Consider the following 571,071-nt stretch of genomic DNA (forward strand, 5'->3'; position numbering starts at 1 on the left):
ATACAACGTAAGTTTGCTTTCTGAACTTCTTCCCTTCATGAATTTATCAGGCACTTTATTTAAATACAGATAGTCTTTTCAAAGACATTTTTTATTTTTCCCTACAATTATTTTTTTCTTTAAAAAATAAAGTTTCTTAGAACCTAATACAATAGAAACTGATGGTAATGTATCTTCTGGGAGACATCAAAAATTCCACGACGTAGACTATCAATGATGTAGCCAAGTGAAGTACATTTTGAAGGGCCTTTCAGTAATTGGGCTTCCTTGCCTTATAATATAGCTCTAGTATAGTATACCCATTTATAAAAGGCATCTGCCATCTCTGAATTGTTGTAAACCAAATAATAAAATTTAAGATGTATTTACCCAGCCTTGTTGTACTTACTTCTTGATAAACCAGATGAACACTGAGCCTGTGTGGAACTCACCCAGAAGAGACTGTGTGGTCCGTGTATATACGTTGTGTTTATGAGCATAATAAATTGGGCTTTGACCATACCTAGAGCTCCACTCCATTGCTTTACCACTTTTTCACTGTTAGGTTCTCTCCTCATTATTCAGCTTAGGTTCCTTGGCCCATCAACCAATACATCCTCAACTGCCTCCTTCATACTTATTGGACAGCTCTGGTTAAATACAGCTCTCTGCCTATCCTTTGCCTACATTTGAACAGCTGAATATGGTTCATGAAGAACCCATGACTGCTAGGACAGATCTTTACATTCATAACCTCAGACATCAAGTTAACCCTCAACTGCCCAGCAGCCTCCTCTATTTCACTAATCACTTCACTCTCTGGGAGATCAGGCTTTTGTCCCCGCCACTTTACTGAAAGTACCCCCGTCAGGGTCACCAGCAGTCTCCATGTTGCAAATCCAGAGATCAGTTCTCAATAAAAATCCTCATCTTACTCAGCCTCTAAAGGTATATGACAGAGTCTCCTTCCTCCTTGAAATACTTTCTTCACTTGGCTTACAAAAACATCTGCCTTTTGCTTTCTTTTCTGCACTGCTGGAAGCCTCCTCTCTGTCTTGCTGGTGGTTCCTCCACCTCTCAATCTCTAAGTGTTGGAATGACCTACAGCTCAGTTTTTATTACCATTTCTCTATTTTTTATCCCTAGGTGACCTCACCTATCTCATTGTTTCAAATGCCATCTATACCTATTATTCCTAAATTTCTCAGTCTAGACTCTCACCCGAGTTCCACATTTGTATTTCCATACTAAACAACCAATAGATCACTGAAGAAGTCACAGAGGAAATCAAAAAATGCTTAGAGACAAATGAAAATGAAAACACAACGATCCAAAACCTATGGGATGCAGCAAAAGCAGTTCTAAAAGGAAAGTTTATAGCAATACAGTCTTACCTCAGGAAACAAGAAAAACATAACCTTACACCTAAAGCAACTACAGAAAGAAGAACAAACAAAACCCAAAGTTAGTAGAAGGAAAGAAATCATAAATATCAGAGCAGAAATAAATGAAATAGAAATGAAGAAAACAATAGAAAAGGTCAATGAAACTAAAAGCTGGTTCTTTGAAAAAATAAAATTGATAAACCTTTAGCCAGACTCATGAAGAAAAGAAATGGAGATGGCTTAAATCAATAAAATTAGAAATGAAAAAGGAGAAGTTACAACTGAAACCACAGAAATACAAGGGATCATAAGAAACTACTGCAAGCAGCTTTGTGCCAATAAAATAGACAACCTGGAAGAAATGGACAAGTTCTTAGAAAGGTACAATCTTCCAAGACTGAACCAGGAAGAAATAGAAAATATGAGCAGACCAATCACAAGCACTGAAATTGAAACTGATTTTAAAAACTTCCAACAAAAGTCCAGGACCGGATGGCTTCACAGGTGAATTCTGTCAAACATTTAGAGAAGAGTTAACCCCTATCCTTCTGAAACTATTCCAAAAAATTACAGGGGAACACTCCAAAACTCATTCTATTAGGCCACCATCACCCTGATACCAAAACCAGACAAAGATACCATAAAAAAAGAAAATTACAGGCCAATATCACTAATGAACATAGATGCAAAAATCCTGAACAAAATACTACCAAACCGAATCCAACAATACATTAAAAGGATCATACACCATGATCAACTGGGATTTTATTTTAAAGACTTTTTTTTATGTGGACAATTTTTTAAATTTTTATTGAATTTGTTACAATATTGCTTCTGTTTTATGTTTTGGGTTTTTGGCCATGAGGCATGTGGGATCTTAGCTCCCCAACCAGGGATTGAACCCACACCCCCTGCATTGTAAGGTGAAGTCTTAACCACTGGACCACCAAGGAAGTCCTGATGAAGTAGGATCAGGACAAGTGGGCTTTATCCCAGGGATGCAAGTATTCTTCAATATCAGCAAATCAATCAGTGTGATACACCACATTAACAAACTGAAGAATAAAAACCATATGATCATCTCAACAGATGCAGAAAAAGCTTTTGACAAAATTCAACACCCATTTATGATAAAAACTCTCCAGAGTTTTTATCTCCAGGTTTTATCATACCTCAACATAATAAAGGCCATATATGACAAACCCACAGCTAACATCATACGCAACGGTGAAAAGTTGAAAGCATTTCCTCTAAGAGCAGGAACAAGACAAGGATGTCTACTCTGCACCACTTTTATTCAACATAGTTTTGGAAGTCCTGGCCACAGCAATCAGAGAAGAAAAAAGGAATCCAAATCGGAAAAGAAGAAGTAAAACTGTCACTGTTTGCAGATGACATGATACTATACATAGAGAATCCTAAAGATGCTATCAGAAAACTACTAGAGCTCATCAATGAATTTGGTAAGGTTGCAGGATACAAAATTAATACACAGAAATTTCTTGCATTTCTATACACTAACAATGAAAGCTCAGAAAGAGAAATTAAGGAAACACATTTGTATTTCCAAATGCCTGCTGAACAACTCCACTTGACTACTAGGTATCTTAAACATTTGAACAACAGTATCAACCTCTTTGACCTAATTGACATGTATAGACCACTATTCCAACAACTACAGAATACACATTAAGGGCTAATCTTAATATATAAAGAACTTCTGTAAATCAGGAAGAAAAAGACCAACAACCCAATAGTATAATACCCAAAGACAGATTGTTCATCGTAAAAACCAAATAGATGCTCAATAATTGCTCAAAATAAAAGAAGTGCTAATTAAAACCACACTGGGACTTCCCTGGTGGTCCAGTGGTTAAGACTCTGCACTTCCACTACAGGGGGCATGGGTTCCATCCCTGGTCAGGGAAGATCCCGCATGCCGCACAGCAGGGCCAAAAAAATAAATTAAATAAAAAATAAATACATTTTAAAAAATTTCTTCAACTGGACAACCTGTTTACTTCCCCAGGGCATTTGCCTGTGCTGCACCCATATCTTTGAAAGCTCTTCCCCTCACTCTTCCCAAGCTAATCCCTTAAAAAAAAAAAAACCACCCTGAGATACCACTTTTTACCTATCAAATTGGCAAAAATACAAAGTCAGCATTCTCTTGGCAAGGCTGTAGGGAAACAGACAAAATTGTTAGTGGTAAATGATAAATTTACCATGATAAGATGATAACTCTGTACAGGGGAATCTGGCCATATCTAGTAAAATTACAGATGCACTTACCATTTGACCCTATAGTCCCACCATCAGACCCAGGCAAGTGAAGCCCCTGCCCTGAGCCCTCTGCCACGTGCAGTGATTATAAAGGTATGGCCAGTGGGCTGAATCCAGTTCACTGCCTATTTTTGTAAATAGTTTTATTAGATTGTTGCCATGCCCATTTGCTTACTGTAACCAAATATTTTTGGCTGCTTTTCCTCTATAACAGCAGAATTGAGTAGCTGACAAAGAGACCAAACAACCTGCAAAACCGAAAGTATTTACTCGCTGGACCTTACGCACAAAAAAGTTCACCCACCCCTGCTTCCTCAGATTTTACTTCTAAGTCCCCCTCTGGTACCTGGAAATAGCCAAGATCAGCAGTGCCATCCGGGTAGGCTGCCCAACCTGAATCTGGTCCTGTATGGGCTCCAGTTGCCAGAAGCAGACAGTCCTTGGACTCGAACCTCAGATCTCTTTCGTCAGCATTGTGATTGCAGCATCATTTCTGGCCTAGAACATCCAAATGTGGGGAGGCGGTGGCAGGCATCCTTTACTCTCTGCCCCCACTGCTTGCAGCCAGGAGGGTTCTCCCCACCCTCCTACAGGCTCCATGCTGTATGTCAGGCAGTCCTCCGGGGTGGCCACTGCTTTCTCCCCAGAAGACTCCACAATTGGCCCTTCCAATGGGTGTCCTTTCTTGCCTCCAGTTGATGTGGTACTGCCGTGCTCTCCCACGTCAGTCTTAAATTGTACTGGACAGACATTCACTGTGTGGACGGGACCATTCTTCTCAATATGCTCCTGGGCCCTCGCCTAGGCTCCCCACTGGTGACAGTGTGTGAAAGGCAGGGGTTGTTAACAAAACATCCAACGACACTTGTTGAAGATGGTGAGGTGTCGTCTTGACTCAGGCCCATCGTGATAGATACAGGGACAACTGCAGTGGGATTTTACAGTGAGGGAGAGAGGTGGGGCTCAACTCCAAATACAGCACAAGCAAAAGAGCAGGGTGGGTGTGAGTGGATGGGAAATTACTACGAGGAAACATCAGGAATAAGAGCAATTCTGGCTAAACTGACCTAACGGGATTCTTTGCTGAAGACAGGCCAGGGTGATCAAACACTGCCTGGGAGAAGGTGGAGGATGAAGAACCCATCAGATATCGAGAGTGATCAGATATCAAGGGTAAGGGGTTCTGGTTAAACTGACTTAGAGTTCTTGCTAAAACTGGGTTTTACAAGGAAGTGCAAAGATGGACCTAGGAGAAGTTTCCAGAGCCTGACAAAAATTTGAATCTTTGTCAGGGTGCAGTCAACACTGAAAGAAATCACACCTAGAAATGCAGTAGCCATAGCCTAAGGGTTCAAGAGACAGCATGGCTGGAAAACGTCTTGTTCTGCATTTACACTATAGAATTCCAAATGGCAAATTTTATATGATCAGGAAACAAATTATCGTTCACGGTTTCCTGCACACCTCTGGTAAGACGAGTGTTTGTGGCTGCCATTAGCAAAGCACGAGAACGACCTTTGAGAAAGCTGTTGGAAGTCCATATTCACTGGGGTAAGATGGATGATGCGGCAACACGAGGAATGTCGCAAACAGCAGTAAATAAATGGTATTAGGGAACTGCAGAGGCCAGAAAATCTATACTGTTTCCATACAAATAGGTCCTGAAGAGCCAGCACATTGCAAGTAATAACAGTTTTACTCTCTTTATCTTCACAGTGGGAGACATTAGCCAGGAATGACACATTTGACGATAAAGAACACAGAAGATAGTGCCTGGACCCTATGAAGAATCTTTGCATTCATTGAACAATCAACAAAGATGTAAGTACCTCTTTTCTACTCATTATACCAAATTTTCATCAATATAGCTATACTTCACATGGGCCCAAGACTTTTGTAAAATGTTTAAAATTCAAATTGCTTATGAGGTCCAGGGCCTTGCAAAACTTTTCCTGGAGCCCCGCACACCCTAGAGGTCACGCGACATCCAATTTTTGGAATCTAAATACAGATATTCCCAAATATCTGTGTAATGGTGTACTTCAAAGTTATTCATTGTAGCTTTGTTTATAATAGCAAAGGAAAACAACTCAGGGTCCTGGTGGAATAAATTGTGGTACAATCACACCACTGAACATAGCACAACTGGGAGACAAAAGGAGTGAGAATTATCTCTACAAACTGATAGGGGGAGACATCCAGGAGAAAGAATGAGGTGAAAAAAGCAAGGCATGGAAAAGTGTGTAAAATATTCTCCTTTTTTGTAAGAATGAGGGAAATAAGGATAAATATTTGAGAAAGAAACACTGGAAGGGAAAAAGGGGGCGGGGGAATTGTTACCTATGGGGACAAAGCAATAGGGTGCTCAGGGACAGGGACAGGAGCAAGACTTGTCAGTGCATACCTTTTATGTCATTTTGATTTTTGAACCGTGTGGGTATTACTTCTTCAAAAAATAATGCAGGGCTTCCCTCGTGGCACAGTGGTTGAGAGTCCGCCTGCCGATGCAGGGGACACGGGTTCTTGCCCCGGTCCGGGAAGATCCCACATGCCGCGGAGCGGCTGGGCCCGTAAGCCATGGCCGCTGAGCCTGCGCGTCCGGAGCCTGTGCTCCGCAACGGGAGAGGCCACAACAGTGAGAGGCCCATGTACCGCAAAAAATAATAATAATAATAATGCAAAATTTTTACCTGAAAAATATATTCTTTGACCTACTGTTCCCACTTCTAGAAATCTGTTCTAAGCGAATAATCAGAATGTACATTGCAGCAATTTTCAGCTTGAAATTTCTCATTTGCAAACAGCCTAAAAGTTAAAAAAAGATTAAATATTTAAAGATTAGATACAGTATGTTATACAGTCAATGAATTCATATTTGAAAAATCCTTTGATGAGTTAGAGAAATATTTGTGACAATGTGCGACCAGCACTGTGTACAAAATGACTGATGGAATGATTCCAATTTTTAAAATCATCAAAATATTTTAAATGTTTTTTCCTCTGGATGAGATGATTACAGATACTTTTTTCTTTTTAGAACTCTTCTGGATTGTCCAAATTTTCATTATTTTTTGAGTTCCTTCATAATTATTACTTTTCTAGACAATCAATTCCTATCTCTAATGAGTATCTAGTCTAGTCTAGTATCTAGATACTATCTAGTATCTAGATACTAGATACTATCTAGTATCTAGTCTCTTAAAAAGAAGAAAAAAAAAAGATCATGGGCTGTCAGGTGCAAAGAGGAAATGGCGAGGAAGAGGAGAAGCCTGCTGTCCAGAGAGTTGGCGACTCTGTCCCCTCTCCTGTCAAGTTGCCATGTCTCTGTACAGTGGGCTGTTCCTGCCCCCTCTCCCTCACCATTTCCTCTCTGCTTTGCACCTGACACCCCATGACCTTTTCTCTTTCCTCATCTTCTTTGACCTCTGGGCTACATCTCAGGTGTGCCAAGATTTTCTTACTTATGACTTTGGTTTCCTAGATATAATGGCAGGCAGGATATAAGCAGAGCTCGCATCCCAGCTTTACCCCTTCCTAGCTGTGTGTCAGTGGGCCACATCACTCATCCTAGCCTTTTAATTCAACAAATATTTGAATCTACCTAGCCGATTGATTCAATTTAACTCAAATATTTATTGAGCACCTCTTTTATGCTAGGCATTATTCTAGGACCTGGGGCACATTGGTAAACAACTCAGATAATAAAGTCTGTATGGGAGCTATATTCTAGAGTGGAGATTGAAAATCAGTCAGATGATGATGATATCAGTAGAGCAGAGGGAAGCAGAGTACCTTCCATGAGATGTTCAGAGAAGAAGCCCTCAGTAGGGCTTTGAGCTACAATCTGTGTTTCTAGAAAGGGCCACATGTGAAAACCTACGGAGGCTTGGCATTTCAGACAAAGGAGATGCAAATGCAAAGTCCTTGAGGAGAGAATGAGCTTGTTCTACTCTAGAAACTGATGGAAGGCTAGTGTCTAACTAGACGACATGCTGCTTTTTTTAAAGTACTTTACATTTTATAATTTTTTCAAAATATTTCTATAACTTTTTAAAATTAATTTTTATTGGAGTCTAGTTGCTTTATAATGTTGTGTTAGCTTCTACTGCACAGCAAAATGAATCAGCCATATATATACATATATCCCCTCCCTTTTGGATTTCCCTTCTATTTAGGTCACCACAGAGCATTAAGTAGAGTTCCCTGTGCTACACAGTATGTTCCCCTCAGCTGTCTATTTTGTACACAGTATCAAGAGTGTATATGTGTCAATCCCAATCTCCCGATTCCTCCCACCCCACCCCTTACCCCCTTGGTATCCATAAATTTGTCCTCTACGTCTGTGTCTCTATTTCTGCTTGGCAAATAAGGTTAGACGACATGCTTCTTAAGAAGAGGAACCACGTCGCACTTTTCCTTTATTCTCCAAAGCACTGTGTATGAGTGCATACACAATTACATATTGTTTGGTAACGGTGAGCAATTTTCTAGCATGTTCAGAGCATATATGATTGTGATTCAAGAGAAATTCTTTTAACTATGGTAGATTTAAATTTCATTTAAATTCAGAGATTGACTTACAGCTAAAGTCTTCCATCGCTTAGCTAACCCAGACCGAAAGATGGAGTGCTATATTTACCTGTGGGTGTTGTTGACAGGGAGCATGGAAACGCCCTCTGGCCTGGGCTGTGTTGTCATGTTTCTCTTTTCAGTATATATCTGACATCAGAATCTCCATTTTAATAAACATTACACTAACTTTGGAGCCATATTGAGCTCCTAATTTGGTATTCTATCCCTCAATAAACCTATTTTTGATCATTCAAATAGTTACCAAAAATGCATTTTTTTAATGGAGGGGCTCTATCTGTGTTATATTAATTATTGGCCACCTCATTGTTATACAGGAATCATTACTCATCATTAAACTTATTTTTAACTTTTTAAATTTGTGCACTTTTTTATTGTGGTAAAATATACATAACATAAAATTTAGCATTTTAACCATTTTTAGTGCACAGTTCTGTGGCATTAAGTACATTAAGTTCATTCATATTGCTGTACACCCGTCACCACTATCCATCTCCAGAACTTTTCCATCATCCCCCATTATCAAATTTAAAAATATGTTTTAATCCCGTTGTTACCATCCATAGAACATTTACCTAAAGATGCCCATGTAGGGGGAGCAGTTGGACTGTAATCAATCAATGCAATTTGCCTTTATGACTTTTCACTTAGGATGCATATTTGGAGCCAACATACATTTTATCCATAGATCTTAGTACCAGCAGCTTCCAAATCTGAAATCACGCAGAGCCTCTATTTGTCTCTAGTTTCAGCTGCTCTGGATGAAGACATCCTGTCTCTTTGAGGTATATTTTCCGGCATTTCCAAAAGGACTTCTGTGAACACCACATTTTAAGTCAGACCGCTCCAAACACACTCTACACACGTGGAAAACTCTTCCAGGCATTTTCACGCGGTGCAGTGGCAAACACACCAGGAACTTCATTACATTCTTATGGGTGATAATGGCTCAGTGTGTCGACACAAATAATCAATAACCAAACAACAATAGGAACAGAAGAGAGTTTTATTTGAGCCAAACTGAGGACTACAGCCTGGGAGACAGCCTCTCAGATAACTCTGAGGAACTGCTCTAGAGAAGCATGGGTTTCAGTACCGTTTTATATCTTGTCAGAACAAAGAACATCAAACAAGTCAAGGATACCTTCCTTCAAGGTTTCAAAAAAAAAAAAAATCAGCACGTACACAGTGTGTCAGTATGGCCTTGGCAGCCAAGAAGGGAGTCATCATCACAGGAGGACCAGAATTGGCATCCCCAGAAGGGAGGCATTTAGTCATTATTTTTAACATGGACATTCTTTACTTCTGGTCCATGTACCCTTTTCTTTAGTGATTAAAGCAGATGTACAATATATGTTTGATAGGCCATAAGCAGGCTGTTTTAGTTAGCACAAAATTCAAGTTAGCTCATGTATAAGCCAGAATGACTTCCCCAGACTTCAATATGTGAACATTTCTCCCATTAAGTGTCGGCATATAATTAGACCTCAATAAACAGTCACTATCAGTGAGTTCCAGGAAGCCAGCTGATTTACCAAAAAAGCACAGCTCTGAAACAACATGGACCTGGGTTCTAATCTCAGTTCCACCCTTATGCAACCATGGGACTGACTTTAGGCAAATCAATCTCTTTGAGGATCAGTTTCCTTCTTCATAAAACAGTGATGATAACTGCCTTACAGATTTCACAAAGATTAGGAATAAAGCTTGTATATTATAAGGGCTGAATGAAGAGTAATTATTGGGAGACCATGTTTTCCACAATGGTTTCAGTTAAATAGATCCACTTCTCTGTTTGGTGTGTTCTAGAGATGTGAATGCTGGGTTTGAATCCTGTCCCTGAATGAGCAGCTCAACCTCGGCTGTTCATTTAACCTCCAAGACTCAAGTTTCTCATTCATCAGAAGGGGGTAGAATGTCAATCCCAATTTCCCAATTCATAGAGGAGAAATATTTTGCATTTTGGTTCACAAAAGAAGACTAGAACATTGAAGAAAGATATTTGTTATATATGGATTTCAATGGCTTTATTAATGCACAATTTTCATAAAAATAAATTGCACCTACTTAAAATATAAAAAAAAGAAGGGAGTAGTGATTCCTACCTCATGAGGTGGTTGGAAAAATTTAAAAGATCAAGTGTCTGGAACGAAATAGCAGGCAGGTGGGATGTGCTTGACAAATATTTGTTTTTCTACCTTCCCCTAAACTATTTCTATAAGATTGAAATAATAACAGTAGAATCAAGAATTACAGACTGAAATATCTGTGAGAAAATCAAGTCCACCCGAGTTGTCCACCCAAGTGCAGGAGAGTCCCCCCTCTGAAGGGTATGGCAACTCCAGGGGTAATACACACACTGTCCATTCTTCTGAACTCAGGTATCGGTGATGGATCTGATGACAGTTCACAGCACTGAGTCAAGAGGTATGGTCTTTAGTGCAGTCATTTGGTAGTTGCCATTGCTATTTTAATTGTAAGGTCAAAGAGTCTTTGAGAAACCAGAGACAGAAAAAAAAAATAGTTTTAAATATGGAAAACCTGCACAGTTACAGCTGAATTTTGGGAAACTAAATTGCCAATCCATACACGGTGGTTTTGCAGGGGGCATTTGGCTGGTTATAGGAAGGAAAAATTGCTATTAAGGAGAAAGGAAAGAAACAACTCTATTGTTTCCACATTTTAGAGCGCAGACCAGTTTCAAGATGGCAGAATGGCCAACACTGAAATCTCACCCCTTCTCGCCAAATCCAGAAAAATGATAGATAAAATTTTTTTTTAAAGTTGTAAAGCCCCCCCAGCAAGAGCTGCCCCCTCCATCCCCACAGCTTCTTCTCACTTCTGCAATGCGTTTGCAAGTTCTACTCCCTAATGCATGTTTCCTCTGAGAGCTGCGACAGGGGAGCCACAGTAGCTCAGAAAACAGCTGGGAGAATTCTGAGCTCATAACAAGAATGACAGAGCCCAGGAAGACAGTCGACCTGATAAAAAGAGATTCATCAGATGTGTTCTGGGGGCGGGTGAGAGGTTGCGGGTGGAGGGAGGAGCCTGTTTGAGGTACTCCCTAGTGGGCATTTCTGGTAATGACAGGCAAGGTCACTGGGCAGACCTGGAAAGAGAATTTTTCTGCATGAGACATTTGTCTATTTCTCCCATTTATTTATTCAGTCATTTGTTTATGTCAGTATGGACTCATGAATATTTCTTTTATACTTTGGGTTATAATCCAATACTATTTTATTATTTTGTAACATCTTTACTGGAGTATAATTGCATTACAATGGTGTGTTAGTTTCTGCTTTATAACAAAGTGAATCAGTTATACATATACCTATATCCCCATATCTCTTCCCTCTTGCGTCTCCCTCCCTCCCACCCTCCCTATCCCACCCCTCTAGGTGGTCACAAAGCACTGAGCTGATCTCCCTGTGCTATGCAGCTGCTTCCCACTAGCTATCTGTTTTACATTTGGCAGTGTATATATGTCCATGTCACACTCTCACTTCATTGCAGCTTACCCTTCCCCCTCCCCGTGTCCTCAGGTCCATTCTCTACATCTGCATCTTTATTCCTGTCCTGTCCCTAGGTTCATCAGAACCTTTTTCTTCTTTTTTTAGATTCTATATATATGTGTTAGCCTATGGTATTTGTTTTTCTCTTTCTGACTTACTTCACTCTGTAGGACAGACTCTAGGTCCATCCACCTCACTACAAATAATTCAGTTTCATTCCTTTTTATGACTGAGTAATATTCCATTGTATATATGTGCCACATCTTCTTCATCCATTCATCTGTCAGTGGACACTTAGGTTGCTTCCATGTCCTGGCTATTGTAACTAGTGCTGCAATGAACATTGTGGTACATGACTGTTTTTGAATTATGGTTTTCTCAGGGTATATGCCAATACTACTTTATTTGATTGCTCAAATTTTGCCCAGCTCTGGCCATTAGGAGCTCTTTTCTTTTCAGTAGCCTCCTGTATCACTTTGACACACCCAGTTCTTGTGGGGTTTGTGTTCTCTTTTTTCTTTCTGTGTGCTTTCTTACGTTCTAGCACTACAAGATGCTCCCAGCTCATCCCTTTTTTTTCTAAAGTGCTTTGAATTAATAGAGTTCGATATGGATTTTTAATGTGTATGTCCTCAATATTTGTAGTGTGCTATCTCAGGACTCCAGAGAATAGAAAAATTATTTTACTGCAGTTAGATTTTTTTCCAGGACTAATTCTTTCCCATATATTATGCACATATGGTGTCTGGAAAGGAGAACATCGTCCACCCTACCCTTGTATTGTTTCATCTTGGTCTTAGAAAAGAAGCATTCTCCTGTGATGGATATAAAGACTTACTAGCTTTGTGTGTCATAAGAGATGTTAGAATGTCTTTCTATTCCAGAGGCTATATCGTGTTTCCTGAAAGTACTGTAGCACCGGCATCTTCACCTTACTGGGCTGTTTGTCTTTTGAGCAGTAGGAGTTCTCCATATATAAATTCCCTGTGAGATATGTGCTTTGCAAATTTTGGAGAACTTGCCTATTCACTTTTTTAAATTAAAATTTAAAATTTTTACTTTTTTACATATACTTGACATATAACATTCTATCAGTTTCAGTTGTACAACATAATAATTCTGTATATGTGTATATTGCGAAATGATCACCCCAATAATTCTAGTTACCATCCGTACCCACACTTAGTTACAATTTTTTTCCTTAAGACTAGAACTTTTAAGGCTCATCTTTTACATTTCCTGCCCCAGTCCTAGAATCAGCAATTTCTCCAAGGAGCCCTGATTCCTTTTATTGGAGAATTAGAAACCACGATCTGGGCGGTAGGTATATTCGTCGCTGCTGGGGAGTTGTTCTTTTGCCTGGAAGAACAACTCCCCAGCAGCAATGCTGGGGAGTATGTATGTATACACACATGTTTCCTCATCAAGGAAATATATGTGTGTATACTAACCTATGCATATACATATACCTATGAATATTTCTATATGTAACCATATATATCTATATTAGGATAAACATGAGTTCATGCTGATGTCTTCAACTCTAATCCATTACCTCCCAGATTATTCTAGCCTCTTCTTGATTATCTGTAAACTCTCACTCCAACAATGAGAAGCCTGGCTCACCATCTGCCATATATTTATTTAATTGTTCAGTTCCAATACACAGGCAATGGGGTATCAGAATTGTTAACCTGGACCCCCATGGGACGGCCATAAAACTTTATTGTGTCTAATCAATTTGAAATTGTCTTGTGTTCTGTGCTGTGACATTTTGCTTCATTGTCTCAAAGTTTTCAGTAAAAGGATTGTAACATATAACAGCTTTGTAGTAAAAGAAGAAAAGCCTTTCGGGGCAGGAGGGAAAAGAATACAAAGCAAGGGCAACGCCCCCGAGGCATCAAGAATTCAAAAGTTACAGGATTTAAGGCAAAGAGGACTAGGAGAAGTCCTTTCTCCTGTCCTTGGAAATTTTCAGAAATATTTCTAAAGGTTTGGGAATTGTCATACTATGTGGGATGAGGCTTTTTTTTTTTTTTTTTTTTTTTTGGCGGTACGCGGGTCTCTCACTGTTGTGGTCTCTCCCGTTGCGGAGCACAGGCTCCGGACGCGCAGGCTCAGCGGCCACGGCTCACGGGCCCAGCCGCTTCGCGGCATATGGGATCTTCCCGGATCGGGGCACGAACCCGTGTCCCCTGCATCGGCAGGTGGACTCTCAACCACTGCGACACCAAGGATGAGGCTTTTATTCTTCAAGATAAGCTAGGCTAGGATGGGGTAACAAGTCAACTCTGGAATCTTAGTGGCTTCACACAGTGAACCTTTTAGTCGGGTGTGGGTCATGAGGTTCCTCTCTATCTTAGAGCTACGTCATCTTGAACACATGGCCTCTAAGGTCACTGCAGAAGAGAACGCGAAAGCTGGGGAATTATGCATTTTTAAGGACCGGGTGTGGAAGTGGCGTACATCACTTCTACCTTAACTGAAAGGAGGCTGGGAAATGCGGTCTTCCTGCGTACCCAAGAAGAGAAAAAAGGAGATGAAATTTGGTGGAACACATGACATTTGTCTCCACCACAGCACTCACGACATTTTATTTGGATATTACACAACTCAGGAGGCTGAAGTGCTTGAAGCTATTTGGGGAACACAAGAAAGAGAAACACACAGCAAGCCAGCTCAAGTCATGGAGTCACCACGTTACCAACTCCTCGGGGCAGAAAACCTGATTGATTTATATTGGGTCTGGCGTTCGATCGACTGAGGCCAAGTAAGGTCAGGGGTCACTAGGTAATTGGATTGCCTCTTCTGGCACTGTGAGCTCTCTAAGAGAGAGGGCAGAGGGGAGGACTGGCATCTCTGGGGTGCACACCAAGTCAATCTGCACATCCCAGGCCAGGTGACCTGAAAGGCTCTTTTATCAGCTGCTAGAAATAGACCAGGAAACAACTTTTGCCTTATACATTATATGTTACTGTAACCAGGCACTTTCAGAAGTAAAAGTTGCAAGGTAAAATTGTATAACCTAAATAGATCTAAAAGCCTACACACAGAATATGCATAGAAAACACTTGGTTTTGTTTTTTTTTAATGGTAAATCTCCAATTTTCCCTAGATTGTTTAGGAAGGAGGATACCCTTAGATTGAATATGACCAAATCTCTTCTCCTCATATCAAAATGAGTTTCTATCAGGTAAAACCACAGAGAATGGAAGCAGCTCTAGAACTCCTGCAAGAATGAGAGGTAAATGGATTCAGTCTCAACCTTGGTTAAGTTAACCTGTATTCTGTGAGCAACTCTGGGCCCAGGGCTGGGCAGATACTAAAATACCATTTGGGTTCAGTCTACTTTGTGGTGGTGGTAAAACCAAAAAGGCTTTAAAGGTGATTTCCAGAAGTGTTTTGTTTTTGGTTATTCTGCTTTTCCCCAAAGGCAATAGTCAGTAGCTTTGGGATGTAGGTTTCCTCTGTCTTGGCGTTCTACTTCCCTTGGTGAATTAACAGTTGATCGTGCTATCAGTACTGGGGCATTACTGTCATACGCAGAGTGTGAGTGTGTGTGCCTGTCTGCACGTGCATGCGTGTGCTGTTTGTACTTGACTATCAAACCTGGACTCGATGCTATGATTTGCATAAGATGGTATACATCATATATGGTGATAAACACCATATAAGGCACCAGGAAGGTAGCTTAAACCTAGTACTGCCTAAGTTTTGTTAAACAGTTCCTCTTGAAAGGACATCCTTTGCATAGGGGGTTTTGTTGCTGTAGCAGATGAATAAATATGCATGATCTATACATTCATTGGAAAGTGTTTTATAAAAATTATTACTTGTGCTTTGATTCCCTAGTGCCTTAATGGTTTCTGCTAATAGCATTTCAGAAATTAAATATAACAAAATGTGAGATGCCTAGCTCATATAGATGCTAATTAGATTTGGCACAGTCTCGTGATTTCGTAAAACTTAATATTAAAGAGACGGTTTTTATAGGGATCCAATGCAAGCTGATCTAGACCATGAGTGGAGTTAATGAGCTTTTGCTAAGCGCCGTATGTGACACCACTCCTGCTGTTAGCGCTCAGGAGAGCTCCAAGGATGAATGAGGTACTTGCCGTTCTTAGTAAATACTCTCTGAAGGGGTCAAAGATTTACAGATGAGAAAATTCATAGCAGTTACTGATAAGAGTAAAAATTGTAAACAAACTAGGCGTCCAACAATAGAATAATGATTTAAAAAACTATGGCACCTAATTTGCAAAATATATGTAAAATATGTATCATCATGTACAATCATATTTTCCAAACACATTTAATGACATGGGGTAAATTCTCACATTATAAGTGAAAAACTCACGATATATGCACGTTTTTTTTAACATCCTTATATGAGTATAATTACTTTACAATGTTGTGTTAGTTTCTGCTGTATAACAAAGTGAATCAGTTATATGTATGCATATATCCCCATAGCCCCTCCCACTTGAGCCTCCCTCCAACCCCTCTAGGTGGTTACAAAGCACCAAGCTGATCTCCCTGTGCTATGCAGCTGCTTCCCATTAGCTATCTATTTTACATATATAGCTATATAGTATATATGTCAATGCCACTCTCTCATTTCGGCCCAGCTTACCCTTCCCCCTCCTCTTGTCCTCAGGTCCATTCTCTATGTCTGCGTCTTTATTCCTGTCCTGTCATTAGGTTCATCGGAACCTTTTTTGTTTTTTTTAGATTCTATATATATGTCTTAGCCTACGGTATTTGTTTTTCTCTTTCTAACTTACTTCACTCTGTATGACAGACCCTAGGTCCATCCACCTCACTACAAATAACTCAATTTCGTTTCTTTTTATGGCTGAGTAATATTCCATTGTATATATGTGTCACATCTTCTTTATCCATTCATCTGTCAGTGGACACTTAGGTTGCTTCCATGTCCTGGATATCGTAAATAGTGCTGCAATGAACATTGGGGTACATGACTCTTTCTGAATTATGGTTTTCTCAGGGTATATGCCCAGTAGTGGGATGGCTGGGTCATATGGTAGTTCTATTTGTAGTTTTCTAAGGAACCTCCATACTGTTCTCCATAGTGGCTGTATCAATTTACATTCCCACCAACAGTGCAAGAGGGTTCCCTTTTCTTCACACCCTCTCCAGCATTTATTGTTTGTAGATTTTTTTGATGATGGCCATTCTGACTGGTGTGAGATGATACCAGATTGTAGTTTTGATTTGCAATTCTCTAATGATTAGTGATGTTGAGCATCCTTTCACGTGTTTGTTGGCAATCTGTATATCTTGTTTGGAGAAATGTCTATTTAGGTCTTCTGCCCATTTTTGGAGTGGATTGTTTGTTTTTTGATATTGAGCTGCATGAGCTGCTTGTATGTTTTGGAGATTAATCCTTTGTCAGTTGCTTCATTTGCAAATATTTTCTCCCATTCTGAGTGTTGTCTTTTCATCTTGTTTATGGTTTCCTTTGCTATGCAAAAGCTTTTAAGCTTCATTAGGTCCCGTTTGTTTATTTTTGTTTTTACTTCCATTTATCTAGGAGATGGGTCAAAAAGGATCTTGCTGTGATTTATGTCATAGAGTGTTCTACCTCTGTTTTCCTCTAAGAGTTTGATAGTGTCTGGCCTTACATTTAGGTCTTTAATCCATTTTGAGTTTATTTTTGTGTATTGTGTTAGGAAGTGTTCTAATTTCATTCTTACATGTAGCTGTCCAGTTTTCCCAGCACCACTTATTGAAGAGGCTGTCTTTTCTCCATTGTACATGCTTGCCTCCTTTATCAAAGATAAGGTGACTATATGTGTGTGGGTTTATCTCTGGGCTTTCTATCCTGTTCCATGGATCTATATTTCTGTTTTTGTGCCAGTACCATACTGTCTTGATTACTGTAGCTTTGTAATATAGTCTGAAGTCAGGGATCAGATTCCTCCAGCTCCACTTTTTTCCCTCAAGATTGCTTTGGATATTCGGGGTCTTTTGTGTCTCCATAAAAATTGTGAACTTTTTTTGTTCTAATTCTGTGAAAAATGCCATTGGTAGTTTGATAGGTATTGTACTGAATCGGTAGATTGCTTTGGGCAGTATAGTCATTTTCACAATGTTGATTCTTCCAATCCAAGAACATGGTATAGCTCTCCATCTGTTTGTATCATCTTTAATTTCTCTCATCAGTGTCTTATAGTTACAGGTGTTTTGTCTCCTTAGGTAGGTTTATTCCTAGGTATTTTACTCTTTTTGTTGCGATGGTAAATGAGAGGGTTTCCTTAATTTCTCTTTCAGTTTTTTCATCATTAGTGTATAGGAATGCAAGAGATTTCTGTGCATTAATTTTGTATCCTGCTACTTTATCAAATTCATTGATTAGCTCTAGTTGTTTTCTGGTAACATCTTTAGGATTCTCTATGTATAGTATCATGTTATCTGCAAAGAGTGACAGTTTTACTTCTTTTCCTATTTGGATTCCTTTTATTTCTTTTTCATCTCTGATTGCTGTGGCTAAAACTTGCAAAATTATGTTGATTAATAGTGGTGAGAGTGGGCAACCTTGTGTTCTTCCTGATCTTAGTGGAAATGGTTTCAGTTTTTCACCATTGAGAACAATACTGGCTGTGGGTTTGTCATATATGGCTTTTATTATACTGAGGTAGGTTCCCTCTATGCCTACTTTCTGGAGGGTTTTTGTCATAAATGGGTGTTGAATTTTGTCAAAAGCTTTTTCTGCATCTATTGAGATGATCATATGGTTTTTCTCCTTCAATTTGTTAATATGGTGTATCACATTGATTGATTTGCATGTATTGAAGAATCCTTGCATTCCTGGGATAAACCCCACTTGATCATGGTGTATGATCCTTTTAATGTGCTGTTGGATTCTGTTTGCTAGTATTTTGTTGAGGATTTTTTCCATCTCCATTTATCAGTGATATTGGCCTGTAGTTTTCTTTTTTTGTGGCACCTTTGTCTGGTTTTGGTATCAGGGTGATGGTCGTCTCGTAGAATGAGTTTGGGAGTGTTCCTCCCTCTGCCATATTTTGGAAGAGTTTGAGAAGGATAGGTGTTAGCTCTTCTCTAAATGTTTCATAGAATTCACCTGTGAATCCATCTAGGTCCTGGGCTTTTGTTTGTTGGAAGATTTCTAATCACAGTTTCAATTTCAGTGCTTGTGATTGGTCTGTTTATATTTTCTCCTGGTTCAGTGTCAGAAGGTTATGCTTTTCTAAGAATTTGTCCATTTCTTCCAGGTTGTCCATTTTATTGGCATATAGTTGCTTGTAGTAATCTCTCATGATCCTTTGTATTTCTGCAGTGTCAGTTGTTACTTCTCCTTTTTCATTTCTAATTCTATTGATTTGAGTCTTCCTGATCTTTCTTGATGAGTCTGGCTAATGGTTTATCAATTTTGTTTATCTTCTCAAAGAACCAGCTTTTAGTTTTATTGGTCTTTGCTGTTGTTTCCTTCATTTCTTTTTCATTTATTTCTGATCTGATCTTTATGATTTCTTTCCTTTTGTTAACTTTGGGGGTTTTTTTGTTCTTCTTTCTCTAATTGCTTTAGATGTAAGGATAGGTTGTTTATTTGAGATGTTTCTTGTTTGTTGAGGTAGGATTGTATTGCTATAAACTTCCCTCTTAGAACTGCTTTTGCTGCATCCCATAGGGTTTGGGTGGTTGTGTTTTCGTTGTCATTTGTCTCTAGGTATTTTTTGATTTCCTCTTTGATTTCTTCAGTGATCTCTTGGTTATTTAGTAGTATATTGTTTAGTCTCCATGTGTTTTTATTTTTTACAGATGTTTTCCTGTAATTGATATCTAGCCTCATAGCGTGGTGGTTGGAAAAGATACTTGATACTATTTCATACCTCTTAAATTTACAAAGGCTTGATTTGTGACCCAAGATGTGATCTATCCTGGAGAATGTTCCATGAGCACTTGAGAAGAAAGTGTAATCTGCTGTTTTGGGGTGGAATGTCCTATAAATATCAATTAAGTCCATCTTGTTTAATGTATCATTTAAAGCTGTGTTTCTTTATTTATTTTCATTTTGGATGATCTGTCCATTGGTGAAAGTGGGATGTTAAAGTCCCCTACCATGATTGGGTTACTGTCAATTTCCTCTTTTATGGCTGTTAGCATTTGCCTTATGTACTGAGGTGCCCCTATGTTGGGTGCATAAATATTTACAATTGTTATATCTTCTTCTTGGATTGATCCCTTGATCATCATGTAGTGTCCTTCCTTGTCTCTGGAATTGTATTTATTTAAAAGTCTATTTTTTCTGATATGAGAATTGCTACTCCAGCTTTCTTTTGATTTCCATTTGCATGGAGTATCCTTTTCCATCCCCTCACTTTCAGTCTGTATGTGTCCCTAGGTCTGAAGTGGATCTCTTGTTGACAGCATATATACGGGTCTTTTTTTTTTGTATCCATTCAGGCAGTCTGTGTCTTTTGGTTGGAACATTTAATCCATTTACATTTAAGGTAGTTATCATTATGTATGTTCCTATTACCATTTTCTTAATTGTTTTGGGTTTGTTTTTGTAGGTTTTTTCCTTCTCTTGTGTTACCTGCCTAGAGAAGTTTCTTTAGCATTTGTTGTAGAGCTGGTTTGGTGGTGCTGAATTCTTTTAGCTTTTGCTTGTCTCTAAAGGTTTTAATTTTTCTGTCAAATCTGAAGGAGATCCTTGCTGGGTAGAGTAACCTTGGTTGTAGGTTTTTCCCTTTCATCACTTAAATATGTTGCCACTCCCTTCTGGCTTGCAGAGTTTCTGCTGAATGATCAGTTGTTAACCTTATGGGGATTCCCTTGTATGTTATTTGTTGCTTTTCCCTTGCTGCTTTTTTTTTTCTTTTTCTTTTTTTTTTGCACTACGCGGGTCTCTCACTGCTGTGGCCCCTCCTGCCGCGGAGCACAGGCCCCGGACGCGCAGGCTCAGCGGCCATGTCTCACGGACCCAGCCACTCCACAGCACGTGGGATCCCCCTGGACTGGGGCACGAACCCCTATCCCCTGCATCGGCAGGCGGACTCCCAACTACTGCGCCACCAGGGAAGCCCTCCCTTGCTGCTTTTAATATGTTTTCTTTGTATTTAATTTTTGATAGTTTGATTAATATGTGTCTTGGCATGTTTCTCCTTGGATTTGTCCTGTATGGGACTCTCTGTGCTTCTGGACTTGATTGACTATTTTCTTTCCCATGTTAGGGAACTTTTCAACTATAATATCTTCAAATATTTTCACGGTCCCTTTCTTTTTCTCTTCTTCTGAGATTCCTATGATTTGAATGTTGGTGCATTTAATATTGTCCCAGAAGTCTCTGAGACTCTCCTCAATTCTCTTCATTCTTTTTTCTTTTTTATGCTCTGCGATAGTTATTTCCACTATTTTATCTTCCAGGTCATGTATCCAATCTTCTGCCTCAGTTATTCTGCTATTGATTCCTTCCAGAGAATTTTTAATTTCATTTATTGTGCTGTTCATCATTGTTTGTTTGGTCTTTAATTCTTCCAGGTCCCTGTTAAATGTTTCTTGTGTTTTCTCCATCCTATTTCCAAGATTTTGGATCATCTTTACTATCATTACTCTGAATTCTTTTTCAGGTAGACTATTTCCTCTTCATTTGTTTGGTCTGGTGGGTTTTTACCTTGCTCCTTCATCTGCTGAGTATTTCTCTCTCTTCTCATTTTGCTTAACTTACTGTGTTTGGGGTCTCCTTTTTGCAGGCTGCAGGTTCGTAGTTCCCGTTGTTTTTGGTGTCTGCCCCCAGTGGGTAAGTTTGGTTCAGTGGGTTGTGTAGGCTTCCTGGTGGAGGGGACTGGTGCCTGTGTTTCGGTGGATGAGGCTGGATCTTGTCTTTCTGGTGGGCAGGACCGTGTCCAGTGGTGTGTTTTGGGGTGTCTGTGAACTTAGTATGATTTTAGGCAGCCTCTCCGCTAATAGGTAGGGTTGTGTTCCTGTGTTGCTAGTTGTTTGGCATGGGGTGTCCAGCACTGGAGCTTGCTGGTCATTGAGTGGAGCTGCGTCTTAGTGTTGAGACAGAGAACTCTGGGAGAGCTCTCGCCGATTGATGTTACGTGGGGCCAGGAGGTGTCTGGTGGTCTAATGTCCTGATCTCAGCTCTCCCACCTCAGAGGCTCAGGCCTGACACCCAGCTGGAGCACCAAAACCCTGTTAGCCACATGGATCAGAAGAAAAGGGAGGAAAAAAAAGAAAGAGAGAAAAAAAATAAAATAAAATAAAGTTATTAAAATAAAAAAATGTTAAAATACATCATTAAAATTAAAAAAGTAATTAACAAAAAAGAGCAACCAAACCAATAAACAAATCCACCAATGATAACAAGTGCTAAAAACGAAACTAAGATAAACATATAAATCAGAAACTAGTCAGTTGCATACAGCAAACCCCAAGTCCACAGTTGCTCCCAAAGTCCACTGCCTCTATTTTGGATGATTCATTGTCTATTCAGGTATTCCACAGTTGCAGGGTACATCAAGTTGATTGTGGGGATTTAATCCGCTGTTCCTGAGGCTGCACAGAGAAGTTTCCCTTTCTCTTCTTTGTTCGCACAGCTCCCAGGGTTCAGCTTTGGATTTGACTCCTCCTCTGCATGTAGGTCACCCTCTGGCATCTGTTCTTCACCCAGACAGGAGGGGGTTAAAGGAGTGGCTGATTAGGGGGCTCTGGCTCACTCAGGCCGGGGCAACAGAGGGGTACGGAATGCAGGGTGAGTGTGCGGTGGCCATGTGTTCTACCGGGGGTGTTGTCCCTGGATCATAGGACCCTGGCAGTGGCGGGCTGCACAGGCTCCCGGGAGGGGAGGTGTGGATAGTGACCTGTGCTTGCACACAGGCTTCTTGGTGGCTGCAGCAGCAACCTTAGCATTTCATGCCCGTCTCTGGTGTCTGCGCCGATAGATGGCGGCTCCTGCCCGTCTCTGAAGCTTCTTTAGGCAGTGCTCTGAATCTCCTCTCCTCGCGCACCCTGAAACAATGGTCTCTTGCCTCTTAGGCAGGTCCAGACTTTTTCTCGGACTCCCTCCCGGCTAGCTGTGGCGCACTAGCCCCTTTAGGCTGTGTTCACGCAGCCAAACCCAGTCCTCTCCCTGGGATCTGACCTCCGAAGCCCGAGCCTCAGCTCCCAGCCCCGCCCGTCCTGGTGGGGGAGCAGACAAGCCTCTCGGGCTGGTGAGTGCCGGTTGGCACCGATCCTCTGTGCGGGAATCTCTCTGCTTTGCCCTCCGCACCCCAGTGGCTGCGCTCTCCTCTGTGGCTCTGAAGCTTCCCCCCACCCCTGTTACCCCCCGTCTCCGCCCGCGAAGGGGCTTCCTAGTGTGTGGAAACTTTTCCTCCTTCACAGCTCCCTCCCAGAGGTCCAGGTCCCGTCCCTATCCTTTTGTCTCTGTTTTTTCTTTTACCCTACCCAGGTACGTGGGGAGTTTCTTACCTTTTGGGAGGTCTGAGGTCTTCTGCCAGCATTCAGTAGGTGTTCTGTAGGAGCTGTTCCACATGTAGATGTATTTCTGATGTATCTGTGGGGAGGAAGGTGATCTCCACGTCTTACTCCTCCTCCATGTTGAAGGTCCGAGCCAGGATATATGAAGTTTGATCTTACAGTGGATTATCTTCCACCAACCCTCCCCTAGAGATTATGGAGAAACCAAGAGGCCACTTGGGTTTACCAGTTTTCCTGGTAAGTCAATGCAAGGAAACTATAACACAGCCTAGGCAGGGAGGAGTAAATACCGCAGGAAGGAAATGAATCCTCAGAAAGGTCAGGTCATAATTTCAGATCTTATTTTAGGAAAACAGAACTCACATTTATCCATACCCTTAGGGTCTCCATCTCAATGCCCCACAAGCTGGAGTCAGCAGTCACTGAAACCCAGGCTCACTACTGCCCCTGGTGGAGTCAAAAGAATCCACAGGGAGTACAGCCACTGGTGGTCTTGGACTGTGAAATTTGCACGTCAGGAGCAGGTCTTAGTGAGCTTGTTGTTTCTACAGGGATGAGTGGCAGGCAGCGTGCTCCAGGGAAAAAGGAGCAGGTTGGAGAGACCATTGGGAGAAGAGAGAAGTGGGAAGAACTTGGGTGTAAGTGAGGTCCCCGTGGCACAACCCTGAAGGCCTAGCCAGTGTTTCTCTCTACCACGTGTTAGAGTCACCTGAGTGCCCAAAAAAGCATGGATACCTCGACCCAACTAACTGAGTCAGCTGTGGGACCGGGCACCTCACGGCCCTAGTACAGAAGGTGAGAGTGGGGCAGTACCAGTACAGTAAGCCAGCTCCTTCCCGAATTGAGTGTGACTTTGCAGCAACCATTGAATCATCCGTTAAAGTACTTCCCATCTTCTTTGGGAGGAGCGTATATCTGCTTCAGGGAAAAGGTCATTGGAGAGGCTAGTCTCCTGTCCTACCTTGTGTGAATGACGACAGCCCCCACACTGTGGATTGCTGTATATCGGCAGTGGGGGGACATCGAGGGAAGGTCCCAACCTTCCCCATCCCTAAGGGTAGCTCAGACATGCTGTGGGGACAGAAATGAGACGGGGCCTGCCACAGGACTCACAGTGCCTTTGAGCTGGAGGATGGGGGTGGGCCTGGGGGAATGGGAGGAAGACAGGAAACCTGTGTGTGATATGTGTCTAGGCATTTTTAGAAAATTGGAAGGAAACACACTGAATAATATAGAAAATAATTTATAAAATAATAAAATTGGTTATCTGATGGTGAGATTCCTGATGATTTTCTTTTCTATGTGCTTCTCTATATTTCTAAAATTTTCTGTAGTGAACATGTATTATTATTATTGTATTTTTTAAAAGTTATATGTCCTGCACAAAAAGGAATCCTGGCCTTCCAAAAGTATATGTTCTAAATGGGGTTTTCAAGTGACATTTGTGTTTGGAGTATTCACTTGGCTCTAGTGGTTATGACAGGGGGTGTTGTATATGCTTGTGGCGTCCTCCTCACCCAGGTTACTGTCTGTCACTATCAGTAGTACTAACATTAAGTTGATTAACATTGTCACAGGATTGTGATTTAAGGACTTCCTGCACTCTTTTTAGGTGAGCAAGTGATACCTTCTGTAGGAAATGGCCAGGAGCACATAGGACAAGAGCTCTTCGTTGCATTTCCTAGGCTTCCAAAACCACTATCAAACATATATTGGGCAAAATATATTATAACTTGTTCTATCGAGTATTACACACTGTGGTATCATCTCCTTAAGCCATGGTGTGCAACGAAATATATTAACTACAACTTGAGTTGCTCTGTTCCATCCTGCACCCCATCAGATTATTGGAGTATGCTGTCCTTTGGATCCAGCCATATCAACCACAGTCACTGAAATGCACCATCAGGAGTAAGACGGTGCCCTCAGGTCTGTTAAGAGTAGATACCACAAAAGTAAAGGGTTAAATATAGGGACATTTTGGGCCCATTTAATCTGGTAAATGGAGATGATTTGATTCACTGGAGAAGATCCTGGCTCCTAAACCTGCTAGCTCAAATGACAAATGTCCTTCAAGAGGATCTCAAGGATGGAAGCCTCTTCACTTTTCTTTCATCTATCTTTCCGTCCCCTTTGTGATGGGGAAACACAAGTAGGGTTGATTTTGAGTTTTAATTCAAAGCTATTATGAAGCATTTCACATGAGGAAGAAATTTCGACTTTTTGGTCATTTAATCCAGAAGGTCGAATAATTTCAGGGCAAGAAAAATGTGGTTTGTATCCTCAGAGGAATCAACACATTAACCATCCTGCAGGAATTTAAAACTCTTCTGTGTGGGTTAATGGGTACAATTAACACCAAAATTAGACACCGTATGTAAGTAACGGAGGCTATTTAACACAGTTATTGACCATACAAAGCTCTGGACTGTGGATTAGGCAGTCTCACAGTTCATTAGAGAACGTAACTAGCAAGGGTTTATTGGATTTCGTTATTGGCTCCAGAGCAGACTGGTATGGGAAATACCTTGGTGGGTAGTTTTCAGAAGAATACCTAAGTGACCATCATTTCAACGTCTGAAGTGGGTAAGAATGTATTTTCAGATATAGATTCAGTTTACCAGACTAAATTCTCATCATACGTTCCTCCCCACCTCTCTCCAATCTTCAATGGCTCCCTTTTTCCCCACCACATTAAATAGACTTTTCTGCCCAACCATCAAGGTCCTTCATGATTCTCCGTCCCTCATTTCACTTTGCCACAAGCTTCTGCCGGCCTCAGGGCTGGTCATCACCTGAGACCAGTTCTCCTTATCTTCCTCCATGGTTGACTCCCATCTAGGACCAAACAAAGAATCATTTACTGAGAAAGACGTTAGCCCATGGCAGAGAGAAGGAGAGGGATGCATATTTGAATGTGTAAGGAGGGCAGTCATGGTAAAAGCTTTCCTGAAATTTAAGCACGCTGACCCTTTAAGCAAAAGTTTCCAACACTCGCTGCCCATTGGAGTCACCTGAGAAGCTTTTATAAAATACGGCCACCTGGTTCCACACTCAGAGATTCTGATTGAATTGCTTGAGGTGGGGCGCAGGCGCCCAAATGTTTTCAGTTTTCCAGGTAGTTCTAAAGTGCAGCCGGGTTAAGAACTACTCCTTCAGGGCAGGGCTTCCCAGACTTTGATGTATTTATAAATCAGGGGTGTTGGGAGTGGGGAGCTTTTGTTACAGAGAAGATTCTGATTCAGCAGGCTTGGGTGAGGCTTGACATTTTGCATCTCTAAAAGGTTCCCAGGTGATGCGGCTGCTGGTTTTCTGACTGCGCTGTGGATAGCAGGGTCAGAACTGGGAAGTTGCAACAGGACACAGACGACACGTTTTACATCCGAAAAGAAGGTGAGATAAAGCACGCCTGCTGTTATACTAAGTTTCTGCCGAATAGGATGGGGATGATGATGATAATTCGAAAGCTGGGTAAATATAATTCAAGTTTCCCCAGACCTCACCAACCTGTGAGTACAAATAAGGTCTCGCGTTTACAATATGTTTGCAGTATTACTCAGATGTCTGCTTATCACCCTATTTGTACATCACAGAACCTCCAGCTCCCTCTCTGTGTCTCACCCAGTGATTTCTAAGCGGCCCTGGGGGTCTCTCACTTTATTTCAACAATAATTCTCTCAGGCTCTTCAGCTCAGTATCTCCTAGTTCATCCTGGAAGCTCAAGACACTACCTGGGGAGGGGTGCTCCTGCCTCTGGGGCCAGCACCTGCCCTGACAGCCCTGGTGTCCCCTTTAAAGGCACTGTCTCCCAGGAGTCCCAAAGCTGCAGAACCCAGGGAGGCCAGAGCAGGGCTCCCTGACAGAGCCTGCGCCCTGCCATGGCCCACGCATCAGCGGCGTTCCTCCTTTCCTCCCAGGTGCGTTCAGCGTGGAGTCAGCCCCACTTGCTTCCTGCTGTGTCAGCCGGAGTCTCTTCAGAAATGGCGTCAGCCGCTACCCGTGGCCCCTCTCCAGGCCCAGTCCACGCACTGGCAAAGACACAGGCATCGCATCTGTGTCGGTACAAGAGGGAAAATGTGAATTGGTTCTGAACTGTGAAATCCGCCGCCTGGAATTGAGTTCCTTACCTGAGGACGCATTGCAGTCGGATGGCCGGTGCTCGTGAATGCTGCGGGGCAGTGGTTCCCCATTTCCCTAGCTTTTTGAGTGGGATCTCACCCTTTTTGGATGTCTTTCAAGATGCATCTGGAAATTAAAATTCCAACAAGATGGAGATGAAGTCTTGCTGCCCACGCCCAGCCCTACTGCTCAGAGGTAAGCCCTGTTGACTGTTTTCGTTTCTAAGTCTTTTCATGGCTACCTCCGTTGCTAAACTGTATGGTTATACCTCTGCTTCATGATTTCTTGGTTTTAAGCACTGTCTCTAAATTACCAGCGTGAAAAATGTGAAATTTAATTCACTTATACCATCTCCTTTTCTGACACCCTCCTGATTTTGCTGGTTATATTTTTTAATGACTGGTTCTTATTTTGGTTACTTTTGCAGTTTTAAGTAATGTGCTTAAACTTGTTTCTTGGTCCATACTCTCTAGATATTGTGTCTTTACTTACTAATGTGTATGATAAAGGAATTTACATGCCTGCGTATTCCTCCACTCCTCTCTTCTCTCCAAGTCCAGTTAGCTGTGTTGTTACTTTGTTTATCTAAATGGAAGACAGAGTTAAGAAAGTTATGTTAAAAGAAACATTGTTTCATTAAGAAGCCGGGCAGGTTGGCTGGATGAGCAAAATAGGAAATCTAATTTCATATCTGTGGGGATATCCCAAGAGTCAAAGTCAAATCCATTCTCTTCCCTTGAACTCCGTCAAACAGTCTGAATCGTGCAATGTGTAGTTTGTTTTGCTTTTGGAATTAATACTCTTGTACCGTTTTGCGCCCCTGGTGTTTTAAATTCTTTCTTGTTGAGAAGGTAAGGTTTTTTCCTTAATCACTGATATCTTCCAGCTGTTTAATACATTTTGAGGCCAGGAATATGCACTGGCTTTTCCTTCTAGGCCGTGTGTGTAGACATTATCCCGGGAGTGCTTTTTGATACACTCTTGGGTTTCACTGTTCTTAGAGCTCGAGTCATTGTGTTTCTTTGGTTTATTTTTCCTTTTGCCACAGTAGATCCTCAAGTTACTTTTCCAGAAAAAGTAGGTAGGCGTTTGCATGTCTGAAAATGGGTTTTTGCTTATCTGAGTTTTTGCATGTGTGAACGTGTATTATGTTCCCCTAATAACTGGTTAATATTTTGGTTAATTTTACAATCAAATCATTTTCCTTCAGAACCTTGAAGGCATTTCTCTACTGCCTTCTAGAATTTAGTGTCGCTGAAAAAGTAATGGTTAAGAACACTAAGCCAAACTACTGGTTTTGTTACCAAACTAAGGGTTTAGCTGCTCATTGCTCAGGAATCCAATACTGAGAGACAGGTGTTGGGTAAAAGGAAAAATAGCTTTATTGAGGACGCTGGCAATCCTGAGGAGAAGGTAGACTCACATCCGGAAGAACCAGCTCCCCAGGTTTTGTTCAGAGATTATATAGGGAAAAGAGGAAAGGGCTACATTCTGGGGAGGGGATAAACTTCTATTTTCAGAGACGATTGTCTCAATCATGCGATTCCAAATAGTGCTCTTGTCTCACTTGTGGCTGGAACATTATCTGAGCCACGAATCCCTGGTCAGCTAGTCCTTCTGGTTCCACATAGTCTGGGGTCTACATGCTTGAGGGAAGCATACAGTTAACTTCTTCCACCTGGTGGGGATTTCAGTATCTGCAAAACAGCTCAAAGGACTCGGCTCAGAGTATTATCTATATACCTTGAGGAGGAACTAAAGTCCTTGACTTTGTTTAATGGCTAAGCTATTATTATTTTGTCTTGCTTGACTGTTTTCCTTTCTTTCTGCATTTTCTCACTTCTCTGACTAAATTTAGTCTTTGGATAAAGTTTTTCTACAGACAAGAGGCAGGTGGAGGACATGGGCGGGGTGGGGGGGGGAGGGTCTGTCCTGGGAAGAACCCATGGGGTTCTGCTCAGTTACAGTTTGAATCCCAATTCTGCCACCTGCTGGTTCTGTATCCATGGGTAAATTGCTCAGAATTTTCATGTGAAAAAAGATAATTGGGCTTCCCTGGTGGCGCAGTGGCTGGGAGTCCGCCTGCCGATGCAGGGGACACAGGTTCGTGCCCCTGTCGGGGAGGATCCCACATGCCGCGGAGCGGCTGGGCCCGTGAGCCATGGCCGCTGAGCCTGTGCGTCCGGAGCCTGTGCTCCGCAACGGGAGAGGCCACAGCAGTGAGAGGCCCCGCGTACCGCAAAAAGAAAGAAAAAAAAAAAAAAGTAATAATAATAACGGTGGTAGTAGTAATAGTAGCTAACTCATAGGACTATTGTGAGGATTGAATTACCTAATACATATAAAGTTAAGACAGCTGCTCATACACAGCAAGCCCTATAAGTGTTAGCTCTGTTTTGGAATCAATTTTATCATCATTATCTTTATCCTGAGTATTTTGAAATTTCATGGTACTAAAGCTCTGTGGGTCCTTTTGCACTCAATGAACTTGGTACTTGGAACACCCTTTCAAGTATCTTCCTCTAATTCTGGAAATTTAAAAAATTGTTTTAAAGATAATTTCTTGGCTTCCATTTTCTCTCTTCTTTCTAGGATGTCTTAGTTAAATGTGGGCTGTTTTGGATTGAGATTATGTGTTTCTTCTTACTTCAGATTTTCCATTTCTTTCTTTTCTATATTCTGGGAGATTTTCTCATCTCTTTTTCTTCCACCTAACTTATTACATTTTAAATTTCTGCGTTCATATCTTTATCATAAACTATTTCTTGTTCTTTGCTCCTTTTTGGAGTTTTTAATGAAGATAGTATCTATCCATATCCTGTGGCTTTTAGTTAGATTTGTTTTATGATCTCCAATTTCTGCTAAATTATCTTGGTTCCTTCAGAATGTGATGACAATGGTCCTTTATAGACGCCTCACATCTTTTGAACATTCTATATTTTAATATTTCTCCATGATATTAATGCAGATGTATTTTAAAAATCACATTTCCAACTCCCTGTAACTAGAACATAGACTTTAGTTCTGTTGATCAAAATACGTTTCTTTAAGAACTTTGATTCTAAAGTTGGTTTTACAAGGAAACTGCTAGGACACCTGGCATCTGTTTTGCACTGAGGGGAGGCAGGAGCAAATTTCTCTGAGATCTGTAGCAGCAGGGACCACAACAGATCCTTTACCGGACTAGTTCTGCAATATGGTTCTGGGAGATGTTCTTGGAGACTCCAGGTTGATTCCTCTTATTCTTTCAAGATTGTCTAAGATGCTGAATACCCAATAACATGCTTGCCTGATGATGACTCTCTAGCTGGATTTATCCCCCAAATTCCAGATTTTTTTTCAAACTGCCCACATAACCTTGCCACATGGACACCCAATGAACCCCGCTTCCTGGTATTCATGCCCTTCTATAATCCTCTTTCCTTTGAGTGTGGGAAGGCTGAGCATATTGACTCGCTTCTAATGAATAGAATATGGCAGACACGATGGGATGTCGCATCTAAGATTATGCAAATAAAAGACTGTGGCTTCCAACTTGGATGCTCATTCTTTCTGGCTCTCTCTTGGGTCATTCACCCTGGGGAAAGCCAACTGCCATGTCATAAGGCAGCCCTGCATAGAGCCCTATGTGGTCAGAGACCAAGGCCTGCCAAGAACCACATGAGTGAGCTGGGAAACAGATCCCCTCACTCTCAACTAAGCTTTCAAATGAGACCATAGCCCCAGTCAACAGCTTGACTGCAACTTCATGAGAGACCTTGACCCAGAGGCACCCAGCTGAACTACCTGATTTCTGGCTCACAGAAAGTGTGAGATACTAAATGTTTGGTGTTTTTCAGGCACTTCATTTCAGGGTAATTTGTTATGCAGCAATAGCTCACTAATACATATATCACAAATTTAACTTGTCTAAAACCAAGCACTGCCTGCAGTATGCTGCTCCTCTCATAGTCTTCCCCATCTTAATAAATGAAACCCTATCCTTTCAGTTGCTGAGTCCAAAATGTTGGAGTTATCCTTGACTTTTCTTTTTCTCTTGTAACTAATAGACAAACCATCAGCAAACCCTGTCAGCTCTATCTTCAAAATATTTCTAAAATTTGACCATCTCTCATCACCTTCAGTACTAGCACCCTGGACCACTTCTTGTTCCTGGAAACTCACTGAGATGATAAAGGTGGTAAACTTAACTGCTCAGTGTGTCATCTTCAATCAGAAGATACTCCATTATATTGTAATTTTTATTTCTTATCATCCCCACTATATGGTAATGTCTTTATTTTTCTATTATTTTTTTTAACAAGAAACTTTTGTTCCTGGTGTTATGAAATTTTATAATGATATGTATGCCTCTGGGTGTGGGCATTTTTTATTCACTGTGCTGAACAGAAAAATTTACTTCTCCTTTACTTTGGAAAAATTTTCACTATTTTTGGATAATTTTCTACTCACTGTCTTATCTCCCTGGAGCTCCTATTAGTTGGAAATTGTACCTTCCGGGTAGATTAACCACCTCTCTAAGCTTTCTTGTTTTCTATCTTTGTATTTTTTTTTTAATCTCCTTTCTGTGAAGTTTCTTCATCTCCCTGTCCTTCAATTGAATTTATTTTGGCTGTCCTATTTTTAATTTCCAAGAGTTCTTTTCATTCTCTATTTGTTCCTTGTTCTTGGCATTTCTTGTCTTATGAATACAATATCCTCTCTTATCTCTTGGAAGATGCCAGCTCTACTTGGTGGGTTTTGTTTGTTTTCATCTTCTCTATTTCCTCTGGATTTATTTCTTCTCTTTGCTTTGTGTTCTTTTGCTTTGGATGGCTTTCCCAAATATTTGGAGGTTCTTTGCTATATGCTTTGTTAAAAGATGAAATGAGGCATATTAAAAATTTTAAGAGTTTATTTGAGCAAAAGTACATTCGAAGCAGCGCCAAATAGGAAGTGGTTAGGAGTGCTGTACCCACAGGAGCCAGGTAAAGACTTATATGGAGAAAGTGCAGAAGCAAAGAAGGGAAATTATTTGATTGGTTATAGTTTAAAGCCTAGTTGGCTGTTTGTGATTGGTTTTCCTTACTGTGTTGATCTCATAACCTTGAAGCAGTTACAGGCTTAGATTTTGGTGGCTCTAATGCCGTACAGTTTATGTAAGCAAGCACCAGTCTAACGGCCTCCTTGTTTAATCATTTTAACAGCTTATAGTCAAGAGTAAGACCACGCATGGATTTCATTTGCTGACTAATGGATTTCACTTTAGAATAATTACGGCAATTGGGCATTTCTATGGAGGACATTTCTCTGGGATCCCGAGTAACATGTATATTGCAAAAGGGCTTATTCCTACCCTGGGAGGCAAGGAATAATAGCCAATCATAGAATAGCGAACATGAGTGCTAAAGTATTATTGTCTACACATGATTTCCCTGCAAGATATTGAACTATTCCCTTACCATATTTTATTATTATTATGCTATCATCTGTGGCCAACTTTAGGACAAGGATTGTTACTTATTCATCTTGATATTCCTCAATGTTTCAATAAATGCATGTGGAATGAATGAATGGATAAGCTAAGTGTGGTGGAGATTTACTTAGAGCTTTGCCCAGAAATTCAAATAACACCAACCTAATGATGTTGGCCAGCTAACTGCTGATTGTGTCAGAGGTACCCGCCCAGGCCCTTGTTGATCCACCCCAGGTGAGGCAACTCAGATCTGTGTGATGGAAACAAGGGTCTGCATTTGCTTAGCACACAGCAGGAGGGTCATCATCTCCACCGTGCTGTGTTGCTGCTTATGCTTAGCAACGAGGCTAGGTTCATTCTTGGGTCTTTCTGTCAAAACTAAACATGGAGATAATGGGTTCCAACCACAGTTGGCCCTAGAATAACATGGAGTTTGAATTGCCTGGGTCCATTTATATGAGGAATTTTTTCAATAAATATACAGTCAGCCCTTTGTATTTCTGGGTTTTACATCTGCAGATTCAACCAACTGCAGATGGAAATTTCCATCCCTGGTTAGTTGAATTTGCTGATGCAAAACCAGGTATACAGAGGGCCACTGGACTATGCCATTCTGTATATGGGACTTGAGCACCCATGTATTTTGGTATCTGCAGGGGCTCTTGGAACCAGTTTCCTGTAGATACTGAGGGACGATTGTATATAGTGATCCCTTCTGTGTATTTGGTTGGGATATTCTTCTCTCTTGTATTTTCCACATTAAAGTGCTATCAGTACTGTCAGCTCTGTTGTTTTGCCATTTCACTAAGCTGAAGAGCCACTTATCTGAAAATGTCCCCTCTTTGAGACCAATGGTGAACATTATATACTTTTCCATCTAGGGAAAGGAACATTATCCCTATTCTTTTTTTCCCTCTTTAAGTCAGTTTGTGTCATATTTTCTCCAACATCAACATAATAAACATTTTTAATAGGCTTTCTTAATACTTTTTGGAAGTATAAATAGATGATGCCTTTCCCACTGAAGCATGTATTACTCACATCCTACCAAGTACAATAATGGATAAAGAAAAGAAATTTTCCCTTCAGAAATTTACAGTCTAGTGGAGGAAAAATACACAAACATAACTAATACAAGTTTGGCAAATATTATAGTAGTACTAACACCACAGAATTTAGGGGATGGAGAATAAACCAGGGGTCGCTCTGTGATCCTAGCTGGGTTTACACAGAGCTTCTAAATGATTCTCAGATACTTAAATAAAATTTTAAATTGGTAAAATTACCTTGTGCTTTACTTTTATCACTTCCAATTCAGATTTGTAAATTAACAAACGGAAATCTGTAGTGACAGGCAGGTGTGAAAGAGAACCCACAGAAACAGCTGCTTTAAGGAATAATATTGAACATGTATAAAAGCTGTTAATAAATAAAAAGAAGCCCATATGTGTATTTTAAAAATCCAACACTTCTTTTCTGGCTTGCTTACAATTCCTAAGAGTAGAGAGATTAAAAAGAAATTAACCAAATCTGCTCAGATTTGCAAAGACCCTCAAGGAATCCTAAAGGATAAGACATGAGTTCATGTGAAAGATTAAGAAATGATGGTTGTTAAAAAGGAAAGAGGAGCAAGCATGAAAGACAGAACAAAGCCTCATGAATGTGGACAGGAAGTGAAACTGAGGTGAGAAGGTGGGTTTGACAAGCAAGAAGGGCTTGAGTACGACTCCTCAAAGGAGCCCTTGGATTCTCAGAGTTCCCTTGGGAAACGAAGAGGTTGAGAAGACTCCAGACCTCCTCAGTCCCCTTCTCCTGTCACCAACAAAGACCAAAGCAGCTCTGGGTGTGTCTCTTTTGCAGACTGTTACCGAGTCCAACCTCATACTGCTCACTGCACGACAGGCCGGTAAATCAAAAGACAAGCTGTTGGGGCAAAGGAATAACTTTATTCAGAAAGCCAGCAGACCGAGAAGATGGTGGACTAGTGTTCCAAAGAACCATTGCCCAAGTTAGAATTCAGGCTTCTTTTATACTAAAAGGGGAGGAGGTGTGGCTGGTTGTTGCAGACGTCTTTTTTTTTTTTTTTTTTTGGTGCCGGAATCCTTTGTTCTTGCAGCTGTCCACATAGGTCTGGTCACAATGTTCCTATAAACCTCCAGCAAGACAAATGGTATTCTCTGTTCTGCAACTTTTAATCTCTATATGAATGGAAAGGTGTTATACCTTTAAAGGTCAGAGCCCGAGAATGGGCTATCCTGTATATTTCAGGCTATAGGCAACATTCTTAACTTGTAGCAAAAGCAATGGAATACAAAGGTTAAAGTAAAAGAAACAGATCCAATATGGGATCAGATTTGTTCTTTCCTATTACAAGATTAGACTACTGCATAAGATTTCATTTGAACCGAGTGTTTGGAAGTTCATGCAAAATTTAAACGAAGGTTACTGCATTGGCACAGAGAGTCATTCAGTAAGGTGGAAGTGGTATCAGTACAGCAACCTGAATCAAGAACAATCACAAAAGCAGGCAGTATAATGCAAGCAAAGCTGACAGACTTTGGAAATCCTGGCAGGTACTCGATAAACTAAGTAGAAAAAGCAGATCCTAGTAGAGTCTAGGGTTCCATAGGAAAGGCCAGGTTGAACAGAAATCATTAAAGATCAATATTCTGACGTGAATGGCAACTTCAATTCAGTCATGGGGAGGAAACATTATGGAAATCCACATAGGAGCAAAGCTCAAAGAAAAACAGCTGCCGGTTAAAGTTTAAAACAGCAGATTTAAAGACAGGCTCTTCTAAGGATTTAAGAAGAAAAGAAACATTGAGAGATATAAACACAAAACAAACTTGGAGTTTACCCCTTAAAACACTAGAGAATACAAAAGGAAGGCTCTGGGGAAAATTTGCACAAAGCTAAGAGAAATGGGGTTGTCAGTATTCACAAAGTGTTGGCCAGGTTGACCTTTGCCTTGACCTTTAACAAAGACCAGGTTAACCTTTCTTTTAGAAGGCAAAGGGCATTTGAAAGACATACTGAAACAAATCCCACAGCTGCAAGAACTTTCATGAGGGGCTCTGCAGATCTGAATTGGATGAAGGCTCTTCTGAAAGAGAAGTTGCCTAGTACCTTCCCAGGAGGCATGGTTAATGAAGGAATGTTAATGTCTATAAATCAGACCACAAAAATATAAGAAGCACAAGATACAAACTTGATTCTTTAAAAAAATGTCAGATTTCTGGGTTAATGCACACACCTGCTCTCCATAGCATTCATCGTAGGACCCCAATAATAATAATAATTTTTTTGCGGTACGTGGGCCTCTCACTGTTGTGGCCTCTCCCGTTGCGGAGCACAGGCTCCGGACGCGCAGGCTCAGCGGCCACGGCTCACGGGCCCAGCTGCTCCGCGGCATGTGGGATCTTCCCAGACCGGGGCACGAAACCCGTGTCCCCTGCATTGGCAGGCGGACTCTCAACCACTGTGCCACCAGGGAAGCCCCCCAATAATTATTTTTAAATGAATAAATCAGTATTCCAGCCGCTATTCTAGACATTCAATATGTGGTGGTAAGAGCACAGACATGGTTTGTGGACTTTAAAGTCTGGTAGATTGAGGGGGCAGAATGAAGAGAAATCAAGACATTAAAGTTTACTGCAGCAGCTATGCGAATAAAAAGCAAGCCATTGTAACAGTTAAAAATGTACATAGAAGGTGGTGAAAAATATAAATGTATCATATATATGCAAGTTAAAAAGATGGAATCATTTGGATAAAGAAGAGCCCTGACAGAATTAAGAACAAAATCTAACGATCTGTTGCTTAAAGAGACACACTTAAAAATGAAAGTCATATGTAAAGTAAAAGAGGCTAAGCTATGTAGCTTACTATCTTACAAAATGTAATGAGGTCTTACAGAACAAATACCATAATTCTTCCTGATAATGTTGTCAAGGTTGATAAAGAGTTTATACACAAGAAAATTGAGACATTTAATTACCAATGGGAAAATGCATAATTTTCTTAGCAATATAAGAAAAAAATAAACCATCTTCTAGGCACCATTACTCATGGTTTCAAGTAACAAAAATAAAGTGATACAGTCCAATGCTGGCAAGCACATTAAAAGGATCATACACCATGATCAAGTGGGGTTTATCCCAGAAATGCAAGGATTCTTCAATACACGCAAATCAATCGATGTGATATACCATATTAACAAATTGAAGGAGAAAAACCATATGATCATCTCAATAGATGCAGAGAAAGCTTTTGACAAAATTCAACATCCATTTATGATAAAAACTCTCCAGAAAGTAGGCATAGAGGGAACTTACCTCAACATAATAAAGGCCATATATGACAAACCCACAGCCAGTATTGTTCTCAATGGTGAAAAACTGAAACCATTACCTCTAAGATCAGGAAGAAGACAAGGTTGCCCATCCTCACCACTATTATTCAACATACTTTTGGAAGTTTTAGTCACAGCAATCAGAGATGAAAAAGAAATAAAAGGAATCCAAATAGGAAAAGAAGTAAAGCTGTTACTGTTTGCAGATGACATTGATACTATACTTAGAGAATCCTAAAGACTCTACCAGAAAACTACTAGAGCTAATCAATGAATTTGGTAAAGTAGCAGGATACAAAATTAATGCATAGAAATCTCTTGCATTCCTATACACTAATGATGAAAAATCTGAAAGAGAAGTTAAGGAAACACTCCCATTTACCACTGCAACAAAAAGAATAAAATACCTGGGAATAAACCTACCTAAAGAGACAAAAGACCTGTATGCAGGAAACTATAAGACACTGATGAAAGAAATAAAGATGATACAAGCAGATGGAGAGATATACCATGTTCTTGGATTGGAAGAATCAACATTGTGAAAATGACTCTACTACCCAAAGCAATCTACACAGATTCAATGCAATCCCTATCAAACTACCACTGGTATTTTTCACAGAACTAGAATAAAAAATTTCACAATTTGTATGGAAACACAAAAGACCCTGAAAAGCCAAAGCAATCTTGAGAAAGAAAAAAGGAGCTGGAGGAATCAGGCTCCCTAACTTCAACTATACTAGGGAGCTACAATATCAAGACAGTATGGTACTGGCACAAAAACAGAAATATAGATCAATGGAACAGGATAGAAAACCCAGAGATAAACCCACACACATATGATCACCTTAGCTTTGATATAGGAGGCAAGAATATACAACGGAGAAAAGACAGCCTCTTCAATAAGTGGTGCTGGGGAAACTGGAAAGCTACGTGTAAAAGAATGAAATTAGAACACATCCCTAACACCATACACAAAAATAAACTCAAAATGGATTAAAGACCTAAAAGTAATGCCAGACACTATAAAACTCTTAGAGGAAAACATAGGCAGAACACTCTATGACATAAATCACAGCAAGATCCTTTCTGACCCACCTCCTAGAGAAATGGAAATAAAAACCAAAATAAACAAATGGGACCTAATGAAAGCTTAAAAGCTTTTGCACATCAAAGGAAACCATAAACAAGATAAAAAGACAACCCTTAGAATGGGAGAAAATATTTTCAAATGAAGCAATGACAAAGGATTAATCTCCAAAATAAACAAGCAGCTCATGCAGCTCAATAACAAAGAAACAACCCAATCCAGAAATGGGCAGAAAACCTAAATAGACATTTCTCCAAAGAAGATATACCAACACATGAAATTGCCAACACATGAAACGATGCTCAACATCACTAATCATTAGAGAAATGCGATCAAGACTACAATGAGGTACCACCTCACACCAGTCAGAATGGCCATCATCAAAAAATCTACAAACAATAAATGCTGGAGAGGGTGTGGAGAAAAGGGAACCCTCTTACACTGTTGGTGGGAATGTAAATTGATACAGCCACTATGGAGAACAGTATGGAGGTTCCTTAAGAAACTAAAAATAGAACTACCATACAACCCAGCAATCCCACTACTGGGCATATACCCTGAGAAAACCATAATTCAAAAAGAGTCATGTACCACAGTGTTCATTGCAGCACTATTTACAATAGCCAGGACATGGAAGCAACCTAAGTGTCCACTGACAGATGAATGGATAAAGAAGATGTGGCACATATATACAATGGAATATTACTCAACCATAAAAAGAAACGAAATTGAGTTATTTGTAGTGAGGTGGATGGACCTAGGGTCTGTCATACAGAGTGAAGTAAGTCAGAAAGAGAAAAACAAATACCATAGACTAACACATATATATGGAATCTAAAAAAAAAAAAAAACAGGTTCTGGAGAACCTAGGGGTAGGACAGGAATAAAGATGCAGACGTAGAGAATGGACTTGAGGACACTGGGAGAGGGAAGGGTAAGCTGGGATGAAGTGAGAGAGTGGTATTGACATAATACACTACCAAATGTAAAGTAGATAGCTAGTGTGAATGAGCCGCATAGCACAGGGTGATCAGCTCAGTGCTTTGTGACCACCTAGAGGGGTGGGATAGGGAGGGTGGGAGGGAGATGCAAGAGGGAGGGGATATGGAGATATATGTATACGTATAGCTGATTCACTTTGTTGTACAGCAGAAACTAACACAATAATGTAAAGCAATTATACTCCAATAAAGATCTTAAAAAAAAAACAGTCCAATGCTGGCAATCAAGAGAAATATATATTCATATTACAATGCCTAGTGGCACTGTAAATGGGTTTTATCTTTCTAGGAACAATAAGGAAATATTGCAACAAGAACTATAAAATTGTTCACATTGTTCTGATAACTTCACTAATTATTGAGGAAATATATTCTGAAGAAAATGCAAGGTTTTTGTTTTTTTAAACAACAACATTCATACTGGCACTGTTTATAATTTTTTTAAAAATTAAAGAAATAATCCAAATTCTCAGTATTAAAGGAGTAACAAGCTATGGGGTGTAGATTTTGCTATTGAAACAACAAGCAGACATTTGTGTAGGACCATGAGGGATTAACACAGTCCAAATTAAAAAAAAAAAAAACTAGTAAAACAGGCAAGATATAGGAAACAACTATTTTTGGATGTTGGGGACAACAGGCAGAAACGAATTGTGATCCTCGAGAAAAGGGAACAATTGAGATGAGGTCTCCCATTGCCAAGGCTTTTTGCTTAGAGGTAATTCCCAGACTGTAGCCCACAGAGAAAATTCCCAGACCCAGTCCACCAGTCTCTGATTTGAGGAGACAGATTGGAATTCTGCAAGGCCAAGGTGGCTAGAATTGGCAGAGTAGGGTATCCAAGTGATGAGAGATACATGAGAAAGAGCTTCAGAAATTTGGATCATGGTCCCTTGAGTTTGGGACTGAATACCAGTGAGTGTGTATCTAGAGTAAAATCCCATAAGGTCAGACTAACACAGCTTCCAGGGAAAGGACAATTGCTGGGAAGATCTATTAAAAAATACTTATCAGAGGTTACACAGTGCCAGGAATTATTTGAGTTGCCTCCAGCCAGAGTTAAAGGTCTTATTGCATATTCGAGGTGCTAAGTAGGATCTTCAGGAAGGTCACACCTTACAAATGGAACTTAATTAACTCTATAATAATACACCTACCCTATATGAGTTTAAAATAGACCACAAAAGGATCAATCTAATCCACAAGTCAGGAAATGTCCAACATCCTGTAAAGGAATACAAAAAAATCCAGCACTCAATAATGTAAAATTTAAAACATCCAGCATGCCAAAACAACCTTGAGGAAGAAGAACAAAGCTGGAGGTATCACACGTCCTGATTTCAAACTATACTACAAAGCTACAGTAATCAAAACAGTATGGTACTGGAACAAAAACATACATAGATCAGTGGAACAGAATCGAGAACCCAGAGATGAACCCACACTTTTATGGGTAATTAATCTCTGACAAAGGAGGCAAGAATACACAATGGGTAAAAGCCTCTTCAATAAATGGTGTTAGGAAAACTGGACAGCTACATGCAAAAGAATTAAACTGGACTACTCTCTCACATCATGCACAAAAATAAATTCAAAATGGATTAAAGACTTAAATGTAAGACCTGAAACCATAAAACTTCTAGAAGAAAACATAAGCAGTATGTTCTTTGACATCAGTTTTAGTAATTTTTTTGATATATCTCCTCAGGCAAGGGAAACAAAACAAATAAACAAATGGGACTACATCAGTTTAAAAGCTTTTGCACAGCAAAGGAAAATATCAACCAAATGAAAAGGGCTCCTACTGAATGGGAGAAGGTATTTGCAAACAATAAGGGGTTAATATCCAAAATATATAATAACTCATACAACTCATCAAAAAAACAACCTGATTTAAAAAATGGGCAGAAGTAGGGCTTCCCTGGTGGCACAGTGGTTGAGAGTCTGCCTGCCAATGCAGGGGACACGGGTTCGTGCCCCGGTCCAGGAAGATTCCACATGCTGCGGAGCAGCTGGGCCCGTGAGCCATGGCCGCTGAGCCTGCGCGTCCAGAGCCTGTGCTCCGCAATGGGAGAGGCCATAACAGTGAGAGGTTTGCGTACCACAAAAAAAGAAAAAAAAAAAAAGTAAATAAATAAAAAATGGGCAGAGGATCTTAATAGACATTTTTCCAAAGAAGGCATACAGGTGGACAACAGCACATGAAAAGATGCTCAGTGTCACTAATCATCAGGGAAATGCAAATCAAAATCACAGTGAGATATCACGCCTGTCAGAATGGCTATTATCCCAAAACAACAAATAACAAGTATTGGCCAGGATGTGGAAAAAAGGGAACCCTTGTGCATTGTTGGTGGGAATGTAAATTGGTGCAGCCACTATGGAAAACAGTATGGAGGTTCCTTAAAACAACTAGAAATAGAACTACCACATGATCCAGCAATACCACTCTTAGGTATATACTCAAAGAAAACAAAACCCTAATTTGAAAAGATATATGCACCCCAATGTTTATAGCAATATTTTTTACAATAGCCAAGATATGGAAGCAACCTAAGTGTCCATCAATGGATGAATGGATAAAGCAGATATGATACACACACACACACATACACACACACATATATACATACACACACATACAGACAGTCACAATGGAATATGACTCAGCCATAAAAAGAATGAAATCTTGCCGTTTGCAACAATGTGGATGGACTTAGAGGGTATTATGCTTAGTGAAATAAGTCAAATACTGTATAATTTCATTTATACGTGGAATCTAAAAAACAAAACAAATGAACAAACACTACAAAACAGAAACAGAGTCATAGATGCAGAGAACAAATCAGTGGTTGCCAGAGAGGAGAGGAGTAGGGGGAGGAAAGAAATAGGTGAGGGAGATTAAGAGGTACAAACTTCCAGTTGGAAAATAAATGAGTCACAGGTATGAAATGCACAGTGTAGGGAATATAGTCAATAACTATGTAATCCTTATATGGTAACATATCGTAATTAGACTTATTGTGGTGATCATTTTGAAATGTATAGAAATATCAAATCATTATGTTGTGTAACAGGAGCTAACATAGTGTTGTAGGTCAACTATACTTTAAAACAAACAAACAAGCTCACAGAAAAAAAAGAATCAGATTTGTGTTTACCAGAGGCGGGGCATGGAGAAGGGGGAATTGGATGAAAGCAATCAAAAGGTACACACTTCCAGTTATAAATAAGTACTAGGGATGTAATGTATAACATGATAAATATAATTAACACTGCCGTAGGTTATATATGAAAGTTGTTAAGAGTAAATCCCCAAAGTTTTTATCACAAGGCAAAAATTATTACCTATTACTTTATTTTTGTATCTATATGAGATGATGGATGTTCACTAAACCTATTGTGATAATCATTTCATGATGTATGTAAGTTAAATCATTGTGCTGTACACCTTAAACTTATATAGTACTGTATGTTAATCATATCTCAATAAAACTGGAAGAAAATAAAGATTATATAGAGAAAAAATATCTAGCATCAAATTAAAAATTGATAGATAAACAATAAGGCAAGAAAATGTGAAAAATCAGTCAACAGAAACAGACCGAGGACTTCTCTGGTGGTCCAGTGGTTAAGACTCCATGCTTCCAGTGCAGGAGCCATGGGTTTGATCACTGTTCAGGAACTAAGATCCCATGTGCAGCCAAAAAAAAAAAGAGACCACAAAATGACAGATGATGGATTAATAGACAAGAACATTAAAGAGCCTAATATACCTATTCCATTCTCAAGATGTAAATATGATCATAGTAAGGAAAAGAAATTGAAGATTTTAAAAGACCTAAGTGGAATTTATAGATATGAAAAATACAATGTCTGAAATGAAAATTTAACTGGGATTAGCATAAGAAAAGACACTGCAGAATTAAGAATTGCAGAACTTGAAGATAAAACAATAGAAACTATTCAACATGAAGCACACGGAGAAAACAAAAACTGAAAAAAAGAGAACAAAGCATTTGTGATGAATGGGACAACACCAAATGACCTAATGCACAAGTGGAGTCCTAGAAAGGGGGTGGAAGCCAAAAGGAGTATTTCAAGACGTAATGGCCAGACTTATTCAAATTTGATCAAGAGTTTTTAGACGAACAAAAGACGAGAGAATTTACTACCAGGAGGCTTACATTACAAGAAATGTTAAGGAAGCTTTTCAGGCTGAAGGAAAATGAGACCAGATATTTACAGTTATGCAAAGGAATAATGAGTGCTAGAAATGGTATATGTGTGGGTAAATATTAAAATTTTTCCCCACTTTTTGTTTTTTTTAAAGGACAATTGACTGATAAAGCAAAAATAATAAGATATCATACAGTTTCTTACATTCAGAACAAAATGTATGACAAAAATAGCAAAAAGGAGTAAATGAAAGTAATCTCTTGTGGGGTTCTCACACAAAATGTACATATAGTATAATATTTTTTGAAGATAGACTGTAGTAGGTTTAAAGGTACATATTGTAAATCCTAAAGCAACCGCTAAAAACAAAGAAGCAAAGGAATAGCTAATAATTGAGGAGTAGAGAAAAAATGGAATCATTAAAAAAAGATAGGGCTCCCCTGGTGGCACAGTGGTTAAGAATCCGCCTGCCAATGTAGGGGACACGGGTTCGAGCTCTGGTCTGGGAAGATCCCACATGCCACGGAGCAACTAAGCCCGTGCGCCACAACTACTGAGGCTGCACTGTAGAGCCCGCGAGCCACAACTACTGAGCCCACATGCTACAGCTACTGAAGCCTGTGTGTCTAGACCCTGTGCTCTGCAACAAGAGAAGCCACCGCAATGAGAAGCCCACACACTGCCAAGAAGGGTAGCCCCTGCTCACGGCAACTAGAGAAAGCCCGTGTGCAGCAACAAAAGACCCAATGCAGCCAAAAATAAATAATTAATTAAAAAAAATAAATCCAAGAAAAGGAAGGGAAAGACAATAAAAGGAAGAAAGAAAGATATGACAATAAAAAGCGAATGACAGATTGGTAGATTTAAACCCAGTAATATTCATATTTACATTAAATGTAAATTGTCTAAATAATTAAAAAGCAGGAGTTGTTAGATTAGATTAAATTAAATACTATTATTAAAAGGCAGGGATTATTAGATTAGATTGAAAAGATTCATTTATAACAAAGAACGCTACTTTAAATATAAAGACACAGAAGTAAAAGAAGTAAAAGTAAAAGAACAGGAAAAGATATACAATGCAAGCTCTGAAAAAAGCAAAGTGGAGTAGCTATATTAGTATCAAGACAAAGTAGACTTCAGCACAAGGAATATTAATGGGGAAAAATAGGACTTTTCATGATGACAAAAGGTTAATTCAGCAAGAGAACATAATACTACTAAATGTGTACGCACCTAATTTTGAAAGCCTCAAAATACATGAAGCAAAAATTGATAGAACTCCAAGGAGAAATAGATAAACCCACAATTATAATAGGAGATTTCAACATTTTTCTCAATAATTGATGAAACAATGAAGATATAGAAGACTTGAACAACATTATCAGCCAGCTTGACCTAGTTTACGGTTATGGAATGACCCACCCAATAACAACAGAATACACGTTCTTTTTAAGGGCACAGAGAACATACAGCAGGATTGACCCTATTCAGGGCCATAAAACAAGTCTCAGTAAATTTAAAAGGATAGAAATGATACAATTATATCTTTCTGTCCATAATGGAATTAAACTAGAAATAAAAAACTGAAAAATATATGGAAAACTCCCATCATATATCTAAGTAATCCATGAGTCAAAGAAGAAATTACAAGGAAAACTAGAAAGTACTTTGAATTGAATGAAGGTGGAAACACAACGTACCAAAATGTACGGAATGCGGCTAAAGTAGCCCCTAGAAGGAATATTATAGTTTTAAGTGCTTATATTAGTAGAGAAGAATGGATGCAAATTAATGTACTGTAAAAGAACAAATTAATCCCAAGGCAAGAAGAAGAAAATAAAATAATAAAGATGAGAGCACAAAACAATGAAATTGAAAACAGAAAAAACAGCAGAGACACATCAATGAAACTAAAGCTTATTTTTAGAAAGAATCAATGAAATTGATAAATTTCTAGCCAGACTATTGAGGCAAAAAGAGAAGACACCAACCACCAACATAGAAGGGGATATAATTACATATCCAACAAACATTAAAGTAATAAAGGAATATTATGAACAACTTCATGCCACTAAATTTAGCAATTTAGAGGAAATGGATGTACTCCTTAAAGGATATAAACCACCAAAACTCAGTCAAGAAAAATTAGATAATTTAAGTATCCATATACCTATTAAATAAGATGAATTTGTAATGAAAGGTCTTCCCATAATGAAAATTCCAGGTTCAGATGGCTTCACAGGTGAGTTCTACTTAACATTTGAGGAAGAAATAATACAGTTTCTCTACAGATTCATCCAGAAAATAGAAGAAGCCATGTTATGAGGTCAGCATAACACCAAACCACATGAAGACATTACGAGAAAAGAAAACTACAGAACAATATTTCCCATGACCATAAATGAAAAATCCCTAATAAAATAGCAAACTGGCCACATCAATTTGCTGATAAAGGGCATCTACAAAAGACCTACAGCTGGAATTGTACTTTATAGTCAAAATTGAATGCTTTCCTCGTAACCACTCCTATTAAACCTTGTATGAGAGGTCATAGCCAGGGCAAATAAAAAACCAAAAGCATACTGGAGGAAATTATACTTACATGATTTCAAGGCTTATTATGAAACTACAGTAATTAAGACAGTGTGATATCAGCATGAAGAAAGTCATACAGATCAGTGGAAGGGAATAGAGAGGCCAGAAAGGTCCCCATACATATGTACGTGGTCACTTGATTTTTGACAAAAACACCAAGGTGAGAAAAATACAGTTCTTTCAAAAAATGGTCAGAAAACTGGATATGTATACAGTCTTAACTATGACCCTTACTTCATACCATGTACAAAATTAACTCTAAGTAAATATAGATTTAAATGTATGAGCTAAAATTATAACAGACTCTATAAGAAAACATTGGAGAAAATCTTGGAGACTTTAGGTTGGGCAAAGATTTCTTACATAGGATATAACCTGCAATAAGATAAATATTGGTAAGTGGAACTTCAACAAAATTTAAAACTTTTGCTCTTTGAAAGATACCTTTTAGAAAATGAAAAGGCAAGCCACAGAGTGGGAGAAAATATTTGCAAAACACATTTCTGATAAAGAATTTTGATGCAAATTTTAGAAAGAATTCTTACAACTCAATAATAAGACAAACAAACCAATTTTTAAATGGACAATAGAGTTCAATAAACACTTTCCAGAAAAGAGATGTAAATGTGTTTATAAAATAACATAAAGTGACAAATACACATACATGTATAATCCGTATATACACAATGGAAAGAATCAGAAATGATTTTGAGTTCAATATTCACCGAAATATTTTTAAAGGCTTTTTAAAGAGCAAATATTTTTATAAATATTTGCTTTTGTTTTAGATAGTGGATCATCATTGCTTTTGGCGACAAGATACCAAATTTCCAGTATTTACCTCGTGGCAACACCCAAATGTGCAAACTCAAAAGTGAAGAATACAGCTGTGGATACATCACACGTATATAATTTCAGAGCTTGCGAAATTTCAGAGACTCTGGTACACTGACTCTTATCTGGTTGATAACTTGTAGCTCCAGGCTGACTTCCATTGGAATAAAGTCTATTCTTTGTTGAAGGAGCAGAGGAATGAGAAGCAATCCTCGGTTCTGAAGAGATGACAGGCGCTATGTTCTCCAAAGCGCACCAATGTCTTTTGAAGGAGGAACGGGCATTTGGATCCCGCTGCGGCTGCTGGAGACCTCCATCTGCAGAACAAGAATAGCACAACAGCAGACCATCCCATGCTGTTTTGCTCTAGTCTGCTTGTCTCAATCACAGATCCAATGAGAATTCACTTGCTTTCATTCTTTTGTAATCTTGCTGGGATTCTCTGTGTCTGTCAATGAGGCTGAAATTCATGGGTGCTTCTGGGGTGCGTGGCTTTGGGCTAAGTGTTTTCAGAACATCTGGAGGTTTGTTTGGAAATGTGCCACTCAAGTGTGGGGACTGGCATTCTGTTACGGGAGACCCACACAAAAGGCATGTCCTGGTGCCTCTTACCCATGTTTCTGTCTGAAAATATACTGTGAGTGCCTGTGAGAGAAGGGCCCGGACTGTGTACTGACTAGCTTCTTACTCAATAAGCTTCTTGGAACTAGTGTGATGCAGAAAGAGGAGAGGGTTTGAACCTTGGTTCCCCCGTGTACTTGACCTCTTTGTGCTTCAGTTTCCCCATCTGTAAAACTGGATTAGTACAAGTTCACAATTCTTATCTGAAACCCTCGGATCAGATGTGTTTTATTTATTTATGTTTGGCTGCATTGAGTCTTTGTTGCTGCGCGCGGGCTTTCTCTAGTTGCGGCGAGCAGGGGCTACTCTTCGTTGCGGTGCGCGGGCTTCTCATTGCAGTGGCTTCTCTTGCTGCGGAGCACGGGCTCTAGGCACGCGGGCTTCAGTAGTTGTGGCTCGCGGGCTCTAGAGCGTAGGCTCAGTAGTTGTGGTGCACAGGCTTAGTTGCTCCGCGACATGTGGGATCTTCCTGTACCAGGGATTGAACCCATATACCCTGCATTGGCAGGCGGATTCTTAACCACTGTGCCACCAGGGAAGTCCCCAGATGTGTTTTAGAGTTCAGAATTTTTCAAAGTTTAGAAAAATAATGCTGTGTAAATAGCGTGTATTACCTCATGCTCCAGTAGTGTATGGAGCTGTACCCCATAAGAAAATTAATTTATATTTACATTAATATTTCTGCAGGAAAATGTAGAAATATTCACAGTAAGTGGGATAAATAAAGACTATAATTAGTCTCATGTTAGTTAAGGTCAGGTTTTGCCGCCAAGTGAGCTTGCTGCAAATCTATGAAAAACCTTTTGGTTTTCAGGGTTCTGTAGATTTAAAAACTGCAGATAAGGCAATGTGGATCTGTACTATATCTATACTATACTGTACTATACTATATCCAGGGCCACTGCTAGGCCATACGACTATTGTGCAAATTAGAACAGTACATCTTCTGCGTGGTCACAGCCCCTGCACGGGTAACTTGGCAATCAGGGTAAGAAAAATGCATCTCTTTCTTCAGGGTAAGTGTCAAATATCAGCCCCATCCTCAACTAGGCGACTTTGTGCAGTGCACAACCTGTGCAACCAGACACAGTTGTTCTGATCATACTCATGCCTCAGAGTTGCTGGAAAAATAAGCAATAATGTAAGATGACCCCTTCTCCCCCACAGCTACAGCTCTGTCTCAGACGGTCTCTGGTTCTCTAGACCAATGCTTCTCAAATGTGAACGTGCATATGAATCACCTGGCTTCTTAAAACGTAGGAGGGCTAGTGTGGGGCCTGAAACTGTGTTTCTAGCAAGCTCCCAAGTAATATACAGCTTTTCCAGAAACGTGTTCCTGATTACCTGATCTCCATGAAGGGCCCCAGTCTCCAGCGACCGTATGCCAAGCTGGGAACGTGCCACTCTTCCTTGCCTCATTTTCCTCTCCTCACCCACACATCCATTTAGCTACGAAAAACCATAGATTCTGCCCCCTCCCCAACAGTTAATATTTCTCTGATTCAGGGTTCCCCAATCTTGGCATTTTTGAGCCAGACACTTCTTTGTTGTGGATGTCTGTCCACTGGGGGACAAAATCACCACTGCTCTAATCCCTCACCTTTCTCTTTCTCCAGCAACAGACTTGGATCACTTCTTTCCCAGGGATAGCTTGAGGTGTCATCTTCATGTATGTTTTGGCTATGTTGTAACTATCTGTTAACATTCCTGTGTTCTCCACTTGATTATGAATTGTAAGAATTCCCATATTCTCAGCATCCTGCTGAGGGTCTAATATAGACAGATGCTTAACACGTTTGAATGAATGAATGAGTGTATCCCCTGACAGCTGCAGGCACTTAGAAGGGGTGGGGAAGCTCAGGACTCAGCTTACAGGAGATCTGCCCCGGGGTTAGAGTAATAGCGGGCACGTCTGCAGGGAGCCTAACCATGCAGACATCCAAAGCGGTTTCTGCCCCAGGACACTCCCACCTGCCCTTCAACCTTTCTCTCTTGGCCTGTTTTTGTCTAGCCTCTTTATGTTGCTCAGAAAGGTCATTCATCCTACCACTGCTCACCCAGGGTGCACTGTGCAGCGTTGCTATACATCTTTGTCCTGAATGGCTGCCCTTGAAACTTGATTTCGGGCTTATATTTGAAGCCCACGTTAACCTGTCTGCCCAGACCATCAGAATACTTATGGCTTTGCGTTCCATGCATTAGACTCACAGACTCTTCTGAGACCCCGATTTGAATTTCACTTTTGCCATTTGGCTTTCATTTGAAGTCCAAACTTTCTAAATAGTTTGTCCACATTTGTCAATAATTGGTCTAGCATTCTGGTAAGATACAGAATATAAATATGCGTCTCTGCCCCAGTTGCTGGCACAGAGCTCCTGAAACATTTGGCATTGCTAAGTGATCAGAGCACTAGGAGTATCTTTTATTCTAATAGTTGGTCTTTTTTTTTTTTTTTTTTTTGCGGTACGCGGGCCTCTCACTGCTGCGGCCTCTCCCGTGGCGGAGCACAGGCTCCGGACGCGCAGGCTCAGCGGCCATGGCTCACGGGCCCAGCCGCTCTGCGGTATGTGGGATCTTCCCGGACCGGGGCACAAACCCGTGTCCCCTGCATCGGCAGGCAGACTCTCAACCACTGCACCACCAGGGAAGCCCTAATAGTTGGTCTTTGACCCAGGTTCCTGACACAGAGCTCCTAAATCCCTTGCAATTGCCTGGGTGATAGCAGTGTCCTTCGTTCTAATGAGGTGACTCTTGGTGGGGGCACTGGTCCCCAGAAAGACCACGGTTAGAAGCTTGGGATTTTCAGCCCCATGCCTTGTTTTCCAGAGAGGGGAAAGGAGCTAGAAATGGAGTTAATGATTGATCGTGCCTACGTGATGAACTCTCCATAAAAAATTCCCAAAGTGTGGAGCTGGGAGAGCTTCTGGGCAGGTGAACACGTGGTGGTGCTGGGAGAGCAGCCAGAGAGGCCGTGGAAGCTCCGAGCCCCTTCCCATACCTTGCCCTATGCATCTCCTCCATCTAGATGTTCATCTGTATCTTGTATCATATCCTTTTATGAGAAACTTATAAACAATAAGGAACCTGTTTTCCTGAGTTCTGTGAGCCGCTTTGGCCAATTAATTGAACCTGAGGAAGGGGTGGTGGGAACCTCTGATTTATAGCCGACCTGTCAGAAGCACAAGTGACAGCCTGGACTTGGGATTGGACTTGGAGCGGCAGGTGAGCAGTCTTGTAGGAGTGAGGCCTTAACCTGTGGGATCTGATGTTATCTCCAGGCAGATGGTGTCAGAATTGAGTGAAATTGTAGGACACCCGCTGGTGTCACAGGGAATGGCTTGCTGTGGGGAAACCCACACACATCTGGTGTCAGAAGTGTTGTGAGTGTGACTAGTGGTGCAAGAGGAAAGGTGAAACAGGAGAGGACTGAGCTGTTCCCATCAAGAACACTGGCAGAAACTTAAGTTGCTCGTCTAGTTTTCTGTGACTATTTTAGTCTGAAGCTTAACCTTTTAGTCTTCCAGCTCTTTTGTTTTATCCTCCCTTTGATTGTATTTAATCAGATTTTGCGCTTTGGCCAGAGTCGTAATGTCTCTTCATTAATGGCTGCTTGTAGCAGTATCATCCCCAGAATTTGGCCCCCTCCCCTGTTGGCCCATCGGTGTTACTAATTCCAGTGGGCTAGGGAGTCAACCAGACCTGGGTTTGAATCCTGGCCCTGCCACTTATTAGATGAGTAATTTGGGGCATGTCATTTAAAGGATCCGTCTGCTTCCTTATCTGTAAAAAGAATAAAAGTATCTACCTATGTACACCAGAAACTAACACAAGATTGTAAATCAACTATACTTCAATGAAAAAAAACTATCTTAAAACAAAACAAAGAAGTATCTCCCTTGCTGGTTGTTCTGAGGATTAAATGGAGACATTTAATGCATTACAAGTCACGCAGTCAACTATATAAATTAATAAAAGTTAGCCACTTTTGTGGTCAACTTCGTTTATGAAGCTACATATTTTTGGAAAAGACTACATGAAAAGCCAACAATTCCAAGCCACCCGCAGTTGAGTCTGTGCTCATTGTACAGAGAAACTCAGCGCACAGGCATCATTCCTACAGTCAGAGGTCCTTCCTCCTCCTTCATTTCTTCTTTAGACATTTTTCCTTCATCCTGCTGCCAGTTTGGTTCCAGGCACAAAGTTGTGTCTGGCTTAGTCTATCCGGTAAAGGTCCAAGGCTGGATGCAGACACAAAAAAATCTCTTTCTCTAGCTGCTGGCTCTTCCAAACCGTGAAATCTGAAGCCCTTGCTATTCTCCCGTAACGTGACTCTCTATTATTTTTAAAAACAAACATTGAAAAATAAAAAGCAGATTAATAGACTGTTTTTCATTCCAGCGTCTTGTATTTCAAATTAGTGGAGATTTGTAGGAATTTGGAGCCAGTGTTTTCTTGGTAGATCATTGAAAAAGAGGAGTGTAAACTTTGGTTCCCCATCTTAAATCTGGGTGTGAGCTATTTCTTTCCTGCAGCTGCTTCTATCTTTCTATTTTTCTTTTCCCTTATTTCTTCCATCTTAATCTCATTTCAATGCTGTTGCCTTAACTCCCTTTTTGAAACAGTTTTTACTTCCATGGTACCGTCTAATTGCTAACTGACCTCTGGCGGAAAGCCACAAAGAGCCACAGAGGAGCGTTTGGGTAGATCATTAGAGAATGTCAACACTGGAAAGGATGAGGTCATCTAACTTTGTGGTTCTCAAACTGTGTTCCTTAGAATCCTAGGGTTCCCTGGAGGTCCACAGGCATTTTACAGAAAAGGAGAGGCTCAGCTGGGCCTCAAGCTATTCAATCACAGCATCTCTGTTTCATCTGTTTTACATACGAGTGTTTAGCACACAAAAAGTTTTGAGGCTCTTTTTTCCCCCCCAAAAACCTGAAAAACCAGAGATATAGCTCAATTTTGTCATTTTACAGATGAGCAAACACGCCCAAACAGGATGTGATTACCTCTAGATTATAAACAACTCCTTGGTGGATGAACTGGGGCTAGCAACCTCAGGGGTTCTTATTTATCTCAACTTTGGCATAATTCAGATGTTGCCGTTTTTCTTGTTTCAAAGAGAAAGAGACTGAGGCACTGTGTTTGTGAGCAGTTCTCAGCCAGCCACGTGTTTGGAATCAGCAGGCTGCTTCCATGCTGTTCTATCTATAGGTTGTTATGATATTGGGATGAGGCTGGCCCTAGGAGAGGATTGTGGACCAGGGAAAAGGTTGGTTGTTCGGTTGGGTTTTTTTCTCACGTCAGTCTTGCTAAAAAGTCCCTTTTTTGTTTTATACTGGAAATGTCCATCACCCCAGAACCAAGATATCTGATAAACTCCCTACAGGTGAACGTAGACCAGATCAGTCTTCAACTTCTTGTAAGTCATCCCAGGACTCCAGGGACCCACGGTGTGCCAGCAGGAGTCTGGGAACCAGCTGTGCAAAGCTCAGAATTGTTCCCAGGAAGGATTTCCCCAGAGTGCTGTTCTCCAGTAAACTCTCTCAGGTTTCTGCCCCCTCAAATGCATTCCTGGCTAATGGTTCCTGGTCTTTTTGGATATCATAACTTTCTGAGAAAATATTTGAAATGACTTTGGGGCTGACATGAAATTGCCAGTATTTGTATTTTCTAATATCACTTAATAGCTACCGTTATAAAAGTTATTTGAACACCAAAATGACTTGAGAAAGGAGCGCTCTTCCCAAGAAAGGATACTTCGGCATTGGATACTCATGATTCTTCCTGACACTATTTTTGTTCACTTGGTGGTGGATCCGTAATAACCTCTGGCCCTGGCAGTGTTCTGGGCCACAGGCCCCTTGGTTTCTGTAGCTTCTGCAGCGTCAGCCAGAGGGCACCAGTGGCATCATGAGAAATAAAGATTAGCTGACCACTGATGAGAGGGCATTTCAGTCTTACTCCATGGGGAGTAAACTAAGACCGGGGGTGTCCTCATCCAGCCTTGCTTCCCACTGACGTTTAGTGCATTTAGTGTCCCAGGTGAGACAGGGACAGGCCATAACAGTCACAGCCACTCGCCACATTAAAAAGTAAGCACATTTCCCATCCATTTCAGAAAACTAAGCTCCATGGTCTGGCCGTTTGCCAACCAGAGGGGACCAGAGCAAGGACAGTGATGACACCAGGAATGGGTGGGAGCCAGGCCACTGGTGGTGAGAACCAGCTGGTGAGTGGACATATCAGATACCATATCCGGCATGGATGCAAAATGAGACATAGGGTTTCCCTGGTGGCGCAGTGGTTGAGTCCACCTGCCGATGCAGGGGACACGGGTTCGTGCCCCGGTCTGGGAAGATCCCACATGCCGTGGAGCGGCTGGGCCCGTGAGCCATGGCCGCTGAGCTTGCGCGTCCGGAGCCTGTGCTCCGCAGCGGGAGAGGCCACAGCGGTGAGAGGCCCGCGTACCGCAAAAAAAAAAAAAAAAAAAAGGAAAAAGGAGACATATCTTCGAATTCAGTATTCTCATGTCAAAATGTTTACATAATACATTTTTTTAAATTAGGGTACAATAAAATAGAGGTACAATTTGAGATGATTTCTTCTTTGACAAATAAATAAATAGTTCTTATCAGTAAAGCTAAAAATGTCCATCAGTGGAACCGAAAGAAACTATATACGACATCAGAAAAGGAATGGATTCGGAATCGGAAAATCGGGGCTTTGAAGGGCAGGTCTACAACTTCGGAACCAAAGACAGGCACTTAAGAGAGGCGTGTCGTCGAGTGCCACAACTCTGAAGGCACATCAACTTAAGTTTGAATACTGGCTCTGCCACCAATGCCCTTTAGCCTTTCAGGGCCTGTTTCCTTATTTTTCACGGGGGCGGTAGCCTACATGATCAGGATGGGCCTTCTAATGCATCACTTTACAAAGAATTTGCAGACAAAACAGGAATGAAGAAAGCTTCTATTCATCCACTAAACAGAAAGGGCTTGGCTCTATGGAGGTCTTTGCCACGGCCAAGACTGCAATGCGGTCTGCATGTGCGTCTCTCCCACTCCATCCTCTGATACACGTGAGCAGGACCCCGCACATGCTAAGGGACACAGGCCAGCCCACCCCACCTCTGCAGTCCTGTCAGTGAGCCGTGAACAAACCATACACAGAGAGAAGCTTCTTTTCTTTCTTCAATTTAATTGAAGTTACTTAGAAAAATAATCAGACTTGAATGGCTTTTCCTGGAAGAAGGTTCATGAACATTTTCACGCTTTTGTTGGCAATGTGGAATTCAGCTTTCTTGAACAGTACAGTAAGATACAGGGAGAGTTTTCTACAACAGGCCCTCTACTGCACACAAATATGTAAAAAAAGAAAATCACACTCCACAAAGATGTTAAATTATATGTCCATATGCCATACTGAGCACGCTCCTAAGAAAATAGTACGGGCAGCCCCTTCTGTACCTGACAAAGGGTAACAGAGTGAAATTCGCCCGTTAACGGCCGAAGGTCAAGCTGGTTGTAGATCCTGCTGCCTGTTCATAGGGTCCAGTTGGTTGTGATGGAAAAGGCTGGAGGAAATACTGGTTGTGGGAACTTTGGGGGAGTGATGAGGTCAGTCCTGCTGACATGAGTGGGCAAGAGATTCTGGTCCCCAGGATCGCACAGAACGGGGCAGCTCAGATTGCGTGTCTCTGTAGGGGATGGTCAGGCTGTGAGAAATCGGCTCTGAGCCCCACCCATCAGGGTCAGAGTCCCTCGGCTTCTGGCCAGGTTAGAACAGGGACTTCTGCAATCACTACCTCAGCAGTGGTCCAGACCCCACCAGCTAAGGATGTTAGGGACTCGCTTTTGTTCTGGGTATTTTCTACCAGTAGGGATCAGACCCTGGTGCTTCCACGCCTTTGCCACCAGGACACTGGTCCGACCGAAGTTTCCACTGCCCGCTGCTGTCCTGTGCCATACAGCTGAACAGGCAGGACCGTGAAACTCACCTGGTGGACAGATGGGAAGGAAGGTCCCCTCTGAGACACCAACAGGTCAGCAGACTGCCCTTCCTCCCAGACCAGCTGGGAAGGCAGGGAAGGGGGCGAGTCTGAAGCAGCTGCAGGAATTCAAACCCTGTGGCTAATATTCTACAGTTTTCCAACCAAAGGGACAGGTTAAGCAGGAATGTCCTTGTAAATACAACTTTGTACCTGGTTTTGAAAACACAGCAGCACCTCTGAAAAGTGGCTCGAAGATGGGACACCTGCCTGTACTTTTCTCCAGCTAAGCATGCAATAGAAAGCGTTTTCAAACAGTCTTCTTTAAAAAAAAGGAAAAGGAACGAAAGAACCAAGAACTTTTGTTTCCCAGGCACATTTTCACCCATGGATTCTTTTTAACCAAGGACACAGAGTACTTTCTACATTCTGCAAAAACAGTTGAATTGATTTTTTTAAAAAAGTTTTTATGCCATTAGAAAATAAACTATGAACACAAAACACGAGGAGAAAGAGCCCCTCATTGCCGAACCATACCGCAGTATCGTCCCCTGAAGGACACCCTTTCCCTCTAGAGCGAGAAGACGAATGAAGGCATCACAGCTGATCAAAGACGGAGATGTGGAAATGCAAAACGCGGGAAATCCACGTGAATTTCCACTTAAAGTACTAAAAGAACACTGAACAATTCCAAACTATAGAATCAAAGGAGCATTCAGCAAGGGTTGAGCTCTCTCGGCTTGCACTGAGCAACCTCAGGCTTGAGCACTAGGGGGACCAACTGAGGCTCTGTGCCCCTCCCCCATCCCTCCTTCTGTCAGCACCACCCAAGACTCTTCGGGCACTCCCTTTGGGAGGGAGGGAATCGTGGCCCATGCAATATCCAGGATTAGAACCATTGCACTTAAGCAAAAGTTGAATTCATTTGATAAAGTACCTTCATTGCTACAAACCAGGTGGAGACTGTGGTGCTGTTTTATTGTTGTTTTGTTTTGTTTTTGGAAGCGGGGTGTCAGGGAAGCAGTTTTTTATCCTTGAAGACCTCAGATGTGCTAAAGCAACCTAGCCAAAGAATATTCAGTGGAACGCTAGCTCTCTGAGATGATCTGCAAAATAGAGCATCCCGCTCAGAGAAGGTCAGGAAATGCCACCGACTCCACCAGTGATGCTCTTGGGAGTTCACAATGCACAGCACGCATTCAAGGCTCTGAAAAGTCCTGCAGAAAGGAAATGGACTTCGCTCTGTTTCCCAAGGATATTTGACTACAAAACCCTTATTTTGCATCACACCAACTTGTGTCTGGGGAGAACCTGTGTTCTCTGAAGCACATTATCAGGAAATGCCAGAAACCTCTTTCATTAGCAGAAGCTTTGTTTCTGAGGACAGTGTCCCCTGCCTGGAAACAGGGTCCAGGAATAATTCCAAGGACAGCTGAAGTCTGTCACTCTACTTGGTAAAACACATTGCATAAATCTCTGTTTGTCAAGGGTACAGTTGACGTGCCCTTCGCACAGGAGAGAGAGCTTAGAAGAACGTACACAACATCTTATAAATAGCTTCAGCCGCCCTCTCCGGCGCACACCTCGCTCACATTCAATAAAATAATTTCCTCCGTGAGACGTGACAGCTGCCGCTCACTGAGCTGGCTGTGAGCTTTACAATACAATTTTAATAGCTTCTGTGAATAAATTATTTTTTGTTCGTTTAGAATATTCTTCTCCCCTCTGTTCTATACACTGCATCAAAAACAAAAAGCAAAACTTACCCACACCCCATCCCACCCCTCCCCCTATTATTAGAACTATTATTATTATATACAGTATCTGCTACCAACTCATTCACTAGCTGTAAGAGGGATGTGGCTCAAACTTCAGCGGAGGCATTGGAAATGAGAAGCATGTGCAGACGTTAATTAGCAAGGAACAGGGAATGGAATGTTTCCAGCCTTCCAGAGGAAAATGGCATGGGTTACCATCACAGAAGGCTATCCTTGCTGATCATTGCTGGTGGTTGCAAAGGTGCCGATGGTTCCTTGGCCTTTGGAGGAGCGGATATGCATAAGTGTACAAATAGTCCGCCTGTGACCTTCACAAGGAGTAGAAATGCCAGGCCATTGCAAATCCTCCAATGTCTGAGTCCTGCCACAAAATTTTAATCTTTTACATGGCAAAGAGTAGAAAAAACACTTCTAGGTGGAGACCTTAAAGCTGGGCTGGAAATGACAGGAGGAGACGATCGGTGAATATTCCCTTTCCTTCACCCAAGGCAGACATCACTAATCAATCACAGCACTCTTCCATGCTGTGCCTGGCAAATCTGTTCTGGGGCTTAAAGGCAGATAGATACTACCAATAAATTGGAGTGGGCATTTGACAGGAAACATTTTTGTCATCTCTTATGTTGGCCAATGAGCTTGGATTACTCACCAAGTGGCCTGTTCCAAGCACGTGGTTTTCAAATTTGGGCCATAGAAAAATGCAAATTTGTAGGGATCCTGAACCTTCTGGGGTGGTTCGTGAATAGTCCAAACCTCATGTTAAGTCCATGAATATCAGGGGTTTGCTAACTGTCAAGCTGGATACTCTGCGTCCACGTAAAGCTTCTTGAGGGCCAAGACTATTGGTTTTGTTTAATGCTCTATCCGCAGGGTCTAGAATTAGGCCTAGCACATAGTAGTTGCTTAATAAATACTTGTTGAATGTAAAGCAACAGCCACTTCACCTTCATCACAACTGGCACTGCCAGTTAAAAAAATTCTGTAGAAAAGCCTATTCTACCAGGTTGCTAAGTCTGGTGGGAAAAAAAAAAGCTACAATCAGCTCTCTCCTTGGGTTAAAAAATAAAAAATCACTTTTCTTTCGTGTGAGGAACGTTTGGGTCGACTGAAATCAGTTTGGAATCAGTCCCTTGCAAAGGAGCCTCTTTCTATTTATTTCTAGCAGAATTTCAAGAACGGTGGTATCAACAGACAGCACAACGGTTGTTATCACAGTGACTCTCTGAGCGGTTAATAAGGAGAACATTCATGCCCCTGCACGAGCTGCTGCAAGCACAGAACGAAACATAGATTTCTTCTGCAAAGACATTAGAATCTTGCTGCCACAAAAAGAAATCTATACAGAGACCATGTTTAAATAACTATAAATAACATTAATTAGAATTTATGGGATGCACAATTCATGGAATTCACCCGAACACAAAGAAACCTCTGAAAGTGTCGGGGGATTCATGTCTAAAAAACAAGGACACCCATCCTAGTGCCCTGCAAAGACAGCCGTCCTTCCCTACTAAGGATTTTAAATAATTCTCACTATGCTGCTCGCAGCATCATCCCCAAACAAATATTAATTTACAAAATAACCCAATATCCATAGAATTCTTTTGACAAATAAAAATCTTAAATTAAAAAGCACGATTCTCGCCCCTCTCCCCACCTCCACCCTTCACTCCAATTTCAGGTAGCTTGGCACTGAGTAATTGAACATTAAAAAATCGAGTTTGTAGACTTCGTACAGCTGCGTCTGGTGCTCTGAGCTGATGTTCTGGAAGAACTCTGTGGTCATTTCATCAGTAGTTCTCGTGGACTTGGCGTAGGTGGGGAACTTCAGGTAGCTGCCCACGCCCGCCAGCTGCAGGACGTAATTGGAATCCTCCTCCAGCGTCTCATACTTGCCCACGAGGTCATAGTGGATGTGGCACGGGTGGCAGAGGGAGTAGACGGTCTGCCAGTGTTCGTTGAAGGGCTCCTCGCGCTGCGTGTGCGGGTCTATGAGATAGGCCACGAACTCCTCGAACTTGACGTCGTCGCCCTTGCGCAGGGCCTCCTGCGTGGCGTTCTTGCGCTGCCGCCTGATGATCTTGGTGCCGTAGCGCTTGTGGAAGGAGGTGTTGTATTTCTGCGTGAACTTGTTCCGGTAGGCGGACACCAGCCTCTCGAAGGGCTCCCGCACGAACAGGAACTTCATGTAGCTTTTCAAGCGGTGGTTGATCTCGGGGATGCTGTACTGGTTCAGGGTCTTCAGGTTGGCCGAGACGTGCGCCTCGTTGGCCGGGATCTCCATGGGGTCGCTGTACTTGCCCCGCCCGGTCAGGACCATCATGAGCCGTTTCCAGTTGGTGCACGCCACCTTGGGCACGTAGCAGTAGATGAGCTCGTGGTCCTCATCCACCACCAGGTGCTTCAGGTCGTTGGGGGTCAGCACCCGCCGCTTGCGGCTCACGGCGCTGTTGGCCCGGCACGTGTCTGTGACCTGGTCCCGCCGCATCTGGTGCAGGACGGCCGTGTTGGAGAGCTCCAGCTGCAGAGGGGACACAAGAAGAAGAAGTACTCAGTACTTGTGTGGGATGTTTACACTGGGCCACATCCATGACACGATGGCCAATGCGGGCCACCAAGGCAGCCACTGACAACCTAAATGGCCCGTCTCCCTTTCCAATTCTCCATCAGCTGTCGGGACTATTTCGGTTCTGTGTTCCACCATGCTTCCTTTGGACAGTAATGATAATGACCAATTCTGTAACTTACCCATCACCCTCTACATGCCAGGCATTTTATCAGAGCTTCATGTATACAGTTTTTCTTTTCTCTGTACAACAAACTCGAACCGTTACTGATTTATTTAACAATATCAAATACCTGCGGCTGTGCCAGGTAGCATGCTGGGGGTGCGGTAATGAAAAAGTGCAACAAGGTAACTGCCCTTAGGGAGCTGACAGTCCAGCTGGAAAGAAAACGGAACTGAGGTTCAGAGATGTTAAGAGAGATCACACAGCGAGAGTCAGTATTCAAACTCAGGTCTGCCTGGCAACCAAAGCTGCCCACTTTCCACTCTAATCTGATGTCCAGGCCTCCAGTCTTCTTGATTAAGGCAGGAAGAAAAGCATGGAGTTCTGGCATTTGTTGATCTATTTCAAAGCAAGGGGATCCAGTTTTTCTACAAGCCTATCACTGTGGACACCTGTTGCTTTTTGCTTCCTCAGTACCAGTGCCTTGATTTTCATCTGAGAACCTGCTTTCCTTCATTTTCAGCTCCCTTTCCTCTCGCTGAGCTGAGAGCATGCACCCTGGAGCTTGGGATCAGGGAGGAGGGACCACCATGCAGGGAGAACTAGACCGGGAATGAAGGGAACAGAGGAGGGATGAGCAGAAAGACAAGGGGATGTATTCCCAGTGACATCATCTGAATACCTAGCTCCATACGTTGAAACCAGACCCCCAGCTTCTGGGCTTTTGTTGCATCAGTCAATACATTTGCTTTGGTGCAAAAGGCAGTTTAAGTCTGGGTTATATATCCCTTGGAACCATCATATATGGGTATTTACATTTATTATCTTTGAGCTTTTCCTCTCTTTTCCCCATATTCACCCACTGATCCATCCATTCAAACATGTGTCCAGACCTCATAAAGTACAAGGCACTCTGCCCAGCACCCCTGGGAGATCTAACCCTTTCCTAAAGGGCTCACAGCCTAGGAGGCGCCAGGCCAGAGAGCTGGCGGCCTCAGTAGGGGCCAAAGGGGAAAGCTGTGTGCTCCTCTGAATTCTAGGAGCAAAGGTTTCTCCCCTAAAGGCCGTTCGCTCCCAATCTGAACTAGTTCTCACAGTCTACCTAGAAGAGGCAACATGAGGCCACACTGGCCTGGTGCGCTGCCATCCTGGTCTCCAACCCCACAGACTTTCAGTGGAGTGGTGGCACCCTACCGTTGTCTGGCTTAACGCCATGCCTCCATCTACCCTCCTGGATGTGTAATGTGCTCTTCTTTTTTTTAATTTAATTTTTTCTTTTATATCGGAGCATAGTTGATTTATAATGTTGTGTTAGTTTCAGATGTATGGGTCTTCTTTTAAATATCAAAGATACTAATATTATGATTAAAGTTATAGAGAGACTGGGGCACCAGGGCTATGGGATAGCCACTCTGGGGCTGCAGATGACATGGTTGCATCCCTGACCCCGGAATGAATGGGGTCCCCGTCCTCATGCTCGTCTTCTGAGGTCCTTCAGAGTCCAGCACCAACCTACTTTTCCCACCTCATTCCCGTTCCTCCCCATTTTATTATTACTATTATTTTTTATTTTTGCGGTACGCGGGCCTCTCACTGCTGTGGCCTCTCCCGTTGCGGAGCACAGGCTCCGGACGCGCAGGCTCAGCGGCCATGGCTCACGGACCCAGCCGCCCTGCAGCATGTGGGATCCTCCCGGACCGGGGCACGAACCCGTGTCCCCTGCATCGGCAGGCGGACTCTCAACCACTGCGCCACCAGGGAAGCCCTCCTCCCCCTTTTAGAACTGAAGGAAGCTCCAAAGAAACAAATGATTCACTCTTTTCCTGTTGGGCCCAGCCACTCCTATCTGGGATTCTTCCCTCTCCCTTTCTGCGGGTATAAACTGGATAATCCATGAAGGCCCAACACACTCCCCGGCCACACAAGTGGAAGAATCATTCCCTCCTCTAAACACCCTCCCCACTGAGCGTCCTTTACAGCACAATTGCCCCGTCTATTTCACGCCTGGTTTTCTCAAGTCGGGCGACCACTTGATTCACAGGGACCCAAAGCCACAGAGCCACTGCCCTCTCCAGGCTGGACTGTGGGTGGTCCAGAGTAGGTAATGTGGAGGGATCAGTGAAAGCCCCCCGCTCCTAAAGCCACTGCACAGGCAAGTCAGTAGAGCCAAGGGCCTGGGTGGGACCCAAGAAGCTGGCCTTGTGTTTCCAACTCTGAACCGCAATCTGTACAATTCATTCTAGAATATGCACAGGGCAGTTGGGATGGGCTTAAGTGAAGAACACTGATGAGTTTATGGGGGACCTGAGGGATATCCTGGTGGCCAATGGAGACAAGTCATTACATCCTGCTTTAGGGCTCTGTGTCTGTCTTCTCTCATGGTTTCCACGACGATGATGGTGTTGGTGATCATGAGCTGGTATGAGACAACAGCAGACAGCTGGGGGAGCTACTCTGTGCCAGGCACCTTCACACCTTCAGGTTATTTAAATACATTATCTTTAATCTTCCCAGCAATTCTCTGAAGTAGATGCAATCACCACTGGAACTTTCCACACTCAAGGGAAGGAAGCAAACCAAGACAGAGTGCTAATGTTGTGAAAATTCCATGAGCAAACAGGAGATTCTCTTGCTACCTTAGTCTCACAGGCAACTGGGGGAAATCTCAAAGGAGTCGTCACTGCCCTCTCGACGGTCATTCCCCTTTACAATCCTACACTGTCACTCTTCCCTTCAAGAAGTCGAGTCTACTTCTCTAGCCCCTTGACTCTGGCTGGCTGTGACCTGCTCAGACTAGCAGAATGTGTTAGAAGTGAGGACGAGCCAGTTCTGGAGCCTATTATGAAGCCTTGTAGTTCCTGCCCTTTGCGGCCACACCTTCATACCACACTGGCAAAAGTTTCTCCCTGTTGAATGCAAGTACCATGAAGTGTGAACTTTCTCTTTCCAGGGCTGTAGCTCCAGTGCTTGCAAGAGTGCCAGTCATATAGTAGATGGTCACTAAGTATTTGTTGAGTGAATGAATGAATCAGTTACTTATCTCTTCAGGGAAGCTTGATAGGAAAGGGGGAAGGCCCCTCTGTAGCTAAAGAAATTTCCCAATTGTTCATCAGAAGGTTCTTTAATAGAGGCGGTAATAGTGATCCCCCAAAATTCATGGGGGACCTCAGAATGTGACCTTATTTGGAAATACGGGTTTTTTTTTTTGCAGATGTGATTCATTAAACTGAAGTCATACTGAGTTAAGGTGGGTCCTAGTCCAATGACTAGTGTCGTTATAAGGAGAGAATACAGAGACACACATAGAGAAGGCCACGTGATGGCAGAGGCAGAGGGTGGAGTGATTCATCCACTAGCTAAGAGATGCCAAGGATTGCCAGCAACAACCAGAAGCAGGGGAGGACAAGGAAGGGTGTACGCGTGGAGCCGTCAGAGAGCGCGTGACCCTGCTGACACCTTGATTTTAGACTTCCAGCCTCTGGAGCTGTAAGAGAATAAACTCCTGTTATTTTAAGCCACTGAGTTTATGATACTTTGTTATGGCAGTCCTAGGGAACTAATACAGGAACGAAGCCTTCAGCCCATACCTTTGAGCAAATTGTTATAAAATATAAATGTATAAGAGAGGGTAACATTATATAAGATAATATTTTTACATAGAAGAGTAAGGAAAGGGTATTAGAGCACTAAGTAGAAAGTGGGTAAGATCTGCAATCAGAAGACCTAGGCGTGGGCAAGACCCTTAACTCTTTTTTTTGTAAATTAATTTGTATTGGAGTATATTTGTTTACAATGTTGTGTTAGTTTCTGCTGTACAGAAAAGTGAATCAGCTCTACGTATACATATATCCCCTCTTTTTTGGATTTCCTTCCCATTTAAGTCACCAGAGAGCACTGAGCAGAGTTCCCTGTGCTATACAGTAGGTTCTCATTAGTTATCTATTTTATACATAGTAGTGTATATATGTCAATCCCACTCTCCCACTTCATCCCAGTTCCCCTTCCACCCTGGTATCCATACTTCCCTTCTCTACGTCTGCGTCTCTATTCTGTTTTGCAAATAAGTTCACCTGTATCATTCTTCTAGTTTTTTGCTAAGATAAATTGTCTTTTTCCCTGGTTCAAGCCAAGGGCCCACAGAGCCATATTTGCTTGCCCCCACCTATGTGAATTACGGTAAAATCAAAGATGAGTATAAAAAAGGGGATCTAAGAGGTTAAAGAGTAGTGACACATTGATCTAAAGTACAAAATATTAGCTAGAAGTCTTGCCTGGCTGTCTCTAACTCCCCTGAAGTTAAAGGGGAGGAATGAAGATTGTTTTAGCGGTTACACTTCAAAGACGACTTGGATAGCGGACCTTAAAATGTTGGTGAACTGTTTCATTCTTTGCTTCCTACTTATTATTATTAGTGAAAACCCTTAAAAAGGAAACAGACAATAAACTCAAAACTGTGTTCATTCCTATTTAATTACTGTATGGGAAGGAGAAGATTCTGTATTATTTGGCTTTAGACTGCAAGAGAAAGATAGTTATGAAAAAAGAGCCGTAGTTTTTCTAAAGCAATGGATGAGAGAAACAGGGTCAATTCCTATGACAGACAACAAGAAGGTCTAAGAAGTACCCCAAGAAGCCATCCCTAAACCCAGTCGTGATTTTGGAGGAGGATTTTCAGAAAGACTCTTCTTAGGTAAATCCAGATATATCTCAGTAGAGCTTGAAAATGGGGAAAGGTTGTGAAGATCACAAGATGAAAGATGAAGGAAGAAGACCTGAAGTATCACATATGGTCAGCACTGACCACCATTCCCCTAGCAAGAGACAACAGTTCTTAAGAGGCGATCACATCAATGAAAACCAGACTCTGCCTCAGAGTCAGATATTTAAAATACTGACATCAAGGCCTTGACTTGAATCGTAACTTCTGGGGAAGAGATTTCATAATCTCTGTCTTTTAAAAGACTCTCAAATGATCTTGGTAATCAGCTACTTTAGAAACCACTATTTTATATGTAACTCTCACTTAGACTAGTATGACTTTTTTGGAAGAGTTTGAGAAGAACTGACTTGATTCAAAGGATTCTTCTTTGAATGTTTTTTAGAATTCAATAGTGATACCATCTGGTCCTGGGGCTTTCTTAATTGATGGGGAGGTTTTTAGATACTGATACACTCTCCATACTAGTTATGGATCTGTGTAGGTGCTGTCTTTCTTCATGATTTAATTTTGGCCTGTTGTACATTTCTAGGAATTCATCCATTTGTTCTGGGTTATCCAATTTGTTGGCATAAAATCTCTTATAATCCCTTTATTTCTGTGTTGTCAGTTCTAATGTCTCTCCCTTCATTTCTGATTTTAAGTCTTCTCTTTGTTTCTTAGTCTATCTCAAGGTTTATTAAATTTGTGTATCTTTTCAAAAAAACAATTTTTTTCTTATTTTTCTATTTGCTATTTCATTTATTTGCCTTTCTGCTTTTTAAAAAACTTTTTGCTTTGTGTCTCATGTTCTAGGTTTAATGAGGTTGTGATTTAATCTTTTCCTGTTTAACTTTGGTATCATGTGTATTTTATTTTATTTTTAATTTTTTAACATCTTAATTGGAGTATAATTGCTTTACAATGGTGTGTTAGTTTCTGCTTTACAACAAAATGAATCAGTTATATATATACATATGTCCCCATATCTCCTCCCTCTTGCGTCTCCCTCCCTCCCACCCTCCCTATCCCACCCCTCTAGGTGGTCACAGAGCACCGAGCTGATCTCCCTGTGCTATGCGGCTCATTCACACTAGCTATCTACCTTATGTTTGGTAGTGTACATATGTCCATGCCTCTCTCTCGCTTTGTCACAGCTTACCCTTCGCCCTCCCCATATCCTCAAGTCCGTTCTCTAGTAGGTCTGTGTCTTTATTCCTGTCTTACCCCTAGGTTCTTCATGACATTTTTTTTTCTTAAATTCCATACATATGTGTTAGCATACAGTATTTGTCTTTCTCTTTCTGACTTACTTCACTCTGTATAACAGACTCTAGGTCCATCCACCTCATTACAAATAGCTCAATTTCGTTTCCTTTTATGGCTGAGTAGTATTCCATTGTATATATGTGCCACATCTTCTTTATCCACTCATCCGATGATGGACACTTAGGTTGTTTCCATCTCCGGGCTATTGTAAATGGAGCTGCAATGAACATTTTGGTACATGACTCTTTTTGAATTATGGTTTTCTCAGGGTATATGCCCAGTAGTGGGATGGCTGGATCATATGGTAATTCTATTTGTAGTTTTTTAAGGAACCTCCATACTGTTCTCCACAGTGGCTGTATCAATTTACATTCCCACCAACAGTGCAAGAGGGTTCCCTTTTCTCCACACCCTCTCCAGCATTTATTGTTTGTAGATTTTTTGATGATGGCCATTCTGACTGGTGTGAGATGATATAGACCCTTAACTTTTTAAGCCTCGGTTCTATTATTTGCAAAATGGGAATAGTGCCACCTACCCTGCAGGGGTGTTGATTAAATCAAATAAAAAGTATAGGTTGGCATTTAGACAATAAGATCAAGTCTAGTTCGGAATTTGGACAAGGTATGGTACACTGAAGGCAGTTAACATATATGCATTCTTTTTAAAATTAATCAATCAATCTTTGGCTGCGTTGGGTCTTCCTTGCTGAGAGCGGGCTTTCTCTAGTTGCGGCGAGCTGGGGCTACTCTTTGTTGCAGTGTGCGAGCTTCTCATTACGGTGGCTTCTCCTGTTGCGGTGCACGGGCTCTAGGCATGCGGGTTTCAGTAGTTGTGGCTTGCGGGCTCTAGAGCACAGGCTCAGTAGTTGTGGCGCATGGGCTTAGTTGCTTCACGGCATGTGGGATCTTCCCGGACAAGGGCTTGAACCTGTGTCCCCTGCATTGGCAGGCGGATTCTTAACCACTGCGCCACCAGGGAAGTCCCTATGCATTCTTCATGAAAGAAGAAAAAAAAAATCCAAGAAAGAAGTCCAGAAATCTCAAAGACAAATTTCACCAGCTCTATAATTTTGTTGCAGGCCAGCCCTAGGTCATGGAGTTCAATTAATATTTAGTTTGAATGGTAAAACTCTGACTTTTGCGATTTCTGAACAGATGTATTCATCACCCTAAGAAGAGCATTCATGCCACTTAAAAAACCAAACCCAAACCAGAACTGTCCTAAAGGAAATAGGACTAGGAAGGAAAAAGGGCCCGTCAATTTTGTCCATTTGAATCACTACTGGACAGTATTGAAGGCAATAAATGGCTAAATGAGCAGAGAAACAAGGGGTCCTCCTTCTTTCCCCCCAGCTTTTTTCAGTTGGAGACAATTTTCTGGCCGTTTGAATCCCCAGGGAGGTAGCACGTCAGATAATACTGCACTCAGGACCGCAGAGCCATGAAAAATGGAAACGATACCACAGCGTCGTTTTACATCCAATTGCAGAGACAGAAAATACCTCAAAGGGGCTTTGGAATGTGCTATTGTGGTTTCTCTCTCTTCCATTTCCTCCTTCTCCACGGCAGTTTAGGTGGCAAACGGTGCACCTGCTGCAAGGAGGCAGCACAGTTTCCCTCAGGAGGGCTTTGGGGCACAGATCAAGAGAATAGGCATATTCTCAATCCTGAGACATATTCCCAATTCCTTCTCAGAGGAAGGAATTCACCCAGGCCTCTAGTGTTGATTTTCTTTTAACAAAATATTTTGTTTTTATTTTAAAACAATTTCAGGCTAGTGTTGATTTAACTTATTTAAAGTATAATGGTACTTAAATATGCACAAATATAAAACTAGGTAGAGAAGACCAAAACAAATGGAAACATTCAAGTGAACGACATTAACCTGACGGATGATGATGTTTACTGGAACCAAAGCCCTACTAGAAACGTACAGGGTACTTGCCGTCTATGCCGGGATAGGCTCTTTGCAGTGTGGCATTCCTCCTGTACGTGCCGCTCAACTTTCCCACTGCTTTCTCATTTCTAGTTACTGTAAAATCCAGCACCCTCTCATATCACTTGACCTTTGCTTGGTCCAAATGCGTCATTAATATATTTTTTGTCTCTGCCCATTTCTAATGAGCCCAAGACAATAAAAATCGAGATACACGTGACTACCAAGACCATCAATGAACACGTGTGCCGTAATTTCACATGGCAGGACTAGGTGTGGCCCTGACAATCCAGAAATGCTTTAACGTTTTTTCAAAATACAAATAAGAATACAAAATAAAAATACAAAATTAATACAATTCTCAGAACTCAGATCCCTGGGAGCTGTATCTGTGGACCCCCTTGTATCTTGGTTTAAGAAACCTGGATTAAGGGGAGCCCTGGACAGGTCAGAGGGAAGAGAAGAATTCTTCACCATCATGGCCAGGATGGGGCAGGAGAGATTTCGGATGGCGGCCTGGGCTGTTGCAGAGATCTCCATTTTTGTTATTAGGACCAACCGCATGTTAGAAATTGTAATCAGGTAAGCAGTGATTTCTAACCTTAAAGAAAATGCAGAACTGGTCATGTCACTTCCACACTTGTCCCCAGTCAGGGCTCACAGGAGCTTTTGTAATGGTCCCAACTCTTCAGCAACTAACAGGTTCCCCGAGTATCAGTTTGACATCTATCCAGGAAGAGGAGGGAGTGAAGAGCATTTCCTTGGTGAGCCCCTTGCTCCCTCGTCAGGGAAAGAAAACATCTGTCTTCTCCAACCATGTTGTATCAGTTTTACAAACAGGGCTTGTTTTTCTGATAATTATCTGAGCTTGAGATCAATCTCTTTCCTTTTTCACTCCCTTTCTTTCCCCTCTTCTTTCCTTTCTCAAAGGTATCTGAAGAGACCATAACAAAGGACATATGTGTAGCATAAAACTGAAAGAGGAAACAACAAATATACTAAAAGGGCTGTGACTGAGGATCTTCTTTGGTGGTGGGCTTCCTGGTAGCAGGGACAAAAGGGGAAACGGGATTAAGTCTCCTTGCTTTTGTTCTCAGAAAGAAGTAGCATTCCAGTTGCTTGGGGCAGAAAATATACGCGGTGTTAGGGACTCAGAAATTTGAGTCGAGGAGGGAGATTCTTGGATTCAGTGTGCCCATGCTGGAATATTCAGAGGGTCTCTATCTTGGTGGGAGACGAGTAGCACGCGTCACTACCACCTGTGTCCACAGGGCCCTTCAGCATTCACAGAGCACTTTCACACACCGTCCCACTTAAAGATCCCAGTGGGACTTCTCCAGAACCTACTAAAAGAAAGTTTATATTCAGCAGACCGGCCCGTACTTCCGACCACGTGTCATCTTTTTCTGGGCCGGCTCTGCCAGGTATTACCAATAATACCTCGTGTGAATTGTTCTCAACCTTGAGCTTGCACGGCAGTCACCTGGAGGACTTGTTAAAATGCAGTTTGCTGGATCCAGCCCAAGTCGCCAATTCAGTAGGTCTGGGACTGGGCCTGAGAATCTGCATTTCTAGCAAGTTCCCAGGTTGTCAGTTTGTTAGGGCTGCCATAACAAAATACTACAGACTGGGTGGCTTAAGCAGCAGAAACGGATTTTCTCAGAGTGCTGGAGGTGTGCGCAGGGTTGGTTTCCTCTGCGGTCTCTCTCCTTGGCTTGCGTACGTCTGCCTTCTTGCTGCCTTTTCACACGGTCAACCCTCTGTGCATCTTTACCCCTGGTGTGTCGTCGTCTTTTTTTTTTTTAAAGTACATTTATTTAATTTTTGGCTGTGTTGGGTCTTCGTTGCTGTGTGCGGGCTTCCTCTAGTTGCGGCGAGCGGGGGCTACTCTTCGTTGCGGTGCGCGGGCTTCTCATTGCGGTGGCTTCTCGTTGTGGAGCACGGGCTCTAGACGCGCGGGCTTCAGTAGTTGCAGCACGCGGGCTCAGTAGTGGTGGCGCACGGCCTTAGTTGCTCCGCGGCACGTGGGATGTTCCCTGGACCAGGGCTTGACCCCGTGTCCCCTGCACTGGCAGGAGGCTTCTTAACCACTGCGCCACGAGGGAAGTCCTCTTCCTCCTCTTACAAGGACACCAGTCTTACTGGATTAGGCCCACCCTAATGGCCTCGATTTAATTCAGTCACCTCTTTAAAGGCCCTATCTCCAAATACGGTTATGTTCTGAGGTACTGGGGGGTTGGGACTCCAGCATATGAATACTGGGGGTGGGGCACAATTCAGCCCATTACACCAGGTGATGCTGATGCTGCTGGTCTGAGGACCACACTTTGAGAACCACATCTTTACACTATGAGGAAAGGACTGTAATCTAACATCTTTCACCAGTTCAAGCTATTCTTAATTATAGAACACAGAGCCAAGTTCGTCATCTGCTGCCAGGCAACTCCTAGGTCTACCTCCAGCTGCAACCTCGACTCCCCTCACCTCCCTTTGATCTCCCAAAAGTATAAATTAGGTCAGAGGAAGGCTGATTCTAGGAAACCGTGAACATGGCTACAGGCTCTGGGCTGTGTCCTGTGTTCTCACTTAGATGTCTATTTTTAATTTGGACATTTAAAAAAGGCAACTGTAATTAGCTGAAGTACCAAATTTAGGGACTGTTTGAAAAAGTCTTTAAGACTTCACTATGTTTCATCTTAAAAGGAAGGAAAGCACGTTTCCCTTAAATTAAAACATCTTTTGCGGTGTTTACAGTTTCTTTCAGACACAAGGACCCAAACTGAAGGAGGAGCAGCTGGTCCATTTTACTGTCCCGGGTGGAGGAGATGCAGAGGGATGGAAACCCAGAGAAAAAGGTAAATGTAAAGGCATCAGGAGAGTGGGGTTGGCAGAATCTGTCATTAACAACTGCCTGCTTGGGTCCAGCCTCAGGTTCTCCACTTGCAAATCCTAATACAAGACCCCTTCGAGCATCTTGGGGGCACTGCCATCATCTCGCTGATTTCAGAATTGGGGGAGGGAGAGGAAAACCCGGGGATCTGGTTTGCTATGATTCTATTATATTTCCTTCTGGTCCAGTAATTCCTAAACTCTCACAAGAAAGGCTAGTCATAAGGAATCCCTGAAGAAACCACATCCACAGCAAAAAAGAGGCCTACGTTTATACTAGCTACCATTTCTTGAGCACTTACTATGTACCAGCCAATTTTAATCCTCACGGTCTAGGGGATAGGTATCATTAGTGTTCCCAACTTATGAATGAGGAAACTGAGGCGCAGGGAGAACAAGTTGCTCAAGATCAGGGAGCTAGGAACTGGGGTTGGGTTTTGAATCCAGGCAGCCTGTGCTCTGAGCCCCTGCACTGTGCAGCCCCCCAGGATCTGCAGCTCCCTCTGGGAGTTACCGTCTCCAGGGCAGCTGCTGGAGCCATGCGTCTCCATTCTGGCAGCTCACAGGGGAGCTTTAAATACCACTGAAGGCTGGGGTCCACCCCAGAGATCCAATGTGATTGCTTTGGGTGTGGCCAGCTCCCTGGGGATTCGAAAGCTGCCCAGGTGGGAACCATGTCTTAGAGGCTCCAATGCCAGCAGCTATATAAACTAAATCATGGAGTGGACTTGGGCAGTGACCCTTGTGTGATCTTGGGCAAACTTCACCTTCCTGGTCTTCAGATTTGAAATTAGGGGCTTTCCATCCCGTAGGGCCAGAGATCAAAGGTCTAGAAGCCACAATTCTAACGTCTTTGGCTGCGCCCTTAGAGAACCACTAGGAATTCGATAATGCTTAAACACTTTTATGTTTAGAAAAGAAAGGAGAAAAACATTGAGCCTTTAAAGAAAGAATCTAGTCTGAACCTGTTGCAAAACTTAAAGGGTTTAGGAAAGAATTGATTCCACATTAACTGACATTAGCATTGCCAGGGAAATTGGCTTCTTTTTTTCTTTTTTTGAATTGAAGTATAGTTGATTTACAGTGTTGTGTTAATTACTGTTGTGCAGCAAAGTGATTCAGTTATACATGTATACACATATATATATGTATACATTCTTTCTTAAAATATTCTTTTCTATTATGGTTTATCATAGGATATTGAATATAATACCCTGTGCAATATAGCAGGACCTTCTTGTTTATCCATCCCATATATAAAAACTTACATCTGCCAACCCTAACCTTCCATTCCATGCCTCCCCCTGGCAACCACCAGTCTGTTCTCTATGTCTGTAATTCTGTTTCATAGATATTTTCATTTGTGTCACATTTTAGAGTCCACATATAAGTGATATCATATGGTATTTGTCTTTCTGACTTATTTCACTTAGTATGATAATCTCTAGTTGCATCCATGTTGCTGCAAATGGCATTATTTCATTCTTTTTTTTACGGCTGAATAGTATTCCATTGTGCTGTATATATGTACCACACCTTATTTATTCATTCATCTGTCAGTGGACATTTAGGTTGTTTCCATGTCTTGACTATTGTGAATAGTGCCACTATGAACATAGGGGTGCATGTATCTTTTTTTTTTTTTGCGGTACGCAGGCCTCACTGTTGTGGCCTCTCCCACTGTGGAACACAGGCTCCGGACACGCAGGCTCAGTGGCCATGGCTCACGGGCCCAGCCACTCGGCGGCATGTGGGATCCTCCCGGACTGGGGCACGAACCCGTGTCCCCTGCATTGGCAGGCGGACTCTCAACCACTGCGCCACCAGGGAAGCCCTATCTTTTTGAATTATAGTTTTCTCTGGATATATGCCCAGGAGTGGGATTGCTGCATCATATGCTAGTTCTATTTTTAGTTTTCTGAGGAACCTCCATACTGTTTTCCACAGTGGCTGCACCAACTTACATTTCCACCAACAGTGTATGAGGATTCCCTTTTCTCCACACCCTCTCCAGCATTTATTATTTGTAGACTTTTTAATGATGACCATTCTGACTGGCGTGAGGTGGTACCTCATTGTAGTTTTGAGTTGCATTTCTCTAATAATTAGCAATGCTGAGCATCTTTTCGTGTGCCTATTGGCCATCTGTATTTCTTCCTTGGAGAAGTGTCTCTTTAGGTCTTCTGCCCATTTTTGGATTGGGTTGTTTGTTCTTTTGTTGTTGAGTTGTATGAGCTGTTTGTATATTTTGGAAATGAAGGCCTTGGTCACATCGTTGGCAAGTATTTTCTCCCTTTCTGTAGGTTGTCTCTTTGTTTTGTTTATGGTTTCCTTTGCTGTGCAAAAGCTTGTAAGTTTGATTAGGTCCCATTTGTTTATTTTTGCTTTTATTTCTTTTGCCTTGGGAGACTAAGAAAACATTGGTACGATTTATGTCAGAATGTTTTGCCTATGTTCTCTTCTAGGAGTTTTATGGTATCATGTCTTATGTTTAAGTCTTTAAGTCAGTTTGAGTTTATTTTTGTGCACGGTGTGTTCTAACTTCATTGATTTACATGCGGCCATCCAACTTTCCCAGCACCACTTGCTGAAGAGGCTGTCTTTTTCTCATTGTATATTCTTGCCTCAGGAAATTGGTTTCTTAGGATTTCAACTTGTCACTAGGGAATCACCTGTTTAATAATAAGGACTGAATCTCGACAGGAGCTTTTCCTACCTTTCCAAAGCAAAAAGAAGGAAAAGGTGCAATGAATGGGAAGCATTTTGAGCCCTGGAAGGTGAGGCAGTGGTGCAGGAGACCCTGGGTGATGGAGGGCCCAGAGCTGGCCTCTGGATGCAGCCCCCCAGCCAGGCTCAGCTGACACGGCCACAGGCGAGCTAAGGCTCTGAGCTGCGTTTTAACCTTGAGTGAGTACTTTGAGGGCAGAAACAAGCAAGCAGAGGGTTAAGGTACTTCTTTTGTATCAGGGTTTAAATTTGGTGACCTGGATTAGGGTCACAAACTCCAATGCCCTCTGGAGCCAGCAGGGAGTCCCTGAGCCACTGAAGGTGGGAGATTGCCACTTAAATCTTGCTCGTGTTGTCGTGAGGGAATGGGGACCTTGTCTTTTGGGATGTTTCAAATTCTCAAGAGAAGCCAGAAAACCCGATTTTATGTGTCATCTGCATTCTCAAATGTTAGCTACAATCAAAAAATAATTTTTTTAGTGGTGTTGAAAATTTTTTTTAACTTGTTTGGGCTGGATTTGCACGGGGGCCACCAGTTGGTACCCTCACCCAGGCACTGGACGGTGGGACTAGTAACGAGGTGCCCTCTTGGAAAGGGCTGTTCTGAGCTGTGCCCACCACTGCCTCCCACCCAGCTGTGCTGCTCAGCTAACCGAACCGTAAGCAGTTGAGGGGGCAAAGAGTCAGGTGGAACAAGCCAGACTGCAGAAGTTCAGAATGCAATTAGGATAGCTCACGATCAGCAGTGGTTACTAAGAGACACCCCTGGGACCTCAGCTCTGCCCACCCACTCTTCTTGGTAATACCTCCTCCTAACACTCTCATTACAATCTACTCATTTTGCATGTCTCTCCCTTCTAGAATGTAGACTCCAAGAGGGCAGGTACTTTTTACTGTGTGTTCAGCCTCATATCCTCGGTGCCTGGCACACACTAGACACTCAAAGCTTTGTTGAATGAACGAATGGATGCATGCACGCATACGTGAATGAATGACTTGGGGGTGACAGGGATTCTTAAAGGCCACAAAAGGGCTGATGAGGCCGCATGGGCTTCCTGGTGCCTTCAATCGGCAGCCCCAGCCCATGTCCCCATGGAGGGTTTCTGGCAAAGATCCTGCAGCTGCAATGCAAGAGCTCAGTGTCAGCCCAGAGGCCGGAGGCCAAGAGACAAGCAGCTGGGGTGCCTGGTGCCGGGTGGAAATGGGCTCAGGGTGCCTGCGGTAGCCTTTGGCGTGGGGGGTGAGGGGGTGGGAACTGGCACTTTCCACCCGAATGGTGAGGCCAGGAAGCAGGAGGAGAGTCACGCGAGGGTGCTGGTGCCAAGGGCTCCCTTTCAGCCTGACCAGGTGTGGCTGCAGGGGCTCATTTCCATCTCAGATCAGCTGTTCAGGCTTCCGGAGGCCTGGGCAGGGTGCGGGGGGTGTGTGTGTGCAGGGATGGGGATGCTGCTGCCAAGCTGGACCGGCGTCCGATGAATGGTGGCCCGGAACAGGGACAATGGCAGGGAAGGGATGTGCCTCCCACGTGCTCGGGAGGCTGGGTTTCCTGGGAAAGCAGAAGTCGGAGGGCAGGTGGAATGTGCACTGCTGACTGATGCTTTGGGACCCTTGGAAGTCACTGCTGGCAGGAGGCGGGGGGAGGGTTCCACTGTGCAGCCTCCAACGTTTCACCTCTCTCCCAGCCGAGGTGGCCGACGGCACCCCACCCACGTGGGCCTCCCAGAGGGCGATGCTCTTCTGAGGCAGAAGGTTATGACGCCCCAGCTTCTCCTTCTGGTCTCTCCCTCCTTGGGACCGACTGACTTCACTGGTTCTTGCTGATTCTCTTCCTAGACTCACCAGAATGTTCTACCACTCATATTTTACCCACATCACTTGGCCTCCTCAGGTCTTAGTTACCCCATCTGTAAAATGGGGACAACAATCGTGTCTCCTCCTCAAGGTTGTTTAGAGGATTCAGTGAGAGCTTACAAGGAAAGCACTTAGCACTTCTCTTTATCACTATAAATATGACAGAGGGTAGCTTCCAAAGTGGCCGACAGTATAGTGAGCACACTACCCTGCCTCTCCCGTAGCCTAACAGCACATCTCACTCTTTATGTAAGAATCACAGTGGGCGCTTGGTGAAATACGGATTCCTAGACGCCACCTGGAGAAATTCTGACTCAGTGGGTCTGGTTGTTCTAGGTCCCTGCCCTTGACGGCTGCCGCAGGATGATTCTACCAGGCCGATTCCAAGGTTGGTGATCCTGTGTCCCATTTTGAAAACTGCTGACCAGCCGTCACTTTTTTTTGCGGTACGCGGGCCTCTCACTGCTGTGGCCTCTCCCATTAGGGAGCACAGGCTCAGCGGCCATGGCTCACGGGCCTAGCTGCTCCGCGGCATGTGGGATCTTCCCGGACCGGGGCACGAACCCGTGTCCCCTGCATCGGCAGGCGGACTCTCAACCACTGCGCCACCAGAGAAGCCCCAGCCGTCACTTTTACATGAACAGGTTCTGCAGTTAACATCCAACACATTTGTTACCTATGCAAAACGCCTGGCTCACGGCGATTCAATATCTCACTGACTCAGAGACAGAAGCAATTGGAGGCAACTTGGAATGGCAGCTGTTTGTTAAGCAAACTGGAGGTCTAAGGAGCCGTTTTACAGCTATAGAGAGATCAGCTATTAGTAAGTATTTACAGACTGTACAGTGTCCGTGGAATTTCAGAGTCAGTGAACCATGGGTTAGGAGACACCCCCAGAGGTCAATTTATTTCTTAATCAAGTAGCATGTTTCAACAATATCCCATTTCCCTATTGTTCAAAGGGTACATTCTCTTAGGCTTTCATGTCTGCATGGTGTGTGTTTCCCGGCGAGGGCAAGGCTGGTCTTTCGCTAGGAGGGGAGGTGGAGCCAGCTCTGAGACAGGGGCTCAAAGCCCTCCTCCCCCCCCAGCCACAGACCTGGGGCCCCAAAAGAGCCATTTTCACCACCTTCAGCCAGACCCCTTTGTCTTGAGCTGCTCCATCCCAATTATGGTTATAGCGCCGTGAACAGTGTGAGTTCAACTTATTTCCCTCCTCCAAGGACATTAGGACAGGGCCTGGGTATCTCTGTGTCCCAAGTGCCAGGCACTCAGTGCCCAGTACTTGCGGGACTCAGAAAAGCGTGATTAGCTTTGTGCCAACGTGTTAATGCCTTTCAAATACTAAGACTTTTCGTCTGTCTCAGCTGCTTTACTACCTTTTCCCTCGTTCAAGAACGGCCCATTTGGGAGGATAATGAAAGTGCCAGGAAGGCCATCATTGAGTGCTACAGGGACAAGCATGTCTAAATTCACAGCTGTTTAGTGAGAAACTTAAGAACCTGGGCTGCTTCTCAGTCACTTCTGGGGACATACATACAAATACACATAATGGAGCCCTACATGACATCATGGATTTGGACCCAGGGCCCACAGATGACTAAGACCCTCAAGTTAATGGCATCAGAGGTGGGCATGTCCTTCTGTTTTTACAGCCCTAGAGCCCTTGGAACACAGAGCTTCAGAGTCGGAAAATACCTTTGTGATCATCTGATACCACGTTCTGATTTTCAGATGGCAACACTGAGGCCCAGAGATGGTAACCCATCCACCCACTCCCAGGAAGTGGCGAAGCTGGGACCAGAAACCGAGTCTTCTGCCCCTTTGTGCTGCTGGACTGTACGGTGAAAAGAGGAACCTTCAGCAGCTCTTGTCCGTGGCACAGGGATGGATCCAGGAACAGAGTGATGGGTGGGCCAGCCCAAGTGCCACCTACATGGTGCTAAAACATCTCTGTGAGATGCAGCAAACAACCCTGCTTCCAGCAACCTAAGGAGTATCATGTGGACTCATGATCCGTGGAATTTCTGAAACTGAACTCCTGTTCAGTGACCTTTTTTATTATTCAGTATAGGGAACATGGCCAAAGGTCCCCCTGGGCTGGCTTGATTGAGGAATCCATTAAAGAAAAGTGAAGCAAGAATTGGGAAAAGTCTTGATGACTTTTTTAAAAGAACAGCGACTCTGCTGTTTGCAGATGACAGGATACTATCCGTAGAAAATTCTAAAGATGATACCAGAAAACTACTACAGCTCATCAATGAATTCAGTGAAGGTGCAGGATACAAAATTAATACACAGAAGTTTCTTGCATTTCTATACAATAACAACAAAAGATCACAAAGAGAAATTAAGGAAACAATCCCATTTACCATCACATTATAAAGAATAAAATACCTAGGAATAATACCTAAGGAGGCAAAAGACCTGTACTCTGAAAACTATAAGACACTGATGAAAGAAATTAAAGACGACACAAACAGCTGGAAAGATATACCATGTTCTTGGATTGGAAGAATCAATATTGTTACCATGACTATACCATCCAAGGCAATCTACAGATTCAATGCAATCCCTATTAAATTACGAATGGCATTTTCCACAGAATTAGAACAAAAAAATTTTTAAATTTGTATGGAAACACAAAAGGCCCTGAATAGCCAAAGCAATCCTGAGAAAGAAAAGCGGAGCTGGAGGAATCAGGCTCCCTGCCTTCAGACTATACTACAAGGCTACAGTAATCAAAATAGTATGGTACTCAGTACCTCCCATCAGGACGCTTGCACAAGCCTCTAGATAGCCTCATCCACCAGAGGGCAGACAGCAGAAGCAACAAGAACTACAGTCCTGCAGCCTGTGGAACGAAAACCACATTCACAGAAACATAGACAAAATGAAAACATAGACAAAATGAAAAGGCAGAGGACTATGTACCAGATGAAGGAATTAAAACCCCAGAAAAACAACTAAATGAAGTGGAGATAGGTAACCTTCCAGAAAAAGCATTCAGAATAATGATACTGAAGATGATCCAGGACCTCAGAAAAAGAATGGAGGCAAAGATCGAGAAGATGCAAGAAATGTTTAACAAAGACCTAGAAGAATTAAAGAACAAACACCTAAAAGAATTAAAGAACAAACAAACAGAGATGAACAATACAATAACTGAAATGAAAAATACACTAGAAGGAATCAATAGCAGAATAACTGAGGCAGAAGAACAGATAAGTGACCTAGAAGACAGAATGGTGGAATTCACTTCCATGGAACAGAATAAAAAAAAAGAATGAAAAGAAATGAAGACAGCCTAAGAGAACTCTGGGACAACATTAAATGCACTAACATTTCCATTATAGGGGTCCCAGAAGGAGAAGAGAGAGAGGAAGGACCCAAGAAAATATCTGAAGAGATTATAGTAGAAAACTTCCCTAACATGGGAAAGGAAATAGCCACCCAAGTCCAAGAAGTGCAGAGAGTCCCAGGCAGGGTAAATCCATGGAGAAACAGGCTGAGACACATTGTAACAAAATTGACAAAAATTAAAGACAAAGAAAAATTATTAAAAGCAACAAGGGAAAAACGACAAATAATATACAAGGGAACTCCCATAAAGTTAACAGCTGATTTCTCAGCAGAAACTCTACAAGCCAGAACGGAGTGGCATGATATATTTAAAGTGATGAAAGGGAAAAACCTACAACTAAGATTACTCTACCCAGCAAGGATCTCATTCAGATTCGATGGAGAAATCAAAAGCTTTACAGGCAAGAGAATTCAGCACCACCAAACCAGCTCTACAACAAATGCTAAAGGAACTTCTCTAAGTGGGAAACACAAGAGAAGAAAAGGACCTACAAAAACAAATCCATAACAGTTAAGAAAATGGTAATAGGAACATACATATCTATAATTACATTAAATGTGAATAGATTAAATGCTCCAACCAAATGACACAGGCTTGATGAATGGATACAAATGCAAGACCCATATATATGCTGTCTACAAGAGACCCACTTCAGACCTAGGGACACATACAGACTGAAAGTGAGGGGATGGAAAAAGATATTCCATGCAAATGGAAATCAAAAGAAAGCTGGGGTAGCAATACTCATATCAGATAAATTAGACTTTAAAATAAGGAATGTTACAAGAGACAAGGAAGGACACTACATAATGATCAAGGGATCAGTCCAAGAAGAAGATATAACCATTATATATGCACCCAACATAGGAGCACCTCAATACATAAGGAAAATGCTAACAGCTATAAAAGAGCAAATAAAAAGTAACACAATAATAGTGGGGGACTTTAACACCTCACTTACATCAATGGACAGATCATCCAAACAGAAAACTAATAAGGAAACACAAGCTTTAAATGACACAATAGACCAGACAGATTTAATTGATATTTATAGGACATTCCATTCGAAAATAACAGAATACACTTTATCAAATGCACATGGAACATTCTCCAGGATAGATCACATCTTGGGTCACAAGTCAAGCCTTGATAAATTTAAGAAAATTGAAATCATATCAAGCATCTTTTCCAACCACAACACTATGAGATTAGAAATAAATTACAGGGGAAAAAAAAATGTAAAAAACACAAACACATGGAGGCTAAACAATACATTACTAAATAATCAAGAGATCACTGAAGGAGTCAAAGAGGAAACCAAAAAATACCTAGAGACAAATGACAACGAAAACATGACGATCCTAAACCTTTGGGATGGAAATGTATGGACACCAAGGGGGCAAAGCAGGGGGTGGTGGTGGGATGAATTGGGACATTGGGACTGACATATATATACTAATATGTATAAAATAGATAACTAATAAGAGCTTGCTTATAAAAAAATAAAATTAAATTAAACAAACAAAACCCAAAACCTATGTGATGCAGCAAAAACAGTTTTAACAGGGAAGTTTATAGCAATACAATCCTACCACAAGAAACAAGAGAAATCTCAAACAATCTAAGCTTACACCTAAAGGAACTAGAGAAGGAAGAACAAACAAAACCCAAAGTTAGTAGAAGGAAAGAAATCATAAAGATCAGATCAGAAATAAGTGAAATAGAAACAAAGAAAACAATAGCAAAGATCAACAAAACTAAAACCTGGTTCTTTGAGAAGATACACAAAACTGGTAAACCTTTAGCCAGACTCATCAAGAAAAAGAGGGAGAGGCCTCAAATCAATAAAATTAGATATGAAAAAGGAGAAGTTACAATGGACACCACAGAAATACAAAGCACCATAAGAGACTACCACAAGCAACACTAGGCCAATAAAATGAACAACCTGGAAGAAATGGACAAATTCTTAGAAAGGTATAACCTTCCAAGACTGAACCAGGAAGAAACAGAAAATATGAACAGACCAATCACAAGTAATGAAATTGGAACTGTGATTAAAAATCTTCCAACAAACAAAAGTCCAGGACCAGATGGCTTCACAGGTGAATTCTATCAAACATTTAGAGAAGAGCTAAAACCCATCCTTCTCAAACTCTTCCAAAAAACTGCAGAGGAAGGAACACTCCCAAACTCATTCTACCAGGCCACCATCACCCTGATACCAAAACTAGACAAAGATACTACAAAAAAAGAAAATTACAGACCAGTATCACTGATGAATATAGATGCAAAAATCCTCAACAAAATACTAGCAAACAGAATTCAACAACACATTGAAGGGATCATATACCATGACCAAGTGGGATTTATCCCAGGGATGCAAGGATTCTTCAATATCAGCAAATCAATGTGATACACCATATTAACAAATTGAAGAAGAAAAACCATATGATCATGTCAATAGATGCAGAAAAAGCTTTTGACAAAATTCATCACCCATTTATGATAAAAACTCTCCAGAAAGTGGGCATAGAGGGAACCTACCTCAGCATAATAAAGGCCATATATGACAAACCCACAGCAAACATCATTCTCAATGGTGAAAAACTGAAAGCATTTCCTCTAAGATCAGGAACAAGACAAGGATGTCCACTCTCACCACTGTTATTCAACATAGTTTTGGAAGTCCTAGCCAGGGCAATCAGGGAAGAAAAAGAAATAAAAGGAATCCAAATTGGAAAAGAAAAAGTAAAACTGTCACTGTTTGCAGATGACATGATGCTAAACATAGGTAATCCTAAAGATGTCACCAGAAAACTACTAGAGCTAATCAATGAATTTGGTAAAGTTGCAGGATACAAAATTAACGCACAGAAATCTCTTGCATTCCTATACACTAACAATGAAAGATCAGAAAGAGAAATTAAGGAAACAATCCCATTTACCATTGCAACAAAAAGAATAAAATACCTAGGAATAAACCTACCTAAGGAGGTAAAAGACCTGTACTCAGAAAACTGTAAGACACTGATGAAAGAAATCAAAGATGACACAAACAGATGGAGAGATATACCATGTTCTTGGATTAGAAGAATCAATATTGTGAAAATGACTATTCTACTCAAAGCAATCTACAGATTCAATGCAATCTCTATCAAATTACCAATGGCATTTTTCACAGAACTAGAACAAAAAATCTTAAAATTTTTATGGAGACACAAAAGACCCCAAATAGCCAAAGCATCTCTAGGGAAAGAAATGGAGCTGGAGGAATCTGATCCCTGACTTCAGACTATACAACAAAGCTACAGTAATCAAGACAATATGGTACTGGCACAAAAACAGAAATATAGATCAATGGAACAGGATAGAAAGCCCAGAGAAAAACCCACACACCTATGGTCAACAACCTATGACAAAAGAGGCAAGGATATACAATGGAGAAAAGACAGCCTCTTCAATAAGTGGTGCTGGGAACACTGGACAGCTACATGTAAAAGAATGAAATCAGAACACTCCCTAACACCATACACAAAAATAAACTCAAAATGGATTAAAGACCTAAATGTAAGACTGGACACTATAAAACTCTTAGAGGAAAACACAGGAAGAACACTGTGACATAAATCACAGCAAGATTTCTTTTGACCCACCTCCTAGGGTAATGGTAATAAATACAAAAATAAACAGATGGGACCTAATGAAACTTAAAAGCTTTTGCACAGCAAAGGAACCCAAAAACAAGACGAAAAGACAACACTCAGAATGGGAGAAAATATTTGCAAATGCATCAATGGACAAAGGATTAATCTCCAAAATATATAAACAGCTCATGCAACTCAATATTAAAAAAACAAACAACCCAATCCAAAAATGGGCAGAAGACCTAAACAGACGTTTCTCCAAAGAAGATGTCTTTGGATGGCCAAGAGACACATGAAAAGCTGCTCAACATCACTAATTATTAGAGAAATGCAAATCAAAACTACAATGAGGTATCACCTCACACTGGTTAGAATGGGCATTATCAGAAAATCTAGAAACAATAAATGCTGGAGAGGGTGTGGAGAAAAGGGAACCCTCTTGCACTGTTGGTGGGAATGTAAGTTGATACAGCCACTATGGAGAACAGTATGGAGGTTCCTTAAAAAACTAAAAGTAGAATTACCGTATGACCCAGCAATCCAACTACTGGGCATATACCCCAAGGAAACCATAATTCAAAAAGAGTCATGTACCCCAGTGTTCACTGCAGCTCTATTTACAATAGCCAGGTCATGGAAGCAACCTAAATGCCCATTGACAGATGAATGAATAAAGTAGATGTGACAGGGTTTCCCTAGTGGTGCAGTGGTTAAGAATCTGCCTGCCAATGCAGGGGACACAGGGTTCAAGCCCTGGTCTGGGAAGATCCACATGCCACTGAGCAACTAAACCTGTGCACCACAGCTACTGAGCCTGCGCTCTAGAGCCCAGGGGCCACAACTACTGAAACCCGCATGCCTATAGCCCGTGCTCTGCAACAAGAGAAGCCACCACAATGAGAAGCCTGCACATGGCAATAAAAGAGTAGCCGCGCTCAACGCAACTAAATAAAGCCTGTGCACAGCAATGAAGACCTAACATAGCCAAAAAAAAAAAGAAAAAGATGTGGTACATATATACAATGGAATATTACTCAGCCGTAAAAAGGAATGAAATTGGGTCATTTGTAGAGACGTGGATGGACCTAGAGACTGTCATACAGAGTGAAGTAAGTCAGAGAAAAACAAATATCATATTTAATGTATATATGTGGAATACAGAAAAATGGTACAGAGGAACTGGTTTGCAAGGCAGAAATAGAGCCACAGATATAGAGAACAAATGTATGGACACCAAGAGGGGGAAAGCGGGGTGGTGGTAGTGCTGTGATGAATTGGGATATTGGGATTGACATGTATACACTAATAATGTATAAAATGGATAACTAGTAAGAACCTGCTGTATAAAAAAATAAAATTCAAAACCAAAACAAAACATAAGACAGTATGGTACTGGCACAAAAACAGAAATATAGACCAATGGAACAGGATAGAAAGCCCAGAAATAAACCCACGTACCTTTGGTCAACTAATCTATGATAAAGGAGGCAAGGATATACAATGGAGAAAAGACAGTCTCTTCAATAAGTGGTGCTGGGAAAACTGGACATGTAAAAGAATGAAACTAGAACACTCTGTAACATCATACACAAAAATAAACTCAAAATGGATTAAAGATCTAAATGTAAGACCGGTTACTATAAAACTCTTAGAGGAAAACACAGGAAGAACACTCTTTGACATAAATCACAGCAATATCTTTTAGGATCCACCTCCTAGAGTAATGAAAATAAAAACAACAATAAACAAATGGAACCTAATCAAACTTAAAAGCCTTTGCACAGCAAAGGAAACCATAAACAAAAGGAAAAGACAACCCACAGAATGGGAGAAAATATTTGCAAATGAGGTGACCGACAACTAATTAATTTCCAAAATATACAAATAGCTGGTACAGCTCAATATCAAAACAAAGAAACAGGGCTTCCCAGGTGGCGCAGTGGTTGAGAGTCCGCCTGCCGATGCAGGGGACACGGGTTCGTGCCCCAGTCCGGGAAGATCGCACATGGTGTGGAGCGGCTGGGCCTGTGAGCCATGGCCGCTGAGCCTGCGTGTCCGGAGCCTGTGCTCCCCAACGGAAGAGGCCACAACAGTGAGAGGCCCGCGTACCGCAAAAACAAACAAACAAACAAATCCAATCGAAAAATGGGCAGAAGACCTAAGTAGACATTTCTCCAAAGAAGACATAGAGATGGCCAAAAAGCACATGAAAAGATTCTCAACATTGCTAATTATTAAAGAAATGCAAAGCAAAACCACTATGAGGTATCACCTCACACTGGTCAGAATGGCCATCATCAAAATGTCTGCAAACAATAAATGCTAGAGAGGGTGTGGAGAAAAGGGAACCCTCCGAACTGTTGGTGGGAATGTAAATTGGTACAACCACTATGGCGAAAAGTATGGAGGTTCCTGAAAAAACTAGAAATATCAATAGATCTACTGTATTATGATCCAGCAATCCCACTCCTGGGCATGTATTGGGAGAAAACTATAATTCGAACAGATACATGCACCCCCAATGTTCACTGCAGCACTATTTACAGTAGCCAAGACGTGGAAGCAACCTAAATGTCCATCGACAGAGGGATGTATAAAGAAGATGTGGGACATATATACAATGGAATACTACTCAGCCATAAAAAGAATGAAATAATGCCATTTGCAGCAACACGGATGGACCTAGAGATTATATACTAAGTGAAGTAAGTCAGACAGAGAAAGACAAATATATGATATCACTTATATGTGGAATCTAAAAAGATGATACAAATGAACTTATTTATAAAACAGAAACAGACTCACAGACATAGAAAACAAACTTGCGGTTACCAAAGGGGAAAGGTTGGGGGGAGTGATAAATTAAGAGTTCTGGATTAACAGATACACAGTACTATATATAAAATAGATCATCAACAAGGACCTGCTGTAGAGCACAGTGAACTCCACTCAATAGTCTGTAATGACCTATATGGGAAAAGATCTGAAAAAGAGTAGATGTATGTATAACTGAACCACTTTGCTGTACACCTGAAACTAATACAATATTGCAAATCAACTATACTCCAATATAAAGTAAAAATTAAATTAAAAAATAGAAGAAGTTTTAAGAATGAAGAAAATTAAAAAAAAAAAAAAGAACAGTGACTATTTGGGCCAGTGGAAGAAAATAAGTGACTCAATTTCAGGATAGAATTTTTATAGAAAATCAGTGTCTTACTGATGCCATTAAATAAATACTGAACAAATACTGAGAGTATTTGCTTTCTTACCCTGCATAGGAAGTCTAGGATTCTGCTCAGTCAACCCGACACAGAGATCAGACTCTGAAGTCAGGCAGACACATCTGGACATGGATCCTGGCAATGCCCCTGACAGCGCCATAACCCAGGGTTGGCATTTCCACCCTCCCCGCCTCAGTTTCCTCATCTGTAAAGTGGAAGTTGATAGCAGCACATACTTTACAGGCTGTCATGAGGTTTGAAGGGATAAAGTCAGCAAAGAACAAGGCATATCACCTGGCCCACGGCTGCTCCTAATGAACATGCAATTAATATTTAAAGTTAAAAGTGCTTTTCGGGCTTCCTTGGTGGTGCAGTGGTTGAGAGTCCGCCTGCCGATGCAGGGGACACGGGTTCGTGCCCCGGTCCGGGAAGATCCCACATGCCGCTGAGAGGCTGGGCCCGTGAGCCATGGCCGCTGAGCCTGCGCATCCGGAGCCTGTGCTCCACAATGGGAGAGGCCACAACAGTGAGAGGCCCGCGTACCGCAAAAAAAAAAAAAAAAAAAAAAGTGCTTTCCCATGGGGGAAAGAAAAGAGGTCTTCTTTGCAGCTGTTTCCATCAAGGGGCAGAACAGCTCCGAACACAGACTCTGCAGCTAGACAGCCTGGGGTTAAAATCTGGCTCCACCATCCACCAGCTATGGAAGTTGGGCAAGTTACTTGACGTGGGCCTCAATATTCTCATCAGTAAAATAGGGCCTAGCACAGCACTGACCTCCTAAGGTTCTATGTGGCGGTGATAACAGCTCGCTGTTTGCCCAATGCACTGCGGGTGCACAGGGGACTATCTCGGAGGCATCACTCATGTTCTATTCAGGCCAGTGCAACGATGAAAAGATGCGGAAATTCCCCACATCACCTTCCCCAGCTAGACCTCTGCCCTAAGGAGCCAACAAGGAGGGAAGAATGGCTGATGTCATCTGTCCTTTCACTTCCGCTCTCTCTTTTGGGTGGAGGCCAAATAGTGGCGAGTCCAGGGCAGAGTGGGAGAGAAAGCTCGAGCTGCATGCGCCCAGGCTCCTGAGCGGGGCAGAAAAGGCTCTGACCCCTGACCTCTGGCAGGCACACTGTTGGTACCCTAGTCTCCAAGCTGAGCCAGTCTACAACCTGCAGGTCCCCCCACTTTACCCCTCCGTGGACTTTGGATTGGTTGGCTCGCCCCTCTCCCACTGCCCAGCAGGTCACTAACCTCCCAGCCCTATTCTCCATTCCCAGGAGGGACACCTAACACCTGGCAGCTGCCCCATACTTCGTCTCAATCCCTCAGTTGGCACAGGCACTGGCGGGTGGCCAGTGCAGAGCCAGATAAGGTTTGTCTCTGGGGAGAAATCTCACATTCTAACAACAGACATGGATGAGGAAAGGAAAACATAATGCAATGTGGCAGCTGACAAGTGCTCACCCAGGGGTTAGGAGTACGCTGGTGTCAGACTCCCAGATCTAGTGCCTACTAGCCTAGAAGCGTGGGGCTTTCTTAACCTCTCCAAGCCTCTATTTCCCCATCTGTAAAATGGGCAAAACAACAGCTCTTCCCTCGAAGGTGGTGGAAAACATCAGAGGAGAAGAGCTATGTGTGCCTTGGCACATAAGTACTCAATACCTGAGAGCTCTTTATGTCACAAGGTGGGCATGAGGATGAAGCAGGACAAAATAGCACAGGCAATGCCCTTTATCTGGGGGAGGAAATGATTTCCCCAAGAAAGGAGAGTTCCTGGGAAGCTGGAGAGAGGAGCATTTGTGAGCTGGGCTAAAAGGCCACACAAGCCGGGGCTGGGGTGGGAACTGGGAGCACGAAGACTCAGCAGGAACAGAGAGCAGGCTGTCCCTGCACAGGCCGTGTGCCCCAAGTGACAGGGACAGGCTGATCCGCCAAAGCCGAATGAGCCTACGGGGGCCTGTGGGAGGCTGCAGCACACCCCCATCCCAGCCTTCCAGAAAGGACGCTTCACAGACGTGATTACACCGGCGGGGCAAGGTGGGCTGCTGGGCATCTTATTTTATAGACTAAGTGGCATTCTCTGAGCCAAAGCAATGAACAAGAGGTTCAGAAAAGCAAGTGGGGTCAGGGCCTGGGGGGACTGATTTTCATGAATGAATCTACTTCCTGTGGTGACTGAAGCCTCCAGGGGAGGCCCTTGAGCTCCAGGGACCAAAGGCACATGATGACAGCTGGGGACAGGCCACCACCCGTGTTCCCAGGAGACAGAGCCTTGGTACTGCCCTCCCCCAGGGCTCACCTTTCACTTCCCCCTGCTCTGCAAATTCTCCAGGCTGGGCCCTGGGTGCAAAACCACCTCCTGGGGGATTCCTCCTCCCCTGTTTCTGTTTTCTTTTAAAAACCTTAAAAACTGCAGTCACTCAAGAGAGGCAGGAATACCTCCACTCTTGTGTCTGCTGCACTGCCCTGAGGAAGGCGCTGGGCAAAGGGTCAATGTGAGGTCTGGAGTGAAACAGAATGATCTAGAAGATTCTAGGTCGACTGACCATTCGTTAACAAGTCTACAGCCCCAAGGTGGCCAGACAACAAAAAACTACAAATTCACCTGCAGGCTTAGATGGAAAAAGGAAGAAAACCAGGTGTTGCACTTACTGAGGTCAACGAGTTTTAGCGGGTACTTATCATGTGGCAGGTGAGGGGCTGAGTCCAGTCGGGATCAGATATGGTGGAGGGACAGGGATGGACCAGGAAGACCCCGGTTTGGGATGGGGGTTCTGCATGGCAACAGACTCTTGCCTGGGACCAAGAAGACTGAGAAACAAATGGGTCCATGAGGGCTCCTGTCTCTTTACTACCATGGGGAACTCTGCACCCTTAAATGAAGTCATGGCTCATCAGAGCCAGACTGACAGCAGGAGGCCCATTTGTCAAATACGGAGTCACAATGATGGCCATGGCAGACCCAGACCTACTGTGCTGAGACTTTACCTAATTTTACCTCTGATTCTGATAACTCTGTGAGGTGTAAACTAACACCTTGTTTTATAGATAAGGAAACTGAGGCCCAGAAAGTTAAGCATTTCTCCAAGGTCGTCAACCTTCGCTCTTTGACGGAGAGGTCCACTGTGACCTGGACCTTTGTGCCTGGAGTGCAGTCCACTGTGTGGGAACTGTGCCTGCGTGCCACAAGGATGGTGCCGGCGGTGCCCGTCCAGTAATGGGACGGGAGGGCCAGGCACCTGCCATGTGCCAGGCATCCTACGAGGCACTCGACAGCCACCATCTCAGTCAATCCTCAGGATAACCTACAAGTGCTATCCCCACTTTACAGATGAGTAAACTGAGGCTCAGGGAGCTTCAACACTTATGTCAAGGCCCACACCTTGTAAGTCGTAGGGGCCAGATGTAACCCTGGTGGCCCAGTTCTGGAGCAGGGGTCTTCGGCCTCGAGCCTAGTCATGCCCACGCTGACCTGTAGCTGATCCACCTTTATTTATGACCCTAAGTCATTCCCATCAGGAAGAGCCTGGAGCACACAGGCTCACCCGCCGCCCAGATCTACCTTGGAGGGGCACGCCTCGCTGCTGCGGGCATTGAAAACACCAGGGCAGTGATTACTGAACCAAGCTCTTAGGAAGGAAGCGCTGATTAAATGCCCTTCCTGAAGTTGTTAAGAAGTTTCAACAATTCTCAGAATTTATCGCATAAAGATCATCGATAAATGGTGTTAAAGAGAAAACAGATTTTCTTGCCAAAGATACTACCAGTTTCGGTTCTGTAAGCCACACCACGTGGCTTTTGCCTTGTCTCCTGAAGCCGTGTTTTGTTTCTATCGAGCCCGGCAACGAGCACGCCTCACAGGGCACAGGGACAGAAGCCTTTCTCCATGGCTTTCATAAACCGGATTTTCTGCGTGGTTTACCCACGACTTCTAGCACATCTACAGCTCTGTTCATGGAACTTAAAGGGGCCCCGTCTTCCATGGGCACCCGAGTGGAGAGATCGGAGCCGAACCAGCCCCTGTGAGGCCCTCACTCGGCCAGCTCTGGGCACAGCGGAGCGGTCACGTCCCCGGCGCCAGGGCCTCGCGCAGGCGCACAGCCGTCCTTGCGGCTATGGAGCAGCCCCCGATGAGGGTCCCGGGCCCCCGCCCACGCTGCTTCTCGGGGCTCTGCCACAGCGCAGTCAGCCTGGGTGCTCTTCAAACAGGCGGGAATCCAGAAGGGCGGGGCATTTTCTCCGAGTTTTATAGGAATGTCTAACCAGAAACATCTGGAAATACAAGGGGCTAAGTTGGACGCCTCAGGGAGCAGCTCCAGCTCCGCCAGGCCCGGCGTTCACCCTGCGAGCTTGTGCGTCTCCGGCCTCTTTCCCAGCATCCTCTGCGGCAACATGGCCTCCCTCCTGCCTGCCTGCCTTTTGCCCTTCCTCCTGCTGCAGCAAAAGTAGAAATGAGACTTTTCTGATAAATAAGGAAGATAAGGAAACAATGAACAGGCTGGGGAAACAACATAAACAGGCCTGAAACGGTTAAGCAACCTTCGTTATTCTTTAGCTGTGACTACTAACAAACACTTACAGCTAGACTTGTCCTTCCCAAAGCTGATTACTCTCTGACTCCACACAAATTACCCTTTGCACCTGGCATTTCTTCTCCCCCCTACACTCCCTTGTAGCACTCTTCATGTCAGAAAGAAGGTCACGGGGCCGATAACTTCAGGGACACCAGACCCGGTTGCAGAGCCGCCTGATGCCAGCTTTGGCCATGAATTTGCAGAAGAAAAGAAATGCAAGACCTTCACTACTTTGATCCTTATCACATACCCCAGACTGCGAGCCCCCCATATAAAATCTTCTCTGATTCCCCAAGGAGGGGGGCACAGTTCTTGAGGCGTTAGCCTACTGTGTCTTCCCTTGGCCGGGCAAAGAAAATAAAAAGCTTCTCTATTTCTTGTCTTCCAGTTTTCTGTCTCCGTATTTCTATTCGACAGCGGTGCACAGGGAGCCAGATTTGGCAACACTCCCTCCCCCCTTCCCGTCCTCCATCGTCCACCCGCTTCCTTCCTCCTTCCACTGATCCAGGCGCACTCATTTCATCTCAGGGTGGTTGAACTTCCCATCGCTTCTGCGTGGAATGCTCCTTCCCCAGACCTTTCAGGGACACAAGGGTTGCCGTTTTGTAGGGGAAGACTTTGGGGAAGGTGGGATTCATGGGGAAGCAGGAAGCACGGTCTCACCTTCCCACGGGTGGCTGCCCCGGGAACGTCCCGCAGGAATCTCAACCTCCAAATATCTGAAGGTGGTTGTCCCCTGCCTCTTCCGTGTCCTCGCCTCTGGGAACGGCACTGCTGTGTGCCCAGTGCCCTGCCAGACGCCCGGACATCAGCTCCTCGCAGCCCAGCCCCGTTTCCCCATCCTGGCAGCCTTGGCGCAAACCACATCCCCTCTAGCCTGGATGGCTTCCCACGCTCCAAGCCCGGGGCCCATCCTGACCAGATCAGTCCCTCTAAACACGGCTCTGACTCCACTGTTCCTGTGCTTTAAGCCCCCAACGAGTCTCTACTGCCTTCCTTGGGGAGTTCAGACTCCTGAGCCTGGAGTCAGGACCCATGTGCCCGGGCCCTGTTGCCCGGGTGGCAGGCCCGCCACTGTGGCTTCTCTGGAAGTGCTGTGTTTCCTTGTGCAGGGATCTGTGCAGACCCAAAGCCTCACTCCTCTCACCTCCTCCGATTTGCCACTCTTCCTGCTAACTGCTGTGGGGTTTCAGACCTCCCTTCCTCCAAGACGATGACCACCCTCACCCCCATCCCAGATCACTTTGGTACCCCCTCTTCCTGGTGCCCCCCAGGGACCCGGATTTACCTCTCTTATAGCACATAGGGTTACTACTGTCATCACTGCTGCTCTTGTTAACAGCAGAGCCAACAGCACCATCAGAAGAGCTGAGTTTTTTGAGTGCGGTTCTAACACAACCACTGTTCTAAGCTCTTGTGTAATATAACACATTCGATCCCATGAGGTGAAGGGTGCAATGAGCCAACACCCTCACCCTTGCTCCTGGCAGAGGAAGAAATATGGGACTGGAGTACTGCAGTCCATCCCACGTTCCACCTACATCTGCACTCACGACCAGGGTGGGGAGGACTGAGCAGGTGCTTGGGTTGAACTCCTGGGTCTAAACCCTGCCCCTTGTTTGCCACGTGACTTTGGACAAGTCAACCTCTCTGAGCCTCAGTTTCTGTTTCTGTCAAATGGGTCCTGGGTGACAGGGAAATGAATGCCATCCATCACATGCCTACATAGGGGCCTGGAATTACTGGCCCCTCAGCAGGGACCTCTCTCCTGGGCAGAACCAACATCAGATCCTGAGACCAACCACCCTCTTTCTGGATTTTCCTCCAGCAGTTAAGTATTTCCAACTGCTTTGAAATTTAAAAAAAATAAAAATAATAAAAATAACAGAAAGGCACATCTACTTCTGTAGACAAGTGTGAAGTCATCAGCCCCTCTGCCAGCCGGGTCTGAACAAGCACGCCCTGTGTCCCTCCTGATGGCAGCGCTCACCAGGTGCCACTCTGCAGACAGGCCCTCCCAGCCCTCCCCTCCGTTTGTCCTGGGAGCTGCTGGCACAGGGAGAGCCCTGCAGCGTTCTTCCCAGGAGCTGGGCCCAGCCAAAGGCTGCAGAAAGAGCTGGAGGGGCAGGGAGAGGCCCAAGCCTACATTCCCACCCAGGAACATTTACTCAGTCCTTCATCCTCACGAGGGGTGGCGCTGGAGAGCAGCCACCTCGACATCCCCAGCTCAAATCACCCCAGCTGGCTTTTCAAAGAACCTCCTTCCCCACTCCACCCCCAAGCCCCTCTCTCCTCCTAACTTCAAGTCTCAAAATGCAGAGTTCCTCCCCTCAGAGCCAGTGTAGATAAGAGCCAATCTCCCTGGGTTTGAGTCATAGCTCTGCCACTTGGTTAGCTGTGTGACCTTGGGCAAGTTACTCTACCTCTCTGTGCCTCAGTTTCCTCACCTGTTAGGTGGGAATAGCAGTCGAATCAAGCTCACAGAATAGGTAAAGCGCTCAGAAGAATGCCTGAAACACAGCATGTGCTAATTACCACCTGCTATTACCACCAAGTGACCCCAGCTCAGGCTCAGTCCTGCTTGGTGGGCAGGCTCGGGGTGCAGGAGTGGGCACTGAGGAACTCTCTGGGTTTGAAGGTGTCCCCACAGCAGGCAAGGCCACTTTCTTGACATCCACAGTCCATGTTACTCCCTCCCACAAAGGCTTTATAAATGTCCCCTTTCCTCTTTCTTCCATTCCACTAGGCAATCTTGAATCAATTTGGAGATCATTTCCCTGTGGGATCTGGACATCTTACATCAAGCAAATATTAAAGTCTGGCCTCGTGCCCTCTATACTTATGTGCAAGATACTTCTCACCTATATCACCTTCTAGTTCAAGAGCCTGATGACAGCACAGCATCGTGGAAGAGGCACACACTTTAGAGGGGCAGGGGTGGGAATCCCAGCTGTGTGACCTGGAACAAGTCACTTAACTGGTCTGGGCCTCAGTTTCCCCACCTCTAACGGGGCTGGTAACACCTACTACACAAGAGTGCGCAAGGAGGATTAAACAAGACGGTACATGTCAAGTTCAAAGCACAGGGCTGATGCCCTCTTTGTGGACGATGTGTCAGGAAATCAGGGCTTAAAAAATGCTTAATAAATATTTAATTCTAGAAGGAAAGTTAGTTTCCAATGCTTCATGTCCCTGCAAAATAAATCACCATTTGTTCTGCCATCTGGTCTCGTAAATGATGCAAGCTGGGAAGGAGGCAGCCAAAGAGACGCTGGAGACCAAGGGTACTGATAGATGACGTCAACCTCCCGGATTCAGCAAATGCCTCGGGGACACCGTGACACCGATATGAATGGGATGGGATTTGCCTGACCGAGCTCAGGTTTGATCCCAGCACTTTGACTTGAGGGACAGTGGGACCAGGTGATTTTAGCCGGCAAAACACCAAGAGATGTTTTATTATCTAGTAACACAGGTGCCAGATACTCTTGCCCATCCCCCATCCTGGAGTCTCTCCCATCCCTGACCCCTTGGACGGTGGGTTTGGAGAAGGGAAAAGAGATGGGGGGGGGAACTGAGAGATGGGGTAAGAGGGTTGATTTCAAATGTGAGAGATGAATTTTTTTTAAGTAAGTGAAAGTCCAGTGATTTGGTTTTCAGGCCGCATACAAATTGCCCCTGGGGTTAGAACAGCCATGAAAACATGCCATAGTCTAGATCTCCTGCCAGGACCCAGTCAGGGCTCGAAGGTCCTTAGAATAACAGGTATCATTGCTTTCCATTGTTCCAAAGTCTGCACGTGTACAGGAAAAGCCCTGCTGGCTTCCAGCATGTGGGCCAACTCAGAACATGCTATAGCCACAGCCTGGTCCACTCCAGGAAGTCACTGATCCCAGGAGGCCATTCAGGGCACGGATATGACCCAACACTCCCTGACCCCCGATACACGAGGTGCCACCGGAACACAACTTCTGGCCACCAGCAGTTCCATTATCTCCTGGAGGGTTGGAGCATAGCTGGGGAGCTGGCTCCCCCTCCTCCAGCCCTAGACCAGAGACAGGATGGAGAGGCAGACCTACAATCACCGAACACTCCAGCAAAGACCGGAGTAACTGCCTGGCTGTCAGACCACAGGGGCAGGTGCCACAGCTGACCCCTCAGGCCTGCACAGCTCCAGGCAGCACTCAAAACTACTTGGTGAATGGACGCTCCTTGGGGAGAGCCACGGTTTCATTCAAAACCACATTCTGGAATCATTACACTCGGGTCGGGACATCATCCTAGAGAAGGGTAGGGAAGGGAACTAACATTTCAGAAGTCTTTCCTTAGGGCTAGAAACCTGGTGTATTTCCCGAGTCCCTTCCTCAACCCTGAGAGGTGGGTAAGAGCATCTCCGATTGACAGATGAGAACACTGAAACTTAGAGAGGTCCAGTTCTGGGCCTGAGTCTTGGGGCCCGCAGGGAGGGATACAGGGCTTCACACCAGCTTGCTTGCTCTCCTATGATAAAATGTGGCCTCAGCGTGATAGCTTGAAAGCCCATTTACAGGACAAGAGGTACCAGGTTCCCCCCATCCTCTGCTCTCCATCCCGTCCCAAACAAAACCAGGAAAAGCCTCCCTTTAGATCTGTTTTCTGGACACTTCCGACCCAAGCAGGGCTCACCCTCTAAGGTCTGAGTGTAGGAGACAGCCGCCGGCCCACACACTGGGCAATAATGAAAGCTCTTTAGCACGCTCCTTCGGGCTTTGGTTTGCTTATGGGTTGAACTTCCTGTTTGGTTTACTGGTGGGGGACTGTTTGGGCTGCACTTGTTTAGAGGGCGGGGGTCAGCTGAGTCTGGGGGACGGCTGTGACCACCCTCCGCTCTTCCAAAGCCCATGAGAGCAGCAAACCAGCTCTCCAAAGAAGGTTCTGGTTAGTTTGTGCTCTTTGGCTTGGAATGCTGGAGGAGATGGCCAGAGTCAAGGCGCAAACAGGATGCAAGGGGGCAGGCAGCAAAAACTGGCCCCAGGAAGACGGCTTGGAAGCGGACAGCAGAGGGCCGTGCTCAGAAGGACGCCAGAGGGCTGCTGCGGGTCGGTGGCAGAGGCTCGTCCCTGTACTGGCGTTCACGCTGGGGCGCTGCAGAGGTGCTTCTGAAGGCTAATTACCCCACGGCTGGGACGGGGTGCCTGCCAGGCTGGGACTCTTCTGGCAGCTATAACCCAGGAGCCAGGAGAATCCTTCTAGGGAACTGCCGCATCTTCTGCCTGCCCCAAGGTGGCCTTGGATTCAACTGTTGGCCTCTTGTGAGACAGAGGGTAAGCGATCAAGAGGTCCTCCTGTCCCATTTCTTTGCAAGCAGAGCAGACAGTGAGCGAGGATGTGACACCCTAGACGGGGCTTGTCACAGCTCTTCCCTCTCCGTGGGATGCTGCCCCCGCATTCTGCCCCCTTTTGTTTCAAGGCCAAATCCAAGTGTCTCCTCCTCTGGACCAACTGATGAGGCAGCTGCTTTGTGACGGCTGTGTCCTGGACACGCTGCTACTGTCGCAGCGTGTCACAGGAAGCTGTTCAGCCCGCAGACCATGAGCTCCTGCTCCTAGTCCCTCCTCCGTACCTAGTACGGTAGATGTTCCATCAACGGTTATCAGGTGAACAGCTGATAATTGTTATCAGTAGCGGAACAGTCATGGAACCCTCCCTACGTGCCAGGCCCTGTGACAAGGCTTTCGTGAGGGCTATCTCAGTGAAAATCCTTACGACAGCCCTCTGAGACAAGAGGCTGCATGAACAGAGAGGTTATGTAACTGGTCTCAGGTCACATAGCGAGCAAGTGAGCGGCAGAGACAGGATTCCAACCCAGGCACGTGGCTCCTGAGCGTGCTGGCCATGGCGCCATGCTGCCTCTCAAATGAACGAGTGAAGGAACTGTAGGGGGAGCAGAGGAGTTTTCAGAGTCTACTGGGAGCAGACCAGTGCCTCCAAGGCCCAGGAGGCAGGCCCTGGTGCTGCCTTTGTTTCTTGGACTGGCTCTGCTGTCATCTGACACCAGCCAGCCCAGTGGGTTAGGGAACCAGGTGCCAGCTTGTACAGCCAGCCCAGTGCTACTGAGAGCCCCCAGTCATGGGGGCAGGTGGAGATCAGGGACCAGAGCGTGCAAAATCACCCCAGCAGCCTGATACACATATCCAGAGAGGAAGACCAGGAAAGGAGAGGACATCCCCACCTACCTCTGTGCCCCTGCTCCCCAGGCACCCTCCAGCCAGATGTCCCACACCTCCTGTCCTCTTAGCCTTTCTGAATCTGACCTACCCTTTGTAGATCTCCCTTCCCCAGCTTCAAGAGCCTCCTCTAAACGTACAAGCACACACTTTAATCATGCACGTGTATGGTTCTGCATATCCATTTCTCATGTTCCTGCTATGACGCTTAAGTGCCTGGATCTCAAACTTCAATGAACACAAGAACCTGCAGGGCAGGTGAAGGGGCGTGTATGTGTCTGTTAAAAATGCAAATTCCACCCCCCCACTCCCCGTTCCCAGAGATTGAATCTGTGCCAGAGATCCAATCTTTGCCCAGGAATCTGCATTCTTAACAAATTATTCCAGTAAATCACCTGTGAAGAAACACTGTTTAAATCCTCGGTACCTAATTACTGGATAAAAGCAATCCTCTTCATATATACACTCTCTCATAATTTACCAGGTCCCCTTACATCTTCTCCCTTGAGCATCACAACAACTGATAAGATGGTCTAGACAGGAGTCCCAGGCATGACTGCACAGAAGAGGAAGCTGCAGTTCAAAGGGCCGTTGTTCGTTCAAGGTGACAGAGGAAGTGGGAGAGGAGGCAAGTTCAGACTGCCCTGGTCTAGCGGTCATTCCAGCCGTGTGTCTGTGTCTGTGTCTCTGTCTTGGCCTCCATGTCTCTGTTTCAGTCTCTCTTTTTTTCTTTTCTTGCTATACTATTTAAAACAATTCTAGAAACTAAAAGTAATCATTAGAGGTAAATGATAAGAGGAAAATAAAAATCCCCCAAACTCCCATTCACCAGAGATAATTATTTTTCATGTTTTGGTGTATTTTTCCAGCTTTGTCCTTACGTCTTAATTGCGATTCCACTGTTTTGTAAGCCACATTCTCCCTTCCAACAATCAACCCAAAGTAAGGATGGTATTGCTTTTACTGGCCCTTGAGGGAGAAAGATGCTGGCTGTCTACCTTGTCCCTTTCTGCCCACCGCCTTCCTCAGTAGCCATTGCCTCTTTATCCTCTCCCCCATCCCCTCCAGCAAGTGGGGCAGGGGAGAGACCGGGAGGGGAGCAAGCTTTCCTGGGCAGGGATGGGGCCTCTGGATGTTCAAGTCACTGGGGACAGAACTTCAGGGGTCTCTAATGTTGAGCTGAACCAGCGGGACAACAGCACACTGTAGCCAGCACTTTCCACAGGGACACTGCAAAACGCACAGCACTAAGACAGACTGGTTTTAAAACACAGGTGAGGTGACCCTGAAATCGACGCTAACCTCAGAGGGATGGGTGGCTTGTGTCTGAGATTCTCATTCCAACTCCAACTCCTTGCTTCTTAGAGACAACAAACTCGGAGCCAATGAAAACTAACCTCAGGACTCTTCCCTTTTCTTTTTTTTTTTTTAAAGGGGTTTGGAGTTGAAAACCGTTTGATTATTCCAGAGGCTTCTGAACCAAGACTAAGAAATGGTGTGTGCTGCTGTGTCTGCTGACTGCAGGCGCGTCTGACTTCCTCTTCTCTTTTCGTCTGAAATCCAGCATGGTTTCTCAGGGGCTTTGACTGACAAGTCCTCACAGCTTTAGGGAAGTTTTAAGACCAAGCCCGAAGAGACTTGCAAATGAGTTCCTGCAAGATTTCTGAGTAGTGACTGATTACAATCTCTAATTATTTCTAAAGGAACCACTCACCCAATTAAAGCCACAGCCTGTGAGAGGGAGGTAAAGATTCTCTCGATGGAGAGCAGGGAGAAATCGCAGCCGTTATTATTATTGTTGCTGTTTTCTAAAATCGTGCTATGTCTAGAGGCCATCATCAGCTCTTTCCATACTGGATTCTACCTGACCACCTGCCAGAAGGCACTGGATCCACTTCTCTCTCCCCTTTGCCAGCTGGCCCCTAACTCACCTGTCAGGCAGAGGCTAAAATGTCGCTTCCTGGGAGACTTTCTTGAGCAGGTGAGGGCCCCTGTGCCCCTCCTCCTTCCCGGCACGTCTCATGAATCTACGACCATCTGCTTGTCCTCTACAAGCTGTATGCGGTCCAGGAACTTGTTTGTGTGTTCACCGCTACACCTACACCCTGCCTGGCATGGAATAGATGCTCAATAAATACCGACTGAATGAGACTGAATGAAGGAGACTGGAGGACAAAAGATTTCCTCCTTGGGTTCTGAGTGTAGGTTTCTGTCTAAACATGATTACAAAAGCACATCGACTTCTTCATTCATTCAACAAGCATTGAGGAACATTGCTAGTGTGTTGGATGGTGGACTGACTGGTCCAGTCTCCTCACCTCCACTCCACCACCATCCAAGACACCACACCAGGGTGTGAGGAACCTGCTTCCTGAGAGCCCTGCAATCCTGGAGCCCATACACCCCCACACCAGCCTCTTATTGGCTCCAAAGCTCTGCATTGTTGGGCTTAGAGGAGCGAATTTCTGTTTGGATTGATGTAACTTCAGTCACCTGGGCAGAAAGACCATTTCCCCAGCCTTGAGGTCAACTCTCAGCTAGGTTAACCCACCTATTGCTCCTCAATGGGTTGAATGCGATGCACTAGGAGCAAGGTTGACCTTAAGGGGTCTGGAATGTAGGACCCTGAGGGGTATAACACAAAATTTGATCCATCAAGATATTAGGAAACCCCAGTGATGGGCCAGGAGTAGGTACCATCTCTTTCAGAAGGTTCTGACAATGTAATTTGTCATTACATGATGACATCATTGCACGATGACATTGTTACATGATGACATCATTACATGATGACACTACATCATCACTTGGGGGGAGACCAAATAAATACCTGTTTCCTTCTAGATTCCTAGAGACCTACCAGTTCAAAATTACAGTGATGACCTAAGGCAGCTTGGTGGACTGGACAAAATGGCCAAATGGGCAAAATCATCCTTCCTAATTAAACTATCTGACATGTTCTAGACTTGTCCCTAATATCTTCCCTAATCCATCTACCCAGATTTACCTGAGCTCTGCTAGACAGCTGTGAGATTGTTCAGATGTCCTGAACCTGGCTCACGGGTTCATTCGGCAGCGGATTCTAATCACACATAGCTAAGTCCAGTGAAAACACGTGTCTAGAAACATCTTGAGAGATTACACTCTAATGTCTCAGCCCTACAGCAGGTTTATAGCAGACTTTGAGACACTTCAAATCCTAGACCATTACACCAGTATACCTGGATTGCCCTTTCCAGAAAAGCCCATTCTGGAGCAGGGTTGCTGAACTCCTTTGTCTGGGGGGGTGGGGCGGGGTATGTGGAGATGGGAAGGCAGATGTGTGCGGCCTCTCTTGTTTTCCAACTCCCAGTGACCCATCATCTCTGGGATTCTCCCATTTGCTTTGCGGAAAGGGTCCATTTTTAGTTTCACAGCAGGTATCAATCCCTGGCCTCTGGTCTATACCACAGCCTTTTAATTAAAAGCCCCTTAGAATTCCACTTTAATCCAGCTGCCTTGGTTTTCTCCTAGAACACCCGGAGGGGCAGGTCCAGCGTCTACTTCAAGCTGGGATTCTGCGCCCAAGGGATTTACAATATGGTCTCTGCTGGTCAGCAGAGACCACCCAAAACCTAACTTCTACATGGTTTGTCAGATAATGAAAAGGACAAAATCTCCTTTGAACTTTGAAGCTGGACCTAGAGCAAAGGATGAAACAGGGTCTGGTTACATATTTTGCTAAGGATTCTAGATGAGACACTAAGAACCCCTCATGAAATATGCAATTATTTCTCTCCGCCACGCGGGAAGGGGGCATATTTGTTTTCTGTCCTGTCCTCTGGGTGACAGAAGCCTCGCTGAGCAATGCCTTTATCTCAGGCACTGTTCTTACCAATCCTACTTCACTGGTTAAGGGATGGACAAAAGGGATCGATGACTTAAAGGCTGAAGAGATCTCTGTTGTCCAGTTCCATCTTGATTATTCAAGACGGCAGCAGCAAAGCAGTAGGAAAGAGAATCCGTTCACTGGTTCTATGGGCCTCTGGGGACCACAGAGACTTGCCCCACCACCCTGAGGTGGTGCTCAGAAGACAAAGCCCCACTGGATGGGTGTGTCGGGAAGTCTGTTAGTAGAATTTGGGGGATAGGATTCATCTAGATTAAAAAGAGGACCGATTTAGCAAAACTAAAGAAAATTTAAAGGGAGAGTCAGACAAACACCTTTGCATTCTCAGGTCAGATGCCCTCAGGCCAGCTGCTAAGCCAGTGGGGGTGTCTCCATCCCTCCCAGGGGAGCTGGGGCCCTGAAACCGTGCAGGTGCTCTAAGGAGGGAACTGCCCCCAAGCCCAAAGGGTCTGAATCCCACCTTATTTGGTGGGAGATGAGCATTTCATCGACTAACAACCTTGGGTTCTGTAAACCAAGCACCTGTGTTTCAAACAACTGTAAACCGGCTCCCTCCGAAAGACCAGGCCCCAAGAGGCAGAAGTGCTCCCCAGCTCACCTCCGCTGCAAAATCAGGCCCTTGCACAGCCTGCTAAGGCCAAAGCTGGGTTTTTACAGAAGAAAAAAAAGAAAATGAAGAGCAGAGGGTGCAAGGCAGTCAGAGAAAGAGGAACAAGGGGAGGCACTGACCGCCATGCTAGCAGGCATTATTCCACAAGGGAAACAGGCTGCTGGCCTCACGGTCCCTGGGGAAGGGCAGAGAAACCCACTGCATGCCGTGGTCTGAGCTAGTGCCTTCCACTCATCTTTGAGTCCTGACTCTGCCATGTATTTGCTGTGTGACTCTGGGCAAATTGTTGACCTCTCTGTTTTCTCCTCGGCTGTTGTGAGACATTAATGAGTTAAAATACACAGAGTGCTTACCACTGCATTTGGGATATGGTGAGCATTCAAGAAGCGTTAGCTCGTATTCTCACACCCACGGCAAAGTCTCCTCCGAGTGTCAGCTGCCCTTGTTATCAGTGTTATTAATACTGCTGGCTGTTACCACAATTCCTGCGGGAGGTGACACTACCCTCATGTTACAGATGGGGAAACAGGCTCAGGGAGGTTGCAGAGGGCCGGAGTCAGGACTCAGGCCAGGTATGTCTGCCTCTTGTCTAGGGGAAGGGGAACTCTGGAAGAAATTAGAATCTTGTGTGAGATGTCCGACTGGGTACCCCAGCATCACCTCCCTTGAGAACTGGGGAACAAAATCCAAGAAAACCATTAGACTCCGCCCAGACGCACATCAACCCTTCCTGTAATACACTTTAGTTTGTTCGTGGCAAGTTTAAAATCTTTAAGGAGCTGACCCTGATTAGAGGTCTGGAAAGATGCTGTCCCCATCTCAGCCTCAGAAAGGTCTCAGCTAACTTTTGACCATGTGTCACTGCCAGGGCCTTTGAGAAGAGCAGCCCCACACCCCTGCACCCCAGGTATCAGAGGGAAGCAGAGAGAGCCTGGGGAGGAGGGAGGGACCTTTTTTGCTTTGGAAAGAGATGGGCAAAGACCCCTGACATGGAGGCTGGAAAAGAGACTCAAATCACAGGAAGGCAGAGGGTCCAGGCTGCATCCACCAGAACCTGTCCTCTCCCACAAACAGAAACCACAATGTTCTAGAAGTTAAATTCATCCTCATCACTTTTGAATGCATTTGAGGGCACGATTTACCTACTTGCAATAGATGCACGTATGCAAAAGCAAATCTACCATATCTAAGTCCTGCACTTGATGACAATACAGTATAAGAAATATACTAACAACCATGGTTAGGAGATACACTAAATATACTAACAACCATGGGCATCACACTTAGCTTGAGCTTCCTAGCAGCCAAGGTATAAAGGGAAATATGATGTTTATGAAACCTTCCACCTCTCAGAAAGTTGAAAACACACAGGATTTAGAGTTGAGACCAGATGTGAATTTAGGCTCTGTCACTCACAGACCACATACCCGCAGACAATACTTTAACCTCTCAATACCTCAGTTTCCTCCCTTACTGAACAGTCTTCACAAAACCACGGACTATCAGGGCACTCAAATGAAATGTGTACGTGGCAGTACTTTGAACGTTATAAAATATCCCACAAAGATCTTACTTATCAAGTACTCATATTAGTTCTTCAAGAGAAGCAAACTTTTTTCTATGCCGGTTGTTTTCTCTTTGAGATAGTTTGGAAAACATCTGATCACATGACTCTTCACACAAGGACCACTGAATAATAGAAAGGACAGCAGTAACAACCACAAGTTTTGAGCACTAATTATGTACCAGGCACAGAGTTATACTCATCTGAGTTTCAGTGAAGCAACACTAACTCATTTCATCCTCACGGAAATTCTAGACATGGGTACTATTAGTATACCTATCGTAACAGAAACCGAGGCACAGAGAGAGACATGGACCAATCATATGCTCTTTCTCATGAATGTGGCGCTGGAGATCAGAGGGGCAGGGTAAGCTGGTGGTGGGCAGTGGACCATATGGAAATGAAGGCTCTAGGCTGAAGGCACCCTTTGAAGGTGGCTACATGGTCTGTATATGAGAGAGAGAGCAGCAGGGAGGGAGGGAAGGAGGGAGAGTGGGAGAGGGAGAGAGAGAGAGAGAGAGAGAGAGAGAGAGAGAGAGAGAGAGAGAGAGATGCAGAGACAAAGAAATCAGCAGTGGCAGAGACTCAAGGGCCAGAGGGAGCGCTGGAGAGTCACAGCCTAATCCTTGATCCCTTGATGCCCACTGGGGTGGGGGCCAGGTGCAAACCTAAATGCCCTTCCTGCCCCAGGGTTTGCTGCTCCAATAAATTCCTTTTTTGTTTTAACAGCACTGGGTGGAGGTCTATCCTTTGCAAGCAAACATTTCCCAAGAAGACATGAGTAGGTGGATGGTACGACCAAGGAAGCGAAAGTGGCAGGAAGAGCAGAGGGCAGATGTCGCCCTGCATCCTTGATGCTCAGCCCTGGTCCTCTGAGACCCCCGGAAAACTAAGCCTAAGAACCCAGGCTCGTGAAGGGAGGCAAGAGGAGATGCACACTGGGTCTAGAACATGCACTGTCGTTTTAAAAAGCCCCAACACAGCATCTGACCAGCTCACAGACACCACACTTCCTGTTTGTGTGAACTGGTTCTGTTTTTTTCCAATTAGATTTCTACTCACTGATCCTCTCCAATTTTTTTTTCTTTCTTAATTGAATAGCAAATCAAAAGGAAGACGAAGGAGAGCTCGCAGTGTTCTCCTCCCTCAAAGGCCAAGCATCTGTTGGCTTTGTTCAGTCTTGGCGCTGACCATGGCATTTCATACTGTTCGAAATTAGTAGCTGTGACAATTCATCTTCAGGACAAATGGGTCCTGGGGAGACCAGGGGCAGACTCGCCCAGCCAATGGGGTGAGCGTGGCTGCTGCCCAGGCCCGGGACCCCGTGTCCTGATGGATGGGGAAGTGCAGGGCAGGCGAACCTGGCGAGGGGCCTGCAGGACCAGAGTATGGAAGAGGAGGCTGAGTCACAGCCCTCAGGGAGCAATGGGGACAGAACTGAAGACAAACATCTCAAAAACAGGGCAGTGACGGCTGCCCAAGTCCCCAGAAACTTAGCTCAAGTGCTTGTCCTAGTTTGACATCATAAGTCCTGGCTCTGCCTCTCAGAATGGTGAAGCCATGATGAGCTCACCAACCCTTCCTCGGTTCCGTCTTCCATAGCCGAGAAAAGGGGAAAGTCATGTTATCCACTACGTAGTAGAGAATCAGATCGTGTGGGTAAAATGCCCGGCACACAGTAGGTCCTCAGGAAATGACAGCTGGTACGGTACTCAGCGCCATCCTGCCTGCTCTGGGGGTACGTTTCAGGTACGGTACTCTGAGCGCCATCCTGCCTGCTCTGGGGGTACGTTTCAGGTACGGTACTCAGCGCCATCCTGCCTGCTCTGGGGGTACGTTTCAGGAGCAAGTGTGTTTCCTGGGGCCCCAGATGCCTCCAGCATGTTTACGGAACCAGGAAAGTCCACTCACTCAATTTACGAAACGCGACATGTTTATAAAAACCAGCCTCAGACTCAAAAGTGTAGAAGAGCCTGGAAGGCAGAGTAGGTCTGGAGAGAGGGATTGCTTTCGAGAAGCTACGGAGCAGGGGACCAATTCCTAAACCATTTGCACGTTTACACCAGGAAATGGGTGTCCGGCAAAGAAAGCTGCGACCGGGATTGCCGTGTAGGAAGTGGCTTGGGTGCCCCCTGGTTCCTGGAGCTTCTGGAGAGAGTGGAGCCCGTGGATCAGCCCTGGCCGCCCACCTCCCTGAGCATCTCCCGGTGCCGGCCACTTCTCTGGGCAGCTCATCCTCTGGGCCCCCCGCCCCCGGGCCTGCTGGCCACTCAGTAACTCTTCATTCAGAAGAACGCTTCAAAGAAACGAGGAGTCCCAGCTCAAAGGGGGTGTTTATAACTTGCAAAGTGCTGATATGCCAACCAGCCATTTGCCGTGAAGTAGGTATTAGCTAGAGCAGCATTTCTTGGAATTAAAAAGGAACTATGAATAGACTTATGCTGCGTCTGTAGTCAGAAGCCTCCAATTAATGGCAGGAAGCCTATATTCCTGCCAGGCTGCAGCCAGCACTGTGTGTGTGTGTGTGTGTGTGTGTGGCAGAGAGAGACAGAGAGAATGAATGAAAAATGGTGGGCAAGGAGACAGTGGATGAATGTGTTTGTACAGCAAAAGTGATGCTGGCATGTTGATTTCTAGAACAAATTCACTGGGCCACTTTGGATCTCAGGTTGTCATCCAGGGGGCCAAATGGAGGGTCTAGAAGACAGTGCATCGGGGGGGTGTCCCCCCATTCTGGAGCCACGGCAGCCAAGTCAGAGTCCTAGGGCCAGGCCTGCAGCCCACCCTGGTGGAGCCAGAGGACCAGAAGACGAGGAGGCCGGAGTCACAGCTGTGCCCATTTTGTGCCCTCGACCTCAGTGGATGCTGATTCTCCAAGGGAGAAACGCGTTGGCGTTCCATGCACCTTGGAAAGTCAGAGAAGCTTTCCTGACAGGAGCGTACCTCCCGCAGCTTGTTCTCTCAGCCTGCAGTAACTTCTGCCTTTTTTCTCAAGAGCCTCCCTTGTCTTGTTTAATTTAGACACGGGTAGTAATGAGGGCTGTGTCTGCTCCACTCTCGTCCACAGGATTGAAATTTTTCATTAAGGAGATCCTGGGAGACCAGCCGTGCGTACTCTTTCAAGCGTCACATCTGCCTGCCTGCTGCAATCTTCCGACCAGCACTAAATGAAAGTCCTGGCTGGCGGGCGGGAAATGCCATCCAACTCTCCCTCTAAATAGCTGTGATTACTTACCTGTAGGGAGGAGGGGCGGGACTAAAAATAGCCAACACTCCTGAAAGGGACTAGGTGGGTGGGGAGTATTGTGAAAACACTGATTTTTCTAAATTAATGCTTTATCAGTAACACATGATGAGGCAGCCTGATGCGGAGAAACAGCCTGAGCAGGGCACTAAGCAGCTGAGTAAGGCTGGGCTGGCCAAGCGATCATTCTTGGCCTCGGTTTCCTAATCTTAGCCATGGGGACTAAAAAGAAACCCTCCCCTCACAGGACGGTTGTGCAACTGAAATGAGATGATGTGTGTGAACGTGAATGGCAGAGAAGCAGAAGAGCACACTAGGGGAGAGCAGTGTTCTAGAGCCCAACTCTCTGGGTTCAAATCCCAGTTCTGCCACTGATGAGCTGTGTGACCTTGGGCAAGTCACTAAACCTCTCTGTGCCATGGTTTCCTCATCTGTCAAGTGGAGATGACAACTACCCACCTATCTTAAGGGCCTGTCATGAGAACTCAGTGAGATAACGGGCATCCCATGCCTGGGAGAGTCCCTTTCCCATAGTAAGTGCTCATAAAGACTGGCTTAGGATAGCAGGTAGCTGCTAAGTGCAGCTAATGCTGCCCCACGGGAGGGGCTCCCCGAACATTTCCCGATTCTGATTCTGGGCTATTATCCTTTATTAAGGCTGGTTTTACTGGCCTACCACCAGCTCCAGAGAATCACCACAGCACAGTCTGGAGTCATGAATTTCAGGAGGAGCTACTGTGAAAGAGGTGCTGATTCTAAGACCTTGATCCTCTAAGAATGGTTTGGGGCAGTTAGAGCGTCTCTACCTTAGCTTTCCCAGGCTCCTGAATAAGTGAGAGTCCCCGTGGTAAGCAGAATAGTCCCCTAAATGTCCACCTCTCAATCCCTGGAACTTGTGAATATGTTCTGTTACCTGGCAAAGGGGGAAGAAATTAAGGTAGCTGGTGGAATTAAAGTTGCTAATCATCTGACTTTAAGGAGAGGGTCCTGGGTTACCCAGGTGGGCCCAATAGAATCACAAGGGTCCTTTCAATGGGGAAGAGGTGAGAGTCAATATCGAGTCAATATCAGAGTTATGCAACGTGGGAAAGGCTTGTTGCTGGCTCTGAAGAGGGCAGGGGGCCCTTAGAAGCTAAAATCCCCTCATTTTCGCCGAGACCCACGTCAGACTTCTGACGTCCAGAATCATAAGATGTAAATCTGTGTTGTTTTAAGTCACTAAATTTGTAAGTCATCTGCTATAGCAGCCGTAGGAAATTAATATAGTCGCAGATGTTTCCTTCTAGGCCTGTGAACCCCTAAAGGGCTCAGGAGCACCCAGAGACCACTCTTACCATCCCATCCCCTATTACGTTTGGAGCAGTACTGTTTACATGTATTCACTCACCCTTTCAGCAGATACCTTCTGAGAACCTGCCGTATGTCAGACCTGGCACTAGGTCCTGGGGACGCAGCAGTGGAACAGGACAGACAGGCCCCTTGCCCTCATGGAGCTCAAAGACAGAGTGGATACTGGTCTTTAACAGATGTTTACAGAGGATGATCGTAGAAACACTTTTATGGAGCCTAATATGTGCATGGCACTGTGCCAGCCCTTCCCACATATTAACTCGTTCAATCCTCACAAGCACCCCTGAGGGAGGTACTGGGGCCCTGGTTATCGCCCCCATTTTACAGATGAGGGAACTGAGGCACAGAGCTGGGCGGTGGTGGACCAGATTTGGAATCCAAGCAGTTTTACACACTCTTCTAGTTTGCATTTAAAACGACAGGGGATGGAGATCGTCCCAGAGAAGAAGTAGGTATGACCGTGGTCCCCAAGATGTCCCTCCGGCCTAGAGAATGACAAGCCCCCATTTAGAGCAGGTGCCTGTGATTTTGAGAAGGTGGGTGTGAAGGTAAATGCTAAATAGTGTCCCTGAGCCCTTGGCACCCCCTGTGCAAAATAAGCGCCACCAGATCCACTGGAGCCCGGGGCTGGGGCCGTACCTTTCTCCAGGCTTGGCAGGCACTCCACGCCTGAGCCCGAGCAGGGCAAGCCAGCCGACAGGCAACAGGCCCTCACTGACTGTTCATCCTCAGCGCACACAGGCTGTCCATTTAAACGCTGATCCAATATTACTGTCCACTGGGTAAGCTCATCGAGATTTCATACGCTGACGCTCACTCAGCAAGAGACAGGCGCGACACACATGAGCTCATTTATTCCAGCAACAGCCTGCAATCCCGGACCCATTCATCCCTGCGCAATATTCCCCAAGGGGTGGAGGCAGAAAGATGGCGAGGCTTCCTGCTGGGGGGAGGGGGAGGTGAGCCACAGGTGCCGCCGCAGAGTTGCGAGGCTGCTGCCCCGGGAGCCTGGGGGGGTGGCAGCACCCCTCGATGTGCCCCTCCAACATGCCGCTCCTTAACCTCTTAGGGCCTGAGTTTCCACATCCATAAAGTAAGGAACAATAATAGTACCTGCAGGGGGGGGGGGGGCGGGAGGGGCGGGGCAGGGATAAATCGGAAGATTGGGCACTACTATATATAAAATACATAACTAATGGGGACCTGCTGTATAGCACAGGGAACTCTTCTCCATACTCTGTAATGACCTATACGGGAAAAGAATCTAAAAAAGAGTGGATATATGTATACGTAGAGCTGATTCACTTTGCTGTACAGCAGAAAATAACACAACATCGTAAATCAACTCTACTCCAATAAAAGTTTAAAAAAAAATAAAATAAAACCATGTTTTGTGGATGCAAAAATTAAAAAAAGTACCTGCCTGATGGGATCGGGGAGGCGTAAGTGAGACAATATGAAGTGTTTTGCTGGGCAGCTGGCACCTAATGACCACGGGCTCGGCGTGAGCTGTGTCTATGTCGGGAAGAGTCCTGTTTGAATCCCCACGATGGCTCTGAGAGAAGCGACCGGTACCGTCTCTATTTTACAGATGAGCACTCTAAGCCTCCCAGAAGGCCCAGAACTTGCCCATGGACTGGCAAGCCGAGGGCCTGGGCAGGATTCACACCCAGGACTTAAGACTGGGCTCTTCTCACAACTCTGCCTCTAGCTCAGATACTCCGAGTTTATACATGGTCTGGATTTGAACACTAGGTCTCCAGTGCTAGCTCATGGTCTTTGAAACCGAGGACTCTACGAGTGAGGTACTGCTATCATGCCCATTTTACAGACAGAGAAACTCAGGCACAGAGAGTTTGAGTGATGTGCCCCAGGTCACAGAGCTGGGTGGCAGTGGATTCAGATTTGGAACCCAGGCAGCCTCCCTATCACTCTACTAGGCTGTATCTAAACTATACGTTGTGCTATCATACAGACTGTGTACTGCGCAGCACTCCTCACCACCATCAAAGCTCACGTTTGGATGTCGCTCCAGGTCAAATATCAAACAGTACCGATGTCCGATGTCCGGCTGAGCTCAGGATCTCTGTCACCACCCTCTGCATTATTATCACCATCACCATCAGAGAAAACCCGATTCCTGACATTTATCAAGCACCTTTTACATCTCCACGCCCTTTACCATTCATCCCTTGGCCCCTCTGACTTCAGCCCAGCCCAGACAGGGAGCAAAGGCAGGGAAGATAGCCACAGTGTGCAGAGGCTGAAACTGCCCAAGGCCCAGAGTTATCTGGGAGCAGATGGGGCTTTGCGCTCGGCTCTGCCACCTCCCAGGCTGGGGCCTTTCCCCCCCGGGGCCCCAAACTGCTCATCCTCTAGCATTCGTGGGCGAGGCAAGAGGAAGCCCCCCACCAAAAGGAGGTTGCCTCGCAATGGGGACTTGGGTCGGTTTGCTCACAGGGATGGGGCTCCCCTGAGGGGTCCCTGTGTGCTCCTTCTCCGTGTGCTTGGTTTGACCTTTCAGAATGTATATAAACATCAGTGCGTGTGCACAGCCCCACGATACTGGACTGGGGACGTCCAAATCGCAATGTTCCAAGACATCCTTTGGGGGAGGCAGGGGGCCAAGGTGCTGCCCACTAGGCATCGTGTTGGCACATAACAGGTCGGGGAGACTTGGAAGCGGCTCTTTCTGCCCAGCTTCCCCAAACAGCACAGCGTCCTGACCCCAAGGAGAACCCGCTGCCAGAAGGACCACAAAGGGCCCACTCACGGCGGGCTGGCAAAAATGCACCCAACATGTCTACCACCCAGCCTCGCCCGCAGTTCCAACTGGGTTCTCCGGGCAGCCTCTGCTGAGGGAGAGGTGCGGGCGTGGAGGAAACCTGTTAGCCATCCCTGCGACGAGAGACCCCGCACTGCAGCATCAAGGGGAGGTGGGGAAGAATGGCCTTGAACAGGAAACAAACGTCCCCAGTGGGACTAGTCCTCAGGGAATCAGCCACATGGGACAAACTGAGACGTGGTCCAGAGGATGTCCTTCATCTGCAGGGCTCCCCAGGAAGGAGGTCGCAGAACCAGGGGTCCACTTCGCCACATGCCCTTTACCTGCCATTAGACACCCTTGTAGAGTGAACCACACAGAGTGCGGGTGCAGTTCTCTTATCCTCACACACAACTGAGTGGAAAAGTCCCTTTGCATCTGGCTATGTGTACCTGGAGGTGGTGGCTCCCACCTGGGTTTTGTAGGTACACCTGGGGTGCTCAGAGGGGGCAACTGCAGGTGAACAGCCACGTTCGCAGGATGCCGTCCCAGCCCGGCTGATTTCCACCTGGAGGGCTCCATCCCACAGACAGGCATGCACCCACGGTCATCCTGGCTGAAGAGCATTAGAAAGCCAGGCCGTGTCAAACGCCCAAGCAGAACAGAGGCGGCCTAGCCACATCCTCCGATACCTGCTGGAATTCCGAGGGGGCCTGGGTAGGAAGTAACCACAGCCTGGCCTGTGTTTGAAGAGGCTGAGCGCCCACAACAGCGCGGCCAGGCTGGTGGACAAGGCACAGCTGGAGCTCCGTGGCTCCCAGGAGAGCCTAAGCATGCCTTCTCTCTGGGTCCTCACGGCCCAGCCACAGGAATGAGGGGCTGGGGTCCTTTAGCGAGCGCACTTTCTCATTTATCTTGGGGTCCTATAGCAGGAGGTAGGAAGGGAATCAGGGCATGCTTGCACAAAACAATAGAAGACTGTCCCCTACAATAACAACCCCCTGCCCCCAGGGCTGATGAGAAGTACGCAGCCACGCTGCTCAGAGCTCAGATGGGCATCACCCCCATAAAATGAGAGAAACGGCCCCCATCCACTCAGCCCAGGAGAAAAGGCCATTTGCCCCGGCGAGGAGAGAGGAGAGGTTTAAAGAACGATGACGTCAGCTTAAAGAACGTACATGCAGTGTCAGAGGGACTGTGGAGGGCACCAGGCTCTGGCTAACCAGGATTCCTCTGGGCCACGAGTTCTGAGGGTTAACAGCGGATCACTGTAGAGTTGCTCAGCTATCTTCACGCCAAAAACTTTTCCCCAGGCCTCCGGAATTCAGTGGCTCTGAGAGAAGGTGGCTGTGTGGGCTTTGGAACCAGACAGACCTGGATTTTTATCTCAGCTCCACTACCTTCTAGCTGTGTGACCTTGGACATGTTACCTAACCTCTCTGGGTCCTAATTTCCTCATCTGTGAAGAGGAAGTAGAGATAAGAGGCGAGTTTGGTGTGAGGAGCTTTACATCAGGCACACAGTAAATACACAATCAAAAGGTATCATCCGGGGCTTCCCTGGTGGCACAGTGGTTGGGAGTCCGCCTGCCGATGCAGGGGACATGGGTTTGTGCCCCGGTCCGGGAAGATCCCACATGCCGCAGAGCGGCTGGGCCCGTGAGCCATGGCCGCTGAGCCTGCACATCTCCGCAATGGGAGAGGCCACAGCAGTGAGAGACCCACGTACCACAAAAAAACCAGAAAACAAACAAACAACAAAAAACAAGTTGCTTGTTTAAAAAAATAAAAAAGGTATCATCTGTTCCTTTTGCTTCTTATCTCATCAGGGAAGGTGAGTAAAAGAGGGGCTCTGAAAGCAGCCTCCAAATCCTAGTTTTACCTCTCAGCTGGCTGTGGACCTTGGGGGAAGCTGGGCTCCTCTGTGCCTCAGTTTCCTCAGGTGTAAAATGAGAGTAATAACAGTACTGACCTCAAAGAAACCAGATGAGACTATTTGTATAAAATGCTCCCACAGTGCCTTATACAGAGTGAGCGCTTGATAAACAGAAGCTCTCTGTGTGACGTTTCCATCCTAACAACTCATTCCTGACCCCACCCAGCCCAACCTTCATTTACCCTCACATCCCATCAACACACTTCCAACGAGACTCAGCTTTCCCTGAGATATTCCTTTCCTACCTACGTCTGGTGCCCACCATCCCATCCCTCCCATAAAGTTAACTTTTTGGGGTCAGAGAAAGCACCAGGTAGACCACGCTGAAGTTTCAAGAAAGATTTTTCCATCTATGGTGGCTTCCCATTGTTCCTTGTTGGAGAGAGACGGGGCAAACAGGTCAGATCCTGAGCCTAAGACGAACTCAGGACCAAGCGACGCAAGGTTTTCATCAAGGTTCTGTGCTTTAGTTGTTTCCTTTTAAAGTTGTTTCCCAAAGCATCCCTCACCGGCAGAGTCTGGATGCCAACTCGACTTTGCCCTCTTAAGTCCCTTTTAGATTCACCCTTCAAGGCACTGCTTAAAAAATGACACGTGGCTGAGAAGAGAATAAACTTCTCCTTTCCCACTTCCGCCACCGCCCTCCACCCCCAGATTTGGATTCAATTATAAACTGTCTGATGTTGTCCTTGGGTCCTTCCCAAGATTAATTGTAAAATCAACACTAAGGGCATTAAAAAAAAAAAAAAGAGCCTGGCTGTTTATTCACAGAGGAAGAAAAGGGGGGATGATTTCTGATGCTGTTTTCTACTGTCTTCTTGTAACATCCTCGCCAGAAGCTTCAGGATAAATGTACCAGCAAACAGATCAAAACTCCAGTGTAATTCCGCAACATCAACTTTCTATTCTTCTTAAAAGCATTTGCTATTTATTTGGATACATAACCTATTCAAATGGTGTCTCGGTGGGGCTAGAAAATACTGGGACCTCCTACAAAAGAAAGCTCATCAATAAACAAGTGAAAAAGATCAAATCCATTTGGAAACTTCAGGCACCGTTTGACAAGGAACATCTATCTTTAAAAAGCATTTATGGGGCATCTCAGGAAATGTATGCAGTGGACAAGCTCATCTTGGCATGAATATGGTTTTACTGAACACGACACGGCTGCTCCAGGGAAGATGTGAGAACATGATCTCCCTCCCCTGCAAATATTTTATAATTGTCTCAGGATACTGAAATGGAAGTTTCCAATGAAGCACAAAGCTACATTATACATAAGGTGGCTCAATACAAAGCAGGTACTGGACTATAGGCAGACTTTGCAAAGGAGGCACCAAGTGCTGAGTGGCCCAACTCTTAACCCGACCTACAATCCCACCCAGCCCTGCCCACGTCAACACAAAAGAGTGGAGTTTTAGGAGATGGGAAAGATTTTAGAGTGGTTTACCGGAGAGAGCTGTTGAACCGCCAAAATCCCACCTGCAAACACACCCAAGTGAGAGGGCTAGGAGGTTTCCCCCTTCATCTTTTTTTTTTTTTTTTTTTCGGTACGCGGGCCTCTCACTGCTGTGGCCTCTCCCGTTGCGGAGCACAGGCTCCGGACGCGCAGGCTCAGCGGCCATGGCTCACGGGCCCAGCCGCTCCACGGCATGTGGGATCTTCCTGGACCGGGGCACGAACCCGCGTCCCCTGCATCAACAGGCGGACTCTCAACCACTGCGCCACCAGGGAAGCCCCTCCCCCTTCATCTTAAATTGAGGGAGGGCAGCTTTGAAATCACCGAAGAATTTAATATATGTGCCTCCCCGCCATTTATGGGGCCACATCTACCCAGTGTCTGAGGCTCAAATCTGCCACTTCCTAGCAGCTTTGACAATAACGCTTGCTGAACTGGAGAGCAGCCCGCCCTCTCAGACTTCATCAGGGAATAGGTGGATGTGGCTTCCCAAGGACCAGATGGGGGCCCCACTCAAGGAGGGCCCTCAAGGCTCATCCCTTGCATGGTACCCATGCCACCCGCATGGTAACTATGGAATTCCCAATCCCGAGGAACGAGGCGGCAGCAACAAACTGGAACAGAGCCTCGTTATGGAAAAAGAAGGTGAGAGATCCTTAGGGACAGAGAAGTCTCCAAACAACCCACGAGAGGCCCTGCTGGAAGCATCTGCTGGGTCTAGAGAGAGACAAGGCCAACTCAAGACTGCGTAATTCGTGCACGAATCTTCCTGCATCTTTCCCACTCCTCCCGCCCCCCTCACTTAAAAGCTCAAGGCAGAGAGAGAGCAGATCCTGACCCAGCTGTTCCCCAGCTGCAGGAGCAGGCCAGCTGAGTGGGAGGGAGAGGGCTCGACTTTAAATGAAAAATCAAAAACTCGCTTTTTTGAAATAAAATTCGCATGCCATACAACTCACCCATTTCAAGTGTCCTGTTCAATGGGTTTCAATATTCACAGAGTTGGACATCCATCATCACGATTCATTTGAGGACATTTTCATTACCTCAAACAGAAACCCCGTACCTACCAGCGCTCTCCTTAGCTATCCCCCCCCAGCCCCTGCCTCCCCCAAGCCCTAAGCAATCATTAAACTACTTTCTGCCTCTGTGGATTTGCCAATTCTGGACATTTCACAAAACTGGAATCATACAGTATGTGGTTCTCTGTGACTGGCTTCTAAATGAAAGAACCATACATGCTGACCAGACATCCCAGCCCTGCAACTTTCTGGGTTCTTCGACAGCCCCTTCCTCCGAGGGAAGTGGTAAGGATTAAATGAGATGTGCCCAGTTAACCACTTTGTTTGAACCAGCCTCCCCAGCTCTGCCCTGAACTGGCAGAGAAACAAATCTCCCAGCATGCCTGGCAGTGGCAGTGTCATGATTCAGATAACATCTGAAAACCTCGATGAGGGCGGCGTCTATCTCCGTCACTCTCCTGTCCCCAAAGGCACCTGGCGTGAGCCGGGCATATGTCAGAGACTCAATAAACATTCATTTGTTAGCTGATGACAGAGGGAAGAAGAGAGGATGCTGTGGAGCCCACGGGGGCGCGTGGCGGGTCTGTGGGCAGTGCAGCTCACGGGCTCCCCACACGTGGACTTGGGCTTGGGATGGCCAGGGGGCAGTGCCAGGTGGCAGACAAACTCCGCTGCTTTCTGCTTACGTTTTATGCATTTCTTCGTTTTTCAGTTTCTTTGTCACTGACACCTGCTGCTCTGTATTGTTCCGGAGGCAAAATGTAAGGCAGAAGATATGTGGGATGCGTTATTCCTCCCCACCCTGGCTGCTCTGTTGGGACGTGCCTCGTCCTTGGACCAGGACCGCCATCCCACTCCATCCTGGTGACCTTTCTCTTTCCCTACGTTCACGACTCTTGTCATCTCCTCCCCGATGGCCAGAGGCCATGAAACTATGAAGGTGAAAATGACACAATCTTTTCAACTGACGTGCCCCAGGGAGACCCCAGGGGGCCCCAATGCAGGTAACATGGGATCCTTATACCAAAGCCTTCCAGAGATGGGGAGGCTGCTCTCTATAACGCAGGAGTGAGAGTGGATCCATCCCCAAAGTTACGGATGTTATTTCAAAGGAGGATCTTTAAATGGCAGAGAGAGGGGTTTTCCAGGGAGAGCCCAGCCTGGCTTCTGTGTGCTCCCAGAGGACAGCACGGGGTGGGATGCATGGCGGTAGGGGGAAGATGCAGCCTTGGGGGATAGAGTGCGTGACAAGCTTCGTCAGCCACTGTGCCCGCATCGTCCTGTGGATCTCAGTTCCTCCCCTCAAGGATTCTGCCGGAGAGGCGATATCCCCTTGTTACAAAAGAAACATGGGCCAGGGAGCTGGTCCGACATCACACAGAGAGGCACAGCAGGTCCTGACGCTCCTGCTGGGGCAGCTGGCGAGTATGCCATGCCCGCTCTCAGCTCGTTCCACTGCCTCCTGACCCCTGTGAGGTAGGTGTGACCTACCCCAGTTCCCAGGTAAGGGATCAGGCTCTGTGAGATGGAGGGTTCTGACCCAGGTCACTCAGCCAGTCAGTGCGAGTTCAAATGCAAGTTTGTCCCTGCAAAGCCTGTGGACTCGCCCAGCCTGACTACCCGTGGACGCTGGTCAGGGGCAGGCTGGGCTCTGCGGGTGCCCCTGTCTGAGTGCCCGTCTGAAAATGGCCCGGGAGTCTCCACAGTGGAGGGGGGCACCGTGCACAAAATGGAAAAAGTAAGGCTGTTCCTGAGTGGGTGTAAGTGTGTGTGTGTGCACGCATGTGCATATTTATAAGGTGTCTGTTTATGTCGTTTCCGTGGATACACCAATGGGTTTGTATCTGTGTGTCACTGTGTACATATATGTTTGTATCTATAGATATATATTTGTGAGTATTACTGTGTGTTCATGTCTGTGTGTACGAGTGTGTGTTTGTGTGTGTACAGAGTGTGTATGTGTCTGGGTGCGTGTGTGTATGTGTGTGTGCTTGTATGTGGCTGGGCGTGTATCTGCGTGACTGTGTATATGGGTGTGCGAGTGTGTAAATAACCCCATGCATGTCAGGAGAGACCTAGGAGATTGGGTCCCCTGTGCAGCAGAAAATTATTCATTTTTTTCAGTTAATAGGAAACAAAGGAATCTTTTCTTAAAGTTTGGCTTTGGGGCCCCAGAATGTAAACTTTATGTAACTATGTTTACAGTCTCTGAGGGAAGAATGTGCCTTTTGAAGATCGAGCCTGAGAAAACTTAGAATTCACTGTTGAGTTTCAAACTTTTCTGACTACTCCACAGTGAGAAATAAAGTATGTCATTGCATATATATGGGATATATGCACATGCATGTATACATTTTTCTTAAAACAATACTGACCCTTACCATGTGTAATGCACTCTGATATTTTAAATTCTTTTCTATTTCATTTTTTTAAACGCCAGCTAAACTTATGTCGCAACCCACTAATGGGACATGACCTGCAGTTTGAAAAAGACTGGTCTACAGTGATTCCTCCCCCAGCTCTATATAAAGCAATTTCATCCATCCATTTATCAAACAAACATAGAGCAGTTACTAGGTGCCAACTACTTGTCTGGGTTCTTGGGAAACAAGTTTCCTGCCCTCCTGGCACTTTCATTCTAAAGGAGAAAATAAACCACAGACCCCAAAACACTTAAGATAATGTCAGGTGGCGACAAAATCTCTGAAGGTAATTCAGTGGCTGCTCAGAGAGGACTTCCCGGAGGAGGTGACCTGAGTGATGAAAAGGAGCTGGCCATAGCAAGAGGCAGGGGAGAAGGGCTATCCTGTATTTTGTCTCCAGTCTCCACTGTCACAGGTTAGAAACTGACCTTGATTCAGACACCAGTCACGGTTCTGTCTGTCGCTCCCCAGCCCTGCTCTCCCCTCGCCTTTTAGCTGCATGTTGCCCCAAGTGCTCCATATTAGAATTTGGCAGCCCTACACTGGCTCATAGTCATTCTTTCCCTGGAACATTTCAAAATAACATTTGGATTCCATATATATGTGTTAGCATACGGTATTTGTTTTTCTCTTTCTGACTTACACACAGACATAGAGAATGGACTTGAGGACACGGGGAGGGGGAAGAGTAACTGGGACAAAGTGAGAGAGTGGCACGGACATATATACACTACCAAATGTAAAACAGATAGCTGGTGGGAAGCAGCCGCATAGCACAGGGGGATCAGCTCGGTGCTTTAGTGACCACCTAGAGGGGTGGGATAGGGAGGGTGGGAGGGAGGAGATATAGGGATGTATGTATACATATAGCTGACTCACTTTGTTATACAGCAGAAACCAACACACCACTGTAAAGCAATTATACTCCAATAAAGAAGTTAAAATAAAATAACGTTTGGTCTGATTAATTCTGTTATTAAGACAAACTCCCTGAAGACACAGTCAATCTTGTGGAGGGTGGTTCGATTGCTCAGTAAGGCTCAGAAATGAAGGGGCAGAAGGCCAGGCAATGGGGTTCAGAGAACACGTGTAGGAAAGCTCACGTCAAAAGCAGCAAAGATGGTGGGCAAGCCTCCCCCTCGAGGCTGGCATTGCTTCTCCAGGGCTGTCTGCGTGGCCAGCTCCCTCTCTGCCTGGTCAGCTCCCTCTCTGCCTTAGATTCTTGCTTAAACGCCATCTATTCAGCAAACCTGCCCTGCACACACTATTTAAACTGCAGCCCTCCCTCCCGACTTACCTATTTGACTTGTTTATCTGGTTACCTGGCTCCTCATCTAGAATGTTAATTCTACAAGGGCCATTTTTATTCCCTAGCTAGTACACAACTGGTGCTCAAAATAAATAGCTGTTGCATGGGTCAATAACACTCCCATTTCCTGCGCACCTGCCATGCTCTGGGCTCTGTACCAACATGGTCTCTAGTGCGCTCAGAAACTGTGCAAGGTGTGTATTATCATTCCCATTTTAGAGATGATAAGATGAAGGCTCAGAGAGACATAATAAATGCAGTGAGTAAGTGACAGATTTGGAGCTGAAACCTGGGTCTCCCTGACTTCAAACCCACCATGATGCTTTCACTCACAAAATAAGAATGTTGCATACTAAGCGAAGTAAGTCAGAAAGAGAAAGATAAATACCATATGATATCACTTATATGTGGAATCTAAACTACAACACAAATGAACATATCTACAAAACAAAAACAGACTCACAGACATAGAGGACAGACTTGTGGCTGCCAAGGGGGAGGTGAGAGGGGGAAGGGAAGGACTGCAAGTTTGGGACTAGCAGAGGCAAACTATTATCTATAGGATGGATAGCTACCAAGGTCCTACTGTATAGCACAGGGAACTATATTCAATATCCTGTGATAAACCATAATGGAAAAGAATATGAACAAGAATACATATATGTATAACTGAGTCACTTTGCTCCACAGCACAAGTTAACACAACATTGTAGACCAACAATACTTCAATAAAATTTTTAAAAAGTAAGAACGTTGCAGAAACCAGATGACCCACACCAAGATCCTTCCAAAAGCAAGCTCCGTGGGCACAGAGCGTTGTTCTTTGTTTTGCCTAAAAAGGGCGTGTTGTGCACCAGCAGCAGAGATGCTTCTCTGACAAACAGCTGGGTCAGCTCCTCCGAGTAGGAGGGCAGTTTCATGGTGTAGTTTTATTTATAAGCAGTTTCCATGCGTTTGTTTTCCAACACACTGGGGCACATGGAACATGAACGGGCAGAAACTCTCATGCACTGAATACCCCCTACCGGGTGCCCTGCGGTTGAAGCTGGGCGTGCAGCTCTGCGTGCCTCTCGGGGTGGTCCTAGGGGACGAGGGGGCCCTGGGAGGGGACACAACAACCTTCCATTTCCCTCTGTACCTCAGGAACAAACAGCCAAGGTCGCATTAACCAGCGGAGACCTCTGAAGGCTGGCGTTCTGGGACACCAACAGAGTGGTGCTTGGGGACAGCAGCTGCTTCAAATTAGAAGCTACTCTAAACAGAGAGCTGATTCACAAGGTTTTTCTGCCCTGGAGAGAGACCAAGAGAGACTCGGGCCACAGCCTTCATCTTCAGACTCTGGCGCAAAAGCTTCCAGTGGAGGCGTCAAGAAAGGAAAGGCCAGAAGCGGTGACAGCCGAGGCAGAAGGTCCCAACGCCCCCCTTCCCTGACCATCGGCAATTCCCAGAATGCTTGGGCAGAGCCTGAGCGCCCAAGGTGATGGCAGTCAAGCCCGGCACAAAGGGATCATCTCTGCAGGGGAAGCCGCCTCTATCTGGTCACCTGCTCACTTTCCCCATGGTCTCAGCCACCCCATCAGCTGGGTCAGGGGTTCAATTCCCGCCAGGAGACCTTATCCCCTGCTCACTTTCCCCACGGTCTCAGCCACCCCATCAGCTAGGTCAGGGGTTCAATTCCTGCCAGGAGACCTTATCCCTGGCTCACTTTCCCCATGGTCTCAGCCACCCCATCAGCTGGGTCAGGGGTTCAATTCCCGCCAGGAGACCTTATCCCTTGCTCACTTTCCCCATGGTCTCAGCCACCCCATCAGCTGGGTCAGGGGTTCAATTCCTGCCAGGAGACCTCATCCCTGGCTTTCTTGATGTCTGAGCTTGGAGCCGGGAAGTAAGGGTTAGGCCCTGGGGAAGGGACCCAAGCAGGGGTAGTTCCCCAGGCTGGTGGAGCAGTGAGGGCAGGCAGGAGATCTTGCCTCAGAGGACACAGAAATGATGGGCTCCCAACTGTTTCTCAAACTGTTCAGTTCTCATGGCCTGGACCAGGCGGGGTGTGCACTGCCTCACCTCTACATTTGCAGTTCAACAAACCTTTGAGTTCCCACTTGGTCCAAGGCACTGGGCCAGGCCCTGGACATGTAGCCCATTGACCAACCTGAGTGTCTGCTACGAATTAGACTCCGAGCATCCACGGTAAGAACGCAGCAGTAACTAAAAGCTAACGAGCCAGGCACTGCCCTAAATGCCTTTCACATGTTAACTCATTAATCCTCAAAGCATCACAAGTGATTCCTCAGAAGCTAACCACGAGTGTATCTGGGGAAGCAGGACAGAGGCCAGTTGGGCGTGTGCCTGGCGTGTCTGAGGAAGCACAGGGAGCCTGGAATGAACAGGGTGGTGAGCGCCAGGCCTCCCAGGCCTCGGGGAGGACCTGGGCCTTCACAGTGAGGTGGAGGTGTGCGTGCAGGAGCGACGTCATCTGACTTACGTTCTAGAACAGCTCTGGCTAAAGCATTAGAATGTTCTTTGGTGGGGAAAAGGGTGGAAGCAAGGATGGTCCAGGCGAGACTGCAGGAAAGAGACAGCAGGCAGGGTGGGGAGAAGCCACTGCCTTCCTGGTCTGTTTTGAAGGCAGAGCTGAGAGCAACTGTGTCTTGGATGAACATGTGGCGTGAAAAAAGAGGGTGTCCGCACGGGCTCTGAGGAGCCTGTCCTGAGCAGCCGGAAGGAGGGGGCTCCCAGGCGCCGAGGTGGGAGATGGGAGCTGAGCGGCTTTCGGCAGCTCCGGGTGTGTTACACGTGCAACGTCCAGTGAAGACATCCAAGAAGCAGATGGGGAGACAAGACTGGAGCCCAGGGGGCCCACGTGTCAGCCAAATAATGCTCTTCATTCAACAAATACCCTGTTGTGCACCTACTATGGGCTGGCACTGTTGCAGTGAATGCAGCAGGGAACAAAAAGCCCCAGCCCGGTGAGTTTCCAAGAACCAGCAGGCATGGGAGGGCATGCTGACAAGGGAAGATGCCCAGAGAGCCTGAGTGGCCAGGAGATCAGCCCTGACCACCCGCCTGCTGAGTCCCCCAGGTGCCCCGGGGCCCAGGCCCCTCCCTGGGGGCAGCGCCCAGCCGCTGCTAGCGCACGAGGAGGAGGTGGACGCCAGGCTCGCATCCCATCTGATCGGTGTCCTATCTGCTGGAATCCATTATCGACTCTCACTGACCCGCTGTCTGCCCTTGGAAAGATATCTAAACTGCACTGTCTGAGCCAACACCAGCGAGGACGCATAGCAGGGGACCAGTTAATGTTTCCAACATGTTTTAAGACACTGCCGGGGGCAGGGACGATTCAGGGAAGGAGCTGAGGGACCAGGGGAGAGAGACGACCTGCTGCAGTGGGCTGGAGGTGGTTCGACCTCCTGGCACGGAGGGCTGTCTGAGCCCTTCCTGAAGCTTCCTGATGGACCCTGAGGAATCACCTGGGCTCAGTTCTCCAACACCCATCCCATAGGTCTGCAGCTTCGTGTCCGTGTTCAGCGCTCAGGTTCAGGGCCGCCTGGGTTTCTGACCTCGCTAGCTGTGTGACTTTGGGCAAAGGACTCAACCTCTGTGTGCCTCAGTTTCCACATCTATAAATCAGGACTGCCGTGAACTCTCACAGAATTGCTGAGAGGATTCAGTGAAATAGTACAGAGCACGATCTAGAACACTGTCACAGAGTGAAGCACTCCCCAACTGTTAGCAATTACTATTTACTGAGCACCTAGGAGGTGCTGGCATTAGGGTGTCTTTGAAGTGGGCCACAGACAACTTGTAAATGGCAAGCAAAGGAGACGCTATCGTGACTTACCCAAGGTGGAGAAACTCTCTCCAAGGATCTCTGAAAATGGAAGAGAGAAGAATTTCTCAGCCTGCTTGTCGAACGAATAAAAGGTGGACGTTTTAGAATCCGCGGTGAGCTTGGCACCCACGTGACCATGAGCTTGGTGCAGCTCATGAACCTGTGAGTCCTGCCCGCCCCAGCCCAGCCTGGCTACCAGCAGTGAGTGTCTGCTGAGTCCACCCTGACCCAACCCCAGGAGACGTTGGCCTGGAGAAACACTGGAGCCCAGGGCTGGGGGAGGGAACCATAGGACAGTCTGTGGCCAGGGTCACAGGGCTGTGCCCCGCCATGTCCCAGCACCGCAGCAGGTGTCAGGCTCCACCTTCCCTGCCCACTCTCACCAGAACTGAACATGCAGAGCGGGCTTGGGGCGGCCCAGGTCCTGTCTTCCTGTCTAATTTCCTGCTGCATCCCTGACTTTCCATTCTGAAGTCTCACCTGGAGGGACCTCGCCGGTCTCGCAAAATGCTGACCATTCCTGAGTGCTGCACCTCGAGCCTCTGCTAGTCTCCTGCACGATAGGGAGCTCCCTTCACCCAGGTAGCTCAGCCCACCATCCCAGCTTTAATCATCACCAGACCCCTCTTCTACTACAAGGACAGCCCACCCACGGTGTGCCTGAGGGACACGCTTCGCAGAAAGTGGCAGTCTTCTGGTTTCAACCTCAGTGATTTGTTTTTGCCTGATTTTCAAGAATGCTGGGGAGGAAAATATCTTCTTATAGGAAAAGAAGATTTTCAGACACATCAGAAGAAATGACCCCATCACTTGAAGGGAGAGACGTGGAGGTGGTAGAAGCAGCAGAGGACTTGTGGGCAGAAAGACTTGAGTTTGGATTCACTCAGTAGGAGGTCAACCTTGGACTCAGCCTTTGAGACTCAGCTTCTCCATGTGTCAAATGAAGTAGTTATAAAGACGAAATGAGACCACACGTGTAACGAACGTGTAATGGGACTAGACTATGGAAGGCATTTAGCATTATTATTATGATTGTTGTTGTTGTTCCTGTTACATTTTGCCTGGCCAGCCCCTCTGACTCTCCCTTTTTGAATCTCATGACTGCTTACGCCCTTAATCTTTTTGCTATGCCATTTTCCCTAAAAGCTGCTATAATGGGGGGAAAACTTTCTCTCTCTGGAATATGGGGTGATATCCCAATAATGTCTGGCCCAGCGTGGGTATGGAATAAAGGTTTTGAAAATGAAATCAACAGCATAATCATATATATATATGAATTATGATATATAATTAATTATATATAATATTACCAGGTGCCAGGTTCCGTGCTAATTGCTTTGCATACATTATTTTCATGTAACCCTCTCCGTCTTACATGAGTTAATTATTAGCATTTTCCCCATTTTACAGACGAGGGAAATTAGGTACTGGGTTAACCTGCCCAAAGTTACATAACCAGTAAGATGCGGGGGGAGGGATTTGAACCTAGATGATCTGACTTTGTTAATTGCCCTTTTGACCACCACCACATGGCCTCATGAATATATAATTTTCAGTGCAAATGTAGGAGTGGGAAAACAACCTCACTGATGTTTAATCTGACATTGTTAGAGTTGAGTCATCAATTATGTGTGATGGGATAAAAATGAGTAATACATTCCAGAAGTTATGTGGGGACAGCTGTAAGAAAGACGGGCGTTGCAGCAAGACTATTCCTGGTTCTAAGTGAGACCAAGAAGCAAACCGGGAAGGGCTGCAATAGAAGATGAAATTATAGAGGGTTCCCAGTGAGGCTTCTGACCCCACCACTCAGTAAGCTGGGGACACCATTATTTCCTGCCCCCAGTGAGCAATGTTTTGCAGTCCCTGGAAGTAGAGAACTAAAATCCTTTTTCCAAATCACTGGAGATCTAACTGGAAGCAGATAACAGGGCTCCGGTTACTCGCTCATTTTACACATGAGAAAACCTGAGGCCCAGGGAAGTGAAACAGCTTGTCTGAGGTCCCACAGTAGATAAGAGGAAGCCATGTGTTAGTGATCAACCTCATTCATTCATTCATCCAACAGACACTTAATGAACACCGACTGTCCGAAATTGACCAGGAGGCAAGCACCCTGTTCTCCATGACTCAACAATCCAGACCGGCGACGCCCCACAGAGATGTAATGCAAGCCACACTTGTACTTTACAGTGTTCTAGCAGCCACATCAAAAGAGTAAAAAGGGGCTTCCCTGGTGGCGCAGTGGTTGGGAGTCTGCCTGCCGATGCAGGGGACGCGGGTTCGTGCCCCGCTCCGGGAAGATCCCACATGCCGCGGAGCGGCTGGGCCCGTGAGCCATGGCCGCTGACCCTGCGCGTCCGGAGCCTGTGCTCCGCAACGGGAGAGGCCACGACAGTGAGAGGCCCGCGTACCGCAAAAAAAAAAAAAAAAAAAAAAAAGAGTAAAAAGGAACAGGTGAAATCAACAATTTATTTAACTCAGTAGGTCCAAAACATAATTGTTGTAATTAATATCTGACAAATATTAACGAGGGATTTTCCTTTTTGAGGGTACCAAGTCTTTGAAATTCAGTGTGTATTTTACACTTACAGCACATCTCACTTTGGACTGACTACAGTGAGCTTCTAAAATACAGCCCGGTCATTTATGGTGCCTAATAGGGATTGACCAGATAGCAAGTGAGGACTCTTCTCTAATTCATGGTCTAGGACAAGCGTGATCTGAATTAGCAAAATCTGAATTAAAGACAACATTTGATAACATTCAGTAGAATTACTTTGAAAAATAGAGTAAACGCAAAAGAGTGCTTGCTTTAGATAAGATTTCCTGATTAAAAATTCATTGGCACACGCTACGTTAAACTCTTTAAAAACTAATTAATTTTCTTAAGATTAAACAAACCTTCAATCATGTCTCCGGCACTAATTTGCTCAACAGAAAACTCCCTTAACAAATAATGGACAGTTGGGCGGCAGTGGTACCTGTGCTGAACAGGTAAGTGCAGCAATGAAGGAGTTGGGAGACATTCATTAAAAGCTTTAATCAAGCACCTTCTGTATGCCAGACATGGCCCTCAGCCCTGAGGCTACAGAGGTGAATGAGGATGGGTCATGCTCTGGAAGAGTTTGCACCGTAGCTGGCAAGATGGGCAATGATGTGCAAAGCTCTATGGGAACATAGGAGGGAAAAGATAAGTTCTGCCTCAGAGACAGGAATTGAGCGACCACAAAGTGTTTAACAGGTGGAGACCAGGAACCTTGGCAGAGGGAGTGAGAACACTGTCACGAGTGTTTGGAGAACTGTGGGCAAGGAGACTGGATGCCCGGGGTGGGGTGGAGAAGGTGGAAAGGATGCTGGGGAAAGGGGCTGGAGCTGGGATGGAGAAATGCCTTGAAGGCCAGGCTACGGCATTTGGATTCGGAGCCATAACTGTAGTTACAGGGTTGCACACAGCAGGGCTTCAGTCAATGATGGATGAACAAATGGGTTGATAAATGATTGTAGGAAATGAACAGAAGTCTTAAAAGGCGGTGGGGTGGGTATTGAAGCCGGGAAGCCAGTGAGGTTGAGGGGCAGCTGTCCAGCTGAGAGGCGGGTAATGAGACTTGGACCAAGTGCTGACAGCAGATGGGAGATGAAGCACAGATGTTTTCAAAGGACCCGGAGGAAGAAAATCCAGAGTTGGTGAAATTGCTGTAGGGAGTCACCCTTCACTTGGCTAAAGCCAATATGCGATGCTGATGTGCTAGAGGCTGAAAAGTCCCAGTTAAAAGAGAAGAGGCTCACGAAGCCAGAATGTCTAAGAGCCCCGTGGAAGGAAGACGCTGAACCTGGGATTTACAAAGCATTCCTTTTTGAGGGCAGGCTGATGACACTTCTGTGCCAGCTCCTCATTTTTTCCCCCTTATTTTACAATTTTTTCAATAGAGAGGTCATTCATTTGGTAAGACATGCAAAACACCTGCCGAATCAAGTGGCTGGGAGGATACAGGGAAACAGGAGCCCCGGCCCACTGCTGGTGGGTGTCTCGACACACAGACTGTAGGGAAACTCTTGCACTTGTGCATCTGGAGGTGGACATGCACCAGAATGTTCAAATCAGTGCTGTTTCTAATGACGCCAAATTGGAAGCAACCCATGTTTCTATCTATAGAGACATGGATAAATAAAATGTGGTACGGTCATATGAAGGATAACGATACAGTAATTAAACTAAGAGATCCATGGGGCTGAACCTCAAAACACAAGGTTGAGTGGAACGGGCAAACTGAAGAATAATATATCCAGGATGACAGTACCTATATGAACTGTGGACACACACAGCTATACTATGTATCGTATACGGCTACACACAGTAGAAGTTAAAGTGTGAAAACACAGACTGGGATTTACATAGTATATTCATAATAGGAGGCTGAGAGGAGGGAGATGAAGAGGAGGTTCAAAAGAGACTTCTATGTTGATGACGATTTATCCCTATTATATGGCAGACCTATAAAAGAGCTGAAGCAAAGACGCCAGAATGTTATATTCATTAACTGGGGATGGTGAGTAAAAGAGTGTTTATTATATCATTTGCTTTATCTTCGAAGATTTTCCAAATTGAGAGAAAGAAAAGAAAGAAAGAGAGAGGGAGAGGGAGAGAGGGAAGGAGAAAAAAGGTAGAGTGGGTGGGAACCAAGCAGGAGACTTGAGAAACTATTCTGTGAGTCCCACCAACTAGGGTCTTCACACAGAAGAGGGGGTGCAGATGGTGATTTAACATACCTAGAGGTTCCCCTGGGGTCTATGTTTTGTGTACACTCAGAATGCCTGCTCTAGCAAAGGAAAAATAAACTCCTTTCCCACGTGTCCCTTTCTCAGCCCTGCACCACTGCCAAAATAGGGTGGTGGGGGGGGGGTCACATCATTTATTTACACAATGTCCTCGGTACATGTACACCTCCACTAATGTTATTCATCCCGTCAGCTCCTCCCAGGCTGTCCCACTGTTCCCAGCAGTCCAGGAACATGACTTCACAGCCAAGTGTCACATGCAAGTCACCCCTGTATGTGGCAACACCGGGTGTGCACAAGAAAGGAGAACTGTGACGGGACACACGAGGGCTGCTTTGCACAGCGGATGCCTTCCCCCACTTCCGGCCAAGTGCCGTGGGGGAAAAGAACTTTTAAAATGATTTAATAGTAAGGTAAAGCACAGGAGGGGCAGAATGGAGCGCAAGGAAGCATTCTTGTCACTAGTTCCGAAAAAAGACTGAAGTAGCTGCCTGGCGCTCCCTTTTCTGCCAGCAACGGTGCCTCAGTCTCTTTTATGTCTCTAGGGCTCTGCAGAGTAGGTGCTCAGGAAACGCTTGCTCGAGAAGTAGAACTACATGGCCACACACACGCACATGCACATGCACATACGTGTGTTTGAGAACTATGTTCCTGTTTTCTTGAGTCTTACCTCTCTTAATGGGGCAATGTCACCTAATGATTCACGATGTTGATTCTGGAACAAAACTGCCTGGGTTCTGGGAGCAGACATGGCGCCTCTCTTTGCTCAGTACCTTCACCTCATAGCATCTTGAAGAGTTGAGCCCTTAGCACAGCAAGACAAGGCCCTCAGCACAGGAGCTGGTACATAAGAAGCTCTCACTAACCGTTAGCAATTTTCACTAGTTAGTCCTCACGGCAAACCAGGTGGACAGGCAATACCATGTCCCTTTTACAGATGGGCAAACTGAGGTTCAAAGCAGTCCTGTTACCTGCTCAAGGTTACACAATTTACTGGTAAGTGACAATGCCAGGATCTGAGGGCAGCTCATCTATCTCCAAAGAACTCCCCATACCCTTCGCTGTTGCAATTTCCCAAGAGCTGATTCAAGGACCAACGATTTCCACAATCTTCTCTGGCTGCTTTGTCTCCCACCCAACAAAGGGTCTGGTGGGAACTCTCTCAGCCAAGCGGAAGCTCCCGACTTCTGCGGCGCGGGGGCCTGGAATCTGACTCAGGCCCGGGGAACTCTAATTCCCACATCAAAGCTGAGACCTGAAAAATCGTTCTAAGTGCACATAGAGGGCAGAAAGTTCTGAGGCAAAAGGAAGATACCAATGGGCTTTCATCACTCCCCACTCACCCCAGGACTGATGCCAGAGATGAAGGCTTTGGTGACATCTCAGTCTTTTTATCCCAGGAGTTCAAAGAACCTCACACCCATTCTGCCACATTCAGGCTTCATTTTGTCGAAGTAAACATGATCCCAGGTAGAACCCTGGCTGGCGACTCTGGTGAAGGCACATCCTACATCACATTCATTCCCTCCACCACGGCGGCATCGGGACAGGGGCTTGTGCTCCGAAATGACCACCAAAAACAGACTCACAAAGTACCTGTGAATGGCGTCCTGGCTACCAGGTATAGCTCTGATCTCTCAGAGCCTGGGGCAGTACCTGGCACAGAATAAGTGTGTGATGAGTGCTGAATAAGAGGAAAGGGGATCTAACCAGTGGATTCTCACTGGGTCTTCACAGCAGCCTCGGGAAGTAGGGGGTTATCATCTGTATTTTACAGGTTTAGGAAACTGAGATCCAGGGAGGGTTAGAGGCTTGTCAGAGCCTCACGGCTGCTGCGTGGGTGCAGAGATGAGCTTGAACACAGGGCTGACAGGTCTTTAGATTTTGAGCTGTGTCATGTCCTTGATACTACACCAGCGTCTACATAATACACGGCAAAGCTTTCTGACAAATAGATATGCCAGTTAAACCCGGGCAATATGGTAAATGTGGCATAGCCACCCAGGGCCAAATCCAATCAGCTGCCCCTTTTCTTTGGTCCTAGGGCTAAGAATGATTTTCATATTTTAAATGATTACACTTACATGGCTATATAAGTTCCCACACAATAGCCTCAATTTTGCCTCTTGGCCCACAGAGCCTACAATGTTTACTATCTGGACCTTTAAGAAAATGTCTCCAGACCCCTGATATAAACCACATCTTATTTTATTTGAGGTCCCAGAGCCTAGGGGTGTGCCTGGGGCCAGAGCCAGAGACGTCCTCTCTAGACCCAGGCCTTGCTATCCCTCCAAGGTCCACTCTCACCACAACACACTAGGCTCTGCCTGCCGAACTCCTCATCCACAGTATCAGCGGAGTTGCCCCTTCCTCCAGGAAGCCCTCTTTGATTCCTAGAGACCAAATAAGCGGCCTTACTCTGTGCCACCATTTTTTCCCCAGCCCTCTGTAACCCACACATGCTGGCACGTGGCATACTGCATTAGCACTGCCACTTTCTCGTCTCCCACGCCCTGAGCCCCAGACTCTACAAGGGCAGGCGCCGTTCTGTCAGGGGCAAGAAACAGTGCCATTTAGGTGATCACACATCTCGGTTTGCCTGGGATGGCCCCAGCTCAGGCCTGTTGACCTGTATAAGTATTAATGATGCCCCTTTCATTCTCACAAGCATCCCAGTTTGGAGGATAAATCACATTGCCATCCTGTGTGTACAGCTTTGGGGTCAAGTCAGAGTTCTTCCACTTTCTAGCGGTGTGGCAATGGATAAATGACTTAACTTCTCTGTGTCTCAATTTCCTCCTCTGTAAAACGGAAATAATAATAGGGCTTACATCATAGGTTTGTGGTGAGGATTCAATGAGCTAATATACGTAAAACACTTAGAACAGTCCCTGACAAACTGCAGGTACCACATAAGGAGGAGCTGTTGTCATTGGTCACACTGAATCCCCGATGAGTAACACACGTCCTGTCCTGGCAGACTGTCACACACACTGCCTGGATGAAGAACGCCTGACCTCAGAGGTGGGGCAAAGCCAACCCCAAGGTCCAGCTTCACAGAGCTGCTCAGGGAGCATTCAGGCCAACAGACTCACCCTCCGGCTTCCCACTCCAAGGACCAAGGAGGGTGTAACTCCATCAGTCATTCCTGGTCCCCTCTGACCTTTCTAGATGTAGGCACTGCTTTCCGCTTGATTAAAGTCCTCCCAGACTATTGTCTGTACATTTCTATGCCTCTATCATAAGTGTGCCCACAGAAAATATACTGCAATTGTCTTATGGTATATGGTATTGGACTGAAAGAACTTTTTAGCTACTTGCTTTTTTTCTTCAACAGTAGGATACGACATTTATTAGATTAGCTCTACCTTGTTCTTCCTAATTGTTGCATCGTAGTTCATAGTTTGCATAGAACACAGTTTATTTAGCTATCTGAACAATCCCCTGTTATAAATGGTGCCTAGGACCACAATGAATATCTTGGTGAGGCCTCTTTATGCTTGGGGAAATTTCCCAAGATACTCCTCTCTCTTTTTTTTTTTTTTTTTTTTTGCGGTACGCAGGCCTCTCACTGTTGTGGCCTCTCCCGTTGTGGAGCACAGGCTCCGGACGCGCAGGCTCAGCGGCCATGGCTCACGGGCCCAGCCGCTCCGCGGCATGTGGGATCTTCCCGGACCGGGGCACAAACCCGCGTCCCCTGCATCGGCAGGCGGACTCCCAACCACTGCGCCACCCGGGAAGCCCACTCCTCTCTCCTTTAAAGCAGGCTGTTTCTCACTGTTTGCTCCATGACTGGCCAGAAGACGGCTTTGGATGTTGGCTTTAATACTTCCCTTTTTCACAAGTTAAAAGTCAACTTTTATTCCTAAGAGGAAACAATAGTGAAGATAACATAAAAAAAAAAGTAACAATAGTTTTAGCTAATTGAAAAGAAAACTACAAATAAAGTGATTCAACCCTCAGAATGCACAAAAGATGCGACTAGAAAGGAACGTCTCGATTTTCAAGGCCCCCCCATACATAATCTCTGGAACACCAACTCCCCTTGAATAGAAAGCTATTAACCGATTCTCACCTTATTTATAGGCACCGTGTTATTTTAACGAAAACTAAATCTTGCTTGCTCTTTCTTTCCAGTCCTTTCTCTGCTCAATTGATTTCCTGTGGCTACAGGGGAATCATTTATATTTAAATCTTCACCTGAGTCCCCCAAGAGTTTGAGCCCACCTGAATGGGGAGATAATCGCTCTTAGCCAAATTGAAAATGCTCTCGAGAACTTCCGGAGGACTCATCCAGCTTCCCACACGGAATCTATCCAGGTGTGACCTCAATTGTGATTTCTGCACAGTGGTATTAAATCAAAAATATACGGTAAGATTTTGTGAAAGTGGTATGTATGGGGGTGGAGGGGGATGGTAAAGAGAGGTGGAGAGAGAGACCTTCTCAGGAGAGAGGGCTGGGAAAGCCCGTGCAGGGGCAGAGCTGGGGGCAGGGACACAACTGGACACAGATGGCGCCTCTGCTGGCCTCTGTCTTCCCGATGACGGTCTTCTGGGGCTTTGCCTCTCCCAGGGTGGCTCAAACCTCTCCGCCATGTTAAAGACTGGGTGTCTCCCCCGCCCACTCCAGCCTTGGGATGTCTCGGGCGCTGATGTTAGACAGCACTTATCACAGTGCCAAGCACTGAGAAGCATATCAAATAAATATAGTTACTGTTATTCATCATGTAATCAGAGCGAGTGCTCCAGAAAAGGCTGTTAAATGAATCATGAACGGACTAGGCTCACTTAGCTTCCTGGGGGTGAGTGTTGCCCCAGTCTTAACCAGGACACAGCACACAGACGAGGCTCTCACGGGGCTGCTCGACATCGGCTAGGACAGTCACCGGCCCCGCCTTCAGAAGCAGACGAAGCTTCCGCTGTGATGCTAGCTGAAGGAAGCATGTTTGCTGTAGGGGGCAGCAACTGATGTACGGCCCTGAGTTTGCAGGTTGGGGCCCCATCAAGGACCTGGACGAGAGCGCCAGCAATTTCTCCGAACCCGCTTTTCTAACAGCAAACCTTTTCATCCACAGTTAAAGCCCAGCAGGATGAGTCACCCGAACGCTTGCATCTCATTTGCAAAATGGAAGGATGGGAGCCACGGGTCTCTGAGGTTCCCTTGTGCTGTGACAGTCTTAAAGCCACACAGGGTCCCCAGTTTACAGACACGGAGATAACCACACACCTTTGCGTTTTCCGAGAATTATGAGGATGCCATGCTGCGAAGTGACACACAGAAAACATGACCACACTGTTGCCAAACTCAAGTGTGAACTCCTGCCCCTCTACATACTGGCTGCGAGCAGGAAATACAGAACGACAGCCCCACCTCCTACCCACCAGCAATAAACAGGAGGAAATGTGGTTGCAGTGTGATGACAGTGGCTCGTGGACCAGAAGACTGCGTCTGAGTTATTTCTCAATCTCAAATCTAAAGCTGTGAAGAACATTTTTCTTGGGTGCTGTCTGGAATATGACAGTTCTGGGCAGAAAAGTCCATTTCCTTTAAAGGAATTTTGTGCTCAGCTGACCTTGGTATCCATCCTCCCATCTCACCTCACAGCATCTGTCCACTTCCAGAAGTTGTCTAAAGACCACCCTGGGATCAAAGCCTTGCCCCTGCTTTCTAGCTGCGACTGTGGGTGAGTTCTGAAGCTCTTTGGCCTCAGCTTCTTCATCTGTAAAATGGGGATCTCACAGCATCTACTTAATGGGATGGCTGGAGGGTAAAATGAGATAATCCAAGTAAAGCATTTGGCATAGTGTGGTACACAGTAAGTGCCCAATAAATGCAAGCCATTATTATGAGTCACGATTACTGCTGTGCTATCCAGGATTTATACACATTTACTTAGTACCTCTAATGTGCAAGGTGCTTTTGAGAATTCAGTCGGCAACCATTGGCTTGAACACCCGAGTGAGAAGATGACAAGTCATAAAACACTTGGTGCGAAAATGATGGCCCCAGAAGTGCTGGTGACTGGCCTGGGCCCTGCTGGCTTCCCAATGCAACTCCTGAACCCTAGGCTCTATCACAACCCCTCTTGGTACCTGGCAACATCCAGAGAGGTTGCTGCATCAACTGTAGGTTTGTGGCATCCATATATGAGAAGGACCGCGTGCCTTGTAAGCTGGGACCTACGCACAAACCAGTCTCAATCCAACCCTACAGACGGACAGAGGGAAACCAATTCACAATAGAAAGCCTTAAAATGTAGTAATCTCCACAACTGCAAGCCTTGTCCAGAGCCTAAAATTCTAAATCAAGAGCCCACAGAGTCAGACAAAGACAAATATCATATGATATCACTTTTATGTGGAATCTAAAAAAATAGTACAAATGAAATTATTTACAAAATAGAAACAGAGACACAGAAGTAGAAAGCAGGGCTTCCCTGGTGGTGCAGTGGTTGAGAGTCCGCCTGCCGATGCAGGGGACACGGGTTTGTGCCCCAGTCCGGGAAGATCCCACATGCTGAGGAGCGGCTGGACCCGTGAGCCATGGCCGCTGAGTCTGCGTGTCCGGAGCCTGTGCTCCACAACGGGAGAGGCCACGACAGTGAGAGGCCCGCATACGGCAAAAAAAAAAAGAAGTAGAAAACAAACTTATGGTTACCAAGAGGGAAAGCGGGGAGGGATAAATTGGGAGACTGGAATTGACATACACCCACTACTATATATAAAATAGATAACAGGGCTTCCCTGGTGGCGCAGTGGTTGAGAGTCTGCCTGCCGATGCAGGGGACACGGGTTCGTGCCCTGGTCCGGGAGGATCCCACATGCCGTGGAGCGGCTGGGCCCGTGAGCCATGGCCGCTGAGCCTGCGCGTCCAGAGCCTGTGCTCCGCAACAGGAGAGGCCGCAACAGGAGAGGCCACAACAGTGAGAGGCCCGCGTACCGCAAAAAAAAAAAAAAAAAAAAAAGCTACTGTATAGCACAGGGAACTCTACTCAGTGCTCTGTAATGACCCATATGGGAAAAGAATCTAAAAAAGAGTGCATATATGTATATGTATTACTGATTCACTTTGCTGTACAGCAGAAACTAACACAACAGTGTAAATCAACTATACTCCAATAAAAATTAAAAAAAAAAAAAGAGCCCATAGAGAATGACATATAGGAACTGAATTTGTGTGGGCCTAGTATGTACCAGAACCAAGTTTCCTATACGTTATGACAACAATCACCCATCAGCTACCTGGTCTTTAGGGTCTTCTGCACTTGGGTGAGCTAGGAAAGGCAGAGGACAATCTCTTAGAGAATGGCTGTCCCGCAGTCTGGCACCTGGGGAACGGTCAGCCAAGCCCTGGAGCGTGGTGAGACAGGTTGAGCTGCTGTTCATTTGACTTTTAGGAAAAGTCAGGTCAACTCTATGGAATTGCTGTGTAGAAATGTTTTGAATGAATTTCTGCAGCCATCAGAAAACACCAGAGCATAAGTCTGAGAAATCCCCAGATAGCACAAGAGTGAGGGCGCAAATCAATTCAGGTTGTCAGGGAATGAATACATAGACGGAGAGCAGGGTCACCACCAGGAACTGTTATTTTGATCTGACTTTGCTCTAAAGGGAAGTCTGGGTCTGATCTCTCACCCCAAATCCTGCATCAGCACAACCACAACAATGGTGCTACCTAACAGCATTTACTAAGTGCTCTTATACGCCAAGCACCCCACATACAGTTTCACATTTAATCCTCACAGGAGTCCTCCAAGCAGGTGTTCACCTACAGGACGAAACAGAGCTCAGCTAGGCTGAGAGACTTGTCTGAGGTCACACAGCAAATTAGTGTTTGAATCCCTGGTCGCTGACTCAACCTATTATGCCTTAATGATTAATGTTTAAAAATGGAAAAGGGACATTCAGATTTTATCACTGGATGAGAAGTCACAGCTTAATTTTTCTCAATACAAAGCACTCTAAGTGACCTGAGACAAGCATACATATTAAGAGTCATAAGTTTTTTTTATACCAAACAACCTAATTCGCTTATATATAAATATCAAGGGATGGAAAAGAAGAATTTCAAGCCAAACTGAGTAACAAGCAGGCAGATCGCACCCCAGCTCTTTCAGAGACCATATATTAGGATTTTTTTTTAGGCCTTACACCTGATGCTTCTAGAACAACAAGACAGATGAGGTTTTGCAGATTTATTTCAGCATAAATTAAAGCTATGCATCTGCATGGATAAGACAGTTAAACAGCCATAAAAGCTTGGCAACCTCCAACATAAGGAAAGTAGCTTGGGAGCCGAGAGGAAGAAAGAAAAATCCACGCAGAGTTCGCTGGAGGGGTTCCAAAGTGATCAGAGTTTACCAAGATTCTGACTTACTCTTGCATTTTAATCATAAAATATTTGCAACGTGGGGGATGACAGGCAGCCTTTGGAGGGGAAGAGGTGACCCGGCTAATAATTCCTTACAGCTGTGGAGCACCAGGACTGAACAAAGGTGTCTGGCTTTTATTTTGAGCTTTCTGACGGCCCTTGCAGCTAGGGAGGGCCAGGGTTTACTGTTCTCTTTTTACAGATGACGGAATTGGGCCTGGGGAGGGAATAGGCTGTTAGCTTTGCCGTTCAAGACCAACGCTCTTTATAATGTGCCATGTTGATGCCCATCTACCCATCCACCCATTCATCCATCCATCCATTCATCCACCCACCCACCCACCCGCTCACCGGTCTATTTGTATTTCCTACCAATTCCTATTTATCCTATAATCCTTCAAGAAAGAAAGAAAACGAAGGGCTCCTTTGGAAGGGAGGCACACCCATGGGTCTGGACACAGAAAGAGTCCTTTCTTGCCAATAATGCCATCAGCTTGGGGATCTGCAGCCCTGCCCTCCCCTGGCTTCTGCTGCGTCTCCTGGCTTCTCCCTCGTTTCCACTGCTGACTGGTCTGCCAGCAGTGTCCACTTGCAGTCAAGTGCCAACCATTGTGGGAACGTTTTTTCTCCTCTCTGGCCTTCTGCTAATCCACCAGATCGGTAGGACTCCAGGCCTCTCCAGGCTGCCTCTCCAGCTTGGGTTCCACGGCTAAGAAACAGCAGCGTGATGGAACTGAATCCAGGGGTGAATATCCTATAGGAATGCATTTTCCCATAGATGTCAACGCGTGCACTCACACATTCATTCACTCACTCACTTCTTCCTTCATTCGTCCAACAAATGGCTACTAAGCTTCTACTAACTGTCCACCAATGTGCCAAGGGATACAGCAATGAAAAAGATTCAAATGTCAAATAAAACCATTCAAATAATAATTTAAAAAAATGTTCCCTTGGGGGTGGGGTGGTGATAGTGCGGTGTCAGCACATCAAGGATGGACCCCACCGAAGTGATAAGGTCTGGGGTAGGTGGCAGGAGAATCTCACAGTATCTTACCATTTCCTGAGGAAAATGAGTCCGGGCCACATGTTCTGAATGACTGACTTTGACTCCACTGAGTTGCTCTCAGCAGTTACATGAAAATCTCTCAGTGCAGCCACAGCTGGATTTAGTCCTCCAGCAGCCTTGAGTCCTGACAAAAACCACACATCCTCTCAAATGTGACTGGGAGTAAAAACAAGGTTACACCATAACGTCCAACCCATTTCTGATTTTCCGCATGATGACTACACTGATGATATTTTATAAATATCAAGAATTTCTCTCTCTCTCTCTTTTCTTGGGAAGTGGGGGTGCGGAACGCGTTCTCCGCTTTGCTGAAGCCTCAGTATTGGATCTGCCTGTCTGCTGAGTCATCCCTCGCCGGGCAGGGCTCCGCTTTGAGCCAGGAGGCGTCAACCCCTGCTTGATGATGCTCTGCTGTCCCCCCCACCAATCCACCTCCCTCCCTGCTTCATGACCCTCCTGTCTCCCTCTTCCACTCCCTTCTTTCCTGCCAAAGGTCAGCTGCCCTTCCGAGGTACACAGCACATCCTTCAAGCGGATTCACACCTGTCCACGTAGGCAGGGAGCTTATCCCCGTTAGACCAATTTGGAGATGGAGGCACGGGGCGTGCCAGGCACTGGCCTGGTGGCGCTGGCGCAGGGTTGGTGCTCGGGGACTGACCGCTGTGGCCCAGCAGCCAGCGGGTCAGGGTCAGGAGCAGCATGCACATCCAGAACCCGATTCTCTGCACTTTCGCTACATGACGCCGCTGCCGCTGGGATCACGCATCTAGGCCACCGGTCAGCTTTCGTTCCCTAACGAGGCGGCTTCACGTGAAAAACCAGAGAGCATAAGGGTTAAACTTTTAGACCATAGAGAGGCCACCATTATTAACTCTAGTCTGTCTCTGTCTCTCCCTTTCTCAAAGTCACTGTGGTGAAAAACAAGATCATAAACTCCAGAGAGATGGCAACCTTTAGTACCAAGATCTGCGCCAAGACATCACTGGGGTTTCCGACACTGGGGTAAGCAGGAGTCTACTGGAATCACTGACCCACTTGTGTCTGGTGGTCAGCGAGGGTTTCTTGTCACCAAGGACAGAACTGAAACGTATAACAAATGCTGCTGCCGTACCTTTAGGCAGGGAAAAGCCAACAGAATATTATGGACACTGCTACTTCAACCCAGACATCTCAGTCAGAGAAACACCTGTTTAGTCCTCAACTTCCCCCTCAGGTGACATTTCCTTCAGGAAGCTTGTCTGAGACTCTCGCTCCTTTACCCAATCCCACCCAGATGGAAACAGGTTTCCTTTCATTGCAGGACTTATCAGGACCTTTGGCACCCAAGGGTGCTCTCTGAATTACCAAGGACTATAGGAGGCAGTACTTCCCAACTCTTCCAGAAACTCTGGACAGTGGCGGGATGTCTTGCTGGGCTGGTGTGATGACTAATTTTATGTGTCCACTGGACTGGGCCACAGGGTGCCTAGACATTCAGTCAAATGTTTTTCTAGGTGTGTCCACGAGGGTGCTTCTGGAGGAGATTAACATTTGAATCAGTAGCCTGACTAAAGCAGCAGATTGCCTTCCCCAATGTGGGTGGGCCTCGTTCAATCAGTTGAGGGCCTGAACAGCACAAAAAGGCTGACCCTCCCAGAAAGGATCATCAGATTTTTCTGGCCTTTCAAACTGAAACGTCTTGGCTCTCCTGGGCTTCAAGCCTGCAGATCTTGGGCCTCGTCAGCCTCCATAATCACGGGACCCAATTCCTTGTAGTAGATCTCTTTCCATATGTGTACATACAGACACCCTAGCGGTTCTGTTTCTCTGGACAACCCTGAATAGTACAGCTGGTATCCTGAGCGACACTGTTCAGGAAGTGTGCCTGTATTTATAGGGCCACAGCGCCCATAAGGAGTTGGCAAGGATTCCGGCTGCACTTCTGGAAGCTACGACTTTCCGCAGGGCGGGGCTCTGTTTCACCTTTTCTCGCGCTCTGTTGTCAAGGACGCAAGGGTGGTTTCCACAGAGATGCAAGGTGCCCGCTCCCACTGCGGCAGGTGTCAGTGCTGGATGTCCCTGCAGCCGGGCTCGGCTGCCACGCTCTGGCCAAGCCACGAATCCCACTCATCGTCCACACAGGCCTGGCTTCACCATCCATGGAAACCCCCCAGGCAGGAGGGTTTGCTTTGAGGGCTCCCTCTATTCTCAACCCCTCCTCCCCGAGCCACGCACAGGGCAGAGGTCAGTGCAGAACTTAGACCCCAGAGCTCCACTCAGAGGGGACCCCGCAGTGCTCCCAGGTGATTCTGGTCCTGAGTGGGCAGCTCCCCAGGGTGTCCCAAGCTACATGGATACTATCATCCCCCCTTGCCTCTAGACTGCAGAGGAGATGCTGTGGGTCCTGAACCCCATTCACGCAGGCTGCACTGGCTGGAGGAGTTGGAAATGTCTGGAACTGAATCTTAACTCATTGACTAGCTGGGTGACATTGACCTGAATCTCCCTGAATTTCAGTTTCCTCGTCTGGAAGATGAAGATAGTAATTTCAGTTTCCTTGTCCGCCCTGACAGGTTGGTTGGTGTCCTTTTCCCCCTTCACTCATTCAGCCAACACTTATGGAGTATCTACCATGCCCCAAGGGCTCTGCTGTGGGGTAGAGACTTTATCTGGAGAATCTCGGGAGAAATAAAAATAGAACAGGGCTTCCCTGGTGGCACAGTGGTTGAGAGTCCGCCTGCCGATGCAGGGGACACGGGTTCGTGCCCCGGTCCGGGAAGATCCCACGTGCCGCGAAGCGGCTGGGCCCGTGAGCCATGGCCACTGAGCCTGCACGTCCGGAGACTGTGCTCCGCAACGGGAGAGGCCACAACAGTGAGAGGCCCGCGTACCGCAAAAAGAAAAAAAAAAAAAAAAAGAACAGAGACCGTGTGGGCGTGAGGTATTCAACCTCCCTCAGGTTTCTGTTTCCCAAACTGGACAAAACAGGGCAATGCTGTACTTCCCAGGACTTTGTGTATTTAAAAATAAAATGCACCCAATGATGGAGACTGAATCCCAGCAAATAAATAAAATAAGATAAAATGTAGCAGAATGCCTGACACAGGGTAGATGCTCAATTAATGTTCGTAGCAACTTTTTGAAAATATAAAATGCAGTCTCTAGCTCCCACTTTGTTCTTTATGTTCCTTAGCGCCCTTGACAATCATCAGGAAGAAACGGGGTGTTTTGTTACACAGAACGACTATCAAAAACTGATCGTTACTAAATTAATTCGGTCGTACCTGGAATATGGCTGAAGAGTCAATTAATTTGACTTATTCCATTTATCAAACTATGTCTCAAGTTTCCTCATCTGTGAAATGGATGAGTTGAGAGGAATTAAATGAATTCGTTTCGAAAGGGATGAGGCATAAAATAGGTGCTACGTGTCAGCGATTATTATCATAAATGCCCCTCCGTGAGTGTGGCAATGTCCCAGCACTGGGTGATGGCCGTAGATAACAGCCAAGGTCCCTGTTCCCTTAGAGATCATGTTCCAGAGGCAGTGAGAGAGACACCAGACAAATAAATGAGCAAAGACCATTTCTGATGGTGATAAGTGCTGTGAAGACAATACAACAGGGCAATGAAACAAGGAGTGACGGGAGGATGGAAGGCCTCTTGGGGGAGGTGAAATTTCATTTGAGACTTGACAAGAAGGAGCCCACCACATGGAGATCCACGGGGATGTGTGCTCCAAGAGTGCAACGGCCACCGCCCGAGTCCCACGGTGGGAATGTTTGAGGGACGTGCCTAGTGGGCAGGGTGATATGAGATGCGGTTGGCAGAGAAAGAAGGCTCCTCAGGAAACAAAGATTTCACTTTCCCTTTGCCTCCCAACCTCCAACTGCCCATCTTTTGGCAACACGGTACCCAAGGTGGCCACGCCCCATGTCTGAAATTCTGTGACAGCTCAGAGGGCCTGGACTTCCCTTGCTTTCCCTCTGTTTTACTCCCCTCAGATTCCCAGTGGTTCCTCCCACTTTCACATGGACACCTTGAAAGATTTATACCCAATTCCTCCTGGAAACATAATCTAACCTGTGAAAGGCTGATCAAACAGGGTTGCTATTTAGGCTCTGGGCCTCGATAGGGGCCGTAAAATATCTTGTGCCTCTTTTAATATAAACGCTGCTACAAAAGACTGCCTTGATCTGCAGCCTTCACAATAAAATACTGTTGGACAAGCTAATCCTGGCTCCCCGTCCCTTTCTGGTTCACACCTAACATCTGGTCAGCTGAATAACCCTTTTGTTCCCAACCGAGTCCGGTTCTGGTGAGTGGGAACCAGCCTGGGATTTTTTTCTGCTTTTTGTAGGCCATTATCAGGGACCCCTTGACCTGCATGCTAAGACCCTTGTTCATTTTTTACCAGGACACTGGGCTCTGTTTGTTGCTACAAGAGCATTAAAAATAATTTGAAAGTAATCTTCAAGAGAATAATGGTTCCCATTTTTGAGAGCCAGTCAGGACCAGGCATTTTACACACATTACTTCATTTGGTGCTCTTATTGGCCCCACAGAACGGGTGCTGAAGCTTTTATTTTTCAGATGAGGAAAGGAGAAGATGGGGCACAAAGAAATGAAACGCTTGGCCTGGGCTCACAGGTCAGTAAAGAGAGGGGCCGGGGATTAGGACTAAATCCACCGTGCCCTAAAGCCAATACCACACGGCAGCTCGAGAAAGGAGAACATGGCCAGGACGGAGGCGTCTGTGGTAGGCAGAACGATGGCCCCCCAAAGAGTCCACGCCCTCATCCTGGGACCTGTGAATGTGTGACCTCAGGTGGCAAAAAGAGACTCTGCTGATGTAAGGACCTTGAGTTGGAAAGATTATCCTGGATTATTCAGCTGATAATCACATGGGTCCTTAGAAGATGGAGGCAGGAGGCTTAGAGTCAGAGCAGATGTGACAGCAGAAGCAGAGGTTGGAATGATGCGGCCACCAGCCAAGGAATGCAGGCAGCCTCTAGAAGCTGGGAAACGCAAGGAACAGATTGTCCCCTAGATTCTCCAGAAGGGACTCAGAGTTGCTGACAACTTGATTTTAGCCCCATCAGACCCATTTCAGAATGTAAAATAATACATCTGTATTGTTTTAAGCCCCTAATTTGTGATAATTCGGGACAGCAAGCTAGTACACCATCCACAAACCAAAGGCCGGTCGGTCTCGTGCCCAAATGAGATAATGGCTCAAAAATCAAACTGATGTAGCAACAGGAATCACTGAGCAGTTTCCCTCTTGTGCAGACAACACCACCCACGATGACAGGTTGAGATGTGTGAGGGTACAGGATGTGAGCCCCGCCGCCGAAGGCAGAGCTGGGCTTGAGCCCACACCCCGACCCGCACTAACGTACACGTGACCCTGAGCCAGCCCCCAAGCCTCTGAGCCCGAGTTCCAGATCCACCTCCACCATAAAGTTCTTTAAGGCATTAACAGTAATTAACATCACCAAGCGCTTACAGCTTGCCAGATAGCGTGCTACGTACAGAACACATATTATCCCACTTCAACCTCAGAACAACCCTGTAAGAGGTGTGATGTTATGAATGTCACGCTACAGGAGAGGAAGCCGAGGCCCAGAGCAGTAACTTGCTCAGTCAAGTACGTGGCTTAGGGCCAGGAGCCTGACCTCAGAGCCGGCAGTTCTTCAATCGCTGCTAACGCAGGACGTCTGGCACTTAGTAAGCGCTCAGCTCGGAAGAGCAGTTGTTGCCCTTAGTATTATTACTGCTACTATGACTCCTGGCCCCAGTCAACTTCTTGGATCCTGAAGGTAGTAATGCATCCTACTGATACTACAGAGCAAAGAGAAAAAGAGAGAAAAACACAGATTGGAAAGCCAGAACTCTGCATCATCCAGGTGGAAAAGGGCCAGGCTCCATGCGAGGCAATTTGAGACCCTGCTTCATGTTATAGAGGAAGCAGTGAACAGCTCCCACCGAGGAGCTGAAATAATCGATGTCTATTATCGTTTCTTAATTAGATCTACCTCAGTGGTAAATGGTTCTGTTTCATTCATAATGATGATCATCATCAGGCATTTCTCATTCAATTTTAAAAGTATTTCTTGACAATCTTTTTGGCCAGAATGTTCAATATACATAACATGAGAGTGATCGCCACTAAAAACATACGCTATTATAATAGAGGTATCTGTATAAGATTTACCTAAGCAAAGTATAGTTTAAAATACATCTTGAGAGCTACACAACACCTTCCTTCAGAAAAATGCAAAGTATTTTTTATTTTACTTTTCAAGTTACTGTATACTGAGACTTGATGTCGTGCCTGGCACTTTATATACATTAGCATATTTAATGTGTTAAATGTTATTAGCCCCCAAAAACTAAGGCTCAGAGAGGTGATGTGGCTTGCCCAGGTCACACAGCATTCGAGATCGAAAAACCATACTTTTCAATGTGCATCCTTTCATACTATGCACAAGTATGAAGACGAGGGCATTATAGTGTAGATGGGGAAACCAATAAGAGAAATATCTGCACTACTCTCAAGCCAGGGGGGCAAAGAAAATGTTCCAGTTTGCTAGCAAAGACTGAGGTCCCTCAGGTAACAGGAAAAGCCATTCAACATTCAATTAATTCTATAAAACATTTATGGAACTCTGTGCCTCCTAGGAACTGTTGCAGACATTTAATGAGGGGCTCAAATCCAGCTGTTGAACTCCAAGGGCTTAGGTTCGAATTCCAGAAGTTACTGAAACTCTTTGGGCCTCATTTCTTTTTTTTTTTTTCTTTTAACAGCTTTATTGGAGTATAATTGCTTCACAATGGTGCGTTAGTTTCTGCTTTATAACAAAGTGAATCAGCTATACATATACATATATCCCTATATCTCCTCCCTCTTGCGTCTCCCACCCACCCTCCCTATCCCACCCCTTTCTTTCCTCATTTGTAAAATGGGAATCGTAACAGGACCTACATCATTAGGACGGGAGGATGGAAAGTAAAGTGCTGAGGACAGTGTCTGGCAGAGCCAGGGTGATGGAAGAGTGATTGTACTATAGAAATATTAGCTCTTGTAGGATTTATGATCTGGTTCCTGCCCACTGTGACAGACCACCGAGAGGGACGATGCAGCATTTTCATGAAAGGTTAGGAGTTTCAGGCACACCAAGTTAGAATTTACCCGAAAATCTCTTAACTAACAGAACGGTTCTGATTTGCTTAGATATTGATGAACTTCCTCCCCAAATGTGCCAGCAAGGAACTGCTGAGGGACAGCAGCCCGCAATGCACAGCCTTACCTGTGCTGGAAACTGAAGAAAAGTTAGGCTCAGAGGAGGAAACTGACTAAAACTAACTGCAAGCCCTTCACTACAGGCTGGGGAGAGCTGACAGCAGAGAAAATCCAAGCAGCAGTAAAGACACAGGCAGGGAAGAAAGAAGCCACCAGTGTTTGTGAAGTAGCCGCAAACTGTACACATGCTGTTTCTTCACTGTTCATCCAACGTGGATTGAGGTAAACCATGTGTCACACGACTGACTACTTTTAATCTTTTAGCAGCCTTGCCGGGGGGACGTTCTAACAGACTCAGAGAGATTAAGGAACTTGTCCAAGGTCACACAGCAACAAATTCCAAGAAGTCGAGGCATAAAAGGCCAGCACATTAGAAGAATACACTAAATGTAAAATGAGCAGTCTAGGGACCTCCCTGGCGGCCCAGTGGTTAAGACTTCACCTTCCAAGGCAGGGGGTGCGGGTTCGATCCCTGGTCAGGGAGCTAAGATCCCATGTGCCTCAGGGCCAAAAAACCAAAACATAAAACAGAAGCAGTATTGTAACAAACTTAATGAAGACTTTCAAAGTAAAATAAACCAAAGTGAGCGGTCTCGGAAAGTCTCATTGTGTGATGTAGGTTCCAATAGTGACTACAATGCCTTGATGATAATCACCGTAAAAATGGCTACTATTTAGACAGTGCTTGCTATGCCCCAGGTGGCACTCAAAGGACTGCACTTGTGTGAATTCATTGAACCCTCACAACAGGCCTATGGGTAGGGACTATGATTATTATTCCCATTTCACAGGTGAAGAAACAGGTCCAAAGAGGTTAAGTAATCTGTCAAACAGCTGGAAATAGACGCCACCAGATGTTTATTCTTGAGAAAACGCTTTAGGCACATCTTTGAAAACCTCCTCAAGTCAGTGTTAATCCATGTAACGAACCTTTCCATGAAGAGGTGACCTGCACTGAGTGCGCCCCCCTCCCAAACATATCCACGTCCAAATTCTTGGAACTCTGAATGATCTGGAAAAAGGCTCTTTGCGATGCGATAAAGTTAAGGCCCTTGAGATGAGACCATCCTTGATCACCAGAGTGAACCCTAAACCAATGATAAATGTCTTTGCAAGAGACAGAGGAGGAGGTGGCAACGAGAGGATGAACAGAGATGAAGCCCCAGGTCCCGGGCAGCCAGGAGCCACCGGCAGTTGGGAAAGGTAAAGTGAATTCTCCCCTAAAGCCTCCAGAGGGAGCACAGTTCTGGCCTCCAGACCTGACAGAGAACACATTTTGGTTGTTTGAAGCCACCTGGTTTCTGGTGGCTCGTCACGGCAGCCTGAGGCAGGCAGCCGGGAAGGTAAGACTCAGCGTCAGGAGTTAAGGCTCGTGTCCAGGCCTGGGTGTCTGGGTGGACGCAGTGGACGGGATGGCGCCGAGTGAGTGGCGTGGGCGACCGGGGGAGGCTCACCGTCTGGAAGCTGCAGGAGGAGACTCGCGGTTGATATAACGAGCCAGCTTTCCAGCCAGGAGAGCTGTGGGCAGCGCGTGCACTCCCAGTCGTGCACGGAGCTGCCCGTCACAGGGGGTCGTCTTGCCCGCTTGGGAGGTTATTCCTCCCGAGGTCTGTTTGGAGGTGGAACGGGTGGGGTCTGACGCCAACCCCACTCACATGTTCTCCCACTGAAGAAGGCCAGGGCCAGGCAGGCGGCGAGCTCGCAGAAACACTTGCTCACAGAATCCACGGACACAAGTCGCACGGTATCTCATAAAGTGTTTTTCCCTTAAAGTTTTTCGTTCACTGTAGTATTTTAGCAGAACGTGCCGGGAGGCAGAAAGCAACAACCTTTCTGTTCTCCATTTCTGGAGCTAGGTGGCTCTTCCCCGCCCTTCTCCGCATGGTCACCTGCAGTAAGATAGCTGGACAGCGGGGACAGCGCGGAGTTGGACATGTCACCCCTGTGAGCTGTTACTCCATGTGCTAGAGCCAGCCTTGGAAACTGTTCCACGGCCCCCTTATTCCTGCAGTTCCCATCCCACTGTGTGGACCAGATGGACCTCGGGGAGCCTGTAGGTGCCACGCACGTGCCTGTTCACCGTCCATTGGAAACAACGGCCCTTGTACCACCCTGGCAGTCTCACAGTCAAGATCCAAAACCTGGGCTGCCCTAAATTGTATCAAAATATCTCGAATCAGAGCAGAAATCTTAGCATTCTTTCCTCCAAGGCTGTTAATTAAAATACTATTTTCTAACCAGTATGATATGGTGTCCCTGACCAATCAGAAGAGATGCTGGCGGTGACCCCAGTTACAGGGAGGAAAGGGCTGAGTCACTGCCCAGTTGGCCAGCATCAGGGTTCCCGCTGCCACACACCTATAAGGGACACAGGGGGCGTCCTCTGGGCTGTTGAAAAGACTCCGCTTACTTTGTGCAATAGGGAAGAAAGAGAGGAGAGAGAAGTGAACAAAACTGTTTGAGTGAAATGTCTAAATATCAAGTCATAAGTTAAAGGGAACCTTTCTGGAAGTAAAGGAGTCTTCCGGAAACAAATTATCACCTTGCTGGTAACAGTGGCCCTTTCTCCATGACCACTGTTCCCTGGAGTTGAATAGGATACTGTTCTGGCTCTTAATTTGCTGCCAGACCCTCGGGGGAAGGAAGCCGATGAGTAAATCACTGATTACAGTCCAGTCTAATAAGTGCTTCTGTGATGAAAATCATGATAATAATAATAATGATAGGTGGTCAGGCAGTCTAAATATTTTATATGGATCGTCTCACTGAATATTCCTAACCACCCACGAAATAGGGGCTAATAATGGCTCCACTCTGCAAATGAGGAAACCAAGGCAGAACAAAGCACTTGCAGAGTCAAGATGTCAATCAAGCAGCCTGGCTCTGACCTGACCCCGCCCCTCCTGCATCCCTTGGTTAGGCTCCCGGCAAGACAAAACTGTAGTACCTGATCAGAGTGGAGATCACAGGAGGCTTCCAGGAGGAGGGGCTGCAGAACAATAGACTAGATATAATGAAGCTACAGAAGAAAGATCACCTGCCCCCACCCCGTGTTAATAAGAAAAGATACGACTTGCCATTTGCCTGTTTTAATTCAAACCTTCCAATCTGGTGGTTATCTTTTCATCTCCATACATGGTCTTAGGGCTCACATTTGCCCACCACCTGAAGGCACGTCAGGAAAACCATTGTTTTTTGGGTAATTCACACATGGGAAATCAAAGTAAGTGAAAAGGAAGAAGCAGAAACACTAAGCCGGGAGTGTGGTGTGTATGTGTGTGCGATCCACGAAGAGGATTGAGTTGGGGACACGGGGGAGATGGAAGCAGTTCGTGGAGGGACATGAATGGAAAAGGGAGGAAGGAGGAAGGACCACTCTGTCCGAGGGAGCAGACGCTACTTGTAGATTTTTTTTTTTTTTTTTTTTTTGCGGTACGCGGGCCTCTCACTGTTGTGGCCTCTCCCGTTGCGGAGCACAGGCTCCGGACGCGCAGGCCCAGCGGCCATGGCTCACGGGCCCAGCCGCTCCGCGGCATGTGGGATCTTCCTGGACTGGGGCATGAACCCGCGTCCCCTGCATCGGCAGGCGGACTCTCAACCACTGCACCACCAGGGAAGCCCTGCTTATAGATTTTGAGCCTTGGTTTTGAGCACCGTTTCTGCTGCGGGTCCCCTAGAGAGGGCCTCCCTTACCATCTCAAGGACAGAGGGTAGTCAGCAGACCACGGGACTTTCTGTGGACTGTTCCAGCTAAAGTGCACCTGGGGAAGGGACACCCTTCTCCTTCCTCTTCCTATCAGGTGAGTAAGACCTTCAGGAAGCTGAGTGGAGAGTCCAGACTCTTCCAAGTTCTTGGCAAACTTCTGCTGCTGTCCAGCTATCGGCTTGCTCAGGTTTGAGGTAAGGAGGGAGGGAGAGAGTTAGATTTATCGAGTGCCTCTTGCTACGGAAGAAGGTGTGTGTGTGTGGGGGGGGTGGGTGGGGGGGGGTGGGGGGGTGGGTGTGTGTGTGGTGGGTGTGGGTGTTTTCTCTCTCAACCACGATTGGTTTCATCAAGCCCTTTCTAAGTACTCGGCACTAGCACTCCGTGCATTAACCCAGTTAGTTCTCACTCCCTTTTGAGGATTCCCTGTTATTCCGAACTTAAAGTTAACTCACAAAATAGAGAGGCCTAGACCACGGCATGAGGAAGTGGCAGAGCTGGGATTTGAACCCAGGTTGTCTTGGCTTCTAGAGCAGTAAGGTAGGCGCTGTTATCATACCCTTTTTACGCATGAAAAACAGAAGTTCTGGAGAAGCTGAGAACTGTGCCCAGGGTCACAGTGTTCTTTGGCAGAGCATGGCTTGATCTCAGGGTCAACCTGGATGCTTTCAAAGATCAGGCATGCTCCCTGACCTCCAAGGTTGCTGTCGCATGTGCTGGAAACCCTCGCAGTCCGGCGTGGAAACGGGGAGCAGTCTGCAAACGGGAGTCTGGCCTGGACCGGGGAGGCGCCTAGTGAATGTTTATGGCCAGCCTGCATGAAGAATGAACAAAAAACCTCAGCTAATGCACCCAGGTCTGGAGGCTGCATTCAGAATCCAGCCTCGGGGGCAGCGGAAGGACCCAGAAGCATCCTTTTCAGAGAGAGAGAGAGAAAAAAAAAAAATCACTTGCACCATTTCTGAAAGCCGGAGGGGGAAAGGATTCAAAACAAGCAAAGTTCTCCAAATAGCGATAAATACCTTAAATTACCCAGCAAGTTTAAAAGCCTTCATACTGCTCTTTCTCCCAGAACAGGAACAGGCTCCTGATTGTGGCTGTTTAGAATGGAACATTCAGGAGGGTGTGGAGCCAGAGGGGCAGGAGAAGTGGGGAGGGCGGAGGGGGGAGGGGGGAGGGGGGAGGAAAAGGCTCCGGTGCCCAGGAACACTCAGCCCAGCTGGCTGGCAGGAGACAGCGGCAATTGTACAGGTTTGCTGCTTGCAGAGGGCTGTGCGCCTAAGGCGCACTGGAGCTGGGGACCCCCCTGGATCCTGGGGGAAGTCAACCTCGCTCGTGAAAACGGAAGAGAGAAATGGCAGGGCTGCCAGGGCTGCTTGAGGATGCCTTCATTTCTGAAACCCAGCGTTGCCTGGGGCTTCTCTGTTCTTACAGGAAGACAACTGTACTGGTTCCAAAATAGAGAGAGGACAGTTCATGGAGGGCTAGAAATCCCCACAATCCACCACCCTCTGAAAAGCGCAGGTTTGGGGTCAGCTTCTGCCTCTTCTGCCATGACCCATACTTCTCCGGGGGCCGCTGCCATCAGACTGGTACGAATTACTGCCGACCACCCCAGGCGCACAGTAAATGTTCATAGGCAAGATACCGGGAAGGACCTGGGAAGCCTCTTCCCTGATCACCACACAGCTGATCTCTAGCCCCAGATAAGATACACATCACTACGGAGAATGTATGCTGCCCCTACTCGTGTGGTCAGCTGCTGCTCCTGGACTAGGCAACCACAGGCCATCTAGCGGGACCCACTAGCTCAGCTGACAGCTCATCGTGAGCTCGGCATCTTGGGAGTAGGTTCAAAGACCTGTGACCTTACAGCAGTTACATAAATGCTCTGTGTCTTTGTCTCCACATATGTAAAGTGTGGGTAGTAACAGTACCTACCACCTAGGGTTGTTATGAAGATTAAGTGATTTAATATGTATAAAGTGCTTACCATTTACTGGGGTACTTATAAGACTGACATATATTATCTCATTGAATCCCTATATGACCTTATGAGGGGTGCTAACATTGTCCTCTTTTCTTGAGTAAACTGACTTCCAGCAACGTTAAGTCACTGGCTCAAGGTCAATGGCAAATGGTTTTGGGGGGCAGAAGGAGGTGTGCTGGGGTTGGAACCCAAATATTCTGACTCTAGCTTCTATGAGAAGTTATACTGGCTACACTGCCTCCCGAAGAGAACACCCCATGAATCCAGCTCTTTTAGAATCAGTACTTTCAACTGTGGCTGAACACGCAAATTATCTCTGGGGATTTAAAAAAATATGAACTCCTGGGCCCTCACCTCCAGAGATTCTGATTCAGTAGGTCTGGGCATCTCAAGTGGTGGAAAGGCCCTCCAGGCAATTTGGATGTGTGACAATAACCAATATCACCTGGGCCCTCAGGCAGCGCTAAGAAGCTGACACACCTCCTTCAATCCTCACAACCTTTAAGGGTAGGACCATTACTACCCCTGCTTTACAGATGAGGAACTTGAGGCCCAGGGGAGTTCATGGATGCCCAAGGAGATAAATGAGTATAGGAAGCAGAGGCTGGATGAATGCTAGAGTCCCTTCTAGTTTCAACATCCTGCTCTGTATGGAGACATGGATAAACAGGTCAGGGCCACTGTCCCACGGTGCCCTGTCTCCACTGGGCCCCTTCTCAACAAAGGACGAAATTCTGTCCTTGATTGAGATGCAAGATAAGGGCTGGCATGAAACTCCAAGGGCCAGAGTTTTTGAGAGCATATGTGTTACTACCATATAACATTTATCTAGAGCTAGACCCATGTTCTAGCAAAACCTGTGGAAGACACAGCCTAGGTGTGCAGTCTGAGAGCTGGAGGACCCATGGGAGATAGAACACCAAGTCGTGGGGGCTGAGGCTACATGACTCACATTTTATCACACAAATAGTGGCCAGGGGCTTCCCTGGTGGCGCAGTGGTTGAGAGTCCGCCTGCCGATGCAGGGGACACGGGTTCGTGCCCCGGTCCGGGAAGATCCCACATGCCGCGGAGCGGCTGGGCCCGTGAGCCATGGCCACTGAGGCTGCACGTCCGGAGCCTGTACTCCGCAACGGGAGAGTCCACAACAGTGAGAGGCTCGGGTACCGCAAAAAAAAAAGTGACCAGGGAGGTGGACACCTGCAGACCTCCGTGGCACCAAGATGCTGTCAACATTTTATGAGAGAGGCTAGAAGAACCTTAATGTTTGCAGTCAACAGTTCAAGTCAAATGACTATTAAGAACCGGAGTCCCTGCTGGACCAAATGCACTAAACCGAACGATTCTTGCAGACAAGTCAGGACCACTTGCCTCTCAAAATACAGTTGCATCATTTAGTGCAAGTTCTGTAAATGGAAATGGCTATGTTCGTTAAGTAACCATCAGGTTAATGGAATGTTTCATTCAACAAGTATTTTTAAGGCACCTACTATTTGCCAGGCAGGAGGAATATGACTGAGAGTCCTTGCCAGCTACCCTTGGCATAGTTTTGGAGAACAGGATGGGGCAGCAACTTATCGTTCTGGGCTCTCTCCAGACCCCACCACATATAGGACCGTAGAACTGTGGACACGGTGGTTATCACACCACTCCTCACCCCTCTGACCCCAACCTACCTCGACACATTGGATGCTCCTATCTGCGCCTCCTTCTCTCCCTTCCCTCTCCTCCTCCTTTTCCTTTCTTTCCTTCTTTGTTTAATCAAGAAACATTTGTTGGCCATCCATTGTATTGCACAGCAAAATCTGTATTTCAGGCGTGATGAGCCTTGAATACTGAATTTGGATACCAGTGTAGCAAGGTGCCCCTGTTATTCCATCCCATTTTATTTGTCCGTAATCACACCCTCTAGAATGCAACATGCAGACAGATGAAAATGGTTGCAAAAATGCAGAGTCCCAAGAACAACAGAAGGAAATTGGATGGTCTCATCTTAATAAAATCTCGCTTTGGCAAGGCAGAACTCAAGGCAGAGGGGGCTGCAGGAGGCTGCCCATGTTTCACAATAGCCCCTGGTCTTCTGTATTGCACTTCGGATAAAAGAAACCCAAAACTTCTTTTATTAAATTCCTCTATTCTCGCCTCCATCCAAAGTTCAATCGTTTTGGAAAGTAGTTCAGGTGTTTTTCAGTGAGAAAGAAGCTACACTTGCCACAATTTCATAATACAAAATATATGTTTAACCCCTACTTAAACAGAACTTGAAACTGGTAGCTATTTAAAGTACCCCAATGTCAGTTCTACATATGTTGGTCTAAATATGCTAAGAAAGAAGGGAGGAAGGAAGGATGGAAGGAAACAACGAAGGGGGGAAAAACACATAAAGCGGATATTTGCTCTGTATCCGGAGAAAAATTATAAATTTTTGTTTCAAATTTACAAGTGGAGATAGGCAGAAAAAAGTTAAAAATTAGGAATGCTACTACTTACATGTATTGACCATACATGGGCCAGACACTATGCACAGCACTGCAGACTGACTACCTAAGCTAATGGTCAGAATGACTCCATGAATAGTTACTCTTATTACCCCAAATTTACAGAGGAGATGGAGGCACAAAGAGGATACACAACTTGCCCAAAGCCACACACTGATACACTTGCCAAACACCTAGGCAGCATGACCCCAGAACCTGCACTCGTAACTTCCACACGCAACTACCTCCATGTAGATGTCACAGTTTGAAATGAGTCTTCCAGATGATGGTACTTTTTTTTTTTTTTTTTTTGCGGTACGCGGGCCTCTCATTGTTGTGGCCTCTCCCGTTGCGGAGCACAGGCTCCGGACGTGCAGGCTCAGCGGCCATGGCTCACGGGCCCAGCCGCTCCGCAGCATGTGGGATGTGGGATCTTCCCAGACCGGGGCACGAACCACTGCGCCACCAGGGAAGCCCTGATGGTATATTTTTAAATGATGGTAAGGTGATATTATTTCCTTCTTTTCTTCCTATACTGCCTCTTGCTCCCCTCCCAAAGCTCCATTTTCCCCCAAATCCTGAGATGAATGTTATTATTACAGCCTTTCACAGATGTAAAAATAAGCCCAGTGGAGGAGAGTAACTTAACCAAAGCCACACAGCTAACAGACTGGGTAGACAGAGCCAGACCTCAGATTCAGGCTGTTCCCATACATCTGCAATCAACTCAAGAGTGGCCAGACTACCTGGAGAGATGACAGCAGGGAGGGGAAAATGAAGATGACAGGGCTTGTGGAGGAACCTCCTGCTCTATGTTAAGTGGAAGATGTGTCTGCAGCACTCAGGCAGAGCCAGGAGCCACTGTCTGTTTCTTTCTGAATAGCAAGGGGGTCGACCACATCCGTTAATATAATTAACCTCCAAGGTTTGCCCCATCATTGGGGTTATTAAAAATATTTTGGTATCTTTAAAAAACCACATACAGTGTAGTTGCATAAATGTAATAAAGGGGCCTAGGTTGGTGACATGGAAATGTTTGCATGGAATGGTTCTAGCAATTTCATAAGTGGCACATGTAAAGCTTTAGGATGTCACAAGGCCCACTGGAAGAATTATTTCCCTATAAATCTACGGCGGTCTTAGGAAGTCGAAATGGCATCATAAAAAAAAACAACCCCACTTCCCTGGAAAAAACGCAGCCTACTCCGTCTGACGGGGGGAGTGGAGTCTGTTCACGCTTGTAGCGTTCTACAGTCACTGCCGCCGGCATCCAGTGAGGTACCTCCTCCTGCTGAATGCTGGTGCTGGGCTCTGAGGTATATTTTACTGGCAAAAATAAATTTTACCTTTTTACACAAAGCCATGCTTCTCTAGAACACACAATGAGGGAGGGGAATATCCTTTAAATCTAAAGAGAATAACCTTGCTGTGTCTCCAAGACCTAAGAAGGCCACGCTTAAATAAAGAACACATGGGGCTTCCCTGGTGGCGCAGGTGTTGAGAGTCCGCCTGCCGATGCAGGGGACGCAGGTTCGTGCCCCGGTCCGGGAAGATCCCACATGCCGCGGAGCGGCTGGACCCGTGAGCCATGGCCACTGAGCCTGCGCGTCCGGAGCCTGTGCTCCGCAACGGGAGAGGTCACAACAGTGAGAGGCCCGCGTACCGCAAAAAAAACAAACAAACAAAAAAAAACACATGAAAGAATGCGCAACATCATTAATCATTACAGAAATGCAAACCAAAACTACAATGAGATATCATCTCACACCGGTCAGAATGGCCATCATCAAAAAATTTACAAACAATAAATGCTGGAGAGGGTGTGGAGAAAAGGGAACCCTCTTGCACTCTTGGTGAGAATGTAAACTGATACGGCCACTATGGAGAACAGTATGGATGTTCCTTAAAAAACTAAAAATAAAACTACCATACTACCCAGCAATCCCACTACTGGGCATATACTCCGAGAAAACCATAATTCAAAAAGAGTCATGTACCAAAATGTTCACTGCAGCTCTATTTACAATAGCCAGGACATGGAAGCAACCTAAGTGTCCATCGACAGATGAATGGATGAAGAAGATGTGGCACATATATACAATGGAATGTTACTCAGCCATAAAAAGAAACGAAATTGAGTTATTTGTAGTGAGGTGGATGGACCTAGAGTCTGTCCTACAGAGTGAAGTAAGTCAGAAAGAGAAAAACAAATACCGTATGCTAACACATATATATGGAATCTGAGAAAAAAAAATGGTCAGAAGAACCTAGGGGCAAGATGGGAATAAAGACACAGACCTACTAGAGAATGGACTTGAGGACATGGGGAGGGGGAAGGGTAAGCTGTGACGAAGTGAGAGAGTGGCATGGACATATATACACTACCAAACATAAAATAGCTAGCTAGTGGGAAGCAGCCGCATAGCACAGGGAGATCAGCTCGGTGCTTTGTGACCATCTAGAGGGGTGGGATAGGGAGGGTGGGAGGGAGGGAGATGCAAGAGGGAAGAGATATGGGGACATATGTATACGTATAACTGATTCTCTTTGTTATAAAGCAGAAACTAACACACCATTGTAAAACAATTATACTCTGATAAAGATGTTAAAAAGAAAAGAATCAAAAATCCTCATTCTTCTTTGATATATGAGATATGTAATAGCTGTAGTGAGAAACGGTTTTTAAAAAATGTTGCTGCCACTTCAGTCTGCTCTAATATTCATCTTGTGGTCCCATTGAGTATTAGGCTATAGGTGTAGTCAGCATTTAGGGGTTTATAGAAAAGAAGCAATACAGAGTTTCTACCCTTGAGATGCCTCCATTGTAAAGGAGGAATTACCTGTCATATCCCTAGCTTTCTGCATGATATCTGTTTGGAATTGATCAATTTCATGATGGAGAAGTCAGGTGGAGGTTACCATCTCATGTCCAGGGCAGACAGAAGCTCTGGGTGGATACTGATAACTCCTGGTGGGCAGAGGCCTGGATCATACATCTCTGCATCCTTATTACCAAACACAATGCCTGGCACAGCCTAGCTGCTCAATACATTGGATGGATGGATGGATGGATGGATGGATGGATGGATGGATGGATGGAAGGAAGAAAGAAAGGGTACAAAACAAGTCACCCTTATGAACTTGTTAAGAATGGTACCTTAGGGACTTCGCTGGTGGCAAGGTGTATAAGACTCCGCGCTCCCAGTGCAGGGGTCCCGGGTTCAATCCCTGGTCAGGGAACTAGATCCCACATGCATGCTGTAACTAAGAGTTCACATACCACAACTAAGGAACCCGCATGCCATAACTAAGGGGCTGGCGAGCCACAACTAAGCTCATGAGCTGCAACTAAGGAGCCTGCCTGCTGCAACTAAGGATCCAGCAAGCTGCAACTAAAGAGCCGATGAGCCGCAACTAAGGAGCCCGCCTGCCACAACTGAGGAGACTGCCCGTCGCAACGAAGACCCCACACAACCAAATAAATATTTTTTAAAAAGGAATGGTACATTAAATGGGCTAAAGAAAAGGGGATGGGCTTCTGTATTATGTCAGTGCCCTCAATATGACACTGAAGCAACCCAGAAAGAAATGCCTAGCTGCAGCCAGTCTCACATTTCTGCAAAGGCACTTGGGCAAACGATTCCCAGCCAGATACTTGTTTATTAGGGTCAGTGTGAATAAGCTCCTTTGAACAGCAGTCTAAGAGAGGCCGTTGACTATTATGGAGAAAAACTGCTCAAAAAGGACCAGTGAATAAAACAGGTTACCAAGCAATGTAGGCTGCGTGTGTCCATTTTTTAAAAATATACAGAGGTATACCAGAGAAAAAAGTGGAAGCGTATTTATCCGAACTGATAACAATGATTGTCTCTAGATGACGGATCTGCTGGCAATTTCTAGTTTATTCATTTTGACTTGTACGTATTTTCTAAATTTTCTGTTATAAACAAGTATTTCTTTCATATCATAAAAAATAATCATTTAAAAAAACTGCAAAAAATCTCTGATTGTGCCAGAGAAGAAGTAACAGCAAGACAAACCCACAGAAATCAGCCTCAGCGAAGTTGCAGATTCAACAGAGAATCGTGAGGTCGGAAGAAACGCTAGAGGGATTCTACCCCCGCTGACGGAGGAGGGTCAACCTGTTTGTAGAAGTCCCATAGCTGCTCTGATAAGGATCACGTGTGTCCATCTTCCCCTCCATCCACGTAGGTAAACCTCATTGGACTCACACAGAAGTGAGGGCAGAGTGGACTAAGAGAGGGAAGGCCACTCCTGCTGACCTCACCCAGACCAGACTGCTAGCCCCCGTCTGAATCTCTCTACAGGTCTCACCCCAATCCCTTGGGTCCCCCCCCCTACCGCTTTGCTGGCGGAACAGTTGATATTTGTTTTTCCTGTGACTTGGTGAGGAACAGCTGCAGACCACAGATCATGCTAAACAAATTTGCGACTGCAGAGTGGGCTCCGTGGCACAATTTCTAATTCATACAATGCCTCCGATTTTGCTATTTCAGCTAAATCATTTATCCATCCCTTCACGGATGTCAGTAAATCCCACCATCTGGGGACCTGCAAACATTAAGAAGCTCTAAAAAATATTAGCAAACCAATTGAAAACTCAAGTAGCAATAAACTCTACTTGCATTACACCTAAAAAACAAAACCAGCCACCTCCTCCTCTGAAATTAAACAAACATCCTATATCAGCAGTTTTTCAAGGAGCTTTTTCTTTCTTTTCAAAAGCGCTCCCGATCTCCCGTCTGGTACCTTGGTGAGCAGGGGACTGCTTATGGATCAGGCAGAAAGGAATAAAAGATGAAAGACACCTAAGTTTCTGCCACTAGAAAGCAAACGTGGTTGATAATTGGTTGGGAAAAGGTCTAGAAACTGTATCATTTGAAAAAAATCTAGTTTGAATCACGACTGGGAACTGACAAACATTTACCCAAATCAAATCAAAGAGGTACAAGTATTATCATCAACCACAATAATTAAGGATGGGGAACTAATATTCTGTGTTGCCATTACAGAATACTTTCATTTAGTTACTCAGTCTTCATAAGCACTGCATGAAGTAGACAGAGTTGCAGTTACTCCCAGTTTTTAAGATGAAAATTCCCTGGGACTCAGAGATGAAAAGTGGCTTGCTCAAGGGCACGCTGCTAACGAGAGTCTGAGCTGCCACCTGAACCCAAGTCGAGGGCTCCAACCTTCTTCCTTTCCTTTTCGACCTGCTTCAGGTACCACACCAAGGACAAGAAAGCAACACACGCTAAGATCCTACTACATGCCGGCTGCCATCCAGGCAATGCAAAGCCTTCACTTTAATTAATAACCCCTGGGACCATCTGAGTTTATATTTCATGTAAACATGACTTCCTGCTCCCCTTCTCCACCAAGGTGGAGCTCACTGAGTCATTCCAAAATGGGAAATGAGGCTCAGGATGTTTAATCAAAAGTAACGTCTGGGCTTCCCTGGTGTCGCAGTGGTTGAGAGTCCGCCTGCCGATGCAGGGGACGCGGGTTCGTGCCCCGGTCCGGGAAGATCCCACATGCCGCGGAGCGGTTGGGCCCGTGAGCCATGGCCGCTGGGCCTGCGTGTCCGGAGCCTGTGCTTCGCAACGGGAGAGGCCACAACAGTGAGAGGCCCGCGTACCGAAAAAAAAAAAAAGTAACGTCTCCTCTTTGCCAAGATTCCTTGTTCTACTCCGGACACAAAGAGAAGGAACAGGTGGCTTCTGAAAAGCAAGGAGGTAGGAGTACTAATAATCTCCAACTTCCAGAATATTTCCTCCAAGTTTCCGATGTGCCACGGAAGAGAGCTCTTCATTAGGGGCCATTCAGTTGGGGTGAAAATCCTGTGTGTGGTAGAGACCAGCCTTCACTTACTCTCACCTGCCCTGGTCAGAGGAAGCTGCCACGAATCAGGAGGCAGAGCAGGGAGAGATGGAAGAGCAAAGCCTTAGGAAGCAGTAGAGAAGGGCCGCTCACGTCTACCACGTTCTGGGCGCTGTGTGCTATTTACATACTACCTCATTTAACCCCAGCAACAAGCTGGGCAGGTGCTACGACTTCCATGTTAACAGAAGAAACCAACTCCCAGAGAAGTTGTCAGTTGCTCCAAAACACACGACTCAAACAAAGCTACATCAGGATTTGGGTACAGGGGAATCGATGTGTATATAAACTCTGTCACATCACCCTCCGAAGAGTGAATGAGAAAAGCCCGGGCTCGTGGCGGGTGGAGAAAGTGGACCAGGTCAAGCTCCGGAAGAGGTCATGCGGGTTCACATCTCCTGTGTGCCAAGCCCTCCCTAGCAGCAGAGGTGTCATGGGAAGGATAAAAACCATGGAAATCCAAGATAAAAGAGACCGGACCTGTCCCTCAGACCCCTTCCAGCTCCAGCATTCTTTGACTGAAATTCCTCCCCTGGCTCGTTCACTCAGTAACCTCAAATCTTGGGATCTGTCAGGACCGTGGGTGGAGCTAACGTCAGTTCCCACAGACGTGAGGTCAGAGAAGAATGTCAGATACACACCCCTTATGAGGGCTGGCTCTGGGGTTCATTCTGCAAAGAAGGGGATGTGGAGAAGGGACAGAGTCAGAAAGATGAAATCTTCTATCTTCCTAAGGCTCAAGCTGAGACGCCAGGTCCAGGAGAGGCCCGCAGACCTGCTAGAAATTTCCTCCAGGCCCTTCTCTCCTGCTCACTGCATACGGTGACCTCTTTCACGGGCCTCCTTTGGCTGACAAAGTGAGCTTTCATGTCCTCTGTGCAAAATCGGTTTCTCTGAAAACAGAAGAGACTTCCACAGCCGTGTTTTCCCTTGGGCTGAATAGCGAGGCTACCTCACGAGAGGCGGAGGCCTGGCCATCCAACCTAGCCGTTCAGTGGGAGGCCGGCTTGAGCACGTCCAAGGGTGAGCTAGAAACTCCAGGCTGCAGGGCTTCCCCAAGCTTTGGGAACTGAGGGCTTTTCCCATGCGTGGCTTGGTACCCTACGGACCTATCTGGGGCTAAGAACAGAACCTCTGTATAATCAAAACTGCATCAACAACCATGTTTTTGAGCATCTCCTGTAAGGCCAGGATCTGAGCAAGACGCTAGGATACAGCAGTAAACAACACAGATGTGGCCCCTGGAGGTTACAGTCTACGGTCTAGAGCAATACTGTCCAACAGAAGTACAATGTGAGCGACATTGACGTTTCTAGTAGCCACATTAAACACGTGAAATAAAACGAATTATTTTTAATAATGTATTTTAGTTAACCCAATATATCTAAAACAGTATCACTTCAATGTATAATCAATATAGAATTGTTAATGAGATAACTTACATTTGGTGGGAGACGTGCCAAACCTTCAAATTCTGTTGTGTATTTAACCCTTAGAGCACATCTCGGCTCACACTAGGCATATTTCAAGCGCTCAGTAACCACCTGGGGCTTGGCGCTACCGTACTGGACAGCACTGCTCTGGACTGTAAAGATGGAGAACGAGGTGGGGAAATAATGTTATCATCAATAATAATGTTTATTAAGCAGTTACCATACGCCAGTCACTCACGTGATCTTGCCCAAACAACCCTAAGAGAACGTCATCCCCACCTTACATACGACAAAAGTCAGATACAGAGAGGTTCCATCACTTGCCGAAGTCACACTGCTGGTAAATAATGGCACACAGACGCAGAAACCAGAGCCTGTGCTCTCACCCATCACAAGACCCCAACTCTTGAGCATGGAAGCTGTGAAGGGCTTCACGTTGAATACTGAGTCTGTTAAGTAAAGCGGAAGTAGTTTATAATGTACCTTCTGCAACCAAACGGCCTGGGTTCACATCCTGGCTCTACCACTGATCAGCTGTGTGACCTTGGGTAAGTTACTTGGCCTACCTGTGCCTCAGTTCCCTTGTCTATACGGTGGGGATAACAGAGCCGACCTCAAGGGTCACCGTGAGGATTACACGAGTTAATACAAACAAAGGACCCAGCACCTTGCTTGGTACTTGAAGAAGCAATCAGTAAGGAGTAGCTCTAGTTCTTGCAGTATAAACAGGGTTCAGATGCCAGGGGTTTCTGACAGGTATGTCTGGAAGGAGGAAGATGGAAGAAGGCAGAGGAAAAGGGCCAATCATCAATCCACAATGAAATGCCAGAGTCACGGGCCCCACAGCTGCTTCCCTATCTTCAGATAAACAAGACGGAATATAAGGTATATGCTGCCGTGGGTCGAATTGGGTGTGTTTTTCCAAAATTCGTATGTTGGAGTCCTAACCCCCAGTACCTCAGAAAGTAATCTTATTTGGAGATAGGGTCTTTATAGAGGGAATCAAGTTAGAATGAGGTCATTAGGAAGGACCCTAATCCAATATGGTCGGTGTCTGTATAAGAAGAGGAAATTTGTGAACAGACAGCTGCACAGGGAGAACGCCATGTGAACATGAAGAAGGTCATCTACCAGCCAAGGAGAGGGCCTGGGACAGCTCCTGCTCTCACAGCCCTGACGCAGAACCAGCCCTGCCCACACCTTGAGAACTGGGAGACAATAATGTCCGTCACCTAAGCTGCCCCCTCTGGTACTTGGCCAGGGCAGCTGTAGGAAACTACATCAGTCGCAGATACGCATCCTCCTCATCCCCTTGACCAAGTAATGCTGCAGATGGGGGAGCCGCCAAAGGGCCTCCAGATCAGCGTGCAGCCCCAGTCCACACGGCGCGCTTGTAAAAATCTCAGTCTCCTGGGCCAGCTTGCTTCAGTGGGGCTTGCGGCAGTGGAAAACTACCCAGGAAGGTGGGCTGCGTCCCTGAACACTGCTCACTCTGTTTCCCCTGCTACCTTCAAAATCCCCCTCTGTCAACTGAAAGGGAAATAAAGTGTGTCTTTATTCGGGCCCAGGCTCCCTTGGACACCGCACCCCAGCCTGAGCCAAGGCAGACACAGTGGCTCATTCTCCCTCCGCATGTTCCCAGCACACTCCAAAGGGGCCCTCGTACCCTCCAAAATGCACAGACGTCCACCCAAGGCCTGAGCTTGCAGCAACCGTGGGGGAAGGTGGCAGAAGCTGCTCAGGTGGCCAGCGCCACGATGCCCTGGTGATTGAGACGTACGAGGCACTGGAATTTTCTCTCCTTCTTTTTCTTCCCAAAGCCCAGCAATTTGCGACAATTATTGCTAATTTTCCAAGCTGTGAAATGCGACGTGCATTATTTCTCACGTGCTGCTCGCAGACAGAACATGGGGTTGGGGGACCAGCCTGCAAATGATTCTGGGGGGTTTTCCTCATCTGCCACGCAAGAAAGAAGGCACTAGGACTCCCGGATCAATTCTCCATCCTGAAAACTCCTGCGTGAGGGGCGGGTTCCTAAAAGACCTCACGTTGCTCTCCATGAACAGCTTCTTAGTTTCTAATCAATCATGCCTTTCTCCTGGGAGAATTAACCAAACATAGTGAGTCTTGTATTAGAAGAAAATGCAGATAACTGAAAATAATGTAAAATGTGGCCGAATGGTCATTTTAGGTGAAGGGTGTGAAACCCTCGAAGTTTACTCTTTTTATTTCTCTCCCAGAGAAGAGAAAGACCTGCAGATGGTGAATTACGGATGCTTCCTAGCACAGGGAATGTGGTCCACTAGGTTGTTATGTAACTGGCAAAACAAATCAATGCGGTAGCACAGGGCTGGACTGACTATGCAGAGACCCACAGCTGGGACCGGGCTCCACGAGCTTCACAAGCTTTGTGGCCCTATGGAACTCGCTTAATTTCCCTGAGGCACACTTGCTTCCTTTCTTCATCAATTAAAAAAAAAAAAAGTTTGATTAGGCAATGTCTATAGGTCTTTCCCAGCATGCAGTGCTTTTGCAAAGAATTCTATATATCACAAACAGTGAAACTTTTTGTACGAATCTGTATGAGCAAGAGGCAGGGACTTGGGCTGGGTCACCTCTGTAGCCTCAGTACCTAGAAAGGGTCAATAAACGCTTATTGAACAGAAAGACAATAAATAAGGACTTGACCTTCCTTTCTCCTCTACTGTCTCCTCCTCCAGCCCCCAAAACCCCCTGTGAGTATGAAGATGGCTTGTGGGCGTGTGTTACTCTATAACTCACTGGCGGGCTTCCCTGGTGGCGCCGTGGTTGAGAGTCCGCCTGCCGATGAAGGGGACACGGGTTCGTGCCCCGGTCCGGGAAGATCCCACATGCCGCGGAGCGGCTGGGCCCGTGAGCCATGGCCACTGGGCCTGCGCGTCCGGAGCCTGTGCTCTGCAACGGGAGAGGCCACAACAGTGAGAGGCCCACGTACCACAGGAAAAAAAAAAAAAAATATATATATATATATATATATGTATAACTCACTGGCTGGGGGCAACATTCCAATGCCCCCCGGAGCAAAGCTGCCAGGGACCACTTGTGCATCAGTTAGACTGACTGTAGTGAGCCTGGGGCTGAGGAGGACCTGGAGTTCAAATTCCATGGAGGCCAAGGACGGGTCCCAATGTGCACCCTGACTCTCAATGGTGGAGGTGGACCTAAACAGTGACTGTGGCCACTTGAGACAAACTTTCTGCTGTGGTGAGGTCAGGGTACATACTACCCTTGGTCTGAAGACAGACCCTGGACCTCAGTCCCAGACTGACCACTTGTGTCTCAGTGCTGGGGAGTCTCAAGCTTGACTTAGACAAAGGATAGGAGATGAACAGAAAAAATGCGGAAAGTTGGGTGGAGGTTACTAAAACGGGCAGGATTTGGTTTAATTCAAGAGAAGTACTATAGTAGGAATGCTAATTATTTACCCCCTCTCTGTTCCTTACCAAAGAGAACCTGATTTTTTTTTTTTTTTTTTTTGGCTGCATCGGGTCTTAGTTGAGGCACGCGGGACTTTTGTTGAGGCGTGCAGGATCATTCGTTGCAGCGTGGGTTCTTCGTTGTGGCACGCGGGCCTCTCTCTAGTTGTGGTGTGCGGGTTTTCTCTCTCTAGTTGTGGCGCATGGGCTCTCTAGTTGAGGCGCACGAGTTCAGTAGTTGTGGCCCATGGGCTTAGCTGCCCTGTGGCATGTGGGATCTTAGTTCCCCGACCAGGGATCAAACCCGCATCCCCTGCGTTGGAAGGCAGATTCTTTACCACTGGACCACCAGGGAAGTCCCTAAAGAGTACCTGATTTTATTGGGAGTGGAGAGTAAATTTCCTGACCTCCCTTGTGATGACCACCTGACATAGTTCTGCCCAATGAACTGTAACCAGAAATCTTCTGGGCTTTATTCAGAAAGCTTTGCTTTCTAGCTCTAGGCACTGCTCCTTTGTCTTGCATCCCCTCCTCCTTTCTGCTGCCTGGAATTCAGACGTGATAACTGGAGCTACAGCAGCCATCTTGCAACCACAAGGGGAAACTTTCTGACCAACTTTCTGACCAACTCTGAAACTTTCTGACCAAAGAGCAACTCTAACCCTGCACTTCTCATGACAAGGGACAAAAAAATCCTCTTAATTTATATAAGCCACTATCGTGAGGTCTCTGTAACTTATACCTGAACGGGCCCACAGTGATTTAACAGGTTTAACAGCATCTCCATTACGCTCTGGAATTTTCTAACCCAATTGAGCTGCTAGGGTTCAAGACAATTACATTTCCACTCTTCTTTTTACCCAAATCTCTTATCCACTTCACAGAACAGTTTATCTGTGATGCTGACCCTCCAGTATATTCTATCTGAGCAACAAGAGGTGAGGCAAGGCAGCCTGGTGTTTGCTAGTGACCTCTGGCTGTGGAAACTGAAAAGGAGTCCCCTGCCTGCCACACACCTTCCCAGCCTCGCCATGCACATCGTAGCGGAGCCACAAGAAGACAGTTTTCCCTTCTGTCCCGCCACAGGCACGGCCCCTCATCCTCCAGCCTGGGGTTCAGGGCAAAGTCTTGATGGGTCTTCAAGGGAGTGAAAACAGAAGGAATCCATCTTTCAACATCCTGCTGAGGCTGCCTCCACACTGGCATCCCCTAAATCAATCAGGAAAGAATTAAAAGACATGCCACGGAGTGGAAAATACCTTCTTGCTGCTCCAGCTCCAAGGGTGGGGGGATTTGTGCTGAGAGCTGGAAGTCTGCTCCAAGCTCTGCAAAGATGCTCACCCCACCACCATCCAAAGCAGGGCACGCAGAAACCTTTCCTGTCGACTCCACAAAGCCCCCTGCCATTTCCGTCAACTGTTACTGGGCATAACTGCAGCCTCCTCCCCGCAACTTCTGAGCATGTCCTAGAATTTCATGAAGGAGTAGACAGAGAGAAAGACCCCAAACACACATGCTAGTAGGCAAAGGCCAAGAGAAATGAGAGCTAACGGCGTGTTCCTTCTTTGCCGGACACCGTGCCAAACATTTCACATAGATTTCACTCAGTCCTCACAGGGGAGGTACCATGGTCATCTCCATTTTGAATAAGGAGGGGCTGGTGATCCGATGATGAGGTCTGTATCTGGGGGAAGTCAGCAGTGGAGATTAACAGAAAGTAAGGCTGGAGGGGCTGCATGGTTATCAAGTTCACCAGCATCCTTCCGGAAGGGACCTGTATCACCCGGTTTTGGCAACGTGCTGGGGTCACCTGGCACCAACTCCTTGCTCCTGGTGAGTGAACAGGCCAGACTCTCTAAAGAGCCTTGGGCTGGGGGCAGGAGGTGCACAGGAGGTCTAACACCCACAGGAATGGTGAAGGAAGCTTCCCCGCCAGGTAGACCCCTCCTCTGTGCAGGGGTGTCATGCCCGTGGGGAACCCGGGAGCCAGCAAGCTGTACCCCAGCCGGGAGCACACTGCGTTATCTCCCACCTTATCACCCCCTGCATACGCTGCCGCATCCTGGGCCATTTCCCACTGGGCCCACGGGTATCTTGCTGTTGATCTCATCACCATCCTGTTGTGACAGCCAAGCAGCCTCTCTCACACTCCTGGCTTTTTAGAAAACTTGACAGGAAGGAGCCAATGGAAAAGTCTTTGGGTTCCACTAAGTGCTGGGATAAACCTGGAGGATCCTGGAGGCAGAGGGTTACTTGTCCAATAATTTGTCCAGTGCTGTGGGCAGCCAGAGAGCTGCCTCCCTTTACATTTCGGGCCGCAGTCTTCAAAGAAGCTCTCTCCGTGAAGCCGGGGTCTTCGTCTTCTAGATTATCCTCGCATCCCCAGCCCTTAGCATATATCAAGTGCTCGATAATTACAAAATGAATGTCGCAAACCCGGCAGCCCTTACCTTATCATATGAAGACAGCGAAAGGCTAAAGAGGAGGCCCAGCACACTGGGCGCCCCCTGGCCTCACAGAGCACCCCACTACTTTCTGCCTGCTGGGAAACCACCGCTCCATGATTTGCTCCAGACCATGGGGCAGGGTGAGGGTGTGTTCATTGCCCTGGGAGCAGCATCGTGGCCCCCTGCAGGTGCCAGGGACATTGAGATGGAAATACTGCACCCTCCTGAGGTTTTCCAGCAGGTCCCTGACACTCTTTTGGGGGAAGAGGGGTGGAGACAAGGGTCTGGGGTCATTGGTCAAGGCTATGCAGGGGAACTGCCCAGGAAGCTTTTTCGGGACACTCCTCACTGCTTGGGCCTGACGCCACAGTATAACTAGGAATTGCAGGTGCAGAGCCATACTGCCTGCGTCCTGATCCTGTCGCTACCTGCAACATGGCCTTGGGTGTGTCACCTCATCTCTCTGAGCCTGTTTCCTCCCTGGATATCATGGTAGTACCTAGTTTGTAAGGCTGTTGATATGATCAAAGGAGATGATGTAAAATGATGTCACAAATACAGACCTCAGACCAGGGCCTGGCACACAGTAGGGACTCGATAAACATGGGTCGTTACATTATAGGGCTACTGTGGTTGTGGTCCGTATTTAGCTCTCACTTAAAGGGAGATGCAGTTTTCTTTCTTCTCAGGTACTGGACTTGGCTCACATACACTGTGCCTCCCATTCGCATACAGTTTGGCACATGGAAAAGGGGGTGCTGGGGGTGGCAGCTGACAGGGTACCTGCCACAAAGTAGGTGCTCAGGAAATCTTTGTTTAAAAAGGGTAAATGCAGGTGGAAGCGACCCAAATATCCGTTAATGGATGAATGGGTAAGGAAAATGTGGCAAATACCACGTAATGGAATATTAGTCAGCCTTCAGAAAGAAAGAAATCCTGTAGCATGCTACAACGTGGATGCAGCTTGAGGACATTAGGCTAAATGAAATACGCCAGTCACCAAAAGATACACACTGTATGATTCTACTCACACAAGGTTTCTAATGTATTCAAACTCAGAAACAGGAGGCAGAAAGGTGGTTGCCAGGGGCCGGGGGAGGGGGAAATGGGGAGCTGTTGTGTGAGGGGTACAGAGTGTCTGATGTGCGAGAAAAAAAGTTTGGAGATCTGTTGCACAACAGTGTGAATATACTTAACACTACTGAACTGTAAACCTGGAAATGACTAAGAGGGTGAATTTTATGTTTTTTTGCCACGATTTTTTGAAAAAGGAGGTAAACAACCTCCCTAGATGGAGAGGGTGGTCATCAGGCCCAGGGTGAAGTGGGTTGGCCCACAGCGTGGGTAGAAATCACTTCGGAGCAGGGTGGCAGCCTCTGGCCCTTTGCACCTGCTTCCAAAAAGGAATACAGCTCAGGATCAAAACCGACAAGACTCACCAACTCACAGCCTCACTTCCACCCGGGAGCCATGTCGAGGCTTCCAAGATGAAGAGGGTAGCTCTTCCGGGACTGGGTTTGTAAATGATGTCTCTGTCTTGGGTCTTAGGAATTTAACAGTTTCCCCACCAGGACCAGGCTTGAGTTAAGAGCAAACACAGCAGTCGTGAAATATTTTCTAAATTATCCTGAATGCTTCCTCTGTTCTCCGGAGACAACCCAACAGGATACACAGCAGTGATCGTTTGCTGGCTACATGGCACTATTTCCTACTGTAGGCAGGCTGCCCCCCTTGCTGTCCCCTCACCTGTTTGGACCTTCCAGGCCTCTTGCAGCCACCCAGGATGTGGGACCCGGCGTCAGCTGCTGCCTGCAGGGGCTGACAGGCCCAGCTCCCCAGCAGGCTGTTTCCTTTGTGTAATTAGATCAATTATCCTGCTGTCGACAATTACTGTCATTGCCCAGTGCCATTTTTAGTGTATGTGGTGGTCATTCTTCTCTTCTCAATCAAACTGCAAGTTTGATTGCACCGAAAATGTAAATGACTGTTAAAATAACACTAAAAAAAAAACCCACCCCAAAACACAAAACAAAAAACCCCCACACCAACCTCTGCATTTTTCATGACGCTCTCAAGAGTTGGGCTAGGCAGGAAGGAGGGGACCTGACATTGTGTTGGGTTCAGCACACTTCCTTTATGCCTCACAGCCTGGCTAAGTGGGTATGCTTATCCCTCCACTGCAGATAAAGAAATGCAGCCTTAGGGACATTACCGTCCTTGTCTAATGTCACCTAATCATTAAATCCAGAAATCAGTGGCCTTGCTCATGGATTTTAAGAGACAGGGGGGATGAAGGATGGTGGGGGAGGGCGGAGAGAGAGCGAGAGAGATTAATTTTGTATTGGGTAGAGGGAGGGTGGACATACCACCCTCACCCCAACCCCCAAACACCTATCGAGAACTTCTGGATGCAAAGATCCAATGCATAAGAAACTAGGTCAAGTTAGCAAGAGCTGGAATTGGGAGGAGTCAAGGGCAATAGGAACAAGTTCTTTTAAAAAATAAGGAGCAAAGACAAGAGGGAGGGGATATGGGGACACGTGTGTGCATATGGCTGATTTGCTTTGTTGTGCAACAGAAACTAACACAGTGTTGTGAAGTAATTACACTCCAATAAAAGATCTAGTTAAAAAAAAAAAAAAAAAAAAAAGGAGCAAAGAGTAGTAAAAGGCACCGGCACAAAGAAGCAGTGACCCGGGAGGGGGTGAGGCCAGGGAAGCCTGCACAGGACTGGTTCACAGGAGAACGGCTGAGCGAGGGCCCAGGCTTCTCCCACCCCACCCCAAACTGGAACGGTTCTCTTCAGCTGAGGTCCCAAGGTCCCAAGTTAATATTTTGTTTAAAGTGTTTCCCTTCTCAAAAATATCAGCGGGGGTGGGAGGTGGCACTGTTGAGATATGAGACGACGAACAGCACAGCGCCCTGAACAGAGGAGATGTTTGATCATATAATTAAATTAGATGTACCCGAACACCCTCCAGTTCAAACCGAACAAACCAGGGTGTCACTTTCTTGGCCCACATTGAACTCTTTTCAGCGTGAACCCACAGATCATTTTCCCATGAACGGATGCCAAATTGTAAATCAGGGCTCTCACATTCAGTATTAATATTTTAGTGCAAATAAGCAATGAGCACAAAGCTTTAAGCTAATTTAGAAATTAATCTGATGGTGTTATGCTGGATAGCTTTGGACCAGGAGGTGAACTGGCAATGGGGCCACCAGTCAGGGGGTCCTGGAAAACTCCAGGTATAAAGGGCCATCTTTGCTATTTGAAAATGGGGCTAAAAACTAGGAACAGTAACGACTAAGACATACAATGGGTTGAGCTCTTCACAAGTAGTAAGTCACTTAACCAGCTAGGGCTGCGGTGGTCTGTGACTCACCCATGACCACGGCGCGTGGGACGTAGACCAGGTGGTCTGGCTCCCAAGGCCCCCTTCTTAGCCATCCTTACACTGTGAGGCTCTCAGCAATGCTGACTGAGGGAGCACCTACTGAGCGCAGGACCCTGGGTCACGGTTCACCAAGCACTACGATGCTTTCCACATTGTAGGCTCAGATCAAATTCAATTTCAAATTCCAGTCCATGAATTGTCCCACTGGCTGGCAAAGACTTGCATGGGAACATGGTCCCCCTTTTTGTTGCCCTGGAAACTTCATGGACACGTGGGCTTCCCGCCCCCATCAGCACCGCCTCTCCACTGTGACCCCCCCCACCCCATGCTGTGCCTACGTCTCCAACGTGAGGAAGCAGAGTGTTCTGGTGACCCTTCCAGAGACCGCCCTGCATGAACTTGGATTCCAACTAGCAAGATGAACCGGGTATCTCACGACCCCAGGGTTCATTAGGTATTTCAGTCATGGCGCCTAGAGTTTGAAGTGTAAATAGAAGATTCTCTCCTGGGAAGAGAAGTGCAAAACACATCCCCCAAACCCACCAGGTTCTGGCTGCGGCCCCAGGACACCTTGACCAAAGTGTTGGGCTAAGGTCCTCCCAAGAGCCCCAGCCCCTCCACCTAGGTGACCTCCCCAGCACAATGTCACCACGGCCACTCTTCCTTTGCGGCAAGAATCCCAAGGATGTACACGAAGACAACCCAGGGAAGGCCCTGAATTTTTTGGATCACGTGTCCAGCACTGACGACAGAGTGGGTAATTTTCATTATCGCAAAATGCTGAGTGCGAAGTAATGTCATTACCTTCTCTCTCTTCCTCACCGCCACCTCCACCCCTCTTCCCTCCAATCCTCCTGACACCTATCCATCTGCAGCACGGGGAAAATTTCCTTCTAAAGCCAAGTAATTGACGGAGTGCCTCCTGGGTGCCCAGGGCTGCCGGGACGCCGTCTTCAGGGGATGCCAGTGTGCCTGTCGTATCGGCAGCAGCCTCAGCGCAGTAATTTACTAAGATCTCGAAGGTGACCTCTATTAGGTCAGCTCCCCAGCTGTGGTCCTCATTCCATTATTCCAAGGGGGATCCTGACTACTCTGTATGCACGGGCACAAAACTCATAATTTGCTAAACACACGATACTCCAACTCCTGGGCAGCTGTCCAGAGGAGACGGTGTGTTAAAAGATTTATTCTTTTTTAAAAAAGTACTGCTCTGTTCTAGAAGAAGCCATTGAAGGCTTCTTGTAGAAACCACATCGGTCCAACCTGTGAGGCTGGCCTAGGCTGCTAGAGAGGAAGGCATTCGGAGTTTACCGTAAAACAGACTGGACTCCAATCCTAGCCCTGCTACTCATTTGTAACCTCAGGCAGGTCTTGAGCCTTTCCAAGCCCGTTTTTCCTTGCCTGAAAAAGGCTCATAATAACATGTGCCCTACAGATTGGCTATAAAGATTAGAAATAGCATGTGTAAAATGCCCTGTAATGTAATACATCACCCTGGACATGGAAAATACTTAACACATTATGGCTAAACTGCTGTTATGATTATTAATAACAATAAAACTACCCCCGGGACTTCCCTGGTGGTGCAATGGTTAAGAATCCGCCTGCCAGTGCAGGAGACACTGGTTCGAGCCCTGGTCCAGGAGGATCCCACACGCTGCGGGGCAGCTAGGCCCGTGCGCCACAACTACTGGGCCTGTGCTCTACAGCCCACGAGCCACAACTGCTGAGCCCAAGTGCCACAACTACTGAGGCCCGCACGCCTAGGGCCCGTGCTCCACAACAACAGAAGCCAACGCAATGAGAAGCCCGCACACCACAACGCAGAGTAGCCCCCAAGAATAAATTAATTAATTAATTAATTTTTAAAAATTACCCCACATCGACACTATGGCAGGGTTAGTTACCTCTGTTCTGATACACTGTTCTGTACCTTACAGATGTTCCGAAAATACTAACGGTGAGTTGGTTATTCTTCGTTCCCTCTTCTCTCCATCCTCCCATCCATTTCCCATGCTTCTTTCTTTACCTGTAGGTTGACCCCATGGACCACATCAACTGGGCTCCATGCTGGCTATTGGTTGACCTCTGTTTCAGTTTGGCCAATAGGAGGAACCAGCAGAAGGAGAGAGAGGAAAGGGTCGGCGGGGAGAGAGAGAGGGAGAGAGAGAGAGAGAGAGAGAGAGAGAGAGAGAGAGAGAGAGAAACAGACGGAGACCAGAGAATGGACAGAGGAGATTAGGGGATATGTTCCCTGCTTGCACCGCAGTTCCGACAGTTCTGTGGCCCCATCCCTTCAGGCCTCACGGTGGCAGTGGCTCATCTCTGGTGGCCAGTCTCAGGGTGCCTCTAATCTAATTAGTTTCCTTCCCTGCTCACATCTCTGTAAGTGCTTCCTTCATTAGAGCCTGAGCTGGATTCTCTTTCCTGCCAGACCCTGCTAATTCACTGTTACCATGGCAGTCCCCTCAGGGGATCGTCATCATGTCAATGCTTCAAGGGAGTGGTCCAAAGGGGCCCAGCTTTGGGTAAGGCCCCAAATGACTTTGAAACCCTGACTGAACAAAGTGAAATCAAATGCAGATGAGGCACTTGTAAAACATCAGGTGCCTGAGGCTTTCAGGAGTGTATGTTCCATGTAATAGCAAAACAGTGGAAATAATACAGACACCCAGCAACAGAGGATTGGTTAAGTAAGTGGAGGTTAGAGAAATAGGATGGTGTGGTAGTCAATCTGATGGTATCCCCCAGTGATCCTCCCTCCTGGTATTCATGTCCTCCAGTACAACAGGGCTGACCTGTATGACAAAGAGAATACTACCCAAATGACACTGTGTGACCTCCAAGGCTAGGTCACGGAAAAAACACAGCTTCTGCCTGGCCCATTCTCACTCTGGGCCCATTCACTCTGGGGGAAGCCAGCCGCCATGTTGTGAGGACACTCAAGCAGTCCAGTGCAAAGGCCGTGAGAAAAGCACCACCTGCCAGCATGAGAGTGAACCACCTGAGAGGCAGGTCCTCCAGCTCTAGTCCAGCCTTCTGATAACTGCAGGCCCAGCCGACACCTGACTGCAACCAAACCAGAGACCCCAAACCACAACTGCCCAGCCAAGCCACTCTCAATTCCTGGCCCACGGATATTGTAAGAGATAATGATTGTTATTGTTCTAAGCCACTAAGCCTTGGGGTGATCTCAATAGATAACCCGTAAATGGAAACATCATATAGTAGGTAAAAACCTTATTTTGGAACAATATTTAGGTAACTAAAAAATGCTCACAATCTACTAAATGAAAAGAACAACATATAAGATGTGATCCCATTTTTTTAAAAATGTGTATGTTTATATATTCATCAAAAAAGACTGGAAGAAAATAATGTAAATGTAAATGTCTACAATGATTATCTTTGGGTAAATAAATTAGTCCTTCCAATTTTCTTTTAAGTTTTTCTGTGTTTTCTAAAATGACCACTTTTCATAATCTGTCCAAATAAAATGTACTTTCAAAAACTAGTTTTCCTGGTATATTTTTTAAATGGAAGTTTATTTTACATAAAGTGAAAATGTTTGGCTCCAGCTTTCAAGAGGAGCCTGTTTACTTCCACCAGGAAAACATGCTGACAAAGTCTACCTTGCAGGCTGCCCAGGGCCCCTTTCCTGATCTCATTTTGCCTCCTCCCTATAGGTCTAGCCTGGCTGTGGCTTGACACCTATACAACAGCAGCCAGCCCATGGTGTCCTTCAGAGAATCAAAGAAGCTTGGAGGTGAACGGGACCTTCAGGAGGCTCTACTGGCAGCATCAGGACAAGGAGTCACCCAGGTTCTTCTTGAATGCTTTCTGTGACAGGGAGCTCACCTCCACCTGAGGCAGCCAGTCCACTGGCTGGTAACTCTCCTTGTTGGAAGCGTCTCAGTGAGAATAAACAGATGTCCCTAACCATGGCATGTGTGGCTGGTCAGCAAGCGCTACGGCAGCGGGCATGTCGTGTTGTTTACTGCTGTATTCTTTGCACCTAGCATGGTACCCAGCACACAGACACTCAAGAAATAGTTGTTGAATGAATAACTGAATAGGTGAATGGATGAATAGCTAAATAGTAATTGACAGGCTTAGGGGTTTAGTGTTGAGCGGGACCTATCCGCCCCGGCCTTCAAGGAGCTTAGAGTCTGGCAGACGAGACGGGCATGAAAGAAATCCCTAATGACCACTGTGATGAGTGCCGTGAAGGAGGATTTCAAGAGGCCATGAGGAACCTAGTTTAGGCAGGTCAGGGAAAGCCTTCCAGAGAAAGAGACATTTAAGACAAGGTCTAAGAAAAAGTAGGAGTTGGGCAAGAAAACAGGTGGCAGGTTGAGGTGACAGAGAAACGACAGTGGGGCAGGAGCAGAGAGGAAGAACAGTGAGGCTAGAGAGATGGGCGGAGTGGGCCCCCCACGGCCCTGGGACGTGGGATACAGACGAGTAGGAAATGCAGCTTCTCCCCATGGAGGGGGTAAGATGTACAGAAGCCATTACCTGGGTCCATTCCCCAGGGAGCCGCTTTCTATACGGGAGACTCAGAAAAGGGCCAAAAGGAGGGACAGACATGAGCAAGGTGCTAGAGACCACGGCCCCACCGCCCAGGCCCCTAGAGAACCACGTCTGCTGAAAGCACCGCACAACCATCTTGACCACGGCCGACCTGCAGAGCTGGCGAGGGCGGGGAAGACAGGAGGTGGTGGATGGCGCCTGCTGGAAGCCACACCCATGCGTGGGGAGGTGTCCAGCCCTGGAGGATAAAGAACTGGGCTCTGTAAACTCATCTGCTCTGCTGCTGTTGCTTTTTCTGTCGGGGATTTGTTTATCCTTTCATTTCCTAGTTTAATTTCCTTTTAATAAAGCCCTAATCTTGTCTTGGCTCACCTAATGGGATGAGGGATTAGTCTTTAGCTAAGCCAGGAGGAGGGCAGGGTGGAGGGCTACGGGTCCTTGGAGGCCAGGTCCAGTTCAGGGAAAGCAGGGTCTGGGGACACACCTCCAGAGCTCGAGCAGACAGACAGCAAACTCGGGAGAGGCCAAAGCAAAAACAAGTGTGGTACCGACCCCTACCTGTGGGTCACTCGTCCCCCAGCTCAGGCCAAGTTTCCAAGGCAAATACCTCTTCCAAAGCAGAAGCCAGGAGGCCCTGAGCGCTAGTCCTGGCCTAGCCCCTGGCTCTGTGCTGGGCACGTTCTTTTAACTTTTCTGAGCCTCAGTCTCCTCACCTGTGTGATGGGGACGATAATCAGAGTACGTGCCCCAGAGGATTACTGCAAGTACCTGGCACACAGTGAGTGCCCTCAAACCACAGTAACTATTACTATTCACTGCAAAGTATAAGCCCAGCTTCAGTGGATCTGTCCTTGGGTATTCACGCAGATAAGCCAGGCTACTCGAACGCCCAGGCCCAGTCTCTGCAATTACTCCTCCCGGCTCTGACCCGAGACTGTCTCACAGACTCAGGCACCCAGGGGCTGCAGCCTTAACCCCGCTTTCAAGGCAGGGACCTGGGCTGGGGTTCCCCAATGTTCTTCCCCACCCAATCCGGCCAGTCCTGCTGCTTCCCTTGGAGACAGAACAACCCTGTCCAGAGCACCGGTGCCACGGGCAAGGTCCCGCTGCTTGCTGCCAAATGCTTGAACCAGGACTTCAACCCAGACTCCAAGCCTGTTCCCCAGAGCTGCTCCCTGGGCCTCCAAACCACGAAGCAGGAACACTCCTCCGGCAGGAAGGCAGACGCTGGCCGGATCCCCAGGCAGTGCCAGGCCAGCTGCAGGGATACAGGTGTGCCTTTCTGGCAGCTGTGCGAAGTTGCTCTGCCCTTGAAGGGAGATGACTGGCCACCCGTTACACACTGGAGGCAGGAAATAGAATCTGTCCTTGATGAAGGATGGAAGCAAGAAAAAAAACCACTTAAAAGGTGACGGACGAAAGACCTCAGCGGGAGGGTGATATCTGGGGAGGTCGTTGCATGCAATTTTAAGGGGTGGAGAGTCTAAAGGCAATCTGAGATGAAATACAGCAGGAGGATGCAGGAAATGCCCAGGTGTGTCAGGGGCAGGGAGGGAACACCTGGGGATGTCTGGAAACTTCTCTGAACAGATACTCAGGAGCGTGTGCTCTGGTGAGTGTCGGGTAGAGGCCACAGGACTCATTTCCCACCAGCCTCTCAGCATCAGTAAGGGCTGTGATTAGTGAGAGGAAGCCTTCTCCTCTCAAGATGAAATGGTTCTCCATTCTGTAAGTCATTCCAAATTACACCAGACAGCTCCCGTGCAGAAACCGTCCAAGAAAACCAGCCTCCTAGCAGGTGGCAAAGTTCAGGATACTTAAGGGTTCCCTTTCCTTGCTAACTGAGCTCCCAAACCCCAGGGGAAATAAGGAAACTCAAACTGCTTCCTCTCGGTACCAGGGGAATAAGGTATGAGTGTCTTGACTGTGAGATGACAGCCGGGGAACGCTGTGATGTGCTCCCTGCTCGCCCTGGGTTGGAACTGTGAAGTCTTTGCTTCATGGGAGCCAGTAAACACATTCAAGAGACTCAAACCCCGACTCCTCGGCACAACTCACATTGCCATCCCTGATCTAGAATGAGCTATTCCAGACAAAGGAACTTTCCAAAAAAGAAAGAGCTCTCCAAGTGTCGTTAGCAAATAAAGAAAACAGTACTGAAAACTTTTTTGTATGTGTGAAGAGAAATTCTAGGAATGTTCTCTGAATTCTCAAAATGGAAATCCCCTACATGTGTTAGGGATTTTTAAAAACATAAAGAAGAAAATCTAACATATTACTGATAATCCAACATCAGCACATTACCATGCACTGTGGCAGAGGCCCTACTGTGGTAGAGCAGGAAAGGGATTTGGAAACCACAGGGAATAACCCCATTGCTGCCTGCAACACAGCTGAGGAACAACAACTCAACAGGATCCTTTGAGAAGTAAATGAGATGTATTGAAACCTTGCATGTAGTAGGCTCTTAATCGGTATGGGAGTTCATTCCTTAAAATACTTGCAAATGTAAGTCATAGTTGAAAATAAACCTTAAAACTTCAGCCAACTTGACTACATTTCCAGTTGCATAATTTTTTAATTTCAAAAAAATGTACTTTTGCTTTATTGTTTTAATTAAAAAATAACTGTTCACTGTAAAAAAAAATTCTAAATATCAAAAATAGTTTTGGAGGGTCAAAATCACCCATATTCCAACCACCCAGACACAGAGGCTTGAGATTTTGGAAGGTATCTTCCCAGATGTTTTAAGAAACACACAGACACTCTGTCTTCACAATGACAGAATTATTCTCTGCGTGTTGCTCTGTAATCTTTTCTCAGTTACAATGCCTCATGAACATTGTTTCATATTAAAATCATAGCTCTGCACTGCCATTCTAAAGGCTGCACAGGATTCCACAGTATGAATACATCGTCTTTTATTTGACTAATCTCTGCTGAATGACGTTTTGGGTATTTCTAATTTTTCACTATTGTGAACCACTGAGATGAGTATCTATGTCCCTGCCCACTTTCCCAATTGAGTTTCTCAGCAGTGGCACTAATGATATGTGGACTAGATGACCCTCTGTTGCGGGAGTCTGACCTGCGCAGGGTAGGATGTTAGCAGCATCACCTGTTAGGTGCCTCTACCTGTTAGATGCCAGCGGCAACTCCCCATGACAACCAAAAATGTGTCCAGACATTAGGCAGCTGAGAACCACTGCTTTAAGACAAACTCCTAGAAGTGGAATAAGCCAGCTCAAAGCATTACCTACTTTGCATTTTGTTACCCATTGCTAACATGCCCTCCAGAGGCTGAATGCCCTGGCCAGCACCGAGGAGCATCTATCCACCTTTTCATTTTTGCCAGTGTGAAGGTGAGTAAGGTCAGCCCACTGTTTTGTTTTTTAATTAAATTAATAGACTTGCAGTGGGGGGGAGAGTGTTGAGAAGTTTTAGGTTTGCAGAAAAAATGGAGCAAAAAGTACAGAGAGATCTCATTTACCCCCTCACTCCTCACTCCCAGCTTCTCCTACAATTAACATCTTTCATGGGTGTGGTACATTTGCTACATTTGCTAATATTGATACATTATTACTAACCAAAGCCTAGTTTACATTAGGGCTCACTCTCTGTGTAATGACATGTATCTACCATTACAACCTCATACAGAATAGTTTCACTGCCCCGAAAATCCCTGTGCTCTGCCTATTCATCCCTCCCTCCCCCCAACCCCTGGCAACCATTCTTACTACTGTCTCCATAGTTCTGTCTTTTCCAGAAGGTCATATAGTTGGAATCATATAGTATGCAGCCTTAGTAATATGCATTTAAGTTTCCTCCATGTGTTTCCATGGCTTGATAGCTTGTTTCTTATTAGTGCTAAATAATATTCCATTGTCTGTCTGTACCACAGTTTGTTTATCCATGCACCTGCTGAAGGACACATTGGTTAATTCCAGCTTTTGGCAATTATGAATAAGGCTGCTATAAGCATCAATGTGCAGGTTTTTGAATGGACATAAGTTTTCAGTGTATCTGGATAAATGACTAGAAGCACATCGGCTGGATCGTACGGTAGGATTACGTTTAGCTTTGTAAGAAACTTCCGAAGTAGCTGTACCATTTTGCATTCCCACCAGTAATGAATGAGAGGAATCAGAGTTCCTGTTGCTCCACATCCTCACCAGCATTTGGTGGTGTCAGTGTTACTGATCTTAGACATGCTAACAAGTGTGTTGTGCTCTCTCTTTATTGTTTTAATCTGCAATTCCCTAATGATAGGATGTTGAGCATCTTTTCACATGCTTATTGAGTTTTATTCTTACTGTTGCATTTTAAGAGTTTTCTGTATATTTTGAAAACTTTGAAAAAAATTCTTTATAAGATATGTGTTTTACAAATATTTTCTCCCGATCTGTGGCTTGTCTTTTCATTCTCTTAACAGTGTCTTTTGAAGAGCAGAATTTTTTAATTTTAATGAGGTCCAACCTATCAATTGTCTCTTTCATGGATTGTGCTTTCAATATTGTATCTAAAAGGTTATCACCAAACCCAAGTTCACCTAGATTTTCTCCAATGTTATCTTCTAGGAGTTATCTTCTATAGTTTTGCATTTAACATTTAGGCCTGTGATCCGTTTTGAGTTAATTTTTGCGAAAGGCATAAGGTCTGTGTCCAGATTCATTGTTTAATTTCCCCTTTTAAAAAAATTAGTAGTGAGGTTGGACACCTTAATCTTTTCATTGACGTTTGTATTCTCTCCTGAAATGCCTTTGCGTGTCCTCTGTCCAATTTTTAGGTCATGCTGTTCATTCCAATTATATTTTTTGCCATTTAAAAATCATTTTTACCAATTTATTGAGCTGTAACTTACATACAATAAACTTTACCCATTTTAAGTGTACAGATTGATGTTTCAGTGAATGTAAATTACATTAAAAACTGCAAGGACAACCACATCCAAATTTTAAAATCCTCCCATCACCTCCAGGGAGTTCCCTCCTGCCCCTTGCAATCAATCATTGCCCCACCCCAGCCCCAAGCAAAACCTGATCTGCTATCACCATAGCTTTGCTTTTTCTGGAATTTCGTATCAATGGAATTAGACAGTCTGTAGTCTTTTGAGTCCAGCTTCCTTCACTTGGCATAATGTTGTTGAGATTCATCCTTGTTATTGCTTATATCAGTACTTGCTCCTTTTTAATTGCCGAGTAGTATTCCATTGCACGGATATACCACATTTTATATATCCATTCACACGTTTGTAGGCATTTGCATTGTGTCCAGTTTAAAGCCTTTATGAATAATGCTATGAATATTCAATCTCTGTGCTGTGACCAGCTGCTTTAAAATATTTTGTCATATTAATTTTCAAACTGTAATATACAAGTATATCCTACTACAGTCCAAACCGTGTCAACTGATACCAAAAATGGCGATATAGGATATGGGACTCCAAACCTGTATCTCAAAGTGCAAAAGTCAGAAGTTACTGCCACATGTCCCAGTGACCCCAGGATGGCATAAAATTCCTACAAAGGTCATGGGAAGCCAGATGTAGCTCTGAGAACCCCGGTCCCTGAAAGTCACGAAGCCAAGGAGCATCTAGAGTAACAAGACCAGGAAATGCACTTTACACTGACATTTTCAAGCTTTCCACTCCCAGACTGACATTTCTAGAAAAGACATGCTCAGCTTGAGCGCCAGGAGAAAAGGCATGTACACAGCTCTTTGGATCTGTGCCTGCCGTTGATATTTGAGATCTGCTAAGCTCAAAGCCACCACTCTTTGAAGACTGCTGATACCTTTCTGGTTTTAGAAAGAAGGGAGGAAAAAAGCTGAAAACTAAAGAAAATAAGGTTACAGGGAACAAAAGGAATTGCAGGACCTGGACCTGTGCAGATAAAGAAACTCTTCCCTCACATATTCAGTGGAGATTTCCATCACAGTAATACAGGAAGAGAACTGGAGACAAATTCCTACAGCTCTTCCTCTGCAAACTGGCCAGGCCAATAGAAGGGGATTCCTGGCAGATGTGTCAGCTGGTTTTCTATGTCACCCCAACCCCAACTTCACACCATGCTCCACCCAATTCCAACCGCCCCCCGCCCCAAGGTACTGGTAATTTGCGCAGCCATTGGGTGCTGATCACCCTTTCCCATCCCACCTCCATTAGGGAGCATGGTAGTTCAAATCCAGGCATATGGTTCACCTTCACTCCACACCTACTGCTAATATCACCATTATTCTACAGATGAAGAGACTGAAGCACAGAGAGGTTAAGTAACTTGCCCAAGGTCACACAGCTGGTAAGTGGCAGAGCCAAGATTCAGGTTCAGATTCTTATACAATGCCACTAATTAAATAAATGGCACACACACACACACACACACACACACACACACACACACAACAAGGGTTAGAGAAGGAAAGAGGGTGCTCCTTCTTGCCTCTTTACCTGAACTGGTCATAAAAGGTGCCACAGAGATGGAGAATACTGGAGCATGCCCAAAGGGCCAAGGACTTTTAGAGGAGCACGTCAAGCTGGCAGAGAGAACCCAGAGAACAAACGTACAGAACTGTGCAAAGGACTAAGACCCTGGGTGTTTCTCTGGTTTGGCCTCCACTCTCCAGGCCTCCACTGTCCTCTGGAAAGGAAGGGGTGGCCCGTGATGTTTATTTGAGCCAGAGAGAAACTCAGTCTGGTTTAAGAAGAAGGTGGCAGGATTGGGTGGAGAAGTCAACACTGAGAACACTGAACAACACAAAGATGAGGATATAGGATGGCCGACAACCTGGATTTGGATACCGACTCCACCAATGCTCTCTTGTACAACCCGAGATCAGTCACCAAGCTCCCTCGACCTCAGTGACTACATCTGTAAAATGGGAGTGATCACGGTTACAATCCATAATAGAACTTCATGTAAAGCTCTTCACACATAACCCACAGTCAGCATTAGCTATATTACTATCAGTTATTAAATTATACTTGGTCCAGCCCATCCTGCCTGGAATGAAAACCACCACGGGGCCAAAGGGGAATGATGCTCGCCCAGGCTGTGTCACGTGTTAGCCTGCTGGGATCTGTTGAACACAGAAGACTTGACCAGCAGCAGTCGCTTCTCCACTAGTGATTACTGAGCCATGACTCCACATGTGCAACCACTGGGCTCCCTACGTCACTTCTTCAGATGAAAGCCGCACTGATGAACTCTTCCCCGATTAGAAGCGAGAAATGGGATTCATAACACTCAGATAAGGTCTGCGGCAGCAGATGTGGCCACAGACGTTTCCTATGGCTGTATCAACCCACCAAATGTCTGGAAACGCGGAGCTGTCAACGCAGTCACTTTCTGTCTGGCTCAAAGACATTATCCAGCTGAATTGGATTTGCCAGGTGTTTCGTGCCGTTTTCTGCCTCCTGAACTCTCCTCCCAAACCACCCTGTGATGAGATGATTGCTTGTAAGACAACTGGCAATCACAGTCCTTTTAAGAGTCTAGGCATGTATTGAAAGATTAGAAGCCTTGGACACGTGCCGCCAGGTGACCAGGTAGCATTTGCGATGGAAGGGGCCTGTAAATGATCATTTAAGAGGAAATATGTACTTTTTATTCCTGAAAAGGTGGAGATTCTGGCCCTCTCCCTTCTTTACACTGTCTTTCACAGGCTTTTGCAACATACAAAGCACAGACATGGTGGGGGGGATCAGGAAAGGCTGTGTTAAGGCCCCTCAATGTGTTACCCTGCGCTCACAACTGGCTTTGGGATCACCTAATGAAAGGCTTTTGTGATCAGTGAAATCTACAAGTGGGTGGAGTTAGCTATAGAGACCAGGCAGGATTTCACTTCCACTGCTGCACCAGAGACAAGGGCCTTCATGCCTTCATTCACACCCACATACCCTCCTACTCTCCCTCCCAGGGCCAGATCTGTGCACCTGCACTTGTCCTGCACTTGCCCAGCCCTGAGAGCTGCCTGACCTTTTGCAACCCAGGAGCCTTGCGTGCCTCTGTCCAGTCCTGGCCCTGCCCCTTCCCTTACGTTATGAATGACTGCATAATGAACACGTGGTCACATAAACCGCCCCATGAGATAAACGGAGCAAACACATCTTGTTGAGGAAGGGGATGATCCATTTTTCAGTGGAAGTTTCCGGGTGGACTTTTAGGAGGTTAATGCCTGAAGTGAAGACAGCTCAGAAGGAAGCAGCCAGGCGTGGGTTCAAACCAAAGGTGCTGAAACAGACATTGCCCAACCAACTCCAAAACACCAGGGGTCTCGCGACACCTGAATGAGGTGGCCTTGGGGCAACTAGAGGGTCCGTCATGATCACCCAGCAAATACAGATCTGCCATAAAATTCAGTGACCCCCCCCCAAGAAGTTGCACAACTACCCAGAAGCTAAATAGAGATTTCAAAATGGTGCAAGATTTCTGGGGTGCATCACAGAGGACGGAGAGAGGAGACCCCTGGGGTTCTGGAAGACCCATGACTGAGCTGACTCCTCTTCCCTTACATTCCCTCTCATGGGCTGTAATCCACTCCAGAGAAGCTAATTCCACATGATGATGTCTGGATTCTAAGGGAAGACACCACCACCTCGGGGAGCGCCAAGATGATCAAAGGGCAGCCATCAGATCACAAGCCGCCTTGCATTCCCTGAGGTCCTACTGCACGTCTCCATGGCCCCTGGCAGGACGAGGACTCTGGTTAAGGCAGATATGGCTCGGTCCTCATGGAGCTTCCAGGCTAGTGGGGAAGACACGTCAATACACTAACTGCCGAATAATCATTCATCATCACAATCTCAATGAATTTAGAATATACAAGCTCCATGAGGACAGGGGTTTGTGTCTGTTTTTTGTTCACTGATCTGTCACTAGTGCCTAGAACAGAGCCTGCCACATAGTAGGTATTCAATAAAGATTTGTTGAATGAATGGAGTGCTCTAAAAGAAAAGCAAAGGGCATAGTGAGAGCCTATGATGAGGGGACCTAAGCTAGTTGGGGGCACCAGAGAAAGCTTTCCTGAGGAAGCCACGGTAAGTGGATCTGAGACTGTGGAGGATGCTACAGGCAGAGGCAACAGTCAGGTGACAGGAGAAGCTGGAGTGTCAGAAGGGCTAGAAGAAACCTCCTGGGAAATAGGACCCTAAGATGTGGCCTGAGGCTGGCAGGGGCCCCACTGTGCACAGCCACATTCAAAGATGCTTCTGAAGCCTCGGGGAAAAAAAATAAATCCAAATTAAAACAGCAGAGGAAGAGAGGAAACCGTCAGGCTCTTCCCCTCACTGTTCTCTCCCTCTCCCAACACCACTAAGTAATTAAAAACCACCTGATTATATATATCCATAAGAATAATCTGTGACTTCCTTTAATTGCTTAATAGAAAGCAGTGAAGAAATTGTGAATTACTGCCCCAAATGGGACATTTGCCAAGGAAGAATCATGAGCCGTGATGACTGGGTGCTCACATCGGAGCAGCTACATATTTCAAGTATTAGAAAGACAGCACAACATACAGCAGCAGAAGTCCCCACCTCCGCTTCCTGGCAAAGCCCCGTGGCTTTTATGGCATTTATGCCCTCATTCCCAGTGGAAGAGCTATCATCCGCCCTGCCCGTAGGCATGCTGTGAAAAATGAGGGATGGCCTCAGTCTGACAAAGTCGATGATAAAGAAAAGAGTTTCCCAGGGCCCCGCAGAACCACGGGCATTTCCACACCACCTCCCCTTCCCGCCCTCCCCGGGAGGACCACAGCCAGTGCCTGCATTTCCCGGCTTCGGTGGCGGAGACTCCTTCATTTCAACAATTGCTTCAGTGTTCTGGGAAACTGGTAGGGTGTTTGTGGGCTCCCTGGAGAGGAGCAGGAAAGAGTGGGTGTTGTCTGCAGAGCACCATCACCAGCCCAGGTTGGGATGCAGCTGAAGGGCAACTCAGGGACCTGGAGTCATTTCAAGTAAGAGTTCAACAAACTTGGAAGAGGATCTAACACTTTCAATCTGAGCAAACTGATGAGTTAGACTTAGGGAACCAAACTGAGTGGACTAGGCAACCAATTACATGGAGTAGTTTCCAGAGGCTTCCCCTCATCTCCCCCCAGATGAATCCCAACAGCTTGTCAATTTCCAAGATTTCACAGTTAGGGAATATTTTCTTTGATGTGAATCTCTAGGACTCATAATGCCTAATGGTAATTTCTTGGAAGACCAGACTCCTTCTCATATCTAGTACTTCCTCTCTCCCACTTCAGCTTAGCACTTCCCTTGCACAGAATTCAACTTGAGCTGATTGTAAGCATTTCTCAGGAGCAACTTGGGGGCAGGGATTGGGTCATTTTAAATTCAAACCTTCTGCACTGAGCACACAGACACAGTAGGCCCCTGCTCAGTAAACAGAGGTCCCACTTCTACACCGCCGCTCACGCTGTGCCTCCTTTCTGAAGTCATCTCCTATCCCCTCTCCCACACCATCAACCCCAATTCTATCTGTCCAGCATTTGGGGCACACAGCATGTTTCCAGGGCAGATGAAAGAATCCTAGCCTGGACCCAGGAGCCCTCATGAACTCACAGACAGCATTTGGCTTCCCACATTGCTCACTGTGGGTACCTCCAGGATCCGGCTTTGCCTCATGGTCTGATGTGTGATATAATGATCCGTGCCTTCATTTGTCTTCCCCCGGCTCCTCAAGGGAAGGCTTGGTGCCGTATTCATCTTAGAATCCATCCAGAGCAGAGCACGAGACAAGAATTCATGTGCAAGTGACTTAATAAGGGATGCTCCCAGCAAAGTGGAGGGAACAGGCAGGGCCAGCTACGCAGGTGTGTTACCTGTGAAGTCACACAGGGCCTGCCAATCACAAGGGTCTCATGCTGGGTGTAACGTTCTGCTGTCACCATCCTGAGATCTTGATTTTTAATAATATTTTAACAAGGAGCCCTGCAAATTATGTTGCTGGTCCTGGGAGTAGGATAGGGGAGTGAAGAAGCCCAGCAAGGATGTAATTTCAGGCTTAATGCCAGTCTTCAACTGGATCCCATGGGGACCTCAGGAGCATAACTTCACTCTTCTGAGTTTGTCCCACCTTGGGATGATGGAGCCGGGCTAAGGGCTGCCCAGGAAGAGGTAAATCCTGGATTCTTCCCTGTCTCTGTGCATAGGAAGAAGAAACTCCAGGAGCCCAAATGCAGCCTCAGAAGCAAGTCGCAGGTGCAGCCATTAGAAACAAAGCACGTAGGGACTTCCCTGGTGGCACAGTGGTTAAGAATCCGCCTGCCAACGCAGGGGACACGGGTTCGAGCCCTGGTCCGGGAAGATCCCACATGCCATGGAGCAAGTAAGCCACAGCTACTGAGCCTGCGCTTTAGAGCCCACGAGCCACAACTACGGAGCCCATGTGCCACAACTACTGAAGCCAGCGCGCCTAGAGCCCGTGCTCCGCAACAAGAGAAGCCACCGCAATGAGAAGCCCGCTCACCGCAACAAAGAGTAGACCCCACTCGACGCAACTAGAGAAAGTCCACGCGCAGCAACGAAGACCCAACACAGCCATAAATAAATAAATAAATAAATTTTTTTTAAAAAAAGAAACAAACAAAGCATGTAGAAGCTGCAGGATGGGTGCCCGGAAACCATAAGGGGATGCAAGGGGGTGTGGGCAGAGTGCCAGAGGTGTCCACCACCACCGTCAATAGTACTTGAGTTGAATTATCAGATGTAAAGTACACGATCTAAAGAGAGTGAGTGACTTGCCCTGGGTGATCCAACTGAGAGGGATTTCAATGAAGTGACTTCCTTCCAAGGACAGATGCTGCGTCATCTTCCTCTCCCTGCCCGCCGCTATGCATAAATATGCCACCGTGAACTTGTTTCATTGACTCACCTCGCTGCGTCTGCCCACATTTGGTTAACAGCATCCCAGACGGAGCAACAAATCAATTCTTAACGCTCCCCAGCAAAACGCAAGCATCGCAGAGCAGGTTTCCACAGCAGCCTCCCTCCCGCCCCATCTCACAATACCGGTTCACGTGGTGGTAGGTCTCACCAGGGTGACGAGGGACCCTTATTTTTAAACTGAACCAACTGGGATCCTGTTTCAGGAGAAAGCCTTCCTTTAGGTCAAACCTAAATTTGGGGGTGCAGCTGCTTACAAAAGTTGCCCAAATATCCAGTTATGTTCATCTATTCACATTCGGGGTGTCAGCCTTGATTAAATGCCTGATGTAGGGACTTCCCTGGTGCTCCAGGGGTTAAGACTTCACCTTCCAATGCAGGGGGTGCGTGTTCGATCCCTGGTCGGGGAGCTAAGATCCCACATGCCTCACAGCCAAAAAAAAAGAAAAAAACCAAAACATAAAACAGAAGCAATATTGTAACAAATTCAATAAAGACTTTAAAAAAATTTGTTTTTTAAATTCCTGATGTAAGGGATTTTAAGCTTTCTGGAGAGATAGCACTACTCTTTGTCTTGAGAAGAGATGCTTTAATGAAAGGAACTAAAATGGGGGGCACGTGCACCCACTTATATCCAATTTGCTTTAGTAATTTGATATAGCTTTCCATCTGCTTCACCCATGTTCGCCCCGTGGCATGGAAGCTGTCAGCTTTCATTTTAGCATGGCCTATTTACCAAGCTCATTGACAGTCTCCAGTCTCTTCTTTCCCCTTCGGCCTGGCTGCTCAGGTTTCATTTTCCAGCCAGTTGGTGGGTTGGATTTTTAACCTTGGATCCCACTGGCTTGCTTGGGGATTATCGTCATCTTTACGGCTGTAACGGCTAACATTTACTGAATACTCACCACCTGCCAGGAATCGCTTTCAGCGTTTAACATAAATTAACTCATTTAATCTTCATAACAAGCCCTATGAAGTGGGTGCTACCATTATTCCTACTTGATAGATGATGCAAGAGTGGCACAGAGAGGTTAAGCAACCTACTCAAGGCCACACAGCTAGACTAATAGAGTTCTAAAATGGTCCCTGTGATCTCTGGCCCCCCGATATAGATGCCCTGTATAATCCTCTCCCCTTGAGCACAGAAAGGACCTGGGAATACGATATCACTTCCATGATTATGTTACATTACAAGGCAAAGGGATTTTGCAGATGTTAAGGTCCTTAATCAGTTGACTGTGTGTTAATCTAAAAGGAAGTGATGCTGGATGGGCCTGACCTTATCAGGCCCCATCCTCTTTGAGCATTCTAAAGAGGGCTTAGACTTTCTCTAAACTCAGAGAGACTCTCCTGCTGGCCTAGAAAAACAAAGCTGCTGTGATTTCTACAGGTAAAAGAAAATGAATTCTGCCAAAAACCACGAGAGCTTGGAAGGGGACCTGACCCTCACATGGACTGTAGCCCTGGCCAACACCTGGATTGCAGCCTGGTGAGACCCTGAGCACAGCATCCAGCTGAGCCTGCCCAGACTCCTGTACCACGGAAACTGGGATAATAAATGTTGAGTTGCTGTAAAATGCTAACTTTGTGGTAATTTGTTACACGGCAATAGAAAAATATAGCTAGTGAGAGGCAAGGCTGGGATACAAACCCGGACAGCCTGGGTCTAGAGTTCTCATCTTAACCCCTTTTCTATTGGCCATTCTAGACCTGGGATCTCGGATGGATGGAAAAGGAGTTACTGTATAGACTGACCAGGAGACCCAGCTCTTTTTGAAGCTTGGGGCACCCCATTCTCACCCCATCTACCCAGTGGCCACCATGTTTCAGGAGCTACGTTAGCCATAAAGCAGGCACAGAGGCAGCCAGCACGGACCTTAGCATCCAATGGGGAAGACAGCACTTAAGTGACAAAAATAAAATAAAATAATTACAACAGGTAAAGGGCTCAAAAGGAGAAGTAAAGGAGCTAGGGGAACACGTAACAGGTCCTAGGGCCGAGCAGGAGTTAACCAAGTCGAGGTGAGGAGAGGAGAAAGCTTCCTAGGCAGTGGGAACAGCATGTACAAAGGCCTGCTGGCACGGGAAACAAGTGCAACAGAGGAACTGAACCAGGTCCTGTAATGATGGGAAGGGAACGAGGGGCCCAAGATGAGGCTGAAGAGGGAGGGAGAAGCCAGCTCAGCTGAAACGGTGCTACTCATTATATCTGGTGCTGACCCTCTTCCGTCAGAGGAACTCAACACCACATTACCCTTGATAACAGGCTCATTTCACTGAGCACCGGTGGCCCAAAGTCAAATTACTGCTTTCTGAGAAGGAAACCAGAAATGCTTCCAAATTCAGCAAGCTTTGAGAGGCCCACGCTGGGACCCTGGCAGCTGAAAACAGAAATCTTTTGCCCTTTGTCTTTTCTTGAATGCGAAAATCTGAACCCTAAAGAGACAGTCTAGGCTCGTGTGGTCAGTGGGCTCCGTGAGGTGAGGGGCCACCTGTCAGCGCTTGTCAACTGAAGATAAGGCCCCCTAAAGGAAACACAGGAGAAATAGGACATTTGGGATTAAGCAAGAGAACTGCTGTCTCCTGACCTCAGGCTTAATGTCGGGGCCCTGACACACACTGCTCCCGGGCCTCTGAGTCACTGTACGGGAGCAGCGTGTGTCCTGGGACTCGTTAAGAGCCTTGGCAGGTGGAGACAGAGCACTACGCCAGGAGGCAGTGAAAGGGCACGAGACGGCCAGGGTTAACTTCTCATTGCTGTCACCTGCCAGCTGTGTGACCTAAGGCAAGTTCTTAACCTCTCTGAGCCTTGTCATCATCATCTGTCAAACCGACTTTCTACATTACAGGGTTGTGATGGTTCAAATAATGTGTGCAAAGCACCAGAACAGTGCCTGGCACACAGAGTGAGTGTGCAAGAAATGTTAACAACAACTACTACTGCTGCTATGACCACCACCACCGCCGCTATATCATCACCACCATCACCCTCATCATCCTACCAAGCACAGAACTGGCCTTACGAATAAGGGAATAACCCTTCATCTTCCACAATCCCCAAAATGGACTTAAAGGTGCATTAAATACCCAAGAAGGAGAGATTCAGAAGCTCCCCCCAAATACTGGGGGTGCCCCACTCTTGTTGCCCATGGCTGTGCAGAGAATTCCTCAAGTCCCAAGGCCAAGGAACACATTGTAATTTTGTCCACCTCACCGGTACTCTGAACCTGGGCTCACTAAATAAGCTGTTGATTGCTGTCTGGTGCCCTAATTGGTCTGACTCCAGGGAGAGGACGTGCTGATGTGCTGGTGAGAACATTCCAGGCCTTGTGGCAGTTACAGTTTGATTTAAGTTAATAAATAGGCATGTCATTTACTTGTTTAAATCCCATGGAAAAACAGCCCAGTCCCTGGGGAATCTCCACAGAAATTCCGCCTTTACATCCACAAACGTATTTCGACCATTCTTTGGGGCGCTGCCCAGACCAGAGACGGCAATAAAGGAAAACATAAAGCATTTGTATATGCTTCCCAAACGTACAGAACCCTTTCACGTGCATTATTTCACTTGCTCTGCCCCAATCCTATGAAGTATTACACTTCTTGTTTCTCAGGGGTTCGGTGAATGCTGCTTTTAAGGTTAACATGAATACACAAAAGTTCTGGCCTTTTAAAAAGAAGTTGTTAGTGACATAATTGTAAGAGGGAGTGTTGGTTAGAATGAATGGTACAGAAGGTTTTACGAGGTTCTTAAAAAGCCTTTTCTTATTAAATAACTATAAAACCTCACCAAAATAGCTCAAGCTAACTTGGGAGAAGGCCAGTCATAATTAGTGGAAAACTTGAAATGCAGAATATTTTTTTAAATGTACTTTTAATATGTGAAATCCATATAGTAAAAGGAACCCACAGTGGTAAAGCGCCTGTGTCTTTCACAAACAAACAAGACTCCGTGAATTAGGCTGGGGTCCTAAAGGAAGGGAAGCAGTCCCACTGTGTGAGCTTGGAGGAGCCAGGTCTGCCTGCTGGGCCTCAATTCCTTCATCTGAAAAGAAAAAGCCACCAAGGGAAAAAGGACTGGATCACCTCCAGGTACCTCCCAGCTCTACACGACTCCTCTTTTCTAATTATGTTCACACAATTAATTTGCTTCACAAATTCCTACTTCACGGTGAACTTGGAGGAAATGTAACATATTCTAAATGAGCAGGGTTCAAATTAATGAGCTTTCGCTGTCTTCCAGGCAGATTTGGAGACGAAAACGAAAATAGAAAAAGAAATGAGATCTAGTTAGCGCTCTCTCTAACACAGAATAGTGGGTTCACGAGGTCGACTTCCTCTCCCAGAGCACGTGTTTTACAGAAGCCTTAGAGAGGGTCAGGTATTTCGCTTTTTTTAAGAAAAAAAAAAAAGCATGAGTGAGCTGCCCATTTGTCTAACAGTGGGGAGTGAAAGGATGACTGCTGGGGTCTTTGAAGAGCACGAGACAGACACCCCCATGTGGAAGGACGTACGCTGTGGGAAATCCACCCAATTTTCCAGAACATTGGGACATTTCCAATTTCTCTCCCCAGGAAAAGATTATTCCAGTGTAGCTGCTTAGTGACAAGGTTAGGCTTTTAAAAGCAAGGTTTGATTCTTTACCGAGTGTTATAGAACTGTGCCCTCCCTAAATTCGTATGTTGAAGCCCTAACTCCCCCCACCCAGCGGGACTATAATGGAGACAGGGCTTTTAAGGAGATAATTAATTTTAAATGAGGTCATAAGGGTGGGACCCTAATCCAACAGGATTGGTGTCCTTAGAAGAAGAGGAAGAGACCCCAGAGATCTCTCTGAGAAGAGGCCCCATGAGGACATAGCACGTAGGCGGCTGTCTGCATGGCAGGAAGAGAGACCTCACCAGACATCAACCTTGCCTGCACCTTAACCTTGGACTTCCAGAACTGAGAAATAAATGTCTGTTGTTGAAGCCACCCAGTCTGTGGCATCTTTTTATGGCTGTCCGGAAACATACCAACAGAACCAGCTGAAACTGAGTGCCTGCTCCTGCCAGGCACTGTGCTGCCGGTTCAGATGCATTCTCCCATTTAATTCTCCCACCAGTCATACAATGGTAGGTACTATTATCATTTCATTTTATGTGAAGTATTGGTTTATAAATTTGTTCATTCATCCCTTCCCTCCTTCACTCACTTATTTGACAATCATGTGGCCAGCACCAGTCATTCATTCATTCAATAAACGTGTCCCCAGTGCACTTGAAACTTTCTACAGAGCAAACCGCTTTGATTCCCAGAAGGCCTGTTAAGGGCACCAAATGCATGGTCCACGTGGCCCAAGTGTGACCCTGAGACCACACACACTGAGTCTTGAGTGATCAACGTGCCTCTTTACACCCCTGTCGTCTCTGCTGCAACAGCCATTTCATACCTATTGTTTCGAACCCTCTCCCTTCTTTTTCCTCTCCTGCCAATTATGCGCTGACCGCTTTTCCAACCTCAAAACTGAGGTTTGCACATAATCGCTCTGACAATTCCCGTAGTATTGGGGCCCGAACTGAGGGCATCTTAATGAGACACATCGTTGCTCAGCACAGTGCATTTATTCACCAACCGTCCTGTAATTCAGCTCGGCAATTCACTTGCCACCCATCTTCCCCCGATAAAGCCTCCAGGCTTCCCTTCTCCAGCCTGAGACACTGAGCGGAGCCTTGTGTTTCTCCCGAGCCCCCATTCATCACGGTCATTTTGCTCATTTGCAATTTCCAGAATGGAGATCAATTGGGGCTAAAATGAAAGCATTGTTTCTTGAGAAATCTCTCATGGCAGGAAAGGGAGGCTTTGAGAGGCTGGTGCTACTCTCATATCGCAAAAGATGAACGTAATTGAAATCAAATAGCCCTTTCCTGATTTCATCATGCATTTGCAGACCGGAGAGCTGGTCGGCCAACACCCAACATTTTCTACCAAGTGCACGTGCATGCTTCATCCGCCACAGGTGGCCTGGACCACAACTGTACATCAGCAACAAAATACTGACAACCAAATGAGGCTCAGTCCTCTACGGTTTACAAACGCGCTCGTCGGCTCACCATCCTCCTGAAAGAATCACCACTGTGCTTCCTGTTTTTAGAGGTGAAGGATCTGAGTCCTGGAGTCTTCATGACTTGCTACAGAATGCCCTTGTACGGTGGGAAGGCTGGGACTTGAATTTGGGATTTCTGGCTCTCAGCATTGTCTAAAGCAGAGGTCGCCTGTGGCCCAAATCCAGCCGTGTCCATTCATTTACATGTTGTCAACAGCTGTGTTCAGACTACAAGGGCAGAGCTGAGTCACTGCAACAGAGACCTAAAATTCTGACTGTCTGGAAAACGTTCGTGGACCTCTGGTCTAGAGCTTAAGGCACCACCTTAATTGAGCACTTTGGAATGTTCAAGCAGAATGGGATGGTTTGGGATGCTTCTGGCTTGCAGTATGCGGGCAGTCACGGAAACTGAGCACTGAAATATGCGGTCGGCTGACTCTGGCTATGGTTGTGTAGCTGGTGCTGTGGCCGTTGAGACACAACCACACACCCTACTGTGTGCCTGGCATTACTCTAAGCATTTTATGGCTTTATGATCACTTAGACCTCACAACAAACCTATGAGGTATGTACGAGGATCATCCCTATACTGACGGATAGGAAACTGAAGCACAGGGAGGTCAAGTAACTTGCCTAAGGTCACCCAGCTACTGACTGGCAGGACTGTCTGCTCTTAACCAGCACGATGCGCTCCCCTCTCTGGGCTAAATGTTCAAGTTTAGGCTCATCTCAGTCGTGTATTAAGAGCTTGCCTTCGGAGTTTCCTTCTCTTGGCATCTACAACACGGGAGATGATACCTACCCTGCCGACCCTCAAAGAATCGTGAGTTTCAGTGAAGCTAGCCCCTGTGAAGGTACTTAGAGAACACTGGAAGTATTATATAATTGTGAAGGAAAATCGTGACAAATACAACACAAACTCCCAATATGTATTCAGTTTTTTTTTTTAATATATTGACTGAACACAGTGGTAGTAACTCCCACCTATGGGAACCCATCAACGCAAATGTGCTCTGATGTGAATTCAGGTGGTATGTACGGTCATAAAAGAGATGCTTACAAGTGAAAGGATCTGGGCTCTACCTTCTTGGCCTGTCCCTGAAGGGCCATGAGCTATGATGAGCCAATGCCTCAGCCAATCAGGGCTGCTGGTTCACAACTTAGATTTATTGGGCATTTTCATGGTATCTCGCTTTACGCTCAAAACGATCTCTGAAGAGGGCAGCATCACAGCACCTTCATCATCGTTACTGCCACTTTCCACACTCACACTGCTGCTGCTAGATTCTGCTTTCCTGACATCAGCGTCTCCCAGGCTTCCCTCGGACCCTGGACGTAGGTGGGAGCTTTTGTGTTAGTTTCCTATTGCTGCGGTAACAATCACCACAAAACCCATGGCTTAAGACAACACCAGTGTATTCTCTTACAGTTCTGGAGGTCACAGGTCCTAGAGTTAAGGTGTTGACAGTTTTCCGCAGAGGCTCTAAGGGAGAATCCATCTTCGTGCCTTTCCCAGCTTCTGGAGGCCACTTGCATTCCTTGGCTGGGAGCCCCATCCTCACAGCACCCTGACCTCTGCCTCTGTCGGCATCCCATCTCCATCTGCCACTCTGTCTCTGGATCCTCTTACCACCCTTGTGATTACCCTGGACTCACCCAGCTAATCTAAGATAATCTTCCCATCTGAAAATCCTTCACTTAACCACATCAGCAAAGTCCCTTCTGCCCTGTAAGGTAACACAGCCACAGGTTCCAGGGATTGGAATGTGGACATCTTCTGTGGGGCCATGCTGCCTACCACAGTTCAGGAGGCAAGTGACTACAGGCCTTGGGTTTTAAAGGACCCTGGGTCAAGGGCAAGGGCAAGGACAGTACCAGAGAGGAAGAACAGATGTTGCTCTGGTTCCCGTAAGGGGGTGTAGCAGCTCCAGCTGCACACTTCACCTCTGAGTCAGGCTTGGCTTTTACTCCCCAAATGGATCCTTTCCCTAGGCCTTGAGTAAGGTGCCCCCAAACTGGTGGCTGTGGTCTGCGGGATTCCCCAGGATCCTACTGCATAGAGCTTGAGATCAGAAGCACCACCACCTCCCAAGGTTTGCAGTGGGTTTGGACATTGCTATTTCGCAAGTTCAACTGGAACAACGGCGCAACCGCAACCGATAGACAAGCTGGGTTTCTTAGGCTCAAGAAAGACTGTACCTTGTGCATTAATCAGATAACAAATGGTAGCAATTGCCAGGGGCTGTTTTTGGCCAGGCTTTATCTCAACAAGATACTTATCATTCCTTCCCCTCAGATTGAGTTACACCCTAAAATCCTGGGGAAGGAGACTCAATTATCAATTGCAATTGACCCTCCTTCTCCTGGCTCCTGGTTTTTATTTCAATGCGATCTAGGCCTGAATCCCAATAATTTTTTTTCTTTTTAGCAAAAAAGAAAATCACTGTGTTATATGCTGGTGTCCGATAAGACAGCAATGAACAAACCAACCCACAGAAGAAGCTCATTCTGCCACTTGCTCAAGAAAAACGACACTTTACTCTGAGTGAATAACAAAAACAGTAATAATAATACATTAAAAAAAAAAAGAATTTCAGTTCCTCTAGATGCTCATTAAGAAAGGGGTTGGTGGGCTTCCCTGGTGGCACAGTGGTTGAGAGTCCACCTGCCGATGCAGGGGACACGGGTTCGTGCCCTGGTCCGGGAAGATCCCACATGCCGCGGAGCGGCTGGGCCCGTGAGCCATGCCGCTGAGCCTGCGCGTCCGGAGCCTGTGCTCCGCAACGGGAGAGGCCACAACAGTGAGAGGCCCGCGTACCGCAAAAAAAAAAAAAAAAAATGAAAGCGGTTGGTAAATTATTTCTTTTGTGCTGATCACTCAGGATCTCAGTTCTGAAAAGAGCCACGAATCAGCCCAAGAAGGTTAAAGGCGTCGTGGAAGAGAAGGCCATTGATTAACGCGAGGTCTGGAGATTACGTGTGGATTTCTATTTCTCATTCAACCCCTTTCCCTCATGACCGTGAATAACTGGGTATCAGCCACCTCTGAACTCCCGTAGTTATCTGCTAATTCCTTTCAAAAGTCACATTTCTTTTCAGGCACCAGCTTGTCTATCCTGTAAAATGAAAGAAAACCCACTGAGAGCCAAGGCCCAGAGGCTAAACTGAGATTAACCATCCTATGAATGAGAGAGACCCAATGTAGCATGTGGGAGAAAGCGGGGGTACCATTTGTGAGCCAGTCTATGTGGTGACAAAACACGTTTGAGGGACAGGTCCCAAGACAGCCTCCTCATTTCTAAATGTCATGTTAGCATGCAATTTCCCTACCAAATGAGATGAAATTTTCAAGAGGCTCCACCAGTCCTAGAATGAAGGTTCTTTGGGAATGATGATTACAGAATTACAAAGCTGCTGTGCTCAGGGGATGGCTGGGCTCACTGGTGAGCTGAGGGGCTGGCTTCCTCCGATTCAAATTTGTTCCTCTGAAAGATTACAAGTGTCCCTTGTTAATGGACTTCCAGGCTGCTCTTGAAAAGTCGAACCCAGAATGTTCTATCTGCAAAAACTAAGGGCTTAGTGTGAGTCTATCTACTTCTTTACTCTTAGTGATCAAGGGGTCTGGGGATGAGTTAACCCCTGCCTATAATTCCCTCTGCCAACTACTGCCATGGTCTGTGCCAGGCTGTGGAACCAACTGACACAACAGAAGCCCAGCGGATCTACCAATCAGTGTGGCCAACCCTTCCCCAAATGGGCAGCCCCTACCCTGGCCTTACCAAGCTGCCTGTTTGCTTTCACTGGCTCTGTGCTTCCTGCTAATTAGGAAAGAGACCTGGAATCATGCTGATTCCTGTTTGAACACTGATTCTTGGTCAGGGTTCTGGCAAGAGGATGGCAAGAGGCCGCCAAACAGTGTCTCCATTGGGCTCGTAACACAGACCCGGGGGGATGAACGCAAACAGGCCACTCCTGACAAGAATGAATGGAGGAGACAATTACAGATGGTCACTGTGCCTAGGCAGAGAAGAACTCAAAGAAGCAATCTTCCAACTCTTAAACCCTCAGAAGCACTTCCTGTAACTTGCTTATTTCAGGTACCAACTCTGGCCTGAGCAATCTTGTTCCTGGTTTAAAGATGCTCTGTCTGACTCATGAGGGGTGAGTGAGTTTCTGGGAGAAACTGAGAAGCCAGGAGAGAAGTGGCCTGCACAGGGTGCCCCATCATCCTTGCTCCCCTTCACCGCATCCTGCCCGCTGGGATAGAAGGGGCCCCAGGACCAAGCAGCATCCTTCACCCAGGTGTGCCTGGAGCACCGTGGTCACCACCTACCAAAGGCAGGCAGGAGCCGGCCTATTTACAAGTTCTCACGGGGAGGAGGGGGTTCCATCACTACTTTAAGGACCAATGAATTGAGAATCAAATGCGTTTGGGTCACCCATGTAGTCAACGCATCTCTACGCCAGCTGAGCTGGCAGAGGTGGCCTGGTCCCAAGAACAACAGGCTGAATTGTGGCTCTGCAACTCCCTGACTGGATCGGATGACCCTGCACGTGTTACTTTAAAAGCCAGTAGGCCTCTCTGTGCCTCAGTTTCCCCACCTGTAAAATGGGGGCTGCTGCATTTGAAAAGCAACGACAGGTTGTTTGAATGTGAGGAACTATAAACGTCACTGGGCAAGAGACGCTTCTCTTAAAAGTCAGTTACTAGAACCCAAACTGTGATTACAATTTTTTTTTTTTGAAAAGAACAGTGGAAAGTTTTAAATATGCAAATGTAAAGGTAAAAAAAGAACATTTACTAACGTACTTGACTCTGTGTCTCCAGCTACTGTTCTAAGCACTTGACACAAATCAACTCATTAAATCTTCCTAACAAGCCAAAGAGGTAGGGACTGCTGTTCTCCCCATTTTACAGATCAAGAAACTGAGGTACCCAGAGATTAGGTAAATGACCCACGGTTACTCTGCCAGGGAGTATGGATTTGAACCCAGGAAGCCTGCTTCCAAGAACCCCAGTTTTAACTGCTATACTATGTGGCCTCTTCAGCTAAAATTAAATAAATTATTTTCCACTCTGAGATACTTGACCAAGATCAAGCAGAAAGAGGCAGAAATTTAAACTTAGGACTTCGGGCTCTGAATTCCCTTCTCTTCCCGTTAAACTTCATTGCTTGAGATCTGCTGCGCCTGGCATGTAGAGGCAGTGGGGGGATGGGATTGGGGTGGGGGGTGGGATTGGGAGAGGGTGACACCTAAAGATGTCATTTGGAGGTAAAGGCTGGAGTGGGGTGGGGGAGCATGGAGGGTCCACCTTGGGTGCCTCCTTCCTGTTTCCTGACAAAGTGTGGTCAGGAACAGCCCAAACCGCGAGGAGAACAAACTCAGACTGCGGCCACCAAGGCAGCCCAGCTCAGCTCCTCACTCAGCTCCCCTTCACCCCAGGAACTCAGCACGCAGAAAGGATGAGGCCTTTTAAAGGCATCACAGTGGCCTTCGCTTCCAGGGTCCCCGTTCAAAGTCACGTTTTCTTCCTCCAAGTTGAGCCAGTTATGAACATTCAGGGCGTCCAGAGGACCCGAGAGGCTGCCCATCCACCTAGCCCACCATGGGACTGAAGCTCCCTGCCCCCGACAAGCACCCCATGCAGCACAAACATAGCATCTGTTTTCTAAGTTTCCAGAAAGCAACAGCGTGCCAGGCTCCACGAAAGGTAGGGACCTCTGTCTCTGAAATCCACGCAGACTCTGTACCACCTGTCCTTGGTCATCTAATACATGGACAGCTGCTTCTTCTAGAAGCCCCCAGGGAGCGGACTGTTCTCTCAGGAGCCCTCTCCAGTGAACACTGCTGCAGACCACCTGGGACCCTGTTAAAATGCAGGTTTCCATTCAGCAGGCTGGGGTGGGAGCCAAGGCGTTTCTAACAAGCTCCTAAGTGATGCCAAGGCTGGTGGTCCCCGGACCTGTCTTTGAGTAGGAAAAAGCCAGCGCAAGTGGTTCTCAAACTGGGTTGCACACTGGAATCAACTGGGCGCTTTTAAAAAAGTACCGACACCCCAGAAATTCTGATTTAGTGGATTGAATGTGTGGATGCTTTAAATTTCCTTTTTTGATTCTGAAGTGCAGCCAAAACAGAGACCCTCTGCTCTAGAAGGTGGAGTTCCCTTTTAACAGGTAGAAGATGAGCCAGTTCACGGAGCCCTGCCTTCCAAGTGATCTGAGCTTCAACTTGCTCATGTGTCCCCAGCATCATTTCCTCCTTTCTGGCTTTTGTCCCTGAATAACAATAACAGCAAACAGCAAACAGCGAACACCTATGTCGGCCTCATTCTGTGGATTCAAATTTAATCCTCACAAGAACCCTATGAGGTGGATGCTAGTAATGTATTATCCCCATTTTACAGGTGAAAAACCTGAGGCACAGAGAAGGTAAGAAGCTTCCCCAAGTCACAGCTGGCAGGCGGTGGCTCTGGGGTTCCAGCTGGTTCTAAGGCCCATGCTCTTAACCACGGCTAGGGAGGGCCTCAGACATGCCCCTTTCTCTCAGAACTTTTCCCCAAATACCGGGACAGGATGTGAGGGCTGGATCCAAGCAAGCAGTGAGCTGGCCGAGCTCTCCACAGCCAAGCCCTGCACTGGCGAGATGCCGTTACAGCTGTGGACGTATCTGTGGACATCCCGTAGGGCACAGGCTGGAGATGGAACAGACAGGCGGAGCGGTTTCTCCAAGAGTTCAAATGACTGCCAGAACTGTATGCTGGCCATTCTGTGGCTTTCAACCCCTGACAGAAGACAAAGGGGAGGAAACATTGCAACAGGCCATTTTAGGCAGCAGCGGAATCTGCCTGGGCGTCCCACCCCTGTGGCATGTTCCAGCTTCCTTCCAGAGCAGCTCTGCACCCGCCAAGGCTGGAGCAGGGCCAACCTGGCAGTGTCCTCCGGCATGGTCATGTAGATACTGAACAGCAGACTATCAGCTGGAGACGTTGGAGCTGCAGACTTTTCTAGAAGTCAGGAGCTACTGTCAAACCGGTTTTCACGCATCCCTGGGGTGCCGGTCATCACCAGAGGGGCATGGATGGGGTGCCCGCCCAGGAGGGACGGTGCTCCAGTTCCCTGAGAGTCAGGACGTCCTCTCCCCTTAGCTGGTGTTTATGCGGGGGAGGGCAGGACCAGATGGTCCTCTGTGTGTCACCTCTCCTGTGTCTTTGCTCAATCGGGGTGACAAAGGCTACACAAACACAGGAGCACAGACAGTGCACACACTCCCACGTGCGCACACCTCGTCTAACTTCCTGGTCCATCTACGCTCCTCTAGCATCGAGTACCAAACTCAAATAGCACTTTGTTTTGTGATGGTCAGTTTCCTGGCCTGAGTTGCCCGCTAGAGTATGAACTAATAGAGGGCGAGGACTTCCTTGTCTTAAGCGCCCCAGCATCTAGCCCAGCGCTATACACACAGCAGGTGTCACTGGTTGCACTGCGCCACCCCTCCCCCGCCCAATCCATGTGTTGAAATCCTAGCCCTGGTACCTCAGCAGGTGACCTTATTTGGAAAGAGGGTCACTATAGACTAAAGATGAACTCCTATTAGAGCAGGCGGGCCCTGATCCACTGCGTTTGGAGTCCTTATAAAACAGAGAGATTTGGACACAGACGCACACAGGGAGAACGTCATATGAAAACAAAGGCAGAGACTGGGGCGATGCTTCTACGAGCAAAGAAAGCCAAAGGACAGCAGCAACCTGCCAGGAGCTAGATAAGGGGCATGTCAGATTCTTCCTCGGGCTCTCAAAGGAACCAGCCCTGCCGACACCTTGATCTCGGACCCACGGCTCCCAGAAATGGGAAACGATACATTCTCGTGGTTTAAGCCGCCCAGTTTGTGGTCCTCTGTTAACGGCAGCCGTAGGAAATGAATACGGTAGGTATATAATAAGGGAGGGAAGGAAAGACGGCATCCAGCAATTTCAGTCCCATTTCATTCAATGCATTTTTACTGGGTTCCTAATTGTGCCACCTGCTCTGGAAGAAGGAGGGAAGGAGGGAGGAGGGAAGGGAAGAAGGAAACAGGGCTGAATGTGGGCTATGTACTGAGGAAGGGCGAGGTCTGGATTAAGCAGTCCCCTCCCCGACCCTCCCCCCCATTCCTTCTGAGTCTATGACTCACTTTCTCCAGCTCTTTCAAGCATCCAATTCCCTGTACCTGTTCTCTCCACGCTCCCCACACTGTCACACGCCAGTCTCAAGACAGAATCTTATAAAACCGAAGCTGAGACGTTAGGACAGCACTGTGACGCTGAGCAGGTTCCTGGGCCGTCGCTACCGCGAGCTGGCCAAAATCTGGATTCCCACGGTGGGCGTGTGGGGCGCCACGGGCGCCGTGGGAATGGTGGGGGCCACCGGCTGGCAGCTGATTCTGGACTGGGTGCCCTACAACAACGGCAAGTTTAAGAAGGACAATTAATGAAACCGACGCCCCTCAGCCGCCTCTGGAATCTGGTGGTGCTGCCTACTTCCATCCGCATGTGAAACAGCCCATGCTCTTGGGATGGACCTGGAGGAAACACACAGTTAGACTTTCTACGCTTGTGAAAACAGCTTTGGTGTGTGAACGCACACAGCATTAAACCTCTCTCTGAAAAACTAACAAACAAAACCTAAGTTGAGGTGAAATGACCAGTGTCTTTCTAAGGGTCAGCCCTTCCATGGTCCTTGCACTTGGACTTTTGGAAGGATGTTTTTTTGGAGAAACGTCAGGCCTCAGCCTGGAGTGGAGATGTCCTCTTCAGACCAAGGACCTACTGGGCCCCAGCAAGCCTCCCGCCTTGACGGTTGGCTGCCTCGGCGTCTCTGGGGGCACGAAGCCCTGGTCGCCTCCTCAGCATGACCTCCACACACCGGGCTAGCTCAAGGCCCAGGGACAGGCGATTCGCTCAGTGCCAAGCACCTACTGAGCTCCTTTTCTGTGGCTGGACGCAGTGGCCACAGGATACCAAGATGAATGACGCAGACCTTGCCCTCACGAGGCTCAAAGCCTACTTAGATCATCTCAAACACATAAGATAAGTGTCACGAACGAGGGGAACATGGGCATGGGGGTGAGGATAGACTTGCACTGTCCAGTATGACTGTCACCAGCCATGTGTGGCCATTGAGCATGGGACATATGGCCAGCCCAAAGTGAGATGTGCTGTGTCAAATACACAGGACTTCATAAGACTCAGTACAAAGAGTGTAAAATATCTTAATATTTTTATCGATTACATGTAGCAATGATCATACTTTGGTTATACTGGGTTAAGTAAAGTATATTATTAAAATGAATTTCACCTGGTTTTTGTTCTACTTTTTAAAATGTAGCTGCTGGAAAATTTCGAATAACATATACAAGTCACATTACATTGTGAGTAGGCAGCACCATTCTAGAAGGACATTTAACCTGAGTTTGAAGGGGGGCGGGGGGGAATCAGGGGGAGCTTCCTGGAGGAGTTTTCATCTGAGCTAATATGAATTTAAAAAAACAGCATCGACTGAGCAGCTTGCCACATGCCCGGAACTTGCTATATATATTCTAATTTAATCCTTAATAACCGAACAGTTAGTACTTTATTCCTACTTTATAAACAAGGTCTGAAGGGTTTGAAAAGGTTCAGCTGTTGGCCCCCGAGTTCACAGTAATTCGTGGTGGAGGCAGGGTGGAAACCCTGCTCCCCACCAGACCTGCAGGTCAAGAGGGAGGCCGGATGGGAGGAAGCTGATGCCCACTCCACCCCACCCCCTGACACCGTCTTTCCTACAGAGAATTTGAGAGCAAGCCAGGGCTTTGTCTCAGCTCTATGCATTCCAACAAGGTTAAAATCCAGTTGGCCGAGAAGCTCCCTGAGTTGTATAATTTACAGAAAAATCAAATTATGTAGAGACCTCTTATAATTGAGGGTAATTTAGGAAATAACTTTCCAAAGATGGCAGACTTTACAGCTGTGTTACCATTTGGAAATTGCTGAGGTTGTTTTGTCACTCGAATGCCCTCCTCTCATTGAAATATGCCAGCTTATATCCACACAGCCTGACACAGAAAAACCCCATTAGAGCACCGAGCTAACCAGATTTGAATATACTGGGTCAAATTAGGCTTCCAGAAACAGAACAACTGCCTATAAAAACAGCCTGAATGAAACGTGGACCAATCGACGAAATCAATGGCCTCGCATTAACACGGCCCAGAGATGGTCTTATTTAACAGGTCTTAATGAGGCCACTTAGCTACGTGCTGTGGGTACAACAGACACAACCACAGGAGACCTTTAAAACTTAACAGCTGAATCTGCCCATTTTCCAGGATGTGGGTTGAGTGTACACACACACACACACACACACACACACACACACACACAGGCACTCATAGCCTTAAAAATCAGCACAGCAAGCTTCCCTATAACTGAGTCTACCAGACACGTAACATAAATCAAAATTTTTAGGTAGTGCTCGTGATGGATAGCTAGCTAGTAGCTTCCAGGCAAGAGGAAATCATCTATTTTATTATTATTCAACAAAATAATCTTATTATTATTATTCCAAGTGCACACCTGCCAAATGTCCGAGCCTGCAGGACAGGGACCAAGCATGGTCCCAGACCCCCTCAGGGAAGTCCCAGGTGACCTAACTCAACCCAGATCACTGACGGCTACTGACTATCACCACCTCTGCCCTGGGCACCATCCTAGGTGCTTTTCATACACGATTTTAAATCTCACAAACCTGCAAGACTGGCATCATGCTCCTATTTTACAGATAAGGAAACCGAGGCTTCCAGAGGTTAAGTAATTGCCCCACGTCATACACCTGGGCTGGGATCCCGCCCTTCCTTCCAGCATCCAATCACCTTTTTCAACCCGAACTGCATCCGACTCTAGATTCGCCATCTGTCCAGGCTTGACTGGAAATCCGACCAGGGCGCCTTCCCTGGTTCAAGAATAATGAAGCCACTGGCCACAGTGGAAAAGGCGGCCCATTGTCCCCGGGTTTTGCAATGGACTCTGCTCATCTATTGTAATTTGCAATTAATAATGAAGCATCCTCCCAAGTGCTGTATGTAAGATCAAGCTGATGTAATATTTCATCTTTGCCAGCCAGCTGCCGTTCTGCTAGCCTGACAGTAAGTAATATCTTTGCATAAGGAGCCGGTCCACAACTAAATCAATTAATCCCTCTTTGGCTGGTAGACAGCTGTTGGGTCAATGCAAGATAATTAGAGGGACTCGTCATTTACCAGGTGGTTGGTAATGAAGGGATTAATTGACCAGAGTTGGGGGCTGTACAATGTCTGCTCTCTCTTGCCTTCCCCAGTGGACACAGCCATTCAGCATTGTTCTTCCTGAACGATTCTCAAGGCAGAGAGCCCTTTCTCCCTTTCATGCTTATTTGTGGGACTGAAGCTGATCCTTCAGAAGCGCCCACCTGATGTCTGGCTTGGAACAAGTCTAGGTTCTCCTTCTTATGGGATCAAGAGCTAAGTGGCTCAAGTTTCGTTTACACAGGGCTCCATCCAACATTCTGCCCTAGGGCTCCGCTTTTTGGGTTTGTTCACATCACGAGTCTCCAACACTCAGGGCGTTGACACAACAACCTTCTGTCCTGAGCAGCACAGGAAGGAACGTGGTCTCCGTGTCCTCGTGGATGAGGCCGAGTACAAATAATTCACACGGGCCTTCATATACAAAGACAGTAGAAAAGATAGAGAGCAACCTCGATGCACATGCTTTGAGTTGCTTTTCATGTTATGGGTTATGCAAGAATCAAAGATTTAAAAACTGGAGGGGCCCTTACAGAATCTCCAGCCCAGTGCTTCTGAGCTCTGGGTGCCCATCAGAATCACCCAGGGAATCTGAAAAATACTGACACCCCAGCCCTATCCCAGACCAACAAATAAAATCAGAATTTCTGGGGGTCTGGGCATTGGTCATTTTTTCAAAGCTCCTAAGTGCGGCACGTGTTGAGAAGCACGGGTCCAGTCCAGCCCCTGCATGTTACAGGTGAGGAGGTTGCGGCCAGGAGGGCCAGACCTCCTTAGAGAGGACCCCGGAGTTAACAAGTGGCCAAGTGAGAAGCAGCAGCTGGTTTGTAAGGTGCACACCATCTCCAGGGGGCTCCTTGGGACCACCAACCTGCCGGTGGCTGAAGACTAAACCCTCCAGAAGGGCAAATGAGCCTTATCCAGCTGGTACCAACCTGCCTCTCCTGCCTTCTCTCCAATCAGCTTCCAACATGCTCTTTCACGCCAGCTATAAACCCCTCGCCATTCTCTGAATGCGCCATGGACCGTCCCACCTGTGCACCTCACTCCTGCTGTTCCTTTGCTCCGGGAGGCTGTTCCCTCTTCTCTGTCCGGTGAAGTCTGATGTGTCCTCAGAGGCCCGGCTCAAATGCCATCTCCTCTAGAAAGCCTCGCACTGTGCCCTGTGCCTCAAAGGGTTAACTGCTCACTCCTGATTCTCCCATAACCTTTCAGAATGCTTCCATCACACAGCACTTGTCATGTTCTCTTACCTACACGCCTCTCTTCCCCACGTCTTTTTCCTCTGTTTATCCTATGAGCATCTGTAGACAAAACGAATCTTGGCAAGCCTTGCTCAGAAAACTATTTAGGTTGGAGCTAGAAGAGTTTCCCACCCTCCCTTGGACAATTCAAGCTTTTTTCAATCTAAAACTTTAATCAAAGACCCCAACTTCCAAATGTCACCAAGCTGTGCTATCCTACAGCAGAGTTCTTGGGGGTGACTCCTGCTTAGTCTGGTTCCAGCCAGGAGACAAAGGCCCCTCCAAAAATACCATGTTCAGTGAGAAAAAAAAAAAATCTGCAATTGTTTATTGGACATCTACTGTGCATTCCATACCACTCCACGAGACTTGGCCCCTGCCTTTGGGAATTTTACAACTATCCGGAACACGTCCCAGATCTCAGCTTGAGTCACCATGAAAAAGAACCTCAAGGGAGCATTTTTCCCCCTGGGAAAGATAACGGGATAGGCTCTTTCCCTCCCACTATCTCGCCAGGTCAGATAGAGCCGGCACTACCGTTTAGGGACTGTGGGACCCTGGCAAATTGCTCAGTCCTTCCGGGCTTCAGTTAACTTACCTGAAAAATGGGGCTATCAGATTTTAGGATTGTTGTGAAGATTCCATTAGATACGTGTGGAAAACACCTAGAAGAGTCACTGATGTGTATTATACATTCAATGAACAGTAACTCTCTTCCTTTCTTTCTCCCTTCCTTCTTTCCTTCCTACCTCCCTTCTCTCCCTCTCTCCATCCTTCCTCCTCGAGCCTACCTTATGGAGAAGTAAATTTACTTTTAACACATTGAAGATTGCACCAATAAAGATCCAATTTTATTATTATAATAAAATGTTGACTGGTCAAAATATTATATTGACTGGTCCTCAGAGGCCCCTAGGAAGGCCCGCACGCCACTGGTGCATGAGTGAAGACCTCCTAGACTCAGCACTTAGGAGTTCCTGGTCAGCCCCTGGGCTGAGTATCTGTATTCTCAGAACGTGGTAATCACAGAGCAAGTATAAACGCTAAAGAAAGAACCAGGCGGGGCAGGGCTGAACCACATGAGTGATGCTGGGAAGACTTCAGGGAACCCACGAGAGGACCGGGAGGTGGGCGAGGCAGGACAAGCTGTCTCACCCTCGCTGGCATTTTAGGCGCAATTATGCCCTGTTAACGGCTGACGGCATAGCTCTGCCCTGCATCTGAGCTGAGCCGGGCGGCCCACAGATGTGCTCGGCCCACAAATATGCAGCTGGCAGCTCCTGAACTTTCGGTGACTTGACGCCAGCTGATCTGATCAGCAATTACGTTTTATTTTGGGGCCAGGAAGACAGCAGAGAACCAGGAAAATTATAAGACATCACAGTGCAGTTTTTCTAAGAATATCAACTACAAACTTTTTTTTCACCAATTGTTGTTTTAATGGTTAGGGGTTTGTGAGGCACTAAAATAAGAAAACCTTGGACACTAAAGTCGGATTAGAGCCAATTTTCCTAAGGGAGCTTTTAAGACTTTGTCCAGTGAAAATCTGGATAAGATTTTTTTTTCCTCTCTCTCTTTTTTTTTTTTTGTATGGGGTAATTCCTGCCAAGAGAACTTTGCTGGTGACAGTGAATACAGCAGGGAGATAAATGCATCTGGAGTCCATCCTGGATTTGAATCTTTCCTCTGCTTCTTACAAGCTGTGTGACAAGCTCCTCAGCCTGTTCTCCCATACCTAAAGTGGGGGTGCACTAGCTAGCGCGGGGCTTAATACCAGCACCCCACGAGATGTTTGTAGGCATCTAGATAGCATCTGGCCTACAGTACCAGTACCTGCTAACTAAGATGGTGCTTCCCGCCGTTATGTTGGTTTTCTTATCATCTAAAATAAACAGTTCCTATTTTCACCATTATATATCGAACGCAAATCACCAACCAACATAAAATGGGGAAACGGCATCTCCGGGAGCAGTTCAGTTTCTAGCAATTACAGGGCTTGTCATCTGCCTCTGTGATAACATCAATCCAGGCTTAGCGGCTTCCACAGCTTGGCTGGTAGGAGAACACGAGAAACCACAACCAAGCCCCAACGGATGCAATGTTTGCTAATGTCTCCGGGACACAAAACCCTACTCAACTCAACAGAAGCTCCTGCGCCCTTCTCTCCTCTGAGCTCCCCGGCCCACGGCAGCCCCAAAGGTCACCAAGACGGTTTCTCTGAGAAGCACCACCGACGGAACGTGCTTGGGAGGAGAACATAATTGCAGCTTGTAAAGGAAACCAGCCTAAGAAAAAACATCCCGGGACAACATCCCGAGGAAACAGGGAGATCCTCCTGCAGGGACATTTTCCTGGCTACCAGCAAAAGGGGCCAGACAGCTTGCCCACGAGTGCCTGATGGAGGCTGATGACTCACCCACCTAGGCTCTCACAACTGGCTCCCAGAGCTGCCTCTCCAGCCCCATCTTCCCTCCCGGGTCCTAGGCTTCTAAGTGAGCATCTGCACCCCACATCACCGGATGGAAGGGATGAGCTCTACCCAGGAAGGTTCTCTCTCCTCTGATGGGTTTACAAATGGACCAAGCAGGGTCCCCCTCACCAGATAACCCACTCAAGCCAGCTCTGGGATAACGAGGAGAACCAGACACGGAAGGCTAACCACACACAGCCCCTTGCTCACCCTTCTGTGGCCAGTGCCTGGCACTGTGCTACACAGAGTGGGCGCTCGTAAGAGTGTGAAGAAATGAATGAGTGAATGCATGAATGAATCTGGGAATGAGCAAACTCCATAAAAGGCACCGAGCGAGGCACACCTTCTCATGGAAGGCTGCAAGGCAGGAATTGTCAGCACCGTGTTACAAAGGAGAAAGGCCGTCTCTGAGGGGTTACATGTCTTGTGCTCATTCACACAGCTGATAAATGAGGAGACCAGGCTTCGAACCCAGGTCTGACTCTTAAAATCAAGGTTTCCACGAGTGAAGCCATTCTCATGACCGTGGTGATGACGGATCATGTTTACATAACCCCTGACACATCAGCATTATTTCATCCTCCCAACGTTCCAGAGAGATGGGAAAGCTGACTCCTATAGCGGACTCATCATGTATGCAAGGTTGCACAACCAGCTGGAGGTGAAGGAGGAATTTAAACCTGGACTTTCATTCTTTCAGTCACAGATATTTGGGGCCACCCACTACAGGGACACAGTAGTGACAGGCACAGACACAGTCCATGAACTTCCTGTCCACAGGGGCATCTACTTCAGAAATAGCTCCTCCCGTGACACCCACATGCTGCCCATAAAATTTCCTCAGGAAAGAAGGAGCACTTCAGTGGTTTGGTTTTGATGTAGAAAATGATCTGAGAACAGAGGATGTCAACTAAAAGAGAAGGATGCTTTGCATGTCAATAGCATGTGTTGTTTTCAACATGGCTTACCAGAAATCCTCTTCCCTAAGACCAGTGTGTGAACAGGCTGGGAGACTAGCCTGTCATAATCAGATACTGGGGCACAAAACAAAACCCAAATACAAAATAACCAACAGGAAACTATACTCGATATCTTGTAATAATCTATAATGGAAGAGAATGTTAAAAAAAGAATATATATATATATATATGTATAACTGAATCACTATACGGTATTCCTCAAACTAACACAACATTGTAAATCAACTATACTTCAATAAAAATTAAAAAAAAAACAAAACCAAAACAAAATACAAATTCCCTGCTGCGTCACTAGAGAACCCAGTAAAGGAGGCCTCAGGCAATCTGAGTTTGCAATTACCTGGCAAATCTGGCCCCATCACACTGAGCTCCAAAGTGGTGGGCGGATAGGGGAGTGAACTAACATGGTTAGGCCACCCATTCTGCACAAATTCAGGAGTTCATTTTTCCAGACGGGAGTACAGGTGAAAGACAGGATAGAGATGTGGAATCAGAAAGTTCTCAGGCTCATCCCTTTGCAAGACTTCTGGGAATTCATCACTTTGGGGGAACCAAGCAGTTTCTTCCTCTAACAAGCACCTTGGTCCCCAGAAATACTAAATCAAGAATTTGATACAAAATAAAGTTCAAAGATTACAGCCAAAGCAGTACATTTTCCCCCCTTTCTCCCCAGCTGTCAAAGTCAGCTAATGGGCCACTAGTTGTTCATTCACCAGTTCTTGGCATCACAAGCTAATTCACATTCCCGCAAAAGGACCAGCCTTGGAGTCTCCACGTCAAGACCGACACACACCAACAAGGCCATCGCCGTGGCAACCAGGCCTCCTCCCTTTGCTCCTAGCTTTCCATGGAGGGCACTTTACCTTGGTTGGAGCTTATTTTGCTCAGAGAGGAACTCTTTTCATAATCAAGTCCAACTTACTGTGACAGTCACTTAAGCAAAAAGTCTCCCCACCCAAGGGAGTCCTGTCAAACTGACGCAGTGAGGTGCAACTCTTGGGGACATCGTTGGGCTCTAATAACCAGATATGGGAGCTGGGTGTTGAGTTCACCCCCATGTGAGCCGCCTTTGGGGGTGTCACGGGGGAGACTGCACAGCCTAGCAGGCTCTGCAACTTCAGAGTCCCCTTCCTGGCACCTGCAACTGTCTGGTTCTCAGGGATCCCAAACCTGGGCAGGTCTGAAAGCTCTGCCCCGCACTCTACCAAGCTGTCCCTCTCACTGAATACCTCTCACTAGAATTTCAGAGCCATTCTAGAGCAAGAGGGTAACCAAGAAAGCAACCACTGAAGGGAAACTGCCAGGCAGTGGAGGGAAGTTTCAAATCCCCAAAGATCACAATTAGGGCGTTTTTCAATCCCTCTCCGCCCCCCAAAAAATTGACACATGGAGACCAAGCTGAGAAGCAAGGACGTTTCCAGGGCTTACCTGGGTCGGGTTGTAGAGTTCCTGCAGGGGGCTTCGGGACCCCTTCCGGCAGCAGATGTCCACACCGAAGGGGCTCCTCCGCATGACTGAGGAGAGAGAGTGAAGGCTCATCAGAAATAAGCAACAAACGTTTGCTGTCTGACCAAGAAAAGGGCACAGAGGAGGGAAGAAGAAACAGTTGGGGAAGGAAGAGAGAGAACAGGCTTCCGGCTGGGCTGACCCTTTGCCTGGTGCCATGGGGGCCCATGGGTCTTCCCTGGCCTTCAGGCTTGTCCACACCCAGAAGGACATAAATAATGCTGAAAATTCTGCCCAGCAAATCCTTCAGAAAACAAGACAGGCACCTAAAACCCTGAACTTTTGCAGATGACATTGTAACTGCTGTCCCAAGACAGCGAGTTCTACCAACGCCAGACTTGGTGATATTTTTAAAATTCGGCAGCCTTCTCCCTCCACAATCAGTTACGAGCTCTTATTCCTGGGTCCCGAGCCCCTGCGGGAGCCCTCTTTCGGGGTGTCAAGGGGGAGAACGGCGCAGGGCCTTCCCCAGGCGGGCTCTTCCCACTGGGTGAGTCAGAGGGCCGGCCTCCCCAAAGCCTCTTGTACATTACATTATTGTTAATGACAGTATCAGCTTGAGGCAGAAAGGATGAGGGCTTACGGTTCTGGATGAGATTTACGGTTTATGGTTCTCACTGTAAGGATGAGCACTTACAAAGAATAAAAGAGGAGGAATTAAGTGAACTTCTCAAAAACCCAACAGCTTTGAGGATACTAAGAACTGTTTTTCAAAGGAAAAAAGATTCTTTTTTCATTCTTCTTGTTCACAAAACCCCCTCACTTGTGAAGCCCCTTGCACAGAGTTTAATACATAGTCACCCTCCCGACAATTATTTGTTGAAGGGAGGGAGGGAGGGAGGGAGAAGGTGGGGGGAGGGATGAATTAACGAAGGAACGAGTGCTTCCTTCTCATACAGGAGGCCGTTTTCCTGTGGAATGACATTGTAGGGGCGGGGGGGGGGGGGGGACAAGGAAAGCAGATCTTTTCACAGGCCTAAAGAATTCCCCCAGTGTAGTGGCAGTAGGCAGGACACTCCTGAGCAGACAGCCTGGGTTTGGATCCTGGCTCTACCTCACCCCTGCTGTGTGACCTTAAGCAAGATACCTAACCTTTCTGTGCCTGTTTCTTCCTCTGTAAAATGGGGGTGAGAAGAGGACCTCACTCCCTGCGTTGGTTGTGAGGATTAAATGAGTTACTACTATATGCAGAATGCTTAAGCCAGGGGCTGGCCAAAAAGTGTCTGTTACAAATTTCTGAAGCTATTGGAGATCATCAACTAGGTCTGCACAGAATTTATGACAAAAAGCGCTTGCCTCCTGGGAGGGAAGGTGGAAACTTCTTTATTCTCGAACCATCGAGGGAGCTGATGAGAAGTTACCAGACCTCAAGCCAGGCTTCGGGAGTCTTACAGGAAAGCCAGGCAGACGGGGAGGGCTGGCCGGAGGGGGATAACTCAGGCCCCTCTGCTCAGAAGCCAACCTGAGGTCAGAATAGCGAGGAGAGCCATCTCCACAAGCAGCCGATTCCTCTGGAAGGTCTCCAGGAGAACTGACTCCTTCTCATGCAATTCCCCCTTGACTTGTCACTTTGAGCCCCATGGAAACCCTGAGAATAAATCATCAATTCCAAGAAACTTGAAGCTGTTTTCTCTCACTTCCTTTACCTCCTAGAGCAGGGTCAGCCAACCTTTTCCATAAAGGGCAAGAGAGTATTTGGCTTTGCACCACACAGTATATGGAAACTTCTCAACTCAGCTGGGGCAGGGCAGAAGCAGCTCCAGACGACACACAAACGAACGGGCGGAATGAGGTGCCGATAGAGCTCCATTTCTGGCCCTGAAACCTGAAGTCTATGTAATTCTTATGTGTCAGGAAATCTTCTTTGGATTTTTTTCTTTTCCCAATCATTTCACAAAAAGAGGTGGTGGGTTGGATGTGGCCCCTGGGCAGTCGTTTGCTGACCCCTGCCCTGGGGCAAGCAGTACAAGCCCCAAACACACCCAACGTGCCCTGTAGCCCTCTCTGGGGAGGAGGGCATCCTGTGGGCAAATGTCTACACATAAAAGCCATTAGAATCTGAGTAAGTGGTCCAGGAAGACACTGGTTCTTTGTTCTTCCACGGGTGTCTCCACAAGACGGGAAAAATCCACCTTGTGTTTTTCTTTAACTTATTACTTCACTTTTCATTTCCACCCAAAAGGAGGTAAACTGTTAATTGCACACAGGTTGCCCTCAGCGCACAAGGACACAGCAACACTTAAGGGGAGACAAAACAGCCGTAAAACTTGTAAAATGATGCCCACGCAGTGCAAGATTAAACTGTCCCCAGAGAGGCAGACCGTCTCCCCAAGACCTATGGCTAGGAGACCGCCACGGAGAAAACCCCACCACAGAACCCATGAAAACTCAGCTTTTATGGGGGGCAGTATTAGTTAATTGGTTTCTTTTTCTACTACAAGGCGTTTAAAATGGTTTGACCGTGTGGGCCCTTTCCCAAGGCCGGCCGGCCTCGGGGCCTCCTGCGGGCCTAGCCTGTAACTTCAGTGGGGGCCCCACCAACCAGCTCTGGCACCCCAGGCCACAAAAGCCAGGTCCTTAGGTGCTTTTTATGGGGATGATAACAATCCCACCATTTCCGGAGTACGCCTCGTGTGCCGGGCACTTCGCTCAGCATAATCCTTCACACAGTAAAGGAAGTACCTGTATTTTCCAGATAACCTCTCTGAGCCTCCCTTAACCTCAGGAACTTGACCAAGGTCAAGGCCATGCAGGGAGAAAGTTGCCAAGCTGAGACTCCAACCTGATGACTGAGCTCTTTCATACCCAAATGATAGCAATGAGGACCTACTTGCTAAGGCCTGGGAGGCAAAGGAAGGGCCAGCAATTACGCACATGGGTTTATTTATCCCGTGTGCCTAATGCATCAGAGGAGGTCGAGGGACCACCACATGCAGAGGGTGGCAGCTAACATCTGGAGGGCACCCACAGTGCACCAAGCAGAGCACACGTTTAATCCACATAACAACCCTATGGGGTGGGCCCACTACTGTCCCCACTTTACAGATGGGAACACTGCGGCACAGTAAGGTTAGGGAACTCGCCCAGGTCTCGTGACTAGGAAGAGGTGAAGACAGGATTCTGACATAGGCAGCCCATGCTCTCGGCTGCTACGCTGGACCAACGGCAGGTGTCCAGTCCACCATCTCAACAGTTTCCTCCTGGCCCCAGACCTGGTTGGCGGACTGCTTCTAGGACAGGTGATTTAAAATGTAACCCAGTGTTACATGAGTCATCAAAATGATGTGATGGGACAGCCAAACTACTAACAGTTAATGCCCGTATTCATTTCCTTACTGAAATTTTTATTAAGCACCTAGGATATGCCAGACATTAAGTAAGTAAACCGTCTCCATCTCATCTGTGTTGTTTCCCTGATGCTTGGCACACAGTAGGTACTCAAAGAGGTTCACGAATGATCTAGGATTTAAGGCTTCCTTTACACTCACCAGATTGTTTCCTGCTGTGGAAAAAGGAAACTGCCAGTATCAACAGGCTGCTGTTATTTTTTTCCTTTGAAAATGAAAGGTCTGATGATCAAAAGCCCCAAGAAAGGAGAGTTCCTGAGGACACTGAACGGTGGCCTTCCGCTGCCCACCTGCCGCCACACGTTTTAGTTAGCTACAGCACTTGCTTTCTCCTTTCTAAACTCAAATCAATGAAATGCGAGACCATTTTATAAGACTCTAATTGGTTCAATTCACAGTATGATTTCTTGGACCCAGAAACAGTGGGGTATGCAGATCTTCCTCGACTTAGGATGGGATTATGTCTCCATAAACCCAGCGTAAGTTGAAAATATCGTTAAGCTGAAAATGCATTTAACACACCTAACCTACCAAACAGCATGGCTTAGCCTAGCGTACTTAAAACATGCTCACAACACTTACATTAGCCTACAGCTGGGCAAAATCATCTAACACAAAGCCTATTATTTTTTTTTTCCGATACGCGGGCCTCTCACTGTTGTGGAGCACAGGCTCCGGACGTGCGGGCTCAGCGGCCATGGCTCACGGGCCCAGCCGCTCCACCGCATGTGGGATCTTCCCGGACCAGGGCACGAACCCGTGTCCCCTGCATCGGCAGGCGAACTCTCAACCACCGTGCCACCAGGCAAGCCCCACAAAGCCTATTTTATAATCAAGTGTTGAATATCTCATGTAATTTATTGAATACGGTACTGAAAGTGAAAAACGGAGCGGCTGTCTGGGTGCAGAATGGCTATGAGCGTATCGGTTGTTTATCCTGGTGATCGCGTGCTCACCAGGATCTATGGGTCCCCGCAGCTCCCCAGTATCACCAGAGAGGATCAGATCACATATCCTAACCTGGGGAAAAGATCAAAATTCCAAATTCAAAGTACAGTTTCCACTGAATATGTATCGATTTCACACCATCGTAAAGTTAAAAAATCGTAGGTCAAATCATTGTACGTCAGGACCCGTCACTTTTCCAACATACATGAATGAAGCTAAAATTAAAAGCAAGCCACCCAAGTCTGCCGCTTCATGCTATGACGAAGAGAATGTTCTTAAGTGGACGCTCCACTCTCAGTCAGCTGAGAACAGGTGATAGAAGGTTACCGAGTGACAAAGGAGGGAAGCCCGTCTCATTCCCTGAGTGGTTCCCTGTGACCCTGCCTGTGCAGTTAATTCAGGTCTAAAGACATAAAACTAAAATGCTGTGGGATCCGGGGTGGAAACTTGCTTTTGATGCATTGGAACTCTCAGCTGGATTACAGTCCTTCAATTCACAGAAGAAACTCAGAGAGCTGAAACACTTGCCAAGGTCCCCAAAGCAGCCGGCGGCAGAACCTGGGCTGGAACTCAGGTCTTATAAAATACAGCAATAGTTAATAATAATAATCATGAGAACTAGCATTTATCAAGAATTTACCAAGTACCTGATGCCTGACTTGAGGCTAAGCCTTTTCTTTACGTTGCTTCATTTAATTCTCATCAAAACCCTGTTAGTTAGAAATACTGAATAATAGCATTTATTCCCATTTGACTGTTGAGGAAACAGAGGCTCAGAGACATTAAGTAACTTGCCCGAGGTCACACAGCCAGCAAATGGCAGAGCAGGTAGCAAATTCAAACCCAGGTTGTTTCTGGAACCGGAGGTCTTCATCACCTTATCATGCTATCGCTAAAGGCAGGCAAAGATGCACTTACACTTAGAGCTCCCACCACAAAAATCAATGCTCTCACTTCCCTCAACATTCCAGGTGAGGGACTTCTGTACTGAATCACCCAAGTCCAGATAGGTCTGCACTCCTCCCGCTGGCCAAACAGCCCTAACACTCAGCAGACTCCGGACACTTTTCAAATCCCCTCATTTGCTAACAGCCTGGGCATGCTTCCTCTGTCACCGGTGGCACGCTCTGAGCGCACAGCAGTGATGCAATTACAGAGGTGTTTTCTCCCAATGCACCAATTCGTGCTGGTGCCCTGGTCCAGTACGGTCCAGCCCGTCTGTCAAAAGGACGTTGGAATGCGGCAGGGTCTGAGTCAATCTCATCAAATCAGGAGAAGGGCAAGCGATACCCGACTCCCTGAGAGGGAGCCACTTCCGACAGGACGGGCCATGCCGCTTTCAGCGGTGGGACCCACAGCTCGCCCTGAAAGGCCCTACATCACAGCTCTCCCCCATCCGCTTCAGACGTCACTGTGCTGAAGGCGCACGGGGATGAGATGGTCGCCCAGCAGCACCCTGTGGAATGAGAAGGTTCGATAGGTGGAGTCCACCAGAACCAGATTCAAGTTCTAGGTGAGTCTTGGGACACCGGCTTCATGTCCTCATCTCTGAAACTCAAGGTTAAAATGCAGCAATCATACCTAAATCTTAGGGTGGTTGTGGGAATTAAATGAAAATGTAAAATTACCTGGGACCTGGCACCCAGAACCATCCACGGGAAAAGTCAGAGGCCTGATCCCCCAGCTCTGCCACCACACGAAGCGTCTCCCCCCTTTGAACGCGGTCTCCCTGGGCCTCAGATTTCTCCTTGGTCAGGTGACGAGGTCAAACCAGAAGATGTCTGAGTCCCTTCTGACTCAAAGTTCCTAATTTCTAAGCACAGGACAGCAGGAGGTCTCCCTGGAGAAACACAGGTTAAAAAAGCCCTAGCTTCCCTGGTGGTGCAGTGGTTGAGAATCTGCCTGCCAATGCAGGGGACACGGGTTCGAGCCCCAGTCCGGGAGGATCCCACATGCCGCGGAGCAACTGGGCCCGTGAGCCATGGCCGCTGAACCTGCACGTCCGGAGCCTGTGCTCTGCAATGGGAGAGGCCGCGACAGTGAGAGGCCCGTGCACTGCGATGAAGAGTGGCCCCCGCTCGCTGCAGCTAGAGAAAGCCCTCGCACAGAAATGAAGACCCAACACAGCCCCCAAAAATAAATAAATAAATGGGCTTCCCTGGTGGCGCAGTGGTTGAGAGTCCCCCTGCCAATGCAGGGGACGCGGGTTCGTGCCCCGGTCCGGGAAGATGCCACATGCCGTGGAGCGGCTGGGCCCGTGAGTCATGGCCGCTGGGCCTGTGCGTCCGGAGCCTGTGCTCCGCAATGGGAGAGGCCACAGCAGTGAGAGGCCCGCGTACCGAAAAAAAAAAAAAAAAAAGGCAGTCCTGAATATTGATCCGGTGTTCTCCAGCTAACCAGGACCTTCAGGTGTTTTATAGACACTCAGCACACTTGTGTTCACAGGTGACTTTTCAGGAGCCCCAAACACTGAGGTGGGAGCCGGGTTCAGCCTAAGCTGCCATTAATACCTGATTAATAAACTTCAATTTTCCAACTTCCTATCCCTTCCTTCTCACAGTCCCTCCAACAGGGACATCCCAGAGCCATTCAAAAACATCTCCAGATCTGCTTCTCCTGAGACCCTACAAGCAGCTAGAATAATGAGGGATCTGGGGTTTTTACTTGGGACTAATCTGAACCCTTACTATACCTAATTCCCATGTCAATCTCCCCTCCTACTTACTGTAAGCTCCTCAAAGCTCCTGATGTCTAACCTGTGGCTGTAGAACTAAAATGAATTAAACTTTGCAGAGATGAAGGTCAAGGGTAAAATCTAAGAATTAGGTGAACGCGCTTGGTAATAACACAAGAAAAGAACGAGCACAGCTGCATCTAAAAGCCAGGAGATTGGCTACATAGAAACCCTCCACTAAGGGACTCTGACACTCGGCTTTGAAGAATATACTGTATACATTGCAACACTTACCTGCCGGGAGAAGAACTCGGCTATCACATACACTCACCAAAATCCATGGCAATCAAACCACCCCCTCTTTTAGATGATCCTGGCCCTTCTGTGAAAACGTGCCCAGAGCAGAGGGTTGTGCCGACTTCCAAAAAGCACAAGGTCCCTGCCCAGCTGCCGACCAGACAGGTTAGTGCAGACAGAGGCACATCTAGGACAAGCAGGGTCTTTAGAGACCGGCTGGTCCAATAACTCCCACACCAGTGAAGGGCCTGGGTATGTACAGCTGGGGAGAAGCACCCTCGGAATTGGTTCTGACTGAACAACAGACATGGCAGGAAGCAAAGCTCAGTGATGGCCTTTCTGGCCAGTACGGTTTGTGGTCCGCCTACTGAGAGAGCATGCAAGAGTTGAAGGAGAGAAAAGGGGGGAGGATGGGGTGAATCCAGCGGAGCCCTCCTCACCCCAGCCCCATTTCACAGGTGAGGCAATGGACACAGGGGCATAAGGGACTCACTCCAGGCCCCATGGCTCATTAGAGGCAGAGGTATGGCTAGAACAAGGGTCTCGGGACTCCTGTTTCTCGTCCCTTTCTCCTTTTGAACCCAGTTTACATGAGATGCTCTGATATTTTCTATTCTCTTCTATTTTTCTTTAATATTAGTACAACTCATTAAAGTGATTTTTTTTTTCTTTCAGTACGCGGACCTCTCACTGTTGTGGCCTCTCCCATTGCGGAGCACAGGCTCCAGACGCGCAGGCTCAGCGGCCGTGGCTCACGGGCCCAGACGCTCCACGGCATGTGGCATCTTCCCGGACCGGGGCACGAACCCGTGTCCCCTGCATCGGCAGGCGGACTCTCAACCACTACACCACCAGGGAAGCCCTCATTAAAGTGATTTTACAACATACCAATGGGTCGTGAGACCTGGTTTAAAACTCCCCAACTCAGACATCTTGAAAGAATCAGGTCAGGGATAAGAGTGCTCGTTTAGGTTCAGCTTGGGGTTGTTGAACACAATAAACACTGATAAGGAGAACTCATGACTTCCACCCCTAAAACGTCCCCCTCCCCGATGTTCCCCACTGCGGTAAACACCACCACTATGCACCCAGCTGGGCAGACTCAATAGCCAGGAGTCATTCTTAATTCCTGTGCCTTACCTGCCATCACCCACTCCCCCCATCAGCTCCTCTTGGTCCCAAACACCTGGTCCGAGCCATCACCACCGCCCCTGGGGCTAGGACGAAGTCCTCTTAACTGGTCTCCCTGCTGCCGTCTTGGCCTCCCTACCCTATACCCTATCAGTGGCCAGAATGATCTTCTCAAAATATAAACCCGTTCACAACATCCTCTCTGCTCCGAAGTCTCCCCACCATCTTAGAACAAAATCCAGAGTCCTTTCTATGGCCCAGGAGGCCCACGTGACCCACCTGCCCGCTTATCACCTCTCCTCTAGCAACCACCATTCTAGTGTACCTTCTGTCTTTATGAGTTTGACTCCTCTAGGGACTTCATGTAAGTGGAATCAAACAGTATTTGTCCTTTATGTGTCTGGCTTATGTCACTTAGCATAATGTCTTCAAGGCTCATCCACGGTGTAGCATGTCAGAATCTCCCTCTAAGGCTGAATGAAATTCCACTGTATGTATATCCACATTTCTGTTTATCCATTCATCCACTGATGAACACCTGGGTTGCCTCTACCGTTTGGCTGCTGCGAATAATGCCGCTATGAACGTGGAGGTACAAATATCTGGTTGAGTCCCTGCTGGGGTTTTGCTCTCTAAGCTGTCTCACCAGGACATGGAGCGCGAACCTGTGATGGGCCAAGAGGCTGCTGGGTGAGTGCCTTGACTGGTGGCCTATGAGTGGGCGCTGTGAGGATGCTAGGTGGTCATAGGAGCGTGGCTCGCTGGGCGTGACCTCAGAACTGTGGCCTTGGAGCGAGACACCACGGTCTGCAGTCAGCTGTCACTTTCACTGGGTCTTACAGCAGTGAGTCCAGTGGGTGGGCAGGGAATCAGAATGGAATGAAGCCACCAGATGGGGTCTGGTCTTCCGTGGGGAGACATTTGAATTAGGCAGTAAGTGACTTGAGTCTGGGTCATGGGTTACAAGAGCCCCCCACTCAGAGGCAGAGCTCAGCTCCCCAGCCAGGGGTCAGCTCACAAAGACGCTTCCAGCCACAGAGGCAGTAACCCCAACAATTGCAGGAGGTGACCCCAAAATTGTTTGAGACATCAAAACTGCTTCCTTAAAAACCCAGCATGATTTCAAATTAAGTACCAAAAAAGTCCAAAACAGGCAAATATAAAGACACAGAAAGTAGGCTAGTGGTTGTCTAAGGCTGGGGGTAGGGAGGCAAGGAACAGTAAATAGATGCGAAAGTTCTTTTTAGGGTGATGGAAACGTTCTAAAATTAGATTGTGGTGATGGTTGTAGAACTCTGCAAACATACTAAAATTCAGTGACTTCTACACTTAGAGTAAGTGAAGTTTATATGTAAATTATATCTCAATATGGCTATTATTTTAAATAAGTACAGAAATGTTTAAGAAGAAAACCCATAAGATTAATATTTTTAAGATTTTGACCTACTCAAGTAGGAGGAGTTACCCTGCCTTACCAATAAGAAGGATTTAATTGAACAATTTATTTGACTTGAGATTTTAAGTTGAAATCTTCTACGTTTACATATAATATTGGAGCATTTAAGAAACAATGTCATTGAGGCATTAGATTTATATTATTTAAGTATTTGTTTGTTAATCAGAACGTCTGAAGTACTCAAAAAGGACATTAAGTATATGAGATTTTAAGTGCAATCTAAAACGTTAAAAGAAGGTGAAGTTTGTTCAAGGGTCAATGATTAATCAAAGGCTACCCTAAATGTAACTTAAAATTTACTAGATGGGCTTCCCTGGTGGCGCAGTGGTTGAGAGTCCGCCTGCTGATGCAGGGGACACGGGTTCGTGCCCCAGTCTGGGAAGAGCCCACGTGCCGCAGAGCGGCTGGGCCCGTGAGCCATGACCGCTGAGCCTGCGCGTCTGGAGCCTGTGCTCTGCAACGGGAGAGGCCACAACAGTGAGAGGCCCGCATACCGCAAAAAAAAAAAAAAAAAATTTACTAGATTTATGAGTCGCAGAGTAAGATTCTTAACTTAAAGCCTAGCTTGCTAGATTTATAACTTAAAGTTCTTTAAAAGCTTCTTCTGTACACAACCGCCACACTCAGTGACACGAAAACGCTCACATTAACAGAGGATTAACAGGCATTGGCACCTTCGGGCTGGTCTCAGGGTGGAGACACTGAGCATCTCAGGTAAAGGAGAAGCAGCCCCCAACCCAAACCTCATCACAAATTCCTGAAAACCCCTACAGCGGTGGATGAATTTTACTGTTGAGAAACCTAAGAGCCTGTGGAAAAACACAGTCCAAGGAATTAAATTGGCAGTTAACCTAGGAAAGCCCTTATAAATTACCTTTTACGGTCACCTAAATAAAACAAGAGAGACAGCACGGCAGTCCACGTCGTATTAATTACGTTCGACACACCTGGAAGGAATAATTAATGGGCATGGTACAGTTAATTTTCATTTACCTTTCCTTGCTTGCTGGAGAATTTCTACACTCTCCCCTGCAGTTTTCTTGGAACGCTTATAAATTTATTTTGCAGTGATGCAGATGATATGCCAAAATACTTTCTTCCCTGGGGCTGGTGCTCCAAGTCTGACTTTACGACTGGAGACACTTATGTCTGCCTCTGGGCTTCCCCCACAGGTTCAGAGACACGGTGTAATGAATCACTCGACTGCTTGAGAAGGTAAATATTCTAGGTAACCTTTCCTTAAGCTACTGAAGCATGGCAGGGCATTAACCCCAAACCTACTCCTTAAAGAGATTCCCACAAAGCTAGCTGGCTCCGGGCAGGATCATTTCACGCTGATGCAGCCAGGCTGTGCCGGGCACCCCCATCTCTTGCACAGGGTTCCTCCACTCGCTCCCGGCTCACAGCCTCTTCAAAGGCCCAAGGGGACTGTCGCCCATCCTGTGTCTCTCTCAGGGCCATCTGGTCAAAACTTGCTCCTGCCTGGGCTCCTGCCTTCTCTCCCTTTTCTCCACCCTGTCCATAGTGTCGTAGATTGAATACTGTCCCCCTCAATTCATGTCCCCTCAGAACCTCAGAATGGAATCTTATTTAGAAATAGGGTCTTTGCAGATGTTATTAAATTAAGAGAGGTTGTCCTGGATTAGACTGGGTCCTAAATCCAATGACTGGTCCTTATAAGAAGGGAGGACACAGACAGACGCACACAGCGGTACTTTTGTTATGGCAGCTCTAGGAAACGAATACACGTGGGTTCATGTCCTGTGTGACCCTGACAAGATAAGCTCTTGGCCTCAGTTACTCCATCTGTGAAATGGGGATAATGATATGCCTACTTAGTAGGGATGTTTTGAGCACTAAATAAATTCTTCCATGTCAAGTGTTTGGAACAGCACCTGGTCTGAGATAAGTCCTCAATAAGCTACAATTAGCTAACCATCCCTGACGTCCAGTACCTTCTTTTTCTATCTCCCAAAAGAACACCTCAAAATCCTCTTCTATTCCAACCCAAAATCTAACTGTTGCACACACGATATACACATATTAATCTGTGGACACTAGGTTATTTCATGGATGGGAGAGGAACTCTCGTCACAGTTGGCGACATACGATGGAGGTCTAACCATTCTGCTCCCAATGAGCGTAAGGCAGGTTCAGGATGCTGAAGCGGGGGTGGTGAACAGAGAGCGTGCATACCTTTTCTCCAGAAGCACAAGACAGCTAGAGATCATCTCCCACAATGAAAGACACAGTCACAGTAATAAAGAGCTGGAGCCTTCCAAGGCAGCCAGCCACCCATCTACGCAAACCCACATTTTCATTTCCATATGTCTAGATGAGTTAAAGATGGAAATTATCTTTTTAATTGTTCACTTGTATTATTTTCTTCTGATATGTTTCTGGCACAAGACGCCAGCAGAGAGAACACTGATTTTAAAAACACCCCCATAGGCGCTGCATCACTGGAACTGCGAAGATGTTTACCGCCTTCAACTCCAGCAATTTCCCTCTTGGGAAATTACACCAAGGGAACAATTCAACAGAAGCTAACAGGTTTATGCACAAAGATGTTTACCATAGTATTTCCCTTCTGATGGGAAAAACCTGTAAACACTCTTAAGATGTCCAAGATCAGAGGAATCATTTCATAAATCATGGTCCACGTAGGTACATCATTAACAAATCACAGTATATTCACTACTCAAAAAATGATACTGTTATTAAAAGTGATAATGTGAAGATATGGAAAAGAGGTTGAAATGAAAGCAGCAGAATTCATAATATTATGAGGATAAGGATCTTGGCTAGGTGAATGCACACATATAAAAATGAAAACAATCGTCAGGGTGCCTCGTGCCTTTCTTCCATGTTGTATACCATTTATCACACTTAAAAATGATGGCTTCAATATAATACTAGATCCAGATCAGCTCTCAGTGTTAAAGGTGCTACTGGAAAGCCAGAGACATTCTAAACAAAAAGCTGGAATTTTCCCAAAGACAACACCAAAATTATCTGCAGCCACTGATGTGGACAGTCTTCCCCAATAGGTCTTTGAAAACTGAGAGCACTTAAGTTTTGCATGTCTCAGGGCCACAAGTTGCTGAAGTGTAATTTATGTTGCCACCACCAAGCAGTGGAGGGATGAGGCAGGTGCAGGAGAGTGCAGGGGAGCTCAGGATGGGGGCAGAAAAGGCACATGTGGCCTTTGGGGGAAGCTAAGCTGTGCTTCAAATATTATCCTTCTTGAAATATGGTCAGAGAGAAAAGACCACTGCAGCTGTATCCTATTACACACGCCCACACTTCCCATTTCCCTCCCTCCCTCCCTCTTAGGGAATCCAAGATGTAAGGCTGAACCTCACTCCACAGTCCCTCCGAAGACATGCAATGGGATGGGAATGAACCCAAGGAGGGGCAAGAAAGGACCTGAGTTACCGTAGCGATTTTCCCCAGGAAAATATTTCCCATTTTGAGACTTTTTTTTTTTTCAAACAACAAAAAAAGCTTTCTGGCAATATGGAGAGACTGAGTCCCATCTTTTCTCCGAAAAGTAAGGAAGTCATGCACAAGATCCTCGCTGGCATGATAAGCAGGAAGGCCTGCCTCCTTGGGGTGCAGCACACACATGCAGGCTGCGTTTAGATATGAAAATTCCTTCAAAGTCAGCCAGGCAGGCTCTATTTGCGCGGGCAAATTAAAAAGCTGTAAAACAATAATGAGGTGTTTGCAAATGATTCCAGCTACAAGGGGATGTGAGAGCCACTTGCTTGTCTATATATATGAGACATGGCCAGGTGTGTCAGAAAGGGTTCTGGTTCAGGGCTTGTGACCAACTACTATCCGGTGACCCAGGGAGAAGGGGGACAGGAACAAGCTGAACATATTTTGAGTTCCTATTATACACCATGCCGAACGCCAGGGACTTTAGTAAACGTTATTTAACCTTCCCTTCCTCACTCCCATCCTGAAACGTAAGTGTTATCATTCCCGTTTTACAGACGAGGAAGCAAGTGCAGAGAGGTATCTGCAAAGAGTCACACAGCCAGTAACTCACAGACTCTCTAAACTAATATAGCAGGTAACGTTTATTATCTGAATGTTATCAACAGAGATCTACCTGATGTAGGAGAGGGGGAGGAGCAGAGCAGACATGAAACACACCGAAAGCAGCATTTCACAACCCTGGGTCCAGCCCTTATTAAGAATAATAATGTGGGTTTCCCTGGTGGCGCAGTGGTTGAGAGTCCGCCTGCCGATGCAGGGGACACGGGTTCGTGCCCCGGTCCGGGAAGATCCCACATGCCGCGGAGCGGCTGGGCCCGTGAGCCATAGCCGCTGAGCCCGCACGTCCGGAGCCTGTGCTCCGCAACGGGAGAGGCCACAACAGTGAGAGGCCCGCGTACCGCAAAAAAAAAAAAAAAAAAAAAAAGAATAATAATGTGAAAACATGTCAATGAGGTTTTAAGTTACTTACTAAAAGTAATGGAACGCAGTTAACGTATCTGTCTGACACAGCTGGGTCAAAATGTTGACATCAAAGTGTTCAAACACCACGGACTTCATTGACAGGGGGTAGAACAAAGTGGCTAAAGATGTCAGCCCTAAGGGTGGTAGAATACCTGCTTCAATCTCGGCTCCTACACTAGAGCCAGATGAGTGATCTTCTGCAAGTTCTGGGTCCCAGTTTTCTCACCGATAAGATGGGAACGAGAGAACTTGCCTTTTAAGATTAAGAGGATTACGTGAGATGAAAGCACCAACGTTGCCAACCATGATTCATGTCATTTTCATGTTTTTTAACTTCTCTGAAACCGAGGGGCATCTTACAGTCATAGCCTTTTTCGATCGGATAGGATGATGACGATGGTGGGGACAATCCCTGACGCTCTCCACAGACCTGTGGGCCTTCCTTCATCCCCATCCCCATGCCTCATCTTAAAGTCCAAACCCCTGGAAGGAATGTGTCCCCCCTGCCTTTCTCCCTCCCTCTCTCCTTCTCAGTCTCCCCTGACCGCAAATTTAATGCTTTCTTTTCCAAGCCAAGATAAATATCCTCAAGTCCAAATAACACAGTGCCGCAGCATCAAAATGCCCTGTACCCTCTGAGGGTGACCCCAAAGAGAAGGCTCGCTCGGGTGCAGGCAGGAGGCTCCAGGATAAGCAGCCCCCTGAGACAGCCCGGTACCCAAGCCATTCATCACAACGCCGAGGTCCCTGAACCAGTGGCCTGAGTAACACTGGAAGCCACCACACCCTGTGAGTGTCAGGGCAGAGTGGAGTAACGGTCTTTAGCAGAACCAAGAAAGATCCCCTTATTATAAGACCCAACCCTCCTCCAAATAACTGCCTGGACTTCACTGTCAGAGGGTAGAGCAAAGTGGCTAAAGATGTTAGCCCTAAGGGTGATAGAATTTTTTTTAATTAATTTATTTATTTTATATTTATTTTTGGCTGTGTTGGGTCTTCGTTTCTGTGCGAGGGCTTTCTCCAGTTGCGGCGAGCGGGGGCCACTCCTCATCGCGGTGCGCGGGCCTCTCACTGTCGCGGCCTCTCCCGTTGCAGAGCACAGGCTCCAGACACGCAGGCTCAGTAGTTGTGGCTCACGGGCCTAGCCGCTCCGCGGCATGTGGGATCTTCCCGGACCGGGGCACAAACCCGTGTCTCCTGCACTGGCAGGTGGATTCCTAACTACTGTGCCACCAGGGAAGCCCAGGGTGATAGAATTTTTGAGGCCATAAATCCCAGACAGTGTCTCCAATGTTAAGCCACCAAATCAAATAACAACCAGCTTTCGAAACGTTTGAAAAACCACAACATCAAAAGCAACAAACAGGGGTAGAGTTTTCTCGATTATCAAGCTTTTCTCCCATAAACTTTGTTAAACCGTTGACACAGTCATGCTTGACATATATGTGAATAGATATATACATACACTGATATATAATACTAATACTCAAAAATATTAATAGATCATGGTGATTTCTCGGTGATCCTCCATCTGACCAAGTCTGAGGTTATTCCTCCAGCAGAAGGTCAAGGAGGTCAGCATCCTGGGAGCAGGACCCAAGTCCATAAGAGCGAGGATGCAGGAAGCATCTGCTTCTAAGAGGTTCTGATGGGAGAAGTAAGCTCCTGGATGTCCAAGGTCAAAGGCGAGTGACTTCACGGAGAGGGAAATCAGGACCGAAGTGGGAGGGCCACAGAAACAGAGGGAAAGCACTTTGGCCTTTCACTTCCTTCTGATCTCAATAAACATCAACACACGCTTTTCACGATGAGCATAATTGAGCTTCAGGGTATTTGGAAACAGGCAGCCCAATGTCGAACTTAAACTTAAGTAATTAAACTTCTTTGTAATTAAACATTTTTGTTTTAACATCCTGACCTTCACTATGCTGGCCCATGCATGTAGTCAAAGCTTTTGGCTTTACTTTAGTCAAATCGAGAAACCAATTTTTAGTTTCAATTTTCTTTTATACTCTTGCTTAAGCCTAGACTCTTCCTTCTTGTTAACAGAAATCCCCAAAGATAGTTTATCCCCCAAATTTATAACGTATGGGGGAAAAGTCATAAATGATTTCTGACTTCAATCCCTTAATGAAATAACTGAAGGGCCGTGACAGCAAAAAGCAAATGGTTTTATTCAAAATTCAAGCCTTTTCTTCAAATGTCTATCGGAAATAAAAGGGACTGGGCTTCCCTGGTGGCGCAGCGGTTAAGAATCCGCCTGCCAATGCAGGGGACACGGGTTCAAGCCATGGTCCGGGAAGATCCCACACACCGCGGAACAGCTAAGCCCGTGCGCCACAACTAGTGAGCCTGCACTCTAGAGCCCGCAAGCCACAACTACTGAAGCCCACGCACCCTAGAGCCTATGCTCCGCAACAAGAGAAGCCACCGCAATGAGAAGCCTGTGCACCGCAACGAAGAGTAGCCCCTGCTCGATGCAACTAGAGAAAGCCCACGCACAGCAACTAAGACCCAATGTAGCCAAAAATAAATAAATAAATGAAATTTTTAAAAAAGAAGAAATAAAAGGGACTGATTACCTAGGGTTGACCTTATGTGACCATTATCTGTGGTCTTCAATTACAAATAACCATTTGTAAATAACCATTCCATGTGCCTCTCAACGATCACTGCCGGTGATAATTGAGGGTGTGGTGACCCAAGCCATTCAGAAGCAGTAGGTGATCCAAAACGTCGCTTCTGGTCAGCTGGGGCTGCTAAGCGGGCTCCTTGAACGTTTAGCTTTTATCTCCAGTTACATTTGGCCTCAAAAGTTTCTCCAACGACCTTGTGTTTTGTGAGCACAGCAGCAGAATCGGGGTTGGGAGGGCAGGGATGCAGCCCAGGGGATTCACCAACACACTGGCAATTGGAAGTTACCTGTGTTGGAATGGACGTATTCTCCTGAAACTCCATTGGAGGTGAAAGAGTAAAACAGCCCATTCCTGACACGGAATGAATAACAATGAATACTTGTTTAGCTGTATGCCTATTCCAGTGGGCCTTCCACACGCATCCTCACTGCCTCTTGTTTTAAAAAGGAGAAATCCCCGATCAGAGAGGTTCAGTGATGTACCCACGGTCCCAAGATGAATCATGATGCCTCCATTCTATCAATGAGGAAATGGAGGCTTAGGGACATAAGTGACTTGCTCAGGGGCACAGAGCTCAGTGGTGGAACAGAGACTCAAACCCAGGTAATACAGGCCCAGGTTCAGTCTTATCCCTCTGCACAAAAGGTGCCTCCTTTATGGAAGTTTGTTTTAAAAAGGCAGGGGAGAGGGCTTCCCTGGTGGCGCAGTGGTTGAGAGTCCGCCTGCCGATGCAGGGGACATGGGTTCGTGCCCAGGTCCGGGAAGATCCCACATGCCGCCGAGCGGCTGGGCCCGTGAGCCATGGCCGCTGAGCCTGCGCGTCCGGAGCCTGTGCTCCGCAACGGAAGAGGCCACAACAGTGAGAGGCCCGCGTACCACACACACACACAAAAAGGCGGGGGAGGGGTTGTGCATGGAAAGAAATATTCTTTGAGCATCCACACTGTCCTGGGACCACAGAGGTGAAAGAGAACAGATCAGCCCTCACTGAGCTTCAAGGCTCAATAGTGCCCTTTGTTGTTCTTCTAGCAACCTTCTCTGATTCTTTAAGGGTAACAACAGAAGCATGTAATAAAGCTCCTTAATAGATACCTAGGCACCAACTCATATGGCTTCTTCCTTATGTCAGAGACCATGTTAAATTCCTTTTTGTACCTCCTACTTTGAGTGGGGTCAGTACAAAATAAGTCCTCCATAAACACAATATTTAGTCAATCAATTAATCTGATTTTGCAGCTGAGACGATTGTACATCACAAGAGCCCAGAACCTTCCTAGAAGTTTTTACTCAGGAATGTGAGGGGTCTGGCTCTCGAGCGATGGTTGGTGTCCAAACAATAGAGCCAGCTTTCCATGTCTCCTCAAGCACCCCTATCACAGAGGGCTCTGTTGAGTTCTTTGTGTAGCTTATATCTGAATCATTTCCCAGACTGAAAGGACAGTGACTAAATAACATCAGATGGGACTTCAGAATTCTGGGAAAGGATAAGCCACACCAGAAAGCTGATGACTCAATATTCCACTTTTCAAACCAGCTGTGCCGCCATCCTGGAAAGAGAGCCTCGGTGCCCAGGGCTCTCATCAGAGCAGAGGCAGGGGGTTCCAAAACGTAACCAGGAAGATCAAGATCTTAGGAAAGAAACTGAAACGTCTGCCCAGGAGCAAAGACTGATTCTACCCGAGTACAGGAAAAGGCAATTGGAGAAGGCACATAATCTATAAATGATTTTGGAAAGACTTCTCGTTCCAGGAAAACTTATCTTCAGGGTTTTTCTTTTAATATTGCAAAGCCAACCAGTCAATGGAAGCCAGAGCTCAAGGACTAGAAAGGTCTGATGCAGCGGAAAGTCAGTGGGCTGGGGACCAGGAGGCCCGTGTTGGGCTGGGTTCCTAACTAGCAGGGTGACCTTGGGTAAGCACCCACCCCCTTTTCTGGGTCTCAATTTCCTCATCTTTAAATAAGGGGGGTGGGCTTCCCTGGTGGTGCAGTGGTTGAGAGTCCGCCTGTCGATGCAGGGGACACGGGTTCGTGCCCCGGTCCGAGAAGATCCCACGTGCCGCGGAGCAGCTGGGCCCGTGAGCCATGGCCGCTGAGCCTGCGCGTCCGGAGCCTGTGCTCCGCAATGGGAGAGGCCACAACAGTGAGAGGCCCGTGTACGGCAAAAAAAAAAAAAAATAAGGGGGGTTACTCTATAGAAGTTCCCTTCCAGCTGCAAAATTCAATCCTTCTGTAACTCAGTGCACGTGCTGATCCAACGCCCTCCCCTCCACTGCTGTGAGGCTCACCAAATTCCATTGGCAACGTGCTCCACCACTGAACAAGCCAGCTTTTGTAGGCCTTCTCAGAGTGGTAACCACAGAAATGAACCCAAATGCACCAAAAAATGTAAATGGGTCGTGAGCGCTCTCATACGTATGAAGTCAGCAGTGTGAAATTTATAACAAGATGGTCTACAGATCTTTCGTTGACACACGGTAAAAAAAAAAAAAAAAAAAAAAAAAAAAAAAAAAAAAAAAAAAATCTCCTCTTAAATATAAAAAGGCCCATTTGTTCTCAACTCAATCAGTCTTGAGTCGGCAGCATCTGAAACCCTAGTCCCAGTTGTGACCGTGGGTTGCCTCTTAGCGACACACACATAGGAGGGAAACTTGGATTCTTTACAGAGATAGCCTCTATTCTGCTGGGGAACTGGGGGAGGCAGGGGAAGTTGCCTTTGGCATCGACCAGCCCTTGGCATTGACCAGACAATGAACTCATCGTCCTGCCTGGCCCAGAAATAGAAATTGAACGTTAAACATAGCTCACCAGCATCTCCTCCACCAGCATCTCAGACTGAGGTTAAGTGGCTCACAAGAAAGTCTGAAGCGGGGATGCTTACTTAATGCTTAAGAATTTACCCCATCACCCCAATAACCCCCGCTGCTCCACTGGCATCTGAAAGAAATGATTAAGCACCTAATGTGTACACAGCCCTTCCCTCCTAGACTGTTCCAGAAGGAGCCCTCTGGACTGGGCTGCATGCCCAGCACCGTGAACGCACTTCATGCCGCCGAACTGTGCGCCTAAAGATGGTTAAAATGGTCACTTTTACGATATGTATATCTTACCACAATTTTTTTAAAGATACCAAAAAAAAAAAAAGACTTAGACTGCAGCCCCCAGACACACCTAATCATACTGATACAAAATAGAAACACTCAGCCAGCGAGCTATTTCCAGCCTGTCCCCAAAATGTCTGGGGCCGATGATAATAGCCTCTCCCCTGGCCAAAGTAACCACGAAATTTGTTTAAGCATCATGCCTAGAGCCTTAGAGGAAATCCAGAGCCATTTCCACCCTTCCCAAAGCGCTCAGTACTGAGACCTAGACTAGTGGTTCTCCAACCTGAAAGCCCCTCAGGACTGCCTGGGGGGAGGTCAATGCAGATTCCAGGGTCCCATGACCAAGATCCTGATTCAACAGGCCTCTCTCAAAGCCCAGGAATGTGCCCTTTTAAAAATGTCCCAGGTGATTTGGAGGAACTTGGGGTGTATTAAAGGGTTGAGCAGGGGGTTAGGTGGACCGGATGCAGCCCTTACATGGGCTTTAGAATCAGCCAAAGGGGTGTGGCCACGGGGACTGCCGCCAGCCCCTGCTCCCCAGTGAAGGCTGCTAGGGGCTCTTTCCCAACTTCAAGGAGGCCCTTGGCTTTGAATCCTTGAATAAGTCTGGGCAAAGGAGAGAGTGCGGTTCCACCACCTTCCCCACGGCTAGTGGACCTTCCGCCAGAACCAGAACACCCAGATTCCAGGCCCGACTCTCTTCCACACCCTTTTCATGACCATGCCTCAGTCTTCTCCCTCTGTAAAATGGGCCTGATAGTACCTGCCCTGGCTGACACCTCAGGCTGTTGCATGAGGGGTTCCAGGCCCTGTTCTCCCAACTGCGTGGCCTTGGGCTCTTTACATTTCACCTCTCTAGACCTCAGCTTCCATATCATTCAAAGGGGAATAAAAAGAGTACTAAGCGGGCTTCCCTGGTGGCGCAGTGGTTGAGAGTCCACCTGCTGATGCAGGGGACACGGGTTCGTGCCCCGGTCCGGGAAGATCCCACATGCCGCGGAGCGGCTGGGCTCATGAGCCATGGCCGCTGGGCCTGCGCGTCCGGAGACTGCGCTCCGCAACGGAAGAGGCCACAACAGTGAGAGGCCCGCGTACCAGGACAAAAAAAAAAGAGTACTAAGCTCACAGAGCTCTCATAGGGACTAAAGAGACTAATGCAAGAAAAACTCTCAACCCACTGGAACACAGACAAGGAGCACTTAAGAAATATTAACTATTATTGTATTTATTAATACGCTGCACTTGGGGGCGCTTGGTAGGGAACAAATCTAAGAGATGACCGTTTTCACACTTTTATTATTTAAGAAAAGACCAGAACTTGTGCGTGCCACCCACCCTGTGATTACAAATCACGGCCCTTTGGCTTAGAGGTGATAAGCATGACTTTGAGAAGCCAACGCTTTTATTTCAAAAGTGAGTTTCTCCACTCTCTATCGGAAAGGCCTCCAACCCTGCTGCTCCCGGAACGGCCTCCCTCAGAAGGGAGCCACTTGGGGACTCCGTGACTCAGGCAGGACGGTCTGCAGACTGCATTCCACCTCACCCACTGATGTCACCTTCCAGCCACACAGAACCACTCAGAGATCTCAGAAGACACCCAGGAATTTCTGTTCCTTCCTACGGTCAAGCTGTTCCTGCTTCCAGAACTTTCTATGCTTCAGCCAAGACCCTCTTCACCCAGATTGTCACTCGGGCTGCAGCTCAGTTGCCCCGCCTGAGGGAGGCCTTCTCCAGCATCCCCTTCATCCCATTATCCTGTGTGTCTTCCTTAGAGCACTGATCCCCCGACCTGAAGGGACCTCATCACAGTTCCCTCCCTCCTGAACGTCAAGCTCTAAGACGCCCCCTGCCCGGCTCACGGCAACAACAGTGCCTGGCACACTGCAAAATACTTGACGCCTGAATCGCACATCTCAGCCAGGGCGAACATGGAACCCAGGTACCCTGAGGTGGTCCCATCCATGCCTGTGGGCCTGCAGCCAAGTTTAAAAGCTCTTCCTTTCATTCTAACAAGTGGCTGGTTTGATGGTGAACCTTGCACTGCTCTAATGAGAGGTGATACAGCCCAGGGGTTAGGAGCCTGGAAGTTCTAGAATCAGACCAACTTTGGTATCAGCCCCAAGCTGCCACTTCCTACCATGTTGTCCTCAGCAAGTCATGACTGTCTAATAAAACCATCCTCGGAGTATTTCAGAGAGACTGAAAGATAGCACGCATGTAGGCACCTGATACATGGCACGTGGTAGATAGTCAATAAATGTTATTATAAATAATAATAATAGCATTTTTTCTCCTCTGAAGACAGAGGGCCGAGTCCACCACCTACCAGTCATGTGACCTTGGCCAATTTACCTACTACCCCTGCCATTTCTCATCTCTGAAGTGAGAAGACAGCGCTCCGCGGCCGCAGCCTGGTCGCCGGCCCTGCCATGTCCTGGGCCATGGTCTTTGGGCTTCTGGCTGTGCTGCTGCTGACCCGCCGGCGCACGCGGTGAGGAAGCAGGCGTAGGGAAGCAAAGTCACGCGGCCAGCGAGAAGCATGGCTGGGATTTGAAGCCAGGAAGTGTGGTGCTGAAGTCAGGCTCATAACCATCCTGCCCTCCTGCCTCTTGTGCAAACATCGCCGCTCCTGTGTCCTGTCTGTGGGCTCAGACCTGGAGTGGGAGAGGGCTGGTGCACACTGGTCTCCTCCAGCCCTGTGCTGTGCCAGCCCTTAAACGGAGCCTTTGGGAGAAGCCGGCTCACAGAGAGGCGACCTGGAGAGCCTCCGCCGGAGGGCAGTATCCCCTGGTTGGGCTATGCTTTGGAGTTTGGAAAAGATGCTGCCAGCTTCCTCACTAGGATGAAGGAGAAGCACGGTGATATCTTTACTGTGCTGGTGGGGGGCAGGTATGCCACCGTCCTCCTGGACCCACACTCCTATGACATGGTGGTGTGGGAGCCTCGCACCAGGCTGGACTTCCACGCCTACGCCGTCTTCCTCATGGAGAGGATTTTTGACGCGCAGCTTCCGCATTACAGCCCCAGCGATGAAAAGTCCAAGATGAAACCGACTCTCCTCCACAAAGAACTCCAGGCGCGCACGGAAGCCGTGTATGCCAACCTCCACACTGCCCCGCTGGGTGACACCAGGGAAGCAGGCAGTGGCTGGCATGCGACGGGACTCCTCGAATTCTCCTACAGCTGCCCGCTCGGAGCCGCTACCTGACTCTGCACGGTGTCGAGGCAGCGCCCCACACCCGGGAGAGCCAGGCCCAGGACGGCATCCACTCAGCCGACGGCTTCCACGCCTTCCGCCAGCTCGACCTGCTGCTCCCCAAACTGGCACGTGGCTCCCTGTCACTGGGGGATAGGGAGCAGGTGTGCAGGGTCAAAGGCCGCCTGTGGAAGCTGCCGTCCCCAGCCAGGCCGGCCACTCGGGCCCACCGGAGCAAATGGCTGGAGAGTTACCTGCTGCACCTGGAGGAGGCGGGTGTGTCGGAGCAGATGCAGGCGCGGGCTCCGGCGCTGCAGCTCTGGGCCACGCAGGGGAGCATGGGTCCCGCTGCCTCTGGCCCCTGCTCTTCCTCAAGAATCCCGAGGCCCTGGCTGCTGTCCGTGGAGAGCTGGAGCCTATTCTCTTGCGAGTAGAGCAGCCCATTTCGCAGATGACCACCCTCCCACGGAAGGTTTTGGACAGCGTGCCTGTGCTGGACAGCGTGCTGAGGGCCTCAGGCTCACCGCTGCACCCTTCATCACCCGCGAGGTCGTGGCGGACCTGACCTTGCCCGTGGCAGATGGGCGGGAATTCACCCTGCGATGTGGCGACTGCCTCCTCCTCTTCCCCTTCCTGAGTCCCCAGAAGGACCCGGAGAACTACACAGACCCAGAGGTATTTAAATACAACCGATTCCTGAACCCTGATGGATCAGAGAAGAAAGACTTTTACAAGGATGGGAAGCGACTGAAGAATGACAGCATGCCCTGGGGAGCGGGGCACAACCAGCGCCTGGGGAGGGGTTACGCCGTCAGCAGCACCAAACAATTCGTGCTAGCAGCGCTTTGACCTGGAGCTGATCAGCCCGGACGTGGAGATGCCCGAGCCTGACCTCGGCAGGTACGGCTTCGGGCTGACGCAGCCGGAACGTGACGTGCCTGTCCGTTACCGCATCCAGCCTTGGGCTCGGGGGCAGATGGGACTCCACGCACCCAGCCTGCCCCTAGTGGCCCAACGTTCTGTGCCTGCGCTCGGCCTGGGTACAGAGCTTTGAACACCCAACGGTGCCAAGCATTATCCCTTCCCTACTGTTCTTCCTAGAAGGCTGTGTCTGGTGGAGGGGAAAGAAGGGGAGCGAAGAAAAGACACCAAAAGCTCTGCGGATTATCTGCTGCAAAGGTTAAGTTCCAAAATGAGGCTCTTTCCGCTCCCAGCTCCTCTCACCTTTATGATATCCACTAAAGCTAGGGCGGACGGGGCAAAACTAGGAGACCCCACTGCTCTGCCCCCAGCCCCACGGGCTGCCGTCCAAGGAAGGCCCTGACAGTGGTGTGGTCGAGACCCTAACCAGTCAAAGCAGATGCTGGCCATAAAAAGGCCATTTGGGGCCTAGCAGTGCATCTGTTGAAAGAAATTCTGTCCCCAAATTTTTATTAAATTACCTAAAGCCAAAAAATAGAAATAAAATAAAATGAGAAGGCTTCCTAAGCTCACAAGGTTGTTGTGAGGATCAGATGAGATCATCTGGGTAAAGCATGGTGCCTCGTACATCCTGAGCGCTCGATAACTGCAGCAATTAGGAACACCCATATTGTTGCCTTTCCTCCCCAAAGCATGAGCTCCTTGAGGGCAGGAACCCCGTGTACTCACTTCTCTATCCCTAACACTAAATGCCTGCACATTTTTCTAGAAGGAAGGAAACGAGTGGGGGTTTTTTTGAGGTCACCCCACGCCCATCACCCTCCAGCTTGATTTCTGGTGTGAGAGAGGGGGTAGATGGGACACAGAGAAGGCGCGGAGCTTGGGTTGGTTGCACAGCGCCACAAAGGTAGAAAGAGAATTTGCTGGAAGTGTGGAGGATCACAGATGGTAAAGCCCCCAGCTGCTCACACACCTACTAGTGGGAGAGGGAGGCTGGTAAATGTTACAAATGAGTCAACTTTCTCCTAGACAATAAGATCAACAAGGAAGACAGTGATGGGGAGAGGAACAAACAGGGTGAGAAGGAGAGAAACAGGCACCTGGGCTCTTGTGTAACTTAACCCTTTGGGAGGAAGGGGTGTGGTGGGGGGCACACGGGACTGGAAAGCCGTCGAGTGGGGGGACGGCAGGGGAGCCACCGATTTAATTTAGATCCTCCCCAATGGGCTGTATCACAGCCTGGCTCGCATGCTCATTTCATGCTCCTCTGACACAGATGGGAAGATCAAACCCAGGACGTGTCGGTTTTGTAGGTTATCAGATATGTCAAAACCGCTAACCGTTTCTGAATATAGCAATTTGGCAGAATGTGGAGCGGAGCTGCTCGGATGGCCAAGCGCGCTGACTGCAAAGGGTTTCTTTCGCAATCTTGTCCTCTTCTGCCAACTGTAAACTAAGATTATGAAGCAGGATCAACATGGCTACATGGAGTGTCGGCCTTCAAGAGGGAAAGCCAGGTGTTGGGGGCTCCCAGGACCACATCACCCCAATACTACCTGCACCATCATCACCGACAATGCTGTAATTTATCCCCCAATGATCCACGAGTGGGAGAACAGATGGATAAGGTATAGCCTGGGTACCCTGGAGGCACCCCAAAAATGTGGTCCCTAAATACCTAGCCTGGAATCTCTCCACTTCATTGTCTTCTAATCCCACACATAAGACTTCAATTTTCAATCAATCCAGCATGTGCACTGTGCTCCCAAGTGCCTACGACGTGCTCAGCTACGAGGCAACAAGTTAGGAAGATTACAAAATGGAATCAGACATCCTCTGAGTTCTTCTCTAAATTTTAAAAGCAACTGCTCATGACAGAATATTGAGAACATAAGGGAGACTGGTTTTTAAGTAAACTGCCCACAAATCCTAATGATTGTTCCTTGAAGTAAATTCGACAGGTTGTATTTGTCATGTGCTTTTTTCTTTTTTTCATTCAGAATATAAAACATTCTGAAAAATGAGGGGTCTCATAGACTGAGCTGTAGTAACTAATATGGCAACTCCCGGAGGGTTTTCTGTCCCTCTCTATCCCTAGAATTTCTTCCCCCACAATCACCAAGTCAAGAAGTTTGCCTTATTTTGTTTTATAAACTAGTAGTTTTACTTACGTGTGTAGAATATGGAATCAAGACTACTGGGTTCCAATTCGGGCTCTGTCACATCCTGGCTCTATGACCTTGGACTGCTTACTGAATCTCCACCTGCCTCAATTTTCTCATCTCTAAAATGGGAATAATAGTAATACTTCTCAGGACTGTTGTGGGTATTAATGAGCTATTATAAGAGCACTTAAAAGAGTGCCTAGCACAGTTTTAAGTACTTACTTTATTAAGTACTTAATAAATGTAGCTATATACATAAAGCAGCAGCACTGCCTTTGAAAGTAGGTCATTAGCTTTTTAAGATCCCCTAGGGTGGGTTTCACCTTTTATAAGTAGAAAGGCAGTATAGAATACTGGTTAAGAGCACGAACTATAAAACCACACTGCCTGGGATTGAATCCCAGTTCTGCTTTTACTTGCTGTGTGATCCTGGCTGTTACTTAACCTCTCTGAGATGTAGTTTCTGTAAAATGGAACTAATATTGCCTTCATGCTTAAGTGAATACAAACACATAGTAATAACAAAGCATGACAGTTTGCGGCTGTCACTGTATTTCTAGGGGAGGTCCCCACAGCAACAAAGAGTCACGTTCGTAAAACGTCAAGATGACATTCGAAGTCCCAGGAAGCAACTAGGTAACCAGCCATTAGCCACTCTCACCCCATCTTAGCTCTGTTCAAAGTTGCTAACGTACAGATCATTAGTGAAGGCGTAGCAAGCAGAATTCAATTAAAATCGGCCCAGCTTGCTGCTCCAGGTCCCTCCATCCCCATCCTGCAGCAGGACTGAGCGCTAAGGGGGACAGACAGCAGGGCTGATGCACAGACAGTGAGAGGGGCCCACTGGCGCGGTACCTTTGGCTGTTGCATGGCAACGGGAGCTGCCAAGACAGAAGAGCATCAGTAAACTGCAAAGAGAGAGGAGAGCCTGGCTCCTGCATGCAGTCAGCATCAAAGCATCCGTGAGGCTGGAAGGCAAGGAGACCCCAGCCCTAAATAGCAGCCCTGGGGATGGGGCCCAGCCCAAGCCTGTGAATCCTGGTGTGGAAAGGAACAGACACACCAGTCCTTCCCTATAGTGACCTGCCCTGGGGAGCCACAAATGCATGGACCAGCCTAGCCTCTAAACCTTCCACACAGCTCAGGGTGGGCCTGGAACCCCTCTCCATACCTCAGGAAGGGAGTCAGATCCGCAAGAGAGCTCGTGCCCAACTGGAGCTTGGGAATGTCTCACTGAGGACAGAACAACAGAACATAAGACAGTGTATCTCAGCAGGAATGTAACTAGAGGTGCTGCAGGCTGTCAGGAGAGGGAAAGTTTCCCGGAGAAGGAAGGTGGATCTAAAGAGACACAAGGAAATGGAAGAGGAGGCAGGGAAGTAAGGGCAGTGACACAAGTCCCACGCACCCAAGGAACACCTTTCTACCCAAAGAGAAACTCACCATTTAAAACAAACCTTTCTCTGCCTTCCAGAAAAGGATTGAATTTTCTGCCGGATCTGATTGAAGCTCAAAGGTATTTTGTAACTGCACTTCCCTGCCTATCTAAAGATGGCCCAACTTGTCAGTCACCCTCAACCTCAGATGCATTTCGCCTGTTCCACAAAATGTGGTCCATCTGACCCACGAGGCTCAATTTCCTAAAGATCCTTGCAGCTTTAATGTGGCTGACCGAAGCGGCTATGATATTTTATTGGAGTGACGGTACACTTTATATACTTTAGAGACGTCAGCAAATTTTGCCTCTGGTGAATCGGTCCTGATGGAGAACCTCAGATTTGAAGAACTAGGGGGAGAAGTTTTATGTATATATTACTATACACACACACATCCATGTGTGTTTATACATTATGAAAGCTGCTTATATAAACTTTATATGAGTATAAACTTCACGTGTGCATGAACATTTGTGTGTGTGTGTATGTTTCAGCCCACCTAACAAGAAGATCTGCCTTGAGCTGGATATGTAAGGCTCCGGGTCTCAATTTCTGTACCTGCAAAGGCATAGGGTTTCTCAGTCTTGGACACTGTGGGGCGAGGATCCCGAGGCTCCATTCTAGCTCAGTGTGGAGACAAGTGCTAGGATCCACTGGTGATGTCTGCTGTGGTCACGCTACGGAGAGATGGGAGGTGTGTTTGCTGGTACCTGGATCAGCTCAAAGGACCTTCCTGATAGATGATTTTCAGGATCTTAGAACTGAGTCCCAAACAGAGGGTTCTTTTAGAATCTCTAAAGGCCTATTAGCTCAAACACTCTGAGCACTGAGTTATAAAGGCCACACTCACGGGTTCAAAGCCAGCCCCTTGCTGCAAATAGAGAAAAAAATGCTGTTTGTGTTGGGAAGATCCCTCCCAAACCCGCTCCTACAAGCTCCCTGTGAGCACAGGCCCCCAAGGTGGGGGTCACAAGTTTCTCCTCCACTGGGACCCGGTGGGACAGGGGAATGGTTTCCCAGCACTTCTGCACAGCTGTTGAGCCACAATAATAACTTCTGTGAGGGTCTAAAATGATTTCCACTATGAGCAGCTTTCACTTTATAGAAAGACCCCCACTGCCCTCAGTGCAACTAAGGAAGAAGAGAAAGGCGACACAAGTGACAATAATGATGTCTATGGATGTTGAGACAGACCTTAGGAGAGGCAACGGAGAAAGAATAATTTACGGGGACCCTGAAGCCTCATGACCTGTCTGTGCGGGACATTCTAGATTCCCATCGAGCAGTGACACCGAGGCCCAGAGTCGTGATGTTTAACTCCATGGGACGGGCACACAGCCAGCGAATGGCTTCCAAGCCCTGTCCTTTCCATGCTGTAGTAACACAGACTAGACACCTCTAGGGGCTGCAGTGGGGCAGGGCCGGAGGATCTGGAATGTTGACAGGCCCTAGGAAGTGAAGACAAAGAGGCTGTGGGGCTTCCCTGGTGGCGCAGTGGTTGAGAGTCCGCCTGCCGGTGCAGGGGACGCAGGTTCATGCCCCGGTCCAGGAGGATCCCACATGCCGCAGAGCGGCTGGACCCGTGAGCCATGGCCGCTGAGCCTGCACATGCAGAGCCTGTGCTCCGCAACGGGAGAGGCCACAGCAGTGAGAGGCCCGTGTAACGAGAAAAAAAAAAAAAGAGGATGCACAAGGAAGCGAGAACGTAGTTTCCACATGGCCCATTCCATGGCTCAGAGAAACTCAGTAAACATAGTCTGCGTGTTTCCATCCCAACTTCTCAGCCTCCGTTTCCGTTTCCCTCCAGCTCGCCCGGCTGAGAGAGATGTGACGGCTGCTGAAGACAGAACACTATGCTCTGCTCCTTTATCTCTGAAAAGATCTGGAGACCGGCCCAATCTCAAGGGACCACTGACAAGAACAAGAAATCACCAAGTGCAGAATGCACTCATTAGTCAGGCTTCTAACCGCCGCTGGGTGATGTCAGGACCACACGGTTCCTCCCCTGGGCCCTGGCATCCTCACGCGTTCATATCTCCCCACCCCTGCCACGCTGCCTGCAGACTCCTAGAATGCCAGGTATCAGTCCAATACAGAAAGCAATTTACTAATGTCCTAAAAAATATGGGGACTGCACAAGGTGGTCTCTGAAGTCTCTTCCAGGATGGCAGTTCAGAGACGGCTGTAGCTGGTTCTGACTTTTATCACCATGTGCAGCCAGGAACCTTCAAGTCCCACCATCAGAGTCCCCTGGAGATAAAAGGCAAATGTCTTATTGGGGGAAAAATAGTACTTTGGCAAATGATCATTGAGTCTCATCTTGGACAGACTTGGGGAGAAAAAGAGATATGATGGGGAGTGAACGTGGAAAGGAAACTAGGCTCTGAAAGCCTTGAGCATTCAGGGACGACCGGAACAACGGCATAAAAATAGCAGTTACGTTTCCTGCACACCTGCTACACGCTGGGCACAGCGACTCAGACTCCTATCATAAGCACTATCTCATTTAATTCTCTGTTATCCCTGCTTTATAGGTAAGAAACGGAGACACCAGGAGATTCAGTGACTTGCCCAAAGCAACACGCTGTTCACCCATTCCTTCAACATCGATGTATTTCACACGTGGCTGCAGGCACTGCACCAGATCGGGAGCCACAGAGTGGCTGGGCTGGGAGCCAAGCCTAAGCATCCGGATGCTAGATTTAATACCCCAGATGGACCAATCCGCAAAGGGGAACGCTGTGATGCCGCACCATGCAGACACACGCAGGAGGCCCACGGAGGGGGAACCCAGGCCCCAGCCCACTTTGGGGTGTGCCGCCCGTCGGAGCTGCAGGGAGGAGGGTAGGCTGGAGGGAGCCTGAGTCCTGCGGGACAGAGCTTCTAGAAGGCAGAAGCCGAGTCTGCCTTGTCCTTGGTGCCGCGCCTCAGTGTCTCCCCGTAGTAGGATCTCAAATAACTGTTCTTGAGAACATACGGCACCCAAGGGGCCGCCCCACAAAGCCATTTCTACCAATGGATTCTATTCTGTGCAGACAACGTGGAAGACTGCCAGGAAATGCCCAGGGTCATCCTCTGCGTCAACAGACTTCCTGGAAATGAAGCCAACCTTGACCTTTAAGAGCCTGCATGATCTGCCCTTGCGGAGCTCTCCCTCTCCACTCCAGCCACCATTCCCCTAACCTGCCAAGCTCATCCCCACCTCTGGGCTTTCATCCTTGGTGTTTCCTCTGCCACCAACACTCTTCCCTTAGAATTTCACCTGGCTCACCCCTTCACATCCCTTTAGTGCCTACCCAAAAGTCACCTCTTCAGAGAGGCCCTCCTCAACCATCCCTTCCAAAATAGCTTTCCCACTCTGTTCCCTAACCCTGCTTGAATGGGGTTCTCATCACCCCAAATCACGTCAGTTGCCACACGTGTTCATGCATGGATAGTCTGTCTTGCCCACCGGAATGGAGGCTCCGTGAGAGCAGGCTTCGTCTCTTTGGTTCACTGCTCTTATCTCTAGAGCCTGGAAGGGAGGCTGGCACACAGCAGGTGCTCAGTAAGTATTTGCAAAATGACTTGGAAACATTAATCTGTATCCACCGACCTTTACTGTATACTTACTACATAAGGCTCTGAGCATACAGAGATTTAAACACAAGCAAGACAATGTTCCTATCCCTGCATTCACAGCTGAGAGAGGGAGATGCTAGAGGGAGGTGTCCCAGTCGAGCAGTGCTAGAGAGGGAGCCAACGGTGTTCTGGGAGCACCGCCCCACCCCACTGCATGACCCTGAGGAACCACAAGCCCTGACTCCCAGTGGGGGGACCCAAACCTGTGTGACATATGCTCTGCCCTCAGAGGCACAGCCTTGTCCACTTACAGGAGACAAGGGTTCCGCACTGACCCCCGACGGAAAATCGAACCGCAGCGTTTCTTTATGCCGGGCAGGTGAGGATTCTGCTTCAAAAGTAGTCACCTACACAGAAGCTTAAAACTAAAATTTTTCCATTTTTAAACTGACATAACTAGTTTCTATTTTTTAAACTGAGATATAACATTAGTTTCAGGTGTACAGCATACGGATTCGATATTTTCCTATGTTGCAAAATGATCACCGCAATAAGTCAACATCCATCCAGTCACAGATATTTTTTCTTGTGATGAGAACTTTGAAAATCTACTCTCTCAGCAACTGTCAAACATGCAATACAGCACTGTCAGCTACAGTCGCCATGCTGTTCACGACATCCCCATGACTCACTTGTGTTTTAACTAGAAGCCTGTAGCTTCAGAGTCCCTTCACTCATTTCACCTACCGCCCACCCCCGCCTCTGACAACCAGTTAAAACCATTTCTGGGGACTTCCCTGGTGGTCCAGTGGTTAAGACTCCGAGCTCCCAATGCAGGGGGCCCGGGGTCGATCCCTGGTCAGGGAACTAGATCCCGCATGCGTGCCACAACTAAGACCCAGAGCAGCCGAAACAAAACAAAACAAAAACTAGATAACGTCAATTAAATTTTAATTAAAAAAAAAATTTCTGAAAAGTCTCTAAGGTCTCTACTCGAGGTGCTCCCGGTGCCTGAGGGCTTGGGCTGAAGAGTTTCTGTCTGAAGGGAGAGAAGGAGGACGGCACAACAGAATTAATTTTATACCCGTGGGGAGGGGAGTTGAGGAACTGGGGGACAAGCATGACAGCCCCCAGTTTGCAGGTGAAGGGACTGGGGGCTCAGTTTCCAGAAGTCTCCTTTGTCTCCAGTTACAAACAAATGCAAAGGCTTCAAGGGCCTGGGAAGCCCCTCTGTCTTCGGGCCTACGGGCTGGGCCGGCGGGGCAGCGCTTCTTCCTTTTTTATTTACGAAGGCTGCTGACAAAGGTGAAAGGCAGAGGGAGGCGCTCTGTGAAAGCAGAGACTGAAATATTGATGAGGGACAGTAATTGCACGTCCCGAGACAGGAGGACAGGCCAGGCCGCTGCCCTGCTGGGGAAAGGTTCTCCGGGCTCATCAAAGCACTCAGCTCAGCTCTGGGCCTCAGTATCAGCCGTCCTCACCCCTGAAACGCCCTCTACATCCTCCCCCAAGTCAAGACCCCCTCCCCCACGAAGCCTCCTCTGATTGCCGCAGCCTGCACTGGTTCAGAATCACAGAAACCTCGGAATGTTAGAGCCGGAATGTTAGAGCCCGAAGGCACCTTTCAGATGAACCAGGCCAGGTCCCACATTCTCTGGGAGATGAATCCGAGGTCCACGAGGTGGAGTGGCCAGGCTTCCACGCCTCTCTTGCATGCTTTTCCTCCCGTCGTGCTCTCTGCTCCTTCAAGGGCAAGTCCACCCTCCTCGACTAACTCCTTCAAATCACTCAACAGACACTCCCTCCTCTCCTGCCCTTTGCCTTCAAGATCGAGCCCTGCCCACTTGGCCACCTCAATTCCCAGTCACCCCCCACCCCTCCTCTCTCACCCTTCCATCCACGCCTGGGTTCAGGCCCTGCTCGTCTCTCCCTGAGGGGTTTTACAGAAGACTCGTGATGGCCCCAGATCACACTCTTCTTGTCCTCGTCCCATGCATCCTCCTTCCGGCGCTCACCACGCCCACCTGACCATCCACACTCACACTCCACGCCCCCCACCCTGCCCAGTGCCTAGTCCAGAACTAAGTCCAAAGTCCTCAGCAGGGTCCAAAAGCCCTCGTGAACTGGCCTCTCCAGCTTCAGGCGTCCCAGCTATGCGTGAGCCCTACCCCCCGCTTTCTGCCTATTCTCGCCTTAAAGGTATCCCCACAATTGTGGGTTCAGCTGTGTCCCCCAAAAAGATCGGTCCAAATCCTAACCGCCAGGTGCCTATCTGTGAATGTGACCTGACTTATAAGCCCTTTTTGCATCCCTCTTATGATCTTTTCGCTGGGGGCAATAGAAAGGGGGGGTGGGCTTTGAAATCAAACCTGGCTCCCAGTCTCAGCTCCATCACTTCCCAGCTGAGTCACCTGGGCCAGGTCCCTTGAGCTCTCGGAGCCTCAGTTTCCTTCTGTAAAATGGGGCACCACGTCATCCCCGGTATTATTGATAATGTACGTAACTATCTTGCATAGACAGAAGAGTCAGGAAAGCCTCAGCTGGTATTACTACCATTCCTATTCCTGGGAGGTCTTTCTTGTCCTTCCAGAGCTCATCCCAGGATTGCATTCCACCTCTGTCAAGTGTTCCAGGGTCTGCCTCTGGGAGCACTTCCCCCACTCCCTGGCTCAGTAACCCCTTCTCCAAGAGGGCAGGGCTCCTCTCCCGCGCCTCGGGCTGTGAGAGGGCCCAGAGCCCCTGCCCAGGGAGCAGCAGGGAGGCTGGACCTCCCCGGAGACTTCCTTTGTGAGCCAGCCAAGCACCCAACCTGTTGCTTTTAAGGACAGTCCCCCTGCGGGCTCCATCTGCCTCGGGGAGGAGCTGTTTAATGGAGAGTTGGCTCCTGGGAAGACAATGCATTTTAACGATTCTGGACACAGCAATCAGACAGAAGCCTACCTATCAGGCAAGGTCAGGAGGGGCTTCAAAATCATGCAGCCCAACCTCCACCGGGGCCCAGGGCGGCTGGGCTGTGGTCCCACAGCTGGTTAGTAGCAGTTAGTCCCTAAGCCAGGACCCACTGTGGCTCTGAGTCCTGAGACTCTGAGCAATGTCTTTTATACAAGTTAAAAATATGCAGAGGAAGACAGGAAGTGAGGGGGAAAGAGGAAAAGGGAAAGGTATGTGCCTCTAGTCTAGAAAACCAGCAAGACTTCTCCCTGGGTTATTCTAGGTTCGTGGAATTTAACCCACAAGTCTAAAAAGTTGAAAACCCTATTACCAAAATACATTTCCTGCTCCTGGGGTCAAGTCCTCCTTACCCTACTAATCTGCACTGCCCATGCTTCCCACTCTTCCCAGAGGTACTCCTTTCTGGGGGTGGGGGGCGGCCTCCAGAAAAAGGGAGGGACGATGACCCTGACATAGTGAGATCAAAGGAACAGGGTCCCCTGGCCTCCTCCGGGGAGCAAGCCACAAGGTGAGCAGAACCTCAGTTACTACCCCTCCCTGATGTGGGTGGGATGGGAATTTCCTAGGCTACGTGCTTGGCATTTACCAAACACGCTGAGGGTGAACCTGAGAAGGCCCCATAGTGACACTGAACAGTTGAATAAACAAAGGAATGATGACTGAGTAGCGCCAATGAATGAAATAGACAGTTCTGATCACAAGCATGGAAACTGGTTTTCCAATAACTCAGTAACTCGCCTCCCCACCCACCCCAGTGCAGCCTCAGGTCCCTCTTTCCCGTAATTCTGGATGGGAGAACGATGCCAATGTCATTAACTGGCTCAGGGTCTACAGTTCTGGGCTTGGCGCAAACCACTGTGAACGCTAAGAGAACCACATGGGGCCAGCAGAAGAGGGCCCTCCGAGGGCAGCTGGTGCAAATGGTTCCAACCTGATTTTAAGTCATGGAAGTCTCTGTTCAAAGAAAACCTTGGACAGAAGAGCCGATCTTGAACACAGGTTGAAGCCAAGCTGCTCTGATGAGGAGGGAATGTACACCTCCCAACTCCTCTATCCTCCCCACCGGCCCCTGAGATGCCTCTGTGGAGTCCCAGCTTCCCTGGCACCCATGTGAAAATGCCTCACTCACTATGTGCTGCAGAGGAAATGGAAGGCTAGGGCGAGGGACATACCCTCGCTCGTTGCCAGGAGCAGTGACGCCAGCACCAGAGCCCACGCATCCTCGCTCCCAGTCTTGTTTCCTCTTGTTGCCTTTGGTGGAGAGACTCTAAGATGACCACCAGTGATCCCCAAATCCTGACAGTCACAGCCTTGTGTAATCTCCCTTCCCCCCTGAGTAGGGCTATCCTAGCAACTTCCTACTAATTAACAGAATACAGTAAAAATGTCACTTGTGTGATTATGTCACACAAAATTACAACTTTTATTTGGCCATCACTCTCTCCCTTGATGGCTTTTGATGGAGCAAGTTGCCACACTGTGAGCTGCCCAATGGAGATGCCCGCTGGCAAGGAACTGAGGGAGGCCTCCAACCAACAGATGGAAGGAACTGAGGCCCTGAATCCAACAGCCTGCAACCATGTGAGCTTGGACGTGGATCCTTCCCCAGTTGTGTCTTCTGATGACACCACAGCCCTAACTGGCATCTTCACCATGACCTGAAAGAGACCCTGAAGCAGAAGACCCATCTAAGCCATGCCCATACTCCTGACCCACAGGAGCTGGGAGCTAATAAATGGGTGTTGTTTTAAGCTGCTGAATTTGCGACAACTGGTTACACAGCACTGGTATCTAATACACTGCCCTAAAGAATTACTACTCGCCTTTTGAAAGAGAGCTCAAAGGGCACTCTGAAAAGTGAAAAGTCAGGCTTTCCCTGCATAACCACCACCTTCACCATTTTCATCATCATAACTGGTATTGCATTGCTTCAGGGTCTACTCTATGCCAGGTACTGGGGTTTTAGTGTTTTATATCTATTATCTCTTTTAATCCTACGACAAATGTATGTGGGAGATACTGCTACTTAAGCTCATTTTACTGATGAGAAACTGAGGCCCCAAGAGATTTTTTTAAAGACACACTACTTTATACCGATAACTCTTTCCCTACACTCTTTCTTAACACCACAGACACAACTAGTTACTGACTTTTCCGTCTCTCCATCTAGCCAGTGGGATCCTTAAAGACGGCACTTCTGATCTTTCATGCAACAAATTTTACTGAGCATCTACTATATGCCAGGCATTCTGCTAGCACAGCTGAGGATGGGAGGATGAGACAGGAGTCAACAGAACAGCCAAGTGCACGTGCTTGGCTCTCCTAGAGCTCATTTTCTCATGGAGACAGACAGAAAAGACACATGAAACAAGATAATCTCAGAGAAATGTACGAGGTAAATTAGAGATGGGGAGCTACTTTAGATTTGGGCCATCAAGGGAAACAAGTCTCTCCAAGGTGGTGACACTGCTGCTGAGACTTGAATGAAAGGAAGAAGACAGCCAGGCAGAGACCCAGGGAAGGAGCATCTGGGTGCGTGGGTGGGAAAGTAAGACACCGAGGCGGGAAGAAGCTTGTTTTCACCTGTCATATGTCACCAAAATGACACAGAGCTTTGGCCTTGCGAGTCAGGTGTGGGGCCTGCACCAGCATCAACCAGGAGCTTGTTAGAGATGCAGAATCTCAGCCCAACCCCAGACCGACGGAATCAGACCTACTGAGTCAGGATCTGCATTTTAACAAGATAACCCGGTAAGCTGACTGCACATGAAAATTGGAGAAACTGGTCTACAGCACTCGAAAAATGATTGTTGACTGAATAAATGCCCTGCAGATCAAGTTTCTGACTCCACCTGTACCCATAACAGCACCCAGACAGCCTCCCCATCCCAAACACCAGGGAGCGTGTCCATTTCACACCCCATGAAGCAGACCAACTGACAGCTGTCATCAGAGCGTGCAAGGCGACCACCAACCCACGTCAGGATCAAATCACCCAACGGCTGTCCACATGCAAGTCTTCCACAGCCTCTGTCCCCCTCCACCTCCCACTGCTTCCCCACAGCCTCAAATGAAGCTCCACATCCCATAACTCACCTGCAAATAGCTATCAAACCCACACGGCCGGGTTAAAAATACTCTTCACACTCATGAAGCCTCCCCACTGTTAAATCACCTGCAAATCACTCTGTTAAATCAGCTGTAATTAGCAAAAGACGTTAATCCAGCCTTTTCACAGAGACGGCACCCATCTAAGTTACAGTGGCACAGTGTAAGCCAGAAAAGAGGGGGTGAGGTTACGTTATTTCTTCTTGCAAGACCTCAAAGTGATTGAAACCGGATGGTTCCAGCAGCATGAGGAGGGCTTTTGTCGCTTGAAGCTGAACTACTCCTAACAATCTATAACCAATGCATGTGTACAAAAGCAAGTAGACACAAGGTACAAGACCAGCCAACCTCCATGCACCCCACCCCATGGAACTGTGCTGTCAGCATGTGAACATTTTAACACTGAATGTGTAGGTCTATGAGGCATCAGCCGCGACCCCAGTGTACCTCCTCTGGGTCTTCATGTGAAAACAGATTCGTGCAGTGTGCAACTGTGTGTTAATTTTTCCTGTTGGAAGTCTATCAAGGAAATCACATGTATAAAACTGGAAACTGCTTTCCTTTCTTCATAGAGCCATCCCCCATCCGGAAGGAAAAGCCAGTGAATCCCAACCCACACTTCAAGATGGTAGAGTAGGTTGCCTTTGAAATAAGACCGAAGCCTGAAAATTGCAGAGAACTAAACTACCATACGTGTCAAGTCGTCAGCACTCACCTTATTTTCCTCTTTCTCTATTAGAAGGATGAAGGAAATAAGAGAAGGAATGTCTTAGCGAAGTCCTAGGCAGAAAGTTAAATGGTGGCCAACCGGCCGGCCAACACAAAACACACTAACACCATCGCATCGGAAGTTCCGGCGGCCCACCATCCAGACAAGAGCAGTGACATCATTAAAGATTAAAGCGGCCTGAAGATGTTCTCTGCGTCCACACCCCTTGATTAGCCACATCACCATCAACGGGACAAGAAGGGAGGGTCTACTGTCCCCTTTTCATTCCCCACTCTCAGCTCAATTGGGGAAGGGTCTTGTAGCATAATAACGCACTGACATTTGCAATGCAGTGTCATCCATATTGGCAAGAAAGAGGCTTCCACTCCATCTAAGACCCCCCCCCAAAGAGCAGGGGAAGTAGAGCAGGGAGGGCAGAGCAGGCAAACAATGGCCCACAGACCAAACCCTTCCTGCTGCCTGTTTTGGTAAATACATAGTTTTACTGAAAGACTGCCACACCCATTCATTCACTTATCACCTATGGATGGCGTTTGCTCTGTAACTGCACAGTTGAGAAGTTGTGACAGACACCATATGGTTCACAAAGCCTAAGATGATGTTCAATACCTGGACCTTCAAGAAGTTAGCCAGCCTCTGCTTTAGAAGAACGAGGCAATCTGCATAGCAGGGTAAAAGTACAACGTATTTTCCATTCTGCTTAAAGAAAGGTCAAAATAGTTGGCAGATGACCAACTCCCCAGATCCTGACGTCTAATTTATAGGAATTCTGCCTTTATAACACAACAGGATGGACCTCATGAGAGGACGCCAGCCAATCCAGGAAAAACACTATAAATAACAAAGAACCAACACTGCTCCTCTGCTGTGGCTGTAGGTTCAACAATGGAAAAGCCCCAAAGACTGTACCTCCTCCAAGGTTCCCCTGGAACAAAGGGGTCAGGTAGGGATCAACCCTGACTCCCAGTGTACAGTCTGCAGGCTGCTGAGAAATCACAGCCTCTTTGAACTCTGCTCTTCTAGACGTTTCTTCCAACGGAAGTTAGTCCTCATTTCAAAGCACGGTCTGGTGATACCTCACTGTAGTTCTGACTTGCATTTCTCTAATTATTAGTAATGCTGAGCATCTTTTCATGTGCCTCTTGGCCATCTGTAGGCCTTCCTTGGTGAAATGTCTGTTTAGGTCTTTTGCCCATATTTTTAACAGGATTGTTTGTTTCTTTGGTATGAGTTATCTGTAGTGAGGTGGATGGACTTAAAAGTCTGTCATACAGAATGAAGTAAGTCAGAAAGAAAAACAGATCTACCAGAGGGCAGACAAGCAGAAGTAAGAAGAACACCAATTCTGAAGCCTGTTGAATGAAAACCACATTCACATAAAGACAGACAAAATGAAAAGGCAGAGGACTATGTACCAGATAAAGGAACAAGATAAAACCCCAGAAAAACAACTAAATGAAGTGGAGATAGGCAACCTTCCAGAAAAGGAATTCAGAATAATGATAGTGAAGATGATCCAGGACCTCGGAAAAAGAATGGAGGCAAAGGCCGAGAAGATGCAAGAAATGTTTAACAAAGACCTAGAAGAATTAAAGAACACACACACAGAGATGAACAATACAATAACTGAAAGGAAAAATACACTAGAAGGAGTCAATAGCAGAATAACTGAGGCAGAAGAACGGATAAGTCACATGGAAGACAGAATGGTGGAATTCACTGCTGCGGAACAGAATAAAGAAAAAAGAATGAAAAGAAATGAAGACAGCCTAAGAGACCTCTGGGACAACATTAAACACAGCAACATTCACATTATACGGGTCCCAAAAGGAGAAGAGAGAGAGTAAGGACCTGAGAAAATATTTGAAGAGATTATAGTTGAAAACTTCCCTAACATGGGAAAGGAAATAGCCACCCAAATCCAGGAAGTGCAGACAGTCCCAGGCAGGATAACCCAAGGAGAAACACGCCAAGACACATAGTAATCAAACTGACAAAAATTAAAGACAAAGAAAAACTACTGAAAGCAACAAGGGAAAAAAAAGACAGATAACATACAAGGGAACTCCTATAAGGTTAACAGCTGATTTCTCAGCAGAAACTCTACAAGCCAGAAGGGAGTGGCATGATATATTTAAAGTGAAGAAAGGGAAGAACCTACAACCAAGATTACTCTACCCAGCAAGGATCTTATTCAGATTCGATGGAGAAATCAAAAGCTTTACAGACAAGCAAAAAGCTAAGAGAATTCAGCACCACCAAACCAGCTCTACAACAAATGCTAAAGGAATTTCTCTAAGTGGGAAACACAGGAGAAGAAAAAGACCTGCAAAAACAAAACTACAACAATTAACAAAACAGTAATAGGAACATACATATCGATAATTACCTTAAACATGAATGGATTAAATGCTCCAACCAAAAGACACAGGCTCACTGAATGGATACAGAAACAAGACCCAGATATATGCTGTCTACAAGAAACCCACTTCAGACCTAGGGACACATACAGACTGACAGTGAGGGGATGGAAAAAGATATTGCATGCAAATGGAAATCAAAAGAAAGCTGGAGCAGCAATACTCATATCAGATAAAATAAACTTTAAAATAAAGAATGTTACAAGAGACAAGAAAGGACACTACATAATGATCAAGGATCAAACCAAGAAGAAGATACTACAATTATAAATATATATACACCCAACATAGGAGCACCTCAATACACAAGGCAAATGCTAACAGCTATAAAAAAGCAAATAAAAAGTAACACAGTAATAGTGGGGGACTTTAACATCTCACTTATACTAATGGACAGATCATCCAGACAGAAAATTAATAAGGAAACAAGCTTTAAATGACACAATAGGCCAGATAGATTTAATTGATATTTATAGGATATTCCATCCGAAAACAGTAGATTACACTTTCTTCTCAAGTGCACAGGGAACATTCTCCAGGGTAGATCACATCTTGGGTTACAAATCAAGCCTCAGTAAATTTAAGAAAATTGAAATCATATCAAGCATCTTTTCCGACTACAACGCTATGAGATTAGAAATCCATTACAGGGTAAAATACGTAAAAAACACAAACACATGGAGGCTAAACAATACGTTACTAAATAACCAAGAGATCACTAAAGAATCAAAAAGGAAATCAAAAAATACCTAGAGACAAATGACAATGAAAACACGATGGTCCAAAACCTATGGGATGCAGCAAAAGCAGTTCTAAATGGGAATTTTATAGCAATACAATCCTACCTCAAGAAACAAGAAAAATCTCAAATAAACAATCTAAACTTACACCTAAAAGGAACTAGGGAAAGAAGAACAAACAAAATCCAAAGTTAGCAGAAGGAAAGAAATCATAAAGATCACAGCAGAAATAAATGGAATAGAAACAAAGAAAACAATAGCAAAGATCAATAAAACTAAAAGCTGGTTCTTTGAGAAGATAAACAAAATTGACAAACCTTTAGCCAGACTCATCAAGAAAAAGAGGGAGAGGACTCAAATCAATAAAATTAGAAATGAAAAAAGGAGACGTTACAACAGAAACTGCAGAAATATAAAGCATCCTAAGAGACTATGACAAGCAACTCTATGCCAATAAAATGGACAACCTCGAAGAAATGGACAAATTCGTAGAAAGGTATAACCTTCCAAGACTGAACCAGGAAGAAACAGAAAATATGAACAGACCAATCACAAGTAATGAAATTGAAACTGTGATTAAAAATCTCCCAACAAACAAAAGTCCAGGACCAGATGGCTTCACAGGTGAATTCTATCAAACATTTAGAGAACAGCTGACACCCATCCTTCTCAAACTCTCAAAAAAATTGCAGAGGAAGGAACACTCCCAAACTCATTCTACGAGGCCACCATCACCCTGATACCAAAACCAGACAAAGATACTACAAAAAGAAGAAAATTACAGACCACTATCACTGATGAATATAGATGCAAAAATCCTCAACAAAATACCAGCAAACAGAAACCAACAGGATCATACACTATGATCAAGTGGGATTTATCCCAGGGATGCAAGGATTCTTCAATATACACAAATCAATCAATGTGATACACCATACTGACAAACTGAAGAATAAAAACCATGTGATCATCTCAATAGATGCAGAAAAAGGTTTCGACAAAATTCAACACCCATTTATAATAAAAACTCTCCAGAAAGTGGGCATAGAGGGAACCTATCTCAACATAATAAAGGCCATATGAAAAACCCACAGCAAAAATCATTCTCAATGGTGAAAACCTGAAAGCATTTCCTCTAAGATCAGGAACAAGACAAGGATGTCCACTCTCACCACTCTTATTCGACATAGTTTTGGAAGTCCTAGCCATGGCAATCAGGGAAGAAAAAGAAATAAAAGGAACCCAAATTGGAAAAGAAAAAGTAAAACTGTCACTGTTTCCAGATGACATGATACTATACGTAGGTAATCCTAAAGATGCCACCAGAAAACTACTAGAGCTAATCAATGAATTTGGTAAAGTTGCAGGATACAAAATTAATGCACAGAAATCTCTTGCATTCCTATACACTAACAACAAAAGATCAGAAAGAAATTAAGGAAACAATCCCACTCACCATTGCAACAAAAAGAATAAAATACCTAGGAATAATCCTACCTAAGGATGTAAAAGAAAACTGTATTTTCTGTACTCAGAAAACTATAAGACACTGATGAAAGAAATCAAAGATGACACAAACAGATAGAGAGATATACCATGTTCTTGGATTGGAAGAATCAATATTGTGAAAATGACTATACTACCCAAAGCAATCTACAGATTCAATGCATCCCTATCAAATTACCAATGGCATTTTTTACAGAACTAGAACAAAAAATCTTAAAATTTGTAGGGAGACACAAAAGACCCCGAATAGCCAAAGCAGTCTTGAGGGAAAAAAAAAACAGAGCTGGAGGAATCAGACTCCCTGACTTCAGACTATACTACAAAGCTACAGTAATCAAGACAATATGGTACTGGCACAAAAACAGAAATATAGATCAATGGAACAGGATAGAAAGCCCAGATATAAACACACGCACCTATGGTCAACTAATCTGTGACAAAGGAGGCAAGGATATACAGTGGAGAAAAGACAGACTCTTCAATAAGTGGTGCTGGGAAAACTGGACACCTACATGTAAACAAATGAAATTAGAACACTCCTTAACACCATATACAAAAATAATCTCAAAATGGATTAAAGACCTAAATGTAAGACCGGACACTATAAAACTCTTAGAGGAAAACATAGAAAGAACACTCTTCGACATAAATCATAGCAAGATCTTTTTTGACCCATCTCCTTGAGTAATGGAAATTAAAAAAATAAACAAATGGGACCTAATGAAACTTAAAAGCTTTTACACAGCAAAGGAAAATATAAACAAAACGAAAAGACAACCCTAGAATGGGAGAAAATATTTGCAAATGAATCAATGGACAAAGGATTAATCTCCAAAATATATAAACAGCCCATGCAGCTCAAAGAACCCAATCAAAAAATGGGCAGAAAACCTAACTAGACATTTCTCCAAAGAAGACATATAGATGGCCAAGAAGCACATGAAAAGCTGCTCAACATCACTAATTATTAGAGAAATACATATCAAAACTACAATGAGGTACCACCTCACACCAGTCAGAATGGTCATCATCAGAAAACCTACAAACAACAAATGCTGGAGAGGATGTGGAGAAAAGGGAACACTCTTGCACTGCTGGTGGGAATGTGAATTGGTTCAGCCACTATGGAGAACAGTATGGAGGTTCTTTAAAAAACTAAAAATAGAACTACCATATGACCCAGCAATCGCACTATTGGGCATATTCCCAAAGAAAACCATAATTCAAAAAGACACATGCACCCCAATGTTCATTGCAGCACTATTTACAATAGCCAGGTCATGGAAGCAACCTAAATGTCCAATGACAGACGAATGAATAAAGAAGATGTGGTACATATATTACAATGGAATATTACTCAGCCATAAAAAGGAATGAAATTGGGTCATTTATAGATACGTGGATGGACCTAGAGACTTGTCATACAGAGTGAAGTAAGTCAGAAAGAGAAAAACAAATACTGTATGCTTATGCATATATGTGGAATCTTAAAAAAAATGGTACTGATGAACCTAGTTACAGGGCAGGAATAAAGATGTAGACATAGAGAATGGACTTGAGGACACGGAGGGGGCTGGAGCTGGGGCGAAGTGAGGGTAGCATCGACATATATACACTACCGAATGTAAAATAGATAGCTAGTGGGAAGCAGCCTCATAGCAAAGGGAGATCAGCTTGGTGCTTTGCGATGACCTAGAGGGGTGGGAGAGGGAGAATGGGAAGAAGCCTCAAGAGGGAGGCGATACAGGGACATATGTATGCATATGGCTGACTCACTTTGTTGTACAACAGAAACTAACACAGTATTGTGAAGCAATTATACTCCAATAAAGATCTATTAAAAAAAAAAAGCACAGTCTGGTCTTTGAGCCCTTCATCATTCTCACGTTCACTAGATACACAGCAGAGCCTAAGCTCACAAGGAGTCCTCCAAGCAGAATCATTCATCTCCTCCCATCTCTTCCCTCCCCGCCTTTGCTCACCCTCCGTGGGCCTCTGATGAGGTGGAACCGATAAATCACTTGTTTCTGTTTTTGATTTTTTAAGAAACTGACACCTGGATATAAAATCTGCAAAAATCCTGAATACAGGAATATCCTTTAGTTCTTTCCTTTTTCCCCCCAACAATACCCCAATGTTGGCATTTTCCTTTATAATATATTTTCTACCTTCCAGAGGACAGTGATAACTCTGGAGTCTGGTATGAGCAGCCTGCCCAGAGAATATGTAAAGGAGGAAGCTGATCCCATAGGAAGGAATTCTGCAGTAGGAACCCCCATCATTCTCGCCACTTCGCTCTGGCCATAGCTGGTCCCCACCCCAAACCCATGCAGGACTTCACAGCCCAAATGAAATGCAGCAAGTCCGCGCATCAGACGCACTTGTTTTCTCTTCTGGATGTTTTACTGCAATCGTGTTTTGACGATCCACATGTATCTTTTTTCTTCCCACCTCACTCATCACTGGTGTTGGTACCTGTTTGGTTGAGAAAACCAACTGTTCTACTGTGAAGGACAAGGTCAGTTTATGATGTCTGGAGGAGTATCCAGAGATGGAGGAAGGGAGGGGAGAACTTTATAGTTCTGATGATAATGGAGCTAGTTAACTTTGCAGAAAAGGCAGTTTTGAAGTTTGAAAAATATCCCATTCTGCTTGGGAAGTCTTGCCTTTTGGACACTCTTGGTTGCCCATCTGAGAGCTGTCCCTTATCACTGACAGATGCCTACCTGTGTTCAGAGAGGCAAGCAGCCCACCTCTAGAGAATGACACATGAATGGTGTAAGCCATTTACAGCAGGGGTCCCCATCCCCGGGGCCTTGGACCAGTACCGGTCCACAGCCTGTTAGGAACAGGGCCGCACAGCAGGAGGTGAGTGGCAGGCGAGCGAGCGAAGCTTCATCTGCCGCCCCGCATCGCTCCCCATCGCTCGCATTACCGCCTGGACCATCGCCGCCCACCCCCGCCCCGTCCGTGGAAAAATTGTCTTCCACGAAACCGGTCCCTGGTGCCAAAAAGGTTGGGGACCGCTGATTTATAGCATTGCCCACTCCCCTGTGTTCTTTCTTCTTTGCCTCTCTTGTAGCTGGAAAAGATCGTGTGACCCGCTCAGGTCAAGGAGGAGAAAGATGACCCCTGGGAGGGACTCAGAGCAGAACCTGGCACAGAGTAAATCCTCAATCAATTTTAGGTGCTATTATTATTACCATTATTACTATTATCAATTTTAATAAAACCTTCCCTTCCCTTTTCTCTCTCCCTCCTTTTTCCCTCTGTCCCTCCAGTGGTGAGCTGGGGCTGGTCTGTACCAGCTCACAAGAGCTGATCACAAGTGTCCCTCCCCATCATTGAGTTCAAGCTACACTGGTAGCTTGAAATCAGCCATGATGGAAATATTTACACCACGGAAACTAACAAATGCTACAAATCAGGACCTTTTTCCCCCAGAGAGCTAACAGTTAAACATTTACCAGCATACCACTTCAACCAGCCTCCTTCCAACCATCTATCTTCCTCATAAACCCCTCAGTACCTACTGTACGCAGGGTATTATGTTAGATTCTCCTTGAGAACTCAAAGGTGGTTATGTCATTGCCCTGCCTTCAGTGAATTTACAGGCTCCTAATACATTTGTATGAATTAAGATACATTTGGCTACAACTAACAGAAACCTCAACCAGCAGTGGTTCATTCTTAAACGGAGAGAGTCCAGAGTCTGGAGGTAGGCATTGGTCTGGCTGCCCAGCAGGGTCATGAATGATCCCAACGTTATCAACTTTCCCCCTCATGCTCATCGCCTCATGTGTACGAGAGAGCTGCTGCAGTTCCAGGTATCGAGCCTATGTTCAAAAGCAAAAAGCAGGGGCAAGTGGCCTTTTTCTTTTTATCCAGGAAGAAAATCATTTAATCCTCAGAACAACTTCATGAGGTAGCTACTAGCACTATTCTCATTTTATAGATAGGGAAATTGACACCCCCAAAGATGAACTAATTTGCTCAAGGCCACACAGCCTGCATAGCCAGAGCATATATAAACCCAAACATTCTGACTCCAGAGCCTGTGCTGTGTCAGGTAGACCACTAGCTAGAGATGCTAGCACTTGGGAGCAAAAGCACACAATCTACTGCTTCGTTATCTGCCTTGGACTGTTCTCCATTGCTGCATGTATTTATCTTTCAGCCCAAGACTTTTTGTTGCTCAGGAATAGAAATCCTGTTTGCTCATTCCTCTATGATCCCCGCTCCCAATCATGAACATAATATCAGGCGCTTGCATTTGTTAACTGATATGCACCCATCTCAGCTCTAAGACTATCCAACCTGAACGGAAAATCTTGCTGTTCCAGGCGCCAGCAGGCCTGCGTTTGGCTCCTTCCTGGGCTAATCACCTACTTGAAAACCTTTAGACTTGGACTCCAATCCACTTGGCAATCAGACCATCCCCCTGGCCCATCTGCCTGTAACTGCACACCCCCTTTGCTGGGGCTGCATTCCTTTTTACAGATCTTACGACTTGTACTATTCCAATTACTCCCCCATCACAGAAAATTCCAACCCCACTGGCATCCCCACCACAAACTATTCTCCCTAGACACAGCAGGAGAAAAAAACATCAGTATTTGCTAGAGTGGCCAAAAGACTTGAGTCCCTTATTAGCAATAAATTTTTAAACAGAAAATGTAAGTTCTCTACTTGGTTGCTCTGGTGTCTCTATGACATATGGCAGCTTTAGAAATCCTGATCTGCAAAGAAAAGCATCTATCTGGTTTGGAAATCTAAGCACCGCGTAACTAGTGCTTTAGAGGATGTTGTTAGAAAAGGCACAGCCTGGGGCTGTATTTGTCATGGCAAGTTTGGGCTCAATCCCTGAGCAAGTGCCAACTGTCCAAAGGGAACAGGGCTAGTCTGATCACCACTTCTCTCTGGACTTTTTGTTTTGGTTTTGTCCAGGAGAGAAAAGAAGTGGTTGGACTGAAGCAGCTGTAGGGACTTGATGTGATAGAACTGTTCCCCATGCTGGAAAAAAAGGTCTCCAAGTGCTGCACTCGCCTCTTTCTTGGGTGGCCTTGCAATTCCTTTCTCAATATGCATTGAAGCAAAACCTGAGCTTTCTAAATGGGCACGCTGGTGGCTCAGAGTATCCCCATCACGCTAATGCTAGCCAAGAAGACCTTGGGAAGGAAAGCTAACCGTTTCACTACCCCTGATCAATCAGAAATAATGAGAAGTAAAACAGATCACTTATAGTCCGATGACCTTGGGCAAGTCACATGTGGTTCCTCATCCCTAGGGAAGTGGGGAAGTTCAGGCTTGGGCTCTGGAGCCAGAAAACCTGGGTTCGAATCCCGGCTCTGTCACTTACCAAGTGTCATCTTGAACAAGTCACTTAACCTTGATGTGTCTCAGCATCCTGAGTTCTTGCATCTACCCTCAGAACACTGTTGAAAGGAGTAATCTGTAAATTTTACACACAAAGTACTTAGAAGAGAGCCTGACACATAGTTTAGTTCGTAATTAATGTTACTCATTATTATCTGCCTCCCTAGATCTTGGGAGAGCTATGCAAAAAATTCTATTTAGAACACTGAGTTTCCATTCAATAAATATTAGTTTCCCTCTCAAAAAAAAAAAAGAATATATTAATATCCATTTGTTCTATATTTAAGCCCAGGTTTCTAGATTTTCAATCAATCAACCAAGCGTGTACCCAGCAGACAGAGACAAGGACTGTTACTCTCAAAAACCTGACTCAGGGTGGTTTTTCTCCCTCTGCCCTTCATCGGAACACAGTCCGCATTCATTCAGCGAAGGAAACCTGGACCAGCTCCACAAAGCAACACTGACATGATGGATACATTCCAAGGGTCACAACACCGGAGCTCAGGAGAGCCGGGAGACCACCCCCTACCCTCGAGGGGCCAGTGGCTCACAGTCCTTACACCTCACATGCACAACACCGCAGAGAAGTTAAGAGGGCAATAAATGGATTTCTTTTTCCAATTTGTAACAAAATCTGCCTTGGTCCTTTTCTCCCTTTCACCCTGCGGGGTAACAGCAAGGATGCTCAGGCAGGATTTGTGCCTCTCTCCAGGGATTCCCGCTTTCCAGACAGACCATCCAGACAAGAAGGACCCTGTACCACTGCTGACACCTCCCACCTCTCAGAACAAGGATTCTGCATCCGGATCTAACAAACTGCACTTCCCCATGTTCCAGCCACAGGGCAAACTGACAGTGAACTTCTAAACCGCACGGCTGCTGTGAGAAGGCCAGCATCCACCCCATATAAACTTACTGTAGTGATTCACATGGGGTTGGAAAGCCCTTTAATATTATTTTGAGAAACCCAAAAGAAAGGACCTAATTTGTTATCTCCAGGGAAGGATTCTGACCACCACAGTTCATTGTTTCAGCTCAAACTTCTGATTTCTACAACAGCAGAACAAATTTTCTCCCCTTCCCTCCCCCCAAAAGCTGTCCATCTTTCCATGCTGACATGGGGCACATTCCCAACAGTTTACACTTTTCTCTAATATCCTTAACTCTGCTCATTACTTTCTGAGAAACTAGCCCAGAGAGGCTAGCTGGCCAACACCTTCTTCAGAATCGGAGGGTTCTTTTCAGAAATCCTCCATATGGACATTCTTTTCATACTTCTTAACTGGTGCCCCTAGTAAGTGAAGGGAAGATCAAAAATCAGCCCAGGTGAGTGTAATCTGTAGGTTACTAGAGTGGGAGAGGGAGAGGTGTGGGGGGCGGGGAGGAAAGGGGAAGTATCAGATGACTTTGGTGATTGTCACTGTGCATCTCAGAAGGCCACACACAGATAAAGGACATCAGGCAGGATTCAACCAAATTACTAATTTCCCTCAATTTACACTTCTGGGCTCCTGCAAGACTGGGCCAATTCCAGAGGAGGAAGGAGGGAAGGGAGGGTAGGGGGAAAGGCCACATTCCTCTGCAGAAAAATTTTAAAGGCATCGAAGGCTGGAAGAGACCACCACGCCCCTCCCCACCATCCAGGAACAAATGAAAAAACATGAACCATGACATACTGAGAAAAACACCTGTCCCACTCACGTAAAAACTGAAACACAGGGTTTCCCTCGTGGCGCAGTGGTTGAGAGTCTGCCTGCCGATGCAGGGGACACGGGTTCGTGCCCCGGTCCGGGAGGATCCCACGTGCCACGGAGTGGCTGGGCCCGTGAGCCATGGCCGCTGAGCCTGCGCGTCCAGAGCCTGTGCTCCGCAACGGGAGAGGCCACAACAGTGAGAGGCCAGCGTACCGCAAAAAAAACAAAACAAAACTGAAACACAGAGTCATCCTCCCCTGCCCAGTCCTCTGTCCCTGAGGACCTCTCAGAGGCTGAGTGCCATCGTCAACTGTTCTATAAGGCAATGACCCTTCCATGGCCCCAAAATGTTCTCAGGTGAACTTACATGTCCCTGGACCACCCTCACTGCCACTGGATCTGAGGGGTGAATTTATTTTTTGAATAAGTAATGAAGCCGCACCGTACCCGAAAATTCCAAAAGGCATGAAAGGATACCTGTGATGAAAATACGTCTTCCCTCCTCCCCCCCACCCGCCCTAGGCAACCACGGTCTGTTCGAAAGAACTCACAGAACATACACGCTGTGCCAGAACACTGTGCTTCCAGGCCCTGACCCGTTGTATATAATCACTGGACCAGTTTCCTGTGTGTCCTCCCCAAAAGGCAAGTGGGTACACGTGCTGGTATGTGTGGAATATTTCTTTACATACCCTGGTAAAGCAGACCTAATATAAAATTTACCATTTTAATCGTTTTAAAGTTCAGGGCATTTAAGCACATCCACATTGTTGTGCAACCACAGCCAACCATCTGCAGACCCTTCTCAACTTCCCAAAGAGAAACCGTCCCTATTAAACACTAACTCCCCGTTTCCTCTTCCTCCCCCAAGCCCCAGGCAGCCAACATTCTGTGTTCTGTCTCTATGAGTCTGGCTACTCTAGGTACTTCACATAAGGGGAATCATACGGTATCTGTCCTTTTGTAACCGACATTTCATTTATCGGAATATCTTCAAGGTTCATCCATGCTGTAGCATGTGTCAGAATTTCCTTCCTCTTAAAGGGTAAATAATACTCCATTACACACAGATACACCACATTTTGCTTATCCATTCATTGGTCAATGGACATTTGGGTTGTTTCCAGTATTTGGCTGTTGTATATACTGCTGCTATAAATATTGGTGTACAAATATCTGTTTGAATCCCTGCTTTCAATTCTTCTGAGTATATGCCCAGAAGTGAACTCCACTGGTAATTCTACATCAAAGTTTTGAGGTTCCACCATACTGTTTTCCATGGCAGCTGCATGTGGATTATTTTAAGACAAATGTTAGTATATTCTCCACGATGTTCTATACTACCATTTTAAAATGCAGTCCTCACTTTTCTCATTAAGGAAAAATGAAATTACTTGTTATCCCAACTTGATCCTTCACATCCAAGGTCTTGAATAACAGACGTAAGAATTGCTAGGAAGTAAAATGCATTATTATCCAATGATTACTTACGGTCTAACAACAGGTTGTCTGGTGGTCTTTACTCCTAAGATACTCCTTTCCCTTCAGATTAGCTATCCTGAAATAACTTTCACTGCCCTTTTCTCAGCTGTTTTCCCAATTCCCCCAGGAAATGGAACAAAGAGGAAGAGCGTCTCCAAAATATTGAGCACATGCATTCTGAGTAAATACCCCATCCTCAACAGAGGGATTCAAAAGGAAGAGGCAATGGCCAAAATTCTATTTCAGAACACCCACTGGGCCAGCATGGAAATTTTTTAAATGTTAAAGAGAACTGCCGCATAAATGTCAGACAAGGAGGTTTAAGAAATCAAGGAGAGAACACTACCATTATTTTTGTTTCAGGGAAAAGAAAGAACTGCCCAGAGCTTATATGTAAGCTGAACATGGACCACTTTTTTTTTTTTAACATCTTTGTTGGAGTATAATTGCTTTGCAATGTTGTGTTAGTTTCTGCTGTATAACAAAGTGAATCAGCTATATGTATACATATATCCCCATATCCCCTCCCTCTTGCGTCTTTCTCCCACCCTCCCTATCCCACCCCTCTAGGTGGTCACAAAGCACCAAGCTGATCTCTGTGCCATGCAGCTGCTCCCCACTAGCTACTTTACATTTGGTAGTGTATATATATCTATACTACTCTCTCACTTCGTCCCAGCTTACCCTTTCCCTCCCCGTGTCCTCAAGTCCATTCTCTACGTTGGCGTCTTTATTCCTGTCCTGCCCCTAGGTTCGTCAGAACCTTTTTTTCTTTTAGATCCCATATACATGCATTAGCATATGGTATTTGTTTTTCTCTTTCTGACTTACTTCACTCTATATGACAGACTCTAGGTCCATCCACCTCACTACAAATAACGCAATTTCGTTTCTTTTCATGTCTGAGTAACATTCCATTGTATATATGTGCCACATCTTCTTTATCCATTCATCTGTCAGTGGACACTTAGGTTGCTTCCATGTCCTGGCTATTGTAAATAGTGCTGCAATGAACACTGTGGTACATGACTCTTTTTGAATTATGGTTTTCCCAGGGTATATGCCCAGTAGTGGGATTGCTGGGTCGTATGGTAGTTCTATTTTTAGTTTTTTAAGGAACCTCCATACTGTTCTCCAAAGCGGCTGTATCAGTTTACATTCCCACCTGAACATGGACCACTTTGAGAATGGGAAGGGTCTTGCAGACACTGAGAAGAAACTCCCAAAAGGGATGTTAAGACAGATTGTCATTTAAGATGTTGACTTCTCAGCCTTGTGAGGAATCACTCTGTAGGTTGATACCACTCTGTGTACATCAACTTCAAGAGCTCTGGCATCTACAGAACAAAGCCAAAGACTCACAATTAATCACCAAAGGAGGACAGCACGACCAGGGCAGATGAAAACTTTTTAACTGTGTGTGCCTGTGTGTGTGTGTGTGTGTTTAAAACAAAACAAATCCGAAAAGTGCTGCTGGATATAATCCCAGAGCCTTTTCTTACTCTGAAAACATTCTGTGGAACAAAAATTTGTGTGTCTCACTTTGATCCTTGTTCTTAGAAGCTAGTGTATTGGATACTTCAGGGATGCCAGGTCTTCCTTTAAAAGTCATTCAGAAGCTCTGTCACTGGCTCTTTGCTTTTGCTCTCAAAACATGGCAGATGAAAAAGTATTTTTCTGCACTGATTTCAACCTTAACTCAGGAAGCAACATCTTAGAGGTAAGTTCAATTTCCATTCCACTGCTTCAGTCCAACACACACACGAATAGATAAGACCATGTTTCCAGGATGAAAACATGTGCCATTTTAGGGCATCAAAATTCTTCCTGGCCAACCGCAGGCCATCTGCAGCCCTTGTCTCCAATTCCCATTAGCTTTATAATTAGAGAGGATGGAGACTTAGCATTCCCAGACCAGACACTGTCGTTTACCCATTTGCAACTTTCCCCAAAAGGTCCTTGACATGTTGACATGTGAATTGTTTCTGATTTTCCTGAGGCATGAATCTGAGTCAAGAGCATCCAGGTGACAGTGGAAAAGGCCAGGAGTGTGGCCTCCGGTCACCTGGCGATGGCCTGGGGTTTCTTATCTCTTACATATTCTCTCTTCTTTTTATCCTTTCTTTGCAAAAATATGGCTCTCCCTGAAAAGCTGCCTGCCAGAGCTATTGATAGAAGCAAAGTTAAAATTTAAAAGTCTAGGAACTGATAGTCCTTAGCTTAAAAATAGTGACTTTCCCTAAATCTGAGATGCTACCTATCTATATTCCTCTTATGGATCTTAAATTGCAATAACATTTTAAAACATAGGTCACTTTAACGACAAGCTTTACTTATTAACGTTATTTGTGACCTTTACTCCTGTATTTAGATAACTGTTAAGAGTCTGAAAAGATAACTTTTTTCAGTTTATGCTTTACTATGTATTATGCTATTATGGCTGACAATTTTGGGGTATATGAGATGGTCTTGAGATACGTCCCTCCCGAACGACGCAGGTCCTGACTTGTCCCAGCTTCTCAGTCCCGTTGAGCTCCTCCACCTTCTTTATGAGTATCTTATAATTCCACTGGGCAGCCATCCTACTTTTAGGAGATGATCCCTACTTTAAATAGTTCATCTATCGTCCCTAAACTGACACAGTTTTTCATCTGTGTTTCCCTACTTTTAATTCAGAAAACATGGCACTTGTATTTGTAATACATGCTAAATGCTAGGTTTGGTGCTTTACTTGCATTATCTTATCAAAGCTCTCAGGGAGGTACCAATATTATTATTATCTGCATTTTATGAAAGCAGAGACAGAGAAGGGAAATAACTTGCCCAAGGTCACACAGCGGGTAGGTGCTGGAGCCAGGAATAAATGCAGGGCTGTTCTGCTCCAAAGCCTAGACTCTCTGCTGTCACAGGAGGAAAGGGATACTGGAGTTATTGGCTCGTGTGGATAGCAGGGAAGGACAGTTAGCAAACACACAGATAAGTTTTTGCTCTCCAAATGCCATTGCCCAGCTCTGTAGTTTACTAGCTGTACAACCTGGGGCAATATTTCTCTGAGCACTACAATGCTCTGTGCCTCGCTTTTTTCATCTGTAAAATGAGGACAGTAATAGTGGCTGCTTTATAAGGTCAAAAAGTTAGCATGTGTTAAAGGCTAACACTGTGTCTGGCACTTAAGAAGTATGTGTAGGTGTGAGCTTCCATTGTCATTATTGTGAACTCCTTAGGCCTCCATTACTCAAAAATCAGCATTTCTCAAAATACAGACAGTAAAGAGTCCCAACGATGGATACCATAATACTGAACTGGGGTAATATATATAATATTATATAAGATAAAGTTATCAGGACTGCCATCTCTCACTCAAACCGAATTTTCCAAAGACCAAGGATTGGAAATCAGGAAATCCCAAATGTCAAGTAATCTGGCCAACTGACCTATAATGTTTATACAAATCAGCCATGTTTCTTTCCATAAAGGAAATTACAACCTAGTGGCGGAAAGAAATAGGGTGGATTTTAATAAGATGTGGGATGTAGAAAGTGCTGGATAAAGGTATTGGAACATACTCCTAAGTATAATGACTCCCTGTCAAAGAACACAGTATGGAAAGGCGGGTGAGCAGAGACAACTCTCTAATGGAGAAACTTGACAAACATTAGCTCGGCCAGGCGCTCAAGGTCAACATCCACAGTTACGTCATGTTGAGCGTACGTACCCTTGATATGATGTGAGGACAATGGCACTTTACCTCTGTGGTGTTCCTCCCCAAATCCCAAAACCCCAGTCAATTCATGAGAAAATCATCAGACAAATCCCAACTGAGGGGTATTCTGCAAAATATAGGTATGCCTCAAAATGGTCAGGGTCACCAAAAACAAGGCATGTCTGAGAACCTGTCACAGTCACATGCCTAAGAAGACGTGACAATTAAATGTAATGTGGTCTCATGAATGGGATCCTGGACCAGGAAAACAACATGAGGCAAAAACTAAGGAAATCGAAATAAAGTATGGACTTCAGTTAATGATAATGTACCGATGTAGGTTCATTGGTTATAACAAGTGTACCACATAATATAGGGGAAACTGGGTCGGGGGTCTACGGCAACTCTGTACTATCTTCACTATCCACACTGACTATTCTCTAAATCTAAAGCTACTCCAAAATTAAAAATGCCTTTAACAGGTTTTTTATTCAAGTATAGTTGATTTACAATATTGTGTTAAGTTCAGGTATACAGCAAAGTGGTTCAGCTATACATATATATATAGATATTCTTTTTTAATAATTCTTTTCCATTATAGTTTATTACAAGGTATTGAATATAGTTCCTTGTGCTATACAGTAAATCCTTGTTATCTATTTCATATATGGTAGTGTGCATCTGTTAACCCCATACTCCCAATCTATCCCCCACCCCGTCCCCTTTGGAAACCATAAGTTTGTTTTCTATATCTGTGAGTCTGTTTCTGTTTTGTGAATAAGTTCATTTGTATTTATTATTTTTTAGATTCCACATATAAGTGGTATCATATGATATCTGTCTTTCTCTGTCTGACTTACTTCACTTAGTATGATCATCTCTAGGTCCATCCATGTTGCTGCAAATGGCATTATTTCATTCCTTTTTATGGCTGAGTAATATTCCATTGTGTATATGTACCACACCTTCTTTATCCATTCATCTGTCAATGGACATTTAGGTTGTTTCCATGTCTTAGCTATTGTAAATAGTGCTGCTATGAACATTGGGGTGCATGTATCTTTTCAAATTAGAGCTTTCGTCTTTCTCACACATATACCCAGGAATGGGATTGCTGGGCCATATGGTAGCTCTATTTTTCATTTTTTAAGGAACCTCCATACTGTTTTCCATAGTGGCTGCACCAATTTACATTCCCACCAACAGTGCAAGAGGGTTTCCTTTTCTCCACACCCTCTCCAGCATTCATGGTTTGTAGACTTTTTGATGATAGCCATTCTTAAAGATTTTTTTAAATGTCTATTGCTCAGCCAACTCAAAACATCAGCGACCAGGCAGGGCATAAATTCATCTATTTAGTGAGATTCAGTGATCTGGCTGCTAGAAGACAGAGCTAAGATTTCAAGCCAGGTCATTAGACCTCAGAGCCCAACCAGTTAATACTTGACCTCATTATCCCCTAATATGATGAGAAGCCCATGTGACTATTGCAAGACCAGTGCTAATTCAATTCTGGGCCCTCGGGATGCCTGTGATTAAAAGTCCCACCTGACTGGTTGGCTGTGTCCAGGGTCAACCCTAGCCCACCACGCTAGGATCTGTTGTTTTAGAGCTTCTGTGTCTCACAACCACACCCCATTCCAAGATGACATTTTCCCAAATTGATATGCAATTTAAGCCAATTTAACATGTATTCAGGCTCTGCATTTTCCATCTCATTCCAAAGTGACATGATGATGGAAACTGTGAGCTGGCCTTTTCTCAGCAACTACTCCTTTTCGTTCCACACACCTGTGTGCAATGTGGTATGCACCCAAAGAGCAGTCGTGGACTTGCCCGGACCTGACAGCAAAGGCGCTGTCTCATAATAGGCAGGCTTCTAGAATGCTCCCCGTGGAGCTAAAGTTATCAGGACTGCTGTCTCTCACTCAAACCGAATTTTCCAAAGACCAAGGATTTTAATGCTAGCGCTAGACAACAACTCCGTCATCCATCAAATAGGTTCCAGGCACAGAGAAGGGGCACAGAAGAAAACAAAGATGAAGCAGACGGGAAGCCTCTTTCAAAGGCACGTACGTACCATCAGCAAGGGAAATAGGCCATGAATATCACCACTGCCGCACTAATAACCACCACGTACTACCTGCCTAGCTCTTGGGTGAGTATTTTACAAATATTCTCTTAATGCTTGAAAAATCCCAATGAGGTCGTTGCTGCTCTCTCCACTTTACAGATGAGGAAAGCAAGGCAGAGGGACGTGACATGGCTTTCAAGCAGCAAAGCCAAGGTAAGTGCAGTTGTCATGATCCCAAATCTGGACTCCTTGCCATGCAAGGCAGAAAGTGATACGTGGTGGGCTACTGTGGATAACAGGGAAGGACGGCGATGCAGAGGTGCAAGCAGTTTATACAAGGACATGACATGGGCAGGCGAGGCCCGAGATTCTGCATTTCTAATATCTAACAACGGTGATGCTGGTGGTCTTCAGACCACGTGTCTGAGTAGGAGCCCTTCCCAAGCGACAAAGGCCATAAACTCACGGACCGCTCTATATGAAGGAGAGATTGGCCTCATTAGACTTACATCCTGGGTTTATGGACACCAACACCAGACTTAAATTAAATGGTCTTACTCTGGCCCAAAAGGATGTGAGAAAGTACCCACTATCACTTTTCATGAACCCCAAGGCATCATTTCTCAGCCTTTCAGAACCTATGTCCCTAAGATGCCTTCCCAGCCCATCTGGTCCCTACTGGTCCAGAAGACTTGTCCAGCTTTACTCTCTGCCTTTTTATATATATATATATATATATATATGACAAACTGAATTGGTATGCTTTATCAAATTACAGTCTCTCCCCCACTTCTAATGTACATCGCTCTAAATACTGCTGACCTACCACTGAAAAGAGCTGAACTAATAGATGTCATAAAGGAAAGTTAATGTAATATAATAAAAAGAATTGTCCTTCACCATCTAACTGTATGTGGGATTCTAAAATGCATCTGATTATTAACAGTGAATCCAGAGCTAAGATCTCTTTCATATGTATATGTATAAATTAATTTTCTATAGCACCATAAATGAATACATGATCCTGTTTAGGCAATAATGCCCCGGTTTATAACTCTGAGGTTCCCTCTGGGTAAGTGAGTGTCATCACAGATACATAAGGCAACGTACTTTCCAACCCCTCCAGAGCTCCCCATCTGCTCAGCGTACCCATATGGGTTTAATTTTACTGCACATTGAGCCACCTTGGCAATAGGAGAGGAGAAGATATTTTCAAATGCTTCCATCCCACAATGTAAGGTTTATGTTCCTCTAGGTAAGCAACATTCCACATGGTTTCTGGAATGCAGCACAGAGTCAGTGTGAGATCTGGCCCTGAGGTTTGAGGACATGCAGGCCTCGTCGGGATGGGCAGGTTAGAACACCCAGACATTAAGATCCTATGGTGCCGAGACAGTTTGCAGTTCAGACCCAGTGCAGGATGACGGATGGAGCGCCAAGGACAGACACTCCCAAACGCAAGCTGCCACCTGAACAGGAGAGAGTGTCAGACTCTGACATCTTTAGACTCCTGTCTTCCTAACCCCAATCCACCCCGAAGTCCAGGAGGATGAGGGAGTCTCTATGGGGATGTCAAGGAGAGAGCCCCTGGACTGTTAACAGCCCACAGACTCCAAAGGGCAGTGAAGCCTCTGAAAAGAGGCTGAGAAGGCATAACGTGCCATCTTTTCACATTTACAAGTTTTCTTACAAAAAGAAATAGCTCCCACCAGAAGTGATTTTACAACTCAGTACGGTGTAGTCTTCTCACTTCTTTGCTGCAGAAAGATGTTTTATGGAAATGCAAAGGTGTCAGGTTTTACCCTAATTAGCTACTCTCTAAAAAATGTATAATTCACATCTTAAATTGCCTAATGAAGATGGGTGGCTTCTAGGAACAAAGAATAATTGAGCTCCTTAATAAAATAAAAAATCTTAATAAGCCAGTATGCAAATAATCAAAACAAAAGCTCCCAAGAAATCAATCGACACATTCATCCCGTTCTTTAATCTGGCAGACTGGAGATGAGCACTGCAGAACCACGCAGAGCCAGTACTGGACTACCCCCCGAAGCCTTCCTTCCTGGAAGGAAACACAAAGACGACAACAGTTTCTCTCACATCCTCCACGCGATCAGCTGAAATCCACCCACCCGGCAACCCTCAGATATGTGTTTCTAATGTGATCAAAACGAATTTAAAAGTCACTCCGTGCTAAGCAAAAAGTTCAGCGAGATGGAAATTACTAAAAGAGAAGCCGTGAGCGGCAAGTGACTAATTGCCACTTGGAGAAATATCGTCGTAATGTGTTCCTGCTCGATTTCCCTGGCTCTGAGGGAAGCAGAGTTAAGAAGCTACATCTTGAGAATCGCTAGGGAAACCACACACTGTTTCAGGGCCACGTCTTCGTGTGTGGTGTCTATCACGCCATCAAAGAAAACGGGGATGAAAAGAACGGCCCTCGACACTCATTTTCCTGTTCTTCCTCCTTAATAAAGATACTCTCAACCAAGAAACCCAACTGGTCACAGAAATTTTTAATAAGTTGATTGGCTCAATAAGTTTATTTGCCCTTAAAACGTTTTATCATAGGACCTCCCTGGTGGCGCAGTGGTTAAGAATCCGGCTGCCAATGCAGGGGACATGGGTTCGAGCCCTGCTCCGGGAGGATCCCACATGCCACGGAGCAACTAAGCCCGTGTGCCACAACTACCGAGCCTGAGCTCTAGAGCCCGTGCGCCACAACTACTGAGCCTGCGAGCCACAACTACTGAGCCCACGTGCCACAACTACTGAGCCCATGTGCCTAGAGCCCGAGCTCTGCAACAAGAGAAGCCACAATGAGAAGCCCGAGCACCGTAATGATGAGTAGCCCCTGCTCACCACAACTAGAGAAAGCCCACGTGCAGCAACGAAGACCCAACGCAGTCAAAATAAATAAATAAAATAAATTTATTTAAAACAAGTTATATCACTATCACATTCATAATTCTGAAGGAAAAAAGAACTCAGTTCTTCAAAATGCACCCTGCCAAATGCCAAGATAACCACATTTTAGGATTTTGGGGGTTTTGTTTTGTTTTTTTAAAGAGCATTTCTACTAACCCAAGACCTTCCTTTTATTATGGGGTAACTTTAATCCCATTTAAAGGGTTGGGGGGAGAGTACATTTTAGTTTCATTCTAAAGAAATGCCTTGGGGACTTCCCTGGTGGTCCAGTGGTTGGGACTTTGCCTTCCAATGCAGGGGGTGCAGGTTCGATCCCTGGCCAGGGAACTAAGATCCCACATGCCTCGCAGCCAAAAAACCAAAACATAGAACGGAAGCAATATTGTAACAAATTCAATAAAGACTTTAAAAATGGTCCGCATCCAAAAAATCTTTAAAAAAAAAAAAAAAGAAATGCCTTGGGTGGGGTGGAGGGGGGATTGGAGGAAGGTGGTCCAAAGGTACAAACTTGCAGTTTTAAGTAAGTACTAGAGATATAACATGACTATGGCTAACCCTGCTGTAGAACACATAGGAAAGTTGTTAAGGGAACAGGTCCTAAGAGTTCTCATCACAAGGAGAAATCGTTTTTCTTTTTCTTTATTCTGTCTCTATGGGATGATGGACGTTAACTAAACCTGTCGTGGTAATCGTTTCACAATATATGTAAATCAAACCATCCTGTTGTACAACTTAAACTTATACAGTGATGTATGTCAATGATTTCTCAATAAAACTAGGAAAAAACTGCTGCACAATTAAAAGCAAAAAATAAATAAAAGAAGAAAGCCAAAGAAATGCCTTCATATTGCCAGCCTTGGGCCAACCCGATGGAGAGTTATATCAACAGGACGTGAGCTAGAACCAAAAAGGCTTATCTGGAAAAGCTGCATGTGACCTGCAGGCCATTTCAGAGCACTTCCATGTCACTGCATATTGTTCGGCATTTGCCGCTGGCTCCTGCGTTTCCGTTCTCCCCACCAAGCCCTACCGATCCACGAGCCAGCACTTCAGTGTCTTAGGGGAGCACAACTGGGAAGGAACTGTGTTAAGAATCCTTTCGTAATGCCAGTAACCCTCCCCCTTGTTTATTTATTCTATTTATTCTGTTTTTGTTGGCAAACTAGATAAAAGAGGAGGCGGGACACACACAACCATCAAAATAAGACTTGATGAAAAGTGCTCTAAATTTTAGCCATCCTTCCTACTCAATGTATTTCCAACGGTCATTACTTTTTCTGAATCAGGGAAAATTAAACTCATGAGACTTACCCCTACTATTTCACAAAATACCGACACTTTTATACTGGACGTCAAGGTGAAGTGTGATTAAGTGCAAAACAATAAATGGGTCTATAATGATGGGAAAGCGCGATCATGTTCACGGGTGAAACTTCTTTCAGTTCTGAACTCAGGGCCCCTAGGCTCCCTTGATTCTTGGTCTGTGATGCAGGGCCAACTGGGGCAGGATGCAATGAGTACAGTAACGGAGGCAGGTTCAAAAAATATCATGGGAACTCATAAAAGAGTGATCAAATCTTTCGGGGGTGTAGGGGTTCAAGTGATTTGGGGGACGATCAAGGAAAAAGATATGAACACGAGAGACCCACGACAAGCTTTACTGGGAAGGGATGTCCCTCACAGCAGGAGACCAACCAGAGGCTCGGCTCAGGGTCCACCATTCAGAAGCGAGGGAGGACGAGGGAACTCCAGAGGAGGCTTACTTGTCTAAGGGATGCCATTCAGCAGTAGTCGGGGGAGGCTTTGAGTCACAGAGTTCCAAAGGGCAGTAGCAGCTTGGGGTTTTAGAACCACACAGCTCCATCCTACCAACGACCAACAGATGCTGGGTGCAGTTTCACAGGGTATGCAAAGCAGGCAGACAGACCCTAAATGGCTAAAAATCTGCTTGTCTGGCCTATTTTTAAAGCAACTGGATGTGTAAAAGTTTGCATTTGGCACCAGCAGGTTTTTGAGCTCAAGGGTCTCAGCCTGCAGTGGAGAAATAAAAACCTTGGGGCCAATACACAGTGGCCATCTTTGACTCATTTACATAATAGGAGGGGGAGGGGTGAATCCTCATAGAGGAGGCTGTGAACTAGACCCTGAAGGAAAACTTTGCTGGTCAAAAAGGCCAGGGAAGGTACTCTTGGCAGAAGGAGCTGCAAAGGCAAAGGCACAGACACGGTGACATGGCCAACATCCAGGGCTTGCCGTTCAAGGCAACAAGGCAGGCGTGAAAGGCGATTAGTGGGGCTGGAAGCCAGGGCGTGCGGAAAGGAGCTGGCCAGAGAAAGGCCAGAAAGAAATGAGTCCAACGCATGACATGAAGCTTGAGCACCAGTTCTGGAGACCAATTCTGATTTCACTACTTTTTAGCAGGTGTCATGAGGTAGGTTACCTAAACTCCCTAGCCTCCATTTCTTCTACTGTAAAAGAGGATTATACAGAATACCTACCAGGCTTCCCTGGTGACGCAGTGGTTAAGAATCCACCTGCCAATGCAGGGGACACAGGTTCAAGCCCTGGTCCGGGAAGATCCCACATGCCACAGAGCAAATGAGCCCGTGCCACAACTATTGAGTCTGCATTCTAGAGCCCACGAGCCACAACTACTGAAGCCCGCATGCCTAGAACCTGTGCTCCGCAACAAGAGAAGCCACCGCAATGAGAAGCCCACGCACCTCAACGAAGAGTAGCCCCCGCTCGCCGCAACTAGAGAAAGCCCGCACCCAGCAACAAAGACCCAACTCAACCAAAAATAAATAAGTAAATAAATTTATTAAAAAAAAAAAAAGAATACCTACCATCATGCTAACTATTCTGCCTGTTATTGACACACTAGCAGACAACCATAGTAATGGCCTGGCCTTGGACCCCATGCCAAGGAAGGCTGACTCTGTGCCACTGATTGCAATGGAAAGAAAAGCGACTATCTATAACCAAGAACGTGACTCAGCCAGATCTATGCTGGGAGAACACACATGGGATGGGCGAGAGGCAGGAGGCAGGGAAACTGGGAGACTACTGCACCAGTCCTGGCAAGGGATGCCGAAGGACTGACTAGAACAGTAACAGAAGGAACATAATGGAGAGGAATTACCAAGAGATTTCTCAGGGAGCATCAACGGGGGCTGAGAGGAGAAATGGATGAGCGAGAGTAAAAAAAAAATGATGATGACATCAATGCTTCTGTCCGAAGATATCCCAGTCCCTTGTCTCCATGGCCCATCATCTTTCAAGATAAGTGACTTGGTAGAAAGAAGCAAGGTTATAATCTTGGCACAATTCCTCCTAGGAGAAAAAAATGTCACTTTCTGACACAGTATTTTTTAAAGGAGGAGACAAATGATGGAGGTGAGACGTGGTTCATGGAAACCATGAAGGCTAGCCAGAGCTCCATTAAATTAGCCTCACTGAGATTTATAGCAGCAAAGTGGCATCCGTCTTCCTCAAGACTTTGGACTTTGAGTCCAAAGTCCATGTGATTTCTCAATGAACCACCTCTACCAGAAAAGACTATTGCAGAGCATTTAAATCATGAATAAGGGTCTACGGAACAAATCCCCTCATTTTTTTTAAGTGCTTCTGAATTAAAAGAAACTCGGCTTCCACATCTTTCCAGGGACAAGGATTTTGAGCCTGTTGCATCTTGGAATCCCCAAAGGAGAGTCAGGAGGCTGGACAGCGAGACTAATGCCATGAGAAGAACTCCGTGGAGATTCAAGGCATCTTTAGTACGGGCCCACAAACATTTGAGTGGAAGTGGTTAAAAGTAAAACAAATTCTTAACCTGCATTTAGACTGTTTTCTTCGTTTCATCAACTTCTCCTGCAATATTTTAGTTAAGCTGCCAAATGGATTATTAAGATTTTATGCTCTCGTCTCCCCCATTCCTAAACCGTCAGTGTCTTCACCAGCTTCAATATCAATTTCTGTCACACAGATATTGGAGGGCTGTGGTTACATTGCCAACCTCTAGGTATAAAAAGGGGTCAGAAGGGCTTCCCTGGTGGAGCAGTGGTTGAGAGTCCGCCTGCCGATGCAGGGAACACGGGCTCGTGCCCCGGTCCGGGAAGATCCCACATGCCGCGGAGCAGCTGGGCCCGTGAGCCATGGCCGCTGAGCCTGCGCGTCCAGAGCCTGTGCTCCGCGACGGGAGAGGCCACAACAGTGAGAGGCCCGCGTACCACACACACACACACACACACACACACACACACACACACACACAAGAAAAAGGGGGGTCAGAAGTACATGGACATGGAACAAATTGTGCAATGGAACAAAGTACAAGCCAAGATGGTCTAAAATGGAAAATAAGGGGCAAATTAATTAGTACATGAGTTCCTGGAGGATGATCTTATAGGCTAAGATCAGAAATGATGACCGTGATGACTGGTAATGATGGTGGTGGTGATAATAACATTTATTGAACACCTACCTCTTGAACAGAAACTGCCAGTCGTTCCCTAGTATCCAATCTCTCTTTTTTACATAGTAATAGAGCTTTTAGTTAGGTACCAGTTAAAGACTAAAATTTCCCTAACTCACTTTTGAATAACGTGGTCATATGACTAAGCTCTCACCAATGGGATGAGACAGTGGGCAACCTTCAGACCACACCCTCCACTTCCCTTTTCCCCTTCCTGGCTGGAATGTAGAAAATGATGGTAGGAACTAAAGCAGCCATCTTGGACCATGAGACAGAAGGCACATATTAAGGATAGCAATGCAACAAGGTAAAAGAAGCTTAGTCCCTGATCATTGTGGGACTTCTATAAGCCTCCTGGGCCCTCTACCCTGGCCATATTTCAGAGAGAAATTAACTTTTTTTTTTTTTTTTGCAGTATGCGGGCCTCTCACTGTTGTGGCCTCTCCCGTTGTGGCGCACAGGCTCCGGATGCGCAGGCTCCGCGGCCATGGCTCACGGGCCCAGCCGCTCCGCGGCATGTGGGATCTTCCCAGACTGGGGCACGAACCCGTGTCCCCTGCATCGGCAGGCAGACTCTCAACCACTGCACCACCAGGGAAGCCCAACTTTCATTTTTTTAAAGCAATTATTATTTTGAGCCTCTCAAAACAGCTGAACTGATAAAACTCTGTGCCAGGTATAATGCTATATACTTTACATGCATTATCTCATTTAATCCATATGCACCCCTATAAAGTAGGTACCATGGTTATCTTCATTTTGCCATGGAGGACGCTGGGGCCCGAGGGAGAAATCACTTGTTAAGCAAATGGCAGGGGCTGATTGAACAAGGCAGCCAAATTCCACAGGTTAGAATATGACACCTCCATGCACAGAGAACTATAACCTATAATGGAAAAGAATTTGAAAAAGAATATCTGTATCTATATATATATATCTATCTGTCTCTCTCTCTCTCTCTCTCTATATATATATAATAAAACTGAATCACTTTGCTGCACACCTGAAGCTAACACAACATTGTAAACTATACTTCAAAGAAAAAAAAAAAATATATATATATATATAACACCTCCCTGCCACACAACCAGTCAACCTGAACCAAGGAAGGAATCTGACCAACTTCCAAAGACTGAGGGCAGCCTTAAGCTCTCCAGCCAAGGAGGAGTGGCCACAACTCCTTGGCTGCCCTTGGCCATTTCAGTCTCTGGGAGATCAGCCTGCCCTTTGCCTCCTTCCCCAGATTCAAGGAAGCTCAGTTAGAGACTCTGCCACCTCTCCGTTTAAATCTCATTTCCTCTGCAGGGTTGATCTGAGCACTACAGTGAAACAGGAATGCTGCTGAAGTGCTGCAGACACAGCTATTTCTTCACCTAAGTTGGGTCTCTCAATGCTAGACTGAGGTCCTCTAAGCCCAGCAACAGGCTTATTGCATTTCTACACTTCTTTAATCTTCTCACTTCCCTTCCAAAAGGTACGTGCGGTTCCCCTCAGTGGTACAATTCAGAAAGAATTGCAAAGTCAGTCCCGGGGACACAGCAGCACAAGGAAATGCTGTCAAGTGCACTCAATCGAAAAACAGCTAAGTCGTCATTCTTCTTTCACCAGTTTTCAAAGTCAAGTACAACTAAAAAGTCCCAAGAGTACCAAGAGTGAGGAGTGAATTTAAAATTCTATCTGAAAGGAAAAGCAGCACAGAGGCTGGTTCACTCGCTAACTTTTCTTAGGACCCGACAAAGTATCAGAAATTTCTCCAGGTCTCAGTTTCCACATCCAAAAAGTGGCAGGGAGAAGAGCCAGCTCCCAAGCGGCAGGCTGCCCAGGGAATTAATGACAGTTCTAGTGAACAGAGCTTTCACTGAAAGCAATTCCTCCCTACATTTTCAAAGGAAGAGTGAGTTCAAGGAGGTTTCACGTTCTCACCAGTTTCACGGAAATTTTGCTACGCGATTGAGCATCTTCAGAAAATTCTGCTTTGGGCATCAAGTCCTGCCAGGAAGGACCTGGAAGCCTTTAACATTCGGATCTTCTTGCTCACAGCTAAGGCCACACCATCCTCTAGGGAAAGTTGGCTCAAGGTTATCCGAAGGTAAGCTTACTTGAAAGGGTGTCGGGATGGTTAGATGAGGTACATGCTCATCTGGCACAGAGAACATGCACGATCAACACTAGCTAAAATTACTGATTTTATCATCGTCACCTGGGGACACACCTGTGGGAAGCTAGCAACACTCCATAGAGAATCACGGTTTATCAACTCTTCCAATACAGTACAAAGGTTGGGGAACGAGGGCTTCCTAAGAAAATGGTTTATCTTAACTGATTCAGTAAATGTTGACTAACTACCAGGTTCAGAGCTGCGTGTTAGGGAGAAGGGATAAACAAAATCCGTACCCTCAAGGTGCTCAGAATCTAACGTGGGAAAGAGACAAAACAACAGACAAGTATAGAATGATTGACGAAGCTGCAGCTGAGGTAAGCGCTGGTGCTGCAGGAGCACTGGGGGGAGATCCAAGCGTGTGGGGACAGAGAGGGTGGGCTAACAGGGCCTCACAGGGCAGGTGGCCCTTGACTTTAGCTGAAGGATCCACAGTTCATCAGGCAGGGGAGAAAGGCGGACAGAAGCCAGAAAACAAAGGACCTTCTGTGACATTCCTTGGGGTTGGAAATTTATCCCCGAGTCAAACGTAGCCGGTGTGTATGAGTTTGGTAGGGCTGCCATAACAAAATACCATCTGGATGGCTTATACCACAGAAGTGTATTGTCTCACAGTTCTGCAGGCTAAAGATCCAAGATCTAGGTCGTGGCAGGGTTGGTTTCTCCTGAGGCCTCTCTCCTTGGCTTGTGGACGGCTGCTTTCTCCCTGTGTGTTCACACGGCCTTACCTCTGCAAGCATGCATGTCTGTGTCCTAATCTCTTCTTATTAGGACACCAGTCAGATTGGATTAGGGCCCACCTGTATGCCCTCCTTTTATATCTTAATCACCTCTTTGAAGACTCCATCTCCAAATACAGTCACATTCTGAGGTCTTGTGGGTTAGGACTTCAGCATATGAATTTCGGGAGGTCCCAATTCAACCCCTAACACCATGAAAGGAGCTGCAAGGGGAGAGTGACATCAACAGGTTTTCACTGGATGAAGACCACTCTGCTGGTGATGAAGAGAATGGAATTTGGGGAAAGCCTCGAGGCAGACAGGCCACGGAAGAGACAATGCAGGGACCAACCCCGGGCATGTGTTTAGCTGGAACTTGGTTGTTTTGTTCAAGACACAATCTCTTCTTACCCAGGGTAAATCCCTGCTGTCCTCTGCTGGGAGGAGTTTTCCCGTCCATGTGGATTCAATTCTCTTCTTGGACCCACTGCTCCAGCACATTCCCAGACTGGGCCTGATCACCCACCACCAATACCTGCCAAGGTCTGGGGGGCCCCAGAAACTAAACAAACAGTGGTCTGGGGAACAGGAATAAAAACAATGCTGCAGTGTCTTCCAAATACAAGCTGGGAGCCTGGGGACCCAATGCCTGAAAGTGAACCCTTCAGAAGAACAAGAACTCTGGTGTCCCCAGCTGCCCCTTTGAGGCCCCTGTAACAAGCGTCCCTTACAAATAAAGCCCTGGCAGGAAACCCATTAACACCTCACAGGGGCAAACCTCAGGGCCCATAGGAGAAACTTCAAAAGACATCCCAGCAGCGTAAAACGCCAGAAACTCATCAATCAAGTACGCCATCCCAGGAAGTAGCCAGCTGATTTGGGGAGAGAAGTCAAGCACATAAATTAAGGGTCCCTGAGCCGCCATATGGCTCTGGATTTATTACCATGGAGGCCAACTGTGCTCCTTAAAGTTTAAAAAGGATCAAGCCCTCTATAAACAGTATATAGAACTACCTTCCATGGGAAACGAAACAAAACAAAACACCAAGAGAAACCCCCCTCCTCTCTTTTTTTTTTTTTTTTTTTAAGAAAACGATCCTTTTGTGAAAAGAATTTCCACTACACCGAACCCTTTGCCTCAAGTGTTACTATAAAATCCAACTTGCTAGTTGGCCCTTTAAAAAATATGTCAGCGGGCTTCCCTGGTGGCGCGGTGGTTCAGAGTCCGCCTGCCGATGCAGGGGACACGGGTTCGTGCCCCGGGCCGGGAGGATCCCACATGCCGCGGAGCGGCTGGGCCCGTGAGCCATGGCCGCTGAGCCTGTGCGTCCGGAGCCTGTGCTCCGCAATGGGCGAGGCCCGCGTACCGCAAATAAATAAATAAATAAATAAATAAATAAATAAATAAAAATAAAAAATATGTCAGCTACAATTACCAATTGCCTTTTGATTTGTTGAAATTAATTTCAGAAATTTCACCTGAGTAGGTGACCCACCTGAATGATACACTAACAGCTCAGGCCTGTTAGCTGAAAATCTATGACACTGCTCAGAGGCTTAAAGCTCTCTCACCTCCCTGCTCTCTACATGCACAAACACTCACCAACCCTTTAGCTGCAAAAAAGAGCTAGCTCACCATTCATGCCCGTCACACCAACGATGCAAAAAGGGGCTATAGGAGAAGTATTACATTAATATTTCTCAGGGGGTTGTTAGCTGTGTAAAACCAAAAGGCATCACGTATCCCATTTCCACCGCTAAAACCTCAAGTTGCCCAGATTTATATATACATATTTGGAACGACCCCCTTTTCTCCTAATAATCATCAAAAAGCTAGACTTTCCAGGGCATTTACTACAGGCCAGGCCTGTGCTAAGCACCTGGCAAATCTTTGCTCTTACTTCAGCTTCATAATAATTCTCTCAGGTGAATACCGTCGCTATTCTCATTTTACAAAGAGGGAAACTGAGGCTCAGAGAGATGAAGAAACTTGCCCAAGGTCACACAGGTAGAGAGCAGCAAAATGGAGATCCAAACCCAGGTTGGTCAGATTCCAAATCTATGCTCTGAATCACTAATTGTAATGGCATGTCCCTGTGCTAATTTGAAAGACAGAACTCTCTGCCACCCAACTGGCCTTCTAGTTTAATATATTCAGATGTTTTGCATTTAAGTTTACCCAAGGCTGAAAAAGCAATTTTGAATATTATACATGATGAGGTTTTTTAAAAAGCTTTTAAGAATTCCAATGGGTACCTTAATACATTTCTGCTGTCCTAAGATCTGATTTTTTTTTCTGGATTATGATTTCTTCCCTCTTTTTCTGTTTAATAACATAAGCACTTACACTATGCTTAGAGTTATGCAAAACATGAAATCCAACCAGAACTTGGGTTTATAAAAACAAGTGAGAATGTCACGATGGTTACATGCCGTTCTTTGTTCAAAAGAGATGAGAACCAAAACAAAATAAAAATAGGTATGTGTCGAATAAGAATTTGACTTAGGGCTTCCCTGGTGGCGCAGTGGTTGAGAGTCTGCCTGCCGATGCAGGGGACACGGGTTCGTGCCCCGGTCCGGGAAGATCCCACATGCCGCGGAGCGGCTGGGCCCGTGAGACATGGCTGCTGAGCCTGCGTGTCCGGAGCCTGTGCTCCGCAACGGGAGAGGCCACAACAGTGAGAGGCCCGTGTACCAAAAAAAAAAAAGAATTTGACTTAAAATTTAGGAAAACATCCTGCACCCAAACTGCTGGTTCCTTGAGGACAGGGATCGTGTCTTATGTTACTTCTTATCCCCAGAGCCTAGCACAGACTCGCACACAGTAATGCTTAAAAACCATTTGCCAAAATGGAGGATGGATGGATGGATGGATGGGTGGACGGACAAAGAGATGCTTATTCCAACGCTTAAATACGAAAATTATCTGTAAGGAACTTATTCTCGCTCTGTATGTTTAAGATTGTTTCTGGCCAGATATATATTTTTCAACAGTCCACCTGGACTCATAAACAAATGACCCAGCTTCAGAGCCCACTAGCACAGTGACAGTAGGACCAAACGTGGGCGGCTTCCGACCTATGACCTTCCCCAAGGACAGGCAGACAGATGCCAGCAACTGCACTCTATAACTGTCCATTAACTAAACACATACTGAATGCAAATAATTTTTCTGGAAGGCAGCCCCATTTATCGGCATCAAAGCATATTTGTCATCTTCTCCTTGTGTCCTTCCCATTCGCCAGTCACCATAGTGGGAAGCAACAATTAGTAACAAGAAAGACACTTTGGGTCAATAACTACTCCAGAAAACAAGTCCTGCCGTGCCACTTGATTCTGATTGAGGAACAAAGAGAAAGAAACAATCCTCTAGCTTCTGTGAACACTGCAGCTCTGAGGCCGCTGGTCAGAGCCAGGGCTCACAGGCATCAATCTTCTCTCTCCAGCAACACAGCACAGGAGATGGACTTATAAAGGTAGCCAGGGTGGGGGTGGGGACCCATGTGAGATTCCCAGAACACCCTTCTTCAAAGTGCCTGGGTGCAGCAGGGTTCCCAGGGCACTAGAAAGCAAAAAAGAAACATACAAATAATTTGCCACGTTAAACACAGAGAAATAACAGCAAACAATCAGCAAAAATTCTGAGTAAATGCCAGTGTTCTAACAAGCAACAAAACATTCCTTACATTCCTTATGCGAGAAGGTGACACCGCTCTGTGGTTTTATAAAATATCTTAACATACTATTTCATTTGGGAAAGCTAAGGACAGGAATATGAACACCCCTTTTAATCAGGAAGAGAACCATAGCTCACTTGATTAGGTTCAATTTCTTATCTCAGGTCATAGAACCAGGAAGGGGAAAGGGGCACGTTTTACACCCAACCATGATATATTTCTCATTGCTCAACAGAAACATTTCAAGGTCTCACGATAAGTGCCAGGCTGTACTCAGGTAAGTTCCGAGCTGGGAACAGTTCCCATCTTTATGAAGTTTCCAGCCATGTAAGGGTTGGAGCCAGAATTTAAGCCGGCTTCCTTGACTCCACAAGCACCAAGGTCCTGCAGGAGGTGATTAAGAGTTCTCCCAGCACCCAGCCAGCCAGAGGAAGAGGGAGAGGAGTGGGGGGCGGGGGGAGGGGCAAGGGAGACAGAGGAGAAACTCCACCCACACATCTCAACACAGATAGGAAACTGCAAGCTGACTAACTCCATCTTAAAGCTTTTATCTCAGAGACAGACCTCTGTGTCTAGCAAGTGAACCCAGGGGCACCAGAATAGAGACAATCCAGTTGACTTTCATGCTATGAAAAAGGCCTTTGTAGGAGCAAATTCTCCATTTCCAATTAGTCAAGCATCACATCTTCTCTTACTGGACAATTTCTTATAATTGTCCCATTTCCCACCCAACGCATCCCAACCCATCGAAATAACTTGCTGTGAAAAACAGAGCCCAAATCTAGCACCAATACATGGCCAGAATATTTAAACCCTCATATCATTTATACCACACCACCATATAGCCTTGGTCAAAGATGATTAGAAAAAAACCCACCCTGCAGAGGTTCCCAAACATGGCTGAGGGTCAAAAGAAGCACTTAGGGGGCCTTTTTAAATGATGAAATGCAGGGCCCACCTCTAGAAATTTGAATGGGTGGGTGGTCTAGAGGGGCCCAGGTATCTGGTGCTGGGGGTGCTAGTGTCTGAAAGCACCCCGGTAACTGTGATGACCAGCCTGCTTGAAAACCCCTGCAATACGCCTACACAGGCCACTCTGGAGTGAAGGCGGTCTGGACAGCACCCACCGCAATGTGTAGACCCCCCAAGCACCAAACACTGAGGGAGACATATTCCACACAAAGCATAATGTCAAGTCATCTTTACAACATCTTCAAGACCGGCACAAGACACCCATTTACGGATAAGAAAACTGGGCCTCATTGCAATACAGTCGTCTCTCGGTTTCCGTGGGAATTGCTTCCAGAGCACCCCTACCCACGCCCATGGATATCAAAATCCCCAGATACTTAAGTACCTTACAGTCGGCCTACGTATCCGCGGATTCTGTATCTGCGGATTCACCCACCCACAGATTCGACCCGGAACCTGCAAATATATACTGATTTGCCCAGGAGGTATGAATTCCCAGGCTTTCCCAAGAAAGCCTGCTCTGTGCTCCTACGATGCAGAGAAAAATCTTTGAGGCAAAGAGCCAGGGAGAGTATTAGAACATAGAGCCCATAAAAGTATCTGAGAGGCTAGTACGGATTCAGGGAACTTCTTGATTTAATTTCCTATGATTGATTAATAAAACTGAGAAAGCAACGCTAGTGCAGACAGACATCCCAATTTTATCAGCTGCAGTAGAGTCAAATTTTCTGGGCGTAGGGAGGGTGTGAAGATCCTATCTGGGATTTTACCACCAAGCAGGAACTGGGCCAAACAAGTCCATTCGCCTGCAGGGCAGCTCTGCAGGCCACAGACTGGACGTCCCATGTAGCAGCCAGGAGAGGGATAAAGGCAGAAAATGCCCACCGGCAGGGAAACAGGATACCATTCCCCAGGTTGGGAGAGAGACAGCTGCATCTTAATCAGACGGTAGAGAAGACCCAAGCCCATTTCCCCTCAGTGTCCAAAGAATCAGAGTCACCCAGGTCCCTGAGAGGGGCAGAGTGGGGTACTCTGACACCCCCATGCAGGACATCGCCCTCCAGGATATCATCTCTGCCGGACCTTCCGGGGCAGAAGTCACAGCCTGCTTTCTTGGAATTAGGCCAGGGCTAGGAGGAGTCAGGAGACAAAGGTTTCTATCTGGCCGCCCCACTAACTCAATGTTCTTGGGCAAGTCACTTCACTTTGGGCCTGAGTTTCCAAAATGCAAAGGGGGTATGAGACCATCTTTGAATCCCCTGTCAGCTCATATGAAACCCAGACCACAGTAGCCACCAGGCTGGCAGGACAGTCGGGGGTTGGGGGGGTGTTCCCAAGATTCTGAGCACAGGAAAGCTGTGGGAGGGAGAAAACCACCCTGCTTGAAATCGGATTGCGGTGCTCACCGGTGGCAGATATGCATTGCCGTATGCATGTGGATAAGAAGAAAGTGGTTACATAGGAAAAGGAAAGGGTAGAAATCCAGAGAAAAAGAACGTCTGCCTTACAGATGGCCAAGGCCATGAAAAAATGCTCAACATCAGTCAGAATGGCCATCATTAAAAACTACAAACAACAAATGCTGGAAAGGATGTGGAGAAAAGGGAACCCTCCCATGCTGTTGGTGGAAATGTAAGTTGATGCAGCCACTATGGAAAACAGTATGGAGGTTCCTCAAAAAACTAATAATAGAGTTACCATATGATCCAGCAATCTCACTCCTGGGCATATATCCAGACAAAACTCTAATTCAAAAAGACACATGCACCCCAATGTTCATAGCAGTACTATTCACAATAGCCAAGACAGGGAAACAACCTAAATGTCAACTGACAGATGAATGGATAAAGAAGATGTGGTACACATATACAATGGAATACTACTCAGCCATAAAAAAGAATGAAATAATGCCATTTGCAGCAACATGGATGGACCTAGAGATGATCATACTAAGTGAAGTAAGTCAGAAAGAGAAAGACAAATACCATATGGTATCACTTACACGTGGAGTCTAAAATATGACACAAATGAACCTATCTACGAAATAGAAACAGACTCACGGACATAGAGAACAGACTATGGTTGCCAAGGCGGAGGGGGTAGGGGAGGGATGGATTGCGAGCTTGGGATTAGCAGACACAAACTTATAGAACGGATAAACAACAAGGTTCTACTGTATAGCACAGGGAACTATATGCAATATCCTGTGATAAACCATAATGGAAAAGAATATTTTAAAAAAGAATGTATAGGGCTTCCCTGGTGGTACAGTGGTTAAGAATCTGCCTGCCAATGCAGGGGACATAGGTTCGAGCCCTGGCCCAGGAAGATCCCGCATGCCGTGGAGCAACTAAGCCCGTGAGCCACAACTACTGAGCCTGAGGCTCTAGAGCCCGCAAGCCACAACTACTGAAGCCCGCGCACCTAGAGCCCATGCTGCACAACAAGAGAAGCCACCGCAATGAGAAGCCTGTGCACCAGAATAAAGAGTAGCCCCCACTCGCTGCAACTAGAGAAAGCCCGCGCGCAGCAACGAAGACCCAACACAGCCAAAAATAAAATAAATTAATTATTTTAAAAAAAGAAAGCTTTTCTTGGAAAGCATTCTGGGGCTTAATAACTTAAAAAAAGAAGAAGAATGTACATATATATATGCATGTATAACTGAATCACTTTGCTATATACAGAAGAAATTAACACAACATTGTAAAACAATTATACTTCAATTAAAAAAAAAAAAAAGAATGTTTGCCTTAAAGTTCCCCCCAGACTTGAAGCTAATGGTAAATCTCCAAATCTCCTCTGTAGGTCTCCAAGTCCAACTGCTCATTGAATAAATATATATGAGCAACTGCACTGAGGGTAGGGGACACTGAGATCAACTATGATCAATAGTATTATTATTATGATGACTACTATTATTTAATCAAATCAACTGGGGGGAAAAAGACGTCTAATTAAGTGATGCCAAGATTCCTTTAATAGATGAATAAAAGTCCACCAGCAAGATTCGGAACATGTCCAACCCTTTCCCCCTTGACTCACATATTCCAAAGGAATATCAGGCAGTTGACTTCAAAACAAAAGGCCCACAGCCTCCAAGGGCAGAAAACACAAGGGGAGACGCATGTACCAGAGGCAGTAGATTGTCTGACTTCCTGAGCAGAGACAAGCCAAGGTCAAGGGCTCTCAAGGGAATTCAAAACCTCCCCCTCTGATGCTCAGAGCCCAGGACAGATTTAGTTCCAGCCACAGAAGACTTTGCCACACTGGCTCGATGCACACAGCTGTCCTCTGCCAGGGCCATGCCCCGGGAAAAAGATCCTATCTCGGAACAAAACTAGTACACCCTAACTAAGAATCTCCTTCAAGTGCTTTGGAATGTCAGGCGACAAAACCATCTGTCTTCCAGTAAACTCAGAGTTTAAAAAAAAAAAAAAAAGCAAAAAACCCCACAATTGGCTAAGTAGTAGCAGCGGTAGTACTCCTCCTAACTACCAGCCATGAACTAACTAGCCCTTCTTATTACTAACAACTACTCTGCTGACGTTATCTCCACTAACCATTAGGCTTTACTGCTTCTCACTGAACGGACCCATATCTATTCCTTCTTGGTTTATAAAGCATTTACTTGTTGGTATCTTACAGGATATTTAAGACCATGTGAGATAAGCAGAGCATGTATATTAGACCCACTTAACAGATGAAAGAAACTGACGCTCCCAGTTCAGAGACTACTCCGAGGGCTTACAGCTGATAAGCAATAAGGTTTTTTTGGTGTTTTTGCTACTACATCCCCCTCACTGCCTGTTGCATGGCTGTGCAGAAAGACAAGTGACTCTGAAGACAGCTCTGCACTCTTGTCCTGTTCTGATGCCAGCAGCTAGGAAGGACAGAAGGAGCTCCTATACTCTGACAGAGTCCCCTTCTCTCCTAGTGGGGGCCTCTTATACTAAACACACACACACACACACACACACACACACACACACACACACACACACACACACACACACACACACACACACACACACTGCAAGTAGTCTCCCAGGAAAACCAGACTATCACCCTTCAGAAGTCAACCCCACACCTGCCGAAGAATGTTCAATGCAACCAACTGGGAAGGCTTTGCCGAAACAGCTCTCAGGACAGCTGTCCTGGTCCAGCTACAGCACAGGAAATGTTCACATCTTGGCAAACCCCACTGCAACCGTGCTTCCACGCCGCAGCCTCACATGAATGGAAATATCAACTTGCGCCAAGCAAATCCAACAGGCTATCACGCAAAATGCTGGTGTCAAACCAAACCTCATAACCAGTCATTATCCATCAAGCCAGGACTGTAACAATGGGCTCCTTGGGGTCACCTCACTGGAGGGCAGGGAGATGGTTACTAAAGAGAGAGTTGCAATTGGACAAGTGTGATAACAGCCTTAAGAGAAAGGCGGTCCACTCACTGTTCCGCATATATCCCCAGCCCCATCTCCAAAAAAACAATCCTCTCCTCTAAGGTCAAAAACACGTCACGTGACTGCCCCCAGGCACGCGTGAATGTGAGCAGCTAGGGCAGATTTCCATCTATTAAGCTGTGCCCTCCTCTAATTTTAAAGGAAGCTGGCTTTAGATAATGGTCTGAAAGGTGCTTCCTTTCGACACTGCTGTAATTAAACTAGAAAAACATTAATTTGTAACTTTATGGTAAGAGTTTCCTGGAAACTCCTTAAAGGAAGTCTGTAGTTGATAGACTGGCTAAACGTCATACACAGGCACAAAAACCCAAATTGAGTACAATTTGTGAAGGCTCAAATCCCCTGCTAGAGAAACAGTGCTTTTGTCCACAAAAGGTATCGTGCCACACTTCTCTATATGGCTGGTACTGTTATGAAGAAAGAAACACACACACATCCCTCAAGATTTGCAGCTCTGGGTCTCAAAGCTCCTGCAGTATTAGCTCCAACTCTATGATTTGATTGACGAGAGAAGAAAGCATTTAAAAAAAAAAAGACTTTTAAGAAAACAATAGCTTTGCATAGCACCATCTTTTAAAAGATGAAAGGACTTAGTAGAAACACCGTAAGTCTCAGAATTACACGATAAATTACTTCTTTTGTTTAAGGCAAATTAATATCTGATCACAGATAAAAAAATAAACCCACCCAACATCTCCAGCTGGATGTTACATTCATGAGGCAGCCTGGCAGACAGCATGTTAACTATTTTGTAGAGAAGGAATGAAGGTTATAGTCACCTGCCCACTCAAATCCTCAAGTCCTCAAATCCTGTCTCATTACCTGAAGTGTTTTTCCTGCAAGTGACACATAAATGATTTTCTAGTCTCCCATTTTCTTCACACAAGCCACCATATACAAAGCGAGGGGAAAGCCCGGGGTAGAGTGACAGTAATGGCATGTCTGCCCAGGCCCTCTTAAGTGCTGCCCGGATCACCAGACACAGACATCACGGGGCCTGAGAGTGAAGGCCTTTGCAGGGGCTTTACGAGAATCTAAGTGAATGGGCACAGAGGCAATTGACAAAGCTCCTAACATTCCTTACTGGGCCTCCAAGAAGCCGGCTCCCTCAGAATCCATATAACGAATGAAGGAAATACAGCATGAAAATGTGCGTAAAACCTGAACCTTATCCACGGGCTCCCGGCATGCAAATCGATGGCAGGCTTGCTGACTCGAAGCTGGAGCTTATTAGAAATGAGTTGCATTTCTCATTGCCAAAGTGACCTTCGATCCAGGGATCCAGTGTGCTACTAAGTGGAAAAAGTAAAAGCACACAGTAGGTATTCAGAAAATGCTAGCTACTCTCTTAAGAGAGGGGACCAATTATAAAATGTCTGGTTTAATTTTTTTTTTTTTTTTTTTTGCGGTACGCGGGCCTCTCACTGCCGCGGCCTCTCCCATTGTGGAGCACAGGCTCCAGACGCGCAGGCTCAGCGGCCATGGCCCACGGGCCCAGCCGCTCCGCGGCATGTGGGATCTTCCCGGACCGGGGCACGAACCCGCGTCCCCTGCATCGGCAGGCGGACCCTCAACCGCTGCGCCACCAGGGAAGCCCCTGTCTGGTTTAATTTCACCAGGTTCATCAGTAGTCAACTTAAGTAACACCACATCACGTTGACTCCATGTGCCGCTAAAAGATGGAATTCTTCCTGGAGCCTGGTTCCTGAATCTCTTCTGGGCCAAAACTCCTAAGAATTTGCCTCAGCCTCTGCAGTAGGGGCAAGGGCACCATCATCTATTGATATATCTGTCTACCCAGTGTGAGCAGTGGACAGCAGCCTCAGCATCACCCTGGAGCTTATTTGTAACGCAGACTCAAGCCCCAGGGCAGGCCTACAAAGGAATCACAATCTGCTTTTTAAACCAGATTCCTCAGGGGGGATTCGCCCACGTCCAGGGGTGCTCTATAAAGGGTGACTACAGGGACAGGGGTCAGGAAGGCTCCCTCATACACCCCGGTTCTCCTAACTAACCTTAAATCTGCCAAGCTTCAGAAGGAAGAGGATGGGCAGAAGGAAGAAGACGCTATAATACTATTAAAAGTAACTCCCCAGAAGGATGTCAATCCATTGTGAGTCCACCATTGAGACGGACCTCAAGGGGCTCATCCACATGCATACTGAAAAGTGGATTCAATGACAGGTGAAAGGCTTTGAGGGTGGAGCCCAGGAGCCCCACCAGGCACCGAGCTTCGGTGTACAATTTTAATTTCTTTGGAGAATCGTCAGCCTCCCCTTGTGTTGCGTCCAGGATTTTGTGAAAGAAAAAATCATGGGGATCCAGCTTCTCCAAATGACATAACTGCTGAGCCCAGGAAAGTTACTTAACCTCCTGGGAACTCTCTTCTGGGTCTTTGAGTGGAGATAAGAGCCCTGATGGGGAGAAGTAAGAGGGGGAAACAAGATAATGCACAGAGAGCACTTCCCAGCACATCATAAGTGCCCAAAACGTTAGTCATCCTTCCTTGGCCATCTAACAGCCTAGAAGGAAGCACCAACAGGAACTCTGTCCTGTGACCAGCACAAGCACGGGTGAGGAGGTGCAGGGGAGGAAACAAGCCCACATGAGTCCAACACGGACGCAGATTCACAGAGGCACATCCTTCAGGCTCTCCCCACGTGCCCCTTCTAGGTGTCCTGAGCAGACTGGGAGATAAAAATGCCAGGTTGCCTAGTGTCTGCCGGTTCCTCTCGCTGCCGTTCCTCTTTACAGCAGGTGTCTCTTTCATTCTATAGGAGGGCCAAGGGTGACATGAGGCAGCCAGTGTGTCCTGGGGGCTCCCTGGTGCAAAGAAGCCCTTTTAAACGGATGTGTTCACAGCAGAGCCACAGAGGAATAGTGCAAAGGCTTCTCCCTTTTCCTAACTGCACAACCGGCCTCCCCTTTCACACCCCATTGGCCAGGCTACCCAGAGCCCAATGACCGTGAGCTAGGGCTTCTCGCCCTTCGACTCGGGGACCTTGGGCGTGTTCCTTGGCTCAGAGGCCCTCCATTTCCAACCACCGCTAAAAGTGGAAGAAATCGTGTCCACCTCATTGCATCACAGGTCAATTTAGAGGTTGTCAAATGGCAGCCACACAGGAGGGATGGTGATCATTAAAGAAAAAAAGCACAAAAGATGACATTTGGCTGGCTTGTACTTTAACACAAGGATCTGAGCCAATCACATAAATCATATAAATACACTTCTCACCAAGACATGAGTAGACAATGTGCTCTCGGCTGAAGAACAAGGTGAATGAGAGAAAAGTGAGAGCCAGGGTCTGTGCTCTCCCAGCTAACATCTGTCAACGGCCTCGGCCACACCAAGCAGCATGCTGTGCTGGGTGCATTCCCCTTTTAACCATCTCAACAGCCCTAGGATGGCAGGTAGAGGTATTACCTTCACTCTACAGATGATACAACTGAGGCCCAGAGAGGGTAAGTAACTTGTCAAAAGTCACACAGCTGGTAAGCAACCTTACCCCAGAGCAGTTGTTCTCAATGGGGGTGATTTTGCCCCCAGCGACGTGTCATATTGTTTGGAGACATTTTTGGCTGTCACGACTGGGAGATTACTACTGGGATCTGGTGGGTAGAGGCCAGGAATACTGTTAACCATCCCACAGTGCACAGCACAGCAAAGAATTATTTGGCTCTCAGTGTCAACAGCGCAGAGGTTAAGAAGCCCCGCCCCAGAACTTCCAATCTTATCCACTGTACTATATCGTCTCCCTTGTTTTCTAATGTGCCTGAAGAGGACAACAGATACTATTTTAACATGACCATGAATCAGATTACCAAGCTCTGTGGCCACTGGTGAAAATAAACACACAACCCCACTGTGCATGCCACGCTTTTGCTCGACTTTCCCCAGTGCTTCCATCCCAGAGGCTTTCCCTCTGTCTGGGCAGTTCTCCCTCATTGCCCCCAACCCATCACGTGTGTTCAGGGCTCACACCTCACCTCTTTCACATTTCCTGACCATCCCCGCCTTCCCCCAGAGCAGTGTTCATCCCCTGACGTGACAGGTACTTCTACCCGTGTAGTATCTAATTCCTCCCATGAGATTGTAAGCTCTATGAGGGCACAGATCTTTTTCTGTGTCACTTAACTGCTTTTCCCTCACCACCCAAAAGTGTGTCTGGCACATGGCAGGAACTCAAGAGATATTTGGTGAAACAATGAACGAATGAACAAACAAACAAACAATCTAGCTTAGAGTCCCTCCTGAGGAAGTTGAGGGCTTCAGCTTTCCCGAAGCTTTAGCATCATCAGGGGAAAAGATCTCTGCGCAGAACCTGCTTCACCCTGCTACGAGAACCATTGTTCTAGGCTGGGGTTGGCACACTTTTTCCTGTAAAGGGCCAAACATTTTCAGCTTTGCAGACCATTCTGTCCCTGGAGCAACTATTCAACTCCGCCACAGTCATGCAAAAGCAGCCACAGAAGATCCGTAACCAAAGGATGAGGACTTAGTTCCAGTGATACTTTATTTACGAACACTGGCAATTCGAATTTCATGGAATTTTCATGTATCAGGAAATGCTATTCTTCCTTGATTTTTTTCCCAACTATTTTTAAATGTGAAAAGGATCTTGGCTCAAGGGCTATGCGAAAAGAGGAGACGGGCTAGATTTGGCACGTGGGCCATAGTTTGCTCAGCCTTGTTCTAGGTTTTTGTGAATTTGGGTGATTTATTCAGTAAAACATTACACCCTTGGGATGGCCCAGAGTCCTTTCACGATCATCTCATTCATCCTCACGACAACCTTGGGAGGGGTGGTTCTTCACATCTTTCTCTACCTCAGTTTACCTTCAGGAAACTGAGGCCTAAAGTCACAGAACTTAGCCCTCTGACTCCACGGCCGGAATTCTTTCCGCATGGAACAGACTGTCACAAATCCTTGCCAATATGGACACAAAAACCTCAATTAATCCATTATTGATTTTTTTAAATTGAAGTATAGTTGATTTACAACATTGTGTTAGTTTCAGGTGTACAGCAAAGTGATTCAGCTATATGTTATATATACATTCTTTTTCATTATAGGTTATTACAAGACATTGAATACAGTTTCCTGTGCTATATAGTAGGTCCTTGTTGTTTATCTATTTTATATATAGTAGTGTGTATCTGTTAATCCCAAACTCCTAATTTATCCCTCCCTCCATGCCCTTTTCCCTTTGGTGACCATGAATTTGTTCTCCGTGTCTGTAAGTCTGCTTCTGTTTTGTAAATATGTTCATTTGTACATATTTTTTTAGATTCCACATATAAGTGATATCACGATATCTGTCTTTGACTTACTTCACTTAGTATGACCATCTCTAGGTCCATCCATATTGCCGCAAACGGCATTATTTCATTCTCTTTTATGGCTGAGTAATATTCCACTGTGTATATGACCACGTTTATCCAGTCTCCTGTCGATAAACATTTAGGTTGCTTCCATGTCTTGGCTATTGTAAACAGCGCTGCAATGAACATTGGGGTACATGTATCTTTTCAAACCATGGTTTTCTCCAGATATATGCCCAGGAGTGGAATTGCTGGATCATGCGGTAGCTCTATTTTTAGTTTTTAAGGAACCTCCATACTCTTCTCCATAGTGGCTGCCATTATTGGTTTCAGAGTACTAGCAGGGAGCATTCCAGTGAAGTGAGCACCAGAACCAGCAAAGATTCATGTATCAAAACCAAATACCAAATCAAGAGGGCAGCCCGTCTCACAGCACAGATGGTCGCTCAACTTGCCTCACAGAAAGAAAACGGGGATACCAGCAGCCTCCTGCCCTTTGGTGTTACAGGAAAAAGTTAACGACACAGAAAATTGGTTGTGCTGCCCAGGATGTCAAATAGGAATTCTAAAGGTGAAGCCTCCACAAAAAACACATAGTGTTATATTTTAATACCTAAGCCAGCCGTGACTCTATTTCCACCTTAATTTCCTAAAGGTTCCCTGAACGGTAATTAAGACACTCAAACCAAAGGCAAACACTCGGGGAAAAAAAAATTCACATCCAAAATCCAAAAAGTCTGAACTGCATTCCACATGATTATTGCCTGAGAAATAACCTCTGGACAGATGGATATATCACCTTATAATGCTTCTCAAATCTATTGCAACCAATGTTTTCTCAGTGTATGTGAGACGTGGCACAAAAAAACCAAAGCCCTCCAATTTCAAACACTGTATCAAGGAAGGGTTAACTGCCTTGCCCCACCTCCACTCAGGAACCAGGTTATTTTGAATCCCTGGTGGAAATGCAAAATTAACCCTGAGCTTCACCCCTCAAGACCTGAGTACCTAGAATCAGAAAGGAAAAATGGCCATAAAAACCAGGGCAATAACTCAGCGTAGCTCAGCATCTGAAGTACATGCAGTAGATGTCCCTCCCTCCTTTTGCTAGGGAACTCTTTAGGCAAAAGTTAAAGCTTAGGGGCTTCCCTGGTGGCGCAGTGGTTGAGAGTCCACCTGCCAATGCAGGGGACACGGGTTCGTGTCCCAGTCCGGGAAGATCCCACATGCTTCGGAGTGGCTGGGCCCATGAGCCATGGCCGCTGAGCCTGCGCGTCCAGAGCCTGTGCTCCGCAACGGGAGAGGCCACAACAGTGAGAGGCCCGCGTACCGCAAAAAAAACCAAAAAACAAAAAAAAGTTAAAGCTTAATGGTTAAGGTCTCCATGAAAAAATATGGGGACCTGCTGATAGATGAAACCTAAACAAAAAAAGCCTGAGCACCTGAGGCCGGTGCTTCACACTCCCGAATTTGATTCGATTGGATTCGGCGTCTCCAGTTGGGTTTCTGTTAATCCCACTGGTAGCGCTTAATCTAGCTCCAAAATGCCTTCCCTCTGCCACCTCCTCTCTGGTCCTACCTCTAGCCCGAGTTCAACTCACAGAGGAACAGCTTTCATTGTGCTCCTTCCTCTTCAGTGCTCCAACAGTCTTCTTCTCAAGCAACTCCCTCTGTCTCAATAACTGACTATATTAGTGACCATATCATTGACTTCCCAAAACAGGACACTTTTGAAATGAAAGGGGCACTATTAATAATTATGCCAAGACAACCACAATAAACCAGGACTGTCCATGGCAAACCAGGGCATAGAGTCATTCCAACTATAAGGTCTTAGAGGGAGAGCACTTGTCTTACCTTGTTAACTCTGTCCCACCTTTTTAACCGAACAGCTCCCAGCATAGCACTGAAACACCATAGGTGCTAAATAATAAACATTTGTGGAATTGAATCTGTAAATAATAGGTACCAAAGGTACCAGCTACTATGGATTTGTCTCTGCAAAGGATGCTGTAGATTATTACAAAACACGATCATCCCAGAAAAATCGCTGCTTCTGATATTCTATTTCATTCCCACCATGGCTATTTTTAAATCTCTCACCAATAGCGATTTTGTGTATAATAATAATTAATAGTATTTATCACTGAGTCCTATGTATGTTAATTACAGTTGAGGAACCGTAGATACATTCTCCCAACAACCCTAACAAGGAAAGCATTTGTAGACCTAGTCTCTAAATGAAGCAACTGAGGCTCAGTGAGGATAAATAATTCCCATAAGGTCACAGACTCTGGCCAAGCTCATTCCCTTCCATCAACCATAACATCTTAGTTCCAGAGTGTTACTTTTCAAAACCATTTCACCGTTGAGACAAGGTGGCATAACATTCAGCGAACTATGCAAAGCCACGAAATCGATGACGCCTGGCCCAACTATACCAGTGACTGTCTACTGTACTTCCTCTAACGTGATGTGGATTCAAACTAACTGAGAAAGAGGAGACCTGGAAGAACGCTGGCAAGACCCTATGATAACATACAGCACAGCCCTTCTTTGAGAAAAAGCAGGAAGGCAGAAACTGGCATCTTGATATCCGAATGTTAAATAAGCTTTGCTGGCCAGCCCCACAAATGGGACCCACAAACAGAATTTCCTAAGTGATAAAAAGAAGTGAGCACCTGCTTTTGAGGCGAGGTGAGGGGAACAGTGGGAGGAGGGGAAAGAGATACTATTACTAAACAGAAGCGATGAAAATTGCTTTTACGGAGGGAAGGGAATTTAAGCTGTAAACTCCGTGAGGGTGGAGACTGGCTGAACTGAGCGTTCTCTGGCACTTTTGTCCAACTTCTTGTCAGTGAAACTCCACACACAAAGCCTAGAAAATTCATCTCCCATAATGCTTTGATTGATAGCAGTGTCACATCTAACACAAGAGGTTCTTTCAAGTGAGATGTTCGTCTTTAACGTTCCCCCTCCACCCCACCAATTTTAAAGTATGTACAAATTTCCCAAATCCATAAAACCAGGGACTCTCGTGGGTACAACTCCTCAAACTACAAGCTACCAAAATACTTCCCAAGAACACAATGGGTTGTCGACTTCTCCCTAAAAAAAAAAAAAAAAAAAAAAAATTCAGGAACCTCATGTATACACTTGCAAGAATCACAAACCACCTTCTCTCTCATGAATACACTCCCAGGAAATTAGCTGAGCATCTCAATCCCAGCAAAGTGAAAGCTTTGTCTGCTGAACAAGAGACTCTCTTCATTAATGCCTCGCTTATATTGATTACGGAAGACATGCTGTACAAACGATGTTTCCACGACTAGGAGAAAGAAGCTGCAGTCACTAAATTCAATAGTCACCAACTCCCTGCAGACTAAATTCTGCTCCCTAAGCACATTCAGCTATCACTGATCGCAAAGGCTTTAAACCAAGCAAGTTGGGCACTGTGTCCCTGCAGCTGCCAGCTAGCAATACCACACATACAAACATTTAGCCTAAAAATGAACTGTGTTCTAGGAAAGGCACAGAGCGACAATCATAACTCAAACAGCAGCTCACATCTCCAACCCCTCCTTCCTGGTTCCAAGATCCTCATTTTGTCACAGGGCTGCAGACCAAGACCCAGTGTTACATGAAATGGAAGTAGGATCTGGTTAAGATTGGCTCAACAGTGAAGAGGTGTTAAAAAAAAAAAAAGAACGCTGCACATCTCTTACATAAACACTGTCATGGGAGGTCTTGCTAAACAGATAATGAACATATAGCTAGCTACATTTCTCTGCCCCATGGAGACCAAGCTCTGGCCAGCAGAATGGGAGCAGAAGTGATGGGAGCCGATTCCAGGCCTGGCTCAGGAAACTCAATGTCCTTATCCCTCTGCCTGGTTGCCTATAAAAAGGAGATGACCTTCAGAATGACCTTGGGAGCCTTGGGTTGAAAATGGCTGATCAACAAGATGGAAGGCGGCTGGGTCCCTGAAACACCAAATGGAGGAGAGCTGTCCCAGCAGGAACTCCTACTCTAGACTTCTGCGTGAGAAACTTTTCTTGGGTTCATTTACTGGGACTTGGTGATTGCTGTTACAGAAGCTAGTGTTACCTTGTATAATACAGGCAGTCATAAAGAGTCCATTTATAAGCATCTAAGAGCCCCTGCTTGCTCTGGGGCTTCCTAAAATGTGCCTATCCACAGAACCCAGTGTCACCTGTGAATGCTACTCTTATTATGCGCCTCTGAAACGATAGCAGCATGGGGGCCTTCTCCCACAGTCTTTGGTCTTAGAACAAGGGTATCCCAAGAGTGATGTAAAACTCCTGTCAATAGTTCCTCAACTGGTATTAACTGATGGCATATGAAAGGTTCTCTTCTAGATACTAAGGCACAGAGACATGTTTCCTACCCTCTTAAAGAGGGGCAAACAGACACCCATCAACAAATACTGGACTTCAAACACACTATGATAGAATAGAAGCATGTAGAAAACACAAAATAGTAGAGTGCTATTACTTGTGTGGGGGAAGCTGGTTAGAAACGTTATCCAAGAAGAGCTGATCTGGCAAAGGGCAGGAAGGGTGACAACGATAATTCTGGTTGTGCCTTAGGTGGTGGTGGTGATGTTAGGTCGGCTATGTGAAGGACTGTCCCATCAAATGAACAATCACAGGAGATCCTTTCCACTGCCACCCTCACATTTTCTCACATGATCATCATATCCACACACACACAAAAATCATATATCCTATGTCATAAGAATGATAATTGGGTGAGCGAGGGTTTGCCTGTGTAAGCAACTGTGAGGTTAGTAATTGTGGTAAGTCACCAAAATGGCCCCGTTTCTTCACCCCACCCTGAGGTACTCCTTTGGCCGTGGAAGTCTGCATGCCACTCTGGGCAACACATTCTGCCCGACGTTCTGACTCTGAGCTCGGCCAGGGGACTTGCTTTGGTCAATGGGATGTGAGCTGACATCCCACAGTGGATTTAAAAGCACCTGTATGACTGGCTCGCCGGCTCTTGCACCTCTGTCATATCCACGAGAACTTGCCTTGGCAACCTTGCCAGGGGATGAGAGACACATGTGGAGCTGAGTCCAACTACCTCACTCATCCCAGCCAAGGCCATTCTGGATCAGTGACCCTCAGACACGTGAGCAAGGCCAGCTATGGTCACAGGGCCCTCTGAACCACCAGATGCGTGAACAATAAACGGTTATTACCGTGTGCTACTGAAGCTTAGTGGTCGTTTGCTAGGCAGCGTTATTACAGCAATAACTGGTAGAGTACTGTCATCATCCCCGTTTTACAGATGGAGAAACAGGGGCAAAGGGAAGTAACTTCATCAAGGTTACACAGCTGGTATGTGGCAATACCGAATTCTGAAAGCAGGCAATGGCTCTATAGTCTTTGCTCTTATTCATTTCATTCACCACAACTTCTCCCCATAAAGCAGTGAGAGTTGACTCTTTATCAGAAGGCAAAGCGCTCTGCCTGGGCTCCAGGTGGGGCCTCCAGGCTGGGAGGAGGCATCCTGGGTATTGTGCTAATCAGTGGCATTCACCTCCCTCTAGTCATTGATTTAGTGCTGACAGTGATGGGGGCCACCTGCTCTCCCCAGGAGCTCCACAACACCTGAGCTCTCCCTGCCTTTCCCTGCACTGCACTGCCACAGCTCGGATCCTTTTCCTCCAAAGATGCCTCCTCGGGGCCAGTGAAAGCGAGTCCCCCTAAAACCGAGTTCCCCTGCTGAGTTTACGATTAACCTCTCTATCCCAAAACTTTATTCCCTTTCTTGTCCATCTCTGTTCCCCTCAGGATTGAGGAGTATCAAAGAAAAGGGGGGAATGAAACCAAGTAGGATCCTGCAGGGCCTTCCTGGGTACAAAAGCCCCTCCACGGCTCCCCGCTTTTTGTTTGGCCGTCTGAGTTCCAAAGAGCAGACTCAAGCAGTTAATGATCAGGACAAGAGAGTCACAGCTCCTCCTGAAGGGATATGGACAACAGTCGGATGCGTATCTTTGAGTTGTTCTGCAGAAACCAAGACCCCTACGCGGTGGAACACGATGACTACTTGCTGACCGCAAGCACGGAGACCCCAGACTGGTTGGAACAAGGTTGATGATGGAGATTCCTGAAACATCACCCTGTTACCTGATCACCAATCAATCAGAAGAAGGTCCACAAGCTGCAGCCCTCACCCTACATGTTGCCTTTAAAAACCCTTCCCTGGAAGCCATCGGGGAACTCGAGTCTTTGGAGCACAAGCTACTCATTTTCCTTTCTTGGCACCCTGCCGTAAACACTGTGTTTTCCTTCACCACCGCCGGTGTCAGCGGATTGGCTTTGCTGTGTGTCGGGCAAGCAGATCCGAGTTTGGTTCGGTGACACCCACACCTGGAGCCAACAGGGGCTTCCTCTCCACTCCTCCCCATGCTCACCCCCTGCCAGGCGTTCCAGCATCATCTTTTCACCTTTACCAGGAAACCTGCACAGATGCCTCCAGCACCTGCCTCTGCTCTCACCTCCCTTACCTCCACTTCTTGCTTCCGGAGTGCTTAAGCCTGGCTTTGAGGTTCTCCCATTTGGAAGTCAACTGTTCTGGCAGCCAGCTGTATTTGTCCCCTCTTCCCTCCCCGCTCTGCCTCCTCTTTCCAAGTAATGAACGACGGCCTGGCAAAGAAAGCAGAACCCTCTGCCACAATAAAAAGTCTGTCAGAACAACCCACAAGGGTTACTGTGTCCTCTTACCCCTCCACCTGGCCGGGTTTCCTGTGTGTTCTTCATCTCTGCCGAACACCATGGTACCAAAGGCGACCACTCTAACCTCAGCACTAGGACTACGTTCCTCTAAGTGGCACACCAGTACAGAAGCCTCTGGGCTGCTTATTTGAAATGCAGGTTCCTGAGCTTGGCCCTAATGAATTAGGCTACCTGAGGGAGGTCTTAGAAGCTGTCTTCATCCATAGTAAGTTTCCCACATGATTCTAATGCACTAACTCTTGAAAACAGTCTTCCTAGTGACAACCTTCAGTTGCAGGCCTAGAACGATACTGGTCCACAGTCAGCAGGTGTAAAATTTATGCTTCATCTCACATCAGCCTCATTTCAACTCTAGAAGTGGGTACAATTTTTCTCCCATTTTAGAGATGAAGAAACTGAGGCTCTGAGATATTAAATAATTCCCAGGTCACATGGCTAATACGTGGTAATGTTGGCTTTGAACAAAGATCAACCCCATGCTCTAAACCTGCTCCGAAATCCTCATACGCTAGATGACTTCGGTATTTCCAAAAGCTGATGATACTGGGTATCTATGTTCACTTGTCATGTTTCCCTATTACCCATAAAACCGTCATTAGAATGAAAACTCAGAAAACAGGCACCTTATTTTTAGGAAATTCTCTCCATACTCACTTTTGATGAGCGAGTGTCGTATAACTGTGTTCCATGGATGTGAAGAACACTGTTGATTTTACATCTATTCCAGCCTCAATTTCCCACCCAGTGCCAGAGGGTGGAGTGACTTACAAGGAAAAGTGACACTAGCTGTCTTTATAATTCACCATCACAGACATAATCATTTGTGCCTCCTTCCAACTAATCCTGTTTTAGCAAAGCATTAGGCACAAAGTAGGTAAATAATGAAATGCTGCAAAAACAGAGCTGAATTGCTAAGCAAATAATAACAACGGCAATAATGAAAGTAACAGCTGCACTTACTGACTGCTTGCCAAGGCCAACTTCTTTACAGATATCATCTCATTTGAGCCCAATATCTCTCCCCAATTTACAGAGGAATGAACCTAAAGGTTTAGAGGCTGAGTAACTTGCCCAAGGTCACACAGCTAATTAAGTAGCAGAGCTGTGATTCCAACCCACATCGGTGTCACTCTGAAATCAACTGCTGTAAAAACACTTTCTATACAAAGAGTGGTCCCCAGGAGGGCAGCATCAACATGGACCAGGAGCTTATTAGAAATGTACAATCTCAGGCCACTCCCCAGACCTACTGAATCAGGACTTACACAGTTAAGTCAGAGCAGCATTTGTCTAAACCACGGTTTCTCAGCCTCAGCGCTCCTGACATTTGGGGCTGAATAATTCTTTGCTGTGGGGTTCTGTCCTGTGCAGTGTAGGACGTTTAGCAGCATCCCTGGTTTCTACCCACTAGATGCCAGTAATAACTCCCCTTCCTCCCCAAGTGATGATGACCAAAAATATCTACAGCTGTATCCAATGGCCCCTGGGAGAGCAAAACAGCCCCCAGCTGAGAACCACTGGCTAGATGAGAGTGCTTTTCTGCTGGGCTGAATTTCTGGCATGGAGTAGAGGTTTGTATGCACAAATGAGAGGCCTGTCTGTCTCCTAGGGGTCTGGAAGCCAAAAAAGAACCTCTGGGTTCCAAGGACTGGGTTCTAGGTCTGCCACTGCCCGCCCTGTGAAGCTGAGAGTGACAGAATCAGACATGCACCTCCGCGTTCAGCCCCACCACCAAAAAAAGCTGACCTAGAGCAGGGCTCCTCCAAACCTCGCTGCGCATGAGAATCACCTGGAAGTTCTTTTGAAAAATACAGATTAGGGCTTCCCTGGTGGCGCAGTGGTTAAGAATCCGCCTGCCAGTGCAGGGGACACGGGTTCGAGCCCCGGTCCGGGAAGATCCCACATGCCGCGGAGCAACCAAGCCCGTGCGCCACAACTACTGAGCCTGCGCTCTAGGGCCCGCGAGCCACAGCTACTGAGCCCGCGTGCTACAACTACTGAAGCCCGCGAGCTGAGAGCCTGCGCTCCCCGACAAGAGAAGCCACTGCAGTGAGAAGCCCGTGCACCGCAATGAAGAGTAGCCCCCGCTCGCCGCAACTAGAGAAAGCCCGCACACAGCAACGAAGACCCAACGCAGCCAAAAATAAATAAATTTATAAAAAAGTAAATAAAAATACAGAGTAGGTGGTGCCCTCCCCACAAGGCCCCCCACCCCCGCCGGGCCCTGGAATCAGCTTCTCTAATAAGCTCCTCAAGATATTCTAATGCACTTCATCCCTGAACTGGTTTTTAGGAAGCACTAGACCAGAACATTTCAAAAGGCCCCCAATTCCGGGATTTTACCCTCTTTGTCAGTGACTCAGGCCTCCTCCCGACCCAGAGGTGCTACTGACTCCAAAGAGAAAGAAACCAAATCCTACCGAGAGTCCACAGGCTGCTCCGTGCGATCCAAACAGCATAAAGCACACACGGGGCCCCAGCAGGGGCTCCGGGCACACAGCGGCCGCGTCCCACCTCCAGCGTGGCACTCGGCAAGAATGAAGGCAGCGCGCGGGGCCTGACTGTCTTTAAGTGCTGCGGAAACCTGCCGCTAATTACGTTAGCACTGTCAGATGGCGTCGGGTGGGGCGGGGCTCCTCCAGCCAGGGGCAGTCGTGGGAAATGAGACGCACACGTGAGGCTCTTTCCACAGCTGCAGAACTGCATGCGGTGCGAGCGCAGGCCCGTTGGAGAGGTTCCTTCCCAGCCGCTGACTCTCCGGCAGCCAGACCTGATTGCGAGGATGCTGCCCTGAGTGTATGGGGTATCCCCAGGGAAGAGAGCCAGAGGGCCGGAACCATTTCCTGACGGTGCGCTCAGTCGAAGGTACTCAAAAGAGCCAGAAAGACACAGCTGACGTTTACGGAGAGCACCCAACACGCGTGCACCGCCTCCTTCACCCCCGCACAAGCCACACTGCGAGGAAGCCTGAGAGCCTCTATCTTACAGGTGAGAAAACTGAGGCTCAAGAGTAATTTGCTCCAGGACACGCAGCAGTTACGGTGGGACGGGAAGTGGCTCATTTTTAAGAACCCCTGAGGCCCCATCTTGTTGCTTTTTTATTTCCTGTATCTGAAGGGAACTTTCCTGATCCAACTTTAATATTCAGCCAACACCCCCAAGGGTGTAAGTAGAAGCCGGGACTGCTGGGCACCTGGCCCCAGGAACAGACCTGCAATTCCTAGAGTTAAACACCAAGTTACTATGACCAAGTCTCTGCCCTACAGCAAAGCAACCGAGGGGCTTTCTGAGCTCAAAAACACTAGGTTGAGCCCAAAAGCGTTTTACCACTTTTAATTCATGAATCTGCCCAGTGATATTTTTTCTCTCTCCTTACAAGGATTTTCTTTTTCTTCCCATAAATCCTCATCCATTCAGTCACAGCCCTTCTTTTTGGCTTTTCCCATCAGTTCCTGAAACAGAGAAAGGGGTTAGAGGTCCTAATGGGTCCCATGTGCTGATGGTGGCCAGAATCCCCAGAAGGGATCAAGGTAGCCCTGCCATGAACCAGGTGAGAGGAGGCCAGCTTCCCAGTTCTGAAATACGTGCTGTGGACAGAGGGCCACAGGCCGAAAGTCTCACTGGTCAAGTCCAATTAAGTAGAGGTGCTCCCAGATGAAAAATGGAAAGGACCTTGTTGGCTGCTTTGTATGGGCCAGGAGCTGCTGTAAGCATTTACACAGATTTGCTCTTTTATTCCTAAACGCACACACACTTTTTTATTATTAATTAATTTATTTATTTTTGCTGTGTTGGGTCTTAGTTTCTGTGCGAGGGCTTTCTCTAGTTGTGGCAAGCGGGGGCCCCTCTTCATCACGGTGCGCGGGCCTCTCACTATCGCGGCCTCTCTTGTTGTGGAGCACAGGCTCCAGACGCGCAGGCTCAGTAGTTTGTGGCTCACGGGCCTAGTTGCTCTGCGGCATGTGGGATCCTCCCAGACCAGGGCTCAAACCCATGTCCCCTGCATTAGCAGGCAGATTCTCAACCACTGCTCCACCAGGGAAGCCCCCACACACACACTTTTAAAGGTGGGTTACTCAGCCATAACGAAGAATGAAATAATGCCATTTGCGGCAACATGCATGGACCTAGAGGTTATCATACTAAGTGAAGTGTCAGATAAATATCATTTGATATCACTTATATGTGGAATCTAAAAAAAAACAAATGATACAAATGAACTTATTTACAAAACCGAAATAGATTCACAGACATAGAAAACAAATGTATGGTTACCAAAGGGGAAAGTGGGGGAGGGGATAAATTAGGAGTTTAGGATTAACAGATACACACTACTATATATAAAACAGATAAAACAACAAGGACCTATTGTATAGCACAGGGGACGACAGTCAATATCTTGTAATAACCTATAATGGAAAAGAATCTGAAAATAATGTATATACTTCTATTTTTTTAACTTAATAAATAAATAAAGGTGGATACTAATTACCATCCCCAATTTGCAGGTGGGCAATGAGACTCTGAGAGGGTTAATGACTGCCCAAGTTTTATGGTGTGAATGTTTGTTTCCCTCCAAAATTCATAGGTTGAAATCCTAACTCCCAAAGATAATGGTATTAGGAGGTGGGGCCTTTAGAGGTGCCTAAATCATACGGTGGAACTCTCAGGAAGAGAATTAGCACCCTCATAAAAGGGGCTCCAGAAAGATCCCCAGCCCCTTCCATCAGATGAGGGCCCTCATCTGACCATGCTGGTACCCTGATCTCAGACTTCCAGCCTCCAAAACTATGAGAAATAAATTTGCTCTGTATAAGCTACCCAGTCTGTGGTGTTCTGTGAGAGTGGCCCAAACAGACTAAGACACCAAAGTCGCACACCTAAGAAGCGACAGAGGTGGGATTTGAACACAGGCCATGCGATGCCACTACACCACCGCGGGGAACGTTTGGCAAGGCGTTTATATTAGTCCCGTGCACCCACAGTTCCTTCTCCCTTGTAACTAACACCTTTAATCACATGATACAGATCTGTAGGTAATGCCTAATCTATCATCTAAGACCTGGCCACACCAAGGGTGGTCCTCAGACCAGCAGCAGGAGGATCACCGGGGAGCTTGTTAGAAATACTCCTCAGCCCTGCCCCAGACCTCCTGAATCCAGTTTGAGAAGCGCTGATAAGATCCTTATCTTCCCGATTCAATATAAGGATCTGCCTCGGAGTTCTGCTCTCCTGGGGTCTGGTCCTCAGGAGTTTTTGGAGTCTAACAGAAGATTTTTTCATTTGCGTTGCTGTACTCCCTTCAAACTCTTTCCCGATGATTCCCCTTGGTCTCTCCCTTCTCCACCTCATCGGTGCATGTGATGGTTTGAATTGCACAACGTCTGTCAGCTGCCCAATTTAGCACCCGCCGCTGCCTTCCAGAGAGCTCGCATGTTAATTGTCTCACACACGCAGTGGGTGGTGGCTAAAAAGTTCAAAGACTGATTGCAGGGCAGATGGAAATTATCACTCACGAATCAAATGATCTCCATCCAATTAAATGACTAGCAATCTGGGGAGAAGACATGAGCTCTGTTTGGGGGCTCATGTCTTTGTCTGTTTTGCTGCATAGCAACCAACAGGTACAAGTGTATCTCCATTAACTGAATTATCTGGCCAATCCAGTCTGTTGTAAAAACCACGCGTGTAGAAGGAACAGGAAAGAGCAGCTGAGGTCCTGGAGGTGCTGTCAGGGGAAGAGGGGAAGGTCAGGTGTTTGCTCACAGCTGTGCCTTACCCAAACTGGCATTAATACATTCCCCAGTGACTGACACCAGGGTTTGGTGGAAGGCACTTAAGACTCGCCCTGGGGACTTCCCTGGTGGTGCAGTGGTTAAGACTCCATGCTCCGTGCTTCCACTGCAGGGGACGTGTGTTCAATCCCTGGTCCAGGGAACTAAGACCCCGCACGGCCAAAAACAAAAGACTCGCCCTGTGTTCTGAGGGGGAGGTGGACTCCTTCCTCCTGCATCTGGGGGCACCTGAAGGAGCTCGACACGTGCAAACTATAACTACAAGTTCACTCCCTCCTGGCTGATGTTACGGCCAGCGCCTGGGGCTGAGCGCTTCTCCTGCATGAGCTGATTTAATCCTCACAAATGCCCAGGAGGGTGCTCCCCATCCCAACCTGAGCCCATTCTGCAGGTCAGCTGAGTATCTGCAAGCTTCAATGACTTGCTCAAGGTCAAGGATCTAGTTGTGGTCGGGCAAGGATTTGAACTGAGGATTTGACCATCAAACGCTAGACCACATTCCCCGAGAGAGAGAAAGGTACTCTGAGCCCAGCACCTTCCATTCGGTGCCTCCACAGAATTACCCAGCAAAATTAGGGTGTTTGCCTCCAGGGACCTGGTGTTTGCCCTCTTGTTACTTCCTGGATCCCAGGGTCCCACTATGTCTACACCCAGGATGCACTCTAACACCTGTCCCTCCCTGGTAACTCCTAGGTGCGGACTGTACAGTCAAGGGCAGGAAACCTGCCAAAGACAGATGGACTCGGGGTCCGGCTATGAATGCAAGTGGGAGGGGTCCTATCTCGAGCATCTTTCTACTCCATACCCAGACCCTGGTCTCATCTCTTATTCCAGAATGCTCTGAAAAGCTGCTCCACTTTTCTGCCCTTCTCTCTCTAAGACTGAGAAGCCCAGAGCCCTTGCAATCCTCAAGGACTCCAAGAGGAATGAAGTGTCCTTACCAACAGGCCCTTGTCTACAATGAATGCCGGCCCTGTGCTAGGGATGGAATCAAAAGGCTCTATTCAATCCCCTTGATCAAATCTACCTTCCCGCCCGGGACCCTACAGAGACCAGAACCTGAGGAACCTCCCCCCATTTTATTCCCTAATGTCCCAGACTAGCCAGCCTGCTGCAATAGTTCAATTCCTCTCCTTCCTTACTGCGGAGAATCACATGCGTTGACACGAAAAGCCTGTGGATAAGTGAGTCCCACACCAACCTAGGATGAAAAATGACTGGCAGCTTTGTCATCTACCTGAAAACCCACAATGCAAGGGATTTGTAATTCTTCTACCAAAGTAGGTTTTGTGGCGAAAAGTATACCTGCAACTTCAGTAAATCCAGCATCATAATCATCATGGCATTTTATTCCTCTACCCCTTTCCTGTTGAATGCCCCTCTCTCAGCTCATGTCATCCTTTCTATCCCTTCACAGAGAAACGCCACGCCAAACACCAATCAGTCTTGTATGAGTAAGACACCAAAGGGCAGAAGACATCAGAAGTTCGTTCACCTTCTCCCTCTCTCATGCGTTTCTGGATCCTTGGTTCATTTTGCCCCTGCTAATCATGTGGCTTAAAACAAACATTTAAAATTCTCGGTGCCGCTTATCACTAAGCTAGGACGATAAATCCAAACCCTTACCTCCCAACGTAAAAAAAAAGAGGCCAATAAGCCCTTAGCACGCACCAGGCCCTCCTAGAGGGAGGCAATATTATACGTTAAGGAAATAAAAGGAGAGCTCAGATGTAAACTGCCAGGTATTAACGCAAAGTAATAAACCAGGAAAAGGCCCAACAGCAATGTTTTATGGAGACAAAGCAAGAACTTCTCCCAAGGAGAGGGGAGGTCAAGAACAGAGCTTCTGATCTAATAAACCAAAGCGGAAAAAGCAATTAATAGGCCGGGCAAATGTATCTCAGAAGATAGCTACAGGGAAACGCAGTAAGAGCTTAAGGGTCACCTGGGGTGTTGGATTAAAAGTTCACAGTCAAATCCTGCAAAGCCATATGAATCTTACTTAGCTCTATCAAAAAATACTGATGGGGCTTCCCTGGTGGCGCAGTGGTTGAGAGTCCGCCTGCCGATGCAGGGGACACAAGTTCGTGCCCCGGTCCGGGAAGATCTCACATGCCGCGGAGCAGCTGGGCCTGTGAGCCATGGCCGCTGAGCCTGCGCGTCCGGAGCCTGTGCTCCGCAATGGAGAGGCCACAACAGTGAGAGTCCCGCGTACCGCAAAAAAAAAAAAAAAAAATACTGATGGAGTTTTTCCCTGCTGGGCCCCAGGCTGCCTGTACCAGGCACAGGGGGCTCAGAGAATGCCCTAGACCCTACAGTGGCAGCCTCGTGGCCATGGAGGATGCCCAGAAAATGGTAACAAGAGAAAAGAGGGGACAGAATGAGAGGAGAGGGCGCTGAGGACCTAGACCATGGCAGGAGGCAGTCTGAGGCCCCGGAGAACCCACGATTTTTTTTTTTTTTTTTTTTTTTTTTTTGCTGTACGCGGGCCTCTCACTGTTGTGGCCTCTCCCGTTGTGCAGCACAGGCTCCGGACGCGCAGGCTCAGCGGCCATGGCTCATGGGCCCAGCTGCTCCACAGCATGTGGGATCCTCCCGGACCGGGGCGCAAACCCGTGTCCCCTGCATCGGCAGGCGAACTCTCAACCACTGCACCACCAGGGAAGCCCCCACGCTTATATTTTTGATGATTCCTCTTCCTGTCTTTTTTCGGGTTTTATTTTGGTCTGAATTCTCCAGTGTTGAGCTACCTGCTGTCCAGACTTAAGTGTATATTTGATTTACACAATAATGACTACATTATACCCCCAAAGCTGTCATGACCCAGCAGCATGTCTGTATCCATTTGTCAGGGCACACTGTCTCCAAGTCTTCCCTCCCTCTTGACGTTTTCTTGCTGAAGCCAAGGTGAAAGAAGGCAGAGTCTGGCCCCAGAGCTGCATAAAGTTAATGACCCAACAAGCAATTGCTGTTCCAGGCTCTGGGGCGGTGCGGGGTCGAAGAACAGTCCAGCCACTTGGACACGGGGTTCCCTCAGTTTCTCCCTGCCCACCCCATTCAGGTGAGGAACCAGAAGGAGGCTACAGGCGTTTCTACCTCAACTGTTGAGGCTCCAATGGCTGGTTACAGGCCTCACCCCAGCTCTGATTGAGGCTCAAAGATACCCACCCCAGCCCCTCACCCTCATCCCCATCCCAGTGGCCTCTACAGAAAGCCCCCGTGCAGAGGAATACATCAAAACTGCCTGCTTCTCCACAGGAAACAAACTTATGGTTACCAAAGGTGAAAGGGAGAGGGGGAAGCATAGTTAGGAGTTTGGGGTTAACAGATACAAACTACTACACGTAAAGTAGATAAGCAAGAAGGACTTCCTGTATAACACAAGGAATTATATTCAATATCTTACAATAATCTATAAGGAAAAATAATCTGAAAACATATATATAACTGAATCACTTTGCTGTATACCTGAAACTAACATAATATTGTAAATCAACTGCCCTTCAATGAAAAAATGAATGAGAAAAAAAAACTGTCTGCTTCTCTAAGAGCCTCTAAGAAAAGGATAAAAAACCTCACACTCCTTCCCTCCCCACAGAAAAGATCCACCAATAAGCATTTGCTAAGTGCTTGCTCTATCCTTTGGGATCCAGGTGAATTGAAAAACAAGAACCATGGACCAGACAGAGAGACCTAAATTAAACTAATCCTGGGGGAAAAAAAAGGAGGAGGACTGGCAATAGTGAGCCATTGAAGGTTGCGGAGCAATAGAGTGGTGGCCATGTTGAAAAGGGGTTAAAAAGATAAAGACACAATGAGAAGAAATTCAAAACTGAATCACCTCTTTCTTCTTACTGCTGGTAAAGAATATTAACAAAAATAACCCCTTCCTCCAGCCACCTAAAAACTATTAGACGTTATCTCAAAGAAAATTTTCACCATTTTATCAGCTGCAAAAGACTATTAAAATCAATAGCTGGGGCTTCCCTGGTGGCGAAGTGGTTGAGAGTCCGTCTGACAATGAAGGGGACACGGGTTCGTGCTCTGGTCCGGGAAGATCCCACATGCCGCGGAGCGGCTGGGCCCGTGAGCCATGGCCGCTGAGGCTGCGCATCCGGAGCCTGTGCTCCGCAGCGGGAGAGGCCACAACAGTGAGAGGCCCGCGTACCGGAAAAAAAAAAAATCAATAGCTAACTCAAGCATTCAGCCCTTTGAACTGAATCCTCCCCACATCCACTTGAATGGGCTCTCGGAAATCATTAAGACTTGCACAAATAACCAAGAAGACCCCTTCCCGACAAGTCAGATAACCCAGAAGTGAAACTTACTGAAATCTTCAATGAAAAGGGTCTCTTAGGGAAGTTTCCAACAAAAGCATCTTTGAAGGCCTGGCCCTCCTGTGAACTCTGCAGTAGCTTACTGTGGTCATGAGACACTAACACTACCCCTATTCTCCGTTGGCACATCCCTTTGTTCTTCTGGCTTTTTACTGGGCTGAAGTGAAGCTCACCCTGGCAGTTGAAGATTCCCCTAAAATCTAGTCACTCTTCATTCTATCTGCTTGTCTCCCAGTAATGGTTGGCAGTAAAGCCTTTTAAATAAAAATGGACACATATGCTTAGGGAAACATTTTACATCTTACATCTTACGCACGCACAGACCAGGAGGGAGAGAGGGCACCCCTCCGCCCACAGAGATGGAGACGTTATTAAGGTGAAACGTGATGTCCAACATCCCTGGAGCCATAGAATGGAACGAAGTAGGGGACAGGAAGAATGACCCAGGAAATGCCCACCAGCAGCTCATGCAGGGCAGAGTGGCCGCGGACAAAGTAAACGGCTTGTCAAGGAGCAGCTGGCTTCAGCACGCTTGCTGTCACCCGGCCCTCCTCCTCTCCATGCCATCGTACCTGTCACTGATCCAGGGCCTCAGAAAGTGGGGAACAAAGAAGACAGAAATCAACGTACAGGAGGAGAGGTTAGTGGAGGCCAACAGACTTCGGCCCCTCTTAGAAAAACCCAGGAAACCACTAAAGAAGAAAACTCCAAGGAAACTATTTGTAGAAAAAATAGTATGTGGACTTCTTTTTCATTCGCAAGGTACTCAAGAAGTTGTGACAACATCAGAGGAACGAACTCGTATATGAGCTTGCTAGGACTGCGATAAAAAATACTACCGAGTGGGGGGCTTAAACAACAGACATTTATTGTCTCACTGTTCTGGAGGCTAGAAGTCTAAGATCAAGGTGTCAGGGAAGGGTTGATTTCTTCTGAGGCCTCTCTCTTCAGCTTGCAGATGGCCACCTTCTCCCTGTGTCCTTTCATGGTCTTTCCTCTATGAGCACGGACCTCTGCTGTCTCTTTGTGTGTCCAAATTTCCTCTTACAAAGACACTAGTCCGACTGGATTAGGGCCCACCCATATGACCTCATTTTAACTCAATCACCTCTTTAAAGATCCTGTCTCAGTTCAGCCCGTAACAACTGTTAATGACAGTAACTGTCCTTTAAGGCATATGACAATCATATTATGCCAGGTCTCTGATGCACCTCAGCTTGTTAAATCTTTGCAGAGGTCCCATGAGGGCAGATATTCTCCTTTATAAGTCATGGATAAGGGTTCCAAGTGTCACACAGTTAGACAGTGGCTAAATTATCCACAGAGTAAGTATAAAGATAGGTCTGAGCCCAGGACGGGGATGAGCAGGCCTGCCTTCCCCAGCTCCAGTGGAAAGACTGTTTCTAGACGGCAAATTCTTTCAGACCCCCCAGTTCAGTAATCTTCAGAACACACCGTAAAACTCATCCTTCAAACTCTGTGTAGGATTTTGTGATAGGAAACGACACATCATGGGTTTTTGTCTTGTTTAAAAAAAAAACAAAAAAAAGCTTTAGGGGAAGAGTCTGTGAGTTGAGTTCTTAATGGAGACTTGATCTTATGGTGCCAAAATAAGACAACTGTAAACAAAACATCTCAAAGAGTGAGGAGTAGGCCTGCAAATTTCATTGGCCCTGTGCCATTATTTACTGATAGGATTAGCAGATGTGAGCGTGGAATTGCTCCCCTGGCTTGAAATAACGTAATGTATTTTTCCTAATGTAATTTGAAGCGTTTGTTAATACAATAATCCAACACAAACATGAGAAATGATATGGGGAATTGTGGCCAGCAGTCACTTCAATAACATCCTAAAGGAAAATTGACTAATATTAGTCCTGATCCAAAAACACAATTAAAGAAGATAAAGATTAACAAAAAATAAACCAAGTACGGTGGGCCCTCTGTATCTGCAGGTTCCACACCCGCGGATTTAACCAAACACGGAACAAAAAAAATTTTTTTTTAATTTCCTAGTCTCTCACCTTCTGAGAGGGACCGCTTTCTGCCTATGGAATAAACTCGCTTCCACTTAAAAAAAAAAAAAATGTCCAGAAAGTTCCAAAAAGCAAAACTTGAATTTGCCATGCACTGGCAACTACTCATACAGCATTCACATTGTATTTACAACTATTTACACACGATTTACATTGTATTAGGTATAAGTAATCTAGGGTCGATTTAAAGTGTACAGGAGGATGGTTATATGCAAATACTACGCCATTTTATTCAAGGGACTTGAGCATCCGAGGATTCTGGTATCTGCGGGAGATCCTGGAACCGATCCCCCGAGAATATCAAGGGAAGACTGTACTTGACATTTATTTTTAAGTTGGCAGGCATGCCAATGCTTCCATGGCTTTCTAGAAAATCCAGGGGCTCTAAGAATAAACCCTCTAATGCAATAACAGCTCATTAACTCAACATCCCCCTCCCCCTAACACATGCACACACAGAATAGAAACCAAATTCAGGAGTTGAATAGTGTCATGAAAAAATATTCAAAACGATGTCTCTTTCCTCACTTTTTCTATTATTTACTCAAGACTTAGGGGAATTCAGGCCAAAAAAGCACCGAGTCTCTTACAAGCCAAGGGCTTAAGAGACTTGGCCACTATTTGTGGAGTCCTGGCTTTGGGCTTTACACACTTCCATAACGACTGACGCATGGGCCTTATTCTGGAATCTTCAACTCTGGAGCCCATGAAGGATCTCTATTCTCGAGGAAGGATCTCATTATCTATTATACCTTTTGTGATATGGGTCAGCTCAGGATGTGAATTTTAAACAGCTTAGCTAGTTAGGATAAAGGAGGCAGAGAATTCTCTGGAAGCCAGACAGCCAGGTTCAAATCCAGATGTAAGCCTTTACTAGTTGTATGATCTTGGATAAGTTACTCAAAGTCTCCGAGCCTCAATTTCCTCATCTGTAAAATGGGGTAATATGGAACCTTTCTCAGGGATTTCCCTGATGGCACAGTGGTTAAGAATCCTCCTGCAGGGCTTCCCTGGTGGCACAGTGGTTGAGAGTCCGCCTGCCGATGCAGGGGACGTGGGTTCGTGCCCCGGTCCAGGAAGATCCCACATGCGCGGAGCAGCTGGGTCCATGAGCCATGGCTGCCGAGCCTGCGCGTCCGGAGCCTGTGCTCCACAACGGGAGAGGCCACAACAGTGAGAGGCCCGTGTACCACAAAAAAAAAAAAAAAAAAAAAGGAACCTTCCTCATAGAGTGGTAGTAAAGGTTAAGTCATGCAAGGTACAATATTTGGAAGACTTAATTAACAGTTGCTATTAGTTTGGATTAGTACCAATGTATATATTGATTACAACATAAAGTATATAAAGTAATAAAACTGCATTGTTTGACTATAATGAGATACCACCTCACATCCACAAGGATGGCTGCTATCAAAACAACAGAAAATAACAAGCGTCAGCGTGGATGCAGAGAAATAGAAACCCCTGTGCACTGTTTGTAAGAATATGAAATGGTGCAGCTGCTACAGAAAACAGTACAGTGGTTCCTCAAAAAATTAAAAATAGAATTACTATATGACCCAGCCATCCCACTTCTGGATATAAATCCGAAAGAAGTGAAAGTAGGATCTCAAAGAGATATTTGCACACCCATGTTTAACACCACTGTTCACAATAGCCAAGAGGCAGAGAAGCAACCCACACGTCCACTGATGGATGAACGGATAAAGAAAATGTGGTACATACATACAATGGAATATTATTCAGCCTTTAAAAAGGAAGGAAATTCTGACACATACTACAACATGGACGAACGTTCAGGACGTTATGTTAAGTGAAATAAGTCAGTCACAAGACAGATACTACTTTATGAGACACTTAAGTAGTCAAATTCCAAGAGACAGAAAGTGAAAGGGTGGTTGCCAGGGGTTGAGAGTAGGCGCAATGGGGAATTGTTTAATGGATACAGTTTTGCAAGTTGCAAAGAGTTCTCGACATGGGTTGCACAATGATGTGAATATACTTGACATTACTGAACTGCACACCTAAAAATGTTTAAAACGGTAAATTTTATGTTATTTTTTTACAATCAATTTTTTTAAAAAATCTCTCCACCCAGAAAAGCAACTGCACCGTTTACATGTTTTTAAAAAATGACCTCTAGATGCCTCCAAGTCAGTCAGCTAGCCCCCATCCCACCCCAGGGTTATTATTCAGAATTCATGACAATTTGCAGAACGCCTATGCTTGCCTACAAGATTGCTCCGAGAAGCGGTGGAGCTCGCCGTGGGAGTCTGCTGCTAGCAAGAGGGTCAGGAGTGGAGGCGTTTGAGAAGGTAACTTTAAGAGAAGTATTCTGACTGAGAATGGATTAGGCGCTTCGTGACCACCTAGAGGGGTGGGCTAGGGAGGTTGGGAGGGAGGAGATATGGGGATATATGTTTATGTATAGCTGATTCACTTTGTTATACAGCAGAAACTAACACACCGTTGTAAAGCAATTATACTCCAATAAAGATGTTAAAAATATATATTTCTTTTTTCATGCTCTGAGACAAAATCCTTCCCCTGGGAAATTGCCTCAAACTCACTTATCACATCCTCAGAAGTGTAGACCCTACTTTTCACTTTGGAGATGTTATCACCGAACCATTCAAATAAGAGCCTTGATGAGGCACATTTAACATGTGAAGCGATGGCTGCAAGGCAGTGAGGGCTCAGAGATACCAGTGAGGCCGCAGCCAGAGGGGCCAGGCTACCACGTTCCGGGGCTCTGGTTGGTGGTGCCGGCTCTATCTTTCGTCTCCAGGGCATGCCTTCAGAGGGACTCCTGTGGGAGATTGGGGGAAATGAGCCCAATTCTATCCACCGGCCTCTAGCCCCAAATCCTCATACAGTGGCTGGGTCATAAATAACAAAAAGCTCATCTCTGCACATGTCAGACCCCAGGGAGCATCACACCAACAGATGAAATGCTTCAGAAGGGACTGCCCTCCATAGACCTTAAACCCATCTTCTCACGTACAAGTCCCTCTTGTCCCTCCCTTCCTCCCAGGGTGAGTCACTGCCAGGGTGAGTCACTGCCAATGTTGAGTCTGAACCAGAGTCGGGGAAGGGAAAAGGACAGCGGGAGGGAAGCGGCTGGCTGCTCACACCCTCAGGCCTTCAAATGGTCCCTCCACTGCCAGCCTGATGTCTGCTTTCCTGCCACAACTCCCACGTAAGTAAAAAAACGCCTTTACCATTTAGGAAGCATTTGACATATTTGCATATATTATTTCCACCTCTCTCACACAGGACAGGTCCAAAGCCACCAGATTACAAGCCGGCATGTCTGTATTATTCACCAACGTATACCCAGCACCTCACATCTAATAGGTGGTATTCAATAGCTGTTAAGGGAATGCCTGGGGCCCTCTGAAAATACCTGTGTCTATTAAAGAGCCAATTAAATGTCCCAAGGCCTACCTGGTTCCAGGTAAAAATGTTCTCTTCTACATCCATCATCTGATGAGAAAGCAGTAAAGATACTGAGACGTCAATAGACACCAGTTCCCAAGTACACACAGATCAGAAACTACCCCCATGCATGTGAATAGCTTGTACCTGTTGCCAGCAAACCACTGAGCTGTAACACACCTTTTAGATTACTGTCTTATTTCACTTTCTGATCTTTTTTTTCTGGTCAAGAAAATCTAACTTGGCTGAAAGCAGGAAAGAGAAATATGGGTAAGTGCAGCACAGGATTTCAACTCAACATTTTCCTCAGCTACATCCTGGGTGCTTGTTAATAAAACCTTAATCGGCGCAACTGACGTCATACCCCATGGTGGTATCTCCAAGCTGGGTCTTGTTCCAGAAGCACCATTCAACAGCCATAAGTATAATTTTAAACAGGAATTCCATTCTTTCTTCACAGCTTCCAAAGGGCATTAACAGGGATTTATTCATTCAGTGAGTCAACGATAATATTTACTGAGTTCTTACTTTGGAGGCGGCAGTTAAGTATATGCCAGGGATACCCACGGAGGGATGAAAAGACAAAGGCTCTGCCCTCAGGCAGCCTCTATGCAGATTGGGGGGAAAAGGTAAGAATAAGGAAAGAGAAGAAAGAAACAAATTTCAGAGAGTGATACATGCTTTGAAGGAAATAAAAGGGAGTGATGGAATAAGGGGGAATTCTTTGTAACAGATGGTCAGGGAAGGTGTCTCCGAGGGGCGTACCGTGTAAGTGGAGACTGATTCATGGAATCAGGCAGTCTTCAGGAAGAACAGCATTTCGGTAGAGGGAATAGCAAGCACAAAGGCCCTGAGGCAGTTTTTGAGACAGGAAGAAGATCCATGGAACTGAAGCCCAGCCAGTGAGGCTGCGGGTAGTAGGAAACAGTCAAAAAGGTGGGCAAGGGCTGGGTCTTGAATAGCCTGTAGACCCCTAGTAAGTGGTGGTCAGAATTTCATCCTAAGTACAACAGGAAGCTCTGGATTTTTGTTTTTAAAACTCTCTTTCTGACTATTGTGTAAAGAATAGATCTTGGGGATAAGGCGCGAGTCTTCATTATGCAGATTTTAGATGCTTAGATGCTCTTCCTAAATTCTCCTGTCCGCCCTACCCCAGGTTACTCTCAGAAAAGTCTGGATCAAATGAAGTGGGTATGGTGGATAGGGCTGGCAATGCCCGGTTCTCTCTGATGGTCACGAGAGGACATATCTGGAGAAAATCTAACAGGATGTGCATTTGCTATGTACCCAATAAGGAAATACTTGAAAGCTTGGAACCATGCCTAAACGCAACAGGCTCTCAGAAATGCCTGTTGGATAAATGATTCAGTATACTGTCTCCCCTCAGCTCCATGAGAAGACAGAAATCAAAAAAAGTCAGAGGGCTTCCCTGGTGGCACAGTTGTTGAGAGTCCGCCTGCCGATGCAGGGGACGCTGGTTCGTGCCCCGGTCCGGGAAGATCCCACATGCCGCGGAGTGGCTGGGCCCGTGAGCCATGGCCACTGAGCCTGCGCGTCCGGAGCCTGTGCTCCGCAACGGGAGAGGCCATAACAGTGAGAGGCCCGCATACCACACACACAAAAAAAGTCAGAGACTTCGCCTGACATGCAGCAAAGGACCTGGTCCACAGCAGGGGCTCACAAGTTAGAGAAACGAGTGAAATGTAAGCAAAATGACAAGCTTTGCCAAAGATCACCCTGTATGTTTCTCGTTGAACGATGGTCAATATTTTATTATTTCTCAAATCTTGCTCCAGATTTTGGAAACAGTTCAAAACTGGCACTCCTGAGATCTGTTGTCTCTTCAGACTCATCACACACACTAAAGCATTTTTTAAACTTTTATTTATTTATTTTTTGGGGGGGCTGTGTTGGGTCTTCGTTGCTGTGCGCGGGCTTTCTCTAGCTGTGGTGAGCGGGGGCTACTCTTCGCTGCAGTGCACGGGCTTCTCATTGCGGTGGCTTCTCTTTCTGCAGAGCCCGGGCTCTAGGCACGCAGGCTCAGTAGTTGTGGCTCGCAGACTCAGTAGTTGTGGCTCACAGGCTCTAGAGCACAGACTCAGTAGCTGCGGCTCACGGGCTTAGTTGCTCCGCGGCATGTGGGATCTTCCCAGACCAGGGCTCGAAGCTGTGTCCCCTGCACTGGCAGGCGGATTCTTAACCACTGCGCCACCAGGGAAATCCCTAAAGCACTTTTTTTGGGAAATGTCAGTTCTTGCAATGAATCTATCCTCTCCTTTCAAAGGCTGAGAGAATGCCCATCTCTACTTCTCCAATTCCCCTAACCAATGTTCAGCAAAAACAGTTTCAAGACTTAATAAAAATGCAGCATCAAATCCAACCTCCCTCTTGATTTTGTTGAAATTTTCAAGGAAGGAAATAAATCACTGTGCTTCTGTCTTGATCTGGGAACAGGGCAGGCTCAAGACACCATGTTGATACTGTAAAGTTTTCTGACAAACCCTTATATTGTCTGCAATTTACTTTAAACACTTTGGCACCAGCTGTGTGACATAAGGGTACGTCTATTTTAATCTAGGTGCGGTCAGGTAACATCTAAGGTCCCTAAACAGGAAACACGTACTGCTGGGGATGGTCAGTATTTGACAGGTGACCATCAGAATCCCACTCCCCACTGTCTGTCTAACAGCATGTCTGCCATCTTTATTCCCCATAGCCACCAGAAGGTAGGAAATGCAGCTTAGTGAATGTTAGAAATAATTCCGCATCCATGAAGTGAGGGGTGTACAAGACCTGTGGTCTGGCTAGACTTATCTACTTTTCCTCAACAAACTGTAGGCCAAGACCCACATATTTCAGAGTACACTCTGGCCCAGAGCATCACCTGCTCTGTGAGCAGATGTTTGCAGAGGATGCTGTTGCCTGATTCAATTAAAAAGTGAGCTGAGGGCTTCCCTGGTGGCGCAGTGGTTGAGAGTCCACCTGCCGATGCAGGGGACACAAGTTCGTGCCCTGGTCCGGGAAGATCCCACATGCCGCAGAGCGGCTGGGCCCGTGAGCCATGGCCGCTGAGCCTGCGCGTCCAGGGCCTGTGCTCCGCAAGGGGAGAGGCCACAACAGTGAGAGGCCCGCGTACTGCAAAAAAAAAAAAAAAAAAAGTGAGCTGAATGCTGCCCCAGAACTTTCTCATCTGCCATGAGGGAAACTTCCATGCAAGATGCAGTCAGAGAGCCTAAAAGTACAGACAGCTGGACTTCACCAGATTCCAAGGACAAGCTGTAAATGAACGTTGATGTGGCTGCTTTCTGGAAATGTACATGAGGCAGAATTTGGTCTAAGACTCAATTTCGTCCTCACACTCCCACGACAGATTATATGGGAAGCCCAATGGCCCTCGGCTCCCTTGAAATGCTGGAGGCACAGATCGCTGCCACAGTTTGCCAGTAATGGTTGTTGAGGGTTGAACCACATCTCTCCAAAAGATGTATGTTGAAGTCCTAACCGCTAGGACCTCAGGATGTGACTGTATTTGGAGACTGGGCCTTTCAAGAGGTAACTGAAGTTTTAAAAAGGCCATTAGGGTGGGTACTAATCCAGTCTGACTGGTGTCCTTATAAGAAGAGGAAATTTGCACACACAAAGAGACTCCAGGGATGCATGTGCACAAAAGGAAAGACCGTGTGAGAATACAGAGAGAAGACGGCCATCTGCATGCCAAGGAGAAAGGCCTCAGAGGAAACCAAACCTGCCGACACCTTGATCTTGGGCTTCCAGCCTCTAGAACGGTGAGAAAACTTCTGTTGTTGAAGCCACCTAGTCTGTGGTATTTTATTATGGAAGCCCAAGCAGACTAATACAACAGTGAAAAAGCAGTCTTAGGTGTACACACACACACACACACACACACACACACACACACACACACACTGCTCCACTCTGAGGATGCTCTAGCTGGTGGAGCAAATCCTCAGTCTCCCGGGTGTCTTGACCTGGACCTGCCTCTTGGGACAGAACAAGCCTCTCTCTCCTCCTTCCCTCAAGCACTATTCCCACATGCACAGCCTGATTCCTAGAAGTCCTGGCCCCTCCCTAGCTAACCTAACAAAAAGGAAAAAAATCATCCCCATCAAAAGTTTAGTTGTCAGATAATATGTCTTTTTTAAACGTTTACCAGTATGCAAAGAATACATACAAGGAGGCAGAAACAATAAAATGACCTATAACCCTACCTTCCACCCAGGAAGATTTACTTGTTTTTAACCAAAAGAGATTTACTGTTCCATGTGCATTTTTAACAGGTTTCTTAACCGCAAAAGGAACCAGCAATGTAAGTTCCACAGGTGACCTTGAAAAAAATGTCCCTACCTCTCCAAGCCCAACTTCCTCATCTGTAAAATAAGGGCAGTGAGGACCTCTCCAAAGTTGTGTAAAACAAGACTGCGTCTCAAGTACCTGGCGGTGCATGTAGAAGGCACTCAAGAAGAGGTGCCACTATTATGAGCCTAGTTAACTGTTGGCAACAATGGGTCTTTACAAGCAAGAATTTTTGACAAAGTCATGGGATAGGGAGAAGACTCTTTTTAGGCAAAGAGAAATGAAAATCACCCAAGGCTGGGTCCTCCGCTTACCCAGTCTAACGCATCCATCAGTGGATTCACCAAAATCAAGGTGAGACTTGAAAACAGCTCAGACCGGAACTATGGTTGGCTTATGTTTAGTCTTAACTCCATCTGGGTCTAACTCTTTTAAAAAACCTAGCTCTACCAGATTGCTAAATTGGACCATTATTAATTTGTGTAACAAAAGTAGAAGGCTGGCGAGTCCCCTGGGGATTCCAAACATGCCCCTCCATCAGAAATCCAGGAGTGGAATCGGAGCCCCGAGCTGGGGTCTCCCTAGTCCCGTGGAAGGTCTCCTCCCTCAGATTTGCTCGGGGGCTCTTTCCAGCTCTGAAATTCCATGATGCGGTTTGTCCCGGGGAGCGGCCCTGGCAGTCAGCCCTTTCATGTGTGGTCATTAAATACACACCACAGTGAAGCCTGACTAGAAAGTTCCGGGAACACACACTCTGGACACTCTCACCACCCAGAGGAGTGAAGCAGAACACGCAGCCCACGATCTCGGCCTGGCTCTCTCCAACTCCCCGGCACGCACGGCTGCGGGCCCAGGATCAGGCTCTGGCTAACCAGCCGCACACTCCGGCCACACTGCGTCCCCAGCAGGCCCAAATCCAGACCCCCGAAAAGCTGAAGTCATCATTTGCAAAAGCGGGTACGCCCATCTGAATAGCCATTAGTCACAGAGTGGTCCTCTCATTAATATTCACTTCTGTAACTCTGTTCAGTATTCTGTAATGACCTAAATGGGAAAAAATTTGAAAAAGAACAGATACATGTGTATGTACAACAGAATCACTTTGCTGTACACCTGAAACTAACACAACATGGTTCATCAACGATACTCCCCTATAAAATAAAAAAATTTTTTAAATGTACATGGACTTTAAAACACTTTTCTTCCATGGGTGTGAAATGAGGTGGGAAGACGGCCTGTGATTCAAATCCATCTGCTGGGGAATACAGACTAAGGATCATATTTTCCCTAAAGAGAAAAAATCTAAAGGTCAAGCAGGAATGACTAGCGGCAGAACCACGGCCTGGAAGCAACCCAGCAAATTGAGACTCATGGGGCAGGAAAAGCACCGAAGCCCCAGCAGAGCAGAGAAGGCGGTGAGGAGTAGAGGGGACACACACACACACACACACACACACACACACACACACAGCTGCGTGATCAGTAGAGGGGACACACACACACACACACACACACACACACACACACACAGCTGCGTGATCATTTATGCTCCAGTTTTAAAGCAAGGCAAGCTGTGCAAAGCCCCAATTCACCTTAGATCGCCGCGCCACCTAAAAACGGCGTGTCGGTAATTACAACCCGAGGAGCGCCCCGAGTGGAGGAGGAAGGCGGCCGGCAGGAAGTCTGCGGTCAGAGGCCTTTTCATTTTCCCACTGTTTCCATTTTCAGCTCAAGTACTACCCCGCTGATCAGAAAACCGCTGTGCGACGTTAAAGACCAACCTCTGGACCTGAATTCAAGGCTCCCCGTGACCCAGCTCCCAAGTCTGACAGTGGATGGGAACATGAAGAAGAGCCTGTGTCGGTCTGCCCCTTGCAGGGGAAGTGGAAACTCAGTCATTTTACTGTTGTCACAGCTGCACAGAAGCCGAACGACCCTGGGTGTTAGATGTGCTGTGTCCACCCTCTGGGGTGAGGTGAAGGCCAGAAAGGGCAGAGTCCCCAGTGGCCATGGAAACCTTCAAGAAGGTTTCAACGGCCAATTCCAAGCCTCTTATTTCGGTTGCAAGGTAAGTCTTGGAAGCTCTTACCTGAACTCTTCCATCAGGGCATCATGAAGTTAGAGGATTCCAGGATCTGGCTAGAACTCCTGCTGGCCCGGTTAGTAGACTTATACTCAGTAGTCATCCTGGTTTTGCTAGGTGGCTCCCCCAGTAGTGCTCTCATATGGGCCTGATAGCATCGGTACAGCTCAACTCAAACGCTGGGCGATTTCTGTCTAGCATCCAATGCCCCATCTTGGGAATCAGCACCCCCAGTTTGCTTCGGGATCCATCCTCCCCCACTCCCAGCCCAACTCTCGGACTAGACATCTGACCCCAGCAACACCAAAGAGATTTATTCATTGAACACATATTAAGCCGAGCATTGTTCTAGGAGCTGGGGATGTGACAGTAAACAAAATATAAAAATCCCTGGACTTCCCTGGTGGCGCAGTGGTTAAGAATCCGCCTGCCAATGCAGGGGACATGGGATCGAGCCCTGGTCCGGGAACATCCCACATGCTGCGGAGCAACTAAGCTCGTGCGCCACAACTACTGAGCCCATATGCCAGCACTACTGAAGCCCGTGCACCTAGAGCCCGTGCTCCACAACAAGAGAAGCCACCGCAATGAGAAGCCAGCGCACCTCAAGGGAGAGTAGCCCCTGCTCGCCGCAACTAGAGAAAGCCCGCGTGCGGCAACAAAGACCCAATGCAGCCAAAAATAAATAAACAAATAAATAAATTTATTTAAAAAAAAAATCCTTGCCCTCATGGAGTTTCTATTCCAGGACTTCTGTGGAAACTAGTGAGAAAGAGAAGTACCCTTTCTTTGTACTGGGATTGCTGAGAGCATGGGATGGAAGCTGGAAGTGCAGACAGCTATCCTGCCACCACAAGCAGAGATAAGGCATAAAAGACCAGATCCTAGAGATCCTAGAGTCCCTGAATCCTGCCCTACTGACACTCAGTTCCCTGAGCCAAAACAAAGTCTCTTTTTGGCTTTGTTGAACCAATTTGACTGGGGTTAGGAGAAGGAAGATTTGAATCTAAAAGACTCCTGACCCATATATATATATATATATATATATATATATATATATATATATACACATACACAATGGAGTATTACTCAGTCATAAAAAAAATCTGCAGCAACATGGATGGACCTAGAGAAGATCATACTAAGTGAAGTAAGTCAGACAAAGCAAGACAAATATCGTATGATATTGCTTATGTGGAATCTAAAAAAACGATATAAATGAACTTATTTACAAAACAGAAATAGACTCACAGACATAGAAAACAAATTTACAGTTACCAAAGGGGAAAGGGCGAGGGGGATAAATTAGGAGTTTGGGATTAAAATATACACGTTACTAAATATAAAATAGATGAACAACAAGGACCTACTGTATAGCACAGGGAACTCTACTCAATATCTTGTAATAACCTATAATGGAAAAGAATGCTGAAAGGAATATATATGTATCATATATATAAAGAATATATATATACACATATGTATAACTGAATCACTTTGCTGTACACCTGAAACTAACACAACACTGTAAATCAACTATATTTCAATAAAAATTAAAAAAAAAAAACTCCTGACCAATCCCCTAAGACTTCCTCAGATATCCGAGGCAAGTCTGGAAATGCCATAAAGACAGGTAGCTTTTCTGAAACTGGCCCTTGAACATTCCTCACCCCCAGGCACTCACCCTCCCCCGCCATGCGGTCATTTACAGTTTGAAAAAACCTCCCTCCAATAACCTCCTGAAACAGAGGGTCCAGTTCACGGCCTCTCCCACTGTGCGTTAGGAACCAGACCATGTCAACAGCCCCAAAACGACTAGAGACTAGATGATTCCAGCCACCTCCTGGAGCTCTTGAAATTGCGGGCTACTGCTGACAGCTACAGGGAACATCGCCTTCATTTCCCAAAGAGCTAAATAAATCACAGTGGCTTTTCTCAAGGTGGCTACTGGGCCCCTGTGCTTCTTAAATTGCTTTCAGCCCAGGCAGGACGCTCCGAGGCCCTCTGTACACCCACTGTTGCAGGAGGGCCTCAACTAGACACACATATAACCGAAGTTAATTGACCACATCCTATTAAACAGGAATCCTAATAGCCAGCTATTTTAGACTCATCTCACTTCCCCATCATCCATTTCTACCACAGCGCTAGGCTGATGGAGAGTCAGGGTGTGTGTAAAAAGAATATGGGAAGGGGGATGGTGACGACTCCAGAGTTCAGAGATGAAAAGGCTTTGGGGAGATTGTCTCGAGGAAGAGAGGTGCCAGGCATTACATCTGCATAGCAGACACTGCATTTTTCCTTAGTGTGTATTTTGGGGCGATCCAGTGCAGGCTGGTGGAAATTATGGGGGTGGCTACAGTTTGCCCTAAAACACCCCTTGCTGCTGCCACCAGAGGGGCTTATATCCAGTCTCACTCTAATATCAAGAATAAGTTACTTTCCATTCTTGTTTCAAAGAAATAATACAGAGATGAATGTATAAAAATGTTTATTGTGGCTTTTTTTTTTAAAGGGAAAATCTTTGTTTTAAAATACCCAAAAAAAGAGAATGATTAAATATATCCAGGCCTCCCCTTTGAAGGCAGAGGCAATGCAGAGAGCACACAGGAAACCCCCATCTGGTATGTGTGTGTGTGTCTCTTTCACTTTTGCAAAAGGAAAGACAAAGTCATGAGCTGGGTTTGGTTTTGGTTTTCTCTCCCCACCCCCTCTACTCCTGCTTCCTGTTTAGGGGAGCCTGTTCCCCCAGCCCTGAGAGTATCAAGGCACAGCTTCCCAGGAAGAGGCTTCCTTCTCAGGGCACTGCTGTCACCCTTCTGGGAATGGCGCAAGGTGTGTAAAGAATGGCTCCACGGTGCCACAATACCTAGGTCCTGGTCACTACACAAACACCCTCTCATCTGAATTCCTTCTTCACGTTGGTTGAGGACCATTGAGTGCACAATGCTTCCTAGAGCTATTATTATGTCTTATCAACCATGGAGCAGTTGTCCATTTTCCTTCCAGCTCAGGGATCGCCCTGCTATCCATTTTTCCTCCTCAATCACAGAAAGGAGGTTTTCACACAGACACTAGCCCATGTTTGCACACAAAAGTTAAGAGCATCTGAAGTCCAACAGACCTGGGAATCCCAGCTCTACCACTTACCAGCTGTGTGTCTTCGGGCGGCCGCAACAAAATCCCGCAGACTGGGGGGCTTATAAACAACAGGAAATCAATTTTGCGCGGTTCCGGAGGCTGGAAATCCAAGATCAGGGTGCCAGCATGATCTTCCCGCTTCATAGCTGCCACCTTCTCTCTGTGCCCTTACCCAGTGGAAGGGGCTGGGAGCCCCCTGGAGCCTCTTTTATAAGGCACTAATCCCATTCCTCAGGGCTCCATCCTCATGACCCAAGCACCTCCCAAGTTCCCTCCTCCTGATACTTTCACCTCTGGGAGTTAGGATTTCAACATACGAATTTTGAGAGGACACAAATATTTAGACCATAGTGCTGTGTTACCTTAAGTTAATTACAGAACTTCTCTGAGTCCCATCTAAAAGTGAGTGCTACCTTCACCAGCTCGTTGAGATGACTAAGTGATTTAACAAAGATAAAGGACGCCCACGGAGTCAGCAGTCAACACATATCTTTTAAGTGAATTTTAACCCTGGGGATGATCTACAGGCCTCTCGGACACGCATGGAGATTGTGGACGTGGCTTTCAGATAAGCACTTGTGTATTGATGGGTTTCCCTCTTCCTGAAAGTCCATTGATAAGGTGCTTTGGGACAAGGATGGGAGTTCTCTTCTCTTCCCAGTTGTCAAGTGAAACTTCCCTCCTACCCTTTGTGGCTCACTCGTTCAGACACAAAAGCATGTATTCAACAAACCTTCATTTTATTGCAAGTCTGTGACAGGGCAGGCACTGGGGACTCACTTGGTGCTCTCTGGAAGCCTGTTATCTAGTATGGACCAAAACCTAAACAAGACCATCCATGCTGAGTTTGATGGAGGTTCTGTTAGGAATCTGGACGGCAGTCAAATCAAACTGGCTGCCATCAGTACGACCGACACTCTCACACACTGCAGTCGGAGCATAAATAGATACAACCATCTAGATAACCCTCTGGCCACACCAATCAAGAGCCTTCGATAGTTTATAACCTGTGCATTCCCCTTCTGAAAATTTATTTCAAAGAGACATTAAGAAATTCAGACGAAGGTTTAGGTACAGAAAGGTGTACTGTGGCAATATTTTAAGAGGGAAAATCATTTTCAAAAATGTTCAACAAAAGAGAATGACTAAATTACATCCATACGATGACATATCCGTACAATGGAATATTATGACATCCATATGATGGAATATTACAGTGTTTTCAAAGAAAATTGGATGACATGAGAAAAATGCCTATGATTCAGTACAAAGCAGCAAAAGCAAGACACACTGTAATATATGCATGATAATTTCTATGCATCTATACGAATACACGTGTTCGTATAGATGCATAAATACATGCATTTGTATGGACGCACAGAAAAACAGACTACAGGTTAACAGAGATCCTTCCTGGGCGGTAGGATCGGGGTGACATTTTTGGAAGTGGGTTTCATTTTTTCAAAATTCTCCATAATATGCCTGAATTAAGTTTATAATCTGAAAAAAAGAAATATATATATATATATATATATATATACACACAAACCATTGCTTTACTTTGATATTACAGGGCAGGGGTGGGGTGATGATGGAAAGGAGCCAGAGGTGTCGCCAACCTTGCCACTTGATAGATTGTATGCCAAGAAATGTCAGCTCCATTGAGACAGGGATCTTGTCTGTTTCATCCCCGGCTGTTTCCTTAGCACTTGGTAGGGTCCTGGCACACATGGAAGGCATTCAATAAATGCTTGTTGAATAACTGAATGAACGACTGCAGTCCAGCTCCAATGTTCTTCCTCTGTGAAGTTCCCTGACCTCCCCTAAACTAATTACTCCTCTTTTTCTAGAGACCCAGAGCCGTTATTACAAAGCTTTACAGCTCACAATTATGGGTCTGTCACCACTCGCTAAATTGCAAGTTATCTGAATGCAGGAACTAAGTCTTATTTAGATTTGTCTCTGTAGTCAGATGAATGTTTGGTCAATAAATATTTGAGCGAAGGATGGAGGGGTGGAGAGATGTCAGCCTGTTCATACTGCATTAACAGTAATTATTCTCTTCAACTGAGATTTAACTGTAAATGCTATCAATTTTGAGAACCGCTAACACAATAAACTCTGAGTTGGGAGAAACAGTCTTAGGAATAGTCTCAGCAGTCAACTGCAAAGCTGTTGATGGTTTTAGCCCTGACACACTTTCTTCTAACAAAATTTTACTCAGAACCGCAAAATATAAAACAGGCACAGAGCCACTCTGAGGAGGGTGGGGTTCTGGAACCCTCCTTGCCATTAAGTTATCTGCTCTGGACCCTCTGGGGCTGAAGCAGCAGTTTAAAAACTGCCAACGTTGACATCCGTTAGTAACAGGTGAGAGAGTCCCCAGAAGGGAGTGGAAGACCAGGACCAGAAGCCCTGTTTCCTGACCCCTCACCCAGTGCCCTTTCTACTTAACGGCACCTCCTCTTACAGTCAGGGTTACCCTTGTTTTAGAACAAATCAAACCCTCAGCTATGGCAGCCAAGGCTTACATGCTGAGAACTCAGTGCTCTGAATTCATGGCTCTTTTATTTCCTATGAAAATCAAGGAGGAATGTCGCTGTGACTTTCCAATGACAACATCCTTCACGTTGCTTGAATCCCACTTTCAGGAAGGCACTTGCTATCGGACCTGTATTGATTTTTGAATTCTCAATTTGCTTTTACAGACACAGGAAACAAACGTCTGCACAAGCCTCAAAAGAATTCTTTCCAGAATCCTGTAGAAAAGAACCCTGAACCACTCCCCTCCTGAATTAAATGGATTATCCTAAAATGGGCAAGGCCACCATTACTACTTAATATTTTTAAGCACATAATTGTCTTTCATAGGATGGCCCACACTCTCCCAATAAAAGCTGTTTTATCACAGGTGGCTAAAAAATTGCCTGTTCAGTTTCTGATTTCAAACCTGTATTTCTATTTTTGAACAGCAAAATTATACAGAGTCCTACAGACCGTAAAACCTTGGCTCTTCTTAAAGGATTCACAACCTACCTCTTCCATTTTCAAAATAATCTCCATTCCAGTACTTTGGCACAGACTCCCAATAATAAGTACCGTCTTAATTAGACCTTACAATCCCTAATCCCTAAATCCTTACAAGTCTGCAAGTGTGAATCCCAAAACCACTGTAGCTTACACAGCCACACGCCCCATTAAAAAAGGGCTGCACGTCTGTAATGACATTGTATTGCTTTTTCTCTTTCTTTTTTTTTTTTAATTAAGCATTTGGGAGAGTTCTCCCTGTGGGTTGTTATTTTATGGGGAAAAAAAGGAGATCAAAGGTGATGAGATACCGCAATGAGGAAACCAGCTCTGAGGATATTTACCAATGGATGTCAAGTGCCACTGGCTAGCAGAGAAAATGAAGGGGGCCCTCAGTTTTCTACCAAGCACAATGACCGCCAGAAGTGATTCTGAAAGCGAGAGATGGCTTCTTCTGTGGTGCAAGAGCTCTACAGTTAACCCATCCTCTCTCCCACAGCCCAGGAGTGGGGACTCAAAAGAGGCAGCCTTTTGATATGAAGATTACACAGGGCAGCATCTTTCAGAGAGACAAAGAGATCAGACCCCACACACAGCGCACAGGGCGAGACTCTGCGGGGCCTTAAAGCCTGGGGTCTTGGTTCCCAGGAGGAAGGGTCTGACTTTGGTCCAGCCTACACTGCTCATCTCCGGGGCAGCCCACAGCCGCAACCTGACGACCCCAGACAGACCCAAGAGCCCACACTGAAGCAAGAAATTCTCCGCCCCGCAACTATTTACACACTTTCCCTTTCTCCTGCCACTTCTCCCGGGGCCCTCCCAGGGTGAACTGAGGGCACCATTAGCAACTAACTGAGACTGAAACGTAACCTCCTCCGTGGCCTCTGATTTCGGCAGGAGAAATGCAAACAGTGGAGTTTTCAATCCCGTCCCAGAGCGCTTTTAAGCTATTACTTATTTTGCACTTTAGACATTCATGAATAATCTTCTTCCACCCCTCCCCCATTAAATAATAATAATAGAAACTCTTTCAAAATGGCTCCAAGTTCATTTTGAGAAAGTGAGTTGAAAACCTCTGCCCTTCTAATGAAACAAGAGAACTTCATTCAAACAACCCAATCGAAAAACGGGCGGAAGACCTAAACAGACATTTCTTCAAAGAAGAGAGTTTCATTCAATTGAACTTAAATTTCATCATCTGAAAAACAGGAGACCCTAAACCTTCTATAGCTCCTGGTTCCCAAGAATAAAATTCAAATTTCAGAAACTTCAGAGCCCTCCAGGTTGGTGGCCGACCCACCTCTCCAGCCTGGAGCTTCTTGTGTCCTCAGACATCGCTCTCCTTCCCACCCCACCCTGGTTCTGGCAGGTACCCTCACCTGAAGTGTCTGTTCTCTCCTCTTAAATCCCCCCAGCAAATCTCCACTCATCCTTCAGGGTCCAGTGCAAAAACATCACCTCTCCTGTGAAGTCTTCCTCAACACCCCTCTCTAAATCAATCACCCCTCCCTTCCTTAGCTGTTTCTCTCTCTCTTTGTAACCCCAATCACATTTGGCCCCATTAGACAGTTAATCATGTGTGCTTCTGTCCACCTCGATAGAATGATTCTTCCTTGGGCCAGTCTCTGCATGCAAACGTCTGCTTTAGAACCCATTTTAAACCAAATTTAAGCAGTTCCCTGAACCCCTCTGAGTTTCCACTACTTCATCTGTAGAATGAAGTTGACAGACTCTCTCTCTGGGTTACAGAGTTTGGTAGGCTCTCGTTAGGAGAGTCAAGCTTCAGATGGCGACTGATTAGCTAACAAGACTTTGAAGATGCCTTAGAGGACTGAAATTACTTCAGCTATACATACGCGACTCCTCAACGTATTTCTCTTATTTAATACCTAGAGTCCTAAGAGAATCAATAGTCTTCCCAAAGGGTACAGCTTAAACCCAGGAAGGAAAACATCCCCTTAAAAAAGGGGGGAAGGGGCAAAAAAAAAAGAGAAAAAAGTAAACAAAAATCTTAAATCCAATGCATAGAAAGTTCTCCAACACTTCAGAGCGGCACTATTCAGTATGGAGCACTTGAAATGTGGTGAATCTGAATTGAGATGTGCTGTAAATGTAAAATATACATGAGTTTCTGAAGACTTGGTACAAAAAAAGAAATGCAAAGTATCTCAATAATTTTTAACATGTATTGCCTCTTAAAATGATACTACTTTGTTTGTTTGTTTATGGCTGCGTTGGGTCTTCATTGCTGTGTGCGGGCTCTCTCTAGTTGCGGCAAGCAGGGGCTACTCTTCATTGCGGTGTGTGGGCTTCTCGTTGCGGTGGTTTCTCATTGCAGCGGCTTCTCTTGTTGCGGAGCGTGGGCTCTAGAGCGCAGGCTCAGCAGTCATGGTGCGCGGGCTTGGTTGCTCCGCGGCACGTGGGATCTTCCCAGACCAGCGATCGATCCAGTGTCCCCTGCATTGGCGGGCGGATTCCTAACCACTGCACCACCAGGGAAGTCCCAGTACTACCTTAGATATTAATTTCACCTGTTACTTCTTACCTTTTTAATGCAACTACTAGAAAGTTTAGAGCGACGTATGCAGCTAACAGCATCTTCTATTGGGCAGCGCTGCGCTAGCAGGGTACTCCGAGCTGAATCTGCAGATCCCGGCACGCACTGCTTACAGCGTTATAATAACCGTAACTTTGAGAACTGTTCACTTTTTGGCTGTGTCTACCTCTAACCAGGGTGTTAAGTGATGTGCTCTTTGCTCTCTTACCTGGCAGCTCATTGTAGAATCAAAGTGGAAATCAAATCAGCAGTGAAATTGCTGAAAACTCCATACCTGCCGTCCCAATAAAGGATTTTCTTCTTGGCCACCAATTACTATCAATGTATTCGTCCTTTCAATCAATATTTACTAAGTGACTACTCCTATGGTCTAAATGTTTGTGTCCCCCCAAAATTCATACTGTGAAAACCTAATGCCCAAGGTGATAGTATGAGGAGGTGTGGCCTTTAGGAGGTGGTTAGGTCATGAGGGCAGAGCTCTCATGAATGGGATTAGTGCCCTTCAAAAAGAGCCCCCAGACTGCTCCCTCACCGCTTCCACCCTGTGGAGATACAATGAGAGGTCAAATGTCTGTTGTTTATAAGCCATCCAGTCAGTGGGATTTTGTTGCAGCAGCCCAAACAGAGTAAGACAACTACCATTACCAGGCTCTATTCTAGGTGCTGGGATACTGTGGCACACAAGACATGGCCTGCTCTGCACGGGCCAGTACACCAGTGCACGTAATGACAGAGGTGTGCACGTAGGAAGTACTACCCTGGGACACAGGGGAAGGACACCCATCTGCTTACCTGGCCAAGAGGAGATGGATGTTGGTTTCACACAAGAGGTAACATATGAACTGGAATTTTACCTCAAGACACAACCAAGTTGAAGAGAGGTGAGTGTCATCTGAACACAGGTGATAGCACTGGCCCCAAGAGGGGATGTGCTCACCCAGAATAGAGTGTAGGTAAGAAGAGAAGGGGCTATCACTGAATGCCCCACAGAGAATCTACAGCTGTGCTTAAGGCCCTTATAAAATAATTACTTCTTGACCTAATTAGCTAAAACCAAGAACATGTAGATGAGATTCACTGGTGAGGTAAAGAGAATAGTCTCCAGTGTCAGTTAGACCTAAGCCAGGATCTTGTCCCAACTTTCCAGCTCTATGACCTCAGGCAAGCTTCTTAACCTCTCGAAGCCTCAGTTTCCTCATCTGTACGATGGGATCGGTAAACGCCCATCTCACCAGGTTGTGGTGAAGAGTAAATGTGATTATCCAAGTACAGCAGTTGGCATACTGTCTGATACACAGTATCACTAAGTGATCATCTCATTAGTGTTATTTTTAGTAAAGCATCGCAACATATGGAATCTAAACAAGGATTTCCCAACTACTGATATTCTGGGTGGGAGTATTCCTTGTGGGAGGCTGTGCTGTGTGTTATAGGATGTTTAGAGCATCCCTGGCCTCTACCCACTGGATGCAGTAGGACCCACCTCCCCAGCTGTGACAACCAAATTGTCTCCAGACACTGCCGACTGTCCCTGCACTGGGGAGGAGAAGGGAGCAAAATTGTCCCCGGTTGAGAACCACTGGTCTAAATCAGTTAGATGAGGTGGGAAGTTCATCCAGAGCGCCACGTGCTTAAAAAGATAAAGTTCGGGGCTTCCCTGGTGGCGCAGCGGTCGGGGGTCCGCCTGCCGATGCAGGGGACGTGGGTTCATGCCCTGGTCCGGGAGGATCCCACACGCCGCGGAGCGGCTACGCCCGTGAGCCATGGCCGCTGAGCCTGCGCGTCCGGAGCCTGTGCTCCGCGGCGGGAGAGGCCACAACGGCGAGAGGCTCGCATACCGCCAAAAAAAAAAAAAAAGATAAAAGTTCTTGTAAAGAACTGGGAGCACTGACAGACGCCCACCCTCCCTAAGCCCAGCAGGAACGGCCTGAGGGGCCGGAGGTGGAGCGGAAGAGCATCAGATAGGCCCTGTGTCTCAGGCTGAAGAACCCTGGGCCTCACGCAAACCAGGATTACAGTCTTTCGACTAAATTTCAGTACCTGCTCTGGTGATGACGGGCAGAAATGGGCCTCTGCCCCTGCTACGAGTGCCAGCCAGCAGAGGAAGCCCCACCAGGCCTGCAGTTAAGGGGGGGTGGGTGACTGGCCCCTGTGCAAGAAGAACTCAGAAAGTCCTCTTCCGCATACCACAGGCTCAAATGCGGAGACCAAGGCCAGTCGGTCCCGGCCTGTGCGATGCACCCAACCACGGCTCCTGTAAGGGCTGCCATTCCTCAATAGCTATTCTTCGGAAACGACTTTCATCCTCCTCAGAGTTCCGCTGCAGAAATGGCACTGACGGGTGCCCTGTGTTGTATTTTTTCAAGTGCCACTTCTTAAAGCTAACGGGAACCTGAGGGGTAATTTATGTGCATAATTGGGGGCGGTGGTGGGGAAGCTATGGCCTTTGCATTCAGCATGGAACTGCAAGCTGATTTTTCACCAGATAAACTCAGCTTTTGCAAAACACTACACAGAGGCACAGCTAAGCTTTGGCCTTGGCATGGGAGGTGCGACAGCACAGCAGATGGAGGGTCAGGGCATCCAGAAAGACGATATCATAGGAGCCTAGACGGAGGACTCTTTTGGTAAACCTCACAGGGTAGGTCACACCTACGAAACGGATAAACATTAAAACATTTGCTCAGGATTCCAGCAGAATGAAACACAACAGCGTTGTTGTCAACACAAAGATTAAAATCTTAGAATGAGGAAACACAGTGCATTTATTTTAACAACATGCATACACTGGTTTTGCGTCCATTTTCAATGTATTTTCACATCTCATTTCTCATTTAATCCTCACCACCACCGCGGAAGAGAGATAATATTACTACCTTCCCTTGGCAAACGAGGAGAGCAAATCTCTTGCGTTTGTGACTTGTATTCAATCAATTATTAAGCCCCTACAATGAGCCGGGCACCCTCCCAAGTCATCGAGTGTGGCCAGGTACTACAGCAGATGTCGCTGAAGCGTGTAGGGTCTTGAGGTATTTCTCCAGGAGGAGTATCATTGGCCCTTGGTTAGGATGACTATCTATCTGATGGGCACAAAGATCCCACCCTGTGCGAGATGTCTAGCATCCCTTGGCCCTGCCCACTAAATTGATGTCCTCAATTCTTGGGACAAACAAGCACGGCGAGACACATTTCCAAATGTGGGGGCCAGCGGGGAGCCCCCATCTGACAGCCCCTACGAGACCTTCAGAGCAACAGTCAGACAGCCATGGTTTAACTCTCGTGTCATCGGTTCCTCTCTGTGTGACCTCAGTCTCCCCACCTCGCCTTGTAAAACGGTGATTATAATAGGTGAACCTTGTAAGATTCCTGTAAGGAATAATACATGTTAAGCACCTGACCCACGTCAGCCTCCAGGAAATAATACCCAATAGATATCTGAATTTCTTTGTCAGCTCATCCCCCTTATACCCTCACCTCCTTCGATCTTAAAACCCCCTTCTCAGGGAGCCTCCCCTGACCGCTCCATTTAAAAGTGCAGCCCCCTCACTGCTTCCGTTTCACTTCCCCCCTCCCGGCTTTATTTTTTCTCTGCAGCACTTGTCACCATCAAACATACTCTATGGTTTAAACATGCATTTGTTTACGTCTCCGTCCACTGAAGGTACCATGAGGACATGAACCATGTCTGTTCGGGTCCCTGCTGTATCTCCAGCACCGAGCACAGAGCCTAAGTCTTAACAAGCATTCAACAAAAATATCTTGAGTGATGTCGAATGGATACAGTGGAGAGCCAGGGCCTGAACGCTGGTCCTGGGCCGCCAATTCTGTGCTTTTTTTCACCATAGTGAACGGTCATGAACAACAGTATTGAAGGTAAAATACGTCAACCATTAAGAAATGTAAAGTGTTACAACACTACCTTAGAGGGGCCTTTGTGTCCTCCCTCTTCTGGGATCCTGTGAAGTTAACAGTTTCCAACAGAAACCCATCCACCAGCCCACTGCACTGGCGTTGTCTTTGTGGGGTTTTTTTCACAATGCTTTTTAGATAAGCGCTCAAGCCAGAGCTTGATCAGGATTTCAACGCTTACATTACCGAGTTTCTTTATTTCTATCCATACCTATCTGAGTGGGACCTGAACTCCAGGGATACTGGAAATATCATTCCTGCCCATACTATGTATCCAAAGCCGAACTCGGACTCACCACTGCCAGAACGAGCTCCAGGTGAGCACGGTATTACCCAGACTTGACTGTGGCAGGTCTGACAATCAGCAACTATATTCAAGACCAGTTTGCACCTGGGGTCCCAAAGTCCGGGGGACATTCGATCTAGCGCAAAGGGGCCTGGGAAGGAAACATTTTCATTGACTCTAGAAAAAAAAATTTAATGTTAAAAATATGAGTTTTCCATATTCATTGACTCTAGAAAAAGAAATTTAATGTTAAAAATATGAATTCATGTTAAATATTAATCGAAACAAACACCCCCATCTAACGTGTCATACCAAGTTACGTGCCATTTATGAAACTCAGGCATCTGAGGAGGGAGAAGGAAGAAGGACAAAGGAACTCAGTCATCCCACTGCTCTCAGCATATTGTGATGAATCACCATTTACAACTGCATCATAAGTGGATTGACAGATATTATCTACTTCCACCTAAACTAATCCTCATAAAACGGAACAGAAGCTTAAAGAGATCCCAGTCAAGAAACTACAGCCTGGAGGGCGTTCCCTGGCAGTCCAGTGGTTAGGACGCGGTGCTTTCACTGCCGGGGCGCAGGTTCAATCCCTGATCAAGGAACTAAGCTCCCGCGAGCCGCTCGGCGTGGCCAAATTAAAAAAAAAAAAAAGGAAAAGAAAGAAACTACAGCTTGGAGATAATACTCATAACGCACATACACAGGAAAATGGCATCCCTCTCTCTCCCGGAGTCTTGTACGCCGTATCACAAGGCAAAAAGGATGAGAGGGCTTCCCTGGTGGGGCAGTGGCTGAGAGTCCGCCTGCCGATGCAGGGGACGTGGGTTCGTGCCCCGGTCCGGGAAGATCCCACATGGTGCGGAGCGGCTGGGCCCGTGAGCCATGGCTGCCGAGCCTGCGCGTCCGGAGGCTGTGCTCCGCAACGGGAGACGCCACAACAGTGAGAGGCCCGCGTACCGCAAAAAAAAAAGAAAGAAAGAAAAAGGATGAGAGACTTGGAGTTGACTGGGAGTTAGATAACAGAACTTCCCAGATGGTGATGAACATGTGGATTTACGATCACTATTGTTAGAAACTTAGAAATATCCTTATCCTACCTATTTAGATAATGGGAGTGATATGTATACACTTGCTATAAACAACATATGTGGGGGATGGCTGCTCACATACGTTTTACCCATAGGGTGTGGTGAGTACTCCGGATGTCGGCTCACCATCCATTCCACCCCCTTCCAGAAGGTCTTTCTATACCGCAGAGGCTACTGATTTAAAAGCTGTGGTCCCCAGGCTTCCCTGAAGCTAGGGCTCTGAATGTGAGTTTGACTCCCCCAGATAGAAGCACTCACTTCAGATTTAGAAAGAGGCCATGAGTAAGAGGCCACCTTCCTGCCTTTTGGGTTGTTTCCACCCTCCCGGTGATGGGGGTGTGAGGGTTTTTTCTACAGCAGCATGGAAGGGACCACTCTCTGGCTTTCTGGGTGTCGAGAGGTGGCTGCAGTGGGGAAGCATACCGATTCTGGAATTGAGATCTCTGATCCCAGGTTCTCAGTGTCGTTAGTTTGTTCTTGGATTCAGTAGTTCCAGAGACAGTCTCAGAGGTGGTAGCACACTTAGTAGGTCAGTTTTTTTGAGCAGCCATGCCAATATATGTTTGCCCATATGTTATTACATATACTGTTACTATTAGCTGAGACTCATTCATGGAGGTCCAGCCGACGGCCCTATGTCTCCAGCCTTCCCAACAATTTGGTAAGGACCAGATTCCCTCCGTTAAATACTTTTCCGCTTAAAATACCTAGACGGCTTTCTAGTTCCCGCCCCGAAGCCTGACTGAATCCTAGCAAACCAGGAGCAAAGAGGTTTGGGAGACAAATAAAACAGACCGCACCAGAAGCTATCTGGATACAGCAAACCAACCTGGCTCTTCCCTCTGGGCCGTATGCATATTGGTGAGGTGGGCAAGGGGGCAGAAGAGACGTCTTTGCCAATCACTTATTTACACTTTAAATGTTTCCTAAGCACGTCTGGGCCAACCTTGGAGGCTATAAAGAGGAACCTGGTAAACGTTCCTCAAAATGTGGAGATGTACAAGTAAACAAACAATTACCACCCATTTCTAAAAGGGCTAGAGAAGAGAAATGACGAAGGCCATGGGAGTTCAGTGGCCTGGAAAGAAAGTAAATATCCACATCGGTGACATTTTCCTCAAGAAACATCACGATGCCTATTTCTCTGTGAACTTCCAGGTTTGAGCTCCACGTGAAATAACTCACTCCCCCGCGTCCCCATTCTGACTCTTACCAACCTCATCAGTTAACCAGAGAGAGATGCTAACTGCAAGCCCTGAGGCTCTGAAAATAGGTGCAAATTTCCCAAGCACAGCAGAAAAGACTCAGAGGCCTGCATGCCGGCAAAGCCTGTATGAAGCAGGTGATCAGGGCTTATCAGGTACCTCCAGGCCCTCAGTTGCAGCCTGAGTGCCGTTTTTCATCACCTTACTGAGGTTACGGAGTGCACCATGGTTTACAAAAAGTACTTTCACAATTTACAGAGGTGGGTCTGAAGCCATCAACTGTAAGACACTGTCATTTCATGTTCTTCCGAGAAAATAAAAGGCTCTCCGTCAAAGGTCAGCACAGTACTAAGATACTATCAATTACAACACATCAAATTTCATAAAAAGGAAAACGTGGGGAAAAAAGGAGTGTTTCAGAATTGATAAAATATACTGATGCATAGGGTTAGGCGGAGAGGGGAATGCCCACACTAGGACCTGGGTCTTTCGCTCCCAAATCATCAGTCCATTCAATCTCTACTTTTCCTGAGTGCTTCCATAAGTCAGGGGCTGTTGATGGCTGTTCTTAACTAGGAAAGCCGTGAATCACACCCTGAACATTTTAAGAATTTCCCAGCACAAGCGCAGTTAAAATTCCTGTCAAATCTTTTTTTTTTTTTTCTGATTTGTACATTACTGCTTTAAAAAATTGACAATGGGGGTGGTCTAGTTTGGGGGGCGGGAGTGGAGGGGAAGTGGGGTTTACATGGTAACCACTTCACCCAAGTGCACCCAAGGGCTGCTGAAGATAAACACAGAAGCACACGCAAGAGGCCTCAGCTCGTCCACCCCTGTTGTGCCCCCTCCCCCAAGAATCCTCGGCCCAAACTCTCCCAGGGCTTCCCATGCTGTCCCCAGTCACGGCCAAGGCCAAGGCCCACGCACACAGTCTCTCTCCACCTCCTAGTCTTAGCTCCTTCCTCCCTCTGCTCCAGACACTCAGAGCTGCCTGTCAGGCACCATGCTGCCGCATGGCACAGACCTGTGCTGCTCTCTGCCCGGAACATTCTGCCTGGGACTGGGCGGACACGTGGCCAGCTCCTTCACTTCCTCCCCGTCTCTATGGTCCAGTCGTCTTGTCAGCGACATCCCGCAACGACCTCTGTATTAAATTGCAAGCCTGGCCTCTCACATCCCTCATTCACCTCCCCTGCTTTGTTTTTCTCTCTTCACACCATCTGACGTGGCACCTATGCGACTTCTACATTTCCTTAAAGGCTGCCTATCCCACTAGAATGTAAGTTTCATGAGGGCAAAAATAATGTTTCATTGTATCCCCAGTGCCTAGAGCAATACCCCACACAGAGTAGAGGAGACAGAGAGAGAAAAGGAAAGGGCAACTCTGCTCTCACTTTCTGATCAATCACATCTGGTGTGAGATGCATCAAATTACAAATTCCAGGAATTTTTAACGGACAGATCAGATTATTCAATGATCTCAGACGCAGAACTGCCTCCCTCTTCACCTGTGATAAAGATGGGGTCTCAAAAGTCAAGAGAAGAAAAACTAAAAAGCGAAAATGAGTATGTAAAACAACTTCTGTTTCGTCTCAGACTCTGACCTTACAAGCGGCCGTGACTTTCATGGAAGTCTTTCCACTCACCGTCCCCAGATTAAGAAGAGCTTTGTCCTTTTGGTGGATTTAAGAAGGGAAAGGGTGGTACCCGTGCTTGTAAGCCTTTGATTTCCTGTTTTTAAATGGCTGTTGCCCACAGAGCTCGTCATAAGCAAAATGACTCTTCACCCAGATAAATACAAACAGCAGCCTCTGCTGGAGGGCGGATTCTCCCACCCCTCACCCATCAGAAATACCCCAACCGCTCTCCTTCCCGTGCCCAATCACCACTTTTATTTCAGAGGCAACGAAATGAGGACTCCTGGACAGCGGCTATTACTGTGGAAGGAAACTGCCTAAGTGTATCTGTCTTATCTTTGTGCAACTATGAAACTCCCCATTGAGGTACAAACATTTAAACCACCAAGGGGAGACCCCCATGCTAGAAACATCTTATCTTTCAGTCATTTAATGCTGTTTCCAGGATTTAAAACAGCGTCATATCTGAGACCTTCTTGACATCTTTTCAAAGGATAAAAATGTCAGATATAAAAGAACAGTCCCTATGAACTGGTATAACTCCAAATTCATTTCATGTATCAGCAAAAAGATTCTTTAAAATGAAATACATGCAGGGGGGGGGAAAAAAAGGCATGATACCAGACTGACATCCTGCAAAGGGGTGGGGATGGAAGGTGAGAGGTATATGCAACTCTATAAATTTAAAAGTTTGTGGTTAAATTTTCTGTCTTTAAACTTAATAATTAGTCACCATAATGACCATAATGATGTATTTGTCTAAAATACATATTATCTATCAAACAAGGTACAAAATCCAGGATGTGATGTCAAATTTTTTTTAATATATATATTCTATAATATACAGAAAAAAAGTACCCATTGCCTCTGGGTCGTAGTTTAATGAATGATTGTTTTTCTTCTGTACTTCCTAAATTTTCTCAAATGAGCACATATTACGTTTATAATTAAATTAAAATTATAACACAAGAGCATTTCACATCCAATCTAATCAAGTGAACTACAAAGGGGTAACCCAAGAACTCTTTAAATAAAGGGTATAATCTTTCAATACATTCAAGCAAGGCAAAGAAATCCCAGGCGACAGTGAAAGTAAACATATCACAAAAGGAAAAAAAAAAAAAGAGAGAGGAAGAGCAAGAGAGAAAAAAAGGCTTTCTCCACAGGTTTCTCTCCTATGAACAGCTTTCAAACAAAACCACAACCCTACGGAGTAACACAGAGGGAAGGTTCAGAGGATCTGTCTTCACAAATGCAGCCTGGCGGCCTCTCAGCTCTGCCTGGCCCGACACAGCTCCATCAGAGGCCAGCCGTCTGGGGCAGGTATGGTCTCGGCAGGTATGCAAGCCACGTCAATGCTCAGGAGGCACTTTCACAGGACATGATCGCTGATGGACTCAAACCTGTGCAGAAACCACAGGCATGGAGCTCCATTCTCACCAACATCAGGAACGGTTCACGCCCACAGAAGGTATCCCCTGCAGATGGGTTTCTGTAGGTCAGGGGCTAAATAAGGCCAAGCCTCCCCAGTACCCAGGACACCCAAGCAGTGTCTCACTGCCTCACACTTCAGGGCAGCAAATCTAGGCCATGGGGAATGCTCCTGTCTGGTGCATGATGAGCTTAAACCTGATGCATGACTCGGGGGATCTCAGAGGCCAGGAGGGCAGAGAAGTGTCCAGACCTTGTCCCCTGTGTTCCACACCCCTCCTAGAGAGACAGACTTACTGACTAGGTATTCTTGGCAAGGTTTAATGTAACCTTCCCAGAAACTGGAGAAGCAGGTCTCCTAGAGTCTAGCCACTTCATGCATTCATCCAGCAAATATTTTATTGAGAAACTACTATGTACCAGGCACTGTGCCAAACACTGGGGTTAGAATGGGGCCTAAAACCCAGTCCCTGCCCTAAGACTATTAACTCAGTGTGTCAAAGCTCTAAAGAAAACTGCCTTTACCGACAAGGCCCACTTCTGCTGAACCCTCCAACCAAATTAAAGATCAATTTCTCAAGTTTATATATTAGAAAAGTACAGGGGCTTCCCTGATGGCACAGTGGTTGGGGGTCCGCCTGCCGATGCAGGGGACACGGGTTTGTGCCCCGGTCCGGGAAGATCCCACATGCCGCGGAGCGGCTGGTCCCGTCAGCCATGGCCGCTGAGCCTGCGCGTCCGGAGGCTGTGCTCCGGGGTGGGAGAGGCCGCAGCAGTGAGAGGCCGGCGTACCGCAAAAAAAAAAAAAAAAAAAAAGTACAAAAGACAATGAACCCTAGATTAGAATCAGAGGGAGAGACAGCCAGCGCCCCCCTGCCAGCTGTCTCCTTGTATTCTTTCTCTCCCTCCTCACACATTCCAGGTATTCTCTACCCATCGACGAAGCCAGGAATCCATTTCTTTTTTGAATACTACTTTTCTATTTCAGATAGAAATAGAAATAGCCCTCCTGCCAGAGGGCTCCAAATTTTTAGCAACACAATCTGTGCCACGCTGTGGTCCCTTCTGCCTCTCCCTGGGTGATCTGGAGAAACGGAAACTGCAGAGCCAGGCTAAAGGATCAGCTATCATTACCTAAATCCTTCGGAGAAGCAAAGATTAGCTAACTTTTAAGGAAATTCAAAGCGGTAGGAAAAAGATATAGCATCAGCTGTCATCAACAGTGTAGTTTAATAAAATGGGGGGGTAAATGTTTAATATGAATTTCAAAGCATATTTTTATGTCCCATTGACATTGACATGGAGTTTTCATGGAACCATATGTAATTCAAAACAAGGAAGACCTTTCGGGACTTCCCTGGCGGTCCCGTGGTTACGATTCCACGCTTCCACTGCAGGGGGCGCAGGTTCCATTCCCTGGTTGGGGAACTAAGATCCCACAGGCCTGTCACGTGGCCAAAAAAAGAAAAAAAGAATAAGGAAACCTTTCAATTGAATTACCTGCAGTTCTACATTCAGTAGAATGTATTGAAAGTAGTCTTTGCTATGGACTGGGGGAAGTATCAGAAGAACATGTTCATATAGACACAAATAATCAACAAATGCTATTTTTTGGGGAGGAAGCGGAACCAGGAAGGGAAGCCAAGGTTGAGAGCAGAGGATCAAAGACAGAGGATCCTTATCAGCATAGCCTTGGAAAAGGTTCTGTCCCTGGTTCCAAAAGGCCAGACTGAAAGGAGCTAACACCACTGCTTTCAAGTCAACTTAATGTTCCAACTGGAGCTGGAAATTTTCACAAAGTGCAAATTACAAGTTGGAAATTTCTTCCTGGTATCTCCAGCTAGACAGTTATTTTCCTAATTCTCACAGAGGATAAGAAAAGCCCAGGATGCATGAAAACCATGGATAGTAGTAGTCTTTCTAGTTAGTATCTCACCGGACAGCTAACAGGTAGAGAGAAGTTAAAGTACATTCCTGCCAGAGACTAATATTCATCCCTGTTCCAGGCGTTTCTGCAGAGAATTACCCGGCATGTTCGGTCCAGGCAAAACTGTAAGTGGCCTGAACACATCTGTAGTGTCTAGACCAAATCATTCGGCCCTTTGTTTAAACTGCTGGAGCCCCAGTGTATTCGTACACCACCCAGTCCCCAGCCCCACCCCCCGCCCCTCCCCGGGGGAGTCTGGCCCGGGATGGCGCTGTCTGTCTGGTCCTGCCCATCGCAACCATCGCCTGGCGGCCGGCAGGCAAGCCAGGTCCATTTTTAAATTCCCTTAGAAGTTTCACAACCACCGGTTTGGGTGAGGAGACAAACACCGCTGTAGTTTGCTGACATGAAACTAAAAATACCCAGCTGCAAACAAAAGCCACCCTTTACAAGGCTGGCTTGGTGTCCTGAGGTTACATGTGGTAGTGCCAGGCCATACGACCATATTCTTGGCAAAGTGGCCGCCATAACAACTGCTCCAGGCCCAGCGGGGCAGAGGGGCCATTCTGCCCTGAGCTGTCAAGGAATCCCGCACCGGGCAGCCCTGTCTGTTTGACGGAAAGAACAGCTTTATGCTGTCGATCCAAATGCAGGCTAGAGGAATTCGGGGCTGCGTCTGGGTTAGATACACACTGAAAGAAGAATGCAGGAGGCAAAAAGAAAACACCAACCCTACAGCCCTGTAAGGAAATGTGTTTGCACCTCCCTCCCTTGCAATTATAAAAGCAAGTTACTGCTGTGACTATACTGAGAAAGGCAACTCGGAGGCGTGAAAAATGGATCTGGGAGCCGATGTGGCCCACTGGGAGCCTGCTGGGGGCTAGGGGTGGAGGACCATGGCTCCACGGGGAGACTCCCGTTACCCCGGAAGCTTCTTTGTAAGGTTTTACCTGTTGGGCTCCAGAGCGGAGCTGCGAACCCGGGGCCGCCACGGTCGAGGTCGTCCCTCCCTCCCCAGGTCTCAAACTTTCCTTCGCGCCCCTCGGAAGGGGCAAGCCTTGTCCCTCCCCGAATCCAGATTTCAGGTGTGGAACTTGTCTAAGCCACCGGGGACTGCGGGGAGGGGGCTCATTCCCACACGGCCCGGCGGGGCTCCGGATGCTCGGAACGCAGGAGGGGGGATGCAACCTGACGGTCAGTCCAGGACCCGACCAAAGTTTCCTCCCAAACTGCGGTGGCGGGCGCGACCCGGGAGCTCTGAATCCCGCAGCACAGGGTCGGGAGCGGGGTTGCGGGGCGGGAGCAGGCCCCGGGGCACAAGCCGCAAGGTCAAGGCGGAGCTGGAGCCGAACCCCGGGGCAAACAGCTGGCGCCGGACCCCATCCACAGCCTGGTGGAGGGGCAGTGCCGGGCACCCAACCTCTCCCTACACCTGCTCAGCGCGGTGCCGAGCCCCGGACACGTGGGAGCCTAGCCCCGGGCTCCCCAGCTCGCGGCGGGGACTGGCAACCTCGCCGGGGCGCGCACCCTTCGCCCCCGGCCCCCCCAACCAGGAAGAGGCAGCGCGCTGGGGCGCCGGGCGGCTGGCTCCCGGCGCCTCTTTCATTCTCGGACCTCGGCAGAAGCCGGGAGGGAGTTTCGTTCTCTTCAAACCGACCCTCCACCCTCGGCAGCTTCCCGCAACCTCTACCTTGCCCTGCTACCTCGCAGACAGACGGACAAGAGACACAAAGAAGAAAACAAAACAAAACAAAACTACCGCCCCTCGGGTCTCATCCTCCAGCCTGGAGCCGGGAGGACGAAGAACAGAGAGCACATCCTTCCTCCTCCTCCTCATCCGACTCGGGTATCCGGGCCGACTCGGTCAGCAAGGAACCCCGAGGTGGCCCATAGAGAAGAGGTAAGGTTGGAAGAGGCAGAAACCAGGCGGAGCGAGCGAGGGAGCAAAAGCGCGAGAGAGCAGAAAATAGCCAACAAAACCACGCTAACGCGCCCCCTACCTGGGTGCAACATACTTTGGAAATAGAAGATAACCAGGATAAAGGATCCCAAGCAAGTGGCCAGCACCATCCGGCAAATTCTGTTCATCCTCATCACTTCCAGCAGCCCCGGCTTCATGGCTTTGTCCTGGCTGCGGGGACCCGGGCGTCCGGGAGGCGCGCCCGGAGCGCAGGAGCGGGAAACCCGCCGCGCGGAGCGGAGCCCGGGAGGCGCAGGGCAGGGCTGGGCAGGGTTCGCAGGGAAGATAGGGTTGGCTTCACGGCCGCTCTCGGAGCCCCCAGCCCCGGGCAGGGGTGTGGAAGGCGCCGGAGTTGCTCTGGAAGTGCTGAGATGCGTGGACCCGCCGGCTGCGCGCTCTTGCTCCTCCCGCTGCTCCTCCTCGCCTCTCCGCCGCCGCCTCCGCCCCCGCCAGCAGCCGCCGCTGCCTCCTGGCGGGCCGGGCGGCTGGGGGGCGAGCGGTGGTGGTGCCGCCGCCGCTGCCGCTTTTCTGGCCGCTGTGGCTGTCGGACGGGCCCCCTCCCTCCTCTCCAAAGGCTACTTCATTGCGCTCCAAAGATCCACATATTCCGGGGCTGGGTTTTACCAAATGCAACTCACAGCCCCCGGCGAGGGGAGGGCGCCTGCGGAGAGCCGGGCGGAGGGAGGGACCCGAGCGCCGGGGCGGAGCGTCGCGCTCCCCCCGCCCCTACCCGGGATTTGGTCGCGTCCAGCTGTTTCCCGGGGAGCGCGGAGTGCGCGCCGCGCTCCCGCAGGGTCCCAAAAGCCCTCAGTCCCCGCCGGGCCGGCCGCAGTGTGGAGGTTGTGTGTCAGCGTTTCTATGACAAAACCCGGAGGAAAAAAATACGAATAAAATCGCCTCGGTGCTGCCACCCCCTCCTGCCGGCCTGTGAAGAGGGAGGTGGCGGGGTGCGGGTCGGGCACTGGAAGCGCGAAGGGGTCTGGCGGTACGCGATAATTTAAAATCCCTGGGCAAGGTAGCCGGGAAGTTGTCCCCAGGCCCCAGGGAGCAAGTGCCCTTTTCCCGAGTCTCAGAATAGGGTGGTTTGGGAGGGGGGGTTGTTTTGTTTTTGGGGGGTTTTGTTTGTTTTATTTTGTTTTTTCTTTCCAACGACAGCCCACCACGAGCGACGTTTTGGAAAGGGATTAAAGACGTCTGACTTCAGGTCAAGGTTAGGAAAACTGCATAATTCTCAGGGGTCAGGAGACAGCTGAGCTTTCCCCGGGATTTATGCAGTCTGACACTCACCCCGCCTCAACAGGGCAAAAGGGGATTTGGGGATTTTCGAAGTCTGATTTCGCAAAGGGTAGAGCTCCCTCCAGATCCTCCAAAGGGCAGAGTCTTAGCAGGGTGGACGGGAGAGGATGCCCCCACTAAGCCACTCCTCCCAGTACAACCAACTGCTGGAAAAAACCAAGCCCGCCTTAGCATTGGCAGGTAAATGGAAAGATTGGCGTTGCTTTCTTGTATTGAGTGAAGTGATTTAAAAATTCCAGTTCCATGTGTTTAGATTGTTTAGCAGTCAAGCTGGATGCAGGTACACAGTGCAGAGATCACTGTCTCACCTACCTAGCACCAGCTGGAGAAAATCGGTTCCTATAGTCCACTTAATCAAACTACTTAGTATGGAAGATCTAAAGGGTTATTTAAATTCCAACGATAATATATACCAGGAAAAAAAGTTACTGTAAAGACTACAATAAGTTTTGCGCATATTATCAAATCTTTACTACTATGAATGCAATTAGTGATGAAATAAGATAATGGGTCGTCCCATACCTCTCACACAGCAGGCATTTGATACTTATTGAATCTGAATGTAATGGGCCTTATCCTCCTCTCAATACATCAGAGATACAATTTGCAAACAGATACATGCAGCCAAAGCCACCTCGACAACCTCGGTTCCCTTCCCCGCAAAGTCTTCCTCCAGCAGTTGCTAAGCAGGGAAAGTAACAAAGTCAGCAGCCTTGCCTTTGATTACAGAAGACAATCAGTTATAGCACAATATGTAGCCGGTTTGTACTGTATTAATTTGTGCTTACTTGTGAATGAGCTGCTTACTAAAGGCAGCCGAGCTGAACAAGATCCAGTACAAAGTCATCCTCTAGTGATTCCCCCCACAGGAGATCAGGGATGGGAGCTGCCCTTACCCACCCACCTGCCCATCCTTGACCAAGGTAGAGATTCCCCGCAGGGAGGATAACTAGATGGGCACTTGCAGTGTTTGGCCTAGAACAGCAGGCTCTCCTTTAACTCCTAGTTTTATAGAGCAGGCTGGGATTTGCTCCCAGGTCACCCAACTGGTCCCTTGCCTGCCAAGGCACAGACCACACTGTACCTGTACAAAAGCCTGGACACACATAAGGCAGTCTGGGAAGTCTCAGGGCCAAGGGAGAGGTCAGAAGCCTAATCCCTGGTGGGTCATGGTGAGTTGAGTTGGCCCACCTGGTGAGGAAGGATGGTGAAACATGCCCAGCATACAGTTCTGCATTCTCACAGTCAGGAATGGGCGCAAACATACAGTGAGGGATGAGGTTCTGACAGGTGAACTACCACCTCTTCCAAGAAGCCTTCCCTGATTTCTCACCTGAAGTGGCCTCTTTCCTCCTCTGTGTTCATAACACTAGGTCCGAACCCCTCCTGGGTCACTGTACCTACTAAGCTGAGTTTTATTCATCTCTGTTTCTCTCTAGTGCTCGGCAGAGCGACTGACACCTGGTAGGTAAAAATAAATCTGAGATGGAGAGGTGATACCTTCTCGGGCTAGGAAGTTAAATTAGATCCCCTCTAAAATCTATGGTCATGGTCAGTGCTAGTGGTCTGCAGTTCTGTTGTTCTGTGCCCCTAGGGGTGAGAGAAAAGTTCTATTTCTTGTCTCCTCATCACACAGTAATAAACTTCCCAACCACAAGTACAGTCATTGCTTTCTTTCCATTTTTATCCTAACAAAACTTTGTTGTATCTTTTATGCATGCTACATGATAAATATCAACCAGATAAAGGACAGTGTTGACTGATAAGACTGAGGAGAAACGAGATTTGATGTTCTGAATTTTGAAGAGAGGTCAGTGGAAGGCTGCCTCTCAAATCAAGTTTTTTGTTTTCCAAGTGTAGCAGTCAGGGCAGGTGTGGTTACGCTGCAATAACAAACAAGCCCTAACTTCAGTGGCTTAAAACAACCAGAGCTTAGGTCTCGCTCCACCACATGTCTGCCGTGGGTCAGCAGAGGGGCTAAACATGTGGAATACCACGTACAGGGTGAGGCCGAAGCAGCCCCCACCTAGAACTTGGCCGGTTGCAAAGCCTGAGGAAAGAGGGTGTCTCGCAGGTCTGACCCCAACAATTCAGTGATCCAACCTAGAAGGAGCACGTGTCACTTCTGCTCATCACGTATCAACCAGAACTACTCACCCACTGCTCCACATCCCATCCAGGCCAGGAAGTCAGAGAGCCCAAAGCATTTGGGAAAGAGTCTTCCTGGGGCTTCCCTGGTGGCGCAGTGGTTGAGAATCTGCCTGCCAATGCAGGGGACACGGGTTCAATCCCTGGTCTGGGAAGATCCCACATGCCGCGGAGCAACTAGGCCCGTGAGCCACAGCTACTGAGCCTGCGCGTCTGGACCCTGTGTTCCGCAACAAGAGGCCGCGACAGTGAAAGGCCCGTGCATCGCCATGAAGAGTGGCCCCCGCTCGCCGCAACTAGAGAAAGCCCTCGCACAGAAACGAAGACCCAACACAGCCAAAAATTAATTAATTAATTAATTAATTTAAAACAAAATCCGCCTGACAATGCAGGGCACACAGGTTCGAGCCCTGGTCCCAGAAGATCCCACATGCCACAGAGCAACTAAGCCCGTGTGCTACAACTACTGAGCCTGAGGCTCTAGAGCCCGCAAGCCACAACTACTGAAGCCCGTGCACCCTAGAGCCCGTGCTCCGCAACAAGAGAAGCCACCGCACTGAGAAGCCCACGCACCACAACGAAGAGTAGCCCCCGCTCACCACAACTAGAGAAAGCTCGCACGCAGCAATGAAGACCCAACACAGCCAAAAATAAATAAATAAATAAATACATGTATATAAAAAAAAAAAAGAAAGAAAGAAAGAAAGAGTCTTCCTGGCTGCAACCCTTCATCCCTCCTCAGACCTCATTTTCCTTTATTTTTCTAAATTCCCTTCTACCCCAACAGTTTCTGCATATCAACACCAGGCTCATCGTGGGGCCTGGCTAAAGCCTGGTTGATTGTGAGGCGTGAATCTTGCTCTCCAAGTGAAACAACATACAAATGAATCTGGGGTCTATTTCAGAACCTGGCGTGGCCCCTGAACACGGTGTTGAGGAGAAAGTTCTATGTGTGTGGATGATCTTGGAAAACTCAGAGAAGAGGAAGAAACAGAAGCAAAATCAGAATTCTGCCTTGTGTCTGCCATCAGCAGCGAACCGACAGCTATTTGCCAAGCCCGCCAATACCTGCAGGCTGAGCTCTACCTCGTTCCTGTAGGTGATGCCTTCAATGTACTGTCTTGTTCAGATCTTGCAGAACTGGCGCCAGTTTCTGCACTTTGTTGGAGAGAGATGTGGGCCTCGGGCACTGGTAGACAGAGAGTTCTTTTGCATCCTTGGGGAAGTGGGGGCATGTCTTGGGCCAACATCAGCCAGGGGCCCCAGACTGGCTCCTCCCAGGATGGGCTTTGCCTGTTTGCATCTCTCTGGCACCTCCAGCACAAAGTACACTCAGTTAACCGGAGCACAGTAAATATTTGTGGAGTTGAATCAGAAACCATGTGCCCACAGCATGTGGAGATCTTAGGGTACAACTCTTTTTCAGGTAGGTAAACCACAAGGACACAAGTGGGTTACTCATGACATGGCTCTGAGCGAGGCTCTTCTTCCCTGGCCTTTCAGAACAAGGTGGGGACGAAAGAAAGGACAGAAGAAGCGATAGAGAAAGAGGGAGGAAAGGAGAGAGGGAGGGAAGAAAATAGGGGAGGGAGGAGAGGAAGGAGGGAAGAAAGAGGCGCTATTATTCTGTTTCACTTTCTGATGCTGCCTTTGCCCTTCCACCCAGTTCAGGCCCAAGAGACTCCTCTCCCTCCCTTACTGAGGAAGGAGGTCTGTCAGACCCTCGGACCCTTGGGCACTCTTGGGCACCCAAGCCCCCTCCAACTGCCCTCTAAGTGGCCTCAAGCACCCTCCCCATCTCCACGTGCAGCCCAGAAATCAGCTCCCCAAACTTCTCATCCCTCTCCAGGATTTCTTAACTGGGGGTCCCTGGTCACCACCCAAACTCCCATCCAGATGACCCAAAGCCCTCCAGCCCCAGTCAGATGGTCTCGCCCACCCCCCTGCCCTCCCTGCACCCCTGTTCCAGCTTGGTCACAGAGGGAGTCATCGTTCACATGGTGTCTAAAGTGCTTTATGCATTTCCCTCACCACAAGCCTCCAGGTGGGGACCATTCTTATCCTCATTTACAGAGGAGAAAACTGAGGCAGAGAAAGATTACATACCCAGGGTCACGGGGCTGTTGCTGGCAGATCCAAGGTCTAAAAGCCAGAAGCCAGGCAGCGGCGGTGGGTCCAGGGTCCCCTCTCTTCTCTTCCCAGACTGCCAGTGGGGCTGAGGGCTCAGACAGACCAGGTGGACCTGTGTGACCTGCGGGCAGGTCACTTCACCCCTCTGAGCCCTACCTTCTCCACCTATAAAATGAAGGCAGCTGCCTCAAAGGACAGAACACCGAAGAGGATGACATGGCACTCAGTGACTGTTGGGTGCCTTCACTGGTTTTTTTTTCCCTTTTCACCTCTGCTAGTCCCTCCTTGTGCCCCTCCTCAATGACAACAGGAGCATTTCTTAAGCACCCTTTGACATTAACGGCATGGTAATTTATTGAAATATTCATTTGTGCTTGCTCTGGTATTCTTTACTTCTTCGCTCCTCCATTTCAAGCAGGCTTTGTGCTACCTTGCTTGAGGGATTTAATAAAGACATTCTTGGGGAAAAATTTAAAACCCTGGAAGAGATAATGCTGAGCAGTATTCCATGATAATCAATTTCCTACAATTTATCTATCCATTGGTTGGTGGACATTTGCACTGTTTCCAATTTTGATGTTGGAAATGATGTTTCCAATCATGATGTTGCAATGAATATTTGCATATAAGTCTTTGTATGAACAAATGTTTTCATTCATCTTGGGCAACTACCTAAGACACTCTATGAGACTGTGTCTTCTTCAAAGTGACTGTACCCTTTTGCGTTCCCACCAGCAAAGTAGGAGAGTCCCACATCCTGGTCAGAACTTAGTGTTGTTGGTCTTTTTGATCTTAGCCATTCTACTGAGTGTGCAGTAATATCTCATTGTAGTCTTAATTACATTTCCCTGATGATTAGTGATGTTGAGCATCTTTTCACGCATTTCTTGATCATTCAGAAATTGTCCTTTCTGAAATATCTGATCAAATCTTGTGCTGGGGCTTCCCTGGTGGCGCAGTGGTTGAGAGTCCGCCTGCCGATGCAGGGGACACAGGTTCATGCCCCGGTCCGGGAAGATCCCACATGCCGCTGAGAGGCTGGGCCCGTGAGCCATGGCCGCTGGGCCTGCACATCCGGAGCCTGTGCTCCTCAACGGGAGAGGCCACAACAGTGAGAGGCCCGCATACCGCAAAAAAAAAAAAAAAAAAAAATCTTGTGCTGTTTTTCTTTCATTGAGTTATTTCTTTTTTTTTTTCATTAGTTGTAATACTATTAAATTCTTTATGTATTCTGGATACCAGCCTTTCTTCAGATATATGTTTTTATATATTTTTTTCTCAGTCTGCTTGCCTTTTTGTTTTTCTTAACTGCCTTTTGAAGAGCAAAAGTTTTGAAAACTGACGCAGTCCATTTTATTAATTGTTTCTTTGATGGTTCATGTTTTCTGCGTTCTGTTAAAGAAATCTTGGCCTAACTCAGTGCCACAAAGATTTTTTTCTTGTGGCTTCTTGAAGAAAGTGTCATACTTTTGGCACTTAGGTTTAGCTCTTTGATCCATTTTGAGTGAATTTTGGTGTACGGTATGAGGTAAACATGGGGGTCTTTTTTTTATATATACAGATATCCAGTTGTTCCAGTACCGTTTTATATTATTATTATTTTATCCCATGTTGTACAATTAAAGTATGCCACCTCAGGATGTAAAATCCCCATAGGCATGGTGCAGTCCTCAAGACATTAATAATAGGACTCCAAGAATGTTGTAGAAAAGCATGACTGAGTTCCTCTTTCTCCCCTGAATCCCTTGGGATGTCCTGTACTGTCTCCCTACCATCTGTGTCCTTCCACGAGTTAACAGAGGCAAAAAAACCAGCCACCTCCTTGCTCCACTGTTAGACATGAGGTTACATTACTGAAAAACCTCATTGGGCACTTATTCAACGTGTCTATTTCCAGTGGTCTCTGAGCTCTGGGACCGCTGGTATCATTCCTGTATCATGTCTAACATGACAGTGTAGACACTAGGCAGTGTAGAAATATGTATTAAATGAATGATATCATTTTCACCTAGCAGCCTGGCGAAGATTATAAAATATTGACGATAACCAGTGCTGGGAAGGGTATGGAGAAAAGAGAAGCCATATACACTGATGGCGGAAGTGATTTTTTTTTTTTTTTTTTTTGCGGTACACGGGCCTCTCACTGTTGTGGCCTCTCCCGTTGCGGAGCACAGGCTCCGGACGCGCAGGCTCAGCGGCCATGGCTCACGGGCCCAGCCGCTCCGCGGCATGTGGGATCTTCCCGGACCGGGGCACGAACCCGTGTCCCCTGCATCGGCAGGCGGACTCTCAACCACTGCGCCACCAGGGAAGCCCGGTGGAAGTGATTTTTAAATTGATATAACTTTTATAACACTTCTGAAAAGTAATCCAGCAATAATTAAACTAAACCCACTAAGAGATCCAGAGCATTCCTGTACTTAGCTGTGCTAAAAGCACCTGAGTGTCTGATAATTAGGGTTTGATTAAACGAACTGTAAAACCTCCATATGATGAAATACTCTACAGCCACTAAAAAGGAAAACGACTAAATCAATTAAAGATGTTAAAACACGGTGTGTATATATGCTCTTGTTTTTAGATAAACAAATATAAATTTCTTTATAGACAAATATACATATTATACAGCAAAGTATTAATAGTAGGTATTCCTGGGTATTGAGTTTTTTAAATTGATTTACTATATTCTCTAACTATTTTTTAAAGAGTACATATTCTTTTTAAAAAGGAAAACTGTACAGCTATTTTCATTTTCAGAGGGAAAAATATTCTGTCTAAAAAAAGGAGAATATGTTTCTTAAATCACCAAAACCCAGGTAAACCCCTACGTCCTCCATGATGCTTTCCCTACTTACTTCAGCTTACAGAGATCTCTTCCTGCTTATAAGAGTTAGACCCCTCCTCTATAATTTAGCATGTCTACACTGTCGTACAGGTGCGAGTCATTTGGTGAGCTATGCCTCATCTCCTGGGACACACTGCATAAGCTCAGGGAGGGGGACATTGGGACCTGTTGCCACAGACCTGTTGCAATGCTGGACACATAGCAGATGACCCTTGAGAACTGCCAGTTAATTTCCTGATACGTTACAATGGGCTCCTGTTGCTATCTGCCTCGGGCCAGACACTGCTAACATGTGACACCCAACACCATTAACCCTCATCTCAGTCACACAAGGACAGTGTGCACATCCCATTACACAGATGACAAAACTGAGCCTCAGAAAGATTAAGGGACCTGCTCACATTTGCGCAGCTGTTATGTGCGGGTGGGAGGTGGGATTTGAACCACAGTTATGTGGCACGAAGACCCATGCTTCAGAGTGAATCAACCACGTTTATCCGCTCTTCAAACATCGAACAGCACCTCGCCTAGACTTCTCATCGAGGTTATGCCTAATCAAGATCGACCTTTTGAGGAGCTTGGGGACAGAGGTCATATAAGCACACAGGAGTTGGGGGACAGGCAATCAGGAGTTAACAGAGAGATGTTTCCACTAGTCATCTGGATTTTCGCCTTTGCACTCACAGACATGCTCACTTTCAGAGCCTTTCCTAGTGCAGGTCAAATCTCAGTGACTTTTAAACCAGGGTTTAACATTCTCTCTTGCCCCCCTCTCCTCTCTCCCTTCAACAGTTGTTTAGATGGGAGGATAAGATGAGTCTGCCTAAAAGATTGGCTCAAACAATATTCACCTTCATCTTTTTTTTTCTTTTTTGCCCTGGGGTGTAGTGAAAAACCATGCTTCTCCGAGTTGTTTATGACCCTCTCTGGAGATGAAAGGGCTCTCTACAAACCTACTGACCCAAAAGTGTTGTGAGGTGGCAGGACACAAAAAAAGGAATTATCTAAATATTCAGAGTTAGAGATGTTTTTCCATAAAACAATCTCTTGGGTTATGTGGGCAGCGTGAGAAATACTTGTTAAATATTCATCTCCAAAATATAAAACTCCTGTATGTCAGAGGAAAAAGAACAAAGGTAAACAGCAAGTAAAAATGTGATGGAAATATTCATTGAAAAAGAGCGAGAGAGAGAGAGAGAGGAAGGGAGGGAGGAAGGAAGGAAGGAAGGAAGGAAGGAGGAAAGAAAAATGAAGGGTGAAACTATTATATATAAAAAGCTTATGTGAGCAGCTAATAACACCACCAAGACCCCAACAGACATTTGAACAAAAAACATGGATGGAATTCTTCATATAGACAGACAGGAAATATAACTGGATAACAGAACATGGGGAAAGTTACAACATCAATAATTTAAGTGAAGCAAACCAAAACAGACAACACCATTTTAGTGTATCAAAGTAGCAAAGGTTTGTGTGAAATGATACATTTTCCTTGAAGCAACTGGAACAACCACTCTGGGAGTACAGGTGTCCTTTATCCCAGCAGTGGGGCTGAGGCACGGAGTGTGGTTACCTACAACCTATAAAGTATGATGGCCACCAGTCATCCGCTACAACCCACTACAGACAGCAACGGGGATGGCTTTACTGGAGCAAACCCTGAGGGGCTTGTTTGCAGTTGAGTGGGCACCTAGCTGTTTCTCTGACCCTCCTGGATTTCTGTGAGCTACTGAACAGTCTTTAAAATACTCACGATCCTCTTAAGCTAGCAGAGTAGTTGCCTCTAACCAAGAACTCTGAGTGATACATACTTGACTTTCCAAAGCTTACTTTCCCCACAGGAAAATGCAAGGAATGATGCATATTTCTAAGTGAAAAAAGCCAATCACTGTATGATTCCAACTATATGACATTCTGAAATTGGCAAAACTATGGAAACAGTAAAATGATCAGTGGTTGCCAGGGGTTGGGGGGAGGGAGCACAGAGGATTTTTTAGGGCAGTGAAAATACTCTGTATGATACCATAATGGGAGATACATTTGTCTAAACCCATAGAATATACAACAACAAGAGCGAACCCTAATGGAAACTACATACTTGGGGTGATTATGATGTATCAGTGCAGCTTCGTCAGTGGTGATAAATGTCCTGCTCTGGTGTGGGTGTGGATAATGGGGAGGTGATGCATGAGTGGGGGCAGGTATACGGGACGTATCTGTACTTCCCACTCAGCTTTGCTGTGAACCTTGAATTGCTCTAAAAAATGGTCTTAATTTTAAAAGGACACCTTTATTTATTTTTTAATTAGTTTGGTTTTTTTTTTTTTTGGCTGTGCCACTTCTTGCAGGATCTCAGTTCCCCGACCGGGGACTGAGCCTGGGCCGTGGCAGTGAAAGCCCAGAATCCTAACCACTAGGCCACCAAGGAACTCCCTAAAAGGACATCTTTAAATTATAGGAAAAAATTATGCTTCAAAGAATTGCAAAGATGGGACTACGTCAACTTTAAGATGCTGGGGTGATTCTCGAATTGAAAGCTGGTAATTCTAGGTTCCTGTAGATGAGTCAGAGCAATGCCATCGATATTAGGAACTGAAACAGAGATCCTTTTGAACATGACCTCTACTGAGAGTGGGGGAGGTGGGGGGCGACTTACCTCAAAGCGATGTTTCTCAAAAAAGAGCAGGTTGAATGTTGGGGGCTGGCAAACAACAATCACCTTGGAAGACAAACATTATTTTGCGGAGTCAAACTTTTAATATTCAAGACGTGAAATAATCTCATTATGATAATGACAAACCCAGGGCTCTGAAAATGAAATTAAGAATGCTTCTCGGCAAGAGAGAGCAGCGAGGAGTAATTGTACACAGCAGGGTGTGAATTTTCAGAGCCATGGGAGCGGGAGTTACTATGCTCACATGAGATGCTTCAGAGACAGCGCGGTGCCGGGACTCAGAGGCAGGAGTTCTGATCCGAGGTCGGCCACCAGCCGATCATGTGGCTTAAAGCAAGTCATTCTCCTTCCCTGGGTCTCAGTAGCCACCTGAGATAAAGCCAGAGAAATGCAATATCCAGATACCTAAGTGTTTGTTAGGATCTGTTAAGTAAAAGGACTCAGGTAGTAATACTCAGCGGTAACATTCTCTGGGTGGAAAGGATCCATCTCTTCTCCCTGCTTTTAATTGCAAGGTCAGCGCCATTTGGACAAGAACACGTCTCCTCTTGAGTAGTACTAGGCTACGCTCAATAGTGTTGAACTTCAACAAAATCAGTCATCCAATGCTACCTACCATTTAGGTGACCCCTGACCAAGCAACTCTATTAGCCAGCGACATTTGGGTTAAGAAATCCAACTCCAGGGCTTCCCTGGTGGCGCAGTGGTTGGGAGTCCGCCTGCCGATGCAGGGGACACGGGTTCGTGCCCTGGTCTGGGAAGATCCCACATGCCGCAGAGCGGCTGGGCCCGTGAGCCATGGCCACTGAGCCTGCACGTCCGGAGCCTGTGCTCCGCAACGGGAGAGGCCACAGCAGTGAGAGGCCCGCGTACCGCAAAAAAAAAAAAAAAAAAAAAAAAAGACATCCAACTCCAACTAGGGTGAACCAAAAGGGACATTTACTGGCTCCTGTAATTGGGACCTTCAAGGGGCAAAGCCGGCTTTAGGCATGACTGGATTCAAGGTTTCAAGCACTGTCTTGAGGACAATGTCTCTTTCTAGAGCTCTGCTCACCTATGTGTCGTCCTTATTCTCAGGTGGCTGCCACCTGCTCCAGGCTTACCTGCTTCAGCTCTGCAGCCACGGTGGAAACTGCCTGCCTCCTTCCCAACAGCCCCAGCAAGAGTCCAGCGCTTCTTTCTGCTGGGCCTAGCTGTGGTCACGTGCTCATCCCCTCACCTGTCACTGGGACAGAGAATGTGGTATTCTCATTGGCCAGGCCTGGATAACATGTTCATCTGGGAGCCAGATGTGGGGGCAGCCCCACCCACATCACAAGAAGCAAGGAGGGGGCAGGGTGGCTCCCCAGAGGCAACCACCCCAAGGGGCTGAGACGGATTCTGCTACAAGAAGGAATGCTACATGTATTCGTTTCCTATTGCTTCTGTAACAAATTTCCACAAACTTAGTGGCTCAAAATAGCACAGATTTGTCATCGTACAGCTCTGGAGGTCAGAAATCCAAAAGCAGTCTCAGTGGGCTAAAATCAAGGTATCATCAGGGCTGTGGCACTTCCGGAGGCTCTGGGAAGAATCTGTCTCCTTGCCTTCTTCTAGCTTCTGGAGGCCACTTGCATTCCTTAGCTTGCAGCCTGTCCTCCATCTTCAAAGCCATTGCACAGCATCTTCCAATCTCTCTCTCTGACTCTCACTCTTATTTCTCCCTCTTAATAAGGACCCTAGTGATTAAACTGAATCCACCCAGATAATCAGAATAATCTTCCCATCTCAAAATCCTTAACTCAGCCACACCTGTAAATATGTTACCTTCTATGGTAACATATTTACAGGTTCCATAGATTAGGATTGGACATCTTTGGGGGCCATTACTCAGACGACCACACTGCATGGGAAAGAACAGATTTTTTTTTTCTTTTTACCGCATCTGTCCATGCTCTGCCATGAACCAGCCCCCTTTTCATCTCAGTTTATCTGTACAATGAATACGCTTACGTCAACGGCTGAGTTGTTGTGATATAATGTTCGTAAAAGCACATTTACATCGTGAAGCATCATACAAATGCAAGTGACCATTTCTGGAATGAAATGCGGGGATGTTAAATTTCACCCACCTTTGCAGCCAGCCATGCCTTGTGTACCACGAGGCTTCCCTCCCCGTGGAAGGAAAGGTCTCATCTAAAGCAAAAAGGTCATTCATCAGCTTTGAGTCATGAAGTAGCACTGGAAGCCAGGATTTGCCAAGAGAGAAAAGGACTGTCTCTATTTCTTTAGCTCCCATTAACCCGTTAGCAACAACCAGGCCAGGTGGCCCAGATGCCAGAGTTTCCTCCACATATGATGTTGTGACCCAGAAGACATGGGAAGCCACCTGTTCCCACCTCAGTGGACTGTGGGAAGAAGAGAAAAGAAGACAGAGGGAGTAGTTCAAATGCCAGAACTTTGTACCGCCTTCCACCTCTGCCTTGGGACCCAGCCAGAGATGAATGATCAGACCCAAGGGGCATACTGGACTCTAGCAGGAGGAGGGTCATGCCATATTTTCCCATAAGTAACTTGGAGCAGAGGGGTGGAAAGGAGTCCAGCACAGGGTGGCAGCAACAGTAGAAGGATGCGTCTGACAGGCGAGGTGGCCTGCCACACCACTCGTAGCTTCCTGTGGCCTGTGTGGGATATGCATGGCTTCAGAAAGCAAGTCGCTCCAACGGAACCTAGAACCTATTGTGATGCAGTGGTTACTGATCCAGAAAAGACACATGTGGATCCGAGGCCCTGTGCGGAAAAGAGTTAATGTAGCTGACCTGAGAGTATTTGCAAGGGTAGCCCTTGGCTGCCATCTGAGAATCTGGATTTGGAGAGGGCTCTCACCATCCCCAGAACAGAAAACAGTGGCTCGCTACGCCAAAACTCTTTGTATTAACAATATGGTTTATGCAGACCTCTGCCTTCCTTCTGGAAGTCTGGAAATTTGGTACATGCTAGGCAAAGGGTCCCTACACGACTGGCCCCAGTAAAGTCCCTGGACTCCTAGGCTCAGTGGAGCTTCCCTGATAGATACCGTTTCACACGTGTTGTCACAACTCACTGCTAAAGCAGTTAAGAGTATCCTGTGTGACTCCACTGGGAGAAGGCTCTGGACTCTTTTTTTTAAAATAAATATTTATTTTTTATTTATTTATTTTTGACTGCATTGGCTCTTCGTTGCTGTGTGCGGGCTTCCTCCAGTTGCAGCGCCCGGGGGTTTCTCTTCGTTGAGGTGCGTGGGCTTCTCATTGCGGTGGCTTCTCCTGTTGTGGAGCACGGGCTCTAGGCGCATGGGCTTCAGTAGTTATGGCACGCGGGCTCAATAGTTGTGGCTCGCGGGCTCTAGAGCGCAGGCTCAGTAGTTGTGGCGCACGGGCTTAGTTGCTCCATGGCATGTGGAATCTTCCCAGACCAGGGCTCGAACCCGTGTCCCCTGCATTGGCAGGCGGATTCTTAACCACTGCGCCACCAGGGAAGTTAGGAATTTTTTATTAAGCTTTCCTTTTTTATTCATTATCCTTAATAAAACCCTACAAATCTTCATAGGGAAATTATATTTACAGATAGATCCATAAAAAATTCACAGTTTTGGCTTGACTGTGGAGAGTCAAGTTTGTCTTTATCCATCTGTGTCCAGGTGAGTCAACCGTAAATACCTTCAGATTTTAAAGTTTTGTAAGTAGGAAAAAATTCCCTGAAATCCAAGGCCGTTCCATAAATCAGCGCCTGAGGAATATTGGCCTAGTAGACCTAAGAAGTCCCCGCCAGCTCTAACGTGCTGTGATTTTTCATATGGAATTCACTCAAGACAGGTGTCTGGATCAGAAAGTTCCTTTCCAATGCTATCATTTCATGTTTCTTAGATTGTATAAATCCCTCTTTAACACTCTCATTTTTACATACACACACACACACACACACACACACACACACACGCTTTTAAATTTAAATGCTTTTAAATTCTTCTTTCATATTTTAGGGGAAAATGCAAGAATGAAATACTTAAAGAAAAGCCAAAATACCAAAGTTTGGACAAACTAAATAAATAAAAGAAGGAAAAGTGATGGCAAAAAAAAAAAAAAGCGAAAAATTTTTTTGTTCCTCCAATCTCAAAAACATAAACTCCACCCAGGCAAGGGCCTCAACTGCCTTGTTTAGAATTAGTTCTCCACCCTGACAGAGTAGGTACTCAATAAATATCTGTTAAATAAATGAATGAATTTATCAATTCATTTTATCATCAACACGTCTGGAACTGAACTTATCACTTCATTATCATTAGTGTTCCCTGTGCTTCCCATACACACAAGCTGCTGCTATGTTAAGGCAGTTGTTTCTTTGCTACAGAGACACAGAGGCAACAATTCATTTTTCCTGAGGCCTCATCAAGAAAGACAGGGGAACAGTTTGAACTTTCAAAGGAAGCTGTGTTTGGCCCCGACTTTACTGCCAGGAACTGGCTCTAAGTGAACAGGGGAAGAGCTTGTGCTAACACGCTCTATGGAAGTTTCTGTAACGAGTCTCTAGGGTGGCAGCCACAGTTCAGGCAGGGTGGTCTGTAGTGGTCAAGATCACAGTCTCCTTTCCAGGTCTGCTACTTGCTGGCTGTGTCAGTGTAGTCTTAGGCAAATTCTCCAACCCCCTTGTGCCTTGGTTTCCTTGTCTATAAATTGACAATTAGCATAGCCCCTCCCTCGAGGGTGTTGAGATGATTAAATGAGTTAAAATAATATAAAGCACCTTTTAAGCTGGTGTGGACAAAAAAAATGTTGCCTGCCAAACCAGTAAACAATGAATGTTGCCTGCCATCAAGCCGTCAACCACTGCAGCTGCCCCCCCACCGTGTGCCCTCAGGGGAACTCAGGGTGGATTAAAACAGGACACTGGCGCTAGATATTTAAGATGCATGCTTAAGGAATAATTTCAATGAGCCTAGATTCTTGCATCTTCCCATACACAAAGAAGCACTAAAATCATTAACTGGAGATGTCTGTTTTGGGGGATTAGCAGTAATCTTTCAATGTTTGACTACATGGTTTTTTCTTTTTTTTTTTTTTGCGGTACGCGGGCCTCTCACTGTTGTGGCCTCTCCCGTTGCGGAGCACAGGCTCCGGACGCGCAGGCTCAGCGGCCATGGCTCACGGGCCTAGCCGCTCTGCGGCATGTGGGATCTTCCCAGACCAGGGCACGAACCCGTGTCCCCTGCATCGGCAGGCGGACTCTCAACCACTGCGCCACCAGGGAAGCCCGGTTTTTTCTTTTTTTTTTTTTTTTCAGCAAAAGCTCCTAAATATCCCGGATCCTCCCTTACCTCTTCAGAACAGCTCCTTAGAGCTCCCTGAGAGGCTGTCTCCCAGGCTATAGTCCTCGGTAAGGTCCCTGAATAAAAGGTAACTTGGAACTTTTATGTTGTGCATTTTTCTTCAGTCGACACTGGATATATGTAAGGGCAGCTCTTGTTCTTCCCATTTAACAGATGAGAGACAGAGGCTTAGAGAAGGCAAGTTCTTGACCCAGACCCCCATAATATGGCTGAATCCCTTGCAACCTACCTGGACTAAGTTCTGGTTTCTGAGGGCAGTACCGACGTCCTTGGAGTGCTGATGACTCAACAGATGTGCCCTGAGTGTCCATCACTCTGTCTTATTTGGCCACCTGTACGAGAAAGGTTATATTTAACTTGTACTGAGATTGCACCGTGAGCCAAGCCCTGTAACAGGCACCGAGGATACAAAAGTGCAGGGAATCTGGTCCTTGCCCTGGGGAAGCTCGTAGGTGATGGGGAAACAATTGTGGAGACTGAGCTCCCCAGCATTTCAGTAAACAGTGGCCAGTGCTCTGTTGGATGGCTCCTAGGGGAAAGGACATCAGACCTGAGTGTGGAAGCATGAGGAAGTAATAGTTAGGCAAATATGTGGAGGTCGGGGGAGGGGAAGAGGGTAGATTCAGGGGGAGAAGGCTTCTCAGAAAAGGGAACTGAAGGGTGTGGGTGAGGGGGAATTGGACGAAGGTGGTCAGAGGTACAAACTCCCAGTTATAAGATAAATAAGTACCAGGGAATATAATATACAACATGATAAATATAATTCACACTGTTGTACGTTATATGTGAAAGCTGTTGAGAAAGTAAACCCGGGACTTCCGTGATGGTCCAGTGGGTAAGACTCCACGCTTCCAACGCAGGGGGCCTGGGTTTGATCCCTGGTCAGGGAACTAGATCCCGCATGCCGCAACTAAAACCCCCTCGCAGCCTAAATAAATAATAAAATAAATAAGTAAATATTTTTAAAAAAAGTAAATCCCTAGAGTTCTCAACATGGAAAAAATTGTTTCCTTTTCTTTAATTTTGTATCTATCTGAGAGGATGGATGTTCATGAAACTTACTGTGGTGATCATGGCATGATGTATGTAAGTCAAATATTATGCTGTACACCTGAAGCTTCTACAGGGCCGTATGTCAATTATATCTCAGTAAAACTGGAAGAAAAAAGGGAGCGGGACTGAAGAGACAAAGGCACAAAACAACACTGGGATGTTTGTGCTATTGGCTCCCTAATCGCCTAGAACAGCGCCTGGTATGTGGTAGATGCTTGACAAATACGTGTTGATTGAATAGGAAACTGAGGTTAAGTTAGGCACTATTCCTTCCAGAGGAGAATGAGGCCCAAAGAGGCTGAGTAATTTTCTCAAGGTTCACAGAGCTAGGAAGTACTGTATCCAGGACTTTCGACTGAGAGTTGAGGATGGAATAGTAACATGTGTTTGGGATTTGGTGAATAGAACATGATCCAATAGCTCTTGGCTTGATGTGAGCCAAAGGGTGGGAGTCTTCACTACTCAGCTATCAGTCTTGATGAGCAGACTATTTTAGTTTAGAATATAAACTGTAGGGGAGCAGAATTTACCACCCCAAAATGTGTCTTTTTGGAATAAATTGGTTATTTTTAAGAAACAGCAGACGTGGGAGAAGCTCTGAAAATCAAGTAGAAGTTACCCTTCCTAAGAGATGTTTCCGTGTATAAGGAAATCTCCATTTGTAAGGGTGTCTCCCTGCTGTACCAGGAAGAGGAGGATGACACAGCTTCTAGAAACTCTTAACAGTGGAGAAAGCAAGGACCTAAATCTGCATCACAACCTTACCCTTGTTCACTGTGCTTTTTCCTGGTCACCTCCCATAACTGACTCTCCACCCCTAACATCTTCTCCTGTCTTTAGCTGAAGATGGTATTTAAGGTGAGGACTTCCACCTTTTCAGAGTAGAACCTAGAAGGGAAGAAGCCCCTTCTCCCCTACAAAATAGGGTCTAGAACAGATGACTCAGTGCAGGAGGTAGTGGTCAGATCACTCTTGCTTCCATGTCTTCAGGAGCCTTGATGGGCCAAGCTCCCTATGACTCAGTTTGACTCTAGGTAATAACAACGTGAATAATGCCCCCCATGTGCTTAGCACAAAGACAGGCAGAGACTTAGAGCGGGCCAGAGGTCAAATCCTCTACTTGCCAACTGTAGCCTTGAGCAAGCTACTTCTCTTTGACCCTCAGCTTTCTCATCTATAAAATAGGGATAAATAATGCCCACTTTCTAGGACTGTTAGGAAGATCAGACGAGATGATGCCTATGGAAGGAGGAGGAGGGCAGAAAGGGAAATGTTGACCACTGACCTCCCAAAAGCCCAGAAAACCCATAGGTCAAGCAAAACCCATAGGTCACGCAAGTTCATTGGACTTACTGCAATAAGGGAGAACATCACCATGACAACATGTGAGTGATGTCTCAGAAGAAGGATGTCTAGGAGGCCAGTTACAGGGTTTAGGGCTGGAGATGGTTGGTTTCAAAGTGGGTCTTGCATAGCTGGAGGCTGTTGAGATTTGGGGCAAATATAGTGATACAATAGCTTTTGATCTGGTGTGAGTCACGGGTGAGACTCTTCACCACCAAGCTGTCAGTCTTGATGAGCAAACTATTTGGTTAGTTTACAGTCTTATATTTGTTAAGAAATGAAATTCGAGCAAGTAAATTTGAAGGTCTAATTGGCTTAACTGGTAATTCACAAATGGGGCAGCATCCCTGGTGCTCTGAGGGGGTTGAACAAATTGGAAGGTTTATATAGAAGAAGGATGGGGCAAGGGAGCTCTTAGCAAAAGAAACAAAAGGATTATTTTTAGGCCGGGACATCTTTTGTGGGGGAGGGAACTACAAAGGTTTTATCACGCAGATTGCCTCTTCTTGGGGAAAGCAGGGGACAGCAGGAATAGATAATCCCCTTGAAAATCACTTCATTTGTGCTGACTTGAAAATTTCAGACTGGTTGATTAAGATTACATTTCTGGTGAACGCTGAAACTACAGTTAGGTCAGGTATTAAATCTAGGTTTGGTATCATGGGCTTTAGCACAAGTGACACCATTTGGAGTCTGTGGTTTTTCTCTTTAATATAATCCAGGGATAAATACTTATTTTTTTTCTTTTCCCAGTATTAACACAAGGACAGGGAAATGTGTTGGCTCAGTTCTGAGGTTGTCACCAAGCACGTCAGAGGAATGACCTCATTTAATTCCACAAGAGTCCCAGGAGGAATGAAGGAAAGGCCTTATCTTATCCCTCCTTCCCTGTAGTCCTAGGAAGTAGATTTTATTCATTCCTACTTGACAGATGAGGAAACTGAAGTCAGCAGGCATTATTATTGGTTCCAGAGGGGGGAAAAAAAATGGGACTCAGACAGGTTAAGGACTCTTCCCGAAGTTCACAGAACTAGTAAGTAGTGTATCCAGGATGTGAATCCAGCACTTTTGACTGTGAGTTGAACATGGACATATCATCATTTTTCCTTAAACCAAACAAGGAAAAGTGGAGCTATCTAAGCATTATTTGTAATAGCCCAAGCCAGAAAAAGAAAAAAAAAAAAATCTGTTAACAACAGAGTGGATACATAAAAAGCAATGTAGTCACACAATGGAATGCTCTACAGCAAAGAAAACGAAGGAGACACTGCCAGATGCCCCTACGTAGCTGCATCTCACAGACACACGTGGAGGGAAAGAAGCTGGACACAAGAAACTACCTGTGTGGTTCAATTCATAGGAAGTTTATGAGCCTAGGGGTTAGAGGAAAGGACAGCAATTCCTTTGGGAAGGAAGCAGGGTAAGCGGTTCCTTCCACTTCTGCGGGGGGCCGGGGGAGGGGTCTGGAAGGAGGCAAAGCTCTATTTCTTTACCTGGAGGCTGGTTACACAGCTGTGCTCCCCTGTGCTAACTCATTGAGGTGCACGCTGGTGGCCTGTGCATCTTCCCATATGTTATATTTTTATTTAAAACTTTTAAGCAGAGATATCTATACTTTGCTTTAAATGTTAATTTCAGGATCGCTATTCCAGAAGATGTCTGTGATCTTCCAAGTTGAAATTAAATGAGTAAATGCCCCCAAAGCACTCAACGCGGTGTTGGGAAGGGAGAGCTGCGCTCTATAAATTCTAGCAAGTGTTATTATTACTTTTATTATGTCTTTCACTTTCCAAACAGCAGTGGAGAATTTTTGAAAAGCACACCACAACTAATTCCCAGCTCGACTGCCAGGAGTTCATTTAAAGGGGGCCAGGGGCGGTACCAAACAAGGGGAAATCCCCAGCATCCAGGCCGTTGATGAGCATGGCCGCGGGCCACGGAGGGCTGGCAGGGAGCTGTGTGCGCCTCGGGAGGGCCCAGCCGCCTGCCAAGCTCCAGCGCAGCCCAGATCCCCTCCCAGGTCCATGCGGTTTTCTTTGCCCTTTTTCCATTACCTGCACAGGACACCTTTTTATAACGTGAGCTTCTGGACTCAGACGGAGCACAGGAGCATGTGCTGTAGGAAAAACAGAGCAGCGGCTGGGCGCTGGCGGCCACCAGGACCAGCAGCCATTGCCATCAAGTTAACTGGGTAGGACCCACGGTGGGACCCACCCCGAGGGCACCTACACCCCTTCCCTGGCTTGCGCCTCGCACCCGCGGCCGCCGGACCCTGTGTCCTACCCGGGGTCTAGTACCTTCCGCGCATGCTCACGGTGCTGGGTTGACACGCACGTTATCACACGTCCATGCTCACTCACACATGCTCGCGTGCTGACAGTCACACGCTCACACACACACGCACGTTCACACTGTCACTCATCCAGAACAACTTGTGACGGAGAAATGCCCCTTGTCCACCAGGAGAACCTTGTGAACCCAGGGCGGAGTTTCTCAAAACACTGTTCCCATGACAGCCTATACACAATCACCCGCTATGTAAAAATATGCAGCCTGAGGCCGAATCTGCAGCATCATGGGCCAGGAGTCTGCATTTTAACAAGTCACACTGCTGTGTTTTTTCCTGCAACAAACCTGAGAGCCAGAGATCTTTCTAGAGAAAAGGCAGAGAGAGGGATGTCGGGGCACGAGGGAAAATACTTCCGCAGCAGGAGTGCACAGGGGAATGTGAGTCCACAGCTCTGACCCACAGCCCCCCCTGCTCTGGGCACAGTGGTGGTCGGTCTGGCTGAACTCGGGGGAGGCTGGGGAGCAGCTGCAGAGGCTGAAGTTGAGTTTTTGCCCTTCTTCAGTAGTGGAAGCACATTCCCAAAGGCTGGAAGAGCGCAGATGTCGTACTCTACAATAGGGTTATTTTCTCAACCCTGGAAGCTTCATTGGGGACTTTTATACTAGATTGTTTGACTATCTATTGCCAGGTAATATACTATACCAACATTTTATGGCTAAAACAACAACCATTCTATTAACTCGCAAAATTCTGTGCATTGACCAGATGATTCTTTTTGTGACCACAGAACCAGCCCCAAATGGGCCCTATCCTGTTTTTAACAAGATACTGAGTTGTTTTTCAGAGACAATGGAACAAAACTGCACATCATGCAGCCGAAACATGCTCAGAGGAGAAGATTTTGACCTCAAACCACACCTAGAACCAAAGGACAGGGACATGACCGGAACCTGAAGGCCAGAGCCCTTTCAGAAGCACAGGGTCCACTGTCCAGGAAGATCTGGTGCTGAAGCCCCTCTACCACACCTTATCATAAAAGGCCAAGTTCCAAGGCCCTCCAATCGAAACCTGCCCACCAGCACTTCCACATCCCAACCTTCCTCCCCTAATTCATAAAAGTTTGACCAAACCCCAGATCGGAGACACAGATTTGCCTCCTGTCTCCTTGCTGGTCAACCTCGTAATACAGCTCTTTCTTTTCTCAAAAACTGGTGCCGTGATGGTGGCTTCCATGTATGCTGGGCATTGAGCTCTTTGCTTGGTAACAGTGTCTGCTGGTCTCACTTGAGGTCTCTCTTGTGGCTTCAGTAAGATGGCAGTTGGGACTGGAACACTCAAAATGGCTTTGCTCAAACATCTGGCACCTCAGCAGCAGAAGGCTGGACCTCTCTCTTTCTCTCTCCCATGGTCACAGACCCAGCGTGGGTTTCTTTACATGGCAGCTGGATTACAAGAGTGAGTGTCCAAGAGAAAATAAGTCCTTCTTCCTCACCCCAGATTTTCACACCATTTTTAAACAATCTCGAATGAATCTGTCTTTCTTTAATAAAGTTAACTATTGTTGTAGCAACAACTAGAACTTTTTCAATTAATCACCAAGAGTTTTTCATACCATCAGGTGTCAAGGAAGAAAGCAGTATGTTTTGGCAACTTCCAGATTTCCTATTTTATAAAAGAGGCAAAACCTTTCCTGGAGTCAACCATGGATAGAGCACCATCCCTACAGATGCCAAATAATTCCATCAAGACAGACCATTTGTTTTCAAACATGAAAAGACATTAAATATATTAAATTTCTGAACAAAAACATTAGAAAAAAATCTTAGTGACCTTGGGCTTAGTAAAGATTTCTTAAATAGGACACGCAAAAAAACATGAACTATAAAAGGAAAAAAAATCAATGAATTGGACTTCATCAAAATTTAAAATTTTGCTCTTTAAAAGACAGCTCTGAAAATTAAAACGCAAGCCCAGCTGGAAAGAAAATCTTTGCAAAACATAGAGCTGACAAAGGACTTATATTTACAATATAAAGAGTACTAACAGCTCAATAAGAATAAACAACCTAATAAAAAAAATGGGCAAGACATTTGAACAACACTTCACCAAAAGAAGTGATAGAGGTGGCAAATAGATACATGAAAACATGCTCAACATATTGGTAATTAAAGAAATGAAAACTAAAGCCACAATGAGATAGTACTACCCACTACTAGAATGGCTAAAATTAAAAAGACTGGCCATATCAAATATTGGTGAAGATGCAGAGCAACTGGAACTCTTACAGTCTTCAGGTAATACATATACTATGGTACAACCACTTTATAAAACAGTTCGGTAATTTCTTATAAAGTTGAACATATACCTACCATATGACCCAGCCATTCCACTTCGAGGTAGGTATTTGCTCAAAATAAATGAAAGCATATGTTTACATAAATACTTACATGAATGTTCTTAGCAGCTTTGTCAAAGGAAACAAATCAAATGTCTATCCATACGATGAAATGCAACTCAGCAGTAAAAAGGAAGGAATTACAGATACACACAACGGGATGATTCTGTGGTGTCTCAAAATAACTGTGCTGAGTGAAAGAAGCCAGACACCAAAGGATACACACTATATGATTGCATTATATTAAATTCTGGACAGTACAAACTATAGCAGCAGTGAGATCAATATTTTCACCTGGGCCCAGGAGTACAGAGAAATGGGTTACACACAGAGGCATGAGGAGGCTTTGGGGTTGATGAGTGTGTTCATTATTTTGATTGTGGTGATGGTTTCACAGGTGTACAAATATGTCAAAACTCATCAAATTATACAGTTTATTGTATGGCAATTATACCTTAGCAGTGAGCAATCAAATAAAATAATGCAAAAAAAACCTTAATAAAAAATACATGTTGGGGGACTTCCCTGGTGGCGCAGTGGTTAAGAATCTGCCTGCGAAATCAGGGGACATGGGTTCAATCCCTGGTCCGGGAAGATCCCACATGCCGCAGAGCAACTAAGCCTGTGAGCCACAACTACTGAGCCCACGTGCCACAATTACTGAAGCCCTCGCGCCTAGAGCCTGTGCTCCGCAACAAGAGAAGCCACCGCAATGAGAAGCCCACGCACGGCAACGAAGAGTAGCCCCAACTAGAGAAATGTGCAGCAACGAAGACCCAACACAGCCAAAAATAAAAATAAATAAATTAAATTAAATTTTAAAAAAATACATGTTGGTCTTTACTTATTTGGGGCAACTCCTTCCAGCAGAAAAAGTATTCTTGAATGTCATCATTTATAAATTTTACAAATGCTACACCATGACATGTATTGGTGAAATCTGTTGACATATCAGCTTGGATAGAGAAGCTATTGTTTTTCACTTTATTATATAAACCTCTTCAGCATCATGTGACATGTCATTATGTTGATTTACTATACTCTTTGAGAGAAAAGCCTTTCCAACTCCTCATCCTGCATCTTGTCCTGGCATTTTACTCACCACAATTTTACTATTACTATTAGGTTTTCAGCAACTTCTGTTGCCTTTACTTTTCTGGGCACTAAGTTCTGCTGCTGGATAATTTGCTTCCTGTGCCTGAGTGTGAGTTTTTCTCCAAAGCTTTATACTGTTTGTTTGAGATTCCAATTGCTGTTTAAAATGACTAGCTCTTTCCTTATCCAATGGCCATGGCCTGTAGCTCAGCATCTTTTCAGTGGGCCAGGCCATTGCTGCACTTTCGAGTTTTTTTGTCACACCGACACACGGTGGGACAGGACCTCGTGGGTCACCAGCCTGTGGAAGCACGTTCATGACTTTCATTGTAAAGAACAGCGTTGCTTGTGTCCCTTAATTGAGTAGCACAGCGCAGTGTCTCAGAAGGCTGTAATTTCTCATCACTGACTTCTGGTGTCAGATTCCACCTGTTACCCCTCATCGCTAACCATATCAGGACTGTCCGTAGACCTAGCCCTAGAACTCTCCTCTTCCACTTCATTGCTCACCTTCGAAACTCACCACATTACCCTCAGAAGAGTTTGCAAAACACGAAAAAGAAAAGCTACGAAATACAAGGGCATAATAAATAACTAAACAAGAAAATGGAACAAATGCAAGAACTTCACAATACAATTCTCTTCTAACCTACACAATCTATGTTTTGCACTGTTTACGAGGATAGCAAAGAGGCAGGGTGGGGCAGCTCAGGCACAATGGGTGGACATTCCTCTCTTAGTTTTAATATTTCTCTCTGATTTATATTATACTTATACAGCGTGTTTGCTCAGCAAGTAAGGAAGATTGGGAGAGGTCGTTTGGGAGGAAGAAACTGATATCATCAACCTACTGCTGTCTCCCCTTCATGTAATTCAGAGCTCTCTCGCATTCTACAGCCTTCCCTATCTTGAGTCAACAGACTCAAGTGAGAATGAACTCAATGGATGAACATGCTCTATTGTATATTTCCATAGGGGCTGCGATGGTGAATTTCACGTGCCAGCTTGGTTAGGCTGTAGGTCCCAGTTATTCAATCCAACACTCATCTTGGTGTTGCTGGGAAAGTATTTTATAAATGTGATTAAAGTCTATAATCTGTTTACTTTAAGGAAGGAGGATTATCCTAGATAATCTGAATGGGCCTGATTCAATCAGTTGAAAGGCTTTCAGAGCAGAACGGAGGCTTTTCTGATGAAGAATAAATTTTGCCTGTGAACAGCAGCTTCAGCTCGTGGCCAAGAAATCAGCCTGCCCTTCATCACCGCCCGCCCCATTGATTTCAGACTCACCTAGACTGTCCCCACAGTTGCTTCAGCCAGTTCCTTGCAATCAATCAATCTCTCCATTTATAACCAGTAGGAAATATTACATATACATATATATATATATATATATATATATATATATATATATATATATATATATGAATTTTACTGGTTCAGCTTCTCTGGTAGAACCCTCACTGATATAGGGGCTGAAGGACTTTTAACACAATTTCAAACAGGGCTGCTCCGTCCTAGTCCTTTATTGCAAACGCTAGCACAATGCAGACATAAAATTTTAAATATGATGTGGGCTCTTTTTTCAGTCATGGCCTCTCACCAACCTGGGTTCAAAGTCTTAGTTCTGAACTGCCACCCTAGACCCCCTTCTCCATTCAGATCCAATACTCTTTCTGACATTGTGCACTGGCTCACTTTTAGTTCTTTATCTGAGCCATGCTCTGCAGGTTGTCTTAGATAAGCAGCCCCTGCCCCCCAGCTCTACTCCATCCAGGGACCCTTCTACCCCACTGCCCTGCCCCCACCAACTCTTGTAAGCCAATCCCTAAGAAGCTACCCATGGACCCAAGTAGAAAATAAAACTCTCCTTTCCTCATGTGGAAAATGAAGATGATGATACTTTTCCTACCCAACTTCATAAGACTATCATGAGAATCCAATGTGATAAAGGATTACTTTGAAAACTGAAAGTCATAGGAATGGAAAAATCATTATCTTTGTAATTATCTTAATTATTATTATCACTCTACTAAGCCCACCAATTATGCACTTCCTGCCCACATCCCTTTCTAAGAGAATTTGCCTTTATCCACAAACCAAGGCAGGACTAAGCCACTACATTTGTACCAGGTGCCGTGGAGAAGATAGATGACTAAAAAGTCTGTATTACTTCAAGAACTGGCTATATAGTTCCGCACTCAATATCCTTGAAGAAGTTAGTTCATATCAGTTAGGGTTCTTGGATTGTAAATTTCAGAAAACCCAAGCATACTGACTTAAGAAGAATAACTTACCAGCCAGCCCATAAACTGAAAATTCGCAGTCGACTATCACCACTAATGATTACATAGTACTACAGATCATAGCCAAGGCTATAAAGAAAGAAGGAAATGGTGTAAAAATCGGAAGGTAAGAGATAAAACTGTCATCATTTACCTAGAAACACCAAAAGGATCAACAGACAAAATATTAGCATTTATAAGCAGTGTTGCCAGATACAAGATTAGCCCATAAAAATCAATAGCATTTCTCTACACCCGCAATACATCAATAGAAAAAAAGTAACTTTAAGACATATTTTTTCCACATTTTAATGTCTGTGAAATTGGGATGCATCTTACATTGATGGCATATTAGACTTGCATAAATACAGAACTGAAAATATGACACCATTCATAACAGTCACAGATATTTTAAAGTGTCTCGGGAACAACTTACCAAAGAATACACAAGACCTCTATGGAGAAAACTTTCAAACTCTGGGGAAGGATACAGAAGATGATCCAAATAAGTGAAGTGACTTTCTATGTTCTTGGTGGGATAATTTAATAGTTTAAGGTTGTCAGTTCTCCCCCAAATTAACCTATAAATTCAATGCAGTCGCAATAAAAATCCCATATGGATTTTTTTGTAGAGGAACTCAGTAAGATTTTACATAGATTAAAAACCTCAATATGAAAGATAGAACCATAAAGTTAAGTTTTTGAACTATAGACTATCATTGTGACATGGGTCAATGTTTCTCAACCTTTTTCTATTATCACCTCTCACGGAGCTTTTTTCAGACATTTTCCCCCAATTGTAACCCCTGACCCTCACCCCAGGGAAATTTTAATACCACAGTTACACTGGTTTTCTGTTTATATATTGTATGTATCTCTGTGCTTTACACATAGAAGGAGTTAAGATTCCTTTCACCTCCCCGCAAAAGTAATTTTCACCTCGTGGACGTGATCACCCCACCCACTGGCAATGCTGCACACATATAGGTTAGGAGAGACTTTTTTTTTTTAACTCAAAAGCAGGCACAGATCATAAAGCAAAAGACTGATAAATTTGATTACTATTCTAATTCCTATTGTTGCCATAACAAATTACCACAATTTTTTTGACTTCAAACAACATTTATTCATCATCTCACAGTTCTGTAGGTCGCAAGTCCAGTGGACTCAGCTGGGAACTTGGCCTAGGTTCCCAGCAGGCTGGCCTGGGTTCTTGTCTGGAGGCTGTGGAGGAGAATCCATGACCAGGCTCATTTGGGATGTCAGCAGAGTTGAGTTCCGTGCAGTTGTGGGTCTGAGCTCCCCGTTTGCCTGCTGGCTGTCAGCCCAGGGATCCTTCTCAGCTTCTGGAGGTCGCACCCATTCCTTGGTTCGTGGCTTCCTTCCTCACTCTCTCAAGCCAGCAGAATACAGTCAAGTTCTCCTCCGATTCCAGTCTTTCTGACCTCCTTTCTCCTGGATTTCTCCTCTTGCATCTCACTGATGTCAGCCAGACAAATGTCTGCTTTTAAGGACCCAAGTGCTTGGCTTGGGCACACCCAGATAATCCAAGATAATCTCCCTATTATGAGGTGTGAATGTTTGTGTCCTTTAAAATTCGTAAGTTGAAACCTAAGCCCCAAGGTGATGGCATTGGGAGGTAGGGCCACTGCAAAGTGATTAGGTCATGAGGGCAGAGTCTCATGAATGGGATTAGTGCCCTTATAAAAGAGGCCCTAGAGAAAAGAGGCCCTTGCCTCTCCCTCCATGGGAGGTTACACCTAGAAGGTACCATCTATGAATCAGACACCGAATCTGCCAACACCTTGATCTTCAGAACTATGAGAAATAATTTTTTGTTTAAAACAAAACAAATTTATAAGCCATCCAGTCTCTGGTGTTTTGCTATAGCAGCCAGAACGGACTATCACAGCCCATAACTTTAATTACATCTGCAATGTCCCTTCACTGCAGTACTGTGATTAGTGTTTGTTTTTGTTTTTGGTTTTTTTTTTTTTTTTTTGCGGTACGTGGGCCTCTCACTGTTGTGGCCTCTCCCGTTGCAGAGCACAGGCTCCGGACGCGCAGGCTCAGCGGCCATGGCTCACGGGCCCAGCAGCTCCGCGGCATGTGGGATCTTCCCAGACAGGGGCACGAACTCATGTCCCCTGCATCGGCAGGCAGACTCTCTACCACTGCGCCACCAGGGAAGCCCCTGTGATTAGTGTTTGATTGGATGATCGGGGATCGGGAATTTGGGGGGACATCTTTAGATGTCTACCTACCAAGGATGACATTAAAATTAAAGGTTTCTGGTCCACAAAGGACACTATGGGCAAAGTTCATGGACAGATGAAAGACAGAGGGAAATATTTCCATTTCTAAAACCGACAAGGGTTCATCATTATAATATATAAGCAATCCTTGCAAATCAACAAGAGGAACTGGACAAGGGGTATGAACAGGCAGTTGAAAGAAGTTTACAGAAGGCGGTTTGTAGAAGTGGTGACTCTAAATACTTATAGCTATACAAAGAGATGCTCAAAACCATTAGTAATCAGAGAAATGCCGATTTTAAAAACATGAGCTATTACCTTATTTTGACTTGGCTGGCAGAAACGAGAAAGCTGGGAAATGCCAAGTGCTGGGGACACTGGCAACCCTCAGACATCGCTGTTGGGAGCGTAGACTGGGATACTACCCAGAGAAATCAGGCAACGTAGTCAAATGAAGTGCTGCTCCCAGGATCCAGCAATCCTAATGCGAGTGCTATGATCCTTGGAAATTCTTACACAGCTCTATCAGGGGACACTTACGGCATGTTCAGGCAGTGTATTTTGTGGCGGGGGAATGGATATATAAAATATAGTAAATATACACCAGGGAGAAGTATGAACTAATAAGAAGCATGGATAGCATGGTAGCCGTAGTCTCATGTATGGACCTTAAAAACATGGTACTCGGGAATTCCCTGGCGGTCCAGGGGTTAAGTCTCCTTGTTCTCACTGCCGAGGGCCTGGGTTCCATCTGTGGACAGGGAACTAAGATCTCACAAACCAGGCGATGCGGCCACAAACAAAACCAAAACAAACAAACAAACAAAACCAAAAAAACCACATGTTACTCAGTGAAAAAAGTAAAAGGAAGAATGAGACACTACAAAATAACTTGTGTAAATTAAAAATACATACAACAGGGGCTTCCCTGGTGGCGCAGTGGTTGAGAGTCCGCCTGCCAATGCAGGGGACGCGGGTTCGTGCCCCGGTCTGGGAAGATCCCACATGCCGCGGAGCGGCTGGGCCCGTGAGCCACGGCCGCTTGGCCTGCGCGTCCGGAGCCTGTGCTCCGCAATGGGAGAGGCCACAACAGTGAGAGGCCTGCGTACCGCAAAAACAACAACAACAAAAAAAAACATACAACAAAGCATACAAATACAAAGTTACATGTTAGACACATCAGAATGATCGCCCATAGAAAGGGATGGGAAAAAGGAGTAAGCACTAAGAGTTATGGGAAATAAATAGGAGATTTTGCATAAAGTGCCATGATATGAGGGTTATGATGAACTCGACCTTCTCCACTGCTGTTCAACTGTTTTTAAAAAGGCAGTAGGCAGAGATGGCTTCAGGCACAGCTTCATCTAGGTCAGGCAATGTCACCAGGATCCACCTCTCCGCCCTGTGTCATCTGGGCTTGGCTCTATCCCTAGGCTGGCTTGGACAGAAGTGAAACTTGATTAACTACAATTTTCAAGGCAAATACATATATGTTCTGCTTGACTGCATATCCTATTTACTAAGCCATACCCAGACCTGCGGTTGAAAATACAGCATTTATTAGTGGCCTTTCCTGCCTGAGTAATCTGAGTCCCGCGGACCCATGCCATTTTGAACAGCTGTGGTCACTGTTCTTGAGACCAAGAGTGTACATGTGAATCTGTGGATAAAAACATCTGTGTGTGGTTATGACCACCCTTGGACGTGGTTATGACCACCCTTGGACATGGTTATGGTTTTTTTTTTTTAAAGATTTTTGTGTTTTTCTTTTAAATTTATTTTTCGGCTGCGTTGGGTCTTTGTTGCTGTGCACGGGCTTTCTCTAGTTGCGGCGAGCGGGGGCTACTCTTCGTTGCGGTGTGCGGGCTTCTCATTGCGGTGGCTTCTCGTTGCAGAGCACAGGCTCTAGGCGCACGGGCTTCAGTAGTTGCAGCACACGGGCTCAGTAGTTGTGGCTTGTGGGCTCTAGAGCACAAGCTCAGTAGTTTTGGAGCCCAGGCTTAGTTGCTCCACAGCATGTGGGATCTTCCCCGACCAGGGATCAAACCTGTGTCCCCTGCATTGGCAGGCGGATTCTTAACCACTGTGCCACCAGGGAAGTCCCTGGTTGTGTTTTGATTTAGTACTTGAGATAAGCTTGTTTATTTTTCTGACGAGTAAAGAGAGAGGAAAAAAATGAAAGTTCACCAGGTCAGGGCTCTAGCTGAGTCTATTGGTGGTGCTGGGAGAGACACTTCTCATCTTGCTTCCAGTCTCCGCGTGAATGAGCACCACTAGGGTCTCACTCCTGGCTCTCCCTCCAACCCCAAATGTGACTTCTTTTCCTGGTGAGTTGGGAGAGAACCAGGGCATTCTCGGCTCTGTCCCTCCTGCATCTTTCACTCTGTACCCTGCCTAGAACATCACTGTGCTTGGCCGTTGTGTTAATTTGCTAGAGCTGCATAGCGAAGTACCACAAACCGGGAGGCGTAAAACAACAGAAATTCATTCTCTCACAGTTCACGAGGCTAAAGGTCTGAAATCAAGGTGTTGTCGGGATTGGTTCCTTCTGGAGGCTCTGAGGGAGAATCTTTTCCCTGCCTCTCTCTTAGCCTCTGGTGGTTGCCGGCAATCCTTGGTGTCCTTGACTTGTAGCTGCAACCCTCTAATCTCTGACTCTGTCTTCAGAGGGTCTTCTCTCTGTGTGTCTCTCTGTGTCCTCTCCTCTTCTTATAAGGACACCAGCCATTGGACTTGGGGCCCCCCCTAATCCAGTAAGACCTCATCTTAACCAGTTACATCCGCAAAGATCCTATGTCTAATAAGGACACAATCTGAGGTCCTGGGTGGACGTGAATTTTGCGGGGGACACCATTCAACCCATTATAGTGGTCTAGCCCTGCATTTGCCACGCCGGGGCAGGTGAATTGGCCTTATGCAGAGCGAGGGTGGGCACATATGGATCCGTAAGCCATTGCGTCTGACCTAGGCCATGCAGTCAATCATAAAGGTCAGAGGGAGTTCTGAGAACACCCCACCTTCTGTAGGCAGCAAAACACCTTCAGCTCTGGTGGGAAGAAGTGGCAAAAAGCAGCAGTTTGCTCTGAGGTCCTAGGATTCCTCCCTAGCCATCCATCCGAAGGCAATCATCTTTCTCCAGCTTCCTTGGGTGGCTCTTTTTCGTTTAATTATGCAGCTACCAACCCCGGCATGTGAGCAGAATTCCTAACGGAAACCATACCCTGCAATTGAGAGGCGTATCCAAGGAGACTGACAGGTAGATGTGAACGTTATAAATCAAGATCTTGATGTTGCATTCTTAATGGCTTTTTCCTCTGAAAGGGCTTCTGTGCTCTCCCCTCAGCCTTCTTGTTAGGGATGTAATCGAACCTTGGGTTGCACCTGAATGAGAATGTCACCCTGTGTGATGCCAGAACTGGGTGGGAAATGATCCTCCCACTCTGGAAACCCAATTCCAGCTCCCTGCTCAGGATTTAGCCTGGGGGTAGGCGCGGGGGTGGGAATAGATACTGCAGCAGAGTGAACTCTGAGATCTTCCTTTCCAAGTAGCTTCAACTCACAAAGCCTGTGTCAATACCTCCATCCAGTCCAGCCATTCAGAATGAAGTGGCCGTTCTTGAAGGTTTTTACTTTTCAGTTAGTTGTTACAAGGTGCACATGCAGCTGGGGCATTAGTCGTTTGTAAAGACGTCATCCTTCACGGCCTTTGTGAAGATGCTTCCTAAGCTTTAAAATGATCTGTGGGTGAAACGTGCAAGGATCTTTTAAAGAGCAGATTGTTTCCTCTCTTAAATCCTGATGGTTTATTTACTTAGTCGTTCCCTGAATAATTTTCTGAGCCTTGTTTTTCTATCTGTTGCTGCATAACCAGTCACCCCCAACTTAGTGGCTTAAACAACAATAACCATTTCACTCGTTCACACATCAGCAATTTGAGCAGGACTCTGCTGGACAGCATGTCACATGTCCACTCAGTGTCAGCTGGGGCAGCTCGACTAGGGCTGGATGACCCACTTCTAAGCCGGCTCTCTCCCATGGCTGTCTGGTTGGTGTTGGCCGTCAGGTCCTCTCCATGGGGGTCTCTCCATGGGGCCACTTGGGCTTCCTCCCAGCATGGTGGCTGGGCTTTGAGAATCAGTGTCCCAAGAGACAGGAAGTAGAAGCTGTCAGTTTCTTAAGACCTGGGCCTCAAAACTGGCACAGTGTCACTTCCACCATATTCTATTGGTTGAGCAATCTCATAGCCCAGATTCAAAAGAGGGGACATAAATTCCACATCTCAATGGCAGGAGTAGCTATGACAAGAACCTGCTATGTGCCAGGCACAGAGGAAACAGAAATGATAACCAACATTTATTGAGCACTTGCTATGTACCGGTATACATGTACTATCTCATTTAAACATTAAAACAAATAAACAAACAAAAACCGTTATGATATGGTGTGGAATAATAGATTCCCAAAGATGCCTAGAACCTGTGCACATGTTACATCACTTGTGACTATATTATGTTACATGACAAGGGGCATTCAAGTTGCAGATGGAACTAAGGTTGTTAATTGGCTGAGCTTGAAATAAGGGCAATATTCAGGGAAGCCCAATGGAATACTTTAAATGGGGAAGAGGGAGGCTGAAGAGTTGGTGTCAGAGAAGGAGAAGTGACGACGGAAGCAAAGTCAGAGTGATGAGACGTGAGAAAGACTTGACCCGCCAGTGCTGGCTTTGAAGATGCAAAAAGGGAGTCACAAACCAAGGAAAGCAAGCTTCCTCTAGCAGCTAGAAAAGGCAAGGGAACGAATTCTCCCTTAGAGGCTCCAGGAAAAATGCAGCCCTGCCCACATCTTGATTCTGCCCAGTGAGGCCTATGTCTCATTTCTGACGTCTAACCTACAGAACTGTAAGGTTAAAAAAAACTGTGGAGTTTTTCTTTTTTTTTTTTTGGCCGCGTCCCGAAACTTGCGGCACCTCAGTTCCGTGACCGGGATTGAACCTGGGCCTTGGCAGTGAAAGTGCCAAGTCCTGACCCATGGACCGCCAGGGAACGCCCATGTTGTTTTGTGAATGAAATAATGCCATTTGCAGCGACATGCATGGACCTAGAGATTATCATACTAAGTGAAGTAAGTCAGAAAAAAACCCCAAATACCATGTGATATCACTTACATGTGGAATCTAAAATATGACACAAATGAACCTATATACGAAACAGAAACAGAATCAGGGACATAGAGAACAGACTGGTGGTTGCCAAGGGGGAGGGGGTTGGGGGAGGGATGGAGTGGGAGGTTGGGGTGAGCAGATGTAAGCTATTATATACAGGATGGGTAAACAACAAGGTTCTACTGTATAGCACAGGGAACTATACTCAGTATCCTATGATAAACCATAATGGAAAAGAGTATTAAAAAAAAAGAATGTGCATATATGTATAACTGAATCACTTTGCTGCACAGCAGAAATTAACACAACATTGTAAATCAACTATACTTCAATTTAAAAAAATATTGATTAAAAAATTTGTGTTGTCAGGACTTCCCTGGTGGTCCAGTGGTTAAGACTCCGTGCTTCCACTGCAGGGACCATGGGTTCAATCCCTGGTCAGGGAACTAAGATCCCACATGCCATGCGGCATGGCCAAAAAAAATTGTGTTGTTTTAAGCCACTAAATTTGTGGTAACTTGTTACAGCAGCTAAAGGAAATGAATGCATGCAGTGCCATTATTGTCCCCACTTTACAGATGAGAAAGCTGAGGCTTGGAGAAGTTAAACAACTTGACTGGAGCAGTCACACCAGGAAGAGGCAGAGCCAGGATTCAGCCCCCGTGTTCTTAGCTACTATGGCCCATGCCCCAAGAAGCTTCACAACCTAGTGGGAGAGACAGGTGTATACATAAAGGAAAAAAATGCTGGGCACTGAGAGGGTGACCTCGGAGCCTAGCTCAGGTCAGTGGGGGCAAAAATGAAAGAGTGAGTCACGCTCCCTCAGGAGGTCAGGCAAGTTTCACTTAGAAGGTAACTGAGGGCTCTTTCTGTGACAATAGACAAACCTCCCACAGACTCATATAAGCAAAAGGACAGTGACGGCTTGTGTGCACCGAAATCAAGGAGACGAGGCACAGCTGGAATCAGGCGTTCACACGATGGTGGCAGCAACCTCTTTTTCTAATTCCTGTCTTGCTTTCCTCTTGAGATGGCCAAGGCTCACATCCTACCAGCAGCCCCCGAAGAAACCTAATCGTTTCAAAGAGCTACCCAAAATCCCCTAGGACTGAGGCTCATGAACTAGATTGGGCTAGATGTCCAACCCCGAAACAATCACTGTGGACTGAAGGTAGATGGAGCGGATCAGCCAGGCTCACCGGACCCCTAGGAATCTCGATCCACTGCATGTGTTCCAGGAGCCCGCAAGAGACAATTCACCAAAGGCAAAACAAGATTTGGTCATTAGAAGAAAGAGGAACTAATGTCGGGCAGACAGAATCAGGTGCCCACTACTCAACCTCAACTTCCTCACAAAGTCACATTTAACATATGAGGGTCATACATGTGACATTTATTTATTATAGGTGGCATATACTGCTCTACCACCTTCACACCCCCAGCTCTTGCTAACAGAACCTAGAACTTGAATTTTGCTCTGGTAGATGGTAAAGAGCCCTTGAGTTCAGGGACTGAGGACTCCTCCCAAAGCTCCAGGCAATAAATCATGATTGGGCTAAACCAACATGATGATACCACTCTCTTTGCCAGATGCTGTCTTCCCTATCCTCCCTTACTGCTAGGCATGGCCATGTGCCTGAGTTCTGGCCAACGAGCTTCAAGGAGAAGTCAGCTTGGGGGCTTCTAAGAAAAGTCATGAGAGGAGAGTTCCCTAAAGCCATCCCCTCCCCTCTTCTTGCTTTGAACATGGTGGTGTAAGGACAAGATGCTTGGAGCTGCAGCAGCCATCTTGTAGCCATGAGGCAACAAGCCTAAGAACAAAGGCAGCACACGGAGGATGAGGAGAGAGAGGAAGTCATCACGGAGCCACTGCACCAACCTGGAACTGCCTATCACTAGACATCTTGTTATGAGAGATAATTAAATGTCTTTATTGCTCCAGCCATCGTTAGGTATTCTGTAATGTGTAGCCAGACACATCCTGACACTTTATTATAAAAATGAAAGATTATTACACCCCTAGTCTGTTTTTCTTTAAGGATCACAAGAGACATTCCAGAAGCTCTCACCAAAACCATTATCTCAGATGCTCCCTCTGCCAGATTTTCAGCAGCTGCCCATTAATATAACTTCTGGAGGCTGGGAGGGCATCTGCGGGTAGTGCTGCTAATCTATAAAGCTGTTTTGACAGCGTCGTGTACTATATTATTAGCGGCATATAGCAGGCAAGTTAATTTCCATTCCCTCTGAAATACATGAAGGAACAAGTTATAATTCAGTCCTTTCTAGGTATTAAAGAGAAAATCATAAGGGACACTTTTCATGCTTTCAGCAGTGTTTCTTTGAATCATGAAAAGCCAAAAGACTTGTTTTTTAAGATGACAAAGTCATGAAAGTCTACTAGTACACTAGCAGGATGCTGTTGAAGCAGTTGTAGAACTATCTTTTGCTAAATGGAAGTGAATAAAATCCTACCTATTAATGAAAGACTCATACGCAGCAAAATAACTATACATGACCCACCTCTCTGGCGATCTGTAGAAATCCACAACTTAATAGGAGCTCTAGAGGGAGTATTTTGTTTGTTTGTTTTGGCTTAATTCATTAAATACTAATCAGGTACTTGTAAACTATAACAACAATCACAACAATTATTTGTTGAATGCACATTCTATTACACATACGGGTACCCTGGCCAATGCTTTCAATGTATCAACTTATTTAATATTCATACCCACCCCAGGCAGTAGTTACTATTATTATTCCATTTTGCAGATGAGAAAACAGTCTGAAGACGTTAAGTAAACTGACAAAGGTCACACAGCTCCAGTGGGGTGCCAGTCGCTAAATTTTCAGGAATTTTGTGAGCCAGTTGTCAAAAATAGGTAGCTTGAAATTAGTATGATGGGACTATTAACACCATAGAAATTGGCAAACTACAAATTCTCCTCCCCATTAACTAGTACACTACTGCATAGCTAATTACCGGTATAGTTTAAATATTAACATTTAACTAAAACAAATACATGATTCTATTGATGGGAAATGGTAGACCAGGTGTGTTGTTGATGGACTGGAAAATGGATGGGATTAGTGAATCTTCCAGAAATAAGAAGCCCCCAGATAGATCTAGGCAGTGAAGTGTATGTGTGTAATGAGAGGATTTTAAGGATACAGCAAGAATCATCTCTGTGCTTCAGTAAGTCTCCAAATAGAAAAATGTAAATTCCTCAAAGCTTAATCAGTGTCATGGCCCCCAGCTCAGACATCTGAGTTATGTAAATATCACAGACTCCAGGGCTGGGTAGTGTAGAATAAATTTGCAAAAATATAACTATTTTAAACATATTTGCAGAGGCCTTAGCTTTTGGGTTGTTGAAAAGATTCCACCCAGCCAAGAACAAGAATTGAATCCTCTTATGAGCCCAGAACACAAAAATGATGGCAATATTTTTAGTGTTTAAAATTAGAAAAATGTAGCTGACTGTGTGTATCAGGCAGAGTAAGTTCACATTTGAACTAATATTAAAAGAAAAAAATATTCCTTGGCCCTCAGCTCTTATGGTAGGTCTCAGATCATTTCCTGATATTTCCTGTACCACACTCTACGGTCTGGTCACTCTGACGGCTTACCTGGCCTTTGCATATGCTTTCCTCTCTGCCCTTCTCTTGGCTTAAAAAACTCTTATGCAACCATTGAGACCCAGATCAAATATCACCTCCTCTGGGCAGCCTCCCCTGACTCCTGTAGGCAGCATCAGTCACACTGTTCTCTGAAGCCTTTCAGCTCCCCGGTAGATACCTCTATGTTGCCATGACTCACCCAGTCACACAACGATCTTTCCCACTTGATGGCGAGCCCCAAGGACAGCTGTATCTAATTCTTATCCATATCCCCGGCACAGTCCCTGCCTCTTTCCCTACCATTCTGCCTTTATGCCCCACCTAAGTCACTCTGCCTTCTTTCTACTTCTTGAACTTGGCCGGGCTACTACCCACCTTGAGGCTTTTGCATGAGTTCTACAAGGAATGCTCTATACATGCACACACAGACACACACAGATGCACCCTTCACCTGCCAGGAGCCATTCCTGACGTTTGATTCAATCTTCAGGCCTCAACTTAAATGTCACCTCCTCAGGGAAGTTTTCCCTGATCTCCCAGGCTAGGTAAGACGCCACCACTCCGCCTATTTTATGTTTTCATGTTATCCTCCATTTTCCTCCTTAACATTTATGATGATTAGAATGACATGCTAATTTGTGTAATTACATCTAACATGTGTCCGTTGTCTGTCTCTCCCACCAGTCTAAGATCCGTGAGACCTTAATTCTCCTGTTCTTCACATACCCCAACACCTAGCACAGGAACTGGGGCGCTGTAGGTGGTAAAGATCGTGTGTCGGATGAATGAGTGGACAGTTGGATGGATGAGCTGGCTGGTCTACAATTTCTGTTTGGGGATGAGCGAAGTGTTTACTGAGGTGATGTGGACAGGATTCCTACTCAGCTCTTTCCCCTTCCCTTATAACTTACAGATGCATCCGTGTATTATTTTCTTCCACCCCAGTCTTGTGATTGCTACTTGGTTTTATACAACAGGATTACTGGTAAAAGGAAAGAATTAGTTTGGACTATGATCCATTCCTGATAAAATCTTGTCTTTTTTCCAAGTAAGACTCAAAGAGATTTTTCTTCATCCCCGATGAAGCCCAATACAGCAAGGAGAGCAGACACAGCACTCTCACATTCGGCTCTCCCTGAACACCCCCCGCCGCCCCCCCCCACCCGCCTTCTCAGGATTCATTTCCCTCTGGAGGAGCATTTAGGGGAGCCCTGCTGGCTGTTTGCTAAGACTGGAATCATCCCAACAAAGAAAGAATTGTTCACATTAGCTGCGTAGGGAAGCAGCCAAGTCAAATAGACCCTCTCTCTGGGGCCATTAGACGCTGACCTCCTCTCATCCCCTCCAGGTTAATTATCTAAACATCCATCGGGTAATTAACTCAAAGCTCCACCCGCTTGGATCTGATTGGTCTTGCATCTGTATCCTAAATCCGTCTCTTGTAAAGTACTGGTGGTGGTGTAGATGATTTTAGATTGACAGAACTCTTGAAAATGTGTGTCATTGTTGCAAAATGACCTAGGTCAGTATGGTCACGCACAATCTCTTGGGTTCTTTTTGGTAGCTGTAAGAATTTTCCAGAATGTTTGAAGTGGGCAAGGGTTAACTTCTCTTGCAACCTCTTGCTACCAGTTAGATTGAAAGTGAGCCTCAGATTAAATTTCACCACACTTCACAGATTTTACCTTTAACAAGCATACAGTTAACAAATGGTTTATACCACATAACTATACACTTGGTAAAGTTCCAGCTCTCCAACTTTTTAACTGATCTGTTCACACGTTACAGGAAAAGTTTTCTTGAGGATTAGACAGCAAGGTTTCAGAGGCAGGATCCTGTTATCCCTATAGTTGACGTTAGGCAACCAGCTAACCTCCAACCCAGTGGCTGGACACAGGCACCATCCCTGAGGGTGTAGGACCAGCCTTGTTTGATTCTTCTGCCCCATTCAACCAAGCACGGAGAGTGCCTCAAAAACATTTCAGCCAATTGCCTAATCTTGAATACCACTAATTTTACTAACGAGAGCCCATTTCTAACATTTGTTAGCCACAAATTCCACCAGTAAACCTCCCCCCTTTTTGCTGTTCTCTGTACTAATTAGTAAGACACCAGGCACTGATCAGAGATACGGAAAACAGAGGAGCTGGCTGCAGACGCCTTGATCTAATGTTATCTGTCACCCCAGGAGTGTGGATTCCTGCCTGGCTTAACCATCTAGAACTAAACATCTTAAAGTAGATTACAGAAATTGTAATACAGAGGCTTTTTTTTTTTAACCTGAGGTCCACAGACCCCCTGGGCTTCCATGCAGAGAACTCAGGGAGTCCGTGGTTGTGGGTGGGGGAAAATGACATCTTGACTTTTGTCGACCTCGGTATTTGCAAACCCTGTAATTTCTCATCAACAGAAGTCAGATCTTTTCATATCACACTACAGCTGCTATATACATCTTGAGATATCAACACTCACTGTTTTTCTAGATTATTAGACCCACTGACACATCTTTCGTTAACTATATTACGGTATCATAATACCTTCTATATGGCTGTATCATATATTAATAGTCATAGTCTTATTTTTGTAACAGTTTGATAACTATGTTTCGATAAAATTGGTTTAGTTTGCAATCCTATGTATTTGTTTGATGTGTTTATAAACATTAATCTAAGAAGGGTTCAATAGCACAAAAAAGAATTTCTGACACGCGTGAGAAGCCTCTTGACCCACAGGCCAGGCCTCTTTCTCAGCTTCTGAAGGTTTACAGACTAGTGTCTAAGATTCTGCCCAACTAGGAACACACGATATTCTAGTGGTTTAAAATCATTGTGCCAAGATAATACCATCATCCGTCCAAAGTTGGGTTCCCCAGGAATCAGACTCAGAGATGGGGATTTACATACAGGAAGTTTACTGGGGAGTGTACTTGGGAATAAACCCTGTCCTGTGGGGTAAGAAAGGAAGCAGGATTAGACAGAGGGAGAGGTTGGGCTGTGGTGCTGTCACAACAAAAGCTTATTTAGCTCATCCCACTGGGAGCTCTGGCGCTAGGCTGATGCTTCAGACTTGTCCCAGTTTGGCAGGGAGCTGAGCCTTTGTACCTGCCATCAACCCGTCCCTGGATGTGGTTGACCTTGGGTGAGTCAGGGCTCTCTGTCACCCATCAGCCACCAACATACCCAGCAACTGGGGAAATAAATGCTTCTTCCCTGGAGGAGTTCCGGCCGGCACAGCACGACACGCACTCCCCTGCATCCTCCCATGAACACTCACCTATGTGTGCTGTCTCAACACCTCCCAACAGTTCTACAAGACATGCTTATCACCCCCATTCTAGATCGTAGACACTGACGCTCAGAACAAGAAGGTGATGCGCCCCCCGCTTCTGCTGTCAGTAGCGCAGGTATACACTTTCATTAAGTTTGGAAGTTCATGTTATATAACTCTATCCGTCCTCCAAACTAGAATCAGCGAACCAAGGAATGACTCTAATTTCACGCAGAATCTGCCCCTCCCTTTCACCTCTCCACTTCTAATCAGAGCATCACCCTGTTGGGTGCATGTCCCTGGTCCCTTACCCTGACTCAATCACTAAGTCTTGCGTTTCCCGTCACCCTCCTCACCTGCCTTCACATCTATTCCATCCCTCCCTTCCACCGCCACCTCCACTTTCACCTGAATTGCCTTAAGAGCTTTCTGGCAATTACTGGAGCCCCGTTCCCAGCCCCCGTTCTCCCTCTCCCGCTTCCCAGCGGCCAGGGCGATGCTCCTCGGGCTGGTCTGTGATCAGATCTGACCGTGGTGCCCATCACCTACCGGCTCTGCCTCAGGACCACTCTCTGTGGAACGGTCCCAGCCCTCCTTCCCGTCCCTCGTCTCCTCTACAGGCTCTCCCCAGGCTCCAGCTCAACCGGGGGCTCATTTCATTCCCCACCTTTGCTCACCGTCTTCCCTTTGCCGAAAGTGTCCTTCCTGCCTCCTGTCTCACTCTACACACGTGTTCAATTCATTCGGGGAATATTTGCTGAGCACCTGACATGTGTCTGAGAGAGCCGTGAGCGCGATGAACAGGTTCTGCCTTTCAGGCAGATGGTGAACAGCTCAGCTTGATAACTGCAGATTCTAGTAACTGCTAAGAAAGCTTCCAGGCCACGCGCCAAGAACGGACTACAGAGGTGAGAGATACAGGCCCCTCCACATTTCTCTCGTCCATTTAGGCCGGTGAGCCCTGCAAGTACCATTTTCTGCTTTAGCGGCGATGTGAAACAAGCTTGAAAATAGCGAGTGCTGGGGAAGCACCACGTGAAACAGGCAAGGATGCTGATGGCCTGCTGAGGTGTGGACCTGTGAGGGGAGACTGCAGAGAAGCACGCCCGCCATTGCAGGACAGAGCAATCCAGGCAAAGGCCCAGTGGGTTGCAGGCCTTGAGGCAGGTCAGAGCTGGGTGAGCTCCCAGGACACAAAGGAGCCTTGAAGGCTGAGCAGAGGGGTCACGTAGAGGCTGCTGTGAGGTGAGGCTGGAGGAATGGGCAAGAGCCTTCCCTTCCCTCCTCAAAGAGCAGCACACTTCACCTGAGAACTCATTATAAATGCAGGAACTTGTCCCCACCCAGACTTCCTGAATTATAATTTGCATTTTAGTAAGATCTCCAGGCCATTCATATGCACATGAATATGTGGTTCAAAACTAGGCCATGGAGGACCTTTTAGATCCTGAAAAGGAATTTTAAACCCTTTCTCCCTCTCCTCAAGGTCAGTGTCAAATGCTTATCCCTCTGGGAAGCTGTCCTGATCCCCATAGGCTGTTGGAATTACATCCCCGTAGATGACAAAAATGCACTTGGCCGCAATTACTGGATCACAGGCTCCCTGAGATCAAGGAACATGTCTAAGTCATCCTGCAATCTCCATATCCCTTTGCAACATCTTTCCCATCATGGATAAATTATCACAAAAACCAAAACCGAAAAACATCACACAGTCATGTACTGGTGCATGTCAGGTGGAGTGATACCATATCAGACAGGACTCTGAGCTCTTTCAGGGGAAAGTGATGGAATCTAATTCTACTGGCTTAAGCCCAAAAGGGGGAATTTATGATCTCCTACAGCTGAAAAGTAAAGGAGAGTAGCTTTAGGCATGGCTGGATCCAGGTGTTCAAACAATGTACACAGGAGTCTGCTTTTCTTCATTTCTCTACTTTGCTTTCCTCTAGACCAGCTTCGTTCTTAGGATCAAGTCCAAGTACTGACAAAAATGGCCTCCAGCAGTCCTGGATCTAGACCTATCTCGCGCCAGCCTATAAACCTAGAGAAAAGAAAACCCTCTTTCTTGATATTTACAACTTTTGTCTATCCTTTGGCTCAAGAGGTAGGACTTAGCACCACCTGAGCCAGATGCTGTTATCAGACAGAAAAAGAGAAAGGATGTTGAGGAGTAGGGGAAGCCATTCATTACAGCCATCAGGAGACAGACCTCAGGATGGAGAAGAATATTGATTAACGTGGGGAAAAACTCATAGGGTCTTGCTAAAAAAAAAAAAAAAAAAAAAAAAAAAAGGGTGTTGCCAGACATTACTGTGAAATGACACCATGCGGGGGCATGAAAACACACTGTTATACTGTTTGCATGCCCAGAATGAAAAGAGTAAGGAATATGCATCTTAATAGACCCTGGCAGGACTGAGTTTTTCCTTTTTTATATATCTTGCAATTTTCATATTTCTATGTTGAATATGGCCTACCCTTGCTATCATTAAGAAATGTACTTTAAAATGAACGTGTGATGGTTATTTTAGTGTGCCAACTTGGCTGGGCCGTGGTGCCCAGATATTTGGTCAAACATGATTCTGGATGTTTCTGTGAAGGTGTTTTTGAATGAGGTTAACATTGAAATCAGTGGACTTTGAGGAAAGCGCACATCACTCTGCATAAAGTGGGCGGGCCTCATCCAGTCAGTTGAAGGCCTGAATAGAACAAAGACTGACCTCCCCTGAGGAAGAAGGAATTCTGCCAGCACGTGGCCTTTGCACTCAAACTGCAACTCCTCCCTGAGTCTCCAGCCTGCTGGCCTAACCCGCAGGTTTGGGATTTGCCAAGCTCCGTAATTCTGCGAGCCAGCTCCTTAGAATAAATTCTCTCTCTCTAAATATATATGTATACACATCCTGTTGGTTCTGCTTCTCTGGAGAACCCTGTACAGCATGGTTCCTGCCTTCTATTATGAACTCCCCTGTTAAAAGTCTTACAGGGGCTTCCCTGGTGGCGCAGTGGTTGAGAGTCCACCTGCCAATGCAGGGGACCCGGGTTCACGCCTCAGTCCAGGAGGATCCCACATGCCGCGGAGTGGCTGGGTCCGTGAGCCATGGCCGCTGGGCCTGTGCGTCCGGAGCCTGTGCTCCACGACGGGAGAGGTCACAGCAGAGAGGCCCGTGTACCGCAAAAAAAAAAAAAAAAAAAAAAAAAAGTCTTACAGCCAGCTGCCCCTTACCAGAAGGCTGGTCTCAGGTAAATCCATTCACCTTCTTGAGCCTGGTTTCCCAGTTTCTCACACAGAGATGACCATTCCAGCCTTGATCGCAGGGTGCGGGGGACAGAGCCAATGATTACTGCTGTGACAGTCCAACCTGAGCTGCCAGTTACCTATTTCTGAAGATGAGGTCCCGCTGTGAATTTCTTTACTTTAGAAGTCAGTGTGAAAAAAAAAAAAAAAAAAAGAACAACAAAATCTCTTGAGCTGGGAGACTTGTCACCGATAAATAGATAAATAGAGCTGTCTGTTTTATCTTCACACTTAAAACACCTGCACTGTCAATATATTTTCCGACCTCATTATCAGCCCAGAGCATACTGATTTGTGTTTAAACCCGGCAAGACTTTGCTCCCGCAAGAAAGGGACCCTCACTTCTTGGGTCACCTCTCTGACTTTGCACTTTCTTTGTGCGCTGAACATCAAATACAGCTTGAAGTGAGAAACTCACTTCAAGCCCCCCCTGTCTGAATCATTGCACAGGTTCTAAAAGCGCTGGAAATGAAACGGTCCTCCCTCTTGATTCCAAATCATGCTCACCGGGGATGCCCAGAAAGGAAGGCCTGCCTTTGTGCCAGATGTGGGTCTCACTGAAGACCCCGGTGAAGTTTCCCAAGGCCCCCAGAGCCGCCCTCGGCCTGCCCAAGTTCTCTTACAGCCTCAGAGATGCTCAAGGTGACCCCCAGGGGCTGTTAGTAACTGGAAAGTAACTGAGGCTCATTCTGTCCAGCCCAGGAATTCTCACACCTGTCAGACCCAACAACCACTTCACAGAACAAAAGATTGTAATGCCTCCTCCACAGCGTTGAAATGAAATTCATAGATAATTTTACCTCTCTGCCCACACAATTGAAGAAAGAAAATGAATAGAATGCCCTATATATAATGTATGAAGGAGAAATAAAAGTAAATTTAGAATAAAAATAAAAGTCAATTAGAATGAAACAATGTTCATGCTTTCAATCATTCAACAAATGTTTATGAGTGCCTGTCCCCAGGCAATCCTGTAGGTGCTGAACGGTGAGCAAAACAGGCAGAAAGAGGGTTTTAAAATGTTGAGGGTGTGAGTTAACAGCTCAGGCCAGACCTCGCTAGAAGTCTTAATGAACTAATTAGATGCCTGCATTTTCTTGTGTTAATTAACTCAATATTTACTGAATGCTGAACAGGGGGCAGGAGACAAGGCAGTTTTATGGGAGATGGGAAATCAGCAGTGAACAAATCCTTCCCCGCAGAGCGCCATTCCAGGCAGGGGGCGTAAGTCTGAACATAAGAGGGATGTAGAGATCAGGAGCCATCTACTTGAGGAAACTGAAGGAGCTGGAGGCATGGTAGACATGAGAATAAAAGCTAGGATATCACACATCCCGAAGGATAGCCTTTGCACTTGGGTGGGAGAGAGAGAGTTGTGGGTCAAGCCCAGTCTCGACCCTTGCCTAAATTTAGGGCGAGAATGCTTCACTGGAGCATGAATAGGCAGAAATACGTCTGTGTCCTAGAAGATGGCCCCAGGCTTCCCACATCTCAGGCTCTTCGGAAACACAGACCAAACACACCCTGCCAGGCATCGTCCCCACTCCCACGTCATCGATTCTGCCCTTGCTTTTCCCTCTCCCTAGAATGTTCTTTCCCCAGACATCCTTCTGGACTCACTCCTTCACTTCATTGAACTTGTGACACCCCTCAGAGAGGCCCTCCCCATCCACTGTACACAAAAGCGCTCTGTTCCCACTCTGTCACAACCCTCCCTCTTACTCTGCTTCATTTTTCACTCATTGCTCCTCGAAGGTATGTTACATGTTCACTAGTTAGCTTGTTTGTTTTGTTTTTTTTGAATTTAATTTTATTTCTTTTTTTTATGCAGCAGGTTCTTATTAGTCATCCATTTTAAACACATCAGTGTATACATGTCAATCCCAATCTCGCAATTCATCACATCACCACCACCACCCCCCACGGCTTTTCCTCCTTGGTGTCCATACATTTGTTCTCTACTTCTGTGTCTCAGTTACTGCCCTGCAAACCGGTTCATCTGTACCATTTTTCTAGGTTCCACATATATGCGTTAATATACGATATTTGTTTTTCTCTTTCTGACTTACTTCATTCTGTGTGACAGACTCCAGATCCATCCACGTTTCTACAAATGTAGCTTGTTTGTTGATCATCTGTCTCTTACTCAATCTACACTCCTTTAGGGCAGGAACTTTGCCTATTTGGTTCATTGCTGTGACTTCAGCACCTAGGACAGTGCTTCACACATAGTAGGGTCTCAGTAAATGTGTGTCAGATGTGATTTATATCCAGTGATGTGCTGGAGCCAGTCACAGCTTGTGAGAGTCAATTATACACATCTCGACCCAAACGCAAGTTCAATGATATCGTGTTGGTATCTTAAAATCTGCCATGAAGGGAATATTTACACCATAGAAATTGGCTAGTGCTACATATATGGGGACTTTTTCTCCCTGGAAAGCTGGTTGTTGAGCATTTGCCAGTATATCATTAAACATAAATGAGGGCTTCCCTGGTGGCGCAGTGGTTGAGAGTCCACCTGTCGATGCAGGAGACACGGGTTCGTGCCCCGGTCCGGGAAGATCCCACATGCCGCGGAGCTGCTGGGCCCGTGAGCCATGGCCGCTGAGCCTGCATGTCCAGAGCCTGTGCTCCGCAACGGGAGAGGCCACAACAGTGAGAGGCCCGCGTACCGCAAATAAAAACAAAAAACAAAAACATAAATGAACATGTGCTATTAGAATATGCCTCTGTGGTTAAGAGAGGTAGTTTCCATACAACTCCAAGGAAAACTAACTCATTCGAGGATTCCAGGGACAGTTTCAACCCCAAGTTACTTTTCTGTCCTAGGCCGAACAGCTGGATGCTATGTTGCAAGGCTCAAATGTCATATATATATATATATATATATATATATATTTTTTTTTTTTTTTTCCTCTGCACACTGTTACTGATATAAATGTGCAAATGTGTTCTTAATGACATTAGGGCCCTCTCATCCAAGGGGTAACATTTTCCTTTTTGCCCTAATAATTTAAAAATGCCAATTGCTATTCATTAAAATAGGAAAGTAGATAAATAGTTGTGATAATTACCGCATTTTTCTTTTCAGAGAAAACAGCAATACTGTATGCAGTCATTTTCGATAAATATAGAAAATAAGCAATTATTGCTAGAGCTATTCATTATGAATCTCTATTCCCAGCCTCACTTCTGTAAACACCGTTCATTGTTTAAAATAATCATTTTGAAAGGGCAGGCCAAACTTGTCATTGCTGACTGATGGGACCCTCCGACGGAGACACACAGGTCAGCCTGGGTAGGTAGGTAGTTGGTTGTCTCAATGCTGATTGTGAAAACAAGTTTGAAAAGATTACGTTTTCCACCATGAAAAAAGCCAAAAAGAGCAAGAAAAATTTAGCATGTCTCTCCGTGTACCAACCAGAGGCAGCTGCAGTTTTGGAGATTTAATTAAGAAATGTGCAGTGGATGAATGTTTGGGGGTTGACTTTGTGTCCATTCAGCCCACAAGTGCTTCTTTCATGTCTAACCTTGATTGAACCACGCTTCTCAGAAAGTCTGGCCCTGATGAAAAATAAATTCCACTGGATTCGAATGGAGCCATTAACATCTCCCTTCTCGGGTCCTGAAACATTTGCTTTAAAACACACACACACTCATCTCAGTTCTATCAGGAGGCAGCCAGCTTTTACCTCGGAGGGAGATACATCTGCCCCACTCTCCCGGCTCCTGCATGCTGCCTGCTTCCCCGGGCAGGGCTGAGCTGCTGGGAAATAGGAGGAAGGACAAGGGGACAGGGGAGGGGAGTCCCATGGCTCTGCTCCTCATCAGCTGGTGGCAGGAGCCCCAACACCACCTTGGGGTACTAAGTCATGACTAACCCCAAACCCCTGCTCCGGCCCGGAACTCACTTTTTTTTTTTTTTTTTTTGCGGTACGCGGGCCTCTGACTGTTGTGGCCTCTCCCGTTGAGGAGCACAGGCTCCAGACGCGCAGGCTCAGCAGCCATGGCTCACGGGCCCAGCCGCTCCGCGGCACGTGGGATCTTCCCAGACCGGGGCACGAACACACGTCCCCTGCATCGGCAGGCGGACTCTCAACCTCTGCGCCACCAGGGAAGCCCCTACAACAAATCGTTTTTGAGCACCAACGATGTACCAGCTGCTCTGTTGCATGCTGGGACCCAGCACTGAGTCAGACATGGGTCTTGTCTGTGTGGGGTTCATAGTCCAGTGTATTCAAATTTGTAATCCTAGTAAGGATGTCGTGCCCCCCGATTATCAACATTCAATCTTCATTTATCAGTTTCCCATGAGATGCTGGGCACTGAGCTAGTACTAGAGATTCTGTGAGAGGTAAGACACATCCCCATCCCTAGGCGCTCACCGTTATCGGGGGTGATAAGCAAGTAAACAACAAGCCAGGCACACGATGCGTATGATAAACCCTACGATACAGGCTTGCGAGCTACAAGATAAGAGCCACCATTTATCACACACTTACTGTGTGCCAGGCCTAGGAGAAGGACTTTGCATACATTTTGTCCTTGTAGCCTCACACCCACCTCGCAAAGTAAGCCCGTCTGTGTGTGCCACCGTTACCATTTTCACCTAACACCTGTCTTGCATTGACTCGATATTTTTAACCTTCTCAATGTAGTAAGTCAACCTTTGTCTCAAGGAATAATATCTCTGAAATCATAAGACTTGTGAGCTAGTTTTCTGTGCATGTCTATATTTTTTCTAATACCTATAAAATAAATGGGTAACAATTTAAAGTTTATAACCATTTAGATACCATCTAAATCATCTTGATTATCAGATACTGGGTATGTGAGTCAGGGCAGGGGAGGATGGGTAGGTGAGTCAGGGTAGGGAATGCTAGTTGCTATAGAAACAACATGGTCTAGGTTTATTCCTTGTTCATGTCACAGTTTTGTGTAGGTTGGGAGGTGGGGATTCTCCACCAAGTCACTCAGGGACCCAGGCTTCTTCCATCTAAAGGTCCCGTCATTCCCTGGAGCCTCAGGGCCTCCCCTGGATCCTTTGCATCCAGCTGGCAGATGCGGGAAGGGAGAGCATCACATCCCATTGGCCAGAATTCCTCCCTATGACCCCACCTAATAGCATGGAACCCTGGGATATGAGGTTTGCCCATGGATCCGGGGGGAAAGGAAAACAGGTTTAGTGAAGATCTAGCATGGTCTCTGCTACAGTACAGTAAGATTCTTACTCGGGAAGCACTAAGGTAAGCATTTCCACTTTACAAATGAGGAAGTGAAACGTTAAGTTCCCTGACCCAGCTCACACAGGTGTCAAGAGGTAAAAGCTTGGACTCAAGCCCAAGCCAAGGCTGTGATAAAGCCACCACCACTGTGCTACACGAGGATTCTCACAGCTCTTCTTCGGCTCAGAGCTCGCTCCTGACCTGCAGGACCGCACATCAGAACTTCCACAGATGTCCTCACCTTGCTGTCCCACAGGTACCTCTAATAAATGTATCCTGAACCCAGGCCATCATTTCTCTCCACGTCCCCAGCCTTGGCACCTTCTCCTTCTGAATTTCCTGTTTCAGTAAATGAGTCTGCTGACCAAGCCAGAAAACTAGAACTTATCCTAGAATTCTCCTCTCTCAGAATGCTTTCAGCTGTAGGTAACAGAAAACCCAACTCACTGGCTTAAACCATTAGGAAATAGTCCGTTTCATATAAAAACAAGCCCCCAAATGCAGCAGCTCTAGGACTGGTTAATGTGGTGGAGCAAACACAGCACCGAGGACCCAAGTTCCTCTGTCTTTCCACTGGGCCACCCTCAGCCTGTTGACTCAGCCTCTTAGCCTGACTCCCCTCATGCTCCCAGGATGGATGGCTTCCCGGGTTCCAGGTCACACGAGCAGACAACAATGTCCAGAGGCACAAAAGGAAAGTTTCCCCTCAGCATTCTCTTCTAAAGAGCAAAGAAACCCTACACAGAGGTGCCCCAGTGGAGATCTCCTTCACGTCCCACTGGTCAGGATTGCGTCGTATGTCCATTCCTAAGCCAGTCATGGGCATAGGGAATGGAATCATAAGGACGGCTGAGATTAACAATGATTCACCTTCTGGGGTCCTGTAGAGACCCAGTCTCTCTGCTCGCACTGGCCACCTGTTACCAGAACCAAAATGGTGCTCTTTGGGCAAGAAAGATGAGGGAGTGGATAAGCAGTATACAATGTCTGCACAGTTCCTTTTTCCTAACCCCAGCGCCCTACCAATCACCGCCGCCTGCCAGTTTCACCTCCTTCATTTCTCTTGGTTCCATGCCTTACTGCTGGTCACCATCTAGGCTATCATAATTCAAAACCTCAGTAGGCTGGCAATCTTCTACTGACAGGGAATAACTTTGTTAACATATACATACATACTTCTCAAATGCTAAAAATTAAAGATTCTTTCTGTTAAATGGTTTGTACTGTCAATTTCTTCCAGCAAATCTTTTCCTTATAGAGATAAAAAGACAAAATTATCCCAGTATTTGCATAAACTTAAAAAAAAAAAACTCCAAAAATGAGACACCAGAATTAATAGGTTGGTACTGGATTTGATGTTCTCGGTTTCTAGAAATAATTGTGACTAAAATTATTACAGAATCCGATTTCTGAAGCTGCATTAACATTTTTTAAAGTGGTTCATGGGAGAGCATTTAGATCATAGATATTGGTAGCTAACTACCATTTAAAACATGATCACAGAAACAGAAATAGGTGTGTACTGTACATATCCAAAACCGAATTGACTATTTCTCAACCAGAAAACTCTTCTACCTACACTCATCTTATGATATGATTAGTGATCGTTTTTTTCTTCCAGTTGCCCAGACCAAAACTCTTGTGTGTTAGTTATACATTGCTGCACAATCAATTATCCCCAAACATGACAATTTAAAACATACATGTATTATCTCTCAGTTGCTGTGGTTGAGGAATCTGGACATGGATTAGCTGGGCCCTCAGCTTTAGGGTTTCTCGCAGGATGTAATCCCAGTATCAGCAGGCACCGCGGTCTCATCCCAAAGCTCAAAAGGGGAAGGACCCACCCTGAGCTCACATAGTTGCTGGCAGGATTTGATTCTTCACGGGTTGTCGGACTAAGGGCTTCAATTCCTTGCTGGCTGTTGGCCAGGGGCTGCCCTCAGATCCTTGCCATGTGGACCTTGCTTCGTTGAAGTGTGCAAGCTGAGAGGGCAACAGAGAGAACATGCCAGCAAGAGGAAATCATGATCTTTTGTAGCCTAATCACAGAAGTGCCATTCCATCAACTTTGCCATATTCTAGTCATTAGAAACAAGCCACTAGGCCCGACCCCGACTCAAGAGGAACAGAATTACACAGAGACATGACTACCGGGAAGCAGGGACCAGAAGGGGCCTGTCTCACCTTGGAACACTCCTCAGTTTTTCTCCTTCTCTCACACCTTATATCCAATCCATCAGGCAACCCAACAGGCTGTCCCTTCAAAACAACACACCCAGAATCCCTCAATTGTTTGCTCAAATGTCACCTGTTGAGTGATATTTGATCATCTGACTTAATATCGCAACCAACCCATTAATACACACATACTCTCATCCTCTTCCTCTATGTTTCTTTATAGATCACCATCAGATATCTTAATGATTTTTAAAATTCTCTCTCTCCCCACCTTAGTACGTGAGTTACCTGAGAGCAGGGATTTTTAGCTGGTTTGTTTGCCGCTATATTCCTCATGCCTAAAGCAGTACAAAAATATGGAAGAGATATGGGAACATATGTATATGCATAACTGATTCATTTTGTTGTAAAGCAGAAACTAACACACCATTGTAAAGCAATTATACTCCAATAAAGATGTTAAAAAAATTGTTGAATGAATGAATATCAGAATACATGGAAATGTGTTATCTTCTTTTAAAAGCTCAGTACCACAAGAAAAACTTATTCAAAGATTTGCAAAGATTCCATCCTCTCTATACACAGACGTGTGGATTCTGTTGGTTTTTCAAAGTGCTCTGGTTTGTTTCACTAGGCTCCCAGATCGAGCCCATCACAGCTCCGACTCCCTACCAAAGCCAGAAGGGACAGAGAGAGGAAAAGGCCTCATTTCAGCCCCGAAATTCTAGGGTGGTCTCTAATTTAACCTTGAAAACCACACTACATGGGCTCCTGGGCTAAAACTACAGGGGACATTCTACCGAGAGAGGCTTCAACTCCGAAGACCTTGCCCATCAACGGGCAGACCATGGTCATGGGTGGACAGCAATGGAAAGCAGCCTAGGACAGAAGGAACTGGCTGTATTTTTCTGCCTAATGATCAATAGCCATGAGGCTCAAGGGACTCTTTGTAAAGTGGAGCTTCTCAAACTTTTCCACATCAGTATCCCTCAGGGCAGCTGAAAATGAATGCTCAACCCTGGGGGCTTCGGGGGCGGGGTTGGGAGGTGTCTAGTCTGAAGCAGACCAGGAAGCCGGAAATGGATCTGCTAATTTTAATTTTCCCTTTAAAAAAAATTCATCTAGATTTCACATTTTCCTCAATAACACAGTTGCATTTAATTCTTTTTTTTTTGCATTTGATTCTTAATACAAAACTAATGCTTTAAATTACTTACAAGTTTCCTAAAAATTTCTGCCGTTTTTTTTTTGGTCAATGCTAAATTACCAAGACTGTAAATTTCAGAAAATTCAGGCTGAACCGAAGGGAATGCCTGCTGCATAGCAGATTCAGGACCCAGGCAATTTCTTTTCCTGGTTTTTGAGAATTCAGATGCCCATAAAGATGTGGGTTGTAGAAGTCAGATGGCAGATGGTGGCAGGGAACTCACAGGAGACAGTGCTGCTGCGGGCGGCGGGGAGTGAAGAAGCCTACTGCACCTCTTTGGGGCTCCTGTCCTGAGACAGTCTACGAGCATCCTCTTGCTGAGAGGGCAGGAAGCTTGGGTCAGACAATGGGCTTTAAGGTCTCTGATCCCAGTCTCTCTTTTTTTTTTTTTTTTTTGCGGTACGCGGGCCTCCCACTGCTGTGGCCTCTCCCTTTGCGGAGCACAGGCTCCGGACGCGCAGGCTCAGCGGCCATGGCTCACGGGCCCAGCCGCTCCGCGGCATGTGGGATCCTCCCGGACTGGGGCACGAACCCGTGTCGCCTGCATCGGCAGGCGGACTCTCAACCACTGCACCACCAGGGAAGCCCCCAGTCTCTTTTTTTGATGGTTGTTTTTACCTCAGAAAAAAACAGGTTTCAAAAGAAGTTTTCCATGAACAAAGACGACTGATTCTTTTGTTCTTGTTTTATCACCGAGGTTGTAACTTTTGTCACCTGTAAATGAACTAATCCTTCAAAGATTCAGTCTTCGTGATCAACTGCAGGTACCCATCTCGCAAATTTCATTGTCATCGTATCAATCTTGTCATGTGTGTAAAAGCAGTAAAATAACATAAAATGTACCCTAATTCAGGCTTTTAAAAAATCTGCTAGGTAAAGTAAACTTAGGAGGTCAGCCTTTACCATCAGGTCAAATACTGAATCCACATTTTTACCCTTTGTCCTCATGTCTACTTAATCCTTTGCAAAGAAGAATAATTCAACCCCGAATTTGATCCCTGAACACCGGGACCGTCTCTTTCTCTGACAAAGGCAGCAAATATCTGTGCAAAAGTCTTCATTAAAGTCACTCCCCATTTCCATGTCATGTGGAAAAAGATGAGCAGCCAAACAGCTTTTGTTTCTGTTCCTTTCAATGTTCATTGGATGCAAGGAGAAAACCGAGAGACACTCTCTGATGTGAGATGCTTGTGGTAAAATGAGGCAGTGCTCGCTGGGGAGTTCAGGGTGAGAAATAGCCTTGATGTAGGCTACCTCTACTGCCCTTTTGCCTGTCACACACTTGACCTTGTCTTTGCAACATATTTGCACCTTTTTCCCCTAATTAATTCTATGCTCCCTCAAATGCTAAAATACCAATCCAGTTGAAAACACTTCACCAGTTACTACCTGACACATTGTACATTTACACCCTTCTACGTGAGATCCTGTGGTGAGGCATCTGAGCCTGGACCCTAGAGCTGACTGCCTGGGTGGGAACCTCACCCAGCTTTACCAATCTCTAGTCGTGTGCCTTGTCTCCCAAGTGCCTCAATTTGCTTATCTGTAAAACAGACTAAAAATCAGGAGGATTTGAATGAGTTAGTGGGTATACATTTTTTTTTTTAAAAGATTGGAGCGTTTTATCTATCTATCTATCTATCTATCTAGTTTTATATATCTATCTATCTATTTATTTTTGGCTGCATTGTGTCTTCGTTGCGGGGCGCGTGCTTCTCATTGCGGTGGCTTCTCTTGTTGCAGAGCAGGGGCTCTAGGCGCACGGGCTTCAGTAGTTGTGGCATGCGGGATCAGTAGTTGTGGCTCGCGGGCTCTAGAGCAGAGGCTCAGTAGTTGTGGCGCACGGGCTTAGTTGCTCCGCACGTGGGATCTTCCCGGACCAGGGCTCGAACACGTGTCCCCTGCATTGGCAGGCGGATTCTTAACCACTGCACCACAAGGGAAGTCCTGGGTATAAAATGTTAATGCCTGGCAAGCAGGGAGTGCTGTGTGTGAGGTGTTCCTTCATTTCATTGTATCTAAGATGCCATCAGTTGTAAGAAGCACCATTGTTTTATGTACAACTAAGAAAGAAAAAAAAAATGCTGCCAATTAAGCTATGATGCAATGCTTTAGCTCAACATTTTTATTTTAGGTTTATCAAAAGTACTTGTTTAGGTATATCACATGTCGCCCTTAGGCCCACCTAAAGAGGAAGGTATAAGTGAAAAAAAAATTGGTTAAGTTATTCTCGAAAACTTCTTCACAGAGACCAAATCTTCTTAGTGATTTTCAGCTCAAGGCTGTCAGGGCGCATATTTTCAACCCGAAGTAGGCTTCCAGGGAATCAGTGGCATCGATGAGGGAGTGTTTCTTTTAAGGGTGCTACTCTCTGGATCTGTCAGGCAATGACAACCATGTTATGACTTGACACATTGATCATAAGACATCCCAATTACACAGCCGCTAAAAGTGTGTGTACAGGGGGGCAGGGGTTGTATCTTAGAATCAATGAAAATATGTTAATAGTATTGCATTCTCATTATAAATAGAACAAAGTGTATAAAAATGGTTGAATCATCAAAGTCCACACCTTCATCTAATTATAAAGAGCTGTTAACCTCCGTCAGAATCTCAACCAGTTGCTTAAATGCATCTTTTGAGCACATGCGATCTGTCATTCCACGAGGGCACAATTTTCAGCTCGGCTGCTGAGTTTTGACCCCAATCAGGTGCATGTAAATCTTTACCAAAGCTTCTTCTGGATTTGCAGGTCACAAGTCATTTTTTAAATTGAGATATAATTGACATGTAACATTATATTAGCATCAGGTTACAATATAATGATTCAATATTTGTGAAATATATTGTATTTCATAATACAGTGTATATACTGTGAAATGGTCACCACAATAGGTCTAGTTAACATAAAATTTTTTTTCTTATGATGAGAACTTTTAAGACTACTCTCATAGCAGCTTTCAAATATACATACATTACATCCCCATGACTTGCTTATTTTATAACTGGAAATTTGTATCTTTTGATCCATTTCACCCATTTCACCCTCCCATCCCCACACCCACCTCCGGCCTCTGAGCTCCGTGTTTTGTTGTGTTTTTTTAGATTCCACGTATAAGTGAGATCATACCGTGTTTGTCTTTCTCTGTTGGACTTATTCACTTGGCATACTGCCCTCCAATCCATCCATGTTACTGCAAAGGGGAAAGATTTCATTCCCTTTTATGGCTGAACAATACTTCATTGTGTACATATACAAGCACTTCTTAATCTGTTCATGCATCACTTAGGCTGCTTCCACGTCTCGGCTGTTATAAATAATGCTGCAGTGAATGTGGAGGTGCCGATATCTTTTTGAATTAGTGCTTTCATTTCCTTCAGATTAATACCCAAAAGTGGAATTGTTAGATCATATGGTAGTTCTACTGTTAAGTTTTTGAGGAACCTCCATACTGTTTTCTGTAGGGGTTGAACCAATTTACATTCCCACCAACAGTGCACAAGAGTCCTCTACACCTTCTCTAGCACATTATCTCTCGTCTTTTTCATAATAGCCACATTCACCTGTAGGTGTGAGGTGATCTCTCATTGTGGTTTTCATTTGCATTTCCCTGATGATTAGTGATGTTGAATACCTTTTCATGTACCTGTTGCCCACTTGTATTCAGATCCTCTGCCCATTTTTTAATAGGATTGTTTGTTTCTTTTCGCTATGGAGTTGTTCAGGTTCTTTATATATTTAGGAGATTAACCCTGCATTGGATATATAATTTGCCAATATCGTCGTCATTTTTCATTTGGATGTTTGATTATGTATCTGAACGGAAAGGAAGCAAGCACAGTGTTGATTCTCTTCAGATGGTCTCTTCTCTTTATCCCCTCTAGGTTTGCCCACAATTCCAGGGAACACCCCTGGTTCTGAAATCTAGTGCCCACACAGTCACCTGGAAAGCTTGGTAAAAATGTACATACAAAGACCACACTCGGGAACTGGACTAAAGCAGACTCTGAAAGTGAGATCCAAGAATTTATATTTAAAAAACTGGCTCCTCCCCATGATTCTGACATAACCTAAGTTTGAGGGTCACAGCTCTAGAAAAAAAGACGGTAGGAAAAGATGGGCAAAAGATGGGACAAAGGACATGGGGGGGAGGGGAGCATAAGGAAAGTTGTTTCTACAGAACACAGTTTCCAAAAGTTGCTCTTTTTTTTTAAAATTGGAGCGTAGTTGCTTTACAACGTTGTGTTAGTTTCTGCTGTACAGCAAAGTGAATCAGTTATACATACACATATATCCCCTCTTTTTAAGATTTCCTTCCCATTTAGGTCACCACAGAGCATTACGTAGAGCTCCCTGCGCTATACAGTATGTTCCCCTCAGTTGTCTATTTTATACATAGTATCAACAGTGTATATATGTCATTCCCAGTCTCCCGATTCATCCCACCCCCTCTTCCCACCCATAAGTCTGTTCTCTACATCTGTGTCTCTATTTCTGCTTTGCAAATAAGTTCATCTGTACCATTTTTCTAGATTCCACATATAAGCGATATTATACGATACTTGTTTTTCTCTTTCTGACTTACTTCACTCTGTATGACAGTCTCTAGGTCTATCCACATCTCTGCAAATGGCACTATTTTGTTCCTTTTTATGGCTGAGTAATATTCCATTGTATATATGTACCACATCTTCTGTTGATGGACATTTAGGTTGCTTCCATGTCCTGGCTATTGTAAATAGTGCTGCAATGAACACTGAGATGTATCAAAAGGGGCTCTTTTTAACAGCTTTTTTTAAAAAATTGGGGTATAGTTACTTTACAATGTTGTGTTAGTTTCTGCTGTACAATGAAGTGAATCAGCTCCCTCATGGACCTCCCTCCCACCCACCCCCATCCCACCCATCTAGGTCTCCGCAGAGCACCGAGCTGAGCTCCCTGTGCCATACAGCAGGTTCCCACTAGCTATCTTTTTTAAACATGGCAGTGCACATACATCAATCCCAATCTCCCAATTCACCTCACCCTCCACTCCCCACCACACTGTGTCCACATGTCTGTTCTCTGCATCTGCGTCTCTATTCCTGCCCTGCAAATAGGTTCATCTGCACCATTTTTCTAGATTCCACATATATGCGTTAATATACAATACTTAAAGTAGTATGTTGACTTTATAGTGTTGTTAAAATGAGATGAAAGCTGTGGAGAAGTCATGGAAAGGGTTGAGGTTAAGATGCTTTCTGTCTCCATCAAAAGCCCAATCCCAGCTGTGTTAAACAATTGGGAAATATGTTGGCCCACCCAGGAGGAGGGCAAGAGTTTGGGCCAGCACCTCGCTGAGATCCTGAGGGACCTTGTCCCTTTCCATCCCTCCACTCTGCCACACATAGCGTCCCTCTGAAGGCTGGGACCCTCGAGAGCGGAGGGTGACTGCCAGGGAAATTGGGATAATGTGCTCACCAAGCAGGCCCTGGAAAATGGCAACCAATTGGTTCGCCTGTTCAGAAATTACTGCAGGGGGGTCTTTAGAGAAAATAAAATATATAGAGTCCACCGTAGAATAGTTTAAAGTGTATTTTTAACTACTCAAAATCCCAGCAGCCCTAAAAGTAATGGTTTCCGTTTATTAATAATGGCCTTTTAATTTTAATTCTTATAAATTCACATAATGTTTACATAGTTATAATCACAGCATATATATACACACACACACACACACACAGAGTTGTGTGCATAATTTTTTTCTCTTAATGTTATTCTCTAAACCTTTCTTCATGTTTTATAGTTACCATATAATTTTAAGTAACAGCGGGGCATTTTTTTATCGATACACCAGAACATACTTAACCAAATTCTACAGCTTCTTCGAGTTGCTCACTGTTACAGGTAAGGCCGTGATGAAAATCTTTTGCATACGGCATTTTTACACACCTACTGCTTAAGGGATTTTCCTTTTCATTCCTGTCCTGTGGAAGAGAGAACTTTCCCTGGAGTCTCTCACAACCTGCTCCTCTCCTCACTAGGTGACATCATTAAGGTACAGAGTGTGAGATGGGAAAATTATCCTGGATTATCTGAATGGGTCCAGGGTCAAAAGGATCCTTAAAAGAGGGAGGAAAGAGACTTCCCTGGCGGTCCCATGGTTGAGACTCCACGCTTCCGTTGCAGGAAGCAGTGGAGTCTGCAGGGCATGAGTTCAATCCCTGGTTGGGGAACTAAGATCCCGCAAGCCGCGCAGCCAAAACAAAAAAGAGGGAGGAAAGAGGATGGGAGTTAGAAGCAAGAGGTTGGAGGGATGTGAGAACGGGGTCATGAGTCAAGGAATGTGGGTGGCCTCCGGAAGCCAGGGAAACAAATTCTCCACAGAAGTTTCCAGAGAGAATGCTGCCAACACCTTGATCATAGACTTCTGGCCGCTAGAACTGTAAGAGAATAAACCTGCACTGTTTTAAGCCACAAAGTTTGTAGTCATTTGTTACAGCAGCAGCAGAAAACAGATACATCCGCTGCTCCGGCTGGGGTGGGAAAGGCATAAAAACTAGTAATAAGAGTGACGATAAAAATAACCGCTAAGAGCCGCCGAGGGCTTACACTGTCCTGCACGTCAACCTAGGTTAAAGCGCCACAACACCGTGACATGGGTGTCAGCATCTCCACGTGGCAGACGTGAACCTGAGGCGCACAAAGGTTAAGGAACTGTGCAACGTGGCACAGCCTGTGAGTGGTAGTCAGGATTTGGACTTAGTCCAGAATCTAGAAAAGATGCTGCACAAGACTTGCCCAAGGTGCACAGTTAGTGGCAGAGGCAGGAACAACCTCAGCGTCCCAACGGATTCCAGAGGACCAGAGGACTCTTTCCTCAAGGGCTGGAAAAAAAAAAAGGGACTTCCCTGTGGCCTAGTGGTTAAGACTCCGCGTTTCCAGGGCAGGGGGCGTGGGTTTGATCCCTGGTCGAGGAATTAGGATGGGAGGGGGGATGGTGAGGGGCCAGGCCTGGAAGGGGACCGAGGTAGATTCTTCAGGATTCTGCTTCAGGACTGGCTGGGGGGTCACTGCTCCCTGACCAGATAGAGCCTCCCGGTTGACGCTCTCCTCTCCGTAGCTGCTCTTTGGTGTTTCTGACATCTCAAAGACAGCTCCACCCTCTCGAGCTTCAGCACCTTTGTCTGCAGGGAAATCTGAGGATCTGCTGCAAACTCCACCAGCCCAGTGCTCCTGGGGTCTCTGCGGGCTCTGCACTCTAGAGCTCATCTAACTGAAAGGACAAAACACCCCACAGCCCTGTCTTGCTAAGCTGAGCATCTTGGGAGCCACCATTGGCCACTGCAAGCAAGTGTGCGTTCTGAGCGCCACCTAGTGGTGCCCAGGGTCCCCAGCGTTTCTTCTGAAACCTGGCCAGAGGAAGGGGCTCCAACGATCTCCCTACCTCTGAGGTCGCTCTAGGGAGGCTTGGAGGACTTAGAGGATCTCCAGCCCTCTCGGATTCCAGGACACTTGAGAGAAGCCCGAGGCCAGCTGCTTCCCTGAAACTCTGTGAGCTTACATTGGGACTGTCGCATCCTGGGCTCTGCCTGAGGGTCCAGGATGCTGGTTCTGGGTTGATACACAGGATAATGCTTTTTGTCATTTATCAGCTCTGTGACCTGAATGAGGGTAGGGAAGGTGTGTGGGGGAATCAGCATCTCATTTCAATGTGAGAGGAACTAATAGAGGAAAGTGAATTTTAAAAAGCCATTGAGAATTCACATTATTTAACAACTTCTTAGATAAAATGGGCCAATTCTTTGAAAAACACAAATGACTACAATTCATTCAATATGAACTAGATAATGTGAATATGCCTACAACTGTTAAGGAAATTGAATTTGTAATTTAAAAGCTCCCCCCTAAAGAAGTCTCTAGACCCAGATGCTTTCACTGGAAGGTTCTATCAAATGCTTAAAGAAAAAATAACACTATATATATTCTTGATCAAAAAAAAAATACAAGGACTTCCCTGGTGGCGCAGTGGTTAAGAATCTGCCTGCCAGTGCAGGGGACACGGGTTCAATCCCCAGTCCAGGAAGATCCCACATGCCGCGGAGCAACTAAGCCCATGTGCCACAACTACTGAGCCTGTGCTCTAGAACCCACAAGCCACAACTACTGAGCCCGTGTGCCACAACTACTGAAGCCTGCACGCTTAGAGCCTGTGATCTATAACAAGAGAAGCCATCGCAATGAGAAGCCCGTGCACCGCAATGAAGAGTAGCCCCTGCTCGCCACAACTAGAGAAAGCCCGTGCGCAGCAACAAATACCCAACGCAGCCAAAAATAAATAAATAAATAAATTTTAAAAAATACAAGAGGAGGGAACACTTTCCAATTCACTTTATGAAGCTAGTATTATCCTGGTATTACCCTGATATCAAAACCAGACAAAGGGAGTACAAAATAAGAAAACTACAGATCAATACTCCTCGTGAATTTAGATTCAAAAACCCTTAATAAAATATTAGCAAGAGGAACTCAGCAATATATACAAAGAATTGTACACTGCAACCAAGTGTGGTTTATCCCAAGGATGCAAGTCTGATTCAATATTTGAAAATCAATTAGTGGAATCTATTAACAGGCTAAAGGAGAAAAATCACATGATCATATAAGTTGATGCAGAAAAAGCATTTGACAAAATTCAATGCCCATTAATGATAAAAAGAAACTCAGAAAAATGAGAATAGAGGAATATTTTCTTAATAAAGAATATCTACCAAAAAACCCACAAAACTCTACTTAATGGTGAAAGACTGAATGCTTTCCACTTAAAACTGGGAACAAGACAAAGACATCTACTCTTACCACCCTTATAATAGTTCTGTAAGTTCTAGCCAGTGAAGTAAGGCAAGAAAAGGAAATAAAAGGCATGCAGACCAGAAAGGAAGATGTGTTTGCAGATGACATGATTATCCAGGTAGAAAATCGCCAAGGAATCTACAAAAATATCCTCAAACTAATAAGTGGGCTTAGCAAAGACACAGATTACAAGATAAATATATAAAAATCAGTTGTATTTCTATATACTAGTAAGGAACACATGGACATCAAAATTTTGAAAACAATACCTTTTACAGTTGTTCACAAAAAGATGGAATACTTAGGTGTAAATCTAACAAAACATGTATAGGGCTCCTCTGCTGAAAACCACAAAATATTTAGGAAAGAAATCAAAGAAGATCTAAATACATGAAGAGACATACTATGTTCATGGATTGGCAAGCTCCATACAGTAAAGGTGTCAATTCTCCCCAGTTTGATATACAGGTTTAACCCAATTCCTGTCAAACTCCTAGCAAGATTTTTGTAGGTATAGACAAGATTATTCTAAACTTTATATGAGAAAGCAAAGGAACTAGAATACCTAAATCAATTTTGAAAGAGAAGAACAGAGTGCAGGAATCAGTCTACTTAGATTTAAGACTTAAAAAGCAAAAGTAATCAAGAGTGTGTAGTGTTGGTGGAGGAATAGACACATAGATCAATGGAATAGGATAGAGAGCGCCAAAATACATCCATACAAAGATGCTCAACTGATTTTTGGCAGGTGCAAAAGTAATTCAATAGAGGAAAGATAGCCTTTTCAATACATAGTGGTAGTGGAATTGGGCTTCCATAGACAAACAAACAAACCTAAAACACAACCAAAAGAAAAAATACCCCTCAACCTAAACTATACACTTAATACAAAAATAACTCTAAATGGATCATGGATTTAAATGCAAAACATAAAACTGTAAAACTTTCAGGAAAAGACAGGAGAAAATCTTCGGGATTGGGTTTAGGCTAATTTAATTTCATTTTTAAAAATACAAAATACGGGACTTCCCTGGTGGCACAGTGGTTAAGAATCTGCCTGCCAATGCAGGGGACACAGGTTAGATCCCTGGTCCAGGAGCAACTTAGTTGCCATGGAGATAGTAAGCCCGTGCGCCACAACTACTACGCTTACATTCTAAAGCCTGCAAGCCACAACTACTGAAGCCCGCACACCTAGAGCCCGTGCTCCACAGCAAGAGAAGCCACCGCAATGAGAAGCCAATGCACCGCAACGAAGAGTAGCCCCCGCTCGCCGCAACTAGAGAAAGCCCACGCGCAGCAACGAAGACCCAACGCAGCCAAAAATAAATAAATAAATTTATTTAAAAAAATATAAAACACACCCACACAATAACCTATTTCAAATAAAGTAGAAAGCATTTTATTTTCTTCACCTTCCCATTTGCTGCTCATCCCTACAGTGATGATGAAATCACATGAGAAACTTTTTTAAACTTCCAAAGCCCAAGTTCCATTCCCAGAGGTTTGATTCACTCAATCCAGGGGAGGGCCTGAGCATCTGTATTTTGGAAAGCTCCCCAGGTGATGCTACGTGCAGCCAGGTTGAGGACCACTTTGCGAAATGAAGAGCTCTCCCCTTGCTTCTCCAAGGATGGGCCAACCAACCAGCAGTATCAGCCTCATCTGAGAGCTTGATAGAAATGCACATTCTCAGGCCCCACCCCATACCTGCTGGATCAGAGACAGCCATCTGTGTTTTAAGAAGCCCTCCCTCCATGCGATTCTGATGTCCACTCAAGTTTGAGGGCCTCTGCCTCGGTAGACAGATTCTGATAATAGGAGCCACTGATTCACAGACAAGTAGATACATCTGGTTAAAAAGCATCGAAAGCATCGTTCAACCTCCCTGATGATCAAAAGAAAGACAACATAAAAACAGCAGTCAAGGGAGTTCTCTGGTGGCTTAGTGGTCAGGATTCTGGGCTTTCACTGCCGTGACCTGGGTTCAATCCCTGGTCAGGGAGCTGAAATCTCACAAGCCACGTGGCACAGCCAAAACAAAAAGTCAAATGAGCAAATTTACAAGTAAATCAAACAGAAGTGAATAATTCATGCTTCCCCTTTCACACAGCTAGGGTAACCAATAACCAACCATCCCAGTTTGCCCAGGACTGAGGGGGTTCCCAGAATTGGGGACTTTGTGTGATAAAGCCAGGACAATTTGATAACCCTACACAAGACTCATGGGATCAGTATAATTATTGCTTACTTTCTGCTTTCCCCATTAGACAGTAATCCACAGGGACAGGACCCTGTATGTCTTATAGCCTGGTCCATATCTTTGTATATCATAAATGCTCAATCAATATTTGGAGATGGAAGACAGAAAGGTAGGAACAGAGGGAAAGAGGGAAGGAAGGGGAGAGAGAAGGAAGATAGACAATTGCTGGGCAGTCACCTCCTCAGCATTTCTCCACCACCAGACACATACCACGGTCACAGTTCGGACTGCATCGCATTATAGCTACTTATTTATAGGGCTGTCTCCCTTGATAAGCCCTGAGCTCCTCTTGTGTGTGGACTGTATCCTATCCACCGTCATATAATCAAAGGCGTCAGAGCCTAGGGGTTAGGGGAATGGGTGCTGAGCTCAGTCTGCCTGGGTTCATATCCTAACTCTATGGATTATCAGCTGGGACCTTGGACGAGCTATTTCACCTTTCTCTACCTCAACATCCTCATCTGAAAAACGGATATAAAAAGAAGAACACAGGACCTACCTTCGTGGAGTTGTGAGGATTTTACATGCGTTACTGCATGCAAACCATTTAGAATGGTGCCCGGAATATCCAGAGCGCTCAGTACCATTAGGCAGAATTATTATTAAAGGAAGGGAACCCACAAACCCCGGTTAAGGGATTGAAGTGACCTCACGGTGATCAGGAAGCTGCAGGGGGCTGTATTTTCTAGTTGGTGGACAGACACCAGTCTCTCTGAATGCCTCCGAAAGGTCAAGAGGGAACTTTCCAGGGTTGGGAAGATGATGCAGGAAGGCTCCAGGCTGACACGGGGCTTCCCTTGCCCAATGTCCCCCTTCATGTGTCCGCTACTCATTTCCCCATGAAGCACAGATACCCCAGTGCCTCAGGGTCCTCAGAGCTCCTGGCCTACAATTGCACTTTCACGTGCACTGTCGCTTGAAGGGGCAAGGGGCTCTCACTGAAAAGTCAGGTCTGTGTGAGGGGATCCTTCAGTTCATCACTGAATCCCCGGAAGTTGGTTTCTAGCACAGAGCAGGCACTCTGGAGCTACTCGTTAAGTAACTGATTTTAATGAGCATAAATACTTTTTAAAAAAACTAAGCAGATAACATTTATCAAGTACCTCCATACAGTGGCCAAATGGCTGCCGCACAAATATAAAACCTCAAGCCTCAGAGTATCACGCTTTACATTTTACCAAGCATTCTTACATCCATTTTTCATTTGACACCCCTCTCCCCAACAATTCTATGAAGTAGGCAATGCTGGTATTATCCTTGATTGACACACTTTTAAAAATCCCAGTTGTCTATCGGTGCCCAGATCCACCTCACCTCTGGTCCTGCCCTTGACTGTGCATCTCCTAGCCAGATCCTTCCTATTGGGTCATGAACCAGGAAGCAGAATGGCCATGAACCATGTTACTCCATCAGTATTTACCTAATGGAGTTGAACACTCACGTCCACATGGAAACGTGCATGCTGATGTTTATAGCGGTTTTGCTAGTAACTGCCAAAACTTGGAAGCAACCGAGATGCCCTTCAGCAGGTGAAGGGATAAATAAATTGTGGTACAGCCAGACAATGGAATATTATTCAGCACTAAAAAGAAACAAGCTATCAAACCATGAAAAGACATGGAGGAACCTTAAATGCATATTATTAAGTGAAGGAAGCCCGTGTGAAAAGGCTACGTCCTGTAGGATTCCAGTTGTATGACATTCTGGAGAAGGCAAAACTATGGAGACGTACAGAGATCAGTGGTTGTCCGTGGTTGGGGGGAGGGAGGGATAAGCAGGTCACAAGGCATCTTTTGGGCAGGGAAACTATTCTGAAAAATAAAAGAGCTCTACCTGTGAATTCCCCCAGGACTCCACCCCTCCCCATGGTCCCCATGACTTGAGAGATCGAAGGGGAAAAGAGCCCCCTGGGTTAAACAGGCAGGAGCCTGAACTGTCTTCTTTGTCACCATCCTTTATTAGGGACGTAACATGAGGGCCCCTTTGTCCCAGCACCTTGAAGGCATTTACCCTCTTTGCTCCAAGGCACTGAATAAGCTTGTTCATTGTGCTGGCGCTGGCGCTAACCATGCGGTTAGGCATAATGAGATCATCCATCCAGAGAGAGTGCTTGTGAAACCAATAAAGGCTGAATTAGCCCCAGCCCTCCCCTCCCCCTGTCCCCCCAGAATAAATCGTCCCTCCCGTGTATGCCCCCCACCTTGGGACATGCCACCAACTGCACTTCATCAAGCGTATTCATCTGTTTCCCTTCCCTAGACCCTGACAGGGACCCTGTTCATCCGTCATTCGTCTGGCCAGCCCCCCCAGGAGAGGGCAGGTCCCATGCTAAACATGGCAGACAGAGATTAGACGCCGCCACAGCCGCTGGGCAGCGTACAGTTCAGGAGCCTCCTGTCTCATTCATTTCCACACCCTTGGCATTGAGCACAGTGCCTGGCAAAGACAAGACATGCTTGTTGAAGGAAGGGGTGAAAAAATCCCTAAATGACCCCACATCAGTTTACAGAAAGTGCCCAATTAAAATCTGTTTTGGCGCTTTGGCCACCTATGCCCGGGGCCCCTCACCCGGGAGAGCAGTGATGAAGACAGGAAGGGTCCTAGTGACGTAGGGACAGATGGTGTCCTTTATCATCACAGATCAACAGCCAGTCCAGCCTGCTCAGCGCTCTGATGGCGCAGTGCTGCCCTTTGTCCAAGAGAAATGCAAAGCAGACAACGTTCTTCCAGGAGTGCAAATGTGCTGACACTGTTCTTTCTTGTCATTTTATCTTTTTCTCTTTCCCTTTTCACAAAAATGGGACCATAGAGTACGTACCATTTTGTAAATTTGGGTTTCCCACACCCCAGGCCACGTAACAGCACATAACGAGTATTTTTCCATATTACCAAATTTACAAGTCATGCAGCGATTTTAATGGTTGCATAGCATTCCACTGTATGAATGTATTAGCCCTTATTTAAACTGTTTCTCTAGTTTGGGATGTTTAGGCTGTTTCCAGATTTTTGCTGGGATGAATATCCTTATTCCTAAATCCTGAGAAGAAATTCCTAGAAGAGGAATTGTTGAGTCAAAGAGCATGTACATGTCAACTTTTGACATTTATGACCAAGCTGCCTACATCTGTCGAGTTCCTGCAGGGAATGGGTAAGCAGGGGGGCCCTGTGAGGTGAGTGGGCAGTTTTATACAGGTCCACGGCGCTTACCTGAATCCCCTGGGACCAGATGTATTTCAGAATTCAGAATTTTCCAGGTTCTAGAGAAGTACCATAGTGTACATTCTATCTCCAGCAGATTCCAGGACAGACCCACAATCCAAGTCATCATTAAGGTTTCCTCCGTGGCCTGTATGAGAACAGAATCTAAAAAAAAGAGTGGATATATGTATAGCTGAGTCACTTTGCTGTGCACCGAAACTAACACAACATTGTAAATCAACTATACTCCAATAAAAATTTTAAAAAAATTTTCCTCAGTAAAACACATGAACGTTCACAATAAGTGAGATAAATCAAGATCACACAGAGCCTTGTGGCAGCTCAGGGCAGGTTTTGCCAGTAGGTAAGTTTTGGAGCTAGAAGCATGTTTAAGAAAGGAAAAGCAACTTTCAGAGGTCAGAATTTTTGCAGTGTAGATTTATGGAGAAGAGAACGTGGTATATATATCATTCTGCTGCTTTGTGAGGGATATTGGCTTAGCGGGACAGGAGGACGGAGCGCAGAGTGAGGACGAAGTCGTCAGCTTGAGAGGAAAATCCATCTGTGTTTGGATCCTGCCTTCACCAGCTGCAAGCTGGGCGTCCCTGGACCAGTAGCTTGCCCTTTCTGGGCCTCATCTCTGAAGAGTACACATACCCCAGAGCTGTGGAGAGGATTACAGAGGACGGAGCATACAAAACACTTAGTATCCCTAACTAGCGCTGCATAGATGACAGCAGTTATTAAACTTGCCCTAGTAAATGGCAGCACTGGGAAATACAAGAGAAATGAAAGCCTTTGCTTGTCCTGTGATGTCAGGTGGGACCAGATAAACACTGAGACGCTTCTAATCTGTCAGCCCCCAAAGCTGACCTTCAGGGTTCTGCTCTAACTCACCCAAGTGGAAGGCCCAGAAATTTAGGTAAGAGGAAGGGGCCACCAGGAGATGCGGTGGAATTTCGCCCAGGGGCCCCGCTTGGCTTGTGCCCACCGTGGTGGTGCTGGGGCCCTCTGTCTCGCTGGCACGCCGGCTGGAGGGGCAGAGCCCAGGCCAGCCCCCCTGGACCTCCTCAGAGACCTACTTCGCTGTCCCAGGGTGCAGTTGTTGCAAATGAAGCCCTGGATAGTTCGAAGGCTGCCGTTCCAGAGGCAAGTTACCCCAGTGCTTGGGCAGGACCCCAGCAGGTCCCACACAGAGTCAAGCTGTGGCCTTAAGGACACGGGCGGTCCAGCTGGAAGAGGTGCGAGAGCGGGCGCAGGTTGGCTTTCCGTGAGCGCTGGGGTCCTCTGGGAGACCGCAGGCGGGTGCCAGGGTGGGAGGGGTGGATGAGGGCAGCCGGAGTGGCTGGGGGGACAGAGGTCTGGGCTGGGCTGCAGGGGCAGAGGCGGGGGGGTGGAGTCAGGACAAGGCATCCTTCCCTGTGTCCCAACCACATGGACCTGGAGGAACGCAGGACTACACCCCTGGGTTGTTTACCAAAATTGAAAAACAGAAAAGGAGAAGGAACAGACTTGTAAAGAAAAGCCTGAAAAGCCCTCTGTCAAATCCCCGCTCTGGACCAAGTTTTACCAGCACAGATTATAGCACCTTGGTTGCTGGAAGCTCTCTGCGCTGAGGACTCAGACAGATTACATTTGCCAAGAATAACTTTGTCAGGTCCGAACTGCTTTGCACCAGGAGGTGGGGAGATGGAAATTTTCAGAAGCCCCCTATCCAGTGGGGCCTTTCACAGCTTACCAAATAGACCCCGGAAAACAGCAGACAACTGGCTCATCTGTTTAGAAAGGACTGCTGGGGTTTCTTTAAAAGATTTTTAGAAAATATTCTAGAATCCACTGTGAGACTTCATCAAGTGTTTCTTCATTGCTCATAAACTTTACACAATAATTTGCTTCTAAATGCGCCTTCCTATCTTAATCCGTATAAATTTCCATGTTCATATTGTTTTAATCACAGTGTTATTAAATTTCATTTATATCCTTTCCCCTTCTATTCCATAAACAGTTTTTCATGTTTTTTTATAGTCCTCATGTTGATTCTAATGATAGCATCCATTTCATTGTATTCAATACCACAGATTTCCTCACCAGACTATAAAAACTCATTTTTCATTATTATAAATAATGCTGCAACAAACATCTTTGTACATAGGGTATATTCACAGACTCACTACTTAAATAAATTTTCAGTTATTTATTCAACAGATGTTTATTGGATTCCTATTATGTTAGGCCCAGGGAATAAGTGAACAAAACAGACACAGCCTCTGCCCCAAAGGCTAAACAGTCTATCCTTTAATAATTTTCAGATCTTCCTGAGCGAGTCTCAAATACAAAAAGGACCCTCTGAATGAAAAACTGCAGGATTTGCAGCCAAGAAGCATCAACTGGGGCCTGTAGAAGTGACGCACAGAGTTGGGGGGAAGCGCGATACCCCTCTCTTACCCCCCCACCAGAGCCTGCAGGAGTCAGAGGATGGAGAGCAAAACAGCAGCTCATTTCATTCGTTTGTCTTTTTGTTGAAGTATAATTGACTTACGATGTTGTATGAGTGTACAGCAAAGTGATACCTATATATATGTACGTATATATAGGCATCACTTTTTCACATTCTTTTTCATTATGGTTTTATTTTTTGGCCAGGCCACTCGGCTTGTGGGATCTTAGTTCCCCAACCAGGGATCGAACCCTGGTCCTCAGGAGTGAAAGCGCAGAGTCCTAACCAGTAGACCGCCAGGGAATTCCCTCATTATGGTTTATTACAGGATACTGAACATAATTCCCTGTACTATATAGTAGGACCTTGTTGTTTATCTATTTTGTATGTAGTAGTTCGTATCTGCTAATCCAAAACTCCTAATCTATCCCTCCCTCCGTTCCCCTCTAGTAACCATCAGTTTGTTTGCCATTAACAGCAGCTCATTTCTACACGAGCCAGGCTGGAGGCCAGGAGACCAGGGACCATGCACAAGGTGCCTAAGAGGCCACTGCAGCATGAACTTGCACCCCATCATGGGGGCAGGTCTGGGCCTCTGCAGGCCTCTCTCCACCCCCTGGGCCTGCCCCTATAAACTGCTAGGATGTTGAGTGCAGGGTTGGTGGAAAGTATTCTTCCTGAGGACAGGCTGCTCTCAGAGGGGAAAGGATGTGCCGAGCATGCTTAGTACCTTCTCCTGAGCCCCCGGATTGGATAACTCGCTTCTCTCCCGACGGAGGGAAGGATGCGATTGCATCCGGAGCCACTCTCCCCGCCCTCACGCTGCATGGAAACAGGAATGGGGACTCCGGAGGCAGTGGGGAGGTCGTCCAGTCTCTTCTGCTTACAGCCCTCTTCCCCAACCAACACCAGCTCCTGACACCCACCTCCCCTCAAAGCCCAGCCACTGGGACTGGCCCTCCAGGGTTCCGGGACCTTGTCAGCAGGCTAAGGGGTGACCGGAAATGAGCAGACTGGGAAAATGGCAGCATTCCACCCAAAGCCAGGGCCTAAGCAAAACTTCCACCTGCACTTGGTCTGGGTCTGCCGTTTGGTGGGATGACAGATTACGGGGCAGAAAATCGGGACGCAAATCCCTCGGCCACAGGCTGCTTTTGACCGAATTATCGTTACTAAATTAACCTACGGAACACTTATTGTGTGCCAGGCATGGTGCCAACCTTTTTACATCATTGTCCTGTTGAATCTTCTGAGCAGCCCCCTGACCCAGGAGCATTTACCAGCTCTGCTTTACACATGAGGGTAGATAACTTCCCCAGGACTGCGCTAGTGAGTAGCAGCGACTGAGTTCAAACCAAAACATGTCTGATGGCAAAGCTTGGATTCCTAGCCTTTGGGCTATGCCACTGACCAGCACCTGGTTACCCCCGTCGCTTGTGCCTTCCTTCTTGAAAATGAATGATTGCTTGCAAAACCACTGCTCCGGTTACCAAAGAGGAAAGAAAGAAAAAACGTGTCTTTTGACTGATTACATGAGACATTCATGGGCGTGACTGGGGAAAAGCCAGTGTCTCCTGACGGCCAGATCCGCCATCTGCCAATGGTTCACGTACAATCACGATCACTAACACCAACGGAGCACTTTCTGCGGGTGAGCTCCGTTGTCAGTACCCTACTGACCAAAGTTAACTGATCTAGTCCTCATGACAACCATGCGAGGGAGGTACTGATGTTTTCACCTCATTGTATAGCTGAGGAGATGGAGGTACAGAGAGGCTAAATGACAAGCCCAAAGTCACACAGTACGTGGTAAGCTAGGTTTGAGCCCAGCTTGTCCAGTTTAAGAAGCTATTGGTTCAGCCACCCTCCCCTAAATCCTTTTTGACTGAAGAGGAACAAAGCAGTCAGTCCATTTCAGGACACAGGACACTGTGGTGATTCATAGAGGTGGGTCTCCCCGAGGCCCTTTTGGCATAAACACCTCTAGATTTTTCCACAAAATTGTTCCTGGGAAATGCCCGTTATTTCTTCAAATGGGGACGTGGGGCAGTGGGGAGGGGTAGGTTACAAAGTCTTATTTTATTTCTCAGCCCGTAGACTTGTCTGTGCCTTACTCTTATGCACAGGTACTTAACCCTCCGAGCCTCTGCGTTGACCCTCTGATTCTAAAATATCTCTCTGCACAAAACATTCCATTTCCATAATGTGGCCCTTCTTATTTGTGGAGACTTCTCTTCTCTGCAAATATTGACAGAGGTTGTTTTTTCCCGCTGATGAATTAACACACCCCAGCCCAGTCGGCATTCTCTGCGCTATATATGCCTTGAAGCGTACATGGAAGTTTTCTCACTGATTTTATTTGTAGAGAGAACTGACTGGTCCCTGTTGCACTGAGAACAAAGAATGAACAGAACAAGGAGGGATCACAAGAGGTGAGGTTTTCAAGCAAATGCTGAAACTGTTTAATGATAATTTAACTCAAATCCAAACTTTCTAACAAGTAAATGGGGGAAAAGCAGACTGGTTTAGGATGGTTAGTTTTGCTTTCCCTCCTGGCAGCTCTGATATTCTTCGTGATGACTATAACTTTACGAAGCTCTTTCATGCACACAATCTTTTTTGAGTGCTACAACAACTGTGAGGGGGAGTGATGGAGGCTGTAGGAGGAGGATGACATGAAACAAAGATTAGTTTCTGCTCTGCCTCCCTCCACTACCCAAGGTTGTCTCTGCTTTACATGCTGTTCATGGGCTAATCCACTCACTAGACTAGAAAAGCTAAAAAAAAAAAAAAAAAAAAAAAAAAAACCTCACTTCCCCAGACTCCCTTGCAGCTAGGGGTGGCCATGGACACAGCTCTGGCCAAGGAGATAAAAGCAAAAGTCTGCTGGAGAATGTTGGGGCAGCTGAATTAAGAGTAAAGAGGCAGTTCCACCCTTTTTTGCCCCTTCTTCTTACTGCCTTGAATATGGACTTGATGCCTGGAGCTGCAGCAGCCATCCTTTGACCATGAGGGAAAGGACAAGAGAATTGCAAAAAAAACATACTTGGAACCCTGATATCACTGAGCTGCTGCTCCAGTAGCCAAAACCACTTGCCTTGGGACTTCTCTTTATGTGAGAAAAAGAAACATTCCTTTAAGCTCCTGTTACTGAGTGCTTGTTACTTGCAGCCCAAACCGCTCCTAAACAATACCCTTGGGTGTTATTATCTCCATTACTCAGATGAGGAAAGCAAGGCCAGAGACACTGCGTGTCTGGTTTACAGTCCCATTGCTAATCAACAGAACATGAACTAAAGTTTTCTCATGCCTTTTCCTGGGCTCTCCCCACTGTTTCACAGCTGCCTCCACAGTGGTGGCAGAAATTCCATGTAGCAGAAAAATCTATTGGCTATGAATGTCTAGTACTTCATTCAAGCAATTGATATGTCTTCCTGGGTCAGTGGTCCAGGTTTGTGTGCAGCAAGAGGGCATTCTCAATTAATTTCAGACATTAACCAGTAGGGACTTTAGTCACAGAAAGGAAAAGTAAACTGTCTTAGCTGTCAGAAGTCTGGTTTAAGTAATACTGAGCAAATCTTCCCTCCCATCTTAGAGGGATGGTTGAATGCAGTCACTGGTACCCTTGGGTCCTGGCCACCGCCTTCTTGGATGATGTCAGGAGAAATGGACAATTGCTATGTGCACAAAGGGACATAATGACCCTCAGCCTCCATCTGCCTGTGTAAACGCTCACGTGGTCCCATCCAGTTCCCATGTCCCCACCCCCCCAGACTATAGTGGTTCCCCCTGTTCAAATACTCAGGTTCTCTTCAAATACTCATTGTATGTTGTCTCACTTATTGCAATGTAATTAAATAATTATTTATGCAATTATTTGTTTTACGGTCTGTTCCCCCCACTGGACTGGAAGTTCCCCATGGGCAGGGACCCTGTTGGTCTTACTCACAGATGTGCCCTCAAGTCTGGCACAGAGCCTTGGTCTCTGAGTGAATAAATGAACAGATAACTAAACGGCGTCAGTGGCTCTTTCTCCTTCCTGTAATTCAGAACCCTAGTCTTTCCACCTAGTTCGGGAAGTTTCTCTTGGCAGATGCAATTTTCCCTCCTCTTATAATCTGGCTTCTATCCTAGGACTTGAAAGTATAGAGGTGACTCAACCCAATACCAAATGCCTGGGTCCCTTTAGAGTCCTGTGGGGTTTTTCGTGTGGAGTCTTGGAAACAGCTTGGAAAGACATTCTAAGTAGCCCGAGCTGGGTTTCTCAACCTTGACAAGGCAGGTCATCTGGACTGGATAACTCTGTGGCAGGAACTGTCCTGTGTATTACGGGATGTTTCTCAGCATCCTGGCCTCCGCCCACTAGATGCCTGTAGCACTCCCTCCCTACCTCCTCCCCAAACTGGCTCCAGACTCGGCTGAATGTCCCCTGTTGGGGACATTCAGGAGTTGGGAGCTACTGCTCTGGAACCATCGGGTTAGAAATTCCCAAACAGCCAAAACATCTGTTAATCAAAGGAAGGATCCTTCAACCTCGCATAAGACCTGAGGCTGTGAACTAACACGTGGCCAAAACCTAGTCCTGGGGCTCCACTTTCTAGGGGAGAGACAACCTCAAAAATGACAGAGAAATTAGGCCTGATGCACATTCCAGTCTTTGAATCATCTTAACAGTTGGGAAGGAACACAACCTGAACAGCAGAGGTGCCCTGGAGCACACATCATCAGCGCCTTATCTGTCTTCAGCACCTTCTCAGTTGATGTCAGAAATTCCCATTTTCCCATGGTCAGGGCGGAGCGCCCCACGCTCGGGTGGCTTTGCTTTGCTTTGCACGAGTGTGACATTCGACCACTGTGTAAATGTTGGAGCCATGAGCATCCTCAAAGCTACTTCTCTGGGCCTCCATGCCTCCTTTGGAAATTGAGGCTGGGAAGCCCTCACCTGCTCCAAGGAAGAGTGCTGAACAAAATGGGTCCTTGCAGGTTAGAGATCTAGGACCACTCCCCACACCCATGACCTCACTAACGTGTCCAACAAGAGTTTGCTGACAGACGCCACCGTGGTGGGGAGTGGTGAGCTGCTCATCACTCCTTTCTGAGCTTGTTTCTGCTTCTGCAAAGTGAGCAGCTTTGAAGCCACAAACCTCTTTGAGAATCTGATGAAAACCAGGCACCATCTCCCTAGGAGATACGCGTGAGCATAAAACATTGCATAAAGTTTCAGGAGTTCACAGGGCCCCTTTGAGGATGCCTGGACCAGGGCAGGAATAGTTGGTTAGAGGCCTCTAGGACTGCTTTACATTCCTACTTCCTGGGGCCTGGAAGCAACGCTGGAGCAACGCTGACGACCCTAAGTCAGCGCCAGGTTGCAGCGACCTGGGGACAGGATGACCGAGGGCAGAAAGGAAGGTGGAGTGAATGACAGCGTGGGAAAGATAGCGTCTTACTGTGCTGGGTCCTTTCATCACATCAAGTCTCAGCTGGACGCGTGTCACCTCCTTACCGCCGCCCTGAGCTGCTGAACCTCTATCAGCGAGAGGCCTCAAGCTCGTCACCTTTAGGAAGCAACGTATCTAGCCAGAATTTAAAGCCAATGCTTTGCTTTCACTGCATTTTTTCAAACTGTTTTTATTGAATTCCCAAAGCAGAAAGTATCAATGGGGATATACAGGAATAGCCACTAAACGTTGTCCCCACCTCCATCCCCAGCCACCAGCTCTTCTCTCCATAGGAGATCCGTATGCCCTCCTTCCGGAAATATTTTATGTGTATGTAAGCATATGCAAATATGCTTTTGCATTTATTTAAAAAATTAATATCTATTTATGGCAAACGAGGCTAGTTCCCATTTATGATTTTGATATATATTTTCTTTTCAAATAAATGTGTTTACATTTAAAAGAAGGGGAGTCACTTTAAGGTATAGTGCTAAGTAAATACACAGAGGTGACAAAAAGTACGAATCGGGTATGGGATGACACGCACAGGAAGTCCACGGGGATCTCTGCAGGGGAGGGGGCTGGGGGGCAGAGTCTTCACCCCCGCCTCCTCCTCCCCCCAGTGAGAGAGGCTGGAAAGTGCTTTGCTGAGGTTCAAGAGCAGCCCCTCCCCAGGACCCCTTCTCCCCTGAAGGAAGGGGAGCCCAGGCAGAGGGCACAGACCCTACTGAGAAGGCTCCCAGCCACAGAGGGCATCTCTTGGTAGGACCTGGGCCTCCTGTCTCCCACAGAACATCAGACCATATGGGGTCTCTCTGTTTCTACGGTTACATCCAAGTAATGGCGGTTCCATTAGATCACACCTGACATGTATTTGCTTCCAGAAAGGATGAGTCACCTGGACACCGTCCTTCTTCCTGCTGTGCAAGGGGCCTTGGTGCAGACGTGTATACTCGTACCTGCGTGAGTACCTCTGGGTCCCTGTGTGTCTGAACAAAGGAGCAGGGAAGCTGCAGAAATGCAGCAATAGCTCAAAATTCCTTGTACCCAGCACAGTGTTGGCCTGCCTCGCGGCCCTTAATTGTTATGAATAAAATATTAATGCATTTTATTTATGCACTAATGAATTTCATTATAAATACAATTAACACTCTCATTCTTCTCAGATACAACACCTCATGGATCTAATGAACAAAGTTTAGAGAGAGTCAAATACTGTCATTATCCGTAACTGAATTCAGATTTCAGAAGATATCCGCAGACTCTCAAAATCGGCCCTTATAACTCGAAGCGTGTACTTCTCAGAAATAGTTTTAGGAGCTGTGTTGAATTCAAAAGAGGTGGGGCATGCTTACCATTGCACAGAACAATGCTAAGATTAATTTCAAAAGGATCAGATGAAGGGCTTCCCTGGTGGCGCAGTGGTTGAGAGTCCGTCTGCCAATGCAGGGGACACGGGTTCGTGCCCTGCTCCGGGAAGATCCCACATGCCGCGGAGCGGCTGGGCCCGTGAGCCATGGCCGCTGAGCCTGCACGTCCGGAGCCTGTGCTCCGCAATGGGAGAGGCCACAACAGTGAGAGGCCCGCGTACCGCAAAAAAAAAAAAAAAAAAGGATCAGATGAAAACATACTCAGAAATGCCTACAACTGTCATAAATAGTCACTCTGTGATATGCCACGTGTCACGCCATTATGGTCACTTATGTAGTAACAGGCTTGATTTTCTTGCGATCACTGGATTCTTGCTCATTCACTGGTTGGAGGGATGCTGAGACCCTCAGGCCCAGCTGAACCTACCTGAGCATCTTACATAGAGAGTTATTCACTGGAACACAAAACCCCAAGTCCCAGGCGCTGCCTTCAGTAAACACGTGGGCCTCTCAAGGAGCTGTGGGAAGGCTGAGGCCACACCCCAGAAAAACGTGTGAGTCTTCTATATTTGGTGTACACCTGTGTAGCTGGGGTTTTTAAAAACTAGATTTTTTTATAGCAGTTTTACGTTCACAGTAAAATTGAGCAGAAGGTAGAGATTTCCCACATACTCCCTGACCCTACACACACACACACGCACACACGTATGCACACACGGACACACAAACATGTGCACGTGCGCACACATGCACGCACACACACGCAGCCTCCCCCACCATCAACATACCCACCAGAACGGTACATGTGTTACAGTTCATGAACCTACATTGATTGACACATCGTGATCACACAAAGTCCATAGCTTACATTAGGGATCACTCTTGGTGTTGTACATGCTACAGGTTTGGACAACTGTATAATGACATGTATCCACAATTATAGCATCATACAGAGTAGTTTCACTGCCCTAAGCATCTCCTTTAATATACTGACTTGTCCCCTGATCTACAATCTATAAGCTTTTTCTCATATCATTAAATATTTTCTGGAAAAAAAATTTTAATGGCTGCATTAGTTGAAGTACAGGCTAAGCTGCTATATCAAAGAGTGGTCCAGATAAGATACATGTCTTTGTCTCTCATCCAGCAGATGGAGGGTCCTTGAAGGAACCCTGGTTCCTTCCATCTTGTTCCCCCTTTTGCACTTTATTTGCTGAAGAAACCATGTGTTACCTTTCTACACATGTGTTACCACCCAGAGGTTCTTCTGGAAAATGGGATGATAATGGCCAGCTCTTGGGTCCATCTGGGAGCTGAACGAGGTGATGCATGAAAGTGCCTCAGATGGTGTGCAGAGAAGCGGTGCTTTTCTTAGAGTATCCTTATTTCATAGGTTCAGGGGAGAGTAGAGTTTATAACAGTGACAGCGAGCTAAGCCCTTGTGAAGCACAGCTCTTCAAATTCTGCATGTGGCAGTGGGGGAGTTCCACCCCAGTCTTCCAGAGCTGCCTGACACCACACCTACCAAGAAATGACCCCTGGCAGGCCCAGCCCTGATCAGCTGCTGATGGCCTTTTCTTCCCTTCCTTTGCTTAATGGCCCTGAATGTGGACTCCGGCAGAATGCCACAAGAATCATAAAAAGAAATTTAGACCAAGGCAGTCATTAAACTGTGCAAGCCACACAGGAGGCAAGGTAATTGAATTCCTAATCACGTTCCTGTCTCCTCACTTCACCATGAGAAATTCATTTCACCAACTATTAGCCTCAAATTCACTACAGCAGGAAAGGGGCCGGGGAAGGGAGGTGCCTATGACGAAGTCAATCACCACCCCACACCCTAGAGCGGGGACTCGTCCCACAGAATCCCCTTTCCGCGCTAGGGCTTTGGGGAAGGGCTGGGGGGTATTGGCTCCTGATAACACCCACCATCAAGTTACCTTACAGGGTTCCTAAACAGGAAGGCACAAAGCAAGGCTGTGCTCTCGTTTAATTTTGTAACTACTCTCAGATGAGGCCTATGTGGGTTCCCGCTGGCTGATGGGGGCCAGAGCATGGAGGGGCCTTTTCTTCCCTGGCTTCTGTGCTTGTCCCCAAGGCAGGGACAGGCCTTTCCTTCTGGTCTCCCTCCTGCTGGCCCCACGCTTGCCCTGGGGTCACCCTCACGTCGTTGAGCATCAGCGGAGGCTCTGAGACACACCCCACGTCAGCTGGGCTCAGGGTCCCCCGGGAAGGTATTTGAAAATATGTAGTGCTCTCCCAATTCCCAACAGACTTCCTGGCTTGGGGCCCAGGAATGACAGACATGCGGAGGCTCTAGTCGTAAGTGGGAGTGAGTGGGGCTGGAGCAGAGAGACACGGAATTGTCCTGAACGTGAATCTCAGTGCTGCCCCTTCACATTTTTGGACCTCATCTGCTGAGAGCTGAGTTACTCACACGCAACTAATAAGAATAATAAATAATAAATAATAATAATAAATAATAAATAAATAACAACAGCATCCACTCACCCAGCACCGCCGGCCTTGTGCCCCCTGTTCTAAGCGCTTGATCAGGTGCGTAACCAACTTGATCCTCAAGGCAACTCTGGGAGGTGAGCACTGTTATTATCCCCATTTAATGGGGAAGAAAAGAGAGACCCTGAGAGGCTCTCTTTTTCTTCAACTTCCCTGCAGTGCCATAGCTCCACAGTCGGCTGCTCCGATCTGCTGGATATGTGCTGTCTGCGGGGGTCCTTGTAAGACTCGGGCCATGGCAGTGTGTGCCTGCATCTTTAACGTACACAGGCAGTTGTAGGGCTCATTCTCTTTTTTTTTTTTTTTTTTTTTTCCGGTACGTGGGCCTCTCACTGTTGTGGCCTCTCCTGTTGCGGAGCACAGTCTCCGGACGCGCAGGCTCAGCGGCCATGGCTCACGGGCCCAGCTGCTCCGCGGCATGTGGGATCTTCCCGGAGCGGGGCACGAACCCGCGTCCCCTGCATCGGCAGGCGGACTCTCAACCACTGCGCCACCAGGGAAGCCCTGGGTCAGATCTTTTGATGCAGTCGTTTTGCCTGTGGTTTGTGCTTTTGTTTTTGGCCGCACCTCTCAGCTTGTGGGATCTTAGTTCCCCAACCAGGGGTTGAACCCGGCCGGGCCCACGGGAGTGAGAGCGCAGAGTCCTAACTACTGGACCGCCAGGGAATTCCCTATGGTTTGTGCCTTGAGGTCACGGTGTATGAAGTCCTTCTCCGTCTCTAGATCACAGAGATATTTTTGGTATTTGTCATATAAACTTTATGGTTGTACCATATACATTTAGGTTTTTACTGTTTCAAGCCTAGCTTTGTTATACGGTGCTTGATGACGATGCAGTTTTATAGTTATACATAGTGATCGAGTTTCTCCAGTATTATCTGCTAAGGTGTTTGTCCTTTTCTTTTGATTTGCAAGCCCTGCAACTTTTTAGCTCTGCGGCTTTATTTATTCAAGAGGGTAGTTTGTGTTCCAAGCAAAATAACGGAGCACTGCGAAGCAGAAGCGGCAGCCTGCTGTTCACAAGGGTGGACACTAGGGGGCATACCTTCTCTTTCTGCTCCACACAAGCCGTCTGAGCTTGGACAAGACTAAGTAACACCCAACCTCATTTTGCTCACTTGAAAAACGGGTACCACAGTTCTAAGGGCTCTTACAGAGATGAAAACAGAACCACTCACTGCAAAGGAAGTGGCCTGGGGGTGCAGTTGTTTCTCCTTGTCTGCAGCCCCCATTAGTAATGCATCTTCTCTTCACAGTTCCTCTCGGGGCCACTTCAAGGCCTTTGTTCCCCCCAGGCCCTTGTACTTGCAGAGCTACCCCATCATTCCAAACATAGTGAACTGCAGCCCTTCCTGTGTTAAATATAATGTTTATAAATATATGGGCATTGGCTCCAACGGCAGTTGATTGGCTGAAATAATATTACGGAGGCATTTAAAGACTCGTCCATTGCAATTTTTGCTGCACCAATTTTTCTTTTTTTTCTTCATATTTTGAAGCATTTTGTAAAAGGTCTCAAATGTCTTTATAAACACTAGGTCTTTTGCTCATAGTACTTAGTGGATAAAACAGCCCAGCCTTCTCTGCCTCAGCAACACTAACTCACCTTGTGGCTGTCGATAGCCCTGCTTGTATAGATACTGGCTCAAACCCGGCACCTCCCCTGCCTCCTGAGCCTGAGACCCACCTACCCATCTTCCACTCAATCGACCCCACTAAGTCCACTCGAGGACGTGCGGTATTTGTTTCTAGTGCAGGAGCCAAGAACGCAGGCCCTGGGCTAGGCCAAGTGCAAATTCTCGTCCCGCCATTTTCTGGCTGTGATCTTGGGCAAGTTCATTAACCTCTCTATGCTCACTTCCTAATTTGTAAAATGGGACATTAATGACACTGACCTCAGAAAGGCAGTTGTGAGGATTACAGAAAAGGAGTCATGTGTGCAAAGTCCCTGGACAAGTACTAAATTCCCTTTTGCTATTACTACCGTTCTGTTCAGAGAAGTTGTCTTCTCCACAGGATGTACCCTAGTGTCTCCAAGATGGGCTTGCTCATAAAAATCACCTGGAGTACTTGATAAAAATACACATTCCCCACGGTGGTTGATTCCCTTGAGGATCTGATTCTGTTGGTCTAGGGTGAGACACTGGAATCTGTATTTTAACAAGTGCTCAAAACCTAGATTCAATCTCGATTTTGTAATCTAAGAATCATATACTGTTTGGCAAATTACAGAATCTCTCTAAGCCTGTTTCCTCCTATGAAAGATGGGAATAAGACCTATGTAGATTATTGTGAGAATTAAAAAAGTAAAGCCTGTATCATTCTGCATAATGCCTGGTGCATAGCTTCCTTTCCTTTTTCTCATCTTAGTCACTGCATAAAAACAATAGCTTCTTGAACTATTTCTTTCTATATTTTATTTCATTTTGAAAATTGTTTTTAACAATTTTTCTGGGTTTGTGTTTTCTTTTTTTGAAAAAAAAAAGCTCTAAATATTCCTCTGAATACAACTTTAACTGTATCCCATAAGTATTCTCCTTTCTGTTATTTTCAGTTATCATAGTTTTAATCACCTCTTTGATTCAGTTTTTGAAGAATGTTTCTCAATTTCCAGGTGGGTAAGTTTCCTGAATTTATATTTTTGCTTCTGATTTATGTAATCAGATATTATAGCTGTTATATCACATCTCTGTGAAATGGACTCAGGTTTCTTTTGTGGTTTCTACAAATGTTTCATGGACATAAAAGAAAAATGTGCATTTTCTATTTGTAAGGGCAGAGTTAAACAAACTGAATGATCATGTCGGTCAAATAGTCTGTGTTCTCACTGCTTATTTTGGTCTTTTTCAGTGTTTTCTAAACTGGAGCCATTAAAAAACTCACCTTTGTGATTTTTCCTGTATCCATGTATCAGCTATACTGCTATTTAATACACTTATTTTAAAGGGAAACCAATGTCATTTGTCCTTTTAGCTCAACATGAATATGGGTCTAGCACAGGGCGCTGTAGGCTCTGAAATGTTTGAGAATGAACGTGTTACGGGCTGAACTGTGTCCCTCCCCACCTCCAAATCCCTATGTTGAAGCCCTAAGTTCCAAATGTGGCTGTATTTGGAGATGGGGTCTTTAGAGACGTGATTAAAGTCAAAAGAGGGCATGTGGTCGGGTCCTCAGACAACATGATTGGTGTCCTAAAAGAAGAGGAAATTTGGACACGGACACAGCGATGCATGCACAGAGGAAAGGCCACGTGAAGACACAAGGAGAACGTGACCGTCCACATGCCAAGGAGAGAGGCCTCAAAAGAAACGAAACCTGCCAACACCTTGCTCTTGGAGTTCTGGCTTCCAGACTCCGTCGTTTAATCTGCACAGTCTGCGGTATTCTGATACAGCAGCCTGGGCAAACTAATACACAGTGAATGAATGGGTAGTTCCCTTCTCAGGTGAGACCCGTCACAGAGACCAGAAGTACTACCTATGACCCAACCTCCACTTCAGCCTGCCCATTGTGGGTTTGGGGCCTCGCGTGCGACTCAAAGAGCAAGTGGACTTGCCTCGGACCTCACGGGGCTCAGACCTCGCTCTTTGCTGAGGGACCCATGCATGGGTCAGGCCGCCTTGGGCAGCAGCGGTTAAGTGTTGCCCCAGGCCCTGCTGGAGACTCAAACCTTCCTCCTGTTTCGAGACCCACAGCCCCTAAATCACCTGGGATTCCCTTTAGCCCGTTTTTAGGCTTGTTCTGCTGAACTGCCCAGCTGGAAGTTTGGGGATTGAGCTGACGCCACTTGTCTCCTTCTGTCCTTCAGAGTCCTTTTTGGAAGACTAGACTTTCCCTTGCTTTCCAATCAACCAGCTCTCAGAACAACTCCAAGTTCACAGTAGTAACTTTACACATAATTGTGGAATGAAAGCACAGAACTGGGTCCCACTGATTTTATCATTCTTGATAACACCCATCACCTCATCTTTTCATGACAAGTTCCCTCTTTAGCCTCCCTTTATCTCTTACTCTGACCTGCAGTTGCCTAAAATTTCTCTCTCCAACCCTCCTTCCACTCTTTATTCTGACCAAACAGTGCGATAATAACAGTCGACTTTACCACATGCTTACTCTCAGTGCTTTACGTGTTATCGGCTCATTTAACCCTCACAGCCACCCTGGGAAGGTACAATTAATATTCTCATTTTGAAGATGAGGAAACGAGGCAGAGTGAGGTTAAGCAACTTGGCCAAGAGGTGGCAGAGCTGTGATTCTAACCTACACTGCATGGGTCTGGAGTAGGGGAGGACGCTAATCTGCACCAAACCTGGCTACTCATCATTTACCCAGGGCCGGGATTAGGGTGAGGTGAGTGAGGGGCCGAGGGTGCGGAATCTAATTCTGAGTCGTGCAGGAGCCGCTCCTGCTCTTACAGGACCCTCAGTGTGCCTCTCCTCACCCCGTCTCGGCCCCGCGGTTGTGTACTTTCTCTGCTTCCCAGAGCCCCAGGATGATGCCCCAAAGCGCTGGCCTGCTGTTTGAGGCAACTTACACCTCATCTCTCCATCTTTCTCTCATTTTCTATTTCCATGTCTTGACTGCTTGTCTGTGTGGAACATCCTTTTTCCACCCCTTGAATCTTTTACCACCCCTTGTGGATCTAAAACCTGCCACCTGGCACTCACAGGAAGGGTCCCCAGGAGATCCCCTTGAAACAGGAGGGGAAGGGGGCAGGGCACGACATTTTAAAAGAATGACAGCCACAGGACGTGACAAAAACTGGTTAGAACCAACTAGGTCCAAGATGGCAGAAGATTCGACTTCCAGTAGACCTTGAGCCTCATTATACCCTCGCTGCAATACATTAGCTAAATGACACACCCACAGGTGCCATGACAGTTCTGACCCTAAAAGGTCAAAGTGGGCGTGGCCCAATTCCTGGAAATCCCGCCCCTTCCCCCAAATAGTTGGAATGATCCTCCCACTCATTAGCCTATGAAATTACCCGGCCCATATTTCAGGGCCTCTAGCCTTCTGAGATGGCCTGCACTCTGTCCGTGGAGTGTGTTTCCCTATAAATAAATCCACTTCTTACCTATCACCTTGTCTCTCACTGAATTCTTTCTGCAAGGAGACATCAAGAACCTGAGCTTCATTAAATCCCGAGACCAAGTGTGTGATCTCAATTAAAAGGCCTTGGGTTCAAGTCCCAATCTGGGTTCTGGCTGGGTTCGAGTCCCAGCATGTGGGTTCATGTCCCAATCTGAGTTGCACAGTTTCACCCTAGTCCTGCTCTGTTCTCCTGGCATGGGGTACCTTCCTTTGGGGCAGCTGCTGGTTTCTAGCAGAGCTTTTCTCCTTTTTATCTGCACTCATGCCCTCAGGGCCTCATCTTTCTCAGGACTTTTAAACAGCCTCTCTGGGCTGACGCCCTGACATTTAACTCTCTATCTTGAACTTCTTTCTGGAACTCCAGCCTCATGTGTTAACCGTCCAAAACCTCTACTCGGATGTCTACAAGGCATCTCAACCTCGGCACCTAAAACTCGAGCTTCTGATATTCCTCTCAAACCTGCCCCTCCTCCGCAGTTTTCCCATCTCAGTGAAATGGCACCTCCAGCCTCAATGCTTCCAGTGTTGAAGCCCAAAATGTAGGAGTCATCCTTGAACCTCTCTCTCTCTCTCATCCCACATCCAATCCAACACTAAGTCCTATTGGTTCTCCTCTAAAATTATGTCAGACTGGGATTTACTTACCATACCTACTGCTACCACCTTGGACTAAGACATCATCTTCTCACCCCTATCACTGCAGCAGCCTCCACCCACCCAAAGCCTCAGGCTGCCCTCAGACCAGCCACCCGTGTGCTCCTGACCACCTGGAAGTGTGATCAGGAAGTGGGGTCACATTCCTCCTCTGTTCAGAGCCCTCCAGTGGCTCCCAATGCTGCTGCTTCTTACTACAACCAACAAGACCCTACCTGATCTGTTCTCTCTCTGACCTTGACTTTTATTCTTCCCCTCCTTGCTTGCTGGACTCCACCCACCATGATGGACTTAGACTCATTCCCCCAACATCCCAGTCATTCTCTGCCTCAGGGCCTTTACACTTGCTGACCTCCCTGCCTGGAATGTTCCTTCCCCCAGGATCTCCTTCACCTCCTCCAAGTGTTCAGTCAAATGCCACCTTCTCTACGGGGTCTTCCCTGACCACCTTAATTAAAATTCCACTCCCCACACACCTCCCCTTCCCTGCTTAGATTTTTCTCCGTGGCACTTATCACCACTTATTCAATATAATGACTTATGTTATTTTTGCCTATTTCCCTCAACTATAATGTAAACCCCTTGAGGACACAGATTATTGATGTTTTTGTTCACTGCTGAACTCTCCTGCCTAGAACAGTACCTGGTACATAGTATTTGCTGAAAAAATGAGGGAGTAACTGTGTACATTCACCCACCCTACCTGACTGCACACACCTTCAGAGTGAGGTCTATGTGTGTTTCGGTCAAAGATCTCTAGAGAAAGTGGACCAGTAGAAGATAAGACAGATGACAGATAGATTCATTTATTATAAAGAATTGGCGCATGCAAATATGGTGGCTGGAAGTCCCACCATCTGCCATCTGCAAGATGGAAAATCAGGAAAGCGGTGGAGTAGTTCAGTCTGAGTCCAAAGGTCTGAGAACCAGGGCCGCGGAGGGTCAATGTTCCAGGTCAAGCAATCAGGTAGAAAGAGCCAAATTCTTCCTTCCTTTTATTAAGGCCCTCAATGGATTGGGTGATGCCCACCCACACTGGGGAGGGTAAACCATTTTACTGAGTCCACTGATGAATGCAATTTCATTCAGAAACATCCTCAAGACACACTCAGAAATACTGTTTAACCATCTGTCTGGGCATCCCTGTGACGCAGTCAAGCGGACACATATATTAACCATCAGTGTTCATTCACTCTGTATCCACTGTGCCTTGATGTACAGCACATGCCATGAAGTTTGTTTCTTGTCTCTTCACTCCTTTAGCAATTGCTCTTCCAAGGTGCTGCTTTTGCAATTACGAGGCAGGCTCTACCTCATTTTCCTGACAGACAAGAAGGCGTCCCCATCACGCACGCAGGAAAGCCAACACGGAGGGCTCTGATGCCTCCCTTCAGGTCAGTTTGCATGCATTTCCTGCACACCTACTGTGTGCTGACCACAGGGCCAAGGACCTACCTATTGGCTTTTTCAGAGTCAACACATACTCCCATGCCCTTCAGCTTCACAGCCATCAGAGTGTGCTTACATGGCTGGGTGTTTTTAAGCACGTAGGAGAATTTACAAAGGAGATGGTGGCAGGAACAAAGTAGCATCATGTTGTAGAAAAGCACATAGTTGGAAGCCAGATGGCTTCTGGTCTCAGATCTGTGTTTAGCTGGTTAACCTTGACCTTGATGTTGATCAGTCAGCTTCACCTGTCCAGCCCTCAGTTTCTGCATCTGTAGACGGACTTGGAGAAGCTGACCTCCCTTGCCAATCTCAAAGCCTATGAAATAGCGCCTGAGAAACGAACAGCTGCAGTAAGGTTGTGCAGTGATGGGATCAGGCTCAGAGACGGCCAAGGGGTCCAGAAAACCCTGCTCTGCTCAGCTCCTCCGGAGACTCTTAGGAGTGCCCAGAGGGCAACGTACGGCATCAGTGATACAGGGCATCAGCAGAACAGGGTCTGCAGGAAAACCCTTGGCTCCTTAGAGTGAACTTCAAATTAAAAAAAAAAATTTTTTAAGCTCTTTTCTTTTTCTAAATAAAATCTCTTGAAATGTTAAAAGTTGAGTGCTCTGATTTTAAGTGGGTTTAAGGAAAGAGGACCGGGCCTGCTTGTTGTGCGACCCCTCCAACTCCCACGTATTCATTATCGATTGCTGTGTCACAATTACTCCCAAACTTAGTGCATGTTTAGCCCATTCCCAGACCTCATATCAAGGATGGACTCATGGATGGTCAGGAAAGGCCTTCTGCTGGATTCTCTGTCTTTAGAGTCTGGTCTCCTAGCTCCTGTGTGAGACCCTGACAGACACATTCCTGCTCCGGGCATTCTAATACTCCCAGCTACCCCTTCCCCACCTTTTAAAGCTATTTGAATAAACTACTGAGTAGATACAAAGGAACATTTGTAACAAACATAAATAATGATGCAACAAATGCACAAGTCCTCCACTTGGGTTAGGAAAGAAGCCTTTAGGTCCTGGGTGCCCCTTCCTGACTCCAGCCTCTGCCCTGTCCCTTCATAGGTAACCACCAGCTTAAACTCCAGATTCTTCATTTTGAATTTGTTTCCCTTGTGTTTCTACTCCAACTGTCCATCTAAACACACATACACATTGCTTAGTTTTGCCTGTTTATGTATATAATGGAAACACACTGTACATATGCCTTTGACTTTTTCACTCATTGATCCACTGTTTGTAACATGTATCTTGCTGTTACTTCGTCTTCTGTTGTATGGATACACCGCAGTTGACCTGTCCATTCTTGTTCTGATGAATATTTGGGTTGTTTCCATGTTTCGTTTTTTTGCTATTGCTAACAGTGTCGTGTCTTTTGGTGCATAGATGTGCATCTGTGCTGGGTACATACCTAGAGTATGCACAGGATCTTGACTTTACTGGGTCATGTCAAATCATTTTCCAAAGTGACTGTACCAATTTACACTCCTCACAGCAATAAATGCGTCCCATTTGCACCACAGCTTTGCCAACGTTTGATACTGTCAGACTCTCTAAACTGTGCCACAGAATGGGTCAGAAGTGGTATTTCACAGCAGTTTAACTGTATTTCCTCAACAAGTGACGTTGGCCATTTTTATGTTTATGCCCTTTCTACTTTCATTAACATTTGGGTCCAAGGTTCCTGACACGAGAGATTAACAGTGTCCTGAAGTGGTCATCTCTGATAGGTACAGATCCAAGTGGTAAGGCTCTACCTGCCCACCCAATTACACGAAGCTTTACATGCCTCCGTAGTGCACGTGTAGGCTTCGTGCTGGAAGCTACGCAGCACACAGACGCAAAGAACCCTAATTATCTAGAAGTGGGCTCGTGCAGGGTAACCTGAAGTGCTCTAGAGAAAGTACAGAGTCCTGTGGAGTACACGCAGAAAGAGCTCTGGCTGGAGGCAACCCAGCGCAGGGGGGTTAGGAGCGGTGTCTTTGGGGCAGAGGCCAGAGGTGCAGGTGACTGGCCCAGGGTCTGACAGAGGGCCCAGAGCCTATTTACAGGGCTTTGGAAGACCCTGAGGACTCGGGGCAAGGGAAGTCTGAGGAATAAGATCCTGGCAATAGTGTGGAAATACACCGGCAGTGTTACGACCAGTTAGAAAAAGCACTAAAACATCTCAGACAAGGTGTTTGTTAATTGTGCGGACCACACTGCTCGAGGGCACGTGAAAACACGACGGGACCCCAGGCTTCAGCTCAGTCGCCCTTCATGAAAGCTCCCACCCGTCAGAGATGAATGAGGCAGACTGCAAGGTGGTCGAGAGGTCTGGGCCTTTGAAGTCACAGACTTCTCTGGCTTCAAAAGTGTGCTATACCACTACCTAGCTGTGTAACCCTGAGCCAGGATTCCTACCTCTGAGCCTGCTCTTCCATCTGTAAGCGGGCACAGGGGCTTCCTGAGAGGGCTGTTATGTGCCTGGTACATGCTGCAGTAACAAGCACTTAGTGGTACTGTTAGCACTCTGCAGTTACTCAGGACAGAGAGGAACTTTGGGAAGGTTTTTGTTAAGGATTACCACAAGATAGGAGTTTCTGCTCATCAACTGATGCATCAGAAAATTAAGTGCATATGAGTGAATAATCTGAGCCTGACAATAAACATCAATGTAAACACTTACTGAACCCCGGGTATGTGCCTGATACAGTTCAGAGAGAAAGGAAGGCTCACGTACCCTCACAGTGCTGTTGTCAGGTGGGGCAGGTGGGGCGGTTTTGCCACCTTAAAAACTAAAATGGACAGATCAAGTGGGGATAAGCTCAAAAATGGAATCTGGAATGCCAACACGGCTAAAATGTGAACCTCAGCACACCCACCAGGCCCCGCAGCACAGCATCGATGAAACTCACTCAGCACCTAGTTCTCACGATCGCCAACAGAAGCCCGGAAGTCCATTTGGCTGTCAGCTGAACAGTCCCAAGACCACCATTCAACAAGAGCCACACAGGGTGGATATTAACAGCTTTTAAGGTTTCACATGGTTTCTTTTCAGAAGATTTGTAACAAAAATACACGGAATTTAATACGAGTTCTGATACACTGGGCAATTACGCAGACAAGTCTATAAAGTAGAATCCTTCTCGTGGGGGCAGAACATTCTATTCCACAAAGAAGACAGAATCACAACATGATTAGGCATGATCACCCCGTACTGCCTATCTTCTAATTTCAGAGATTGGCAGACTTGGAGAAAAAAACAAATTTAAAAATAAATAAAGAAAACTGAACACGGTCAGCTGTCGCAATTCCCCTCCCCTCTTTTCCTTTTCCCATTGTCTCCACACAACCAGATGGGACGGAGGGTGAGGCAGGGCTGTGAGGCAGACAGGGTCAGGGGATCTGCTGACTAAATGCTGGGCAGACGCTGAGTTCCCTGAGGTGACGGAGAAACGTACTTTCAATCAACCACTCAGTGCTGTAGCCGAGACACACACACAGAGGGGAGGGAATGAAAAAGGAGCTACAAGAACTGCTGGTGGGAGGTCTGACGTCCACAACATGTTTAAAATCCAACTTCTGTAGTGGGAAAACGGCCTAAATATGATCCGTCGCCAGTACATTTAGGCAGAAATCTGTAACTGTAGGGTTAATACCTCTTTGTGATAATACGAGTTGGAATGCTAATGGAGCAGAAACACTTCTGCCCAAATTCCACCAAGTACAGTCAACAGAAAAAGCCAAAACCATTTGGTTTTTACACGAAAGTCCTTCACATCCACCTGTGTTCAAAAATAATAAATTATGATATTAACAGCTTTCTTTAAAAAAGTAATTACCAGAAGAGTTAAATTGTTAAGTGTGGAAAGACATTTCTCCTATGAATATAGTTCTTAGGAAGGGATAGATGCATAACACACATGAAAAATAAAGCTGTAGTATTTTGTGATTTTAGCTTAAAGCAAAAGCCACCCCCCAAAAAGTCTTTAAACAAGCGTTAAATGTTTCCCATTGCAAAAGATCTCAGCTCACTTAGACCAGCACACAATGGACTAAACAACGACATTTATTGTTTTTCCCCATTTCGGCTGTGCATCTGCCTCCGTGATGAAGAACAGTGGAGATCACGCTGTACGACCAAGTTCCCTGCATTGGAATATTCCTCCTAACAGGCTGGCCAGGTAGCCATTTCATCATCAGTGGTATAGTGCCTGGGAGCACACCTGGCCAGTGGTGACCACTTGTTTTGGGGAGATGCTCTCTCCCCGGGACAAGCCTAGGAGCCACGGTGCACCGTCCCAGCAACGAGCCACCTTATTTGCACACGGTGGCCACGACTTGCTTTTGGATAAAAATTGTCTGCTATCATCTCTACTTTCACTAACACGGCGGAGAAAAAAAATAACCAACCTGAGAAAGGTTGACAGTGAGAATAAGAAAACCTACAAAGGAAAGGCCATGCAAAAACTGCTTTGACGGTTCCATCACCACCCACCGCGCGGGCTTGAGGCTGGTGACTTCATGGACGCCCCTCTGCGAAGCGCTGCCGAAAGCCAGTTTCAAGTGCGTCATGCTGACCCCAGTGCGATGCTGCCTGCCACCCACGCGTCACCTCCGGCCCATGAGATCCAAGGGGGCCTCGGGGCTCTAAGCACAGGACACGTGGCTGCTGAAGCCCCAGAACCTTCCGCAAACTTCGCCTTGGACTTGGGCAAGAAATACGTCAGTGGTTTGGAGTCCTGGCAGCAGCACCCACACTGGGGCTTAACCTCAGCAACCGGTCTGGAGGATGTTCTCCCCCGAGCGCTTGGTCACCGACAGTGTCGTGAATACCTGCAGGGAAGGAGACAGCATGAGACTCGGACACGGGCGCAGAAGTTAACTGGGCGCAGCTCAGGTAACACCACGGGACTAAGAATGACTTGAGTAACTACTTACAACAGAGATGTAGTATGACCAAGGTAAGCATTTCAACACCAACGTGAAAGAGAAAAAAATGTAGCTTATATCTAATAAAGCACTTACTTGCATGAGGGTGATTAAAATAATACCCTGGTTGTTTACCAGTTCTCTAAAAGAAATGTACCATGAAATATTCTGGACACATAGAAAGAAGTGAAGTGTACTATCATGAACACCCTTGTGCTCACCCAACTCAGGGAGCTTCGTAACACATGGTTCGAGCCCCATGTGTATCCCCTTCTTGATAACTTTCCCCCTCCCCGCCCCCTGACTGGTGCTTTTCTTTTGTAGGTTTTTAAAAACTTAATATGCAAATGGCAAGATGGTATATACATCCTCTTCTGCTACCTGCTTTCTTGGCTCAATACTTTATTTCTATTATTCACGCATACGGACACAGATAGCTCTAATTCTTCCATTTCTCACTGAATAGTATTCAATTACTATAGTATACGATACCATATTATAGTATATATACTATAGTAGTGCTCTCCAACCTTTTCGGCACCAGGGACCGGTTTCGTGGAAGACAATTTTTCCGTGGCTGGAGGGGGGCGGGCAGGAAGGGGGTGACGGTTCAGGGAGTAATGCAAGCGACGGGGACTGGGAGATGAAGCGTCCCTCGCTCACCTGCCGCTCACCTCCTGCTGTGTGGCCCAGTTCCTAACGGGCCACGCCCAGGGGTTGGGGACCCCTGTACTATAGTATTCAATCACTCAAATAGTGAGTATATTACAAATTACATACCCAGGCTCCTTTTGCTGGCCACTCAAGCTATAACCAATATGCTATCTGCAACGTGCTATGACATTCTGGTACATCTCCCTGCACCTGGAGCTAGAGGTACAACTGCTGGGTGCGAGGGCAGGATTGGCTAGATTTCCAAAGTGCCTGACGAACTGATGCTCTCACTTGCAGTGACTGACAAGTTCTCCTGGTTTCACATCCTTGAAACATTGGTCCTTGTGGACTTAGAGCCTAAGTACTTTAGTTGGCTTTGATTTGCTACTACTGAGGATTGCCTATACCAAAAAAACAAGGGCTCTCAAACCTTAAAGCCTGTTCACGCTGATTAAAATACACGGAAATTACAGATTCTAATTTGGCAGATCTAGGGTGGGCCCCAGGAATCTCATTTTTAGCAAGAGTCCCAAGTGATTCTAACGCAGGTTGCCTAAAGACCGCAGATTAGAACTTCTTGAGGAACACCAGTGTAGGCAACGCACTGAGAATTTAACGCAAAATTCAAAGCCTAGAAGCCCACTGCGTGGTAAACTAACCATTGGTTGCTTAACTTTGTAGTTTCCCCAAACAGGAAACCTGCAGCTCTCCTACAGTCTATCTGTAACAGTAACTCTCTAAGTTGCCAAATCCAGAGGGCACCTTGCCGCTTTCATTTCTCAGCCTCTCTGTAGCGTTTCTTGTTGTCGATCTCAATGATCTTCTAACAATTCTTTCTTCTTTTTGCTTCCGTGAAAGCACTCTTTCCTGTTTCCTTCTTTTGTGGCTACTCCTTAGCCATGGCTTAGAGGTGTGCTGCTGAAACACCGATATTTTTTTTTTAATTAATTAATTTATTTATTTATTTTTGGCTGCATCGGGTCTCGGTCGCTGCACGCGGGCTTTCTCTCATTGCGGCGAGCAGGCGCTACTCTTCGTTGCGGTGCACGGGCTTCTCATTGCAGTGGCTTCTCTCGTTGCGGTGCACGGGCTCTAGGCACGCGGGCTCAGTAGTTGTGGCTCGCGGGCTCTAGAGTGCAGGCTCAGTAGTTGCGGCGCACGGGCTTAGTTGCTCCGCCGCATGTGGAATCTTCCCCCCGGACCAGGGCTCGAACCCATGTCCCCTGCAGGCGGATTCTTAACCACCGTTCCAGGTGGCACGTCCCTGAAACACTGATTTTCCCCAGCCCTTAGGGTGGTCAGAGCCCCAGGGCACGTGGGCTGCAGAACCAGGTGCCTGATCTGCTTATTCCAGTGTGCTGCCCAAACAATGCCACCGTCCACACGTGCACGACATGAACAAGGCCAGGCAGCATGGCCCTAAGGGTCCTTCCTCAGCTCTCTCCCCTTTAGATGCTCTCGTCATGGTCTCATTCAGGCAATTACTCCCTTTTAGGCAGATGGCTCCCGGTGAATGGCAGCGCCACTACTTGATTGACCAGGCCACGCGCCACGCATCTGGAATTGACCCTTCATTGACCCTTAATTCCTCTATTTCCATTACTGCTGATGTACCATCAATTAGTAAGTCTTAGATATGTTGTTTCTTTTCTGTCAAATCTGATCCCTCTTCATGTTAAGTCTGACTGAACTATGAGATTTTTGTTAGTTTCCAAAACATATGGTGCCTTCACCTCCCTGTGATGACACTGTGTGGACCACACATTATACATTCCCGCCCTACTGGACACAGACGTGGGAGGCAGGGGCTTGCTCTGGCCAAGGATACATGTGGAAGTGGGAAGCATCACTCCTGAACAGAAGCCTTGGGCACCAAGGTGCTTTTCCTATACCTCCTGTCCCTCTGCCATTCAGCCAGCTGTGCCCCTAGGAGAGGCTGCCCCACCAGCCAGGTCCTGGAGTGATGATGGAATTGGAGCTGAGCTGCAGCTGTTCCATGATGACCTTAGAGCACCACAAGGAATAAACCTCTGTTTTTATAGGCAAAAAAAACCCAAACAAAATCACCACCCAAACTGATCATCTATACTGTCCAGGCATGAAAACATAAAAGGACTTTGTGTAAAATCAATTAAACTTAGAAACTTATTTGGCTGCTGAATACAATTAAGATTTCAATCCAGGGGCTTCCCTGGTGGCGCAGTGGTTCAGAGTCCGCCTGCCGATGCGGGGACGCAGGTTCGTGCCCCGGTCTGGGAAGATCCCACATGCCGCGGAGCGGCTGGGCCCGTGAGCCATGGCCGCTGAGCCTGTGCATCCAGAGCCTGTGCTCCGCGACGGGAGAGGCCACAACAGTGAGAGGCCTGCGTACCGCAAAAAAAAAAAAATTTCAATCCAAATCTTTTTGGTCACACCAAGTAAGTTGAAAGGTAACTCTAAGTAAGATTCTGCAGAGTCCATTTGTCCTACTTTAACCCAGACCGACCTTTGAGAACCACTGAGTAAGTGTCATACTGAGACAGGAGGCTATGGCTGATTTGGGAGAGACCCCAGTGGAAGCGAGACTCATCAAGTGCTTGTATCACTGTCAGCACACCTGGACAAGCTTTTTGGTCAGCTGCATTCTCTGATTCCTGAGAAACAACTGGTCTCCTGATTTTTATTTATTTTTATTTATTATTATTATTTTTTTGCGGTACGTGGGCCTCTCACTGTTGTGGCCTCTCCCGCTGCGGAGCACAGGCTCCGGATGCGCAGGCCCAGCGGCCATGGCTCACGGGCCTAGCCGCTCCGCGGCACGTGGGATCCTCCCGGACTGGGGCACGAACCCGTGTCCCCTGCATCGGCAGGCGGACTCCCAACCACTGCGCCACCAGGGAAGCCCTGGTCTCCTGATTTTTAATACAAAGAGGAAAGAGCACAAGAAATCGAGGCCACTTTGACTTATATAGGTCAAAGCAACAGGAATCAACATCAAAAATACTTGTGAATAAAAGGGGAAAATACTTTTGTGTAAAGGAGGAACAATACTGAGAAAAACCCGTGGTCTATTTTAGCCTTAAAAGCAGCAACAAAGCCTTTTTTCTTCCTATATATCAGCAGCGCCTCAAAAAAGTCAGACCCAAGTAATGATGGCTAGTAAAACATTTAAAGTATGAACCCAGAAGAAAAATGTGTGAACAGCTTGCATCCAAAAAAACAGTAATTATAAGAAAAAAAAGGTTCATCCTTGTTAATAAAGATGTGTGAAAATCCTTGAAATAGTTATCTTTCATACTTATTAAAGAAAAAGTTACACTGAATTTTGCAACGTTTTCATTAGCACTCAAATTCAACACTGATGACACTGTAAACTAGTACAATTCTTCTTTGAAAAGCAATACAACTCCCTTGTTTAAAAAATGTGTGACTGTGGATGAGGACAGAACAGAAAGATAATATGCGATAATGAAAATAGCTGTGTTCGGATGATGGTATCACGGGCAATTTAAAACACCATCAAACATGCTCTCTCTCCAATTTTCATAAAGGAAGAAAAATAATGAGGTAGGGAATACATTAAAGCAAATTCCAGGCTTGTGAATTTGCAAGCTTATGTTTTATTTCTCAGGAATTAATTTAGAAATAGAACTTGTAGGACATGTGGTTAAAAAACTATACCCATCAAAAATGGAAACAAATTAAGGGGGAAAAAAAGAGCTCTTATCAATAGCCAGGACATGGAAGCAACCTAAATGTCCACAGACAGATGAATGGATAAAGATGTGGCACATATATACAATGGAATATTCCTCAGCCATAAAAAGAAACGAAATTGAGTTATGTGTAATGAGGTGAATGGAACTAGAGTCTGTCATACAGAGTGACGTAAGTCAGAAAGAGAAAAATAAATAACCGTATGCTAACGCACATATATGGAATCAAGTGACTGATGAACCTAGTGGCAGGGCAGGAATAAAGACCCAGATGTAGAGAATGGAGTTGAGGACACAGGGAGGGGGGAAGGGTAAGCTGGGACGAAGTGAAAGAGTGGCACGGACATACATACACTAACAAATGTAAAATGGATATAGTGGGAAGCAGCCGCATAGCACAGGGAGATCAGCTCAGTGCTTTGTGACCACCTAGAGGGGTGGGATAGGGAGGGAGGCTCAAGAGGGAGGGGATATGGGGATATATGTATGCATATAGCTGATTCACTTTGTTGCACAGCAGAAACCAACAACACTGTAAAGCAATTATACGCCAATAAAGATATTTAAAAAAAAGAGCTCTTATCTATTTTTCTTATACTGGAAACCATGCTGATGTTAAAGAGATGGGGGAAGCCAAACTGCTGCTGCTGGTTAGGCTAAACGGAAAAACTGATGGGGTCAGTTCTTACACATATTTTATACTTGCAGAGCTGCGTTAGAATTTTCATAAAAATACATGTAAAAAAAATGAGCAGAGGCAGCTTTTCGATCCCAGCACAAAGAACACTCACAAAAGGGCAAATGCGATAGGCATGTACCTCACATTTCTTATCTGGCCAACACCTCCCAGCCTCACAAGACCCCCTTCACTGAAGACTGTGATTATGTTGACTATTAATAAAACAAAACTTCTGACGTTTGGCACTACAAGTCATTTTAAGACATTTCACAGGGTCTTCTCTCTGATGCTCCTTCTTCTTGAGCCATTTTTTTCCCTCTACAAATAAACTTAAGTTGAAATTATTACTCAAAATGATGTGTAATCAGTTTCCTATTCAACTATTACTGCTCAGATGTCCAGAATAAATTATCACCGTATCGTCCTCACACTGAATAACGCTCGTGCCATCACTGACACCCGAGGCCTTAAGACCCCCTCTCTCGTACTGAAACCAAGGGGCCTTCAGTCAAAACAACAGGAGTCCCTCCTCCTCCTCCAGCAATTCCAGAAGGAAACCCTTTGGAAACTATTTTGCTCCAAAAAGCAAAGCCTCCACTGAGGAATTCATCAACTTTTGTAAGCAATTACTTCTGAGAGCCAAAGGTTGTGCAATTGCCCAGGTTATTCTATCGAAATGGTACAGAAGAGTTCATTCAATGAATCATTCTGCAAACCACCCACAGCTGGCACGGGAGCCGGGCTAGTTCTAAACACTTGAAAGCAATGCCCAGGACCAATTTTCAAATTATTACTGTTTCTAATCCATCCAACGGACTGACATTTGTGAAGTTTGATAAAAATGATTAGGAAACAAACTTTTAAAAGGCATGTAAAATTAAAACCCAAATTTTCTATTATATCAGATACTGTCAAATTACCCTTTAAGTTTCTAAACCTTTTTTCTTCATTTCCATCCCGATCTCATTACGGACTAGTAACAAACATTCTCTGGACTGCATTTTGAGTGGCACTCCTGTACAGCACATGGCTGTTTGCTAAAAAAACAAACAGAAAAAACAACCAGTGGGTCCACTAGCAAATCCAATTACATACTATGCCAGCCAGAATCAGCATTTAGCAAGAGTGCCCCTAAAAATCCCCTACTGATCAAATTTTACTTTCCCTTAATCAAGAAGCTTTAAGGAAGATTTCCGCAGTCAGAATTTTGTCCTAAGTGTTTGGTTTTTCAAAATCTAGTTTCTAAGCAAGTTGCTCAAAACCAAAGGTAAAAGCAATCACCAGAGGAGCTTTCTCGAAATATACCTCCTTGCTCCACCTCCCGTCTCCCCAGAATACTGTAATGATGACTTTTTAGTCAAGCCACATCTTCTGTAATGAAATACCCTGGGGAAAACCAGCTAACACATGCAGTTACTGAGTATCTGCCGAATGCCAGGGACTCCCCTAGATACTTTCTGCACAGCATGGCCCATTGGCCCTGTGAGTTACAGCATCTCCACGTCAAATGCTGTGGGAAGGTGTGTAGAGCATCGTCTGCACTGCGTGGTGTCTCGGAAGCCAGCCTGCCTAAGTTCGGATCTTGGTTCTGCCACTTCCAAGCTGCCAGGTCACTCAACCGCTCTGTCCTCAATTCCCTCAGATGTTAAATGGAGACACTCCTGCCACCCACCCTGTGGGGTTCCTGTAAGGACTAATAAGTAGGTCAGCACACGGAGGGCAGGGTCCTGACACAGTCAGTAAGCCCTCAGGAACCTCAGCGCTTCTGCAGTGTGATTCCCCGGGAAGCTGCTCTTTCTACGACTGCTCCCTACTTCAAGCCGCAAATGTGAACCACTCTCAGTTCTTCCCATTTCCAAACAGCGGGCTAGTGCGACCAACTCCATCTCCTATTCCCTTCCGCCTGGACCGTGTCTTCTGACACACACTGCCACGACCCCGGTCAGGCCCCTGCCCCTGCCCGCCTCCAGACGTGCCTCGGAGGGACCTCTCCCCACAGCGCAGGCGGAGGGATTTCTCTCAGTAAGGTGTCTGATCACGTCCCCCCCACCCACCCCTGGACCCCGACCCCGACCCAGCTTTAAAGCACTCTTAGCTGAACTGCAATGGCCCCGGGATAAAGTCAAAATGTCCCGCCTTGGTTTATGAGGCCATGACCTTCCTACCTACTTCTCCAGCCTAATTTTATCATTTTTCTTAGCCCTCTCTGAGCTCTTCAAGCTACAGCAGCGCTCAGGGACCTGAAAGGCCATGAGCTCTTCCACAGAGCTCTCGTATCTGGCGTCCCCTGACCCTAGGGCTCGCCGCACTGGACTGCAACTGGCACTTCCCTCACCTGCCTCCCTGCTCCGACGCACATCCTAAATCCTTGCTGCTCCCCAGGGCCCAGCACAGTGCTAGGCACATGGCTGCACGACAGGTGCGCTCAGAGGGTGAGAAAATAGCATCCAGGGTTTTAATCTCGTTAATCAGCCGCCAGCTTGGAAAAAAGAAAAAGAAAAAAAAGCCCCATCAGAGGAGAAGAACATTCACCTCTGAGCTTCAAGGTCATAAGAGAACCAACAGATGGAGAGGCACAGTGGCAAACATCAAGACTTAAAAAGGGTTCCCATGGTGCCAGGCGTACGGCGGGAGCAGGCCTTTGGCTGGCCTCCCTGCGGGCCCGGGCTTCAGGAGGACACCTGCCTCTTCACTGCACCTCTCTGCCCAGCTGGCAGTCATCCTGCCAAGAAGCTGCCGCGCTCTCACTGCTGCTGGCTCACAACACAACACGACACGACACGATACAACACAACCAAGTGAGGCGGCAGGAGGCAAGCACACGTCAGCCTTTTCAACCAGCCCACTGAGAACCAAATTCAGATTAAAAAGTTAGACACTCGCAGAACCAAGTAGGGAAGTTACGTCTTCATCCCTGTCGGAGATGACTGTTCTTATTTTAAAGTATCTTAGACTTTTAAATATACTCACTGTCGTGGGTTGAATTAAGTCTCCCAGAAAGATGTTCAAGTGCTAAGCCCTGGTAATGTGCACATGACCTTATTTGGAAACAAGGTCTTTGCAGATGTAACCAAGTTAAAATGAAATCATGCTGGATCAGCGTGGGCCCTAATCCAATGACTAATTATCCTTACAATAGGAGGGAAATTTGGCTCAGATACACAGGAGACAAGATCACATGAAAAGCGGAGGCAGAGACTGGAGTGATGTGTCTACAAGCTGAGAAATGTCAAGACCTGCAACCCCAGAAGCTGAAGCGGCAAAGAAGCCATCCTCTCTAGAGCCTTTGGAGGGAGCACAGCCCTGCTGACACCCTGATTTCAGACTCTAGCCTCCAAAACTCTGAGAGAATAGATTTCCATTGTCTTCAAACGCCCAGTTTGTGGTGGTTTGTTACATCAGCCCCAGGAAACTAACACACTAAGTGTTCTTGAAAAAAAAAAAAAATTAAGTTAATTGGCTCCTTCCCTAGACAGTCTCAGTCATTACACTGAATAAAAGACATACTGGGCTTCCCTGGTGGCGCAGTGGTTGAGAGTCCGCCTGCCGATGCAGGGGACACGGGTTCGTGCCCCGGTCCGGGAAGGTCCCACATGCCACGGAGCGGCTGGGCCAGTGAGCCATGGCCGCTGAGCCTGCGCATCCGGAGCCTGTGCTCCGCAACGGGAGAGGCCACAACAGCAAGAGGCCCGTGTACCACAAAAAAAAAAAAAAAAAAAAAAAGACATACTGCCTGTTCTTTAAGAGCTTTTAAAATCTATTCTCTTTTCAATTTTTATTTATTATGTTTGAAATTTAGTTTTGCTTCACAAGAACAACAGTTTTCAAAAAAAGAAGAAAAAAAACCCACACAGAACAAAACAACACATACACACACAGTTTTCTGTGAATAATGCCACTAAACAGGTGCTTATTAATACAGAGGAAGACACTATCCCTACTCAGGGAAAAGGCAAAGAAAAAGGAAATGAGAACATTTTTCCAGGCTGCAGTTCTCAGTTCCATGCCTAAGCCTCTTTATGAGATAACCTCTCCCCACCTCCAAGTTCTCCAGCGTAGACACTTTTTTTGGTTTCCAGGCCCTACTTGGTGGTATCACAATATTCGACTCTTGGAATGAGCACTGACAGGCATGAAGAAACACTGACACCCAGAGGCCCACATTGGTCAATTTCCAGTTCTACTGTCATTTGCTTGATCTTTTACAAGCCTCACTTTCATTCTCATTCTTTAATGTCAAAAGCTCACAAGGTAGACATCATTTAGCCTCCAGGTAGCTCAGGGATAACTAGGATTGATGCTCTTTCTGGGTACGAACAGCATTATTAGCTGACTGCCAGGAAAATAATTTAGGACACATGATAAATAAAAGATTTGAGGCACATCTCTATAAAGCACTCTCATCATTTTTACCATTTAATAGCATGACGGTACTATCTGGTTACCAGGAATGAGAAACATATGAAAGAGAAAAAATCATTTCTAGAGACAAGGCTTTCTTTTGAGATATTCTCCACCACTAATAAGCTCTAAGGAGGTAAAAGTAGCTCGAGTACAGCAGAAAGAACACCAGCTGCAGAGTCCTAGATCTGCCCCCTGTAAGCCAGGTGACGCTGTCACTTTGAAACAGAGCCTTTAAAACGTAGTGACCCACCTCTGCGCAGACGGGGTGGATTCCGATGGTGCCGTCCAGCTGGTCTTTGGTCAGCCCGCACTTGAGAGCTACTGCGAAGCCCTGGGTAACTTCTCCAGCATTTGGACCCAGTACGTGGAAGCCCACAACACGCTCCTAAGGTACAAAAAAGTAATAAAATTATGCGGCTTTTCCCCCCTTAACAGACTGGAATATTTCCCCAGTCTAATCTAAAACCCCCATTCAGAAATGGCCAAGGCTTATACTAATGCTTGCTGCTAAAAGCTGTCTAGGCTGCAGATACTCCAACGTGGGCCAGTACAGCACGTGTGGTCACATCAAGCAAGAAGGGAAAGACAGGAATCGGCCATGGATGATGATGAAGAGACACATGAAAAGCAAAAATGTGTGCAACCCATAAGCACCAAAATGTTCTGGAAAATGTTTTCGAAGGGCCATTCCATTGTGCCCTCATCTCCTCTATCTGATTGTCTCAAAGCTCCAGATAAACGACCTGTGGTAGCTGAAACACTGAAGAGCAACCCTTCAAATTAAAAAATCATTTACACTAAAGTTTTGGGGGTAGATAGCACAGACTTAAGATCCTTCCAATGTGAAAACACTTTTTAAAAAATTTCTTATTGGAGTATAGTAGTTTACAATGTTATATTAGTTTCAAGTGTACAGCAAAGTGAATCAGTTATGCATATATGTATATGTACTTTTCTAGATTCTTTTCCCATATAGGCCATTACAGAGTACTGAGTAGAGTTCCCTGTGCTATAAAGTAGGTCCTTATTAGTTATCTATTTTACATATAGTAGCGTGTATATGTCAATCCCAATCTCCCACTTTATCCCCCCCCTTACCCCCTGAACCACAAGTTTGTTTTCTACATCTGTGACTCTATTTCTGTTCTGTAAAAAAGTTCATTTGTACCCTTTTTTTAGCTTCCACATAAAGCAGTATCATATGATATTTGTCAATCTCTATGAGTGAAAGCAAGAAAGAAAAATATTTGGCAACTCTGAAATACCTGTGTGGGAATTATTTTGGATAAATTCTAAATCCCAAACTCAGGCTACCTCTGCCAAGAGCAGGGAAGCCTGTTGCGCTCTATTGCACAGACTTTCCGAGCCAGCTCGGGGGAAGTGCATCCAGTCCAGCACCCTCACAACAGACCAGGTAGCTCGGGTGGTGAGGTGCAGAGCCTGACCTAAGGTGCCATGCTCCCTGGAAACAATCAGGAAAGGCATTCTGTATGTGATACTTTCCACGTTAGACTCTTACATTATTCATCCTGACAGTCAGGGGTTGTGTATATGGATAAATAAAACACAAAATATACTAGGCTCTTAAAATATGCTAGATTTACATGTAATAATATGGATAAATCTCAAACTGAGATTCAAAAAAAAAAAGTGCAGGCTTCTATTTAGCTGAGGATACCACTCTTCTTTAAACCACATTGTATGACATTTATGGTAAGTAATAGGCAGCAAACGTATACAAATATGAACAGGTGAGAGAGTCCAACTTGAGGACAGTGCTGCCTCTGGAGTAGGGAAGGAATGAGGAGTAGAGGATCAAGAAAGAATACGAAAGACAGCACCGGCACCAGCTAGTGGTTAACAGCACAGACTCTACATTGCCTGGGGCTGAATTCCAGCTCTGCCATTAACTAGTAAGTACCCTGGCACAACTATTTAACTTCCACGCTTCAGTTTCCTCGTCTATGAATGGGGATAACAATAGCACATACCTCATAGGGTTATGTAAGGATTAAATAAGTTCGTACATGTGGACCATTAAGTAGTCTCTGGCACATTTCAAGTGTTCAATTACATATAGGCTATTATAAACTGCCTCTGTGATGGTTTATCTCTGATAAGAGAAAAGCTCTGAAGCAAATACACCAAAATGTTAATATTCATTTGAGTCTGGATGGTAGGTACATTCTCCCAACCCTTTCTGTAAATTTTAAGTATTTCGTGTAAAAAAAGAATAGCACACAAAAAGCATAAAAGCCTGGTAAGCAAGTATTATCTAAAACCAAGCACATCTAGACACTGTGAAGTGACCGACTCAAAATGAATAAAGCAAGCCCCAAGGATGGTCAAGTTCCAGAAGCAAGCTTTTGTATGAGACGGCTCATGACAAAAGAGCAATGACAAGTATTCGTCTCTTCTAATACTATCTTTTTTTTGTATTTTTTTTTTTTTGCAGTATGCGGGCCTCTCACTGTTGTGGCCTCTCCCATCGCGGAGCACAGGCTCCGGACGCGCAGGCTCAGCGGCCATGGCTCACGGGCCCAGCCGCTCCACAGCATGTGGGATCCTCCCGGACCGGGGCAAGAACCCGCGTCCCCTGCATCGGCAGGCGGACTCTCAACCACTGCGCCACCAGGGAAGCCCTAATACTATCTTTTTTAATGAAAATAATTGACAACACTGTCATCCTATTTATCGCCTCAGTCATTTTAATTAAGGTGAGTTTACCGGTAATGAAAATTATTTTTCATATTATATAAAAAATGCCAGGCTTCCCTGGTGGCACAGTGGTTGAGAGTCCGCCTGCCGATGCAGGGGACACAGGTTCGTGCCCCGGTCCGGGAAGATCCCACGTGCCGCGGAGCGGCTGGGCCCGTGAGCCATGGCCGCTGAGCCTGCGCGTCCGGAGCCTGTGCTCTGCAACGGGAGAGGCCACAACAGTGAGAGGCCCGCGTACCGCCAAAAAAAAAAAAAAAATTCGATTTGAACAAATGACACGGCAGTTCAAAAAAAACAAGGACAAAACAACTGGATACAGTTAAAATTAAAGACTTGCTCAGTGTGAAACTTTTGAGGTTTCATTGATTGCCTTGTGCAAATGAAGTATCTCTTGCTAGACATAAGGCTGCCAATGAGAACGTCTGACATTTTCTCCTTTTCTCCTTTCTCTTCTACAGTAGCATGGTATCTAATGTATACTCATACAAATGACGTTATTAAAACTTACGTCTAAAAAGATAAAACTCTACATGAAATTGTCCTCTATTTCTACTCTGTATAGCTTGTTAGAGGTTATCATAGTATGTCCAGTTTTTAAATGCATCTATGATGACCTTTTTTGTAGAGGATCCAGGTTTTCCTAGAACCTTGGGTTCTGCAAAAAGCAATCTGCAACTGTGCTACTGTGTACAGTGGTAGTTTCTAAACAGGATGTATCAGTTAATTATACTCAAATCCCAAGATAAGAAAATGAGTTTATTAGCCTTTTAACATATGGATTCTTTAGCATTGTTTATAGTTTTACTGGGGACACTTTTTTTAAAAGATCTCAGTTAAGTTAAAAATACCAATTCTCATAAAGATTCAATCCACATAGGTGAAGGGATATCAGGAGGTACAAACTTCCAGTTACAAAGTAAATCGGTCACCGGTACGAAATGTACAATGTGGGGAATATAGTCAGTAATTATGTAATATCTTTGAATGGTGACAGATAGGATACAAACTTGGGTTATTACTGTTCTTTTTTGTTTTGTCATTATTTGTAGACAGTTGACAGCTTCATTGGTCCCCTCTAATAAACACAAGCAGTTCTCAAGTTGTCCCTCTGGTTCCTTCCTCCAGAAAGTTCTGACTGCCTGCCCACTACATCCACTGCAGACGTGAGTCAAGCAGTGTCATCATGGGCCTCTCCCTGGGATAACATCCCAACAGGAGACCTACAGGTTGAACGCTAAAGGAATGCAATGTATGTACCATGTGAAAAATTAGTAGAAAGGTGTAAATAAGATTAGCACTTACACTGTCTTTGATATTGCAGACTATTTTTGCATAACATTTGTTGTTATCTCTTGATGGAATCGTCCATTCCAATGGCCAAAAGTGACTATGGTAAACCTAAGAAGAGGGAAGCACAATTTAGACCCATCATCTTAAGAAGTATGTCTGTCAAACATGAGTTGTGGTGTGAAGACGGTGGAGGCTCTTTAATGTTTAGTAATTAGAGTTTCATTAAACAGTAAAAGTCATGGATACATAGGAACCTGGTCAGAAGGTAAATAACTTTAAACTCATAGGTGACAAGCCCTTTTGCTATAAGCTCATCCCTTAATTACATTTCAACCTCCAACGAATAGACCTTATGTAACAAGAGCAAACAAATGAGAGAAAGAAGCCATGTAATTACTTGCTGTCTTGCATTAGAAAAAAAACAAAACAAAAAAACACCATCTAGCTACCTCACAGGAATGACAACTTTGGGCAAGAAACAAGTAAGGTGCCAGGAACAATTATAGCAATTATCTAGTTCTCTGACTTAATATTTCCAAAAATTTTCTCCTCTGAAATTATTCACCAAAAGTACTGAAGGAGAGAAGGAATGAGGGAGGGAAGATGGTACATAGAAGGACAAACAGACATCCTTACTGACATTTCATAAATTTAAGTCTTGGATGACTAAAGGGATTTTTTTCTCCTCCAACTGCTAGCCTCAATTCAAAACATATATGGTTGGTAGGACCTTTTAAAAACATACTGATTATGTAAACATTGTATAACATTCTTTTATCTTGTAATATGATGTGATTTCTTTAATGTGTGTTACAATATTGAATGTGTAGAATCATAGTACTGCAACCATTACACCGAGAAAAAATTGCTTAAAGCAATTACCCCCAAAGGCTAACAACTGCTGTGTTGTAAACATAAGCCTATGAGTAACTGTTTACTATTTCCCTTGCAGTTTTCAAGATTTCAACTCAAATGCATTGTTTTTATAATAAAAAATCCAAATTCTAGTAAAATGAATTCCAAAGATTATCTGTGAAGAAACACAGAATATATACATTAAGAACCTTAAAATTTAAATACCTTCTGATAGCAATCTATCCTCAGCAAAAAATCAGAGAAAGAGACAATGAGTAGCAAAGATGTTCACAATTCTATTTATAACAGTGAAAAACTGTAAATAATCTAATAAAAGAAAGTCTTACCAAATTACCATACAGCACCCCTAAAAGGAAATATTGCACAAGTCATTTTTAAAAGCGGTGTTTTTAGAGGGAAATGGCTTGTGACCTAACGTTAACTGCAAAGTATGACAGAAAACTGCACATAACTTAATCATGCTTAAACTAAAATGTATATACCTACACAAAATTATATACACACACAATATATATAACATATAAATACTTAGAGATTAGCATATGCAAAAGTATTAATAGCAGTTATCTTTTCATGAATTAAAATTTGTTTTTATATTTTCCTAATTTTTCAAATTTCCTATGAGGATATATATATATATATATTTTTTTTTTTTTTTTTTTGAGAATATATTATTTTTTACAAGAAAAGAAGAGTTGGGCTTCCCTGGTGGCACAGTGGTTGAGAGTCCACCTGCCGATGCAGGGGACACGGGTTTGTGCCTCGGTCCGGGAGGATCCCACAGGCCGCGGAGCGGCTGGGCCCGTGAGCCTGCACGTCCGGAGCCTGTGCTCCGCAACAGGAGAGGCCACAACAGTGAGAGGCCCGCGTATCGCAAAAAAAAAAAAAAATGTAGAAAGCTCCTATTTAATACAGTCAACTCATGTTTAGCATTCCTAGTGGAAAAGATGAACATAACAACAAATTATATCATTTTATTATTTTTCAATCCAAAAACTAACTTTCCTAATTTTAGAATGCAACCTGTGATTTTATTTAAAAAAAAAAAAAAGATAAGAAGAAGAAGGATTGCCTTCCAAAGCATGTTGGCTTTAGGCTAATATTTTATTTATTTATTTTTTGATTTTTGAATTTTATTTTATTTTTTTATACAGCAGGTTCTTATTAGTTATCCATTTAATACATATTAGTGTAATATGTCAATCCCAATCTACCAATTCATCAAGAAATATGAAAATAATGTGTTACTGATAGACTGATATTACATGCTACTACTGAAGCATATAATAAAGAAAAGATTAAGAAATTTAAAATAGACTTTTATATTACAAAATTTACTCTGATTCACAAATCTGGTCTTTTAGAAGGTTTTACTGGAAACTTTTTTCCCAAGTGATTTAAAACAGCAGACCCTATGTGCAGCATTATTTATATATATAAAAGTAGTTATTTCATGTGCATTTTCCTTGACTATATATACAGGATAAAAGGTGACTGGCAAAGTTAGTATAAATTAGAGGGTAATGGTAGAAAAAAAAGTTAATAAGACAGTAGAAATGTAGGTACTTTTTAGTTTCCTTCCTTGTATTTTTAACCATATAAATAATAAAAAGAAACCAGTAAAAGTGGTTTTGAAAAGTAGAACTAAGTATTACTGGGTCAACTGATAAAACTGATAAATGGAAGGCAGGTCAGATAAAAGTATTGTATCAACATCACATTGTCTAAAAAATAGTAACCACTGTGTGGTTATACAGGAAAATGTCCTTGTTCATAGGAAATACACATTCAAGTAATTAGGGGTAAAGGGGCATTCAACTTACTCTCAAATGGTTCAGGAAAAAGAAATACACACAGATGCACAAAGAAAGAGGAAGGGAACATGCAAAGTATAAAACAAATGGGCAAAATGTTAATAATACATGAATCTGGATAATGGGTATACAGAAATTCTTTGGGCTATTTTTCAATTTCTCTGTATGCTGAAAATTATTTTAAATTTTGGGGGGAAAAGTAGTAGTAAAGAGTAGAACTTACCTCAATATTTTCTTCCCCAAATTTCTCCACAGCTTTCTCTTCAGAAAGACCACAAGCACCATATTCCAAAGGAGTGAAAACGGTCGTTGGAACATTTTCATAGTCACACTGTTTCAAAATGGAGGAAAAGAGTTATGACAGAAGGAATTATAACTCAAAAGAGCATATACTTCAAAAAGGTTCAAATTTAGGAGAGGAAAACAGACTAATAAAAACCTACTATGCTGAGAACCATTAACTGATATGATAAAATTTCAGCAGCGGTTTAAAGTCCGTTAATACTAGTCATGAATAAACAATTTGCGTGGCCTCTCCACCCATCTACCAACAGATATTACAAGGACATCCTTTCTCTCCCTTAAATAAAGCAGCCAAAAACACCACCAGTGCACCCAATGCTTAAAGTCTCCTATTATCAGTGGCAGAAGTTAACAGACTTTATTGGAAAATCAATCAGGCAATACAAATCAAGAGCCATAAGAACATTTAATAATTTTTGGCCCAATAACACCACTTTTAGAAATCTATAATAATAATTTAATATATAGCAAAAGCCACATGCATTAGTTGAGCAATGCCGCAGTTCTCATCAACAGTGGCAATATCGGAGCGGCTTTAAAATGCAAATAAGGAAGTGATGCTGTAGTACATATTTCCAATGCAAACTTATGCAGCCATTAAAATGGTAATGAAGGCCACAGCAACAAAAAAGTTCATGATTACGACAGTATTTCCAAAGCACATTTTAATAGGCGTAGATGTCGGAAGGGTTCTGAAGTGAAACAAGTTTGTAAAATGCTGTAATTAGCAAATAAACAGGTTTCTCAACTATCAGATTCCTCAGAGCCTTTGATATGCTGATGTGAATTGTGAAAAATGTAATTATGTAAGTGCCAGATATGTTTGCCAATGCTATTTGGTAAAAACCTACCCAGTCACATTTGGACATAGAGGTAAAGCCTAAATTTAAGGTAAGCGCTTAAAATATGAAAAATACAATTCTCCCTCTCTAACACCATAGGGTGAGATTTTTAAAATGTGCCTCCCTCTACAAATAGCATATATAGTCTTTTCTCTCTAAAAAGAGCACAAATCCTTGGAATTCCGATTCAAAAGTAAAGGCAGACATCCACTTACAGCCATAATGGACCAGGTTTACTTCCTGTTTTAAACAACTAAAAAACGGGACAAATATGCAATACTTTTTAAGACACTGATGGTAGGGTGTGCGGCACTGTGGTCCCTGTGAGAAGGGAAACAAATGAGGTGAGACCAGCGATTGCTCTAGTCTCCTGCCCAGAGCAGTTTCCAGGGCTTGGTGCAAAGAGAGGGAACAGAGTGCAGGGTCTTCCTGAGTTATGGAGACAGAGATCCCAGTTCAGGGAAGCCAGTGTGGCCCGAAGCCGCAGGGCAGAACACCATAGTGGGTAGAGCTGCACAAGGAGAACTTAAGATCTGCAGAGAGGGCCTCCTGAGATTTGGGCTGAGGACTGATCTGTAAATGGATGCCAGAGGAAACCACTCAAGGGTGAGGAAAGAACCACTGGAAATCAGTGAGCCCCCAGATGACCAGAGCTCTTACAGGACGGGAATCAGTTTCTGTTCCCACAGGCCAGAGTAGAGAGAGTTCGTAGTAAGAGGAACGGGGGCAGAGTCCTTGAAAGGGCAACAATTGAGTAGTGGAACTAAATTGGGCCTAAATGAAAGGCTGCTGTTGACAAACCTTAAAAAAGCTGAAAAGCAAGCTACACGAGGATAAAGTTAATCCCCTGTAACATAACGGGCCACCAGAACAAAGTCCAACACTATATAAGGGAATTCAACAAAACCCAGCCCCCAACAGTGTAAAATGCACAAAGTCTGCATCCATCCAAAGTAACACAACATGCAAATGAGCAAGAACACACAAACTAATACCAAGAGGAAAATCAATCAACAGAAATAGACATTGCAAAAGACAGAAGGGGATTAGCAGAGGACATTAAAAGAGCTATTATAAGGACTTCCCTGGTGGCGTGGTGGTTGGGAGTCTGCCTGCCAATTCAGGGGACACGGGTTTGATCCCTGGTCCGGGAGGATCCCACATGCCATGGAGCAGCTGAGCTTCTGCGCCACAGCTACTGAGCCTGCACTCTAGAGTCCGCGAGCCACGGCTACTGAGCGCGTGTGCCGGAATTACTGAAGCCCGTAATTACTGAAGGCTGTGAGCTCCGCAACAAGAGAAGCCACCGCAATGAGACGCCCGCGCACCGCAACGAAGAGTAGCCCCTGCTCGATGCACTAGAGGGAGACTGCGCACAGCGGCGGGGACCCAACACAGACAAAAATTAAATAAATAAATATTTTTGTTTTTTTTTTAAAAAGGAGCTATTATAAATGTGTTCTGTAGACTCAAGAAACTAGAGAAAAATAGGAATCCGCTGAGGAGAGAAAAGGAAAATATATTTTAAATAAGTAAAACTCGTAGAGATGAAAGAAACTGCTTGAAGTGCAAACTACACAGAATGGGATTTATATCCCAAGACAGTGCAAAAGAAAAGATCAGTGGACTTGAAGACATTGCAATAGGCTCTCTAAAAAAATAAAGCACAGAAACAGGGAGAAAAAACATGAACAGAGCATTAGAGACCCACTGAGGGAACCAACATTCATTAATGTGAGGCTGAGGGGGAAAAAAGAGGGAAAGCAGAAAAATTGAATGGCTAAAAAATTTCCAAATTTGATGAAAACTATGAACAGATAAACCCCAAATCTCTACACACCACCAGAATGCCGAAACATGCAATGATCAAAATGCTAAAAAACAGTGATTAAAAAGAAAATCTTAAGAGGAACAAAGATAAAAATGAGGGCATATTCTCTTTAGAATCTATGCAACCAGAAGACAATGGGCAAATACTTAAATAAACACTGTAAATCTAGAATTCTATATTCAGCAAAAATATCTTCAAAAAAATAAAGGCAAAATAAACTTAAAAATAAAAAAGCCAAGGAATTCCCCTTGAGCAGACATGCACTAAACAACTGTTAAAGGAAGTTCTTCAGGCAGAAAATGGTATATCAGACAGAAATCTGGATCCACATAAAAGACATTTTTTCTCCTTGGTCTCAAAATTCAGTTTCCAATTGGCTTAAATAGACTATTGTGGCCTAGCCTGAGAAATGTAATCCTTGTTTTTAATACTTTATTTGGATAAAATACTTTGCAGTTTTCACAATAAACAACGTAATAAGCTTCTAGAACACAACCCATCCTCAAGTTGCAGATATGTGTACCGTGGTTTCTCTGTAGTTTCCACATAAAATAGTTTTACATTTACTGTAAAATTGAACTAATTTACAAAGAACCACTTTAAGTAATAATAAAGATGCTAGGGCTTCCCTGGTGGCGCAGTGGTTGAGAGTCCGCCTGCCGATGCAGGGGACACGGGTTCGTGCCCCGGTCCGGGAAGATCCCACATGCCGTGGAGCGGCTAGGCCCGTGAGCCATGGCCGCGGGGCCTGTGCTCCGCAACGGGAGAGGCAACAGCAGTGAGAGGCCCGCGTACCACAAAAAAACAAAACAAAACAAAGATGCTAACATTTGCTATTTGTGAAAATAAAAGTATTTCAAGTGTTTGAGAGCAATTCTAAAACGATCCAAGAGATAACTACTGGTCCTTGGAGATGACAGCTGGAGTGCCCATCACACTGGGTTCTAAAGCTGGTACGTGTGCCTTATCATCTGGCTTTTTAAAGAGCTTAGTGGAATGTCCATCATCTACAGGCTGACTCAGCTTTATGATCTGTTCTGTTTTTGAAATGATAAAAACATTTTTTTTCATTCCTTCATTTACGTATGTTCCCAAAATAACAGAATATTTAGTGGCAAATATTTTTAGCAGCTTTGAAAATGACTTTAATCATCTTGTTAAAAAAGATTCATTTAAATTTTTCCAATATATTTTCCACTTCATTTTATTTAGTAGAAGCACCTCTGTACTTGGTGGTGGATTCTTTAAGTCTTGAGACATCTGCTCTATCCTCAGCACATTTTATAATCCATACTTCCCAAATCTTCCTTATCTCTTAGGCGATACATTTTCATGGTTAAGACAGCAGTACCTACAATCAGATGTGGACTGGATTTATGCCTTGGCTACCTCCAAGCACTGTGACCTTGGACAATTACCTAATTTCTTGTAAGATGTCATCATTTTCCACAGCTGCCCTAAGGTGGAATGAGGTATGTGTATACAGCACTTATTAGCACGGTGCCAAGCACGTCAAACATAGCCGCTCTCCGTCCCCTTTCCTCCCAACACTCTTGTGAAGCAATGAATATGTTATCAATTTTGAGGAAAGGCACAAACACCTATGATTCAATTTGGGTTCTCTTAAAATCCCATAACAGATTTAATTTAGGCAGGTGTTTATGTTAAGCTGAATTTTTCAACGGAGAGCTGCTCCTCTAAAAGGAAGGAAGGGGGCTTCCCTGGTGGCGCAGTGGTTGAGAGTCCGCCTGCCGATGCAGGGGATGCGGGTCCGTGCCCTGGACCGGGAGGATCCCACATGCCGCGGAGCGGCTGGGCCCGTGAGCCATCGCCGCTGGGCCTGCGCGTCCGGAGCCTGTGCTCCGCGGCGGGAGAGGCCACGGCAGTGGGAGGCCTGCATAACGCCAAAAAAAAAAAAAAAAAAAAAAAAGGAAGGAAGGCAGATGTGGATCCTCTGACGTTCTCAGATATGTGGGAATGTTCTATTAATACATACTGGGCAAAATTAAAAGGATTATGCAGTTCTTTAAAAACAAAACAAAACTGTGTAATTTCCCCAAATACAATTAACCTAGATATCTATTAGCATTTCAGCTTTGTTTACTGTATTTGAAGGACAGACTGGTGAGATTTCAAACTCAGGGACTTAGCACCACCTGTTTATTTTCCTGTTCGGTAAAGCACTTGTCATATTAGTTAAGACTAAAAACGGGGGGAAAAGAACGAACAACAAAAAAAGAGTCCTTTAATTTCAATTTACATTAAATTCTGATGCTGATAAAAGCTTAAGGCACTTTAAGAATTTGCTCTACCTGGCAGATGCTAGAATACAGTACTATTCTCACACACAGAAGAATATGTCCAAAGTAAGTGGATTCACTATTTTTTTTTAAGGAATTTTGTGCTACAGTAATTTTAAATTTATTTAGTACCAAATTTTTGTATATTTGCCCCCTGGTTATTATTGGTATAAAAAAAATCTCTTTCCATTTTAGGAAATCACAAGGACTCAAGGTCAAAAACAAATGCACCTCACATTTTATTTCTGAATACCCCTTTCTTGGTTCACCATTACTCAAAAACTCCAACAGTTAAAGAGGTAGATAAGTTTATTTCAAATAGTGATATGGGGGCTTCCCTGGTGGCGCAGGGGTTGAGGGTCCGCCTGCCGATGCGGGGGGCGCGGGTTCATGCCCCGGTCCGGGAGGATCCCACGTGCCATGGAGCGGCTGGGACCGTGAGCTGTGGCCGCTGGGCCTGCGCGTCCGGAGCCTGTGCTCAGCGGCAGGAGAGGCCGCAGCGGTGAGAGGCCCGCGTACCACACACACACAAAAAAACAGTGATATGAACCAACTACTATTCCCCGGATGATCAGACAACCCTGGATTAAAAACCCTTTTTAACCTCAATCCTGTTATCCTCAAAACATAAGATTTTATCATGCTACAATCCAAACCAACCCCAGGTACATTCAAAATGCTTGTCACAAATTCTACTAGCAGTATTCTTTGAAGTTTCAGTTGCTGTAACCAAACTAAATCAACCCGTGATGACTTATGCACAAGGAAAGTGGGTAGTGACTAAATTCTTTACAATCGGTATTTGTAGAATCCTTTTAAAAAAATAGTTAGGGAAGGAACGTTGGTAATGGGTAGGGGACATAAGGGAAACCTCTATACCTTCCTCTAAATTTTGCTGTGAACCTAAAACTGTTCTTTAAAAGGTCTTAAAAAACTAATTAGAGCATATTTATTCTTTTCTTGCCATCTAGTCCCATGAGACACAACCAAGAGTTTCCATTTCCTGCAATGACTTTTAAAATCACTTACATATTCAACATTCCAAGAGCAGAAGATCTGCTTTTAGAAAGGACAGGGGAATAAAGCCTGAATATTGGTTCAAATAGCTCTGCACACTGCCATTGCTACCTAGATCCCCAAATCCTTCTGCAGCCTAGACAGGGGCCATAAAAAGATTTAGAAAATTATAACTCAAATTGGTAATAATGAAACTGATGTAAAGTGCAACTATTAGGAGTATATGGAACATAATAGTGCTGAAACTTGATTAACCAGGCTCATTTTATTCTTAGTGTGATTCTAAGAGTGACAATTTCCATAATATATCACAAAGGTACAGTGGTCTTAGCAATGTCTTGTCTGGAATAGAGTTAATAAAGCACATCTAGGATGCCATCATCAAAACAACTAAATTATTCAAGACCTGGAAAACTTCACAACCACCCTACACAGAGCACCGGGAGGTACCATTACAACAGCATGTCCGTGGTGACAGCCCCAACACTTACCTTGACAGTGGAGCTCCCATACAGCCTCCGCGCCAGCAACCTTCCTGCCTGGATTGCCACTGGGGTGAGCTCCAGCTTCCCCTCTAACACATCGCCAATGGCATAGATGTAAGGCACGCTGGTCTGCTCTTCATCCGTGACAGGTATTTTTCCAGTCCTGCAAATTCATTCAGTTAAAATCATCATCAATTACCACTATTCAGTAAGTAGATCAAAATCCCCTTTCTCCCAAAGAAGCCCCAAACTGTGGCTCTAACTGAGGGCAATGTTCTCATGTATTACCAAAACAACAACAAAACTCAGAGGAACCAAAAGCTTAGAAATTCTAGCTATTCTGAAAATCAGAGGAATAAGAAAACTGTAAGAAACCCTGGGATGGGAAAAGTAGAACACACTGGTTAAGAATGAATGAGGATTCTAAAGTGTGATAACCAGGTCTGTTAGTTATTACCTCTGTGATGTTGGGAGGGCTATTTAACATCTCTAAGCCTCATTTTCCCACCTATCAAATGGGAATAATGATAATGGGAATAATTGGTGAGAAGAAAAAGAATACCATCATCTACCTTAAGGGGTTGTGAGGACTGAATGAGAATGTGTATAAAACATTAAGCACAGTAGTCCACGGAGTCCAGTAATTACAGAATAAGTGTTAACATTATACAAAATCTAAACCTTGGCCCCAGTTGGAAACAGGCGAATAGGTTGTTAAAATGGTGGAACACTTGGTCTGCTAAATCTTATCAGACCTCCCTAACTCCTTTGTCTCTCCAACCCAAAGGGGAAAGAAAATAATAAAGCAAAAATGTTCACATTAAGATTAAGAAATCTCTTCTGTATAAATGTTATTCCTGGAAGGGGGTAGAGGGGGCACCCTGTATTTTCAACTTCCAAGGCAGCTAGCCTCTCAGAGCACTTGTTTTTACTTGGATATAAGAAGGGTGATACTGGGAAATACCCCATGCTACTCCTGTAAGCAGACAACAGAGTCTCAATTACCCAGTGCAGTGGTATAGTCCAAAGGGATTTTAACTTATAAAACATCAAAGTTTTCAGACTCATAGCTGTCACTAGAAATGTAGCGACCACTCTAGTGATCCTAAACTTGGTAGCTTTGAACATGGTTCAGATCTGCATATTCAATGAAGCTTTCAAAGCATATACCTGCAATTCACTGGGAAGTTGGATCTTTTTCTGTACACATATACATTGAAGAAACAAAATGCAAGCCAGCGTACCTCTCATTTAGATTTTGAAAAGGAAAAAAAGAAAAAGACAAATAGGAAATATCATGATTGGCACTGAAAGAAGAGTCTTCTAAGCTTAAAAAGGGAACGCTCCAACTATGGTAAAAACTAACTTTAAAATCTAAAACTCCAGTATTAATCGATCTTATAAATAACTGAAATAGTACTTAATAAAACATAATAAAGATTTTTTCTTACTGTTCATTTAACTTTACCCCCACGTTTTCTAAGCCAATTTCCCTTGTGCAAGCATCTCTTCCTATTGCCAGCAATACCTGAAAAATTATTAATATATAGTGACTGTTAATAGAAAGGCTTTGCATGAGTTATTTAATCATATTTTTTTCTGTTTATTAAGGCGATGTGATTCATTTTCCAGACCTGGAAAGACATATTCTATTAAGATAATAATGCAAGAGTTTAAACAAATCAAAATCATTTAAATTAAATCTTCTAAACATGACATAGTAAAAAGTCTTACCCATTTCTTGTTAAGAAAAAGGGAGTTAACAATTCCTTAATAAGTCTAGCCAAGTATAGCGACAAAGACAGCATAGCCTATGACTGAAATAAGTTATTTTTTTAAAGTGGTGGGCTGGGAAAATGAAAGAACATGGAGCAGAGAAATTCTAGCTCATTTTTAAATGTTGATACCTTTTAATAGCCATCTGATAAACAGTATTTAAGTTATAGTGGAGAATATTTGAATCCATCCCTATACCAAAACAAATTATAATATCATAAGTAATAAAGGTGTCTTAGAATAGGAACAGAACTAAGGGTTTTGGAACTAGCAACCCAGCAAACATCCAGTGAGCACACTATCTGTTTTCTAATTAAGTAGGACCGAGGTCCATTCCTTACCGTATTATACTCTCCTTCGATGGTTTTGTCACTATCAGTGGACTTAGCTACCACCCTGAGTCGGCCTGGTGTCCCTGCTTCAATTTGTTCAACCTACAAAAGTGATAAAGTTTTACTCCACGATAAAGACATGTATCAGTATCAAGATGGCTAATTATGTCCTCTCCTTCTATCTGGTTAAACCGAAGTTAAAACATGAAATTTGGCTTGGAAGGTCTTTTATGTCCCACCTCCCTCGCATTAACATCTTTAGGATGACATGTGGTTCTTTTATGTATTTCCTTCTTTCTCACTGCTTAATGTTTGCTAGAGGGGCTTTCCTTCAAATAGTTCTCAAACGGAATAAAATTCAGAGAGAAAGCAGGAAAGGAGAAAGCCAGAGAAAGTACACTACAATCTCTAAAATTAAACCAATGACTTACTGCTTCTGCCAGGCTCCTATCTTATGACTTACCCAGAACCATTAATCCCATGCTGCTCACATCCGTACACTCCCTTTTGACTACATATGTTCAGCTTTGTCAACAAAGAATAGACACGGAAATAGATCAATCACGATACAGATAAGAGCCAGAAAGCCCTAAAAATCATAGTGGGTGAGGAGGTATGTGTGCTTGTCATAACTAGGGGTTGTCTTCAGGTGAGGACGTAGGAAGGCTGAGCAAGCCCTGGTACTTGTGCTCTGGCAAATGAGCCTGAACATATTAACCTACTACACATAGACGTCAACAGCCAAATCATGGGTTTCTGTATAATACTTACTGAAGAGACCCATAAAATCAACTGCAATTTCTACCCTACCTTTAAAATACAATACACTCTGTATGGGAAAACTGTGAAGCGTCATTTTATTCTCAACATCAACAAATAGTAAAGATTCCCTTCTAAAATTCCCTTCCTTTCTTACGTAGTTAAGCCCCTTTGAACATACTGGAAATGTCTTTCCGTTTAAATTAAAATATTCTAATTTTTGGAGAAGAGTGAATTGGTCCATGGCTTAGATTTGCTTAAACATATTAAAGGCCTCATCCCTCCCTCAAATTCCTTTCTGCCTCACTCACTTCTGTGTTCCAGTCAGGTCTTTCCTGTAACTAGCACATTTTCTGCCTTTAGAACAATTTCATTCCCCATGGCCTTTTTGCACATGCTATATTCTTGCCTAAAATGCATTCTCTCTCCCTCCTCTCCACAGAAGGCTTCGTCCACTGGGTCACTTTATAATACAGCCAGCGTTCACCACCTGCCTACGGGGATCAGGGACACCCTGGTAACCCCAGCAAGATATTATGTACACAGACACAAGCTTATTTCACTAGGGATAGTCCACCATATTCTCAAAGGGCCTACAATGCCCCAAATGTTAAGATATTATAAAGGAAGACGCCACTTTTCTATCAGTATAGCATATACATACAGCTGTCGTTTTCTAATCATCGTTGTAATGCTAATGCAATCTTCATGAGAACTCTAAGATAGGTGCTATCAATTATCATCATTTTACAGAAGAAACTGAGGCCCAGAGAAGTTAAGTAATTCTCCCAGAGTCATAATAGTAAGAAACTGGGAGAACAGCGTTTGCACCCAAGTCATTCTGATGCCCACGCTCATCAAGAGATTATCGGCATCAAGAGATTCATGGTCCCACAGAAAACCTATGTTATTAACCCAATAAGCAATTTTTAAAATGACAGCTAAAATTCCTTAATTTTAACAAAACTGTCCCATCCTTACTTGCCCTAAAGGAAACTGTTACTTTGAGGTATGCAAAGTGATCGATTTTGCCACTCTTATGTATCAAAACATCTGTGGTAATGTTAACAAGTCTCAAATATAACTTGGCATATTATTCAGCATTTTCAAAAGAAGATTAAATGAGCAAAACAGGCCAGCCCACATAACAAAATTAGATAATCACTTCCAGGGAGGCCAGAATAATACAATGCATCTGTGGACTACACTGTATACAAAGTAGAAATGTCTTTTGCAAGAAAAAAAAAAAATCAGTCATCTTAAACTCTTATTTAAATAACTGGTATGTAGAACGAAACAAGTATAATAGACCAAAGATAATAAAATAATGGAATGCATAAAGGAAAGCATTAAGCAGAAGAGAACTAATAAAGGTGGTAAAGTTGAGAAGGGAAGGAAATTATTCATCTGCAAACAAGAACAAAGCTATTTAGGTGGTAGGAAGGTACCAGTTTATACACCTAAATCACACAAGTTGAGGAATTACAGCATTCCCAATGGTTTATAATGCCGAAAAGAGGCTTCTATCACTCACCCCAACTCTCTTCTCTTGCCTTTTAACATGAGTATAGAATCAACAAACATATAGGCAACCCCACTTACTTTTATTGGTACAAACTGTCTTATAAACTTGATACCATGTTCTTCCATATGTTCACCGATTTTGTTGGCCATGTCCTGGTCAAATCCTCTTAGGAGAATGGACCGTACCATAACAGTGACATCTAAACCAATGCCAGCAAGAAATCCAGCACATTCCAAAGCAACGTAGGATGCTCCAACCACCAGGGTCTTACCCGGGCAATAGGGTAAAGAGAACAGATCATCACTGAAAAAGAAAAAAATTTTTTTAAAAGGAAGAAAAGAAAGAAGAGAAAAATGTTCATATGTGAATAATGACCATATCAAAGTAGACCTTTTTACTTTCCTAAGAACAAGACACTTTTAAAATTAAAAACATTCAATTAGCTACACACATAATATTTGAGATTTTATAAAGTCTTAGACACTCTCCTTTCTTGCCACTTAGCTGCTCTGGAAGCAGCTCGAGCTACCATGGCTGAGCACAGTAAACCATACAACTCTGACATTAGCCCAACTCCCAGTCAAACACATTTATTCTGTACTATCCAGAATAATTCTCCACTTACGTGTTTACAACCATACATTTGCAAACCCAAACTCCCACCCTCCTCCCACCACTCAGCTCTCCCTGAGGTACAAACCCGGTGTTACTTCCCCTCACCTACAACACCAATTATCAAGCGGGGGAGAGAGGGACTTCCCTGCTGGTCCAGCGGTTAAGACTCCGCACTCCCAATGTAGGGGGACCAGGTTCGATCCCTGGTCAGGGAACTAGATCCCGCATGCTGCATCTAAAAGATCCCACATGCAGCAACTAAGACCCAGCACAGCCAAATAAATAAATATTAAAAAAAAAAAAAAGAGTGGGGAGAGGGGTGGGGAAAACTTTCAACATATGGGTTTTATAATATGAAAACCAACTATAAAAAGACACTGATGAAAGAAATTGAAGATGATACAAAGAGATGGAGAGATATACCATGTTCTTGGATTGGAAGAATCAACATTGTGAAAATGACTCTACTACCCAAAGCAATCTATAGATTCAATGCAATCCCTATCAAACTACCACTGGCATTTTTCACAGAACTAGAACAAAAAATTTCGCAATTTGTATGGAAACACAAAAGACCCCGAATAGCCAAGCAATCTTGAGAATGAAAAAAGGAGCTGAAGGAATCAGGCTCCCTGACTTCAGACTATACTACAAAGCTACAGTAATCAAGACAGTATGGTCCTGGCACAAAAACAGAAAGATAGATCAATGGAACAGGATAGAAAGCCCAGAGATAAATCCACGCATATATGGACACCTTATCTTTGATAAAGGTGGCAGTAATGTACAGTGGAGAAAGGACAGCCTCTTCAATAAGTGGTGCTGGGAAAACTGGACAGGTACATGTAAAAGTATGAGATTAGATCACTCCCTAACACCATACACAAAAATAAACTCAAAATGGATTAAAGACCTAAATGTAAGGCCAGAAACTATCAAACTCTTAGAGGAAAACATAGGCAGAACACTCTATGACATAAATCACAGCAAGATCCTTTCTGACCCACCTCCTAGAGTAATGTAAATAAAAACAAAAATAAACAAACGGGACCTAATGAAACTTCAAAGCTTTTGCACAGCAAAGGAAACCATAAACAAGACCAAAAGACAACCCTCAGAATGGGAGAAAATATTTGCAAATGAAGCAACTGACAAAGGATTAATCTCCAAAATTTACAAGCAGCTCATGCAGCTCAATAACAAAAAAACAAACAACCCAATCCAAAAATGGGCAGAAGACCTAAATAGACATTTCTCCAAAGAAGATATACAGACTGCCAACAAACACATGAAAGAATGCTCAACATCATTAATCATTAGAGAAATGCAAATCAAAACTACAATGAGATATCATCTCATACCAGTCAGAATGGCCATCATCAAAAAATCTAGAAACAATAAATGCTGGAGAGGGTGTGGAGAAAAGGGAACACTCTTGCACTGCTAGTGGGAATGTGAATTGGTTCAGCCACTATGGAGAACAGTATGGAGGTTCCTTAAAAAACTACAAATAGAACTACCATATGACCCAGCAATCCCACTACTGGCCATATACCCTGAGAAAACCATAATTCAAAAAGAGTCATGTACCAAAATGTTCATTGCAGCTCTATTTACAATAGCCCGGAGATGGAAACAACCTAAGTGCCCATCATCGGATGAATGGATAAAAAAGATGTGGCACATATATACAATGGAATATTACTCAGCCATAAAAAGAAATGAAATTGAGCTATTTGTAATGAGGTGGATAGACCTAGAGTCTGTCATACAGAGTGAAGTAAGTCAGAAAGAGAAAGCAAATACCGTATGCTAACACATATATATGGAATTTAAGGGAAAAAAAAATGTCATGAAGAACCTAGGGGTAAGGCAGGAATAAAGATGCAGACCTACTAGAGAAAGGACTTGAGGTTATGGGGAGGGGGAAGGGTGAGCTGTGACAGGGCGAGAGAGAGTCATGGACATATACACACTAACAAACGTAGTAAGGTAGATAGCTAGTGGGAAGCAGCCGCATGGCACAGCGATATTGGCTCGGTGCTTTGTGACAGCCTGGAGGGGTGGGATAGGGAGGGTGGGAGGGAGGGAGACGCAAGAGGGAAGACATATGGGAACATATGTATATGTATAACTGATTCACTTTGTTATAAAGCAGAAACTAACACACCATTGTAAAGCAATTATACCCCAATAAAGATGTTAAAAAAAAAAAAAAAAAAGTAAAACCTGACAGAATCTTCTAGCAGAATGAGGAAGACACAAGACATAAGAGATCATAAAAGCATTGTTGGGAGATGAGTTTTTTAAAATATGAGAAGGGAGCCCATCCAAGACAGCAATGACAAGAGTTGTCATCTGAGCTGCCCCCGATGAGGCTCAAAGGATAAACTCCTATTACAAAAGAAAAAAAAGAAAAAAAAAAGCCTGGAAAAAAAAAAAAAAAAAAAAAGCCTGAAAACAAGTAATTTATAACACCATCAGAAAACCATGTAAGTCCTGGGCAAAAAGCATCCAAGAAGACATACTTATCAACAATGTCTTAATGACTTCATAATTCGAAACTCCTGAACAATAATGTCACCATTATTATCACTCGATGGACAAAAATAAACCATACAGCAAAACCTTCCTGCTTGACTCACTGATTTCAGAAGGTCCCTCTACACTGACAATGCAACCATACAAATGGCAAAGGAGTAAGGAAAAACTAGGATGTGAGAAACCTAAATGGCCTGCTATCCTCTAATTTTTTTAGCATCTACATAAAGGTAATATATGATTCTAGTTTTGGAAAAACAAAAACGTATCTATCAATTATTTTATAAAATGTGAATATCCATCTGGTTTTATATAGTATACACGTATAACATATACTCACACAAATATAAATTTCAAATATAAATATTGTAAGCATGTATCTATATGTTAGCAGCGATATTAACTCTTGGTGATAAGATGACCAATGTTTATAGTTCTGAATTTTAATGTTCTCTGGTTTAAAATAGTTTTTCCTTTCTCTTTTTCCTAATTCCCTGTCCCTCTGGACAAAAATGTGGTGGAAAAACTAAGTTTCAGGAAAAGGATTAAATGGGTTTGAAGAAAAAGCAAAAATCCCCTTTTCTCCCTGCAATTTGTCCTTACCTGCTGATGCAGTATTCTTTGTCACCAGGGATACCCAAATAACGTGGCCTTTCACCAGTGGCAATGAGAAATCTCTCTGCAGAATAAATCTTCTCTTTGCCTTTGTTGTTTGTTGCCTACGAAGGAACCAATATATCAATTCTTAATAAATTATTATCCTTTAGAATTGTAAACGTTATAATTAAAAAGGCTGTTTTATCACATTGCCCAATTTGATCCTCATAAAAATTTGCTAATGCAGTAAGAAAGAGATACTAAGACTCTGAGTAGTTAAGGGATCGCTCAAAGTCCCAATGCTAGGAAGCGACAGAGCCAAGACTCAAATCCAGCTAATGTGGCCCCAAATCCAGATTACCCTTTACTATACCACAAGAGAAAGTCCCTAAGAAGTAATTGCAAAATCACCAAACTGGATGGTCTGGGTCACAGTGGCCATCATTTTTATTAGGATAATCACCTTCTCTTTTCCTCCCCCAACAAAAGCTTAAAAACACACCAAAAACAGCTACGTACACTGTCACATGGTTACCTTAATCCTATGAGGCCCAACAAACTGCCCATATGCGTTCTCATAGGTGACCTTTTTCTCCCGCAGAGCCACACGGTAGCCCCAGTTCAGAGAGCCAATGTGATTCTGGACAGCTTCTGTCATTCTCTCCCAGTCATGTTTCACTGCACGAGAGAGTAAGACAAAATGTTTAGCTTTTCTGCTGCCACCTGGTAAATATCATTTCCCGGTAACTATTTAGTCTAAAAGGGCAAGTCCTTCATTTCAAGCACATAAACAATCTTTTCAACTATTTTTCCCTTTTAGAAAACTACCAGACAATTAAATAGTGCAGAATCTCTGGCAGTTCTTAAGACTAAAATAACCATACCCAAAGCTTTTTCTTCTTTATCTAGAAACGAATGGGAATTGTACCTTGGATTGGGAACACTGACTGCTGGGGTAACAAGGTACTTAGGTTCTTGAGAACCTAAGATTCCTAAGATTCTGAATGTGTAACAATCTCTAAGAGATTCTGATGTAGCCAGATTTGGAGTTACCAAACTGGTTAACAGTGTCTAGACCAGGGGGCTGGCAAATTAAGGCCCCACCAGTCAAATTCAGCCAATCACCTTTTCTGTAAATAAAGCTTTACTGAAATCCAGCCACGATCATTTATTTCCGTATTGTCCAGGGCTGCCTTCATGCAACAACTGCAGAGGTGAGCAGTTGTGACGTAAGCCAGATGGCCCACAAAGCCTAAAATATTTACTATCTGGCCCTTTACAGAAAAAGTTTGCTGATCCCTAGTCTAGACAGAGAAGTTTAAGAGCCTGCCTCATTGCCTCCCAAACTTCCCATCTCACCAAAGAAAGGAAGAGTCTTAAAATTCTACCATAAAATGAATCCTTTGAGCCAAGGCACTAATATAATATTGAATTTCAATGGATAAAAATCAATCCTGTCATTCATTCATTACTAACTTCAACAATGATGATAAAAAAAAAAGATACGGGTAAAATATACTCTGGTGGTAGAAGAAGGCAGGTTCTGGGGAAGCTGTGGTTTGGAAGGAAGGAGAAGAGAATCAACATGCATTGAAAGCCTCTGTCACAGAAATGAGCGTCTGAGTCTTAGAGTCAGGGCTAAGTAGCTTGGTCAGGCAGGAAGTGATGCAATCAATTCTATGAGTACCAGTGGCCAGCCGCTGGAAGTAGGAATGACAGCACAAAAATTGGCTTGTGGCCTCCCAGAGCACAGATTATAAAGATTCAATTAATAGAACCATAAAATGTCAGAACTGGAGCAAACCTTCAGAGATCAGTTCAGCTGGGGAGAAAAAAAAAGGGACCTTGGAGGCCATGTGGTCATGAGGCCAGGAGGATTACGTGCTGGGGCGTGAGGGATTCTGCAGGGAGCCTCAACCAGCCTGTCCATCCGGTGTCCGTCCACCACCACTACAAAAAGCGGAGGCAGGGGCTTCCCTGGTGGCGCAGTGGTTGAGGGTCCACCTGCCAATGCAGGGGACACGGGTTCGTGCCCCGGTCTGAGAGGATCCCACATGCCGTGGAGCGGCTAGGCCCGTGAGCCATGGCCGCTGGGCCTGTGTGTCCGGAGTCTGTGCTCCGCAACGGGAGAGGCCACAACAGTGAGAGGCCCACATACGGAAAAAAAAAAAAAAAAAAAAAAAAAAGAGGAGGGAGGACTCACTGTTTCCCCACCAGGAATGGAACAGAATAGTGTAACTCGCTCCCACTTGCCAATCAACTAGCTGCAACAATTACCAACATTTTACCAATCTCATTACATATACGCCTTTTTACTAAAATATTTTAAGCGAATCCCAGACATCATTTTTGGTGGTGGCTTTGGCTATCACTGTGAATTAGGGATGCCCAAGGGCCAGTGATGCTATCCTCCGCTACAGTTCCTTACAATTAGGAACTGTCCAGTGCAAAGTGCCAATAAAGCCCCAGGGAGAAACAACAGATCAAAGGCCAGATTAATTCCTGAAACTTTACAGTGGTAGAAGCACTAAGTGGATTCTACTCTGCTAATCCTACAGGAGATACCATATTCTAAAAGAAGACATAGCTGGGACTAAATAATAGTACCAATAAATTATTTCAATGACAGAAATTCAGATTCAATGATCAGACCTAATTCAACCTTAATTCTGTTGTTAAAGCCTTCCTTTGTAACTGTCAGGCCCCACCTGATTTCCAAACTCCTTAAACCCCCTTTCTCTACCAAAGTTCCTTCATCCTCTGGTACAGTAGGCAGGCACCAATCTCTAGTGTGGTTATGCTCAGGCAGAAGAAATTTAAAAACTGCAGCCTACTAGTGGTTAAGAATCCGCCTGCCAAGGACTTCCCTGGTGGCACAGTGGTTGGGAGTCTGCCTGCCAGTGCAGGGGACACGGTTTCAAGCCCTGGTCCAGGAAGATCTCACATGCCACGGAGAAACAAAGCCTGTGCGCCCCAACTACTGAGCCTGTGGCTCTAGAGCCCGAGAGCCACAGCTACTGAAGCCCGCGCACCTAGAGCCCGTGCTCCACAAGAAAGAGAAGCCACCGCAATGAGAAGCCTGCACACCACAACGAAGTGCAGCCCCCGCTCGCCGCAACTAGAGAAAGCCCGCAAGCAGCAACAAAGACCCAACGCGGCCAAAAATAAACAAATTAATTAATTAATTTAAAAAAATAAAAGCTGCAGCCCACCAGTTTAGGATTCAGCACCAAGGTCCTCCACCTGCTCCTATGGTCCTGGGTCTTGCATTCCGTTCTGATAACTGAGTTTCTGTCTTATAAAATCCAAATTCCTACTTTACATCCTGCTGGTAGTAAATGGATCCTTGTTGGACTGATTACATGCCCAGAACCCCAGTTCTCTAGGGCTGCCCTGCCTTCCAGTAATGCCCCAAGTCCACTGCCTTCCTGCATTCCCAAATACCACCTGGATGCTCCCCAACCGCACTCAGCCCATCCGCTGGCATGGCCCAGCATTCCCCCTAGGCCTCCTGACTCTGCTGCTTGGTCTACCAGCTGTAATCCAACGCTGAGCCTCTGCGATGCGGATTCTAGCTGGCGAGGCAGGACCTGTATTTCACCTGGGTGTGCCCTTACGCCCACCTCAGCAACTGGGTCTTAAAGCCAACTCTCGGATGCCCCGGATCCGCCCCCCTCCTACTGTACACCCCTGGGTTCGACAATACTAATCAAACTACTAGCATCCTTACATCTTCGCCTCACCTGCTCACTTGCACCTCCAAGTCCCTGAAGGGGCACAAATTCCTACCACTATATACACAGGGAAATGAAGGATGGGTGACCTGCCCAGGGCCACACATAAACTCATGGCAGCACAGACATGTATGTGAACCCTCAGGTGTGTGGTAGGAGAATACGTACATCCAGAAATTCTGCAAGCCCCCAACTGCAAACCAATGACCTTGCTTTCTCTGGGATCCTAAAACTTCACAAACGCTTAATTTTTTAAAGGCACACTTAATTCCTGAGCACAAGAGAACTCAAACAGATAAATCTGAAAAAATATGAAGCCAATAAATCTTTCAGAAAGTTCCGATTCATCCAGTTTACATGACTGAGCTCACATAATTCTTTTCTCAGCACAGTCTCAGCTTGGAGCTTTTAGGAAAAGAGCAGATCACAGGCTGAGTCCTAGATATGTCACCCCCCCGCCCCAACCCCATCACCAGGCAGATTCAGCTGTGCTGCCTGGTCCAGGTCCAAAGGGCCCTTCCTCCTTCACCACGCTCAGAACTATTTGCAGTGTCAGAGAGGACAGTCTTCCAAGAAAACGGGAGTGCTGTTCTTTGGTCCAGGACATGAGATTAGATGTGTTTCTTTCTGAAAAATGCAAAATAAGCCTTCATGCTTCATCTCTTGGGAACACGGACCAGCAGCCTCTAGGGGTTTCTCATTTGAAAAATACACCTCCAAGTTTCCTTCTTCCTCGAAGATCTAATGACGAAGTGATGTTTGTCTAAATCCACTGTATTCTTCACCACAAGCGTTTTAGCACAAAAGGAGGGAGGCAACAACTGCTCCCCCAGTTGGTGGGCTCCCTCTCCCTTGGTGTTGGCCCCGGCAGGCACAGCAGGCCACTCCCGTGACGCCCAGCTCTGGTTCCCACAGCCAGGCCACAGCCTGCTCCTGAGGCTTAATGAGAAAAGCTGAAGATGACAGTAAGCGAACCACCAGGCTTCCATTTAGGAAGAGTGAGGGGATTGTTTTAAACAGTAGGCACAGCTCTTCAAACAGCTCGCGTCAAAGACTCTGGGATTGCTGCTGCTGACAAAGGCGTACAAGGGTGGGAGGTATACAAAGTTATATACTTCTACCTTAAAATCTGGAAAAGGGGAAGAAACACCAAAGAGCTAACTAAAACTGTTAAATTAGTGGAATAAATAATTTCTGTAGGGATAGAAAAATAACGTGACTTTGATTTGGTTCAAGTTTTAAAACCCCACGGAATTCAGGAGCTTCTGCTGGTTTTAATGTGCAGATCTGGACTGTGCTGGTAGTGGCTTCTTTATTGCCTCGTCTTTGTACACTTATTAGTTCCTCATCATATAATTTAGAAATAAGTTCAACATAAATAAGTAAGGGAGTTATTATTGTTACGTGACAGCTACCTATATATTCTGTTGCTGGAAAGAAGGTTCGTCAACTCCTCAAGTTCTATTTTACCACCCACCTGATTACTGAATTTATTAGAATTATACTTTGTTGACCCTGTTAATAAAATTCATTTGGCACACGCCTATACTTATCTCGTAAAGATTCTAAAGACCCATTATATGTACTTTCCTACATTTCTAACCACACTAAGTATTCTGTTCCACCTACTTCATTTTTCATAAGAGTTGACAGTTTTGAAGCTAACATCCACTACTTCTGCATACCAATTTGAGTACTAGACCTTATATGAATGAATAACATTTTCATGACTCTGAGTTATAGCTCTCCAGAACTGTTACTGATTGAGATTTAAGGGCCAGTGGCATTCACTATGAAGAAGACACTATATGGAAATTATTACAGCACAAATCAAAATTTGCTTGGAACAACCTTATTTTTCCCAATAAATACTAGACTTTTTCAGATTAGTATTCTTGTTACATGTCCTTCTCCTTAAAAGGGAAATAAACTGTTCAAATATACAACTTCCTGTAAGATCCACAAATGTTTCCTACAACCCATTAAACAAAGAGCCAAGAAAAGTGCTTGGCGGAGTCTGCTCCAATCTACTGACGCTCTGAATAGGGAAGAGTTACAAGAAGCAAGTCCAGGAGGAAGGGACAGAAACTAACATTCACTGAGTGGCAGGTATTTTAATCACACTGTTGAATTTAATCCTCACCACACAGGTAGTACATAGCAGAGTCAGCACTAGTGCCCAAGTCTGTCTACGCTAACAATCTACACTTTAATGGGGCAAAGGAAGGACCTTAACCCTAGGTGCTCTGGGGAAAGAAGTCTCACTGAGAATACTGGTAAAAAGAGTATGTGTGGAATGATGGGGCTGAGAGGGATCACAGATCTTATGAGAGTGGTTAGAAAATAAAATGAGTGGTTCTTAGGTTTTCCTCCCAAAGACCCAGAGGAGTATGGCCTACAGATCACATATAGAACTTGCCCCTTTTGGGGGGACCATGGTGAGGAGAGGTAAACACAGAGCCATGTCAAAAGCTCTGAAAGTACCTGCCACTACAACAGCTCCTAAAACTCTGGTCCTACAGAGGAATTGCCACTGAAGCCACGAGGGCTTAAAGAACACCACTTGTGTACACTCCATCTGCTGTGAAGTCAGTAAGGCTTCAGTCTAAACCTTAGTGCTGCCAATTTCTCAGCTATGACATGGGCGCACTACCCCACCCCCTAGAGCTTCAGTCTCCTCGTCTGCCAAATGGAACAACGGGATCTCCCTCCAGGGACAGCAGGCTTACATATGTACTGGAATAAGATGGAATGGAGAGAGAAGCCCAGAGACGCCGTCGTCGACGTCGCCAGTGCCTGCACCTCTGCTGCTGCCCGCGACCCCCCAGCCCCTCTCTCTGCCCAAGGCCCCGAGTCGGCCCTACCGCCGACCCCCGCCGGGTGCTGCGAGGCCCCTGGCATTGGCAAGGCCAGGCCTGGCCCCGACGCCGCTCCGCCTCGTGCAGATACCGACTGTCTCGAATCGCGTCTCAGCGCTGTCTTCTTTCCCAGGACTGGTTTCGTGGGGGCCGCAGGCGCACAGACTCGCCCCCCGCCGGAGCGGCCCCTTATAGACGTTCGAGGAGCCAGCTGAGTGCCGTCCCGGCACCTGACCACCCACCGTCCGGCCCGCTTCTTCCTGATGCAGACTGCCGTCCACTAGAGGCTGGACGGACCCCCGAGCTTCCAGGGTATGGATTGTGAACAAGTTGGTTTTGTTTCACATGTTCATTTACAGCGCTTTTGTGTTCTACCTTTCCAAAATGAAAGTATATAGCTTTTGGATTAATGGAGTGCTGATAAAAATTATGATATTAATTTCATCTTGTGCATACTTTGCTGTGTTAGGTGATTCATGGCAGGGGACGTGGAAGGATTCTGTTTCTCCATCCATGACACCAGGGTCTCTGCTGGGTTCAGAGCACTGTATGAGGAGGGACTGCTTCTTGATGTCACTCTGGTTATTGAAGATCATCAGTTCCAGGCCCATAAAGCACTCTTGGCCACCCAGAGTGATTACTTCAGAATTATGTTTACCGCAGATATGAGGGAGCGAGATCAGGACAAAATTCATTTAAAAGGTCTAACTGCTACCGGTTTCAGCCACGTCCTTCAGTTTATGTACTATGGAACTATAGAACTGAGTATGAGTACTGTTCATGATATTCTTCAGGCTGCCATGTATGTTCAACTTAGAGAAGTGGTGAAGTTCTGCTGCTCTTTTCTATTAGCAAAAATCTGCTTAGAAAACTGTGCAGAAATTATGAGACTCTTAGATGATTTCAGTGTAAACATCGAGGGAGTCAGGGAGAAGTTGGACGCCTTTCTGCTAGACAACTTCGTACCACTCATGTCCAGGCCTGATTTCCTGTCTTATCTGAGCTTTGAGAAGCTCATGTCTTACTTGGATAATGATCATCTGAGCAGGTTCCCAGAGACAGAGCTGTACGAGGCTGTGCAGTCTTGGCTGTGGCATGATAGAAGACGCTGGAGACATACCGATACCATCATTCAGAACATCAGGTTAAGACATCAGAATTTTATAGATACTCCCGACAGCTGCGCTATGAAGTTGACCAAGCCTTGAATTACTTTCAGAACGTTCACCAGCAGCCTCTGTTGGACATGAAATCAAGCCGCATCCGCTCTGCCAAACCCCAAACTACAGTATTCCGAGGCATGACTGGACATAGCATGGTTAACAGTAAAATACTTCTCTTAAAGAAACCAAGAGTCTGGTGGGAACTGGAGGGCCCACAAGTACCTCTGCGTCCGGACTGCCTTGCTATCGTGAATAACTTCGTGTTCTTGTTGGGTGGGGAAGAACTGGGCCCAGACGGCAAATTCCATGCTTCTTCCAAAGTGTTCAGGTATGACCCGAGACAAAACTCTTGGCTCCGGATGGCAGACATGTCTGTACCACGTTCAGAATTTGCAGTTGGTGTTACTGAAAAGTTTATTTATGCTGTAGCAGGCAGAACCAGAGATGAGACTTTCTATTCAACAGAGAGATATGATATCACCAATGATAAATGGGAATTTGTGGATCCTTATCCAGTTAACAAGTATGGACATGAGGGGACAGTGCTCAATAACAAGTTGTTTATCACTGGTGGAATCACCTCATCTTCCACCTCCAAACAAGTGTGCGTGTTTGACCCCAGTAAAGAAGGGACCATAGAACAGCGGACCAGGAGAACTCAAGTAGTTACCAACTGTTGGGAGAATAAGAGCAAAATGAATTACGCTAGATGTTTTCACAAGATGATTTCTTACAACGGCAAGCTTTATGTCTTCGGTGGTGTCTGTGTGATCTTGAGGGCCTCTTTTGAGTCTCAGGGATGCCCTTCCACAGAAGTGTACAACCCAGAGACTGATCAGTGGACCATCTTGGCGTCCATGCCAATTGGTAGAAGTGGCCATGGTGTGACTGTGCTGGACAAACAGATAATGGTTCTTGGAGGCCTTTGCTACAATGGTCATTACAGCGATTCTATTCTCACTTTTGATCCGGATGAAAACAAATGGAAGGAAGATGAGTACCCGCGGATGCCCTGCAAGCTGGATGGTTTACAAGTATGCAACCTGCATTTTCCAGAATATATACTGGACGAGGTCAGACGTTGCAACTAATGGCATCTTTCTCCCTTCAATAAAGCCAAACAAAAAATTTGTTTGCGACAAAGTAGTTAATTAAAAAACATAAAGAAGAACCCCACTAGTTTTACTATCAAAGCCATTGGTCTAATACATGAAAATGTTTTCATTCTGTTCTCGCATCCTTTTTATTCTTTTTAGTGGTCTCAAATTCATGCAATAAGTCAATTCTAAGCACTAGCTCTTGAAACTACTTCCAGAAGCAGTTTAATAGAACGATTCACTTATCTGGGAAGTTGATGTTATGCTTTAAACATTTCTTTCAAATGTCAGTGTAGGAGTCAGGCGTCTTCTAAGAGAAGACCTGATAAGTGTCACTGGATGTAATTTCAGTTCCTATCTCTATCTGAAATCTTTTTGAACATTTATTTCGGTGTATTGCAGTCTGTTAGACTTTTTGATTTTATTTTTTAAGTTTAAAACTCTTGACCTTTTTGCATGGCTTTTTGCTGAAAATGCAAAAATATAAATTTTCTACAAATTTAACTTTTTTATATTCAGAACACTATTTCTAAGCTGCCTTCTCTTATCTGCATTGTGTTAGTGAAAGCACAGCCACACTTGCTTACATCTTATGAATATATAAGGCACATCCCCTTTTATGCGTGGTTAGGATTCTATATTTTTAAGCTAGTGCATTTGCACACACGGTTTGCCATACTTGTTGTATTCTAGATGTAACGTCTTTTCGTGTATTAACATTTTTAGAAAGTTAAAATAACTGGAGTCCTCGTTTGGTATCAGAGTAGCCTATCTTCAGTCCATACTGATTCAGTAATACTCAAACTCCTTATATTCCTGAAACATGTATGGTTTTATGAAAACTAACATTTTATGTTTTATTTTCAAAAGTAAACGTTAGTGTTGCTTATCAATGTATGTCTTCTTTTTGAAAATGTTTTTCTTTGCAGTCTGTTTAATGTTACCCTGTTTTTAGTGAGCATCGGAGTGGTATATGGCAAGCCCTGGCCCTGCAGCATGCAAGCACTTTTAAAGAGAATTTAGGTAATACCAGAGTCCTAAATAAAGGCCCCTTAAAAGTAAGTGCAACTCCCATTCTTTACATTCAATAAGGCTGCTGCATCTGTTATTGAATGGAAAGTAGCAACTTGTGGAAAATTTGAGCTCAGTTTTGACTTAGAGGTAAGGAATAGAATTATAATCTTAACTGGTCATATCTACTTGTTTATTTAGTACAAAATATTTAGTGGCACTGGGGATGTAAGCCCTCAGCTTTTGTTTTATTTACTTAAAGCTACTAGCATGAAAGATAGTAAGTAACCTCAAAGTTCAGAATGGATCAAGAATAACTGTTTAAAAGCATTTATAATAAGTGTTTTAGGGTTAGCCGCACCTTTCAACTCTTTAAACTCGAAGAAAAAGCATATAGTTGTCAAAATTAAGCAAGAATAACCAGGGAGTGGATCATCCAAACTGATGCCATTTTCTTCTGAGTAGACTCTATATATGATACAGACTAGACCTACACTGGCAGAACTTGCCAGACCTTAGGATATTGGTGCAATATTGCAATGCCTTCTATATGGCTGTTGTGTAAATTTTCTAGTTTTACTTTTTTTTTTTTTTTGCTGCTGCCGCCACTGAATATAAAATGGAAGAGTGAAATCATGGAAATGTGAAGACTTGTTTCATTTTTGCAATTAAAATAGACAACTATGAAAAAAACCTGATTTTAAAACTCTACAACTGGAGGCTAGAAACAGTCAGGTACGTAAGTAGTTTTTTAAAAAGTGAAACATTGGGATTGGCTTTAGAAATCAACTTAATATTCTTTTGTATATGAGACTTAAATTTTTATTAAGTGGTCCTATCATTTACTTTCAGTTTCTAAAAACGAAATTCAGTATCCTGTTTCCCATGGTAATATGGGTAAAAGTCTTTTTCTACATCTTAAAAATCATTTTTAGTCATTTTACTTTTGAAAACTAGGAGTTAGATTAGCCGTTTAATTCTTTTTCTAATATATTAGTTGGCTTAGTGTTTTATATGTGTGCCGTCTTGCTTTAAAGAAAATAACAGTAACGTCTTCATTATTTTCCTCATTGTTGTCTTTTGCTGGAAAAGACAGAGACAGGGAACCCCATCAGGCTTTTACACTCCAGTGGTGGTTCTCTTTAATTGCTTAGATATGACTTCGTAGTCCTAGTTAAAGAAAGATCTGGGCAAACAACTGAATATTCTTGGTCTTCATTGTAAAAACACAAGGCCAAGATCAAAGTTCATGTTTTGGAAAATTTGTGAAATCTTTTAACTTGAACTAACTCTGGGTTTAGCTTCACACGTAAGTCATGTCTGACCTGATGTCAGCTGTAATCAGTTTTGAGCTTTAAGAATAGTTGTTATTGCTTGGGTTCTGAATGTATGAGAAAACTCTTCTGTTTATATGTAGTGCTAATTTGGCTTATTTTAAATCCATGATTAACTTACATTCCCTTTTTAAATTATGGTTTAATTGCTGAAAGAGATTTATTTTTGTTATACTAAACTATGGAAAATTTTTTCATAGAATTTTTTTCAAGTTTATTTTTTGTGTGCTTCATTTGGAACCATTTTTGTTTATATACATTATATGTGCTCAAAATAGTTTTTTTAAAATTCAGTAAGATTTAAAACTATACAGTGTAGTTGCTGTGATCTTTGTGTGTTAATTTTCACTTTACATTTTAAATGCCAGACTTTACAAAAATAGCTGATTTTTGTTAATTGCATCTTAATTAGAAACGTTTGTTCTCTTCCATGTCTTTGACCTTCTAAGTTTTTATTTTAATTTAATCTGCTTAAAGAAAATCCTTGCACTACAACCTTTTCATAAAATTCAAGATCTTCACGTTGAAGGTTTTGTATTGGAAGAAATACTACTGGTTTTTAAAAAGTAAAGCTTAATTAATAGAATTATTAGCTTTTCTTGAGACAGCTTTCTCTGTGTCCTCATTACTCTGTGTGAGTGTTACTATAATTTGTGAAATATCGACTGAGCCCTTCACTTATCTTTTCTAAAGCAGCACCTCTGGACACCTCATTCTGGGAAGCCTGCTCGAGTCATAGTAAAGGACACACATTTGTGTGGGGAGAAGTGGTAAAAATGGTTTTGTCTTGATTACATGAAACTAAGCTTTAAAATATTTTATAACAAATTATTTGAGCTGCATTATCTAAACATGTCAAACGTTCAGTGGGACTATTTTTATATATGTATATGTGGTTGTAGGTCATAACATTTCAGTTTATAATATAAATTGTTATTTCAGTTTATAAGCTATCTCTCAGAAAAGACTAGCTCTTTTGAGAATACGTAATTTAAAATTTTAGACTGAAGTAAAACAACATAGATAATAGTGTAAATTAGATATAAATGAGGGCTATATGGCAGTAAAACTGCTCGTGCCATTTTTCCCGTTTGCCTATTATACATTTTTTTTTTTTTTGTACTCTGAACATTTTTAGGGATCATACGTTCTATCAGATTAGAGTTGGTTTGGGGATAAATATCTTCTAAAAAGAGATTTATCTTAAAAATGAAAGTTCTGAAAAACTAGTTTATCAAGAGTTTATAAAGTCAAATATTCAATAGACATAGACTGGAATAGGTAAACTCATGGAAGTCGTTTCCTTTCAGTATACCAGTATAACTTCAATATTACACGAGTAACATTGAGAGAATGCTGTCAGCTTTGTTTGTTCCTCCTTAATGTTCTTAGATTTTCTTTTTACATCTTTGGGAACAACTACATTAAAAACCTTATTACTCAGTATATCAGTAAGGATTAGGTGTTTGCTTTCTGAAGGAATGTTCCAGTGAGGTGATCAGAGAGGTTATTTTCTATCTAACTTGTATATGCCCTATACCCCTTGGGCACATTTTGTCTATAGAAAAAATATTTTGACCTTTAGGTACATTTTGGGCCAGTAGTCAAATAATCCTAGGGCCGATTTAAAAATCTTAGAATAATTTAAGGTTTGCCTTTTATACCTGTTTTGGAAGTCTTTACATTTTTGTCAGGTAATTTTTCCCAAGCCGTGAATATAATCTATTCAAAACATGTTTATGCTATCCATTGTTTTTAAATTGAAAAAAAATGTTAAAAGTGTTTATGAAGAAAAGTTTAAATAAAATATTTTTAATCTTAAAAAAAAAAGATGGAATGGAGAATAAAGAGGAAAATGAGATGATCTGACTTTAATCACGACTCCTGTCCTGCAGGACCTCGATGAATCCATAAGGCTGGCAGGAGGCTGAGGTGGGTAGTGGGGAAAGATGGTAGCTTCCTTTCTGCTACAGCTATGGTCTTTATCTCCTCTCCCCATTTTCTTCCCGCTACTATCCCAACAATCACAAAACATCTGTTCCAACTTGCCCTCAGCACAACTGTGCAGCTCCCTAAGCTGGTCCACATTCCTCCTCCTACCCTTGTTCCAAACCACCCAGGGTGTTCAGCCCACAGCAAATGTCCTCGTTTATGTTCCCCACATGCTCCCTGCTCTAGAGATGCCAGGGTATTTACTATTCTTCAAATATGTACCTCGTTCCTTCACTGTCTAAATGAACTGACCTTCCCCTCCTCTGCTGGCTGTCAAGGACACAACATCTAAAAAGTCATCTCCAGTCACCTCTTAAATCATTTACCGATCCCACCTCTGGGCTCCCAGGGTACTTAGTTGGTACATCAATGATAACAAAACCTGTGTACCTACAGATTTGTGTTATTTATCTTTATAAATATTTGTGTATTTCCCCAGCAGAGACTCAAGTACAAAGAACGAGCACTCGATAGTAATATTATATAACTTCACTAGTAGGATTTCTAAAAAGTCTACTAAAAAGTCTAATACATTAACTGAAGAGAGACTCTGTTGTTAACTGGGTAGTACATTGACAGTAGGCTCCCAGGAAGGCAAAGAGTGGATTAACAGCAGACTCAGTTGGGCATTCAGACACGGGAGTAAATAACTTGGGAGGTGGCGGGGAGGGTAGAGGTGAAAAACAGAGGTGGACCATCAGCAGATGAAGTGTTAAATTCACGTTCCATAGGTCAAGAGTCTGCTCAACTGCCTTTCTGTTAGGCAAGGGAAAAGGACATGGAGCATGGCACCTTAGAACCAAATAACAAAACTCTCAGTACCAGTCTCAGGCCTCCAAAGGTCACTGACAGAAAGCAGCCTTCTAAGGGTCTGAGGAAAGAGATATGACTCCAGCATAAGAAAACTTCAAGTTAAAAGCATCAACAAAGGAAGCATGACTAGGTTAGAGGAAGAGCAAAAATTTTCAAAGCATGTGTTTATACCTTTTACACATGGGTATCTAGTAACTCTTAATTAAAACTCAGAAAAAGCCACAAAACAATTTACCCTAGCTGCTGGCTAGAAGATTTTCCCTCCAATGTCCCTCAGAACTAAAATCAGATAAGGGTTGGAGCCTCACTCTTCAAGGACATAGTGACCTACGTAATTAATTAGGCAGGAAGCTGTGCCAGACCTCATTTTATTCTTCTACAGATAATGTCATCTACACCTTCTAAAGTCAACGGATTCCTGTTCAACTTTTCTAGGGTTTCTATGGTAGTCTAAATATTTTTAATCCAACAAAACCCCCCCTTCTCAACAAACAATCCCCCCAAATATCAGCTCATGGAACAGACTTTTCTGGTGAGAGAAAAATGTAATAGCTTCAAAGGAAAGCAAATGTAGTTTGCACTTCCTTAGGAAACTCTATACAACTATGAGAATTTATTTGAAAGAATTCTGGTTTTCTATTATAAAAAGGTACTCCAAGTGCAATATCTGTTCTTACCATACATAATAATAGCTACAGAGCTAACACGACACAGGATAACCCCCGTGATTTTATCCATTAAAAAAACAAACAACAGGGCTTCCCTGGTGGCACAGTGGTTGAGAGTCCGCTGGCCGATGCAAGGGACACGGGTTTGTGCCCTGGTCCGGGAAGATCCCACATGCCGCGGAGCAGCTGAGCCTGTGAGCCATGGCCGCTGAGCCTGCGCGTCCGGAGCCTGTGCTCCGCAACGGGAGAGGCCACAACAGTGAGAGGCCCGTGTACCGCAAAAACAAAAACAAAAAAACAAACAACAGAGACGAATTCTGGGTTACTTGTAGATGGATGGCGCATTGCAAGATCCCAGCTTGAACCCCTCAGAAGCACAAACGGAAGAGCAGCTTCCCCCACATACCTATCTCCTCGACGTTCCACCCGTAGTTTCGAGAGTCTCGGAGGGCTTGTCCTAACAAAGCTGCTTGGTGCATCAGTTTTTTAGGTATGCAGCCCACATTCACACATGTTCCTCCGAGACCTGCAACAACATTGAGCAATCAGTTTATAGCCCGTATTACAATCCTCCAAAGAAAAGAGGCAACGATTATTACTAACATCACAGAGGAGGAGATTTCCCTTCTATCCCTCTTGAGTTCTTGTGGTTGGACTAATAATAAATTTGACATAACAGATCCCCAGGAGAAAAAGAAAGAAATTTTAATTTGTGCACATGAAGGTTTCATAGAAATGGGACCTAAGAAGTAGCCAAAGCAGGCCGTTTTTATACTTTTTAGACAAAGAAACAATACATTTGTGAGAAATTGACAGGACAAAGAAACTTAGGTTTTGGGTGCCCAATTATTTAAGCATCTAAACAGAGTTTAGGCTTGGGACGAATTAAAGAGGTGACAGGTTTGTGTACAATAGGCTCTTCAGCCCCAAATTCCGTATCTTTTGTGATAAGGCTGCCTCTCTACCTCCAGATGCAGGAAGTGCACCTTTCGCATGACTTCTTTCCTGCTTTCAGAGACAAAAAGGAGAGCCAGAGTGTCCCTCTTGCACTGGCCATTTCTTAAGTAACTTTAATTCAAAATAATCAATATGCCACTGTGTGTATTTTGGGGTGGCCTGCCCCAAGCACCAGTGCTATTGTATTAAACATCATAATTTATTTGCTTAATGTAGCCAATACTTTTTATATGAGTTTATTCCTAAGTCTCGTGACATTTCTAAGTTCAGAGAGCCTTATAGACCAAACACAGCAACATTACCCTAAAATGAAAATGAGCAGATTTCCACAACTTCCACATACTTCAAAGATTCAAAGTTAATTGACTGCTGATAAAAATGCCAGAAACTGAAGCCTTACTTTGCGTACAACCTTACACTTGCCACCAGCCCTATGAGTAGAACTGATAAAGGGGTTGTTGAGCTGGGCGTGGCTGGACTGCAGTGGGCCTGGGAGCACACAGAAAGTTTGGTGTATACGAGCATCTCTTTACGGAGACGGTCTATAGCCTTCGCTGATTCTCACCAAAGGATTCATGACACCACCCCCCCACCCAAAAAAAGAAAAGATTTAGTGTCCCTCAGTTTAAAGAACATGGTGATAACTTGTCTCCGTTAGGCAGGTGGGGAGGTAGCCAAAATGGCATGAGTAAGACTGCAAGATGGCAGTGGACTCCACAGCGAAGGAAATCGAAGCCCTCTCAGGAGAATGCTTAGTCGAGTGTCATTATGGAATGTGAGCTCCACAGGCCAGAGGGACTACACCCAGCACCAGAACAGTGCCCGACACAGAAGTGACACCTTCACAAATATTTGATGAACGAATTAGAAATTGTGACGCTGTCTTATCCAGACTTCCTGCTTCTTCTTGCCTCCTTCTAATTTGAAGCAGCTGAGTCATCTTGATAAGACTTACCTACTTCAACATTTAACTGGAGTCCATTTTAACTTAGCACAAGTGAAAGAAGTACATGTTTGGGGTTTTTTTCTTTTTGCTTATTTAATTTTTAATTTTAAAATTGGACTGTAGGGGCCATTTAAACCAGTGCCAGGGAAAAACCTGCTCCTACAAAGTCACTTCTAAGGTATTTTAAAAGCCTACCCCATCTAGTTCCAAGAGGGGTTGGAGTGACAAAATCCAGGACCATCACCTTCTTGTCATATTTGGCTGCCTCCTGGAAAATAAAATTATTAAAATGAGTTGGAATGGTTAACATGATGGACTGGAAATGGGCTGTTGAAAACCCATGTTATTTTTACTAAGCTATAATGCCTAAAGCATAACCAATCATTAATACCTGAGAATTTCATATACCAAAACGATTAGTGCAACTCCAAGGTAAAAGTTAAGCAATACTTAGTCAATAAGGGTAGCTTTAAAGAATATGCAGATTACAGTTTGCAGAACTGTCAGAGTCAGCTGGAATCCCTAGAATCCTCTTATGTAATTCCAGCCAAACAATAATAAAGTAAGCAATAATCTGAAAACTATGTGGCCATTTCTAAGCAAGTGGTAAACAGGCAGTAAAACAGATATACTGATAGTCTACAATCCTTGATTCAACCTGTATCCAGTAAGACAATATTTTTATAAGTACTTCGAAGTTTTATCTACTTCAGTTTCTGAACAGAATACTGGAAAAGTTTTTCTTCTGAAATTGTCAGATTTCCTAAAATGTTCACGCGAAGAGCCAGTGGAGAAGTTGATGATCTCTCTAAGGTTTCCAAATCTATTTTAGGGGAGTGACGACCATCACAAGTTCATTTTGCAGAGTATCCTTTATCTTTCTCAGAGAATAAGCTTTGTGTATTTGCAACTAGACCTCCAAAGCTTATTTGAAAGGACTGAGTCTATGTGTCCTTCAAAGCCACCACTGCTAGAATAAAAAAAATCTGAGATTACTCCTGAATCATTTACAGCAAAGCAATGCTTGATGCCAGACATTGGCCTGCTCCCAATTTGAACAGCTTCATTTGAATCTACCTTTACTGATTCACCACAAGCTACACCTTAGAGGAGGACAACTACCTCATCTTTTCAAACAAGGTGATAGGGAACAACGACAGGCACAAGGGCCCCTCACACATGGAAAATGTATCTCAATACAGGGCCAGGAGCTGTACTCCTAATCTCCTGTATTTATACATCCTGTACTCCATCACCTCCGGGCCACAGAGTTAGTGGATACACTCTTACCTCATTTCGTACACAGGGGAGGCAAAAACTTTTAGTAATTAAGCTTAAGAAATCCAACTGCTCTCCATCTTTCTACTGGGGAGGAGGTTCTGTGATTAGGGAAATCATCAAAGTGAAAACAACTAATAATTATCGTATTTATAAAGAATAAAAATATATTTATTTCTTTTCAAGCCATTTGCATACAAACCCCTTATTATCTTTAAAAAAAAAAAAATCAACCAAACTTAAAATGAATGAAAATGTGTCCCAGAATACTGGCCCCAGTATTTTTATACAAAGAATATACAGCTGAACCTGGAAAAATGTCCTTAACGTTCCCTGCCCAAGGTAACGTATAAAACATCACAAGAGTAGCTCAAATTCCACAGGGGACCTGGAGAATGCTGTCGGGGATGTGACTATTCTACCCATATCCCAGAACACACAAGAAGCCTTGCCTTAGCGGCCGCCAGTCCTCCTGAGCCCCCTCCAACGATGATGAGGTCATAGTCATAGGACTCGGGGAGATCCTCGGGGCCGTTCATTTTCAGTAGATTTTGAAGTCTGCCCTCCTGATAAGCCTAAAGAAGAAAAACAATGGAAGTAAAAATAACTTAAAAGCAGCAATGTCTGAAAAGTTTTGTGAAAAACCTTTCCTCAAAGAAAAGCAAAGGAAAAATATTGATTTACATCATAGCATGCAATGGAAATGTTCAACCTTCCTTCAAGTGGTCATCAGTAACCTGCTTTCTGTTAGGACTGTCCTAATGCATCTCCACATCACAGACAGCTACTCTGAAGTGTCCTCATAGTACACAAAACTAAGGCCCTGATGGTCCAACAAAGCAACTTAGACCTAAGTTAAGTTTGATCGGCTCTTTTTTCCTAGAATTTTTAAACTAGGCTTTAAATTAGGTTTTAAAAACATCGGTACTATACGTTTTTAATAGACCCAATACAATTTGGCAATCATTTTCACTTTCTAGTCAAAGGTAGAATAATGAGTAGGCTAAGGTCACAGATTAAGATAGGGACCTGGTAAATAGCAACTGAAACAGGTTAGCCAAATATTTAAAACTTTTTCTACATTGTTTAGGTAAAGCATAAAATCTAGAAATTCAGAACAAAATCACTAATTGACACTGACCTGAACAAAATGTTAAAAGTCCCTGCTTTCATAAGACATTTTAAATAAATGGGGAAAAAAGGTTAAATAAATAAACAAGTGACCCTTAAAGCTCATTTCTTCAATCTGCTTATGTATGAAGCCTCCTATATTTAGTAGTTTCCATGTACTTGGCATTTATAATATAAACGTTAGACTTTTAATTTTAAAACATCCTTTGATTCCACTAGTTTTAAAACACATTAGTTACATTTCATATTAGCATGGAACACTGTTTCGGTGAATATTTAAAATTATTTCTTATTTTAAAAATCTGGGGCTTCCCTGGTGGCGCAGTGGTTGAGAGTCTGCCTGCCGAAGCAGGGGACGCGGGTTCGTGCCCCAGTCTGGGAAGATCCCATGTGCCGCGGAGCGGCTGGGCCCGTGAGCCATGGCCGCTGAGCCTGCGTGTCCAGAGCCTGTGCTCCGCCACGGGAGAGGCCACAGCAGTGAGAGGCCCGCGTACGGCAAAAAAAAAAAAAAAAAAAAAAAAAAAAAAAAAATCTGCTAACATGAGAGAATGATTGGAAAAGTTGTTAACAAGCACACAAAAATGTTTTTCTTTTTTTTTAAAGTCAAGTTTTAACATTGGTAATCAAAAAAGCCCCCAAATTTACCAGCCCAGACTGCACATTTTTCTCCTGCCTACCATCAGATGTGGGGGACAAAAGGCAGAGCTTAGGATCAGTAGAATTGGATGCTTGGGATGTAGAAGGGGGTGCAGTATGGAAAGGTGGAGGAGGCGTGGCACCGTGGCTGCCCCCGGGCTGCGTGGCAGGTACACACCATGGCTCAGGGATTGAAGGGAGAGCACCTGGAAACCAGCAACAGCAGGGGCAAGCCTGCATCACCCTGACCGTCTGTACAAAAGGTCTAACATGAGAGGCTGGCTGGCATTATGGCCCAGGCTCCTCCAATGCAAGGCACTGTGGGGAGAAAAACAATTTGGTAATGACAGCCCTTCAGATCAACGGAGCAATATAAGCCTCAGGTCACAAGCGTTCCTCTCTCTAGTTGATCTCAGAGCGGAAGGGCTGACCTGCTGTTTGAAAAGAATTAACAAATAGATGCAGCTAGATGTTCTTCTGGAAAAATAACCATTTTTAATCTCAGCCTCATTTTATCTGCATGTACTTAACACAGATGGTGCCAAAACACAATCACTGGCTGCCTAAATAAAAACCACCTGTTCTTATAACCGCCTCCCCCAACACATCTACTGAAACAAAAGAAGGAAAATGCACTGTCATGCTGGAAAGCTACATACTCCCTCTACCAATGTTTATAAAAATCTGTTCTGTACTGAAATTTTGTATCAGACCTGGGTTCTTATGGTTCAAGTTTAAATCAAATTGTATCAACCGGGCACACAGATTTTACCAAGAAAGCTCTCAGTGAGCCTGAACATTTTTAGTTCTGTAAAGTAAAATCAGCAAGACAGGCAACTGAGGCATTCAGCTGACCCCAGAACTAAACATGATGTTTTAAAATTTTAATCCAACTTAAAACTGAAGTTGCTGTCATTCAACTGCAAGGAAGTGGTTGCCCATCTGAGATAAAAGTAAGATAGACAATATAAGACAGCTCTCTCCTCCACAGTGTAAGGAAGGCGCACACAGATGGGGTAAGGAGACACAAGAGAAAAATGCCCCGCGTTCTCCAATTACGACTGCTAGAAATATTGGTAACTACTGACCAGAGAAGCTGATAAAGAACAGGAGTTCTCAAACTCTTAGTCTCAGGATCCCTTCAGAACCTTAAATTATTTAGAGCTTTGGTTAATGTGGCGCTTAGTATATTGGAAACTAAGAAAAAAAATGTAATATCTTAAATATTAAAATACTTTAAGTTATTAAAATATCTTTAAATTTTAAATATCAAACATCATTGTTAAACATAAACAACTGATTAAAACATTTTTAATTAGTGAGAAGAGTGGCATTATTTTATATCTCTGTAATTCTCTGTGATGACTATCTTTTCTGTGTTCAGTCTGTTGCACCACTCTGCCTGCCATGTAGCCTCTGGAAAACTCCATGGTAGACTTGCAAGAGAATGAGTGAAAAAGGCAAAGAGCACCTTAGTATTAAGATAATTCTGACCTCAAGGACTTCCTGAAGGGGGTGGGCAGAATGAAGACCACAGTTTGAGAACCAAGGACAGCAGTGTAAACATACACCCCCCTCCCCCCAGCAGCTGTTTGTGAGGTTTACAGATTGTGTATTCTTCCATCTGCCTCTCAATGCCTTTCCTCCACCCCACCGCTAGCAAAAACTGTGCTCCAGACTCCCCCAGAAAGGCACAATGCTGAAAGCAATTCAGATTTCTTTAAAATCTGAGTAAGTCATCTTTATTTTTCCCCCAAACATGACTCCTATCCTTTGGGCACAGGTTTTTGTTTTTTTAACTATTACACATGAGCTCTGGTGTGGAAGTGACCTAGGTGAAAATACTTGCTCTATCACTCTCAAGGCTAGGTGACTTGGGCTCATCACCTAATCCTTGGGAGTCCGTTTTTTCCTTTTGTAAAATCAACATTCCCCCCACCCCCACCCCCAACTGCTGAGCCTGAGGTAAAGCATATTGCCACCGTGGTTGGTAGGAAAAATCCCTTCAGTCACTAATTCTCCCTTTCCTACAAAAGGGAACCTGCCTGCCCAAGGGGCTAAGTCAAAAAGCTCTGGCATGTTTTACAGATGTTGTCCCCTGCACTTAACCTGCATCGCCTCTCACCTGAAATGCCCTCTTCCCATCAAATTCTGATCCAGTATATCAACTGCATGATGTTTTATTATTTTTATTCAATGTACATAAATATGTCACCCTTTCTAAAGCATTCCTTTAGGCTCTTTTACCAACATCCTAAGACACCAATGTAAGGCCCGTTTCTTCCATTGTTTCCCTAAGGTTCCCAAACAACATTCTCCTGTTTCTTGCAACTGTATTAACACAGGTTCTCAGAGCACTTAGTGAAGACTGTTCCGCGCCTTCCTGTCCTTCAAGATTTAGCTGGAAGCCTTTACTTGACTGTGCCCAGCAGGCTGGATCCTCCTCTGATGCCCCTGCTGGCATCTTCACACAATCCCATCAACTCTACAAGGACAAGCATCTTGTCTCATTCCTGCATCACCAGTGCCAACTCCACATGTATGTGATGTTCAAAAATATTCTTAGAATAAAACACCTGGGTGCTAATTCCTACTCTGTTATGTATACTGAGAGGCTGGGCTTCAGTTCAGCTTCCTCATCCCTGAAAATAAAACTGTGGGAAAACACTGAAAAAGTACCAGGGGTGTAACATAATAGGTTAGGAGCTTGGATTTAGTCCAAATCTGAACCTGACTTTGTCACTTATGTGATCCTGGGCAAACTGCTTAAATTCTCCTGCCTGGGTTCCTTGTCTGCAGTGACTATATAAACGATACAAACTGCTGACTGCTTGTTTCCTTTGAAATCTGACTGCTGTTGCCAGCACGTTGGCACCCACTAGGCGATATACCTCAAGCCTCTGCTTTGGAGGATTATGGGCCATGAAAGGAATAAAACTAAATGATGGTTTAAATACTACAGACCTTCTGAAGAGCCTGGGCCCCAGGCCTATAACAGGAACTGGCAAACTACAGCCTGAGGGGCAAACCCAGCAGGCCTGTAGTTTGTTTGTTTTTTTCACAGCCCCTGAGCTAACAATGGTTCTTCTTAACATTTTTAAATGATAAAGGAAAAAAAAATCAAGAGCAATACTTAATGATACATGAAAATTGTAAGAAACCCGAATTTCAGTATCCATAAATAAAATTTTATTGGAAAACAGCCACGCCCCTTTGTTTCAATATTGTCTAGAGCTTCTGTTTTTGCAACAAGAGCACAGTTGACTAGTTTCAACAGAGGCCATATGGCTCACGAAGCTTAAAATATTTACTACCTGGCTTTTTGCAGAAAAAACATTGCCAACTCCTGGCCTAGGGAAAATTTCAATCAATGCTGACAGGTGGTGCTGGGTGAAAACTATCAAACTGAGGTAATACTGAGGTGAATACAAATCAGAGAACTGTCTTTGTGCCCAGTCAGTGAAGTAGAGATGCTTGCTACACTACCTTCCTCCTAGGAGGACCAGGGAGGTTCTGGTTAACCATCTAGACCTGCCAGCTATCATGTGCCTAAAATGTTTAGAGCCACAGTAATATTTAACATTCACTCTGTATCGAATATTCTGGCAAATGTCTCACAACAAACAGACGCCATTTCAATGCCTCCTCCCAGGGGCCACCCTGACCCAGCCTCTCAGCCACTCTCCAAGCAGTTTTTCTCCAGAGCAGTCATCACTGACAGAATTACTGTGGTCTCCCACTCTGTGACAGGCTCAACAATAGTCCCCTAACACTGAAGTCCAAACCCCAGATCCTGTGAATACATTACCTGTAAAAAGAGTTTCTGGAGATGTGATTTAAGAATCTGCGGATGGGGAGATTTTCCAGGATTATCCCACGGGGCCCAACTTATTCACAAGTATCCTTTTAAGAGGGAGGCAGAGGGAGACTGCGTTACAGTAATCAATGTGAAGACAAAGAGGCTGCACTGGCAGCTTTGAAAATGGAGTAATAGTGTATCAAGGAACACAGGTGGCCTCCAAAAAGGCAAAACAGATTTCTCTCCTCAGAGCCTCAACAGGAACTGGCTGTGCTGACACCCTGAGAAACCGATTTCAGACTTCCAACCTCCAGAACCGTAAGAAAATTAATTTGTGTTGTTTTTAAGCCACTAAATGGTAGTTCGTTACAACAGCAATAGGAAACTAATACAGCCATTAGAATATAAACTCCATGAGAGACGGACAATTTTCAGTTCACCACTTTCCACCACCACCCCGCCCCCCTGCCTAGAGCTGTGCCTGGCACAGTTGTTGAGTGAATTAACAAAGTACCAATTCTAATCACTTGGTAATGGTTTCCCCACAACAAAGGCAAGAATATGAGAAAGTCACGACATCTAGACTTAAAGCAAAGTGTATGAACCGTGACAGAGATGTCACCATGGAAGGAGGCAGCAGCGTGGACTTTCTGACACTGATCTACTACTGAGTGAGGGACTAACATGAGTGCTCACAGCGAGCCCAACCTTGGGCTAGATGTTTGGTATATATCATCCCATTTAATCACATGCCATTCCCATTTCAGAAATGACAATAAGGAAACCCTTAGAGGGCTTCCCTGGTGGCGCAGTGGTTAAGAATGCGCCTGCCAATGCAGGGGACACGGGTTCAAGCCCTGGTCCGGGAAGATCCCACATGCCACGGAGCAACTAAGCCCGTGCGCCACAACTACTGAGCCTGTGCTCTAGAGCCCAGGAGCCACAGCTACTGAAGCCCATGCACCTAGAGCCCGTGCTCTGCAACAAGAGAAGCCACCGCAACGAAGCGTAGCCCCTGCTCACCACAAGAGAAAGCCCGCGCGAAGCAACGAAGACCCAACGCAGCCAAAAATAAAGAAAGAAAATAAATTAAAAAAAAAAAAAGAAACCCTTAGAGATTAAGAAACTTGCCCATGAGTCAATAATTATACCCAGGTCTAAGTGATTACAAATCTCTTGCTTTTCTCACTATACCACACCCATTAATTCAAAGTACGTCACATACATTTTCTCATTTGACAGACATTCAATGTATGTCACATACATTTTCTCATTTTATCCTTACTGTAAATTTAAGAGAACAGGTAATTATTCCCACTTAGCAAATAAAAAACCTAAAGGTTTGCGGGTTTAATAATTTGCCCAAAGTCTCCAACTAGAACGTTACAGAGGATCTGATCCCAGGTCCTTTGATCAGAGAGTGGTTCTGTCAAACAACAAAATCCTAGTTTAAAAGATTTCCATAATATTCTCCTGAAGTTCAGCTGATTTTACTGAACCTGCGAAATATAAGGCACTCTAACTATATTAGAGGGAAACCAGCAGACTTGCAGCTTGGTTCATATCTAATCTCTATAATTATCTATTGGTCAATTTTCCTTTTTTCTTCAAGATAAACAATCGCTTTAATTTCCAAGTGATGAGGCAATCTATGTGTCACGACAACCAATTAAAAGTAGAAACAAGTGGTCAACCTGATTTATATGTTAACAGCTATTACTTTAGAGAAGACCCAGAAGATTACCTTCCTCCCAAACCTCCACATTCTCTGTTAATGCTTTTAGTCATCACTAAGTTTCAAATACTCCTGTAAAGGCACTTGGTGTTTAAAGAGAGAACTGGTGGTGAGTAGACCTGAGGCAGGATCTTTTTGCTATCACTAAGATTATCTTTTCCCCAAACAGCAAAGCTCTGGAAAACCTAAGGAACCCAGTTGGTAGAGGCATGCTAAAGGGAGGATCAGAGACCAAATGATGCTTCCACAATTGCTAGATCAAAGGGTGGTAGACACTGGGAAGGGTGAGCATCCCTTCATATAAAAAAGGGGAAAAACTGACTACTTCAGAAAATAATTGGCCCAGTTTCATGAGAAATTTCTCTTTTTGCTAAAAACCTCCACTATTACTGAAGAACCTCTCAATCTCAATCTTCTCTTGATCTCGAAGTCATTCATTTAGTCTTTGGATTTCCCTTCCCTGTATTACATTTAGACTTGGTGGGAAAGTTTATCATTACTGCTATGCAAAGCAGATACTTATCCACTTGCCAAATAAGATTTAATGGCAAGACCCCCTGCTACCAAAGATTTAGTTTCTATAGAGATCAAGGAAAGCATAGGCATGCTCACTGCACCTTCAAAACTTGTTTTCTTAAAGACTCAAATTTTCAGCAGTAGCGTCCAAATAAGGTGGTAATTTATATTCTTAAAACAATTACAAGCAACAACACTAAAAAGCCTTTATGGCTTTATGCTAAGTGAAGAAAATGAAGAAAACTTGGATTAATCAATCATATATTTCTGTTTAAACAGGAAGTTTCCAGGCATTTAAAGCCCTACTTAAGAAATCAAAATGGAGTTGGAAACAAATATTCAAAGCTGTTAACATGATGAAACATCACTGATTCTGAGGGACACTCTGTATCAGCAGAAATTACAAAGGGAAGCTAGGGGCCAGAGAAGAAATGAAGCAAGTACATGAAGACTATGTAACTGGATGTTAAAAGATTTTGTGTTTGAAATAATCTGGCAAAGGTTACCTTCTACTCCTGAGGTCACTAACAGATGAGGTATGCCAATTTTTGCCCAGTTTAACATTCAAATGGAGTAGTCTTCCAAAAAATCTTACAGGTCTCTCTAGAGCCATAACTTCTCACAATTCCATGTATTTGGCCTCCATATTTCTCTGCGAGACTACCTTCTTTACCTTTGACCAATTCCTGCTTGCCTTTCAGCACTTAGTTGATGGCTCACCTACTACAGTAGAGATATTCTACTTTTGTTGAGTCCAATTGCAGGAGAAATTATTTCAAATATGGATACCCACTCATTAATCTTTCTGAGTCTTCTTTGCAATGAAGCATGGCATCTGAATTTTTTTTTTTCTTACAGTATTAACGTCACTTAGGCTCTGCCCTACAGAAAGTCTTCCTTGACCATTTTTTCCACCCACTCTTCTCCCCAACCTGGTCAAGAGCCCCATTTGGGATTCCTGTGGTTCCCCGGAGCAGAGGAAGCAAGGCAGTAAGTATCACAGAGCACCATAACTAATTTTTTTTGGAAAATTATCAAATACCTTTTAATTTATGGAATTCAGAACTGACTTTTATTATTAAAGTCTTAAGAAGCATTCAAAATAATTTTCCCATGAACATGCCAGTGAGATTTTTTTAGCAACAGAAGATCATGACAACTTTATAAACTACCAAGAAAAATACACTGCACAGTGAAACAATTTCTGATGTTCTTGAAAATACTTTTTCACTTTACAAGAGATACAATATGTGTTTCTGTTTGGATTTTACTCTCCATTTTGAGATGCTTAAGAAAAGCCACAAAATGTCTCCTACACTAAGAACAAAAATCTTTAGTACGAGTTTGTGATCATGGCCTCTGAAATTTCAAAAGTTGCCACAATATTTTTCCAGTCCTGTAAACTCAAAGATATAACTCCTTGTTTCCTGCAATGGGAACTGGAATCATTCCCCTCACCCACATGGTTAATATTAATGGGCTCCAATATTGGCAGCCTGTCATGGTCAAGCCTTATTCTTGCAAAACCATCCCTTATAATGAAAGAAACATAAAATATATTCTCCACAGTACGAGAGAAAGAGTTTGGGTCAATCACAAACTCAAAATAGGACACGGGAGTATCAGGATACTTCTGAAAGTACGTTTGCAACAATCCCAAGATTCTTTCTACTTCTTTTTCTGTCGCTTCTTGATTACTACTCAGGTCCAGCTTCCTCAGCTTTGTAGGCATATCCCCGTTTTCTTCCATTCTGTGAACTCTTTTCCGGTGCTCAAGTCGGGGCTTCCGCGCGGAAGGCTCTGATTTGAATGAACCGAATATAAAGTGGAATGTTTCAGCTTGCAGCATCCACGACGTTGCTTCCTTTTGTACTGTCTCCCAAAAAGAACGAACTATATTATCATCACAGTCACTCAGCGCATCACGTCCATCATCTTCCATCCAGTTTAGACCCACAAATATAAGCAGAAAATCACAAAATGCCACCTGATTAAAAAGGCTCATGTCAGAGTTTAGCTGCTTTGCTTTTTCTTTACCCAAATCAGAAGCCAAAACAAGAAACTGAGCGTCGAGGGCCGCTTCTCTCGTTCGACTCACTGCATCAAACAGGACATTGGCTTCTTCGAGAGCTTCGGTTAAGGACTCGCTCGTCGTGTTCACTATGTCATCACGGTTCTGCTGGACGTTATAGATGAGCTGCCGGTACTGCTTGCGGATACTCCGGCATTTCTCCTCATCAACCAGCTCCAGCAGGCTTGGGTCGATGTCGGCCTCCCCACAGCTGAGGTCGTCAGAGCAGGCATCAGGCCCCGCCTCCGCTTCCACCTTCATCGGCTCCTCCGCCGCCTGCTTCCCAGAGCACGCACCACCGGTAATGGTTACCACCGGCTCCTCGCCCTTCTCTACGTCTCCCCTCAGGCAATCTTTTTCCTCAGCCATGTCGGCGACCGGTAGCGCTCAGGTAACGGCCTTCGCAGTGTTTCGGCCAACGGCGGAAACAAGGGGTCAGCCGGAGCGGAGAAGGACGCCTGACCATGCGCACTAGCGGAGTCCCGCCGGCCCCGCGCCCGGCGCGCCCCGCCTCCCAGCGGTCCCGCCCCGCGGAGCCCAGACCCCTCAGTGTTCGCAAACAAGCCCCCGGCCGGCGCAGAAGGCGCGCGAGAATGGGTCCCACCCCCACCCTAGTAACACCGCTCGGTTCAAGCGACAGCTACTATTTTGGCGTTTACTGGCAGTGTCCTCTAGCTTTCAAAGAAACGCTTGGACAATCTTATGACAAAATTATGGGGGACCAAACGTCCCGTGCTTTAAAACATTTGCTGTCACATGTTGCGGCAGCGCTTTTTCGCTCTGATTAAAAGACTTTTTAGGGGGGGAAACTAAATCTGGCTAAATTATAAACTGCTCACAAAGCCAAAGATCGTGGCCTGCGGTATCTCCATTACAGATAGGCTGAACTCTCAGGGTCCATTTGCAAGGTGGTTGCTTGGAACTCCGTCTTCATTATACTAACGTAAATTGTGTTAATTACCTAGGCGGGCCCTCAAAACCTTCAAAAGCCAAATCCTCTCTAACCTACCCCAGTGGGGGGCGGGGTCACCGGGTAAACCAGGGTCCGGACTGGCGCAGGCGCGAAGGTGCACTACCCTACCCCACTCCCACCCCCGCCCCCCGTCCCACAGCGTTACGCAAAGCGATCTCTGGTGCTGCGCCACCCAAGGGTACAAGAATAAAGTGGACAGGGTCTCCATCAAAGAGCTGTTCGGAGGCTTGCCAGAAGTAAGGGTCACAGACTCCGAGTGGGTAGTAAATCTGAACCCTAAAAGGTGAGAAATCTGTGAAGATTTTAGACACAATCTGTTATAAGGATATGAATGTGAATGCTGTAAGTCGGGTGACTAATGTATGTTGGAAAAATACACCCCCCAGTTCACTAGGAAATCACATACAGTTGGAGAAAAGGCTTAGCTCATCAGTCACAAGAGCGGAAGGAGAGAGGGAAAGAAAGGGAGAGAGACCACCACATTGCATCTGAAGCTCTGGTTTCAAGGCACCAGGAAGTATATTGGCCCTACCTTCCTTCCTATGCATCTACACTGGTTCTTTATTTTTATTTTTATTTATTCATTTTTTTTGCGGTACGCGGGCCTCTCACTGTTGTGGCCTCTCCCGTTGGGGAGCACAGGCTCCGGACGCGCAGGCTCAGCGGCCATGGCTCACGGGCCCAGCCGCTCCGCGGCATGTGGGATCTTCCCGGACCGGGTCACGAACCCGTGTCCCCTGCATCGGCAGGCGGACTCACAACCACTGCGCCACCAGGGAAGCCCTACACTGGTTCATTTTTCTTTGACATTAGCATAAAGTTTCTTGCAAATACATGAACAGCCAAGCCTCATGTTAAGTTACTTCAAAATAGTTACTCTTCGTTCACCATTATTCTTTTTAAGTAGGGGTAAAATTCAGAAAGAAACATGCATTTTTCAAAAACAGCATGCAGTACTGTTACTTGTGCATATACATTACCCTGCCCTATTAGACTGTTAGCTTCCCTAAAGCAAGAATTTGGTTATAAATCTTCCAAGCAAAGCTATTTTCACATGGAGGCATTTGAGTATGCACACTTGAAAGTGTAAGCGTAGATGAAAACCTTTGTTCCAGTACCTATTGCCAACTTATTTGGAGCAAAAGATTTCACAGATTAGTGGAAGAAATAGATCTTACACACTGACAATAAGTTGGGACTTCCCTGGTCGTGCAGTGGTTAAGAATCTGCCTGCCAATGCAGGGGACACGGGTTCGAGCCCTAGTCCAGGAAGATCCCACATGCCGCAGAGCAACTAAGCCCATGCGCCACAACTACTGAGCCTGTGCTCTAGAGCCCGCGAGCCACAACTACTGAGCCCACGTGCCTAGAGCCTGTGCTCCACAAGAGAAGCCACCGCAACAAGAAGCCTGTGCACCGCAACAAAGAGTAGCCTCCACTCACCACAACTAGAGAAAGCCCGCGCGCAGCAACAAAGACCCAACGCAGCCAAAAATAAATTAATTAATTAATTAAAAAAAAAAAAAGTAAAGACTGCTTTTCAGAAAGTCAGCCTTATCTCTTCCCTGAAATGAAGAAAAAGCAAGAGAAAAACAAAGCTGGGGACCAGGATCATCAAAGGGCCATATCTTAGCCCCAAGTCTGGCCAATTACAAACTAATACTTACCCATCTTAAATCTTTGATGAAAACACATAGTTCCAAGTTCCAAGTCCAAAACAGTTTGCTTTTATAGTTAACCATATTCTTGGGAACTTCTGATATCCATTTCAAATTCAGTAAAAGTGATTTATAAAAGAACTCCAAAAGATAAGCCAACCTTCCCACCCTAAGGTGCCTATTTTCTCCTGGCTCAGAGGATGGAAAACAGACTGACACCAATTTGCTCCATACACAGCCTTTCTTCAAACAATTTTTAAATGCCTTAGAAAAATAAATTAATTTTCCCAACCTACTTATAAAGTATTACTGATGTATCACCTATAGGGATGTCACAGGAGGTAAAAGCCCACACAACTTGCTCGGAGCAACAGCACACATCAAGACCAGCATCATATTACTAAGTTGTGATTTTCAGTGCTGAATTTATTCTCTGCTAGATCCCTGCTCATAAGAACCTTGGTAACATGTAACTTAGGTCATCCTTAGAAAGTCATACTTGCATTATACTCTGCCTTTTAAAATCTGCCTCTAGAGTGCAAAGTTTAGATGTGGCTACAAAATAAAAATCTCAAACCTAATGATTTCCCCTGATCATTTGAAGAATGGGATTTCTGCACTTGTGAATCCTTAAGTCACTAAACGGTGATTTTCCAACCCGAGGTCCAATTACTAGTAATAATTATATAAATGCAGCTTAAAAAGAATGCACAGCAATACATAATTTGTTATACCAGTAAACTTCTCTGTGACTCTTAACAGAAGGCAAAAAGTGCAAGTACTTCAAAGAAATCACTGAAGTCTACCTTCTTCTTGCAGTAAGACTAGTTCAGGTCCCTTAACACACAACCTGCCTCCAAAATAATTTAGCTTCCCTCTTCCCCCTTTTTCTCTTTCAGGAGTTGCTGCTAAGGCTCCATAGGGCCTCCATTTCCTTTCTTCTTTTCTTCATTTTTTTTCTCCAGTATTACTATTCAGTCCCTTTGCTAGGAGTTCAGATTCATTCATTCCAAGCATTCTTAAGCTCTTTCCCACAACCCCTAGTGTTCAACACAAACATGGTGGTACGGATGAATGTTATAGGTTATAGGTCTCTCTATGGTCAAATTTTAAAAGTCACATAGGACCCACTATCTTTTCCAGTGGGGTTTTACTGCCTGATTAATCTACAACCAACAGATATTTAAGAGACTTCTGAGCCAAAGCCAAGAACCAGTCAGGTTTGAGTCCCGCACTCTAAAAGATATGCTTATCCTGCTGTTAGCTACCTCCTGACACTTTTCTGTTCCTCCTTTCACAGCAGTTTTTCTCCCCTCATCCTGCCAGGGTATTGATTTAATACTGAGCTGTGAAGAGATGTGGTGAAGGCCTAGCTTGATTTGCTGGAGTAGCTGGATGTTAGGTATATGTTCTCTTTCATCTGAATTTCCTTTTAGGTTATGTTTGTGTGTGTATATTTTTGCTTTGTTTGGCTTTTCAGTATTAAAGGTAAACTTTCCAATGATCAAGGCAGATATCTGTGTTTTTTAAACGAGTTTCTCAAAAGACCATGGACAGTGGAAGGAGGCAAACCTGGGTTCCAATCATGACCTATTAGCTATTAGCACTACCTTAGGTTGCTTAACCTGTCAGCCTCCAGTCTCCTCATTTGTAAGATGAGAATACTAGTACTCACATCATAAAGTTACTGTAAGTATTGAATGAATGAGAATTACGTGATAGATCTGACAATATTTTCAACTATTGAACAGGTACTTAAATCTTCAGTTATCCCAAAGATAGCAAGTGATTAATAAACATTAAGACACTAAATAGGAAAAAAAAAAGTGTATACAAACCAGTAGCTTCACTCCTGGGATGTTGTTTTAGGAACAGAAAAATATTTTAAAGGCTAAATATCCATGAAGAAGACAGAGAAGTATATCTCACTATAATAATACCAGTGAAAAGAAATTTGTCATATAAAATTTAAAAACCTACTAGGGCTTCAACTAATGGAACTGTGTATAGCACTTTGAAGGGTAAACCACTCTACTAGAAATTCTGAATCAGGGCCATGAAGAGTCTGAGATTATATGCAAAATTCCTTTCTTTTTTTTTTGGAAAATTTATTAAAATTAATCAGTGTGGGTTTATTTAAATTCTAATGTCAGTTAAATGGCATAGATTTTTTTTTTTTTTTTTGGCGGTGCCACGTGGCATGTGGGATCTTAATTCCTTGACCAGGGATCGAACCTGTGCCCGCTGCAATGCAAGCCCAGAGTCCTAACCACTGGACTGCCGGGGAATTCCAGCACAATTCTTTATGTATATTTTTCTCATAAATAGCTCCTTGGACTTCAGCAGATTCTTTGTAAACACCTGGTATCTAAAAGAGGCTTTGAATAACTGTTCTATTCAAATAAGAAGGCTTTGCTGTTAGTTGAAGTAAAAGATAAAATGACAGTCAAGCCCCACAAAATAGTTTGGACCTGCCACTGAAATACTTTAGAGTATATAAAACCTCCGCCCTTGCTCTGTGGTTGAAAGTCATATATTTAACTGACACTTCAGAAAACCAAGTGCTGGCTGATTTGCCAAGCCTGAAGAAGTAACATAAACAAGGGTGTGAATTGAGAATAGAGAACCCTTCCCCTTGTAAGAGCCATTACCAACTCTCCTGGGACACCTCAGAAGTCAGCAATGATCAGGAGCATCATTCTGATAGACTAAGGGTAGGAAAGCACTGGGTATTCGGCTTCTAAAGGAGGCAGCCTTGAAAAAGCTCAGCTCTGGAGCTCTGGGTTAAAATCAAAAGTAGTGCTTTCTTCGGAGTTTGAGTTTCCTCTTTTGTAAATGTCTTCTATCCGACGTCTTCTCTGTCATACAGAGCGGCCACGACTCTTTGTAAAAAATCATATACAAACATCTGTTGACAAAGGTATTTTAAAATATATACATTGCCCTACAGACTTGAGTTAGAGATAACAAAGACAGAGCCTAGCTCAACATCGAGAACACAGGGGCTCAGTAAACAGTAGCTAAATAGACATAATGTGACTTTCTTCTCAACTGACCTGACACAGCTACATAAACTGAAGATGGACAATGCCGCTATCAGACAGCTCTTTTAAAAGTCTGAACTGCTTTATATGCTGCCTAGAACCTCTCCTGAACTATTATACTTAGGGCTTAATCGCTAACGGAGACAGTCCACTTTCACCAAATCAGACACCTTGTAGCTAAATCCCTCACTGAAGTCAGTCCTCTGGCCCTACCATCAACCATTCATTCCACAGGTATTTACTGAGTGCATACTAGGTGTTAAAATAACACATGGAAGATACAAAGATAAACCATTTTCATCCTAAAGGAGGATGTTAGCTACCTCCTGACACTTTTCTAAAGGAGGGTATAATTTAGCAGGCACAGAGGAATGCAGTTCCACTCAGCAAGCATGCTATGCACAAACGCCAATTTGCCAGAGCTATGCTAGGAATACCAAGATTTGCATGGGCTCAGCCATGAATCATGAGCACACAATCACACCAGGGAGATCAGGCACGCATCCCAACAGCGATAACACAGAGCCAAGTGCCAGAAGTGTGAGAACACCAGAGTGAACTTTACAGACAGGCCTGCGCTCCATCCTGGCTCTGCTGCTTTATTAGCTGAGTCACCGGGGCATACTCCTTAAGTTCTGAGGGCCTCCATTTGCTCATCTGTAAAACTGGATCACACCACCTCCTTCACAGGACTACTCCTGGGAGGATTTCAGTCAACTGGGTACCACAGCATTTAGGGGCTATCACACAACAGACGTTCAATAAATGGTAGCTGCTATCATTGACAGACATTCATTTAAATTTCTGATGAGCTCTAAGGCAGATCTAGAATCCCAGGCACAAGGAATAAGTCTAACTCTTCACTTCTGATATTGGCAGGACTCCTCCTTTCCCAGGGACAGGGATTTGCGGGAGTGCTGCGGGAGCGGAGGAGGGAGAAACAGGCAAATCTGGCCTTGTACTCTGACACAGGTAGGCAGTTGGAAAAGTGGGTCTGAGCAGGAAGAAAAGTCGAGAAAGAAAATGAAGAACAGAACAAAGGAGGGAAATTTTAGGGACCACAGCTCCAACAGTATTCCCACGAGCTTCCAGTAGAGATAAACGGGGGCAGAGCACGAGATCACCAGAAAAGCAGGTTGGGGCCAGACCCTGGAGGACACAGAAAACCAAGTTAAGAAATATATACTCATTCTGGATGCAGATCTGGGGGCAGCAAAGAAGCAATCAGGAAGATGGTTCTGCAGCAGATGGACTGCAAGGACAGGGAGATCAAAAGTGGGCAGCCAGTTAGAGACCGTTTAGGTAGGAGGCAACAGTACCTGAAGTAGCCTGGGCAAAAAGTTAATAGAAGAAGTAGGCACCTGTGTGGGAAACCATCAGGCCCTGGTAAATGAACAGACAGGAAAGGTGAGAGCAAATCCAAAGCCTGGACCAGAAGAGTGACACCACTGTACAAGGACTGACAGACAGCAAAGAAGAGGCTTGTGCTGTCACCTGGTTAAAGTGGGAGAAGGCACTGGGTCTCACCATGCATTCCCAGCTAGTAAAAATTTTACTATATAATCAGCACCAAACAAATTCATTGTACTAACAATCCATGCCTCTTGTAAACACTGTTAGTCCTTACTCTTACCTTAAATAAACCAGAGTCAAAGCATCCTTCAATTCTCCTTAGGCCTCAACCTTAACTAGGCCAAAAAGCACATACACTACTAATCTCCCCGGAAGGGATTATCTGAGAAGAGAATCAAGTTTTCTGCCCATTTTGGTAGAGTATTAAGAACGAAAGGGAATGGTCAGAGTTATTAAGTTACCACTCATTTCCCGATGTCTATTCAGTGAGGAGTCTGGTTTCTGGTAACTTTTAGAAGTTAGGCTTGAAAGGAGACCTGCCTGTTTCAGTGCCTACCCCAGGCCCAGAACGTGGGGGGCTCCCAGCCTGACCACAACACCATCACCTCTGAGCTCCTCCCACACTGGCTCCATAATTCCCTTGGATGTTAATCATGCACCACTTTGTGTCCGTCTTGGAAGAAATTAAGTCCCATGTTGCAAGTTTTAGTCTTAATCTCCCAAGATTATTATCTCAAACTACTGAAGGCTTAACTATGTCTGGCACTTTGTATTCCAATAAGCACTCTTTCACTCACTTTGCTTTACCTCTCAATACCACCGACAGGCATTCATTTTATATGAGTGGTTTCAAAACTCTGGAATCCTGGAGACACTGATTTACATATAAGAAAGAGTCCCTGTAGGAAAATTTGCAAGCTTGCTCTTAAGAACTACAATGTTTATGAAAGCCGTATGTCTTTGTGCAACAGGAACTATATTCATAGTTCTTAGAATTTAGTAGCTAGCTAGTGCTAATTTCACACGTGGACACACAAGCCCTGACCACAGATAGCACAGTTCCCCATTTTTCTATTCAGGTAGGAAGTGTTACTTGCCTGTTGAGTTACTATTTGCCATCTTCTAACTAACACCTTTTAGGTATTAAATAGTAATCTTTTGTTTGGTTTTCCTCGATTCTAATTATTTAGCAACTAATCGTGACCAAACTACCTTATACATTAAAGTAAGTCTCAAACGTGATATTTATCATAAGAATTACCTGAGGAGGCTTGTTTAAAATAAATTTAAAGGCAGAACCTAGCCCCTTCCAGAGGGTTCAATGAACAAGATCTCGGGTAAAGCCCAAGCATGTGTGTTTAACAAGCACTCCAGGGGACTCTGTGCAGGTGGTCCATAGTCTACAGTTTTTTGAAAGGCACTAAAGCCTTCATCCTGTAGGTAGTCATCTAAATGTATCAGTTCCTTGGAGTAGGGCTGTACTCCCTGGTCTCCCATAGCACACTGTGAAAACAAGGTAGGTTTTGCTGCTGCTGCTATTTATTGAGGAGAAAGGAAGACAAAGGAAGAAACAATATTAAGAGGAGAAAAGAAAAGCACATGTTTTAACGAGCTCCCTCCCTCTCCATTATTTAGGTTGCAACTAAAGCAGGAAATCTTAAGCTTTTTTAAGGTGTGGACTTCAGGATTATAACACTAATTCTATAAGCACTCAACTCTCCACTAAATAAATGCCTTTCTCCACTCAAACCCAATGTTCCCTAAAGAATTTCAAGACCTACCATTTAGTTCCAAACGTGGGCAACAATTATCTAGAAATTCACAAACATTTCAAAGCAGTAGCCTTACCTTGTTGTGTCTTCTTCCATATCTTAGTACTCATTAAAAACCAAAAATATATCAAATGATACAAAGGAGAGTGGTAAGTTTACTTAAAAGAGATGTTCATTTTTAAAAATTTAATTATAACTTGGTGGTAGGCTTTTCATGCATGGCATCGCACCTCACTAAATGTCTGAAATTAACTATGATCATATAGAATTGAGAATATCAGATCTTACCAATAAAGTAGGTGCAAAGCTTATAAAAAAGTGATTTTACTTTTTACTCCCACTGGTGTTAAAACTAGGACCATGTGTAGAATTTATATAAAGATCAAATGCCTATACAGCTTTTTAAGTACAAATTTATGACACAGGCAGAGAAAAGATCAGACAGGAAAGAATATTAACAGGACTTTGTCTCATTTTACTTGCAAACTAAAGGTCTTGAGTAACACAGTGTATTTTATACCAAGCTAAAAGCCTTAATCTCCATTAATTATTTTCCATTAGTTTACTATTTGTCTTTGAAGTCTATCTCCATTTCTTATATCCATTCTTCAAAAAGGTAATAAGATTCTTTTAAAAGAAAAGGTAGTAAATAAAAATACAAATTGTTATAACCTTCCTAAACACACACACATCTAAATACATTGTTACATTTAACTGAGGCCTCAGGCTTACTTCTAAGAGGCAATGTTCAAGTATAAGATCCATTTCTTTTTTTTTTTTTTTTTAAGATCCATTTCTTAAACATTACATTGATACAGACAAGGAGGACAAAAAAAATCAGCAAAAGTTAAAGCTATACCAAGGTGATAGGATTCTAAGGCTTTCTAACCTGGTCATCCACGTTGCATATCTCCCCCAAATGTGCACCCAACCTCCCAGCATCTTGCCTTTATGGCAGGTCATGACCCATCCAGCCTCCCAGCATCTTGCCTGTATGGCAGGCCATGACCCATCCACCCCTCAGTGGATGGTCCTAAGGGAGGACGCCACCACACTCACCACCACCCAAAGGAAAGATTTATTTCTCTTCTTTCCCTCTACCCAGTTGTTAACTCTGGGCTAGAAAAGAGATACCTGAAGGGAAATGAACTTACTCTAGGAGCTTGCTGGTTGCTCTCCCCTGAGCCTGGGGTTTCTGGGTTTCCCTCCCTGAGAATTAAAGAGGAAGACGATAGGGACGGACAAAGATAAAGCATTTCTTGACCCACTTTCCTCAGTACTTCTCTAAACGACTCACTTTCAGCAGTTTACATTGCTGCTAAAAAATTTTGTTATTTGGATTTACTGGGAAGGAAAGAAAAAGGACACTTTAAAAAACCTATTTGAAAGAAGAAAATAGGCCGTCTGCCCTTCCACGCTTCCCACTTCTGAAATGTGTGTCTCATCCACGTCGATTAACACGTGAGCTGGCCCCCACGTTTCTTTGTCGTTTTCTAAGGATGTGCTCCGGTTGGAGGTTCGCTCACAATCACCCTGGCTTTGAGACCACGGCCGGATCGATGAGCTCGTTTGCAGTTCAGGCGGCAAAAGAGACGTTAAGGTCCCCTACCTACCTTCAGGGTTGGACCATGGCCGCCTAGCTTTCTCCGTTTCACAAACACAACGGGTATGTCGGTTTTCAAGGTCAGTTCGCAGAGCGCTCCCTCGAGGCCCCGCCCGTTCTCTGGGGCGCAAAAGCAGAGCGGATCCGGTCAGTCTTTCCGCCCGGGGCCGTGGCGGGAAGTGCGCGGCGGGGGCGGGGCTTCCGCGTCCCAAACTGCACTCGCCCGGGCGACAGCCCAGGCCCCAGCCCCGGCCCTGACCTTGACTAAGGCCGGCCACCAGCTCGGGTCCCGGACCGGCGCACCTACACGCGGGCTGGAAACATGGCCTCGAGGCCAACTAACACCTCCCAACTTAATCTTCCTTTGAACTCTGCATCGTATACACAGAATGCCAAAAAACCAACTTCCAAAGTTTCTCTGAAATTTGAAACCTCGAGGCAAAATTAAGAACACTGCCCACTTGGGGTGCTTTTATTAGAGAACCTTGAAATAATACAGCAACACCCTAAATGACATGCTTGGTGCAAATGGTCCAATTTTACAAACGGGCGAACTCAGGTAAAGAATGAGTCAGTGCGAATTAAAAATAGACTCTAGTTATACTGACATCAGGTCCATTCATGAGACAAAAACCACACCAGCCCCCAAAGTATAGCTGTTTGACAATAACAATAATAATAGCAGCTAACGATTCTGTAGTGCTTTGCATATGTTAATACTTAATCTTCATAACTACCCTGTTGAAGTAGGTCCAATCAGGTCCATTTCACCAATAGGGAAACTGAGGCACAGAAAAGCTTCCCTACCCAAATTCAAGCAGCTAGTCAACAGCAGAGCCAGGATTCAAACCAGGCAGTGCAGTGTAGCCTTTAACCCCTACCCTGTACTGCCTGATACAGTGAGATAAGCGCCGGTTCCTCTTAGTTGTCTCCTTTAACAGCCTAGGGAAAGTCACAGGAGTCTAAGCCTTAGGTCTCCCCACTTGAACACACGAAGACACACGTGATTTGCCAATCTCTCACAATTTCTGAGGATTCAGTGGTGTGAAAATTCCTCGAAAGGCATCCTTTAATCGTTATACTCGCTTAATGCTGACAAGGCTCTGTCAATCTATTCATCATATTATCACCTACATTTCAAGACTCGTGCATTAAGAAATGATACAGAAACTATTTTCTCCGATATTCTGCAAACCGTCTCTATAAAGAAGAGCTGCAGACAGGAAACCACCAGCCGACAGGGGGCCGGTCTCACCTACCAACACGCCAAGCTTTCACCGACCCGGGCGAAACAATGAACACCGCCAAGAAGCTCACCCGACTTAAGAGAAGCCTCGGCCCTACTCAGACACGCATTCAAACGTCTCCCCTTCCCCTGCATCCACAAGGCACCCGGCAGGAGGATGCTCTCGGCCCAGAGTGTTCACAGCCCAGGGGCTTGGGGCTTCCTCCGTTTTCAGTAAACCCGAAGCTTACACGAACACGAGTCCTTGGGCACCAGGCGCTCCTTCAGACGTCCCAGCACCTGCTGCTCCGGTGCAATGCGGGACTGAAGCAAACTGAGGAGGAAAGGCTGCGGGTTCCCAGTAGCTCCGAGAAGCCGCGCCCTCCTCTGAATGGGCGGGCAAACCGCCAGAGTCAGAATGACAAAGCAAAAACCCACTCTTCGTGCAGCACTGGCAACTAGGCTGATGCGCTTAGCAAAGTGGGATCTCCTAATTGGGTGACAGCATATCCTCTTCCTGCTCACAGCGCCCCCAACCCAAGAAAGGAGCAAAAACAATTTAAGAAATATTTGGAACCGGAACCAAGAGTGTGCCTTAATTGAACAAAACTGGACTATGCCCTCGGGCAGTGACTCCCGAACTTTGCTACTGATTGTAATCATGCGAGGATCTTCAAAAACGCTGCTGCCTGGCTCCCACCCGCAGACATTCTGATGTAATTGGTATTGCTTGCGACCTGGCCATCTGAGGTTTTTAAAACTCCCTGGATGATTTTAGTGAACAGCAGTTTGCGACCTACTGCCCTAAAGTAATGGATTAGTCAGTCTGGTGATTCCCTAAAGGAAGCGATTAGGCTTTAAAAAAAAAAAACTTCTAGTCCATCCTGACTAATGCTGAAAAGAAGTGACAAATTTTCACCAACACATAACTTCGCTTTATAGTACTTCCTCCTTATCCCACTCAGATTTTGGTTCGTCATGTTGTTGAAGGAAAACTGCGTATATTTAACTCCAGCCATGCCCGGCACCTGCAGCCAGCTACCCGAGTGAGCCACACTCCCTCATACTTCCCTGCTCTTACTCATATTCTTACTCAGCACCTTGTGCTAGCAGGTAGCTATGAATATTTGATGAAGAAATAAATAAATGAATGTCTTTCCCACTTCTTTGTCTGGATACTGCCAGACTGAAACACGCTCAGGTTGCTGGTTTCTAAAGGCTCCGTGAAGCCACAATTTGCTCCTTTTGAGTCCCCTCCCAGGTGCAAGGCAGAGGCTTGTTGCAGCCTCTCAGTTTCAGAACGCGTTCACACACACACACACACACTCACACACACTCTACACATTGTGAGGGAGGGAAAAAACCCTCTGCAGACACAATGGGACCCAGAGAGGACTTTGATCAAACAGGCCTTGCTGAGTGCCCCTAGTCTACCACACCTAGTTCATGGTATACTTTAGTTTTCTATGGTGATAGTTGTTCTTCCTGAATAGGCCCTTTAGGCGGTTAAGGGCAGAAGATAGAAAGTTCTTCCTGAGGTTTTGTTTCTTAAAAATAATCAGCCCCAAATCATCCTCAAACCAAAGAGACACATTTGGGGGTGGAAAGTTTTGTTCCCCTACAAGGTGCTAAACTGACACTCTGTTTGGTGGTTATTTATGTGAGTGCCTAACCTGATTCTGGGGTCCTTAGAAGAGAAGATGGGTCTAGCACATAGGTGTTCAGGAAACAAGATGACTTAGGAAGCAAAGAATGAAAAAATGTGAAGGAAAGACAGCTGGGATTAAGGCAGAGAACTTACCATTTACTCCCAGCTGCTGTGCCAAGCTTTGTACTAACCAGCTTACATGCCTTCTTTCATTTAACCTACACAAAACAACCCATGAGTTGGCATCATAACTCCACATTCTTAAACATCTATAGAAGCTACAGTTTATTGCAAAAGCATGTCTTAGGATACAGAGGGACTTTAAAATCATTTAACTTAGTGTGCTAAAAGCAAGTGACAAGGGTTGACTTCTAAGAGCCTTCCGGGACAGACAGGTCCGAGTTCCCGTAGTTAGCATTTTCTAATGGCATTCCAGACAAGGCTAGATAAGGCACTGTAACTTTAAACTGTTCTTAAGTGAGCAGATTATAGCACAAATCCCAAGAGCAGCTCCATGTAGTTATTTTTTAAGTTAAAAAAAAAATCACCATTAAAAAAAGCTTCACTTTCCTTTCAAACCCAGATGCCTTACCCTTGTCAGGAAATAGAACGCCTTAGTTCTATTTAGTTGCTGGTCAATGGAAGAAGAGCCGCTCGCTGGCACTCACACCCCCCTCCCCCATTTCTCATCATGCAGCATTTGTTCTAGTGGTACATCTTGCATCTCTTGACTGGGTTCATGTTATTCCTCCTGCCTAAAATTATCTTACCTCCCTAAGGGCCTACTCCCTCAAAGCTCATCTGAAATGTCATCTCCTGTGGGAGGGCTTGCCTGATTTCTACCCTGTGTTTATCGCTCCTTCCCTCTTCTGTGTCCCCAAACACCTAAAAATAATTACAAATCATCTAAAGCCAAGAGAGTTTTGAGAAGGCAAAACCTTGCTTGATTTATCATGCCCTCCCAGAACCTGTTATATATTGTAAGTATGCAGAAAATGCTGGAAAAGACCCTCTGTTCCTGAGCTGTCATCTAAGGACACTATTAACAGGTCTATGAAGGTGTTCAATCAAGGGTCCTCTTGCACTAAACTACCATTCCTCAATAAGTCTTTCTCATACATACACACTGAGCTAGAACCACCTTCCTGACACCCAGATCTCTGTGCAATCCTCCAGTAGTTCTCTAGGAACCTCTAAATAAAATCCAAACTCCTCAATTGTACTGAGTTGGCAACGGCCACCCTTGTTAAACCTAGATGTCCACATATTCTGTACCCTACTTAACCAGAAAACATTGCTGGAGAAAACACAGAAATTAAAAGTAATTTCACTTTAGGGCTTCCCCGGTGGTGCAGTGGTGAAGAATCTGCCTGCCAATGAAGGGGACACAGGTTCAAGCCCTGGTCCAGGAGGATCCCACATGCTGCAGAGCGACTTAAGCCCGTGCACCACAACTACTGAGCCTGTGCTCTAGAGTCTGCAAGCCACAACTACTGAAGCCTGCGCCCCTAGAGCCTGTGCTCCTCAGCAAGAGAAGCCACCGCAAGGAGAAGCCTGCACGCCGCAAAGAAGAGTAGCCCCCGCTCGCCGAAACTAGAGAAAGCCCACGCACAGCAACGAAGACCAAACATAGCCAAAAATAAAAACAAATTAAATAAATAAATTAAAAAAAAAAAAGAAACAGCCAACGCAAGAGGGACACTCTGACTCTCCTTTCTGTCTCACTGAAAATAGGAAATAAGTCACTCATGTGAAATGTGCACTCCTTGCATCTAGAGGTAGAAGGACACCCTTAACACAAAAGACAGGGAATTGGGGCCAGGAAGCCTATATAAACAAACTCATTACTTCTTTAATATACTACCCCAAGCCCAAACTCTGCTGATAATCGTCACTAGTTGGGCACCCAAAACCTAAGTTTCTTTGTCCTGTCAATTCCTCACAAATGTATTGTTTCTTTGTCTAAAAAAGTATAAAAGCTGCCTGCTTTGGCCACTTCTTGGGTACCATTTCTATGGGATCTCCATGTGCATGAATTAAAATTTGTTTCTCTTTCTCCTGTTAATGTCTTGTGTCAATTTTATTATTGGTCCAGATATAAGAACTCAAGACAGGTAGACTGGGAAATTTCCCCCTCGCCAACACTCACCACCCAGTTCTACCAGGGTTAAGTCGGAACCCAATTCAGTTGCCCACCAACCTGAGAGGAATTCAGGATGGAAACAGGATGAAGCACTCCGTGCTTTAGATAAACAGGCCCTTAAATAGCCAGATGCGTATCTCAGGAAGAATTTTAATGACCCCAGATTCTTGCATCTTCTCATATTTAGCTAAGCACTTAAACTTGAGATATCTGTTCTTTGTGATTAGCAGTAATCTTTTACCAAGACGTATGCTTGACAGTGTGTATTTCCTAGCCAAAAAAAAAAAAAAAAAAATCATATATAAACGGGTCTCTCCCCTACTTCTTCGGAGCAACTCCTCAGAGTTAACTGAGTGCTGTCTCTGGGCTATAGTCCTCAATAAGACCCTGAATAAAACTTAAACTCACAACTTCTATGTTGTGTGTTTTTCTTTAAGTCGACAACACCTACACCTTGCCATTGGCTCATGACCTGCTTTCTACTTTAAGAAAAGAGAATCAACCAGAGAGAACTCCCACCTATTTCCCTTTTTTTTTTTTTCCGGCTGTGCCATATGGCATGCAGGATCTTAGTTCCCCCACCAGGGACAAACCCGTGCCCCCTGTATTGGGATCAAGGAGTCTTAATCACTGGACTGTCCAGGAAAGTCCCAAAGTCCCACCAACTTCCATCTCAACCACCAAGCTGCCATATTCCCCGCCTTCGCTCTTGATTTAATGAAGGCCAGCCTCTCCACTTGTGTGCGCATTTTCATCTTTTCTTGACTTCTCAACCTTCGATAACTTCACTCCTCCCATTAGCCTCCCTCTCTGGCATCATCAGTTTCTTGTTCTCTACCTGATCATTCCCATCATCATACAAGCACACTGTAATGTTCCCATTTTTTAAAGTCTCCCAAGATCCCATATGCCCAATTCCAGTAGTTACCACCCAACATCATTTCTCCCCTCACAGGGCGAAAAAAAAATTTTTTTGGAAAGGATTCTTTGTACCCTGAGAATAAAGTAGGGTAGGGAGGTCAGGAAAGATCTAAGTATATGGCACTCGAGCAGAGACCAGAGTGAGATGAAGGAGCAAGACTTAAGAGGGGGAAATCTTTCTAAGCAGAGGAAACAGGAAACAGCTCCCTAAGCTGGGAGCCTGCCCAATTTGTCCACAGATCTGCAAGGGAACCAATGTGTCTACAGCTCAGTGAGTGAGGAAGAAAGTGGTAGGTAGTGAGGTCAGAGGAGTAGCCAGGGGTCAGATCCCAAAGGCCATAGTCAGAAATTTGGATCTCATTCTTAATGTGATAAGAAGCCAAAGTGTCACAAGAGAGGAGAGGGAAATGATCTAGTTTGTATCCTTAAAGGATTGCTCTGCTGTGTGGAGGAGAGACTAAGGTAGGGACTCAGCGTGGAGGAACACAGACCAGTCAAGAAGTTACCGTGGTGGTCCAAGCTGAGATGATGAAGGTTTGGATTAGTGAGTTGAGAACATATATCTGAAGATAAACCTAATTAGTTTTACAGATGGATGGAATGAGGGGTGTAAAAGAAAGAAAAGAATCAATGACTCCAGGGTTTTGGCCTTGGCAACTGGGTAGATGGGAGCACTCCCTGATGAAAGGGGGGATACTCAGGGAGGAGGAGAAAAGATGGGAATGGGAGAGATGGAAAGCAATAGTTTGGGACAAATGCATAGTATGGTTTGAGAAACCTACTGTTATCCAAATGGAGATTTTGAGTAGGTAGCTGGTATGCAAATCTGGAATTCAGGGGAGAAGTCAGGGCTAGAAATAAAAATTGTTAGTCAAACAATAAACAATAAAAATTGTTAGTCAAATATAAAAGGTATTTAATGACATGGATATTGCATTGTAGATAATGTTGGGGTTTTCCAGAGAAACTGAGAGAGAGAGAGAGAGAGAGAGAGAGAGAGAGAGATTTTTTTTCTTTCTTTCTTTCTTTTTTCTGGCTGCGCAGCATGCAGAACTTCCCCAACCAGGGATAGAACCCATGCCGTCCCTGCATTGGAAGCACGGAGTCTTAGCCGCTGGACCACCAGGGAAGTTTGAAAGATTTATTTTGAGAGAATGACTCACAGCATTTGGTGGCTGGCAAGTCTGAAACCTACAGAACAGGTCAGCAAGCTGGAAATTCCAGCAGTCTTAATGTGGCAGTCTCGAGTCTGAAGGCAGTCTGGAGGCACAATTCTTTCCTCTGCAGGAGACCTCAATCTTTTCTCTTAAGGCCTTCAACTGATTGCAGGAAGCTCACTCACATTATGGAGAGTAATCTGCTCTACTCAAAAGTCTATTGATTTCAGTGTTAATCACATTAAAAAATACCTTCACAACTACATGTAGACTGGTGTCTGACCAAACAACTGGGTACCATAAAATCAGCCATCACATCATGCGACTAGATGAAATTACCTAGTAAGTTAATGCATTTAGAGAAATGAAGACAGTCCAGGACTGAGCCCTGGCAAAGTGCAAAGGAGAAGGGTCCAGCAAAGGAGGCTGAGAAGGGAGGTAGGAGGAAAACCAAGAGAATGTGCTAAATCAAAAGCCAAGGAAGACGTGCTCCGAAAAGGAGGAAGATCAATTATATCAGGTGCTGCTGAGAAAACCTGCAAGATAAGGACTGAATCATGGAAGTTATTGCTGACTTTACTGAAAATGATTGGGGGAAAGAAAGCCTAAGTACAGGCGGTTCAACAAGAAACAGAGGGCTTCCCTGGTGGCGCAGCGGTTGAGAGTCCGCCTGCCGATGCAGGGTACACGGGTTTGTGCCCCGATCTGGGAAGATACCACATGCCGCAGAGCGGCTGGGCCCGTGAGCCATGGCCGCTGAGCCTGCGCATCCAGAGCCTGTGCTCCGCAATGGGAAAGGCCACAACAGTGAGAGGCCCGCGTACCGGTAAAAAAAAAACAACAAGAAGAAACAGAAAAAAGGGACAAGGAGATAGTAAGTATAGCCAACTCTTCCAAGGAGTTTTGCTATAAAAGCAGAAAACAATGGGATTTTGTCTAAGAAGGAAGTTATTATAGCATGTTTCAATGCTGAAGAATTAATCTAGTAGAGGAAATTTGGTGATTTCCAAAGAGGAAAGGAGCAAGATGAGATCTGTAAATTACAGAGGCAAAGTACTTTGACTATATACATCTATTATGCAGCAGACTTAAGTCAAATCTAGGTTCCATCACTGATTAGACAGTCAAATTACTAAGCCTCTCAGCTTTCTCATCCTCTTTCTACAAGGTCCTCTGTGGTCCTTCTACCTCTTTATCTCACCCAAACCTTCCCTCCGTCTCTATGCCCCAGCCATTAGCCTTTTTTCAATCCCTTTAATTAATCTAACCACAGGCTTTGCTAACTCCCAATCACTCAACACGTCTTAGTTCAAACATGTCTCAGTCACATAAGCCAAATCCCCCTATGAAATGCTCTTGTGTTACCATGTATTCTTTCTGATTAGTACCTACCACAATTGCAGTTATATTTTTAAGTATGGTTATTTGATCAATGTCAGCCTCCCCCTCTAGAACAGCTTAGTTCAACAGAACTTTCCATGATGATGCAAATATTCTATATTAGCACTGTCCAACCCAATAGCCTCTAACCACATGTAGTTATTGAGCAAATAAAACATAACTAGAGCATATGGGGATGTAGCTCAGTGGTAGAGCGCATGCTTTGCATGTATGAGGTCCTGGGTTCAATCCCCAGCATCTCCATCTGATTTCTCCTTGTTTAATCCTTGGAAAATATGGCTAGTGCAAGTGCTGATCTGAGTTTTAAACTTTATTTATATTTAATTAATTTAAATGTAAATAGCTACATGTGGGCAGGGATCAGGATTATTTATGTTCACCACAGTGTTCCCAGCACTTAATATAGTGCCCACACTTAGTAATTGCTCAAAAAATGTTTGTCGAAAGATTCAATCTGTACAGTGGGGATATTACTAGTTAACATGTAGATTTCATATTTTTCTAAGAGGAAAGGAAAAAGAGTCTTTACATAGTAACTGTCAAAGATTCTCAGTCCTCTTATAAAGGTGAATCTGACCTTCAAAAATTTGATCAATCCCAGAGGGTGGCTGAGAACATATTGGGTATCTGAATAAAATAACACCTGTAATATGCCTAGGAGTGTGCCTAGAACATGTGGTGGTCCATCAACTTCACAGAGGGCAAGCAAATAATGGTGTAGGGAAATTGGGGAAGCAGGTGATATTTGAACCATACCTGGAGGAATAATAAAGGTAGTAGTAATGGGAGTGGGAGTAATACCTAAGAATTTTTCAGTGCTTACCACATGCCAGGCATAAACTTGGGTCTTTACATGGCTAATTTAATCCTCACAATAATGCAATGAGTAAGATACCATTATTTCCCCCATTTTACAGATATCTGAAAAAAACCTGAGCTATAAAGAGGAAAATTATCTTCCCATGGTCACCTAGCTAATAACTGGCAGAACCGAGACTGATGCCCAGCCCTTGGCTATTACCACGATGCTGTTCAACTCTTTTTTCTTTTCTTTTCTTTTTTTTTTTTTTCGGTATGTGGACCTCTCACTGTTGTGGCCTCTCCCATTGCGGAGCACAGGCTCCGGACGCGCAGGCTCAGTGGCCATGGCTCACGGGCCCAGCCGCTCCACGGCATGTGGGATCTTCCCGGACCGGGGCACGAACCCATGTCCCCTGCATCGGCAGGCAGACTCTCAACCGCTGCACCACCAGGGAAGCCCCTGTTCAACTCTTAAACAGAATTTTTCTAAGCAGAGGGAGCAATAGGTACAAAGACACAGTAGTAGGAAAGAAATGGTGTGTTTTTGCATGACATGCAGAAACATAAGGGGAGATGAAACTATAAATATATGCTGGATTCAGTTTGGGGTTCCCAAGGCAGCTAAGTGTATGGCTCTTTCCCCTACATTCTCAGTTAATTTTTAAAATCATCCAAGTATTACACCCATATTATAAAATTAGAAACAGAAATTCCAGGAAGTTAAGAATTTTGCCAAAGCTCACAAAGCAGGTGTGTTGGAGATGGGATATAAATCTAGGTGTGCCTATCTCCAAATCTATTGTTTGTCTTACTACTCAATAATGTATAGTGAGGTAAGGGCTAAAAAAAAAGGCAAAAGGAACATGCTCTAGGGCCAAAAAAAAAAAAAAAAAGATTAATTTTCTGACAAGAGCCAGGTCAGAATTCATCCATGAAGCATCTACCCGAAATCCTGCTTGGGGCACCAAGATCTCTGTGAAGCCTTCTCTGATCAAACAGAATTAGTTACTCCTTTATTTCTTATGTCAAGCTACAGAAAAGCTGTCTGTTTACATGTCTGCCACTCTCAGAACTGTCACTTAGTGAGCAGCTCTGTGCCAGGAGCTTTACATGTTCTCATTAATCCTCTTACTCACCCTTTGGGATACATATTATCATCTCCATTTGCAGATGAGTAAACCAAGGATAAGAGAGTGGCCAAAGTTCTGAGAGCTAGTCCAGGACTTATGTCCTCATGCTCTTTCCTCTCCACCACAGTCATTTTCACTCTGGGGGCTGGTTTTTGCACCCCCCCGTACTTGGCACAGTGCCTTCCCCATAGTAGGCAGGTTTGAATTCAACTGGCAGGATAGCAGGCTTTCGAATGTTCATGAAGTAAGGAGAAGAGAGTCTAAGGTGTCCTGGTAAACCAGCTTTGGGTGGCAGTTGCGGGGAGAAGCCCTCACTTGTAGCATCTGCCAGTTTCCGTGGTATAAATACCCCCACTTTGGCTGATTTCAAGCTACAAACCTGCCTGCAATATTCCCGAACGTTTAACCATGGCTCTCTTGTGCTGGTAAGAGCCAGCTCCAGCACACCATCTAAAAGCTCAAGGTCATCAGGTACAAACTACTTTCCCTCCTACATGTCTTCTGCATGGCAGCTCTCTACACTTAGACTTCACTGCAACCCCAAAAGGATAAGGATTCTTCTACCTCTGCTAAAGCTCACCTTTATCAGAGCCCATGACCTATTCTAATTCCAAGTACTCTTAGGGACTCCACATCCCTTAAACATCCTCTTCTTAACTTGCATCCCTGACCATTCAATATTTAAGCCTTCTGTCTTCAAATGTGCCCAGGTCTCCTCTTTTGTGAATATTTCAGCTGATCTCACAGCCTCATCTAGCTTTCTGCTGACAAGCAGTATGGCCCAATAGTTACGGGAGCCTCCTCTGACATCACATAACCTGGCGTTTCTGCTGACAGGTGGCATGCCCTTAGGCAAGTTCCATTACCTTTCTGTGCCTCAGTTTGCTTATCTGTAAATGGCCATAAAAAATAGCACCTGCATTTTCTGTGGCAGTTGTGGAAATTAAATGAGTAAGTAGACGTAAAGGGCTCAGAATGTGGTAGGTACTCAATATTTGAGTTGCTATTATCACCATTATGTCCTTAGGCATGGCACAAATCTAGGAAGACCTCAGTGTGGTTAAGAGTTTGGATTTTCTCCTTTGACAATTTAGTTATTCACAGTAACTGTTAAAAATGTGTTACACTAGGGGCTTCCCTGGTGGCGCAGTGGTTGGGAGTCTGCCTGCCGATGCAGGGGACGCAAGTTCGTGCCGGGGTCTCCCGCGTGCCGTGGAGCGGCTGGGCCCGTGGGCCGTGGCCGCTGGGCCTGCGTGTCCAGAGCCTGTGCTCCGCGGCAGGAGAGGCCACGGCAGTGAGAGGCCCGCGTACCGCAAAAAAAAAAAAAAGTGTTACACTAGACTCCGTTTAAAACTTAATTCAAGGGGGTAACCTATTCATCTTTCTTTTAATTAGCAGTCTATTGTTAAGCATGCCGTTTTTCACAGTCATCCCCTCTCATTGCTCACAGCTTGTTCTTTCTCTGGTAGAAGAAAAATGTAATTTTCTCAAACAACTTGCTAAAAGAAATGCAAAGACATGAGGAACTTAAAAAAAAGTTCCTCATGTCTTTAATCCATTTTGTATCACATGTACCTACATGCATAAGGTACAAACACTAGTGCAGAAACATCCCCCTCCTGCATTCCATTTGTTTTAGGTCTCTCAGCGTCCCATTTCAACTCTAGAGGAAAGAAAACCTTTTTAATCTAGAAAACCAACTGGCCAGCAGAACCTCAGGAGGTACAGGCTTTACTGCAGTCAAGCCTCAGACGTCTCGTCTTATGAAACTGGAGATCAGCCGCCCTCACCGCGAGCCAAGGGGTTGTGTGAGTATTAATTAATAGTCTTAAACAGCTTTTAGATCTTACAGATGAAAGGAGTGCCATATACTTTATTATCATTATTAACCTCCAAATTCTTAAACCCTATTAGGTAGTTGACATTGAGAGGAACATCCCCCTCTAATTCTCCAAGAGCCCAAATTCCAGAATCCCAAGAGAGTTTATGACTACGAATCGTTGGTGGAGGGCTATGTTCACCCATAAAGTAGCCTTGAATATTCCTGATTGGCAACTAATACTCCAGAGCTGATTTGAACTAAGAGTGACCTATGTCTCATTTATAACTTGTATTATTAAGACCAACTTTCCCCCTCTAAAGACAGATGAGAACGTTGTGGCTCCTCCACCAGAGTATTTCTGAATTCATTTATCTACAGGTTTACAACGCTCACTTAATCTTTCAATAATCTCAGGAACTCTTTTGAGGCCTTGTTGCAATAAAGGAGGCTGGACTACCTCCTACTCATCTTGACAGGGTTCAATGTTACCCATTAAGTGAGTTTACTAGGCCTCTAGTCCAATGTTCAGTCATTGGCCTTTTTTTTTTTTAAACATCTTTATTGGAGTATAATTGCTTTACAATGGTGTGTTAGTTTCTGCTTTATAACAAAGTGAATCAGCTATACATATACATATATCCCCATAGCTCCTCCCTCTCGCGTCTCCCTCCCACCCTCCCTATCCCACCTCTCTAGGTGGTCACAAAGCACCGAGCTGATCTCCCTGTGCTATGCGGCTGCTTCCCACTAGCTATCTATTTTACATTTGGTAGTGTATATATGTCCATGCCACTCTTTCACTTCGTCCCAGCTTACCCTTCCCCCTCCTCGTGTCCTCAAGTCCATTCTCTACGTCTGTGTCTTTATTTCTGTCCTACCCCTAGGTTCTTCAGAACCATTTTTTTTCAGAGTCCATATATATGTGTTAGCATATGGTATTTGTCTTTCTGACTTACCTCACTCTGTAAAGTCATTGGCCTTTCTAAGAAAACAAAGTATTTTCCAGCTTACTACCATCATGTGATGACCTTAGTATGGTGCCTCTATTCTTATAATTGAAGTAGAAGAAAAATGTATGGAAATTATTGTACTAATCCCTTCAGACAAACCAACCTCAGCTGTTCCACAGGTGAGCAAAACCAAGATGTTACTAGAATCACGAACTGGATTCTTGACTTTCAGCTTCCTAAAATAATTTCATTTCCCCATCTTCTTATATGGCTAAGTGACTAAATTCTGGCCAATAGGATGTAAGCAAAGTGTCATGTGCAACATTCAGAAAATGATCTTAAATGGAAAGGACATGCTGTCCTTCAACTCTTCTTCCAACTGATGGCTGGACTTTGGGCACTCATCTTGGGACATAAGATGGAAGACAAATGCTGAGGACTGTGGAACATGAAAATAGGAGGACTCAACATTGGTTCCAACACTGTAGAGTACCATAAATGCCCTGGACACACTACCCCTATCTAAACTTCTTTTAGGTGAGAGAGAAATAAGCTTACATTTAGTTTAAGCCACTGTTATTTTAGGTTTGCTGTCACATGTGGCAAAACCTAATCCTAACTGAAACAGTTACATTACACTATAGGAAACACTTACATTTACACTATAGGACTTTTATAAATAAATAAATAAATAAAGCAAAGGAAGAAAAAGAGTTATTCAAAATTTCACCATCTGGACGCAATCAAGATCTAACTCTTGGCTCAGTCCGCAGACTTCCCTGAGTGCTTCTATTTTTTCCCACAGCTGCAAACCTCAGCTATAGATTAAACCTTTCCAAATCGGTATCTCCCACTCATCCAGACCTATGTACCTACTAGCCTATATATCCACATTGGACAATCACAACATGTCCAAAACCAAATTCATCATCTTCCCTGGTCCAAACCCTGTCTCCTTTCTCAATGACTGATACTACCATCCTCCCTCTTCACGGCAGAAACTGAAGCAGCTTACCCGACTTCTCCCTCTGCTTCAGCCAACGCTGGATTGTGATCATCTGTCTATTAAAACCTCCCCCTAAGGAAGAACCAGATCTTATTCACCTGTGTTTCCTCAGTACCTACTGCATGGCAAGATAGATGCACAATATTTGAGTGATTATTCATATTTTGTGCCTTTCTTTCCAGTCTTTTCCTACACTTTTTCAAGCAAGATATGACTATTCTATAAAAACTATTTTAAACTCTTTGTTTTTTCATTAAACATTATAGTACTGAAAGTTTCCCCATGCTATTAAATATTCTATGTGAATCTTTTTTTTTTTTTTTTTTTCGGTACGCGGGCCTCTCACCATCGTGGCCTCTCCCGTTGTGGAGCACAGGCTCCGGACGCACAGGCCCAGCAGCCATGGCTCACGGGCCCAGCCGCTCCGCGGCATGTGGGATCCTCCCAGACCGGGGCATGAACCCGTGTCCCCTGCATCGGCAGGCGGACTCTCAACCACTGCGCCACCAGGGAAGCCCTATGTGAATCATTTTTAATGGCTGCATAATAGTACATGAATTAGCAGCTACTACTAAGCACTGACTATGTGTCAGGAACAGTACTAGGCATTTTACATACAATCTCACTTTATAGATAAGAAAACAAAGGCTCAGAGGAGCAAAGAGTCCTCTACTTGTGGTGACTATGACTAATAACCCACAATAGACAATGAGCCCATGAAAGGCAGAACTCATATCCTTTATGTATAAGGGCAGGCCCTCCAGTATTTGTCAAAAGAATTAAAATAATCAATAATTTACTAGAATGTGTATCTGGCAATTAAAAAGATTTATCTTGCCTTATAAAAAGCTTAATCTATCCTTTTCATATCTGACTACAATGGGAAGAGGACATTAATTAAACGCCATGTTAGATGCATTACAAACACCCTATTTAATCCTAACGACTCAAACAGAGGAGTAACACTATCCCACCTGCATGGATTTGAACCCAGGTCTGCATAATACAAAGATATATTTTCTACTTCCTATTTAAGAGAAATCCTTTTATAAAATGTGTAAGTTGTTTTCTTAAATAGATAATCAGCTTCCCTACTTGCCTTGCATTCATTCCAAAACAGAAATTTACTTAAATAGAAGTATATATGTATGGATTCTGATGTGACTTCTATATAACCATTGGTCTCCATCCTCTTGATCCATTTATACAAAAGCAAAGCACACATGAGGGGTCCAACCAATGCAGTGGTTATTTCCGTAAATAGCACTAATACAGGTGTAAAAACTGGCCTGGTGTGTGAGGCGTGTGTGTGTGTCTGTGTGTGCATGCATGTGTGTAGAAATTAGTGGGGAGTACCATGTCCAATAAGATCATAAGCACAGCTTAGCTCAGAGAACAGTTCAGCATTGATTAAGAGCCTGGCCTTTGGGCCAGATTCCCTAGTTTCAAGTTCTAGCTCTGTCACTTACTGGTTGTATGACCTTGAGCAAGTTCTTTAACCTCTTTGTGCCTTTATTTCCTTTTCTGTGAAATGGAGAAAACAGTTAATATCTCGCAGAACTGTATGACTGAATTAGTTAACACTTGAAGTGCTTATAGCAGTGACTCATAGAAATTGCCATATAAAGGTTTCCTGCGAAACATGAACAGATAATAGAGATAACAATAATATAACATATGGAAAAATTTTGCTGCATTAGTAATCAAAGAAATACAAATTGAAATAAAGCTATATTTTTTTACCTCTCAAATTGGCAAACGATAGTTTTTAAAAACTTATTATTTCTAAGACTCACTAAGAACAGGGAAAACTCATTGAACTTGTGGAGTTATCAATTAGTACACATCACTTAAAAGGCTCTAGAACTTTAGAAATGTTCATACTCTGACCCAGATATTCATTCCAGTAATTATCCTGAGAAATAATTCTAAATACAGCAAAAACTTTATGCCCAAAGAAAAATATTTCTAACTTGTTATTCCATAGTAGCAAAAAATTGGCAACAGATTATTTGTCCAACCATAGTGGAATGGCTAAATAAAAATATTATATGGAATATTTCATAACTGAGAAAATTATTAAGAACTTGTAATAACATGCAAACTATTTTAATAATAAAACAGAATACAAGATACATAAAAGATACACAAAAATATTAATAGTGGTTATCTCTGGATATAACTATATGTTATTTTTGTATTTTATTATAACTCAGTCTCTATATTTTCTCAAATGAACATTTCTGCAGACCAAACCAAAATGCTTAAGGAATATCTTAAGCCTCATTCATAAAACAAACAGAACAACCTCCATGGATCCCCACTTCCTATAGGATAAAGTCTCTTGACTTTTCCACTTTTATCTCTGATCGTTCTCTCTGTCAGGCCCTCCTTACTACATTCGCTCTAAATGAACAAGCCGTGATGTTTTCTAACTTGTTTTTGTTTACGGCCGTGAATTCCTCCCTTACTACTTTTTTCCACTGGGAGAACACCTATCAACACCCTATCACAGCTACTCTGTGATCCCACAGCCTTTAGAAGAGAGACAGATACAAATAAGCAGAATGACCTTAAAGAACGAGACTGCCTTATTCATCTTTTTCTCTCCAGCCAGTGCTTGGCACATAAACAGGTGCCCAAAACACATCTGCTGAATGAATAAGCATCAGTACCAAAGTGGTGAGACCTGAGCTAGCCTGGGCTCCTCTGCCTGTAGGGGCTTTTATTTGTTTAAGGCAAGCAATCTCTGAAGAGGCGACTGGGAAACCAGATAGCCTGGGCTTGACACAGCAACACTGAGCAAGCTACTAAAACGCGGAGCATCTTCTTCCTCACTTGCGAAGCAGAATTAAATCCAGCAACCCCACAAGGTCATTGTGAGGACTGAGTGAGAGAGATGTGAAACACTGGCATAAAAAAGGAATGTTAGTTCATCAATATATCTCAAATGTTAGTTCCTCTCCCTCTTGCTGAAGGCATTAAAGCCGTGCCTTCTATAAGCAGCCAGGGGACAAGGATGATACACCTCAGAACCCCTGGGCTAGTAACATATGGCATCCAGATCCATACTTTCAGCAAACTGTCACACATGTCCTCTCAAACCTTATATCTGCTTTCCACATCGATAGCTGAAGAATGGTAGCAGCTGCCAGACCAAATTAAGATGATTACCTTGATGTTGTCTGTTACTCAGATCAAAGTCACTGGGCAGACACTCGAGACCAAGATACAAGCTTTCGTGTATCAGCCAGCCCTGTGAGTGGCAGCCAAGGTACAGCTGCCACGGTGGCAGGTGGCACAACCTCCGGTTACAACAGCCATCCTCACATCTAGGAACACCTACCATAGTATCAGTGCCATGAAAACCATACACAAGGCAGGTAGCACGAAACGTTCTGAGGACGGAGGCAGTGGAAGTAGAGGGGAGGGACCAGGAATTACCAGTGGGTTCACTGGCAAGCCAACTATCCTATTAATACTTTTCCATGCTTTGTTTCCTCTTCGTATGAAGGTGATATTACCTACCTCACTGATGGTATTTTGAAGATTAAATACGGGAGCATGCATAAGCCTCTGGCACAGGGAGGATAGGATTTGTGACCATTACCACAGCCCAAACACAGATACTAATGCCATGCCTTCCGGTGCTGAGCGCCCCTCTCCAATACCAATCGCAATAGATCTGAGTTCACCTTGACAGTTGTTCTCAAATAATAACCTTAATTCATGTACACAGGCTCAAAATTGGCCCAAAAGAAGGAAGAAAACCCAGTCTCACAAAGACAAGTAGTTAGAAAAAAGAGAAATACTTAATAGATTTTTCAGATAATTGTGGATATTCTTTTTTGATACTACACCAAAACTCAACAAGTGGTGGTTGATTAAAGGTTAGGTGCAGTGTGGAATCTGAAACCATGTGGATGAGGTTTTCATACTCTATCACATTAAAACGCATTGGTCTATCTTACACTTTGAATGACTCTTTTACCCATGAATGACTTTGTAAGATCATACATTGACCATTAAGAAAATATTCATTCACTAAGCTATGCAGTTCTTCCAAATGTTGACATGTTTCAACCAGAATATTTTTAAAAAATTATATTCATAAATAGTACCACCAACCTCATCAGAAAAGTCTTTAAGTATTAAAAAGTTGTTGAGCTCACATGGCAGATACAACTTCCCAAATTCTAATTTTCATGTGAAAGTTCAAATGTTATCATTAGCAACAAACACTGTCAGTTGTTTTCCTTGAAGTGACAGACTTGTTTTGTTCATTTTGGGGGAAATGCCTGCCAAGTACTCAAGTTTGAATAACCATAGTTTGACTGTCAGTTATTCTTTCAAGTATATAGGGTGTTCCATGAAAAAAGCAGCTAGTTCAGTTTGCAACGCAAACTATTAATTGCACGAGTGCTTCTTCTTGAGAAAATCATCACACTCCTGTGGCAAAACACTTTATGCATTCTTTTTTCATCACACAGAATATTAAAAAGATGTATACTCAAAGGGTTGAGATTTAATAAAGTTAATAATGTTTATGACTTCATCGAGAATAGTCTTAAGTAAAATAGACATTTTCTTTTACTGTGTGTGTGTGGTGGCGAAGAATATAATATAAACTAGTATAGTTTGGTACCCCTAGTTTGATTCATGCTAAGCCATCAGCAGTTTTACCCACCATTGCTTTGCACCGTCAATGAAAATGTCAAAACAGTAATGGTAAATAACATTTCAACATTATTATGAAAAGTTTTGACCTTGAGTATCCCCAAAGGTCACAGGCACCCCCAGAGGTCTGCAGACCACATTTTGAGAACTGCTGGCTTACTTTATAAACCCTGATCTGTCCCTGCAAGCTGGGCAGACTGTGAGCATGAACAGGAAGAAAGCTTCTTATGTGTGATGAGGCAACAAGTGAGGACACAGAGCACCATCCACTCCCTCATCTAGTAAGAGGTTCCCACTCTTCAACCACAGACAGCTTCAACCTATCCCAATACACATGCTTTTAAAGCAGGACTTTAGCAAGGGGGGAGTGGGAGCTCCCAGCAGTGACCTATATATCTATGGCTCACAGGGCGAGAGCTTCCTGTCTGATTAGTGTTGCCAGAATCAAAATTTCAGAGAAGTTGATGCTTGCCTTAATTGATCTCCCATCCACCTTTTGGCACCCTTGCCAACCTCCTTGCCTTCTGACTCATGCCCCTCAAGCACCTGGCACATCCATCCTGCCTATCCTCTTCCAGTGTTACCTCCCTTACTTTTCCTATCCTTAATGGACATGTTCATTTGCTTTATCTTGTTAGTTTAATTACCTTTTTTTTTTTTTTCTAATTCACACCAAGTTGCAAGTGACTTAACTTTCCCAGGAAAACTTTTATTTTTAAAAGGCTACTTTTTGGCCTGAATGAAATTTTAATTATTGGGATTTCCTTTCATATACTATGGAGTGTTTAGGAGCAAGAGTCTTCCTTGATGGAATGATAGAAAGCTCACGCTAGGAGAGACAGACAACATGGTATTACGGAAAGAACATAGACTTCTGAATTAGGCCTGGGTCCAAATTACAGATATATTAGTTATATGACTTTAGGGAAGTTTTTTGACCTCTCTGGGACTCAATTTCTTCACCTGTAAAATATAGATAATCTCTTCTTGTAAGGATTAGTGACTTTGTATATAAACCCAGCAGAGTCCCTATGAAACAGCAGGCATTCAATAAGAGGCAGCTATTATCTGGTCTGTGTTAGGGAATCTGTCTTTAGAAGCATCAAATAATAGTTTCCTGCCCCACCACTACCTCCTTTCTGCTGAGCCTAGAAATGAGCTTTCTATCCTAGTTACCATGTCTCTCTCTAGCTGAGTCTCTTCTCTATTGTTTTATTCCTTTGGAGACTGGGCTGAGACTATAAATGCTTAGGACTCTGCTTCCCCAAGCTACTAGGCCTGAAGATTACCTATACTTCCTGATCTGGAAGGACCCACTTTCTAGAAGAGAAATGATGATGCTGGCCACTTGATCAGATTCTTAATAATGTCTGACTGCTGAGTCTTTGGGATTTTCTGACCCACGAACAAAAAGCATGATTGCCCTGGTCCTAGGAAGAGGCTATCCACTTTCCTCTACCTACCTTTCTTTCCCCGGGATTTCTAACCGTATGCAACTATTTCCCAATGGTTCCTTTCATGGATCTTTATCATTACTGGTCTTTATATGTTCTTGCCACAGTTTCTAAATACACCTCAATTTATATTTAATTAAAATATTATTTGATATGACTTTCCAGAAAGGAGGCAAATTTGCAAAAATAATAAAGTTACCGTAAAACTAGCAAATACTGTACCTGTAACTAGACTCAAGGTTAGTAGAAATAATGATTTCAACAATAGGAAGCTCAGAGTAATACCAAGGCTATAAACTAAAGACTAAAGGTAAATATGATAAGTGCTAGGGGAAAGCTCTGCCTAAACAGTCAAAAAGAGGAATCAAGTGGTAAGAGCTTATTAAACAATAAAAACCTCAAGGAAGAAAAATAAAAACAAGACAGAACAGATTAAATAAAATGTACAGTCATCAGATATACTTTACATATTAAACAGAATCTTACCTGCTTGATCAAGTTCGAGCAAAAAATAAGGAACAGATATAGATTTAAATAACTTCTTTACCTGGAAGAAGTTGAAAAACAAGGGGGAGAATGTAAAAAAAAAAAAAAACTTATAACCAACAGTAGAGTCTCTTGCCCACGTTTGTTACTTTCCTCCTCAATCAGCCTTCTCCTCTGAATACTTTCTAGTTCATTTTTATGTAACCCACAAGATACTCCCTGTTAACAGAAAGGTATTTAAGAGGGTATTTGAAATCTGTTGATTCTAATCTGTTTTCAGTGATTCACCTGTATGGCCCCATAAAATATATTTTACATGTTTAGTGACTCAGTCTACCCCACTATAAAATGGGTTTAATACTAACCATGTTTAAAAAGGCACTGGAATACTTAAGGTTTCCAAAACATCATGTGGCAACCCTGAGAAAAAACACATCCTACTATAGTCAAAGTATTATTTCTTTTTGGCCAAGTAACTTTTAACCAACAAATCAGTTACAAAAGTCATATGAGCAAGGTTATATAACTTTTAATGGCAAACCCCCAAATTTTAAAGATAAGAATCCTTTCTAAGAATGATGGGCTATATAAAAAGGGACTTGAAGGAAAGGGCAAGGAAAGCTATAGCTGGAAGACTGCATGGACAAAAGTCAATTCATTTGCCAGTGCTCATTTTCTAAGACTAAAAATAAAAAGATCATAACATGAAAGCATGGACTCTTAAGACTTCCTTATCTGCTTAGTTTTAAAAATAAAGCATTTGCAGTTTGTTACCAGAAAAAAAAGAAAAAAAAGTTTTCCAGATTTAGAGAGTAAATCCTAAAAGTAAATTATCAAAATTTCAAAATTATCAAAATATGATAATATGTGAAATTTTAGAAAATATACTCTCTAAATTCCAGAGGACACATGACCCCACTTCGAGAAACTATTTTGTAGGTTATTTTAACTCTGATTAAACTTAAGCATTGTTCATTAGTATAAGATTAAAGATCTGTACTGAATATCAGAAGTGCCAGTTTCTAGTGTATTTTTATTGATAAAAGTAGAGAATGGTAAATTTTGTCTGTAAAGTAGACACACTATGGAGAAATGGCAGTGGATCTGGATATCAAGCAGTGGATAAGCTGTAATGAGACATCATTTGCTAATTCCAACTGCATACTTCTGACTTCCCACTGAAACAAAAATCACATTTTCTGAAAAGGTTGGGGGGTGTGTGTATCTTTGCCCTTTTTTTTTTTGAATTTTATTTTATTTATTTTTTAATACAGCAGATTCTTATTAGTCATCCATTTTATACACATCAGTGTATACATGTCAATACCAATCGCCCAATTCATCACACCACCACCTCCACCTCCCCGCCGCTTTCCCCCCTTGGTTTCCGTACATTTGTTCTCTACATCTGTGTCTCAATTTCTGCCCTGCAAACCGGTTCATCTGTACCATTTTCCTAGGTTCCACATATATGTGTTAATATATGATATTTGTTTTTCTCTTTCTGACTTACTTCACTCTGTATGACAGTCTCTACATCCATCCATGTCTCTACAAATGACCCAATTTCGTCCCTTTTTATGTCTGAGTCATATTCCATTATACATATGTACCACATCTTCTTTACCCATTCGTCTGTCAATGGGCATTCAGGTTGCTTCCATGACCTGGCTATTGTAAATAGTGCTGCAATGAACACTGGGGTGCACGTGTCTTTTTGAATTATGGTTTCCTCTGGGTATATGCCCAGTAGTGGGATTGGTGGGTCATATGGTAATTCTATTTTTAGTTGTTTAAGGAACCTCCATACTGTTCTCCATAGTGGCTGTATCAATTTATATTGCCACCAACAGTGCAAGAGCGTTCCCTTTTCTCCACACCCTCTCCAGCATTTGTTGTTTGTACATTTTCTGATGATGCCTATTCTAACCAGTGTGAGGTGATACCTCATTGTAGTTTTGATTTGCATTTCTCTAATAATTAGTGATGTTGAGCAGCTTTTCATGTGCTTCTTGGCCATCTGTATGTCTTCTTTGGAGAAATGTCTATTTAGGTCTTCTGCCCATTTTGGATTGGGTTGTTTGTTTTTTTAATATTGAGCTGCATGAGCTGTTTATATATTTTGGAGATTAATCCTTTGTCCGTTGATTCGTTTGCAAATATTTTCTCCTATTCTGAGGGTTGTCTTTTCATCTTGTTTGTAGTCTCCTTTGCTTTGCAAAAGCTTCTAAGTTTCAGTAGGTCCCATTATTTCCATTACTCTAGGAGGGAGATCAAAAAAGATCCTGCTGTGATTTATGTCAAAGAGTGTTCTTCCTATGTTTTCCTCTAAGAGTTTTATAGTGTCCGGTCTTACATTTAGGTCTCTAGTCCATTTTGAGTTTATTTTTGTGTATGGTGTTAGGGAGTATTCTAATTTCATTCTTTTACAGGTAGCTGTCCAGTTTTCCCAGCACCACTTACTGAAGAGACTGTCTTTTCTCCATTGTATATCCTTGCCTCCTTTGTCATAGATTAGTTGACCATAGGTGCATGGGTTTATCTCTGGGCTTTCTATCCTGTTCCATTGATCTATATTTCTGCTTTTGTGCCAGTACCATATTGTCTTGATTACTGTAGCTTTGTAGTATAGTCTGAAGTCAGGGAGTCTGATTCCTCTGGCTCCATTTTATCCCCTCAAGACCACTTTGGCTATTCGGGGTCTTTTGTGTCTCCATACAAATTTTAAGATTTTTTGTTCTAGTTCTGTAAAAAATTCCATTGGTAATTTCATACGGATTGCATTGAATCTGTAGATTGCTTTGGGTAGTATAGTCATTTTCACAATATTGATTATTCCAATCCAAGAACATGGTATACCTCTCCATCTGTTTATATCATCTTTTTTTTTTTTTTTTTTTTTTGCGGTACGCGGGCCTCTCACTGTTGTGGCCTCTCCCGTTGCGGAGCACAGGCTCCGGACGCGCAGGCTCAGCGGCCATGGCTCACGGGCCCAGCCACTCCACGGCATGTGGGATCTTCCCAGACCGGGGCACAAACCCGTGTCCCCTGCATCGGCAGGCAGACTCTCAACCACTGCACCACCAGGGAAGCCCCTTTCATCAGTGTCTTATAGTTTTCTGCATAGAGGTCTTTTGTCTCCCTAGGTAGGTTTATTCCTAGGTATTTTATTCTTTTTGTTGCAATGGTAAATGAGAATGTTTCCTTAATTTCTCTTTCAGAATTTTTATCATTAGTGTATAGGAATGCAAGAGATTTCTGTGCATTACTTTTGTATCCTGCAACTTTACCAAATTCACTGATTGGCTCTGGTAGTTTTCTGGTGGCATCTTTAGGATTCTCTGTGTATAGCATCATGTCACCTGCAAACAGTTATAGTTTTACTTCTTCTTTTCCAATTTGTATTCCTTTTATTTCTTCTTCTCTGATTGCCATGGCTAGGACTTCCAAAACTATTTTGAATACCAGTGGTGTTATTCACTATGCCCACTTTCTGTAGAGTTTTTATCATAAATGCGTGTTGAATTTTCTCAAAAGATTTTTCTGCATCTGTTGAGATGATCATATGGTTTTTCTTCTTCAATTTGTTAATATGGTGTATCACATTGATTGATTTGTGTATATTCAAGAATCCTTGCCTCCCTGGGATAAATTCCACTTGATCATGGTATATGGTCCTTTTAATGTGTTGTTCGATTCTGTTTGCTAGTATTTTGTTGAGGATTTTTGAATTGATATTCACGAGTGATACTGGTCTCTAATTTTCTCTTTTTGTAATATCTTTGTCTGGTTTTGGTATCAGGGTGATGGTGGCCTCATAGAACAAGTCTGGGAGTGTTCCTTCCTCTCTAATTTTTTGGAAGATTTTGAGAAGGATGGGTGTTAGCTGCTCTCTAAATGTTTGATAGAATTCACCTGTGAAGGCATCTCGTCCTGGACTTTTGTTTGCTGGAAGATTTTTAATCACAGTTTCAATTTCATTACTTGTGATTGGTCTGTTCATATTTTCTATTTCTTCCTGGTTCAGTCTTGGAAGGTTATACCTTTCTAAGAATTTGTCCATTTCTTCCAGGTTGTCCATTTTTTTGGCACAGAGTTGCTTGTAGTACTCTCTTAGGATGCTTTGTATTTCTGCGGTGTCTGTTGTAACCTCTCCTTTTTCATTTCTAATTTTATTGATTTGAGTCCTCTCCCTCTTTTTCGTGATAAGTCTGGCTAATGGTTTATCAATTTTGTTTATCTTCTCAAAGAAACAGCTTTTAGTTTTATTGATCTTTGCTATTGTTTTCTTTGTTTCTATTCCATTTATTTCTGCTGTGATCTTTATGATTTCTTTCCTTCTACTAACTCTGGGTTTTGTTTGTTCTTCATTCTCTAGTTCCTTTAGGTGTAAGGTTAGATTGTTTATTTGAGATTTTTCTTGTTTCTTGAGGTAGGCTTGTATAGCTATAAACTTCCCTCTTAGAACTGCTTTTGATGCATCCCATAGGTTTTGGATTGTCGTGTGTTCATTGTCATTTGTCTCTAGGTATTTTTTCATTTCCTCTTTGATTTCTTCAGTGATCTCTTGGTTGTTAAATAACGTATTGTTTAGCCTCCATGTGTTTGTGTTGTTTACGTTTTTTCCCCTGTAATTCATTTCTAATCTCATAGCATTGTGGTCAGAAAAGATGCTTGATATGATTTCAATTTTATTAAATTTACTGAGTCTTGATTTGTCACCCAAGATGTGATCTATCCTGGAGAATGTTCCATGCACACTTGAGAAGAAAGTGTAATCTGCTGTTTTTGGATGGAATGTCCTATAAATATCAATTAAATCTATCTGGTCTATTGTGTCATTTAAAGCTTGTGTTTCCTTGTTAATTTTCTGTTTGGATGATCTGTGCACTGGTGTAAGTGAGGTGTTAAGGTCCCCCACTATTATTGTGTTACTGTTTATTTCCTCTTTTATAGCTGTTAGCAGTTGCTTTATGTATTGAGGTGCTCCTATGTTGGGTGCATATATATTTATAATTGTTATATCTTCTTCTTGGGTTGATCCCTTGATCATTATGTAGTGTCCTTCCTTGTCTCTTGTAACATTCTTTATTTTAAAGTCTATTTTATCTGATATGAGTATTGCTACTCCAGCTTTTTTTGATTTTCATTTGCATGGAATATCTTTTTCCATCCCCTCATTTTCAGCCTGTACGTGTCCCTAGATTGGAAGTGGGTCTCTTGTAGTATATATATGGGTATTGTTTTTGTATCCATTCAGCAAGCCTGTGTCTTTTGGTTGGAGCATTTAATTCATTCACGTTTAAGGTAGTTATCAATATGTAGGTTCCTGTGACCATTTTCTTAATTGTTTTGGGTTTGTTTTTGTAGGTCCTTTTCTTCTCTTGTGTTTCCCACTTAGAGAAGTTCCTTTACATTTGTTGTAGAGCTGGTTTGGTGGTGCTGAATTCTCTTAGCTTTTGCTTGTCTGTAAAGCTTTGGATTTCTCCATCGAATCTGAATGAGATCCTTGCCGGGTAGAGTAATCTTGGTTGTAGATTCTTCCCTTTCATCAATTTAAATATGTCATGCTGCTCCCCTCTGGCTTGTAGAGTTTCTGCCGAGAAATCAGCTGTTAAACTTATGGGAGTTCCCTTGTATGTTATTTGTCGTTTTTCCCTTGCTGCTTTCCATAATTTTTTTGTCTTTAATTTTTGCCAGTTTGATTACTATGTGTCTCGGAGTGTTTCTCCTTGGGTTATCCTGCCTGGGACTGTCTGCACTTCCTGGACTTGGGTGGCTATTTCCTGTCCCACGTTAGGGAATTTTTCGACTATAATCTCTTCAAATATTTTCTCAGGTCCTTTCTCTCTCTCTTCTCCTTCTGGGACCCGTATAATGTGAATGTTGTTGCGTTTAATGTTGTCCCAGAGGTCTCTTAGGCTGTCTTCATTTCTTTTCATCCTTTTTTCTTTATTCTGTTCCGCAGCAGTGAATTCCACCATTCTGTCTTCCAGGTCACTTATCCGTTCTTCTGCCTCAGTTATTCTGCTATTGACTCCTTCTAGTGTATTTTTCATTTCAGTTATTGTATTGTTCATCTCTGTGTGTTTGTTCTTTAATTCTTCTAGGTCTTTGTTAAACATTTTTTGCATCTTCTCGACCTTTGCCTCCATTCTTTTTCGAGGTCCTGGATCATCTTCACTATCATTATTCTGAATTCCTTTTCTGGAAGGTTGCCTATCTCCACTTCATTTAGTTGCTTTTCTGGGGTTTTGTCTTGTTCCTTCATGGGGTACATAGCCCTCTGCCTTTTTATCTTGTCTATCTTTCTGTGAATGTGGTTTTTGTTCCACAGGCTACTGGACTGTAGTTCTTCTTGCTTCTGCTGTCTGCCCTCTGGCGGATGAGGCTATCTAAGAGGTTTGTGCAAGTTTCCTGATGGGAGGGACTGGTGGTGGATAGATCTGGCTGTTGCTCTGGTGGGCACAGCTCAGTAAAACTTTAATCCACTTGTCTGCTGATGGTGGGGCTGGGTTCCCTCCCTGTTGGTTGTTTGGCCTGAGGCAACCCAACACTGGAGGCTACCTGGGCTCTTTGGTGGGGCTAATGCCAGACTGTGGGAGGGCTCACACGAAGGAGTACTTCTCAGAACTTCTGCTGCCAGTCTCCTTGTCCGCATGGTGAGACACAGCCACCCCCCGCCTCTGCAGGACACCCTCCAACACTAGCAGGTAGGTCTGGTTCAGTCTCCTATGGGGTCACTGCTTCTTCCCCTGGGTCCTGATGCACACACTACTTTGTGTGTGCCCTCGTAGAGTGGAGTCTCTGTTTCCCGCAGTCCTGTCAAAGTCCTGCAATCAAATCCCACTGGCCTTCAAAGTCTGATTCTCTAGGAATTCCTTCTCTCGTTGCCGGACTCCCAGGTTGGGAAGCCTGACGTGGGGCTCAGAACCTTCACTCCAGTGGGTGAACTTCTGTGGTATACGTGTTCTCCAGTTTGTGAGTCACCCACCCAGCAGTTACGGGATTTGATTTTATTGTGATTGCGCCCCTCCTACCGTCTCACTGTGGCTTCTTGTTTGTCTTTGGATGTGGGGTATCTGTTTTGGTGAGTCCAGTGTCCTCCTGTTGATGACTGTTCAGCAGTTAGTTGTGATTCTGATGCTCTCGCAAGAGGGAATGAGAGCACGTCCTTCTCCTCCGCCATCTTGAACCAATCTCCTATCTTTGCCCTTTAAAAACCCACACTTCACAGTAGGATCACAATAGGATGTGTTATGCAACAAGCAGGAAACTAACTTTATGTAGAAGTTAATTTCCTTGTGGGCAATTCCTATTTGAATTAATGCATTTCTCATTCTAGAGAGAAATATGAATTAATCAGGCCAAGTACAAATATAAAAACAAAGTTTCACCACTCTGACTCACTCACATCACAACTGCTAAATGAGATAATAAAAAGCAAAACTGAAGGAAATAACCTGGGGGAAATTCTATTCCAAGGTAATTTTTTTTTAATGAATGTGAACAGCCAAGTATATAAGTTGTACCCCCCTCAGAAGAAAATCACTGTTTTTACCAGGAGAGGCACCTAACCATCTTTCATGGCCAAAGACATTGAAAATTCATTTCCATATTAATTGAATATCTTATATTCTGAAAAGCTAAGGAACTGTTACATGCCAAGGTAAAACCAGAGGATATTTGTCCAGAAGTCCTGGCATACCCAGAAATTATTCAGATAATGACATTAAATTATTCAGATAATGACATTAAAGTTGCCAGAATAATTATACATTTTAATAAGTGTGCAAATACCTACCACGAGCTGTGTAGGAAAAGTTCATCATTCCCACAGTACAGGCAATTAAGTAAAACTGCCTAAATAAATAAATAAATGGCAAGGCTTTACCTTTTTAGACACAGGGCAGAGAGCTGAGAAATGAGGAAGTCAGGAGAATTCAGGGATAAGATAGGAGGAATGAGAGTAGTTACAGGTCAAGGAGATCTGCGATTGTCAGGAACACATAATCTGACGGCCTATCACTAGCAGCAACCCTGACCACACTAGCCCAACCCTTCATTGCAGAACTAGAGCAGAGTCAAAATTGGAATTTTCTAATTCTTTACTAGTGTTTTAAAATATAAAAGTAGAGTGACCAAAACTGGCATATGGCAGGCACTCAGTGGTGGTTGTTATTAATAAAAGCGTACACTGTAGGCCTCCAAGTGCTTTCACATAGACTTGAAACCATCTGGGCCTCACAATAAAGCTGTGTATTTTACAGATACAGTAGATAAGGTGGCACTGCCATCCTCATTCTATTGTTGAGGGAACTGAGATTTACGGAAAGAGAACTGAGGTCTTTTCAGTCCAGGTGTTCCTTCTGCTGTACCACTGTGAGCATGCAGCTATGAAAGGAGAGGCTAGGCTAGAATAAGAAACCTCTTTTTAACAGGATCAGTTGTGCTTGGAACAGAGATAGATATTTGTTGACTGCGATTTAACCAAGGCTCAGAATTGATAGAATGAAGATCACCATCCCAGGTCTTAAGTCTTGATAGGAAAACAGGAAGAGCAAGTAGTTCTCTTATTTAATCAACACTTTAATAGCATTTACTATGTACCAGGCATGTTCTATGGCATTTTACAAATATTTACTAATTTTATCCTCACAACAAAGTTCTGAGATAGGTACTATTATTATCCTTATTTTACAGATGAGAAAACTGAGGCACAATAGGTAAATAACTTAACCAAGGTCACACGGCTAATAGGATGCGGAACCAAGATCCAAACTCTGACTTCAGAATTCAGGTTCTTAACCTTATTTGGTAACAGAGAAGATTAGACAACCACATAATTTCAGAACTAAAAGGAATCTCAATCATCAACTAGTCTCAGCTCTTCATTTTAAAGATTAAACAAGCGAGAAGAATCTCAAAAGATCACCAGAGCTAGATAACTGAGCCCCCAGAGGGCCAGAATCATACAACAGATTTCTAATACCCAGCCCTCTTTTAAATTCTCTACCATTTACTGCTTATACTAATCATTTAGAAGTTAGCATGGGTTATCTTAGATCATTTTTCTTTCTAAACATATGTTCTGCCTTCTCAGTTTGAATAAACCCCCTAGGGATGGGACCTATACCTACCTCTTGGTAACCCTACTCCCAGTATGATGTCCCACACAAAAGGCACCATGATGACATTAACAGGGATGAAGCCTCAGGTGACAATGAAGCAGACTATGTTCAGGTGAAAAACAAAGGTGAAAGGTTCTGCCTACTTTGTTTCCACTGCTTGCCCGCCTTCCCTTTGTTCTTATTTGGAAAAAGAGAAACACACACACACACACACACACACACACACACATACACACACACACACACACACACACATACACACACACACACACACACACACACGCAGAGCCAAAAAAACCTGTCTCTACATAAGGCTTCCAGAATAAAAAGTCTTCTGAATTCAACCTCTCTGAGAACTGGAAAATAAGTCAAGAGATAGACAAGCTGAGGGAAAACTGAACTTAATAAATTACCTGGACAGATAGTTATGTTTACTAAATAGTCCATCGTGTCTAGTCCTAGAGCAACCCTGAATATAATTTAAAGTTAAACTTCAGTGCTATTTAAATGCCCTAAACCTTCCTATTAAGCACCTGATCAGGTTTGTCTTTAAATCCTCAACTTCAATCTGTGGTTAAATCGAGATGGATTAAACCAGTCCTCTCCATGGCTGTGATCACTGACCTTGTCTCTCTAATAATCTAAGATCATGAACCAAGTAGGAAGCACAGTTCATTCTCTGCCCATAATAAACCAGAGCATAAAGAGATATTTATCCAAATTTGGAGTACCTTAAGTAACAGCTCCTTAGGATATAGTGCCTATAGACGTGCCTAAAAGGGAAGCAAATCACCTGGTTTGGTAACTCCCCTACCTCATCTTCCCTGACCTTGACTACCTGACGACTTCTAGTACTTTGCAAAAACTCAGAAAAAGATTACTCAAGCAATGTTTTGTTCTCATATCAACACTCTCCAAGTACTCGGAAGCAAGTTACACCTACACACACACCCTTCCTAGGGTGAAATCCAATTGTTTATACCTGAGCTCGAAAGTCTGTCAAATTTCTATCATTCAACAATTTGTCACCACCTGCCGAGGTTAAAGCCTCACCTCAGTCCAGCGCTTGCACGTGGACTTGCTGAGGGTGACCTCAGGGTGGCTGTCGATCCAGGCATGCAGCTGGGCGCTGGGGCCTGTGAGGGCTGTGCTGGCGGACCCTGAGTGACCACTCACCCCGGTGGTTGAGCTTTCTGGCGAAGTTGGACTAAAGAGACGATCCTTAGCTACAATAGAAGCAAAGACGGTAATTATCAGAAGGAAGAACACGATGTTGCATTTTCTAATATCAGGTTCGCTCAAAGAGTCTCACAACTTCAGCCCCAGCAGCCACACTAAGGGATCTGAGGAGGGACTCCAACGCGGACGACACATTTAGCTCTGTCATCTGACTGGAGACTTCTGGCAACTCATTCGATATTCCTGACTCTTTTTTTTTTTTAATTAATTTATTTTTTAATTTATTTTTGGCTGCGTTGGGTCCTCATTGCTGGGCGCGGTCTTTCTCTAATTGCGGCGATCGGGGGCTGCTCTTTGTTGCGGTGTGTGGGCTTCTCATTGCGGTGGCTTCTCTTGTTGTGGAGCATGGGCTCTAGGCACGTGGGCTTCAGTAGTTGCGGCGCATGGGCTCAGTAGTTGTGGCTCGCGGGCTCTAGAGCACAGGCTCAGTAGTTGTGGAGCACGGCATGTGGGATCTTTCCGGACCAGGGCTCGAACCCGTGTCCCCTGCATTGGCAGGTGGATTCTTAACCACTGCGCCACCAGGGAAGCCCCTCCCAACTCACTTTGCATACTCAAGATTAGTTCTCAGGGGATCCTGACAAATAATAGCAAGAGTCTGAACCATCCCTGGAGAAATAGTAGAAGGCTCTGAACACTGAGGGCCACATTTACCCGACTCCTACTCCTATCCATGGCTTACATGCAGAGAGGCCCTGAATCAGACATTATGTCCCCTTCTCACACAGCCCTGCTCAGAGACACGGGAATAGACGACTCAAACCAAGCCTTACTCCTTTTCCTCCAGCTAATTCCTGGATAAGACACAGGATCTTTAGTACACAGATGCAACAAATTTTCAAAAAAATACTTTTTTCAGAATCTCTGTTTCCTCTCCAGGAGTTTGCTGGGGTCCAATTTGGCACCATAACAAACATGACCCGGCTGAATGGTATGTGATCCCCACATGACAGCACCGTCATCCTGCACAGCATCACCAACCAAAACCACTGAGAGACTGCTGCCTCTGGCCTGTAAGTATCTTAAACTAGCTGTCTACTTCAGGGTCCACACACAAACCAAGGTCAATCCTACCCTTATTACTTGCTCTGCAAGTTATTTCTTCTCATTTCTGCTTGTCTGAGACTTACCCATTCTCCAATCTCTTCATCATCTTCATAGTTCATATTCATGTTTATTAGGCAGGGAGTGACTATCTAGATGCATCATCTCATTTAATCCTTACAAGGATACCATTAGGTAGGCACTGCTACCATCATCCCTATTTTGCAGATAAGGACACTTACTCAGAGAAGTTAAGCAACTTCCCCAAGGTTGCACAGTTTACAGTAAGTGATGGAGCTAAAATTTCAAATCTAGGTTGTAATTCTCTAGAACCCATACTTAAAAAAAAAACAACCCAGCTTTATTGACATATAATTCATATACCATAGCATTAACCAATTGAAAGTGTACATACAATCAATAGTTTTTAGTATATTCAGAGTTGTGCAGCCAACAACCAATCTTAGAACATTTTTATCACCCCAAAAAGAAACCCTGTACCCATTTGAAGTCACCCCCTATCTTTTCCCAGCAAGCCCTCCTCCTTCACCACCTCTAAGCAACCACTAATCTATTTTACAGAGTCACACAATATAGTCTTTGTGACTGGCTTCTTTGACTTAGCATGGTATTTTCAAGGTTCATCTATGCTGTAGCTTGTATCAGTGTTTTATTTTTTTTAATTGCCAAATAATGTTCCATTATATGGATATACAACATTTTATTTATCTTTTCATGAGTTGATGGACATTTGATGGACATTTAGCTGTTTCCACTCTTTGGCTATTGTGAATAGAGCTGATGTGAACATTTGTGTACAGGTTTTTGTTTGAACTCCTGTTTTCAATTCTTTTGAGTAAACATCTGGGAGTAGAATTATTGGGTAATGTTAAGTCTTTTGAGGAATCACCAAACTGTTTTCCAAAGCAGCAACACCATTTTACATTCTCACCAGCAATGTATGAGGGCCCCAACTTCTCCACATCCATGCCAACACTTATCTGTCTTTTGGATTCTAGCTATCCTAGTGGGTGTGAAGTAGTGCATCACTGTGGTTTTGATTTACATTTCTCTGGTGGCTAATAAAGTTGAGCAAATTTTCATGTGCTTATTGACTATTCGTATATGTATTTCTTTGGAGAAATGTCTGTTCAAATCCTTTTCCCATTTTATAATTGGGCTATTTGTCTTTTTATTCTTGAGTTTGTAAAATATTCACAAATCTGATATCTGATCAGATATATGATTTGTGAATATTTTCTCCCATTCTGTAGGTTTTTCTTTTTTACTTTATTTGATGGTATCCTCTGAAGCACAGAAGTTTCAAATTTTCTGTTTTACTTTTATTTTTGGCTGTGTTGGGTATTCGTTGCTGTGCCTGGGCTTTCTCTAGTTGCGGTGAGTGGGGGCTACTCTTCGTTGCAGTGCGCAGGCTCCTCGTTGCAGCGGCTTTTGTTGTGGAGCATGGGCTCTAGGTGCGCGGACTTCAGTAGTTGCAGCACGCGGGCTTCAGCAGTTGCAGCGCGTGGGCTCAGTAGTTGGGGTGTGCAGGCTCTAGAGCACAGGCTCAGTAGTTGTGGCGCACAGGCTTAGTTGCTCCACGGCATGTAGGATCTTCTCAGACCAGGATTGAACCCATGTCCCTTGCATTGGCAGGCGGATTCTTAACCACTGCACCACCAGGGAAGTCCCAGAAGCTTTAAATTTTGATAAAGTCCAATTTATCTATTTTTTCTTGTACTTTTGATGTAATATCTAAGAAATCATTGTCTGATCCGAAGTCACAAAGGTTTTACTCCTATAATTTTCCCCTAAGAGTTTTATAGTTTTAGCTCTTACATTTAGTACTATGATCCATTTTGAGCTAATATTTGTGTATGGTGTGAGGAAGGGGTCCAACTTCATTCTTTTGCATGTAGATATCCTGTTTCCCAGTACCATTTGTTGAAAAGATTATGCTTTCCCTATTGAAATGCCTTGGCACCTCTGTCGAAAATCCATTGACTATAAATGCAAGGGTAGAGCCCATGATTTTAACTAGTATGCTATACTGATATACCTAGACTGATATTTAAACAAAGTGTTAACAAAATCAGCTAATCCCAAGAAATGTTAACAATAGTTATCTCTACTAAGCTGAACTTGCACTTTTCATCATATACTCTTTTACATTATGTGTTTTAAAACATGAATATGTATTATTTTCATAAAAAGTTTTTTAAAAGCTAGTCAGTTATAAATTTTAAAAGCTAACCCCTATTATATTCTGTCAAGACAGGGTCAACAACTAAGAGACTGTTTTTTAATGTACTAGACATTCAAATATTACTAACACCTGAAATATAGATAGAAAGGTGAAAAGGGATCTAGAAATCCTCTTATCTCTGAAATATGAAGAATGGATGCTTCTTAAAGAAAAACTAAAATCCAGTCAATTAGTTATAGGATCCCAAAAGAGCAACTGGGTTTTGTATTCATGGCAGAATATTCCAGATCAGACTATACCCTTAGTATCTGTCCTCCATAAGCTTGTAGTCTAAGATAGGCTTCTCAGCCTTTGCGTCAGAATCACCTGGGTTCTCTAGGTCTCACTCTTGACCTACTGAATCAGAATCGCAAGCCATGGGGCCCAAGCATGTATATTTATGTATGTGTATGTATATATGTATGTATGTGCACACACATAACTATACATATATTTTAAATGTTCACTGGTTATGTACACTCCTAATTAAGAACTACTGAACTAAGGCAACATGACACATGACTACAGCCCAACAAATGATACTTTGAAAATTTTTAATTAAGCTCTGGTTTTTATTTTGCTTATTTTAGAAGGCAAAGCGGAAATAAGGATTCTTAGTGGTAACATCTCATAGAAAGAGAATCACAGGATATGAGCATGGGAAAGACATTTGGGGTCACTAGGCTAACCAATTTGTTCTACTGATGAGGAAACTGAAGTCCTCAGGTAATTAATGGGCGTTAGAGTCAGTGCTACCACACCAGCCTCGTGATTCCATTATGCCTTACTGACTCCTTTGATTTCACAGATGACTGACTCTAAAAGAAGGTGACAATTCCTTACAAAACATCTATGCTAAGGGCCCCACCCTCCTATTAAGCTCAGATATTTGCCAATACACAGAACACAGTACTAAGTACCATTACAAGGAAAGGAATATCTTCCATAATCAAAAAGAGCTGCAATCTTACTGGGGAGAGACTATTTACCAAAAATAAAAATAAACAAACAGATGGATAAATAAGTAAATAATAAGAGATTGCACAACTAATCAAAATCATCAGAATTTTTCCCTAAATTCCATCTCTAACAAAAAAGGCAAATAAAATTTAGTTAACAATTTTATCATTTGTTTCCAAATTCCCCCCCTCAATTTTGAAATAAAATTTGAAACAGCACTGAAAGAAATATATTAAGTAAATGTTGCAAGAACTACACAGGACTAGTTGGTCAGGAAAACTCAGGTAAAATTGTAATTATAAGTTTCTTTTATTTTGCCCCAACTCTTCTGCCTAAGATCAATTCCTAACGTTTAGATCCATCAAGTACCTACTATCCACTTATAAAAAGTCTAAAGGGTAATAATATAAAATATGCTCCATACTTAAACATTTACAAGAATTATGTACATCAGCAAAAGAGATTGGATAGCACAGAAATAGACAAATATAGAATAATTTATGATAAAAGATATCACAAAGCAATAAAGAGAGAATGTATTTTTTTAAATAGTATAGTAATGATGGCTTGATAATTTGGAAAAAAGTTTTTTCCCTTATCTCTTACTATATAACAAAGCATGTTAAATGGAACTTTGAGATCTCTGAGGCAATAACTTCCTAAGCTTAGAAGTAAATACAAAGGAAAAGAGCAACAGATTACACTGCAAAATAATAATAATAATAATGTTTTTAAGGCAAAAGAGTAGCTTAGGGAAAATATTTACATTTAAAAAAAAACAAAACAACAACAAAAAAAACCTCAAGCAAATTGGTGAGAAAACAGCAGTACCACAAATGATAAAATGAATAAAGAACAGGAATTCTTTAATTCATTAGAAATTTAATTCATTAGAAAGAAAAGAGCAAACCTAGAATAAAAAGGTGTATTTATTTTTATTTCATAATCAGAAATGCAGATTAAAGCAATGAAGTGTCACTTCTTACATATTAAAAATGGAATTCCCATTGGTGGTAAATGTACATTGAGGAGAGTCCATGGATATAAGGGGGTATGTAAATAAGCTATTACTATTCTTTTGGAAAACAATTTGACAACGTGGATCAAAAACCACTAAAATGGCCATATCTTTTAACCCAGCATTCTCACTTGTGGGAATTTATCTTAAAAAAAAATCTAAAATAATGAAAACATTATATTCACAAAAATGATCCCCACCTCCTAGTCTTCTCGCAGAAGCTTTCAGTAGTCTTTATTAATATACCTAGCATCACCTAGTTAATGGAACACTTCCAAATTCCTTTTTGATACAAGTTCTATAACTTTAGGAATAATCATGTTAACTTCCTGTAAAATCCAATGGAACAAAATAGGCCACTGACCTAACACTCTCCACTCTCTATCTCCTGAATGTGTGTATCACCTTTCTAGAGACAGGGACAAAGTTATATCTTGTTACAGCTGCCTTTCTGCCTCCAAAGGCTATATCACAAACAGATTCTATCCCTACTGTCTAGCCTACTTCACCTCTTTCTATTCCCAGTCCTCAATCCCCTCTTTTTCTCTAATTAGTCCCAACAGTTTAATTACAGTATAAACTGTATACTGTACAGTTTAGTAAAAAATTAGAAATAACAGATGTCCCACACTGGGAGAATGGTTAAATTATAGCAGCTGTCTTGTTCTTCAATCATTTCAATGGCTGCATACTATTCAAGATTCAAAACAATATAGAAATGGTTTGACATAATGATAATTAAAAGGAAGCAGAATACCAAATCCTATGTACTGTAGTTTTGCAATTATGTGAAACTCTGCATGTAGGAATCTTGAAAAGGAATCCAAAATGGTTATACGAGTTGTACTGGCATGACAGGATTGCAAATGGCTTTTCCTTTCTTGTATTTCTCAAACTTGAGAACAGTTTTTTTTGCAAAACCTACTAACTGGCCACAAATTGCTACATATGATCCTTAAATAGCTCTTGGAGCCAAAAAAATTGGGAGACAACTGAATAAATTTTAATAGACTTGTGTCGGATGATATTATGTTTCAACATTAAGTCCAGTGGGTTTATGTGGAAGAGTAATTGTTCTCAGGAGGCACATCCTGAAATACTTAGGGTGAAAGTCATGATGCCTGCAACTTGTTCCAAATGGTTCTGGAAAAAAGTGTGTGTGTGTGTAGAGGGAGAGAGAGACTGGGAGGGAGAGAGAAAAGAGGGTGTAAAGAAGAAAACGAAAACAAATGACAGGAAATGTGAATCTTGTGAAGGGAATATGGGTATACGTTATATTATTCTTTCATCTTTTCTGTTGACCTGGGTGAACTGCTAGACTGCTGGGTTAGCAGCTTTTAAAACTTTCCTACAGAGCCCATAGTAGAATATTCCTGCTTGGATTTGTGGGGAAAGTCTGGTTCATTGACCTTCATCACCTTCAGCCATGTCCCTGCACTGAGGCTGGTTTGTGTTTGAAAAACTCAGGAAGTTGTATGTCAGCTAACCCTAGAGACATTAAGAAGCTCAGAACCAATCCCTGGGACTCATTTCTTGATTTCCATTGTTCAGGCAAATCCCAACGATTTCTCTGATGCAACATAAACATCTCTAAAATCAGTGGCTCTCAAAATGTGGTAGGCACACCTTAGAGGTCCCTTTACCTCTTTAGAGGTAAAGCTATTTTCATAATAAAATACATTTGTCTTTTTCACTGCTGGGGTTCTTAATAATGTTTAAGAGTAAAGGACAAATTTTTGAAAACCACCAACCTTGACATTTTGAAAAGTTTGAAAGAAAGAATATGTGAAAAGTGGGGTTTCATTAGGACCCAAAATTTTTATGTAGGTTTGCAAGAAAACCAAGTTCTTCCCTTAAACCTAAGTGAAGTGAACCCAAGTTGGCTCCTCTTTCAAAGCCCCTGAAACTAATTGGAACAGGGCAGTCCTCTAGGCCTCGTTTTAAAACATTGTTGTTGTTCTTTTGTTATGAGTTCTAATTCCAGGACACTTAAAATGAAGGAGAAGGAGAAGAATAAGGAGAAGGAGGAGGACACAGAGAAAGGAGAAGAAGCAGAAGCAGAGCAGCAGCAGAAACAGCTTGACTATAAGGAAGAGATCCATCAACACTCCCTCCTTTCTGGATCCTTACACATTGCATGAAGCTGCAAAGGCCTGTGTTTCTATTTGGTGGTCATGGCAACTAACAAAAAAACAGCAGATCATCATGAGGGTTGACCGATTACACTTTTGAAAGGACCAGATCAAGGTCAAGAGGTTTACACCAATCAAAGGATGAGAGAAATAACCTAAGAACTTCAAAGCCGGGAAACAAGGGGGAAGGCGAAGAGGAGCCCAGCAAAGAAAGCAAAATGGCAAGGTTAAACACAGACTGGAGCTGCCACTTGTTAGAACTTGAACTTCTGCCACTAATTAGCAACATGATCACTTCAAATGTGATGATAAAAATTTTATAGCACTCCATTCAAGGATTTCTGCAGATCCCACAGTTCTTAACAAAACTTTTTATTCAGTTCAAATGCAAAGAGTTTTGCAAACACATCACCACTCTCAGATTTTTAAAAAATAAATTAATAATTTTTAATAGTATTTTATTCAAACCACGGAAACACGGAATATTATTACAGTTGAGTGTAACAATACACCATCAAGTAAGAGGTTATTCCATAAAAAAAACCTAAGAGTAGGGAAGCTTAAGTGGGGAAGCATATATGATCTATAAAGTGAAGAAGACAAGATAATTGTACGTGTGTTTTAAAGTCTGCAGGGTATGAGACATGCTAGAAAAATAAAACACAAGTATTTGTGGAAACACAAGGAAGACTAGAAACTTAATGGGACATGCTGATGGCTCTCTGACGCTGAATATAGTAAATACATCTTAGTTTTTAGTACTATTTATTTACCACATTGAAATCAAACACTGGGATGGTTTTTAGTTTTGAAAGGGGTTTTTAGTTCTTACAAAGAATCTGCCACATGAAGTACTAATTATGTTAGAAGCAAGCTGCTACAGAAGGGCCTACAACACCCTGGTTATAGCTCTTCTTGTAGCTCCTTCCAAGGAGTCTTATTAGAAGATTAAAATTAAACCTGGGTTGTGGTGGGGGTTCTAGCCTAGAATGAATTTCCCACTTGCCTCACTCCACAACTGTATTCTTCTTCTTTTTTTAAATAAATTTATTTATTTTTTGGCTGTGTTGGGTCCTCGTTGCTGCACGCAGGCTTTCTCTAGTTGCGGTGAGCAGGGGCTACTCTTCGTTGTGGTGCGCAGGCTTCTTATTGCTGTGGTTTCTCTTGTTGCAGAGCACAGGCTCTAGGCACGTGGGCTTCAGTAGTTGTGGCATGCAAGCTCAGTAGTTGTGGCACACGGGCTTAGTTGCTCCTCAGCATGTGGGATGTTCCTGGACCAGGGCTCGAACCCATGTCCCCTGCATTGGCAGGTGGATTCTTAACCACTGCGCCAACAGGGAAGTCCCACAACTGTATTCTAATACGATTATACGCCACGTCCAGGATTCAATGGCTATACGAACCAGAGAACACACATTGTGAAAGTAAATATCTCTTCCCCAAAGGACTGGTTTATGATGGGAAAAACTATACCAGAAGATCAAGTGTGTTGTTACTGCAGCGGACTCTGTGTGGAGGTGGGAGTACGGTTGGTCTTAGTTTACTGGATCACTCGGCCCAAACATCATTCTGTCAGGGTGAGGATTTACCACAGGAATTTGGAAGGGTTATTTAAGGACCAAATGGTGGGACTTCCCTTGTGGCACAGTGGATAAGACTCCATGCTTCCAATGCAGGGGGCCTGGGTTTGGTCCCTGGTCGGGGAACTAGATCCCACATGCATGCCACAACTAAGAGTTCTCATGCCACAACTAAGGAGCCCATGTGCCCGCCTGCTACAACTAAGACCCAGCACAACGAAATTGATTAATTAATTAATTAATTAAAACTATTAAAAAAAAAAAAAGAACCGAATGGTAAAAGAAAAAAATATCCAACTTTCTCCTACTGTTAAATTTCATATTGATGCTGTTAATAAGATAATAAAATCATTTTAGGGACTTCCCTGGTGGTACAGTGGCTAAGAATCTGTCTGCCAATGCAGGGGACATGGGTTCAAGCCCTGGCCCGGGAAGATTCCACATGCCACTGAGCAACTAAGCCCGTGTGCCACAACTACTGAGCCTGTACTCTAGAGCCACGTGCCACAACTACTGAGCCCACGTGCCACAACTACTGAAGCCCGCATGCCTAGAGCCCATGGTCCGCAACAAGAGAAGCCACCGCAATGAGAAACCCACGCACCACAACAAAGAGTAGCCCCTGCTTGCCTCAACTAGAGAAAGCCTGTGCGCAACAATGAAAAACCAATGCAACCAAAAATAAATAAATAAATAAGAAAATAAAAAATTTTAAAAAGAAAATCATTTTAAAGGCAATACTAGAGAACTTTTTTAAAATCAGAAATATAAACACTTTAAAAATATTACATGAAAGAATAAAATTTTAAAGTTTTCCTTAGTATATTATATTTTTTAAATGATTTAAGAAATCAGATTTTTCTCATCTATGATGGATATACTCTTGACTTGATAATGCTCTCTAGATTTCAATTTCTTCATCTACGAGATAAGAGTTGGTCTAGATATGTACAAAATTTCTGCAAAGATGTCTTTTCTGGACATAAAGCATACACATGGAAGAAAGTGTAGGTGCTATCTTTCATTGTACAACATACCCACTATCAAATCTGAATTACAGTCATTAAAATACAAAAGGAATATGTGGAAATGACTAAGCTGATCCCTCACACTCACACACTCACACTCACACACTCACACACACAAACCCCTACCAAATACCACTTAAAAGCTAACTAAAAGAAGTTCTCTTACCTATACTAGACCATTAATTCTCATAATTTCACTGAACATGCTTCAAATATATATACATACAGAAAATATTTTGTATTTCTCTTATTCTTTATGTTACCTGAGTGTTAAAAATAGCCAAAAAATGGAAAAGTCATAGTATACTAAAATGTCCAGCCAATATGACCAACATTAGACTTTTAAAGAAACTGTCTCAATCTTTCCAGTTTTCTCATAAAAGGTTTAGAAATAAGAGATAAGGTTGCATTGTGTTTGAACAGATTTTCTTTTAAGGACTTAAGAGAAAACTATAGAGTGCTCTTGCCTTCTGAGATGGCCCTCACTCTGTCTGTGGAGTATGTTACTCTCTAAATAAATCAACATCTTACCTATCACTTTGTCTCTCATTGAATTCTTTCCATGATGAGACATCAACAACCTGAGCTTCTTTAAGTCATGAGACCAGGTGTGTGATCTCAGTAAAAGGACTGTGGGTTCAAGTCCCAATCTGGATTTTGGCTGGGTTCAAGTCCCGGCTTGTGGGTTCAAATCCCAACCTGATATGCATGGTTTCAGCTGGTGACCATGAAGGGACAGTGATAAGACTACAACAAATAGGGAGGAAATTTCTGCAAAAAAGTGAGATGGACCTTAAGATCTTGGCACCAAATATCGTTGACTCTATCATTGTATAGAAAATTTCATCTCTAAAAGGAAGAAGAAATACAATCCTGCAGCCTGTGGAACAAAAACCATATTCACAGAAAGACAGACAAGATAAAAAGGCAGAGGGCTATGTACCAGATGAAGGAACAAGATAAAACCCCAGAAAAACAACTAAATGAAGTGGAGATAGGCAACCTTCCAGAAAAAGAATTCAGAATAATGATAGTGAAGATGATCCAGGACCTCGGAAAAAGAATGGAGACAAAGATCGAGAAGATGCAAGAAATGTTTAACAAAGACCTAGAAGAATTAAAGAACAAATACACAGAGATGAACAATACAATAACTGAAATGAAAAATACACTAGAAGGAGTCAATAGCAGAATAACTGAGGCAGAAGAACGGATAAGTGACCTGGAAGACAGAATGGTAGAATTCACTGCTGTGGAACAGAATAAAGAAAAAAGAATGAAAAGAAATGAAGACAGCCTAAGAGACCTCTGGGACAACATTAAACACAGCAACATTCACATTATACGGGTCCCAGAAGGAGAAGAGAGAGAGAAAGGACCTGAGAAAATATTTGAAGAGATTATAGTCGAAAAATTCCCTAACATGGGAAAGGAAATAGCCACCCAAGTCCAGGAAGCACAGAGAGTCCCATACAGGATAAACGATAAACCCAAGGAGAAACACGCTGAGACACATAGTAATCAAACTGGCAAAAATTAAAGACAAAGAAAAATTATGGAAAGCAGCAAGGGAAAAACGACAAATAACATACAAGGGAATTACCATAAGGTTAACAGCTGATTTCTAAGCAGAAACTCTACAAGCCAGAAGGGAGTGGCATGATATACTTAAAGTGATGAAAGGGAAGAACCTACAACCAAGATTACTCTACCCGGCAAGGGTCTCATTCAGATTCGAGGGAGAAATCCAAAGCTTTACAGACAAGCAAAAGCTAAGAGAATTCAGCACCACCAAACCAGCTCTACAACAAATGCTAAAGGAACTTCTCTAAGTGGGAAACACAAAAGAAGAAAAGGACCTACAAAAACAAACCCCAAACAATTAAGAAAATGCTCATAGAGGCTTCCCTGGTGACGCCGTGGTTGAGAGTCCGCCTGCCAATGCAGGGCACACGGGTTCGTGCCCTGGTCCGGGAAGATCCCACATGCCGCAGAGCGGCTGGGCCCATGAACCATGGCCGCTGAGCCTGCGCGTCCAGAGCCTGTGCTTGGCAATGGGAGAGGCCAAACAGTGAGAGGCTTGCGTACCTCAAAAAAAAAAGAAGAGAAAATGGTCATAGGAACATACATATCGATAACTACCTTAAACGTGAATGGATTAAATGCTCCAACCAAAAGACACACGCTGTCTGAATGCATACAAAAACAATACCTATATATATGCTGTCTACAAGAGACCCACTTCCGATCTAGGGACACAGACTGAAAGTGAGGGGATGGAAAAAGATATTCCATACAAATGGAAATCAAAAGAAAGCTGGAGTAGCAATACTCATATTAGATAAAATAGACTTTAAAATAAAGAATGTTACAAGACACAAGGAAGGACACTACATAATGATCAAGGGATCAACCCAAGAAGAAGATATAACAATTATAAATATATATGCACCCAACATAGGAGCACCTCAATACATAAGGCAACTGCTAACAGCTATAAAAGAGGAAATAAACAGTAACACAATAATAGTGGGGGACCTTAACACCTCACTTACACCAATGCACAGACCATCCAAACAGAAAATTAACAAGGAAACACAAGCTTTAAATGACACAATAGACCAGATAGATTTAATTGATATTTATAGGACATTCCATCCAAAAACAGCAGATTACACTTTCTTCTCAAGTGTGCATGGAACATTCTCCAGGATAGATCACATCTTGGGTGACGAATCAAGTCTCAGTAAATTTCATAAAATTGAAATCGTAGCAATCATCTTTTCTGACCACAATGCTATGAGATTAGAAATGAATTACAGGGGAAAAAACGTAAAAAACACAAACACATGAAGGCTAAACAATACGTTACTAAATAACCAAGAGATCACTGAAGCAATCAAAGAGGAAATGAAAAAACACCTATAGACAAATGACAATGAAAACACAACGATCCAAAACCTACAGGATGCAGCAAAAGCAGTTCTAAGAGGGACGTTTATAGCTATACAAGCCTACCTCAAGAAACAAGAAAAATCTCAAATAAACAATCTAACCTTACACCTAAAGGAACTAGAGAAAGAAGAACAAACAAAACCCAAAGTTAGTAGAAGGAAAGAAATCATAAAGATCACAGCAGAAATAAATGGAATAGAAACAAAGAAAATAGCAAAGATCAATAAAACTAAAAGCTGGTTCTTTGAGAAGATAAACAAAATTGATAAACCATTAGCCAGACTTATCACGAAAAAGAGGGAGAGGACTCAAATCAATAAAATTAGAAATGAAAAAGGAGAGGTTACAACAGAGACCGCAGAAATACAAAGCATCCTAAGAGAGTACTACAACCAACTCTATGCCAAAAAAATGGACAACCTGGAAGAAATGGACAAATTCTTAGAAAGGTATAACCTTCCAAGACTGAACCAGGAAGAAATAGAAAATATGAACAGACCAATCACAAGTATTGAAATTGAAACTCAGTCTCAATGGTGAAAAACTGAAAGCATTTCCTCTAAGATCAGGAACAAGACAATGTTTCACTTTCGCCACTATTATTCAACATAGTTTTGGAAGTCCTAGCCACGGCAAGTAAAAGAAATAAAAGGAATACAAATTGAAAAAGAAGAAGAAAACTGTCACTGTTTACAGGTGACATGATACTATACAAAGAGAATCCTAAAGATGCCACCAGAAAACTATTAGAGCTAATCAGTGAATTTCGTAAAGTTGCAGGATACAAAATTAATGCACAGAAATCTCTTGCATTCCTATACACTAATGATGAAAAATCTGAAAGAGAAATTAAGGAAACACTCCCATTTACCACTGCAACAAAAAGAATAAAATACCTAGGAATAAACCTGCCTAGGGAGACAAAAGACCTCTATGCAGAAAACTATAAGACACTGTTGAAAGAAATGAAAGATGATACCAACAGATGGAGAGGTATAACATGTTCTCGGATTGGAAGAATCAATATTGTGAAAATGACTACACTACCCAAAGCAATCTACAGATTCAATGCATCCCTGTGAAATTCCCAATGGAATTTTTTAGAGAACTAGAACAAAAAGTCTTAAAATTTGTATGGAGACATAAAAGACCCCGAATAGCCAAAGCAGTCTTGAAGAAAAAAACAGAGTTGGAGGAATCAGACTCCCTGACTTCAGACTATACTACAAAGCTACAGTAATCAAGACAATATGGTACTGGCGCAAATACAGAAATATAGATCAATGGAACAGGATAGGAAGCCCAGAGATAAACTCACCCACCTATGGTCAACTAATCTATGACAAAGGAGGCAAGGATATACAATGGAGAAAAAACAGTCTCTTCAATAAGTGGTGCTGGGAAAACTGGACAGCTGCATGTAAAAGAATGAAATTAGAACACTCCCTAACACCATACACAAAAATAAACTCAAAATGGATTAGAGACCTAAATGTAAGACTGGACACTATAAAACTCTTAAGAGGAAAACATAGGAAGAACACTCTTTGACATAAATCACAGCAATATCTTTTTTGATCCACCTCCTAAAGTAATGGAAATAAAAACAAAAATAAACAAATGGGACCTAAGGAAACTTAAAAGCTTTTGCAAAGCAAAGGAAACTACAAACAAGATGAAAAGACAACCCTCAGAATGGGAAAAAATATTTGCAAATGAGTCAACGGACAAAGGATTAATCTCTAAAATATGTAAACGGCTCATGCAGCTCAACATTAAAACAATAAACAACACAATCAAAAAATGGGCAGAAGACCTAAATAGACATTTCTCCAAGGAGGACATACAGATGGCCAAGAAACAGATGAAAAGCTGCTCAACATCACTAATTATTAGAGAAATGCAAATCAAAACTACAATGAGGTATCACCTCACACCAGTTAGAATTGGCATCATCAGAAAATCTACAAACAACAAATGCTGGAGAGGGTGTGGAGAAAAAGGAACCCTCTTTCACTGTTGGTGGGAATGTAAATTGATACAGCCACTATGGAGAACAGTATGGAGGTTCCTTAAACAACTAAAAATAGAATTACCATATGACCCACCAATCCCACTACTGGGCATATACCCAGAGGAAACCATAATTCAAAAAGACACATGCACTGCAATGTTCATTGCTGCTCTATTTACAATAGCGAGGTCATGGAAGCAACCTAAATGCCCATCAACAGATGAATGGATAAAGAAGAGGTGGTACATATATACAATGGAATATTACTCAGCCATAAAAAGGAACGAAATTGGGTCATTTGTAGAGACATGGATGGATGTAGAGACTGTCATACAGAGTGAAGTAAGTCAGAAAGAGAAAAACAAATATCATATATTAACGCATATATGTGGAACCTAGAAAAATGGTACAGATGAACCGGCTTGCAGGGCAGAAACTGAGACACAGATGTAGAGAACAAATGTATGGACACAAAGAGGGGAAAGCAGCGGGGGGGTGGGGGTGGGGGTGTGATGAATTGGGAGATTGGGATTGACGTGTATACACTGATTTGTATAAAATGGATGACTAATAAGAATCTGCTGTATAAAAAAATAAATAAAATAAAATTCAAAAAAAGAAAAAAAAGAGAAAACTATAGAAAGCAGTGGTATTTAGAAGTCCCTCTGATCCAGCAATATTTTCAAATGTATAGAATACCAGGAGAAAAAATATTTAATAAATATACCAATATACCAATCTACACAATCTTGTCCAGAAAATACAAGACGAGGGACCATTTTCCAACTCATTTTATGAGACCAGTATTACCCTGATACCCAAACTAGACCAAGTCAGTACAAGAAAAGAAAACTGTAGACCAACCAATATCCCTCATAAAAAAGACATAAAATTCCTCAACAAAATAATGTCAAATTCAATCCAGCATTATATAAAAAAAATAATAATAATATACCATGAGCTAGTGGGGTTTATCCTGGAATGCAAGGTTGGTTCAACATTTTAAAAAAAAATCAATCAATGTAATCTGCCACATTAACAGTCTAAAAAGAAAAATCACGTGATCAATTGTATGCCAACAAATTAGATACCTGCTATGAAACTAAAAGATTCCTAGAAAGACGTGACTACCCAAACTGACTTTTTTTTATTAATTAATTAATTTATTTATTTTTGGCTGCATTGGGTCTTTGTTGCTGTGCACTGGCTTTCTCTAGTTGCAGCGAGCGGGGACTACTCTTTGTTGAGGTGTGCAGGCTTCTCATTGTGGTGGCTTCTCTTGTTGTGGTGCATGCTGTAGGTGCACGGGCTTCAGTAGTTGTGGCATGTGGGCTCAGTAGTTGTGGCTTGCGGGCTCTAGAGCACAGACTCAGTATCTGTGGCACACGGGATTAGTTGCTCCGCGGCATGTGGGATTTTCCCAGATCAGGGCTCGAACCCGTGGCCCCTGCATTGGCAGGCTGATTCTTAACCACTGCACCACCAGGGAAGTCCCCCAAACTGACCTTTTTTTTTTTTTTTTTGCGGTATGCGGGCCTCTCACTGCTGTAGCCTCTCCCGTTGCGGAGCACAAGCTCCGGACACTCAGGCTCAGTGGCCATGGCTCACGGGCCCAGCCGCTCTGCGGCATGTGGGATCCTCCCGGACCAGGGCACGAACCCGTGTCCCCTGCATCGGCAGGTGGACTCTCAACCACTGCGCCACCAGGGAAGCCCCCCAAACTGACTTTTGAAGAAATGAAAATCTGAATAGACCTACACTAAATAAAAAGATTGAATTAGTAGTCAAAAACTTCCCACAAAGAAAAGCCCAGGCTCAGGTGCCTTCACTAGTGAATTCTACCAAACACCTACAGCAGAATTAACACCAGTTCTTCACAAACTCTTCAAAAAAATAGAAGACGGAACAGTTCCCAACTCATTTTATGAGACCATTATTGCCCTGATACCAAAACCAGGCAAGGACATCACATGAAAAGAAAACCACAAACCAGGGAATTCCCTGGTTATCCAGTGGTTAGGACTCCATGCTTTCACTGCCGAGGGCCTGAGTTCAATCCCTGGTTGGGGAAGTAAGATCCCACAAGCCGTGTGGCGTGGCCAAAAAAGAAAAAAGTAAACCACAGACCAATATCTCCTATAAATAGAAACACAAAAATCCCAAAATCCTCCACAAAATATTAGTGAACCAAATCCAGCAACATACACAAAGGATTATATACCACAATGAAGTGGAATTTATTCCAGGATAAACTTTGCACAGGTTGATCTAACATATGAAAAATAAATCGATGCAATATCCCATGTTAATTGAATAGGGACAAAAACTACATGATCATCTCAATAAATGCAGAAAAAACACTTGACAAAACCCAACACCCTGTTATGACAAAAACACTCAACAAACTAGGAATAGAAGAGAACTCTCCTAACCTGATAAAGTCCATCTATGAAAAACCCACAACTAATATCATACTTAATGGTGAAGGACTGAATGCTTTCCCCCTAAGATCAGGAACAAGTTAAAGATGTCTGCTCTTGCCACTTCTATTCAACATTGAACTAGAGGTTTTAGCCAAGACAGTTAGGCAGTAAATAAAATTAAAGTTATCCAAGTTTGAAAGGAAGTAGTAAGACTATCTGTGTTCACAGATAACATGATATTGTATATAGAAAATCCTCCGGAATACACAAACACATGAACACACATCTCTTAGAATGAATGAGCAAGTTCTGCAAGTTGTAACATAGAAGGTTAATATAAAAATCTTCTTCAGTTACATTTCACTAGCAATGAGCAATGTGAAAATGAAATTAGGCAAGCATTTCCATTAACAATAGCTTCAAAAAGAATAAAATACTTAGGAAAAGGTTTAACAAAAGCAGTGCAAGGCCTATACATTGAAAACTACAAAACATCATTGAAAGAAAGAACTAAATAAATGGAAAGACATCTCAAGCTCATTGACTGGAAGACTTTAAGATTGCAATATTCCCCAAATTAATCGTGGAGCCTCTGCTGCAACTCTGGGTCCAGCAGGGATAGCTGTGTGAGCCCCTCCCATCTCTGGCCGAATCTAGGGCCTTCGCTCAGCAGTCCCTGAGCCGTCTGAGTCCTGCCCACAGTTAGCTTGAGTAGCCTGCACTGTACCAGGTGGCGCTGTCTGAGAAGCTCCGGGCCCTGGTGGACATACTGAGTGCCAGAGCTGCCCTCTGAGAATCCCCTGCTGGGAGGTGCCTGAAATTAACATGAGTCACTCACTATAGCACACCCCCCCCCAAAAATCTACAGATTCAATACAATCCCTATCAAAATCCTAGCTGTCTTCTTTGCAGAAATTGATGAGATGACCTTAAAATTCACATGGAAATGCAAAGGACCCAGAATTGCCAAAATCTTGAAAAAGAGGAACAAAGTAGAAGGACTCACACTTCCTAATTTCAAAACTCACTACAAATCAACAGTAATCAAGACAGTGCAGTACAGGCACATGAATAGATAATAGATCAATGCAATAGAATTGAGACTCCAGAAATAAACCAGTATGTTGATTTTTTGACAAGGGTTTCAAGACAATGCAATGGGGGAAAGTAGTCTTTTCAACAAGTTGCTGACAACTGTATATCCACATGCAAAAGAATGAAGTTGGACCCCTTCCTCACACCATACACAAAGATTAAATCAAAATAGATCATGGAACTAAATGGAAGAATAAAAACTATAAAACTCTTAGCAAAAAACATAGGAATGGGGCTTCCCTGGTGGCGCAGTGGTTGGGAGTCTGCCTGCCAATGCAGGGGACGCGGGTTCATGCCCCGGTCCGGGAAGATTCCTCATGCCGCGGAGCGGCTGGGCCCATGAACCATGGCAGCTGAGCCTGTGCGTCCGGAGCCTGTGCTCCGCAACAGGAGAGGCCACAGCAGTGAGAGGCCTGCGTACCGCAAAACAAACAAACAAACAAAAAAACATAAGAATGGACCTTCCTGGTGGCACAGTGGTTAAGAATCCACCTGCCAATGCAGGGGACACAGGTTCGATCCCTGGTCTAGGAAGATCCCACATGCCACGGAGCAACTAAGCCTGTGCACCACAACTACTGAGCCTGCAATCTAGAGCCTGCGAGCCACAACTACTGAGCCTGTGCACCACAACTACTGAAGCCCACGTACCCTAGAGCCCAAGCGCCTCAACTACTGAAGCCCACGTGCTCTAGGGCCCATGTGCCACAACTACTGAAGCCCGCAGGCCTAGAGCCCGTGCTCAGCAACAAGAGAAGCCACTCCAATGAGGAGCCCGCACAACACAATGAAGAGTAGCCCCTGCTCGCCACAACTAGAGAAAGCCCAGGTGCAGCAACAAAGACCCAACGCAGTCAGAAAAAAATATATATATATATAGGAATAAATCTCTGTGATCTTGGATGGTTTCCTGGATATGACACCTAAAGCACAAGCAACAAAAGAAAGCAAAAGATTAAGTGGACTTCATCAAACTTTAAAAGTTTTATGCTTCAAAGGGTACCATCAAGTAAAGTTAAAAAACAACCTACAGAATAGGAGAAAATATTTACAAATCATATATCTGATAGGCGACTTGTATGCAGAATACATAAAAAACTCTTACAACTCAACAATAAAAAGACAAATAGCTCAATTATCAAGTGGGGAAAGATTCTGAACAGACCTCTTCCCAAAGAAGACATACAAATAGTCAATAATCACACAAAGAGATGCTCAACATCATCAGTCAGGGAAATGTAAATCAAAACCACCATGAGATACCACTTCACACCAACCAATTGGCTAAAATTTAAAAGATAGTAACAAGTGTTGACAAAGATGTGGGAGAAATTAGAACCCTTATACATTGCTGGTGGGAATGTAAAATGGCATGGATTTTTAAAAAGCAGTTTGGCCATTCCTTAAAAATTTAAACATGTAATTATATGATCCAGCAGTTCTAATTCTAAGTATATACCCAAGAAAAAAGAAAATGTGACCACACAAACTTGTACACTTATGTTCATAGAAGTATTATAGATAATAGCCAAAAATAGAAACAAACAAAAAAAAGTAGAAACAACACAAATGTCCATCACCTGATGAATAAATAAAATGTGGTATATCCATACAATGGCATATTTTTTGTTCTGTTTTCTTCATTGTTTACTCAGTTGTAAAATTATTTATTTTTCATAATTTATACACATATATAAGCATAAATATAAATAATATGATCCCTAGAAAAATGATCCTAACATCTTTCTATAGGATTACTTCAAACAGAGGCAACAGACTATATTTCCTTTTTGATTGGACCTCAGAGTTTCAGACACAAACAATGGCATATTATTCAGCAATAAAAAGAAATGAAGTACTGATAATATGCTACAGTGTGGATTAACCTTGAAAATGTGCTTAGTGAAAGAAGCTAGTCACAAAAGACCACATAGTGTATGATTTCTTTTCTATGAAATGCCCAGGATAGGCAAATCTATACAGACGGAAAGTAGATTAATGGTTGTCAGGGTCTCCTGGGAGAGAGGAGTGGAGAGGGTATCTACTGCTAATGGGGATGAGGGTTCTATTTAGGGTAGTGAAAAGATTCTAAAGTTGTATAGTAGTGTTGGTTGCACACTTAACTGTACGCTTTTAAATGGTGAGTTTTATAGTATGTTAGCTATATCTCAATTTTTTAAAAACCTGGACACAAATGTTTATAGCAGCTCTATTTTTAATCACCAGAAAATGAAAACAATCCAAATGTCTTTCAGTAAGCGAAAGCTTATATTATGGTACATTCATACAATGTAATAAATGCAATAAAATAGAATACAACATATTGTATGAATCTCAAAGGCATTACACATGTGAAAGGTTACATTTTGTGTGATTCCATGTATATGGCATTCCTGAAAAGACAAAACTATATTGATGGAGAACAGATCAGTGGCTGCCAGAAGTTAGGAGAGGGGATAGGTTGTGACCACAGAGGGAGAGCAGGAGGGAGTTTTTTGGGGGGTGATGGAACTGTAATATATCCAGACTGTGTACATGTGTATTAAAACTTATAAAACTGACAACCAAAGTGTCAATTTTACTTGTAGATTAAGTCTTAAGATTTAAAAAATATCCCAAAAGATATACTCAGTTACTGAGCAGCTGTTATGAAAAAAGAAAACAAGACTGCAATGAAGATCTTATATATAGAAGAATTTAAGAATTTAAGAATTTAAGAATCATTCCTTTCAGAGAACTGGTTCCAGAAATGTACTTGTATTTATGCAAATCCCTCTAATCTTTTTCAAATGCAATTAAGACATTATTTTTGATTTTAATATATTTATCACTGTAAAGCAAGTTCTTTCCTGCTATCTCAGGAGTTGCTGGCTTGCCCACATAAAATGAAGTGAATGAGTTAAAATCTTAGTAGTTATTCAAGCATGTATTACAGGAGCCAAGACAGGAAAACAGACATGTCTTAGATAATAAATGTGAAATTACCTTGTATATTGTGGAATCCTACAAAATGCTAGGTATTTTTGTATGAAATTATTACATGTCCTATGCATTTACTTTTTTTTTTTTTTTTTTTGGCTGCACTGTGAGGCTTGTGGGACCTTAGTTCCCCGACCAGGGATTGAACCCGGGCCCTCCTCAGTGAAAGCTCAGAGTCCTAACCACTGGACCGCCAGGGAATTCCCTGCATTTAAATTTTTCTGGGAGACAGATCCATAGAATTTTAGAGCTGGGAAGGATTTAAGGTTTATCCGTTCACTTTATTTTGCAAATGAGGAAACTGAGGCCCAGAGTGCCATGGAATGTGTCTCAAATCACACAGCTAGTTGATGGTAAAACAGGAGCTAGAACTCTGTTCTCTTGACTCTGATTCTCTTTCCACTCCCCCGCAAGTGAATTGTGGAGCCATAGTCTACATAAGCAGCCCTCAAATATAACAGGAGTGCTCTGTAATGATGGTCCTGTACTGGGATCAACCTTAGAAGCTAAGTTGTTTTATATCAGGCTCTTCCAGTTCAAGGTTACGTTCCAGGGACCCGACTGATCCTGTGGACACGAAGTGATAAAGGGATACTACTATGCTTTGAAGGCAGGGTCAGTGAGCCCACAGCATTCAGCACTCATCACCTAAGCTGGACATTTTAAGCTGTATTCAGGATTTCTATGACTAATTTTTAGTCTACTTGTCCTTAAACATAAGGTTAAACTGTCCTGAATATGATCCTTTTCCCCTTCATTTCCAGGTACTGGCAATCCTCCTAAAAGTTTTATTTTAACTCAACTGCTTATTTTCATGGAAACACAATGTTTTACTTTCAAGTCTTATGACGTGATGGAGGGACGCAGGTTCTCATTACGTTAAAAATGGCTAATCAATCTATTGAGGCAGTAGAGCATCAGCTTCCTGGGGGAGGATCCTGGCTCCACTCCTTACTATTTGTATGCCCTTTACCTCTCTGTACCCAGTTTTCCTCATTTGGTTGTTGCAATGATTGAATGAGTTAGTATATGTAAAGCACTCAGCATAGTGCCTGACTCATAAAGAGCATTCACATATATCACTACTTTTCATAAAAAGTCTCAGAAGTTATATTCCACTCCAGAAAACAACCCCAGAAGGGCATGTTCAGTCATATCCCCAGTCCCTACAACAATGCCTAACATCTAGAAGATGGTTAATAGGTGTTGAGTGAGTAGATATAACCTAACTTAAAAGACTACCTTAGGAGTTACCCCCTCTTTCAAAAAAACTATATTACTGGGAACTACAACACCCCATATGGAATGTTGGAAAAACCATTCCTTCTCCCTCATGACAAGGGCAATTTTACCTGACTGAGTTGTCTCATTTGTAAGATTCCAAAGAGTCAGAGGCAAGAGAACTAGATAATAGAAGTTTCCAAGGGGGAAAACTGGTTCCTGGATTGATCAAAAGTGGGAGAGAAAATCAGACAGAGAGAAAAACTCGACTCACTTTATTCAAATATTTACTGAGCACCTACTATGTGCCATGCACTATCCCAAACAGGAAATTCAACTCTGAACAAGACAACCTTACCCTGGGAACTCAGTCTAGTAGAGTATATTACACACTACACAATATGTCCTATAACAGAAATGCAAAGGGCCACAGGTGTCCACAAACGGCAACACTAACTCTATTTGGGGAATCACAAAACTGTCATTTGGACTTGGTCTTGATGGGTAAGGAGAGTTTGCCCAACAAAGAGAAGGAAGGGTATGTATTCCAGGCAGAAGAGACCAACCATTGAATAATAAGATAAGTGAGGCAGCCTGGCAAGGTCAGGGAACAGAAAAAACAAAACAAAACTGGGCCAAATGCAAGAGAGGAAGCCTTTAAAAGAAGCCTAAACCTGTCAAAAGTTCTTTGCTCTTAAAAGAAAATTCCCCAGGAGTTACAGCATTGATCTAATCCAATGTGAATGATTATTAACCAGTGCCTAAGCAAAAAGATCATACACACAAATCCCTTTAAAATCTACCACCTCTGCCTCTCACACTACTCTGCCCACACCCAGAGCCAGAGAAGTTGATCGGGCTTTGCTTTGTTGTTTTAATAAAGAGTTAACGTTCCTTAGCAAGCCTGCTCCAACTGCTGTACCTTAAAACTAGCTGCCAGACACACCTGCTCATGCTTCCCTTCTTGCCAGTCCCTACCTTCGGCTGCCTTTTAGTGATACTTAGAGAGAGCTTTTACTGGTTAGTCCCTGTGCTTGACTGAAGGCCAAATCCCAGTTCAGCTTCCCTTATGTTCTACTTTGACCTGGAACCCTCTCTTGTCCAGCCAGATCAGCCTGGCCAAATCCCGAGAATTACCAGTCCAGCAGATCAAATCACACCCAGGAAGATACCATGGAGGCCTGCTTGCTCCAAATGGGTACAAGAAAACAAACCATGCTTCCTGCTTTCCCAACACAAGGAATGTTTAGCCCAGTATTATATGCCTGACAAGCTTGACCTGGGGGTGGGGAGATGCTTACTGAGTTTCAGTTCCTTCTACTTCTTTTCCTTGATCTCATTGCATACATAAAAGAAAAAGCAAATCTAGCTCTTACTCAATCAGGTAAGATTACTTCCGTAAACCTAAAACAAACGTGATGACCAAGAGTGCTGCGCCCACTTCAAAATAAATCTTTGTGATAAAGCACTCTATGAAACTGGATATAGAGGGGGCAAGACTTCAGTATGCTCACAGTGGCTTTAATCCCTCTGCAGGCTGCTGCACACACTTGAAAAAGTAGGCAAACTAGGGCAGCACAATTTGAGAAGAATAAGCAGCTTAAAATACCACTAAATAAGTGAGCAGTAACTTCAAGGTAGTCATAACTACGGTGTAATACCCACAATCTTAAGAAAAAGTATCCAAAACTTGGAAATAAATGAAGGGATGACAATGTCCTTTCAATGTCATACTGAGGCATTGTTAAAAAACCCACTCGAGACTCATTTAATAATCTAAGAGAATATATTTGTACTATTTACTATTTTATTAGAGTCCAGACACTGAAGTTTCATGTTAACTTGTACATTTCTGTCCAGTAATACCAAAGGTTACAGTTTTATTGACCTGTAGGACATTAATCAGTTTTGTAACTACTAGCAAAATCCATTCAGCAATTCTTTGATTGTGTAAGTCTCTATTCCTTGAATTCTCCTTTAAATCAGCTTTGCTACCTTATTGATTCCTTCATTAATTGATGAGTTTAATAAATTTTTATACAGGTTCATTTTGTGTACAAGAATCATGTTTTTAACTTTTTGAAAAATCATACTTTGATAACAGTCATTACATTGTTCACTGAGTCATTTCTCTGCATTGTGGTCTAAGAAGAACTATTTTCTGCCCTGGCCACTCCTCCCATACATTCAAAAGGCACATTTTTTGTTTTTTTAACATGTGCCAGCTTGACATAATTTTACACAGTCACAGGCCTTAATTACCTACAATCATACAATCAGATCTTGTGTGGTCCTCAGTGTTTTGTTTTATTTAACTGAATTATTCTGACATTTACAAACTGGAAGTCACAAAAATAATTAATAAATATGGATTTCTAGTTTCTTTTGAGAAATCAGAAGGTCTGGCAACACCACTCATTTTCTCACACAGTGGAAAGGGAGCTGAGTAGAGGTTGCCCCTTTTTAGAGCATTCTCCCCTCGGTTAGCCACAGTCCCCAACACACCCTGTTGTTTACCATACAGATTAATGATTTCTTTCAAGAACTTAATCCAACTGTAAATCCGAAATGCATTTAAAAAAAAAGACTAGGTCTTCCCTGGTGGCGCAGTGGTTGAGAGTCCGCCTGCCGATTCAAGGGACACGGGTTCGTGCCCCGGTCCAGGAAGATCCCACATGCTGTGGAGTGGCTGGGCCCATGAGCCATGGCCGCTGGGCCTGTGCGTACGGAGCCTGTGCTCCGCAACGGGAGAGGCCACAACAGTGAGAGGCCCGCGTACCGCAAAAAAAAGACTAATTTAAAAGCTTTAAATACTCAGTACACTTCAATACAAAGAAGTGAACATTCAAGTGTGAAGATCTAAGTCATGTGCAAAGATTTTAGTTACATTATCTGGCTAATGTGGGCTAAAAGCAATTATGCTCTTGTTTATCTAGTAAATCAGGCAACATTAACTTCTAATTGCAGATTCCTAGCCTGTCAGCCAGGATGATCTTTGGTTCACAGTTTTCAATTTCCTCTTACTGCATCTGACTCACTCTATCAGCCTCAACGATCTGCAGAGGCTGCCTCCACCCATGCCTCAGCCCCACTGCTGAGGACAGGAGCCTCTTCTGGGAAAAGATGGCTTGACTCTGGCCCAAACACCTCACTGCTGCCTTCTCAGACCTTGGTTCAAACAGAATCAGCCAAGCCACCAAAAGTGAGGATTCCTGGCCCAATACCCTGAGACTGACTTACTAGGTCTAGGTTGGAGACCAGGAAAAGGAGCTTTTAATCTCCACATCCCTTACATGTATTAATTCTCTTGTAGGTGGTCTTAGGACCACACTTTGAGAAACGCTGTCTTATGTAATTAATTCTTACATAATTAATTCTCTTGCAGTTGGTCTCAGGACCACACTTTAAGAAACACTGTGTCTCTGCCTCACTAAAGAAGCTGATCAGCATTAGTAACATCTCAGCTTATGGAAAATTCGTCACTTAAAAAAAAATTGCCCTTTGCCATATGGACCATATGGATACATTTACTGACTCCTAACTATCTTTAAGGCACCATGCCAAGGACTGTGGGAGATGCAATAATGAACAAGACACATTTCCCGATCCTCAAAAATCCAGCAGGAAAAATGTTTACAAGTTAATTAAAATAGAATGGAATATGTGTCATGGCAGAAGTACAGATTAAAATCTAAGCACCCAGAAGTGAACTCTCTCTACCATTTTTCTCAAGGATCTTGTACCCATCCAGCTTTATGATTACACATGATGACACAGCATTTTCTATGTTACTCATCTGCACTAGACTGTAAGTTCAAGGGCTGAGATCATGCCTTATTCTTTCTGGTGTTCCTAGTGCCTGATTAGAAATAAGATGCTTGGTTGAAGAGTCATTCAGTCAAGACTCATTACAACTTGGGCCGGGTTGTGAGAAACTTCACATTAGATTCTGGCTGCTCATTGAAGAAATCGGTTTCTTGCTTGAAACCTAATAATTTACAGTGGGAGGGAACTTTGAGAACATGTGACCTAACATTTCACTAAATTTGGTGTGCAGATCACTGGTGACACTCAAGAAAGATAGCTTCTAGAATATTTATAGGTGCTACAGGAAAGAACATTTTAAATTTCGATAGGATGCATATATGTATGTGCATAGAAAAATATCTAGAACAAAGCAGTGCTTTCATAGATTGATGCTTAAAAAATGCTAAACTTATTTTGAAAAGTAAATGTAAAGGTGAAACTTTTATGCTGTTAGGAATCAGCAAAGGCAACCATACGCCAATAAAAACTAAGTAAAAAAAAGAAATCAGCAAAGGGAATTCCCTAGCAGTCCAGTGGTTAGGACTCCACGCTTTCAATACCGAGGGCCTGGGTTCAATCCCTGGTGGAGGAACTAAGATTCTGCCAGCCTCACAGTGTGGCCAAAAAAAAAACCAAAGAAAAACGTGCCCTTTGTGTGGGAGAAAGAGGCATGGGGCGGGGGTTTCTGGGGTAGTAGAAATGTTGTTTCTTTAGCTGGGTGCTGGCTGGATAGGGACATTCAGTTTGCAAACATTTAGTAAGCTGTATAACTGCACTTTTCTGTACGTATAGTATACTTCAATTTAAAAGCACTGCAAAAGGTGGATGTAGCTAAAGAAAAATAGTCAATAGATGGTAGCACATGAATATGGGAAAAATCCTGAAGCTGGTACATGAAAGGCAAATTTGGGACACACGGACTCAAACTCCTTCACTGGGTAGATGAGAAGAAACTCAAGGAATGGTCACAAATTAGCTGCTTGACCTTGAGCAGGAACTGCCCCCACTCGACCTTCTCCCTCATTCTTCCCTTGCCCCAACTCAAGTCCTCAACTCCAGCAGGCTATGTATCCTCATGACCTCCAGGATGGTCTTATCAGCTGTTCCCAGAGCAAGAATGATCTTTCCCTTTCAGACACCCCTGCCAAATCCTAGCTCTTCCAAGGGAGCTGCCTTCCCCACTTGGCTCTTATTACAATTCCTTTTAGCCTTTCACCATATGCTGCCCTAACTAAATGGTAAGCCTCGAAAGGAGGCAGATCCTACAGCATTTAACAACTCCATCAGTTGGGCAGGTTACAATGAACACAACATTGTAAATCAACTATACTTCGATAAAAATGTTTTTTTTTTAATTGGGCAAGTTACTTTTCTGGGTCTCACTTCTCACACCTGTAAATATCCGAGGCGAGGGCTTCCCTGGTGGCGCAGTGGTTGAGAGTCCGCCTGCCGATGCAGGGGACACGGGTTCGTGCCCCGGTCTGGGAAGATCCCACATGCCGCGGAGCGGCTGGGCTCGTGAGCCATGGCCGCTGAGCCTGCGCGTCCAGAGCCTGTGCTCCGCAACGGGAGAGGCCACAACAGTGAGAGGCCCGCGTGCCGGGGAAAAAAAAAAAAAAAAAAAATCCGAGGCGAGGGGGGCAGTATAATGGTTATGATCTGGGCTTTGGAATCAAATTGCCTCAGCTTTTAACCCGGTTCTACCACTACTTAGCTGTGGAAATTTGGGCAAGTTTTGTAACCTCTCTGTGCCTCAGTTTCTTCATCTGTAAAATGGGGGTCGGTGAGATGTACGATACACCCATCTCAGAGTACTGCTGGTAAAATGCAACCAGACCCATGCCAAGTGCTTGAAACAGTGCTTAGTAACTGTGAGCCTTTGCCATTATGATCATTACCTGCAACACGGAGAAAATATACGCACCTTTCTCATCGAAAAGAGTAATCGGAAGGATAAAGTGGGGTGGTGTCAAAAACGTGCCTCAGATTCAGGTGGGTGGGAGAAACAGGGAGGATGTGTCCCATAAGATTCGGGATGAACGGCAAGAGGGTGCGGGGGCCTGGGGGCACGTGGGCCCCACCCAAGACCTATCCAGTCAGCATCTCCAGCTAAACGGGCCTAGAAGTCCCTTTGGCCTTAGCTCCTTTGAGTTTGTCACCCTCAGCCCAGGGCCCTGGATTCTCGAGAGGGGAAGGTAATTCCCCGGGGGTAGTAAGTGGCGGGTTCCCTTCCCCTCTACTCTTTCTTTGGAAACTCTGTGCCTGTAACAAGGGCGCACCTTCAACAGCCCGCGGGCAAAAAAAAAAGGCCAGTAATTCTCTGTAGGGTCGGCTCTGAACCGTCTTCGCAGGTCTGGGCTGCCCGGCACCTGCCTCCGACCCCCTTGAAAGCTGCCAGGCCGGGCGGCCCGCGGCCAGCCGCCTCCTCCGTGTCTTCGGGTGGAAAGGGAGCGGTGGCCTTTCACCGCCGCGGGGCATCCCCAGGGCCCCCGGCAGGGCCGGCCTCCCCCGTTTCCGGATTCTCCAGCTTGGCGCCCGTCGGGCCTGCGACGACGGCCAAAGGCAGCCAGGCCGAGGGCGCCATGGTGCGGGGCCCCAACCACGGTGGGTCGGCGCCGGCCGTCTGGAGGGCCCCGGGGGCCGCGCCTCCGCCCTCAGTCGTACCTGCCCTGCGGCCGCCCCGGCCACTCTTACCGTCGGCCTGCCGCTCGGCCACTCGCGCCTCCTTGCTCTTGGAGCAGCCCATGGCGCGCGGGGCCTTGTGGGAACTCGCGGCTGGGCGACGCCAAGCGGGGGTCGCGCGCCCCCTGCTGGCCGCCGCGGGCGAGACCGCGAGGCCCGCGCCTCTTCTGTTTCAAGCGGTGGATTTTTAGCCTCGCCAAACATAAAATAGGAAAATGCAAAGTGGAAAGAAGGAGAGGGGGAGGGAGAGGAAGAGGGAGAAGGAAGCATCATCCAAAATCTTACCCTTCAAACTACTTTTGCTGCATTTATTACTTCTTTCCAAGTTTTGGGGGATTTTTTTTCCCCTCAACGCATAGTTTTGCACCCAGCTTTTCACTTAATATTAGCATTTTCCATACTGTCACATAGTCTGCCAGATAACTGCCTGGCTTCCACCCACACCACAGGCTTTGCCAATGGATGAAACTTACACTGACCTCGACCCCCAAACCCTTACCTTATTCTTTTGTTTATATAGCGCTGACAGCCTTTTAACTTGCCCTATATTCGCGGTCTCCGGCTCCCTCTTGCCTCCTCCTAAATGTATACCCCAGCAGAATAGCACTTTTGCATATTGTTTTTCCTTTGCTGTATCCCAAAAGCCTAGAACAGTGTCTGGGACACTGCAGAAATTCAGTATTGAGGAAAAGGAAGAAGGGAGGAAACATCATCTTTAATAACTAGCAGTTAATAGTCCTTCCAGTAGAGCTACTGTACTACGCCTACCTGGTTCTCTTTGTTAGACATTTTGTTCGTTGCATATTTTAAAATATTATGAATCAAATTGCAGTGAATATCTTTCTTTTTACAGCTTTAAGGGCTCTCCTTACACATGGCCAGATTGCTTTTCCAGAAAGGCAGTCCCCGTTTGTTCTCCCTGTGGTAATGAATGAAAGTTCCACACTCCCCTAGAGTGACTTTTTTTTTAACACCAAAACCACATTGTGCCACATCAAGTGTGTGTGTGTGTGTGTGTGTGTGTGTGTGTGTGTGTGTTGGGGGCGGGGGTGTCACTGTTCCCAATCAGTGCAGTTTTTTGTTTTCCCTTCTTCCAATTAATTAACATATGTGAAGCATCCAACCCATATCCGGCTCTGTTCTAAGGTTACAGGGTGTCTAAACACAAGTTTCCTGCGAGGAACTTCTATCCCAGCTGAGATTCAGGGAACTTGTCTGCTTACCAGATGTGTGGCAAAGGTGCAGGCTCTTTGTTTTTATCTGGGTTTGTGGGCAAGCTTATTTCCTGCTTTTCTTGGGAGCAACCCAGAGTCAAACTGTTCTTTGAAAACACTGGTGTTTATTTACTTAAATACAGAAAACAAAAGCTGAACCAAAGCCTTTTAAAAACAGACACGGCCCCAAGCCAAAGCGAATCTTAATAACAACCTCCTACAGGTGTTTGCAGTCTATCATAACAGTAACTAATATAACTAAGGCAGGACCTTTTAAAGGCAAAGAAAAGCTCCCTCCCTCTGTGAGCCAGGTCTGTTTCCTTTGTTCAGTTGGAGTGATTGTTTCAGAGATTCTTTTTTTTAAACATACTTGTTCAACTTATGCTAAAACTACTATTTTGTCAGCAAAATTCCAATTGTGGTTGTCTTTTCTTTTTCTGTATTTAAGCCACACATTTAACTAAAATGACGGCATTTCTATTAAAAAAAAAAAAAACTAGCAAAAGTAGCTTAGAGTCATGTGCTTGAGTCATCGTATCATATATCAACAATTTCTTGGGCACTTAAGATGAGCCAGGCATCTTGCTTTGTACTTTCTGCACATCTCATGTCATCTGCACAAGAGCCCCACGTGGTGGGGACTATTATTATTATTCCCATTTTACAGATGAGAGTCCTGATGCCAATCTAGGTCTCCTGGCTCCCAGGCCTCTCCTCTTAACCACTAAACTCTCTAATCATTGTGATACAGCAACCCACTCAGCCCTATACATGAGAAGGCCTCTTCCCTGGGAAATGTTTTGAGTTTTAATTTAATTATACATGATTTGTTTCAAGAGCATTGAAAGAGGGGACAACTCTATGATTTCACACAATAATAGTCAATTCTGAGTCCTCATCTTACTTGACCCGTCCACAGCATTTGACCCATTTAAAATTTTCTCCTCCTTGGAACAATTGGCTTCCAGGGTACCACATTCTCCTACATTTCCTCTTATCTTGTTATCTGCCCTTTCTCAGTCTCCTCTGCTGGCTCCTCCCCAATCTCTCTGGCCCTTAATATTGAAGTAACCCAAGACTCAGTCCTTAAATGTTCTATCGTCTATCTATCTAAATCTGCATTTGCTCCTTTGTTGATCTCATCCAGTCTCAAAGTTTTAAATGGCTCACAATGGCCAGATTCCTATCTCCTGCCCTAGACCACTTCCATAAACTCCAGGCTCACATATCAGCTGGCTCTCCAACATTCCCACTTGACTGTCTAGTAAACATCTCAAGCCTAAAATGTCCAACAGATTATCCTCTCCCCAAACCTGTACCTCCCTCAGTTCTCCATCTCAGAAAATGGCAGCTCCATCCTTCCAGTTGCTAAGGCCAAAAACCTGAGTCATCCTTGACTCCTGTCTCTGGTACCCCACATTCAATTCGCCAGCAAATCCTGTTCACTCTACCTTCAAATTACATTTTAAAATAAACAAAAAAATAACTACCAGTTTATAGGAAACAGAGGACAAAGGAACAAGTTAATACCATAGGAATGTAATCAGCAAAATCCAGGATGTGCCAATTCCATCTACAAATAATGGCAAGGGAAGAAAAAGAGGAAGTGGGAGATTATCAATTGCAAGAGACTTAGGATACATGAAGTATGCAGAATAGTCGAATTCATAGAGACAGAAAGTGGAATTGTGGTTGCCAGGGGCTGGGGGAGGAGGAGAAAATGGTGAGTTCTTGTTCAATGAGTCCAGAGTTTCAGTTTGAGAAATTGATAAAGGTCTGGAGGTGAATGGTGGTGATGGTTGCCCAACAATGTGATGTTCTTAACTCCACTGAACTGTGTACTTAAAAAGGCTCAAAATGGCAAATTTCTCACATTATGTATATTTTAGTACAATACAATGTGTGGACTTTGGATCTGAACAAATATATTGTAAAAACACTTATATATGTAAAATACAGACTGGATATTTATAGGTTGCTAATGTTTTTTTGTGGTACGCGGGCTTCTCACTGTTGTGGCCTCTCCCGCTGCGGAGCACAGGCTCCGGACGTGCAGGCTCAGCGGCCATGGCTCACGGGCCTAGCCGCTCCGCGGACCGGGGCACGAACCTGTGTCCCCTGCATCGGCAGGCGGACTCTCAACCACTGCGCCACCAGGGAAGCCCCTGGACTCTTTTTTATAAAGACATTAATCCCATTCATGAGGGCTCCACCCTCATAACTTAATCACTGCTCAAATGCCTAGTTCCTAGTAACATCACACTGGGCATTAGGATACAACATATGAATTTGGGGGGACACAAACATTCAGTGCATAACATCCAGCAAGAGGGGACTGGTTAAATAAATTCTGAAACATCCAAAAAATGGAATGGTCGACCTCCATAAAAAGAATGAGCGAGCTGTTATGTGCTGATATGCACAATCTCCAAAATAATTTTTAAGTATCATAAGCCAGAGCAAGGTACATAGCCACATGAGTAGCATACTACCATTCTGGTATTTTTTTAAAAAAGAAGGAAAAAGGAAAGAGAAGAAGAATCTATATAAGTACTTGCTTGTAAATACAGATAATCTCTCTGTAAGGATATACAAACTAAGTAGTAACAGTAGTTGTTTCCAGTGAGGGATTAGGGAAGCAGAGACAGAGGTGGGAGTGATTTTTGCTGCATATATCTTTTCATACCTCTTGATCTTTGAATCATGAATGCAAACCATATTTAAAAAGAGACTTCTTTAAAAAAGTTGAATCACGGTTAAGTCATGGTGAAGGGAGACAGAGCTGGGAGAAAAGGAAGGAGAGAAAAGCAGCTGTTGCATGAATTTGCTATTATTGTTGATACCGAGGGAGGAAATCAGGCCACAAAAGAATACATATGACTGTCTGAGGAAGTGTGCAAATTCAACAGACACACCATCCTTTTATCATCACATGCCTTCTTCCATTTGTGATGTGTTCAGAATGGCAGGTGGGAGTGGCCTGGAGTCAGGGAGAAAAGTGACCCCTCATTATTCAAGGGGGACATGAAATTCCTCAAGGGCTTTAGGTTATGGGAGAGACTGTGGTAACTAGTCTTCATGGACAGGTGGAGGAAGGCTTATTTCTAAGAGGATGTCTGTGAAGAGGCTGCAGTCAGAAGTAGGGAGGGAAAACAAGTCACGGAAAGAACAAAAAAGGAAAGAAAAGAAAAATGATTAAAAACCTACTACTTCCGGGACTTCCCTGGTGGCACGGTGGTTAAAACTCCATGCTCCAAATGCAGGGGGCCCGGGTTTGATCCCTGGTCAGGGAACTAGATCCCACATGCATGTCGCAACTAAGAGTTCACATGCCACAACTAAGGAGCCCACCTGCCACAACTAAGGAGCCCGCCTGCCACAACTAAGGCCTGGAGCAACCAAATTAATAAATATCTTTTTTTAAAAATGTTATAACTACTACCAGTTATAAGACAAATAAGTACTAGGGATGTAATATACATGATAAATACAATTAACACTGCTGCATTTAGATATGACAGTTTTTAAGAGAGTACATCCTAAGAGTTCTCAACACAAGGAAAAAATTTTTTTTATTTCTTTAATTTTGTATCTATGCTGATGGATGTTCTCTAAACTTGTGATAATCATTTCATGATGGATGTAAGTCAAATCATTATGCTGTACACCTTAAACTTATACGGTGCTGAATGTCAATTATAACTCAAAAAATGGAAGAAGGTAAAAGGTAGGCTTCTCTGAAGCAAATGAAACAATTGCAGATATTTAGATTATCCTGATTCAAAGTTACCTATAAGCAGAAACCAGGTCTTATAAGTCTTGTGAACTACCTTCACCAGGGCCACCCCTAGTGTGTGTGAGACCATAGGTGACTATTTTTGTGGGGTCCCTATCTAAATAAACAATTTGATTTTTAAAAAAACCAAAACCAAAAGCCCCAAACCTATTCTGGGCCAGGCACTGTACTTACAGTGGAATCTATGAGTTTTGCCAACATCTAGGCCCCCATTCTTCTGGTAGCAGTGCCCCGATTTTCCTTAAGCATCCCTTTGTTAGTCTATATCGAGGTTTTCCAACTTTGGCACTATCGTCATTTGGGCCGGGGTAACTCTTTGTTGTGATGAGTTGTCCTGTGCATTGTAGGATGTTTAGCAACATCCTGGCCTCTACCCATGAGCTATCAGTAGCCTCCCTGTCCCCCAGTTATAACAACCAAAAATTAGTCCAGACATTGCCAACTGTCCCCTGGGGATCAAAAATCATCCCCCGGCCCATTGAGAAGTACTGTTGTGAACTGCCTATGGGGTCACGTGGTAAGAAACTGTGGGTGACCTCTAGGAGCTGAGAGTGGCACAGATGGAAAGGAAATTAGGACCTCAGTCCTACAACTGCAAGGAATTGAATTTGCAACAAGAATGAGCTTGGAAGCAGATTTTTCTACTGAGCCTCCAGATGAGCACTCGGCCTGGTTGATCCCTGGATATCAGTCTGTGAGACAATATATGGGATGTGGCTGTACGCTGCTAGGTTTGTGGGGATTCGTTATGCAGCAATAGGGACCTTAAGTACCATGAGATATATCTATATCTTTATAATAATTTCCCCCACTCCTTTTTTCCCTTAAGCCATATCAAATAGATTTGTTATGTGCAACTAAAAATGTCCTAAGTAAAAAATTACCTTGTAAGCCTATTGAATCAGACAATTGCATTGATCTGTACATTTCACTACTTATAAATTTTACCTAAATTTAAAAAAAAAAAGGAAAAAATTATCTCATAGGGTTGCCATGAGGCATAAATGAGATAATGTACGTAAAGTTCTGTGTTAGATACAAGTGGCTATAACTTAAACTGGGTTAAGTTAAAGAAGGAATGTACAGGCTCACAGAACTGAAAAATCTAGGGGTACGTCTATGTATTCGTTCTCCATTGTTGTGTTTCCTTTCCTTTTAAAGCTGAATGACATTCCTTTTTATGTATATGTCATATATTTTTTATCCAGTCATCTGTCAGTGGACGTGTGGGTTGCTTCCACCTCTTGGCTGTTGTGGATAATGCTGCTATGAACATGGGTGTGCCAATATCTTCCTGCTTTCATTTTTTTTGGATTATATACCAGGAGTGGGATTGCTGGATCATAAGGAGGCTCCTTTTTTTTTTTTTTTTCGGTACGTGGGCCTCTCACTGCTGTGGCCTCTCCCATTGTGGAGCACAGGCTCCAGACGCGCAGGCTCAGCGGCCATGGCTCACGGGCCCAGCCGCTCCGCGGCATGTGGGATCCTCCCGGACCGGGGCACGAACCCGTGTCCCCCGCATCGGCAGGCGGACTCTCAACCACTGAACCACCAGGGAAGCCCTATTTTTTTTTAAATTTTTGAGGAAACGCCATACTGCTTTCCATCAAAAGTTCATCCTTTCACATTCCCACCAACAGTGCACAAGGTTTGCAATTCCTCCACATACTCACCAACACTTGTTATTTTCTGTTTTTTTTCCACACTAAGTTTTATTTTATTTTTAAAAAGCGCACTGGATGCAGCATGGAGAATGGATTAGAGGGGTTCCAGGGTTAATGCCTACGGGCCCGGAATTGGCCTGAGATGAGTTGCCAAAGTGGAAGATGTACCTGCATAGCATTGGCCTCCAGTCAAGATATTGTGTTGCTTCATAATCATGGACCCAAGGTAAGTTCCAGGGAGATAAGTGTCAGCACTGTTTATTGATAATTGTGAGATGGATGATTTGCACCTGGTCTCAGTGAGACCCCCTTGAAGGGGCTCACCATTGGGGTGGATACATTGCAAGAATATCCTACGTGACAGGATAAGAAGCCTGGCTATACTCCATTTTGGACACTGATTCCAAGGTGTTCAGGGCACATGTTGGTGGTTCCTGACCTAAAGGCAAAACTGTGTCCATTCAGCAAAGCAGAAGGAGAACGGTTGGTGTGTACATCTGGCCTTTCTGGACCCTTTGTTGTGAAGCAGACTTTGCCTGCTTGCTATGCATAACCTTACTTTAATGCTGCTGCTATGTTTTAGCCCTTTCTGCAACATCGTCATTTTGGGTCCTATTAGGTTCCTTTAGGAATCAACCCCTGCTAACTGCCACCATTACTGCAAGGGGGGAATGACTGGTTCTGTGGTATCCCCGTGTCTAATATAGTGCCTGGCAGACGATATGCACTTATTGTCAGTATTTGTTGAGTCATCCAGGCTGGAGCTGATGAGGAGTGTGGAGTGGGGACAGAAGTCCCACTACCCACCTCCTCTGCTCCCCCCTGTGTCACACGGACTGCTCATCAGTGCCTCACCCAGAAGAGCTGCTCGGTACACATTTCTCAAATGAGCAAGTAAATGAAAGAAAAAGAACAAATGTTCTCTTTACTTGGACGTGGCAATGATCTCAAGGTGCTACAGAGCAAAACAAAGGAAGGTCAATGAGCAAGCCACATGGAGCTCGTCCTTCTCCAGGCCTCCTGGACACTCCTTTCTAATGACAGCTTCTCATGGACCCTTTTAGATAAGCTGTCCTCAAATGAGAGGGTCCAACTGATTTTATTCTGTGGGCATTTCACCCGTGCTCCTTTCTCAACATCACCCCAGGGATTCACCAGCCTTTTTTGAACTGCCAAAAATGGTTTAAAAGCAGATATTTTTGTACTAGTTGATTCTTGTCAATCCTGCCTCTTTTACAGTTTCTTGTTCCAAAAATAGCCCGTAATTTTGCTTTGCCCTAAGAACCTCTGAAGAAGGATTCTCCATTTGAAAAAAAAAAAAAAAAGGCATTGAAGCCCTGTATACAGAGAGATCTTAACGTGCCATTATTTCTTGGGCTTCTTTCTTTTATCTTCCTTAAGCACCAACTGGCTCCCCAAAAATGTGTGAGGCCTTTCTCAAGTTCCATATTATTTCTATTTGGCAGCCATGAAACACCTTTTGTACTTGAGATGGACTTTGACAGAAGGATCTAGGAGTAAGTGTTCATTTTAGGTTTTTCAGAACATTAATAAGAGCAAACTTGATGGTTCCTGGAAATCACTGGGAGGGGGAAAAAAAGGTGGAAATGCCCATGGCTTTAGTACTTGGAAAAGGAGCAACAGGCTTCTCAATACAGACATTTTAAAGTAGACATACAGAAAACATCTGCGACAATAAAAGTGCTAATAATCCAAAAGAGAACTAAGCCAAAAAAGCTTATCTTGGGCAAAGGAATGTGGTTTGGTATTTACATTTGCAAATGGGTTTGCCTGATTTCTTGTATACCTAGACAAGAACGAAGCTGCTCTGACCCAAGACTCTGCTCTGACTCAGAGAAACTGACCCAAGAAGGGCTAGAGACCCACAGTTTCCTCACGCAAAGGCTCTGCCTCCTACCCTATGCTGTGAGAGCAGTGCCTTCCTTTTCATGTCTAATCCACACCTTCTCTGGGTAAAGTTGAATAATAATGAAGTCTTTTTGTTTAAAAAATAAAGTAGTTGGGGACTTTTTCAAGTACAACTGGCATAAACACCAGAATAACTAGATTAAATGAAAAGACAACTCATTGACACATGGAAAGGAGAGTCGTTGGCTTCAGGCACAGCTTGATCCAGGAGCTCAAATGATGTTATCAGGACTCTGTTTCTGTTAAACAGAACTTCTCTACTAGAGATCATAATGATCACTGGCAGCTCAGACATATCCTACCAGCTTAGCATCCTCAGAGGAAGGAGAGCATTTTCCCAAATCTTGTTGGCAGCAAAGTCTCAAGGAAGATTTTGAATGGTATCATTTGGGTCATGTGCCCAATCCTGAGCCAGTCCTTTTGTCTGAGGGCATGGAGTCCCTTGGGAGATGTGGGAGATGGATATGAGCAAACCCACTCGAACTACATGGGGCCCGTTTCCCTACAGGGTTGAAGAATGCTGTTTCTAGAAGAGGGAAGTGATGTCAGGCAGACAATCACAACAGCTATGCCCCACAGAAGGTCTTTCAGAGTAACTTACCCAGCAGAACAGAGAGGCAGAAGGAAGGAAGAGGCTACGGGTGGGGGGCCAACTTTGGGACATGATTTTTTTTCATTTCTAATTTCTTGTTTTCCTCCTTCCTTCATTTGTTTCCTTCAACAAAACTTCTTGCTTGCTGGAAACATCAGGAGCTGGGATTGCAGGCTTACAACA

At 45.0% G+C, this 571,071-nt stretch overlaps 4 protein-coding genes, 2 long non-coding RNA genes, 1 other non-coding gene and 2 pseudogenes across 14 annotated transcripts; 5 read left to right on the forward strand and 4 right to left on the reverse strand.

Annotated features, from left to right (window-relative positions):
* Positions 1 to 54,663: 54,663 nt before the first annotated feature.
* CHST11 (carbohydrate sulfotransferase 11) lies at positions 54,664 to 341,496 on the reverse strand. 5 transcript variants are annotated; one of them, XM_019918580.3, is made up of 4 exons: positions 340,897 to 341,496; positions 207,976 to 208,061; positions 121,753 to 121,782; positions 54,664 to 59,755 (listed from the first exon to the last, which is right to left on the reverse strand). In XM_019918580.3, exons 1-4 carry the CDS (start codon positions 340,997 to 340,999, stop codon positions 58,901 to 58,903), a joined length of 1,074 nt encoding a protein of 357 aa, XP_019774139.1. In that variant the 5' UTR covers positions 341,000 to 341,496; the 3' UTR covers positions 54,664 to 58,900. The 5 variants fall into 5 exon arrangements, with proteins under 5 accessions (XP_019774139.1, XP_019774138.1, XP_019774140.1 ...); XM_019918579.3 differs by having other exon boundaries at positions 340,882 to 341,496; XM_019918581.3 differs by lacking the exon at positions 121,753 to 121,782 and having other exon boundaries at positions 340,882 to 341,494.
* Positions 131,683 to 145,912, forward strand: LOC109547162 (uncharacterized). Its single transcript, XR_002172902.3, has 4 exons — positions 131,683 to 132,206; positions 136,868 to 136,964; positions 143,331 to 143,469; positions 144,364 to 145,912. It is a non-coding gene; the product is annotated as an uncharacterized lncRNA (long non-coding RNA).
* LOC101337601 (cytochrome b-c1 complex subunit 10 pseudogene) lies at positions 198,473 to 199,024 on the forward strand (annotated as a pseudogene).
* Positions 230,334 to 232,524, forward strand: LOC141275750 (prostacyclin synthase-like; annotated as a pseudogene).
* A 1,495-nt stretch (positions 341,497 to 342,991) lies between the features above and the next one.
* On the reverse strand, positions 342,992 to 409,097 carry LOC141275829 (uncharacterized). Its single transcript, XR_012324222.1, has 5 exons — positions 408,265 to 409,097; positions 357,511 to 357,613; positions 352,182 to 352,306; positions 351,920 to 351,982; positions 342,992 to 346,580 (listed from the first exon to the last, which is right to left on the reverse strand). It is a non-coding gene; the product is annotated as an uncharacterized lncRNA (long non-coding RNA).
* A 21,110-nt stretch (positions 409,098 to 430,207) lies between these two features.
* Positions 430,208 to 502,948, reverse strand: TXNRD1 (thioredoxin reductase 1). 4 transcript variants are annotated; one of them, XM_019952405.3, is made up of 14 exons: positions 502,796 to 502,948; positions 481,481 to 481,603; positions 479,946 to 480,018; positions 478,254 to 478,373; positions 463,713 to 463,855; positions 463,184 to 463,299; positions 459,502 to 459,727; positions 457,150 to 457,242; positions 456,484 to 456,560; positions 455,039 to 455,195; positions 448,478 to 448,585; positions 445,577 to 445,672; positions 441,807 to 441,941; positions 431,246 to 432,028 (listed from the first exon to the last, which is right to left on the reverse strand). In XM_019952405.3, the coding sequence occupies exons 2-14, from the start codon at positions 481,565 to 481,567 to the stop codon at positions 431,966 to 431,968; spliced, it is 1,494 nt and encodes a 497-aa protein (XP_019807964.1). In that variant the 5' UTR covers positions 481,568 to 481,603; positions 502,796 to 502,948; the 3' UTR covers positions 431,246 to 431,965. The 4 variants fall into 4 exon arrangements, with proteins under 4 accessions (XP_019807963.1, XP_019807964.1, XP_019807966.1 ...); XM_019952407.3 differs by lacking the exon at positions 502,796 to 502,948 and adding an exon at positions 502,637 to 502,789; XM_019952408.3 differs by lacking the exon at positions 502,796 to 502,948 and adding an exon at positions 501,330 to 501,475.
* LOC109548487 (kelch-like protein 15) lies at positions 469,965 to 472,040 on the forward strand. Its single transcript, XM_019926169.3, is given in 2 exon segments — positions 469,965 to 470,912; positions 470,915 to 472,040. Coding segments are annotated over 2 exon segments (1,776 nt in total). The 5' UTR covers positions 469,965 to 470,245; the 3' UTR covers positions 472,024 to 472,040.
* EID3 (EP300 interacting inhibitor of differentiation 3) lies at positions 482,975 to 496,192 on the reverse strand. Its single transcript, XM_073788249.1, has one exon. It carries the CDS (start codon positions 491,283 to 491,285, stop codon positions 490,179 to 490,181), a length of 1,107 nt encoding a protein of 368 aa, XP_073644350.1. The 5' UTR covers positions 491,286 to 496,192; the 3' UTR covers positions 482,975 to 490,178.
* A 7,037-nt stretch (positions 502,949 to 509,985) lies between the features above and the next one.
* On the forward strand, positions 509,986 to 510,057 carry TRNAA-UGC (transfer RNA alanine (anticodon UGC)). Its single transcript has one exon. It is a non-coding gene; the product is annotated as a tRNA-Ala (tRNA).
* The last annotated feature ends 61,014 nt before the right edge of the window (positions 510,058 to 571,071 follow it).

Source organism: Tursiops truncatus, chromosome 11, assembly GCF_011762595.2.
Source record: "Tursiops truncatus isolate mTurTru1 chromosome 11, mTurTru1.mat.Y, whole genome shotgun sequence".
Lineage (NCBI taxonomy): Eukaryota > Metazoa > Chordata > Mammalia > Artiodactyla > Delphinidae > Tursiops > Tursiops truncatus.

Excerpts from the sequence above, each read along its gene's own strand:
- EID3 (XM_073788249.1), bottom strand. The coding sequence starts at position 491,285 with ATGGCTGAGGAAAAAGATTGCCTGAGGGGAGACGTAGAGAAGGGCGAG.
- CHST11 (XM_019918579.3), bottom strand. The coding sequence starts at position 340,999 with ATGAAGCCGGGGCTGCTGGAAGTGATGAGGATGAACAGAATTTGCCGG. Across the intron at positions 208,062-340,881 it reads CCAAAGTATGTTGCACCCAG|TCATGCGGAGGAGCCCCTTC; the intron begins GTAGGGGGCGCG and ends CTCTCTCCTCAG. Across the intron at positions 121,783-207,975 it reads AACTCTACAACCCGACCCAG|AGATCCTTGGAGAGAGTTTC; the intron begins GTAAGCCCTGGA and ends TTCCATTTTCAG.
- TXNRD1 (XM_019952405.3), bottom strand. The coding sequence starts at position 481,567 with ATGAACGGCCCCGAGGATCTCCCCGAGTCCTATGACTATGACCTCATC. Across the intron at positions 480,019-481,480 it reads GAGGACTGGCGGCCGCTAAG|GAGGCAGCCAAATATGACAA; the intron begins GCAAGGCTTCTT and ends TTTATTTTCCAG. Across the intron at positions 457,243-459,501 it reads GACAGTTTGTACCAATAAAA|GTTGAACAAATTGAAGCAGG; the intron begins GTAAGTGGGGTT and ends TCACTTTTGTAG.